Raw genomic sequence first — 516034 nt, 5'->3', positions numbered from 1 at the left:
AACATTGTTGAGTCATTTTGACCTGACAATCACATGTGTACACATATCCCACACAAGATCATCGGGAAAGTCATTGTGGAGGTCGGAAATACGGCCGCCCACACAAAACCTTGTACTTCCGTGACAGCACTTATAAGCTGGTCCTTCTGGTGGCTGCTAGGAAGCTCAGACATGGAGCTGCAGACGGGGAAACTGATGTCAGAGACATGGAATGGTTTGTCCCCGCCACTACGTGGCTGAACTAGCATTGGAATCCACATGTGACTTCAGGAGCCCAGAGTCACGAAGGCTGGGACTTTACTAACGTTTCTGTCCAGAGGCCAGGATCTAGGAAAAGAGACAATGTTAGGAAGAGGTTTGAATATCAAAAACAATTTTAAATTAGCACCAAGCCAGTGTTTTAGCCGTACAGTTATTCTTCTTTCCAAACATGGAAAATAGTGTTTTTCTTTTAGCCAATTTAAAACGCTCAACTTCTCTGCTTTCAAAAAATAAAAAAATGAAGCTGGGTGGTAATGGTGCACACGCCTTTGATCCCACCACTCCGGAGGCAGAGGCAGGCAGATCTCTGTGAGTTCGAGGCCAGCCTGCTCTACATAGTGAGTTCCAGGACAGCCAGAGCTACACAGTGAGACTTTTATCTTAAAAACCCCAAACTAAGTAACTAAGTGACTAAGTAACTAACAAACTAAGTAAGTAACTAAATAACTAATGAGATTAGCAAATTATGCCTTAAAAAATGCATCAATATGGAGTAGGGCAGATGACTCAATTGCTAAGAGCACTGGTTAATCTTCCAGAGGGCCCAGATTCAATTCCCAGCATTCACCTGGCAGCTCACAACCATTTGTAACCCCAATCCTGGGTACCAAAACCTCTGTGGGCCCCAGATGTGAATGTGATGCACAGACACACATGAGGAGGAGAAAGCACGCACATTAAATAAAAATGAATAAATGTTCCTTAAACAGCATCAACACAAAGGGCCATTTAAATTATGTATTTTAGCCAAAAAAGGACGGGAGTGGGATCGGGATGGACAGGGCCGGCAAATGAAGGCAGGGAGGAAGGCATAAAGGAGAACATTAGGGGAGGCAGAAAAACACACTCCGGGATTAGTGATTACACACTGTCCTCTTTGGTTACTGCAGTTCATTTGTGCCCCAGGCTTCCAAATGAATTTTTGCCTACTGTTTCTGTCCTTTGAAAATCTGCACGACTGATTGTGCTGTTTGTCTTAGGAGTCAGCTACCTAGGGTGAAGGAAGAAAGCATGCAGGAGAGCTTTAAATGAGAGCACAGGCTACCTAAGGCCATCTTCTGCCTCGCAGACTGCTAGCCAGGAGCTAATCTCCATCGGATCACATAGCCCCAGGGGGTGGCTTATCCACAGGGAAAAGCACAGAAGCCCTGATTCCCAGAGCCCTGAGCAGGTGGCCTGGCCCCAAGAGTTCTCTCCCACTTGGGTTCAGCAGAGAATCCCTGGCTTCTGAATCCCAGGGGGGAAGTTCCAGAAGGAAAATTACCATTCTGCTTCCTTACTCGTTTTTTTTTTTTTCAGTCTCGATTTCTGTATTTCAGAATGCCCAAGCCTTACAAAACATAACACGAATGCACACATATGATAGCACCACCCATAGTTTGAATGGTGGAAAAGTGAGTTCCCAAACTGGGAAGTTCTGCTTTAAAAAATGTGCAGTCTAGGGGCTGGAGAGACATCTCGGCGGTTAAGAGCACTTGCTGCTCTTGCAGAGGACCAGAGTTTGGTCCCCAATACCCACATGGTGGATCACAACCACCTGTAGCTCTAGTCAGGGGATCTGACACCCTCTTCTGACCTCCTTGGGCACCAGCACGGAAGTGGTACACAGATATACTCTGTAGGGGTAAAATAAAATAATAAATGTGAACAATGTAACTAGTGACACATTTTATGAATTTATGCATTAGAGGTAGCAATAAATCTACGTAGTTGTGACCCTAAAGCAATAATTATTGTTTATAATCTAGTTATCAATTTAGCAAAGGTCTTTATTTGGTCTTTTTTTTTTTTTTTTTTTTGGAGCTGGGGACTGAACCCAGGGCCTTGCACTTGCTAGGCAAGCGCTCTACCACTAAGCTAAATCCCCAACCCCTATTTGGTCTTTTGAATATAATTTTTAACTTGAAATAATGGGGGGAGGAGAGAGATAGCTCAGTAGGTAAAGACGCTTTCTGCCAAGCTTGACCATCTGAGTTCAGTTCCTGGAACCCATACGGTGGAAGAAGAGAACCGATTCCTGAAACCTGTCCTCTGACCTCCACACACATGCCCTGGCATATTTCCCTTCCCCTTCCCTACAATCAGTGAACAGAAAGTTAAAATGTCTCCTCTGTATTAGCAGCAGGCACAGACAGTGAATGGCTAACCAAAGCATCGAAGCAGATCAGCCACCAGCCATTCTGAAAGTTATTCCCAGGCAAGACACGTCTTCCTCTGTTTTGAATCACCAAGACTCTGACAGGATGGAACCAGAAAAACATTAAAAAAAAAAAAAAACAACCCAACAACAACAACAGCAACAACACCCCCAAAAACAAAACAAAAAACAAAAAACAAACAAACAAAAAACGCCTTGAAGCTTTTATGTCTTATTACCTTGTGTAGGGCAGAGGAAAGATGAGGCATGATTCCATACAACCTGCATGCTGGACAGACTGGCTGACGGATGGGCAGATGGACGGACGGATGGACAGATGGACAGACGGACGGACAGATGGATGGATGGATGCACGGATGGATGGATGGATGGATGGATGGATGGATGCACGGATGGATGGACGGACGGATGGATGGATGGATGGATGGACAGATGGACGGATGGATGCACGGATGGATGCACAGATGGATGGATGAATGGATGGATGGATGGATGGATGCACGGATGGATGGATGGATGGATGGATGGATGCACGGATGGATGGATGGATGGATGGATGGATGGATGCACGGATGGATGGATGGATGGATGGATGGATGCACGGATGGATGGATGGATGGATGGATGGATGGATGGACGGACGGATGGATGGATGGATGGACAGACAGATGGACAGACGGATGGATGGATGGATGCACGGATGGATGGATGCACGGATGGATGGATGCACGGATGGATGGATGGATGGATGGATGGATGGATGGATGCACGGATGGATGGATGCACGGATGGATGGATGCACGGATGGATGGATGGATGGATGGAGGATGGATGCTCGTCTGTGATAGTGATCAAATACTTCATGAGGTCCCTTTGGATCAAGAATAGGGGAAGGAAGGGTTCTCTTCAAGTCTGGTGTACCTAATGTCCAGTGCGACGGAAAGCAAAGCCACCATGTGGTTAGTCAAGGGTCTCGAAATTAGAAAGTGACGACGTCGAACCATTTTAATATTGCAAATGTATTGACCCGAAAAGACCAGTACTTTCCATGCCCCTAACAGGCATTGATTTAATTTGTAATGATTCCCAGGAATGGTGCTAGCCTCTGGGGCAAAGATGAGTGAGAAGGGAACAGTTCATGGGAGAGGCGAAGACATGAACAGGTTGGAAGGCGCCCTCCCTCTCAGTGTCAGGCAAAGGTCAGGAAAGGACGGAAGGAATTATGGGAAGCCAAGAGGGTGGAAAGTAGACTCCCAGAGGACCACACCGGACACCTTTGGCATTGGGCAGTGGTCAGAAAAGGAGCCTTTGTTCTAGTGTAGTAACTTAAGAATCCACGCAGAGTATATGAGATGGATTTTCTACTCATGAAGATGCCTGGAGAAACCTGTGAGTATAATTCCAGGAGTGGAGCAGGACAACTCTAATAAAGGAGACCAAAAGACATTGGGATTTAAGTTGAAGCCTGATGATCAGCACAGAAGCCTGGCTGCCTCGGTGCTAGGAGCCATGAAATGCAAGGGCCCACAAACCTATGCCTCGTCCCTGACCCAGAGAGAGGAAGCCCCAAACTCTTCATGTGAGCTGTTCCCCATGTGATCTGACCCAGCATAGGAGTGGTTCCTGTAAACACTTTGACGTGCTCCAATCCCATCATGCACTGCACTGGCTCAGACTCTACCGCCCCAAGTGGTCCAAGGTCATTCTTCCTATAGATTTTCATAAGGAAAGAGAATGTGCTGATTCACAGATAAGAGATGGACAACCACCTAGGGTCCGTAGATCTGACTATAAAAATTACAAACCATATTCTGCTAAATTAATTGTTTTTTAAAGAACCTGATGGACATGAATCAGATAAGCAGAGAGGGAACCAGTCAACTCAAGGCAAGACATGGGATTTTCCAAAGGCGTCTGGGGGCCTGCTCATGGGCTGTAGGGTCATGGGTGATGGGCCATCCTGCTTCTGCCGTCTGCAGGACAGATAGACTCTGGACTTCTCACAGAGAGGCTGCTTAGCAATGATATCAGAGCTCCAGGGGCTTTGTATGTGGCTATGGTAACTCCCCATGCTGGAACCAAAAGGGTTCTACATGGAGAAGGCCTGGCTGGTGGGTGTGCCCTTTGGCCCAGACAGAACTATAATTCCAGAAATGCCAGGCCTTGCTATGAAGGTGGGCACAGAGAATTCTGGGATAGCCAAAGTCAGCATCTTTGGGTGGCACCATATATATAATGGAGCCTGCTCCCCATGGCCCAAAGAACCCCGTGCCCAATGAACACCTGGTGGTTTTCCAGCAAACTTGCAGATTCATGTGCCACAACAAGGACTGCATCCCCGAGACACTGCAGATGCTGGGACTGAGGGAGGAAGCCAGCTGACACGTAGCTGCCTGGGTCTCATGCTCTTCCGTGGACACTCACAGGACGTAGACTCAGCTACAACCCTCTCAAAATTCACAGAAGCTCCTGTGACTTGGGTAAGACTTGACGTTAACTGCAGTGCAGCCTGACCTCCTCACAAATTCTCCACAGGCACTCACTCCAGCTCAGAAGTGACTGGGGACAACTGCATGGCACAACCGAGCAGACCTTTCAGATCTGTTTGTGCCTCTACAGCTGGGATGGATGCAACCAGTTTTTGACCTTCCATCAGCTCGAATAGAGCACACTGAATAGAGTAGCAATGATCAGAAAGGGCCTTCTGAGGAGTGACGCTGCAGCCAGATGCACTCGAGTAAGGAACATAAGGGACGTATTGATCCTGAGGGGGAGGTGAATAAAAGTTGGGAACTGGGTTAGCAATCCACAGGGTAACACTGGCATCAGAGAGGATGGTATTCTATTGCACTGGCTGCCGGGGGTTGTATGTGGGGGGAGTGTGGTTCTTTTTCTTTCTGTGTTCCAATTTCCAGACTTTGGAAAAATGCAAAATTTTTATTAGAGCATTCAATTCATGTCTGCAAACATTTAACTCAAGACACATGGTGGTTAGCATTTCGTCAACCCGACCTAAGCTAGGGCCATCAAGGGAAAAGGAAATGCTGATTTAGGAATTCCTTCTATCAGATTGCCTATAGACATCTGTGGGGACATTTTTCTTGATTAATGATCGACGTGAGTAGTACTGGTCCTGAGTTATATAAGAAAGCAAACTGACCAAGCCAATTAGTATTCCTCCTATGAACTCATGGATGGATTATCTCATGGTGGGATCATAATTTGATGGCATTATTGGGAGGTGGTGGAAACTTTAGGAGGGGGGGTCTCCTTGGAGGAAGTTGGTTTCTGAACCCTTCTCTTCCTCTTTGCCTTCTGTCCACCGAGGAATGAGCCGTGTGTTCACCACACATTTCCTTCTATTTTGTTCTGCTACACCACAAGGGCCAAAGCAAATGAGTCAAGAGACCCTGGACCAAGACCTCTGAAAACAGGAGTCAAAATAAACCTTTTCTCCTTTAAGTTGATTTATTCAAGTACTTTGTCACACTTAAAGAAAGACTAGTATTAATACAGTTGTTCTCAAGAAGTTGTTGGCAGTCTTACATAGTTTGAACTTTGATCTGGGGAGGGTTTCTCGTCTGTTAATCTGCCCATTTCAAGGACAACCTAGCCTAGAGAAGTTAAGAAGGAGATGCCCAGGGCTTGTCATGCAAAAGATCTGATGTAGTTCCCAAGTGTGTGGTCCTGGGCCCGTTTCCAGTCTAAAATAAGAAAGGTCTGCCCTTGTTTCTCAGACATGTGTGAAGCAAGCCATTGTATATTTCATGTGCACTGATGTGTAGACTCGTGTGTGCACCTATGTGTCTGTTCTACTCTCTTTTGTATCATTGTGTAAATGTTTACTATACATTCTTGACTTGAATGGATACATGGTGGGATTGTATCCACTATGTCTGTGATTCCCAAGCTTTAGCGAACATTAGGATCATCTTAACTGCTAGTGGAGATGCAGCAGCCATGAGCATCCATTTTTAGCTTTTTGGCTTATAAAGCCTGGAGTGGAGCCAGAGCACCAGCATTTTGAGAAAGTTCCTAGGTGATGTTGAGGCAGCGGCCTAGGGCTGCAGTACGAGAACCAGCCAGCAGATGGCGCCATCACTGAGCCTAGGGCTCTCCTGGGAGCCTAGGGAAATGGGTCAGCTTGGGGTTCTGCCAACAGAAACACTGGTTTTCCCAAGCAGAACCTGACTGGAGCGTCCGAGGAAAGGAGCAGAGCGAGGTAGCAGCTGGTACTGGGCAGTGATCAGAGCTGTTCACCACGCGTGTCTTTGCACTGCGGGTGTCCTCAGAGGAGATCGCACCCTGCTTCACCCACTTTCGGGGAGGGAGCGCTGTACCTTGGCAGCAGAAGCAGAAATCCATTGTTCACAGCAGAGCATCAGTCTTACCTTTTGGAAAGCACTCCTGAAGGTTCCTTTTCAGTGATTCCATTTGAGGACTGAACCCAAGCGGCATCGTTCCACTTAGGCACTGAACCCAAGTACAGGATTCGTTCTTAAAGTTTAATAAAAATGTGATAGGTGGCTACAGAGCCATCTTCTTCAGTCTTAGCATGCTGCCTCTACATACCTTCTTTGGGTCGTCCCCCTACCCGGCCCCCATCACTCACCAGCATTGCCCTGAGTAGAAAGGACCGAAACACCTGCTTCGAAGATCTGAGTGTGGGGCTCCCCAAAAGTTCTGCCCACCGGAAAGAGCTGCCAGAATTAGATATAAAAGTCCCGGTGGAAAGAGCCTTTCACAGCAGCGGGACCCAGTAGATGCTAAGAAAGAGGGAGCAGGAAGTGTCACCTAGATTTAGCTATGTGCTGTCTTGAAGAACCTTCAGCTCTCTACACAGTCTGGGACAGTGGACAGCAGCTGCAGGTACTTGCTCAGAGGTAAAATGAGACAGGAATTTTTAAAGAAGTGAACTTAAAACTCTAGTTTTGAGTGCGCTGGCGTGTGTGTGTGTGTGTGTGTGTGTGTGTGTGTGCGTGTGTGTGTGTGTGTGTGTGTGTGTGATGTTCAGGTGCAAGTGTGTGTGTAGGTGTAGACGTAGGCCAGAAGTCAACCTTGGGTGTCATTCTTCATGATTCTCTGCATCATGCCCCTCACCCACCTTTTCCCCTTTGAGACAGGGTTCCTTACAATCCCAGGACTTACGGAATATACTAGGCTGGAGAGGTGACCTGTGGACCTCAGGGACCTTCCTGCCTCTGCTTCCCCAGGCCTGAGATTTTAAGCCATAAGAATCTGGGTTCTGGGCTGAGAATCAGGTCCTTATGCTCAGTCAAATCCGCAGTCAAACCATTTTCCTGGAGAGCTATCTCCACAGCCTGGCCCTCTTCTGCAGGCACACCAGAGAATTTGTGAGTACCTTCAAAGGCTCCACAGAATCCACTTTCATTTATTGGGCTTGGAACCACAATGTAATTATAAAAGCAAATTGAAATTAAAACGGAAACGCAATCCTTAAACACTTTACCGACCAAACTATCTCCCCGGATCTTTAAAACTTTGATTGTAATTAATTCACTGAGGTGTTCTCTAGCACAGAGTGTTAGCAGAGCACTCTGGTGGTTGTTTAGGCTGGTGAAGGACCTGGTTCTTAGGGTGTATTAGGGAGGGAGCACAGAGCACTTAGGTTGCTCTATACAGTGTGTGCGAAGCTTTAGGGCATGGCTATTCGGATTAGGAAAGAGAGCAGGAGAGGATGAGGAGAAGTCTGGAGATACTTGCAAAGGGAAAATGTCTTAGGATTTTACTGATAGAAAGAGACACTGCACCACAGCAACTGTTAGAAAAGAAAGCATTCAATTGGGGGTGGCTTACAGTTCAGACATTTAGTCCCTTATTGTCCTGATGGGAAATATGGCAGCAAGCAGGCAGACACGGTGCTGGAGACGCATCTGAGAGTTCTACATCTGGGTCGGTAGGCAGTAGGAGCTCAGCCCCACTGACACACTTTCTCTAACAAGGCCACACCCCCTCACAGTGCCACTTCCTGTGAGCCCTTGGGGGCCATTTTCATTCAAACCACCATAGGAGGTGACTAAGAAAGGTGAAGAACTCTCAGCCTAACTCTTCTGGTGGCAGAAAGGGCTCCAGGGGATTTAAAAATTTTTGCATGTAGGGGGTTGGGGAACAGTAGAGGGCTGGAGAAGGACACTGATGGAGGAAGTGGGAGAAGGGGCGGGCTCAAATTAGGAAGGCGAGGGAGATAAATGCAGAAGCAGGGGGTAAGCAAGAGTAAGGATGTCTCAGAAAATCACGAGGAGTCATAACAGTAACTGTTCACCCAACAACACGCACGAGCCTCTGTATAAATATACCGAGATCCTTTAAAGAAAATGCTCTCCTTCGGACTGACAATGAACCCTGAGAACCAAACACCACCCAACAAAGACAGGAGTGGGAAGCCCTCTCTTGAGCTTTTGAACGGGGCTGTCCAAGAGACTCACAAAATGTGTGTGTCCGTGTGTGTCTGTGTGTATGTGCGTATGTATGTGAATGCATGAGGTGTGTTCATATGTGTGTGTGTCTGTTAGTAAGGTGACAACATGTTCTGGAGCAGTGATTCTCAGCCTTGTCTTAATGCTGCCACCTTTAATACTGTTCCTCAAGCTGTAGTGACCCCCAACCATAAAATTATTCTGTTGCTACTTCATAACTATAATTTTGCTACTGTTATGAATCATAATGTAGATATCTGATATGCAGGATATCTGACATGAGACCCTGTGAAAAGGTGGTTCAACCCCCAAAGGGATCTCAAGCCATGAGTTGAGATCTGCTGCTTTGGAAGGAAATGGAACAAGAATTACAATCAGGACAAGCAGGTACCCCAGCTGAGGGGTGCTGTGGTGGCGCTGGCAGGATGGTGACCTTACAATGCAAGGAGCGTGGGGACTCAGAATCAATTTTAAGTAAATCTTGAAGGCAGATCAACTCTAGTCATGGGAGGCTTTGAACACCCAGGCTACTTGTTCAGAGTACTTTTCTAACCTCTGCTTCCTGAACCCCAAATAGTGTCACAGACAGGCCACATGGAAAGACTGAACAGCAGATATTAGGTTGGGGTGAGGAAGGAACTGGAGGGCTTCCTATCCCAGGCAGATAGGGAGGGGGATGTTGGTGTCTTGTTAAATTGTACAGTGTTACGTTATTTCTTTCTGGGCTTTTGTATCACTCTGTGGTATCTGGAAACAAAGACTCTCCTCTGTCCACTTGCTCCCAATTTCTCTTCTTTCTCTTTCTCTTGTGTGTGTGTGTGTGTGTGTGTGTGTGTGTGTGTGTGTGTGTGTGTGTGTGTGTGCAAGCAAAGGGTGGTACAGTTTACGTGCCAGATATGATTCATGTGCTAAAGACAGAGCCTCACAGTCATTATCTATCATGCAGTCTTGGAGGACGGCTCCCGCCTGTCAAGAGTGTGGAATAAACATCCTTCTGCAATTGATTCCCCAGCAAACGCTCAAACAAGGTAGTGTCAGCTACCCCTCTCCTGCCTGGAAACTGGCAGTAAATCAAAAATTACTTCTCAGGAGCCACCTGTGACTCAGCCACCTGAGCTGCCTGTGTGGCCTGAAAGCTGTGGATGGGAAGAAAAGGCTCTCGGTGAGGGGTGGCAGACACTGTAGGTTTGTGCTGTCAGAGATGCCTGTGTCTACTTGGTCCCTCTGTCCTGTCTAAAAGAGACCAGCTCTCCAACTGCAACGTGATAGCGTACTTGATCTTACCTATGCCCATACCATGACTGCTTCTTCCTGCTTCCCCCACCTTTCAACCCTAGTCTATATTAATCTCCCCACCTCCTGGCCTTCCCCATGTGATCATCCAAGCTTCTTTCAGAGCGGTTGCTGGGGCAACTCCCAGTCGAGGTGGAGCAAGCAGGTTATCTCTGGTGTGATCTGAAAGTAGCTTATTCTTCCCAGAAAGCTCCCATTAAAATAATTATATTACCTTGGGGGAACTGGAGATGAGGGAGAAAAGAGAGCGGAAAATTTAGCCTGAAAATTGGCGAGAAATATTCCACTGCTTAGCCAAAAGCCCATGCTGCTAGTCTAGGAAGGGGAAGGTGCAGGTCTTGGGGAGATGTGGTGGAGGACAGCCTGTGTTAAAAGCAGTGGGGAGCTGAAGGAGATGGCGGGGGTTGGGGGAGGGAGAGCTGAAAGGGGACCAGAAAAGCAAAATGGGTGATAAGGTTGGGGAGACAACCTTGGCCAGACAAGCCATACAGTTTCTGTGTGTGAGAGAGAAAAGAGTGGATCCTGAATTTGGAAAATTGGGTCATTTGGATTCATTCGTTTAATTAATTTATTTACTTTCTGTATTTGTTTATTTTTGAGACAGGGCCTCACATGTAGTCTGAGCTGATCTTGAACTTGCTATGTAGCTCAGACTGCTACAAACTACTGATATTCCCTCCTCTGAATACTGAGATTACCGGCATATGGCACTAGGCTCAGTTTTCTTCTCTCTCTCTCTCTCTCTCTCTCTCTCTCTCTCTCTCTCTTTCTCTGTATGTACACGGGCATGTATGTATAAGGGTGTGTGTGTGTGTGTGTGTGTGTGTGTTCGCCTGGTCATGGAACAGGTGTTCGTGGAGCACAGAGGTTGATGCTGGCAATTACTCTAAACATTACTTCTACCTTATTCATTTAGGCAGTGTCTCTCGGTCAAATTGAGAGCTTACCAATATGGCTGGTTTCCCCAGCCAACTTGCTTGGGAGATCCCATCTCTGTCTTTCCCGGCCAAGATTACAGGTGGGCCGCCATGCTCACTTGTTATTTATATGAATTCTGGAGTTCTGATCTCTAGTCCCCATGCTCTTGGGACGAATGCTTTAAACACCCGGTCATATCCAAAGTCCCTCAAGAGGATTCTCTCCCTAGTTTTTAAAAACTGGATTTTAAACGTGGCCCTGTCACTATGAGTGTGACCCACTCTTAGAAGGTTATTTTCCCCCACAGTTAAAGACTAGTGTGTGTGTGTCACAAAGTATCGTGTGTCCAAAGTCCATGATTTAGAAACCACGGGTGTCCACCCATTGTGAGAATGCTTGTACACCCATCCACCCACCCCCCACCCCCAACACTTACATGTCATTTTTGTCAAAAGGAAAAAGTAGTTATGATGTGCCTTTCTGTGTTCTTTCTTCCATTTAGATCACTTTCCTGCGGGCTCATCATGACCGCCCCAGTTAGGATAATCCTAAGAGTTAGAAAGTCTCTAGCAACGTCTCTATGGATAGGGAGACCCATATGGGCAAGAGTTCACTCAACATAATAGAGCCTTGGGTGCCCTTAGCCACCAAGGCTTTGTGATCACCCCGGCTCCACTCTGAACCCGGAATGTTCAGAACAGCTAATTAGTTGTGCACAGAGTAGCACACATCTGAAGGACAGCGATCATTTGACATTAATTAGGAACCCATCTGAGCGTGTGGTGTCTGAGTCGCGTGGTGAAAGGCAGAGCCAACAACCATTTGAGTGTGGTGTCTGAGTTTGAGGAAGGGAGCAGTTGACACTTTTGCTTTCTCACTGTGAGGCAGGACTCCTCCAGGATGTGGAGGACAATGGGGACCCAGCTTTTCTGAAGAAGATGTGGTCTCTGAAAATTTGCCCGATTGAGAGTCAGTCATACAGGAAAGACGGGCAGTGGAGGCTCAGGGCTTCTATTCCAGCGAGGCAGATCTTGGGGTTTGAGGCCAGCCTGATGTACAGAGTGAGTTTCAGGGTTACACAGGGAAACCCCGTCTCAAAGACAAATAAACAAACAAATAAAATAATAGATCAATAATTAACAAACAAGACGCATATAGGCTAATTCAGTTGCAGTCTGCATTGCCATGCACTGTGCTCTGAGGGGTGGGTGTGAAGATGAGAACCAGACACCTGTAAAGGTGTCCTGCCGAGGCCACGGTGCTGCCCTTGAATCTCCTCACTTACAGTCTCCGCCACGGTTTGCTGCACAGTAATTATGTGCCAGGCCCTGGGCTAAGCATTTCTGAAACTTGCTCTCCTTGAGCCATCACAGCTACTCCATCAGAAGTGATCTTCTTATCCCATTTTCAGAAGAGGAATTCAAAACTCCATAAGCAAGAGCACATAGTGGGTGCCTGGCCATCACGGAGTCCTGGGTTTCTAGTCATTTACTCTGTACACCTGTACAGCCTAATCTGTAAGTGATCCGATCACTCTCTCGGTTGGCAGGAAGGGAGAAGTGGTCTGTGGAGTACGCTTTGTTGGGCAGGATTGGATTGAGCCAACAGAGAAGTCCAGGTCAATTCTCATCGTCCTATAGCGATATTGGGAAAGCTAAGATCATCCTGCGTCTCCTCCTCAGACTGTCTCCCCTCCCACGGAACACAAACAAATCCACAAGTTCAGTTAGCAGCTGGATTTCTTTTGTCTTGGATCCTGGAAGAAGTTGACTGGACGTTTGTGATGGGGTCATGGTAAGGAAGAATTGGTCCATCCGAGATGATAACACTGTTAGTCATAGAGCATGAGTACTATTAGCTCAGAACCATGCACACCTCAAGTGGTAACACGTAAAGTGCTGTGGCTGTGACTCAGACCCCCATGGATATGAAGTGAGTTCAGCCTCATCATTGAAGTTCTGCATCCACTTTTCTAGGCGAGTGAGAGTTGATTTGAACACTAACGACCAGTACTTTCCCCTTCTCCCCTCCTTGCGAATTTGTTCCCAGCCCTCACAGTGGGTCAGTGAGAACATGAGAGAGAGACGTACAATGGGAGGCAGAACCATGTCACTCCACGTCAACGCATGCATCCGCTCTGCGATCCTGTTTCCCCCACCTTTAACTGTTTATTGAGCTAATGAAACTGGGAGCACAGACACTGACTCAAAGCAAAGGCTTCATTCAGTCAAGTAGGCCCTGCGAGTATTTAGCAAGTTTGGCGGAGAGAGAAATACTAATCCTGAGGTGGCCGATGGGAATAACGGTTCTTGCCGGAGAGAAACTCGGTGGTGTGGATGATAGGTGAAATACGGTTTGTTCTTTTGGAGAGAGGGGGAATGGAGAGGTGTTTGGATGAGAACAAGCCAGACACCAACAAAGGAGTGAGTGGGAGATGCTGCTAGAGAGCCAGCCAGCCAGCGAGCGGGCGAGGAGGGGGATTTCAGGGAAAGAAGCAGAGACAACATGACAGGGAGACCCATCTTCTTGGGCAGCCTTGAAAATAATTACAGCTCGTAGAAAAATCAATCATCAAGCCTCTGCTAAATGCCGGGAGGGAGCTCGGAGTGATGGGAAAGCAAAGGACCAGGCTCTTCTGCAGTACAGTGTACTGGGCAAGATAAAAATAGCGTGCTTGAAACAATTAGAGAGCAATTAATGTCAACTTGTCTGGTTCTGACTCAAGTACACCAAGATTCAGAATACAGGAGGCCTGGGGACCTGCAATAGTCCATCAGGCCCTTTTAGGGAAAGGTCCCTGGAGGCCAGTCATCTTAGACATCTGATGTTTGAGAGAGAGAGAGAGAGAGAGAGAGAGAGAGAGAGAGAGAGAGAGAGAGAGAGGAAGAGAGAGAGAGAGAAAGAGAGAGAGAGTCCATTCTTATATTCTTAAAAAGCCCTGCTTATGCAATAGAGTGCAACCCACACTAACCACATTCCTACCCTTCCAGAAGCCTCTGATTACAAAAGAGAGCACAGTGTTTGACTTGTGACAGTTTGACCGGTGAGCGAATGGATGATCTGGGTGCTGGAACTTCTCAGGGTAACAGAAGGAGTGGAAGGCGGGAAAAGCACAGTTGCAGAGAGACTGCCTGGACTGCATACACTGTTTGCAGTCAGGGACTATGTTTCCACTCCATTTCTATATCGGGGGCTGGAGAGAAGGCTCAGCAGTTAAGAGAACTGGCTGTGCTTCTAGAGGACCCAGTTTCGATTCTTGGCACCCGCATGGTGGCTCATAACCTGGAACTCCAGTCCCAGGGATCTTCCTCAAGCACCTGGTACATACGGGGTACACAAACATATATGCAGGCAAAACAGCAAAGCACCCCTATGCAAAAGCAAATAAAATTTCTTAAAAAACAAAACAAAACAAAACCATGGAACCCGTAGTGATTATGGCAACATGCACAAGACCTGCACAGGCTCAAGCCAGACAAGATCTCAGCACTGACGGGGGAAGTAGACTTGGGTCTCGTCCTTAACCAAGAAGCTAGTTGCAGTTGGACAGAGAAAATTGGTTTTCTTCAATATAATACCCCCCAGGCCCAGGAGTACTGGCCAGGATAAAATGAACAGGATGTGTGTGTGTGTGTGTGTGTGTGTGTGTTGTAAGTGTTTTTGTTTGTTTCCTCTCTCTCTCTCTCTCTCTCTCTCTCTCTCTCTCTCTCTCTCTCTCTTTCTCTCAGTCCCTCCCGCCCTCCCTCTTCCTTCCTTCCTTTCTTCCTTCCTTCCTTCCTTCCTTCCTTCCTTTCTTTCTTTCTTTCTTTTTTTTCTTTCTTTCTTTCCTTTCCTTTTCTTTTCTTTTTGGTCTCACTTGTCTTTTGTATGTTTGTTTTGAATTTTGGTTTTGTGGGTTTTTTATTTTTAAATTTTTAGTAGTTTTGAGCATAGAATTGGGTGGGTAGGGAGGTGGGGGAGGATCTAGGAGGAGCTGATGGAGCAGGGAAACATGATCAAAAAGTACTGAAGAAAAAAAAAAAAAGGAGGCACCATGTTGGGATAGATGGTCTGGCAAGATATCAACATAGGCTACTGGCTTCAAAGCACATGACTGTGGAGGCTTTTCCTGGAACTTAGAACCTGGTTCATTTGCATCGTGCTTTCAGTGACTGGATAATCCTTTAAGTCTGCAAATAGATTACACAGACTCTATTTTTTCTTTTTTCGGTCTGCAATTTTTAATTTTTTAAAATGCTTTTTAAAAAAGTACTTTTTAAAATACCTTTAAGTCTGCAAATATATTACACAGACTGCAAATATATTACACGGACTAATTCTATAGGCACTGGATGTTGGCATTGGAAGTGGGTTTTTTCTTCTTCTAAAATTAGTTACTTTCAGGTTGGGAGATTAAATATATGCATTTAGTGTGGTGTGTAATTGCTGTCAGAGGATGCCGTACAGAATAGAAGGTGAGCAGAAGAGAAAGGGCCCCTGAAACAGTTCAGAAAAGGGGAAGTTGACCTCAGAGAAGAGTTGGCACTGGATTCTGGAATGGGCTCCATCAGGACTGGGGTGTTGGGACGTGGGAAAGCTGTGGGCAGGTGAAGAGGGATACACAAAAGCTGGAGGCATGAGGCTATAGTAACAGGTTCTGAGAGCTGTAAATAAGAGGTGTTACTAGAGGAGAGAGTCCTAGAGGAGGAGGGTGAATGGCAAAGCTAAACAGAGCAGCCCAGGATCCTGCCTATGAATGACTCTGGAAGCCACGTCGGTGGGTCAGACTGTGAGCTCTGGAATGGTAGAGGCATCACCAAGGGATGTCGAGTGGAGAGTAGCAGGGACAACTATGTGGAGCATAAACAGAATGGAACGGGTACTGGAGGGTGGAGAAGGGCAGCCAAGGCAAGAGACGCAGAGGGTAGACAGGAGGCCATCCCAGGATGCACATTGGAAACCACAGATGGGAGATGCTAGAGTGTCACTTACAGACCAAAGGCAATAGGCCTTGTCTGCTTACTGGGAGAGAGGATGGAGAGGGTGAGACCTCCAAAGGCGGATTGCTAAGGCAGATGACAGGATGGAGATTTCATGTGTGAGCAGCGTTCATATCTTCACACTGCCTGAGCTCTCCCCAACTCAGCCTCCTCCTAGTCTGGCACACTGGACCAGTGCACTCCAAAGTAACCAACCCCTTAGGTCCTCAGCTCTTCTTGGAATCCTGCTCACTTGATTTGAATGGAACTCTGCCCTTCCCAGGGAAGTTTCATCCACCTCGTGTCCTCCAGAACATGCTGTTCCCTCACATCCCAGGTACCAGTCAGGCAGGCACCTCAAGTCCAAACTACGCTTGTGAATACTAATGGGACATTGTTCCTTTTAGAACCATGCCCTTCTATGACATCATCCTTATCAACATTATTATTGTTATCATTACTAATACTATTGCAGATTTCATCTGCCACATAGTAGGAGACTCAGACTCTCTCTGCCCTCCCTGTATCAGAAAAGGTCTGAAGAGTGAACTTCAGTGTGCCAATCGGTCACTTCTAGCCCACTTCAACCATTCACACCCATGAATACACTCCAGGTTTCGTCATCTCTTGAAGATGTTTCATCTCTGAAACCTTGAGCATGGCGTCTGCCTTCTGACCAGTGTCAGACCCTCCCACTTCTCTGACCCCCTTAGCAGTACTCACCTCGGAGATTAGCAGTCTCTGGCTGTTGTTGTGGATCTCCCCACAGAACGGTTTTAAAGGCTCAGTTTCCAATCTGTGAGCTCTGGGGAGTGGGGAGTGGTTTGATTGTGAGAGCTGAGGTACAAGAGGGGGAATTAGTTAATTTTTTGATGGATTAATAGTTTTCTAGGCATTGTTGGGAAGTGTTGAAAATTTTCAGAACTAAGACTTTTGGAAGTAGGACCTCATTAGAGGAATTTGGTCACAAGGAACATGTTCTTGGGGACTGTATATTTTGCCAGGCCCTCCCTCTCTGTCTTCCTGCTTCCTGGCTACAGGAAATGAGAAGCCATGCTCCCTGCCATGATAGTTCTGCCTCCTGGCCCCCAGAACAATGAGACTAATTGGCCCCCAACTAAAACTTCCAAACCAGGAACCCAAACAAATCTTCCTTCCTTGCAATGCTTTTTTATATAAGTACACTGTAGATGACACCAGAAGATAGCATCAGATCCCATTACAGATGGTTGTGAGCCACCACGTGGTTGCTGGGATTTGAACTCAGGACCTCTGGAAGAACAGTCAGTGCTCTTTACCGCTGAGCCATCTCTCCAGTCCCCCCTTACAATGCTTTTAACCCTCAGACAGTTTCTGATGCGATGAAAAGTCTGACTAAGAGGAGTCCCCTCCTCCTGATGCCCCAGTCCACTGTTCAAGGTGTCAATGTTTTCCAAGTATATCAACTCCAGTTCGTTAATGTAACTGTCTGGAGTTTGGGAGCCAACACTCAAAGCCATCTGAGCTACGCTCAGTGTTATCTTCTCAGCCAGAGTAATGGTTCTAAAATACAAATATAATGGTGTCTATCACTTTTATACTTACAATATTTTACCAGCTCTCTGAACTCATTTACATAACACATGAACCCCACTGTGACAGATTCTAGTCTACCTCTCCAGATTCTGCTTTCTTTATTCTTTATTGTCCCAGGACTCCTTTGGTACAACTGAGGCCACCATGGAACTGCCTACCACCTAGACCTGGGAACCCAGCAACACCTGCCAACAAGAACAAAGTCCTTCCCATTAAAGTCCATAGCTCCGTGAAAGTCTCTAGATGTCCTCTCCTTGCCTTTTGACTCCTGTAGTTCTGTTTCTGAGTAACTGTTCTTGCTAACTGAAGTGTGTCAATGCAGGCTGTGGTTTTGTGCTTAAAAGCTCACCATGAGAAAGCGTTGGGACTGCTCTGAGGTACTGAACACCCAGTGTAGTCTCCAGATGGCTAACCAAGATTTTCTATTGACTTGGACCTGGGTCTGAGTAGTCTTCTGTTGTGGATGCCACACAGCACTATCTCCTTCATTTCAGCAGAACGTCAATGAAGCCACCTGTACGCCCACAGCACCTTGTCACCTTACTCTTTGCTGCACACACTTTCCCCAGCCTGAAACCATTGCTTCTCCATGATTTACCAACTTATATCATTCAAGATGCATACTGTGTTCAGCCTAGGACGTTCCTCCTTAGAACTCGCTCAGTACATGACGTAGACGACATTCATTCATTGCACTTCCTTCTAAATGACCCTTGGAGTCTCCACTATTATGACTTTCTTATTTTGTTATAGGTTTTATTTACTTTTCCATCCTCCGCACTAGCCTGAGACCCCTTGGGGAGTAGGGATGTTTCTTTGCTTCCCACCCCTGCATGCCTAGCACCCAAACACAAGGCATTATAAATACATACATGATTTGCCAGGAAGAGATCGGAGCCTTGTCCTCTTAATCAGTCCATCTTGTTCTCGGCCTTTCACTGTTGGCTGTCTGCTGATGAATTCCCAAGTACTAGAGACAATGACTTCCGTCTGCACTTCAAACTCTGGCTCTAAAGTATTTGTTCAACCGATAAAATACCCAGGCCTTTCAGTGCTGTGGAAATGAAGGTCCTGCTGTTCCCCAGCAGGCTTCCTCATCAGAAACTTGAGAGAATGTCAGGAGAGATGGGGATGTACTATGAGTTCTTTGAAGGACCAAACCCAACAGCTTCCCTGAAATGTCCCCTTTCACTGCCCGAAACTCCGCATAGACAGAATGTCATGGCCACACCTTCGCCTCTTTCACTCTCTGTGTCACAAGTGCAACCATCAGCTCTAGTGACCGTTTCCTCCCCTCTTTTTTGTCACTGTTTACTTTCAGACAAGGTCACATAGAACCAAGGCTGGCCTTCAACGTGATCCTCCTGATCCTCCTACTTCCGTGTTCCAAGTTAATGATCTTTTTTATTTTCCTTTCAGGCCTAGGGCTCCATGCATATCAGGCAAGTGCTATACCACTGTGTTGGCATGCTCGGTCCCAGGCAGTGAAGAGAATACATTAAAATATAGGTAACGTCAGGCTGCTCACCTGCCACGAAACCCTTAGTGCCTCTCACTGCCAATCCTTTTTTCTCAATCTGTTTTCTGATATTACATCTGGTATGACATTCTATCTACAGATAGAAAATCTGAGATCGGACAATTTGTAAAGGGAAGAAGTTTATTTAGCTCCGAGTGCTGGTGGTTGAAAGTCCAGACAAGGCAGCTTCATCTGGTAAAGGGCTCAGGATACATCACGACAAGACCGCAAACACGCAGTGATCTGTGGAGGAGCTAAGGCACCAGTGGCTGCCTTGGCTTAGAACATCTTGTTCTCACGGCAGCTAATCCAATCTTGGGAGAATTGCGTTAATTCCCCTTAAAGACCCAACTACTTCTTGAAGTTCCTTCTCAGTACTGCCACAGTGTCAGTTAGGACTTCAAAAGGAGCTTTGGTGGGGACAAACCACATCTAAATCATGTCACGAGAGGCACCGTAGCCTGCTCTTCCAGGCTGGATGCCCTCTTTGCACCCTGCTGTACGCCCCATTCTGAACACAACTGAAGCTTCCTCATCTCCATTCTTTTGCTGACACACGCTCCGTTCTTACGCCTTTCCTCTAGACAGCTCCATGGTGCCTCGCCTGGCTCTCTCCTCCTTTGTAAAGAGAACCTTTCTGTTGTTTGGTGCAATGACTTCTCAGCATGTTTTTTTTTTTTTTTTGGTTTTTGTTTTTTTTTTGGTTCTTTTTTTCGGAGCTGGGGACTGAACCCAGGACCTTGCGCTTCCTAGGTAAGCGCTCTACCACTGAGCTAAATCCCCAGTCGACTTCTCAGCATGAATGGAAGGAATCACTCCTCTTTGTTTTCCCACCAGCATTCTTTATGCTACACAAAGAGACCTCACCATTCAGAAATGATACAGACATACTCCCGTGTCAGTCACAAAGGACCAGATAGTTACTCTGTGAGAACTGACATACGGAGTTAGCTATAAGGTGGGGGATGCATATAGACCTGTAGAGCCCATTACATCTATCATTGTAAGACAGGCTTCCTTGGGGTTTTATTGACAGGTTATGGAGTGGAGACCATTGATATTGGATTCAAATAAACACCAGCTCATTTTGCCTGTTCGCCTTTGGTCCCTTACTCTCAGTTTCTTTATCTGTAAAATGGGAAATACAGACCCTGGAGACTTGTAACAGAGATTAAGGGCAATGCTAGCACATGTGTGAGCTTGAGTTAATATTTGGCAGAGGATGCTGGGAATCATGGTAGTTCTAACGCTGTTTCCATCTTGTAGCCCTTCACCCCCTGTCCTTGAAAATATTTTAATAATAACCTTTTATATAAACTTTAGCCTTCAAATCTTTATGTTCTTAGTATTGTTCCCATTCCTATTCACTCTGGTGCCTTTGATCTTTCATCTTCCTTTTCAAAGCATCATAATCCTTCATGGGTGGAGGTCTTAAGTCATGTGATATTGGCAGTCAGTCTGCAATAGAGAGTGGGGAGTAACACTTACTAAGTACTTAGACAGAGCCCAGCTCCCTGCTTTGCTCTGATCATGCAGTATACCTGGAATGTGGGCCTTATCTCCGTACCTCAGATGAGGAGACCGAGTTTAGAGCATTAAATAGACGAGACAGCCAGCAAGTGTTGAAGCCCAACTTAAAACCCTTGCCTTCAATTAGTATGTTGTCCTTATCCTTCTTGGGAATTCTCCCTAGCTGATGAATTGCTGTATTCAGGTCAGCTCTAGACTGTATGGAGGGGTGTCTGCAAGAATTCCTAATGTCTGTTTTGCCATTAAAGAACTGTAGGGCAAGTGTTCACCCTATTAGCCCTGTCTAGAAGATTCTAGACAGAATCTAGGAGACTAGGAGAGTTCAGGCTTCTTCCTCCCACCCTTTGAAGCACACATGTACTTCCAAGAGAGATCCCTCCCGCACACCCCCTGAATCTGTGGTGGAACAGGTCTCAGAATTAAAAAAATCTGAACGAGGGCAGGACTTAGCAAGGGGGATGCTGTTCACAGAATGAGCAGCTCCACACTAGAGCTCTGACATGAGGCTTCCTTCAACTCCTGCCAGCCACGGAGAACAGTTAGTACCTGGTATTCTTGCCAAAGATCACACTTGGGGGTTGTCCCAGTTTTGCAGTCATCCTTCTCCAGGGCCCCACTGTCAGCTCTCTCTCCTCATAGCTGTCCCCAGCACCTTCCCCAGTGTTTCACTGAGCTCCCACGGCTCCTGCGCTTTCTCTTCCATGGCCCCGGTGTGCTGGAAGTTCCCACCATTTGTTTCTTATCTCCTTTGTCTTCCCTTCAGCTCTTTGAGCTGATCGTGTATCAGGAGCTCCATGACCAAGGTCCATTCCGGGTGGAACATTTTTCTTCTCTGACCTCTGCATCGATGCGCCTCCATGTCCAATTTACCTCAGAGAGTGTTTCGTTGACTGCACTGTCTGCTCACCTCCTTGCCCTGCTGACTCCTAGGCTACCCAGTTTTATTTTATCAAGAGAGTTCCAGGTTCTAGAACCTCCATTTTCTTTCTTAATTTACCTGTCATCATGGCACTTGCCCTGCTTGAATGCTAGATTCTGAAGGACACAGTTTCTCCCTGACTGATGCTACATCTCTGGTTCCGAAACCAGTTCCAAGGACATGCTGGGTTCTGGACATACTTTTGACTAACCAAATGCAATTCCCATGCAGTTCTCCATAGTGATTGATTGCATGGACTCTGTAACGAGATCACCTAAGTTCAAATCCTAGCAGATGACTTGAACAAGTGCCTTAGCCCCTTTGTGTTTCAGTGCCCTCTCTAGAAAATGCAGAAAGCAAATTCTCCTTGCCACCTAGTGAAGATCAAGTGAGGCAGTGCATACAAAACATGCCGAACCCCACAAGAGTACACGATTATGACTAGTGGTTTCTACTGTGGTTCATGCCAGATCTGCCTGATGCTACTACCTCTTCCCCCATATTGTGTCCTGGGGAGACCTGACCTTGTTTGTGTCCTCAAGGGGTCAAACTCAGTTGATGGGGATAGAGACAACGCCAGGTGTTGGAAACTTACTCCCTAAGAGTAGAACTACGAACGAGGCCACCAGTTCCTTCTAAACAGGAAACAATGCATCCCCAGATAATCCTGTCTGTTGTTGGCATAATTTCTCTCCTTAACTGGTTGTTTTGGTCAACCGAGATCCCTTCAGGGTCAGTAATGAAAGGAAAGAGTAGGTAAATTCAGCTCACAGGAGTAGTACCACTGGACAGCCACACACAGTGGCTGATGTTGAAAACATTGCAGTTATCTGGTGCTGAAAGACAGGACTGACGCTCGGTGGCTTTTGTACAGCCCCCAGAGAGCTTCCTGTGGATCTAGATGTTATGTTCTTTCTTGAAAAAGGTCCATGTGGCCATCCCCCCTACTACCCCATTCAGCTTTACAGCTCCCCCAAAATCTTTTCCTTCCTGCCTGAGTCGGATTGAAATCTTTCGCTGTGTTCTGCATGCACGTTTTGGCTTTGTTTCTAAAGCAGCAGTAGCTGGGAGCCTTTCTTATGTTTGTGGGATGTAGTTGCTTGGTGCCATGACTTATCTTTTTCATGTGTGTGTGCTCAGCCACTCACCAGCCCTCACATGCACTGTGCTCAACACGTTGGTCATAGACTTCTTTGTACACTGAGTACAAGCCTTCCTCGAGACTCAGATAAGTCTCTCTTCATCGAGCTTTCCCTCCATTCTTTTTTTTTTTTTCGGAGCTGGGGACTGAACCCAGGGCCTTGTGCTTGCTAGGCAAGCGCTCTACCACTGAGCTAAATCCCCAACCCCTGCCCCCCATTCTTAAAACAGGAACCACACCACAGTGGAGATCCTGAGATATTAAAACAAGTTGAAGAAACCTCAAGTTAGAGACCTATAGCACCTTGACCAAGTCTTTAAATAAAACATGAACCCCAGAAATCTGCCTACTGAATTTCAGTTATTATGTGAGGTTACCATGAGTGGAGCACCCCCCTCGCCCGAGATCCTGCAAAGGTTCAGACCTGAGCAGGGCAATGTGTGTAAGTATACTAAGCACTTGGCGCTTGCCTCGTTCAGGAATAGTTTGGTCCGCTGATATTTTTTATTTGCCACTGATTGGTTACAAATTATGTTCGTAAGTTGGGCTGTCAGCACATACACAAATTTAGGCTGCAGTTAGCTTTGAAGGACTCAAATGTGGCAGTAGCCTCAGGCCAAATTTAGTTTACCTGCACCATAGTCAAGTGGAAGGAGGAATAAGAATTAAACAGATGGGCTGGAGAGATGGCTCAGAGGTTAAGAGTATTGACTGCTCTTCCTTCTGAAGGAATCCATAGTCTCTGGCTAGAGCCAGAGAAAAGGAAAAAGGAGATTCATCGGAGACTTAAATGTTTGTGCAGGAGACAGACTGGGCAAGGATAGGCCAATAGTCTTTGTCTTTCTGTAGTGAGAGGCCACTTAAGATTCTGAGTCAGGATGTAATATAATCAGATGCATAGCATGGGAGGTTAGCCTAGCTGCTTCATGGGGAATAGAGTAAGATGCAGGGAAATCTGAAGGAGACAAGGAAGGTACCAGTTAGCAGGTTAGACTGCAGTCAGGTACTAAGCAGTGATGGGTTTGGTTGTGGATACAATGAGGATGGGGATGGTCAAAGAAAACATGAACATAAAAATCAACCAGATGGGGTGAGAGAATGATTTAAAACTTATATTCTGTGTCAAAATGATTTCTGCTTTTGTCCAACTACCCCTATGGGCTTCTAGAACAGAAGGATATGACGAAAGTGTCTTGACTTGTCTCTACTCATAAGGTATATTTGAAATACACCTATAAAAGGTGAGACCAGTTCTCATGTGCTGACACAGACAGTATGTTGAGTTAAACCAGAATGGGGACCATGGAATTGCTAGGAGTCCAGAAGCTGAACTTGCATGTGTTCTCCAGACGGTTAAGCCAATTAATAGTATGCTTGCTGTTTACTGGGTAATGGGAGGCCCTTGTCTTAATTGAAAATAAATATTAATGTGTCCATTTTTGCTAGTGTATTTGTTTACCGAGTCACAAATAATATTCAGGGTGTCTGCACTGGACAACGTGTAGGCGATGGAATTAGGCATTGGGGTAAAGGTAAAGCCACATTTGAAGTTTAAAAAAGGTGCATTTGAGATCTAGTGTGTCACGTAGACTTCTTTTTTTTAAAAAAAAAACACAGTAAAGTATAGGTTGGAGATGTAGCTCAGTTGATAGAATGCTTACCTAGCATTCCCAAAGTCCTGGGTTCTATTTCTACACCCCAACCCAGGGAGGAAAGGGTTTATTTACCTTACATTTCCATGTCACAATCCACCACAGAGGGAAGTCAGGGTAGATACTCAAGGCAGGAACCTCAAGGCAGGAACTGAAGCAGACAACATGGGAGAGAGATGGTTACTGGTTTGTTTCTCACGGCTCAAACGGCCTGCTTTCTTATATCACCCAGGACCCCAGAGATAGCAACACCCACTGTTTCTGGGCCCTTCCCTATCAATCACTAGTCCAGAAGCTTACCCCACAGGCTAAACTGTTGGAGGCAGTTTCTCAATTGAGGTTCCTCTTCCCAGATGACTCTAGCTTGTGTCAAGTTTATAAAACAAACAAATGATCGAATGAACAAATGAACAAAAAACAGGATAGCCACCACCGAAATGAAAACAGAAAAGAGCCATTTTTGTTCACTCATAGTCATACCAACAATATTTATAATAGCCAAAAGGGGGACTCAAACCACCTGCCTGTTCTCAGATGAATGGACAAATAAAAGTTAGTGTACAGTAGACACACATGCACACACAGTGGTATTCTATTAGCCTTAATAAGGAAGGAAATTCTGTCACATGCTACAGCAGAGACAAACCTTGATGACGTCTCCAAAGTGAAATGAATCTGTCACAAAAGCACAAATGCTACAGGATTCCTCTTACATGAGGTTCCTAGGTTAGCCGTATTCATACAGTCGATGAGAGGAAGTGGTGGTTTCCAAAGGCTGGAAAGTCAGGAAAATGGAACTGGCGTGGTGACCATTCATGACAATGGTCACACTGCAATGTGACTGCACTTGATGCTGCAATGGCACTCCGTTAACAGCTTAAAATAGCATATTTTGTGTGATATATACTGGTATGTGTGTTGTGAGTGTGTGTGTGTTTACCATAAATTTTTGAAACAGGGTCTCATGTAGCCCAGGTTAGTTAGCCTCATCCTTGATATGTGGCTGAGATTGACCATGATTTTCTGATCCTCTAGCTCCTTGCCCCTTAAGTGGTAGGATAAGCAATTAGGCAATGACCAGCAAAACTAGGACACTGGTCCATAGCTAGAAGTAGAACTGCAGGACCACATGCTGACATCTTGAGGAATGACCACATTGTCTGCCGTAGTGGCTATAGCATTTCACATTCTGCTATCAGCACGCAAGTTTTAGTTTTTCTGTACCCTTGATAATACATGTTACGTTCCGGGTCCTTTTTAGGGGTGAGTCCTGTAGTTTCATATAGGGTTGTCAAGGAACTCAGGGTTGCTTCAAACACTATGATTCTGAGGATTGGCTTTGCACTTCTGTAGTCCTTTTTTTTTAACCTCTCAAGTACGTGATGTTTTATTTTCTGCAACAATCGTGCTAGCATATGTTTAGCTGTACCTCATTGTGGTTCTGATTTGCATTTTCCTAAATACTAGAGAAAACATCTTTTCCTGGACATGGTTACTGTTTGTAAGTTTTCCTTGAATCTGGCTGTTGTTGAGTGGGTTGCATTCTCTTTAAATGCAACCACACAAAGTATCTTAGTCTCTTGAGGCTGCAATAACACTATGCCACAAGCTGGGTCACTTTCAAACAATGGAAATTTCTTCCTCACAGGGCCAGGGGTTGGGGCATCTAGTCAGATTTGTTGTCTAGTGAGAGCCTACTGCCTAGCATAGGTCACTTGTAGCATCCACACATCGTCCTGATGGGAAGGGAGCTCTCTAGGTTTCTTTTATAAGGGTTTCAATCCCGTCGGAAGCCTTTTGCCTCACAATTTTATTGCTTTCTGCTCTGGTTTGGATCTGAGTTTAATGCATCTCCCAAGAGTTCATATGTTGAAAGCTTGGTCCTCAATGTGGCGACGTTAAGAGGTGGTGGACCCTTTTAAGACGTGAAAAGCTGATGTTAGGAGAGATGAAAGTCATTCCCATGAGACCCAGTTCTCCTGAGGTAGTGCTTGTACCAATCAGCACTCTCTAGAGGAATAGGAAGAATAGAATGCATATAAATGTAAGAAGGGATTTATTAGATTGGCTCGCACGATCAGAGCAAGTCCCTTAATGGGCACTTTTGGGCCGGAGCATGGAGAAAACCAGTACTGCTTAGTCCAAGAAGCCGGGAGCCCTGGAATGAAAGGGGCCAATGCAGAGAACATCCTTGTGTTCTCTGAAGCGAGGCTGGTAGGGATCATAAGAAGAGTCAGGCATTGGACACCATCCACTAAGTGGTTTTAGCAGAGCTGAGAAGACACTGATGAAGCTTGCACACGAGTGCGAGCTAAATAGAGTGTCTTAAAATATGAGCCTCAACACCAGCCATTTTATTAAAACAATGGGCAGCAAACCAAATGTCCCCCTTTTCTCACTGTACTGGATGGGTTTGTGTGTCAACTTGACACAAGCTGGTGTCATCACAGAGAAAGGAGCCTCCCTTGAGGAAATGCCTCCATGAGACTCAGCTGTAAGTCATTTTTTCAACTCGTGATCAAGGGGTGGTGCCATGCCTGGGCTGGTGGTCCTGGGTTCTATAAGAGAGCAAGCTGAGTAAGGCAGGGGGAGCAAGCCAGTAAGTAACATCCCTCCATGGCCTCTGCATCAGCTCCTGCTTCCTGACCTGCTTGAGTTCCAGTCCTGACTTCCTCTGGTGATGAACAGCAATGTGGAAGTGTAAGCTGAATCAACCCTTTCCTCCCCAACTTGCTTCTTGGTCCTGATGTTTTGTGCAGGAATAGGAACCCTGACTAAGACACTCACCGAGGCTTCATGTGAATTTTGGGGAGACTTGTGGATTCCCAATACAGCAGAAGCCAAACTGCTTTCCACTGCACTGATTCAGTTTTAAGTGTCTGCATTGGCTGTACCGTGCCGTTCCAGCATCCTGCAACGCTTCTCTTCAGAAAACAAGAGTGTTCCGATGGGATGAGCGGGGGAGCTCAGCCTCAGACACAGAAAAGACGTGGAACAGGCAGGAAAGAACAAAAGCCAGATTCGTCATTTCCAAGTCACTTTCCATGTAAAGCAGGAGCGGAGAAGACAAAACAATAAGAAAAATGTGGGGAAATGAGCTTTGGTAAGGATTAAGGCTAATGAGGCCTCGTTTTGTGCCAATGGATGCTGGCTGCCTTGGGGATTTGGGCTGCCTATCTCTTTCTCTCCTGATTTCTCAGGAGCTCAGATAAGAACTTAGACTAAGTTCAATGACATAGGGCGATTGAACGGCTGACTTCATCTTGGTTTTTCGGCCATCTCTTTTAGGACTTCATAAAAAGCTTACTCTGAAACAATGACCTGAAATTTTCATTTAACAGAGGTAGCTTACATGCTCAGAACAAAAGTTTTGCGGAGAGCAAAGACACTCACTCAGAGAAGGTGTGAGGTGTGTGCAGGATTTTTCCCTTATTGCCTCTAGGGTAACAGTTCCCCAGACCTTAGCATAAGTGACTTCGTGTGAGAGAGACCATCTTAACCATAAAATCTACCATGTTGGTCCCAACACTTGTCAAAATGGGAGCAAAGACCTAACCCATTAAAGACCTGGCCTATAGTTTCAGGATCCAGGAAAGGCCCTACATGATTTAACCTTGCTTTGTGGCTTTCGTAGTTCTGCTTCTTGCTAACTGAAGTGCTAACAACCAGGATGTGGTTTTTGTGCTTAAAAGACAAAGAGCTGTAAGGTTTGGGCTGCCTAATTTGGGCAGTTTGGCTGTGTAGCTGTCAGCCAGCAATAAAGACTTTCTTTCCTGCTTTAAGCCTGTCTCTGTGTTCTCCAATGGACTTACATTGTAATAATGGAGCAGTGTTTCTATTAGCATTTGGAGAATGGGAGACCACTTGGGAGTCCTGTACTTTCTGGGAGACAGATGTAAACAGGATAACAGATATATAATGAGGTAGCGTTGTGGTCTTTAGCTTTGTGGTCTGTGAGTGTTGGAAGGATGAGGGGGTCTTTCTAGAAGCAGGCAGAGTTTCGAGGGATGCCAGTGCAGGGTGCTGTGTATAAATCTCAGTAGCTCTTTTTGCTTTTCTTTCTTTGTTTCTTCTTTATCTTTCTTTCTCTCTTAAATCAAGAGAAGCCTCAAAAAAAATGCAGGGCTGGCCTTATCCAGGGTCAACTTAACCCAAGAAGAAAGTTCCAGCAGCCCACACCTCAAGCCAATCACCAGGGTCCAGACAATCAGAACACTCACTGAACAGGTCCGAGTCACTTTCCCACAGGATCAGCCTCACCCAAACCGCACAGACAGAAAGGAAACGGTTTCCAGGAAGAAAAAGAAATGTCTGTATTCGGAAGAAAAAAATAAATGAAGCCCAGAAGAGCAGAAACCCTCAAGAGCAGCTCCACACACTATAGCTATTCCATCTCGGGGATATCAACATCGCACCTTCTCCGATTCTGCGTCTTCTCCTAATTAAAAAAGCCCAAAGGAAGACGAGTGAACACATGGGGGCCTGTAAGTCAGTATCCAAGAGACAGAAAACCCTGAACTGTACTGCCCTCAAAGGGTGCTGAGGTGTGCTAACTATGCTGAAGGAGTTCACTGTTTAAAGGGAAGGAGAAAACAGAGACCCACAACTGAGACACATCATCCGTAAGTGTGGCTTCCCAATGTCTTCACGCAGGGCAGGAGTGGTGAACTCCCAGGCCTGACTTGCAGAGGAGGCTCACACAGGTGAGGAAGCAGAGTCACTCATATCTAAGGGCTGGCGCTCACAGCCCCACTCACCATGGCATCTACATACTCTAGTAAATTGTCGGCCTTCAGGGAAGATGGTCCAGATGTTTTCAACAGAGACTGGTAATCTGAAGTATTATACCAATCTCTCCCCACTTCTTAAAATATGCTTTGGTAATTATTTATTAATCAATTCATTTACTTATTGTGTGTATATGTAAACCCACATGGAGGTCAGAGGACAACTTGCATGAGTCAGTTCCCTGATCGAACTTCAATTGTCAGGCTTGGTGGCAGGTTCCTTTACCTTTTAAGCTAACTACTGTGTGTGATCCAAGCAAAGCACATATACTGTCCACTTTCTCCCTGTGAGCTCATCCACCAGTTGGAGGCCTTGGATTCTGGCTGGATTCCTTCGAAGAATTTGAGCTCAGAAGTCTTGTCGGCCCCATCTCTTAGATCTTATTGACTTCTCTGTTATCCCTTCTTCATCCTGGAACAAGAAGGCTGTGCTTACTACAGGGTGAGGGAGCTTGAATCCCACCCCTCTGTGTGGACTTGACCAACTTCCATCAATCATTAGGACATTTCTTCACCTCTGTAAACAAGGGGTGAGGAACTAGATGATCTATTAATTTCCCACCAGCACTATTATTTTAAGATGTCAAGCACTGGACATATTTGCTTGTAATCCTAACTTTAGGGAGACTGAGGTAGAAGATAGCAAGTTCAGGGTTAGCCTGGTCTGTGCAGTTAGACTGTGGCTCAAAACCAAACTTGGAGAGACAAAGTAAATTCATTTCCAGCTGGGTGATCACAGACTGCTTCAACTAATAAATGGCCTCGAGGGAAGTATAACGCTTGTACTGGTAGAGATTTTGTAGAGAGCAGGAAAAATAGAAATGGAAAAATTTTAATATAATTATCATATTTTTGAAAAATTACCATAGTCTTGGCACCATGCTCATTTTCTTACACATATTATTCCCTCCAGTTCTCACAATTCTGAGATATAAAACCTTGCCCCGATTTCACAGCACAGAAATATTTATAGAAAGACTAAATTTCTTCTTGAACTCCACCCAATTTGTTTGTGACAGAATTACAATGCCAACCTAGACATTCTACTTCCAAAGTCTGGGTTTTCACCACACGGTGGAGGAAACAGTGTGAGGGGGAGAGGGAGAGGGAGAGGGAGAGGGAGAGGGAGAGGGAGAGAGAGAGAGAGAGAGAGATTGAGAGAGAGAGAGAGGCAGCAGTCAGTTCCTTTGTAGGTGCTAGATTTGTCAGTGCATTGTCCACTCCTTGGGTGCTGTGCTAGGCAACATGAGAAACAAACAAACAAACAAACAAATGAACACAAACAAAGGGGCTTGACCTTGGGGAGATAGTCTACTGGAAAAACCAGACAAATTTAAAAATCACCATAGCCGACTGCTTCCCAAGAGATATACAAGAGCCAATGCACCCTTTGAGATGTGCTTGTAACATCTCAGCAAGAAGTGGTGCTTTCTCCTTCCCTGGACTCCAGGTTTGCATCGTGACTTGTTTTGGTCATCAGACTGTAGTAGAAGTGACATTATGTGACTTTTGGGTGTGACCCTTTAAGAGGTTTGCCATCGTTTTGTTTTCCTTTGTGGCAAGGCTTACGTAGCTAGGTTGCCCTTGAATAGCCTTGAAGTCCTTTTGTCCCCCCTGCCTTCACCTCCTAAGAAAGATATTGTCTATTATTTTCCCTCTCTCTTAGAAGTCAGCCACAGCAGCGCAGACAAACAGCCTGTTTGGGAGACGTAGCCAGACTTAAGCTAGTCTCGCCATTTCAGATGGCGCGTACGATATAAACGGATAATTTTGGGTCCTCTTGCCCCAGACAATCTGCCCCTATCAGCACCATAAGCACAGGAAGCAAACTGTCCCTGCAGATGGCTGCCTGAATTGCAGACTCCTGAGCCTCTAAAAATGTATGCTTGTGTTTTAAATCACCACATCTCGTGCCAGCTAGTATTACTAGGGCCTCGTAAATAAGCATATAGTCTTTCGAAAGACAAGAGTCGGGCACCTCAGAGGATGGTTGCAGGTGAGAGAGAGAGAGTAGATGTGGAAATCAGGGGTCAGGCCAAGCTTCAAAGACCTCCCTTCCTTAACTATCCTGTTGGCTGGAAGCAAGGCGCCGCCCTCACAGGGCATGAAGAAGTCTCGCTCGCTCATATCTTGGTTTCTTTGCTGGTTCCTGCCCCTGCTCCTACTTGCTACTTTGGTCCTCATTATTTCTACCACCTCTCTATGGATCTGAGTACACAGGGATAAGGAACTCTGAGCCTTGAGCCATCGAGGCCCTGAGTGTGTAGTCTAGATGTCTGACTCATTTATTGACACTGAACCTCTGGGACTGCTGAGCATGAGTGTCTCCAGCTAGTAAAAGATGGCGGTTTCCTACAGGGTGGCTGGTGCTCATTCACTCTACAGAGAAATTGCATCTTGTTGGCCTCAATAAATGCTAGGTCCCATGTTTTAGATCCTCCAACTAGGGACGATGGCTTTTCCTCACCTTTAAACCCTTAGATCTATGAGTTAAATAGTGACCATGAGCACAAGATAATTGAGAGTAGTCGTGCTCCCCGACTCTGCCTTTGCCTGTGGAGTTATGTCAGTGAGCTATTTTTATGGCCCCACTTTCCCCTGTTCATTAAAACAAAATATTTCCAGGGAAGGTGAATTCTGCGTTAGTTTCTGAAAAACAAAATAGACAGACAGCCTAAGTTGTGGAAAGTTCAGAGTCAGGCAAAATTGCTATCCTATGTAGTCGGGCAGAAAAATGTAAGCAGTGCTTTTTGTACAGAGGGTTATGGATGCTTTCCTAAGAGTCTTAGGCTCTTGATCCTACGCCTGCTCTAGGAACCTGCTGAGATTTCACAAGGAAGAATGACGTCATAAATTATGAACTTTTGTGGTTTTACTGGTGACAGTGAAAGTGTCTAAAGAAGGGGAAAGATTTGAGGCAGAAGAAAGAATAGGAGGTGTTTGTCATGATTTGGGTGGGAGAGGGGAAGAGCTGGATGAAGATGAGGTAACTCAGACCACAAAGAAACCAAATCTGGGAGGCACAGTAGAGTAGAAGAGTCAGGACTCCGTGGCTTCCTGAGGCTGGGAACGACAAGGAGGGAAGACCCAAAGATAGCATCTTGGGCTGAGAAGATGTGCCACTGATTAGAGCCCAGGGGTAAGACTTGGGGTCTCTAGGGTAAGGGGCCTTTGTGCTTGTCGTTGAGTCCATCTCTAAAATGCCTCTTTCCCTGCACTCGGCAGTTTCCCAAGCGCAGAAGTAAGACGATTACAGTGGTAACTGGTTGTGTAGATTATATTCCAACAGGATCCGAATCTAGAGAAACCACGGCACTGAGGGTGCTGAACAGACATAGCAAAATGAGCTCCCTCTCCTCAAAGTAGGAAGGGAAGAGAGAACCCAAAACTGCCTCCAAGCTCAATTGGGGGTGGCTACTTTCAGGGGGTGATGAAGGATTGCTGTTGACTTCCCAAAATGACTCAGAGCTCTCTGCATAATCAAATTCCCCTGAGGACTTGGACACATTCTCTGCTGACAACCCACTTCTTCCTCCACCTCCTCTCTCTCCTTCCACAAATCTAGATCAGACCCAGGGATCTAGGGCACTGTTTGATTTTTAAGAGTAACATCTTCACTTCCTTCTTTTAATTTCTGCTCTGCTTCATCACCTGTCTAATCCCACCCCAGGCCACTCGATCAACCAACCAAGCATTCCCATTATTCATCCAACAACTATTTTTAAAGTGTCTACTATGTGCCCAAGCAAATAAAGTGTTTTTTCGATTATGACATGTGTTTTCCTAGGAGCAAACTATCCAAGTTCAAATGATTGGTATGTCTGGGGAGGGTTTAGGAAATAAAATGATGCTCCGTCAGCTTCTGAGGATTAAAAGGGTTCAGGAAAATAGAAATTTCAGGCTATAATAACATAGGAGACAAAGAAGCCAAAACCATACAGTGGGAGGGGGAATCTTCAGCAAATGGCGCTGGTGGTCTGCATGTAGAAGAATGTAAATTGATCCATATTTATCACCTTGCAAAAAGCTCAAGTCCAAGTGGATCAAGGACCTCAATATAAAACCAGATACATTGACTGAATCTAATAGAAGAGGAAGTGGGAAACAGCCTTGAGCGCATTAGCACAGGGGGAAAATTTCCTGAACAGAACACCAATGGCTCAGGCTCTAAGATCAACAATTGCCAAATGGAACCTCATGAAACTGAAAAGATTCTGTAAGGCAAAGGACACTGTCAGTAGGACAAAATGGCAACCTGTAGATTGGGCAAAAGATCTTTACTAACCCTACATTCAACAGAGGGCTAATATCTAAAATATATAAAGAACTCAAGAACTTAGACTCCTAAAACAACCAAGTAACCTAATTAAAAAACAGGGTACAGAGCTAACTAGAGACTCCTTGACAGAGGACTCTCCAATGGCCAGGAAGCACTTAAAGAACTGTTCACCATCCTTAGTCAGTAGGGAAATGCAAATCAGACGATCCTGAAATCCCACCTCACACCAATCAGAATGTCTAAGATCAAAAACATGCTGGCAAGGATGTGGAGAAAGAAGTACACTCCTCCATTGCTGGTGGGATTAGAGAGTTGATGGTGAATGGACGTGGTATGTCTCAGAAATACAGCTAAAACCAGTTCAAGAGATGGGTGTGTGTGTCTGAATGGAACACAGAATGAAGTTGAAAGAATGTACTAGGAAGAGAGGAAGAAAAGTCTTTACAAGCAAATCAGACTAACCTAGATATGAGTCTGTAACAAGGAGGGAGAGAGGGAGATCATGTGTTGGGAAGGACCCCAAGAGCATATATGCCGGCAGACCTTGTTGAGAACAATACAGAGTTGGATCTTGAATGTGGGACATGGTTTTGCCCTTCTCCCTAACCCTTCTCAGGGTAGCCCTGGAGCATGGCTTGCCTTCTGTGATGGGGGAAGCTTTAGGAGGACAAAAAAAAATCTAGTGTGTTCAGCAGAGCAGCTAAGGCTATAAGGAGTTAAATCAAACTAATGGGGAGAAGACAAAAGACTTGGAAATTGAGGAGCAAAACCTAATATCTGTAGTACTGGGGGGGGTATCAAGTTGGAAGAACTGGAACCAACCATTTTAGGAGACCCATCTTGACTTCCTTATGAGTCAGAACCATCTTTAGGATACAGTGAGTGGTCTGTGATCTAGCATAAGTGTTGTGAAGATGACACATGGACTAGCCTGGCCACTGGAGTCCCTACAGTTGGAAACACGTCAAATGTGAATTTCTTGATTCTATTTTTCTCAAGCCACTGACATAGAGAGAACCATACCGAGTGTTCATCTTCCCTGTTCCATAAAACAAGCCCTGGTCTGGGACCCACAGTGTTGGTCTGAGACTTAATTTATATCTGGAAGACAAGCTCTGTTTCTTTGTCACCATGTGCCACCAAAATGCAGGGTGCTGGCTCAATGTCCAGTGTAGATTCGATGAGCAGACATCATAACCAAAAGGAGAGACTGGTTAGCAAAGTGTGTTTTGTTCATTTTGTTCTGTTTTTGGACAGACAGCACTTTTTTTTCCTTTTTTTATCACCAAGAAGGGGGAGTACGCGAGAGAAGGCAGGAAGAAAGGAAATTTATAATGTGGTTCTAAGTGGTTTTATCACATATTTGATTAGCTCTCTGGGGGAAAGATAAAAGCTTAATCGGATCTTTTAAAAAGGTGCACACACAGAAAGAAGCCTTGCTTAACTAATAATTACAAAGTGTATCTGAGATGGAAAGTCTCCTCTTTGCCTTGAGTGGGGTGATAAGTACTATTATTATGGGGAAACTGAGATTATTACTGCGTCCGTCATGGCGACGTGACTATGATTTGCAAATCACTCCTCATTTTCAGCCATTACATTCTTGGGAGTTCAATTCACCAAGAGTGTACTATCCCAGCCATTCTATTCACACACCAGCCTTTACACAGCGCAGCAAGGGACTCACAGCTGGTACGTAGCACATATGCTCTCATTATCCCCTTCCTTCTTAATTCCCCAAAGCTGAACTTAAATTTCATCACCAAAGTTCATCATATATGTTTTAATCACTAAATCCAGCGGGTTTTTTTTTCTGCACCATTTTTTTTCCCTCTGGAACGTCCCACACCACTATTTTGTTGAAATTTTATGGTTTTTCTTTTTGTCTTTAATTCGGCTTTTTGGATTACTACATCCTCTTCCTCCTTCTTTGATTTTTTTTTACGCAATAATTTTTTATATACTCTCTGACAACTTCATACATTCAAACAATGCATCTTTATGGGGGCCTTTGTGTAGATCATGGCCAGCAGAGTAATGCCCCTTGGGAAGCAAGGAAGCAGTTCATTGCTCAACATGACTGAGTAGCCTGTCTTGCTTGGTTCAAACTTCAGGAGTCTGACCCTCACTCAGTAATTTATTTTAGGAATACTTAAGTGCAGCACAATTTGATGAAAACTTTCCTGGTGATGATTAACTCAATTGCATGTACACAATAAAAACATCCACAAATTTCCTTGAGGGACAAAGTAGGCTAATATAAATAAATAAAGCCCAGGTGTGACTTCATCTGAATTCTTTTTTTTTTTCTTTTTTTCGGAGCTGGGGACCGAACCCAGGGCCTTGCTAGGGCCTTGCTCTTGCTAGGCAAGCGCTCTACCACTGAGCTAAATCCCCAACCCCATCTGAATTCTTTTTAAGGTACATGTGTCACCTTCCAAAAAGACAGGTTCCATAGATTGAGTGAGAAATACAAGCTTACGATGAGGGTATGGAGGAGACACACAAATAGCGCAAAAGTGACCACGCTAGAATGCATGCTCACTCCGACCCTTCTGGGTAGATAACAGGTTATGTATTCCTTCCCTCGCAGGATCAACCCAGTGTTCTAACATTCCAGTTCTCCTGTGCTTATCTGTGAGTATAAGGACCTCTCTGCTTCCTATATGACTTGATCATATGCACCTTATCCCCTCTTACTCCTTGCAGAAACCCCAACTCCCCCCTCCTGCTTCCCCAGGTACCCTAATATACCCTGCTCCCTATTTCACGTCCTCTTATTTTTGTTGTTAATAACCCACTGAATCCAATTAGCGACACCTATTACAATGCCGATTGATCTTGTGGGGTTGATCTTGTACAGGTAAACATAGCTACAGTGATTTCATGGGGGTAGTCATGCTATGTGTGGTGATTTGAATGAGGATGGTCTCATAGGCTTATATATTTGAATGCCTGTTACCCAGTTAGTAGAACTATTTGGGAAGGATTAGAGGTGTGGACTTGTTGGAGGGGTGGGACTGGACTTTGAGGTTTAAAGAGTCCATGCCACTCTCAGTTTGCTCTCTGCCTCATGTTAGAGGATCAAGATATAAGGTCTCAAGTAAAATCTTCAGAGCCATGCTTACCCACAGGTTGCCATGCTTCTTGACATGACGATCATGGACACACCCTCTGAAACTGTCAGCCCCAGATAAATTCTTTCTTCTATAAGTTGCCTTGGCCATGGTGTCCCTTCACACAATAGAAGAGTAACAGAGACACTGTAGCTGAAAGACAGCATTTCCTAGCTCTATTCCTCGATCTCTGACTCTTCCATGATGTTTCCCAGGTCTTTGGAGTTGGGAGTAGATATAGATGAACCATTTAGACCTGAGTACTCAATAGACATTTCTTCTCAGCACTTTGACCAGTGATGATTCTACATCAACTGCCTAGGACTGCAGAGAGCAGTTTCTCTGGTCAAATTGTGGGCAGCACAAATCTATGGCTGTAAATATTTTAGAAGGCCACCTTGACAACCTATCATTTAGTGAAATAATAGCACGTTCCTCCCTAGGGCCAAGTCTTGGGTTCTTAACCAGGATTACAGTACCAGGCCTGAATTCCTTCCCACAGAACAGGCCTTAAACCCAATCCAGAAACCATTGGTTGTCCCTATAACTGTCTTACCACTATTGCCCAGTGGACACATCTTATTGGAATATCGGTACTGCAGCATTCTGAGTTGGCTGCAGTGGTACCACTGATGTCTTTTCTCTCCTAGCAGCCTGCATAGCAACTTCTAACACTAGGAAAGCACTCCATTCTCCTGATTCTCCTTCTATTTCCCTAATGACCCCCTTCTCTGTACATTACAGAGATTAGCTTCCACTATGATTCTCAGTTCTTTGTCCATTTTTTTTTATCTCACTCGCCACGCACAACGCTAACTAACGTCTCTGTGACATTAGTAAAGGACATCCACTTTATTTATTTCTGGAACCTTAACACCCAAACACATGTCATACATACGGCTGGAGCCAAAAGATTTGATGACCTCCCGGGCCCACATGCACGGCTCTAATTTATGTTTTTTTCAGATCTCCAGCTCTCACTGCTCATTTTGGCCGAAATCTTTGCAACCTCCAGATCTCTAACATCGATTTAATCATCTTTAATAAGTTCACTTGTCAGAAAGCTGTGCTCTTGTAATTACCTTCCAGCCGGGAGAGAAATCACTTGTCTTCCTTTTCTGACTTCCTTATTTCTCTTATACCCAAAGATTTAAATCCACTCTGGATTCACTTGGCCCTCTAGCTACTGCCCTAGTTCTACAAATTTTTTTCCAATGCCTTTTCCTTTTTTAAAAAAAATCCTTTCTACTGTTTATTGCCTGACTTCAGCACTCTTTGCCACTGGCTGTAATCAAAATTATTCTTCTTTAAAGATATTCTCTTCAGAAAGAGAATTAAATAAAGACAAACACCTCCTCTGTTTCAATGTACTTGATTGCTATGGTCAGTTTAAATGTCCTGAAACAATACCTTTTCCATATATTGTCTTAGTTTCTTTTCTGTCTCTTGATAAAACACCATGATCACACAAGTAAAAGGAGGGAGAGTTTATTTGGGGCTCCCCGTTTCTGAGGGTAGAGTTCATTGTCAGGTTGGGAAGCAGGCAGGCATGGTGCTGAGGAGTAGCTGAGAGTTGCACCTTGATCCATAAACAGGAAACAGAGCTGACTTGAAATGGCATCAGTCTTTTGAAACCTCAAAGCCATCCTCCAGCAAGGTTGCAGGTCCTAGTCCTTCCCAAAGAGTTACACCAACTGGGGACCGGTGTTCAAACATATGAGTCTCTGGAGGCCATTCTCATTCAAACTACCACATATATCAAGCCAAGTTCTCAAGCTTTTAAATATTTTGTGTTGCTAAGAATATAACAACAACAATGTTACAAAATAAACCCTAAATGTCTTAATTAGTCATCTGAGCTGCAATGCCAGGCTTGTCCAAGTGTGCTTCCATTGTCGGTTTGAGTGTTTCACACACACACGCACACACACACACACACACACACACACACACACACTACATACATATACAGTGTGCTGTGATTATATTTACCTCCATTACTCTCTGGGATCCCTCTTTTTTCCCCTCTGAACCCTTTTTCTGACGCAGTCCCCCAATGTCTATATGATTAGAGAAAATGATACCCTCCTCTTCAACCATTAACAGTCATTAGCTTATTAGGAAGGGATGGGGCCCCATGGGTGTCTCTATGGCTTCCATAATGCTTATACCTACATAACCATTCTATATTGTAATTATGGATATATTTACTAAAAATCCTGATGAACTTCCTTTTATGCCATGCACCTTTGAAGCTCTAGTAATTACATATAATGATTCTGATAGCCAAGAGATGCCTGAGGACTAGGAGTATAGCTCAGTGGTAAGACGGTTGTCCAGCATGGACAAGTTCCTGGGTTCCATCATTAGAAATACACAGACCCACACAGACACGGATACAGACACAGACACACACACAGACACACACAGACACACACAGAGACACACAGACACAGACACACACACAGACACACACACAGACACACATACAGACACACACAGACACGGATACAGACACAGACACAAACACAGACACACACACACAGACACACAGACACAGACACACACACAGACACACACACAGACACACACACAGACACACACAGACACACATACACACACACACACAGAGCGAGAGAGGGGCAGAGACAGAGAGAGACAGAGACGGAAAGACAAAGAGAGAACTCCGATAAGCGGTGTGTATTGAATGAGTAAGAGAGGCATAGTTTATAGGATGTAGACTTTATCCATGAGAAGTTGTTTTGTTGGGAATGGGGTGGGTGAGAAGGAAAGGGTTTATTTGGCTTACACGTCCACATTACTGTTCCTCATTGGAAGGCAGTTAGGACAGGAATTCAAATAAGGCAGGGGCTAATGCAGAGGCCATACAGGAATGCTGCTTACCGGCTTGTTCTATGAGGGAAAAAACCACGACTAACCACGTAAAACCCCCTGAAGCTTCTGTACCCTTTTCTCAGTTTGTAAGGGAGTTTGCATGTTTTATTTCACATAATCCTTGGAAGAACCCTGCAAGGCTGGTTTGTGCTGATCTCTATTGTGCAGATGATTAGATCGATGTTTGCAAAGACGTCAACAATGAGAAAGCATCAGAATGAAGGTTGAATAATTAAAAAAAAATAAGTGTCAGAGTCAGAACACAATATTTTGATACGACAAACGTTCCAGAGACAATGGAAGCCGGAGTGGATTCTCTAGCGACCGTCTTCAGGCCTTTGTGCCAGGAGCACCGAGTGGCTGGAGTGGGTTGTCTGGAGATAGTCTCCAAGCCTTTGTGTTACAACCACACCAAGTGGCACAGTTAAGAGTACGCTTATTAAAACATCAAATAGCTGGGTTGTAGACTCTCATCTGCTACAAAAAAAATGTTGAGTAATTGGGACATTTATTTAACTTTCCTGGAGCCTGAAGGAGCTTTCAAGCTGACCTGCAAGGTTCCTCTTTGCTTTAAAACTCTTTAACTACGGGCAGCTCTGGGATCAGCGGTTCAGAGGAGCAAAATGTACTTCAGGAGTTTCTGTTACAGGCTGAAGATCACAAGTGTAGTCTGGGGAAAGGAAGACACATCAGGAAATCAGGGGGGCAAATAATTCTTACCCTATGGACAACACTGTTGCCTTTTGTCCAAACCTGGCTCCAGACCTTTGTGGGGAATGGAATGAAGTTCCGTTCGCTTAATTATGAAGCAAACATTGGTGACCCCCTCTCTTCCACTACCTTCTTCAGAAAAATGGAAGAAATTGATTTGGGAACATTGATCAAAGCAGATGCGTACTTCCCAACCTCGGGGTTCAAAGAGGAAACCAGAGGAAAGTGGGCTTTGCCAGACTACCCTACATTGCATTTTAATTTCATTTGTAAGGATTTCACCTTTTGCCTTTGCCGGGCTGATTGGATGAAATTAAATTACATCTGGAGGCTCTGTGTTACAGAACCATCTTAATCCCTCTTCTGTAGCGCTCTCAAGGCCATGGGCTGTCTGTCCTCCGGTAACTTCCCAGATTGCCTCCTACTGTGACAGAGTCTGAGTTTGTGTGTCTCTGATGTATAAATAGACCGAGGGCTTTCTTAATAGCAGGCTTGCTGGACTGCCTGCCAGACTGTTTCTGAACCGTGTACATTTGTACAGTGGGAACCAGTGTAGTCACTCCAGGGTTTTCAGCTATCCATTCAAATCAGAAAGTTGCTCAAAATCACGTGACTTCATGAAGAACTTGGAGCATAGCAGGTTCCAGCAAAACTTTGCTCACCTGGGGTTGGGGATTTAGCTCAGTGGTAGAGCGCTTGCCTAGCAAGCGGAAGGCCCTGGGTTCGGTCCCCAGCTCCGAAAAAAAGAAAAAAGAAAAAAGAAAAAAAAAACAAAATAACTTTGCTGACCCAGCTGACCTAGTTGAGCCTGCTTCCTGATGCAAACTTCCCTCCCATGGGACCTTGGAGAAGCATGGAGCTTCGGATCAAATACTGACAGCAGACATTGTGAGGGTCCTACCTGCTTGTCTTCCATGGGTTCATAGTTGCCAACCCGCTCCCATTACGTTCATGTTTGGAATCAGCGGCAGCTAGAGCTGTCAGCAAACCCATGGCTCTAACTGACGGCTGTGGTTTACAGCCTGTCTGGGCTCCCTACTGCTCCTGTCCGTAACCATGGGCCAGAATTCTTTGCAGGCCTGAACTCCTGTTCTTGATCTCGTTCTTACCATCTGCAAGACTGAGAGTCAAAATAAAGGCACACACACTAGTTACTTCCACATTTAAAAAAAAAGATAGATTGAGAAAAAATATGTAAAACGTGTCACAAAACACGACGCTACTTTCTGAATGTCAAAAATCGAAAAGATATACAAAACCGTGGTCTTGTATCATCAAAAGTTGGCCAAATATCCAATATGCTAGAATTGACATTCCTATGTTAAAGAACCTTCAGTATCCAGTCAAATGTGCATCTTCTAAACCACTATTCGTTCTATCAAAATGTGTTTATTTTTCATTCCAGTGTGATCAGAATTGTGTTATAGTGAACATTTTCACATAATTTGTGTTTTATTGGTAATTATCTAAAGCAAAAAGCAGCCAATTCTGTTCATAAAAAGGCAAGACAGTAGTGTTGTGTCCTCTCAGATGGTCTCTGTCCCAAGTACTCCGCTCTGCTTTTGCCCTAAAGCAACTGTATAGAGTATATAAATCCATGAGGAAGGTTCCATGCCTGATTTTAAGCTTCAGTATGAAAACAGACAGGCAGCCAGCTGTAGGCTGCAGTTTGCATAGCTTGCAAACTCTCATCCAAAGGAACAGAATTAAATGCGGTTGTAATAGAAGAATATATAAAGCTCGAATGTGTATTCATAAAATATAAATAGTACATATTTAATATAGGATTCTTTTTTGCAGCTTTTCAAAGAAAAGGTTAATTTTTTCCCCTCTAAAACGCTCATAATGATGTTAGAATCAACACACCAAACGTAAATTCCAATTTTGAGCTGAAGTTATTTCAGCATGTTTGGAAATATACAAAAAGCTCATTAGCATTTTTAACAAAAAATAGAAATATTTACAACTCAAGCTGTTCAGTGATCCCCTGGCTGCATAGGTAAAGAATCAGGACAGTTCTGGGGATGCAGTCAGTGTGAGCTTGCTTGATAGGGTCTTCTTTTGGCATGCACAACACTTGAGTTTGATCCTCACTACCATGTAGCCTGGGAGTAATGGTACATGCCTGTAACTCCAGCCTTTGGGAAGTGGAAGCAGGAGGATCATGAGTTCAAAGTCATCCTCAGCTAGATAGTAATTTTGAGGGTAGCTCAGGATACATTAGGTCCTCTCAAAGAAAGAAAAGCATGAGTGTGTGCATGAGTGTGTGTGCACGCGTGCACGCACACACACACACACTCATGGGGGTGGGGGGAGGAGTGGGTGGGAGGAGCTGGAGGCGGGGAATGATTCACAATTGATGCTTGATGCTGGGTGTGGTGGCTCAAGCCTGTAATCTAGCTCTTAGGAGGATTTCTAGGCTAGCCTAGTCTGCATACTGATTACCAGGTATAATGGTTGGCTCCTGTTGTCAACTTGACACATCTGGAAACAGGGAAATCTCAGTTGAGGAATTGTTTCCATCAAATGGTCTGTGGTACGTCTGTGGGGGAATTTTCTTGTTTGCTAATTAGCAGAGGTTAGCCTGAGCCACTGTCTCTGCCCCTGTTTCTGTCTCGGCATCCTTTGATTGCGTTTTAAGCATGGTACATTTATATCCGTACCTAAGTATATATAAACATGTGAGAGTGATGTAAATTATTTAACACTGTAAAATATTTCCTAGCTCTAGTCTTGAATTTGTAATTATGGAGCTAACTTATGAGTATCTGTGGGATCATAACGCAAAATACCACGAGACATAAAATGGGTAATTAGGGCTGGAGAGATGCCTCAGTCGTAAAGTGTCTCCTGCACAAACATGAGGATGTGAGTACCTGAGTTCAGACTGCAGCATCCTCATAGAAGTCAGATGATGGCTGGCACCTGTATCTCTAGTGCTGGAAAGGTGGAGACAAAAAAGACCTTACGTCTTGCTGGCCCACTACTCTAGCCTCATGGATGAACTCCAGGTTCAGCGAGAGACCCTGTCTCAGAAAATGATGGAGGTCTGTTCTCTATGCCTTCTATTGTCTACACATAGGTGCATGTGCATGCATATCCATAACACACACACACACACACACACACACACACACACACACACACACAGAGAGAGAGAGAGAGAGAGAGAGAGAGAGAGAGAGAGAGAGAGAGAGGAGTGCACATACCACACACATAAGAAAAGGGAACAATTTACCCTACTGGAAAATATTTCACTAGGCTAAACTCTATAGCAATTGTTAGTTTCCTGTTACTCTAACAAAACACCATAACCGATCTGCTTAAACAGGAAAGGTTTCTTTTGAGTTACACCCTGCTAGGTTCCAGTAAATGATTGATTGGCCCTGTTGCTTTGGACTTCTGCTAAGGCAGCATAACATGACTTCACCATAGCCTGGAAGCAAAGAAAGAGAAAGAAGAGGGCTTGAGGTGATTGGTTCTATTCCTGTAATGTGGGGCTTTTTAAGGAGGGTGGCTTTTAAGACGCATACTGTGGGCCCTTCCTATCTGAGGAAGGTTAGTATGCTCTAATAAAAGTGTAAAAGTTTAATTAGCCAAATTCTGCTATTCTTACTTTCGAGTTTTTGCTCCGAAAATCTGCTTACTCCAAAGTATTATCCAGTGTCAGGACCAGGGCACTCAGAAGACATAGAGCCGAGATGGAATTTGTCTTTTGTGTAAAGGAGCCCTTCCAGCATTGTTAGTAGGCGTGGGCATTGGGATACAGAGCATGTACGCAATGCAGTTTGGAGCATAGACTCCCAAGTGTCAGAAGTGTTCTGTTCCGTTCCGTTCCGTTCTGTTCCGTTTCTCTCTCTCTCTCTCTCTCTCTCTCTCTCTCTCTCTCTCTCTTTCTCTCTGTCTCTGTCTCTGTCTCTCTGTCTCTCTCTCTCTGTCTCTCTCTCTCTCCCCCTGAGACAGGGTTTCTCTGTGTAACCCTGGGTGTCCTGGAACTTATGCTGTAGGCCAGCATGGTCTTATACTCAGAGATCAGCCTGCCGGTGCCTCTTTAGTGGCTGGGATTAAAGGTGTGGGCCACCACCACCACCACCACCACCACCACCACCACCACCACCACCATCCAGCTGACAGAAGTGTTTTTAAATAAATGGTAATATGTGTTTGTGGTACATAAAGTTCTGACATTGTGAGTTCAATGTTGGCCAATTATTGTTGTCCATCCCATTGGATTAAGGAACAGTTTCGAGGTTAGGAAGAAAAAGGAAGTGGTATTTCCTTTTGTCACTGGTATTTCTATCATTTTCATCCCAAATCTTCCAATTAAATACCCAATTTTCTATACACTGGAATCCATTTGTACAGTGGATTCCTGGGTTCCTCTGCCTTTGAAGAATTCCTAAAAATTAAACATTACATATTCGCCCACACACTAACCACCCTTTCTCTGTCCGTGGAAACATCTTAGATCTTACCAACAGGGAGAATGACTGACACACTTCACTAATCGTTTTACAGTAGGACATAAAACGGAGGTGTGATTGCTGTGGGAGAAGGTATTGAATATATGGTGTTCCCTTTTCTAGTAGTTCATACTAACTATCCCCAAGATATAGTGTTCCTAGTTGTTCACACTAACTGTCCCCCCAAGCTCTAACCAGTAATGACCATATTGTCACCCTAATGATTATGGCCCTTGAACCCATGCCTTTGTCATGCAACTTTGCAGCATCCTCCTCCCCTGATCCTGGCCTTCAACAATGGTTTTGACCGATGGGGAATACTAGGAAATGTCTTCCAAAATCTTAAAAACTGCTCTTGCCTTCCGATACTCCCTTGAGAAGATGTTAATCTGGCTAGAGGGTAACCGACTTTAGAACAGAGTATATTTAGGGATGGTCTCAACTGTGCCATAGATCAGCAACCACCCAGCTGGCAGCATGGAAGAGTTAAGTTGAGCTTAGGTAAGAATGACTTAGTCAACTGCTCACTGCTGACAGCTAAGGGCAGGCAAGGCCAGCCCCACAGGGCCATGATCTGGAGACAGATTTGGTGCTCTTTGCTCTTAAGGTTTCCAGGCCGTTACACACTATGTAACAACCCTGTGTGACTGACACAGTAGCATAGGTCTGATGTATCTGGCATTTACATATCACTTGCTAAGTTAGTATCTTAATCAGAAATGTATCCATTGAAACCTTTTTTATAGAACTATGACTAGTTTCTGTTTTCCCGAAAAGTTAAACATAAATGAAGTATCTTCAATTCCAGAAATTCTGCCAGCTTTGGTCTTGCAGATACTGAACAGAGACTTGGAACATGCCGTCTCTGAACTCCCAAGGACTCTACAAAAAGATGATTCATGCTAAATTGGATGAAAAGGTGCTTGTGTTTTTTTTTCTTTTCTTTTCTTTTTTTCGGAGCTGGGGACCGAACCCAGGGCCTTGCGCTTGCTAGGTAAGCGCTCTACCACTGAGCTAAATCCCCAACCACGAGTGCTTGTGTTTTTGAGGCAGCGCTGAACTATGTAGCCCACCTGACTTGTGATCTTTCTGCCCCGAGTGCTGGGGTCATAGACTTGCATCCTCACGTGTAGTTTCTAAAAGTGTTTTGGAAGAAATATGACTTTCTTTCTTAGTCAAGATTATTCTACAAGTAGAAAATCTGATGGAATTTACAAAATATAAAACCCTAAAGCACAAAACAAACCCGTCACCACTTGTTACAGCTAGTGAGGCAAGAAAGGTTGGCAGGATGGGAGTGTGCAGCCAGTTATTGGATTTGTATTTACAAATGATCAACTTTTGGAAGTTGAAATAATAAATTGTTTCATTTATTCAACCACACTTGAAAATGAAACAAGCATAAACATGACCCACAAATGTGCAAGACCCTGCATTTCGAAAACTATAAAACATTTGCGAGAGAATGTAGGGACCGCTTAGACATAGAGATGTGCTGTGTTCAAGGATCAGAAGGCCAAGCACTGCAGACACGAAGCCTCCCTTTGATGTAGACATCAGTGTGACCCCAATAAAAACCAGAGCAGAATTTCTTCCAGCAACTCATAAGGGGATCCTAAATTTTATTTAGAAATACAGAGGAACCAGGACCAAGCTTGGGAGGAAGAAGAAACAAATGTGGAAGCATCACACAGCTTCAAGGTTTATTCACAGCTACGCTAATTAAAACAGCAATTAGATAACCATATGCGAAAAACGTACGTCAATCTATATTTTATCTCACGTTCATATTAAAAAACACATCAGAGTGAAAAACGAACCTAAGTATAAAGCATAAAAGTATTAAATGTCTAAAAACTATGATAGAAAGTATTTGTGGTCTTGGATTAGTCAAACTTCATATTCATGACATTAAAGGCATAAGCCATCATGGGAGGCATTGGTAAGTTGAACTTCAACAAAAGTGGAAAAACTGTGGTCTTCCAAAGACAGAGTTAAGAAAATGGGACGCTGGGGCAGTGGCACCCCTTTAATCCCAGCACTCGGTAGGTAGAGGCAGGAGGATCTCTGTGAGTTGGAAGCTAGCCTGATCAATATATTGAGTTCTATGATATTTATGGCTAGGTAGAGAGATCCTGTCTCAAAATGTTCTGAACAAGAAACAAACAAACAACAAAATGGAATGTCAATTTGTAGACTGGGAAAAATATTTACAAAGCATAAATCTTGTAAAGGGCTTGTACTTAATAAAGATCTACCATCTATCAATTATCTATCCATCTATCAATTATTTATCTATCAATTATCTATCTACCAATTATCTATCTGTCTGCCTATCTATCTATCTATCTATCTATCTATCTATCTATCTATCCATCTATCTATCATTCCATCTATCTACTGTCCTCAGTCTTGTCACCTCAGGCTGCTATAACAAATAGAAGATACTGAGTAGCTTAAACAACAGAAATATACTTATCACAGTTCTGGATGCTGGCATGGTTGCTCTTCTTATAGGTCTGGCGGTCCCCATTAGTATTTCCAGGTTTTTGTGTCCTGGAGCAAATAATTGGAGCAGGGACACATGGATAAAGGTCGGAACAGAGACAGTTTACCAAAAGAACATATCTGAGCATGAAAATGGGCCGGAGACCTGGCACAGAAGCTCAAAGGTGCTGGGCCACAAGATAGCAGGTCCTCTATAGGTCATTTACATAGGCCCCGCCTCCTCCTGCTTCTCTCTCCCAGGAGCTGGGATTATAGGTTTGTGCCATCACATCCAGCTCTTTCTTATCTCTTCTCTTGCGAGCCTGCTGATCTCTGAAGTGTTATTTTCCACCAGGCTTTGCGGCTTTTAGCAGGAATGTGTTGGAGCACACAGTCCCCTTGGCCCCAAGTTTGACTGGTCCCTTTGCAGGCCTCTAGATCAACACACACACACAGGCCACTGTCCACAGGGATCCAGGCCCCAGTGCAGATAGCAGGGTTCAAGGCAGGAAAAAGGTTAAGGGCTATTTCTAAACAGAGGCCAGTGGCTGGTGGTGGGCTGAGTTCAGACAGGATGTTACCTCTGAGCTTTTTGGATTCTTCATGTTGCTCTTGTAATGGGATTCGTGCATTGGGTGCTAGCCTGAGACCTTATGTGCTGATCTGCAGTCTGACTTTGTAAAACACCTGGGATAGCGTTCAGAGTCACTATGCAGTCCTCAAAGCCTGCCTACTTGAGAAGGATTCTCACCATACCTAGCTTTTGCCAACTCCCATCCCTTGAAGATGTAATTCTAATCCTCACTGCTTAATTCTTCTTACAAATTAACACATCTCTTAGAAGTATAATGAAGTTTTTTTCCCCTCAACATTTGCACACCTGACCAGAATTTTCCACTTATTTTCCGACCCAACAGAGATAATTTTCTTAGTTTTGATACTGTTTTGAATCACATCTATTTCTTTCTCTCCCCATTTCCCCTCCCTCCCTTCCCTCCCTCTCTCCCTTCCTCCCTTCTCTCCCTCCCTGTCACACATAGATACTTCATGCCATGGGCCCAAGAGCTTCTAGGTATTTTAATTGTGCAGTGTCTGTTGGTGAAGTGATTTCTGCCAAACTTCTTTACAGCCCCCAACTCTCAAGACTCTTAGCACACACATGTGAGTACTGAGTTTCTAGCACATGGATGGCAAGGAACACATTCAAGCCAACAACATCACCCTGGTCTCTTTCCTCCTCACCTGGATGAGTTTGTCCCTATGTAGAACCCATGTCATATCCTCTGTGCCTCCCAATGCTTTTCATGAAAACATATGGAATTCTTTCTTCACGGAGGCATCTATTGTAAACTATTTCAATTTTCCACAGCTGAACTCTAAACAGACTAAGTAATTTATATGGAGAAAAAAACCCCCAAAGTTTCACTTAGTTCATGGTTCTGGAAGCTGCAAGTCTAATATGGAGGGGCTGGCAGGTCATGGGAGCCTTCTTCCTGTGTCATAACAAAGAGAAGGGTGGCACAACATGGTGACAGAGGAGGAAGGCCAGCTTGGAGTCCTCCATTCTCCTCTTATAAAGCCTCTAATGCCATCATGGGTTTGCCCCCGCTGTAGCCTCATTTAATCATACTTATACCTCTTAACACAATTAACAGATATGTGTGCACATTGAATTTCTAACATGTGCATGTTGAGGGGGAACATGTTGAACCCCCAGTAATATCCCTGATCTTTCTGCTCTTCTCCATCGGATGGTTGGCCAACCCTTGTGGTCCTTTCGTGTTCCATTACTTTCACCCTTCTCTAATCCTGTTCTCCCTCAGCAACACCCGGCTGCAGATTCCTTCGGGAGCCTCCGTCTTCCAGAAAATTCTCAAGGCGTTGTTGTCAACAAGTTCAATTGACAAAAAAGAAAATAGTTCCCTTTCTTCATCATTGTTTCTATAATCACAGTCCTCAGACAGAACGGGGCAGGCTCCAGTGAGCACAAATACAGTTATTTAGACCTTCCTAGAAGGCAGGACCGCTTTCCCTCTAAAGCACAGGGAGCAGGCAGTGTTGGGTTAAGAGAAAATTGAGAAGGAAATAGGCTTTGGGACAGGGAGTCTTGGGGAATGCAAAGAGAGAAGGCATTGTGTCTGCACTGCGAACAGACGAACAGACGTCTGCAGCATACTAAATGGCGGTCATAAAGAAGGGCCAGACACTCAGGCTTCCACACCTGTAACTAAATGATGCTTTTGCAGCCTGGCCAAGGAACTCCGTTATCATCGCCTTTATTACAAAGCAGCTGGGGTCCAGAGATGCCCCAAGCTTTTACTTCCTTTCGGCTCTTTTAGCAGGGATATTTAGTATGGCTGCTCCTTCCTATTTGTCTGCTAGAATTATTATCTTCCATGACTCTATGTCTCCAGAGCAAAGTGACCCTTTGGGGAGCATAAAATATGCCAGATCCTCAAGAAGGGAAATAGGCCGTTGGTGTAGAGCTGGTCACCAACGCTTTAATGAAATTAGAAGTTAATTTCTTAGTGGACATTTCTGTACTCTTGGGATTCTAAAAGTTATTTTTTTTCCAGGCTAAAAGTCTCTTTTGAAGGCATATTAACAGGAAAAAAACACACCCCAGAATCCTGTAAGAGACCCCCTTTTCTTCCTCACTGCAGTGAGTGGCTTTATGGGACTAATGACAGCCAAATTTTCTGTGCCCAGTTAATGAAAGACCCACACACATCACTGCTGCTTTTGTGCGTAGTAAGAAAGAAAATACTGTGCACAAGTAGAACAGTCTTGGAAGACGTGGACTGAGCAGAGCTGTGGGTCAGAGGCAATGGGAAACCCAGGAAGACTGTAAGCATTATGACAGAGCCAGAGACTCACGAGGCCCTTCCCCCATACTGCAGTCTCTCTGTTACACACTAGGTGACGGCTCCTGGGCTGCTCCTATGATCCACCACCACTCTGGCCAGACCTGCTTAGAAATCACTGCTTTGTTTTCTATCAGAGCTGCTTGAATAGGCAATTCACAGCCCTGGGAGCCGGACTCAATCTGTTCTTAGGGGAGACTTCATACCGGGAGGGTCTGAATGCTTATGTCTTGTTCTGCCAAGATTCACATGTTGAAAGACTAACCCAAAGATAACTGTTGTTAGGTGGTAATTAGGCCGCGGGTGTGGAGACCTTACGGATAAGATTAGTGCCCCTAGAGAACTGTCTCGCCGCTTCCACCCTGCGAGGCTGCATCTGGAAGCCACCATCTGTGAACCAGCAACCTTTTCCAGACACCGAGTCTGCTGGTGCTTCACCCAGTTTAAACCAGGGCATATAAATCCCCATCAATCATAAAGCTATGCACGCATCTCCTTACGGCTGCGGGCCTGAACCAAGGCAGCCACAACCCCTGAATGAGATGTAAGGTATCTATCACACAGGAAACTGGTGAAGACAAAACTCTAGCAGTATGCTTTGAGAATACAGCACCAGAAAACTCTTGGCTCATTAAAAGCATTTAAATGTGAGATACCTGTCTCCACCGCCCGAGAGGTGGGATTATAAGCAGGTACAACTATGCCTGGCTTTTTTTTTTTTTTTTAATGTTGTTTCTTAGGAGCAAGTACATGGCCCCAACCTGATGTCTTTTAAATCTTGTCTTATTTCTTTTAGGCTTGAGGAAATAAGGGTCATGGAAAGGCTTTTGTAAACACGCTACAAGGGAACTAGCCTTTAAAGCAGCTGCTATTCTCAGTAGCTGTGGCCTAGGAGAACTCGAGCCAGACATGGGCTGCGCTCTGATCCATTTGTACTGGGCCATGTATCCTAGGACAAGACTTAATTGAGCTAAACTACCTGACCATCTATCTGCTTTGATTACTTTCTTGCTTTGCATTGTTCAAAAGATGAGAGTCAAGGAAGACCCGCCCCAGGTTTGAGGTGTATGTAGATCAGAGGCACAGCCCTGACCACGCAGGTCTAATCCTAGCTAAGGTTTGAAGCAAATAGAACTCAACTGACAGATTGTGATGCCAGACCAGGATACTTCTTACTCGGAAATCCCTGGAGGTGGTCTCGATGTCACCTCAGTGGTGGAGAGGCTTCAGAAATGAGAGCTTGGAGTATTAAATAGCCACTTACGGTCCCTCCCAATTCTCTCCATGGGGAAATGCCCAGCCGAGGAGTCTCTCTGCCTTAAACCATGTGGAAGGGACCCCACAGGCCCCACTCAACCTAGATACCTCAGGTTAGAGGCGAGAACCTGGGGCCTAGAGGAGAGAATTAGCTTCAGACTTAGTGACATTCTCTGGACAGGGCTGTGAGCCTGCAGAGCTCTAGGCTTACATTTATCCACTGCCTTGGGCAGTGTCTTTTCCCATCGCCTACTTTGTCTCTATTTCTTCAGCAATGGGCCATGACACACAGTGGGGAAAGAGAAGAGAACAGAAGCCATCTCCATCCTCCTGAGGTGATGTGTCCTTTTCTGACCCGGTCTCTGACAGGGATGGATTTCTGTGGAAGCACAACAGTATTCTCTGCTCAGAGTCAGAGAAACTGCTCCCAGTTGAATGAACGGGCATGGTCATTGGGACTGACTCCTGTTTCCCTCAAAGCCCAAAGAGCTGGCCAAAAGCCCAAAGAGCTGGTGATACAGGCTAGATGGGAGCTCCCAGGAGGAGGGGAGAAGGGAAGAGAAGTTCCCTACTTGGCAAGAGGGATAGAGCAGCCCTACTGCCCCTCCCCCAGCCAATCTGGCCTTCCTTTGTGCTGGGCTGACAAGGGGCAGCTGGTGATGCTGGCAGAGAGGTGGGCAGACAGAAGGAGCCAAGTTCCCCGGGGCAAGGTCCATTTTCAGAGTGTGGATGGTCCTGGAGTATCCTTCCCTCAGATATGGGCACTGACTCAGAGAGTCCCTATGGTGCGTTCTGGAAGGTACTTCAAGGACCTTCCTTATTACAGTTATTTGGTAGAAGGAGGTGTGTTTGTGTGTGCCTATGTGTGCGCATGTGTGTATGCACGTGTGTGTGTGTGTGTGTGTGTGTGTGCTCACGAGCGTGCAAATGTACCCATAACTTGGCAAGCCTTAAGTAGTGCTTCAGGAGTGAGACTCCCTAAGTTTAAATCCCAGCTCTGTCCTCATTAACTCTGTCACAGTGGACAAATGACTTCACCTCTCTGAGCCTCACTTCCTCACGTACAAAACAGAGGTGATGACTTCCTAGCATGACTCATGCTTAAGTAAGTAAATCAGACACAAAGCACTTCTAGTGGTGCCCGAGTTCCCAAGTGTTGGATTCAGTGTACACTCTTGTTACTGTCATCCTTCTAATCTTACTGTGTATTTCTGCACAGGCTAAACAGAACTCTTGAGCATAACTTTGAGAGAGTCAGTGCAAGGGAAATGTAGTTTTTGGAAATCCCCGCCCCCCACGGCTGGAAACTCTGTGATTTCTTGGTATCCTTCTGGGACTCTGACCTTTTGGGTGATTGGCTTGGTGAGGTCTTTTTCCAGGGGCATCCCCTACAGAGTGATGCGTCTTCTGATTCTTGAGAGTACCATGACCATACAATCGAAAAAGTGCCCATTTGCTACGGATGGATTGATACAATGAACACAGGACCCAAGACACAACTGTCATTTTCTAGAGATCACATCAAGGTGGTTCGTGCCTCATTTTTTTCACATAAAAGACAGAAATGTTCTCTCCATTTCCAAGATGGTTTGCTAGTGAGCATGTATTTGACAGGGGAAATATTATTGCTACGTAGTACAGATCTGTTCCCAAATCCTGTACTCACTGTGTAGCTCTCTCTGAGCAGCCTACTTAACCTTTGTTAAGACTCCAGATTCTCTTCTGTAATGTGGGGAGGAGTAAGCTCATCTTACAGGATTAATGTAAAGATTACAGAGAATCTTGTGTTAGTAACACTTGGCATAGCGTATTATATATTATGTATTTTGAAGGTTGGGGTGGACAAGATGGCCCATCAGGTAAAGGTGCTTGCTGCCTTGAGTTGAATGTCTGAGACTTAGGCAAATTGTCCTCTTACCCCACTTGTACGCCATGTTTGTGCAACATTGGGTGGACACACACACACACACACACACACACACACACACGGCTGCCTCTATTAAATAAATATAGTAAAAAAAATCCAATGAAAAGGTGATGTTTTGTTCACCCCATCCCAGCTCCATAAGATAACTCCTCCCCCAGTCACGGAAGGTACACAGTCTTTGTCCAGTCTTCTGTCTCAGTTATGCAGATGTCCCAAGTTTATCACACAAGCTTCAGTCTCTCTATATTTTATTCTTCTGGCCTTTTCCCTTATTAGCTTGGTTTCTCTCCAAATTCCATAGGAAAAGGAAATAGCCTGGTTGGAGTTGTCTGCAGCTGCCTTTAGGGTTCTGGCCTCCTGTAGCCAGCCCTATTCTTATCCACTGGTTACCAGAGGCCGCAGGGAAAGAGCACAGGATGGAGAGACCGCCATTAGTCACAGGGAAGCCATCTCCTTCCTGAAGTCATCTTTTAACTGTGGCTTCTTCACTGGAGATGGAAGGCAAGGAGACGAGGAGAGATCTAGAAGGATGTTTGGGATGAAAGTGATTGTGTGAATCCACTGTTCACATTCCACATACCTGGCTCTAGGCAGGACGAAAATTATGCTTTCATTTCTCTATGTATACAAATTATCTCTTCTATTGGATCTATAGCTCGGTGCCGGGGTGCTTGCCTAGTGTATGTGAGGCCCTAAGGTTAACACTAATTCCACAAAACAGAACAACCCTTTCTCTCATCTGATAGATGCTGTGCTTCTTGTTCATGGGCCAATGGGAGGGCTAGGCAGGCAGACTGGATCTAGCCAGTGGGACCTTGGTGGGAGACAATTGAGAAAATAATTTTCTCGGTTCCACTTTTTACTTAATCGGGCATTGAGTAACACTTCATCCAGATGACCCCAGTAAGATGACACTTTTTCCAGTGCCCACCATGTCCCATAGAATAGGTTCTAGAGTGTGACCTACCTATTCCTCCGTCACACTGAAATGACCCCAGTGAGACTGGCAATTGCTAGTTGTGTCCCTGGATTGATTTGGCCTCTCAGTTCATAAACTTTCTGAGCTTTAGTTTTTAAAATTTTGATAACGAGGGTGTGGATACCTTTTTCTATAAGTACTGCTAAGGAGAAAGGGAGCTGGGGAGATGGCTTGGCAAGTAACAGCACTTGGTTGTCAGGCTTGAAGCCCTCAACTAGAATCTCCTGTGCCCACATAGAAAGCTAGGCATGGCCGCACGGGCCTCAAACCTCAGAGTTAGCAGGCAGAGATGGATCCTGGGAGCTTGCTGGCTAGTCAGCCTAGTCTGAACACGGAGGCTTTGTTTCAGCGAGAGACCCTACCTCAAGGGAATAAGGAAGAGAGTCTGAAGAAGATACCTGATATCCTTCCCAGTCTTTGCTTACGTATCCATGGACCTGTGCATCTACACATACATGTGTCACACAATACGTCACATACACTCAGGTGTTCGAGCGCGCGCGCAGACACACCACACATATACATATGCTCCCTAAATTAAACAAAATGCTTTTAAGGTAATGTAGAAAGACCCAGGTGTAGTTGGATAATGGGTACTAATTTAGAACAGTGCCTGGTATCTTGTAGCTGCTCAATTTTTGCACATAAGTGAGTAATTTTTCTTCTTGCTCATTTTTTGAGTGTGTGCAGAAATATGCACTCCAGATACTTCTGAGCTTACTTAAACTGTTACTCATTTCCTTCAAGCACTGGGGAGCACAGCAGTCCTTGAACATCCAAGGCAGGCTTCCTACAGCAGCTATGATCATACAACTCCGCATCGGCACCACCGAGCTTCAGGTGGGTGCTACTGCTAATCCACTTCACTATTTATCAGTCTTCCCAAGACGACTAGACACTTAAGTTTTATTTATTGGTATGCATGCATACGATGGTTTGCCCTGCAAGTACACATGTATATTGTGTGTATATAGTGCTTGTGGAAGCCAGAAGATGGTGTTAAGCCTCCTGGGACTGGAGTAACTGTTATGAGTAGTCATCCAGGCTCTGGCATCCAACCTGGGTCCCTTGCAAGAGCAGTGAGTCCCCTGGACTGCTGAGCCATCTCTCCAGCCCCGTGATTACGGGATTTTGGAGTGTTTGCTCAGTGTTAGGGATTTGAGACAAATCATGTTTCTATCCAGTGTAATCATGTTGGTTTTGCAAATGAAAGGACTGAAGCTTACGGGGGTCATCAGCTTGTCCAAAATCCCGCTGCTTCTGAGAAACGGAGATGAGATACACATCCACCCCTGTTCATGCTTCTAACCATGATCCTACATGGCCCGAAGCCCTTTGAGACAGGCCCTGTGTCAAAGCAGGGAAGGCGGAAGTGTGCTTAACGAATTATTTCTCAGACCCCACCAGCAGTTGTGGCACACTTTGTTTGAGTGCCATCTAGTAATACTGTCAAAAAGGAAAAAACAAAACAAAACAACCAAACAAAAACCTGCAGGCCTGCAAGTCTGCTCTGGGCTGTGAAACGAGAAAGGTGGCTTCCATACTCTCTAGACCTCCTAGATCAACAAGTCTAGAGTGATGGCATCTGGGGGGTATGAAGAGATCTTAAAACACAGAAAGCACACACCTCAGCTTAGGGAATTCAAATTTAGATAAAATAAATGCAAGTGTACTAGAAAAGGAGTGTCCTGCCTTCCTCCTTTGTGTGGAGTAAGGGCTGGAGACACAGCTTGGTACTAAAGAAAAAGAAAGTACCTAAGACGAGTGAGGCTCTAAGTCAGAGCCCAGACACCACAGGACAACGAGACAATGGCAGCAACGACAACAACGACCACACAACTAGTTTATCTTTGCTGAACGAGAAACAGAATGTGTAAAATATGAAAATCCCTTTAAATGAACCAAATTGGTATAAGGAGATCTTAAAGAGAAGATTCAAGACCATGGGTGACTGGGCTGAGGCGGGGGTACCTCTACAGGAGGAAGCTTTTGAGCAGTTTAGAAATCAAAGGAAGGGGATTAAAAAATGTGTTCTCCATTTACCATGTGCCAGACGACGTCCAGTTGCTATGTTAACCTTATGAGTCCTCTGAGACTTGGCCAAGTTAGGGGCTTGTGAAGGGTGGCACCTCTGGTAACCTGTGAGAAAGAGGTTAATAGTAGTATATCATTCACGAGGATTTCATTTTAAATTCAGAGGCGACATGTATGTTCTCCTGTGTCCTGTAGACACAGTCACAGTCGTAAACTAATTGAGCCAGGAGTCCGGGGCTGTAGATCAACTCTTCCGTCTGAAGCTCAGAATTCAACCTCCTATCCTGTGCCCTGCATCTCAAAGGCCATAGGAAGTGATGGCATGGCTCTTGGTGTTTAGTGTAATTAATTCCAGGGGGCTTGGGGAGGGGCATTCCTTATTGTGTGAGTTATCACAGTGTCCACGATGGTGGAACAGTTAGCAGACTTTCTCTAAAGAGATCAACCGGGCTTGTGTTCCCATAGGATCGGAATCCATGCTCAGAGGACCAGATACCACAGACCTGAGAAGCATTCCTGAGGGATTCCGGGTTACTGGCCAAGAGGGATGTTTGTGAGCAAGAGGTTTCTGCTGGAGAAAGCATCTCTCACGACAGAGAAATTAATGCTGCAGAGAGGTTTGCAGATGAGCTCACGCTGCCAGGGAACACTTCGGGGTTGTTTCTGGAAGCAAATGGGGTGCACCCTCTTTTGTGGCTAATAATGACAGTATTTGTGTTAGAGGATGGTCAGGATGACTTGAGGTGGGGAGTGACGGGTAGAAAATAACCGAGCTGACAATGGAGGTTTTCCAAAACTCATCTTGTTAGCTGGGTGTCTGGAATGAAAAGGGGCTTGTCACTTCACTCTTGCAAGTCACAGTTGGTGTCTGTCATCCTTCCAGGTCTTCTTGGGAGAAAGGTAATTAGAAATGGCTTTGGCGAGAGACCACGTTGACCTATCAACCATATAGGTTCGGACCGCTCCCAGAGGATGGCCTTTGCGTGGGACCTCCAGGGTCACGTTCATACTCAGCCCCAGATAAGCATGTTCTTTTACAGGTGTGGGAATTTGGGTGCCTTCGGCAATGGTAGAACTCAGGTTGGATTTTTCTAGCTAGCCATGTCTTCCGGGCAGTAAATGACCCTCTTTGAATTTCCAGTTTCTTATTATGTTAAGTGAGAGCTTTGAGCTTAGCAGCTCCTTGGCTTTAATACCTTGATTTAATACTAGTTGGTTGGGGTGCCACACTGTCCTGAGGATCCCGCAGGTCACCTGTGGACTTCTGCTAGACTTTTTTGCAGCACCCTTTTCTGCAGCTTTCCATGAAATGCTGTCATCCGTTTCCCAGAGAGGCTGTCCTCTCCTCCTAACCACAGGGCAGTGGCACTTCAGGCGTTGATTTCAGCACTAAGTTGATGCTCTGATTTGAACTGAGCAGTTGGTTTTAAAGGAACCGCCTGGTGTGCAGAGTTCCACTGCAGTGCTAAGGGTTGGGAGCGAGGCAATACCGGGAGAACCCAGACTTCTCCAGGAGAGGGGGAGCAAGGGGAGGAGAGAGAAGAGAGCGGGAGAAGAGCGGAGAGGGACAGAGGCGGGAGAGGGAGCGGAAACCACCTAGGTGCAGTCGGGGACGACAGCGAGCCAAAGCGCAGCGCGCTGGGAGGGGGCTGTGGATATATATAGAAAGAGGGATCTCGCTGCGGTAACACCTAGCCACCCAGACGGCTGGAGCCGAGAGCGCGCCGGCAGGGGAGTTCCAGTAGCTCGCGCCGCGCGTCCCCGCCCTCGTTGCTCCCAAAGCTGTCCCAAAGCGCAGGGGGACCCTGATACCGCCGCCACGCTCACCTGCAGGAGGTACCTCCAACTGGACCGAACGCACTGGTCGGCGAGTCCAAAGGCTGCGCGCCACTGCTCCCCTGCTCCAGATGGGACTGGCTCTCCTGTTTGCAAAGCCAGGCCCGCGGGGAGATGTGTTGAGCAGTAGCCAGCAGCTGGTGTGTCCCGGACACTGCTGACCGCTACGCGCCCAGCCCTGGGGTCCACATGAACAGCTTTTCCAGCAGACATAGGTAAGAACTTTGTGACCTATCGGAGTCCCAGGATGCATGCACCTGGGAGCCGGACTGAAGATGAGGGAGCCCTCTGGAACTGGGGGGAATATTGGGGTGGGGGTGGGGTGGGAATTGTTCGATTCCCAGCTTTCTTAGTCCAGCCTCGAAGTTGCCAGAGGGCATGGTAAAGCTATTAACATGGATTGTGGCCCGGCTGTGATGTCCAAACACCCAGAGTTGGTGTCTCCAGGAAACCACTGAGATAGGTCTCCTCCATCAATTTCCGGAGGTGGCCAGCTGGCTTCTTTCTTCGTTCAGTGTTGGAGATGTGCACAGAACAAGTGGAGAGAGGAAGACTGGGGTGTGGAGATTGTGTTTGTGTCTCCTTACGTTTCTGGCAAAAGTTTTGAACTCGGGGACACTGGCTTTTCTTATTCTGGACAGAGCCCATTCAATCCAGTTACCTCATTCTATTCATCTTACCCGCTCTAGCACAACTCAAGTTCAAGACTTGGTAGAACCACACAGTAACCACCAAAGAGTAGCTACTGAGCCTGGGGGTGGGGGGGGTGGGGGGCGGACTTCAGCTTTTCTAATTCCTTCATGGAGTGGAGGTGGAAGGCTTAACACTGGAAGGGTCCCTTGACTTAGACCCAGGAATTCATGGAGTTCCTATTCCTTCCAGAAAGAGAACGACTTTGGCTTGTGCAGGTGGAGAGGTGAGAAGGTGCTGTCAGTGGAATAAAGTCGGCAGGGTCCAGATTTATTTGAACCCATCGGCTAACCACAAACCCAGAGAAACCTCTTCCCTCACACAGCTCCTCAAGAGGGTGCCTTGTGCCTTCAGGGTAGCATAGGAGCAAACAGTTGCTTGCATGCACTCAGGTTGTGATTGGTTGGGCTGTACGTGTAATAGACAGCTCAACCTCAGGTCCAGCACTGTACATGTCACATATGCTTGGAAGACTCCCTAGATATTTTTCCCCTCCAAAAAATAATTTTCTAAAGGCTTGCAAGAATGAAAAGCAAATGTTTTCATGACAGCAGCAGATGTAAACCTCCCACCACTCCAGGCAAAAACAAAGACATTGGTGCAGGGGGCTGAACTAGCTCTTGTCAACATGGGAGGCGGCCACATTCCTGCATTGGGTCTTTTTCAGGTAGGGCAGATCTTAGCTGGAGCTCCCTCCATGTAAATTCTGAACATTGAATATTGGGTGCAAATTGAAAATGTTGTGTTTCTAGCTCCTTCTCCAGGGCTCTCTTTGGCTCTAACCTGATATAGAGGCTCATTGGAAAGCATCATGCTACAAAAATAATACAAAAATACTTCATACCCAGCATTTATAAGACTGGGTGGCAAAGCCTGTGGAGTCTAGTCTTGTTCTCTGGTTGAGGGGAACACTTATTCCCTCCCACCAGCTGTTTCTCACTTGAAGATCACGTCTCTTAGGTGTACCTAATATCCTATCCAGGCCAGCTTCGTGGCTTCGCAGATCTTTTTGTAAGTTGCCTTTGTTGATTTGGAAGAGTCACCAGACAGTCTTCTCTTGACTCAATTAGTAACCTTCTCAGAAGCTCTTTGTCAGCCTGCAGCTTGGGTGGATGGTTCTGCCAGAATCAAAGTGATTTGGGGTCTCAGGAAAGGGTATGAAAATTCTGATTTCCTTCCCATCTATCCTCAAAAGTTGGCATGAATCTGTAGATTTGAGGCTGGGCTCTGGAATTACTATCGAAATTCAAGTACCATGAGCAACTGATCAAAACGAGGTCAAGACCAGATGCCATTGTCGAGTCTCAGTTTGACATTGGCATCCCGTGTGCTTGCCAATGATGACTGCTTGCTCAGCTGTCTTCAAGGATCACAAATCTTGAATGAAATCGCATCTTTATAAGGAGATGCTCTCGGCTCCTGCTGCCATCACCCGACCTCTGCCCTTATACTGCAGCCGTCATGGTATGTCCTCAGAGGTCAGCTTGGTGTCCACACACTCCCATCTCACACACCTGCAGTCTGTAGACAAAGCTGCAGTCATCTGCCTTACCTCCTCCCCACCCCCCAGGCAGCAGTTGGGCTCCAGCTGCCGGTCTCTGTTCCCAAAGGCTTGGCTTCTGCACAGGTGGCATGCAGTTTTCAGCTGTTCGTGGCTTAGGGCTGCTGTCTACAATTCTGCTACAAATGATCATCTGCTGTGCATGCCCTGATAAAGGGGGGTACTTGCTTTTGGGGTTCGTCACAGTTAATGCTCTTGTTTTAGTCTCCAAGCATCTTTCTGCTTGGTTGGAATATTCTTCCTTATCCTTTCCTTTTCCCCCTTTGTACCTGTGGATTGGTACACCAGGGACCATATTCACCACAATCATAGTCACTCTTGAAATAATAAAATTAATGGATCTCCTATATGATCTAACACCCCAAGATACGGCATTTATCTTTTGACTGCTACACTCCACGTGCCCTTTATTTTTGTGTGTAAGGCTCTGGAATCCAAAGTGTGCCCCAGGAGCCCATTTTCTTTGTAGCCGTTGAGTGAATCCTGCACAGCCACAACGAGTAGATATTGCTGAAGAGATCAGAGATAGGAAAGCAGTGTTATAGCCAGCAGAGGAAGGGGCACACCTTGGAAATGAGACCCTGGGGAAATGCATGGGAGGATCATCTCACTGTGTCAACAGCTCAGTGTACATGGGTGAAAACAGGATTTGGTAGATGGAGGGAACATGGCAGGAGATTGGTGTAGAGATCTGTAAGATAGCCCCAAACCCCAAGAATCTATGTTCTAGTGGGTTGACTTTGTTGAACCAAAGAATTAGTGATCTGCTAGTCACCTTTTCTCTTAGACTTTCTGCAAATCAACAGTGAAATTTGTCTTTAGGGAGGTCTCCAGAGACCTACATTAGGAGAGAGGAATAGCGCCTGTCACTGCTAGGCACCACTACTGAAGACCTTACTGTAGGCATGCTGAAGGAACCGTAAGATGAGTTTATCTCACCAGCTCTATATGATGGCAGACATGAACGACTTGATCCTGTTAGCTTTAAACCTGGTCAGACAGCAGGACCTGCCTGAGACTCCAAAAGCACAAAGCAGGAAGCACCCCTCCTCTCGGCACCCTTGTGGGGCTTTGATGGGGTCCTGGGGCTTCTGGGTGAGGAGTTGACTCTCCTCTTCGTGGCTGGATAAGAGCAGGATTAATTGGGAGACATTGGTAGACTTCAGGGCTCGGAATCGGCGAGTGCCAGTTGAGCCTTTAGCTTGTTAAAAGCCTTCAGGAAAATCAATTTGTTCAGAACACAAGACCAATGATGTACCGCCTGCCTGCTCCGCTCCCACCATGCACCGCTACACTCATTGAATACGGAACATATTTAGCTAGAAGACAGAGTATGAAAAGACAGCTTCTCCAGCTCATCGGCCACTCGGCTAATGGATCCCACAAGTGTCCTCTTTCTAGGTATCTTGAGAGTTTTGGCTCTCAAGAGCTTAGAGGAAGGGATAAGGAATCAGTCAAGGGTAGATGTTGGGGTGGGGGTGGGGTGGGTGCAATCCTTAGACAAGTTTGTGAGACCCAGCACACCTGGAGAAGGCTGCTCTAGAAGACCAGACAACAGCTCAGAAGAAGGTGCTGGAGGCCTGAGAGGAGAAGGGGAAGGAAAAATGGTATATAGAAATGAGAGAAGAAGGGAGGGAGGAAAGGTTGTTGGAGAGACAAGAACAGAAAGCATGTGAATGGAAAAACCAAAGAGGTGATAAGAGCAGAGATAGTGGAAGCAGCATTTCCTTCTCTCTCCATTTTTTCCCTCTGGTGGAGGGAGGGAGCCAATGAGCCAGCCGAACAGCATGGCTTTCGTGATTGGGAGGCTGGGCACTGAAACTGACAAGCTTCAACCCCTCACAGTGTTCATTCTATTTTTACATTTTTGCAGAATTGAAATTAAACAAATGACCCTGTGAAGGCGTGTTCATGAAGATTTTATCCCGCAACACCCACACAGCCAGTGCTGGGTGGCTGAATACTTAGCATAATAAGCCTATCTAATCAGATAAGAAGGCTGGAAGCCTGAGCTTTGAGGAGAAAGGCCTGCTTTGATGATGGTGGCCTAAGTTAGGAAGGAACCTTGTTCTCTAGGTTGGCAGGGATAACTTCAGAGTTCAGCAATGTCCCCTCCCTGGATTAGATCCCTGCCTTTGGGGGACTCTTGGTCCAGTTTTCCTTGGAGAACTCATTGGGGGTGGGTTGGAGGGAGGAGGAGTGGCTGACTCTCTTTGGCTGAGTGAAGCCCTACTTAGCATGCAGGCACTCACTCGCGGGCTCACCCTAGTTGTTGGCCAGGAAACTCTTCTCTGCTGTGGCAACAATGTTTGGGCAGCAAGCATGAGGAGGCTCCTTGCCATACATTTCATACTTGTGCGGACCACAACAGATACTACTTTTCTGGTTTGGACATGGTTTATGCCTCAAGCCACAGAAGATCTAGTAGCAGTCAAATACACACTCCTTTCATAGAGCCAGAAATACAGGTTAATATGCCAATTGACAAGGTGAGTTGGCCACCATTAGAAGACTGTTCATAAATTCGTCATTGACAACCATGTGTTATGTTTAATAGGGCGTTTTGTGGGTTCTTTCCCCTTATTCATTGAAGACTTACACAATTCTTCCTCTAGCACCTTTAAAATACTGTTTTGACAAGGCCAGTGTCTAGTGATAAAGACTGCTATTGAATCCATCCTGACTTCAAAGGGAGCCATGGATAGAATAGTTTGACTCAGAAAGGAATGCGTCTTCCTGCTCTTTCTTGTCAGAACCCCATTGGCTTACTAGCCGGGGAATATTCTCCGAGGTGACTATAAAAAGGTATCGCCATTGGGTGACTCACTGAGACACTCAGAGCACTGACGGGAGCCATATGGATGTGTGTTCAAAGACCCCGTGAAGGATTGATAGTCCATTAAGGGAAACGCAGAAGCCAACCTCCCCGGCCCTGCATACACTTTAATCAGGCTCCAGTACGCTTTTTTCTGCTCTTGGCGTTCTTTCTTCCTGGCTATCCGCTTCTGTGTCTGGCATAGCTTTGAGACCATGAAACCTTTCTATAAATGTCTTGGGGAAAGTCAGCCATTTCCTTTATTAATAACAGCTTCGAAGTCTGACTTTCCGGGTATGGAACCCTACATCACAGGTCTCTCAGTTCAGTGGCACTCCGAGTCGGGACAGGATCCTAAGGGTCAGACTCACAAGTGACTGGAGCAGGACGTGGCTTTGCCCTGTTTTCTTGTCAAACCATTTCCTCAGACTTTTACACTTGGATCTGAGCCTGTGCAAGCTCAAGTCAAAGGCTCTGGAAAAAGGATTTCCTCAACCTGTTTGGAAGCAGAGAGGGTATGAAAAGTCTTTGCCTACGAGCTACCATTTTGCTAATGAGTCTGGTTCCGTTAGCCCTCTCCAGGATATGACCAGTAAAGCACCTCTGAGTTCTTCATTCTCACTACTGCGTTAGAAGTTCAGGGGTCACATGAAAATACATTGAATTGTTCTTATTGTTGCTCGTTTTGTTTGAGTTTGACCTTGGGCTATTTGCAGATAGATAAGATATAATGGGGATAAGACTCAAATCAAAATAGGAAATTCGCTTCATACATACCATTTGTACACACAGTATGGTGATTGATTTTGTAACATTTTGAGTGCATCTGTGCTTGGGCTGTGACCCATCACTCGATGTCAGGGATGGACTTTTTCCACTTTGTGGTATAACTTTGATATTCAAAAAGTTCTAGATAGTGACCACTTCAAGCTTTGAATTTTTAAGTTAGGGATGCTCCTCTTGTAATGAGATGTCATTTGCATTCTGGTTTATCCCTTCCAGAGCTTTTTTACAAAGGAATTATTAGAATAGTTTTATAAAATATAAACTATAGTTTACAGTTGCAGAAATAAGACATAAAGACCAGATGAATATCCAAGCACAGTGGTACATGCCTACGACCCCAGCATTTGGCTAGGGCAGGAGGATTATTGTGAGTTTGAAGTCAGCCTGGGCTATATAATAAGTCCTATAATATAAGCTATTATAGGACACACAGCAAAAACTTACAGTAAAAAGAGATAAAGAAAAAAAAAAAGAAAAAAGGGAAAGAAAAAAGAAAGAATCCAAGATGCATAGATAGTAATTACAGCCAAGACTTACACCAGTCCTGGGATTTTCTGCATGGCTGCTTTCTCAGTAGAGTTTTGCTTTAAATTTTCAGCCCATCCCTTTCTTGTCATATACCATTAATTAGCGCCCACCAGCAGCAGCAGCAGCAGCAGCTAGGGACGCACCTGCACCTGCTTGTGGCTGTACCAATCAAAACACCCTTTAAAATACAAACGCCTATGCCAACATGGTTAGAGAGATTTGGAACCCAAGAGGGGAGGTAAATAAACAACATCAATGTTCTTGAGATTGACTTTTCCTTCTTCCAGTCTTGGCATACTCATACTGCCAAGTCGCCTTGACATTTAAATCATAGAAAATACTGGATAAAAGTTGGCTCTATACCATATAACTGTTTTGATTCCCTTTCTCCTAGGCTAGCCCCGAGCTCCTGCCCCGAGGCTTACTCCTGCTGATGCTTGAGTTACATACATGTATGTAAGATGAAGAGGTTAATAGTAGACTTTGGGGTGACTATGCCTTCCACAAGAGAGCCCTTTAGGACACAAGGGCTTCTATAAATGGGTTCACTAAGGTCTTACTTCACCTTGTGGGGGTCCAGTGCTTCCGTTTGAACTTGGTTGGCAACAGGCAATAGAGAACGTCAGTGTTGGTCTTTTGCATGCATGAACTTCCTGCTCTTTGTCTAAGAAAAGTACAAACCCAGGTGAATAAGGTTATCCTGGTGGCTTTATTTAGCAGTTAGATCAACACCAGCTGAATAATATATTTTGACTTATCAAAGAGCAGAAACAACTTAACGGAATCATTGGGGCTGGTCTGCCGGAATGTATGCCTAACTGTGATGAGAATAGAAGGTTTATAAAATGGGGTACAAATAATTTTATTCCCTTTCCTTCTTCCCAAATGTGATACTTCTCAAGACACCTATATGACAAAGATGTGAGTACGCCATGCCAAGGCTAGCTCTGACTCTTGTTTGTGAAGCCTGATATCGCTTAGCAACACTCAAATTTAATTTAGGCACCAAGCTTCAGGCTGCTTTGAATATCTGTAGTAAAACGACGATGACAGTATGATCAAATTTGGTCCCCTGGTTCTGGCAGAGGGTTAAAAAAGTGGTGCCGGAACAGTGTGAAATGAGAGACAGAAGAGAGCAGATCTCTGCACTTTCTAAGGCCTTTTTCTTCCTTTTTGAGCGATGGCAAGCGAGGAGTTAAAGGATGAGAATGGAGGCTTTTATGAGCACCTGGGAAGTGGCCTTTTTTGTTCCTCTTATCTGCTTGAGTACCTCCTATCTCTAGGAATTGCGGCTAGGACAGAATGTGTCCTTTCCCCAGTTCCATTCTGTTCTTGCTTATTTCTGTCACATTTTTAAAACCGCATCTCCCATTTATAAACCTCTGGCAAGAATTTATTAGTCGAGAAGCAAGGTGGGCAATGAAGAAGGTGCGATTTTATTTTTTCTTCAGAGAGCTCATGGTCTAGTAGGGAAGGCAGTGTACGAGAGTGAAATCTACCCTAGTAGTGACTCCATGGAAGGGAGTCTAAGGGGTCATAGGGACACTGAAGCCAGGGGCGAGCAGAATAGCCTGTGAGAAGCTAGGAAGGCCGTCTCGGAATAAGAGCTGGCCTTTAACAGGAGAGTAGGAGAGCTGCAGATGGAATGAAGTCACCCTTCAGGCAGAGGGGACAGTGTGCATGGACACAGGGGATGACCAAGTACTTTATGTATTTGTGGGCTGTGTGAGTCAGGTGTGCTGTGAGAGGTGAGGTGGGTGAGGCAGCCAGTCGGCAGTGGGGCTTCGAAAGTCCAAGTACACAGCTTGCCTTACACTGAGGCTGCAGACATTTTTAGTGAGAGACTGAGACAAGATTTCCTTTCTGGAAGAAGGATAGCATGGATGGCATTGTGGGTGTTAAGTCCAAACAGGAGGAGGCTCAAAGTTAGGGTCAGGAGCCATGGACAGGAATGCTGGGGCGTCCAGGTGAGACTTCCTGTGGTAAAGAAAGGTGGGACGTGCCATCCAGGTAGGAGAGGAAGTTTAGAAGAACGTTGTCAAAATTTGTTATTGGATGGGCGGTGGAAGCGAGGGAGGCGAGTGGGGAATCATAGCCCGCACAAATGCTCATCCCACGGTCAGTGTTAGACCAGTGGCCATGACAGGAAGTGCAGGGACGATGCGGAGTTGGGCAGTAAGGTGAGCTAAGGATAAGGATGAGGAGGGGATTTAGAATAGAGAGGTGGTGGGTAAGAGTTCCAATAAAGTTGTGTAGGAAGGTAGATGGGGAAAGGAGAGCAGGGCTGCTCAGGGCTTAGGAACAGTTCAGGTAGAGACTTGGAGGCTGTTAGCATTTGAAAGAGGAATAGATGTAAGGACAGCTTAGGAGACTAGAGAATGAATAATGTTTCAGCAGAGAGAACCATGGCCAGGCAGGCGTAGGGGCAGACACTTTGAATCCCAGCACTCAGGAGGTGGGCGGATCTCTGAGAGTATGAGGCTGATCTGTGTAGTGAAATGGTGTGGGGGGTGGGGGAGAAGGAGAGAAGAAGGGAGGGAGAAAGAGAGGAGTGGTGAGGGGGTGGGGAGGAATTGTTTGAATGTGTTTATAATAGAGAAAAGCCACATTGAAAGGGGAGTGGTTGAAGATACAGGGAAAGGAGAGAGATGAGGGTTGGGGATTTAGCTCAGTGGTAGAGCGCTTACCTAGCAAGCACAAGGCCCTGGGTTCGGTCCCCAGCTCCGGAAAAAAAGAAAAAAAGAAAAAAAAAGAAAAAAAAAGAAGAGAGACGAGGGAGAGGGAGAGGGAGAGGGAGAGAGAGAGAGAGAGAGAGAGAAAGAGAGAGAGAGAGAGAGAGAACTATGTAAACTCAACAGAACTAGTAAACAGAGTGAAGTCAGAAACACTAACTGTAGAGAGGAAGAATGAAGGACAGCCAGGATTATTTATGGCCTATGGAGACGTATAGTAAGCATTTTGTATTTTCGACTTAATTTTCATTGAAAACAGTTGTAAGAAAGAATTGCCTTTTCGTTTTTTGTTTGTTTGTTTGTTTTCTGGAAAAGGGAAACTTTCCCAAGAGTGAGTCCTACTTTTAGGAGTGTGAGGAGAGAACTTCTCTTACCTCTGTGAAAAGGGGCTGTAACCTTCCAAGAGCAGAGTAGGAAGTGAGTAGCAGGCTCCAGAAGACTGGGAAAGCTCTGAAGAGTCAAAACCATTGCTTTATGTGGACTGAGGACAACCTTTATATAGTGTCTACACCTGTAGCAGCCAGAAGCTCTCTGCCATGACCCAGTCCTGTAGAGTCTGATTAGGAGTTTCTAGAATGTCGCAACCTTTCTTCCACCTTAGACTTTGGAAGACCCAGTCAACAGGGTTCTTTCTTACTTTTTTCTTTTTTCTTTTCTTTTTTTTCGGAGCTGGGGACCGAACCCAGGGCCTTGTGCTTGCTAGGCAAGCGCTCTACCACTGAGCTAAATCCCCAACCCCAACAGGGTTCTTTCTTGAATGGACTGCACTATTTTAATTTTTATGCCAGGCTGCTTTAGAATACATTTGTCCAGAGATCACAGTTCCTGGCTCTCATTTCCCCCAAATTTCAGGTTCACGAAGTAAATGTTCTAGGCCATCCCCCACACTTCCACCAAATAATATAATGGGTTCCATTTTGTGTGGCCTATTATGTGGCATTGATTCAGCACCCTGTCGTCATGTGCTTCCCGAAAGCCTTGACATTCAGAAACCAGGCGTATGACACACCTACTGAGCCAGAGAAAACCTCTTCCTGTCATTTGGGAACAGCACGAGCAGGCAGGAGAGTTGCCTGTCAGACCTATCTAGTACAGTTCTCTGTGGTTTGTCCATCCTTACTGGGTCTCAAGCCACCATGGCGTCCTGGTATTTATACTTTCTGCAGCTTGGTGCAGATGCTGGTCTATCCCACACGGCAATAGCAAAAGAAAACAGGTCTCCAGGTGTCTGTGAACAACTGGCAGCTTTCAAAAGGAACTTCATAAAATCAGGAGGAGAGGGAAAAAGTCAGCTGTGTCTTTATCGGCCTGTTTATTGTTCAGAGAGCACTAAGCAAGGTTTCAGGGTACTCCTTCTGTGTCAGCTTGTCTCCCTTTTATACAGTTGATTCTCATCTCCTTCCTTCATTAAAGGAGAAGACTAAATGCAATTACCTAGGGCTTCCATTTCCATGTCAAACACAATTACACGGAAAACAATCAGGTAGAGCGTGTCCTTCTCAAGAATCATGACCTGGGGGCTGGGGATTTAGCTCAGTGGTAGAGTGCTTGCCTAGGAAGTGCAAGGCCCTGGGTTCGGTCCCCAGCTCCGAAAAAAAGAACCAAAAAAAAAAAAATCATGACCTGGTTTGACGGTAAATTCTGGAGAGAAAATCCTAAAAGTTAAGATCTCAGTGGCCCTTTGTGGTGTTCTCTTTGTATACTTCTGGCTAGTTAGGAGCCTAGAGTCACTTCATGTGACCTTTTGCATGTGAAGAAAACTAGCCTCACAGCAGAGTCTCTTACTCAAGTTCGTCAGTCTGCTGGTGATAGATGTGGGGCAGGCTCCTCTCCCATCTCCTGATGTGGCATCCAGTGTTCCCAGCTATCTGCAGAAGCTCTTCATCCTCCGGTTGCTGGAGAAGGGTAATTTGAGGTGGTTTGGACCGGTGTTGCCACGTAGGTGGCCAGTTGCAGGTTACCACAATATTCTTGTCCTCAGTTTGCCCAGTGTGCAGACTGTCCATCCCGTACTCTTGGAATCCGAGTCTTTCTTCTCTTCCACTCATTATCTTGGGGCTGTGTGCTTAAGGGAGAGCATTTTGAGCAAATAGATTTTGTTTTTTACCATCATACATGTTAAATGCTTGCACATAATAATAATAGATTAAAACTTAGTGTGTTGACGAGCTGGGAAGATGGTTCAATGGGTACGTGCTTGGGTTCCCTAGCATCTCTGTAGGAAGCTGGGCATGGCAACAAATACCTGTCACCTCAGTGCCAGCAGAGCGGAACAGGGGGGTCACCAGAGCTTGCTGTCCAGTCAGTCTAGCCATTTCAGTGAGCTTCCACTTCAGTGAGAGACTCTGCCTCAAAAATAAAGTTGGGAGTAATAGAGAAAGGCACTCTAGATCAACCTCAGCCTTCACAGGCATTTTACACACAACATGCATGTGCACCTGCCCATGTAAGCACACACATGGGCATGCAAACATACCAGAGATAAATTAATTAGAGTTACTCTTTGATTTGAGTGTGGGGTATGGGGAGTGGCAGTCAAATCCAAGGCCTTGCCCATGCTAAGCAAGTTCACTAGCCCTGAGCTACACGCCCAGTTCATCTTTGTAAGAGGCAGAAATTTGTATCAATAATTGGCACTAACCGTTTCTAAAGGTCAATGGCCTCTTCTAACAGTTATGGCTGTAGAACCATATAGAGCTGTTTATGGCATCTGTCTGGTCTTCTAGACAGACTGTTTGGGGGGTGTCGATGGGCCTTGCATAGCACAGACATGGTTTTTCATGACCAGAAGTCACTTATTTCTCAGGTTTCTCATTTGCTAAGGGTTGGCTCAGACTCTGTGGCCTACTCCAGTGTGGGTGTCTGAGTAAATGTGACTTGGCTTTTTGCCTTCTTTCAGAAGAGGCAGACAGTCTCAAAAGTCCTTGTTGGGATCTTGTTGGTCATGTTGGTGGAGTACATGCTGTTTGTTACAGAAACAGACACTAAGCAAATACCTCTAGTTCTGGATTTTTTTTTTTTTTGGTTATCCCATAGGAATACTGGGAAAACCTAAAGTATATGTGAGAGGAAATCCCCAAAGTGCTTCTCTTACACATAGAGGTGGGAGAAGATAATTTGATGATGGACAAGAACATGGTTGGGAATCAGGTAAGCTATCCTTAAGAAAAGTATATCCTAGGCTGGAGAGACAGCTTGGTGGTTGAGAGCACTTGTTGCTCTTGCAGAAGACCTGGGTTCATTTTTTCGTTTGTGCACAGAGGGACTCACAACCGTCTGTAGCTCAAGCCTCAGAGGATCCAGCATCCTCTTCATCCTCTTCTGAGAGGATCCAGCATCCTCTTCGTCCTCTTCTGAGAGGATCCAGCATCCTCTTCTGATCCCTGCAGGTAGCAGGTACACAAGTGACATGCTTACATAATGCAGGCAACTCTAAATTCAAAGGAGAGTAAAATTCCTGGAAGGTTTTCATTTCTTTCCTCCTTAAAACATGACAGAATATTATGGAATACTTGAAGAACTCAGATCACCTCCTTTTTTAGTTCTGTACTTGTGGCTCATTTTGTTCTCTAATATTTCTTTCCCCAGGGGGAATCCCCAAATGGACAAAGTGTGAGTTCACAGCCACGTAGACATCCATGTTAATAGCTTTACTGCGTAGGTCCTTAGACACCTTAGTGATGACGAGAAGGTGGCGGGCTGGGAGTGTCAATGTAGCACCGGTGTCTCTGCTTCTGCTATTTTCCTGGTCTGTTCAAATCCTATGAACTGCTTCCAAAATGCTAAAGATGATGTGTTCGTAGTCCGGATTGTTCCTCTGTTATCTGTGTTAGTGTTTCTGTCTGTCCTTAGATAACTCGTTGAATAATGTGGTACTCTGTCTGTCCACTCCTCCTCTCCTATAACCAAACCTAGTCTCACTCTCCAAGACAAGTGATTTTGCTACTGAGCCTTGGGGACAGAAAATGACACTCAAAATAGTTAGTACTCTCCCACGTATAAACCCTTCCTGTCTTAGTAATAAGCCTTTGTCTCTGTTCGGGCTTCAACTGAAATCATAGTCTGGAGTTTCAAGGTGTCTTCTCTCAGACGTCAATGTCAGTAAGGTCCAGGAATTTTCAACCACAGACTGACTATCTCTGGATTAAGAGTCCGGCAACAGATTAGCGCACGTCTCTAATGCAGGAAGAGCGAGTTAAAAACAGCTTGACATTCTTGAGATCACTGACCTGCGAGCCTCACAGCCTTCCAGTTTTATTTTGATAAAAGCCTCCAAATGTACTTGTTTGTGCTTGGTTAAATGATTGCAAAGCAATACACTGCAACTCTCTGCTTTTATTTCTCCACCGTCCCAGGGTAAGGCTAATGGACTCTTGCGCACTCTGGCTGAGTGTCCGGGTGATGAGATGATGGATGGAGGGGAAGTCATCCTTGGAATGAGCGAAGTTAAAACATTATTGAAAGCTCTGTTGCTGAGTTGCCGTCACTAACATTTGTCTTTGTCACATGGAACAAAGAAAGCAAAGAGTTTTATTCGTTTGACCTTGGCATTGCCCTTCGAAGGTCTAATCTGTGTCTTTAGAATCACATTCATCGTCACCACTGATAATAACAGCGTTTTATATGAAAGTTTATCCTGGGCTAAGGACCTAGGCAACCACAGATTGTTCATGCTCTCACTTAATCACCATCACTGAAATGAGTCAGTATCATAATTTCCTGACTTCTCAGGATGTGGGAAGCTAGACGACTTCTTCGGAATTACAGTGGTAGCTCGAACAAGGGAGGTTGAAATCCGGGTGTCGTTTCAGGGTCTGAGTTTCCAACAAGGTTATGTCTTGTGAAACAAAGCAATCAGTAGTTACCAGACAGCTCTTCTTTGTAAGGTGAGATACTAGATTTATGGGGCGAAGGTGAAAAGTAGCGTAAGTCACCTGTTTTCAAACAACTTAAAAATTGTTGTGCAAGAAGCCATTTAAGAGCAACTAAAAGGAGCTAGGAAGGTGGCTTAGTAGGTAGAGGTCCTTCCCACGCAAACAGATGACTTGGATCACACTCTCAGAACATACATATCAGAAGAGAACCAACTCCTGCAAATTGTCACCAGATTTACACAAGTAAGCTGATATGCACATGCTCCCACCCTCAGAAGTACACATGTGCATGTGCACACACACACACACACACACACACACACACATACACACACACTAAATGAATAAATAAGTAAATAAACAATTTTTTAAAAACATGACTAAGAAGACAGCTGTCATGGTACATGCCTGTAGTTAAAACACGTTTGAAGTGGAGACAGACTATGTAGTAAGACTCTTTCTCAGAAAACAAAACAAAAAAAACCCAGTAATTAATGATACAGATGCTCAATGGGTGAAATACATTACATTCATAAGGAGGAAGTCATGGAAGAGGTGAGATTGACAGTGGGGTTTGAAGAATGAGCAAGATTTATACAGATTGAAAGCAATTTGGGAAAGCATTTCATACAGAGGAGGTACTGAGAAGAACATGCCTGAAGGTGAGAAAGCACAAGGCATTTGATGTTGAATGGTTCAGAATGGCTAGAGCAGGGTAGACAAAGAGCTATACGTGAAGGAAGCATTTATGTTATGACCTCTTTAGCCAGCAGATTTCTTCCCAGTGACTCTCCATGGAGGTGTTTCCCCAGAGAAAGACAAAGATGACAGTGAGCCCCATCAATGACCATATTATGAAATATGAGACTTAGTTTTGTAGACTAGAAGCTCCCACAGTCAGTGCTCTGAAACTTTTAAAATGAATTGAGCACCTTCTCTGGAAACTCTCCAAATCAGTTCACTATCATGTTCTCCATCCCCAAGTTCTTCTGGACTTTACACTGGAACAGAACATTTCCTTTATTAGCCAACCACATACCCATAGAAAGAACACGCATGTTAGGGTGGTGCTAGTGGCAAGATGGGAGGAAAACTTATTAAAACATCAAAGAAGGACACAGTGAGGAGTCAGGCTACTGTGATGTCATAAGAACTGAAGATAGAGTTTACAGTAAGTGGAGAGTCAAGGATCCCATGGAGACAGAGGTTGGCAGATGTGACAAGGAGAAGGCAAGGCAATTACAAGTCAAGAGGTTACGTGGGAGCTTGGATGGTCTATCAGTGATTCTGAAGAACACATTTCTATTCTAGTATCTCTGTGTGTGTAGGTGGGGTGGTGTGTGTCGTTGGTCCTACTGGAGAATAGTCAATAATAGTTGACAGTGGGTCATGTCGTACCTGCTCATTTAACCAGCGAAGTAGACAAAAAGGGCAAGTGATAATAAACAGTAGAATGAATAAAAAAAGAACGAACAAGTGTTTTATTTCTCAAAATGGGCAAAACTAGTACCTATCCAACAATGGAGGATTTTCTCAAGAAACTGAAGCAATTAGAAGCAAATTATCCATGGGCTGGTGATGCAATTCAGTTGGTAGAGTGCTTGCTTAGTACATACAGATTCAGTTCCAGCACTGCATAAAACTGGGTGTGATGTGCATTTTTATAATCCTGGCTCTTTGAAGGGAACAGTAGGAATCTCAGTAGCTCAGCCATCCACAACTAAATGGAGTTCTAGGCCATCCTGACCTAGAGAGATGAGACCACATGAGACTCTGCGTTAAAAATAAAGAATGAAATTGGGCAGTGATGGTGCATGCCTTTAATCCCAGCACTCAGGAGTTAGAGGTAGGAGGATCTCAGAGCTTGAGGCCAACCTGGTCTACAGAGCAAGTTCTAGGACAGCCAGGGCTACATCGAGAGACCCTGTCTCAATGCAAAACAAAACAAGCAAGCCAGGAAACAAACAAACAAATAAATAATTTAAAACAATAGTGAAAAGTAAGAGGGAGCTTTGCCTGTCCACTAGGATTCTCTACCCTGACATTCTGCTGAGAACTGGATGCAGACAGCTTCTCAAGGCTGATGGCGCCATCCACACAGTACGCACTCATGACGCTTCTCCATCCCCTCACACCACATGTTCAGGGTCTCCTTATGCCCATCAGTCACCGAGTAGGATTGCAAAGATGAGTAAAGATACTGGCCCGGTGCTCAGAGAAACTCACTCTGAGGGCCTCAACATTCCCAACAGACACATTTCATCCTGATCAGGAAAAAGACAGAACTATTTCTAGGTGCCAGGGTAATAGAGAAAAGAGACCCGCAGCCCCGTCTCAAGGACGGGAAAGGTTGTGCAGAGGGGATGATCCTTAGTGGTTATCTTTGCAGGACATGCAAAGCAGGCAAGGAAAATTGGGAAGAGACACTTAAACAATAGAACAATACAGACAAATCAGAGGAACCAGAAAGAGTATGCTTTTTAGGGACAGCATTGTTCTGGACTTTCCATCATGTGAAGGAAAGAGAGGCACCGTGGGTAAGGCTGGTGGGTGCAAGGGAGGAGGGAATCAGGAACCAAGATCCTACAAAATGTGCACAAGGACATGAGGAGCTACTGAGTAATTTAAATGGCAATATGTCATACGTATGCACAGATGTATGCTGCTTATTAATAAATGATCCCACGAGGCTGAGAATCAATTGGCAGTTTCTTTGATTTACTGAACAAACTATGAATTTCTAGCTCAAGTGAATGAAGGCTGATATTTTTCACACAGTGTATCCAGAAAAAGGAGGTTCCTACCCCAGTTTCGAAACACAGGAATGCACTTGGGATTTTTTATTTTTATTTTTACTTTTATTGCTTTTGATCTTCATGGTATTACTTAGTGCTTTCCTGAAGGCTATTGCTACCCAGAAATCATTTGAGGTGAGAGAAAAGGGGCCAACGTTCTTTTCTGAAGGAAGCCCATACTTTCCCAGAGCGGTAGGCTACACTTTTCATATCTCATTATCCAGACTCTGAAAGAACCACCTCATTTGTAAAGATGGCTCTAACAAAAGACTCCTCCAAGTTTTCATAATAAAGCAGGGAAGGAAGAGGGGTATTTGAAACGAATGTATAGTTAACCAATCAACGGTATCCGCCACAGTGATTGCCCTGTCTCAGAGGCTTGGGGATTGGACAGTTTAGTAATAAATAGCATCCTGTACTAGACAGCAGAGCTGGGATGCGGCTCAAAGCAAAACATCGAACACGTGTCTTATATTTTTGGTTGTGAGCCTAGCCTTTAACGGCTGAGCCATCTCTCCAGCCCCGAACACGTGTCTTAACTGGATGAGACAAGGCTATTGGAGGGCTCGGGTACCACTAGCAAACAACGTGATCGGAAATCGTAAGGACATTTTCTTTTCCTGCAGAACCTGTAGACTTTCGATGCATCCAAGTTAATGGTTAAAAACAGACATTATCCAGTTTCCTGCCTAAGGACTCAGTTCCCTTTTACCTTTTTCATGCCTTGCTAAGCTTTGGTGATGGTTAATTCCAGAGTTAAATTATGCTAGGCCCTGGCAGAGAATAAAAGGGATGGAGTTAAGGACGTGAAATAAGGAGGGGAAGAGACATGCTAATCTACCCGTAGCATACGGCTTATAGAATGCAATTGAAAAATAGTGTAAGAAGACCTGTGTACGTGTCAGACATCAAGAACCCAGCCATGGGCCACAAATTCTGTATGAGTTGGGTTTTATTTATCTGTTAGCTTATCCATCCATCAGCCTATCATCTATCTATCTATCTATCTATCTATCTATCTATCTATCTATCTATCTATCTATCTATCTCTGTCTCTATCTATCTCTGTCTCTATCTCTGTCTCTATCTATCTATCTATCTCTGTCTCTATCTATCTCTGTCTCTATCTATCTCTGTCTCTATCTATCTCTGTCTCTATCTATCTCTGTCTCTATCTCTGTCTCTATCTCTGTCTCTATCTATCTATCTATCTATCTATCTATCTATCTATCTATCTATCTCTGTCTCTATCTATCTCTGTTTCTATCTCTGTCTCTATCTATCTATCTATCTATCTCTGTCTCTATCTATCTCTGTCTCTATCTCTGTCTCTATCTCTGTCTCTATCTATCTATCTATCATCTATCTATCTATCTATCTATCTATCTATCTATCTATCTATCTCTGTCTCTATCTATCTCTGTTTCTATCTCTGTCTCTATCTCTGTATCTATCTATCTATCTATCTATCTATCTATCTATCTATCTATCTATCTATCTATCTATCTATCTATCTATCTATCCATCGATGTTGCAGTGCTATGGATCAAACCTAGGATCTACCACTAAGTTATACCTCTACTCCATGAGGTGGATTTGAGTGGTTCAAAGTTAGATCTTACCACCGTTCCTCTCTCTGTACTACTTTTGCAGAACCGTCTGACTGTCTGGCTCATGTAGACCTGCTGGGAAATCCATATTTGTTCAGCAACCCCCTCTGTAGCCTTCACAGGTAGACACGGCTTTGCTAGAGTCATGCCTCTGTCCTCTCTCCTCTGGCCAACCTGTTGGAAGAAACATTAGCTCTGGGGAATTGACCCTACTTATTTCCAAAGACGGAAAAAAAAATCCAAGACAACAGAGCAGAGTTCTAGAAATGTCTCAAGAATGTGCACAATTCCCGAGATCTTAACTCTCTGATATAGTTAAGTGTAAACTCTTTTAGATTTTAACATGGAGATGGTACTTTTCCCCCAGTGAGCTTCTTGTCAGATGACATATACAACTTTGCATTTCCCTTTTATGTACAGAGTTACAGCTCGTAAAATGTGCTGAGTTGGTCCAGGAAGTGCTTCAGTCTGTAAAATGTTTGCTGAGCTATGAGGAGTTGAACTCATATCTCCAGCAATGCTATAAAAAGTAGGGTATGGTCATGGATGCCTATGATTTCAGAACAGGGGAGGCAGAGACAAGAGAATCCCAGACTTGTGGGCCAGCTAGTCTTGTGAAATTGGTGAGCTTCAGATTTAGTGAGAGACCCCTTTTCAAAAATTAGGTAGGGGTGTTGATAGAAGAAGACTTTTGACTTACACACACACACACACACACACACACACACACACACACACACACACACACTTGAACCCCCAAGCACGTACACACAAACATAGTATGTTGAATAGATAAATATCAATACATAGTTATTATATCAGGATCAAAGTACACTGCCATTTTCTTACAGTTTATATAAATTACTTCTGATATCCTCTAGACACAGAGGCATTGAAGGGTTTGACTTGTGATTCTGAAGTTTCCCTATTTTCCTTTTGTCTGACCTGGTCAGGTAACAGGGACTTGCTTCGTACAAAGGACTTGAAGAAACTTGGATCAAGACCTTAGAGCTCTTTCTTCCACGGGGCTGGACACTGCTCCCTCTGTAATCTAAGCAGCTACTCTGTTGAAGAATTACCTCAGGATTCTGAATGCTCAGTAACGACTCCCTGATTTAAGTAACATATCTGGAAATAGTTTTATAGTTCAATTTTATGAGTCTTAGATGCTAAGTTGTTCACAGACTCCCACCTACATTAACTTGCTTTATCTTCCTCCCTCCCACGCATTTCTACCCTCTTGCATTATCCTGAGGAAGTATCTCAAACGAACAAGAGTGTCTATTCTGACAAGCCACACCCCCTTCATTCATTCCAGTGTGCAGTTCCTGAAATCTTGTAGCAGACTAACGAATAGCCCAAAAATACAGAAACACTGCATTTTCTTTAGAAATGTCTTATCCCTCTCTCTTGTTTGTACACTTCACACTAGGATGATAAGTTCTGCAGAAAACCAATCATGAATGCCTGGGAAAACCAACAGTCAAGTTAATTCTGGGTTCTACCTCACTAATATGAGCTAAACTGTTAAACTTCCAGTTTGCTGAGGTGTTCTGGGTCTGGTTGGATGCTCTGGGCAGACAAAGCATTCGAACAAAGAGGGAGAGAGGTATGCTGGGTTCAGGGGGAAAGGAAAGTTCTTTGGAAGGGTGAGGTCAAATCGTTTCTAGAATATAATGGCAGGGAGTCCATCAAAACAGGACAAGGGTACCATATCGCACAAGAAACTAGGACCAGGTGTAAGTGCATCTAAAGTAGCAGTTGGAGGAGATTAGGAAGTGGGACAGAGGCAGTGCATCATTAATAACCCTCCCCAAAACCTTCATTGCCTCCATGTCTATAAATAGTGGAAGCAACTCATATTGCCAATGAGAAAAGGGCAGTATTCTTTGCTTCTACAAAGACTATTAATATTCCATAATATTGTGTGTGTGTGTGTGTGTGTGTGTGTGTGTGCATGCACATCCGTGTGGGATACATGTGTGTATCTGTGTGTGGAGGTTGAACATTCTTTCACCCCTGCCCACCATTTATTGCTCTGTGAGGTGGAGAGATTGGGCTGGTTCGAGGCATCCTCATTACCTCACGCTCTCAGCAATGTCTAATTATTACAATCTGTTTATCTGCTTCTGAATTCTGTTAAGCATCCACAAGGACCAATCTCTGCCCTGGATGTGCTCCCTGCCCTCTGCCTTCAAGAGCCATGGGAAACTGGACTACAACATAGATGTAGATGTTTCAGTGGCTCTGTGCTTGTTGTTCTCTGGGTAGAACTTGAATGGTGTGGGTGGCTATCGGTGGCCACATGCTCCTCACCGTAGGCTAATAAGGAATGGGAAAGACAATGTTTCTGGCACCTTTTTGTGGAACTCCACAGTGTTTTACTTTGAGGACAGAAAAGCACTCCCCTCCACATCAAAAATAAAAGCATTTATTGCCCTATAAGGCACAACACTGAAGCCCACTGTGTTGCAGCAATCAGAGCACTGTGCTAGGTGATTGCCATTAGGATTCCTGTTGATGGACTATTTACTCTAGGCCAGGAACATGGTTGAAGATATTGTCTTTCCTATTGACTTCTGGAGATGCTGGAGCCCGAAGACCTTGGCTAACTTGCCAGTGTCACACAACGTTTGTTAAGACAGACAGACCCACAGTGGGACCTCAGTGTTGCCATCTCCTTAGCTGAGCATAGCATTTGGTTAGCCCAGCCCTCCATCTATTGCTCTGTCAGATGGAGGGGGCTGGTTTTGGTCGTCCTCATGGGCTCTCAGGTTCTGTGTGTGGCCCCAATCCTCTCTCTTTAACAGGACATTTATGAGGACAGTCTCAATCACACTAGGGGATGTATGGGGGATTTAAGAGGAATTGCTTCTTTGTTTAATTACTATCCTTGAAGTACATCCTTGAAGAGAATGCTGTGTAACCTGTTGCAACTTGCTAGGAAATGAGGAGGAATGCATGCAGCAAGCATTTGTGGACGTTTGGGGAGATAACTCATGTGAGCCCACTTCAGTCAACTTACTGAATGTCAGTATGTGTTGCAGAGTAATTGAGCAATAGAGACAGGGTAACAAAACATAGGAAACATGCCTTCTGTTTTGTAACCTCCCCCCTATCACCACCATTTAAAGGCTTCTCGAACTCCTTGATTTCAGGATAGGCTTGAGGGAAGGGTGTGAACCATCTGTCCTGTGTTAACCCTCAAGAAGAACAGAGGAAGTGTGGGCAAATTAGAGAAGGAAGGAGAGGTCCAGAGTAATGGACAGAGGCAAAAGCACCAGGGGATAACTTAAGAACTCCTTCCAGGGTACTGGAGACATGGTTCAGTGGTTAAGAGCACTGGCTGCCTTTCCAAAGGTCCTGAGTTCAAATCCCAGTAGCCACATGATGACTCACAACCATCTATAATTAGATATGGTACCCTCTTCTGGTGTGTCTGAAGAGAGCAACAGTGTACTCATCTACATAAAATATATAAATAAGTCTTAAATAAAAAGAACTCCTTCTAAACATACATCTACTGTCTCACATTGTGTGAAAGGCTAGAAGGAGGAGAAGAAACAGACACATGTTCTTAGTATCTCTGATTTGGAAGAGATCCAGGGAGACAGGTGGTCCAGATTCACATAACTGTCTCAATCCCATCTGTAGACTTCCCCTGACCTTACAAGGCAGGCCATGAGATTGCAGAACAGCTTGGGCTGTGGGGACGGATACTCTACTTGCTGAGCTGGTGTTACTTATGTTTTCAAATAACCTCTGGTGCCTGGCTTTGGTTCTGCCCTTGTGGGTTATGGGTAGCCGACTTAATGCCTCTTCCCTTTCAGTTCTTTCATCGATTTAAAAGTAATCACTGCACTTCTCTTATGGATTCACAACCATACATTAAAGTACCTGTCCATTTGTTGGGAGAGCACCTATACTTGGGTGTGGCCATGTTTGTGGAGGTCAGAGGTCAACATTGAGTATCTTCCTCCATTGTTGTTCTCCACCTTTTTTTTTTTGTTTGTTTGTTGTTTTTGTTTTTTGAGACGAGGCCTTTCACAGAACTTGGAGCTTACTGACTGAGTTAAATTAGCTGGCTAGCAGACCTCAGAGATCCTCCTGTCTCTGAGCTGTGTGTGTGTGTGTGTGTTTGTGTGTGTGTGTGTGTGTGTGTGTGTGTGTGCTGTCAATCAAAGTGCTATGGGTTTTCCTCATGTGAAAATCTTTTTGCTGACATTCATGTTTATACGATACACAAAAATTGCTAGATGCAGTGCTAGAATATGCCATGTCTGGCAATGCCCTAGTCACTTATCGTAGTCTAATAAATGCTTTAAGAAACAGCAGTAGGATTCTTTAGGCATTGCTTGGGTTCTGTACCACATTACTGGTTGCTGTTGGTAACAGCTTTGCTTCTGAAAGGCTTCATGCCATATTTTGAGATTATACAAATTTCCTAAGGATTCACTTCATACTCAGTGGTCTTAAATTTGTAGACTATATTTTCTTTTCTTATTTTTTTCATTTTTGTACACACACACACACACGCACACACACACACACACGCACACACACACGCACACGCACATGCACATTCTAAAAGCCAGTGGGAAAATGTGCATGAAAGGACAGGAGCATTGTGTTAGGACAGGTCATGGTAAGCCATGTGATTGACATCTGAGGTAAGAAAAGGCTGGGGTGGGAGGGAGGTGAGGAGTGAAGGAAGTGCTACCATCTCCTTTCCTGTCAGGGACAGCTCTTTAATTTGTCATGACTGTACTCATCTGCTTCTATTTTTGTAACATACCTGAGATAATCAGCTTATCAAGAAAACACACAGTTGACTTTGGCTCATGGTACTAATGCCTTCAGTCCACAGTCACTTCTTCATGTTGATTTTGGGCCTGTGATGAGTTAGAACACCATGGTGGGAGTGCACAGAAGGGCAAAGCTGTTTACTTTATAACTGGAAGGTCAAAAGGAGGAAGGGGAAGCAGACAGGGTCCCACTCCCCTTCCGGGGCCTTCTACCAAAGTCTAGAAGCCTTCCCACTGGCCTCAGCCTCAGGAAGTCTCCATCAATTCCCAAAAGAACCCAGATAAAGACTAATCCTTAACCATGAGCCTTTGGAGGGGACAGTCCAGGTACAGACTATAGCAGTGTGTTACCATAGTTCAGGGCCAGCAGTAGGAAGTGCCCAAGGGAGGCGTTTACCCAAGATGAAAAATGTAAAGAGATGCACCCCACACTGATAAAACATGTAGTATGTGTGTGCATACATAAATATTTAGGTACATGTATGCAGTTGTACCTAAACATAGTGCAGAAGCCATGATGCAAGCATCAGAACATTCTATAGAGGCCATATTGGTGTGCTGCAGTCTTGTGTGGTCAATTTTAGTTACAGTTCTCCTGAACTGTATTCCACAAGCCATACAATTTGCTCATTTTGAAGTGTACAATTCAGTGATTTTTATTTCTTAGCATATTCACAGAATTGTGCAATCATCACTACAATCATTTCCAGACTTTTTCATACCCCCAAACAAGTCCTTTGTGTGTTAACGGTTTCTCCACATTCCTCCATCTTGCCAACCTTGGACAGTCATCAGTCTGCACCATGCCTTGATAGATTTGTTTTGTCTCCACTACCTTTATGAATGAAATCATAGCACAGTGTTTTTGAAGGTTACTTATATTCAATCATATGAATGGACAATGTATTCCTCTCAAGACTGAATGATACCCCCTGTGTATATGAATCACATTTGAGCTATCACTTGATGGACAGTTTGGCTCTTTCTAGCTTTTGTCCATTATGAATAATGCCAGCATGAATACAAGGGTGTGTGTGTGTGTGTGTGTGTGTGTGTGTGTGTGTGTGTGTATAAGCTCTCAATTCTCTTGGTAAGTAACTGGGTATGCAATTTCTGGTCATATGATAACAGTCTTATCTCTCTCTCTCTCTCTCTCTCTGTGTGTGTGTGTGTGTGTGTGTGTGTGTGTGTGTGTGTGTATAAGCTCTCAATTCTCTTGGTAAGTAACTGGGTATGCAATTTCTGGTCATATGATAACAGTCTTATCTCTCTCTCTGTGTATGTGTATGTGTGTATGTGTGTGTATAAGCTCTCAATTCTCTTGGTAAGTAACTGGGTATGCAATTTCTGGTCATATGATAACAGTCTTACATCTGTGTGTGTGTGTGTGTGTGTGTGTGTGTGTGTGTGTGTGTAAGCTCTCAATTCTCTTGGTAAGTAACTGGGTATGCAATTTCTGGTCATATGATAACAGTCTTACATCTGTGTGTGTGTGTGTGTGTGTGTGTGTGTGTGTGTGTGTGTGTGTGTTGGGGAGGCTGTTAGACTGTCTTCCAAGGTAACTATCCTATTTATATATGAGATTCCAGATTCTCTCCATCTTCATCAACACTGTTTTTATATTAGTTTCTTTCCTCTTTGCATAAAAAGCAACTTAAGGAAAGAAAGGCTTATTCTGGTTTACCCTTTAAAAAGGGCTGGAGCCTCTGGTTGCAGGAGGGTGATGGGAGACTAAGGCAGCTGGTCACATTGCTTCCTCTGCCAGGAAGCAGGGTTGGAGGCTAGTGCTAAGCCAGCTTCTCCTTTTTTTTATCCCGTCTGTGGCCTGAGTCTATGGTGTCAGCATGAGTCTTCCTTCCTCACATAAAGCTCTCCAAAAGCACCCTTGCAGAAATGCCCAGAGATATGTCTCCAAGGTAACTAAATCTGATCAAATTGACAATGAAGATTAACCACCGCAGTCCTCCCTTGCCTTTGTATTAAAATCATCCCAGAGGGTGTGCCGTGCATCTCACTGTGGTCTTGGTTCCTATGTCCCAATGGCTGCTGGTGTTCATTCACTATCTTTCTATGGGCTTATCGGCCACTCCCCTTCTTCACAGAAACTCAGACCTTCCGCTTCACTGTTTTTGTCTATTTATTGTGCAGTTCTAGGGACTATTCTTTTTGTTGTCATTTTATTTTGTTGTTACTGTTGTCTTCAACGAGATTTGGAAAAAGAGTCTAGTAGGGTTCTTTCTTGCGGTTGACCCAAAGAGTTGTAGTTTCACAAGACAAGGTGTCTCAGGCATCTCCATGGCCTTTAATCATCCACTATGGCCTGATTTTTGAAATGCTTGAATTTGAAAATGAATCATAGGCCTATCAGTTGGTTGTGGTCGGTTTAGCATGATATAGAATTCCAGTTTGAACCCAACCATCAGCTCTGTTCTTTGCTCGTTCTTTGTGCTTCTTTCCCCGTTCTCCTGAGGAGGTCAGTCTTGGTAGCCTCTTGCTGTCCTAGCTGCTTATGCATGCTGTTGCTTTCTGGTGGCTCTCACCTCCCTGCCTACCCACCGCCCTCCTGGCTCTGTGCTTAAAGTTCAGTGTAGTTTCCATGTGGTCTTTCAAGGCGGTAATGATGGGCTCTTGTTCTCTTCCTGTGAACCCCGTCTCTCTTGCCTGCCTTCCCTCAGGCAAATTCACACATACTACAGGAGGCTTCTTATTTTTAATGTTTTTCCTCTTCCTATAGATAGAACTTCTGAGGTTTCCATGGGAACTCCTGGTCCAAGAGTTGGGGATTCTCGAGCAGAGGTGAGGTGAGCAAGTGTTGCTCATTCTGTGGGACTCTGAGTGTCTCGTTCGCTCTTCCTCCCACTCTCTCTTCTGCCCTTTCCAGGGTGGTTTTTAGATCAGTTTCTGGAGGCCCAGAGTCTCCTGGAATTGAACAGATGGTGATGACAATGGCCCCAAGAGCCAAAGCTTTACAAGGATGCTGTCGCTGCTGAATAGATGCCTGGCAGCCTCATGAAACCTCAAATCTGGTGTCTCATAAGAGAAGGGCGGTTCTCAGGGCCCAGCCACATTTTCCTGTTCGTTATGAGGCACGTTCTGGTTAGAAGCGTCGCATCCTCAAGCACCTTCATGGCCTTCACCTTCCTGGACTGAGTTGGGAAGCCCTGGAAGTCACCACAGGCGCACTTTGCCTATTGGTGGAACCGAATTTAAGCCAATGCTTTAGTGACTCCAGATGCATTTCTCCTATGCTGGGCTATTGCTCAAGACTCGTCTGGAAACCTTAAGAGACATGTAGACCTTTGGAGAGAAACCCGAATTCACCAGACCTTGAGCTGTGATCAGAATTGAGTCCCTGTCTAAGTTACTTTTCTCATTGCTGTGACCAAATACCTGAAAAGAGGCAACATAAAGAATGAAGAAAAGAGGGGTTGGGGATTTAGCTCAGTGGTAGAGCGCTTGCCTAGCAAGCGCAAGGCCCTGAGTTCGGTCCCCAGCTCCGAAAAAAAAAAAAAAGGAAAAAAAAAGAAGGAAGAAAAGAAGGAAGGAAAGGAGGAGGGGGTTGGGAGGAAGGAAGGAAGGAAGGAAGGTAGGCACGAAGGAAGAGCTTACTTGGCCTGACAGTTTGAGAGGCCCAGTTGATCATTGTGGGGAAAGAATAGTGCCATGGGCAGGAGGCAGCTGCTCACATTGTGTCCACAGCAAGGAATCAAAAAGAGATGAATGTTGGTACTCAGCTCACTTTCTCTCTTTGTTCAGTCTAGGACCTCAGCCCTTGGTACAGTACCTCCCACATGGCCTCCTTCTTCAGGTAAATATTTCTGTGAACACTCATGGACACAACTGATGGGTCTGCATGTGTGTCCAAGTCTAATTGAGATGAGAGGGAAGGTTACCAATCTAAGTCCAATATTGGAGTCTGTTTTATTCCTTTTGGAAATGTGTCATGTTTTGAGTAGAGCTCTTTTGGGAAAATTGTTTTAGCATTCACAGACCTTCAAAGTCTAGGGTAAATCTGGAGATGGGTTTGTGAGTAAGGCTTGAGATTGAGGGTCCCCTCAGCAGTCCTTGCCTAGAGAAGAAATGCAGCATTCCACCTGAGCCAGACACTCAGAATGACACTTTGACTAGATCTAAGGTCCAGGGGGCAGTGGGGGCACCTCTGATTCTGGAGGGAGATTTGATCTGGCTCTAAATAAAGAACCACGTTCCTGAGATTTCAAGCCATTCTTTGTGACACTCTGGATCAACTCAAGGAGATGGGGGGCAAAACTGAGATTCTTGAATACCAGTTCTTTGTATGGTTGGCAGGCTTCGTGCATGCATATTTTTAAAAAAAGAGCAGTGCCTTAGAACTGGAATGTCATTTGTAGTTTAGAGTTCTAACATGTGGACTGAACGGGTCCCATGGGGCTGTGAGGTCTCAGCAAAGACACTAAGAGGTGAGATAGGCATGGTGTGCTACCTGTGTAGCAGACATACCAAAACAGCCATATCTTAGAACTATACCCCATACCGTGTGTGTGTGTGTGTGTGTGTGTGTGTGTGTGTGTGTGTGTTCAAACAAACAACAAATAACAACTCTACTAGGGGAAAAAACAAAGAAACTGCTACATTTTGTGTATTTGCTGTACTAAAAATGAAGTGAATGAGGCCCAGATAAAAGGAAAAAAAAATAAAGCTGGATGGTGGTGGTGCATGCCCTTAATCCCAGCACTCAGGAGGCAGAAGCAGAACTCCGTGAGATCGAGGCCAGCCTAGGCTACAAAGTGACTTCCACGTCAGCTGGGGCTACACAGAGAAACCCTGTCTTGAAAAACAAAACAAACAAACAATCAACAGGGGAGGAAAAAGTATGGTAGTCATGGGACTGAAGACACAGTCATGGGACTGGAGGCTTTTGAGGGAATAAATATTGGTACCACAGTTCCCGTTGCCCACATGGTGGGAGGTACTGTCCTAGGGCAGAGGAGGCTTCTTCTGCCCATTGTCCCGAGCTGCTAGGTCAGAACATGAGGGAAAACTACATGTAAAAAGTAAACCTTAGGTGTTTTCTCCTTCCAAACATAAATGAATGGCTTTGATGGAAAGGCAGAGTGTTTGGTGAGCTGGCAAACAGGGAACGAGAGAAAGGGCGCCTTCTCTCCACTATCCTTTTGAAAGGTAAATTAATGTTTTAAATTAGGTTCCTATCTCAGTGTTTGAATCATAGCAGAAAGATTGGCTAGCCTCCCTTTCAAGACCAGAAGAGCTTTGAACTGGTACCTAATTGTAACTTCAGATCTGCTACATTTCTATCTACTTCTGGACCTAGGCTCGCTAAACTCAGGATTTGTTTCTTTAGGGAATTTGAGAAAAAGCTAAAAACACTAAGGCACATAATTTATTTTGGTCATGAGCTCTAAACTGGCATTGGATTCCAAGCTTCAGCTCGGAACTCTTTTTTATCAGTGTTTGTACCCTGGAGACCCTGCAGCTGGCTATCCGGGTGTCTGATGTGTGCGGACGCACATAGGAAGGTGGATGAAGGTCGAGAATGCGCCTGGGAACATGTGACCAGGCGGCTTGTTGGGATAGAGATGGCACAGTTAGGGTAACAGAGGAGACTTGCTAGGATTCTTTGCAAAGGTGTAGCTGAAGCAAAGAGATGGTCAGGGATTCAGGAAGCACTCACACTGGGAACAGTGCAGGGTCGGGTGGGGTGGTGGTGGCTGCTGCAGAGATCTGCCTGACTCAGGCTGTTGCCTTTGATACAAAGATACAAATCATAGAGGGAGAGATGGGTAAAGGATGAATCTGTCTTCACTCTCCCCCTGTATTCCTGTCTCCAACCAGCACCTCCTTTGGCAAGTCCTAGACAGAAGCCAGTGGTAAGAGAGCTGGCTCTGTTGCTTTCGGGAGCCAGCCTCCTGGATCACAGAGCATGATGGAGGCTTGTGGCATGGAAGAGCTCTCTCCGGCACAGTGTGTGGATAAGGGGCGGGTACACTCAGAATGGCAGGTGTCGACCTGGGCTCACTGGATTTAAGAAGTATTTCCTACGTCTGTCTTTTTCCTCTCTAGCTCACTCCAGTCCTGAAGCGTGACAGCTGGATTAGGTAGAGGTTACCTGTGCTCTCAAGCTGCGAATATTAGCTCGAATCCCCAGCCCTGCTGATATTACATGGGCCTTGGGCAAGTCACCAACCTCCAAAGTTCCAGCTTCTTCATCCGTGAGATGTAGGTGATGTCAAACTCTTCATAGCCGAGAATTAAAGACTGTCTTTCTCTGTACATCTGTGAGAGCATTGTTCTCCCTGGTTTCAAGGTTATCTTATTTAAAAGCGTTCAATACATGGTATTTTTCATACGTCTTTTACCTAAGATCAGTATGGAAGCTACCTTGCTTCCTGACTTAATTCTTCCTCTTCTAATTCCTCAGTGTCTTGCTTTCCAGGGGTTCTTTCCTTCCTGCGGTTTTCTTCTCCCGGATTATTTATTACAGAAGCACTCACACTCCTATCTATTCCTGGATTCCTTCCTATCCTTCTTTTTAAAAACATTTTTTGTTAATTTATTTAGTGTCTATGTTGAGTACACTGTAGCTGTCTTCAGACACACCAGAAGAGGGTATCAGATCCCATTACAGATGGCTGTGAGCCACCATGTGGTTGCTGGGATTTGAACTCAGGTCCTCTAGAAGAGCAGTCAGTGCTCTTAACCACTGAGTCATCTCTCCAGCCCCCTCCCTATCTTTGTATCCTTCCTTCCTTCCTTCCTTTTCTCTTCCCTCCCTCCTTTCTTCTCTCTCTCCCTTCTTCCTTCCCTTGCTTTCTTTCTTTTAAGAGAGGGTCTTTCTATGGAGCTCTGGCTGGCTCAGAACTCAATATATAGCCCAAGGTGACATCTGACTTTGAATTCACAGAAATACCCCTGCCTCTGCCTCCTGGGCACTGAGATTAAATGCATGTGCCACTGTGCCCAGCTATAACTTTTGGCGAAGCTCACTCACATGACATAAAAAGATGATCTCCATCCACGTCTGTGTTCAGTCCTCACAAAATTTTTTCTGTGGTGAAGACCAGATCAACTTCTCTATTTTCAAAGGTCTCCCAGGCCACAGTGAGTCACATATCGTGACGTACATTCCCATTCTGCTAGGGAGTGTTGCTGGCTATAGATACCGGCCATTGCTATTCACCTTAATTCTCTATTGCTAAGCACCTTAATGGAGAGAACATAGCCTGATCATCCCTGTAGGTTCAAATTGATCTTTTAAGCATTTTTGTGTGGGCTTGAGCTGCATCTTTCACTGGAGAGACCTTTGCTGGGACTGTGGAGTGACATTGGTGAAGAGACCAGTCCTTGCCCTTATCTCTTGTGTGTTTGTGTTCACACCAATGCGTGTGCAATTGCATCTGGGTCTTGGCTCTCTTTCTAGCCTCCAGCATTATGCTTTGTAGGCAATGAGAGATTCGATTTGGAATTCAAAGTTTGGCCCGACTGTACAATATTAAACTTCTTCATGCTCAGATTCCCTTTCAAAGTAGGATTCTAACATGAACCTTAAAGGACTATCAAGAAGATTGCATTCAAATGTGCACACCTACTTTTCCTTTCCCCGACTGCCTTCTTTCTGCCATATATTTTTGTTGGTTTGTTTTATTACTAATGTCACAGATCTGCAGGCTGATTCGTAGTGACAACTTCTAGTTTTCTTTGAAAGAGGATCCAGGGTATAGTAAGGGACTAATTCCCCTGGGATTTCCTTTTCTTGGTCTTTAAAAAGACACTCTTACCCATTCCTGAACTTTTACTTTGATCGTGGCTCGCAAATTATTACTGTCTTAAAGAGAAGAAAGTTTTGGTCCCTGGGGACTGGCTCTGGGTTGCTCAGCAGATTCGATTCTAGGACGTCCCAGACTTGCCCTTAAGGGGAGGGAAGTGACATCATCCTTGGTCCGGAATCTGCATGAGGGAAGAAGGAAGGAATGCTCGCTGTTTCTTGAGTGTCTGTTGGACTGGGACTCTGGCTTTGGATGAAGTATTTTTGTGGGCCTTTGAGCAGGTGTTTTGTGTCTCCGGACCAGTAGAAGGGGCCAGAGGAAGTCTCGGAGCCACCCAGGCTTGTGAGCAAAGCCGTTGGCGACTGAGACACTGGCATTTTGAGGATCATCTGACTCCATTAGTTACAGTTCTGGGTATGAAATGTCCCTGGGTTTTTGGCACCATCCTCCTCAGAGTCACAGCTTGCAGGAGATAGCCACGTACTCCAGAAAGGCAAAGTGTTTGCTGATACGGGCCTACACACGGGCCTACACACGTGCATGAGGCCCAGTGTTTACCACCACTGACAGACTGTATTTAGAAGCAACAGTGGAAGTGAAAAGAACCTCCCCAGAGCCACAAAAGCTGGATTCTTCAGATGGCAGATGAAGGGGGGGCCCTGTGGGGAGCAAGACCTTCGTGCCAGGAGAGTGGATTCCAAGGCCTGTGTGACTTCCCTCCAGCAAATCTTAATCCCAGTCTAATCGAAAAACTGTGGTAGGTAACAGATGAAAGAAGAATAAATAAATAAGTAAATAAAAACAAAATGATGATGATGATGATGATAAAAATACAAGCAAAATTGAATTTTATATGTGCTTTAGTTAGCAATATTGCAAGAATACTGGTCCAATAATTGTAAATATTTTGTTTGTTGGTTTGAGACAGAGGCTCATGTAGCCCAGGCTGGCCTTGAGCTCAATATATCACCACTTTGGCTCCTGATCTTCCGCTTCTACCTCCCAAATCCTTGTATTACAGGCATTCACCATCATGCCCAGCTTCAGCTGTGACAAATGTGGCCTCTTAGTGTGATATGTTAATAATAATAATAGTGTGACGTGCGCATGGCACACACAAGAGAACTGTGCAATCCCCTCTGTGACTTTTCCATAAATCGGAGACTGTTCTAAAATCAGATTATCTATAAAATGGTTGCCATGAGCTCAAGTCAGCCCCTCAAAAAGAAAAACACAGAGACCCACTGGCTTGCAAATACTCTTAAGGTCACCGATTCTAGTGAATTCTGATTTTTATGTCTTTAAACAAAATACTGTTGAAATATTAACCAGAAGACCAATCACGATAAGTAAGTATAGACTCTGGCTGACGGTGCTCGTGGGTCCTCCCCGTCACAGCTCCTCCTCCAGCTCCTGTCTGCCTCCAGGCTCCTCTGAGTAATTCCTGTTCCCAGAAGGCATCATCTTATTCCTCCAACCATCATGGCATCTCAGTATGGCCCGGAGTATTTCTGGAAGTGAGTATCCCCTTTCCTAAAGACAGCTTTTGATGTTTTTAATGAATTCTGACAACTGCCACGATTTTAACATCCTCTCTTCATAGCACTGGATCCAGTCTGCTTACAGTGCTTATTTAGTAGCCAGGAGTCCATACAGTTGTTTTTATGGTGATGCTTTCGTTTTTCTCTTCTGCCCTATCTCCACTCCTCACTTCCTGTTGCTGTAATAAAGAACTTCCTCCTTTCTTTCCTAGGCTGCTCAGCGCTGCTGAAAGTTGCCTTAGGAGCATGGAGATTAGGATTTCATAGGATTTCACTAAAAGTGTGTGTGTGTGTGTGTGTGTGTGTGTGTGTGTGTGTGTGTGTGTGCGCGCGCGCGCACGTATGCATGTGTGTAATTCTTCTCTCAAATAATACATCCTGACCACAGTTTCCCCTCACCCCATTTCTCTCAGTCCCCCTGACATTTCCCCTCTCCACCAGGTCTCTTCCTCCTCCATTTCCCATCAAAAAAGAGCAGGCTTTCTAGTGATGCTAACTGAACCCAGCGTAGCAAGATACAATAATTCTAGGCACAATCCTTCGTACTGATGCTAGACAAGACCACCCAGTAGGAGAAAGGAGGTACCAAGAGCAGGCCAAAGAGTTAGATCTCTCTCTCTCTCTCTCTCTCTCTCTCTCTCTCACTGTTAGGAGTCCCACAAAAACACCAATCGAAAGATGTGATTTCCAACCTTAACTTGGCCTTTCTTGTTGGATATCAAACATCTATCTATCTATCTATCTATCTATCTATCTATCTATCTATCTATCTATCTATCTCTTTAGAGACAGAGTTTCACTATGTATCCTGACTGGCTTGGAACTCATAGAGATCCACAAGCCTCTGCTTCCCAAGTGTAGAGATTAAAGGCGTGTGCCACGGTGCCCTGGTTTGTGTGTTTTTAACAGTGATGAGGTCAAATGTCCTTTATTCAGGTTGGAGGTACAGTTCAGTGGTAGAGTACTTCCCTAGCATGGGGAAAGCCTAGGGTTCAGGCACATGTACCACTGGAAATAAAACACCCTACAGCAGTAACAACAGCATCCTCTCAAATACACCTTTTCCCTCTTCCCTCCAACTCGCAGTCCCCCTGCTTGTAGGAATTTATCTCAGGTGAGAATTCTTCAGCAGTGTTTAGAAAATAAAACTGAGGTTCTGCAGGTAGAAATGGTGACTCAGTCCTGGAATTCTGGCTGAGATAGGAGCATTGCCTTAGACAAGTTTGAAGGCAGCTTGGGCTGTTCCAGGTTAGCATGAGCTAACTCAAAAGAGGCTAGAGTCTGGAGAGGAGGAGGCCTCTGGTGTCTTGGCATCACACCCGAGAGCTTACCCACAGCTCTCTTCTCTGTTCTCAACGGGAGTGTTTGAAGTCGTATGCTCTCTACCTTTCTCAGACCTGCTTTAATCTGTTGTCAGTCACGTATTCAACTTTCTCCCTGAAATGACTTTTTTTTCATTACTTAAGTAATGAAAAACTTAATTTCAAACTTAAATTTCAAACAAAAGGGATAAAAAGTTTCATCCTAGTGACTGTACAAAGCCCAGAACACAGCCATGAAAGGGGTTACCTTGGGGGGATAGAGTTGACTTCTGTTGTTTTACCTAAGCCCCGTGATTCCAAAGCTCCATGGATGATACTGCCCAGTCCAGCAATTTTCCAAAACTCACAGGCATGGCCCTGCTCTATGAGGAGGCATTCTGAGAACCTGAGCTTACATCAAAGAAGATGAAAGTTACAAAAAGACTTCTGCAACCGATGCACAGGATGCAAGCCACAGAAAGCACAGAATTGCTCTCACCATTACCAAGTCCTTTTAATTATCTCACTCATCCATTTCTTCCATCAAATGTTTTTATTCAAGTTTTTACTCAGCTAAACATTTAACGTGTACCACTATACCACATGGTGTAGTGTGGACATACCAGTAAAGCAGGAGGAGTCACTGCTCTGTGTGTGTGTGTGTGTGTGTGTGTGTGTACACAAATTGTCCTGGGGTTGGTGATAGATGCTGAGAAAGGAAGTTGACCAGGACAGACTGGAGCTTCTTGGGGAGGAAGCATCGAAGTTGAGAGCTGAACAAAGTGTATGGTTGAACTGCTCATGCATCTCTGGGAAGGGCCTGTCACCTCATAGGACAATATAGACAATGACCCAGAGTGAGGACAGATGGTGTGAAGTATATTTGAAAAACACTCAGAAGACCTCTTTATGCTGGGCATGGTGGCACTTGTATGCAATCCCAGTGTCTGGGAGGTAGCGGCTGAAGAATTCATTTAAGGTCACCACCCTCAGTCAAAAAGGGACTTTGAGGAAAGCCTGGGCTACCAGAAGTTAGAAAAGGCAGTGGTGGAGATTGAAAGAGCTCACTGTCCAGGTGATGTATCTTTGACAGTGCTTTCTGGGCTTAACGTCTGGGTTTGCTCCTCTTTCCCTGCTCCTCCTGACACCCATTTTTGCACATTCTTGTCTACTTGTCCTTGGTACATTGGTGTTTGGTGAGATTCCAGCCTAAGCCACCCTCTCTTCCCTCTGAGCATCTTCTCCCTGGCAGGGTACAGAGAAGCCACTCGATAAAGGTTAATTGATTCTATTTTCAGTTCTGTAGCGACTGTGTCAACTCCCCTCAAACCCAAGCTGTGGCCACACATTTATCTATGATCTGACCAAGCGAAGGTGGTGTGGCATTCTGTGCTCTCTAAGGTAGGCTCTATTGTTCTGTAACTGTAGCCCGAGTCTGGGGGGGGGGGTCACCGGGATCATCCCCAGGCTTGAGGATATGGGTGGTTATGTAGCAAATTTACAAATTCAGTTAAGGAAGGCAACTGTTGGCCAAGAGTTAACATCTCTCCTGTTCTTATGGATTCCTAAGTACAGTTGTAGAGCTCTGCAAGCTGTCAAGAAGTCTCTGCTACCCTTCGCCTTGATTAATTGCTCATCGTCCGATGGTTTCAAGGTTTGTAGGCGTCCTCATCAGCCACCGTAGTGGTTTTCCTTCAGGGCTTCTTGCTGTCATGGATTTTTTGACAAGAAAGCCCTTTGTAGCTGAGAAAATTGCTGAAGAGAATGAGGCCAGAGACATGCACAGCCCTCCAGATAATTTGATAATTTCTCAACCCTGCTCCGTGACTAATAAGTACACTCTTAGTGTAATGGAATCATTTACTCTGGATGCTAGAAGGACGTGGAAGATCTTAGGCAGGAGGGGATTAGAGATAAAAAGACACAGGTATATTAGGTCATTTCTCCATAGCAGTTAGGGGAAGAGCTGCAAAGATAAGTAATCTGTCAGTTACTCTAGGCTGACTATGGAATGTAGCCCTGTCCTCTTCTTTTTATTTTTATGATTTATTATTTGTTGACATTTTAAAAAAACACCTGCCTCAAATCGTAGAACTCTAAACATATGTAAACAGAGGACTGGGTGGGGGGGGCATGGCTTGGTGAGTAGAGTACTTGGGTAAGCACAGGACCTGAGTTTGCATCCCCAAACACACATGTAAAAGCTGGATGTAGTAATATGTTCCTATGACACCAGTGCTATGAGGTAGATTCAAGCGCATGCGGGAGCTCTCTGGATAGCCAGTCTTACTGAAATAGAAAATGCCAGGGTCAGAGAGAAACCTTGTCCCAAAAAATACTGCATAGATCAATAGAGGAGGCCATAAACCAACACCAAACTCTGGCCTTTACATGTGCCTGCAGGTTCCACAAAAATTCAGGAGAGAGGTGGGCAGAAGTTCTAAGTCTTTCATGGGACTATGCTTCAGTGTCATCTAAGGCACTGACCAGGGCTAGAGTTGCTAGCTCACATGGCTGACCCATAGAGACTGGCCCTGACAAATCACATTCTGCACCAAATGTACCTTTCCATAAGGCTGTCTGAGGCTCTAATAAGGTGTCGGCTGTCTTATTCAGAAGTAAGTGTGTGTGTGTGTGTGTGTGTGTGTGTGTGTGTGTGTGTGTTGGGGGATTGTTAGAGCCTTATCTTAGAGGCCATATTGTCTTATTTCCATTGCGTCTTGTGGTTACAGAGGTCAACTCCATTTGTTGTGGGGAAGAAATGAATACCAGGAGGATGGGGACTCTGGGAGTCTCTCTAGTGGTCTAATATATTTGGAAAGCATCACAGCCAAGACTCCTTCTGTCTTTGCCAAGGATAGACCTATACAACCTCTGAACACTTCCTATTTTCATCTAGTTCCTTCCCTTTGCAGTACAAATTCCATGAACTGTCTGAAGCATCTTGGGAAAGCGCAGCTCTGATGAGTTCATCGTTATTATTTTTCCCTCTGAGCTTTTATAGAGAGTCCATGTTTCTTGTTGTTAAGATGACCATAAATTTATAATACAATTAAGAACAAGGTCAAGAATGGCATGGGCTGCTTTTTAGCAATCACACATAAATCAGAGATGTAAATTCATACTGTCTCAAGGAAACCAGGAATTATGATCTTTTTTCTGGCTATCAGTTAAGAGGAGGCACGTTTTTCTATCTTTTGGTGTTTTAAATGCTGACAAGCATTTTCTCTTTTAGAATATTTTGTTTTACTAGCAGGTTTGATAATCCTTCTGTTTAATACAATGTCACTATGTTGTGTTTCCTAAACATGACCAAACTTTTGTCTGTTCTTGGCATTGCATAGTCTGGTTTCTTTTTCTTCAGATATACTAACTTCTCCACTCCATAGCTTGTGTTCTTCAGAACTGCATCACCAAAAATCCCTTCTCAGCATAAGTGGCAACTCACAAAAGCTCCCCAACTTACAGATAGATCTACCAAAAAACTCTCCTCTCTTCCAGTATTGTTTACTGCTTATACAACCCAGTGGAGGAGCCTTGTGTATTTCTGAGCTTCCTGAGTCCTGTAGGTTTCATGAGCTTTCTAATCCTCATGAGTTTCCTTAGTTTATCTAGTCTCATGAGTCTTTTTTGATCTTCCAAGGAGTAATTCAATTCAGTGGGAATAATTACACACAACAGAAACGTATTTCTTTATGGTTATGGAGGCTAAGGAAATCAAGATCAAGGTGCCCATAGGTTTTGTGCCCAGCAGGTCCCTGTTTTGGTGTGTGTGTGTGTGTGTGTGTGTGTGTGTGTGTGTGTGTACATGCACACATGTATGCTTGTGCTTATTTTGTTTTTTAATTAATTGATTATTTTATTGATTTACATTTCAAATGTTGTCCCCCTTCCCCGCAATGTTTAGTTTTTAAGATGGCATCCTGGCTGTGTTGGTTTTCAGTAAAAGTTTATAATTGGTAATTATGGCATCTAGGCTGAGATGAACCATGATCCATGGTGATACAGATGCCTAATCAGAGCCATGGCCATAATAAGGTTTTATAGCCATAAAGTATGTGAAGCCTCAAACAAAGGAATTCAAAGTTGGCCAAAGTCTACCTCTAACAGTGGCTGTTATAGGGTTGCTGAGGACCAGGCTGTTTGAATCTGTGGTGACACAGTGCGTAGTGTTGACGTTAGACGTAAGCCCTTTTGCCATAAAGAAAAAAAATACAATAAGAGACACCCATCAGGGAACTGTGCTCCTAAATCATTCTGATGAGTTTCCTTATATGGCAGCCAAAACCAAGGATACCGAAGATTTCCCGGAAGGTCCAGCTGGAAAACAAAGAAAATGCATGATGGTCTTTGTGTTCATGGTAGTTTATATAGCTGCATATCAGTGATTTATAATAAAACACCCCAGAGCTGCAATTTTATATAAAAAATGATTCAGCACAGGCCAAATCAGGACCTTCGCACATTTTCTCATTTAAATTTGAGGACTTTAAAACTAGACTGCAGCCCTTGGAGATTTATATTCAGTCATGACAGGTAAATGTACCATTTAAATGTCATCCCGGTCCACTCTCCACTTAGCAAAGGACTCGGCTTGCTGAGGACCAAACCCAGACCCTCACATATGCCTAGCAAGTGTGTAACCACTGAGCCACATCACCATAGCAAAGAAATGGTATTTGTGTGTGGTCTTTGTGGTAACCAAGAGCCCTGTTAGTATATGGATTGTGGGTTGCAACCCCTTTGGGACCTGAATGACCCTTTCACAGGGATAGCAAATCAGATATCCTGCACTTCAGATATTTATTTACATTAAGATTCATAACAGTTGCTAAATTACAATAAATAACAAGAATAATTGTGTGGTTGGAGCTCACCACCACAGGAGGAGCTGTATAAAAGGGTCTCAGCACTGGGAAGGTTGAGAACCACCGGTCTAATGGAAAAACAGCTAGACTGGAAACTAAACACGTGCTGAGTGTATGGTAGAGTGAGCACACATTGCTAAGCATGGAATTTCCCCAAGAACAACCTTGCTGGCTGCTTAGAACATTGTAATTGAAAGCAAGATGCCGAGATGGCCCACTGTAAAGGCCACCAAACCTGATGATCCCAGTTTGATTCTTGGGACCCACACAGCAGGAGGAGACGATCAACTCCCACAGGCTCTTCTATGACTTCTACACCTATGCTGTGGCATACATACCATGCATGCACACATGTATGCGCGCATGTGTGCGCACGCGCACACACACACACTCACACACATGCATGAAAGTGAATAAGTGTAAAAAACATTAAGTGAATTTAGGTGCAACTTTGACCTAAGGGGGGAAAAATATATATATATATATATATATATATATATATATATAAAATTGTATTTACCAGAGAAGAAAAGCTCTGCTGTCACAGGGCAAATGGGTAGATGAAGCAGACAGGAAGGTCGAGAAATTTCTGCAGTTTCTTTTTTATACCTGTGTGAATGCCACACGTGGGTGGAGCCTTTGTAGTCTCATCCATTCCTAAAGTATCCACCTTACTATTAATGTGGCCATTAAGTTTCAACATGAATTTTAGAGGGAAAAACATTCAGACCATACGACCCTCTCTAGAAGTTTATAATCTTTTGAAAATAGGACCATATCATATCCACTTAGTGAGAATCTTGGTGAAAGTTCCATGTATCACCAAACAGCATAAGTCCTTAGTAAAGTTTAGCTTAGTGAAATTAAGTGGAATCTGGGAGATTTTCTGTAAAGATCATATTGATTTCCATATAAGGAAAGGCTCCTCTTGGCTAAAACACAAAATTAAATAATAAAATTTTAGAAATGCATAGAGGAAAATAATGGTGATCAGTAAATAATAGTAACAAGTATTCTCAGAATAATCATTATAACCAGCTTGTAGGAAGCCAGCCTGCTCTGAGGCCAGAGTAGCATGTGTCTCAATTAACTGTCACCACAACACAGGAGCCGTGATCAGCTCCCCTTGGTAAATGAGAAAAGTGGTATTGGAAGAGCTGGTTTTCCCATTGTCACAGCAAGAAGGTAGCAGAGTAGGGACTCACAGCCCTGCATAGCCTGGCTCTGCCCTCCAGAACAATCCTAGCCTTTCTGCTCCCTGCTTCATCTCACCCATTATCTGTCTTTCCACTAGTCCTGTGGTTACAACGGCTGGAATTTTCCAAATTTAGAATTTCAGAATGCTGATATCCAGCTTTGAAGAAGAAAGGTACCTTTTCTACTCTAGCTCTTTTATTGAATGTATTTAAGGCATACAACCTGGGGAGAGGGGACAGGAAGGGGAGGGGAAGGAGGAGGAGGAGGGGAGGGGAGGGAGAGGGGAAGAGAGAGAGAGAGGGAGAGTTCAAGGAGCCTGTCCTTCACTCCTGCTAAACACTATGTTACTCCTCACACAGTTTTTAAAGCCTTAGTATTGTTAAGGAAGGGTAGAGGCAGGAAATGTCACAGAAGAAACAAAGTTGCCAGCCCTGTCTGCCCTGAACCTACTCTAGTCACGGCTTCCATACTCCTCAAAAGGCATGGTTCTCTTTACCAAGTAATGATTTCCTTACTTTTCTTTATCATCCACGTTGACTGTCAGCATTCTTGTGTAGTCTTCCCCTTTAAACAGGAAATTGACACATCTCACCACCCCCTTGTATGTACTCTGCCTTATCTTGTAGCCTTCTCTTTAGGTTACACAAACCTAGGAGCACATTCTGTGCAGTGTCTCACTGTGGACTCTGCAAGTCACGTTCTCGCGTTCTCCGTCCTGTTTGTCTCCTGCACATTGATTGCTGGGAGCAGAAGGTGGATCTTTTCAGCAGGCCTGTGGAGAGTGCTGTGCTCTCGCCAGGAAGCACACCCTGTCTGCTTTTCTCTGTTTTGTGATGTGAGCGGTCTTTGGAAGTCAATGTCTTGATCGTTAGCTTACTCAATGTTCCAAAGCTGTGATGGCCCACAGTTACTTTGTTAGACTACCTTTCAAAGGAGATGCTTTTTCTCTCTTTTTTTTTTTTTCCGGAGCTGGGGACCGAACCCAGGGCCTTGCGCTTCCTAGGCAAGCGCTTTACCACTGAGCTAAATCCCCAACCCTAAGATGCTTTTTCTCAACTACTATGTAGTCAGTACAAGAAAGCAACCATTTTTTTCAATTAGTTGATTAAAAAACAAAACAGAACTGTTTCATTTTTGATAGTTTTGCTCTGGAGCCCAGGCTGGTCTCAAACTCTCAGTATGCCTTGTCAGCTTTTTGAGCGCTGAAAAAATCTAGTCTTAGATCTTCTCCCAAAGTTCAGTAACTTAGAGCCAAAGACGTCAAGTAACAGACCCCAAACCACACAACATTGAGAGTCGCAGGTTCATTCACTAAGCCATGACTACGGGGTATGTTGGCAGCAGGAACAGAGTTAGTTGGTGCTCTCCTGTCTGTGGCCTGCACTTGAATCTTTCAGGAACAGAACCCAAGATTTGGAACAAAAAACCGTTTGTGAGAAAAAGGGCATCAAATCCCCAAAGCACTGTTCATCCTCCCCAGTCCCAGATCTTTGTCTTCACCACTCTGCCTTGCAGCCTGGCTGGACTCAGTGGTAAGGGATGGAGAGTCTGTATTGTCTACACTGCTCCAATGTGGAGCTGCCAGTGTGGATGCTTTGCTTGGTGTCGGGGAGGAAGGGGGATGTACCTTGGTTGCTGTGCTGTTAGACTCCGGCTACCACGATGCACCCTCCTGCCAAGTTCTGCCCTGTTCTCAGCAGGACAGTAGGGACTCAACTCAGAGTTGAAAGCTCCAACCGCTCATCTGGATGAGCCCTAGCCAAGAAACTCCTCTCCACTGCATAAATGTGGGAGAGACGGAGTTCAACAGAAGTCAGGGTAAGCCATAACAGTGAAAATGGCAATGTGGTTAGAAAAGAGGAAAATGTATAGTCTTCTAACCTTCTAAATGCGCTCTCTCTCTTAAGAGAGAGAGAGACAGAGAGAAAGAGAGAGAGAGAGAGAGAGAGAGAGAGAGAGAGAGAGAGAGAGAGAGAGACTGCCACCTTTACACCCTCGTCTGTTTGTACCCCTTCACTCTCATGGCAGATGGTGTCGGACCCACCTCCTTCTCTTCCCATTCCTTCTCTGCTCTTCTTGCAGCTGTCTCTGCTCTCCTCCACACAAGAGTTTTTCATCCAAGGGAGAAAGGCCAGTGGAAGATAAGAACATGCTATTTTGCACAGGAATGCAAAGCCCAACTAACTTGATTCAGAGCCCCAAGGACAGGGACAGACTCTGGTCTGTGTTTGAAGCACGTGGTTGTGGTTACCCTGGAGGGGTAAGGATGGTTGCACGAATAGGACTTTTAGGAGTGAAATGAAACTTTATAGCAGTGGCTATGGCTCACACCAGTATCTTTGTGCTAAGAGTTCTCAAGAGGCCGATCATCCAAGTCCTTCCTTATTGCCAGAAGAGTCTAGACGACTCTTTCATTCAGGGATAGATTGTATTATATGTAAGAAACTATAAAGTAGTTTTTTTTAAATTCATGATTGCAAAATCGATTTACCATATTGTAACCAGAATATCATAGAAACAAAATAAGAGAGTGCACAACAGGCCAGGATGGATTGCATGGGAAAGTGAGTGTCTCACTAGATTCTTTGGACATTGTGTGTGTGTGTGTGTGTGTGTGTGTGTGTGTGTGTGTGTGTGTGCGCACATTAGCATCAGGATGTATACTGGTCGTGTTGTGTTTTAGATGGAGATTCACAGTTGAAAACTGAACAATGTTGCTCCGTAGAAAGTCTTGGGGGAACAGATGATGAGATAGTCCAGCAGGCAAAGGCCTGCCATCAAGTCTGAGCATGTGAGTTCAGTCTGACCCACACACAAACACACAAGCACACACATGCAGAAATAAATGTAATTAAAACGCAGTTGTAGCAATAAAGATTTGGACTTCCTGGGTCTGTCTGTGCTGTTGTGTAACTGTGAGCTTAGTCTCTCGACTGCGCCTTACTTTCTTCTCTGTGGAGAATGAAGAGAATCAATTGAGACCAGAACGATGACTTAATAAGCTCCTACTAGGCCCTCGGTTCCATAATGTTTACGGCAAGTAAGAACTCGACATCCCTCAGGGGGTTGTCAATGGAAGAGATATCTCTCTCCAAAGTAAAGACCATATATCATCATGCTTGTAGAAACACACTAATATTTCCCATAAAACTATGTTTTCTTTAGGCCTCAACTCATACATTCATTAAGTGGATACTGATATGGTAGGCACTGGTCCTGGTGCTAGGGAGTCAGCTAGGGAGACTTGTAATGTCTCTACCTTGACACTTCCTATTGTAATGCTCCTACTTCTCCCAACATATCAAGAGACACCCTACACACACAAGAGGAGAGTTACAGTTTTGTTAAATCGCTGGTTTGTATCCTGATCTTTTCAACTCCATGCAGTGGAGACATATCCATAGAACGCCAACAGTGTGATGCTTGAGGGAGTCTTTTGGGCTTAGAAAGAGACCTGACCTGAAAATCTCATGCCATTGGGCGTATAAACATTTCAGACTACGAATTATTATTTTCTCTAAACAGTCTCTCCCTCCATCTCCTGGAGCAATTGAAAACTCTGCTCTGTCACTGGAAAGATCTCCACATTCATTTTAAAAGTGTCTTTTTTAGCTTCTTGACAGAATAAGTCTGACAGAAAAGTCTGGGGACTTTAGAAATAGGGTGACATCCTCCTGGCCTGAAGACCCAGGAGTGTTGTCTGGAAAGGGGTATGGCCTACGAAATCTGCGTTTGGCTCTGAGGTACTCAAACTGAACTCGGGAGAAACCATGGGTGCAGAGACATCTGGAGTCATCCTGGCCAGCAGAGGGCAGTAAGAACCCGTTTTCTACACCACCAGGTGTCAGGACCTTTCTGTCACAGCCGGGGAGTTGTGACGTGACTACTAGACTTACAGTCTTTTGCACACATGTTTGGATAGACCAGAGCCCCCCAGAATGACAGGCAAATAACCCCTCCTTCCCAGCTTTTGGAATTAGACATGCAGGTGTTTTGTGGTATTTAGTGTGTATTGAAGGGACACTGGTATATCAAGGTTTGGTCTGGCCTTTGGAAAAAGCCTTCCAGAAAGTAGAATCTTTGCCTCCTGGAGATTCCGAGTCTGGATCTTCCACGGGCAACAGACAAATGGTTTGTTGTCCCCTAAGGTGACTTCACATGGTTCTGAACCATGAGGGCGTTTCATGAGGTGCAAACTCTAGGAATTAGGATTGTTATCTTGGCCAGTTCAGGTGAGGCACTGTAGAGCTGTGTGGATGGTGCTTGAGGAGGTGGCTGTTGGTGTCAAGGCTGTAAGGAATATCAAGCATGAGTCTTTCCTATCAAATATTTTTAAAACTTGTGTTGAGGACAAAGAATTAAAACCTTTTTGCTTCCTCCATCTTGTAAGACTTGAAAATGTTTTAATCCGTTCCACCCAGTGAAAGGTTTGTTTACTCAAAAGCCCACTGCGCTGTTCTAGGAATTTGACGGCTGGAAGCTTTTTCTCCTTGGAGCAGTGACTCATTTTCCCTTTCCCCGACTTCCACATCTTCTCGTATGAGCCAGTCTAATGAGATTGTGAACTCACGCTCCAGCCAATGGGAAAAAGACACTCCTCAACTTCCTTAGAAAAACCAAGTGGATGTCCTGCCTTGGGGGGGGGGGGTTGTGTTAGCAACCAGGCAGCTACAGTGAGGGCCAAGGGGCCTGGCGATACTGGGACACGTCATCAGTAGCTGTAGAGGTGACACATTTCCGCGGTTGTCTCATGTCACAGGTCCTCCCTCTGTGCGTGAGCTACATCCCCGGATAAAAGCCCCCCACCCCACTCCTCCTCCTTTCCTCCCCTTTTCCTCCACCCTTGTCCCCTTGCCTCTTCCCCTTCCCCCAGTAAACCTCTCACGTGAGACCTGTCACGTGGTATGACTTCATGGATTCCGCCGCATAGTTCCAACAGTTTGTGCTTGCTCTTCTGGGGCACCCCCTCTTGATGAGGAGGAAAAAAATGCCTTGTTACGACTCTTCACGTGGAATGGTGGTCTCTTTGTAACCCTAAATGTAGTCAGACTCTAGATAAGCTTTGAGAAAGTGGCAGGGACTGAACCTGTAGCCTCCTGTGGAATCCCGAGCCAGGAGTCTCTGCGCTATTAGATCAGCTAAGAGGAATGGATCCGCCATTATAAACTCAAGTTTTCCCAGTGTCTCTTTGACATTAAGACAGCACCCCCCCCCCAGAACACCAGGAATAATTACAATGTGAGGCATTAAAACAGTGCAGAAAACAGTTGGGACTTTGCTGGCACTGTGTATGTGGTGTCTTTGCAGGTAGTTGTTTGTTCCTATGGACCAGCTATCACCATTTGTGTAGACTGAGGTGCTATGCTAAAATCAGTATTGCAGTATTGTACTTTTCAACAAGATGGCGCCTAAGGTGAACAGAGACCCTCCTGCCCCTCCAAAGCCAGGGCCAAGGTTTTGGTAGCTAAGAAAGCGGTGCTGAAAGACAGCTATATACATAACTAAAAAATCTTCCCTATGATACTACCCTCTGCAACCTAGACAGTGGGGCTCTGGGAGAATCCCAAGCAGCCTCGAAAGAGTATAGAAGGAGAAACAAACTTGGCCACCCTGCTGACCTTGAGTCCCCTGGCCACTATATGTGCCATGTAGGAGATGAAAGACAGCAGCATCCTGTCCTTATTCCGAAGGTCAGGGCCAATAAGCAAGACTCCAAAGAGGTTCTAAGGCTCTGTTGTGTCTGAAGTCAATGATCCAGTCAAGCCCAAAGGGGAGAAGAAGCTGCATGTTCCACAGGCTCCTGACCATAATGCTGCAGATCTGACAATAAAATTAGGAGCTTCTGAATTGAACCGGCAGTGTAGTTGAGTGTGTCAAAGAATGTCTTGTATCTTGCTGCTTTCTAAGGAAAGAGCAGCCCATGGAAACCCTCTTCTTTGCCCTCCCAGAACCCAGAGGGGTGTCATTTAATACAGATTGTGTTTGGTGAGACCACCCATGAGCTCCAACAATGGAAGCTGTGAGCAATGGGGAGTGACTGAAGTCCTCCAGGACACAAAGAACTCTGGGACAATGACACCAGTGATCTTTGCACTGTATCGATCTTTCCCTCCGGACGCTCTTGTGGATCCTTTAGGTTTTTGTGATTTCCCTAGTCAGACCTCTGAGACTGAAGCCCTCTAGCAACTGGCTGTAGAAACTTGTCTGCCCTCCAGACAAAGTTCAATATTCATCGTCTCAGAAAACACATGGAACGTGGCAAGGACTGCACAGGTCTGGGTGGTCTTGATTTTGTGCGTGTTTGCCCATAGGCTGTGTGGATTGGTGTTATCACTACCAAGAAGCAGAAAAAAAAAATGAAATGTGATTACCCAGTGTGGTGCTTCGGCACTTTTAAGACAATACATTCCTTGGAACTGGTCTTGAGGACTGCATTCCCAGCACATGATTATTTTGCCTCATAACTGCTGGTCAAGTGCCTTGGGTAATTGTGGTGATTCCAGAAGGGCACACCAACCTCGGAATCCTGCCTTTCCATTAACTATGGGACCGATACAAGGTACACGATTTCTCTGATGTGTTTTCATGGCTATAATCTAACATCACAAGTCTCCTACTTAACTGAAAAACAATCTAAAAATCAAAATAGTAATGTCTCTATTATTATTTTAATTCCAAAGGGATGAGGAGGTAGGGATGGATAGATATTATGAACAGATAAACAGATACATACATACATATATGCATACATACATAGATAGAGATATTTGCATAGATAGATACATAGGTAGCCATAGAGATTTATCCTTAGATAGCAGATGTGTGTTTTTATTTCAGCAGCTGTCTCGCTGGGCTCATCTGACCCTGAAGTATCTGATACTTACTCCCTAAGTACTTGCATTTCTCGGCAGATGCTCTTCTGACTTTATTTATACGTCCTGACATATCTCACCCTCACACCCAGACAAGGGTTTCTAAGAATGAGGTCACGATCATCACTTGTTTATTGGTCTTTGTTTTTTTCAAAAGAAGCTCATTGTCTGGGCCCCTGGAAGTCCAGCTACTAAAATACAGAGTTATTCTCTGCTGGTAAGATCACAAGACACACCTGCTTGGGTCTCTGTGACCTTTGCCTGTACTAAACATTGTGTCCCTGAGACTCTGGGCCCATAACTGTGAGAAGTATGAAAAAGCATTCCCAGACATCATTCAACAAAACAGACCAGACAGGGCCGCTGTTCACCTGACACAGTGCTTGGGTCTTTTAGCACATGAAAGGCTTTATTCAAATCACAGCACCATAAAAATGAACAGACAGACAGACACAGCAAACACACCCCATGCAAGAGTCTTTAAAGAGTTTCTGCTGTTCTCCCCAAAAGGTTTTGAATGGTTTACATACATTTTAGTAGCTAAGAATTACTGTAGAAAGATGTAGTTCAGAAAGAGTTTACCCTTGCCACCCACAGTCTTCTCTCTAGACTTTGCCAAACTTGTCTGATCTGAAGCAGCTCTGAGAGATAATAGCTGGGACGATCACAGAGTCAGAGACCAGACCCTGGAAATTCAGAACATGGAAGGTTTGGGATAAGGAAAAAGGAACTCACAGAAGCAGAAGAAGGTTGTGTGTAGGGTGGGAAATCTTTCTGAGCAGAAGTGGGGAGAAAAGCAAGTCTCAGGGCAGCAGACATCAAGGGTGGGGAGGTGTGCAGCAGCCAGGAGTTCCCACAGAACCTACCCCCAAGATACCCCGATTAGCAGGACATCACCTTGACTCTGGGCAACAGCAGAATATCTAGAAAGTCTCAACAATGGTCCAGTATTTAGGATGCTTCAGAAACTGAAACCATGAAACAGACCAATGACTCATTGCAATGAATATTTGTATGTAAAGATGTTTGGACAAAAAAAGTACACTATGTAACACTGCAGTCTCTAATGCCAATGTAAGGAACCAATATTTGATGGAGAGGTAGAAAAGATAGAGGAATGATCAATGTGAGCCATGGAGAGAACCAGAACTGGAGACAGGACAGCAGTGGTGACAGGTTTGAAAGGCTTCAGTTGACTGGGGAGCATGTTGTTTCTGAGCAGGACCTACACGGTAGTATGCAGCAGCCTAGGCCTTCTGCAAACCAGGCCCTAACTGTGCTGCCCAGCCCTGAACTTGCCCTGGTTCTGAGCAGGATGTCTGAGATGAAGAATGGTTTGTTTTTCTGGACTGGACCTCCTCAAAAGACCTCTGTGGTCTGTGCTGACCTGAAGGGCCATGCTGGGGTCCATGGTATCGCTGCAGCCAGGAGGTTGAAAATGATCATCCGACCAAAAGCAGCCTGCAGATTGAATATTCCAACATAGAAATTGTATTCTTCACAGAAATTGAAATAAAACAATCATAAACTTCATATGAAAGCACAAAAAAAGACTGATGATTCTAAAGAAACACTGAATTATAAAACATCTGCTGGAATTATCAGTGTCCCAGGATTCAGGTTGGCTTATGGGACTATGGCAATAAAGTCAACAAATTAGGTTGGCTTATGGGGCTATGGCAATAAAGCCAACAAATTAAGTATGAAAAAAAAAAGAAGTGGGGAGAAAGAAATGAAGGTGATATTGATGAGTGACCATGTTAGGAAGGAAAGAAGTGGAGGAGGAGGAGGAGGAGGAGGAGGAGGAAGAGGAAGAGTGGGGAGGAGGAGTGGGAAGTCAGAGGAGGAAGAAGAGGAGGCATGAGAAGAAGAAGAAGAAGAAGAAGAAGAAGAAGAAGGAGGAGGAGGAGGAGGAGGAGGAGGAGGAGAAGAAGAAGAAGAAGAAGAAGAAGAAGAAGAAGAAATAGTAGTAGTAGTAGTAATAGTAGTAGTAGTAGTAGTAGTAGTAGTAGTAGTAGTAGTAGTAGTAGTAGTAGTAGTCCAGCCACCCGGAGGGACACTGCAGAATCAAATCATTCACCACAAAATTAGCTGTGCCCAGATTTCCCACCAGTGCTCCACCTGGGAATGATGGCAAGAGAGTCCCAGTACCAGGTGAGCACCAGGCCCAAGCCCAGCCTGCTGTTCTTGCCTGTGCCACTGAATCACGGCTGCTGTGGCCTACATCAGAATAGCCACCACCTCTCTTCTTTAAAGCCAGAACAGCTCACGCTTACCTGGAATTGAGGAAGGGCAAAGAAGATCCAGGAGAGGATGCTGGCAAAGACAACCACAGTGCATACTCTGAGGTGCAAGAACAAGAATGGAGAACGAGTCCTCGGACATCATAAGCGAGGTCCCTGTTCTGCTCCTTAGTTACTGAGTGGCTTCCAGGCCAGGCTTAACTTTTCTGCTCATGAGATTCTACCCTGGGCTGGAGAGATGGCTCAGAGGTTAAGAGCACTGACTGCTCTTCCAGAGGTCCTGAGTTCAATTCCCAGCAACCACATGGTGGCTCACAACCATCTGTAATGCGATTGGATGCCCTCTTCTGACATGCAGATATATATGTGCGTAACAATATGTGTATAATAAATAAATAAACAGATCTTTCAACAAAAGAGAATCTACCCCATCCATCCCAATCTTTATGTCTGCCATGCAGTTTATTGGGAAAGCGAATGGAAGCACTGTAATTCCTATTGAACCTGTGCTGGGGATCTAAATAAACGTGAATATTTGTCTCTTTCGTGTGCTCACTGAAGACCCAGCACCTCCCACGGTATATGGCATGTAGAAGGTATAACGAACATCTATAGCTGACATATAATAGTTAAACCCATGAGGAAGAAGATGGCCTTCAGGCTCTGGATCTGCTGTCGAGGTTTGTGGTGGCACGTGTAAGTTTGTTGTTGCTGACTTAACCTGCGTTCCTCCAGAGACTCAGACATACTCAGGGGACCATGTGCATGCACATCCTTGATTTATCATTTTCAGGTAAGAAATGAATTTTTTTTGATATTTTTAGGGTAAGTATTCTATTAAAAACAATTATTATAAACAAATGAAGCTAAAGATACTAAATACAACAGAGAAAATCATTTTTTTTTGGTTCTTTTTTTCGGAGCTGGGGACCGAACCCAGGGCCTTGCGCTTCCTAGGCAAGTGCTCTACCACTGAGCCAAATCCCCAACCCCGAGAAAATCATTTTTGAAGACAGATACAATACATGTTTTCATATTTTATACATATACTACATATATATATATACTGTTTATACATATGCCTCAATGTTGTACATATGTGTGTGTGTACACTTTCAGCACATATATTCAAAAGTAAACATTAACTGTTTAAATAGCAAATGTAAGGGTGTTAAATGACCATATTTCTTTAAAAAATTGTGTGTGCACACATATGCACATGTGCCAAAACTCACACAGATGTATAAATCTCATACAACATCTGTGGAAGTCAGGGAACATACCTCAGGGGTCAGCTTACCTTCCACCTTTCTGGGGCAGGGTCTCTCTGATTTCTGAAGCCCCAGGCTCGCTGGACTGTGAGCTTCTGAGTGATTCTCCTGTTGCTGCCTCCCATCTCCCATCTGGAGTATTGGGATTGCTATGCACAGTAGCACATCTGGTTCTTTGTGTAGAAACCAGGAATTGAACTTGGGTGGTCAAGCTTGTGCAGCAAGTCCTACTGCGCACTGAACCCTCTCTGTTGTCATAATTTATTTTACTATTTTGTTGTTTAATGAGGTTGAAGGCAACTTTTCGCTTTAAATGAGTATTGTCTTTTACTTAATAAATAGCAATTTTTACTAAAGAAGAATTAAGATAAATTCTGGGTGTGTCAGACTCAAGTGTGTAACATTTTAGTAGCTAGAAAGTGGTTAATTTTTATGACCCACTGTGACAGTTTGAATAGGAAGGGTTCCCATAGACTCGTGTGTTTGAATGCTTGGCCATAGGGAATGGCACTATTAGGAACTGTGGCCTTATTAAAGTAGGCGTGGCTTTGTTGGAGGAACTGTGACACTGTGGCCGCAGGCTTTGAGTCTCCTATGTTCAAGCTGCACCCAGTGTAGCACACAGTCACCTTCTGCTGCATTCAGATCAAGATCTAGAAGTCTCGGCTCCTTCTCCAGCACCATGTCTGCCTGCACACTGCCATGTTTCCTGCCACGGTGACAATGGACTAAAAGCTCTGGAACTGTAAGCCAGCCTCAATTAAATGGTTTCCTTTATAAGAGTTGCATTGGTCATGGTGTCTCTTCACAGCAATAAATTCCTAAGTAGGACACATATGAAATGTGTAATTTTTGATGAGTTATACTGTAGGCCTGGCCACGGTTTTGGCTAAGCCACAGTCACAAATATTGAGCTAGGATTTGTACACAGGTGGGCCTAACTCCTCATTATTTGCTCCTCCAAAAGATACAGCTCTTAGGAACAGGTTTATGTGTCCCAAAGGAACCTTCCTAGTTGGAACTACATGTTGCCTTCCAAAAGCTTCGTGTTGTCACATTGAAAACGAATTCTCACAACAAACTTTTTTCTCCAAAACTTTATCTGATTTCATTTCTAAAGCCAGGAATCTCCAAGGACCACACAGAGCTTCTTTTTATTACATTCTAAGTGCTGTTTTTAGAAATGGAGCTGTCTTGCCCTTTAGCACAGTCTCCCTGTAATGAAGGCTGGACGACATCACAGTCTTGCCCGAGATCACCTAGTCCTGATCCTTCACCTCTGCTGAAAACCAGGAGGCATGTGCCAAAGCATCAAAGAAAGGACTTTTCCTACCTCCCACCACCATTCCTTTCATTTCTCTGAGAAATGTTGGGAAGCATTTTCTATCATATAATAGAAGCCTGTGTTCTCTTTGAGCCTCCGGCATGTACCCCATTACATTCATGACAGTGCCGGGTAATGTGTCTCAGATAGAATGCTGATCAGCAACTGTCTAGAGACATTTGTAGGAAAGATAGACACACTAGGCATTTCCTCAGCAACTCGGGGACCACTCGCCTGACCTATTTCACTTTCTTTTTCTTCTGAAATTAAGAAATGAATTTAGAATTGAGGTTTTCTGTGAAGTGTGCCGAAAGGGTTAAAGGTGGCAAACAAGATCGGCCTCTGCTTGGCTCCTCTCTGAAGTCCGTTGGAGCACACAGGATGAGTGAACGTCCCTTGGATTCTTCAATCCCTGAAGAGGATATGTTCCCTAAAGAGAGGAACTTTCAAAGGCCATCAGTGGCCCCCGGCCCACTCTTGTCAAGGCCTCCAAGAGGAGCATCAGCAGGTGACTCACGCTTTTCATTGATGTAGCCCGTAACCTTTTTGCTCTGTTGACCGTGGATGACGAGTGTGCAGATAGGCCTGTGTCCTCAGACTGTGTGTGAGGACAGTGATTGCTCTGAGGGGACGGTACTCAAGTCAGCATCACTTCGCTTCAAGGTCATCCAATAAAAACAAATGACTGTTATTAGCACACTGGACGAATTCAGAGAAGCTTGGAAGAAAGTGTCAGTGAACATAGGACTTTGTCATCGCCATCATCTCGTCATCATCATTATAATCAACGGTGCTTATTTAGCTCTTGCTGTGTTCCAGGCAGCGTTAAGGACACTCCACAGCCTGCTCCGTTTAACTCTTCCAACGTTTTCCTTTTGAGAGAACCACAGAATGGTTATGCATTTACGGATCGACTTCAACTCTCTTGCTTCTTGCAATGCCGTGTTCAAACGTTAACTTTCTTCATGAGGCCCCTGGCTACTTCACTTCCCTCCTGCCTCTCCTGTCTTTTCATGGCCCTGCCACTTCAAACGCGCTTTCTCATTTACTGATTATGTTTCTTCTCTAACCTTCCCTCCTCCTCACTTGAATGGTCACTCTCTGAGGATAAGGGTTTTGGTGTGTCAGGCTCACAGGTGCTGCTCCATCCATACACTTGAAGGATACATGAGTAGAGCAGCAGTTGAAGATGGGGATAATGAAAGCGTCTCTTAAAAAAATCATGTTCGAAGTGATTAAAGGACGTAGAAGGATGCTCTGCTCCATTCCAGAATCTTGATGTTTAGAATCCTGCAAAATGGGGCTGGCAAGATGGCTCAGGGGGTGAGAGCACTTGCTAAGATAAGCACTCAGTACATTAGCATGGGAACCTGAATTAGGATCCCAACCAGTGCTGAGGCAGGAGAATCATGAGTCTAGGTCAGTCTGGACTATTCTATCTCCAAAACATAAACATATGAACATAGCTGTGCACTTCTGAGCAGAGACAGGTAGCGTCTAGGAGCTCCTGGACAGCTTGCTTTGCTCAAACCCATGAGCTCTCAGGGTACTGAAAGACCCATCCTTGACAAAATAAGGCAGAGAGTGACAATGGAAGACACTAGACACTCAGTGTCCTTCTCTGGTCTCCACACTTGCACACATGGACACCCACATCCATATACCCACACACATATACCACACCCCATACATGTGCACAGCCAAACAAAACAAAATAAAAGCGCTGGAAAAATTGCTACTCTTTCAAAAACATTCTCTCCTATCTGCATACCCTCTCAAAGGTTATCTGCTAAAACACATTCAGTGCTGAGGCAGGAGAATCACGAGTCTAGGTCATTCTGGACTATTCTGTCTCCAAAAACAAAACAATCTTGGCATGGAGTTTCATGTTTGTAATGACAGAATTTAGGAAGCTGAGGCAGGAGGATCGCAGCAAGTTTAAATCCAGCTGCCCAGGTCCTAGAGAAGGACATCTGAGTACATAGCTCCTCAGATGACTTTGCTCCCTGCTAATGCCAGACATCCTCAAACACAACAGCAAAAAGAGCACATCGAATCTGGGCGTGTGGTAGCATCTTCTTCGACATCCAGCCCGTTTATTTGGAATTCCCATGGCTTCCTCAGTTCTCACAGATGTCTCCGTGCCTTCCTAGTTAGTGTGTAGTTGAGTTGGGACCTACTTAGTTTTGGGGTGGAGCTCGGGTCTTGGGATGTATTAACGGTATGCTTCAGGGCCAGTTAGGTCTTCATGAAGTACAGGTTTTATTGTGGGGGATGTGCTCCCATAATTTACTCTTTGCTAGTATTCTTTTGGAGTAAATAAGTGTTAGTTTGTTCTTAGATATTCTTTCTAAAGTATGCATTTCTCTCTCTCTCTCTCTCTCTCTCTCTCTCTCTCTCTCACACACACACACACACACACACACACACACACGCAATCCTTGGGTGTTAAAAATATTTTAATGGAATGGAGGGCTAGAGCTCAACAGTAAAGCACTTATGCACCACATACAAATACTGGGTTTAGTTTCTATCTGGCCACCACTGACATACATAGTTACATAGAGACTGGGCTCTTGCTGTGGTTTCTCTTCAAGCATGTCAGTAAGAACACCTGAGCCTGTGTCTGTGGAGGTAACCCCTCAGATTCCAGGGTGGAGGAAGAAAGGCTGTGATGCTGCCTATGGCAGACTCAGAAGAAACACATCTGGGCCATACAGGAGAATTGGCAGCTTAAGGCAGTCTCTCTCAAGTCCCTCGGATGTAAGGATAAGAGATCAAAAAGTCAGGTTCTCTGCAAGTGCACAAGTGAACAGAGTCTGCCCAGGCGAGGGATTAAGGCGTGCTCAGCAAATGTGCAGACCAGGCCTCACATGTAAGAAACAGTTTGCCAATGCTTATTTTGTAGTAATTTAATAATAATAATAATAATAATAATAATAATAATAATAATAATAGTATAAACTACCATTGTCAAAATACAAAACTCAAATACACATTAAAAAGTTAAGGGGCTGGAGAGATGGCTCAGTGGTTAAGAACACTGACTGCTTTTCTAGAGGTCCTGAGTTCAAATCCCAGCAACCACATGGTGGCTCACAACCATCTCTATTGGGATCCGGTGCCCTCTTCTGGTGTGTCTGAAGACAGCGGCAGTGTACTCATATACATAAAGTAAATAAATAAAATCTAAAAAAGAGAGTTAAGAAAATACCACATATAAGATGCTTTGAGTTACAGAGTTTAATGTGGCCCACAAACGGAACTGCATGTGTATGATCAGAAAAAAGGATTTATTAATAGCTTTCCTGTTAGCCGCTGCTTAATAGACTAATTTTTTTTTGTATTGCATTGACAAAACGGTGCCTTTGAGGGATGCTTTCCATGCAGTCTACTGAAATAGTCATGCTAATTTGTTGGCCCCGTAGGCATCATGGGAGATCAAGATATTATGCATACACCCTTAGCCTTCGTGTAAATCTACTCATCTGCTATTACTGCACTCAGCCAAGGGCTAAATTGGGTATCTTACTGTTGACATTTGTTTGGTCTGTTGCATTGAGTTCTTGTACATCCTAGAAATAAATAAAAACAGCTTAGTTCTGGTTTAAAGAATCTTTGCCCCGGAGCTGCTTTTACTGTAATATATAGCTTCCTATGCAACTCGGAATGCCAAATACAGTGGGTCTTCCGAGTGGATTAGGGTTGCTGTGCTGTGGGCATTTCCAGGGTGTTAGTTACAGTACATTACCCTAGCTTTACCAGTTGCTTCTCCTGTAATGAGAGGCACAGAAAGATCACCCACTTGAACAGAGGAGCAGGATGCCATCTTTTAACTCCCACTGAGAGTGACGGAGACGGTAATGGAACAGCAAAAGCACTGCCATTGGACTGGAGCCACGAGGCGTCCTCTAGTTCCTTTAGGAAAGGCAAGTGGGGAGTGGGAGATGCTAACACGCCCAAGAGGTGCCCTCCGGCTTCTGATGGCAAGAATTGTAACCAATTTCCACCAGCTGTGGCCATTTGCTGGCACCTCCTTCCTCCACTTTACCTTGAGACAAATTAACCCGGTTTTCGAAGCTGCTGACTGGACCTTCACTTGTCTGTGACTTTGGTGCATGCAGAGTTACCAGCACTGAATCCCAGATAAGCAGCTTATATTGGCACTGTGTGTGTGTGTGTGTGTGTGTGTGTGTGAGTGTGTGTGTGAGTGTGTGTGTGAGTGTGTGAGTGTGTGTGAGTGTGTGTGAGTGTGTGTGAGTGTGTGTGAGAGTGTGTGTGAGAGTGTGTGTGTGTGAGTGTGTGTGTGAGTGTGTGTGAGTGTGTGTGTGAGTGTGTGTGAGTGTGTGTGTGAGTGTGTGTGAGTGTGTGTGAGTGTGTGTGAGTGTGTGTGAGTGTGTGTGAGTGTGTGAGTGTGTGTGTGAGTGTGTGTGTGAGTGTGTGTGTGTGAGTGTGTGTGTGTGTGAGTGTGTGTGTGAGTGTGTGTGTGTGAGTGTGTGTGAGAGTGTGTGTGAGAGTGTGTGTGTGAGTGTGTGTGTGTGAGTGTGTGTGTGAGTGTGTGTGTGTTTGTGTGTGTGAGTGTGTGTGTGTGAGTGTGTGTGTGAGTGTGTGTGAGAGTGTGTGTGTGAGTGTGTGTGAGTGTGTGTGAGAGTGTGTGTGTGAGTGTGTTTGAGTGTGTGTATGTGTGTGTGAGTGTGTGTGTGAGTGTGTGTGTGAGTGTGTGTGAGTGTGTGTGAGTGTGTGTGAGTGTGTGTGTGAGTGTGTGTGTGTCAGTGTGTGTGTGAGTGTGTGTGAGTGTGTGTGTGAGTGTGTGTGAGTGTGTGTGAGAGTGTGTGTGTGAGTGTGTGAGTGTGTGTGAGTGTGTGAGTGTGTGTGAGTGTGTGTGAGTGTGTGTGAGTGTGTGTGTGTGAGTGTGTGTATGTGTGTGTGTGAGTGTGTATGTGTGTGTGTATGTGTGTGTGTGTGTGTGTGTGTGTGTGTGTGTGAGGCGGATGCTATAGGGCTCTGTGATGTGTGTTTTGCTTGTCCTTTGTAAGCAGACATAGCATGTCTCCTGCCAGGGAGGAGATATATTAGTATTAGGCGCTTACTATGCTCAGAAAGTGGCTGTAAGTGTGGAGAATATACACCAACACCTGCCAGTCTCAGAGGTGCAGATGTCTGGGATGAACGTCTACACGTGCCAAATTTACATTTATCTCCAACGGCCCGAGCTGATGAATGCTAAATCAGTCGTCTGGTGCGGTACACAGGTATGCGCCATCATTGTGTCACACAGGAGCACGGAAGGGGCACCTGCATACCTTTAACTCCCGCTAAATGTGACAGAGATGACAGTGAACGGACAAAAGCATTCTCACAGTCCCGTCTTAGAACTGAGAAGTTAACGTAAAATACCAACATGACCGAAAGCTGGAGGAGGCCAGTTGGGCATGGTCGAGCCAAAACTCTGGAGTCAGATTATCTGGACTGAACCATAGCCCAGCAGCTGAGTGTCTATATCTTTAGATCACCAGTCAAGCCCCACTTTTTTTTTTCCATTTGAAAATAGGAAGAACCTCCAGGCGTGGTTGCGCACGCTTTTGATCCCAGTGCTTGGGTGGCAGAGGCAAGCAGATCTCTGAGCTCGAGGCCAGTCTAGTCTTCAGCTAGAGTGCAAGGATATCCAGGGCTACACAGAGAAACTCTGTCTCAGGGAACCAACCAACCAACCAAAACAGCAGCAGCAATGGCAACAATAAACCCCAAAAAGCAAACAGAAAGAACCACTGATGATAAGAATAATGATGATGATGATGATGATGATGATGATGATGATGATGATGATGATGATGAGATTGCACTGGGCTGATTTTAGATGAACTGAGATGATGCTAGTCATTAGATTCAGCTGGTCTTGCTGTGTTTTATTTATTTTTTAATATTTATATATTATATATCACATATTACATATTGTAATGTATTATATATTGCATTTTTTTTATATTTGTATCTTTATTTTTGCGTTTTATTCTTATGTGTTAGGATATAACATAATGGGTTTCAGGCCAGGCGTGGTGGTTCATGTCTTTAGTCCCAGTACTCACAAGGCAGAGGCAGGCAGATCTCTGAGTGGAAGGCCAGCCTTCTCTCAGTCCCACGCCAGCCAGGGCTACATAGTGGAACCCTACCTGGAAAAAGAAAAGTAATGGGTTTTTTAAAAATTCTCTTTATCTCTCTCCCCCTCTCTTTGTGGGGGTATATGTATGTATATGATGTGTGTGTGCATATTTGCATGTGTAAGTACAAGTGTGTGTGCCACCACACACATGTGAGGGTCGAAGGGACACCTTGGGTTTTAGTCCTAGCCACTGCACTTGCGGAAGCTGAATCGTGAGAGTTCGTTGAGTCTCGAATCTCTGACTTCCGTCTTGGAAGTGCCCGTCTTTACGTGAGTTCTGGTGTCTCAAATACAGTTCTTAATACTTGCATGGGAAGTACTTACTCACTGAACTGTCTCCCCTAGTGCTGGGTTTTATGGTAATGTTTTTGTTGGGAGCGATGTCCTTAAAACCCTCCACTATTGACGTTATTATTATGGTTAGAGTTAAGTATGACTGGGTTCATGGGAAATCCCCAGCCAGCTGCAGAAGACTAATACAAATCTGGTGGTCAGGATGAATAATGATATGATAAAGCTCTGACCTTGCTGAGACACACATCTGATGTCAAGATGCCCAGTGTGATGACCTGTAACCTTTCTGAAAAACCAACATCCTGCTGACTAATAGATACGACAAACCTGTGACCTTCCTGACATCCTGTTGACGTCAGCCGATTCCCTGACCACAGGAGAGCTGTGTCCTTGGCCTGCGTAAATGTTTCGCACGTACCCCCTCTCTCTGTTACCCCTGTTATGGTATAAATTCAGCCTTGGGGAAAAATATAATTGTCGCCTTGATCAGACTCTTGCCTTGGCGTCCTTCTCGTCTCTTGTCCCCCATTCTCTTCCAGGTACCCTCAGCACCCTCGTTGACATATTTTCATGCACATATCCTATCCTAGTCTGTTTTTGCCCTCCTGCCCCGACTACTGTCCACTCTCCCCCCACTTGCTGGTCCCCTTCTGCCTCCAGATAGCCCCGCCTCTGCTTCCATGCCACGTGTATCGTTCCACACTCTGTTCCCTCGTCCCCTCCCTTTGGATCTCTTTATGCCTTATGCTAGTCCCCATGTTCTTCTTCATGACACCATTCTCAGTCAGCAAGCAAATTGTTCCCCAGATCGTCTCCAAACACCAAACCCCTCATGGTACTTAGTGAAATGGAAAGCCAGTCACTTTGACCCTGTGGTCCTGCCGTATGACACGAGGGGGCTCTGCCAGTGAAACAGAAGCAGGCAAGGTGAAGCAGTTTGGCTTTCGAAGCAAGTAACTTCTGTACGTTTCATCATCAACAGATGAACCCCGTCTTTGAATGAAGTCCCAATGAAGAAACAAAAGACGGTCTTGGAGTCTCGCCCAAAGGCCTGGCTTATCTATAAAATGTGGAGACTGGGCTCTTGGAAGGTGCTTTGCTATTTGGAGAGTCAAGTAAGCAAACTTAAGCAGATCCCAGTGGTGGCTTAGCTTTAGGGTCAGCGCTGGCAGGACCCCTTTACATCAGGAATTGGGGAAGAGCAAGGTGGTGTCTGGGAGGCTGGCTGGTGAGCCCCACATCTTGACTTCCTAGTGGGGAGATCTGGTATAGTTGTTTATCTGGAGACATCTGGGAGAGGCTGGGATGAAACCCCATCTCTCAGACGAGATAATTAGCAAACCTTATCAGTAAGAGAATTCAATTTGTAACTTCAGTTCAGGAAGTTTCCTTAAGAGTTGAGAAACTAGCAGCTTCCAGGTACATTCCATTCCTTCCTTTAATCTCTCCCCAAAGATCCACAGTCCAAACGCCCTCACCTGAGAAGCTTAAGCCTTTAGTTAATCAGAAATGAGTGTTCTGGTCAAAGAGCATTACGGTCTGAAGTCTCTCCTCTTGAGACCTCCTACATGGTGGAGGCTGCGGGAGGCTCTGCAGTCCAAAAGAAACAGTGACCAGAGTCGGAGCTGCCCCTGGAGAAACTGCAGGGCCCAGGCACAAGATATACCCAATTTCCATCTCTCTGAAAGGATGTTTGGCAGAATAAGGGCACTCTCCAGAGTGTTTGAGACAAAGGAACAACTCTGGGCACCTCTTTAATCCTCCCAACTTTGCTTCCCATTCCCCTCGCAGACCCAGCCTTCATTTCTTCCTAATGCTAGGGTTGAAGCAGTTGGTTCACCAGTCACAGACTAAGAAAGAAATAGGACCAAAATCCTGTTTGCACGCCAGGCATAGTGTAAGGGAGGTGAGAAATACAGGCTCAGACAGAGCTGAGGGCACAGCTTGAGTGCAGGGCTTTCTGTGCTGTGAGGCTGAGGGCTGGATCCCAAGGTTGGATTCTGAATGCCATACAACAGTAAGAACCATGACACGAGGTAGCTAACGGTGGGATGAGAAGAGGCGTCATCAGATTGATTGCTTTGAGATGATTTTATACTGCAGTGATCGAGTCTAATAGATAGAGCAGACTTTCTGAAAACAGAAAGGATGAGACCTTACAGAAGGACAGCTGGAGGAACAAAGGCAGGCGTGGACTTGTGACAGAACCTTCTGACCTGTGGAATGGTGTAGAACCTTTGACCTGAAAAGTGGGCCAGAGGTCACCCAGTGCAACCCTATAGTGAGACAAGTTTCCGGCTTGCTTTCTCTGCACTCCTCCATCTCTGTGGGTGGGGTCTCATTGAAAACATCTGGTTCCTGAAGGAAGGAGGGGAATTTCTCTGGGTGGTAGACAGGGTCGAAAGAAGCAAGACAGGAGCCTGGGTAGTTAGCAACCTGGTGAGCCTGATGCCCATACAGGACTGGTGAGTACTGACTAGCTGTTGTGTGATCAAACTGGGAAAGTTCCTCATGGTGGGGATTAGAAACTAATGCCCAGGTTCCAGGGTCCAAAGTCCACGGTCCAGCCTGCGGAGAAGGCACACTTGCACAGAATGAGATCATGTGAACAAGCTTTCAAGAAAGCAGACTTTGCCCTGACTATCAAGATTTAAGCCACTGACAGACGACATACCGGAAAGAGGTTATCTACCTGTGGAGGCCAAATCAGAAGACCACGGAGAAGCTATGCTTAAAGGTCTTCTAGTGTTTACTAAGCCATTCCAGTGGAAGATAGCAGGCTTTATTTAAAGCGAGGATTTCTCCCGTCTGCTTTTGGAGTCCCTCCACGGAGTGTCCAGTTGGCAGCCTTTCAATAGCAGAGACCTTGACGTGCAGGACCCATCGAGCCCTGCTATCTTACTGCAGACCTATGGGTAGACTTCGTAACAGGTAAGAGGTGTTGGTGACACAATTAGGCTTACATTTACATAATTAATGTCAAATGAAGTTGCTTATGTGGTCTGAATATGGCCTAAAAATTACTTCTTACTGCTATGGAGTTCTGAAATTCTGTTGGAAATTCTGGCAAAGGAGTCCTGCTGGATATTTGGGATGTGCATTCTTTTTTTTTTAATATTCAGAATCCAATATGAATACTTGGAGAAATTAATATTAACTTTGTGGTCTGTTTTTATTGAAGGGGCTAATAGGAGCTGCCTAGATTAAACAGGAGAAAGCACCTATCCATTTGTAGAATTATAACTCTAAATATTCATTTGTTTACCAAGTTGGAAAAATATCCACGAAAATAAATGGCAAGGAGAACCCGTTCGAATAGCAGCTTGGAAAACAGATTTTATAACATAGAAACAGATTGACAAGGGCGGAAAAAAAAACACTGGCTGGAGTTGAGAATAGTTAAATTTGAATCACATCTTGATACATCAAGGTCTTAATTTCCCCAGGCCTCAGTTTCCTTGTCTTAAAAATGGGGTGGGTTGGTGAGGGAATGACATTTAGCTTATAGATGTGTTACATGGCTTCACTGAGAACATACAGTGCTCGGATCAAGAATCTGTACGTGAATCTAAATATTTTTAGGACAGTGAAATGTTTCTAACCTACATCTGGTGGACTTTTAATTTGTTTTAGGACCTAAGTGTCCCACATTTATTTTAAACTCACAGGGTAGAACACGTAAGTTAGTAACTGACCGATGACTTTTATTTAGTATTGTTCCCACAAAGTTGTGTAATATTTAATATAAATCTATACATTGGAAACATAGTATCAATTAATATTTAAAGTGCACTGGGGGGGGGGACAAAGAGATGGTTCACTGGGCAAAGGTACTTTCTGCCAAGCCTGAAGACCTGACTTCAGTACCCTGAACTCACACAGTGGAGAAAGAGAACTAATTCTAGGACCTGTGACCTCCTAATGCATTGTAGGATGTGCACAGCCCCCTGTACCCACCAAAAAGCAGTTTAAAAAGTTAAAACGCATGAGGAGAATTTCCTACATAAAGGCATTTTATCCATGCAAGTAAGGAGTCTTCCTGAAGGCAGATAACCATCCCGTTAGATCTTTTATGCAAAGCGAGACATTTGAACATCGGGATTAACTCTCCCACAGTGCTTGGGGTTTGGTTTCCTCATTGCTCTCTGTGGACTCGTGGGGGAATTAGATGTTGGCATACAAAGACTGCCTGACTGCTAGGGACCCTTCTGTGCAATTTGTTTTAAAATTATTTTTTGAAGTCAAAATGCTACTTCAGAAAGCAGGACTGGAGAGTTTGCCCCAAAGACGTTCTGAAGACACACAGAAGTTTCCAGCCCCAGCTTTGTGACTGCTGTGTCCAATATTTCCAATATGTGTCCTTGCCAGTGCCTAAATTTCTCATCATGGATCTGTGAGACAGGATGGAAGGAAGGTGAACGTTGTAATAAATATGTAACGTTCCTTCTAGGCCTATAATTCTATCATCTAAGGAAAGCCTGTTTGTAAAATTGTCCAACTGTGCTGGGCGTGGTGGCATTAAATTTTAATTTCAGTACTCAGGTGACAGAAGCAGGCTGATCTCTGTGAGTTCCAGACCAGCCTGGTCTACATAGTGAGGTCTGCCTGCATCAGCCAGGGCTTCATAGTGAGCCATGTCTCAAATAAAAAACAAAGAACAAAAGTCCAACTATTTAGACAGAATTAACGTCTCCCAAAGGTACTTGCTTCATTCACGGAGTGGCTAAGGGAATATAGGAAGTGAGGTTTCCTTTATCCTCCATGCATACCCACAAGTCCAGGCTCCATTCAGTGATGTAGTTCCCTCAAAGTATGGATGCTGTGTTACTCAACAGAGTCCTTCACAAGACCTGTTCTTTACTCAGGTTGCTAACCGAAAATTTCACGTAACCAAATCAGCAATTTAATAAATTCTTTTTTAAAAACATATTTTGTATTAAAATCTGACAGGCACTCTCCCGCAGAGTTTTTGCCCCAGTAAGCAAAATGTTTTTAAGTCTGTCTTGTTCGTCCATTTCTTTTTCTGTTTTCAGTTTGCTTGTTTGCTTTTGTTTTTGTTGTTGTTGTTTTGTTTTGTTTTTGTTTTGTTTTCCTCCTATTGCCCAGACTGGTCTCACGCTCCTACACTGAGGCAATCCTCTGGGACTGCATCTGACTTAACTGTGTTCATAGGTCACTTATCGCTTAAAGTAATTCTTTCCACTTTGGAGGTTCTGAGAGCTACGGCTGCGGCTCCAGTATTCACCTACCCAAGTCTCCATTTCAGACTGTGTAAAATCCCGTGCAGCGGGGCCAAGTATGGGCTCAGTGGTTCAGTCCTAACAGCCAGGAGAGGACTTGGGAGGCAAGCATCATGCTTGCCTTTGGGACAGCTCTCCCACAGTGAGCCTCCAAAGTGGATGTATAGGGAGTATTCCTGAAAAGGAGAGACAGCTGACAGGCAGAGGGCCACAGCCAATGCAGATTCCCATTGGAGTGAATTCTTTTCAGATATTCCTTCTAGCTCTGTGGCTTGCAGAAAGAGAAATGAGTCATAGTGTTGTCGGAACTGAGTCCAGGGTTGGGTTACAAAAGCCTAGGATGGAAATCATCTGTTGAGTCCAGCCAGCTCTCTTCGACTTCTTCCTGTGTTGTAACAAAGTAACCTTTTTTTTTTTTTTTTTTGGCTTGGCCTTAGTATGTAAAGATGAATGTCCCTAGTGCTTAGCAGATGTAGCACCCTCTGCCAGAAGAGCAAGTCAGGCGCCTGTCTCTGGATTTACTTGTCTGATTTCAGTGTCCCATCTCAGGATAAAGCATTGGGAGAGTTCCGTCCAAGTCTACCGGTGGTTGAAGCGTGACGTCTTGGCTTGCTTACCTGTGAAGAGTGGCTACTGTTTTCTGATTTATGGGTTAAGGAACAGCTTGAGTGCGTGTTAACAAAAAGGGTTCGTTGTTCGGTTGCTTTAAAGGAATCATGTCCTACAGCTTAACAGCCTTCTCTCTGAAGGAGTTAACCTTGAAGCTCTGACCTTTAACTTCAAGAGGCTTGCAAAGCCCTCTGTGCTTAGAGCTTAGCCTTGTCTATGTCCTAGTAGAACATCATCTCTCCTTGCCTTCATTTTCTTCTGAACAAAATGAGCTAGGATGACGAAATGGTGCCTGAACATGATCCCTGGAACCCTGTTCCACTGTCCTGGGGTTCTGTGATCAGGAGAATGGGCTCAAATCCCAGTCTCACTCTGCTTTTTTAGCACCATGAAAATAGAGTGCTTAAGATTATGGAAGGCCTGTCTCCCCTTCAGCCCTCACAAAGCTGAAAAAAATGGTCACACACCACGGAAAGTGTTCTTTGAAAATCTAGGACATGCCTGGGTGTCTTTCCTGGAAACACATCTCTTCATTTTACCTGGAAATCTCCCCTGGTAACCTGCAGCCCTGGGCTACATATACCCTGCCACCTCTGTAACCTTCTTTGCATTGGGATCTTTCTGTGTTGTGTTCGTCTGGCTTTTGGCACATATTTCTATCCAAGTACGTTTTCCTTTCAAGTTGGTCTTTTGAGACCGGCTTTTTACCTCCCCCTCCACCCCTCCTCGAGATGTGAAGCCAGAGTCATCTGTAATGAGCTTTCAAAAGAAATATTTTTAGGAAGAAATGAGTACTTTCCTATACAAACTTTCGAAAACTCTTTACAGTACCTACTATTAGATGTGCCGAGAGTCTGGGAATATTAAATGCTTTTTTTTGATTGATTTGTTATATTACCAGGTACACCGCCAAGCTTCAATTTTCTTAGCGGGTTTAAGCAGAACTCCGTCTTAAATGGTATAATCATTCAGTCACTTTTTGTTCCTTTGAAACATGGCATCTCTCAGCAATAAAGCACACACGAATTAAAAACAACAGCCAGACACAAACCATGACTGCCCCCAACCCTACACACGTGATTTCTCACAGTGTAACCCCAGGCCCTAGAGGAGATTGAGACAGGAGGGTGTGAATTCAAGGCCTGCTACACAGCAAGATCTTCTTATCAAACAAATAAACAAACACCAACTAAAAAACTAACAATTTGAAAATGAACTGTCTTTCACCCATTTCTTGAAAGGACACCCTCACTATGAGTCTAGCCTATTGAACCTTCTGTATTTACCCTCTAACTCACAGCAATATCATTTCTTGTCTCTCAATGGTGGTTGTTGCCTCAGAGGTCACGAGAGACCTAATTACCAAAGGTCCTTAGGGAACGGTCTCAGTCTTTGGGGAATAAAAAGCATGAGTTGTAGCGAGATCCCACCTTAAATCTATCCCCATCCACTACTCGAAAGTCGTGCGAACTTGGGTAAGTAGCCCTGTATAATCCTCTCAGGATTCCAATACAGGGATTTTGGGAGCCTTTTTCAAGGGCTTTTCAAGGGAGCATCACACGGGGCTTTGAGTGTGAAACACTTCTCATGGCGTCTGGCCTGCCATAGCTAGGCAAGCAACGTTGAGTCTCTTCACCACGTGACTCCCAGGTCATTGCTCATTCTTGGCGTGCTTGCATTCTGTGTCTCTGATGTCTTCCACACGCCCCATTTTCCTCCCTTGGCTCCTTTCATTCCGTCTACATTTCTGTCTCAGATTTTTCATTCCTATTTTCACCTGAACTGCTGGCCATTCAGAAGATCAGTACCCCAAAAACCTTGGCCAGTTGACAGTCTTCTAATTGGTCCAGTGCACTATACCTTAGCTTTTCTAAGATGTGTTTCAAAGTGTTATCAGAGTTAATATTCTCCCAAATACAGGTCAGTAATGGGTCACCAATGTCATTCTCTCCACAAAAAAAAAAAAAAAAAAAAAAAAAGGCCAAAAATAATGGTCCAAAAAGGAAAAAAAAATCGATCAAGCAACAGGAGCTATTTAAATGCATCCTTTGGTTTAAAGAATGAAGTCTAACATCAACCATAGTAAGTCTATCTCCCTTCGTCTCCCAGGACACGGGTTCATCTGCTCTAACCTACCCCCTTACTTTATAAAACACCGTTTTTAGTCCTCAGTGGCTTCATTAATCAAATTCTGACTGTCTCATTTTTCTCTCTCTATTTTACTCTTGAGTTTTCTTTTTTCTTAAGGCAAGGTCTCATTCTGTAGCCCAAGTTGGCTTAGAGTCACTAGCTCAAGTTGGCCTTCCACACCCAGCAATTCTTCTCCAGCCTTCCAAGATCACAGGGGTTCAACTCCGCGCCCCACTTCCTGAGTCTGGTGTCCCTGTGTGGACTACCTATTTCCCTCAGGTTAAAGTGTTCTAATCTTTCTATTCACATCTCATCTGCATATGATTCACCAGGACTTGCTGGACGGTGTGCCCGAGTGCACAAACCATACCAGACTTCTCTTCCTCTGTCTGCCGCGCTCAGCAAGGAGTGTACATGGTGCTCTAATAGACTTGTTGAATTAAACTGAGTGGAAGATCAACATGAATAGTCCTGGTTTCTAACAAGGGAATGATAAGCACGATCAGACACAACAAAGGCTGCGGTTACAGAATGCCTATCTCGTGCCAGGCTCTTCCTAAGTGGTTGCTGTGATTCCAGAGTTCATGAGCATACCAGGAGAAAGCTGCTACCCAGAACTTTGAGTACACAGGTGGGAGATGACAATATCCAATCTGATAATGAGTGACAGAAAAAAAAAAGAGTCTTTACTAGCATGACTGTACTCAGTGTTCCTGAGGGGCTGTTCTATGTTGCTTCCGAGGAGTGCAGACGAATTGCTTACATACAGTGTGGCATGACCAGCCGAGGTAGGTGGGACGACCTTAAGAAGTTATTTCGAGCCCTGCTTTGCACAAAGATTGTCCTTGTAAGAGTTAAGAGACAAGAGGGGATGGCATTTGTTTGTGCTTTGATATTACAGCCCAGGCAAGGACAGCCAAATGTTATGCAAAACATTCTCTGGAGAGCTATGAAACCAGAGGGCTTATCTTGTGGCTGCCCTTCTCCCAGGTGACATTAGAGATCACCCGGGCTCTGGTGAAGGCTGGTGGAAGCAAGCCTCTGCCAAAGCGCATTCCCAAGGCTGAGAGAACTCCCTGAATAGGAGAATTCCAGTCAGGATCTTGGAGTACTTTCTTCTTTTTCCTCAGGAGGGGCTAGATGTGGTGGCTGGTCAGTCGTGGTTTCTTTAGATTGCATTTAGCAAGAGTTGGCTTCCTAGTCTACCCTCCTCCCCCAGTCTCATACATTTAGCATGGTTATTCCTTATTTTAAAAAAACAATAGAAATTGTTTATTTATTTGCACGTGTGACTGCTTATGTCTGTGTAGCGCACACGGATGTCAGAAGACAACTTGGAGGAGTAAGTTCTCTCCTGCTACTCTGCAGGTTCCGGGGATAGAACACAAGAACTCAGGTTTGGGGGCATGCAACTTTACACACTGAACAGTGTCTGCCCTTTTCCTATTCTTCCTAAGTGGTTAGCTCCTCCAAGGAGTGGGAGGCCAAGGGAGAATTCAGAAAACAGAAGACACCTATGAAAAGTAAATTCAGGTGATTGTCTCCATTTCCCTCTTATCCCCATACCCTTTCTACTCCTTGTTCCTGCCTCACTGCTTCCCTAGTGATCGGCCTCTGTGCTTCTAGTTCACTGGGCAATTTGTAGACCTGAGGGAAGTCAATGATCAAAATACCTCCAGTCAAGAACAGTCATTTCAGATAAATTTTTGTTTGGGTCATAAGCCAATCATTTCAATTAATTAATTCTTGATGTAGGATCTTGCTATATAGGTCAGGCTGGACCTGAACTATGAATTCTCCTGTCTCAGCCTCCCCAGGGAGCCTGGAATTGGGATTATAAGAAAGAGCCAAGGACCTGCCAAGTTGCTTTTGTTTTAAGCTGGAAAACCTGAGCCTCAGGTACTCAGACTGGCAGGATGGCTATGGGACTTTAAGGCCAATCTGTTTTCTTCCACGGCCTCTAACTAGGCTCCAGTTACCATCTAAAGGCCTGAGGAGAAAGCCACTCCTAAGTAGTCTTGACCATGCATTCCAGTCTTTAACCAGCCGTGGGCTTGGGTAAATGCTTGTCCTTGAACACGAGTCCCCCCACACTGCCCTTTGCACAAAGCACTCACTGATAAAAAGAGGGAAATACCTGCTCACTGTCCCAGGACCTGCTGCTACAGCTCTGTCCACATCTCCAGCTTTCCTGCAAGCTGCAAATTCCATTCACCTACTCCTACTCTGCTCTTGTCCATGCACTTTGGCAAATGCTGTGTGGGACAGTCCCTGCCTATTGGGTAGGTGGGTGACTGCATGTTTTCACAGCGTACTCGTCTAAGTGTGTGCTCACCAGATGCCTATCTCGAAACTGTTGGTTTGGTTTTCTGCATAATGGACTAAGGCATTGCGAGTCTCCAGAAGTAGTGGACAGGTGTTGGGTGTCTTGTGTCGACAGGAAAGGAGAGCCCGTACAGCTGAGAATAAACAACAGTCACTTGGTAATATGAGATCCATTCATTTAAAGTTGGAGGCCTCGATGTGGGGTTGGAGGTTGGGGGTTGGGACATTCTGAACACCACCTGTCTGCAGCCCCCTATTTCCCCCAACACAAAGAGATGAGGTCAGTTTCCCAAAGAACTGATGTGTTATTAGAGCTAACAGGAGTGAGGGGGGAATAGGGAAAGGGCAGGGCACAAGTCTAAAAGGGAGTTGTAGGTACTCTTGGCCATGACATCCCATCCTCCACTGGCTGCTTTGGGAAACTGCCCCCTCCTCCAATTTGTGCTCCTTTTGCCTTCTTGTGAAACAGCTGTTGCAGTGGAACAGCTGCAGTCCGGAACTGTCAGGGAACTATCTTCTTGAATTGATGCATATTGTATGATATCGCTGGCCTCTACCTTGCTCTCTGAAGGTCTGATCCTGGCCTTGTCCTATCAGTCATTGTCATTCACGGGAGTCCTTGGATAAGTTTCTGCTGTCCTGTCCCACTTTTATGATTGCAAGAAGAGGGTAGTGCCTTCTGTTACGTTAGTCCTAAGGTCACTAGGGAGGTGCAGTGTGATGTATGAAAACCTTTGGACAAGATCTAAAGGTCACGTGCAAATAGAAGTCATATTGGAAGGGTCCCAAGGAAGAGACATTTGGTTCTTCCTGGGGAGCTTAGAGGGGACATCTGCTGGCAGTTGCAACTCTGTATCTGTGTTCCAAGGTAAACAGAAATAGCTGTGGTGGCTGGGGTGGGGGGTGAGGGTTTGATTTTCTTTTTGTTTGTTTGTATTTGTTTTGTTCTCTCTCTCTCTCTCTCTCTCTCTCTCTCTGTGTGTGTGTGTGTGTGTGAGAGAGAGAGAGAGAGAGAGAGAGAGAGAGAGAGAGAGAGTCCTTCTAGCTCAGGCTGGCCTCAGACTTGCTTTGTAAGTGAGGATAAACTTGAACTCTAATTTTGATTGGGGATTTGATGGGCGAAAAGGTTAAAGCTTTAAGGAAAAAAAACGAGACTACAGGGGGGAAGTGAGTGGAGACAAGATTGGGCAGGGATGAAGGATGCTCCTGGGATTTGCAAGTGAGAACATTTGAGATTTAGTCTGGCTGAGGTTTTCCCTTAGGTCAGGGGAAAGGTAAGCAGTAACTCGTGACCACTTCTCTGCCTGAAGCTTCAATGAAATATTAGAGGATTTTAGGTCCAGACTTGTGGGTGGAACAGTGTCTGAAGTGCATGGGAGGAAGAAGTTGGTGGCCCTTCTTCAATTCAAAAATATGCATTTAGATTCAGAAGGCCTATAGTGTGTGTGTGTGTGTGTGTGTGTGTTGTACCCTTTCTTTCTTCAAATTATTTGTCATTTTTTTTTGTCCTCCAAACAACTGGGAATGCCCTGCTTTCCTTGAGCACGGGAGACTCTGATCTCTGATATTAACAGCCCATCTAAGAGGCAGGTTCTTTGGGAAGTTGTCAGATCCTCCTGCAAAGTGTTCCTCCATGGAGAAGATCTAAGACAGGGAACAAACTACGTAGATCCCTGACTGATTCTGAAGTTAGGAGACACAGCCCAGCCTCCTGGTCCAAGCCCGAAGAGTTCTTTCCAGTTCTTTGCCAGGCCTGACCACCTGATGGCAAGAGGTTTCTCCTTTCTCTGCCACCGGGAGTTAAAATAGAGTGATACTAAATCGTGCCTGTGCAAGCCAGCAGCCGGATGTGAAGGGTCAGATACTCTGGAATTGCTTAGGGTGAACCGGGTCTTGGCCCTTACTTCACCAGATATACTTCCTTTTTGTCCTCACAGCCTCAAGGAGGTTGTGTAATGTCAGGATGTCTTAAGCTCCCCCATGTGTCAACGCAGGACATGACAGACAGCTGTTACCTCAGATGTCTTATTGACATATATGCCATTTTAAAGTGGGTTTGTTTCTCTCTCTGCCTATCCCCTGGCTGTGTTTGGGCTCCCTCTGTAGACCAGGCTGGCCTTGAACTTACGGAGATCTGCCTGCCTCTGCCTCTTGAGGACTAGGACTAAAGGTTTGCCACTAACACCACCAGGCTTGAAGTGGATTCTTATGACCTTTAGGGATGTGATTTTTATTCCTCCAAAGGGAGACTGGATTAACACAAAGCAGCAAAACGAATGGGCTAGATGGTGGATCTTGTAGTGGGGTCTTTGTTGTTCCTTACTGTCTCCCACCGAAGAGACAAACTCCTTGTTTGGGGTTGGGGGTGGGGTTGTTGAGTGTTAAGCCTGTACCCCAGCAGGGCTCAGTCCAACAAAGAATGTCTTCCTAAAGTGGACCACTTTTCTACTCCCACCTCTTAGGGTACATCTGCCTCCAGCAGGGCCGTGATACTGATATACTTAGCAGGACTAGTCCATATTCTATTTAGAAGTCTGGGGCCACACTAAACGATGTGACCTAGTCCATTCCCCAGCAAGCTGAAGCAGCCTTACACAGTCTCAGGAATGTTCAGGGATGCACTGGACTCCCTGGAGTCTCTGAGGGTGCACCCGTCTCACCTCTCTCAGCCTCTTTTCTTTTCACTTAGAATGCGGCTATAGTTTTGGCCAGGCCACACACCATGTATCCAGTATCATTCCCTTACTGGTCCCGTGTGTCCTGTGTCTTTCCAACCTATCGTCTGTCTTTCCTTTGTGTCGTGTCTGGTGTCCTCAGCTTATTCTACGGAACTGTCTTTTCTTCCCAGCTTGTCGTTTTGGAAGCAGCCTCCAGGAACTTCCATTTTCCTTTTAACCATGCCCTGTCTTCTTGATCAGTACTCTAAACAACTCAGAGAAGACACATTTCTTAGGAGGGGAGAGATTTGGCTGAGAAGTCACCCAGTTTCCCTTCAATCCTGTATCTTGGGTGGTCTGAGAGGGAGGGCTAAATCCATTGATTCCCCTCCCCCAGGAAAAAGCTGGGAGTTAGCTAACCAGAGCTGCTCAGCCAATCGTTGCTCTGAGAAAGTTTGGATTGTGCTCCTATTTCATTAGGCTGATTGGAGCAGCCTTGACTCGGAGGTATAGTCCCTCCCCAAGGGATTCCGTGTACAGTTACACGGCTGTCGCTGCCTGTGCGTGTCCTTTCAGGATAGCAACCCACAGCCTCCGCAGCCCCCAGCTCCACCTCCTCCACCTTTTTTTGTTTTTATCTAGTGTCTCCCTTGCTCTCTCTCTCTCTCCTCTCCCTCCTTCCACCGCTTCTTCCTCCAGCCCTCCACTCTCCTGCAGCGCCAAGCCGGCTCCCCAAAGCAGTCTGCTGAACGCAAACCCCTGAGAGTTTGCTGCGCAGCTCCCTGGGGTCCGGGGCCGCGGAGTCCCGCTAAGGCAGAGACACCGGCAGAGCGAGCGAGAGAGCGAGCGGGCGCCGCGGAAGACAAACACTCGGGCACGCGAAAGGGAGCCCCAGGAGGGCAGCCGGGTGGCAAGGCTTGGCAGGAGACTGTCACTGCGTCCTGGGTCGACTCTCCCTCGTCGGACTGCACGAGGAAGCGCGCTTCTTAAAGTTCTAGACCGCAGGAGGCGGCGTCCCCTTCAGTCCCCTCCTCGCGGCGCTCCAGGAAAAGGAACTTGATCTACTGGCAGGCTCGAGCCGCCCGCTGAACGTGAGAGGGGACAGTGCCACGGGCCCCGGGGTAGGGAGCCGAGAGAGGGAGCCTCGAGCCAGGCTGCAGAAGGAGGGCACCGGGCAGCGGCCAGGGACCCCGATGCCGGCAGCCAACATGATGGAGAACCTGCAGCTGCCCGCCCTGCAGGTGCCAGAGCCTCAGGGCGCGCCGGAGGGCAGCGCGGTGTGGTCCAGCTCGTCCACCCCCACGCTCCGCCGCCGGCGCTTTAAGATGCGCCGGATGAAGAACGTGCAGGAGCAGAGCCTGGAGGCGGGGCTGGTAGCCCCGGACCTACCGGGCGTCTTGGCCCCCGGCAAGGAGTTCCTGCAACTGCCGTCCATTGAGATTACGCCCTCCAGCGACGAGGACACCCCGTGGTCCAACTGTTCCACACCCAGCGCGTCCCCGCGCCGAAAACGCTTCCTGCTCCGCAAGTGGCTGAGGGTGAGGGAGCGGAAGGAGTGCAGTGAGAGCAGGTAGGTTCCCGTTTCCCTCCAGCAGTCTTCCCTTGAACCTCACGCCCCTCCCCAGGGCCGTCTAGGGCCCTAGGGCATTCTGGTGGAAACTTCCGGGACCAAAGCTGGAGCTTATCGCGTCACCTTGGCATCTTCAGACACTGCCAGGGCACCAGGGCTAGCGAATTTGTCTCCACAGACCAGAACTAGGGACTTTAAATTCCTTGATGTGTTTGACATAGGTTCATGCTGCGTTTCATTTCTTGATCCTCACAGCAAAATGACAATACTTCTCAGTTATTATCAGTGTTATCGGTTAGCATTTCTTGAGCCCTTATTCAGCGGGCTGGGGTGAGTGTTTCACCCCGAGGATGGAATTTGGAGAAATTAGGTAGATAGTACTATATGATTCCATGGTACAGGTGGAGGTAGCCGAAGACTAGTGACAGAAGTTTAAATGGCGCCTCCACATGGATTTCCGAATTTCATTTCACTTTTTGTCATTTTTTCTACACTAAGATGCCGGTACAGGCCCATGTTGCCTATGTAGAGGTGAAGTATTTACATTTTCTACCTCAACACAGACGCATCTCTCTATCACCATGCCAGCTCCAGTTTTGCTAGGGAGATGTTTACTGTCCACATTCAAGAACTGGCATGAAGCTCACAGGGTAATTCCCCAAGCCTTGGAGGCATGTGCCCGAGTGAGTGTGTGTGTGTGTGTGTGTGTGTGTGTGTGTGTGTGTGTGTGTGTGTGCGTGATGCTTCAGGAAGTTGCCCTTGGTGGCCTGGAGTCCCCACCACTCATGGATACCATGTTCCCTCTTCCATTTACTTCTGGACTCAGGGGGTATGACCATTAGCAGATGTTTGTACTATTGGGTAGGGGGGCGTTGCTGTTATTGTTGTTGGTGGTAACCAAGACATGCATCACTTTAATGAAAATTTATTCACCCTATCGGCTCACTGTCATTCATTTTCATTTAGGAATTGTCCGTTGAGTGGGTCTCAAGAGCTCAAGTGGGTCACCAGCTAGTGTGGTGATCTAAGAAGGGTCTCCGGTGTATGAAGGGGTATGGAAGCTAAGTTTGTTGGGACACTAGAACCCCCCAAAAAAAGTTTGCCTAGCACACCTCCAGCACTTCTGCAATAAACTAAATAAATAAAGTTGTGTGGTACCTACTTGCAGTCCTAGAACTCGGGAAGAAGACGAGGAGGATCCTTGGAGTCTGAGATAGGCGCAGGTTACATGGAATGATTGACCTCTTAAAAACCACAAACCAAACCAAGCCAAACTAAATCCAAACCAACTAACCATATAACAAAAGGAGTTGAGATACACACATTTCATTCACACTGAAGTGATGGAGCCATTGGAAGATTTACACTATGTCATCTGTAGTGATTGTACGAGAAAAGGCAAGCTTGGAGACATGGGGGAAGGCTGGAGAGGGAGAGGCTCAAATTATGAAAAATGCGGAAAGGACAAAACAAAAGAAAATCGTGAGATGTGTGTGAGGTCAGGTGCATGTGATGGACTCAGGGAACAATATGGTCAAAATCGAAAGAAACAAGCATATGATGTGTCTTCATGGAGGTCTGAAGGAGGTGAACCCTCCTGAGTCTTCCTGGCTTCTCCCATTGATTCACTACAGAATGTCTTTCCTGTCTGCAATGGCTGTACAGGTTCTCTCAGTTATGGACCTTGGGCGCAACAAGTCTTTCTTTTCCAGCCCACCACCCTGTTTCCTTTCCTATAGAGCACAGGGAAGGGAGGATTGGTGGAGGCTAATCTCACACTAAACCATGACTTTTCCTCAAATGTGAGAGACCCTGGAAGAAGCACTGACATTCTGTCACAGATACAGAAGACAAAATGGAGAAAGTCTAGCAGTGCTGCCTAAGGGAGGCCTGTGGAGCAAAGAAATGTAAGGAAACTGGTTCTGATCTTGAGAGTTATTTAAAGGCATGGTGGGATTTTTTTTTTGGTGGTGTAGGGAGGATAGCATTAAAAAGAGGAAGTTTATTTTACCTCCTGACTATGACTTAAGACAGTTCTTTTATGTTCTTGTTTGTTGGGTTGGAAGAAAATCTTCCATCCCCTGGTATCTCCATGGAGATTGGTTCCAGTTCTTTCTGGGGTCACCATGCTCCTTATAGAAAGTGGCATATTATTTGCTTATAACCCATACATATTTTCCCATAGGTATAATTTTTCAGTGTGTGTGTGTGTGTGTGTGTGTGTGTGTGTGCGTGCATGCGTGTGTGTGTGTGTGTGTGTGTGTGTGTGTGTGTGTGTGTTATGTATGCATGTGCCTGTGGAGGTCAGAAGACAACCTTCAGGAATTGAGTCTCTCCTCATACCATGCAGATTCCAGGAACTGAACTGAAGTCTTTAGGCTCGGTGTCAAGTGTCTTTGTCCACTGACCCATCTTGATGGCCCATGTTCTCATACACTTTAAATCCTCTCTAGGTATCTTCTAATACCTAGCATAATGCAAATGCTATCTGAAGAATTGCTATACTGTGTTATTTAGAGAACAAGGATAAGGACATGATGTCTGGGTCGTATGTGCATAGAGGTGCATGTCTGTAATCTGTGTGTTAGGGACACTGAAAGAGGATGGCCAGTAGTAACTCAGGGCCAGCCTGGGCTATATAGTGATATCTAGTCTAAAATAAAGTCTACCTGTGTTTGGTATAGTTTTTATGGATTCTTTCTATCTATAATCTATTGGGTCTAGAGATACAGAACTTGGAGATACAGAAGGCCAAATGTATATGTAGAAAATGGCAGACTAGCTAGGAATCATGGGTCGTTCTTGGCCCTATAATGAATTTGAGACCAGCCTTGTCTAAATAGTACTGTGTCCAAAACAGTTGGAGATACAAAAGGCCAACTGTGTATGTACAAAAAGGCGGACTGAGCTGGGAATGTAGGTGATCCTGGCTTATATAGTGAATTTGAGACCAGACTGCTAATTGATGCTGTATGTGTATTCTAAACACACAAAGTAACCAATACAAAATCAGAGCCAAACCCACACAAAACAACACAACGGTGGACTACTTGCCCACACTTGTCCATCCCGTGTGTTCACTGCCTAGTACCTGCCTTCCTGTGGTGACCCATAGACAGACATTCATTGATGAAATACCAGTAACGAGAAGTTCATTTCCTCTTTCTGAAGTGGAATTCTCCTTGTTCACAAGTCAGAGAAAATTTCAGGGGAGAAGACAGGTCCAGATCTGAGGTTTATAAGATAGATTTATTGAAATATGATTTACATGCCATACAAACTCCAAATCCCACTGGATTTGAGGCTCAGCGTCTAGCTCAGTAGTAGAGCACTTGCAGGAGTACTGGGCCCTGTGGGAAAAAATATTTAATACCGGGATGGAAAAGAAGTATTTAATTCAGTTTTTATAGTGATAAATGGGTAGACACATCCCCATGGATAATCTTAAAACACCTTTTGTCAACACACACACACACACACACACACACACACACACACACACAGAGAGAGAGAGAGAGAAAGAGAGAGAGAGAGAGAGAGAGAGAGAGAGAGAGAGAGAAAGACTCTCACACAACCGTGCCCTCACAAGGCCCCAGCCCTGCAACTTCATCATGAGCTTTAGATGTCCACTAATCTGCTTTTTTTAAAAATAGAGAGCTGAATTTTACAAGACCAAATATCTGTGGAAGGTGGAAGTAGATGACTATCATACTCTTTTCTGTTACTATAACAAAAACCCTGAGACTAGATAATTTTATTTATTTATTTATTTATTTATTTATTTATTTATTTATTTATTTATTTATTTATTTGGTCAGGGTCTCGTGTATCCAAGCTTGGTCTTGGACTATTCATCTTCTTGCCTCTACTCCCAGATGCTGCGATTACAAGTGTGTATCACCTCTGGCTTTAGTTTCCTCCATCTGCCCAGTGGGGAACACGCGCAGGTTCTGAACGATGACCACCTGGATGGGACAAGCTCTTGGAATTAGTACTGTCACAAACCACCACCAACAATAAAATAGGAGGAAAAGAATCAATAACTGCGTATGATCTCAAATCTCGTGATCAGAAATGGTTGTGGTAATGGTTTGAGGGAAAAAAAAAAAAACAAAAACAAAAAAAGAAACAAAACCCAAGGATGAGGGTCTCTCTATGGCCTCCTGAATTCTGAGAGGAAAATCAGAAATCAGGCAATGCCATGTCTCCCAGGGGTGTATGTTGTGAAGACAAAGCTGACAAGGGACAATTGAATTGGGTTGTGTGCAACTGTAGCCCGTCTTTCTGGAGAATCAAGAATACTTTCTTTGCTTGCCTTCTTTGGACACAATCATAACTATAACGTTCTAGACCACCTCTCACTGAGCTATCCTGCACCCCTTTCTTTTTTTTTCCTGCACCCCTTTCTTTGGGAAATCCCTACCCTGTAACAGCTGCTCACAGGCTGGCAGACTAACTACTGGAGGGTAATGTTTTTGTTTGCTCCACATCTGACCTTTGGTAACGGTTCCCACCAAGTCTGCCCCACCTGGTGTGTTGGGGTAACTCTGTAGTGCTGGTTTAGGTCTTTGACATGTTTATCTTGATTCTCCATCGCTTTCTCTGACAGCTGGAGGAAGATCTGCTTCAAGCTTCAGGCAGTTCGCAGGGAGCAGGGTGGGTTTGTTCATCCAGACTTCTACTCAATCAGACTCGACTCGGTTATTCTTTATAGAGTCGTCGATTCAGTGTGTGCTCTGCTCTGTGTGGCAGAGAAAAAGAAACTCGTGTCCCTCTTAACGTGAAGTAACAGATCCATGCCAAGGGACTGTGAATGGTTAGGGTACAGTGTGAGCAGTCAACTCAGGATAGGGTTAAGAAGAGAAGATTCCTACCGGTCCCATAATCCTTTGAGGCCTGGAGTGAGTCTTATTTTGTGCCAAGTTTCCTGCTAGGTGTCTTAAATACATGATCATTGTTAATCCTCATAACAAACCCGTGGGGGTAGGCTTCATGAGGGAAGAGACTGTGGTCAGAGAGATTAACTTGTTCCTGGTCTAACAAGAGCATGGCACATGTGAACCATGTACTTGTTCCAGTGCCGAGTTCTTTACAGTTCTGTGCTATCTGGCCTTGAATGCTCGAGAAGGTGTAGGTGTGGAGGAGTTGCTTGTGCAAGATGGGAATTCACGAGTCGGGGGAAGCTGCTGATCCAGTTTGGGTTGGGGATATGTGGGAAGCACAGCTGTGTGGGGGTGACAATGATGGTTGGGGTGGGACTCCCCCAGAAGAGGCAGCCTGCCTTTGCCTATAGATGTGGTTTCTAGATTAAAATAGTTTGTGGAAACTGATACGTGGAGATGGAGCCCTGTGGGCTGATTTACGATGGCCAGGTTCCTCTGTGGGAGTTGGTATTTCTGGAGTTTCCAGAGTGGTTACGTGCTCAGCCAATTACAGGAAACCAGGATGCATGTGGGACAGAATAACCAGTGATAAATCCCACCCCCTCTTGGTTAGTTGCTCCCAGATACCGTGTATCCCCCAGTTGCTAGGCTCCTCGCTGATGGTGGCTTCTGGTGTGCTCAGTTTCCGTTAAGGCGCCTGAATGGCTAAGCTGCCAGTGGGGACTTTTCTTCCTGACCCTAGTGAGTAAGCTGCCAACTCTGGAGGAGGTGTTTAGATGCCGGACATGGTTGCTGGGTTGCTGTGTGGACAAAGAGCTTTAGGTAGACCGAGAGGTTTTCCTGGCACCGTTGTCTTCTTAGGATCTCCCCCTTACAGACCAAAGCTGTGTGTGACTTACCAGGCGGCTGTGCATAGGGTGTGAAGGAGGACATAGGTTTTTAATTATCTTGGGGGGAGGGGAAAACAACTTTAGAGAGAGAGGAGGTTTCCTTCTCTCTGGGGAGAGGGTTCAAACCTCTCTCAGGAATTCAGAATGAAAATCAAAGCTGGCCTTTCCAGTGGGAGAAGGGAGACAGGATACAGATACTTTGAGCTGTTGAAAAGAGATGTCAAGACAAGGGCCTGCCACCCCATGCTCCCAGTGGCAGCCACATATCACTTCTAGAGGCAGTACTGAGCTGGTGGTGTAGCTCAGTGGTAGAGGGCCAGCTTTGCAGGCATGAGGCTACAGGTTCAATCCCCTATACCTCATAACAAACAAACAAACAAACAAACAAACAAACAAACAAACAAATGAAATAGTGGGGTAGTATTGATTTTAGATGTTATCAGTTGCGTTTCTTGACTTTTGAGTTAAGTTACATAGTTTAACAGTGCTAGAAAAATGTCTGTGCATAGCTAAAGGCTGTTGGTAGAAAACAGTGATAAGAAAAAGACCTTGGGGTGTTTCTCTGGAGACCCCCAAAGAGTTTTTGTTCTTAGTCAGATGGTGTGAAGCTTTCTCTGCTTCCTGTGCGTTCTCTGACAGGGCCAAGACTCAGATTGGTCAGACCTGATCTGAAGATGTGTTTTTTTTTCTTCTTTTTTAAATGAGGTGACCAGACAAGCCACGATGGCTTGCAAGCTGCGTCTCAGACCTGTGCCCTGAAATCTTGGTTAGCCCCTAACTGGACTCTGGCATCTCCAGAGCATCAGGCTCTTTTGGGGTCCTCTTCCTGATAGCACATTGCTCTAGTCAAGCCTAACCCTAGTCTCTCCTCTGCCTTGAGGTCTGACTATAGCTGTTTGCTGTTTTGCTGTTCCTGGCTAGTGAGTTTAGCCATGAAATGGTGAGGCAGAGGGAAGGACTGAGAAAGATAGCAAACTCTTCCCCCCACCTCTCTCTCTTTCAGCTATGGTAAAAGAATTTGTCTGCGGTCCCACTTTGGGTATAGTGTAATGAGGTACACTGGCCACTTCCATAGCACCCCCATGATTGTATCCTGGCTGCTGTATCAGAAGGAGGGGCACAAAACAGACCCTAGGTCTTCCTGTCTTGCTGTTGTGATACCGATAACTTTGGATTCTGCCGGGTGCGAGCCCTTGAACCTTAAGAAATGTGAATGTTTAAAAAAATAACACTGTCCTGCTGTAAGCAATTTGCTACAGCAACGAAAAAAATGAGTCAAACAGTGACCATAGCAGGATCTGTCCCAATAAGGAGGAAAAGGTTATTCTAGTGACACTTTTTGTTTGTTTCAGACAGGGGCTCTTGTAGCTTAGGCTAGCCTTGAAAATACTATGTAGCTGAGGATGACTATGGACTCCTGATATGCCTGGATTCACTTCCTGAGTGCTGGGATTACTGAATGTACTATGATGCTCAGCTCTTAATCTCTCTCTCTCTCTCTCTCTCTCTCTCTCTCTCTCTCTCTCTCTCTCTCCCTCCCTCCCCCCTCTCTCTCCATCTATCTGTCTATCATCTATCTATCCTTTTTCCAGATAGGGTCTTGTTTTGTAGCCCCCGATGGCATGGCCTAGACTATGCAATCCAGACTGTTCTCATACAGCCCACCTGCTTCAGCCTAGAAAGTGCTATACAGATGTTTATCACTATGCACAGCTTAGTGACACATTTTTGAAAAGCTCTCCAAGGGTCTTCAAGTTTGTTGTTGTAAGACCAAACAAAATAGTGTTTAAAGTCAACAATCACAGCCGTTCTAATAAAATAACTAGCTAATTGTAAAATTTAGGGTTGTAGGAAACAGGAAAATAGTTTAAAATCGACTCTCAGTGCTGTATTATTTCCTGGTATTCTTTTATTCCTTGTTCAGTTTTCAAGTTGGGAGGCTTTGGGAGTCATGAGTCCCCCACTGTAATAAACTCAGGTGTATCGAGGGGGCACATGGTCTGTAAGAGGCACTCACTGCTGATTCTGTGGGCTTTCAGACAGCCTAGACTGGAACCTGGGACAAGAGCTACACACGCCTTGTATTATACCACAGGCCATCCCTTGAGTTTGCCTCAAGGTTTTCTTGTTATAGGACTGCAGCAGTTCAAAGCCAGTGGCACATTTCCAGAAGCTATTCAGTCAGTAGTAACCAGCCTCGTTAGTTCAGCGCTATGTCATGTGGAAATATCTCCCATTGGAGGCCACTCCAGGGGCAAGAGTGGCCTCAGCAAGGTAAGCCTTTTCAAGTGTCTGGCATGAGTGAACTGAGCACGGGTGTGACCCCTTCGCTTGAGCCTCGTTAGGTGGCCTGTGCCGTCTTGAATTAACATCATCATATAGCCCCATGGTTCATTTTCACTCTCTGGCACTTTTCCTTCTTCTCCATCTGTGCCCAAAGATTTTCACCTGTAGGAGCAGTGGGTTCAGTCATCATGTTGGTCCAGATTTCTGGATGTAGTGCCAGTCAAGAGGTTCTTCTCCTATCTCCCCTATTTGTAGGAGGTGGGTGACTTGGGGGCCATTTTGAACAATAGGCTGTTGTTGTAAAAATATAAAAATAAAAAATGGTATAGTTTGTCTTTTACCTCGCTAGGTCCACACTGCAGTGCCCCAAGATATCTGCTGGATATCTTGGTGGAATCACACACATCCCAACTCCGCGGCAGCCCATTGTCTGCTTCTGCTGCACACTTTCCTACACTCAAACCGTCACATAAAAGAACATACAACACAATAATCTTAGATCCAGTTGATAAGATCCATTCCTTAGGAACATAAATAACAACCTGTAAATACACAGAGCAGAATCTTAACATCACCTGCCATGGCTTCTCACTATCTCCTCTGTCCTGTCTCCTCCCTTTTCCTCCAGTCTCCTCCTCTTCCTTCATACTTTTCTCCCGCCCATCCTTCCTTCTCCTCCAATGACAGGCCTCCTTCTATCTTGTACCTGCCCCTCACCTGTACTTTACAAATTCAATGGGGAGAAGGTTCTGGTGAAGTCACCTGAGTCCTGAGTACGTGACGAGGCAGCTGTCCTTGGAGCAGTGGAATTAGCATCAAAATACAGATAACTTCAGTGCAAACCACAACAATAGGCCACGAACTCCCCCTCGTGTGTGTGTGTGTGTGTGTGTGTGTGTGTGTGTGTGTGTGTGTGTGCACGCTCTTGCAAATATATGTTTGAATAAGTCTTTGGATACCTGCAGAAGAAGGCACTGCATATCCTGGAACTGGAGTTATAGGAAGTCGTGGGTTATCTGAAGTGGGATGTGGGTGCTGGGAACAAAATTGTGGTCCCCTGCAAGAACAGCAAGCTGTCTTAACCATTGAGTCATCTTTCTGCATTGAATCTTAACCTCAGGACTTCTAGATAAGGATAGACAGCCTGCCCCATGAGATTGTAGGAATTCTGACAATGAGTCTAAAAATATAGTTACAGTTTTTTTTACTTTGGAACTAGCCATGCATCCAACAGTTGCAGTTTCAGTCCTGGTCATGGGACTACTGCTTCTTCTCCTCCTTTGTGACAGGGTCTATCATATGGCTCTAGGCTGTTTCGGAAATCACTATGTAGATCAGGTTGGCTTGGACCTCTCAGAGATCTACCTCTCAAGCTCTGAGATTAAAGCCGTGCACCAGCACACTCAGCACTGTATGTGTGGCTTCTGTATCAGGTAGGGGGAAAGCGTTGAGACTGTATGAGGTGAAAAGAAGAAAGATGAAAAGAAAAGGAGCGATATGGGTGAGTAGCTCAGGGCTGTAGTGTGGTTGTCTGGCTTGGGTTTAACTCTAGCTCCAAAGACAGCTGCTATGGCTTGACTGTGAACGCCCAGAATTTATATATGTTTCTTGATCCCCAAATTCATGTCAACGTTATTGGGAGTTCCAGCCCAGAGGAGGCAATTAGGAAACAAAGATGTTGGAGCCTTCATGATGCCACTGATGACTTTAGAAGAAGAGGAGACGCTAAAGCTAGGCTGCTTACCGCCTCACCTCATGGTGCCCCTCCCACCTGAAAGGAAGCATGAGGAAGGCCCTGAGCAGCGTGTGCTGCTATGATGTCTCTGTAACCAAGACCCAAATCATCCTCCGGCCTTCTAAATGATCCAGGCTTGTGTGTTCTGTTCTGGCACTACAAAGTGAATTATCAAGCCAGCGTTTCTCCCTGCCTTTCTTTCTTAGGTCTGCCACAAAAGAGCACAATCGACCTGGTGGGAATGTTCCCATCATTCCAGTTTTGTCGATTGCAAGCACACGCTCACGAGCTGTTTCTCCATAAACCTACTGCCCCCAAGATAATCTTCCCCTTCTAGCTGTTGGATACTCTGGGCTGCTAGGTGTGTTCGCTGTTCTCAATAAATGACGCTTGGACTTCCACAGGGTCTTCTATTGGGTTTTTCGTGGTACCCTGGGCATTTGCATCTTCCAGCAGTTGTGTACTCCAGAGTCAAAAGCAGTACCTATTCCTCATAAGCTCCATTAGAAGCTCTTTATGGCTGTCAGCATTAACTGACCTTGCCAGCTACATGCAACATCTTTCTCCAGAGGTTCCTGCTACATGAACCATCTGTAATTTCTGTCTCTGTTGTTCACATTATGGGCCCCAGAATAGGTTCAGTCCATCCCTGCATTGGTGTGACATAGCCATGTCTACTTATTTCATGGATCCAGGTGGCAGCCATAGATGAACGCACATAATACTTGTAGGTTCTAGGCACCACCTGAACGTGGATGGGGCTCTTCTGATGGCATCAAACTATTCTACCAGGGCCAGGCCAATGGCTGCTACCTTAGAATGAGTAAAAACCTAAGTGCAGGAGACTCCACTGTTGATTTCTTTGACTATTGCAAAAACCAAAAACCAGCATATAATTTGGCCCATATGGCTGTTTTGCTTTTCCTCCTTTCATCTAGAGTGGCATCCTTCCAAACAGGATGCTTTCTGTTCTTGGAATGGCCATGCACCGTGGCAGCAGGTCTTTGTTGATGGGGTGAGAGCCATTTATAGGGCAGTGTCTGAGTGGTGATAGGTCTAGTAGTCTTTCTTGTAGTTCTAGAGTCTGTCTGGATGGGGAGAGGCTCCCTGCTCATATCTCCTCTTAGAGTCTGCAGGCAGCCTGGTCTTGAATAAGCCATTTGAGTTCTGTAATGTCCTCTGCAACGTCCCAGGAGTTGCTGCTCCCATCTCATGGGCCTTTGCAAAAGTCTAGTCTAGGAGCAGCACAGAGATACCCTGGAGGCCATTTATCCATAGTCACACTTCTGTGATACGTGAGCTTGGGCAGCTGCATCCAATTCGTATCGCTCAAAGGACAGAGTCTCATGCTTTCTGCTTCATAGCATGAAGTGTGAGACGCCTTATGAAGTCTTCACAAGGTTTATGCGTATAACACAGTCAGGTAAGACAGATCAACTACTTCACTTAAAGCCTCTCTGGAGCATACCAAGTCTCCTACAGGTTGCTAGCTTAATACCATGAGTCTGTGCTTGTCAATCAGAGTTGCCACTGCGATTTTAACAACAGGTTAGGTTTGTTACCATTCTCAGCAAGGCAAATGTTTCCCAGACAGAATTTGACACACCATTTTTTTTCCTCCTTCGTCAATGAGACCCCTTTATACATTCTAACCTTTAAAGTTTATTACCCCTTACAAGCTCATTCTAGTAACCCTCACTAAAGTTTTACCAACTGGATGCTATAGCACAGGGCCCCTCGATCAAAGAGTTCCTTCCCAGCACTTCTGATTAACTCTTTATCAAAAAAAACCTTAAGGCTTCCAGGAAGGTCGTTTAAGGGTCGTCTCTGCCTCCATTAACATCTCTGGCTGTTCCTGATATCATTGGTAGCATTAGATCAGTTTTATCACGAGACATTTGGTTTCTTTCTCTCAAGGGCCGTTCTTCTCCATTTCTGTCCAGACTATGCTGTCATTGGAAAGGCCATTATCTCAATCCCTGTCCTGGTCTAGAAGGCTCTCAGTATTGCTCTTATACCTGACTATGGCCCAAGGAAATCCCAGAGTTTTAAATTTTCCCCAAACTTTAAAAACTGCTCAGCTAAAACAGGAGACCAGCACGGAAGAGCTCTTTTGCTTACCCAGTGGCTCCTAGTTCAGCGTTCACACCTTTGCTTCAACCTCATTAATGGCTAATTTATTCATTCCTTTTCTTCATGTTCCTCTAAAGATTTACATCTTGTTGAAAGGACTACTGGGGCTCACCCCCCTTCTTCTTCTTCTTCTTCTTCTTCTTCTTCTTCTTCTTCTTCTTCTTCTTCTTCTTCTTCTTCTTCTTCTTCTTCTTCTTCTTCTTCTTCTTCTTCTTCTTCTTCTTCCTCCTCCTCCTCCTCCTCCTCCTCCTCCTCCTCCTCTCCCTCCTCTTCCTCCTCCTCTTCCTCTTCCTCCTCCTCCTCCTCCTCCTCCTCCTCCTCCTCCTCCTCCTCCTTCTCCTCCTCCTTCTCCTCCTTATTCTTCTCATGTCTACTTCCAATGCTAATTCCAAGTCAGGTCACCTATTCTGACCCAATAACTACATGCTTTGAATCCCACCTTGAACTTATGCTGTGTTTTTCAATTATAAATGATGTAGATGAAGAGGTATAGAAAGTATATAGAGTTGGGTGTGGGGTAAGAACATATAACTTGAGGATGAATGGAGGGTTTTTCATATTCTTTTTTTTTTTTTTTCGGAGCTGGGGACCGAACCCAGGGCCTTGTGCTTGCTAGGCAAGCGCTCTACCACTGAGCTAAATCCCCAACCCCTCTCATATTCTTTTTAGGTGCAACACCCTTCCAGAACCTCCACAAGTTCAGTAGCCTGAGTGGGAAGTTCAGGGAGTTGTGTTGTCTAAGGTGTTACGGACTTCGATCTTTGGCCTCCTCTCACCTTCTACTTCTTTTCTTCCTTCCTTCCTTCCTTTCTTTCTTTCTTTCTTTCTTTCTTTCTTTCTTTCTTTCTTTCTTTCTTTCTTTCTTTTCCACCTCTTTTCTGATAGTAGGTTGAACTCAAATTCTACCTCCCGTATCTTTTTCTTTGAAATCTCTTCCCACACTCCTCCTCCTCTTCCTCTTCCTCCTCCTCCTCTTCCTCTTCCTCCTCTTCTTCCTCCTCCTCTTCCTCCTCATCCTCCCCCTCCACCACCATCACCACCTTCTCTTTCTTCCACAAGTTCTTGTGTAGCCAAGGCTGACCTCAAACACATGGCTGAGGATAAGATTAAAGTTCTTGGGGCTCAGCGGTTAAGAGCTCTGACTGCTCTTCCAGAGGTCCTGAGTTGAATTCCCAGCAACCACATGGTGGCTCACAACCATCTGTAAAGAGATCCGATGCCCTCTTCTGGTATATACAGTGTACTCATATAGATTAAATAAAAATATTTTTTTTAAAAAAAGATTAAAGTTCTAATTCTCTTGCCCTCCAACTCCAGAATGCTAGGATTACAGAAGCCATGTCCAGTTGATGTGGTCCTGGAGCTCAAATCCAGGGCTTCTCTATGTTAAACAAGCACTCTCCTAATTGGCATCCCTCTGATGTTTAATCACTCAAGTTTCTGAAAGGCTGGGCTAATACTGAGGCTATGCTCATTAGCGTCAGTTCTAGGGTTATCTAGGGGCCTCGTTATCAATAACAAAAGACCTATCTTTTTAGAGAGTCCGGGGGATTTAAGGAGGGAGCACAAATGAAGATGAAATGCCCTTAAGATTATAGTACATGCAGCTCAGTGCCTGGAGAAGCCATGAGGATGTGAAGCCTTACCAAAGCAGGCAGAAGAGCCCTGCCAAGTGCTTATGCCATTTGGCCTCTGTTGTGGTCTTCTGCCCCCAAGCATGTCAGCTAGAGCCAGGCTGACCTCCAAGCAGTCTGCTTGGTCTAGCTAACTTTGTTCCAGGCTGGGTCATTACACTCTGAGGCTCTTTTTGACCTTTTTCATGAGTCTCAGGGTTGGATAGAATGGCAGCAATAAAGGTTATTCTGAGCAGGTGGAACTCCTCCAGAAAACAGCCCTCAAGGGCTGACATGCTCCTGACACTTGGGCCCATGGTGATCCATGTCTCTCTGACACAAGAAGATCGTCCCCCACCTCCCAAAAAGGAGCTAAAAGGAAGACAGAGTATATTGTCTCTCTTGATTGCTTCTGTCTACGTTTTGAGCGATACTTTTAAGAAGGCTTTACTTGAGACCTAGGCAAAGCCCTCATGATATATTTTACTATTTTTTTCTTGCTCTTCCTCAGTGGAGGGAGATAGAAGGGTACCTGCTACCCATTACACTTTATGTTCCATTGGAGACTTATTATTAGTGACCAGGGCCATTTCTTCCACCATATGAGAAGAAATTATGACTTTGTAATGCCAATTAATGAATTCGTTTTTCTGAGGGGGTCTTTGGACTCTGGCCTGGCAGACCGCTTGGGAGGATTTTCAGCTATGCCTGGGGAAGTGACCTGCCCATCCATTCATCAGGATTCACAAGAATACCAAGAGGCCTTTCCTCAAGTGTCTTCTCCATCTTCAGTCACTTCCTAAATGCTTTTGTTTATTGTCAGCTCTTTTGTTTCAGTGTCAGAGAGATTTGTTTTAAAGTTTAGACGAGAGAACTCAAGAGAGGGTGACTTTTGCAGTTCAACAAATACTTATTGGACATTTGTGTGGATGGCCTTGTGCTGTGCGTGTGGGAGCAAGAGAGCATTCATCGGTCCTTCCATAGAGGAGGCCACGATCTAGAAGAGATAATCCCAGTAGACTATCAGACTAAAGCAGGAAAAGAAAATGGGTCTAAGGAAGGGGTCTGCTGGGCAAGAAAGGAGCAGAGGGGAGGGTCCCTTGATGTCCCCCACCTTGCATCACTTCATTCACACTCACCTGCTTCTTCCCTCTCCAGATATGGGGCTAGGGCTATAGCTCAGTTGGTAGAATGCTTGCCTAGTATACATGAAGGCTGGGGTTGAACCCCAAGACCATAAAAACCAGGTGCTGTGGTGCTCCCCTGTTACTCCAGTGCTCAGGAAGTAGAGACAGGAGGGCCTTCATGCTTGGATATATAGGAAGTTGGGTCAGCCTGGGCTACATGAGACACTGTCTCAAAGAAAAAAGGGAGGGAGGGCGGGAGAGAGAGGGAGAGGTAGAGGTAGAGGGAGAGGTAGAGGGAGAGGGAGAATAAGAGGGAGAGGGATAGGGATAGGGAGAGGGAGAGGGAGAGGGAGAGAGAGAGGAAGAAAGAATGTATTTATGCTTTATGCCAGATAGATTGATGAGCTGTTTGATTTAGCTATGAACTTAGAGACCCAACGCAACATAACTGGTCAATGGCTGAGACAATACAGTTTGGATCTCTTGCCACTTGACTGCATTGTCCTCTGTTTCTTGGGGGTCCCATTTGTGTTCATTTATTTTCTGCTTCTGTGATAAAAATACCACGACCAAAAGCAATTTAAGAAAGGGCTTAGTTTGCCTTAGGATTCCAGAGGGGTAGAGTCCATGATGGCGGAGAAGGCACAGCAACAGTCAGGGAGACGGGAGTGAAGGCTTTCTCATCACCGTTTCATTCACACAGAGAAGGGAAGAGTGGGAACAGGAAGGAGGCTGAGGCTATAATCCCAAAACTTCTTCCATCCACACTGTGATATATTCCTCTAGCGAGGCTCTGCTCCCGAAGGTTCCATAAGCTCCCCAAACAGCACCACGAATTGGTGACCAAGTGTTCAACTACGTGAGACTGTGGGAGACGGTTCTCTCTCAAACCAACACAACCTTTGCCAAGAGGGGATCATATTGTGAGTCCCACAGCCCACAGTGTTCAGGCAGCCGCCTTTGGCTGTGTGTGGGGAGGAAGATGAGTTTTTCCTATGATGAATACCCAATAGAGAGGCCAACAGGGCCAATATGAAATGGAGATGTTGGTTCCATTGATTGGTTGGTTCTCTCTGTGGTCTTCAGTCTCAGTGCGATTGACCCTTTCCACCAAGCCTGATGACCTGAGCGCTGTCCCCAGACTCCAAATAATGGAAGAGGACAACTGACTCCATCTGTTATCCTTTGACCTCCATATGTGTGTTATAGCATGAGCATGTGCGTGCATGCGTGTGTGCTTGTGTGTGTGCGACACACACAATCAGCACAGATTTTACTCTGGTTAATGTAAGCAGAAACTGTAGTTTACTGTTGCTCTGATTATTTATGAGCTGCCATTTTTGATCTGTTGGTGAGATCTGGGGGAAAAAATACACGTCATCCTCATTTTTAGAGCGCAGCGACTGTGCTAGCCGTCTGCCAGTGCAGGATGGCCTGTGTAAGGCTCTGGCTCCTTCTCGCCCCTTCTCCTTCCCCACCCCCTTCTGTCTCACACTTCTTCTTCTTCTCAAGCATTTAATGCTAACGTTGGTGCCGTTTACTCATTCTTGGAGGTAATGGTTTCTTTCTATAATAACGATCTTAACTCATCTTACAGGGCTAATAACTGAATCTCTGAGGATGGGTAATTTACAAAGGCAGACGTTGGTTTGCTCAGTGTTCTGGAGGCTGAGAAGTCCAGGATCAAGCCTTCTGAACTCTGTCCTCTGGAGGAATGCTGTCTCCATACATGGTAGAAGAGTAAAGGGCGGGGGGACAATACTCTGTTATGGTGACATTAATCTTACCCAGAAAGGCAAACCTTCATGATCTTCTCTTTCCTAATACTTCCACCATCTCTGTCTCTGTCGCTGTCTCCGTCTCTCTCTGTCTCTGTCTGTCTGTCTGTCTCTGTCTGTCTGTCTGTCTCTCTCTCTCTCTCTCTCTCTCACACACACACACACACACACACACACACACACACACACACACACACACAATTAGCACAGATTTTGAAGGGAACAGACATTAAACTACAGCCATGAGTTTCTTCCCTTTATTTAAAAGTCTCTCTATGGTATAGATGTTTGGGCTCGTAGTTCCACTAGCTAACTCATGTTTCCTATGGCATCACCTCAGCTTGCCTGTCCATCTCTGAACCCATCACCTTTCTCTCTAAACCAGTTCCCCATGCTTAAGACTGGGGACTGCTACCCTTCATCAGGAGGCTCCTCACCTTGGCTGAGAAGGTTCCTTAGATCTGAATTCTGAACCTCCAACTCACCGCCAGTTTCATGGATAGTTTCCACTTTGTCTAGGCCAACCCTTCTCTTTAACCTGGTCTGCAGCAGACTGGGCTGATCGCGCCCCCTGTTTCCTTTTCTGTGTCGGGTACTGCTCTCCCTGACCTCCATGCTCAGGTCATCTAATAAGACAATTTTAACTTCTGAGTCTTCGTAGACATTGCTCCTGTGGATGGGATCTTTCATGACGCTGTCCTATTGATCACTAAGGCCCTCTCCTTTGGCATAGTTAGTTCTTTCTCTGGGGTGGATTTCCTCACTCCAGTGTTCCCTCTAGGGCGGCTGAAGCACCTTGGGGTTCCATGTTCTCACTATGTCCTTGCCGGGGATCTGAATCATGGAGGCAATTCAGTTCATTCACCAAGGAAGCCTTCTGCATGGAACAGAGCAGCAGCTTGGTGAATATGGATTTCAGGAATAAAAACTAAATGATGAACGCAAACGGGAAATTCGATTTTCATGGAATTCAAATATAAATCATCTTCTAGACAAAGCCTCCTCTCGAATCAGAATAATTACCCCCATATGCCACTTATGTAAATGTGAACTGTTCTGTTGGTTTGCTTGTTTGTTTGGTCTGTATCCTCCAGACACCAGGGGTACAGTTCTTTTAAAGGTGAGCTTTATTCAGAGAAACCAGGTTTGGCGTAGTCAGACGGTGAGTGATGGTAGTTGCCTGGCAAGAAGGATAATAGCAGTATAATATTTTGTCTGCCGTTTGATCTGAGGCCCTAGGTACAATCTGCAAAAATCTGTTCGTTCCCCCCTCCAACCCCCCACCAACCCCCAAGCTGATGGGAGCTTTGAAGGGTATTTATTTTTGGAACTGTGGTTGCCATGGTAACAACGCTTCTTATTGTCTTTTGCTTCCGGGTCAGGACACCAGTTGCTTTTCTTGAAGAGGAGGAGGATCTTGGAATAAATGCTTTCTTCCATCAATGCCCACCTCCCAGGTAGTTCAGCCAGTGTTTTGGTGTTTATTAAACACATACTCTGTGCCCGTTAGTGTTCTTGACATCAAACACTTGCATTATCTCCTTCATCCTAGGGGATAGAAACGTAGCAGATGAACAACACAGTGCTAGTTCCTATCCCTTCATCTATTTGTTTCTTAGGCATTGGAGACAGTCTTGCTCTGCTGCCCTGGCTGACCTCAAATGCATCATGCATTCCGCTTTAACTCCCCGGTGCTGGTTTTGAAGGCACAGGTTATGACACCTGCTTCTGCCTATTTGTTTAAAAGCAAATTATTTGGGAACATTACCATGACAGGGTTAGTTTCTTCTCTAAAACGCAACACTCAAGGGTTAGCAGAGCCAGAGTCTACCACAAAGAAAGATGTCGAGCATGGGAGGAGCCGGCGACTGACTGTGCGAAGCCGGCTTCTCTCCTGTTGACAGTAGGACTCCATCTGATTAATCTAATTTGGTGCAGGCATTCAGAACGCAGACACATTTGTTGCTTTGACTTTGTCCAAGACCTTGGGAGATGTCGGGATTAAGCCGAGTGTGTCACTGCCGCTGTCAAGTGCCAGCGTACTTGTTGTACTGGTGTTGGAGCCTCTTGGCCTTCTGAGAGGACCCAAGAGCCCAAGGGTTGCCAATAAAAATTGCCCTTTGTTACCTAGTGCGATGACAGGGCTGGGAGATGGAAGAGAATGGATTTATTGAACCCCTGTGGAGTGAGAAACCTGGAATCCAATGCAGGGGAGAAAAAATAAAGAGGAAGGAGGAAACTCTGGCAACCACTGTTGGGGGTATCCATTCAGACGGGAAAGAATGGTGCCCACAGGGACACAGGTGAAAGATGTGTAGACAGTAGCAATTCATCATAATCTCTTAATCAGAGCAATTCATTGTAATCTCTTAATTAGAGCAGAGCCTTTCAAAGTTCTTTACCAGGAAGGGCAGGGACAGAATTCAATGAATCTTGATGTCTGCCTGAGCATTTACCTCAGTGTCTGGTGTAGCAGGCACTTGTATCATGACAAGTATATGCCAGGATAATCCATTACATCATTGTTCCTACGTCCTGTGGGGAAGGTATACTAAGTATGCCACTCACTCCCTAAGGAATTGAAACGCTCAAGCAGACTGTCGACATGCAACTAAGGGATGATAGAAAACAGACTCCAAAGGGTGGTGGCACGTCCCCTCTCCATCTCTCCTTTTAGGTTTATTCATTCATTCATTCATTTATTTAATGTGTATGAGTGTTTTGACTGCATGTATGTGTGTCTGCCACATGTATGACTGGCCCATACATCAGAAGGGGATACTAGAACCCACTGGAACTAGAGTTATAAATAGTTGTGAGACGACGTGACTGCTGGGAACCGAAACTGGGTCTTCTACGTGAGCAGTGAGTTCCTTTCATTGTAGAGACCTCTCCAGCACTGGCACATTGTTTAATTCATTCCTCTGTTGTTCAGGGCACATATATCCTACATTTTATACACATACACACAGACACACACAAGCACACACACAAATACATAGACACACACAAACAGACACATATACACACAGACACAAACACACACACAGAGAGACACATAGAGACACACACATATACATAGACACACATACATACACAAACACAAACATACACACATATACACACAGACACACATAGAGACACACACAGACACATAGAGACACAGACACACACACATATACATAGACACACATACACACATACACAAACACAAACATACACACATATACACACAGACACACATAGGGACACACACACAGACACATAGAGACACAGAGACACACACATACACACAGACAGAGACACACATAGAGACACAGAGACACACACATACACACAGACAGAGACACACACATACACACAGACACACATACACAAACAGACACACATACAAACAGACACACATATACGCACAGACACAAGCACACATAGAGAGACACATAGACACACACAGACACACACAGGCACACACACAACACATAGACACATACACAGACACACACATAACACAGACACACAGATACATACACAGACACACACAGGCACACACACATGGCGGGGGGGGGGGGAGAGAGAGAGAGAGAGAGAGAGAGAGAGAGAGAGAGAGAGAGAGTTCCAGCATGCCTCTTTCCTTTCAGAACTGAAGCTCTAGTGGGAAGCTTTGACTGGGTTTTGCCTCTGACCACTTCCCACTCTCGTTTACAGACAGACGTTAAACACATCTGAGACACTGGAGAGTGTCAGTGGTGCTTGGCTGCCTGCGTGTGCTTGCCATTGAGCCTTGGTGGGCCTCTGCTCTTCAAGGATACAGTCTAGTTTGCTCATTGTTCATTCATTCCTTTGTTCAATTGCAGATTTTCATTGATCATTTACTTAGCATTCATTGAAAAATGTTGCGAATGACTCTACAGCTTTAAGACATGCAGCTAGTCACTAATCACCGTGACAAAAATCTCCACCAAGAATGACACAAAGGAGGAGAGATTTGTTTTGACTCCTGGTTTCATAGATTTCCTTTCTTTCTTTCTTTCTTTTTAAGGCTTTATTTATTTGTTATATATAAGTACATTGTAGCTGTCTTCAGACACACCAGAAGAGGGCATCAGATCTCATCACAGATGGCTGTGAGCCACCATGTGGTTGCTGGGATTTGAACTCAGGACCTCTGGAAGAGCAGGCAGTGCTCTTAACCGCGGAGCCATCTCTCCAGCCCAGTTTCATAGATTTTCATCCAGGATTGCCAGGTCCGATGTTTTAGTTCCAAGGTGATGTTGAACACCAGAGTCTGCTAGATGTGGCAAAATACAACTGTTTGCCTTGTGGCAATCAAACAGAGAAGAGTTGAAAAGAGACTGATGTCCCCAACTATCCTTCAAACATGTCCCCCAGAAACTCACTTCCTCCATGTAGGCCCCAAGTCCTCGTTTTCATTCCTTTCTAATGATACCATGAACCTGTAAGTCTTTCAATGGATTAACCCATTGATAAGTCAGTGCCCTCATGAGTCAGCCATTTCCCCGAGACCTTATGAGCTGGTCACCTTTAACCAAGGAGCCTCTGGGGAATGTTTTAGAGTTAAGTCGGAACACAGTCAAGTGCCCTAGGGAGCAGACAGCTGTGCTAGGTAATCCTGACGACTTGATCCTGGGAAGGAAATCCTCCGGGGCACGCTACTTCTTAGTGAAGTGTCTTGGGTGGGAGGATTGTCTGAGGAAAGCAGACACCATTTGCTCTCACTGCCATTCATGTCCCAGGATAGGTGGACTGGGGAGTCCTGGCCGTCAGTAATGAACAACCAGCAGATCGGCTTCTTGCCTCTCTTTGGTGATATTTGCAGGGCTGTCAAACTTCCCTTCAGTTTCTTCAGCAGTGAACAGGAAAGGGGTGGGGGTGGGGGGATAAAGAGTTCTCTTTTGTGTTTCACAAGCAGCATTGATACAAAGACTCAAAAGTTAGATATTTTCCGGTTGTCTGACTATTTCTGATTCTGCTCCTCATGGTTATGGACCATCCAGAGCCCCAGAGCGTCTTCACACTGATGGACCACAAATTCAAAACCCCTTTGAGAGTTAATAAGAGGGGTTGGGGATTTAGCTCAGCGGAAGAGTGCTTGCCTAGGGAGCGCAAGGCCCTGAGTTCGGTCCCCAGCTCCGGAAAAAAAACAAATTAGCTCATGGAGAGTTAATAAGAAATTGTTGGTGCTATTCTAATAATGGAATAGCCATTCGTCCAGGTTAGATCATCTAGTACAGATCACACTCATGTGTCTGTCTAAAAAATGTAATATGTATGTATTTAATATATATTATAGCTATGTAGACTTGTGTATATAAGCTTATACACATATATGTATACACCTTTTTCTTTTTAACAGTGAGGATAAAACCCAGGGCCTCAAATGTGCCAGAAGAGCATTCTACCATTGAACTGCGTGCGTGTGCGCGCACACACACACACACACACACACACACACAATTATATATACATAATTATATAGTATATATATATATATCATAGATCTATATCCAGCTGTCTATACACATACATATATACACATATCTTAAAGTTGGATTGCCCCCCCCCCAGAAGCTGGATGCTTTTTGGTCATGGAACAATGACTCAAATTCTCCCTGGGGAGGGGAAAGAATTTGCCTGTTGAATTTCATACTGGTCTTGATGCATTTGGTTTCACACCTATCTACTTCATGGAGAGTTTCGGACTTTACTGTCTTATTATAGATCAGAACAAGACAAACCCTTCTCCATCCCAGAGCCTCTGGGGTCACAGGACACAACTTCACTGTGAAAGCTAGTATCTCTGAGCACAGCGGAGGGATAGCATACACTCTGTTCTTAATAAGAAGCCCTACCCTCGCTCTCCCTCACCAGTCCATATCGATGCTTAGCTGGGTTTGACTTTTATTCTGGTGGCGAGTCCTCTCCTGCTCTCTTGGAGTACAGTTCCCCTCTAGGACAGATTTCCTTTCCTCAGGCTGCTTTGCCTCACCAGTTTCCTCCCACACAAGTAGACGATTGTGATCATTCCCTCCCTTGTAGACAGGTTAGAAGATAAAAAGGTAAAGGAAGCTGTTCTTCAAGGATCCTGGTCCCGGGTAGGCGCTCACACTCCCATTGCTTCTCCTTCTCTCCCTCCACTTTAAGTTTCTGGGAAGGATAGATTTTTATGTTGGTATCATTTAGTGCCCAGCTTGCCCAAGCCCTGGAGCGTGTGGTCACTTGTCTTTGATAGGCTTCTTTCTTGAGCTACTTGAGGTTGGCCAACCTGGAACCGACAGTGGTCTAGAGGGCGGGTAGTGCCTGTATTGTGGTGGCATTTCCTGCTGTACTTCTGGAACTTGATCCCTTTCCTAATGAAGGTGAGGGGATGGCAGGTGACCAGCCGTGGTAACGTTATACACATCCAGCCCGGACCTTGATTTCCTGTGACGTGGCATTGCGTTTGGTGTCAGCATAAGCAGAGTGGGCGCCAGGCTTTGTGGAGAACACGGGTGAATGGAGGGCAGAACTTTGAGTTTACGTTAAGTGACGTTCTTTGATCTGGGGCGTCATTAGGAAAGAAGATGTTCTTGGCACCCAGGAGAAGACAAGACGGGAAATTTAGGAACAACAGAAGTTGTAACAGAGAGTCAAGGTAAGGATTAACTACGTTCTCTAAAAACGCACGCAGACCACGTGTTTTTGAGTTTGGGGGTGGATTTGGGGTTTTACGTGTCTCTGGAAATGTCTTTGCTACCGTCCATAATATGGCGTTTGCGAGATTTTGCACATGTAACCCTCAGGTGTTGAGAAATGCTCCCATTTGCCCGATCTGAATGGGTTTTATGAGCTGCCCTTAATCTTATAGTCTAGTTAGTTATTTTCATTAAGTTCAGCTGTCTATAGTATATATGTGTATATAGAAAAAGATGTTTAAGTCCATTTTCCTCCCAATTGGATCGGGAATGTAGCTCGGTTGACAAAGTGCTTGCCTTGCACGTACAAAGCTCTGGGTTCAATCCTTAGCACTGTATAAACTCAGGAGTTGGAGACAGAAAGATAAGAAGTTCAGAGTCATCCTTAGCTATAGAGTTCCAGTCCGACCTCAGGTATATGACAGTGTATCTCAAGATGACAGGAAAATCCTTTGTTTTTTTCCTCCCAATGGGTGTAGAGTGAGAGGGAAAATGTTTGATGAAATTATGTGTTTCCATCTTGACTAGTCAGCGACTCATTTATGATGAACTAAAATCAGCAGAGATTTCACTGGAGTCTGCTTTTGATTTCCCGTCCAAATTACAGATACACTGGGACCCCCTTCTGCCCATATGCATTCACGTTAAGTCAATCATTCCTTCTGTGTTTGCTATGCAAACTGCTGTGCTTGTCACTCAACACAAGGTGGTTGCCAAAGACGCCAGCCCCAGGGTGATCTGCATGGATACGAGTCCAGGCTCAGCCCCTTATTACTGACTTGGGGGGGGGGTGGCGATCTTAGGTTGCTTTCTTTTCCTTGTCACTGAGGTGATGATGAGCTGTCTCCCATCTCCGCCTTTCAGCTGTAGTTCTTGAGATTCCCGAGTTCACATTGGAAACCCTCAGTCATAGCACAGGACGTGGTCGCTTTGTTGGCCCTGAGCCAGGTTGTGGACATTCAAGGCTCAGCATGAAAAGCTCCAGAGACTTTCTCTACTGCCTGGTCTTTTACTTTTTTATCCTTGGGGCTCAGCTTGGGAGGAGTTCTGAGAATCTCAGACTTGAGTTCTAGTCTTTGTAGTGTTGTCAGATATCTGTGTGGCTTTGTACCTGTCCCTTAAACTTTTCTGGTCATTGGTTTTGTGGTGGTTTGGATGAAAAAGGGCCCCTTAGACTTAAGGAATGGCACTATTAGGGAGTGTAGCCTTGTTGGAGTAGGTGTGGCCTTTTTGGAGGAAGTGTGACACTGAGGGTGGGTTTTGAGGTTTCACATACTTGAGCTAGGCCACGGCTCACTGTCTCTTCCTGCGGCCTGCCAGTCCCTGGTGTAGAATTCTGAGGTACCTCTCCAGCATCATGCCTGCCTACATACTGTTGTGCTTCTCGCCATGATGATAATGGACTAAACTCCCGGATTGTAAGACGGCCCTAATTAAACTGGTTTTTGTTATAAGAGTTGCCATGTCTCTTCAGAGCAATAAAACCCTAAGTAAGACAGGTTTCCTGTTCTCAAATGGAAAGAGTTAGAAGGGCCTGGCTTGGTGGTTAAGAGCACTTGCTGTTCTTCCAGAGGAACTGAGTTTGACTTCCAGTCTCCTCAGGGCAGCCCACACAGTCTATAACTCCAGCTTCAGGCCCTCTCCTGACCTCCACAGGTACATGTGCATGTCCATGCTGACATACACAGCTACACATAATTAAAAACACTGAAACTAAATTTCAAAATAAACAGAGAGACAAGTGCAGTCATCCGTTATGCTCCTTCCGGCTGATGCGTGTGGCTCTCGGCTGTATTGACAGAAGTACAGACCGCTGTAAAATGACAAGCTGGGAAGAGACAGACGGAGGAAACAGGAACGAGAGAGAGAGAACTCAGAAGCGAGCCAGGAAGCCGCAGGTCTGTCTGTGGGCCTGTGTGTGGCCTTGCTGGTCTGTGAACCACATTTGTTCTCCAGCTGCTCTCTTCTCTTCACTCTCTGGCCACTGCCCATCTACCTCCTTGGTTCCTTCACACATCTTGCCTTTCCTGTGTCTGCCTATCTGCGTGTCTTCCATTTGCGTTTGGAAATCTTCCTTAAAGATTTCTCCACTTAGGCTCACGACTCTTTTAAGACTAGACGAGTCTTACATGACCACCTGTCACACTCTCCATTTTACACGTGGGTCACCTCAGGCTCGGAAAGGGGGTGTACCTGCTCTGTGTTTTACAGACTGGATGACAGAGTCTGGCCTGGGCCCAGCCCTGCTGCTGCTGTTCCCTGGGCTTTACTGGCTTTCGTGTATTCTGTTCATATTCTGTTTTCATGGATTCATGTATACTGTTGTCTTGTATTCACAGATGGGCGTTGCTGAATGCAAGACTCGAGCCTTGTGCGTGTGTTTGCTATGTAGAACCCAGTTAGAAGTCCCTGGTATCTTTCCTTAACCCATTTTGGCATTTTTCTTGTTCTTATTCCAAGGTACAATGTTCACTAGGGACTTGCTGGAGACTTGATGAAGGTGGCAGGAATTAGCCAGTCCTTGGGTATTAATTGCTTGTCTGACTACATTGCTTTTGCATTGTGCTCAGGTGGGATGAGTAAAGGAGATAAAGGTGTCCCAAGAGCCAGAAAGCAGAGGACACAGGGCAGCCTCGACTTCTTTCTCTTGATTAAATGTTGACAATTGTATACATATATAGTAGTGTATCATGATTGTATTCATCACGATTAACCTTTCTTATCCCTATTTTACTCCCACTTACTCCTCTTTTCTCAACTAGTCCTTCTCCTTGCCTTAACACATACACGCATGTGTATGTATATGTGTGTGTGTGTGTGTGTGTGTGTGTGTGTGTGTGTGTGTGTGTTTGTGCCTGTGAGCTCAAGTGCAGATCTTGTGCAGGTAGCCACAGCTGCATCATGTATACACAATGGTGTATGTGTTTGTGTGTGTGTGTTTGTGTGTGTGTGTGTGTGAGAGAGAGAGAGAGAGACAGACAGACAGAGACAGAGAGAGACAGAGAGTGACAGAGAGACAGAGACAGAGACAGACACACAGACACAGACACACACACACAGACAGAGACAGAGACAGAGACAGACACACAGACACGCACACACACACAGAGACAGAGAGAGACAGAGACAGAGAGACACAGAGACAGACAGACACAGACACACACACACAGAGACAGAGAGAGACAGAGACAGAGAGACACAGAGACACAGAGACAGACAGACACAGACACACACACAGAGACAGAGAGAGACAGAGACAGAGAGACAGAGCGAGACAGTGCTCAAGTGCAGATCTTGTGCAGGTTGCCACAGCTGCATCATGTTTGCAGTTGCAGTGACCACACCATGGCCAGCAGTTAGCATTCCACAGCGGTCCTCTTCGTTCTCCAGCATCCCCACCCCTGCCTTCATTTCTGGCCATGTGGAGCTTGTGGCGTTTGACTGAGCCTGCACCTCCTTCAAGCAAAGTGCTGGTCCCTCTGTCTGGAATGCAGTTTGCCTGGTAAAAATGCAGTGGAGTTTGAAATGTCAGTCAGATGCTTCCTCCTTTCAAGCTCCGTGTGTTTCTTCACGTGGTTCTTACATGTCCTTCCCTCATGGGATGCTGAGCCTCGATGACCTGCTTCCCAGCCCCACCGTCCATGCAGCTCTATCTGCTGTGTGTATCAACCAATGGCTGTCTTCACCAGAGAGCAGATCACCCAAGGAAAGAATGTGTGCTTCATTCTTTGTGTGTGTGTGCGCACGTGTGCATGTGCGTGTTGTGTGTGTGTGTTGGTAAGTATCAAACCAGTCTTACACACTTTAATTAAGTATCTGCTGCTGAACTACATCCCTGGCCTCAACCCTCTAAATGTGTTATCTTGTCTTTTCTTCTCTCTCTCTCTCTCTCTCTCTCTCTCTCTCTCTCTGACTTTTTGAGACAAGGTCTTCCTCTAAAACCCAACTGGCCTTGAACTCTCTCAGCAATCCTCCTGTCTCAGTCTCCTGAGTGCTGCAATCGGAGGCATGAATCATTATGCTCAACTATTTAACCCTTTATGTCCTCCCCTGTGGCCACCTGGCATATAGTGGGGCAACCATACATGGTTGTCGAATTCATTAGGTACCACTGAAATTACACTTAGGGTGGAATACTTCTTGTTGTGGTTATTTCTCTCATGGGAGGAGTCATTTTAAATTCTCTGGAAGTGTCAGGAACAATCAGGGTAAGAGGCCGCTAGGCGTTTGTCTTTGATAAGATTACGGTGTGTGTCAAGCGGTAGAGGGGCTGGCAAGGGTGGGAAGACGCAGAAAGGAAATAGGCACAGCTGGGTGGAACCAGCTGCCACAGGAACAGGGTCACAGAAGAAAGGTGGTGATGACCTCAGTGCATGAAAGATGATGGGATGAGCCCACTGCACAACTGTCTGCACTCGGGAAGCGCCTGCTCACCACAGAATCGACTTGTCTCTCATCCAAGTGAGATTCTCCGTCAGTCAGGCAGGAACAGACACTGCCCATTGCATCGTCCTTCTAACTATGGCCACCAAGAGAAGAAAATGCACAGGGTGTGTGTGTGTGTGTGTGTGTGTGTGTGTGTGTGTGTGTGTGTGTGTGTGTTTATTGCTAGTGGTGAGCACTTCCCTAGATTGTGCCTTCAGATCCTGGCACTATCAAACATAGATAACAGATACTTTTTAAAAACATAAAAGAAGAGCTGATGGTATGTGTCTGAGGCAGTCAGATGGAGAGTTCGAATCCAGCCAAAGGCTGTATGGTAAAGACCCATCTTAAGGAAGGAGAATGAGTTGGAAGCAGGATGACAGTAGCCTAGATAAGCAATGAAAAGTTCTCAACTTTCTTGATGCTTGTCACTCTCCCCAGGCTGAGTGACCAGCAGCTACGACAGAAGAAGGGGACCTTTGACCTTTTGAATGGTAGAGACATGTCTCATTTTCACCTGTGGACATGTCTGCAGAGGCGGAGTATTCTAAGCTGCACAGAGATACTTCTGGCTAGGAAATGCTGTCTGGGATGGATAGTCTTCTGAGACTCTTAGGCCCTTGGAATTTTCCTTTAACGGTGAATCAGATCTCCCCAGTCAGTGATGCCTGGGAAGGAACACCTCACTCCTCTTAGCATGGCCGACCTACCATGGAGTATTTTGGCAGCACTGCAAGGTGGGCTTAAGCCCTACAGTGCAGTTGCCTAACTGGCTTTGGATGTTGAAAAGCATGAGCAGGAAGGGGAGGTTGAGTAAGGGACATTCAGGGAAGGTCACTTGCATAAGGAAGACTGGACTGTTTGGCTCCAGGATTCTTAATGCAAAAACATCAAGGAAAAGAGAATAGAACTTGAATTTCAATGAGAGAATATCATTTCCTTTAAGTAATGACGTTTAGCTTGGCATGGTGCCACAAGCCTGGAATTTCAGCACTGGGAGGCGTAGGCAAGCGCATAGGTTTAGGACTGGTGGATTTGAGGCCAGTTTAGACAACGTGAAACATTGTCTCAAAAACCAAAGCAACAAGAAAACCAACCTACTCCCATTCCAACCCCTGACTTTAGAGGAAATTATATGTGAAAAAATGTCTATATGTGTTACTTTTTCTCTCCTGTAATGACAGATGCTTTTGGTTTGTTTGTTTTTTCATAGTTATCTTTTAGATTTAAATTCCCGTTTTTAAAAAAAATTGTGATTGTCTCTTGAGACGGAGACTCACTTTGTAGTCTGGTCTGCACTAATTCCACAGCCTTCCTTCCTCCTGCTTCCTCTGTCTTTGCTGAGATTGCAAGTTTGAGCCACCATAGCCAGCCTTGAATGTTCAGATTTAGACCGTGGACGGCAGGCTCTTCAGATCGCATCTTGTCCCTTTGCTCAATCTCTGGTCCTTCCAATGCTTGCCTCTCATCTTTCTTCCGTGTATAGACCACCATGTGAAAGGGGGGATGGGGCAGGGAACAGCATCAGTCACAACAATTGGGGTCCAGAGGCAGGACTGAAGGGACTTGAAACCAGCCTGGTTTGCAAAGTGGGTCCCAGGGCAGTCTGAGCTACACCTGAGACCCGTCTCAAAAATCAGAAGGAGAAGAAAGGATTGGTTGGACATGTGGTAGGAGTGTGACATTGTGTATGTGTATACTCCACTAAATTATTCAAAGCCTAAACAAGAGCTCTGTGGGTGTTTCAACTTCTGTTTGCTTTTATTCAATGTTCTGAATTACTTAATACCTGCCATGTTCATGTTAGTAACATGCATGATATTATTAGAAAATTGTCAAAGCGGGGCCATCCAGATGCACGTGGCATGAACATATACACCCCTGTGCATATACATATATATATAGTTTATTTATTTATTGAAAGGGGGCAGGGGGGGAGAACTTTCAAAGTGACCCAAACATGATGTTACACACCAATAATCCCAGCATTTGTGAAGTGGAAGTAGGAGGTTCAGGAATTCAGAGACAGTGTGGTCTACATAGTCAGTTCAAGTCCTGCCTGTGGTACATATGCAGAACTTGTTTCAAGACAAACCCCCTCTCAAAAAGAAAAAAAAAACCATAAAGCAAAAGTTACCAAAAATTCTTGACTAGAACAGGATAAGGTGGGGCAAGACTGAGAGTCTGAGGCATGGCGTGCATGAGTTCCCGACCAGCCAGGGCCGCAAACCGAGACCCTGTCTCAATAACCTACCACAGTCCCCCCCCCATCCCCATCCCTCAGGTGCTTCACAGGGAATATAGGCTATCTTGTCTTGTGTAGAATGTGGCTGAGAGGACAAGTCAGCTGTGCCTCTGTCCATCTGCCTTCAGGACTAGTTCGTGATGCTATTTCTTTCCGGGCCCTGAGGGCCGCACATCAGTTAGAACGTGATCAGAGTTCTTGGTTAGGACTGGTTAGGTTACTTCCAATTGGAAACTGGGGTAACCGTTTCCCTATAAGCCAGTTTTTTTTCCCCGGGGGCTGAGGGCAAATGAAGAATGGCGGGGTGGGTCAGAGATGGAGAAGCAGGGAGCTGAGGGGGGTGTTTGTCCTCGAGGTCAGTGGTCCCTGGGACAAATTGTGACAAGGTTTATGTGTCACCCTCTTACTTCCTTGTCCTCTACTAGGTCCCAAGAACCGATCCTTCTTTGTAGGTACCTTAACAGGTCCTCTTTTGGGTTCATGTGTCCTTACATTTTATGGCAGAGTTCAAAGCTCTTAAAATCTCTCAGACCTTGTGACCTTTCGTGATTCCTATATATTCAGCCTTAGTGTGTGTGTGTTGTATGTGAATGAATGCGTTCCTGGGTGCAAATGCTGGTGCACATGTGTGTGCATGTAGAGGACACAGATAATATCAGGTATCTTTCTCTACGATACTTCACCATTTTTCTTCTTTCTTTAGATAGTCTGTCATTGAACTCGAAATTTATTGATTTGACTCGATCGGCTAGCCAGCAAGCCCTAGGGATCCTCATGCCTCTGCCTCCTCAGTGCAGAGATTACATGGCTTTTATGTGGGTGCTGGGGACCTGAACTCAGGTCTGTACACTTGCCATGCAAGCATTTAATTAATTGACTGAATCGTCTCCCTAGCCTCATGTTTTAAAACTTTTCAGAGGTTAAGTCAGAGGGACACCTGCAGTAGGTAACAAAGTCACTGTTTGGAAGTTTCAACAGCAATGGTGAGAACTGGCTTTGTTAACAGGGTGTGGTCTTGGGTCAGCTGAGAGGGAAGCGGAGTCTCCGGTCTCTGCTGCAATGATCTCACAGTAGGTCAGTCTTGCTCTGGGAGAGTCAGCTGCCAGTTGACTCCAGGCTGGCTCCTAAGTCAGTTCCTGAGTGTTGCTGGCGGTGGAATGAAGTTGGCACGCAGCTGGAACTGTTTCCCATGCTCGTCTGTGGGAAGAGGCCAGCCAGCAGGGCACAAGAATCCTGCAGCTGGCCTGGCTCTTGTGAGTCTTGTCCTCGTGCCTCTCTGGAACGACACTGGCCTCTGTGGTCTCCAGACTTCCTTTTGGGTTCTAGGCCAAGCCTTCACTGGCCTCCTAGAAGTCATAGAAGCCACGGATCTGGCGTAAGTCCTGCTCTGACCTGATTCATTGTTCTTCCCTCATTGGTTTGTCTGTAGGTTTGGTTTTTCTGGTTTCCCCCCCCTCCCAACAGGCTGTTGAGACACATCTGTTCTTAAGTGTAAGATTCTTTTTTACATACGTGGTCAAGTGACCTCAGTGTCTATGACACCTGGCAAACTATCTCACAGTGGTCACTTAACATGCGTCAAGGCTTCTGCTGTGTTTGACTTCTAGATATTCTCGCTTCTGCTGACTCAGTTAGCAGGATGAGTGTTCAGGTCTCTCAGAGTCCCCTGTCCTTAACCCGAGATCAGATCTGTCCAGAGTTCAGTCAGTGAGGTCATTTCTGCGTCCTGCTTTGTGAAGCTCCAGGGTAAACACTGGATCCCAATACAGTAGTGGGCTCAGAGCAAAAGGACAGAGAACGCAGGGGCAGAAGTTTTGTGTCGCAGCCCTTATTTTCTAGTGCACACAACCATTTTATCTTACATTTATCAACCATTTTATCATACATCCCCCCTGAAGTCTTTTTCTTCTTTAAAATATATAGATCAATGTATATTTCTTTACTTTTTAAAATTTAACATTGGGTTAATCGTGATAGCACATGGGAGAAGGAGGCAGTAGGGTTAAAAGTGTCGGGATGTCCTTGGCCTCATGGAACCTTTCAGGTATTGTGTCTCAAAAAGCAAGGTAGTAAGGCTTGGGCTGAAGAGATTGCTTAGTGGCTAAGCAGAGGACCCAAGTTCCGGTCCCAGCACTTTCAACAAGTGACTCAAAACTGCCTGTAAGTCCAGCTCCAGGATAATTCAGTGCCTCTGGCCTACAAGGACGCCTGCACTTTACATACATGCGTATAATTAAAAAATAAAATAAATCTTCCCTCTCCATACGAAGAAAGACAGAAAAGGAGAAAGCAAGCCAAGACATTATATATTGTTTTAAAATATAACATATAATGTTTCTACATCTTAATATTTTCACATATGCAAATAGCATGTATTAATCACATACAGCCTCCCTTGAGGTGCCTTGATGGCTCAGACACTTGCTGCCACGCCTGGTGACCTGAGTTCTATCCCTGGGACTCACATGGCCCTAGGACTCACTCAAGGGCAAGTCAACCCTCTGACCTCCACTTGTCTGCCACACAAAAGTACTTTGTGACATAGGCAAAATAAATAAAAATATAATTTAAAAGGTGATTTGAGCCTGGAAAGAGGCATGTCTCAAGCTGCTTTACTCATTGTTTCATTGTTGTTTTGTTTTGCAGACAAGGTTTCATTAAGTAGCTCTGGATATCCCGGAACTCACTACGTAGACCAGGCTGGCCTTGAACTCACAGATTGCCGCTTGACTCTGTCTGTTAGAATTAAAGTCATGTGCCACTGTGCCTACCTGGTTGTTTGTTTTGAAAAGCTGCTTTAGAAGGTTATAGGAAGCACTCTGGGCATATTTGTGTCCTGTGGTAGACTAATGTCAGCCTGTGAGAGCTGATTATGTTTGTCATTTCCCAATGCTAATTTCAGGGACATGAGAAACCAGCCATGGCGGAAGTGTTTACACCACAGAAATTAGCAAATGATTCAAATCAGTGAATCTAGTCTGCTTGGCAAACACTTATTAGCAGAGTGAAAGAGACAAAGGTCTATTTTAATAGAGTGGGACTCAGTCATTTGCAAACCAGAGTTTTGACTCTTCGAAAACCAAACAACTAAAACCCAAACCAAAGCAATGATAAAATACCCCATTCGGTCATACTTGGGACCCCTTGGGTCAGAAGCCAGGATGAACAAGGAATTAGGAAGGTATTTTTTTTAAAACAGTCTCCAATTGATGCAGCCAGAAAAGACAACAGGAAGTGATTAGGAACATATAGTCTGCCCAGACCTGCCTCTATTAGCCTACTTCCTCTCCCTGAGTTTCTTATCCTAAAGAACCCACCACTTCGCCAAATAATAACAATGGCCGGGAAGGAAGTGTTCAAAACATGGGCCTCAGGAGACATTTCATATGTAAACTACAACACAAGACAACCCATGCTACATTTCTTTGAATTTTCCCAATCTGTTGTGGTCGAGAAGTGTTATTTGACGCTGTTTTGAAGTTCTGAATGGTAGTTAGGTGTCATTGACTAGAAACACGGTATGTATGTAGGTTAATTAGAATCAAGTAATGTGCATGTCTTTAAAACATGGCAGCTGGGGATACAGTTTAAGGATTTTTGTTGGAGAGAAGCTAGGGTGTTGTACAGAGCAGACACATGGTACTTGTGTGTAGTCTTCACTCCCAAGATAGGAAACATATGGAAAAGCATCTTGACCTCTTCTTTTAGATTAGGGAACCACAGCATCAGAGTGTTTGTCTGAACTGAAAGTTGTGAGGTATCATAGTTTGAATATGCTTGGCCCAGGGAGTGGCACTATTAGAAGGCGTGGCCTTGTTGGAGTAGGTGTGTCACTGTAAGCGTGGGCTTAAGACCCTCACCCTAGCTGCCTGGAAGTCAGTCTTCTCCTAGCAGCCTTCAGATGAAGATGTAGAATTCTCAGCTACTCCTGTACCATGCCTGTCTGGTTGCTGCCCTGTTCCTGCCTTGATGATAATGGACTGAACCTCCGAACCTGTAAGAGCCAGCCCCAATTAAATGTTGTCCTTTATAAGACTTGCCTTGGTCGTGGTGTCTGTTCTCAGGAGTAAACCCTGACTAAGACATAAGGTGTCTTGCATTATCATAGCTTTTACTTGCCTTGATTTCGAGCCTTTCCTGCAAGAGTGTACTAGCTTAGGCGAGCAAGAGCTTTTCTACAGGAGGGCACACAGGATGTTCACAGCAGGAAGGGGCAAGGTTTATGAGGCCTGCTGTCCAGAGTCTTGACCAATCCTCGCAGACTCTAGGTTCTGAGAAGGGACTTGGTTGACCGCATTACTTCCTTGTGAAAGATTTACCTCTGAGTGACCTGGTTAATTTGCATTTACTCTTTCAAGAGTATGTAAGATTCACTGTGAAGTTGAGTAGTGGACGGAGGCCAAAGCTGCTCTAGGACGGTGGAAAGTAGGGGAAAAGCCGTGTGCTGCTTCAGCTAAGAACAGCAGAAGGGAGCTGGAGCCGAGACAAATTCTCTTACCCCTTTCTCAGAATTCATTCCAGGAATGCAATGGGGTGAGTATAATTCTTTTAATTGTGTGGGGCCAGAGGTAGCTGAAGAGTTCTTTACTCTTTGTGAAAAAAATACCATGGCACCGGGCATTGAATAGAACATTTATTCTTTCCCCAGCCATAGTATAATTATCTGTGTCTGCCATAGGTTGTATTGTGATTGGCATGGAGATCTGAAACTCGTGTAACATTCAATAGGAGGAGCAAGCAGTAGGTGGTCTCAGCCTACTGCCAACTTTTGTTTCTAGTGTGTGCTTGAAGAGCCTCAGCCCTACCTGATGAAGGTTCTGTCAAGCATGAAGCACAGCTCCTGACCTTTCATGACTGAGAGACAGATCATGTCTTTGGCATGTGTGTAGGACAGAGAGGTCGCCGATGCTTCTGTTGTCATGGCCTCTTTGTTTGGGAGTCTATACATGTCTGGTTGGCATCTCCAGATCTCAGCATCGGGGCTTCTGTTCTTGAAGCAACAGTCACAGGTGACCCCTTCCGTGTCCTGGAATGTTGAGTGGGAGCCTTTCAACCCTGGTATCTGGAAAATGTTGAGGAACAAGGAGGCAAGTACACAATCTGTGTTGATTTGAGAGCACTCAAAAAGTCATTTTGAATGGGCTAGTGGAATAAGCATGGCCTACCACCACCTAGTAGTGTTAGGCACTTAGAATGGAAAGAAATCACAATTAAAATGGTACTTTTACATTTAGATGATTATTAGTTATAGTGAAGATACAGTGAAGTGAAATTGTTATCATATATATTTTTCGAAACGTGGTTTTGTTGTGTAGCTCTGACTATCCTCAAACCAGAGCCCTTCCTGCTTCTGCCTCAAAAGTCCTGGGATTACAGATGTGTGACACCATGTTTGTCTGTGAAGCAAATTATTTATTAGAATCCATCTAAGCATGACAAACATGAAAAAGGCCATTTCAGGGTGATACATATTAGAATGTAGGTGGTAGTCCTCGGGAAGATTTCCCCCCTGAAGCTTCTAGTTTTGATGAATAATGGAAGACATGATATCTGGATACATAGTGTGTCTACTCAGTGCCAGCCTGTCTTGTGAGTTTTAGTTGAACTCCTATAACACTCCAATAATGTGGACGCTATTTTGTAATGTGGGTGTCTTTTAAGTGTTGAAATTGAGCGGCCTAAGTGGTCTTTCACAGCATTAAGATCTGGACAGGCAGTCAAACACTAGAGCCAGTGTTTGGCTCAATCCTTAGGCCAATGTCACCTCAGGGTAAGGGTCATTGGGTATATTGAGCAAAAGAAAGAAGTAGAGAGAGTATGGGACAGGCCAGAGAAGGAGTACATTCAAAGGCAGAGACAAGAAGCATGGGTGGAGTGAAGCTACACGTAGGAGACGAGAGAGCTGGGAGGTGACACAGCAGTAAAGCCTCTGCTAAGATAAGAGTGTGAACTTTGCTCCAAAATTGTGTGAAGGCCCAAGGGTGCGTCTGTGTGTGCGTATAAGCATGCGTGTGAGTGTGCAAGCATATGCACGCTCCTTCTGGGGTTCTTGGAGTCAAACCCAGAGGCCTGAGCACATTGGGTAAAGCTCTCTAACCACTGAACTATATCCCTGGGCTAGCCCCAGGATTTTAAAACAGGAAATGTCCTGAATCAATGGAAACACCTTTGTCAGTGATATCACTGTCATTGTAGAGGGTGGGCTGGAAAGTGGCCCAGACTGGCAACAGGAAAATCAGTTGAGAGTCCATTAAAGTAATCTGGGTGTAGAGTGCTGAGAGACGGATATGAGCAGCTGAGTGAGTGACAAGTAGACCATGGGGATCTGGGAGACAGAAGGAAGTACAGTCAGTCCGCCGGCCTTGATTGTCGAGTGGTGTGTGGGTGTATTGAGAGTTTCTGTGGAAACTCATAGTGAAATACAAAGAGAGGAGAAGAGACACTGAGGTCAGCAATGGACCTGCTTACCACAAGAGTCCTGTTGGGTGTTAAGAGAGCGCAGTAAGCTATGATAATAGCTGTAAGGGTCGTGGCCATTTGTTGGGTGTTCATTTACTGATCGCCAACCCATTTTGTTGATGCGTATACATTAATCAGGTCACGCAGTCTTTGTAAGGAGCCTTTTACCTTAGGTCTGAACAGACAGGCCATGGGGATCGAGAGGGGACTTAGGCTTGCTTCTCTGAGTCGCTCAGAACACAAGTGGCAGAGCTGGAGTGCCAGTTGTAGGTTTGAGCTAGAAACGTCTTACCCAAGTGCTGTCCAGTAAGGCTCCCGAGGAGAATACGATCATTCTGGCTGCCCACTACAGAAGCCACTAGTCCTGTGGATGTTGAGTACCTACAGGGAAGCTAAGGACTGCATTTCTAATTAAGTAAAAGTCACACAATATGAGACTGGTGGCCACTGTGTAAGTAAACTCAGCTCTCTGCTCTGCTGTCTTTGGGAGTTGAATTATCTGTCACAAAAAGGTGAAGGTCACCCCCCACCCCAGATGGATTACAGTGGATTTTCTAGTTGCTTGTAACATTAAATTATATTTATTCATTTACTTATTTGGTTTCAGGGGGCAGGGGCAGTTTTTTTTTAAAGATAGATTATTTATTTATTTATTTATTTATTTATTTATTTATTTATTTATTTATTTATGTGTTTGGGTGTTTTGTCTGCGCATATACTTCTGTACTACGTGGGTGCCTCATGCCAGCAGAGGCCAGAAAAGTGTATCAGATCTCCTGAAACTGGAGTTACAGACGGTTGTGAGCACCATCTGGGTGCATGATAAAGCACCCATTTTATTTTATTTTATTTTAAATACGTATGTGAGTACACTGTAGCTGTCTTCAGACACACCAGAAGAGGACATCAGATCCCATTACAGACGGTTGTGAGCCACCATGTGGTTGCTGGGAATTGAACTCAGGGCCTCTTAACTGCTTAACTCTTAATAGCTCTCTCTAGCCCCCAAGCACCCAGTTTATTATATTTTGACAAAGATTTAACAACTGTGGAGCAGTGTGTTATGTTAATAGTGATGAAGAAAAGGAAAAACAAGATTTGCAGGAGACCCTCCACACACACCTATGCCCCCTTTAAAGGACAAACACGGAAGCTGAACCCAGTGCTGCCTATAATTTCAGCTACACAGGAGGCTGAGACAGAAGGATCTGGAGTTTGAGGCCAGCCTGGGCTACATAGTTAAATCCCAGACTACAAAACCATACTCTGTCTCAAACAGAGCAAAGCAAACCCAAATAAAACGAAGCACAGGCAGGGGCCATGCTTAGAGGTGAAAAGAAATCTTCAACAGAGAAGTGTTTGTGGATTTCGGTGAGTGGGGAAAATATTGAGCCGCATTCTGAACGCGTTATAAGTCTTTGTCCAGCTACCTCTCTTAACGGCAGGTTCCCATGGGAGCCGTTAAACAGAGAGAGCCTCCAAAGCCGGTAGGCAGATTGGCAGTTTGCTTCCAGCCTGTGATTCTTTTCCTAAGCACTATTTGAGACTATTAGGTGTGTTGTGTAAGAAGCTGGCAGTCTGTCACAATGTCCCAATCACATCTGTGTACTTATTTCTATTATTAGACTCTCCCATACTCACTCACCAGGTGACAAGCCGAAACTGATTTTCTTTCTTCTCCACTTCTCTGTTAACTCCTTTCTCTTCCTGAATGTGCCTCCCTACCTCAACTGAAACTGTAAACCCTAGAGTCATGTGTATGTGGAAATATAATTCGGCATGTGCATGTAGTTATCTCTTCCAACTGTGATGGCCTGGCCCTGTTTTTTCAGGGGGAGGGGCTCCTCCCGTTTTTTTCTCATTGAGCATTTCTCTTGGGGCTGAATGAGGGGACTCACTGAGGACCTGAGTTCAATCTGTAGGACCCTACATGGTGGAAGGAGAGAACTGATTCTTATAAGCAGTTCTCTGACTTCCACACACATGCTGTGACGAGTGTATGTATATTCCTGCCCAAGAGAAAAATAAAAAAAGAATTCCCTCTGTATGGATATAATTGCTCAACAGTACAGTCTTTTCCTAGCGTGCTTTAGGCCCTAGATTTAACTCCCAATACTGCAAAGGCACGAGCATACGGAAATAAGAGCAGACACCAAACACCTTACCAGTCTCAGTTCTTACTTTGTGGTTCCTTGGCAGTTTCAAAGTATCTATTAGGCAAGCCAACCGTGACTATTCAGTACAATTGGTATTCACCACCTGCCACCATCCCTACGGTTTCTACAGCTCACTGCACTCTTATAGGCATGTGTGGTTACACAGCACATCTGACTTTTCGGAAAGAGTAAATCCCCTTTCTCCCTGCTAAGTGGCAGAGTAGAGACTAGAACCTGAGCCTTCGTGATTCCGGGGTGCGATGATTGGATTTCCTCGAAATTTAATCCCCAGCTCTATCCATTGAGGATTAAATCATGACCAAGCACAGTAAGTCTTCATTTCTTGAGGAATTAGGCTAAGAGAGGATTAAGTGAGCTTGGCCCTGGGGAGTTAGAAGGCCAATAAGAAGCAAAGGAAGGGAAAACTCAGGCTTGTCTGTTCCTACCACATCCACAGTTCAAGAGAATTTATTTCTCCTTGTTTATTAGTCAAAGACAGCCATAACTGTCACTTGCAGTGTTCTCAAAACTCCCAATTAGCGTGAGATAATTGTTGCTAATGCAGCAGTCGACAGATTATTGCCAAAAGCAGAGAAATGGGCACTTTCGTCTCTTCAGTCATGGTGTGGGTGGCTTCCGTCAAACTTGGGGAATGCTGAGTTTTATCTTGCCAGCCTCATGGCATCTTGGGTCCACCTGAATCTCAAACACCCTCCAAGTTTAGGAGAACAGAACATCATTGCCTGGGAAAGGAAGAACTACCATACTCAGGAAATACCAGAAAAGGGTCTGGTCACAGTGGTGCCACGTGCCTGGGGTCTGAACTACTGTGGAAACCGAAGCCGGAAGTCTGGAAGTTCAAGCCCAAGGGATGTTGAGGGTCAACCTGGGAAACTTAGTGGTGCTGTCTCAAAATAAAAGAAGGCCCATGCCTCCGTGGGAGAGGACTGGCCAACACAGGAATGGCCCTGGGCGCTACTGCCAGTACTGCAAAAATAAAAGACACTAAACTAAATAAAATATGGAAACCATAGCAGGTTCCATCTGCATTAGAGGGGACACGTGCATCTTCTTGTAGCTTATGAGGTCAGCCTGTGTTTTCTACCTGCGTGTCTGATCCTTGGGGTGAGGAGAAGGATGGCAGTTCAGTGGAATCAAGGGACTCTGTCCAGCATGCATTTCAGAGTTTCCCCCACCATGGCCTGCCTTCTGGAGCACGCTTTGTGAATCACTGTGGATTTTCCCCTAGCCCTTTCCTTGTTTTGAGTATTAATGAGACCCTCTGGGACAAACTTTTACAGTACTAGGCACGAGGGGAACAAGACTGGGACACTGCTGGTTCCTTCAGATCTGTGCAAGAATTCTGTGTGGGTGTGTGTGCATGTTAGTGTGTGTACGTGTGAGTGTGTGTGTGTGTGTGTATGTTAGTGTGAGAGTGTATGAGCGTGTGCATGCCTGAGTGTGTGAGTGTGTGTCTGCGCATATAAGAGTGTGTGTATGTGAGTGTGTGTGATGGTTTGTATATGCTTGGCCTAGGGAGTGGCACTATTAGAAGGTATGGCCCTGTTGGAGTAGGTGTGGCCTTGTTGGAGTAGGTGTGTTACTGTGGGCTTTAAGACCTGCATTCTTGCTGCCTGGAAGCCAGTATTCTGTTAGCTACCTTCAGATGCAGATGTAGAACTCTCAGCTCCTCTGCACCATGCCTGCCTGGATGCTGCCCTGCTCCTGCCTTGTTGACAATGGACTGAACCTCTGAACCTGTAAGCCAGCCCCACTTAAATGATGTCCTTATAAAAGTTGATTTGGTCATTGTGTCTGTTCACAGCAGTAAAACTCTAAGACAGTGTGCCGTGCATGCGTGTGTGCATGTGTGCTCATGTGTATTAGTGTGTTTTGAGTGTGTGTGCCTGTGGAATGTGGAAGCTACATGTCAATATCGAGAGTCATTTCTCAGGTGCTGTCTCCCTTGTGTTTGAGCTAGGGTCTCTCACTGGCCAAGTCCTCTAGGCTAGCTGGCCAGTGAGCGTCAGAGCTCTGCCTGTCTCTGCGTTCCCAGTCCTGGGATTGCAAGCATGAACCACCTAGTGGACTCGGGGTATCTGACTCAGCTGGCTTTGAACTGTCCTGCCTCTGGGTCCTGAGTACTGGGGTGACAGGCATGTCCTCTCTCAATGCTTAAGTCTGTCCTGTTTTAAATTGCAATGCAAAAATCTTGTTGTCGAGACTCTGTCCTTTTACTGGCTCCAGAAAGAAATGGCCTGCTTTCTGTTCTCAAAGCTTCTCATGCTTTGTGAAAGTCATCACTTCTCACTCTCGAGTGTAGGATCCATGTCTGATTCACTTCTTCTACCTGTGCAAAACGGCACGTCTTCCATGCTGTGCATCAAACAAAATGGCGCGTCTTCCATGGTGTGCCATCCAGCCTTGCACAGTGGTTAACGTGTGTCCCAAACCCTGGTATCTAAGCCTCACACATACCTGTTCTTATAAACCTTACTATGGCTTTGTGTGGGAAGAAGTACCAATGATGTCCCCTATCCGTAGCTATCACTCAAGTAAGAGAGGAAAATGTCGTGAGATAAATTACTCAGAGTCATATAAGTAAGAAGTGAGGTGTGATCCCTGGGAGGTTTGCCCTTTTCTGAAGGGAAATACAGGAGTGGACTCGGGGGAGAGGAGAGGTGGCTGGGAGGGTCTGGGAGGAGAGGAAGGAGGGAAAACTTCGGTCAGGATATAATATATGAGGGAATAAAAAAAAGTGAAGTATTAATTCAACCTGTAACAGTATACTGGGCATGAGTCCCCTTCCTACTACAGGACCATGTTATGTGGCCTAGGCTTCATGGTCTAGACTCGATCATTGCCTTGATACTACCTCCTGTTGGCTTCGTTGAGTGTGTGCAGGCTTGTTTTCTTGTGTGCGTGTGTGTGTGTGTGTGTGTATGTGTGTGTGTGTGTGTGTGTGTGTGTGTGTAGAGTGCCAGAGGACAACTTTTGGTAGATGGTTCTTTCTTAATGCAGTATGAGTTCTGGGGATTGAACTTAGGTTGCAGGTCTCAGGGCTTGGAGGTGTCTTCACACACTGAGCCACCTTGTTGGCCCCTACTTGGTATTTATCAGTTACTTGGAACCACTACACATTTTGAAGGTGACCAATCATTTTTATTTCCTTGTTAGCTGAATTTTCCAAACCATGGAAAGACCAGAAGGGGGCGCTCAAAACTCAACTTGTTCTGGTGACCGAGGTGCTGGCTTGGTTATGATTTGGGAAACAACAGTGCCATCTAGTGGAGTAACTTGCTAATCTCAGGTCAAATCTCTCCCTCTCCTTCCTCCTTCCTTCTCTTTTTCTCTCCCTTCCCACCTTCTTTTTCTGAGACAGGGTTTCTCTGTGTAGCCCTGGCTGTTCTGGAACTCACTTTGTAAAGACCACGAGAGCCTCAAACTCATAGAGATCCGACTGCCTCTGCCTCCCTAGTGAGTACGGGGATCAAAGGCGTGCCCCACGACTGCCAAAGTATGGGATCTCTTTGAATTAGCTTAGTTTTATGCTTTGGATTCTAGAAGAAGGATGTGGCAAGTAGGACCTGCCAACCTGTTATTGCCAAAGTAGATCAAGGCCAGCCTATTCCTCAGAGAGGCTGACATGCTCATCTTGGTCTTTTGGGTCAGTTGAACTCGTTATCTATTATAAATGTTGTAAGAACCCCGAACTCTAGACACCCCTCTTCTGCTTTTCCTGCCAAGTACTTTCCACAGCGTGCACTGGCCCATCTATCTCGAGGATTGCCTCTGGAGCTGTGCGACTTGGAATTTCTTCCCCAGCTCCCATCCTCCACGGCGCTGCATAAGAGACCCCAGTATGAAGTTACACAGGTCAGCAACGCTGGAGCAAAGTTCTGTTATGAGATGTTTTAAATATATATTATTTAAAACATATTACCAGGTTGTATAAAATTCTGCATTCTATTTTGAAACAGTTTCTCTGTAGCCCTGGCTATCTTAACTGGCTTGGTAGATTGGGCTGGCTTCAAACTCACCGAGATCTGCCTGCCTCTGCCTCCCACGTGCTGGGATTGGAGGTGTGTGCCATCACATCCAGCTTTAGGACTCTGCTTTTGAACTCAGCTCTGTATTCATGCAGCCCTCAGAGTAGGTAGAGCAGGGGTTGTGTCTGTCCCCTCCCTCCCTCTCTGCCCTCCTCCTCAGGCAGGGACTTGGTAGGTGGGGCAGATCCCAGTCAAATCTTCCTGGCAATCTCCCTCTCAGGTACCTTCCAAGCCCTTCCCTCTCCTACTGCACCAGCTCCTTGTGGGCTTGCGTGAGTTGAAGAAAAATCCTGTCAGATTGCTTGACTAACGAGGTTGGAAGCTGTCAGTGCTTTGCCTACCGAGGTATACATGCTTGGGGATTCAGGAAGTAAGTTAGGACCTCCCTTCTGCAGTCTAGACAGCCGAGCAGCTGCCTTGGACATTGTGACAGCAACGGTCAGCAGTTAATATCTTTTCTCGGCTTGGCATTCCGCTTCCACCAGAATGGTCTGCTCTCACTTGGGTTGGTAACGCCATTTCTTTGTGTAGTTGAAGTCTGCACGACCTCTCCCAAGGGCTGAGAAAGCTAGAGAAGTGTTAACGGTTCTCCTTCTGTGTCTTCTCCTTAGCAGCCAGCAGAGCAGCCAGCAGAGCAGCCACGACGATGATTCCAGCAGGTTCCTGAGTCCTCGAGTGCGCGAAGAAAGGTAAGCTTGAGGAAACGGGAGTATCGGGAGTATTGTGGGAGGTGTGGGAAAAAATGGCTGAGACATGGGGTGAAGCACTTCTGATGGATGCCTCTGCTGTGTGTGAGTGCTCCGGGAAGTGGAAGAGGAGGTATCTGGCCTTTATCCTTGGAGAATGACTGGAAAGAGAAACTGTTGCCCAAGAATCCAGAGGGAACAACACTGTTGCAGATGCTGAAGGCATGGGGCCTCTCCAAGGGAGGAAGCCAACTGCAGACCAAAGGCTCTGGGCACGTTTAGGAGTTGAGTCATGCTTTGACTAGGCTCTTAAAAGAGAGGGTTTCTCTGTGTAGCCCTGACGGTCTAGAACTGGCTTTGTAGATCAGGCTGGCCTTGAACTCACAGAGACTACTTGTCTCTGCCTTCTAGGATTCTAGGATTAAATGTGCACATTATACTTTAAAGGTTGAAGGTAGCATGGCTCAAGTAGGGAAGAGGAATTTTGTTTCATTTCTGCTTGGGGTAAGAATGTTTTGTACTTGAGCAATTAGTGTGTCCTGGGGTGGGCACTCATTGTCCCTGAAGGCCAGATCATTAGGAGTGGAGCAGTTGTGTGTGTTGGTGGTTATTGGAGAAGCGATTGCTATGTTGATAGAAAGGCTACAAGAAGAATATGAAGGCTCCTGAATGCTGGGCTGAGGATTTGAGAGCTGCTGGTTCTGTGTTAGGGCTGTGAAGACCAGCCAGGAGCTGTTTCATTAGTGCTGTGAGTAGAAACAGAAAGGTTTCTGGTCGTGAATTAAAATCGGTTTTTATATACATCAAGGAAAGATGATTGGACCTGCAGTGCTGAACCTTGACACCCCCCCCCCAGCCTCTAGCACACAGAACACACACTCTGAATTATAGCAGGAGAGAGCAGGGCAGCAGATGGGGAATTAAAAGAAAGCCTCAGTTGGCCTACCACAGGGGCCCTAGGGTTTGTTAATTTTGGGTCAGCCTCTTGATAAGTAGCTTAGCCTGGGCTGGATTTGAGATCCTCCTGACTCAGTTTCCTCAAGCTCAGGAATGCCACTGTGCTTGACTTGAGATGCGTGTGTTTTAAAGAAGAAAATCAATTTACATTTAGAAAAGGTCATTTACTTAAAAAGTTTTTTTAAAAATTACATTTAGTGTGTGCGTGTGCGTGTGCGTGTGCGTGTGTGTGTGTGTGTGTGTGTGTGTGTGTGTGTGTCTATATGTTTGGATACATGTGGAGATTAGAGGACCATTTTCAGGAGACTCTCTGTCTTTTACATGTGAGTCCTGGAGATTGAATTTGGTTTCTCAGGTTTGACGGCAAGCCCCTTTACCTGGTAAGCCATCTTGCCACTTCAAGAAACTTTTTTTGCCTTTTTGGCCTTGGTAGTTTTTGCCTGTAACCCAGCACTCTGGAGTCAGGGGTAGGGATAGGAAGATCCCTGGAAGCATAGAGCCAACCTGGTCTACATCGCTGCAAGGCTGCCCAAGTCATATATACAGACCTTGTTTTGAAAAATACAAACAAAATTATTTCGCAAGTCTAATATTGACTAACTTGAAAGGATTTCCTATGAAAAAGAACGTAGGGATTTTACTTATCAGCCAATGACTGACCCCGCTGCCTGGATCTCAACTGCTAGGATTACAGAGCGATCCTACCACACCCTTCATCAGGTGTGCACAATTGTGATCTGCAGGAAACTGAGCAGATCGAGTTACTGTATAGTGATCTGCTTTTCCAAAACGGATTTTACAGTCAAGACAATGGGTTCTGAAGCAATGTCATTTCAAGAGCTGGTTGAGATCTGTGACACACACCAGCACTCCAGGGGAAGGGACAGGTGGATCTCGGTGTTCTTAGCCAGCCTGGTCTTCAGAGTGAATTCCAGGACAGCCAGGGCTAAACAGAGAACCCATGTCTCAATAACAAAAACACACAAACAAACAAACAAACAAACAGGAGCTGGTTGACAGAAGGAGGTTAGACCTGAAAAGGCGATGTTCTTGGTGAATACAATGTCACTCACTTTTGAGCCAAGGTCCCACGATAGCTGGCCTTCGTGCTTCCATCCTGCTGGGTACAGTCATGGGCTGCCATTCCCAGCTCTACATACAGAATCCTACAGAACAGAGTTGAAATAGAAATAGAGTAGCGTGAGTTGTAAAAGAGAAGCATCCCGCTCAGGTTAGAACGAAGGTTCTTGCGACCCAACAGGCCTCACCAAGTAATGAACTCCCACTTTACAGGAGAAAGCAAGCCAGAGGCGGGGAGTGGGTCACAAGAGACTCTGTCCTGAACCAACATGCCAAGCTCTCTCTAAATGCTACGTTTGGATTCTTTGGCATTCTGTCCCATTTCTCACTTTTATGCCCATTATTAGCCCAGTTCATCTAGACTGGTTCAGCCCAGTCTAGATGAAGTCATTGTGGATAGGTAACCCCCCAAACACTAATTAGTCAAAATGATCAGTTTTGATCTGAGCATTCTTTAAACCAGAGTAGCTTATGCATTTGTATGGCTGTACAGACTTTTGGCATGAGTACCCTTAAAATAAATGGCCGAGAGGTCCCTAAGCCAGCACTCTGTGCCTGTGTGCTGAGTATCTCAGGACGAATACTGCCCAGTTTTTCAGTGTGATGTCCTCAGCTGTAGTTCATCTTTTGGGATCTATTGCCAACCCCTCTCTTCCTGCCATGCTATCGGGAACTAAGTTCCGAACCACATGGAACCCTGACAGCAGTCTCCCCAGGATATCCTGTCTCTCGAATGCTGCTACTTGAACAGACCTGCTTTTGGTTGGCTGCTCAGAAACAGACACTGGTAAACATGACATTCAGCCGCCTTGTCTGGCCATGTGTACCTTCCTAAAAGGTTCACCTCTAGACTTGTAGCCCTTAGAAAAGCTCCCTAAATTTCTTTCCCATCCAGAACCTGCCTAGTTTCCTAACCTCTCCAAAGTGGGTATGGAAATTATTTGTCTCCACTTGCTTGGTTTCTTAGTGAGGATTGTACTACTGTGAATAGACATCATAACTAAGGCAACTCTTACAAAAACAACCTTAAGTTGGGGCTGGCTTACAGGTTCAGAAGTTCAGTCCATTATCATCAAGGTGGGAACATGGCAGCATCCAGGCAGGCATGGTGCAGGAGGAGCTGAGAGTTCTACATCTTCATCTGAAGGCTGCTAGCAGAACACTGGCTTCCAGGCAGCTAGGATCAGGGTTTTAAAGCCCATGCCTACAGTGACGTACGTACTCCAACAGGACCACATCTTCTAATAGTGCCACTCCCTGGGCCAAGCATATGCAAACCATCACACTTGACATCTGTCAGAAGTGTGCTTCGGGTGGGGTGGTCCCTGTGCCTGCTCCCATCTGAGCTGCCCAGAGCTGCCCTGAGTTTGCCATGGCCACTCCCAGTGAAGTCCTCCCTTCTTAGGTTCCTTCTACTTGTGAGAACAAGTTCTCAGGGTCATAACCTATACTTGATTCTTCCTTTAACATTTTCACTCATCATTGGGCTGTAATGGACTGAGATTTAAATCTAAAGAGATCTTCTGTAGTAATGAGAAGGAGGGAGGCCTGATATTGCCTGTGCCCTGGATGGCTCTCTGTCTAGCCCTACCTGCCCTTGTGGGTAGAGGGTGAGTTGGGGCAGAGTCAACGACACAGACTCTGGGAGCGCGCGCACACGTGCATGTGTGTGTGTGTGTGTGTGTGTGTGTGTGTGTGTGAGAGAGAGAGAGAGAGAGAGAGAGAGAGAGAGAGAGAGAGAGAGAGAGAACCGCCCAGCAAGCTCTCTCAGCACTGCTGCAAGCTCCTTTAATACCCTCCACCCCCATTGGTCCCAAGAAAGCATCTCCTCTAAACAGTACTGTCTGATTGACTAGCATTATTCGAACCAGCAATCCTTGGTCTCTCAGGCAGTCCTCAATCAGGTCCTCTTGCAGGAGATGCTTTTGAGGTTTTGTAGCGTCCAGCATTTACATAGGGGCAGCCCTACTACAAGCCATGTGCCTTACTCTGATAGCTGAGCGCTCTCTCTCTCTCTCTCTCTCTCTCTCTCTCTCTCTCTCTCTGTGTGTGTGTGTGTGTGTGTGTGTGTGTGTAGAGGGCCAGTGATGCTGGTGGAGGTCAAAGGTCAATCTCTGGTGTATTTCTTCAGGTGTTATCCATTCTCTCTCTCCTTCCCTCCTTCCATTCTTTCTTTCATGTAGAAGAGAGGAAAGGCCTCTCATTGGCCTGGAACTCATTGATTAAACTAGCAGCAGGCCTCCGGGATCCATTTGTCTTTGCCTCCCCCTTGCTGGCTGTGATTATAAGCTCAGGCTCCTGAAGATGGGATTTCTGCTTATGTCAGCAAGCATTTTACTGACTGAGCTGGGCTTCCAGCCCCTCACTTCTCTGGAAGACTGCACTGTGTCATTAGCAGCCACGTTTCCTGTGCTGTAAGTCTTTCCTGTAATCTTCCCATTTACTCTGTGACATTCCTCTGGGGGTGGGGTGGGCAAAAGCAGTAAGGACTATTACAGATTGACGGTAACCAAGAACGAGGCCATCTGTGGCTGCCTCTAATACTCTGGATCATGAAAGCTCGCTTCGTAGAACAGGCGAAAATTAATATTGATTTTTTTTTAAAAAAAATCTTAAATTCTTTAAAATTATAGTTTTTTTTATAAGATGCTCTTTTAGTTAGTTTAATAAAACATTGATTCTTTTCAGACCTGTACAAAGTCCAGGAGGGACATAGTGTTTAGAAACAAGATAACCACCTTACACCAACCATACATCACTTGACAATAGAGTAATCACCATGTGATTGTCTCATTGTGTGGATATTATGGAATGCTCACATAAATGGAGATAGTTGTAACATTTCTAGGAATCTAATCTTCCTGGACTAGCTCCATGGTGGACAGAAGTGAGTTGGTGTAATCTGTGACTGTCTTAACAATTATAAATGAACCATCCCTCTCTGGTCAAATGGGGCAACAGTGGTTTCTGGGGCAGCCGTGATGTCAGGGAGAAAGGTTAATTTTATATAATGACTCCATTTACTGGGAAATGGGTAAGGCGTCAGAAGGAGGTTTGTCTCGGAAGTTGGACACTGCTACACTCCTGCCAGGTTTCCAGTAAAAAGGAAAAGTTGTGCGTGTGTGTGTGTGTGTGTGTGTGTGTGTGTGTGTGTGTGTGTGTGTGTTGTGCAGAACATTAATCCGCTTTCCTGCTTCTAGGCGAGACCAGTGCCAGGCTGAAATACTAGTCTTCAGGTTCACCCTAAACTAGACCAATTAGCTTCTCAGGTAGCCAGAACTCACTTAGTCTGTCTCTCCCAGTGGCCGGGACTTCTTAACAAAGCCCAGATTGTAGGAAAGGAGCTGTTTTACTGAGGACCCTTTGTGTGAGTCAGGTGAGTTTCAGGAGAACGTGGGCTCAGCTGACCTCATTACCTGTCAGCAGCAGGAAAGTTGAGAGCTGGAGAGGAGGTGCAGGTATGTAAATGCCAAGGCCAGGCTGCAGTTCCCTGGCCCTGCAAGCAGAGTCTGCACTCATGTAGACATCGCTGTGTGCAGGCATGCATGCCACGAGGCTTTATGAGCGATCCAAAGGATGCAGCGAAGCTGCTGGAGCCCAGCTACAAGATGGGTGGAGGAGTGCTGGGTGCTGATGGGGCCTGCTGTATTGGTAAGGGCAAATACCTACACCAGGCATATTTTATTGGCAGTACTTTTCTTGTCTCCTGTTTTTTGGTTTCGTTTTGTTTTCAAGACATGGTTTAGCAATCCAGTCTGGCCTCAAACTAATTGTATAACTGAGGATGACGGTGAAATCTTGTTCTTTTTACAATTTCCAAGTGCTGGGAATAAAGGTCTGTGTCACACCTGACTTTATTTCTTCTTAAAATTTCTTCTTTCGTTAATTAATTAATTTGAGGTGCTGGAGATCAAACCCAGGGCTTTTCAGATGGCGAGAAAACTCTCTTCTACTGAGCTACCTCCCTGGCTCTAAATGCTTTCTTGTTTTTATTCTTTTGAGATAAAGTCTCACTACGGATAACTATGTAGCCCTGGCTGGCCTACATTGTAGTTACAATGTAGTTCATGATGGTCTTTGATCTTGTGACAGTTCTGCGGGAACCTCATGAGGTCTGTGATTACAGGTATGTATCCCATCATGCTAGGTGGTAACTGAGTATTTTATCATGTATTTATATATTTAATTCCTTGTTTTTTCACTCACTCACTCACTCACTCACATACTTGAGACACTGCCTCACAGTGTAGCCCTAGCTGGCTTGCCACTTGATTCACACAGATCAGTCTGGATTTGAACTCACAGAGATATTCCTGCCTCTACCTCCCAAATGCCACCATAAAGACATGCCACCATGTCTAACTGTAAGTATAAGGTACTTGGCTCTCTTCAACTTTAGTCTTTTCATTTGTAAAGGTCTACTGTTTATAATACCTAGGGAAGAATAGCTAAAATACTGTATGTGACGTGTTAGACTTTAGGTAGGTGATGAATAAACTAGGTACTTAGTAGGTGTTAAATAAATGGGAGGTTTGTTTGTTTATGTTGCTGTTTTTACTCTCATTTTGCCTCCCAGTAAGACTTGATTCTTGAGTGGAGTCATGCAGTTATGCTCTTCTGACCTATGGAAGCAAAGGCATGGAAGGTCTCATGAAGCCTCGCTGAGCTGAGAATGATTGGCAGTTGATAGCCACCGGGTGGCTCCAGTGGGTGTCGCCTACCCTTGTTCCTAGGGCAGCACTAATTTGGACTCAGTGGGGGAGGGTATAAAATAACGACAATAACAAAGAGGAGCGGACGTGAAGTTGGGAGGGGATGGAAAAAGAACGTTCGTGGAGGAGTGGGTGCTAGATATATGATCAAAATACATTATATGCATATATGAAATTCTCAAAGAATAAATAAAAATGCATACCTAAGAGATCATCCAGATAAAAAATGTGAGTGGGATTCGGAGTGCCTTCAAATGCAAAGTCCAGACAGTGGTGGATAAACAGACTAAGGAGTGACATCACCCTTCAGTCTTGTTGGTAATAGCGAAACACACTTGCAAATGGCTGTACGATGTCATTATGGACTTGAAATTATATGTTCAGTAACAAAACAATCCTTGTTAAGTTCTAAACTGTGTGGTGAGTCCTTTCTATGTTTTCTTAACATAGCACTCTTTTTGTTGTTGTTGTTGTTGTTGTGTTTGTTTTTTTGTTTTTCCCAGTGTTTGGGAGACTCAAGGCCAGACGAAGTTAAGCACCTGCCTGGGAATGGCTTACTGTTCTTGGGGTGGAAGCTAGGAGGTGCATCCACAAAGACTCTGGAGGGGGATGCTTCAGCTGAGAGCTCTGGGATGAGTGGGAGTGTCACGTGGACAGCCTTCCTGGGAAAGGGACAGGATGTACACAAGCACGGGGTTGTGAGAGAGCCGGAGAACACAGAGGGAGGGAGCTCAGGAACCACAGATACCTAAGTCTGCTGTCCTGGGAGGGGGCTTCTGCTAAGAGACTGGAGATTATCCGAGCAGGTGGAGTGGTCTTTGATGCCACCATGTGAGGAGTGCTGTGGATTGACAGGAAACCTTGGAGGGATCTGGACAGATGGGGTGCCCTGTGTCTACCTGGGCAAACTTTATAAGCAGAGGTTTTTCTGAGGAAGCCTCAAGTTGCTCAGGCTGGCCTTGAACTTCCCTTGTAGCCTAGAGTGGCTCCAAATGCCTGGAATGCACTTGCAGAGTTAGTGTTTAACGGAGCCTGCTTTTTCTTCTCTGCTTTCTGTCTTTCTTCTTATTAAAGGTAGGAATGAATTAGACAAACAAAAAATGCCCTGTTGAGTTTAATCTGAGTCGTTTACAAAATTGTTGAGGGTGTATTTACAGATGTAGGAGCCACCTATCAGTGGCTACACCACTGGAGAAATGTCTTTTCCTCCTCCAGCAACCATTAACTGGGTATAAATCCTCAGAGAAAGGTGGGGCCTAAGAGTCCCTCGCCCTTGTGTGTTTGCACGGGGACACAAAGGTGTGCCTGTGAGGGCTAGGGATCAACGTTGGGTGCCCTTATTGAGGTGAAGTCCATTTTTGAGATTCTGGTGTTTGCTAACTGAGCAAGGCTGGGCGACTTTGCTTACCCAGCACTGGGGTTACAAATGTGTCTGCCTACAAATGTGTGGACTTTATTTCTGGCTGCCAGAGACTGAACTCGGAGTAAACACCTAATCGACTTCGCTGTCTTCAGGCCCTCTTAAAGAACAAACAATAGTGGTCCCACTGCGTGGCGAGGCTGGCCTCTTACTGGCAATTCTTCTGCCTCAGCTTCCGAAACGCTGGGGTGGCAGGTGTGTGCCAAGATGTGCAGTGGTTTGAGAAATACACAGTTGGAAGTGCAAACAGATGAGCTGGAAGCAGATAACACTTAGCCTAATCCAGTCTCTTAAATATTTACCGAGTGTGTACTGTATGCCATCCACTCTAGGCATTATCTATACAGCTGCGATCAGGTTAGCCACTTTGATGCTTACTGTCCAGTGAGCAGGAATGGACACCCAAAAAAGAAGCTACCAAGTAGTAGGAGATGCTCTGTAGAAAACGAAAGAGGGGGGATAAATCCAGCAAGGAGGGCGGTAGGCGGGGAGGAGTTACTACCATGGCAACATTGAGACGGAGACCAGATGGTATATTTCTGAATGGTGGTAGCGAGGACAGAAAAAGAGGAGCCAATGAAAAATGTGAGAAATAGAGCTGACGAGAGTGACATCCAGGTTGGGAGGCTGTCCAGGATGAACTTGAGTCTTTCTGGCTTGTGCAGCTGAGAAAGGCATCATGGTCTGGAGGCTCAGCCCTTCGTGTGTTGTAATCCTGGCTGAAGCACGGTGGTTCTGAACCTTCCTAACGCTGCGACCCTTTAACACAGGTCTTCAGGTTGTGGTGACACCCCCACCCCTCTCCAACCATAAAATTATTTCATTGCTACTTCATGACCGTAACGTTGCTACTGTTACGAATAGCAATGTAGGGCTGGAGAGATGGCTCAGCGGTTAAGAGCACTGACTGCTCTTCCAGAGGTCCTGAGTTCAAATCCCAGCAACCACATGGTGGCTCACAACCATCTGTAATGAGATCTGATGCCCTCTTCTGGCGCGTCTGAAGACAGCTAGAGTGTACTCAACGTATATAAAACAAATAAATCTTCAAAAAAAAAAAAGAGTTATAAACGAATAGCAATGTAAATATCTGATATGCAAGCCATCTAGCACGTGACCCCTGTGAAAGGGTCCTTTGACCCCCCAAAGGGTTTGAGATCCATGGGTTGAGAACCATTGTCCTCGTACATGCGATACTGAGGGAAGATACCTGTGTGCCTCACACGTCTCCTTTGTAAAATGTGTGCAATAATCATACCTCACAGGCTTGTGCAAATTAAACCCTTTGCATGGGTGATGATCTATAATAAGGATATGCCCGCTCCATGGCTAGTGTTTTGTATGTGCTTGCATTAAGTATTAATATATTGTGTATGTTCAGAAGAATTTGGAGTGCAGCCATGATTAGTGCGTCTTAAATTCCAGCATCCAGAGTGTGAACTGCTACTTGGTACATGCAAATGGAGAGGCAGACTAGGCAGGGGCTGTGAGCTTCAGATGAAACCTCTTAAAATGTACTCTTGGAGATTCAGGGTAATTTAGTGGAGAGAGACTGGCTGTAGTGCCCTGGAGGTCTCCGGTCCCTTCCCCAGCACTGCAGACATTCAAAGATCTGGTTTAGGCTGTGAAAGAATTGGATGTGCGCATATGGGTGTGGGAGGAGGGAGGTCCTCAAGAAGGCTGAGTCGAATCCCAGCCTGCTCTCCTGCACTGTGCTCCTATCGAAGTGTCTGGAAGCCAGGTGTCGGGTAGGTAAGGAGGAGAGGCCCAGAGGGTAGGGAGAGTGACAGCATGACGCATGCAAATGGCACCGGTGCAGTCGTAGGTGATGGAGGAGGGGAGACGGTAGCTTCAGGATCTCTTCTTCTGAGTAGTGAGGAATGAGATATCCCTAAGGTGGGATGTGAGTAGTCTAGAGGTCAGGTATTTGTCTGTCTGTCTGTCTGTCTGTCTGTCTGTCTGTCTGTCTGTCTATTTCAATTTTAAAATCACATCTCTGTCTCTCTGTTACTGTCTCTCTCTGTCTGTCTGTCTGTCTGTCTGTCTGCCTGTCTGTCTGTCTGTCTGTCTGTCTGTGATGTGTGCATGTGCATGTGTGTAGGGGAGCATGTATATCAAGTTGGGCATGTAGTAGTCAGAGGCCAGCCTTCAGGAGTCACTTCTTTCCTTCCATGTGGGTTTCAGGGATGCCACTGAGGTGCTCAGTCTTAGCGTCAAGAACCTCTGCCCGCCGAAGGTCTAAAAACACCTAACTATTGTGCATGTGCCTGGACAGGAATTTGTGCTCTTTTCCATCTCTCTAGTTTGAACTCAGCTCTCCGGGTTTGTTTAGCAAGAGCCTTCATTTCAGCCTGCTGAACAATCTTGCTGACCCCCTAATTTAGTTGTTGTTTTTTTTTAATCATCTAGGCAGTGGTAGTGCATACCTTTATTACCATAACTGCAAGGCAGAGGCAGGGAGATCTCTGTGTTCTCAGCCAGCTTAGGGGGGGGGGGGGAGAGAGAGAGAGAGAGAGAGAGAGAGAGAGAGAGAGAGAGAGAGAGAGAGATCCAGGACAGCCAGGGAGAAACCCTGTCAGGAAAAACAAAAGCAAGCAACGAATAAATGTCACCCACTGGGAGGCTGAAGAGAGAGCTTAATGGGCAAAGTGTGAGGACTGGAGTTTTGTGTTCCTAGCGTCCACAGCCGTGTAGGGATGTAGCCCATCTGTAGTCCCAGTACTTGGGGAGTGGAGGTGAAGTATCCTTGTGGACAGACTAGCTAGCCGGACTAGTTGAGTCATTTGCATGTTCCTTGAGATCTTGCATCAAGTAAAAAGGGAAAGAGGGAACAAGGAAGAACCTTGAAATCAGTCTCTTGCTTCCAGATGTGGCCACGAACACACAGACAGACAACTGCATCAGTTTCTCTGCTGAGTTCCTACCTTGGTTTCCCTCAATGATGGACTCTAGCCTGTTAGCCATAACAAACCCTTTCCCACTAAGAAACTCAATGGCCACCATGTCCTGCTGGGAGAGGTATTTACAGTACCGCTGCTTCTGGCACAAAACTTGCAGATTTCTGCAGCACAATAGCGCCACCTACCTGTCTAGCCCCTGCATTCTCCACTGGGCTGCTCGACTCAGGTGATCTTTACCTTAAGGAAGGAGCCAAGTAGCAATCCCTCTGGGAGCAGTGCCAGCTGCCCCTCCTTTCCCTCCAGCGCCAGCAGCTGACATCACATGCAGGTACACCTCCGTCCTCCCTGTAAGGACAGAGGGAGCAGGAGCTTGCCAAGTGTCCAGACCACCGCCAGATGTGGAAGGATAGGAGAGGGTTCAGCATGGAACCGTGGCTCAAAGAGAAGGCAGGGGGGACTTTGATGCATTAGAACACACAGACCCTCTCACCCCGGGCCCGTTTTCTGTATGGGACAGCTGAGCATGGAGATTGTGTGGGGAGGAGTGCACTATCATCCGCTGGGGCAGTTGCAGAGGCAGGGCATCCATGCTCCTCCAGAGTGAACCTGCAGCCCTCAAGGTCCTGGCCGCCATGTGGCCAGCCCTCCCCTGAGCCTGGCATGGTGCAGAATCTGCACACAGAGGCTGTCTCCTGCAGCACAGCCGTCAAACGGACTTGCTACTACCGTGTCTCCTGTCTGAGGAAGAAGCTGGCCTTTCTGAGAGCCAAGTAAGTGGTAGGGGCAGGTTAGGATTGGGACGGGTTGGGTCTCTTCACAGAGGCAGAAATAGTTTGGATCTTGGCTTCCAATGATTGCTCCCTGCTGAGTGACAGGTACGTTAGGAAGAGACAGATGTGTTGCAGGAGGCTGAAGGGGAAAAAGCTAAGGTGGACAGCTGATGAGGTGTGGACTGGGAGATTTAGTCTGTGCTCCACTGTGTGATTCCTAAGAGATGATTCGCCTCCCTCTGCTCTTCCTAAGTAGCCAGCTCGATGGCAGCTTTTGTTTCTGCCATGGAACATCAGTCAGTAAAGAGTTTGGAGTGCCTGAGAGAAAGGTGCTGGATTCTGAGTGCTTGGTCTCTGCGAGTGCTGAGGATTGCTTTTGACTGATAGGGTCTTCAAGATGGAAGTGAGTGGGTGCCCAATTCATGTTGTCATCTATTGTGCCTCTTTGCTTTGGGACTGGGTGCTGACACGGAGGTGTGAGTATTATCCAGATGTGGGACACTTGTCTTCAGGCAGGCCCCTAATCTGGAAGAGCTGTGCTACAGTGGCCCCTTGCAAGACCATGCTATACCTTGGCCTCTGTGACAAGCAGAGAGCAGGAAGCTGGCTGGAAGGCAGAGGATCAAGTAGTGAACGGGAGCCATGGCAATGGCTCAAGGGGGCATATAGACTTGTGCAAGCTGTGGGGAGACGGGGCATCTTTCTTTGGTGTGGAAACAAGGGCTAGCATTGCAGAAAGGGAGAATGGGACAGAAGAACGTGAGGAGAGCAAAGGAGAAAAAAGAAGGTAGTATAAGAGGCTAAGTGGATTTCAAAATAGGTAGGGAGCAGAGGTTGATTTTGACTTGATCTCGATGCTCTGTGTCTCTGTCTCTGTCTGTCTGTCTGTTGGTCTCTGCACACACACACCCCCTCTAGTCACACAGGAAGCACAGACACAGATGCTTGTCACCCTGTAGCCATGTACTGACTGTTCCCTGCCCAGGGTTTCTCCCTTCCTCATGTTTGATGGATGTTGAGCTGGGCTGAGTCTCTCTCCTCAGCACAGGATGTGCCATGCACACAGTAGGCCTTCAGCAGACAATGCCAGTGCTGGTGGCCAAAGAGAGTTCTTCCTTGACTGAGTTTATCCCCTTCGCTTTCTTCTCTTTTGTTTGTTTGTGTGAGTCAGGGTGTCGCTCAGTAGCCCGGACTGATCCGTAACTCAAAGTGATCCTCCTGCCTCAGCCTCCCAAGTGCTGGAATTACAAGCGTATGCCACCACAACTGGCTTTACTTCCTATCTTGGTACTAATCACTGACCTCAAGTGACAGCTGTATTTGTTTGATGCTTTAGTTATTCTCTCCCGAATTAGTCCTTAAACTTCAAGAGAGCCGAGATTGGTTCTCTGATTTTTTTTTTTTTTTTGTATTGTTGATGCTTAGTTCAGCCCCTAGTACCCAGTAGGTCCTGAAAATATATCTATTGAGTGAGTCTGCACCACTGGATGACTAAGGCTTTTTTCTTTTGTTCAAGTTGAGACAAGGTTTTCTGCTGTAACTTCCAATGTCTTATGATCACAAGGTTCAGCGACATTATCACAAATAGAATAGTGCTATTAATCTTTGGACGTTCCGTGACCGAGGAAATGGTTTGATCGGTGACCGGCCGCCACGCGCTCCTTCTTCCTCTGACCCACATACTTTGGGGGAGTGCTCGGTCTTGTGGAAGACAGCACATGTGGTCGTGGGTAACAGAGAACTTGAGACCTGGAGGCGTGGCAGGGAAGCTCGTGGATGCCTCGGCCGCCCCTCTCCGTGTTTCTGGCTGAGCGCTGCCCTCGCTGGCAGCTCTGGTTGGTTTTGTAGCTGTCAGCAGAACTGTCTGCAGGTGTAACCATCACCTGCTCTGTGTTTCTCCTACTCCAGCACTTCTCCTCCGCCGGAGGAAGGGGGCTGTTAATTATAGCTCAGCAAAGCACCCTCTCTCTGCTGACACCATAATTGGGATCTAGCGTTGGACAACTGGCAGGGTGGATGGTAAGTTTCGTTCCCTAGCTTTTCGACTTCCTGCTCGGAGGAATCTCGTCCTCCTACCAGTTACAGTAAAGAAGGAATGTGAGTGGGAGACAACTTGGGCTCACGGCAGAGACTCCAACATCAGGCCGGTCCTACTCTGTGCTTCTGTCTTCCTTCTTAGACCAAGGCTGAGATGGGGAATTGGAGGCCAGCGTCCTCGTCTCAATTTCTGATTCACGATGGAAGCTCAGATCAGCTCTCTGCAGCTTACTGCTCTAAGCACGGCAGTTACTGTACCAAGGGGTGATCACATCAGCATAGTTGCAGAGCCATATTCAGTGCGTGTTACCAGTGCGTGGTGGACGTGCTCTTCTGTACCGAAATCTCGGTGTGTAGTTTGTATGGAGATGGGGAGAATATAAGTACAGAATAAAAATACTTATAAATCCAAGTTATAACGTTCCCTGCATACGAATGGGTTAGTGTCACATCCTCTGGACAGTGAGCGATCCGTCGTGTCTCCCAGGCTGTGGTTCTCAGCCCTGTTTGTGTTTGAGGCTTCTAAGAAGAGCTTGATTAATGTGCACATCCCTAGGCCTCCACCTTAACTTCACGTATGCTTGCACAGGCTCAGGAGGTTTCTGGTTTAGTGGGTATCACTAGAACTTCTGATGCAAGTTGTCCTAGACCTTGCTTAGAGGAACATATCCTTAGCCTGAAGCCTCCAGCGGCCCTGGTCTAAGCATTAATTAATTTAATAGAACTGTGCCTAAGTAGGCTAGGCACACGACTTCTGTTTTCTCACTCTCTGTCTGGTGCACGGCCCAGGAGCCACTAACCATCTGCAGCAAACAGAAAGATGGTGGGCTGGGGGTGTGCTAAAAAACCAATCGTTTTATCTTATCTATTGCTAGTGGGTGACTTGGAGTTTCTTTTTGCTTTATCCTCAGGCCCGTGATTCCTATGCAGTGAACTGCCCAGTTCTCTTTTCCTCTCTGTCACTTCTCCTTGGTCTGGAGGCCAATGTCTTCCATGGAGACGGAGGGAAATCCATTGTGACCCTGCTTTAGAATGGTCAGGGGAGCCGGGGAAAGAGGTGGGAGGAGTGGAGGATGTTTGTGTGCACCTGTGCCCCAACCCCACAAGTGCATAAACAGACGCTCCCTTGGGCCGTCCTTTATATGACAGAGATAGATGAACTAGTAAATGGGATTCAGCATTTGAAACTCTTAGCTTGTTGGCTGACATCTGAAATTCTGTGATGCGGGTGCTGAAGGCCCTATGATGGGAGTGACTTCATTTGCTTGGTTCCCGTTCCTCTAGAAATAAAACTGACCTGTTACCCAAGCCTCCTTTTCTAAATTACAGGTGGGTTCTCACCTGACTTAATGCTGTAAAAAGTTCTTTCGATTATATATGTTATTACACAGCTATGAAACACTGGGCTAGAATTTGAACGAGGCAACTGGACTTTAGATTTGCTCTGTTAGTCTCTGCTAAGTCCTAGAGGCTGAGGTGAGGTAATATCATTACTATTCATTCATTGCCCATGAGGACTCGGGAATTGCTAGCAGCTAGGGAAGACGGATCTCTTCTTTGCTAATTTTACTGTTTTCCCAGAAGTGTTTCAGGTGCAAGGTAGGGAGGCTTCCCAAAGCAAGGTGCTTGAGAGACTGGTGACCTGGGGTTCCTTTTCCCCTTAGTCGGCAGCACCTGCACTGAGGTATCCCTAAGGTTTTCTATGGCTACCCTCCCTCACACTGCACAGGGATTACATACATGATTACAGGTGGTTAATTTCTAAGGCTTGACCAGTTCCCCTTCTCCTACTATGCCCCTTCCTACTCCTCTCTTCCTTCCTCGTCTAAACTTCTTTAGAAACTCTTCCACTCTAAGCCCCCACTTATCCAGAGAGCAGCTCAAGTTTGTAAGACTGATTTGAACCTGACCCGTGCAGGGGTGGCTCTCAGGTCTCTGGCTTTTCCCAAGCCAGACAGTGTCTCTCTATCTCCAGCTCTCTGGTGCTCCATTTTACCCTGCCATGGTCGTTCCCACCCAGATTCTAATCACTTCCTCTCATTTCCCCTGCATGCTCAACCAGGTCTGTGTTTCTGATCACCTTGTAGATTGTGGGGTTTTTGTTTTGAGGGAGAGAGGGGTCTCATGTAGCCCAGGCTGGACTCAGACTCACTATGCAGCCAAGGATGACTTTTAACTTCTTATCCTTCTGCCTCCTCCTCCAAGTGCTGATATTACAAGCAAGTGACAACATGCAGGGTTTTGTGCAGAGCTGAGCATCCCGACTCAGGCTTCGTGTGTTCTAGGGAAGAACTCTCCCAAATGAGCTGCATTCCTGGCTGGCCTTGAACTCATGCCATTCCATCTCCGCCTTCTCAGTGATGGGAATACAGACCTGTACATTCACTTATTTTGTGTGACCCCCCCCCCCTTCTGTTTGATCCAAGGCCCAGCTTTCTCTTAGCTTCTAGCACCATTGGTATTGCCCTGTAGCATCCTTAGTACAAATCCTTATTCCTGGTCTTATTCTAGTGACCGTTTTGTTTGCTGTGCTGCTTCAATGTCTCTGTTTAACCTCAAACAGCAGCTGGGTTTCTCTGCTGCCTACCTGCCCCTACCATGAATTCTGGGAGAGACTTAAAGTGTACACCCTGGGGCAAGGGGTTGTGTAGCAAAGGGGCAGATAACCATTGAATAACAAAACTAACACAGACACCAACTCTGACTTAGCTGATTTAGTATTTGTGTGTCAGACACGCATGCAAGCCTTTTACAGTGTTTTCTGGCTTCATACGTGCTTTTGAGTCTTGTAGCATCCCTGTCTTGTAGATAAGGAAATGGGGACACAGTCAGGCTAAGTAATTTACCCAAGGTTACATGGAGGTGAGCGGTTGAGTCAGAACTTGAGCCTCAGCGTTCGTTCCCTTATGCTCAGTGCTTTGCTGAAGGATGGTGGTTAACAAGCAAAGGATGAAAAAGTCACTCAAGCAGACACGCACTTGGAAGGGAACGCCCACTGCCCTTGCTTTCTTCCTGTTTCTCCTTCCAAAGAACCCATCTTTTATAACCAAAGAGTCTTTTAGCCTCCCCATTTGTTTTTCAAGTTCCTTACAGTTCTTTGAATCTTTCTCAGTCTCATTGCCTTCTTTTCAGTTTACCATAGCACTGCATTCTAGAGAGAAGGGATTTAAGATTTTTGGAAAAGACATCTGATTGTAGATTTATAGTCTTGGTACAGGAATCAAAATCCAGTTGTATACTCTGCAAGCAGTGCAAACATGGCTGCCAAATGCCTGCTGCTCAGAACTACAATTCCCAGAATGCAGTGCTGGGAAAGTTTCTCTGACCAGGGTTTGAAACAACCACACTAGCTTCCTTTGTAGTCCAACCTCCCAACCAGCTGCTGCCATGAAGGCTCTTCTAGCAGAAGCAGGTGCAGCCTTCTGCATCAGATCTGTGCTCAGGGAGCTGGAGACTGGATTTCCCATATCACTTTCCACCTGGCTGTCAAAACCCAACTTTCTCAAAGGCATCTGTGTCTTTATCACTTCCTCTCCTTAACTTGGTGCTTAAGTGCAGTGATTAAGCAGAGAGTGATACCTAGGGTAGAGCGATTCGTGTGAATAATTGCCCTAGACAGAGAATATTATAAAGGAGTGATTCTTTCTTGCACTTTCACTAACTATTAGGCAAAATGAAATGGGTGGGAGAACAGGGAGCTTCAGATCTCTGGTTTTAAAAGCAAGTGTATAGGCTGGAGGGGTTATTTCCTAAAGAATCTCTCAAGTCCTTTTTGCTAAGTAGAAGAGTTATGGATCCAATGGCCCCTGCAGCAACTGTTTCTCCTCTTTTAAATATCATTATCAGTCTCTTCTTTTATTTCTCAGACTTCTCTTCGTACTCTGAAATAGATTCCTCCCCCACCATTGCAGGTTCTGTACTAAATTACATTCTGACTGAGACCAGGGGTTCAAGGCCTGAGCTGCTTTAGGCTTCTGCTGATGCTCTATCCACACTGCTGACACAAGTTCACCTTCCAGGAATACATGGCAGGTTTGGGTTTTTTTGCCTTATTGAGTCAGAGCTTGCTAAGCAGCCCTAGTTAGCCTGGAACTCACTATGTAGACCAGCTAGGCTCTAAGCGCATGCACTCGCTCCTGTCTCTGCCTTGTGAGTACACAAAGGATTACAGGTGTGCACCACCTTACCTGGTGATCGTCCTTAAGAACTGAGTAGGTAGATGGGTTTGAGTCATCCGGGAGACTAGACAGACTCCGGTTGTCAGGAATTGGTCTCTGTGTGATTTTGATGATACAGAGTGTACTCCTTAGTAGGCACGGGCTTTCTGCCTTCTGTCTGCATGTTTGATTGTCAGGCCAGGCACAGAGAGAGGATTTGAAGGTCACACAATAGCCAGAGGTAACTTGTCAGGCTTCTGAGTAAAGAGGACCGTGTGATATAATCTGTGGAGTGGCACAGTCCCCATGCTCTTGGCTTTTTAAAGGAGTCTAGTAGGGGTACCCTCACTAAGTAGGAGAAAAGCCTCTTCTTGTCCCCCCACCAGTAGATTCAACAATGACCATAGAATGGGGACGTATTTAAAAAAATTAAGCAGAGTTATGGAAAAATATTCGTAGATCTAAATTCTACTACAAGGTGAAGATTTTGGATTTTGGAGCATTTTAAATATTTTGAATTAGAACGGGCTCACGAGGAAACCGATGTATCTCCAAATCTGCATGCTTTTCAGATGTGCAACGTTTCTGATCCCCAACACTTGAGGTAAGAACCAGCACTCTGATCTCACAGAACACATGTATTAGGTGTCTGTGGCGGCATGAAAATGGATCTTCAGGTTTGAAGAACATGTATCTGTCTCTTGCCTTAATTGTTGAATTGAGCATTGGCAAGGCACCTGGCTCTCCTTCCCTGCCTAAAGTGAACAGGAGTGGACTGTGGATTCGTTTTTATCTAAAAAGCAGTCCTCACTGGAAACCCCTCTCAGTCTGGACTCCAACTTTCGAGTTCTAGGGTTAGCCATCATGGGAGACTTCTTTAAATGTGCACACCAACTCTTCAATGATCTCAAGCTCCCTCCTAGTTTTTGATACTATTTTATCTCATAATTTGCCGTCTCAAAAAAAAAATCTCAAAGGCAAATTGCATCCATTGCCATTTTATAGATTAGAAACTGAAAATTACATTTCATTTATCATTATTACTATGTATGTGCTTGCCGAGTTTATATATGAGTGCTGGTGCACATGCACATGCAACAGTACACGTGGAGATCAGAGGATACTTTTCAGAAGTTGGCTTCCTCCTTATACCATGGTTTCTGGGGGTTGAACTTGACCTATCAGTCTTTTGTGATAGGTAGAACCTTTACCTGCTGAGCAAGCTATCTATCTATCTATCTATCTATCTATCTATCTATCTATCTATCTATCCTATATAAGATCTATCTGTCTGTCCATCCACCCATATCCATCCATCTATGTGTCTGTCTATCTATCTATCTATCTATCTATCTATCTATCTATCTATCTATCTTCCTATCTATCCATCCATCTATGTGTCTATCTATCTATCTATCTATCTATCTATCTATCTATCTATCTATCTATCTTCCTATCTATCCATCCATCTATGTGTCTATCTATCTATCTATCTATCTATCTATCTATCTATCTATCTATCTTCCTATCTATCCATCCATCTATCCATCTATATCTATCTATCTATCTATCTATCTATCTATCTATCTATCTATCCTATATAAGATCTATCTGTCTGTCCATCCACCCATATCCATCCATCTATGTGTCTGTCTATCTATCTATCTATCTATCTATCTATCTATCTATCTATCTATCTATCTTCCTATCTATCCATCCATCTATGTGTCTATCTATCTATCTATCTATCTATCTATCTATCTATCTATCTATCTTCCTATCTATCCATCCATCTATCCATCTATATCTATCTATCTATCTATCTATCTATCTATCTATCTATCTATCCATCCATCCTATATAAGATCTATCTGTCTATCCATCTATATCTATCTATCTATCTATCTATCTATCTATCTATCTATCTATCTATCTATCCATCCATCCTATATAAGATCTATCTGTCTATCCATCTATATCTATCTATCTATCTATCTATCTATCTATCTATCTATCTATCTATCCATCCATCCTATATAAGATCTGTCTGTCCATCCACCCATATCATCTATCTGTCTGTCTGCCTGTCTGTCTGTCTATTCTATACAAGATCTATATGTCTGTCCATCCACCCATATCCATCCATCTATCTGTCTGTCTGTCTACTCTATATAAGATCTATATGTCTGTCCATCCACCCATATCCATCCATCTATCTGTCTGTCTATCTATCTATCTATCTATCTATCTATTAGAATTTGTTTTGTTATTTGTGCAAGGTAGGGTTATATAGCTCAGGCTGGCCTCAAACTTGCTATGTAGCTGAGGATGACCTAAAACTTTTGATCCTCTTGCTCCAGCTCCTAATCATTGGGATTGCTGCATCCATTCCTGTTCCTGTCCATGAGCTGCTAGGGGTCGAACCCAGGACTTCATGCATGGGAATGGAGCACTCCACCAACTGAACCACATCCCCTGCCTCTCACTTGGTTTTAAGTGATATTTTCTCTTTCCTAAGTCTTCAGGAATTAGGAGGAGACTGAGGAGGCAGAGAAGTGGCGAGAAACTGGGAATGGCTTTATGGAGGGCGATATGCATCCAGTTCATAGGAGGTTGAGTTCGGTTTTCGGTTGCTCACTGTGCGACCCTAGACAAGTCACTTCACAGCTACAAAGCTCAGGTTAGTCACCTTTGTGTCATGGGTCATAGAGTATCCAAGGAGATGCCGGGATTTGGAGACACAAGTGAATTATGGAGCCCTGTGAAAATGGAGAATGGACAGTTTTATTGCTCTGGTCATCAAGCCAGACTCCTACATTGATGCATACTGGATAGTGTCTGTGTGGTGATGTTCTGAGGAAGAAAGTAGGTCATTTTCTCTGTAATAACGAGGCAGTAACTCAAAATGTTAACAAAACAGTCGTTCCCTTTAAGGGCTATACCCACTGTGACTGATTCAAACAACCATGACCAAAGGCAGTGCTGAGATTGGATTCCAAGAGACTTGTGTGTGGAGTCAAGAAGACTTCATGGCTCGTAGACCGACCGCCTTGCTTTGTTACCTGGATCACAGGCAGATATGTTGTGTTACTGAGTCTCCTGCAGGGGAGTGGGCAGCAGAGGAGAGAGACATTGAGGCACCCGTAGGTGGGATGCCATTGTAAGGTTGTGAATACTTGGAAGTGTCCCTTGATGATGAGTCTGTGTCAGGAAGATTTGTCTCCTGGCAGAAGGGAGCAGGCTGGGCTTAGCAAGCCTGCTGTCTTATAGGGTCAGATTTTCTCCAGCATTATAGACACCATCTTCCCAATCGTCCAGGTAATATCGGGGAGGCATGGCCACACTTTAGATAGAAGCATCAGATCTATCTGCAGCCAGCCATGTTTGTCTTGACTGCTGACGTTTTTGGCCTGTGTTTGTGCCATATGCTTTTGCGTTAGGCCCTCGAACTCATGGCTGTGACATTGGGCTTGAATACAGTAAGGTAATAAGAATGACGAGAAATGAGGGAGGGGATGGACAAGTGATTATTCAATCCATGATTTCTTTCTCACTCTGGGTTAATGGACCCTCCTGGTTTTTGTATGGTTTGGGGGCTGGATTTTGAACAGGGTCTCAGGAAGAAGGGAAAAATTTTGAATTGAAAGAAAGACATCACTTTTCCAAGAACCATAGCTTTTTTTGGGGGGTATAATTTTATCTTAAAAATTACATTTATTCATTTGTGTATGTGCTTGTCCACACATGGCACAGTGCTCACTGTAGAGGTCAGAGGACAACTTGTGGACGTCAGTTTGCTCCATCATGTGTGTCCTGAGGACTGAACCCAGTTCTTCAGGTTTGGCAACAAATGCCTTACCCACTGAGCCATCTCCCTGGCCCAGTAATAGATTTCCTGGTAGACTTATTTAGTAAAAGCCTACGTGGAAATGACTTCTAGAGGCTGACATTCTTGCACTGATCTACTAAAAAAAATATTTTTTTCCTCTGGGACTTAGATCCATAAGTTGTAAAGTGGACCTGTAAGCTTCCATTTTTTTTTTTTTTTTTTTTTTGGCCGCTCTATGGGCTTGAAATGCTGGACACACGGGAATCCATGTCCTTACAGTCAGGACAGGTGGGCCTTACACACAGGGAGAAAATGACCACAGGAAGGTACTGAGGCATGCTTGGGGGCGTGGATCTGTTTTTCCACACCTTACTTTCTGTGGGGGAAGCACAGCTTACAGCTTCTGCAGAGTGTTCTCTTAGGACTGTTACTGTCTTCCATCGGTGCTGGCTCCGGCGGCGGCGGCAGACTGGGTTCTTATAGCGGAATACCTGCGCGGTGCTTTGAGTGCGCATTTTTTTTCTTAGCAGCGTGAGCGGTCTGCTCTGCTTTTCCGCGAGACCGAGAGTACTCTGGCCAGTTCCCTTTGCTCAGTGGCCCTCTGACAGATAGAGCCTATCCCAAGCTGCCCGCTTTAAGGGCCAGAGAGGAAGCTGTAGTTGCTGCAAGCTGAGCTGACTGTCCCTGCTGGGCAGAAAACCTAGAGTGATGAATGGGGCTGGATGAAGTCATCCTGCTCCGCCAATCAGGCTGCTCCAACGGAGCTAGGGGCCTCTGCGGATCCAGCTTGGCTGCCTGCTGCTCTGATGTACCTTTAGACAGAGGCTGTGAGTCTCTGGGAGTGGAGTTAGGGGTGTGTGAACAGCCCGCCCCTGGCTTCTGTGTAGGCCTCAGTCAGTCTGAATGTTATTGCAAGGTGAGTGGCTTCATGGGGGAGTCCCTTTCTTTTCGCCTTCTCCACTTGGCCGTGCCACTCAGCTCGGTGCCTCCAGCTCCTCCTCGCACAGGACCCCTGCTTCCATTTGAGTGCCTGCACCTTAACACCTGCCCCCACCAACCCACACCTTCGCCCTTCCTCCTGCCCCCGCACTGGCTCAGCACCTTCCAGGAGCCTTGGTCCACATGTGCTCCTTGGGTACCAGCTGGCAGTGATTGGGGCAGGGCCTCCACTCTGCATTCTCTCCCCCAGCAGGGGGAGCCTGGGTAGACCCACACTGCCCTTCTGAGACCAAGTACCAGGGGAGGGGAAGTGAACTGACTGGGTCTCATGGGCATGTGGCAATATTGACTGCCTGCTTCCCCAACTGGCTGGGAACCCTAGGGTTTTTTCCTCCATTGCCAAAGGCACCAGGGGGCCCTCTGGAGAGTGGAAGTGGGTCTCATTCTCCTGGCCTTCCTTCCAGAGGGGTGGCATCCTCTTTGTGGGTGGACATTTGTGACTCTGCCTTTTCTCCCTGGATGGTGCTGCTGCTCCCCAGGCCAAGCCGGGATCATGGATCCGGCCGACATGGCGACGGCAAAGGTAGGATGGAAATGCTGCCGGCCGCACTGTGCGTAAGTGGTTTCACTCTGCGAGTTCCGCCTTTGGTTCACTTTCTCTTCCCCCCCACTTCTCCCTCAGCCCAGCACTCAGGAGCAGTCAGGACTGTGTCAGGAGAGGGAAATGACCTCAGGAGAGGGGAGGGGTGTGTCTTGTGCTACACAGCACACCCACCTCCTCTTATCAATGCATTAGACCTGTGAATGGAGGAGGATAGGAGTGTTTGCCTGGACTCACTTTCCATGTCTTTTTTTTTTTTTTCTTTAGCTATTCTCTGTTTTGTTTACCTTCATCCTGTCTGCTTTTGGCTCTCCTGTTCCCTGTCTTCCTCCTCTGCCTCTTCCCCACTCTCCTGATCCACGGGCTCGTCCAGACAGTCTCTCAACTTCTGTGTTCTTCCCCTTGCTCTTGTGTGAGGGCTGGGTGGGGTGTTGTGGGCTGGACAGCCTTAGGAGTGGAGACAGCTCATCCTGCAGCAGCAGACAGTGGCCTTGGGACTGGTGAGGCCTTGGTGCTTGAGTGACAGTCGCTTTCCCCTCCCCAAGCTCCTGAAGGGGAACAGTGGCTGGGTGCTGTGCCTGTGGTCTCAGATACACCAGAGGGCGTTGTTGAGTAGCGTTCTTATTCTGGATGCTGCTGGCAACTAGAATTCTGCTTTTCTGTTTATTTGTCCAAGCAAGGAGCCCGAGCCATTGGTGGTAGATGGGCACTGGAGGAGGCAAGTCACAACAGCCCTTCCCCAGCCCCTGTCCTGTGTACAAGGAGACACCTGTACTGTGGCCTATGCTGGGGGGGCCTCGCTGTTTGGCCAGAGGGCTGAGTCTCCATTCTTACAGAGGTGGAAGACAGGAGGAGGCTCAGACTTCTGGAGCAGATTGGGTTCCCTGCGATGTGTATGGGAGAGAGTGTGCGAATGGAGGTCCAAGCAGCCAGGATGCTGAAAGCAGACCTGTCTGGACGGGTCGCTCGGAATCGTCGGCTTGAGTGATTCTTCCATTCCTCTATGCTGTGCGATTGGAAGCAAGTTACTTAACCTCTCTGAGCTTTCACCTTTTAGCCTATATGAAGGTGAAAACGACATTTATCTGTTGTTTACGTCAGATGAAATCTGTTGCACATTTGAGGAGGAGCAAGGGAAAGAACAGATCACCCAGGACTGCTTCTCTCCTTCCCTACTTTCACGAATACTAAAATAACCAATCAATACATGGGATGGCATAAGGGGCTGGGCCATGTCCCTCCTTGGCAGTGTGCATTGGCTGTTATGAGAACAGGCATCTGGGCTGTGTTTGGATCCGAAAGAGTTTGCTGTAAGCAGTTTGTTGTCTGGCTGGGATGCCGCTGTCCACGATTTGTGTGATGCTGAGGCCAGAGATCTAGCTCTTGAGGCTGTAATTGGTTTGTCATCAACCTGCCAGCTATTAGGGCATGGAGGTGGGGTAACGTCTAGGCAAGGCATGGCATGGGAGTGGCACTGGAGAGTTCCGGAGTGAGTTTGGAGACATGCGGTCATGCTGTGTCTTTATTTGCATGTGGGGGCAGAAACATACACAGCCCTGTTTTTCTATACCTTAGCCTAGACCTCAGGTCATTTCCGGTCACCTGCCGTAGAACCAGAACTCAGCTGGATCATTCCTGAGGTTAGCCTTTGCTCTCAGGTCCTGGACCACGAAGTTGCTGGAACTGAAACTATTCAATCTGAGGACTTCTTTAACCCTCTCTGATCCAAACAGTTATTTCCGGCATCTTTCATCTTGGCTCGTGAACCATTGAGCCATGAATTGACATATGAGTACAAGGCCCATGAGCCTCCTGCACTCCTAGGCGGGACTTTGCACAGTATAACCTGTGGGGTGTTATGAAGACATCACCTGTGGTTTCCACCGGTTCTGCAGAGAGCTTATAACTCAAAGCTGGGGAATCTCGAGCTGATTCAAGATGCTTCTATAAAGGGGTTGATTGGATAGACCAGGCAGAAAGCCTGAAGCCCAGATACAAAGAGCCTATGTTATGACTGGATGCCCTGGGCCCACGAGAGTGTAAAAAACCTCCAAATAGCTGAGTAAAAATTCCTCTTGTGACTCAGAGGTCCAAATACATGTAAATGCTCCTCCCTCTTACCTTAGCCCTCCCTGCTTTATTTCTGAGTTTCTGCTTTCAGAATTTGCCCCAGCTCTAACGCACAGAGAGAGCTACGTTGCTACAGAAAGAAATAGCTTTTTGAGGAGGCGTGGCCAGTCCCGATGACAGCATCCTTATTTGACTCTGTTCACTTCCTGGAGGAGGGCTTGGAGGTGTGGCTTCACTTCCGGCAGTCTGGATTCTGAGACTCCCTTCTTGTGACACTGCCTGTTTCGTTTCTTTAAGGTTCCAGTTTAAGGTGGAGGTGTCTCATGCCTTTATCTGTAAAGGTGTGTTTACAGACAGGTTTTTGATCTCTTGAGATGAGAGACTAGAAGCATTTATGGGTCCTTCATTCGGGGAAGGTATTTCAGAGAAGAATAGCACATGGTCCTGGGGGTGGGTGGGCACTCACTAGTTTTTGGGGAAGGCAGGTAAGTAAGCCGATTATGACAAAACAAGATAATGGCAGCCAGCTGGGCATGTTGGCGCACTTTTCATCCCAGTACTTGGGAAGCAGAGGCAGGTGGATCTCTGTGAGTTCAAGGCTGGTCTGGTCTTCATAGAGACTTCCAGAACAGCCAGAACTACAGACTAGAGAAACCCTGTTGTAAAAGCTGAAGCAACCACAACAAAGAAAAGCAAACACAAAACAAAAAGCAAGCGATGAGGCCAGAAGAGAAATGGCTGTCCCTGGGGGAGCACAGAAGTACTTTTTGATTGGGCAGGCTGGGAAGGAGGTGGTCAGGAAAGTGGTGCTACATCATGGTGGATACAGCTATGACTGGGGGTACGACTGGGGGTACACGTTTTTGAGTGCAGATGCTAGCACATCCATCCTCTATTTCTGTGAGCTTGAGCAAGTTACCGTGGCTTTTGCTGGTCTGTTTCTTTGTGAATAACGACATTCAGACTGTAGAGCTGCCATGGGGATTCAAGGACACTGCTGAGTTCAGGTTGATAGTCACAATGGAAGCTGCTCACGGACACCTTCTCAACAGCAGAGAGGCAGGTGTCTCCATGGTTGGGCTTTAGCATGTGTGCAGAAGTCAGGGCTGAAGAGTAAATGAGAAATGCAAACACGGAGTAGAAATGTTGGATGTTCACTAATGGCCACTGCTCATGGATGCGCTCTCTCTCTCTCTCTCTCTCTCTCTCTCTCTCTCTCTCTCTCTCTCTCTCTCTCTCTCTGTCTCCCAGAGTAGAAAATGTATTTTATTGCTTTTTGGGACTGAAAATGCAGTTTTTTTTCCTTTTTTAAAAAAATTAATCATTCCATTAGTTGACATCTCAAATGATATCCCACTTCCCAGTTACCCCTTCACCAGCCCCCATTCCCACATCTGCCCTCCCCCTCCCCCTTGCCTGTATGGGAGTCCCCCCTCCCCTTTGCCTGTATGAGAGTGCTCCCCCACCCACCCACACTTTCCCACCCCACCTCTACAGCATCCTCCTAAGCTGGGGTATCAAGCCTCTCTGGGACCAAGGGCCTCTCCTCCCGTTGTAAGGCAAGGCCATCCTCTGCTACCTATGTATCTGGGGCCATGGATCCCTCCAGGTACAGTCCTTGACTCTGGGAGAGCTAAGTGGTCAGGCCAGCCTATATTATTCTTCTAATGTGGATGCAGTCCCCCTCCTCTCCCATGGAGGCCTTCTAAACAGCAGAGGGACACAGCAAGCAGGTGTCCCCATGGTTGGGGTTTAGCATGTGTGTAGAAGTCAAAGTTGAAGACTAAATGAGAAATACAAGTACAGAATAGAAATGTTCCAAGAGCCTCATAAGATCCTGAGATAGCCAAAATACTAGGGATAGGAACTCTGAGCTATCATCAGACCTGCTTAGGAGCAAGACCCTCCCACTCCCTGGTAGAAAAACGGGATTGTTTCCTTATTTTGCTCCAGTCTTGATATTTTATTTACATACCAATGGAATTTTCTTTTGAGGTACATAGCCCAGGGTATCCTGAAACTCAGTATGTACTTCAGACTAGTCTTATATTCAAAATAATCTCTCCACCTTAGTCTAGCCATTGCTAGGATTATAGGCATGAACCATCATGCCGGCTCATTTTATTTTATTTTTTAACATGTTGCTCTTTCTGTTTTAGGGCAGGAAGTCCTTGAGGACTGAGCTTTATGGGCTTTGTTTGTTTGTTTGTTTTTGTTTATTGAGATAGGGCTTCTCTGTGTAGCCCTGGCTGTCCTGGAACTCACCTTGTAGAGCAGGTTAGCCTTGAACTCATAGAGGTCCACCTGTCTCCACCTACTGAGTGCTGGAGTTAAAGGTGGGCACTACCATGGTCCATTGAGTATTATGCTTTTTGCTTTAAGTCTACAGAGTTTCTGGCATCTTCTGCTTTCCACAGGAAAAGATATACTATTCAATATAGTTGGGTTAAAGGTAAAGACCAAGTGGGAGAGAGTACAGCTGCAGATAGAAAGAGGAGGACTCACGGGTAACAAACAGAGGCAGAAGAGAAATTTAGCCATGGTTTGGACCTAGGGTTGACTGGGCTTTACAGTCTAATTAAATGGGAGACGAGAGGGAAAGAACGGAAGGCGAGGTCTCCGTCTCTCAGTGGATATCTTGATAATGATGCTGCCATTCATTGAAGTATTACATCAGGTTGGAGTCAGGAGGTGTAGACCTGGAGTGAGACAGTTTGAGTGCCATGAGCCATCTAGGTTAAGCTGTTCAGGAACAATGAAACCTGTGTCTGAGGTCAAGGGAGTGGTTGTAGATGGCTCACATAAACTTGGGTGGCCATCAACATTACCTCCGAGGCATTCTTAAAGCATTCATGTCTCATTGGGAACCTCTGTGACCCAGATGGCATTAAAGCACAGAGATTTTCAGAAGACCCCGTCTCAGTTCTCAGGCACCTGTAGCTGATCACGAGGCCTCTGAGTCACACAGGGAGACATTTCCAGATGTTTTTTTGAATCCACGAAGGGCAACCATGCTAAGATATAAAATGACCACTGCCCCTACTTACACTTAAAAAGTAATTTAACATGAAATTAAAAAGGAGCTACTGTTGAAAATTAAAGAATTAAATATATCGATCCTTTTGAAATTTATTGTGTTTCCCTAACTATTCCTAAGCTCTCCATGGGTTCATGTACAACCTCCAGCATGGGTAAAAGGTGTAGGGTGGATACCTTTAATCCTAGCACTTGGGAGGCAGAAGCAGGAGCATTTCTATGAGTTTGAAGCTGACCAGTGCAGCCAGGGCTACACTTTGAGACCCTGTCTCAAACTAAACCAAACCAAACCAAACCAACGTCATGATCCAAACCAGCATTTGGGTGCCCTTGAACCATTAAATATGGCCAGTGGTATAATATAAGAGGCTACAGGTTCATTTACTAAGATTGCTAACCACAAGACAGAAGAAGCTGAACTACTAACTTCCTTGTAGCAGGCTGGTCTGATGTCTTTTGGGATGGTGAAAGAGTCTATGCAGTATCAGAACCCTTAGGTGGTTCTAACCACCGCCAACACACGCCACTGGCTGCCTTCTCAGTCCTGGGCAGAAATAAGAAAATATCCCGAAGGTAGAAAGAAAGAAATTTCAAAATCCATACTCATTCAATTCAGTCTGCGGTATCCCAAGAAGCCAGTGTTTATTGTCAGTGATGGCAGCAGAACGCATTAACAAGCACAATTTCTGGACCTGCCACGGAAGTAGGAAAATGCCTATCTCAGTAAAGGATGTCAACAAATACTGGATACCCTTTTTTGGCCAGCGCTCTCGAACAAAGACCAGACTAATGGAGAAATAATTGTCACAAACTGACTTAGTGTAGGGTAGCTGAGCGGACCACCATGAGTCCTCAGCTGATAAATTAGCGTCATGTTTACAAACTGTGTCCATTTTGAAAGACACAGGGAATATGTCTTAATAGATAGGCCTCTCCCTGGGAACTTTTGTTTCAAGCTTTGTTACTCAGTTAAAGCTGTGTCTTATCCTTTTGTTAAAGTTCAAGGAGGCCGTCTTTGCAATGTTATGCTGTGCCTGAGTCCCGAGCATAGCATCCATTCAGTGAATGCTGACCTAATAAATACCACGGCACCGAAAAGACACAAAAATACCTAGGTTCCTGGTAAATACTTAATGCTGCGGGAATGCTATTAAACAGTTGTTCTGTTGTATCGTTTAAGGCAGTACAGGTCTGTGACAATCGCATAACAGGAGAAACTTGGAAAAGGTAGAGACAACGCGTGTCAGGAAGTAGAGCAGGGGGCAGTTGGCCCTTCTGGCACATGATGGTGGATCTGGGGACACTGGTTAGAAATCTCCATGGAGGTTGGGAAGCTTCATCACCTACTTACTCCATATGTGTTATGAACTGCCAAGAGCCTGGTGCCACTGCCCTTTTGAGTAGGTGAAGGGTCTGAGGCTTAGAGAAATAAGCAAGCTTTCTTAAAGGGCACTTGGCTGTGAGGTATGGATGTGGACTGAAGTCTGATTCTAGAATCTGGTTGCTAAATCTGGTATACTTCCCTGGGACTAAGGTGAGTCTGGGGTCTGTTAGCTTACAGGCAATTCCATCAGGCTTCTCCCAGGAACCTAGCAACACCTTAAGGTCATCATCTGCAAGATGCACCAGGTGTGGGCTGGATATAAAAGGACTGCTCGCCACCTCAGCGCTCTCTCTCTCTCTCTCTCTCTCTCTCTCTCTCTCCCCCTTCCCCCACCCTCTCTTCCACCTCCAGTGCCTTCTCTTTCACCCTTTCCTTCTCTGTGGCCCCCTCTTCTCTACCCTCATGACTCTGCTCCTGTCTGTCTGTCCCTACCCTTTTTTCCAGGTCCTCACTCCTCTCCCTTCCCCCAGTAAATCCCCCTTTTACCAGTTCTGTTACATAAGTAAGTCAGGGCATGGGCCCCACAGGTGTCTGCTCACTGCGTTATATTTCATAAGAAGGTCAGTTGAGAATGTGCCCCTCGAGGTTGGTTTTAAGAACAAGCCACTTCTCTGTCAACAAGAGATTCCTTCACCATATCCTTGGACTGTGGAAATGAGTAACACTCAATTTATTTGTCATTCTCGCTCATGTATCTTAATTAAAAAGAACTCCTCACATGGGTAGGAGAGCAGGCAGCTGTTGTGTGTGGGTGGATAGGTGTTCCCTCCCTAGGGAATCAGAGTCTGTGAGGCCCTACCTGACTTCTAACTGTGATTCACCTGGAGGTTCTCCTGAGCGTAGAGGAGCAGCAGGCTAGTAGAAACCTGCCTGGTTCTTCCTTCTGACATGGGACACGTGTGTTTCTTCTGTGTGTATAGCTACAATGGTGAAGGGAGGCCAGCGTCTCTTTCTTTGGTGGTGGGGTAGGGTTTCTGTGGCGAGTCTGATGACCAGGTTCCGGCCTTCTTGGAGCTGCCCTCTGTCCATGGGGAGAAGAGGTCTTATGAGCCAAGACATGGGGATATGTTTGGCATGCACATAAACCAACCTCGAGGTAACAGGTGGGCCTTTGGGAAGTGGGAGAGGTTTTGGAAGGGGATGAGAATGTGGGATGGATCCTCTTGGGTGTGGCATGGGGTCCTCTTTGAGAGTTCCTCTGACAGAACTGGTGACATTCTTGTGTCCATCAAGCCAGTTTCCTTGGAAGGGGAATGCCAGGCTGGGTGTCATGGCTTACCCTTTTAATCTCAGTACTCAGGAAACAGAAGTAGGAAGATAACCTCAAGGCTAGCCTGGGCTACAGAGTAATACCTTCCTTGTCTTCAAAAACCAAAAAACCAAAAACTAAAACAAAAGAAGATAAAACAAAACAAACAAACAAACAAACAAACAAAAAAAACCCCAGCTATGTCAAGAGCAGGGAAGAGGAGTAGCTTAGCTGGGTTCTCAGCCTGCACGGGTGTAGCAGATCATCTCTGCGTCACCAGGCAAGAGAAGGTCCGAGGCTAGAGAGGGCAGAAGTCCTGCAGTCCTAGGTATCCCTTTAACTTTTAGCTTTTCCCATTTTTACCAATGACTACTGTCTTGGTTATTTTTTCTACTGCTGCGAAGAGACACCATGACCAAAACAACTAATAAATAGAGAGTTCATTGGGAGCTTTTTTACATTTTCAAAGGGTTGAAGTCTACAATCATCATGAAGTGGAGCATGGCCTCAAGACAGGTAGGCGCTGGAGCGGCAACTGAGAACTTTTACATCTGATCCACAAGTATGAGGCAGAAAGAAACACCAGAAGAAAGAGAGCTAACTGGGAATGATGTAGGATTTTAAAAGCTCAAAGTCCACTCTGATGACGCACCTCTTCTAACAAGGCCACACCCCTTAATCCTTCCCAAACAGTCCACCAACTGGGGACCAAATATTCAAATATGTGAGCCTATAGGGGCCCTTCTCATTTCAACTTTCGTAACAGTTTTTCTTGAACTTGCTCAGGAGCCTAGTCCCATGATACCCTCAGATCTACCAGTGACCAGGTCTCCTGTGTAAAGTGGTATGCTTGGATATAAATGTACTCATATTATGTCATATCTAGGCTGCTTACAGTACCTAATGCAATGTGAACACCATGTACAGTTGTATTGTTTGAGGAAGTGAAGTCTGAGCTCGTTCTGTAAACATGCAGCTTTTTCTGGGAATGTTGTATCCAAGGTTGATGGAGTCCTGTATGCTGGACCTGTGAGGCAGAGGACCTGGTGTGCACTCACCCAGGAGCCAGTGATAGCTGGTAATGTTGTGAAAAGAACTGGACAACACCAAACCCTGGTTTCTCCTTTGAACAAATGTTAACCCTTTCCTGTTTAGCTGTTCAATATTGGAAACTCTTCTGGGTCACAGTGAGGTTCACAAGACACTATGTCTGCACCCCTCACCGGGGTGGTCGGAGTGGTTGGTTGCCTGTCCTTGGCATTCCGGTCCTGCTTTCCCTTTTCTGGGGGCAGGATGGAAGCTGGAGTTGATTGGAGTCTGGTTTTGGCTCTGATCCTGCTGTTGTTGCCTGAAGGAACATTCTGGATTAACAGATTGTGAAGGGGAAGCAGAGACGAAAGTGATTTTTTTGTCTTTTTTTTTCTGAAGAAAAAAGAAAAGATTCAACTTCAAGACCTTCTGTGAATCCTTAGGGTCACAGAGATAGAAGGAAACACGGACACAAAAAGCCTGGCTTACTCTGCCCATAGGTCTATTGACCTCTCCCAGCTTTGTGCAAGGTATTAGCTCCCTCCCTGGACTGTGGAGCTAGAGGGCTGGACTGTGCACCAAGGGTACTAAGGACAAGGGGGCTGCTCAGGAGGCTCCAGGCTTGGGTGCTGACACAGATGGACAGACCAGAAGGCAAGGCCAATGCCTACAGCCCACACTGTCACCCCAGAGTCTGTGACTAATAGTGGCAGAGGGTGGGGAGTGGTGAGGCAGGGAGGAGGAGGGTAGAAGGGGAGGAACAGGGAAGTGGTAGGGAGCACCTGATCAGTGCAGTCCTGGCCATCTGCCGGCCCCTCACACAGCCCTATTGACTACAATTTGGAGTTTGGAAGAGGATTCTGGCTAGGGGATGAGGAGAGGCTTGTTGTTGAAATGGAGTGTTTGGGAGGCTGCGCTCCCCCCCCCCCCAAGCGTTCCTCTCTTGCTTGCTTCCTGACCTCCAAAAATGCTCCTTAAATATAACACTCTCAGCGCCTGATGACTCTCCTGCCTGAGCTTGGAGCTTTGATTCCCCAGCGTGTGACTGCAGCACCGCTCTGCCCCAGTTTTGCCAGCAACTAGAGGCTTGCCAGTCTGACTGCCAGGCTGCTGCAGCTAGGTTTGCTGCCCTGGAGAAGGAATGGGCAGAGGAACCGTGGCCAGAGTCTGAGATACAGGGAGGGCCTCAGGGATCTGGCCATCCATTTTCTGCTCCAGATACAGAACTATTTGCTTGGAGTGACTTAGCAAGGTCAGGAGGAGGCCCAAGCCTCTGCTGTTGGGGAAGAACCCCCACTGGGGAGGTGAAGTTTAAAATCTTGGATTCTCCCTTGAGTTACTCTAGTTGGCCAAATCCTTCCGTGGACCCTGACTTTCGAGTATACGGTTTCTGGACTTGCTTTGGTCAAGAGTCCTGGGTGTGTGGAAGTGGTCTGTTCCAGCTGAATGTGACCTCTGTTACTTTTCCAGGCCCTATCTGTGGATGAGGCAAGAAACTCCAGTCATTGTTTTTGTTGGGTAAGACAGTATACAGCACCAGGGGCTTGGAGGAGACCAAGACTCCGAATAAAATAAAATAAAATAAAATAAAATCAAGGCAGGTGAAATAAACTTTTTAACTAAGTAAAGTCTAGAGCTAAGTAAAGTTTAGAGGTTTTTAATTAACTAAAGTTTAGAAGAATCACCCTAGGGAACTTAGAATAACACAAACCAACTGTATGTTGACCCAATGGGAATCTATGAGCCACAGCCCCAAACAAGTTCTGAAACACGAATAATATAAAATGAAACACGGTCATGGTCAGACCTTGCCCCATATCAGAGAAGATGGGCGTAGCAGTGGGCTCTGGTTACTCTGTTACCCTAAGCTTGTTTTCACAAGCATCGGGCAGGGTATTTACAAGAGACATAGATACAAGAGGGTCTTTAAAAGAGACCTAAAATAATGACAAACAGGAAAAAAAAAGCCACTTCTCAGGGTCATAGTCTGATTTGGGGAGAGAAAAAGACAATATTTAGATTAGGCCTAAAGCATAGAGAAGAGCAAGTGAGTTTCTGTCTGCTGGTCTGGTTCCCCTGACCAGCTTTTCCAAGGACTCGTTACTCTGTTGCTTGCTCCTTTGTTCAACATCAAGGCTTAGATTAGTTTTTATTGTGTGGATATGAGTTTTATGTATTCTTTGTGTGTTTACAGACCGACAGACAAAGATCTTCACTGACTCCCTTTCTTGTCCAGCCTTGTGTTTCTGAGGTTTATCCCTCTGTTGTATACTACAGTGCTGTGCATCTTCAATGCCATTTACCATTCTACTTGACAATGCTCTTCAGGCAGGGTCTTCCTTGTTGCACGCTGCCTGTTTAGCCTTATACATTTCACCTTCGCCAGAGTATTTATGGGGCAGGGATACACTTGTTCAGCCTCTCCTGTCATTCAGGAGTTGAGCCAATATGCCCTTCCACTCGCTCTTTCTCAATACTTGATATCGTTTGATGTTAAAATTTTGGCCAGCCAGGTCCAAGCACTCAGGAGGCAGAGGCAGAGGCAGGGGGATCTCTGAGTTTGAGGCCAGCGTAGGCTACAAAATGGGTTCCAGGTCGGCCAGAGCAACACAGTGAGACCCTGCCTTAAAATAAATAGACAAATCAGCAAGCAAGGAAACAAACAAATAAAATAAATAAATAAAAATTTGACTCATCAGTTGGTCTAAAGCAGCATTCCGAATTTGTATTTTCCAAGTCCTCATAAAGGTGAGGACGGCTTCATATGTTTGTTACTTCCTCTTCCGAAAGCCCTTATTCCAACTTTTTTGCCTAGTTCCCTTATGTTTACCTCTCATGGACTTTTGGGAATTTTTAGTAAACCTCCGAACAGTCCGTTTCTCAATATATATTGTGTGTATTTTCTCCTGGCAAGACATTTGTGCCCTCCTTCCCCCAACTTTCCTTTCAATGACTAGAAGTTGGTCATTTTAAATGTATAATTGTTTTCTTTTGCAGGGTGTGTGTGTGTGTGTGTGTGTGTGTGTGTGTGTGTGTGAGAGAGAGAGAGAGAGAGAGAGAGAGAGAGAGAGAGAGAGGGGAGAGAGAGAGAGAGGAGAGAGACAGAGACAGAGACAGAGACAGACAGACAGAGAGAGACAGATAGAGAGAGACAGACAAAGGGGGAGGGAGGGAAGGAGAGAGGGAGGGAGAGAGGGAGGGAGAGAGGGAGGGAGAGAGGGAGGGAGAGAGGGAGACAGACAGAGACAGACAGAGACAGATAGAGGGGGGAGGGAGGGAAGGAGAGAGGGAGGGAGGTGGGAAGAGAGAGAGAGAGAGAGAGAGAGAGAGAGAGAGAGAATGGATTGTTTGTTTAGGAGATTTTTTTAGACTAATTATTGAGTTGATAGGACTTTGAGGACCTTTTGTTTTGTTTTGTTTTGTTTTGTTTTGTTTTGTTTTGTTTTGTTGTTGTTGTCCTTTGTCACAGGTCAAGGATTAGGACTGTCCTGAATCCTAATAAAGGAATCATTAGGGTGAGATGTGACCAAATAGAGGCCTGGGGGCACCTACTGTACCAGAAAAGTGAGGTGTTGCCAAGCAGGGGCCAGGTGGGCAAGGACACTGTGTTAAAGTTCCCTTTGAAGCCTCACTCCTAGTGGGCTTTTCCAGTTTCTCTCTGTGCTTTGAGGCCATGATACTGAAGCCCAGGATTGTTTGTTTCTGCCATCACTCAGTGTTTGAACTTTCCATATTCCTAACTTTTGGAGTTTTACCAATACCACAGGCATTTTAAAATAATTTCCTTTTGACTTTCTGTGTTTCGGCCTGTATGGTCATCTTGCGAGATAAAGGAGTCTTCAGAGCGTAGTCTTCTTTAAAATAATTTATGCCCTTCCTGAAACTTGAATATCATGGAGCAGTCAGCCTGCAGAGAGGCAGGCGGCATCTGGGGAAGGCGTGCACTCCTTCTGTGAACTTGTACCAGAGTGCTCCATTTCCCAGGGAGGGAACTGCTCTCAGGGTACAGAGTGCTACAGAAAGGCAGGCAAGTCCGAAAGATGAGCATTTATCTATCTCTCAAGGTCTCCATGATTCATTTACATCAGGGGTATGCCGTGTTCCCTGTCTCGTCAGCCATGTTTGGACTCTTTATGGACTGAAAAGCATAGCGTTGGTTTCTGGAGCACTAAGAAAAATCTGTGATCCACAGCCAAGGGGAATCTGTGGATGACTGTCACCCATCCCAGGCTCCCATGTCACACACACTGGCACTCAGCATTCTCAGTAATGAAGAGGTTGCCTTGGCTTAGAGTCTCCATTCTTATTGGCTATACTTTATGGCTTGGCTACATGAGCTCTTTTAAACCAGCACATCTGAGAGAAAAGATGTGTGTGTGTGTGTGTGTGTGTGTGTGTGTGTGCCTTTGTGTTCTTACATGCTTATCTGTCATTCATATGTAAAACCACATGTTAAGGAGCTTCCTCTGTCATTTTTCTTTTTTTTTTCTTCTTCTATTTTAAAAGATTTATTTATTATATATGAGTACACTGTCGCTGTCTTCAGATACACTGGAAGAGGGCATCGGATCCCATTTCAGACGGTTGTGAGCCACCATGTGGTTGCTGGGAATTGAACTCAGCACCTCTGGAAGAGCAGTCAGTGTTCTTAACCACTGAGCCATCTCTCCAGGCCCCTCCCCCTTCCCCTCCTGTCATTTTCTACTTCAGTTTTTGAGGCAGTTTCTCACTGGACCTGGAGCTCATTGATTGGTGATCTGGCCAGCCAACTCAGGGATCTGCTGGCCTCCATCGCCCCGAGCCCCCAGCACTGGGGTTCCAATATGAACTTCTGTCCTATAGGTTTCTGCTTGGAAGGGGTTTCCAAGGTTCTTGGTTTCTTTCTCCATGGAGCCAAGTCCTTGCCTTGAGACTTTTTTAAATAAACATGCACAGGGATTGGGCTTGAAGTTTGACACGATTATGTTTATATCCCAAAGTTGCATCTTCCTGGCTGGTTGGCATCAGGCATACCAAGATGCTACCCTTGTTATTGCTCTGCTGTACCGTGTGAAACACAACCCTGGCCAAAACCTCAGAGTGTGCATGCACAACCACAAGTTTGTACCTACCACACCTAGCTCAACAGCCGGCACCTCAGGCCCTCCACATACTCATGTTAGTAGTTGTTAAAGAAGGTTTCTATGGAGTTTCCCAAAGTAGCTGATGGCCAAAGGCCAAAGAACTTTAACTTTTCCAGAGAGTAATGTTTGGGGTACTATGGTCTGATGCCGAAGTGTCCCCCATGATTGGAGCAGTTAGGACTAATGAGATGATTGACATCTATATAGAGGACTATCAGTGACATTAGCCCAGAGGCTAGATCGTGGGAATTTGGATCACATTACCAAGACGTGAAGAAAATTCATTCAGTGCACCTTGGGAATCTGGTATACCTCATCAATTCCTGTGCTGAATGTATGGCCTGGACACAGGCCCAAGGATCCTTAAAAAAACACAGTTGGCAATGTCTTTTAGAAGTCCTAGTGGCATTTGAGCATCACCTGGTGTGGGGCTGTGCATGGAGAGGAATTCCACAGCTCTTTGGCTATCATATCCCTGAAACGGATCCTAGATCAGGGTCCTAGAGAGTGTTTCTTCTGTGTTAGTCAAATGTTGGAGGGAGACAGCGATGATTTGAGTGTCAAATAGAATGAGGGTGGTGGGCTATGAGCAGGGCACTCACCAGGACAGTTCCCAATGGGATTGCATGTCTCTGTTCGTTGAGAGCGATACCTTAGAGAGTTGAGCTTGGTGATGTGTATTTGGCCCAGGCGTGCCTGTAGTGTTTCGGGCCAGTTTTAGCGGAAAGGCTTATTATGGTTCAGCTGAAGGTTGCTATTTCATAATTAATCTCCTCTTTGTTCTCTTTCACTCGCCCGCATTACTGACCCAGATAATGGATAATATGGGGAAGGCCAGAAAGGAGCGAGTGATACAGCCGGAGGAGAAGCCGTTGGTGTGAGAACCTCCAACCAGAGTTGATTTGGGGAGCCACAGGCATTTCCCCCACTTCAAATTCATTGTCCACGTTTCCCCCCCTCACTTAGTGTTATTCCTGGAGTACCTAAGTCTGTTTGCTTCTTGGGTTGGTGATGATGCGTTAAGTCCTAAGCCAGGCCAGGCTGTTGGAGCCACCTTGATAGGATTCTTGACCTCAGGTGACTGAAAGGCTGCTTTGCCACTCAGAACTGCTCACCACATGCCCTGGTCATGTGGGCAATGTCCCCAGTAGGGGAAAAGAACTGTGAGTTCTCTGTGCTCAGAACTAACTGCTTGGGAGCTCAGAGCCTGCTGACTATCCCAGCTTGCTTCCTTAGGAACTGACAGTTCTACTTAAGGTGGTCTTGAGCAGCCTGTCACGGGATAATACACTAACTAGGATTTTCAGGTGTGCTCAGCTGAGGAATCCTGAAGTTGTCCACGACCCCTTCCCTGCCAAGGGTGTGACCTATTAACTCACCTGGTTAATCTTGCTGGGGGCCTGTGACACTAGTGACTATATCCCTCTTCAGGGGGTGGTTTTTTTGTTTTGTCTCTTGCTTCTTTCTTCCTGGTACCGCATTCCTCCATGCAGCACACAGATCCCTGTCATCCCTGGTGATCTGTCCCATTCTGGGACAAAACATGTGCTGTGTCTTTAAATGGGCGGAAGTGGCTGGTGGTGCTTTGCTTGGGTACTGCATTGATTAGGAGATTACATGGAGCTGCCGCCTGGGGGAGGAGAGTGCAGGTTCTGCTAGGTCGGTGCTTGATCCTTCCTGCACTCCCTGCCTTTCCTTCCCAAGGCTGGCTGCTCACTGCCGGTAGGAGGTGAGGGTGGGTGGCTGGCGGCCAGCCTGACTGTGGATGCAACTCCAGGGCTCGCTCTGTTCAGGCTTACCAGAGTACCCATCCTCATCAGAGACTGGCAGTGGCGGCAACAGCCAGGGCAGCCGGCTCCAGCCTGGGGCTGGATTTGCCCAAGCTGCCCTTGGCCTCTGAGCCCAGCTAAGAGCTGGGAGAAGGGCAGTGGGAAGAGAAGCAGCAGGATCTCTCTCTCTCTCTCTCTCTCTCTCTCTCTCTCTCTCTCTCTCTCTCTCTCTCTCTTTCTCTCTCTCTCTTTCAAGTCACACTATATGGGATTCTGTTCCTTTGGGACTTCGTCATCTTTTCCACTATGTCCTGGGACCTCTGGAGCTGTGACAGGGATGCTAAGGACACGGTCAGTGGATTCTCGTGACTGTACTAATGAAAGGATTCAAGCTCTCCTGGTAAGTGAAGGATGGATAAGCTCGACCTCTTCCGTCTCTCCTCACCTGTGTGTTCCACCAGCCCCCTTCAGAGGTCTCCTTGAGACAGGCCTGCCTCACTGGGTGGGGGGCAGCAAGGTGTCGAGGCAGGGATGACAAACCCTGAAGTTAGAATACCTGGCTCAGCGAGCACCCACGGGGCTTTGGTATTTTCTCACCCAGCCATGTTCTCTGCGGTCAGGGGTTTGTAGAAGTTGGGAGGCTGTGGAATCTCGAATCTCACAGAATCGGAAAAGAGCCTCCAACTTTGAGGGGTCGGGTGGTTGTACACAGAGATGGAACTTTATACAAAGGTGCTTTCCTCTGTCTTGCACTTGTTCTGGGTTGGGGGCCTTGACTGTTTCCCCAGGGAGCGGTTTTTCCTTGTCATCACCAGGGGTGGGGGGGTGGGAGGGGTGTTCGTCACAGCCGAGGCAACCTCTGACTTCTCTGGGCAGCTTCTCCCTAAGGAGCGAGTGATAGGGGCTTGGCCCCATCTTCCAGGATGCCTGGCTAAGGAAGAGTGGACATGTGCCTTGGGGCTTTGCAAGTGTTGACTCTTGCTGGGATTAATATGGGGCATGAGAAGAACTTCTGCTTTGGAGTGTGTGGGGATAGTTGCATTCTAGCTGCAGCCGTAGGCAGAGTATTTTTACCTTCTATTTTAAAAATAAAACCCTTACTGTTCCCTCTTCTCCTTTGATCCACCGAGGACCAGATGGGTGGGGGGAACTGGCTTTTTTGTCGGCTTGAGAAACTGCAGAATTTGCTTGGAAAACTTTGTCCCACCAGGAATCTGGTACCCCCGCAGGGCGGCCTGTGCAGCTGCCTTGGAGGAGAAAGGCTCCCGGGGTTAGGGAGGGAGGGCGCTTTAACTCCTTGAAGAGGGTGGAGGTAGGAGGAGGGGAAAAGCTTGGGGAAGCTCTCTGCAGGAATGCAGCCTACCTTCACGGTGGACCTGCTGTCCTAGCTGGCTGGGGGGTGGGGGTGGGGAGGGCATTCCTGCGAGTGGCAGGTTGAGCTTTAGAATCAGGGATAGGATCGAGCACTTTAACCAAGGAGTCTTAGCCAGGCTGCAGGTGACTTCTAGTTTCCTAGAAGCCCCTACCCAATCCCCAACCCCCAACCCCAGCAAAGTGTAGCTCTCTTGCTGCTGTAAGTGCGAGCATTCTTTAAAGGGCCTCGAGAAGGACAGAGAGTGGAGCTGAGTTCTGCAAGATTAGCTCATAATGACTGCAAGCTCCTGAGTGTGGTGAGAATTGGTGACCACCGCTTAGCGTTGAGTTGCTTCTCCTCACACTGGGTGCCAGGGCGCTGAAGCCTTCCCTTTGAATTTGAGACAAGGACGTGCAGGCCCAACAGCTATCCTTGCCCTTGCTCTCTTGGGGGTTTGCCTGTCCCACTGTGTGGTAAACTGTGTCTTGGCATCAGTAATTCCAGGCCCATGTGGGTGGTCAGAGCTGTGTTCATTCCTCAGTAGAGTTAAGGCAGGCGCCTCAGAAAAGTGCAGGTACTTCTGGAAGCACAAGGACCCTGGGCTCTTTATCAGAATCACTCAGCACTTTTCTCTGTTGTCAGCATACTCTGCCTGGGACCTAGGTACACTGACTGTCATTCAGATGAGACATCACTTTAACACTGGCGCTTCTTGGCTCAGCCTGGCTTGGTCCCTCGGGGAGATGCAGAGATGTTTGCCTTTGAAATCTGTCATGAGTATCTCTTGATGCATTTCAACAAGGAGAGCAGTGCTCAGCTGGGAGCTGTAATTGGCCAAACTTGTCTTCTTCAGATGAACAGAATCAGGGGATATTTCTGTCATTTATGCCGGTCTGGGTGCTGTTAGACCTGTGACCTTCTGTCTCATGAATGATAAGACACATTAGTCCACTGTGTCCCCTCTTTGCAGTCGGATTGTGGCTGTCTGGGGGTGAGAAGACTCCCTTTGGCATTGGATGTGCCCTGTTCCCAAGAAGCAAGACGATGGCCATCTTGTCCTGGGTAATACTGTCTTGAGTGCATGTAGAAGAGGATGGGGTTAGCAAGCTTTCTGATGTTTGCAGTCATCTCTAAGAACACTTCTAGGGTTCCTCCTATGTACAGGTGACAGAAAAAAAAAATGGTGGTGCTTATGCTCCTAATAGAAATAAGTAGTGCTTTACCACTTATTGAAATTTACTTCGTGCCACGCTCCATTAAGTACTTTGCATGTATTAGCACGGGCCGTGCAGTTCTACAATTATGTCTCCTCATTTTGCAGACTGGGATGCTGAGGCAAAGGTTAAGGTATACACCAAGAAATCATTTTTTTCTTTTTGCAGATGTGTCAGGGTTTGCTGTAGGGTCAGGTTGCAGCAATCCACCTGCTCTTGGTGATTCTTGCAGAATGCTTTCCCTGTATGTAAGACCACACTCTGTATGGCCCCATTCCTGCTCTGACGTCTCATTGGGTCATTTAACTAGACTGTGAAGATTGCTGACGAAATGTCTATTCTGTGTTGGAGCTAGGGAAACTGAGGCCTAGAGTTATAAATTTAGGTAACTAGTTCATACACACCATTATATGTGTGTAAGCATATGTGTGCCTGTGTGTATATGTGTGCTTGCTCTCTGTGTGCAGGCCAAAGGTCAGCATCTGGGTGTCTTCCTCAATTGCTTTTGGCCTTATTCTTTGAGATCAGTTCTCTTCATTGTATCTGGAGCTAAAATTTCAGCTAGGCTGGCTGGCCAGTGGACGCAGGGAATACAGTGCTTGCCCTGCTGCCAAGTTCATGGACCGTTCCCAACCTTTTTATATAGGTGCTCGGAATCCAGACTCAGGTCCTTGTGCATTTATGGCGAGCATTTTACCCACTGAACCATTTCTTAATCCCTATCATAAGCAGAGGACAACCGTAATAATAGCAAGATGTTTCTCTGTTGCGAAGGTTCAAGGTCTGCAAATCCATGTACTCACCCATCCCTTCTTTTTACAAATTTGATTAAGTTTTCATTATTTGTAACCCTTTGCCTAGGAATGTAGTCGTTTAAAGTGTGTAAACAGTCACTCGTGACCTTAGTCTTCTAGAAGACAATTCTCTCGCAGGCAGAATGAGCCCCCCTTCCCTGTGCACATGATACAAGTCAGTCAATGCTACTGGCCAGATAAATGCAAGCAACAACCCTAGAAACTGTTTTCTGCTGGTGGAGCGACAGAGCGTGTTCTTGGGGTAAATGGCACAGGAGGGCTCTTGGATCTGGATTGTTAGGGAAATAAAGTTCTCTTTTGCACAGCAACTTCACCATTACTCACAGAGGTCCAAGGTTATTATAGGTGATGCCTTAGGCTACAGCTTTTCACAGTGTGTGTGTGTGTGTGTGTGTGTGTGTGTGTGTGTAACTGACAAGTGGCTACATCAGGAGAGAAATCCTCCACCTTATTTCTCCTTTATCAGGGAGGAGCTTAATTCAGCTGCCTCAAGAGTTGCTATAAGTCGGCCATAATTTATTAAGTCAGTCTTCAATCTGCTGGCATTTTGGTGAGTAAGGTAAGGGTTGAGGTGGAAGATACCAAAGGGAGGTGTTCTGAACAAATGAGTAAGGCTGCGACCGAGTTGCAGAAGGAAGTATACTCTTTACTCAGGAAGCCAGTGTTCCTCTGTTTCCACATGGCTGCTCTCCCCCACCTCGCAATCACTCTCGTAGTGATGTGAAGTTACCTCTAATTCCCTTAGAGCTTCAGAACAGAGCTCAGTTTTGTGAGGCCATTTTCTGCAGACTGCTGTCCTCACAATGGCCCTGGCAGACTATGCTGGCAGACCATGCAACATCTGTAGGGTCCCCTCACCTCCTTCCCATCCCTGCTCTTCACATCTGCCCGTGGTGCAGGCGGTACAGAGCCTGAGGCTCGAGTAGACCTTCAGGAAGGCCAGTGTAGGGGAGAAGCTGCTTTTGTGAAAAAAATTAAACAAAACCAACCGAACAGACAAAGTTAAGAGAACATAGTCCAACACAGCAGGGGAAGCACTTCCAAGGTGAGAAGTCAGTTCTTCATTTTCATTTTTTAAATAGGCGAATGTTAGGCCTCAAACCTGGGACAAATGGCTGCTTAGGTGCCCATACAACAGGTCTGAGGACAGATGAGCTTCCAAGATACATTCTCACTCCTGATTTAGGAGTTGTTCCCTCCACTTTCCCAACCTGCTCTCAACTTCTTCCCAGGCGACTGAGAGTCCAATGACTGGCCTTTGTCCTCCTATCCCGGCTATTAATGGTCAGCCATGACACCAAAGGTCAATTGTCCATTATTCTCTTCCTTTTTATATCTGTTCACGGTTTCCTGTTTCTTCCCCCATCTCTTGTCTAGACCACATACTTCTCTTTTGAGGGTCTTCATGGGAAGGATGTACTGTGAAAGACAAGGGAGCCCAGGGGGGATTCTCCACACATCTCCTGTATAGCTTCACTACACAGCCTTTGAGAGGCTTCCCAGTAGGCCGGCAACAGTGAAGGCTGGGGTCTTTCAGTGGCTTGAGAGAGGATTCACAAATGGGAATCTTGTTACTACCTTTTAGCCTGCTGTGGGCCTGGCTAGGGGACTTCTGTTTACCTTAGGTGGTGATTTTTTTTTTTTTTTTTGAAAGTGTGACATTAAATGCCAGTGCTGGTACACTAGTTGTCTTGCAGCTTCCTTTTTTTTCACAAATGGTCTAGGAAAAGACCACAGTTTTTATAGAGCTATACGGTGGCATGCTCTGTAGACTGTTGGAGTACTTCTTTAGCTGGCAGGGGGTATTGAAAAAAAAAACCAACAGACCTCCATTTGAGAATATTAAATATTCATTTACAAATGTTACACCACAGACGTTGCCCTTCCATGAACGCTGAGATTTATCGTTCTATGGGAAGGAGTTAGGTTTCCTCGTGTTCAGGGCCCTGAGTGCCGGTCATCTAAGATTTAAATCTCTCGAGAGACAGATAGCCCAGGGTGCTGAGGGAATCTGATGCTATGGGTTTCTTAAGATGCTAGACTGTTCTCATGTGTCCCCCAGGCTTCTACAGTGGGCCAGCAATAAACATTACTTGCTTTTCTGTGTTTTTGTGGCCACTGTCATTCTTCTTAGAAAGAAGCATTTGCTGTCTTACAAATCAGATGATGGGTACCCAACCTCTTGGCTTGAACCCTTTCCTCCTGCTTTTTGTGAGATTATTTCTCGAGAAGATAATTATTGTTTCTGGGGAAGAAGTTGAAGACAAAATACCTCTGACCTTGCCGAATTGTCTATAAAGCTGGGCATTTTTCCTTCAGTGACCTCTTAAGTGAAGGGATGTAATAAACCGGGTAATGCTCTGTAACTTTACACTCATTTACCAAAAAGAAAAAACCTTTTATTATATCCATCTATTTACCTGTGTGAATGTGGAGGTCAGAGTCCATACTGCAGCTGCACTCTTTCCTTTCTCTGTGTGGATTCTGGGAATTGAAGTCAGCTTAGACCTGCAAGCTCCTTTAGCTGCCTTTAATGTCCTTGCAGCCATTCTTTTTTGTCTGTCCGTCTGTCTGATCTATCTAATGTATGGTGTGATGTGTGTGTGTGTGTGTGTGTGTGTGTGTTTGTGTGTGTGTGTGTGTTTGTGTGTGTGTGTGTGTTCCACATTTGTATACCAGTGAGCTCACCTGCGTAGGCCAGAGGTCTATGTCACATCTTTCCTTCATAACTCTTCAACTTCCCTTGTGAGAAAGAGCCTCACTGAAACTGAAGCTCACTGTTTAAGCAAGCCCCAGGTCTGATGTCTCAGAGCAGGAGTTATAGGCAGCCACGCCTTTCTCCACAAGGCAGCTTTAGAGACCAGGCTGACATGCTTGTGCAGCAAGCACTTTACCCACAAGCCAACTCCCAGCCCCGGCTAGTCAATGCTAACACTAGCTTTTGGCTTTTGCTTGCAGAGAGACACTGTGTTAAAGTGAGGAGAGCAGGTTGGGCCAAGATAACCATCCCAAGTTTTTTTCACTGCTTATACATTTAATTTATGATCAGTCCAAGTCCCCTCAGGTTCTGGTCAACACCACCTTAAGCAGTGATTGGGCAGTGCAAGCTGTTGAGTCTTATGGAATCTTCTCCATAGTGACCATGGTGGGAAGGACGGTGTGGGTCTCATACTCTCCATTACACTTGTCACACATGAGCCTGGCTGACTGCAGGACCCTCGGAAACTATGGACTTCTGAATGGAGCAGGGGTAGGCTGGGACTCCTAAGGCAGCACAGAGCCCGCTATAATGATGGCTCGGAGTAATGCTGTAAACGAGGGCCCTGCATTCGGATACTGAGGAAGAACTCCTCTGACCCTAGCCAGGATCCTATCATCAGTTCACAGCTATTTTATTTTATTTTATTCTATTTTATTTTATTTGTAGACTTTGCAAGCCAAGATTATCCCAGTGCATTTGGTTTTTACTTTAAAAGATATTTTGTTTATTTATTTGTTTTTTGGCAAATTCACACCCTAGTACATTTTTTATTTTGTTGCTTTATAATGCTAGGCATTGGACCAGGGCACCGGACCATGGAGCGGTGTCCACGGCTCTCTTATTAGTCTTTTTGTTTGTTTGTTTCTTTGTTTTTTAAATATTTATTCAAAGACCTATAAGTTGCCTGTTTGGTCTTTGAATTCACTCAATAGCCCAGGCTGGCTTTGAACTTACCGATCTTCCTGTCTCAGCCTCCTGAGTAGCTGGGATTATAGTCCTTCCTTACCAGGCCTAGCTTTCTATGCATTTAAAAACTGCTCAAGAAATGAGAATGGCAAAATGACATGTAAAAATCAGATGACATCCCATCTACTTTTTTGGGGGTGCGACACACCCATTAGGTCACAGACTACGCATGGCTTGCACACTACCACACAGAGTGAGACCTGTGTCCTGCTAACCTGGGCTCCTAATAAAAATGGTTGCTGCTCCAAGATGATGTAAATACAGTTCTCCAGAGTACCACACTGCTAACGTTTGTGGTGGATTCTTTTTAGCTAACAGTATTATTCCAGGGCCTTCATACTTATACCAATGATGATGAGGGCAGTGCTAACAGTAGGTAATGCTTATGTGAAAATTTGTCGCATGACAGGTTTGTTTCATTTTAAAATTTGACACAGGGCCTTGCTACGTCTTTCAGGTCTTTCTATGTTGCTAGCTTTGAAATCTCAACTTTGCCTTGAACTCCTAGTCCTCTGCCCAAGATCATAGAGTCTAAAACTCCTTGACGTGTCACTCTCACCCAGAGTTCATGTTCTTTCTTTCTTTTGTGTAGCCCTGGCTGTCCTGAAACTGTCCCTGTAGACCAGTCTGGCCTTGAACTCGCAGAGATTCAGTTGCTTCTGCCTCCCAAGTGCTAGGATTAAAGGCATGCACCACCACCACCACCCAGCCTTTCTTTTCTTTTATCTCTTGTCCTGTTTTAACTGACTTTACAAAATCAGAACTTGTGATTCTCTCACCTCAGCTTTCTGAGCGCTTTCTCACCTGCCCTGAGTTCCTGCATCCAGTTACTGTAGTTGCAAAGCCATTGGAGGGCAGGTCTTTGCCTCTGAGGAAAAAAAACTGAGGTGTGTGGACTGATTTATGGGAACAGTGTTTGACGATGTGAACATGGTAGAGCAGAACTGGGGCAAAAGGTTTGAGAAGGGGTGCACAGGACAAGTGAGACACAGCTGATTCTTGAATGGAGGCCACTGACATTTCAAGAAACCATTAAGCCTCTGAGGTAGGGAGAAAAAGAAAAAAGCAAGAATAGTTATCAAAACCAGAGCAAGGACAGCGAGGAAGAGAGAAAGATGAGCAGTTCAGTGGAACCGAGGGGCAGAGGGTGTATATGGGAACTGGGGTAGAAGCTTAAGGGACAAAACACGGTTCAGGAAGAGATATCTTAGAAGATATGTAGAGTCCTGAGCAACCCCCACCCCCCACCCCCACAAGAAAACCCTCAGGCCCAGGACGACCAAGAAGCCCTGAGATGCACTTTCCACTTCAGTGGGTATGATGCTTGTGGCGAGAGCTTGATGTTTGTAATCTGGTAGCATTTGTGAAAAAGACCTTTGAAAAAGTAACAGGACTGGGAGGTGTGTGTGTGTGTGTGTGTGTGTGTGTGTGTGTGTGTGTGTAAGAGGAGAAAGAGAGAGGCAGAGAGACAGAGACAGAGACACAGAGAGAAACAGAGGGGAGAAAGAGAACACTTAGGAGAACCTGCTTTTAGTTCTTAGAACCAACACACACACACACACACACACACACACACACACACACACACACACACACACACACATCTTCCTTAGTCCTGTTAGGAAGGTGGTATTTAATTTGCCTCATATCACAGGTGACAAAACAGAGTCTCAGGGCCAAATGGCAGCAGAGAGAAGGTTTAAGAAGCTGAGCTCCAGGGTGTGAACTCTCAGTGTCTCTTCTCTGCCACTGTGTGGATCTGCTCAAATCTGGAGTTTAAGTTAGAGGGACGCTGCCAGGGCCATGTCCTTCTGGGCTGGGGTTTTCTTCATCCATGGATGCAATAGCTGTAGCATTTCCAGTGTATAGAATTCCTTTCCACAGGAAGCCAGGATCCTACTCAGATCTGACTTAGTAGCTGTCCCTTCAAGGCTAAGCTAGGAAATATTTAATTAAAATAGAGACGAGGGCTGGTGAGATGGCTCAGTAAAGTTGCTTAGTGCCAAACAAGAAGTCTTGAGTTTGCTCTCTGAGTTCTACATGGTAAGAGAGAGCCAGCTATAAATTATCCTATTACCTCCACACAGACATTGTGGCATGTACACACACACACACACACACACACACACACACACACATGGCATGAGTGAAGCCATTATTTTTTTTCCGTTATCTTCATTATTTTCAAAATTCAATTATTGTAATGGATTCTTTGACTTTTTTATTATTACTAAATTAGGTTTTTCTTATTTACATTTCAAATGTTATTCCCTTTCCCAGTTTCCTGTCCATCAGCCCCCTTCTCCCTCCCCTTCTGTAAGGGTGTTCCCCTCCCCATCAACTCCACCTTACTGCCCCCCCCAGCAATCCCCTACACTGGGGGTCCAACCGTGGCAGGACCAAGGGCTGAGTGAAGCCATTCTTTAAGATTGATGACGATGTTCAAAGCCCCCAGAGTGCAAGCCTCAGAGAATGCAAATAGTTTCAGAACTGCTTTCACTGGACTCCAAACACGGTCTTGTCTCCTAGGGTAGGAGGTGGGCGATGCTGTAGCTTGTACTTAGTTGCAGTGCTGTCCTAAGTGATGGCCTCAGGAGGTAGGGCTTTTATAAGCCCTGCCCTGGACCTCTGGGAAAATATGCAAATGACTCTCTAGTTCACCGATCTTCCTTCCCGTCTACTATTCTTGATTCTCTTACATTAAAAAAAAAATGGTAACAACCATATTTGCCTTAGGGGGCTGCCATGAGGATGGTCTGGTCTGTTATTGTTTATGATGATGATGATGATGATGATGACGACGACGACGACGACGACGATGATGATGTTCCTTGAGACAGTTTCTCTTTGTATCCCTGGGCATCCTGGAACTCACTCTAAAGACCAGGCTGGCCGTGACCTCAGAGTTTCACCTACCTCAGTTGGGATCAAAGGCATGTACCACCACCATCCAGGAGGATAGTCTTTTTTTTTTTTTACCCGGAGCTGGGGACCGAACCCAGGGCCTTGCGCTTTCTAGGCAAGTGCTCTACCACTGAGCTAAATCCCCAACCCAGGATAGTCTGTTTTAAATGAGACAGTTTATATAACCCAGAGGAAGGGGCCAGACACTCACAGCCTCTTTGTGAATGTAAGGCGCTCTCAGAATATTGTTCAGAGGACGTGGTCACAGCCCTTGCCTTTCAACCAATCAAGATAGATTGCCCCATTCTACCCGGAGATCTCATTATAACCTCTTCTGTGACTTCTTAGGACTCGGGTCACTTGCAGTTAGCTCTACCCTTCTTTCAAGTGAGCTACCTTTCAAGCTCTGTTTTGGCTGCGTTGCTAGAACTTTGCCATCTTGCCACACTCAGGGATAGACCACTTCACTGGAGGCTGGAACTCGCTCTGGTGTTGAACCACAAGGAAAGGTGTGACCTTAGCAGGACACAACCTCATTGCTAAGGTGATAGCAGCAGCACACCTGAGATTCCCACTCCCCCGCTTTTGGGCTGATGAACCTCAGAACCCAATGCTCCTACAGTTCTTTTCAAGTTTCCATCATTTAACTATGCATCCAATCTCTCTACTAAGAGTTCTTGAGCGTTCATTGAACCCAGCTGTAGGGATAAACATTAGGAAGAACTGGTCTTTGCCCTGGGTGCAGGTCGGGGAGGCTGCTGGCTGGGGTAGAGGAGTCAGAACTGGGCCCAGGTTCAGGATGCGCCATACAGGAAAATCCCACTGGACGGGGTTGCATGCTTCCCCTACTGAGGTGCAAATAGATTCATCTTTTATTTCAGATCTTTTTTTGGACCCTCTCTCCAGAGACTAGGAGCCTCTTGTTTCATAATGGCTTCCCTGCAGCGACCTCCACTTTTATCCTTCCTGATGGTCATGTTTTTTACAAAGAGGGGTAGGAGGCATTAGGACAGGGCATGCAAAACTCCTTTGTTCTTTGTTGTCTTAATTTGACAGGCATGGAATACGCAAATTCGGGACCCGACCATTGGCTTTTGGAGGTGATTTGCTTTGCAGAGCACATGTCCTCCCCTCTCCCCCCACTCCCTGCCCCATTCTGCATTTATTTTACATATATCAACTCTGGCATGTCCGAAAGATTTCTTTTAGACTTCCAAATCACTTCTGAAAGGTTTCTATTTCGTTTTCTTGCCTTCTTTGATATAAATAAACAAAATAATATTCTGGCGAGACTTATCAGTAATGGGAGCCAACCACAGCCCTGCCTAGCCAGTAAGGAGTCATTGGCTAACGCAAGATGTTTGTAGCAGTAATAGTATTATCCCTTTTGACGAGTGCACACTGAGGGTGGGTTAAGCAGGAGCTTTGTCAAATGCTGAGAGTGGAGCGTGTAGCCCGAGGGTTGGCTTTTCTTACTTGCTACTGTCTTCTGACTAATTCTCCTGAGTATATTCCTAGGCATAAGCTAGAACCACTTTGGGGGCTGATCAGTAGCTCCTCCGAATGCAGTGAATAACCGTTTCTGGCACCAGTCACTAAGACACTCACAGCCATCATTGTCAGGAAAAGGATTCTAAATTAAAATCGCACACTGCTTTCTTTTCCTCCTTGAATTTGCTGCTCGGAAAAAAAAATGAATGTAAGTCTCCGGCCCAAACCTTTCACATCCTCTCTGTCATTTCTGTTGTTGTTCTTGTGACAGGATCTCAGTCTGCAGTCTGGACTTATCTTGAAGTCATGGTGATCATCTTGCCTTAGGTTCCCCGGTGCTGGGATTATTTGACAAGTGTCATCATGGTTTCTCCTCCCAGTCATTTATGCTGGAAACCTCTCTAGCATTTTTTTTTTTTTATGTGTCCTCCCCGCCCCATTTTCATGATTTTCCCATTTTTTTTTTAAATTTCTAGTATAGTTTTTGAGGGTGGGCAGTATTGGGTATAGAACTTAGGTCATTCTCCTGAGCACTTATGCCCTGTGTCACCAGCCCCATTGTCTTTTTATTTTATAATCTCCTTAGTATTTCCCTTGGCATGTCACAGCTGCCCCCTGATTGATATCTTTTTAAAAACCACTTTCCTGCGCTGTATTCACTTGCTATAAAATTCATCCAGAGCACACGGTCCCATGGCTTTCGGTGGTCAGAGATAACTGTAGCCTTTACTAGAGTTGCTGTCAGAACCCTTCATCACTTCCAGAAGACATCCTGTACCCTCAGCTAGCACCTCTTATCTCCCTTCCTGTGGATGACCCTTTCAGTCTCTGTAGCTCCTCTGTTCTGGACTTAGTTGCATATGAATGGACTCATGTAGGCTTTTGTGTCTACCCCCTAGAAAACACAGAGATGGACACCTTGCTGTATGTCTGATCTCCAGTCTGGCTCTGTCCCGACTCATCAAGCATTTTGACCTGCCCTAAGCCTTCTATCTCAGTTTGACACAGCACCTTCCCAGAGTCTGCTGGGTACCGCTTGTTATCATGGAAATCTTTGACCTTGTTTTAAATAAAACAAACAAACAACAAACAAACAAACAAAAAGACAGAACTAAGTGAGTGTTTGAAGAAAGTGCATCAGTAGTTTGACTTTTTTTTTTTTTTGTGACACAAATTTTCTTTCCGTTGGCATTGTTGACAAATCAGAAACTATAGCGTTGAAAGTAAGAACTATCAATCATAATTTCACTCCTTAGAGGTAATCACTTAGAATGTGGGCTAATAGTCTTGAAAGTATTATATGTCTATTATAGCTAGATGTTGTAAAAATATAAAAACCAAAAAAATGCTGTCTTTCATCCCCAGTGCCCCAAGATATCTGCCGGATATCTTAATTCTCAATCAGCAAAAGCCTCTCACCTGCTTTGTTCTATCCCATATCACACTGCCAAAGGCCTCTCTCTGAGCCTGGCAGCAATCTCTCTGCCTATCTAGTTCCTAAGACAGGCTTCCATGCCAGAAACACACATCCCAACTCTGTGGCAGCCCAGACCAGCCGCTGCACACTTTCTTACACTTAAATCACTACATGAAAGAACACACAACACAATAACCTTTGGCCCGGTTGATAAGATATAATTGCTCACCTAAACATACAAAGCCCAATATACACCCATCCCTTAAAAACATTCGTAACAACCTGTAAAGGTACAGTGTGGAATCTTAATGTCACCCGCCATATTGTTCTGCCTTGGCTTCTCTCCCTGTCTCTCCTGTCTCTTCCTCCTTTCAGTTCCAGTTTCCTCCTCTTTTTTTTTTTTTAATTTATTTATTTAATGTAAATGAGTACACTGTCGCTGTCTTCAGACACACCAGAGGAGGGCATTGGATCTCATTACAGATGGTTGTGAGCCACCATGTGGTTGCTGGGAATTGAACTCAGGACCTCTGGAAGAGCAGTCAGTGCTCTTAACCACTGAGCCATCTCTCCAGCCCAGTTTCCTCCTCTTTCTTCAAATTTTTCTCCCACCCATCCTTCTTTCTCATCCAATGACAGGCCTCCCACAGTTGGACAGATGGATTTATAACTCATTGAATATAATTAGCAGTATATTCTTTTCCTAAATACTGAGTACTGACGTGTGTGTGTGTGTGTGTGTGTGTGTGTGTGTGTGTGTGTATGAGCACAAGTTTGTACACAGAGAAGAGGAAGACATCTATCACTTTCTACCTTTTTTTCTTTGAGAGAGGGAGACAGGATGTCTCACTGAACCTGTAGCTATATCAGTGGGCTAGCAAGTCCCAGAGATCCTCCTGCCTCTGGTCCACCTTCCATAGCTCTGGAGTTACAGGCTTATGAGACTACCCCTGGCTTTTAATGAATTCTGGGGATTTGAACTCTGGTCCTCAAACTTGCATACAAGTGTTCTTACCTATTGAACCATCTCCCTTACAATTTTTTTTAAAAGATTGATTTATTTATTTTATGTATGTGAGTACATTGTAGCTGTCTTCAGACACACCAGAAGAGGGCATCGGATGGATCCTGTTAGAGCTGGTTGTGAGCCACCATGTGGTTGCTGGGAATTGAACTCAGGACCTTTGGAAGAGCAGTCAGTGCTCTTAACCACTGAGTCATCTTTCCAGCCCCACATTTTTTTTTAATTAATCAAATACTCTAGTGTTATGCATGTCTCAGACAGGGTTGCTTCCTGTGACTAAGGCTAGTATGAAACTTGAAGCCCCATTGCCTTAGTCTTCCTGATGTTGGGACATGCAAGCATAGGCCTCCAGACCTGGTGACAGTTACTTGTATTGCTAGCCTTTCAATATGTATCATTACTGTCTAATCCATTTGCACACAACACTTAGGTTATTTTTAAATCGTCAGCTTTAAAATAATGTTGTGACTAATATTCTTCAGATACAAATCTAGGAGCCAGATTTCTGGATCAAAGGCTTTGATTTATCATCCACGTAGCTGCTGAAAGGTATTTCCAGACCGTACACTTACCTGCAGGTTACAAGAATGTCTACTTGGTGTTAGCAGCCGTTACAACGACATGGATTTGTATTTCTTTGATCATAGGTGCCATACTTTTACTTTCCCTTTCTGATTTATAGTCCTTCTGTGAACTACCTGTTTGGCTCTTTGCCAACTTTTCCTCCGCTGTCTTTTTCTTGCTAAGCACTCTTCCCTGTTAGACACATTAACAGTTAGATATTTGCCAGGGTTTTTGTAGGTTTGTTTTTTGTTTTTTTGTTTTTTTTCTGTGTTTAAACTTGAGGTAGAATTTGGTATGCTGAAGTTTATTTTAATGTGACCGCATCAACCAATCCTCTCTTTGTGGTTTCTGCGTTTGGAAATATTCACAGAAAGTTTTTCCTCAACTTTGAGTGTATCCACCTATGCTTCTTCTAATGCCAATGTGATTTTACTTTCAAATTGATACATTAGGGCCAACAGGATGACTTAGTGGGTAAAAGTCCTTGCTGCAAGTTGTCCTCTGCTCTCCACATGTATGTTTTGGCATGTGAGTGTGCTAACACACACACACACACACACACACACACAAAGAGAGAGACATATTCACAAATACACAGGTATACACATACGTCAGCACACCGGTCTTTTGCAGAAGAAAGGCCATGGTTGCTGAATGGCCTCAGTGACCTTGATCTCCTGATCTTTCTGCCTTCGCCTCCCAAGTACAAGAATTATTTATATACATGTGCTTTCACACCCTTTCACCCTGTTTTGATATAAAATAACGCCTAACCATTCTGAATCTCCACTGCATCATGAATCTGAATCACGCGGTCTATTGGACAAGAGATGGTCTTCAGTTGTGTGGGGAGAAGGGGCTATGGCAGTCATGCGTTCTCCTCCAGCACAGGCTATGGGCTTGGTATGCTCTCCCCCTTACAGTCCACCATTTTCCGTCAGCTGCTCAGAGTCTGCTCTCAGTCATGCCTTTTGAAGTTCTCTCTCCCTGTGGATGGACTGTCTAATAATGCCTGTCTCAGTAAGCTGATGTAGCACTCAGGAATTCCGTATAGGTTTGGGTGGATGGATGATGAGCTAACGAGTGGTAGCTGGAACACGGAGGGGAGGTAGGATGATGGGGGATAGCAGGCTCTTCCATAGGAGCAGGATTGTTCATGCTAAAAGCTCTGGAGAGCGCTCACCTACCTTAGGATCCTAGGTAAATGGAAGGAGGAAAACGAAGCTTTGGGGTCTGAGAAGGCAGCAGGCTGAGGGCCAGGGCCCAGCCAGTTGGTGCTCTTAGACCATGCATAAGGTATTTAAGCAGGAGTGAGTTATACTGGGGAATTCCTCAGGATGCTAGAGAGCTGGAAATTGGGGGCAGGGGGGATTTTATCAGAGAATTCTCCTTAGGCAAGAGAAATTGGAAACAGATCTTCGAAGGAGTGCTGGGATATGAGGCCCATGGCTTGTGGTCATTCCATGAGAAAAGAACAATGTGATCAACTTCTAACCTTTTTTTTTTTTTCTGCAAAACTATTTTTTCTCACTTTCTTTTCCATTTCATTTGCTTTCGATAAACGTTGTTTGTACAGTCAAGAATGTCGTTTTCAGTGACCTGAGCTCCTGGGTGGGAAACACCTGGGATCTAGAAATAATAATTGTGAGAGAAATGGTTCCACTCACTGCTGCCTTTCTGCTGGCCTTCCAGTTCCACTCATGGCCGAGGTGAAAGGTTATTTTCTAAGATTGAACTTGAGCACCACAGGCACCCTTACTAGAATAACTCAACAAATTTCCAATATGCACATTTCTCTATAGCTGCTCTGGAAGCTGATGGAGAAGAGACTAGCTGGGTGCAATTCTTTGGGATTCGGGCATCACTGTGGGAGATGGCTACTCGAACATGAAGAACAGTGAGGTAGACATCTTGGGTGGTGATCCTTCAACCTTTAAGTCAGCTGAAGGAGGAGTCTCCATTTTCTGAGACAACCTCCGGGGCAGGGGGGCGGCATAAAAGAAGCCTTTGAGGTATAGGATGGATGGATAGATGGATGAATGAATGGATGGATGGAGGGATGGATGGAGGGATGGATGGATGGATGGATGGATGGGGGGCTATGGTAGACAGAGCCCAAATGTAGAACATAATTGCTGAAGAAACCAGTAGAAAGTCATTGAAGTCATGGTGTGGTGATACCCACCTGTCATCTGATTGGAGACAGAGGCAAGATGATCAGAAGTTCAAGACCGATCTGGCAACATCTCAGACAAGGTCTCAGACTGAAAGAAGTCATTGCACCTGGTTGGTAACTTGTCCTGGCCATCAACTAATTGGCATGCAATTAAAATACTTCTAGTCCCCTGGTAGAAGAGCAAGAAAAAGGCACTGGCCTCTATATCTTTTATCCTATCTGCCACCATTTCCTCCATCAGTGTCGTCTTCTCTTTCAGGAGCCAGACCTCTTCAGCTTGTCTGCTTTATTTGTCCTGTGGCATCACCACGTCTTTCATCTAGATGTTTCCTGTGGTTTTCCACCTCTGCCCCTGTAACAATGAAGTTGATTAATTGTGGCAGAATCTGAATGGTCTTCAATGCCCGAAAAATTTATCCATCCTTTTACAGAAAATAATTGCTATACCCTGCCATGGTTAGATAGTGGATGTCTGATTTTGAGCTGTTTTAACGTGAAAATCTATGGTTTGTATCATGCCGTGTGAGAAATGTCCCTTTCTCTTGGGACATATTTGTGGACTGGTGACATGGGAATGGGCCTCTTGAAGACACACTCTGACCACCTGAATTGCTCTAACAATATTACTGCCAGAATAATATTAGTTTCTGATATTTTCTTACTGTTCCCTGTGTGCCAGTATTAATTATAGAAAGCCCGGGGCTTGTAGGAATCAAGAAAGGCATCTAAGGTCATATAAAGTGGTAGGCTTGAGGATAAGTGCCGTTGTCCTAAAGGCTGGACTGCATACTCTGTGGAGCCTCCAACCACTCTTTGCTCCCAATTCCTCTTTTCCAGGCTTCCTCCTTCCCCTCTGGGATTTCTGGATCTATCATCAGCCACCCTTTGCTCGTCTGTCTGGTAGGAATTTTGTTTTCCTTGGAGCGTCCATGCTTGGGCCAGTTTTCTTATGGGCCTCAACCCCCTCTTACCAACATCCTTTTCTCTTTACTCTGACAGCCCCAGTCTTCTTACTTTTCTTGGAGGGGGTGTTTTGAGAAACATATGGAGAAAAGTCTCCTGGGCTCCTTCTTGGTCACTGTCCCAGGCCTGGGTGGAAGCTGCCACCCAGGTGGTCTCAGACATCTTCTGAGATAACCAGTGCCTCATAATGAGCTAGGATGGGGAGCAGAACATAAGGCCCTGAGTGGCCAGGGAGGCAGCCCCTGTGCAGCTGAGCAGGCATCTCTGACCTTTGTGGAGAGAGGGCGTTCTTAAAGGGACAGCGGACTCTTTTCTTTCCTGGTGGCTGACTGCCAGTTCAGATGCCAGGGATTTGAAGAGGCCATTGTTCTGGTGCTGAGAGAAGGGCCCAGACCGCCTAGTCTCTTTCTCTTTTCCCATTTTCGTCCACGTGTTCCCCCTCTGCTGTGCCACATGTCAAGTGTGGGAGGACGGTGAGCTGTCTTGGGTCACCTGCTCCCCCTGCTTCCCGGCATCTGAAGACAGCCTTGTCTTTGGCATAGCCTGTACTGGGCCCTCAGCTCCCCTCCCCCAGTTATTCCTGTGAGGAAAAGAAAAGTCTCCATAGACTCCAGTTTGTCTCTGATGCGCTGTTTACTTGCCCCAGGTAGTGGGGTAGGTGAAGGATACAAGTGGCTTTTCTCCAGGTGCCTCACCAGCACCACCTGTGCTGAACACCTGAGATGCTGCTTAAACTGCAGGTGCTGGGCTTCAGTTCTAGAACTTCTGGACCCCAGAATCTGAGTATCACTAGGCAACATAGAATCAGCCAGTGACTGACCTGGCTAGACGTCAGAATCATGTGGAGACCCCTAAATCTCAGCCAGGTGGCAGCAGCAGCTTCCTCCTCTTCCTCTTCCTCCTCTTCCTCCTTTCTTCTCTTCTTCTTCCTCCTCCTCCTCCTCCTCCTTTTTCTTCTTCATCTTCTTCTTTATCTTCTTCTTCCTCCTTCCTTTTGGTTTGTTTTTGTTTTCAAGACTGTGTATCCCTGGGTGTCCTCTAACTCAATTTATAGACCAGGCTGGCCTCGAACTCACAGAGATCCACCTGCCTCAGCTTCCTAAGTGCTGGGATTAAATGCGTATACCACTACTGTTAGGCTAGGCCAAGTAGCTTCTTATTAGTGGTCTTAGTCCACAGTGTTTGACCCCACCACCTATACCACTGTTTCTGTGTTCCTCAGAAAGTTTCTCAATCAGTCTGGGCTTCTGTCTTCTCAACTGTAAAATGGGGATGAAGTTTGACTTTCCTTACGGTTGGCACGTGGGTAGAGAAAATTGCCTGCATCTTGAGGAGATCACCTTTTGAAATAATCCTCCTTTGGTTAGCCAGCTTTCCGTGGGGAGGCTTTCCTTGCTTTGGTAATTCTTAGGCCTAGCCAGTCAACTCCCGTTCAGTGCATGTGCCTTATTCTTCCGAAGTGGGCCTACCATTTGGTCTCCAGACTCTACAAAGTGAAGAGAGAAATCCCTCCTGGATACCCACCTCTGGGCAGTGTCAGCAGGCTTGGAAAGAGTGTCACAGGAAGGCCTTGGAAAGCAACCACATCTATAATGCTCTCTGACCTCTTCAGAGGGAATTGAAGGGAGAGAAAACAATCTGCAGGCCAGAAATAGCTAGACATAAATACAAGGTATTATAATTACTATCTACACCCAGCGCAGTCCCCAGAGTTAAGTTTAACTCTCGGCACGGTCTTCTAACCATGGAGAAGCAGGATGGCCAAGGGTGTCTGAGAAGGGAGTAGGGGTGCCCTGACAGGGAAGTAGCTTGTACCCAAGGCTACACGTGACGTGTCATTCTACAGACTACCATAGATCCGAAATGGTGCTTTCTCTCAGCATGTACCCATTACAGCTATTTCTGTTACAGCCTCTTGGTTTTGCTCAACCATTATTTTTTTTTGAACACAAGCCTGTCAGATTTCCCCCACAACTTGGCACCTCACTCAAGGCTTCTTTTTTATCCTGTTCTCTATAACTGTATTTTACATCAATTGCTCAGTAGTTACATCTGCGCAGACGCTTACGAACATGCACGCCACAGGAGGAGATTGGAGAGACATGATTAGCCTAGACTTGTTTGGTTTTGCTTTGTGTTTTCTCCCCACCAAGATATTCTGGGAAATACTCAGGACTAGGACAAGGTTGCTGGTCAGATAGAGAAACCTAATGCTATTTGTGGGGTAGAGAGTGTGGATTGAGAATCCGTACTCTGAAACCCCACAGGCCAAAATGTTGGGGTTGCCTTGACAGCACTCATGAAACAGTACATCTGACTTTATGTGATGGATTATAGTGAAAATACAGGTGCACTTAAAAAAAAAAAAGCACCACGTCAACTTTAAGCTGTATGCACTCATTTAAAGGAAACAAAAATGAACTGTGTATTTAGACTCCGTTCCTACCATCAAAATAACCCACTCACCAAAACCTTTCAAAAGGAGCAAAAATCTGAAGTGAAAACTGCTTTTGCCCCTCTTTGTTTTTCCTTTCTGGCAGAACTGGGGATTTTACCCAGGACCCCTGTGTGAGGTAAAAAGTACTCTGAGGCACAGCAGCAACAGCCTTCGAACATTTTGCATGAGGCATCCTTAAAGTGCATTTTATAGAGCTTCGTATCAGGGGTTTGGTGAGTCAAATGCAAAGTTGTTTGGAAGGAAACAAGCCAGGTCTCCAGAGCGTGGCTCATGGATATTTTCCACTTTGATTACAAATGTCAGCAGGCAGAGACCCAGCAGTGGGCTGAGTTTGCTTAGCATCTATTCCCTCCCACTTGAGCATACTTTACGACTTCCAGGAAGCTACACAGGGCCATTTCTGTTCCTGGTGGGGGTTTAGACGCCACTGACTGCTCGGAGAGCCACAGGGATGGCTGGAGCACCGTTGATTGACACGTGTGTCCACCTGCTTTGGGAGGGGGATGTAGTCTCTGCTCCTCCCATTGGTTAAGAATATTCGGTCCTTTGGAGAGTCATAGAAAGGACACCATTATTTTTGTTTCTTTTGTATTTCTATTTTTCTCTGGAGGAAGCTTCACAGAGGACAACTGCTTTGGGTAGTAGGGATTATATTGAACGATCAAAAAGGGCTGGAGAGATGGCTCAGAGGTTAAGAGCACTGATTCCTCCTCCAGATGTCCTGAGTTCAATTCCCAGCAACCACATGGTGGCTCACAATCACCTGTAATGGGATCCAATGCCCTCTTCTGGTGTGTCTGAAGACAGCTACAGTGTACTTATATATGTGAAATAAATAAATCTTTAAAAAGAAAAAACAGAAACATAAAAAGCTTTTCCACGATAGAGACTTGTGGTTGTGTCTCTGCCTCCCAACAATGCAGGGAGGACACACAGTCTCAGTCTAGAACAGAAGCATCAACGAAATAAAAGCAGGTAGAGAGTGTAGTGGTTTCCAGTACAGAATCGGAAGGTCCTGTGCTCATGGCTATTGTGAGGCCTCATTAGGTGTCTTCAGCTGCTGGCCACTGTCCAGCCACATGTGATGTTAGGAAGTTTTGTGGAAGTCATTCAGACCAAAGTGAGGGACTTGAAGCCTGCTTTTGAACCAGGAGCGTCCATTGTCTACCCCCTCCTGCAGGGTTTGGCTGCCCAAACTCTGTGGCACTCCCATTACTCCATTGATGACATGCCATTGGTTAACATTTCCTCTGAAGAATTAAAGAGGCCAGCCTTTTATTTTTTTTTTAACCCCCTTAGGTGTTCTCTATGCTTTTAGGCACACATTTGGAAACTGGTTTCCTGCAAGGCATCCCCTTAGACTGAGACTTTGTCGTTGGCTGTTTTGTGTAGAGTAGGGTTTCCAGACCGGTGCTATCTTGCCTGTCTTCTGCGAGCAGTGTGCTCTCTTCTAGATGTGCTTCTGGCAACGCTGGTGGGACTCTCACATTCCCTCACTTGCTTAGGGTAATGAGGCTCAAGGTGAGCTATTGCCACAAGTTGTGCTTCTGTACCACGTGGACCTTTATGATCTCGTCCTTGGAAATTAGACTTTCACATTCCTTCCAGAATTGGAGAAGAAACGCGTTACCAAAGGTTCAGGCATGTTCTGTAGTAGCCCTTACACCAGGCAGGCCCACTATTGCCAATCTCTTTACTTAGGCCTCTTCTGTCTCTGTTCTTTTCCAGTCCCTGTTGGGATGGACTGGAAGAGTCGAGCATTTAGAGATGGAGTGCTTCCAGTTGCACACCACAGCCATCCCAATGGTGTTTTATCTGTTCTCCCTGGAGAGAGACAGGTAGAGATGACGTGTCCAGAGGGGAGGAAGGAGGAAGAGCTGGGCTCAGCAGCCCTGGCTCGTTGGCTGTCACGTCGGCTGTGGTCAGCATGGCTGCCTTCTGCCTCCCATTCTGTGGCCAGACAGCTCGTTTTAAAGTGCTTGCTGGTAAAAGGTTAAAAAAAGAGAAGCCAAGCAAGAATATAGAATTTTAGAGGGAAAATGACCCAAGGGTCAGTGCCCCCTTAGTTGCTTTAGACCTTTCTTGTAATAGACAAACTGAGGTCCAGGGTAAGGGGAGGATATGCCACCTACAGATTTGTATTCTACAAGAGTAGAAGTTGTCTTATAAGGTCTGTGTTGGGCATGCGACTCCTCCCTCAGCACAGATCATCCTCGTCAGCTACAAGTCCATACTGTGTTCATCGCTGGGAAGCCTGTCTTGGGACAATAATCTGAGCATTCCAGCTGCCCCCCTCAGGGAGTATGACTGAGCATACTAACGGCCCTACGTGCATATGTGCGTGAAAAGTGCACACGAAGAGAACATATCTGTAGACGGGTACCCTCTATGTTGATAGTGAACCCAGCCTGGCACATCCATCGATTCAGGTACATGGCGGCATTTCCCAATCTCCGTGCATTGAATCTAGAAAACGCTCTCTGACTTCAATGTGACAGCCTTCTAGTACAGTACTGTCCAGATACGGTAGACAAAATGGGAGCTGAGTAAAGGTGCTTAGCAGTGGTTGCCGGCACTTTCCTTTCCATCTGGGTTTTGTGTTGGCTGACGTCATCAACCAACCTTTTGAGACACGTCAGATGGCACACAGAGGTCCTTAGCTGTGGACTGTGGTATCTCATGTACCAGAATTCCTTCTTAAGTCACCCTGAACCTACCACCCTTCCTACTTTCACACACACGTGCACATCTATATGTGTGCACACATAGGCTCCCCTGCTTAGTTTCTGAAACAGTGCAGGCAGGGGGCGGGGGCTACCAATGCCGTTTTCATGGTGGAAGCTCTGTTAGCTACTGAAGCTGGGAGAGGTTCTTTAGTCTGAAGTAGCAGTGGGATTTGCGTAGAGGAGGAAGCTTTAAGCCAGTGCCAGGAGGGATGCAAGGTCTGTTCTTAGGCACATGTCAGCATCTTAACTGGGACACCCAGCAAGTGAGCTTCCCCCTTTAAGACCTTAATCCGGGGTTAAGAAGAGACCAGTCACCTCTGCAAAGAGGTGATTTGGAGAGGGACTTAATATTCTGAAGTGGGCAGAAGAGTGGAAGCCACAGTATGGTCATCTGCTTATTGCAAGGAGCTGGGACTTCAGAAGTTGCCAAGTGGATCCAGAGCCTTTGGATTTGACCCTTTCCTTCTTCAGCTTTAGCTGTGTGTCTTATCTACTTGTTGTTCACACGCCTTCCTCTGTGCTAACTAGTGTATGCCTTAGGACGGGAAGAAGGCCTTTAGAAAACTCAGAGATGGGGTCTTATTGGGAAACATTTTTGGAAGCAAAGCTGCTCTCAAGGTCGGGTTGGAAGGACATGAGTCAGGACTGGGGGGAAAAGGGAGGTTCAACTTTCTTGTACCTGGAGTAGACTTTCTAGTACCCTGCAAGCTCCCTAGCTATCCCAAACCTACACAAAGGTAGTTCTTGTTTCCAGGAAGGTGGATGTGGTCTGTCCCGGGGAGGGGCATAGCTTTGGGTGAGGCTGCTACCTGCGGTGAAGGGAAGTTCTCATGGAGAAATTCAGTTGTGTGGGAGCCGTCTGCAGCTGTTGCTCTGGGCAGGTGTGGGAGTGACTGAAAACAGCAGCTAAGGTAACCTCCATGCCGTTGTGTCCCCACGTTATTCTGGGGACTCAGGCACAGCACACTGCCTGATGTCTTCATCCTGAGTCACTCAGAGAGCAGAGTGATCTCCCTTGGACACTGGTGGGGGCGGGTCTACTGAGATAGATCCACATGTGGAAAGTGGATGGAGTTAGTCGCAGACTGTCCACAATGGTGACTCTGGGACTGACGTAAAGAACATTCAATTAGGTTGTCTATGCTGTTGTTGTTTAACCCCTTTCCATCTCAACCCTGGGATGTGGGAAAATTCATTGACTTTAGTTTGCATCATTAAAAATGGATTAGTTTGTGGGGGGTGGGGTGGGGTGGGGTTTGTAGAGGAGGTTAATGGCAGTGGTGCACACATCTTTAACCCCAGCACTCAGGAGGCAGAGGCAGGCAGATCTCTGTGAGTTCGAGGCCAGCCTGATCTACAGAGTGAGTTTCAGGACAGCCAGAGCTACTACAGCCAGGGAAATCCTGTCTTGAAAAACAACAAACAAAACAAACAAGCAAATGGGTTTGTTACCTGTACAAATTTTAAAGCTCTTCAGCCCTCATTTAGCCATTGTGCAGGCAGGTTCCTGGTTCATGGCTTTCCTGCTTGGACAACTACAATGATCTGTGCAGAAATCAGCCTGTTTTGAGATGTTCTCTGTTTTGTGAAACTGACCCAGGCCAGGCCCTTGAGCTCCTCAGTCCCACTCACCACCTTTCCTTCTCCATACTTTTTATATAGATTCTCTGATTTGCTCTGCAGTCCCTGGGCTCCACAGAGCCATACGTCACCATGAGCTTCCTATAGAATCATGACCCACAAGATCTTTCGTCTGTGTCTTCTCTAATCTCATTTTTTTTTTAAGATTTATTTACTAAGTACACTGTAGCTGACTTCAGACACACCAGAAAAGGGCATCAGATCTCATTACAGATGGTTGTGAGCCACCATGTGGTTGCTTGGAATTGAACTCAGGACCTCTGGAAGAGCAGTCAGTGCTCTTAACCACTGAGCCATCTCTCCAGCCCTCATTTTTTTTTCTCTCTCTCTGACTATGACCTTTTTAGTCCTTTTCTTTATGCCAGGCATAATGTTCGGAACACAAGTGGGGTCCTCTGCTTTCTCTCGGGATCAGAACACTTTTGGTGCCTGTCACTGCACATAGATTCTTCCTCAGTGTCACCAAATGACTAGCTTAGATCCAGGACAACAGGATCTTCCTAGTCTATTTCAAAACATTTCTGAACATCACTAAAGGTAGCCACAGCAAAATTTAAAACCAAAAGGAACAAACAGACTTGGAAAATCAGAGAAGGGGAACGAACACTAGGATTTGACCATTTTAAATATAAGTCTTTAGACCTTGGTAAATGACATCTCATGTGCTTCATAAGCCCACAGGACTGTTCTGGATCTCCTTGACTCAATTTTCTCTGCCGTGAAATTGAAATAATAAGGTTAAATGAGATATAACCCAGTGTGCCCTTCATTAAGTTCCAAAACAAGGAAGGGCTGGCCCTTCCCTTTCTCATGTGAAGTCTTATTCTATGGAAAATTGTTTTCACCAGGCAGGAAGATGTCATAGACTTAAAATTTTACTTTGAAATTTGAAGAAATTTTAAGATTCACAAAATTGAAGATTTGAAGAAATTTTGTACATTGCTAGCAGATTAGCTTAGAGTTGTCAGGACTTAACTGATGTGTAGAAGCAATTACCATTCTCTCTGTCCCCAGTGGGCTAGGATTAGGTAGGGGTTCACTTCTCAATATCTACTTTGCTATATCCGGACCCCAAGTCCATGATGAAGTTACAGACGGATGCTTGACTTAGTGTCAGTAGATAGAGCCCTGTAATATAAGCACATGGGTCCCCAGCATCAGCATCTTCTCCCTCTGAGACATTCCTTGCTTCAGGTTTTTATTGTATAGTCACCGTCATGTGAAGAATGCAGTATTAACAAGGGGATCTGGCTTACAGCCGGGTCAGATTCCATCAGTGTACTCATTTGGACACTTCCAGTTCAGCTCTTGTGGAGTGGAGTCTGTCTTAAGCTCAAGTAAGCCATAGTGAAGACTTAAGGAACATTAGTTTTCCTGCATTAGTAGTTATAAAACCTGGAATATTCTGACTAGAATACAAGATGGCCAGAGCAGCCAAAGCTTTCAATACACACACACACACACACACACACACACACACACACACACACACACGCACACACACACACACACACAGAGAGAGAGAGAGAGAGAGAGAGAGAGAGAGAACTTAAGATCTAAAGTACAGTTCAATCAGCAGACGGAAACCGTGCCAATAATTTGAACAAGGAAGTTAGTATTAAGAATCATTATCAAGTGTTTCTGAAAAGCACAGAGAAAAAATGAAAAGTCAGGCATAAAAGTCACAGATCTAGTAGGACACTCATCCCTCTAGTCAGAAGCAGAACACCAGCTGAGGAATTAGCCTATAAGCGGAACCTACTGCAAGGCTCAGACTCAGTTCCTCCAAGAAGGTGTGTGTGGTTCAGGCTCAATGTATGTTGAAAGTTCTTGATGTGCTGCAAAGCATTTCATGTGGAGACTGCTCATTGGGCTCCTGTAAAGGACATTGTATCTATTTGTAGCATCTCGTAGCATCTCTTAATCGCCCTCTACTGGCAAGACCTAATGCTGTGTCTGCTTTCAAAGCAGAGCAGGGAACAGCTCCACCAGCACAAGGCAGGGCAAAGAAGGGTGAATTTAGAGCCAAGGGGCAAAACCCCTGATAACTGGCCAAAGAAGGAACAATGAGGCAAAGCTTTCAAGGTGTCTTGCACTGTAGAATACTACAGCAAATTACACCATCAAATGCCTTTTACTTGAGCAGGCACTTATAGCAGTAGCAAGAATCCTGAGAAAAGCCAGATGACTGACGATCAACTTTGTAACCAGTTTGAAATAAAAGAGTTTTATAATTTATAGCAAACTTTGTGAAATTTTTATCCTTGTCTCTAGCATTTGCAAGATTCTTTATAGACATTAAGTCTTTTTCTTCTTTCTTTGACATATCCCACGTATTTCAGGAATACTCTGCATGTCTGTCTATACTTTACAAAAGCCCTCATGATTGGGATGATGAGATAAGACAATTAGATTCTTCCTTCCTTCCTTCCTTCCTTCCTTCCTTCCTTCCTTCCTTCTTTCTTTTCTTTTCTTTTCCTTTCTTTTTTCCTACCATTCAATATCATTCCACAAAATCAGGTCCAATTAGAATGCTTGAGTGCTTCCTCTGGAAAAGTCTTCATTGTGATGCAAATACAGTTCACAGATATAATAAGACTTACCCTGTGATCGCAGCTTCCCATTCTTGTCAACAACAATTAGGCAGTTGTGGTGAACAGTATACTGTGCAGGCAGCAACCTTCTTTACATAAAACAGTTGAATATTGCTGAGTTCAGTGAGACTATTTGGGACAAGAGGATTTGCAGTCATACCTTTTTTTTTTTTTTTTAATTTCTCCAGAGTGCTGCCTGGAACACTTTTCAGTTGCTTTCAGTACTGCAACAGGACTCTGAGAAACCTCACAGGGAACATGGCCACTGTTTGCAGTTTCTTTGGGAAAGGTTTACTTGAGGAAAGGCTATCAGTTTTTACCTCAGTTTCCTAAACTAGTTTAAAGAAGAGCTATTTGGGCGTCTAGGTGCTTGTAGCTTAGCCATTGACATGTGGGGACTGAATTGGAGGCCAGCACTCACCCGACGACGTCCAGTTAGCCTGAGTGTGATTGACAGATGCTGTTAGTGAATGGCTTGGGCCTTGAGGTGGAGGTCAGGAGCTGCTGCTTTTCCTGTAGTGTGATGAGGAGGGAGCCTTTGGAAGACATGATCTGCTGCTCCGTTATCGTAACTACAGCAAAGCCACAGGACCCTCCCTTTCACGGTCATCTGAGACGTGGAGATTAGGAGCGCCTACCTTTGATATTGTTGGTAGGATTACATGAAATCGGTTGCTTAGCCAAGTTAGAATATATTTAACCCAAATGAGACACTCGCATAAAGAAAAGAGAAAGTCACATTCTGTAACCCAGTAGAGCAGTGTCTGAACTTACTTGATATGTAACTTCTGAAGGATGTTGTCTATGTTGGGCAGAGTCGTCGAAGGACATGCTGGTGTTACGTTGGTATTTTTGTGTCTGTATTAAAGACCCCCCAAATCTGAAGTTTCGCGTGGTTATGTCTTCGTATAAAACGTAGAGATGGTACTCAACAGAACCCTCATTTGAAGTTACACTTGTCTTTTCCCTGATCTTTTTACTATCGTTATGAGTATAAACCATGAACATGCTAGTAGTTCCATACAAGAGAAGATGAATCTGTGTAATTTATAATAGACCCGGGAACCTCTGAGAAGTCAACTCAGTGTGTTCAGTATCACATAGTGGCGGTGAGGAACTGGGGAAGGCAGGATAAGGATGTGGTCATCTGACTGTCCACCACCTTGCTTACTGCTGTCCCCATGGAGCTTTACTCAGTGCGAAGATATTGACAAGTCATCCTCAGTACTCCTGTGTGCCGGCGAGACAAGAGGGATAACCTGGAACCTTCCTGGGGAGGTAAAACAGGCAGAGAGAACACAGAGTTTGCACTTGACTTATTAGTCATATACTTCCGTTTGTAAGGGGCGTCGTGGGGGATGCACTTAACTCTTTGTGGGTGCTTTCACATGCCTTTGTTCCATCGTGTTTTAAGTGATACATGCTTGTGTTTCCATGTATGCAATGCATGTATGTATGTACGTATGTACACACACATATTAAGTTTATATGTATAACCTGAGTCCCAGATAGGGGTGGTAGAGTGGCCTATTAAAGATGACAGATGCAAAATTACAGTTGGCTAGATGTTAAGTTTGGCCTCAGACTTGACTCAAGTTCAAGGCCATTCTGTAGAATAAGAGAAGAGGCAGGTAGGAGGTAGAGCCCACGACAGAGAAGGAAAAGTGAGTTGAGACAGTGTGTAGGTCCCTCAGCATGGCCAGTGTGTCTTTCTTTGGAACTGAGATGTCTCTAAGAAACTGACGTGGGGCAGACAGCCCAGACACACCCGTTTCCTTGATCCCACAAGCCTGTTACTCCGTCAACAGGAATTAGAAGGAAAAGGTCCTGGTGAGGCTCCAGGGCCAGGACTTAAAGAATGAGTTGTTGCTTTGTTGTTTCTTCTTTTTTTTTTCCCTAGCAGATGCTCAAGACGTGTTAGTGCCCAGCATGGGTTTGATGAGCAGGATACAAGTGGCAGCAGTGGGAGTAGTGATTATCTGTCTTCAGTCTGCTCTCTGTACACGGAGAGCAGACGGACAAGTACCATCTCATAGGAGCTCCCAGAGAGTGAGAATGTATCTGGAGGCCCTTTGGCACTCATTGAGATCTAAGGGACAAAGCACAGGCATTAGAAAGCCAGATGCCCTATCCTCAAGAAGAGAATCGAGTTAGAATCTCAAGGGATTAAAGTTTAGGATGTGGTGGTCACTGTTCATGCATTAATCTGGGGTTGGATTTCCCTTTCTGCATCCCTCAACAGACAATAGTTCTTCAAATACTACAAGTTCACTCAGGGCTTTTGACAGTGCTGTTGTAATTTGTATCCAAAATGTCCTCCAAGAGCCCACACAGTGAAGGAACGGTCTGTGGTGCTTTGGGGAGGTGAGGAGATAGTGGGAGGTGGGGCCTTGTTGAGGAATGGTCACGGAAGGCAGTTTCAGGACCTCAGTTGCTCTCTCTGTCCGGGCTTCCTAAAGTTCACAGGTGAATAGGTTTTTTTACTCCTCACATTCCCACCATGGTGCACCAAGATAGGACCGGTGACCATGAATTAAAACCTCTGAAACTGAGCCAAAGAAAATCTCTCCTCTCTTAAACTGCTCGCTTCAAGTGTTTAATTGTGACCATGGAACACTAGCCCAGGTAACTGATGATCGTGAGGCCAGAATCAGGTGACCTGGGTGGCCAACTCAGCCTTGGCATTGCTTCCTTATCTTGTACTGTGACGGAAACTTTGACGTGAAGCAAGGGAGGGAGGATTTACTCTGGCCCACAGTTGGAAGGGACGTGGTCCATTGTGGCTAGGAAGGCATGGCAGTGGGAGGACAGGATGGCACGTTCATATCTGGTGAACCAGGAAGCAAAGATCTCAAGCCCAAAGTGGGAGCAGCCTATAATTTTTAACCTTGTGGCTCTATGTCTGCCAGCTAGGCCTCGTGCTTATGTGGTTCTTGGTTCTTCTAAAACAGAGTCAACATCTGGGATTCAAATATTCAAATACATCAGCCTGTGAGGGGTCCTTTTCATTTAAACAACAGCCTCCTCCTTGCCATAGTCCCTTCACTTCTAGGACTCAGTGTCTCCATCTGTTAGATGGGCAACATAAGCCTATTCAGGTGGCTGTATGGAGAATCGAATTGCTTCATATGAACACGTGCTTCACAAACGATGAGTGGCCTAAAAGATATTTGTTAGCACAGTGACTGACTAGGATAGCAGACGGATATTCTCCTGGGGCATGTGAGGACCGATACTACATCTCAGTGAATGGACAAAGAGAATACAGTTTTAAGAGTTGCAGCTTCGAATGTGAAAACTCAGATGACCCCACTTCTTCGTGGAGGCAAGTGGTGCCTAACGTGGGTGTTATTCTTCTGTCTGTGAGAGTCTGACCTGCTTGGAAAGTCTGTCGCCTCCTTTCTGTCAGCAAGGTGCTGTCCTGAACAGCAGATTCTGGTCCCCGGTGCTGTCTTCCTTCTCCCTATTCCCAGGGCTCAGGCAGGGAAGCGCAGCTGTCATCCTCTGAAGGACGAAAGCTTCTATTTGGAGCTCGGCACCTGTGTTTTTATTTAGCGACACCTCCTTGATACAGGCTGACCTAATAGGCAACACCTGGGAAATAATCGGTGACAGCGAGGGGAGCAGAGGCTCCCAGGAGCCTGGCCTTTTGCTTTGTCAGATTTGGGGATGAAGAGGAAATAATGCTTGCAGCCCCAGTAGCTCTGCCCTCCAAGCTGGCATGAATAATTGAAGGCTGGCTAGCTGACTGCACCAAAGAGTTGCATTATGTAAACCGGCAGGCTGCCTCTCTCTCTCTCTCTCTCTCTCTCTCTCTCTCTCTCTCTCTCTCTCTCTCTCTCTCTCTGTGTGTGTGTGTGTGTGTTCGTGTGTGTTCCTGCTCGAAAGGGTGTGTGTCTGCCGCCTGTGCGCCTGCGTGCCTGAGCTTAGAACAGCTGTCTGTGAGGGAGTCGGAGAGGGAGGAAGGGAAGGAGACAGAGAGAGAGAGAGAAAGAGAGAGAGAGAGAGAGAGAGAGAGAGAGAGAGAGAGAGAACAAGAACACGCAAGTGCAAAGGGACTTCTGCTCTGCTGCTCCGCCACACCAAATAACAGCCACAGAGGGAGGTGGGGGGGGGAATAAAAGGGTGCCATGCTTAAAATTCCAGAGCAGTAAGAAACAGCAGAGCAGGAGAGCGCCCCCAGCCTATGTAAGCTGTGCTCCCAGTCCCCTCCCCACTAGACACAGGGCTTTTGGATGGGTATGGAGGTGAGTGCCCTCCAACCTCCTCAGGGCCCCTGCTCCCTGCCCCCACCCCCACTGCCCAATGCATGAATGAATGAGTTTTCTGCACCGCACTCTGCTGCGTTCCTAATGGCTTCCAGGTTAGTGCTACCTTGTGCTGACGCTTGTGTGTGTGTGCGTATGTGTCAGTCTATCTTTGTTTCCTTGTGGGAATTTTGGGAAGTGGGCGGTTATGTCCTGGGGTGGGGTGGGGGCCCTGGGGGCCTGGAGCATGGACCTGTCTATCTGGTTGTGTGCTTTTTTTTTTTTTTTTTCCAATCGAGGCACTGGCTGCTCTGGGCTGCCAAGAACACAGACCTTCGGAGGCAGAGTAAATCTGGAGTCCATGTTGATTGCTTCCGTTCTCTGTCCGGGGGGGGGGGGGGGATTGAGAGAGCAGCCAGTGTGACATCATGCTGCAGAAATACCATATTCTTTCCCCTCCTGGTCTTTTCTCCTTTCTTCCATCTTCCCCACCACTCACCGTGAGCACTACCTGGGCTGAGCTGAGTGGTTCAGCACTGAGAGGTGGCCTTGGGGTAGACTGGAACTTGATGGAGTCCCCTTTACCAGCAAGACTTATTAGTAAGAGCCCTGTGACTCAAGCTCGATGGTCAGGAGAAGGAATTAATGGTGCGTCATAGAGGTGGCCAGGAGCTGCTGGGGGAGGCTGGACAGGCCATGTGCTTCTGCTCCCCCACCCACTGACTTCCTGTGGGTAGGAGGTGACAAGAGCGGTGACCAGGAAGATGGGCATAGATAATGCTTATCTAGAGGGAGAGGAGCATGCAGCATTTGGACCTGGCCAACAGAAAGAAAGTGTGAGAGCCGATGCAGGCAGTTTGCGACTGGGAAATAAAGGAACTTGCTTTGTTTTCCGTGACTTAGCTGGCACTAGGTTCACAGATTTGTCGTATGTTTTGAGAAAATAGACACCCAGTGGCCGGGTCTCACTCCCCCAAAACCTCCCTGCATTATTAGTTATTTACTTGATTCAAGGAAGTGGTGGTTGCAGGTAGGGGGACTTATCTACCTCCCCCGGCCTCAGCCAAGAGTTCAGCCAGGGCTGCAGGAAGCCATCTCTGCTGTCTTTGACATTTATTAGCAAACTGTTCTGGTCCTTGTCTTACCTCATCAGCTAACCTCGAAGCACTCCCCAGCTTAGACAAGTTCGGGACCAACATGAGAAAAGCTAGTCTTGGAAGAAGAGACAGAGAAAGGGGTGTTTTGTGGGGCTTCCTGAGGCAGGAGAGTAACCGTCATCATGAGTAGAAAGAAGCTCCTGAAGAACTTGTCGGTGGGCGATGAGAGGAGGATCTGCTGAGGTGATTAACTTGTTAGACATTGTGTGATTTGGAACTAGATATCAAGTGAGGACAAAATGAAGGGTGGGAACTTTTGCCATCCTACCTTCTTCCCCACCCTACTGACTCTAAACATTTCTGCTGCCACAGAGAGCAGACACACAGCCCTTCCAGAGTTGTGTGGCACTCCAGTCAAGCAGTTTCCTTGTCTGGGGACACAGGAAAAATGGACTTGCGGAAATCACAAACAGCACAGTGTTAGAGTAGGCTGATAAACTCTTTCGGTAAATACTTTGGCTTTGTGGGCCCATGGTCTCTGTGAGACACCTGAGGCTGTCTCAGTCAGTGGGAATCACTCTGAGTAAATGAGTTTGGGTGTGTTCACAATAGAACATTTCCCGGGATCCCCAAAAGTTTAACATGGCTACATTTTTTAATTTGTTTTTAAAAATATCTATTTAAAAATATAAAATCTATGAATTCATCTAGGGAAGAATTTAAGGCCCGTGGTTTTGTATCTAGCTTAGAGATATAAGCCTATCATCGGCACTTGAGAATAAGAACTGGGTGACTTCATCGCCGCAACCGGAACTCAGGACCCGCCTAGTGAGGGGAAGTGGTGAGTGGGTGTGTTCCTTGTAGGGATGTACGTCAGTATGTAACACGTGTAGACACCCTACCCTTAGCAAGGATGAGGTAAAAGCAAGTACTAATTCTAGATTTCCCTGATTCAGAAGATGGCTCCAAAAATAGGTTTGCGCTCTGATTTCTCAAGTCCCTGACACGGGGGGGGGGGGGGGGGTGGAGTGGGGGGGGTGGGATGGGAATCATTCTGCTCTATTCTGAGTCTGTTTGACCACTTCTGCTGTATTACAGCCATGTTTGGGCTCACCAGTATATTGGGGCTGTGATTGATTAGATTCCAATTCAGAGGACAGTGGAGTTGGCCAGGCTGCTGAGGAGTCAACCGTCATGTTATTGGCAGGGATCAGCTCGTGTGGAGCGGCCTGGGAGCTGTATGAAAATATTGCTTAGAAAAGAAATGAAACTTATGTTGTGGTTGCTTGGAGGGGGTGGAAAGAACTTTGGTAGGAAGCTACAGGAAGTAGTTTGAGCTTTATTCAAGTTATTCAAAAGATCAACAGTTTGCATGCCAAATAATGGCTCTCATCACTTCATGTGTAAGAGCTACCAGAATAGAGACTGGCACGCTGGGAGCAGTGGCTGTGGGAAAGTGCCTGCTTCTAACTTGCTGGATCCTGAGTTTGTTTCCCCAGCACTGCAAACACAAGACCACAGTTAAAGGAAATTTGTATGGAATGTTGTTGGAGGGGGGGGGGGGATGATGCTTCTTAATTTCTGAGAAGAGGTTTGAGGAAATAAATTTCACTTTCAATAAAGGAGATAAGGAGTGGAAATAGTTACAGCTCAGGACCTGACCTCATGCTTAAAGAGCTGTAAATAAAGAAAGTGGTATTAACTGTTATTTTTAAAAATTCTGGGTGTGGCTGAGCACACCTTTAATCCTAGTACTCGGGAAGCAGAGGCAGGCTGATCTCTGAGTTTGAGCCTGACCTGGCCTACACAGTGAATAGCCAAGGCTACATAGCGAGGCCCTGTCTCAAGCACACAAACAGATGGACAGACAAACAAGAAAGCTGTTTTTTTTTTTCCCTTGAATATAGTTTCAGTTAGGCAGATAGACTCCCCCTCTAATAGTCCTAATTATTCTAGATACCCATGGCTTTAGCATAATGGTTTTATATAAAGTATATATGTGCTTCTGTGTGTGCACGCCCGCATGTGCCTTCGAGACCAGATGAAGATGCTGGGGTCTTCCTCTAGCATCTACCACCTTGGTTTTTTTGAGACAGGGTCTCTCACTGAGCCAGAGTCTGTCGTTTTAAGTTAGGTCAGTTAAGCTAGACCAGCGAGCTCTTGGGCTCCACCCGAGTCCAGCCTCCAGCAATGAGGTTTCCAGGAGTACACATCTACATCTGCCCTTTTATGTGTGTGTGCTGTGTATTTGGACTCAGACTTTAATTTTAATTTCGCAGTCGGTGATAAAAAAGAAATGAGAGCTAGGTTTGAACCTGAGGGGTCAACAAAGGGCTAGCAGGTGGCTGTACCAAGGAGGTGAGAACTGTTGAGAGAAATGGACAGGTTGCTGTTCTTCTGTGCTCGTCCTCCTGCCCATATAGGATCTTTTCATCTGACATAGTCCTGTGGGTATCTCTGCTCCCTGTGTGGATGTAATCCTGACCACAGAGAAAGCCGCAGTGCCGAGCTGGTTGTGGGCTCAGACTGCCCGTGCCTGGTTTCTGTAGGCTTTGTCTAATGTAGCTCTGAGCCCTTCTGACCCAGAGATGCTGAGGCTCTCGGTGCTTTGCAGTGTGTTGTTTCCCACCCTCCTCTCCGATCCCTGTGGGGCTGAAGAGAATGTACACTCATTTTCCTCTCAAGGTTAAAGCTAAAGCTGGGAGGAGGGGTTCCCCGTGTGGTCATGCACAGGGAAGGGGCTGAGTCAACAAGGCCACCTAATTTCTGCTCTACAACCCTTTGCTTCTTGAGCTTCATTGCCTTGACCTATGATGAAGACAGACAGAGAGAGAGAGAGAGAGAGAGAGAGAGAGAGAGAGAGAGAGAGAGCCATTAAATCGTAGTAGTTCCTGTTACATGGTGCTTGCTAACTACACTTCTTTCTCGTCCTCCAGATTAGACATTCCTTAGTCAGAGATGCTATTCCTCATGTCAAGACACGATCTGTTTGATGAATGGGATAGGATGGGGTGGGATGGGGGTCGAAACACATATATGCTTGAGTGAATGTAAAGTCCAGAGGGCAACTTCTCTGGTGTCATCCTCAAGGATGCCAACTGTCTTCATTAGTCAAGGTCTCTCATAGGCCTGGAATTCACCTACTAGGCTAGCCTGGCTAGCAATCTAGCTCTAGAAATCCTCCTACTTCTGCTTCCACAGAAGCAAAATCAAAACCCCATCCTCGTGCTTGCGAGGCAAGCACGTTACCAAGGGGAGCTCTCTTCCCCTTGCCCTAGCCCTGAGCCATTTTTATTTTGCTGAGGCTGGGGGAGGGGCCCATGATGAGCAAACTCAGAAGGAGCTGGAGATTCTATTCAGTTGAACTCCTCCTTGCCTTATTTGACTAGCTGATGGTCTCCCAAGTAGACTGAAAATCTTTTCCAAGGAATTCCTGAGATAGCTTAGCGTCTGCTTTGACCAGGTCCCGTATTCCTGAGCCTTGAAGATTCTGAAAAGCTTTGGGTAGAGTTGTACTTAGATTTGCCAAAGACTGCTAGCGCCAAGTTTAAAAACTGTTAAGCCCCTACTCCGTGTCCAGTGTCATGTTTAACGTATATGGATACAAAGAACCATGACCTAGCCACTGCCCAGTGGGGCCCTGAGAGGGAATTTGTTTTACACAGAGGTGCTTAGAAAGCACTTGCTTGGTGATGTTAACTGAGTGAGATTAGCTCTATATTTACAGAAAAATTCAGAGTAGTGGTGGTGGTGGTGATGGTAGGAGGGGAGAGAGAGAGCGAGAGCAAAAGCAAGAGCGAGAGGAGAGCAAGAGCGAGAGGAGAGCGAAAGCGAGCGAGCGAGCGAGCGAGAGAGAGAGAGAGAGGAGAAGAGAATGATTATTGATGAGGTCTTTTTTTTTAAGAGACTACGGTGCCTGCCTGCATTGGCCTGTTACTGAAATTCTCATGCAGAGGTCCCCAGACTGTGCGGTCCCATGCATGGAGTAGAAGTGTAATCAGTAAGGCCCCTTCCAAACTACACTGTTGACCATGTAGCCAGCCCAGCAGAACTGGGCCCCTGTCTTTCCGTTGCTCTGTTAAGAACACTCTGATGTGGATGAGTAGCACACTAGCAGGGTCTGTCTGTGATTTTCTTATGCTTCAATTTTTAAGGAGTCTCTGTGCTATGAAATTAGGGAGTCGGTATAGTACTGTTTTCTCCTTCCTGCCTCTGCCACACGGGGTGCAGGATTTAGGAATAAGACCCAGTTTCTTCACTGGGAATTTGTATTAAACTTTAAACCCCTTTCACTCCATGGGCAATTAGAGGAACATGGGCAGGTTTATTTTATTTTTTTTTAAGACTCTCTTTCAGGTAAGGCAGACAAGGAACACAGGTTCACAGAAAGACTTGTCGGGGGCACCAGAGAGCTCAGAATTTTAAACCCAGATATTCTGATGTCTAGACAAAATGGCAAGGCCAGCCAGGAGTTTGGAAGTGATGTCATATTTCAGTTTTTATCAACTCAGAAGTCGGAATAAAGACTAAGAGCTGGAGATATAAGGAAGGCTGACTTGGCCAGCTTCACACAGGTATGTCTAAGACAGTGCTAGAGTGGCTAGGCCTGTGGTCACTCAGGGCCTAAATGTGATCCCAGCATGTGGCAGTTGTTCCCATAGAGGCACTGGGGGGAACCCCCCAGAAGTGTTCATTATAGAGAGAAAAAGTAAAACCACGAAAGCATGACTGTTCATTTCCTGTAAGGTTAGGAGAGATAAAGGAACAGCGACGTGACGGGTGTGGGAGACAGCAAGGCCACTCTGTGGGGGGACGGCGAGGCCACTTGGGATGAGTGGTGCTTCAGCAAACTGTTGTGCAGAGACAGCCCTTGATTTTTGGTGTAATAGTGGGGGGGGCAATATGTGAAAATTTAGATGAGGAGAACAGAGGCCAAGTAGGAACCCTCAGGGGGAGGTGAACTTGGGTTTGAGGAAGAAAATGGTCCGGGGAGACTGGAAAAACACAGGGATGAAGAGATACAAGAAGAAATGAGCAGAGCAGCTCCATGCCCTCTGAGTAGCTGGTGATGATTAAGGACAGACAGACCTTGGAGGATTCAAGTCTTTCTCCCCAGAAAGCACAGACAAGGAGGCAGTGTGGACTGGGTGTGGCCTGCGCCTTTTTGACCAGCTGTCCGACTTCTGACCGGCTCTGTAGCATACTCGGTGTTATCCATGGAGATGACAATTTGCTTGTCTTTGAACTATCCACCGAGATAGCAGCAGCCCCGGCTTCTCCCGTGCCCTAGGAGGACCCAAACAAACTTATTTTGTTTTTGTAGGAAGAGGGGCAAAAGTGGGTCAGGCTGTTTTGGCATTTCAGGCATGGAGCCCCGGTTCCATTGCAGGCTCTGGTCTCCATGGAAATGAAAAATAGCGTTTGTCATGTCTGTTCCTGGTTTGAATTCCAAACTCTGGGCTCAACAAGCTGCAGGGAGGCCAGGCAGTGGGGAATGGGGTAGACGGAAGCTTCAACCATTGTGAAGAAGGGTCCTTCTCCTTTCCTTGAGCACGATAAGGCCTTTGCCCTGACCAGCTCTCTCTGTCCCCGTTACTTCTCTGGACCATGAATGCCAGTGTCAGGGTAACTGAAGTTCTGCTTTTCTCTCTTTGGCCCAAGACTTTACATGGATCCTGCCAATGTGTCACTTACTCAGTTAATTCATCAACAGCTGAGGTGACTGCTAAGACTTCTCCAGCAAGTATGTACCCAGTGGGAGACGGCTAGGTGGTCTGGTGGCCACCTGGCTGCCAGTGCTTAATGGGTTGTGTTGTTACTTCATTAAGATTTTCTTTGGAAAGCAATTTTAAGCATTCCCTTGCGTTATTACGTTTTCCGTTGTGCTCTGTAGGGGTGGGCATGTATCTATTTGTGTGCACATGGATTCCAGAGGTCAATATATCAGATGTTGCTTTTGATAATTTTCTTCTCTCTCTCTCTCTCTCTCTCTCTCTCTCTCTCTCTCTCTCTCTCTCTCTCTCTCTCTCATTTCTTGTTTGTTTGTTTGTTTACTTATTTTGAGACAAGGTCTTTCACTGAACCAGGAGTGCCCTGTCTCGGCTAGACTGGCTAAAAACAGCCAGCCCAAGGGACTTTCCTCTCAGGACTGGGGACACAGGATGCCGTTAGCATGTTGAGCTTGTGGGTGCTAGAGATGGAACCTAGGGTCCTCGTGGTTGTGTGGTGAGCACTTTACCAACGGAGCCCATGCTCCTTGGATTCTAAGCACCGGGAATGAGAGAAATCAATAGGCGAAGGCAACTGAGCCCTGGCAGTACCCTGAGTTATAGACACTGAACCCACAGCGTCGTGTAGACGGCGGCTCCACAGGATGTCATTGGGCATTCTTTTCCTGGAAGAAACTGGCTCCAGGGTGGAACCCTTCCAGGCTTAGACTTCAGGTTTTGGGGTATTCAGAGAGCAGTTCCATCCATGACCACAGGGAGCTCTTTGCATAAAGACAACACTATAGTGCGTTTTCCATGCTTTGTGCTTCAGCCTCATTCTGCAACCCAAGAAACTGTATGTTGGTGCAAAATTCTTGAGCTGTGTCTTTGTATTGACTGGGGAAGACTAATTTTTAAAAGTAGTGATTGATTCTTCTGTAGGAAGGAGATGTCAGGAGAACTAGGGACCCAGCTGGGATTTGTGATTGAAGCCATTGGCCTCATGACGTCCTAGTGGGTCTGCTGTTCCCACCTACTTTGCTATGGTTTTTGGTGGGCACAGACATTAAATTCAGAAACTCTTAGTGGACAAGCGAGACCATGAGGAAGAGTAACCACCGTCAGTAGTCCTCTATAGACTCCAAATTTGGAGCTGGTGTAGGTAGGCAGGCTTACTGATGGAGGCATTTGCAAGCAGCATGTAAATTCTTTGCAAAGTGCCACGTATACACACCTGTGGCCTCCCTATCTCAGACACAAGAACACAGGCTGTGAGCAAACTCAAGGAAGGGTGGCTAATTCACACGGACAATTGCAGTGGGTTTATGAAGAACAAAGGAAGATCATCAATGAGACTTCAGAGTCAGCACGAGATGGACAAGAACCAGCTTTTGCCAGATGCTGTGACTGGCAGGGAAGGGTGAGGCACCCACGTGTGCTAGTGATAATTAGCAGGGGACCACAAGCTAGGAGTACCCCATTGAGACCAGCTCTCCTCTACCACAGTCCCCTGCCTTTGCTCCATCAGATCTGCTTCAGGCCCCTACACTTGCAGGTCATGTAATGAGTTCAAAGTAACGTTTACCATTCCAGTGAGTCTGCCTACCTGTGGCACTGTGACAAAGACTCCGTGACCAAGGACCTATAGATCTATCAATTCTTTCTCCATTCTTCAAAGGGTGCTTTTTGGGCATAGTGGTTCTAGGGCTTTCAAGTGGTACTCATTTAAGATGCAGAGTCTGAAAATGATCCCCTGGAAATCAGCTGGAGGTTGCACGGGGTCACGACTGGGATCCTGGACTTTCCTTTGGTACCTCCCCCAATCCTCCATGAGTCATACCCAGCAACATTTACATCTTTTACACAATAGGCCCAGGAGGTTGAGGAAAGAGGCCAAAGGATTTTAAGACCCATTATTTTTTCCCTGTGACTCAGCTATTTATTGGGACTGGCTATGCATCGGGCATTATGCTAAATATCTTCAAATGAGAAAAACCCAGTCTCAGGAACCAAGGTAACACAGGAAGCAAATGGCTTAAACGGGCCTTCAAGCTGGCGCTGCTCACATGACACATTGGCAATTTACCCTACCCTACTGTTTTGAGGTACAATGCCCAGATTTTTAAATTTGGTGCTCTCCAGATGGCAGTGCCCCGGAATAGATCAGAGAGTCTTTTTTTTTTTTTTTTTTTAAGTTGCCAGTGCTCCTTGACACAGAGTATTGTAGCCGTGCATTAAGGGCTCCCTATGGCTGGGTTTGGGAATCTGATAGGGTATGAGCTAGGGTTGTGGAGATTGCAAGGACAGAGGCTGCAACCCAAACAGGCAGAGGTGCAGGGCACCCAGAGTGGCAGGCATATATTTTGCAGCATCGGGGACAGAAACAATCTTTCATAGAGACAAACACAGAAACTCCAATAAAGAACACCAGCTGACCATTGCTCTCTGCTCAGAGTTCCGAAAAAATGCACGGGTGGCCGATCAGGGAGCTGGCACTCTGACAAGGTCTGCCTGTGCCTGAAGGACCTCACTAGGGCTAAGGATAGGGAAGGGAAGCCAAGAAAAGTAGTGCAACTGCCAGGGCGTGCGAGGTGCAGGTTGGGGAGCTTGTGAAGAGAGTCGCTTTGTAGAAAGGAAACCTTTGTCCTTCGCTGCATTTCCCCATTGCTCAAGGATGTCAGCCAGACCCGAGTGTAGGAAGTGGGCTCTGACCACGCATAGCGTGAGACACTGTGGTCAGGCTCAAGGACATGCTTTTATTTTGTGAGCAAGGTGACTGGGACGGGAGCGAAATGGTCTCTGTTGCCAGTCTCACAGAGGTGAGAGTCAGTGAGTATCTTCCTGCTTAGGGTGGTCCTCAGGGTCTTAGCACAGCTATTGTTTGGGAGACTGGAGGGAGATGAAGGATGATAGGACTCCTTTGAGCTTCAGTTCTGTTTCTCATGCAGCTCCTTCTCACTCTCCGCATTTCCCACGCTGTTTAAGACTTTCATTCTGTCCCTGTTGCTTTTGCTTTCTCTCTCCTCTTTTTTTTTCTGCCCTTCTTTGACTGTCACACCTTTACCTGGCTCCGTTCTCTGAACCCAATTCTTCAAGGGAAGCTCTTCTCCTCTCTGTCTGTGTCTCTGCCTCTGTCTTTGTCTCCCTGTCTCTCTCAGAGACAATTCTTTCTAATACGGCTTGTTGGATCAGGCTAAGGGTGTGCAATAGAGTTTAGAAAGGTAAGTTGCCACACAAAATGCATAGGAACTGGCTTTGTTTGCTTAGCAGTGTGTCCAAATCTACAGGACAATGGCTGATCTTTTAATAGGTTTAGCAGTGCAGCAAGGCTAGTATTGACTCTGCCAAGGGGCAGAACTATGGTTACAGGGATTTCTTCTTGGATAGAAGAGGATTGGAGTGGAGGCTAAGCGTTGTGGGGTTGATGGCCTCCTACTATTCTGAAATCATAGTTAAGGCTATTAGACAAGTCCAGGCAGGACACCTTGATAACCCGAGGGAGGACCCTAAGACAGGAGGGGGAGGATGGAGTAATGAACCTTAGGGAAACAGAGTGAGTAGGACGGAGTGGGGTGGAATGGGAGAGTAGTGACAGTGTCTTTGGAGAAGGACAAGGAATAGGCAGAGGTCTGGGAGGAAGAAGGCCAGATTTACTTGGCACAATACTGTTGGGCCAGATGAGTCGGGCTTGTGGCAGAGGGAACTCACTCAGTAACAGGCGGAAGCAAGAGAAACAGAGTGAGCATGGAGGTGAATTGGAGGAGAACTGGATTCTCATTTGGGCAACGTGAGAAGATCTAGTGGAGCAGAGAGAGATGACTCAGTGGACAAAGATGCTTGCCCCCAAGCTTGAAGACTTGAGTTCGATTCCTGGGACCCGCCGGGTGGAAGGAAAGAACTAACTCCCTAAAGTTGTCCTCTAATCCCCACGTGTGCAATGTGGTATGTGCGTATGTGGAGGTCCCATGTAGAGCTCCCAGCTCCAATCCACACCCTACCCCCTCTCCCTCCCTGACGATACTGGGTGGGCTTGTGGACGCTCTCTCCTCTGTATTGAGTTTATCCAGGTGGCAGGGCATGGTAATCTTTACAAATGTCTCCATGGAGTATCTGAGGTTACAGCTAGATCTCCATGCAAATGTCACTGTCCTCTACATCCTGAGGCAAGGCCAGCGTGCAGTTTGCCAGACAGTTTTCCTGGGTTCTCTAGACTGGCTACTGTGCAGGTGGGCAGGGTTCTGCCCTTCCTTGCTCTGGGGCCCTGTAATCTCCCAGGCTAGCCCTTCCTATTTCCCCTGCCTTTTTCTGAGTATCCCTCTCCCTACCCCTGCCTAGCTCTTTCTCTGTTCTCTGAAAACAGAACAAAGTGAGTTCAATCTTTCCTCTCCACCCTTTTCTCTTCACCGCTTCTATTCTATTGAAAACACAAGCTAAATTTCAACCTGTACTGTGTTCACAGATTGTATGCCTAGGTATAACTGGATTCGGTGTTGTGGGAAGGACGAGTAACTTTTTAGAGGTGAATTTGGGGTAGGAGGGGTTATGAGAATAAGCCTTCACCCCTGGGTGGAACAGCATCTTCTCCCTACCGGGCATTAACCTTCATCTTTTAAACTGAAGGATAGTGCTACTGGCTGTTATTAGCTCAACTGAATGTCCTAAGACACACAGTGGTGCCTGCACCAGTGAGGCAGCTCAGTAGATAAAAGCGCTCACCGCCAAACCAGTGGCCTGAGTTCATTCCCCAAGACTCACACTGTGGAAGGAGGAAACAGACTCTGGCAAGCTGCCCTCTGACCTCCACAGGCATGCCCATGGCGCATGCATGAAAAAAAAGAATAAAACGCCATAATAATTTGTAAAAGACGTGCCTATGAAGTAGCATGTCTGTGAGTGAGTACTTTGAAAAGCAGGGTTGTCATTATGAGCAAGTGTTGAAACTTAGTGTGTATAAAATGAGCTGGCGATATTGAGGAATTCTTTCAGCGTCTAATTATCTTCCCTAATAGCTTCCTGCATATAGTTAAAGCTCAAACAGGATTGGATGGGTAGACTCAGAGATGGATGGGTGATTATTTACGTATTTAACTGCTTGTTTCTAGTCCTATTTCCCCCCTTTTACGCTGGCGCTACTGCCCCCTGGTGGCCAGTGGCAACATTACAATCAGCGTCCCTAGCCGGGTTGTCTCCTCAGCTTGTTGCCTGGGTTCCCTGAGCTGGCTCCTTTGCATGGGTCTCTGGCTGACTGTCACTCACAGCCTTCCTTCCTTCCTTCCTCTTCCCTCTCCACCTCATTCTCTGTCTCCATCTGCCCCTGCAGCACTGCCAGTAACTCCAACCGCAGCACGCCGGCCTGCTCTCCCATCCTCCGGAAGCGGTCCCGCTCACCAACACCACAGAACCAGGACGGAGACACCATGGTGGAAAAGGGCTCAGATCACTCCTCGGACAAGTCCCCATCCACCCCAGAGCAGGGTGTGCAACGCAGTTGCTCCTCACAGTCTGGTCGGAGCGGTGGTAAAAATTCCAAGGTGAGCAGACCATGCTGGAAACTTGGTTACCCCTCGTTACTTAGCCAAAGGCAGCTACTGGGTACTCATGTGACTGAACGGCCCCATGACTGTGTGATGAGGTCATGTCAGATCAGGGGCAGCAGGGGAGACTCTTGTTGAATCGATTCCCGTTTAATCATCCAGGGAGGGTCGTGAGTCACGTGCCCCTTTTCCGCCCCACTCCCCATCTCTCCGTAGCATCTAAGGAACTTCAAGACCCTTGAGATGTGGAGGAAGCTCTGGGGATCAGGAAGAGTCATCTTTATAATCCTTCGTTAAATTTGACCCTTTGAACTGTCAAAGGGGCGTTATTTGGGACAACTGTATTGCCAGGAAGAGAGACCTCAGGGAACCTTCTGGAGGGCTATTTTTAACCTCCTCCTTGGCCATCACCCCGCCTTACTTTTGTCCCAACCCATGTCCTACTCATCTTGCAGAGAGGATAGTCATAGGGCTTTTCCATCCCTCTCAAGCTTGTCCTTGCTGTACCTGTGGGTCTGAGCACCCAGGCTCCTGGTCCAAGGATTAGCACAGAGGCCTCCCATGGTTACGTGGTTACAGTTCCCCAGAGTTCCCCTTCCATCCCCAGGCCTCTGGCAATCAAGAGGCACCTCTACTCAGGTGCTCCTAAATCAGCAGGGCTTGAGAAAGGGGACCCCCCCACACCCCCCTCCCCGGGAGGCTTGGGAGAAACCCCACTTGAATTTGTCTTTTTGATTTCTTGTTCTTCCTCTTCTCCCCACCGTCTCCCAAATACCTTCTTTGCATGCATGGTCTTAGTCTCACAAGCGCCTCTCAAAAGTAAGCCATCTTTTGTCTCTGTCTTTTAATCTCCCCTCTAGTATTGAATTGTCTGTAGTGCTCAGCACCCCTCCCCCCACCCCTGCCAATTCTGCCCATATGTCCTGCTTGGTCCCTTTCCCAGAAGGGCTGAACCCAATGTTCCCCACCCCCATCCCTTGGCAGGCTGGCTTGGAAGTCACTGAGGGACCACTCCCACTGCACCTGATGTCAGAGAACAGACCCCAGTTCCCCCCCTGCCCCCATCAGCAGCCCCCCCCCCCCCCCGTGTCTGCCTGCTTCTCGAATAGCACCACCACTAGTGGGAATGTGTTTCCCTCCTTGCGTGGCACTTTCTAAAAGCAGAGTCCTGCAGAAGGTAGTTCTGTTCCCATGGGTGTGGAGCCTCCACTCAGTCATACTGTTGTTTCCTGCGACCCTTGGATGGGTGACCGTGACCTCCCTGGCAGAATCGAGGAAAGACCTTGAGATCTGCCTAGTTCATCTTTCCCTCCACCCCGGAGAGCTACGTGGCAGGTCACCCCCTGAGACTTGCTTATACTACTCTGGTACTCATTCGTGGTGTGCTGGGTTTCGGTTAAGGAGGGTACAGTACCAGAACATGGAGGTTGTTGAGGGCGATAGCACCCACCAGGCTCTAGGTATGTGAATGTGGGAGGCAGATGTACCAGCCTCTCCCCAGGGCCCTGGGATCTCCGAAGTCTGAGGAGTAGTTGGAGTTAGTAAACGGTGAACAGTTGGTAGCAAGGCAGTGTGGCCCAGGAAGTCGACTGTTGGGAAGAAGTGCAGTTGGAAGAAGCTGAGAGACGATTTACAACAGGGTCTGTAAGTGTCCTCGGCGGCAAACCACCGTTCACTACCATGGAAGAACCAGAAGCTCCCAGCTGAGCCTGCCTACTGTGTCCTTCAGGCGCTGCCAAGTGTATTTCTCAGGATTTTGAGTGCCTGTTGCCAGCAGAGGAGAGCCTGGAGTGAGGAAGCCAGTGGGAGTCCTTTGTGGGTGTAAGAGGCTGGGCAGGTTCTGGCATGCCCGATACCTGGGAACAGGAGTTATAGAAGACCTTTGGTCACTACCCCAGCACTCACTCCTCTGCCTTGGTTGAAGTGTATACCAGAGGGCTCCCCGGCTCATCCGGAAGAGGGAGAACCCAGCCGGATATGGGTACCAGGTTACCTTCTCTCTACATCTGCCGAGACTTTAGTCTTTCCAATCCTCAGGTGAAGTGTGCAGCTCTCTCCTCCAAGCCCAGCCCATGGGGCAGGGCAGCAGGGTGCACAACCCCACTGGGGAGCAACCGAGGTCAGCCTGCAGCGTGCATGTACAAGACACACAGACTGCAGAAGATCAACACAAAGTCACCACGGGAAGAGGGCGTTCAGTGCAGGGCCCAGTTACTGGACTGCAAGAAAGTGCGAGAGGGGTGAAGTCAAAGCTTTTAAAGCTGTTGCCCCAGGAACCACCCTTTCAAGGTGGCCAGATAGAGCTGTGTGGAGGGTCTGTGAGCTGGATCTGTTGTCACAACAGCTGGAGCTGGGGCATCCCTGACCACCGCCTGCAAAGAGGCCACCGTGTGTAATTTCTCTCTTGATTGTTTTTTTTTTTTTTTTTTTTTTTTAGTATAGAATAGACTTTATTCAGGGCATGGGGAGGGGAGTTAAGAGGGTAGTACGACAGAGAAAGGAGTAGAGGAGTAGAGTAGAAGCCAGCCATGAGCATGTGGAGAGAAGGGGGGAGGGGAATGGGGAGAGAAGGGACAAAGGGTCAAGAGGAAGCAAGAGCAAGAGTCCCCGTTGTGTAACTTCTATGCAGGCTGTAAGATGTCTCCTCTTCACAGTGTCTCTTCCCCCTCCCTCCCACCCCTCCCCCTCTTTCCGACCTTCATTTCTTCCTTTGTTAGACACAGGATTGGGACAGGAAACCATTAAGGCTTCACCCTTCCCATCATAATCTCACTGGCTGAGGCTGATTCTTGCTTCTGCTTAGAGTAGGGAGCTCAGGGCTGATTATCACTCCCAGAAAGCCTTGCATTTGGGCCCCAGTCAAGCTGCACTCAGTAGTGACGGCCTGTGGCCACTAGAGGGAGCCAGGACATGCTCTCCTGCCCCTAGCAGCTCTAGAGAGCTGCTCTCCGCCCTGGCAGGCCTGCCAAGTAGATAGGCCCGCTCAATGCTTGGCTTCTGCCTCGCAGCTTAGCTCTCTGTCAGTGCTTGGCAGTGCCCGGTGCTCCGACACTGGTGCTCCTGTCGCCTTTTTGTTTGTTCGTTTGTTTGTTTGTTTGTTTGAATTCTAATTTTTATGGTTTTCTTTTCAGTATGACAAGCTTAATCTGATCAAAGTAAGACACTGTTTTGTTTTTTGTTTTGTTTTCTTTGCCTCCCGGATCCAGTTTATGCTTTAATGTAGAGCTCCCGGCCCCGGTCTCCCTTCCCCCTTTCCCCCACCTTGGCTCCCCTTCCAGACACCTTGAGCGTTCACGGTAGGAGATGCCTTTAGATGCAAGGGCAGGAAACTGCTACAAAGTAGCTTGGGTATGTTTCTAGGAGCCTTGTATTCCGTCTGGTCCTTGCTTGCCTGATTCCTTGTAGAAAAGGCCAAAGAAACCCAAAGTAGGTCCTCCAGGCCCTCCTCCTCCAGCTGCTATCCTGCCTCCAGCGGCTTGATGTTCTCATTTTCTCCCCCTTTAACCATCTAGTGCAGGCTCCCGGGCCTCCCTAGTTCTGCCCCGTCTTGAGCCCTAGCCCTCTCCTCCAGATAGGGACATAGCAGTGTGCCATCCTCCTGGGCCTCAAGCCTCTCTGAGAACCTCCTTCACAGGAGGTCCCTTTAGCACTCAGCCCAGGAATGCCGAAACTCGAGGATGTAATTCTTCTCCGGGAGGCAGGTTAGGAACTCTTCCTGCTGGGCAGTCTTGAGGGCTAACGTGAGTCTCACTGGAGATATAAGTGTACACGTCCCTGAGGCAGCCTCAGTGACAGTACAGAAGGAATTGTGTAGGGATATGGTCAGGGCAGAGCCTCCAGAGTTCTCAGAGGGTGCCTTTCTCATTTCTTTTAGTCCTTAGACATCCTTTCTGATATCCTCACTGTATAAGATAAGGAACATTAACCACAATGGTAGCACAGAGCTCGTTAGAGATGGGATGGCTGTCCCCAGCAGAAAGCTCTTGGGGTTCTGAAGCCGTTTGTGCCAAGTAGTTTCTTAAGGAGCTAGCTTCTTCACGTCAGTTCCCAGAAAGGGAAGATCTACTTCTGTCCGTGTGGGGAGAGGGGTCAGGCACCATGGTTGGGGATGACAAAGGATCCCTGTTCCCATGGGCCCCCTTTTCCTTCTAGGGTTGATTCCAAAAGTGCCAAGGAATGAAGTGCTTGGATGCAGTTGAGAGAGATTTCCCTCAGCTGGGAAGCAGGCGACCAGCCTGGGTCAGGGTTAGTACAGCATACGGTAACTGTGGACGAATCGCTTGATTTGTAGCCGCAAGAGTGTGCTTACTGTCATTATGTCATTATGTCAGCACAAACCCAATTCTGTCTGGGCCTAGAGTCAGTTGTGAACACCCCAGAAAGATATATGAAATGGTGGTCCAGCTAGGTGTAACTTTCTTGCTCCACCCACCCTCTCCAGGCACGCACAGCCTTAGCCAAACTACTTAGATGGGAATGTTCAGGTCCAGAATTCCTTCCTACAAGATAGCAACTCCCACTCCATGACGAAATAGTCTTGGCTATGTGGGTTTGGCTTTCAACTTCTGAAGACCACTGTGGTAAAAGACTATGCTTTCTAGATTAGACCACCATTCCTTTTGAGGAATGACCACAAAGAGTTCCTAGTGGAGGGGAACTGAGTGTCTGCATTGTTACCTGCTGCCCTGGTCAGGTGGGCTTGTGAAATTTGTGTGAGGGAGAAGCATAATCATACCTATGCCCCTTACACTCCCTACCTCTGCCCACTGTGCTGACTGGGTAGCTCAAGGTGTTGGGCAGGTTTCTGGTTCAAAGGAAAAACTTGGTGATGGACATGGTCATCTCTCATCATTGTGGTCACAGTCACAGGTCCCTGGTTCATAGTCACCTCCTCCACTCTGACACACACACACACACACACACACACACACACACACACACACACAGACACACACACACAACCATACACAGAGACACACAAATACACACAGACACACACACAACTATACACACACAGATACACAGATATACAGACATACACACATGCACACACACAGACACACACACACAACCACACAACCATACACACAGAGACATACAACCACACACACACAGAGACACACATACAACCACACACACAGAGACACACATACAACCACACACATACAACCACATACACATACAACCACACAACCACACATACACAGACACACACACATAACCACACACACACATACACACACACACACACACCTTACTAGCTGACACAGTGGTTGGTCTGCTCTGCATTTATTAGCTGGCTCTTTGACACAAGCTCTAAGTTGCTGACAATGTATAGGCCCCATACTTCTGGTCTCTCATTGAGTCTTTGACCTGCTGGTAAAGTTTCTAACATCAGAACAGAATGTTCGTAAGTAGAGGTCGGAAGCAGACCAGACGCAATCTTGCCATTCTTCTTTCATCAGAAGGTCTCAGATCCCATGGGGAGATCAGAATGAGAATTCCTCAACTACAGAGCTGAGGACAGGATATGGTTTTAGAATACTGAGTTATATCTAACACCATGGGTCAGAAGAAGCCTTCAGAGATGACACAATCTCACTCCCTTCCCCTGCAGAACCCCAACCATTTACTAGCTATTAGGAGGTCAGCCAGTTGTTGGGATAGGAGGAATTTACTCACCCTTTAGCTGAGAATGTAGTATAACTTTTTAGATACTCTCTTCTAAATCCCTTCACCAAAATATTCTACCCTGCGTTTGACAGGGGAGATGACCTGGAGCAGGAGGCCGTGTTGGGCTCTCTGTATACTTTGCTTCTAGTCAGAACCCACTTGGGGACTAGGTTTTGGATGCCTACCACATATCCCACATCCCCATCAGTAGGACCTGGCGATGGGGCTCTCACTCCCTTCTGGTTGAGCGCTAGCTAGTGCTGCCACTGCCTGCATCTCCAATGGCCCCAGCTGTGGTGGGGGCTTCCAGCATGGACTGCTCCCCGGGCCTCCTTTCTGGAGCTGTCTTGTGAAAGGAGGACCCTTCCGAGCATCAACATGGGAAGCATTCAGCTGCATTTGGATTCCTCCTCCCTGCCCACCCTCCGCTGTCTGTGTTACCTTCGCCCCAGGGGGAAGGAATACTCTGGCCACTTCCAACGTCTTTTCCCTAACTAATTTTATTCTTTTTTATTTTGTCTTTTCAGAAAAGCCAGAGTTGGTACAATGTAAGTATTTCTGTTTCTCTTCTTACTGGGTAATAGTAAAATGGGTGTGGAGGAGGCAGGGACAAGGGTTGTAAGAAGCATTGTCACGTGCAGTTTTGGTCTTCTAAATTTTTGCCTCTGTCAACCTCTTCCTCTCACCCCAAAACAGACACAGTAGTTCCATTCTACATCAGGATAGATACGTCCTGGGGAGGAAGATTTGATCTGGGGACATGAAAGAAATGACCCACCTCATCTCTTTCCTCATTTAGTGCCCTGTATGAAATCAGAGAGCAGCCAGGAATGAGTGTCTGTTTCAAAGGCCAGGAAGAATTATGTGGCTAGGTAAGGCTTGGGGTATGAACTTAGGGCTAGCATTAGCATCACCAGGCAGACATCTTGTGAGGAGCTAGAGCTGAGAGACTGTGCTGTATGAGATGTGTTGCAAAGATGCAGTGCTCTCCAGAGCATGCTATATGATAGCCTGTGTCACAGACATGCAGTGCCCTCCAGAGCGTGCTCCTATTGAAGTCTTGGCTGCCTTCTGGTCTATAAGGTAGGGTCTTTCTTAGGTCATCCTTAGTGGCTATTCATCCAGCTCTGGACTCTGAAAGTGCTTTGTGGAGTCACCAGTCCCTGTAAGGCCTCTATTCTCAACTCATCACGTAGACTAGGCTGCACAGCCCTGGGCTCTTCCCTGGAAGAGCAGCTGGCTAAATTCCCTGAGCCTGCCCTGTCCACATGTTCTGTACCATCAAGGGGATGGGCCAGCTGAGGCACACTGTGGCCAGGTCTCAGACCCTTGTCTTCCCTTCTTTAAGCTGGTCTGTGCTGAGAATACCACTCCTCCACTCCACTCCTGCATGCTTACCTCCTCTTGTACCTCGTTCTGCTCCAGCGGGAGCTAAGGCTTGGAGAAGCTATCAGGATGGTGGAATGACAGAGGTTGGAGGGGCTTGAGGTGACACGTGTGTTCCGTGTGGGGCTATGGGTCCAAATCATCCTTCTGGGCCACGTGCGTATTCCAACATGGTATTAAGCAGTCCCTTAAAGTTAGACACACGTCAGCTAACACTCTGGCTTCCCACAAACTGCTCTGTGCCGGCCTATCCCAGCCCCACTGAGCACCCCAAGGGGCCTGTGTTGATCTGAGGACATTGTTTTTTTTTTTTTTTTTGTTCTTTTTTTCGGAGCTGGGGACCGAACCCAGGGCCTTGCGCTTCCTAGGTAAGCGCTCTACCACTGAGCTAAATCCCCAGCCCCTGACATTGAGGATTCTGATGACAGTGGGTGGAAGAGAAGCTGAACTCCGCCTCCTATTGTCTCTTCTTTCTCTCTGACTCAGACCAAGGGTCTTCTGGCCTCTGGCCTCCTCTGGCTGATAGTAGCTCATATCTTGGAGGGGAGGTGTGAGGCATCTCTCTCTCTCTCTCTCTCTCTCTCTCTCTCTCTCTCTCTCTCTCTCTCTCTCTGTGTGTGTGTGTGTGTGTGTGTGTGTGTGTGTGAGCTGTCCTGGCCCAAGCATCCTCCAACCAGTAATCTCCTTTTAAGTGGCATTGCAAGAATCCGTGTCACCAAAGGGATACAGAAAGCACAGCCTCAGTGCTATTGGGCAATTAAAACATCCCGATTTGAGCAGGCAGATCCTGTCTGTGATGCGAACGCTGTCCTTACCGCTCTCTTTCTCCTCGCATGACTCTTAGCACGGCTGCTCCTGTTTGTTCTGCTTTCTTGTCCTGTGCTGCTTGAGGCTCCTTGCTCTCTGCTCCCACCCACCACTCCTTTCTTCCTCCTTCATGCGCTTCTTTGTTCTCGGGTTTCCAGTCACCTGGCTGACTTTCCATTTTCTTTCTGATCACTATACATTTTTTTTTAAGGCCCGATACCCCTCTTTTCATCTCTGTCCTCCCTCAGCCTGGTTCTGAGGCTATGACGTCTGAGCCCCCACTCAGCTGGATGACAGACAGGCCTCTTGGCTGGAGGATTCGAAAGAGGGGGCGTCTGTCTGCAGTTGAACCTTTCAGACCTTCGAAAGTCCTCCGGGATGACCACCAACACATTCCTTTCTGCCTGCCCCGGCTGCCGCCTACCCTCCTCCTGGTCCTGCTATCTATGCACTGTAGAGTCCAGACTTGGCGTTGGTGCAGGAAGCAAAAAGGAATGGAAGTGGAGGAGGAAATAGAAATGGCAGGTGGACACGGGGAAACCACAGACAGTTTCCGATCGCCATAGCTGCAGTCGCTGAGAGCTGTGCTTGAGGCTTGCCTAGCTGACAGGCTCTGGTCTCACTTGTGCAAGAGTTAGCTCCTGTAGGGTCAGTAACTGCGATAGTGGAGAGGCAAGTTAGAAACAGAACCCATGCGGGCTGGCTGGACGAAGTCCTCCCACTCTTTCTGTTGAGACAGATGCCCTCGTTCCCCATTTTCCAGAGCTCGGTTATTAGTGTTGCCAGCCAGTTGCTGTCTGTCTGACCCGGCAGCCGTTTCCCTTGGGTTCTCTCTGACCCTGCCAGTGCATTTACCCTCGACATTGGCCCAGTTGCCTTGGCTGGGACTGGAATCTATGACCTGGGTCCTTCCAGGTCCACCACCTGTTAGATAGGCTTACCGGCTGGGCCCTGACTCACTAAGCACCTTCTCTGAGTGCTGTGGCTCTGCCTTATACCCTTGTGTTCAGATTTATCACCAGGGAAACCTCCATTGACCCCTCCCCTCAGCACTACCCCCTCCTAGTCTACCCAGCTTCCTTTGGGAAGCTCGAAGTCTACCCTTGTTGTTGACCTGCCTTCCCTTAGACCTACCTTTCCTCTCCATTGCTGTCTGCTGCCGGCTGGCTGGAATCTGACCTTCATAGAGGATCCTGGTGACCTGTTCCTCTTTTCCAATCTCTTTCCCACTGCTAGAGGCAGCTCACCAGCTGTGATAGATGCAAACTTCATCATCTCATGCACTAGGGGCAGGCTAGAGTTAGGGCCCTACAGGGTCCTGACTACCGGAGGAGTACCCGAGGCCTGGTCAAAGTCCCTGGGTGGGATTTAAGAGGAAGCCAGTTTCTACTGTCATCACCAGTCTGTAGGGGGATAAAAAGCAACTCCTTTACCCATGACTAACCCCATGACTAGCTACGGTGAGATTGTCTGCAAAATAGCAGGTTAGCATGACCTGAAGAGATGAGTCACAAGAAGGGACGTGGCCCCAGTGACACAGGGACAAGACTGTTGAGGGTGAAGATCGGGGTCAGGGTGGAGTATGAAAACCCTGTCTGTGCAACTCTCCTGGGGCCCCACTTGGCTTTTCACCCCCACAGCTGACCGGCTCATTCTGTTCAGCAGAGCCTCTAGCCTGGGAATACAAAGGTATAGTAGTGGTTAGGGGCTTAAGGGGTCAGGTGACCGGGCTTTGGAACTGTAGGCAGAGATAAGGATGGTCAGACTAAAGCTTGAGGAATTATCATCTGCCTTTTAAATATGATCCTTCCTGGTCCCGGTAGGTACTGGCCTTGCTGAACCCCAGGTGGGCAGATAGACCCTCCTGCCTGATGTGTCCTTCCTGAGGTGTTAGTGTTTCCATAGCAACTTAGGGACAGAGCCTGAAATAGGGCAGCTGCTAGAGACAGTACCCACATTGCCTGTCACTGTCCCTGTAAGGAAAACTGGCTTTAAGGACGGCAAAGAGGATTGGTGCCAGTCCTGGGAATGACAGGGCAAGCCCACCTGGCATCAGTCTGAGAATAGAAGGACAAAGCTTTATAGGAGTGGACTTGCAGGTGTTAGGGCAGCAGCAATGACATACTCAGTACCCGGTGTTTTCTCACACCCATCTGCCCCCAAGCTATATTTTCATCTATGACTTTGAGGAATCTTTCTGCTACCCCCATGACAAGTCAGTCAGCTCTAAACTTCACTCTCCCGTGGCGGTATAACCATTCCAGATGAGACCCCCCACCAATGCTACCCCTTCTGCACCCCTCTGCATTACACCCATGCCCAACTAATGTTTAGTCACCTTTCCCTTGTCGTCTCATCCCACCCGCGACTGGTTTCTGCCTACCGCATTTGGCTGGAGCACCAGGTTTTTCTTTGTGTATCTTAACTGGTTTCTTCCTAGGTGAGGTCAATGCTGAACCCCAAATCCACTCCCCACCTCGACCAGTCTCTCTCACCCCCTCCTTCCTGCTGAACCTGGAGAAAGGGTACCAGTTGGTCCCAGCACTCAGTGTTTGCCATAGAGTTAATGTTTAACTAAGGGCTCATTCCGGCTCCTGGGGTTCGGCCCTGCCCTGCCCTACCCTGCCCAGCCCTTGGTGAGGGGGTGGAGGAGACAAAGGCTAATGTAGACCAAGACTCATCTCCTATGGCACTATCTCCTTGAGTTGAGTGTAAACTGTTCCTGTCTCATCCAGATAGTAACCAACTCAACTGTCCTGTGTCTATGGCTAGATATCAGTGTTTCCAGGGAATTTCTGTTAAGTACCTGGAGCCTCCTGGAACTATGTATACCACCTGTATCTTGGGTGTGGTATGGACCTAAAAAGAGATATTGTGATCACCCTGGAAAATAGAATTGCTGCATCCACCTGTCACAGAATTTGAGGACCACTGATGCACAGAGAGAACGTGATCTTGTGATAGAACCAGGGCAGCGACTAGGCCCAAGAAGTCAACCTTAAAAAAATAGGGATCTCTGTGTGCATGTGTATATGTTGTTATGCATGTCTGTCTGTCTGTCTGCCTGTCTGTCTGTCTGTCTCTCTCTGTATATGCCAATAGGAAGATAAAGAATACATTTATGTACTAAATAATTTTTACACAACATATGAAATACTAAGTGCTAGAAAAGATTAAAGGGTGGATCATTCCCAGTGAAGGCGACATCTGTCAGAGTAGGGTCTACCTTAGGATGGATGAGAGAAGGCAGGTGTCCTTCAGGATGGGAAGGGGAGAGTGTTAGAAGACACCTTGATCAAGGATTCTTTCCCCTCTATTTACCCTAACAATGGCTATCATGTTCTTCTTAATTGGTGTCTCTGAGTCTGAGACCCAAGAATGTGTATTCTGTGTGTTCACTGGGGTTATTTTAAAACATGCCAAGGTTTAAGCACAGGAAGTTCCCAAGGCTTATAAGACAAAGAACCATTATCCATGATGCACCAGCTCAAGGCTTTCCTGCTAGGGTAGGTCACCTGGTGTAGCGTAGGCTGTCTGGGTATTGCAGGGGAGCTACCTCAGTCATTGCAAAGGTCTCGGAGTCTGTGCTTTCCTGGTTCCAATGCTGTCTACCCTTTCTCTACTTCTCTGTTTAGACCAGTGATTCTCAACCTTCCTAATGCTGCAACCATAAAATTATTTTTTGTTGCTACCTCGTAACTATAATTTCGCTACTGTTGAGATCTGTAATGTAAATATCTGATATGTAGACTATCTGATAGGTGACCGTTATGAAAGGGTTGGCACAAAAGGGTTCACGACCCACAGGTTGAGCACCACTGGCCAAGCACCCTTTCTGCTTAGATGTCATTTCGGTTGTCTCTTTCTTTTACTTGTCTCTTTTCGTCTAACCAGGGTCCTGAAGGTCTGCTCTTGCTATTTTGCCCTCAAGGTCTGAGTAGCTGCCGGCCAATGCTTGGCTTTGATCCTATGCCTCCTTATATGGAAGGTAGGGTACAGTTCTTGAGAAACTCACATCAGGCAGACCTCATCTTCTCCAGACTATCTGTCTGTCCAACTTCTCTGTGACCAGCTCATTGGAAGTTCCCATGTTTGCTGATGGTTGCATCAGAGAAGTTGCCGAATGGATGTGTTCCTTAGAGGGGAGCTGTCCCTTAAGAAATCCCTAGTCTATTCAGTTTCAAATTTCATATTTCACCAGAGCTGGGATGCCCTTGGCACCTCCCCTTCCCTTCCTCCACCGAGAGCCCTGGCCAGCAACGTTCCATTGCAGGAAACATCTGCTGGTGAGGCCAAGCTAGGCCCGAGGTTACTGCAGGACATTGGCCAGGCCCATCACCCAGATCCTGTAACTTGAAGCATGTGTGGGGCTCTGGCCTTGCCCGCCCACCAGCCCTGCCTCCCTCCCTCAGGCCCCAGTGACTCTTAACAAAGAAGTCATTTGCTGGCCAGCTGAAAGGGGCACGGTCTGGAGGAAAAAGGGGTGTGTGCAGGGCTGGGGTGAGAGCAGGCCCTGTGTTGCAGCTAAGTGGTGGCCCTTTTTGCCTGGGTGAGATGTGAGTCACAGCGATCCTGGCCTGGCCCCGGGGGGATAGAAGCATACTCACTGGACAGGCCAATCTGTGAGGCAGAGCTGGACTAAGGATCAGGACCACCATGGGCCTCTCTGGAGCTTCTGAACCACTTGTGAGTCACTGAGTGTGAGTAGCCAGTGTGGAATAGAGGCCTCTGGAGCCAGCTGTGGGTCATCCTGCTCTGCAAAGTTTGCCTGATCACGTGGGGCTGCACTTCCGCAACTCACAGCTTATGTTGTGTACCTGCTGTATCTGTGTCGTCTGGCCTTACCCGGACTCTTGACTGACTGCACCAACCAGGGAGTATTGCCTGACCACACCCCCTCGGGGCTGCCCCGAGACTGAAGACAAGGGAAGCATGAAGCAAAGTCTAACTGTGGGAGACTGGACAGCCAGTCCTCTCTGAGAACCATGCTTGTTGTTATCTTTTCACTCATGAGAGCTTGAACTGGGAGTACAGCTCTGAGAGCAGAAAGGATATCAACTGGGGTTGTGTAGACCCTCTGTGTAGAAGGCAAGAGAGCACTTCGTATCCAGTCCAGGCAAGACTTACTGTTTCCATTCTGAGGGAACCTGAGACTCAGCCTAAGGACCCAAGGTCCCTTGCCTGGGACATTTGTTGGGGGTGATGGAATCTCTGACAGAATCTGGGATCCTCTGGAGCCTCCTGCTGGAACTGGACAGCCAGTCTCTGCTGTGGTACTTGAAGAGGCTCGCTGATGCACCTGTTGGTCCCGAACACCTCTGCTGGCCTGGATCTGAGAAAATCCCAGCCGTGAGTGTGTGACCCGAACTCTCTGTGTCCCTACAACTGTTCTGTGCACTCTTCCATGCCTCTGTGGCCCTGCTGAGAGACTCAGATTTAACAACCCTCGAGCCAGAGTTCTTTGGCCATTTTGTAGAGGTGAACCTTGCCTCACCGTTGGAAGAGAGTGCTTTAAGAGTACACAGGAAGTGGGTATAGAGAACTAGGTTTCCCAGCATAGGGGGACATAGGATTGTAAGCTAAGTATTCCCATCAATGTGTCTTTGTGCTTTTAGTACAGAGAGACTGGCCTACCATCTACATCAACAGACAGTAGAATAAAACCAGTTAGGTGGTACAAATGTGAGAGAGGAAGCTTTCCTCATTCCTCCCCACTGCTATACGCACAAAAGATCATTGCCTTTTCCTGCTTGCTTCTGAGAGAGATTGTACCCAGACTTCTGTGTCTCCATCTCTGTGGGTTCTGGAGCTCTCATTGGATATGATAGAGGCCTGGGGAAGAGGAAACCGTGGGTGGAATTTGGAACTTGGCATCAGGTAACAGGATGGTTAATACCCAGTTACTCTTGAAGAGGATTGGGGGCTACCACCTCGTGCAGGAACTTTGCAAAGACGCCTCCAGAAATGTGAGAGGCTAGCTAGTGAGAGTCCTAACGCAGGTGACTGTCCCTTCCCACATGAGTGCTGCTTATTGGGAAGCCCTGTCGGCTTCTTTTTGGCAGTTGGATAGGACCCTTGTTCCATTCCTGCTAGGTTTTCACATTCTTCAGGCAAGTTGCTTAACCGCTGCCTCATGTTTCGCAAGTATGCAGTGGGAGAGCGACATCTCCATGAGGCGTGTATGTGATGGACTGGTGCTTGCTCTTGGATGCTTATTTGTTCAACAGTAGTCTAGAAGGTGAGTTGGATATAATGAGGAATATGAGCCAGGTCGTTGAGCAAGGGTCTCCTATGTGTGGATTCTGGTCTCAGAGGCTGGGTGGCTGCCTGGGGAGCATTTGCGTAGTATTTAGTGATCCTTGGAGGACTGTTATATCGGGTCTTTCCTGGCTACAGAAATCATAGGATAGTTAAGATTCCAGATGGCTTCCTTTCAGTGGTCTGGAACCCTGGTTCAAGCACATATAGATGGTTTGGGAAGTTTGAAATTATATGGTAGCATGGTGTACTTTGGGAAAAGGTAACCGGGCCTCTCATAGTACACGTGTAAGTCAAGAACAAAAGCCTGAAATTCAAAGTATAGACAGGTTGATGAGATGTTTCTTTTTTTCAGCTCTTCTGTTTTCTCCCTCTTAGAGCATGGACCCAAACTGAACTTCCACTGTTTTCTCTCCAACTTGCTTCCTATTTCCTTTCCTTTAGTCAGAGTGATAGGCTGTACCTCAGTCTGGGAGTCTTTGGTTCAGATGTGAGCAGTCTCCTGACTTTGTTTCCACGTGGGTTATTTAGCCTCATAGAAAGTTGAAACATGAACGTGTGAAGTATCCATCCCTCACCAGAATGTGAGTTCTCAGGAAAGTGGGTGGGAGGGTAAGAGGCCAGAAACCACATGTCACTGCCAGCAGGACCAGCATGTTCCTCAGGCATGGGTCCCTGGTGGAGGGTCAGAGCCATACGTGTGTGTGAGTGTGTGTGTGAGTGAGTGTGTGTGTGAGTGTGTGTGTGTGAGTGTGTGTGAGTGTGTGTGTATGTGTGTGTGTGTGTGTGTGTGTGTGTGTGTGTGTGAGCATATGGCCTGGTGGAATGCAGATGTGCCTCTGTCCTTGAGTGTGGCTCTTCCTAGGTTGTACACCTTTTGTTTTGTGTTTTGAGGCAGAGTCTCTGTGTGGCCAAAATTTGCTCTATAGACCAGGCTGGTCTCGAACTCAGACTGGCTGGTTATATACTCTTTGCATAATCCTTGAGTGCCATTTATCTATGGCCATCCTTCTTTTTTTTTTTTTGGTTCTTTTTTTTCGGAGCTGGGGACCGAACTCTGGGCCTTGCGCTTCCTAGGTAAGCGCTCTACCACTGAGCTAAATCCCCAGCCCCGGCCATCCTTCTTTTTTACTTGCATTCATTTTAAAAGATTTTTTTAAACGATCAATTTATTTTTATCTTGCGTGCTTGCATGTGTGTCCATGTGAGGTGCCAGATCCTCTAGAACTGGAGTTTCAGACAGCTGGGAACTGCCATGTGGGTGCTGGGAACTGCCATGTGGGTGCTGGGAACTGCCATGTGGGTGCTGGGAACTGCCATGTGGGTGCTGGGAACTGAACTTGGATCCTCTGGAAGAGCCACCAGTGCTGTTAACTGCCAAGCCATCTCTTCAGCCCTCTTTCTTCTCCATTTAAAAAAATACTTTTAAGACTGTATGCTCTAAAAGGGCAGAATCCCTCACTATTGGACTGGCTGGTGGGGTTTCTTTTTTCTTTTTTTTCTTTTATTGGATTTTTAAATTTACATTTCAAATGTTGTCCCCTTTCCTGGTTTCCTCTCTGGAAACATGCTATCTCCTTCTTCTATGAGGGTGCTCCCCACTCATCCACCCATTCCCTCCTACCTCCTTGCCCTGACATTCTCCTACACTGGGCATCAAGCCTTCATAGGACCAAAGGCCCCTCCTCCCATTGATGCCCACCAAGGCCATCTCTGCTACATATGTGGCTGGAGCCATAGGTCTATCCCTGTGTACTCTTGAGATGATGGTTTAGTCCCTGGGGTTTCTGGGCATGTGTGATTGGTTGATGTTGTTGTTCTTATGGGGTTGCAAACCCCTTCAACTCCTTCAGTCCTTTCTCTGACTCCTCCATTGGGAACCCCATTCTCAGTTCAATGGTTGACTACAAGCATCTGCCTCTGTATTTGTCAGACTCTGGCAGAGCCTCTCAGGAGACAGCTATATCAGGCTCCTGTCAGCATGCACTCTTGGCATTCACAATATTGTCAGGGTTTGGTGTCTGTATGTGGGATGGATGCCAGGTGGGGCAGTCTGTGGATGGTCTTTCCTTCAGTCTCTGCTCCACACTTTGTCTTCATATTTCCTCCTGTGAGTAATTTTGTTCCCCCTTCTAAGGACTGAAGCGTCCACACTTTGGTCTTCCTTCTTGAGCTTCATGTGGTCTGGGAAACTTGATAAGTTAGTCTGTGGGAATGAGCCTGCCTGCAAGGGACAACAACATATTTTTAGATCTGGTTCTCTATTCTGTACAAGTCCCTGGTCCTCTCCCGACTCATAGGGTTTATGGGGAATATACGTTCATCTTGGGGTCTGCCACTTAATAGAAGTTGGGTGCCCTTGGGCATGGGGCTTTTCCCTTTCCTCAGTTTTCTCATTGTACATGTTTGGTAGATGCTTTGGTAAGATTAGGGAGGGGAGTGTCAGACTTGTGTACCAGATGTACTTTTAACATCACAACATTTTCCCGGTTATTGGAATTTTTCTCTTAGTGCCATGTCTTCTAATTTTTTTTAAATCATGTCTTTAGTTCACTGTTAATCATAACAGACTTTGAGAAGTACACGTTGTCCAATCCTCTTCTAAGTCCTGCTAGCGTGGCCCTCAGGTCCTTTCCACTGCCAATGCAGAGCTGGGAGAAAGCAGGGCAGTGACCACTGTCATCATGGTCCCCGGAATCACTTGAACGTTTCCTTCCTTGCTTTCTGTTCTTAGGATATATGTGAACCCCAATTTCATATTTCTCACTGACCAAAACTGCAGGAATGGTTTTTCAGGACAAGGTCCTGTATGTTATTTCTCCGTGCCCCTTTCTTAACCTGGCCTCCCAGAGACTATGGGAAGAGAGAGTATATTTGTCTTTCTATCACATAAGCATCTGACAGCCTCTACCCCAGCACCCACTATCTCTAACCCTACAGTATGTGAGTACATTGTACTAATCTTGGCTGTTGTCCTGCAGGTGCTAAGCCCCACTTACAAGCAGAGAAATGAAGACTTCAGAAAGCTCTTCAAGCAACTCCCAGACACGGAGCGCCTCATTGTTGGTGAGCTAGTAACCTGGGAAGGGGCCAACCAGGAAGTCTGGGAGTTCCAGAGAACTCTCAGGCTGCTTCTGACCAGAGGCTGAGAGCCAACACAAGCAAGCGGGTGGAGCCGGCCACATGGCGAATACACATCTGTGACACAGACATCTTAAGTCCAGATCTTAGGATCAAAAGCCATTCCTGTGGCATCCTTGAGAGCCCACCCAGGAGGGATTCAAAGACATACTTGACCTCTGCAAATGGCAGATCCTTAGAACGGGTTACTGTCATGGTAGAAAAAGATTGGAAATTAATGAAACAGCACTGGCCTTTTTAAAAGCCCTGCCAGTCGTTGGCTGTCATACTGATGTGCTATCCTGCCACCAGGCCAGAGTGTACTTCATCTCTTCTGTGTTCTTGTCATGAGATGTCAGAGACTTCCATGGCTACACAACTAGTCAGCAGCAGATGCCTGGACTCCCCCAGTGCTGGAGGGAGGGAGGGACAGCATGCTCACTGAACACTGGTTTGCCGATCATGTCTCCTGCCTCTGAACTTCATATCCTGCTTCCTACACAGATTACTCTTGTGCACTCCAAAGAGACATTCTTCTTCAGGGCCGACTCTACCTCTCAGAGAATTGGATCTGCTTCTACAGCAACATCTTCCGCTGGGAAACTCTGGTACGGAGCTTGGACTTGGGTTGGTGTGGGAATCATGTGGGATGCATCTCAGTGGTGATACTCTTACCTAGCATGCACAAGGCTTCTCTGTGCTTGGTGCCCAGGGCTATCATCTTGGCCATGACTGAGCAAGCTGCCTTCATTTTCTTCCTTTGCTGACTTTGTGTTCTTCCCAAGCCTTTATATTATGTATGCTGATTTCCCCCCTTAATAGACAGGGTTTCTCTGTATAACCTTGGCTGTCCTGGAACTCACTCTATAGAACATGCTAGCCTCAAACTCAAGAGATCTGCCTGCCTCTGCCTCCTGAATGTGCGACATCACCTTCCTGCTTGCTTTTATGTGGTTAACACAAACCCATGCCTGAACACTGGATACCCAATTCTGAGTTCCAGTCATGAAATGTCTTCTGCCATGTGTATCTTTCCATCTCTTGGGTGTGGAGGGCAGCATAAAAACCAAACCAGAACAATCAACCAAACAAACAAACAAAAAAGCAAAGCAAAAACATTTTTCTTTGGCCAGTGTAGATAGCTATCTGGTATGAGTTACAGCAGAGGGAGACATAGCAAAGTAGGAAGGGCATTGGCTGTAGGGCTCAGAAAAATTTTATTAATTGTGATTTTTAAATTAGTGGGTTTACTTTTGTCTTTGTTTCCTAATCTTTTAAAATAAGATGGAGAAAGATTGCTCAGATGGCATTAAAAGACCATCCAGCACCAACATTCTGTGTTTATATAAGCAGAAAAATGACAGGTCCTCTGCCCATGTAGCAGGTTGTAGAATCTAGGTACCCATGGCTGGCGATAAGGCCCAGCTGTTCCCTAGTGTATGACCTCTGTGACGTAGGCTGTAAACTATATGATCTCTAAATTAATCCCTTCCAGGGCCAGAGGATGAGAACCATGATTTGATTTTGTCTGGTAACTACTAGTGCCAGGTAAACACTCCTTGCACGATTGTACTAATACCCTCCCTTGCTTGTTACTCATGCTCTGTTACCATGGGGATGCCAGCTGACAGTCCGTTTGAAAGATATCTGCTCCATGACTAAAGAGAAAACAGCTCGCCTCATTCCCAATGCCATCCAAGTCTGCACTGATTCAGAAAAGGTATGTGTGGTCAGCTTCTGCCTCTTGTACCTATGTGCCTTCCACATCCCGCTCCCCCATGCTCCTGCTCCTGTATTCTTGCCCTTAAATCACCCTCCTCTTTAGACTCATGGGCTTGAAATGGCAGGCAGTAAGCTGGGTACAGTTGTTCTAGAAAATACTCCCTGGGTGAGCAGAGTGGTTGAAGGCTGAGCAGGGGTTAGGGTAGCATGTTAGAACTTTGAACTTTGAGCTAGAACACCTGATTCTTGAGTCCCGTGACTATGCGACTGTAGACTGCATTGGATAGCCTTCACTTGCAACGGATTTAGCTGAAGGTTTTGGGTCAGTAGGTGTGTCACATTCTGCTTATGTAGTACGCCAGCTCAGCTCTTACCCAATTCTACTTGGTGAACACAGAACATTTATATTTGGGGGACGGGCAGACACAATTTAGAACTAGAGTAAAAAAAAAAAACAACACAGAATAAGGTTGGTAAAATATTGAAGAACTTGGTTACTGTGGGCACCTAGAGACTTCAGGTACCTAGTGCTTACAGTTTTAGATAACGGACAGTCAGTGGCATTTGAGACTGTGTATTTTGACTGAAAGAAAGGAGGACCATGTTTCCATTCTCTCTGTTTCTCTGCGTCTTCTGGTCCATTCTAGCACTTTTTTACTTCATTTGGAGCCCGGGATAGGACGTACATGATGATGTTCCGGCTCTGGCAGAATGCTCTCCTCGAAAAGGTAAGTCCTGAAGGGGAAGTGGACACAGAGCCCCTTGAACCAAGAATTCATACAATGGATACTTGCCAAGAAAGGGAAAGTCAGTGCTAGTGTTAGTGGGTCTATTAACAGCCCTCTAGGTCAGACCTCATTCCCCATGTCTAGGAGTAGCTGGCCAACACAAAATAGACTCCATGTTTGTTGGTGTTTGCTTCTGGTTTTGTCTTCTCAATTTTATTTCTTTTACACACACACACACACACACACACACACACACACACACACACACACAGAGAGAGAGAGAGAGAGAGAGAGAGAGAGAGAGAGAGAGAATTTGTTTTGATTTTAGATTTTAGAATTTTAGATTTTGTTTATTTGAGAGAGAACAAAAGAGGGAGTCCACGGATTTAGTTCGGAAGGATAAGGAAAGCGTTAGGGCGAGAAAGAATATGATCAAAATATATTATGTGAGAAGAATTTAAATCAATTTCATTCCAGTAAATAAATAGGTAGATAGAAAGATAGACAGACAGATAGATGATAGACAGACTGGCAGACAGACAAACAGAAACATGATCGGTAGGGGGGATTGGCTCTATTCTTCCGCCTGGGAGGCCATCTACCTATAACATTCTTCTCACTTGGATAATGTCCCAGTTGGGTCGTGTGCTTTTATTGTGCTATTGCCAGCCCTAAAGGAGCCTGTGGCTCTGGAAATCTTCTGCTAGTAGTCTTGACTTGCGTCCTGAGTAGAGTCAGCTCTCTTGTGAGGCTGTCCCAGCACTGTCCAGAGTAAGGCACCTGTGACTTCAGGTATGTTAGTCCCACTGCATAATCCATCTCCAGGGCTTGGGTAGTCAAGTGGAATGAAGCAGGAAGCGATAGAAATGGCTGCTGTGAGGGAAGCAGGTTTCCTATCCATAGGATCTCCAGAAAGGAAGCTTGCCGTGTCAGGTTGTGCCAGGCCACATGGAGAAGCACTGGTCATACTATAGAAATATTTAATCTCAACCTGGAGTTTCTACCTCGCTTTTGACCATTTAGTTCCTAGACAAAAGACACACACAACCTTTATATTTATCATAAGCATTAGTCAGGATAAGAGCTGGGCACATATCTATCTTCTATGCTATTAAGTCTATTTCCCAGCCAATAATCCCATTATATAATTTACCATGTTTCATCTGGGCTGCTCTTAATGCCAATTAGCCAACCCACGTGGCCATTAGGAGATTCTTACCTGATGGTGCCTTCTCTTCTCTTTACCTTCTTTTTTCTACCTCGTGGTTCTCCAACCCCAACCTGGGAACCCTAAACCCTACCTATGTCTCTTCTGCCCAGCTATAGGCTGTCAGCATCTTTATTTACCAATCATGGATAACTTGGAGGGCAAGGTCACATAGCATCACTTGAATCTTTCTGTGGTCCCTGGGAACAACCAGTATTTAGCATAGCAAACAACCAAACCTCAATAGGTCAGGAGGCAAGGGGGAGCAGAACAATGGATAAGAACCTTTCCTGTGGCCATCTTGGGAAGCCAAGTGATGTAAGTGTAGGATTAGTCACTGGTAGTGATTTCTGTAGGTGCCCAGCATCCAGTTCTAGGGTACCTGGTCTTGAGAGAGGTAACTGGTCAAGGTGGAGAAGGGGGATATTTGTATACCTGTGAGTTGTTTCTAAGAACTTGCTAATCCTGGGAGAGTCCACCCTGGTCAACAAGACACTGAGTTTCAGAGAATTGTCAATAAAGAAAATTAAAAACCTCTGTTAAGATAGCCACCAACTGACGACTGGTATGTTTGAGTTAGGTTATGAGGAGACACAAATGGAATATTACAGCTCATGTTCATAGAGAGTTCCTATTTTGAAACTGTCAGATGTTGGGGGACTATCCAGGCTAGAGAGAAAAAAACATAAGGGAAAAAAATCCCTACCTATAATATGTCCCTTCAACTAGGTCACCATGTAATTGACATGAGAGTATTAAATACATGTATGTATCCATCTCGGCTCTAGTCTGAGCTAATTGTTTTCTGGAGAAAACTCAGTAATTCAATTCTAGTCTGCAGCTTCTTCTAATTTGAACCTTTAGAGCCCTGATATAGATCTTGGTCATCTTCCAAAATAACTCTTGTTTTGACTAGTGAAAGTCTGCTAACCGTGCTTGTCCCTGACTCAGGGAGAGTGAGGAATGTAAATGGTGGAGCAGGCTAGAGTATCATTTGACAGACAGCAGGTGTGTCCCAGGCAGGAAGAAGGGTATCCACAAAGACTAGGGACAGGAGGGGAGGTCTAGATAAAAGATCTTAGTTATCACTGAAAGCTAGCACTCAACACCTGATGGTCCAGAGACAAGACCCAACCGCCATTGTCAATGGTTCTAAGTCAGAAACCTGGAAAGCTGACTCAGTGTATTCTTCTAGATGCCTAAACCATTTCTTCAAAGTGTGGGTCTGGAGACCTCTCCCATTATTTGGAAAGTGTGTTATTGCAAAGATTCTCGAATGTTTGTTTTTTCTTAGTTATTGGTCGCACCTGCTTCTCTTGCACTCTTGTTTGCCTTTTCACGTACTTGTTGGTCCCACCTCCTTCCCTTCTTTCCGTCTATAATCACTCATGGTCTCCACCCATGATCTTAGCTTCTTTGACTTTCCTTTGCTTCTCTCTGGAAATTGTACCCTATGAAAACTAGCTTCTCTCAGGACAGTGTTTTTAAAGAAACCAATAAACATACTCCCCCATCAGGAAACACTAGAAACTCTACCTAGCCTTGTACACAAATTGACCACCCCTTAGAATAAAGAAAGCATTCAGGTCATCAGGAGAGGGTCAGCTAGGATAACCTTTAACTTATGTTAAAGGTGTTGCAAGACTGAGTCAGGGCACCTATGGGTGTTCAGAGATAAGGTTGGCCCTAAATTTACACTGGTTTCTTTCACTTAATGGTGGACCTCATCAGTAGGAAAAGCAAGAGATGGGGAATTTCCCAATCTCGAAGGGCCAGTTAATCCCACTCTGCAAAGCTGTGTTGAAGGTACAGACAAGGAAGGTCCATGTCCTTGGCTTTGTCAGAATTGACATCATCAGGCAGAAGATTAGCATCTGACTGGGACATGTGAGGTGGATGGTACTGTCATAGAGATACCCTCTCTATACAGTTGGGGAGAGAGTCCTTTGGTTTCTTTCCCTGCAAGGTGCCAACCTGGGTATAGAACTTCTGTGCAGGGTGGCAAAGCCGGAGGGAGGGAAGGAGGACCAGAGTCACGGCTCTTATCTCCTGCAGCCCCTGTGCCCCAAGGAGCTCTGGCACTTTGTCCACCAGTGCTACGGGAACGAGCTGGGTCTAACCAGTGATGACGAGGACTACGTGCCTCCAGACGATGACTTCAACACGATGGGGTGAGTGTGGCCTTGGGTGAGCTTCCCAGAGGACATGGGGATCAGAATGACAATGAGGACATCATTTGGAAAATGACATCTAAGTAGCACCCTGCAGGAAGCATTGGAGGGAACCAGTGCTTCTGGCAGAGGGAACAGTAACTGGGCTATGTGGCTACCTGAGTGGTCAGAGATGAAGCCAGCAAGTCAAGGGAGCAGAGACTAGTAGCCTTTTGGGCAATGTGACAATTGGCTTTAGGCAGAAAGAGATGGATAGGTTTATAATAGACAGTTGATAAGTTCTGACTTAACATCTAAACAGGACCAGTCTGTCTTCCGTGTTTGACATACTCTCAGGTGAAGAACAAGGGGGAACCTGTTCAAAGATTGCTAGATGATATAATGTAGAGGAAAGAGGCTTGTGGAGGTGTTTTGGAAGGTTGCAGTAGGTCTGACAGGAAATAAAAATTTCTTGATGTCTTTTGAAGGATCTGTTGATAGCTCAGAAGCAAATCCCAGGTTGATTTAAAGTTTGTTGGTTTAACTCTTTGGGAGAATGGAGTGGTTCTAAACAGATGGGGCATACTGTAGACAGAAGAGCTTGAGATTAGAAGATTGGTTTCAAGCAAATGAGGATGCCTGCAAGCCAAGCAGAGAGATCATGTGAGCTTCTGAGGTTAGATTTTGGCTTCATGAGGATGAACTAGGTTTGGACTAGGGTTTTAGACTCTAAAGTCACTAATGGATAACTATGGGCTTAGCTCAGTCCTCCAAGTGACTGAACATAAAGGATGTTCAAGGTCTAGGCTTGGAAGCATTCAGCAGGAAGAGGAAGCAGAGAAAGTTCTAGAAAGGATACCTAATGAGGCAGATCATCTCCTACACTAGAAGCTAAGAGCAGGAAGTTAAGGGTGGGGGCTCTCACTGTATGAACTTCTGCAGGTAGGTTAGAAAGACAGGGAGAGTCAGTTGACTGACAGTAGTTAGGTGTGTGGAGACTAGATGTTGCTGTGAGAAGCTAGTGAAGTAAAAAGCAAGGAAAGCCCACTGAGGGTACAACACTTAGGCCTTGGCTTGGTTCAGCATTAGCACTGGTGTCATATAAGCTCTATCATACTCTATTTGCTGATGTCTAAATGGGAAATAATGATTTACCTGGAGCTGTAATACATGCAGATGCTACCAAATGTACAAGTCAGAAGTTAATGCCAACAACGACTGTATAGGTGATGATTGCATGCAGCGGAATGCTTGGCGTGTCTCTAGAACAACACCTACCTTCATTCAGGATGTACAACTAAGAGAAGCTCGCTAGTTACAATCTATAATTTGGGCAGTACTGGTGAAGGGGGGTACTGTACACAGAGTCCAGTCTTAGTTGATGTTTGAGACAGGAAATATTTGCTCAGAGCCCAGATGCTAGATTCAGATCATGGAACGGGGTTGGGATCCAACAGGAGAGAATAAGATGAGATATCGTTATGTTTAGGAAGGTGTCTAGAAAAGGTGGTTTTTCAGATAGAAGTTTCAGGATAGGGAGAGATAGAATAAGACAGAAATGAAGCTTTAGGGGAACAATGGGGGGAGGGGGTGGTTGGTTGGTACAAGATCATAAAGAAAAGAAGCAGAAAAGCCCATTGTTTCAGATTGACAGACAGGCCTGCATTCTAAGATTAGCTGGTGGCCTCCACCACAGAGACTAACCTGAGCTCATGGGGTGTCTTCTCCAGCTACTGCGAGGAGATCCCCATAGAAGAGAATGAGGTGAATGACAGCTCATCCAAAAGCAGCATAGAGACCAAGCCGGATGCCAGCCCACAGCTGCCCAAGAAGTCTATCACCAACAGCACACTGACATCTACGGGAAGCAGTGAAGCCCCCGTCTCGGTATGGGTGGTAAACTCTGTGCAAATCCCTGTCCTGATTAGTGGCCAGTGTCTCCCAGCTTAATTAATCCCACAAGAGCTCCACTGGGAGCAGGGAAGTGGGAAGGGATCCTACCATGGTCACCATGATGTTATGGTATATTCTAAAGGTCTAAAGCTAGGTTCTCAGGTCTAGTTAAATGATTTGGTTTGATATATGAGATGAAAAGTATTCTAAATCTTCTAAGAGTGTAGTTCTTGATGGCCTATTCTAAGTCAGCTTCTTTTTTTTTTTTTTTTTTTTTCCTTTGGATACCTTTCCTGGCTTACTATTTCCTTCCCCCTCCCCTCTGGGGGGCTTTGATTGAAAGTCAAAATCATACATGAATATGGAACTGTAGGTATTAACTGTATGTTAATTGCCTATTCACCTATGTCACGAATTTTGTTGAGTTACTTTGTAATTTATTTTCCCACTATGCTAGAATTTATGGAGGCTATGAAAATGTCTATGAGAATCTTTCTCCCCAGGAACACTGTTGCAAGAAGTCAGAGCTTTCCAGAAGGAAAGAGGGTTAGGGCATGTGTCTGCAAGAAGACCTTGGGTTCCTTGGGAAAGAACTCTCAGAAGAGAGAACCTTTTATTCCACATTTGGCCAGGCGAACCAGCAGTAAAATGAAGACATTGATGGCTAGCCTTCATGGTTTTTTTTTTTTTTTTTTTTTTTTTTTTTTTTTTTACCACTGAGATTAGCATTAAGATAGAATTGATTCCCTTCTGGTGCCAATGAGAAAACGAAGCCCCAGACATGCCCATGAAGCCCTCTGAGGTGCTTAGGAAAAGGGTATTGTTTACAGGCAGGCTGGCATTGTAGTAGTGTGGTAGGAGTATAGCTCCAGAAAGGACCTAGAATGGGAGTACCACCCATAGACCAGTGCACTGTTTGAATGGCATGAGTGTTGGTTCTGTGTACCCTCTGTGCACCTCAACACAGTCCCAGCACCCAACATTAGCCCAGCTCCTGAGCAGCGTGGCTGGGAACGGGATGACTTTTAAGGCTGGGTTGCTGGTCTCCCTTTGGAGAGAGTTGATCCACAGAGGGGAGCACTGGTGGGTTATTCTTGATCTCCACTGCAGTTTGATGGCTTGCCGTTGGAGGAAGAGGTGATGGAGGGTGACGGGTCCCTAGAGAAGGAACTTGCCATTGACAACATCATAGGGGAGAAGATCGAGATCATGGCGCCTGTGACCTCCCCTTCACTAGACTTCAATGACAATGAGGATATCCCCACCGAGCTCAGTGATTCTTCAGATACCCACGATGAAGGTGAGCCTCTGAATGTGGGTAAGAGAATCCCCTTCATCTCTCCATTTTGCAACATGAACGGAAATATCTGGAGTCAGAAGCTACGTTCTGCATCTCAGAGTGTCCCCCAGACCAAGAGAAGAGAAGTAATGCAGGCAAAAGCATTCACAGTGAGCCCATGAGCCCAGCCACCCTTCTCTTGGTAGTAGCACCCACATCAGCCTCGGAGATATTGGTGCCCCTGGGATGTCACCACAGCCTCTAGTCCTCCTCTGTCACTGTCTGCTTAATCCTCTCTTCTGTACAGGAGAGGTCCAGGCCTTCTATGAGGACCTAAGTGGAAGACAGTATGTGAACGAAGTCTTCAACTTCAGCGTGGACAAACTCTATGACCTGCTGTTCACCACCTCACCCTTTCTGCGGGACTTCATGGAGCAGCGGCGCTTCTCTGGTCTGATCTGCGGGCTCGACCCTCCCTAACTGTCCATCCTTTCCCCCACTGTCCCTCTTCCTCCTTCCCCTTCTATTTTCCTACCTCTGTCCCTATACCACTCTTTCTCCCAATGTCGCAGGCTCCTCTTTCTGGCCTCATGTGGTGCCAAACATCCTCTAGGTTACTCTGTCCCTCTCTGTCTCTAGTAGTGAAGGTTTTCATATGCCCTCTGTCCAACAGACTCCAAAGATTTCCCAGGGAGCAGGCCCCTTCAGCTCTTTGTCCCCACAGGGCTCTGTGTCTATTATAGGGTAGCTGTTCTGCAGTTTGGGAGGTGCCCTCTGTATGAATGTGTTACATTGGCTCGTTCAGTCCTTAGCTGTGCCGTGTGTGGGTCTCCGGGTTCCTTGCACCAATGTGTTAGGATTCTCAACTCCAGGCTCTATTTATCTGCCTGTATAAAGTAGCCTAGAAGTGCCGAGTGAGGATTCATATCCAGCACCCTGAGGGCTCCTGCATCCATTCTCCCTCTCACTCCAGTTTTTCCCACAGCAAGGATGTAAGATTGCCCGGCAGAGATGGCAATCATTCCCTTGGGGCACAAGCCCTAGGCAACAGGGCACCCTCTGAAAGAGAGGCACCTTGAGGCCATGGGGTGGGTCACACTCCCTGGGGATCCAATGGTCTTACCACAGTAACTTCAATGTTGCCTGCACCCCCGCAGGTGGCCCCGAGACCTCCTGTCCCAGTCTTGGAACAATCAGCATTCTGGAGCTCTGTGTAGAATTTCGGCAATGCCACAATGGGCCTCTTTCTGCCCCAACTCCACCTCCTCTTTGCCACTTCCCCCAGCTTTCAAACTCCTATTGGCTTTCAGGGGAGGGGGGTTGGTTGTCAAGAGTCAGCATGGAGTGAGGGGTTCATCAGAGGGGAGATTCAGACAAGCAGTGTTTGCTGTTCCCCACCTTCTCAGTCTAGACCTCATGTCTACCTTCAGATATCATCTTCCACCCATGGAAAAAGGAGGAGAATGGAAACCAGAGTCGAGTGATTCTCTACACTATCACCCTTACTAATCCTCTGGCTCCCAAAACGGCCACTGTCAGGGAGACACAGGTGAGTGGGGAGAAGAAAGAATCAAATGAGTGTGTGCTTGGAAATCCCGTCACATCATGAAGGATGAAAACGGGACTTGGGAAGACACCTCTGGATCTAGGCTTGGTTAAATCTGAGTGATGGCGGCGTCCAACTAGCTCAGATGCTGCCAACCCCAGTGACGTCACACTTTCCATCCAGGCATCCAGGGACAGGGACATTGAGAAAGGTGGTGGTCCTACCTGGCCTCTCATCAGTTTTGATCAGTGGTGCTTTCCTATCCACAGACCATGTACAAAGCAAGTCAGGAGAGCGAGTGCTATGTGATAGACGCCGAAGTCCTCACCCACGATGTGCCATACCACGACTACTTCTATACCATCAATCGATACACACTCACCAGAGTGGCCCGGAACAAGAGCAGACTCAGGTGTGCTGTGTGAGGGCTTGTGAGGGTGCAGGTGGGAAAGACATTCCAATTACACAGTGCCCGTTTGCTCCTTGGGGAGAAGGGGAGCTGGAGTATTCTCCCTTGTTAATGTCCTACCCGGAGCCTTCCTCAACTCCTTGCCTTCCCATCCTGCCTTTCTTCTTCCCCACCTTGTGTCCCTTTGAACACTCTGCATCTTCTTTGGAAGATCTTTACCAGGCCCTACTGTTGGTTTTCTGTGGTTTATGTAGAACTATGTAGGAACTTGAACTACATCTGTTGGGCTTCTTAGAATAACTCCCAAAGATGGAATTACCCTCATTTATCAGAAGAGTGACTTGATCAGGAGTCATGCCCCAATACGTACTGAAGCTTAGCCTTTAGCGCCAGGACCCTGTGCCCTGTGTTCCCTGTCTTATGTGTTGGGCTTTCCTATTGTTTCCATTGTTGGTCAGTGAGCTCCTCTAGAGCAGGAATCTTGACCGGATACAACCAACTCTCTGTACTCGGCTTACTCAGGTCACAGTCAAATGAAGACTTAGTTCTGTATGCAACGGTGCCTGCTCAGAGCAAGGGAGGAATATGGACCACGTTTACGTAAAAGAGGGATGGAAAGCCAGCACACATACCCCTTTGAAAACCATCATGGTTGATGACAGCTACACCTTTGCAGGAGGTGCTAGTCCATTCTCGATGCGGACAATAGATGCTGGGTGGGAATGTACGAAGGGTCCAAGCATGGCCATGGGGCGTGAGGGCACTACTGACAGCCGCTCATATACCCAAGGAGGAGGCAGAGAGTAGGGCTTCCATGTGGGAGGGTAGGGTGTAAAACTACTATAAGAGCAGTGGACGGTGGTGTGGCCAGTGGTTGGGAGACAGAATAGTCAGAGAAGTGTTGAGATCTTATGTGTAGCATGAAGGCAGGCAAGTGAGAAGACACTTGACACTCCCTACTTGGATGTAAAAGGGTTTGACCTTAGTTTCTAAACTTCTCTTGATTGGCTGGGAGGCTGTAGAGTATATACTGTACCCCCACCCCAATATGTCCCAGGCAGTAGCAGCAACCTATTCTGATCTTCTATGCTTCCAAACCTGTTTTCTCCATATGAATGACTGATCGTGTCTTTAACGGCCTGCTCCTCAGGGTCTCCACAGAGCTCCGCTATCGAAAACAGCCCTGGGGGTTTGTGAAAACTTTCATCGAGAAGAACTTCTGGAGTGGACTGGAGGACTACTTCCGCCATTTAGGTGGGTACCACAGTTATCAGGTCATCTAAATTGAACCTTTCCCTTGCTGGCCTAGACAGCTGTTGGCCACCATGTGGGGAACAGAAAGCCTGGAGAATAAGGGACTTTCTGAGACTGTGTATTAGTTTCATTGGGTTCTCAATTCTGCCCCTGAAATGAGCATCAAGTTTGGTATGCCTGTGGATGTTATCTTTCAAGAGACTGTAGTGATCAGGGGCTGTGATTTCGCCTCTTCTCGAATGGACCTAAGATGTTGTGATACTGCCATTGAGTCATTATAAGAAAGATCTGCAGGCATGTGTTCAGAAGTGTGTGATATGCCATAAATTATATACACGGAGGTGCAGAGGTTCGGAACACGGTCCTAAGCGAGATTTAGCTTCACAAATACTTGACATGGGCCTTTCTGAGGGTCATCTTCCCACTTGGCCGGCCTCCCAGGATATGCTGTAGGAATATGGTACTAGTAGAATGCTGCTTCTAATGGCCAGTATGTTGGGTTAAAGCCATAGGCCTCTGATGTGGCCCTTTTGTGTCTGACAGAGACTGAGCTAACCAAAACCGAGAGTACCTACTTGGCCGAGATACACAGACAGTCGCCCAAGGAGAAGACCAATAAGTCCTCAGCAGTCCGGAGGAGGAAGCGTCCCCATGCCCACCTGCGGGTACCTCATCTGGAAGAGGTGATGAGTCCTGTCACCACCCCCACAGATGAAGATGTGGGCCACAGGATCAAGCACGTGGCAGGTATGTTCCAGGTGGGAACCGTTGTGTAGATTGGGACCATGGGATGAAGCTGTGTGTCTCTGTCATGTATGCTCACTTGATTTACATCCTGAGTAGAGTTTGTCCCTTGTCCCTCACAGACCCACTAAGCTCCTGCCTGTCTTGTATGTCTTCCTCTTCTAACCCACCCTTTGAATTCTCACGTATATTCTCAATTGTGGAAACCTGGGGCTCCCTAAGGAACCTAGAGACTGATGGTGCCAGTGTTGTACAAACTGCACTTTGCACATGCGTGTGAGTTCATCAGAACTGCCTGGGGACTGGAGAAGACCGCCATTGCCCATGCGTTCCCCTCTCTGGCCTCAACTAGAGCACTCATTGTTGGCATTTTAGATGTCACATTTGTCATCAATGTCGCATTTAAGTAGATGGACTGAGAAGTTACACATCTTGCCTTGACGTCATGTAGCTGATTATAAAGCCGGGACTGGGGGCTGCTGCCCCTGGTCTGTCTTCACCAGCCAATCATATCTCCATATCCTAGGTCCAACATTACCTTTTCTCATTTGTTCAGTAATTATCTGACCGAAGCCTTGACCTTGCAGACTTTACATCCTTGAGTTGCAGGGGAGTGGCAGGGCTGGCGATGTGATCACGTGGTTGCTGCTAGCCTGATGCGTGGTTCCCTGGTGTTCTTGCTTGATTGGTGTCCTGTCTGTGGTGTGGGGATTTGTGGGGTTGGAGAGAATGACTGCCTGTTCATTCTCCCACAGGTTCCACGCAGACACGGCATATCCCGGAGGACACTCCTGATGGTTTTCATCTGCAAAGCGTGTCCAAGCTGCTGCTGGTTATCAGCTGTGTGTAAGAGACTCCAGGTTCTTTTCGCTCCCCGGCTCCCACACCTTCCCTCCCCTGCCTGGTGCAGGAGAATCATTTTTAACTCCCAAGCATGAGTTTCCCCTTACGTTTAGCCTTCCCTCCTCTTTGTTCCTTTGTCTTCTAGTCTTCACTATCAGTTGCCCAGTCCTTTGGTGCCCTTTCTGTTTCCCTGTATCATACTCAGCACTTCCCAAATGTTAGCCTTCTAGGAAGAAAATGGTGTATAAGGCATCTGTCTGTGCCTTTTAGGAGCTCAGTGTCAAGTGGGTTAGAGAGGCAGGGTACTCAGAATCCCTCCTCAAGATAAATGCTGACTGACAGAGATGCTTCAGCACGTTTTAAGAGTCCATTAATTTATAAGAGGTCCTCTTGAGTGTCTGCTCTGTACCCAGCATGAGAGCCATGCACAGAGTCCTCCCTGGCAGGGTAGCCAGACAAAATCAATGCTTCCAGTCCAGGGAGAACAGATGCTTATTTCGATCTAGATGACTTATAATTAGCAGGACATTATAAAACCATAGGTTCAATAGCTCGAACACTAAGTTGAGCTAGGATGATGAGAAGCCAAAAGAAAAGAAGGCATAAGATAGGAGAACACAGCTGTCTGATGTGCGAGCCCTTGCCATCAGTACTCAGGATATGCTAGACCGTTTGCACAAGAGGCATTGAGAGATGCTAAGCACAGCCTTTCTGCCTGGCTCAGCGTATGGCTAGGGATGATGTGTGAGAATGTAGATGACACAGGCGGACGAGCAGCACAGCCAATTCTCACGTGTGTGCTCTCCCTTCTGGACACCAGGCACCAGACCACCTCTAGGTCAGTTTTGCTCCTTTGACCCTTTTGCACCTCTCCCCAAAACATCCTTGGAGAGGCGGTGTGAGGCCACATCCTTCCTCTGGGGATACTCTAGGCGAAGCTCACAAGTGTCACAGTTAGACCAGCATTGTGGCGGTGAGGTGAATGGGTAGACAGACGCTGGAAGCAGTGTGGGTGATTAGAGTGATCTGCATCAGAGGGCCCACCAGACTGAGAGGACGGAATGGGGAGGAGAGGTCACAGATGGAAAGCCTCAGTTACCCTTTAGTTCAGTCTCACAGGAAGTCCAGCTGCCCACAGGGACTACCGGTGCTTGTGTCAACAGAAATTTGGACTGTAGTTGCCAATTGTCAGAGAAGACATGCCAAAATCGAAGTGTCTGAGCTGCAACAGGTTATCTAGCTGAGGAGGACAGGCCTTTGCTGATAGGGGCCTGTCCCTTAGAAAACGGAGTAAAGCCATTGGTATAAATGAGACCATCCCTGCAGAGTGTGGCAGAAGTGCGGCCAGAGGCTGCCCTGTTGGCTCCTTATTGGGGAAAAGCCCATGGGAAACACGAGAAGGGTTCCTGCTACTTGTCAAGGCATAGCATAGCGGCACGTGTTGAGGAAGTGGGCACTCAGGTGACTGAGCATGTGCTGACACAGTTAGATGATGGCATTGAATGTTTGCATGAGAACATACGACAGCACCAGGAACCATGATATTACAACAGCGAGGACAAAGACAACTATAAAACCCATTCTCAGATCACCCATGCAATGTGATTTGTATCTGATAAAACCATACCAGGTATCGGATACTGGTGAATAAGAGACTATAACCTTGGTTCGTTTTATATTTACATATTCTCTGCATCTCTCAGTTTTACTTAGAGAAGGCCCACTCCAACGGGCAAATCCCAGAGGTATCAGCTATCTCTGTGGCTTTGTAAATTTAGGATAATCAGGCTTCCTGACCCAACACCCCACAGCCCTAGCTGGGGTTCTGATAGCCTGCATTTAGAACTCACCGATCGGATCCAGCACAGCTTACCCTGGCACCACCCTCTATGCGGTGACTCAACCTCCCACCTCCTTGTCTTTGTTTGGCACACTGGGGAGTCTTCCCTCAGACAGCACAATGACCTTTACTTAAAACATTCAGGATTATAAACACAAACCCAGATGTAAGGTGGTTTGCTATGCAACATGTGTTGAGGGGGTGGGCATTCAGCTGATTCAGCGTGTGCTGATACAGTTAGACGGTAGCATTGAATGTTTGCATGGACAATGTAGGATAGCCCTAGGGACTTCCAGCTGACAGATAAAGGGACACTTCCATCCATAGTGCCCGAGAAATAAATAAGACCTTGGGCATGACTATTAAACAGTGACTTTGAACAGTCTAAGACACAGTCTGCGTCATGTATGATTGCTTTCCTTCGTTGACCCTCCTTTCCACCATGAAGTGACTTCTCAGTTTGGCCGTCTTCTCCCTTTCTGTGTGTACCTGTCCTTCCCAAATCCTTTCACATTAAGAACCAGCTCTTGATGTAGGCCTACTGCTACAGGTTCTGTTCCTTTCCATTTATAGAACAACCCTAGTGGGTTGAGTACGATGTCCCTTGTGAGAAAACAATTTCAGGGTAGATGGGAAACTTCACAAAGTTAAAAAAAAAAATACTTTAAGTGATGCACTAAGACTTTTAACCCCAGCTCTTCCTGTCTCTGGGTCTTCTCCGAATCTCCACCTTTCCCTCTATCCCATGAGCTTCTCTCACAGAGTGGCCTAGGGAGCCACAGAGGTGGAGAGAATTTTCCCTAGCTTCTCGACTGACTCTCCACTTCCCCTGGTATCCTGCAACCTCTCACCCTTGGCATCCTTGCTCCTCTCTGCTTCTGATCTCCTGACACTGATAAGTCTAGGGAGAAGACACTGTAGCTTCAGGGAAATTCCAGTACCTGTATTCCAGGACCTTATCAGGTCCTCCTCCTGTCCTGCCCTTCAGGTGTCGCATGACCTTGGGTTGATAAGGAAATCTTCTCTTGATTTAGTGCCTATGGAAAGCTAAGGGTCCACAGCCACTTCCCCTCCATCCTTCCTTGCCTGGCCTCCTTGCCCATTGTGTCTTTGCTGTGTGTGTGTATGTCTCATAGATGCTCACTTGCTCTCTGTCTCCATTGAAGTGCATCCCCCTCCTTCCTTACACTCCCGTTTCTAACCGCTGCCTCCTCCCTGTTTTTCTTCCTTGCTCCCATTAGGATCTGTTTCAGGTATCAGCTCTACGATTCCCCCCTTTACCTCAGTGCTCCCCCTCCCCCTTTGCCATCTTTCTTAGGCACCCAGAGTCAGGTGCCCATGGCTTCCCTTCTAGAGCCTTCAATACGTTTGCTTATAGCCCTCTCCGTGGCTCTCCTATTCTGTTACTGTCCCCCTAGACGAGGTTGCTTTTCTTTCTCCAGCCATTGCTACACACCCCTTCAACTTCCTCACCTGTAATGTCCCTGTGATGCTTGGGTTGGCCCAGTGGGCAGTCATATGGCCTCATGGGTAGGTGGGGGAGATCCCGGGCCCAGACTCCATCTCACTGCCCTTGCTTTCCCTGTCTCTCTCCCAGTCTGGTGCTGCTGGTCATCCTTAACATGATGCTCTTTTACAAGCTGTGGATGCTGGAATACACCACACAGACGCTCACTGCCTGGCAGGGTCTCAGACTCCAGGAAAGGTAACGTGGGCCTGACCCCTTTGTTTCCACCTTAACCTCACACAGTTGTCTGGGACCATTCCATGGCCTGTGCTCAAAGATACCCCTTTGAGATGAGCCCGTAGTTCATCTCAACAAATGGGTCCTTAGAGTTTCTGGGCAGTTGGGAGCCTGGGGCATTGAGCAGAAGTGAAAGCACTCTGGCGTGACTCTCTGTCCTTTGGGGGTCTCAGAGAAGAGAGCAGCCCACTGAACATAACTCCAGCTGCTGGGTACCTTCTTCTACCCCTCAGGTTACCCCAGTCTCAGACAGAATGGGCCCAGCTATTAGAATCCCAACAAAAGTACCACGACACCGAGCTCCAGAGGTGGAGGGAAATCATCAAATCCTCAGTGATGCTCCTTGACCAGGTGAGATGCCCACAGTCCCTCGTCTTTGGGAGGCTGAGCTCCTTCCCGTCAGTACTGAGAAAGCCACCACCTCCTCACAGCCTCCTCCTTCTTTATGATCATCCTGGCTTTTACAGCTGCTCCTCAGTGAAGTATTAGAAACAGGAATTCCCCCAAACAGTAACAAACTAAGAGACGCACTAATAGCCAGAGGAGTGTAGGACATATTCTTAGAAAAAAATCCTATATAGTGATTTGTCTCCCCAGAGGATATGTATGTCAGCATTTCTCTGAGGTGCAAGTGAGGCCGTTCACACGCACACACTCACCATACCCAGAAATGGGATTCTTCCTACCCAGTGAGTAGATTTAGCAGAGCCAGAGAAGTCGAAGCAGTAGATGAGGCAGAGGGACCAAGAGTTCTTGGTGCAGAAGGGTGGAGCTGTTACCCTGATATAACAGAGTAGCTTACCGGCGATGATGTCATTACAACACCGTAGCTTACTAAAGCTTCTATGTACTGAACCATTTGAAGATCCTCCAATTGACGCTAACCCTTTTGGACCTCATCCCATGACCCCCAAAGCATTAATTTCCTCTTATGGGGCTGATGAAGAACCTGCTTTCTCTCTGCTTTAACACCACCCTATATGTCTGGGAAGGACAGAATGGTTTTAGTCCCAAGAAATAGGAAGTTAAAATGCTCATGATGACTCAGCAAAGAGCCCCGAGGATCTGAGAGGCTGGGAGGAAAGGGCGATTGTGACCGTAGAAAGTTGGTGTTGTTTCTGGACTTCCCAACTGGGTGAAGCTGGAGTGAGGAAAAGTGTTCCAGGTCAGGGGAAAGATAGAAAGTATATTCAGGATGGAGGCCAAGTAAGTCAGAGTTCAAGGTGGCTCCTGAGAGCAACTGGATGCTTGTAAATTTGCTGATTTGAAGGTCACAAATAACCAAGCCCATGGGGTTCCCAGTACTGGACTGCCTGACCCCTTTCTATCTTAGGCTGGGCCCCCCCCCCCCCCGAGAACCTCCCGTGCTTTGTAGACTTATCATCTGTTGGTTCCGTGTGACACAGGGATGGGCCACAGATGGGCGTGGCATGGTAGCTACAGCTCTGTGGACACTCACCGAGAGCACTCTCTTACAGATGAAGGACTCTCTTATCAACCTTCAGAACGGTATCCGGTCCCGAGACTACACAGCTGAGAGCGACGAGAAGAGGAACCGCTATCACTGACAAGGCAGGACCAGGGGTGGCTACAAGAGGCCTGTGCAATACATGTACATAGACCCTATAAATATATATAAATATATATATATACAGAATATAAATATATATTATATACAGATTTTAAAAACAAGAGATAATGCCTATGTACCAGGGAGAAGGAGCGGGAACTCCCGCCCCCTGTGCCGGCCAGAGCAGCGTTTCCCCCTCCACTGTGGAGGGACCGAGGAGGGCAGGGACCACCTCTCAGCACCAATCTCCCCTGATCCTCCTCCTCCCATTTTTTGTTCCTCATTCCTTCCCTTGCTGGCCATTCTTGGCCCTTCGAAGGGAAATGTGGCTGAGCCAAAGTTTATGCCTGTGAAGACCTTCGAGGTCTTCAAAGTCGTTACAAGAGGGCATTGCTTAAGGTGCTTCATTTCCTAACCCCCTTTTAATTTGTCTCTAGGATAAAAGAGAACCTGTTGTCCACCCCCCATCCTCGTTACTCCCCCCTCCCCCCAACCCAGCGCTTCCCCAGGCCTTCCCTTGGGAAAGGAAGAATGGAGCAGGCAGGAGCCCCATTCAAAGTCCCCCAGGAGGCCATCGGTTAGGACCACACTGAAAGCCAGGTGGTGAGGACTGTGACAGAGGCTGCATTTGTGGGCCTGGGCTGTGGGGCTGCAGGCTCCTGAGCTCTGGCATCTGAAGGGAATTCTTCCTCAACCACCCCCACCTCCACACCTTCTTCTGACCTGAGTAGGTTGTGGACCCCACAAGGGCTGGGAATTTCCTAAGTCTCCCACTCCCTTTCTCTCTGGTCTTCTCCCAGGCTGGATCTGGGGGAAGGGTCACTTTTTAGTGCCTAAAATCCTATTGTTTCCGTGTGCCCTAAGAGCACATTGTTTCTTAGCCAGGGTGGAGCCTTTTTGACCTTGTTTCAAAAACAAAACAACAACCTCTCTTATTGAAAGCAAGTCAGGTCTGTGGCTCTAATTTTTTCTCTTTGATCTGTGAGTTTGATGTCCAGGATAAGTCAGGGTATCCTAGTCCCTCGGGGCTTTGGGAGACAGAGAACAATCTAGAAACATGGATTGCAGGGCTTACCCAGAATCCTGTGTGAGTAGTGAGCATAGTAGCCAAGCCACTTTCGAGGGCTAACAGTATCATGAACTCTTCTTGGTAAGGAGCCAGCGTTAGCAATAGAGGCAACTCTGTGCCACTGTGCGTGGGAAAACATATGCGCCACTAGAGGGAGGGTTTGGCATGGATGCCACCTCAGTTCTAAGTTTCTCAGGTTTGGTAGTGAGTTTCTGAAGATATGTGTATAAATCTCTTTTAGTCTTTGACCTTTGTGAGATAGAAAGCCACCAAGGAATAAAAGGCAGATGTACATTGGAAACTTGAACCATCCAGGGCCTTCTTAATGTTAGCCCATCAGGACTCAGGTTTTATATGATCTCATGAGGTCCTTCTGGGCAGACCCATCATCCTCCCTTACAAGTCTCTACTACTCTTCCATATGATGGCTCAAGGAATCCTGCCAGACCCTGGGAGAGCTCTTGGAGATCCATGGTAGTAAACATTGCTGCCAGGTTGGCACGAAAACTCCTTTAAGCTTGCTACTTCTCCCGGGCTTCTGAAGGCCAGGGAAGAAGGAGACCTGGATTTCCCAGAGCATCAGTACAAAAGAAGAGAAGCAAGGTGGCAGTGATTAGCTATACCAGAGAAGAAGTTACTTTCTCCTCTTAGAGTTGTCCGAACATTCCATTTTTGGCAGTGAAAGAAAGGCATCGATTTCGCAGTGCCCTGGAGAGGTGTTGGTACTTCTTGAAGAGCAAAATCAAAGAAAAATAAATAAATAAATAAAAAAAGGCTGTACCTCCAGATCATCTTCTGATGGAGGGAGGAGAAGGCACCTGTGGTTAGTTAGCGTTGCTAGCATTCTGAGAAAGCAGGGGTGAGGAATGGATTCGTTTGTTCCTCTGGAGTGGACAAGACCCAAAAGACCACTTGGTCGTCACTTGGTTGCTTTGAGAGATGCTGATGACTGTCAAGACCCACGAGCCCCAAGTCAAAGAAGGGAGGATGGTCCAGGGTGCTAGGCAGTTTCTTCTTGGAATAGGCAGAAGCCAGAAGCATTTCCAGAAAGTTTTTGAAAGCAAAATTGGAAATTCTCAGATTTATTGCACATGTAGTTCTTTACTTAAGTTTAATTGCTAAAGTAGCCATGAGTCTTTTAAAACAATTTCAAAGGTCTTCTTTGGGGGTGGGGTGGGGGTGGCGAGGGGGACAAAGTAAAGTAACAGAAGTGGCCCTAACCACTGAGAACTACCGTTCTTTGGCCTGCAGTATCACTTAGGGGAGGAGAGCACCTAATTTGTCAGGGAAAACCTCCTGTTTTCTGGTGAACCCAGATGATATGTGTTCATAAAGAATAGCCCCCAAGAATGACGACGGCTTTCTCCTGAGTTCCTTCTGTCTTAGCATTAGCTTGGGTTTTTAAACCTGGAAGAAACCAACGTATCAGTTTATTCTCAAACAAAATCTTTCCTCCCCTTCGTTCATACTTTGTGAAGGAAGTGGGAATTCACCCCTGCAGCCAAAGTAAGTGGCCTAGAGAATGGCCTGGCACAAAGCTAGCTGTCTGCAGGAGGGCATGGAAGCTACCTGGCCTTTGATTACTTCTCCCAGCTGGCAGGTTTTTGTTCATTTATTGTAGATGTACTTATAGTTTGACCTTTCTGTAAGGATTTGTGTGGCAAGATATTTGAGTGCTTTTTACTGGACTGGTGAGAGGTTTGGGTTTGAGTCTCTGGCCATATTATTGAAAAGTTGTGTGGCTTTGGATAAGTTCCCGACATTGAGTTTCAGGATCCCAAGTGTAACAGGAGAGGGCTGAAATAAAAGACCTTTAATGTGGGATCCAGGCTTGACCTTGATTTGGAGGTTAGGCCAGGATTAGCAAGATGGGGAATTTCCAGTCCTGGAAGATGTCCTGCCCAGGCGGATGAACTTTGTTCTTGGTAGGAGGTCTAGGGACCCCAGTGGCAGGGCTAATCTTGCTCAGCATTAGCACGAGAAGCACCTTCCTTCCTTCTTTCTTTGGCCTAGTTTTATGGAACTGGTTTACGCTTAGAAGATAACAGTAAGAAGAGTATCCTTTTGGACGGAGTCCATCTTCCATCTCCAGGCACTGTGAATCCTTTCTACTATTCATACTCCTCACTGATGGAAGAAGCCATTCCCGGTTCTAGAACTTCTGTTTTCCTCAGCCAAACCCCTGTCACAGTTTGAATAAATTATGAAACCATTGCTAAAATCCTTGGCTTGAGTTAGGGCACTGGCATCAAAGGAGTGAGGAGTGCCAGGGAACCTCAAGAGGAATTTGCCACAAGTGGATTTTCCACTTGTCCATAGCCCCTCACCTATGCTGGCACTGGCCTATTATTTTCATAGACAGCATCTGTAGGATATGAGGTGTTGGGGAAATGACTGGCAAGGGGCAGATTCTTTCTGGACTACTTGTGCTCCCAGAAGGGTCCTTTCTGTGGCATATCATCCCACTTCCTCAGCTCTGCAGGGCAGCCAAAGCCAGCCCTGGTCATTAGGACCAAGGAGAAATAGCAATCTTCTCTCTTCCCCCAGGTGGCAGGGCTGTGATGGCCCTTCCTACACACCTGGACTCTGCCTACCCACTTCAAGACTCTCCCTCCCCCCAACCCCATCCCCATCTCTAAGCTATGGGGCAATCATTCCCCATTTTTCCTTTGCCATCCTTGACCCTCATCCACACACCCCGCCCCCCCATCCTCCAGCAGGCTGGCCCCTCTCCCTTCCATGTCCAAGTCTTCTTCCAGAAGATGCATTTGGATCCCAGAGGAGTGTTTTCTGGAAGACAATCTTTCAACATCCCTACATTCCTGACATAAAGCAGGAATTTGCACATGGCGTAGAGAGCTCCCTCTCCCACCTCTCTGCCCAGTCTTGTTACCTCACTCCTGCTCCAGCCATTGTGATGGGCTCAGCCAGCTCCCTGTTCTGATGTGCCCTGCAACAGCTCAGGGGTCTTGTGACTTGGAGAGGTCCTCAGCAGGCCTGGGAGCCCGGATTGGAGCCTTGGCTGCCGATGAGAAGCACTTACCTGCCAAGATTTGCTGATGCCAGACGATCTCCCCAGCATGTGAATGCTTAACGGACATTGCCATCTCTACCCCCTTGGTCCTCCTTGCTTCTTTCCATACAATAAGACACCTCAGAAGCAAAATGGCGGCCCTTGCTCCAGGCAGGACATCAGGCTGTCTGGGGAGTTGGCCCTGGGCTTCTGTGTTGTGTGCAGAGACTGCACAGTAAAACAGTCACTTTTGCCAACAAGAATGTGTGGCACCCCACATCTCCCTACCTTGCACTCTAGGGCCAGACCACTCTCTGCATGGACCAGACCATTTTCCCAAACCCATGGTGCTTCCCCCGACCCCACTCAACCTACATTCTGAGGTGGGGAGGGATGGATCAGAGGCCATAGTGGCCCCCTGGATAATCCTGACATGGGGTGGAGTCGGGTGAGGCAGAGGGAGCAGCACCCAACACCTGCACTGGGCCACAGTGGGAAAGAACACAGTTTGGTTGCAGTTGGGTTGTCTGACCGTCTATATTTGGATCTATAACTGTACTTTGCCTGGCGCTGTGCGCAAGGTCCAAAAACTTATTGCTAGTACCTAGACACATACAAGGCTGTCCAGCCAAATCTTAATGTAAAGTAGCTAGAGCCATGGAAGTTCAGTATGAATTAAAGGAAAAAAAAGTATTGAATTACAAATAATAAATGGTGTGTGTGTGTGCTTATTTGCTTGGTCCATCGGTATTCTTCATCTCCAGTATTTCTGGCATCCTTAGATGTGCTCAACGGCAAGTCCCGAAGGCCATGAGCATACCTAAGTGTGGCCCACACACATGTCCTCATCTCAGGAAGAGAGGCAGCATGATTAAATGGAATGGCTGAGTTTTTTATTTGGGGTTTTGAATTTTTATTATTTTTTTTATTTAACTCCTGTTCATTATTTCTTATTTTTGACAAGCTTATACAGGTTTACAACATATTGGGATTGGATCCACCTCCAGTACCCTCTCTTAGTCCCCCTCCCAGCTCTGGTTGTTCCCTTCCTACCCTGCTGTCTTTTTATAACTTAATTGGATTTAATTAGGTCGCTAGTATGACCGTGGTGTTTATCCTTACTGAAGCATAAACAACGTCTTAGTGGCTCCATCACCGATAAAATGCCTCTCCCTAGTAGAGGAGTAGAGCCTCATGTGCTGCTACCCTATCCATGGTGGAATGAGAGGCCCAGTCTTGTTTAGGTCTCAAACAGCTTCTGTGTAATCATGATCAATGGCCGGACAGCGAACAGCACTCTTCATCCTCCTGCTCCTATGGCCTTCTTATTCTTTGGTGTTTCAAGAGCCTTAGAGAGGGAGGACTTTATCTGTCATACATGAGCACATAATAATCCCTCCTGTCATCTCAGTGTTTAGGGATAAAGTCTTTTATAAAGAAGTGTGTGTGTGTGTGTGTGTGTGTGTGTGTGTGTGTGTGTGTGCATTTCTTAAAGTGGTAGCTGGAGCTATACCCAATAATTTTAATCTTTAAATATTTCAAACATTTTAAATTATGTGTATATGTTCATGCCTGTGTGCTTGTGAATATAGGTGCTTTCATTGGCCAAAAAGGGGGTATCAGATCTACTGGAGCTGGAGTTACAGGTTGTTGGGACCCATGTGACATGGGTCCTGGGAACTAAACCGGGGTCTTCTGACCGAGTGACAAGCACCCTTAACCACGAAGCTGTCTTTCCAGTCCGATTTGTAGTCGTAATCAGTGTTAAGCTGGTGGAGCTGTGGTGGTGCACATCTTCAAACCCAGCACTTGAGAGGCAGGTAGATCTCTGAGTCTGAGGATAGCCTGGCATACAGAGTGAGTTTCAGGACAGCCAGGACTACATTTGGAAAACCCTTGACTCCCCCACACCCCCCAAATACACAACAATTGTGGTAGACTAAATCCTCACTCTTTCTTGTTATACTTTTCCCTTTAGGGGATCTTGGCTCCTTTAGGAAGCTAGATACTGGAAGACAGCCCCCTAAAGTGAAAGTCACCCGAGCCTTCCCTGCATTAGACCTTTCCTGCTGCCAGCATCTCCCCACCTGGTTAGGAAGTGTGTGATGCCGGACAAGGATGCATTTCTCTTGTTTCCTTCCGTGCTTGTGTAGAGGAGAAAAGGAAGGACCGAAAGGCTGGATCCCACATCTAGCACGTCTAGCTTTAGACTTTCGAGGTTTTATTCTAGAAGGTTTGTTTCCTGAGTTCCAGGCAGCAGGGCAGATTGCAAGCTAGGTGGGAGCCCGAGTGGGCAGCAGCCGCAGGTTGTAAGCACAGCAAACCCAGAGCAAGTGGTCTTCAGAGATACTTTATTGACACGAACAGAGAGACTTTATTGGAACCATGGGCCTGTGCACATTTCTACAGGCCTAAGACCAAGGGGTCTAGCTAGAGTCTAACCTAGTACTTGACACAGAGAGCGTTGAGTCAATGGGATTGGATGGTCAGAATGATAAGCAGGCACTCCAAGGTCCTGGTCACATACATTTGCAGTGACTGGGTGAAGTCACAGAACCAGGGCTTTTTCGTTTATAAAACAAGTGAGAGGAAGCTTTCTCTCTCTCTCTCTCTCTCTCTCTCTCTCTCTCTCTCTCTCTCTCTCTCTCTCTCTCTCTCTCTCTCGGTGTGTGTGTATGTGTGTGTATTGCTCACGTGCATCTTTATGTAAATATAAATATGGGCCTTAACTTGTGCACATGTATATGTGGAGGCCAGAAGTCAACCTCGGGTGTCATTCCTCAGGCACTATCCACCTTTGTTGGTTTTTTTATTTGTGTTTTTTTTTTTTTTGAGACAGCGTCTCACTCTCCTGGAGCTTGCCAAGTAAGTAAGTTAGGCCAGGTGGCCTGGTTAGTGAGGCTCAGATCTTCCTGTCTCTGCCTCCCCAGCTCTGGGATGACCAATGTGTGCCACAATGTCTGTCTGTTCACATGGATTCTGGAGATCACACTGAGACTCTCACGCTTGGGTGGCAAGCATTTTACCCACTGGGCTATCACCTTAGCCCTAACGCCTTTTAACCTCACCCCTGTCGTTCTCAGCATAATCTTGCTCTGGAAAGTTCCCTTTCTACTTGCAATTCTATTTCGATGTCTAGAGCAAACCCAGAAACTCAAAAGATAGCTGGGGTGTGCGGTTGACCGAGGGTGGAGAAACCAAAGAATAATGTGTAAACAGATTGAAAGTAAAGCCTGAGATAGCAAGCGCTTAGGGATTGGGGCTCGGTAACAACCCCTGGCTGACCGTCCAAGCCAACAGGGCAAGATGCTCTCAGGACCAACTGAGTAACCAAGTTCACAGCTGTTAGGCAGGGATAAGGGGAAAACTAGACTCAGCTTAGTTTGACCTTCAGTAAATTATTGAGAATCAGTCCGGGCAAATACCCAGCACCAAGACAAACAATGGGGTTTCTGGATGATTATAGCCCTTGAGAACTCTTCTAAGCCCTTTAGTAAGCCATAGCACACCAGGAAAGGCTCCAGAGTCACACATGTCTAGTCCAGGATTCTAAGTGGAATTATGGGAAGAAATGGAGATGGCAAAGATTTTAATTGGCTGGTGAGTGCCGTGCCTTGTAGGTTATAGTCATGATCTCCTATAAGGAAATGCGATTGTGATTCCAGATAAGCCACCATGTATAAACAAGCTAGATAAAGGTAGGGTGGGATGGGGTTCCCAAAGCGCATGTCTGGCATCCACCAAGAAGGAAATGTTGGGAGTGAAAGGTGAGCTTTTCATACAAAGCCAGGTAGGGGTGGAGAATGTTCTTTCTTACAGATCTCCCCAGAGGTGAGGACATTTCTCCTATGGAGTCTCACTTTTACCTTTTTATACATCATAAGGCCTTCTGCCCTTGCTATCTGGAGGGGCTAAAGAATATTGCATTTAGAACAGTCATTAAAAAGAGATATTGACTAAGCATCTTGTCACTGGTTCCCTGTTCTCTTGGGTGGGGATGAGGGTAGAGGTGGGGGACTTTACAAACACCAGTACCCAAACGTGACATCTACAGGTGAGGTATTTAGAAGCTACACGCCCATCTTTGTCTCTCTGTTGACTGTCCATTTCAGACTAAAACCATTTTTCATCACAGAGATATTGCCCTCGGGTGCCGTCTCTCCTGGAGGATGCTTCAGATTCACAAATCTTTGTGTGAAATCCTGAAGTCTATCTCATGCCGTCTGTGTTTTCTTACCTGGTTTCCAGTTCCTCAGATCTGTGGCAGTCAGCTTCCGCTGGGCAAATGGCATGCTGAATGTTAGAGTCCTCAAAAATACCTCTCATCCCAGGGAGTGTGAGGTTGGTGGCAGGAAAGTCATCTCTGGCCCAGTTTAATCCCCTAAATGTCCTGTTCAGCCTTGTGTGAGTCTCAGTTTCCTCCTGTAAAACGAGGACTAATACTGATCCACAGACACTGAGACATGAAGAACTGAGGAGTTTCAATCCAGAAAGGTCACTCATCCATGTTTCCAATATCAGGAGTGTGTTATATCATTTTCGAGACCTACTGAAACTGTCCTGGATCCTTCCTTGGGACTTCCTGGAAGTTCTGGGTTTGCTCCAGGTCTTCAGGATTATGGGGATACAGCCTCCAAACACTGAGCTCCAGAAAGCGTTCCAGTGCACACAGATGATGTCCCTGCAAGCATTAGGGGCATGCTGCTTTCTGGCGCTCTGAGAAGCAGGAAAAACTGACTTCAATGAATCAAAGTACGTACGTGGCACGCTTTGGCTTTAAGACAAACTAGTCAGGGCTTTCTTCCGATTTATATCCATCCTTTTGCTGCAGTGGAGAATGACCCAGTCACAGACAGTCAGGGCAGAGGTAATACTACTCTCCAGTACTTGTCTAAATCATTTGGAACATAGGGAACAACTCTAGTTAAGTTGGGAGTTACTTGGTTGGAAGCAAGAACAGAGTGAGGTTTAGTCCGTGTAGAGATAGATGTTGGCTCTTCGGTTCAGGCAAGGTAAAGATGTGTAGAGTTCTGATAGAGTTCGGAAGTCAGGTGAAAATCTCACATTGGGTTGGTGGTTGATGAATAGAAAAGATGGATGTGTTGGGACACCTGGGGCACTTCCTGATATTGCTGGCATCACTGAACTGGGGATATCCAGTCCCTCAGCACTCAGATCACCTACCAACAATAGAAGAACTCACTGAGAATGTCCAGCGCAACCATTCCCAAATACACATACACTAAAGAGGGGAATGAGAGAATTATTTTGCCTTTGTTATCATGAGCAAGTGAATTGGGTTGCTCAATATCTAGGCCAAAGTAATTCAGCTTCTGAAGGGTTTGACATAATGGAGGGCATCATGATTTGACCAATAACTTAAAGTACCCAAAGGACAGGATGGCTATGCAGAAGAGACCAAATAGAAAGTCACTTCTATTGTAGATGGCAAACAACATTTGTATGACATGCCATCCACATCCACCTTACCCTCCCAGATGCCTGTACATCACCTCAAGTCACACCACATTATTCCTCCACAGGTACCACAGAGTTCTCCTTGTTCTCTGAAGGGATAGCAAGGTAGTCAGACCTGCAGAGGGTGTGGGAGGGAAAAAGAGACAGTGCCTTAGAAGTCATTGGTGAGTGTGTAGGAAAGGCATGACCCAGGCACAAGGCTGTGTATGGAACGCCTCTGTATTTCCTTCTGGTTGGGCTTCCCAAGGCAAATGTACAAGTAGCCTCAGCAGATACAGTGGTATCCCTTCCCATATTGCATATGAACACCCCCAGCAGCAGGATCTGACTATTCTTATCATCTTCAAGATGAAGACTGACATTTTGACTAAACCGAATAGGTATGAATTTGTATTTCAAAGTTGCTTCAATTTTCACCTTCCCAGTTCCTGGTGAAGTTGAGCATCTCCAGATGTTTGTCAGCTGTCTTGTTTCCTACTTCTGTAATCTCATGATTTGTTTTCTTGGTTTTTTTCTAAAATAATTTTTTATTGTCTCATATTTGGAAAATTTGTCCTAATCTGTTGTTAATAAAGTTTTCCTATAGCCTCTCATCAAGAATAGTTGATGTTTTACATATAATATAGTTAAAATTATTTTTCCATCTTTGATTTGTACTTTTGATATTTAAGAATTTTTTCTGTAAAACATGATGTTTTAACTATAAAATTTTGTTCAACTATAAGAAAAGGATTTTCTCTGTTTACATATAATTTTTTCTACTACTTTGTTGCAACTTATAAGTTTTACATTCTGCTTTTAAATTTTACCCCCATTTTATTTTGGTGTGTAGAGAGATGGGTAATCTCATTTTAGTATCATAAACTTTTCTCTGTTAGCTCTACACTCAACCTTAGCCAAAAGACAGAGAAGCAATTCTCCGATATCCTTATAAGCAGTCATCATAGCTCATGAGACACATCAAACCACAGACATCTAGACATTCTGCTTTGGCTTTGAACTGATATAGGTCAGTGGCAGGCAAACTTTCTGATCCACAAGCTGTACTTACCTGTTAGAGTTTTGTAAACAGAAAAGCCTGGGGGAATGCTGTGACAGAAGTCTTGTGTAGCTTTGAAAAACCTAAAATAATCAAGCTATGCTTTGGTTTAAAATATTGTTGGCCTCTTGGCTCCTGCGTGACCTTTATGATGAGTTTATCACATCCCCTGAGAAATCCAGTCGAGGTTTATATTGGAATCTCAGTGACTTTGAAGAATATTTTGGGCAAGAACTTCTTGGAAGAGTGAAGCTTCATGCTTTATCCTTTCATTTTTCCTCATGTTTTAAAGTAAGGTTCTGTAACTTTTTCCTTAGCAGTCTTTCATAAGCTGTTGTCTTTACTCCTAGGTACTGGTGAACAGTCATTACTGTGGCAATTAATTTTTTTTAAAGATCTATTTTTATGTATAATGAATTTTTCACATGTGCACATGTGTGCATGTATGTTTATGTGTGTGTGTGTGTGTGTGTGTGTGTGTGTGTGTGTGTATGGATCATGTGTGTTCTTAGTGCCCATAGAGGTCTGAACAGGGTATTAGATACCCTGGAACTGGGATTATAGATAGTTATGAGCCACCATGTAGGTGGTGGGAATTGAACCCGAGTCTTCTGGATGAGCAGCAAGTGCTTGTGACCATTGTACCATCTCCTCAGCCCTTATTGCAATTAATGGATTTTTTTCTAATTTAAGGATTTAAATGTGCTTCTACGTTTGTTGGTGGGACATAGCTAATTCTTTGGAAACTGTTAATTTCTTCTCCACTAGAGACACACTTTGAGAAATGTTTTATCATATGATCTTGTCCTTGTGTGACCTAATGTGTAAGTGCACGGACTATGCTTTCACTGGGTGACAGGAGTGTGTTATATGTGATTTTTATGGGATCACTATGGCACACGTGGTCTCTGTGACCGAAAGAAACATGTAATTCATGACTGAAGTTGGACTTGCCTCGGTGACCTTATACAATATTCTTAATTAGGTTGCTAAGGAAATTTCATGTAGATATGGTACTTTGGGTGAAAGTAATGAATAATATATTTTCCTCCTTTGTAAATCTTATCCTTTCCTTTATATTTGTGATGCCTAGGAGTTCAAGTCTCTGGGCACATACATGAGGGATCATGTAGATTAAGGTTGGCCTCTAAACGTGTGGAGGATGGTTTTAATTACATTAACACATCTTAATTGTGGATGGGACCATTCCCTAAGCAGGGATCCTGGGGTATAAAAGGGGAAAGAAAACAGAGCAAGCATACATTCACTGCTGACTGATCTTGACTGTGGAACCCAATCCTCTCAAGCTCCCACCATGGTGACTTCCCTGGAACTGAGAGCCAAATAAACTTGTGTCCTTGTCCATTGCTTTTGTCAGAGTGTTTTATCACAGCGCCAGAAGAAGAAACTGAACACATTTCTTAGTGTTTCGCCCAAGGTTTCAAATATAGTATTGAGCAGGAGCCAGGAGAGATGGCATCCCTGTCAAGTTTCTGATACTGTAAGTATTTCTTCCAAAGTTTCCTCTCAGATGGTAGTGATGTGGAGTACTGAGTAGTTTATCTGTTTAAAGGAAATTTGTGTTTCAGCATAGATTTATGTGTTCACCCTACTTAGGACATAAGATACCCCTTAAGTTAGGGGTCCTGGCAAAAGATGGCAATGTCTGTCTCACTTACCATCAAAGCTTCCTTAGCAACAGTGTGCTTCCCGCTGGCTGCAGGCCTAGGTTCACAGTGACTGCTCAGCACTCTAAGAGAGCAACCTGTGTTTCTATCGTGGGGAGACATCAAAATCCAACCTCTGAGGGAATTATCTGCTGAACGTACATTGCTTCCACATCATTCTATAGTGGGTCGCCTTATTCCCTCTTCCTGTTTCTTTGCTCATTACATCTCACCTTTTCTATATCTCAACTTTCTCAAATTTATCTTCTGGTCAGCAATACATAATCTTCCACTGAATTAATGCATCGAGTAGTTGATTGTTTTTTTTTTTTAATTTTTTTTCAGGAAAAAAAAACACTTTTTCTGTCAACTTTGATTGCCCTTTGCTCTTTGGCTCTGTCTTTTCCTCCCCCTCCTCCTCCTCCTCCTCCTCTTCCTCCTCCTCCTCCTCCTCTTCCTCCTCCTCCTCCTCCTCCTCCTCCTCCTCCTCTTCCTCCTCTCCTCCTCTTCCTCCTCCTCCTCTTCCTCCTCCTCCTCCTCCTCTTCCTCCTCTCCTCCTCCCCCTCTTCCTCCTCCTCTTCCTCTTCCTCCTCCTCCTCCTCTTCCTCCTCCTCCTCCTCCTCTTCCTCCTCTCCTCCTCTCCCTCCTCCTCCTCCTCCCCCTCTTCCTCCTCCTCCTCCTCCTCCTCTTTCTCTTCCTCCTCTTCTTTCCTCTAAGTATTTTCTTTTGTTCATCTTTGTGAGGTGCCCCAGTTGAACCCAGGGCCTTTTACAGGGAAGACGCACCCCAGCCCCATTTTTATTGTTTTAAACAAGGTCTATTTTCTAAACGCTTTACTTTTATACCTTTGTGTTTGAGTCCTCTGGGACCTAATCACGCTGCCTGTGCCATCTTTTGCTCCGCTGTATTGCTTTCCTTAGTTAGTTCTAGTTGGGATGAGATTATGAAAGCAGGCTGAACCACAGTTAGCCTGGGGGAGGCTTGTGAGGCCTTGGCTGAGCGTGGGTCCCTTTTGGAATGTTTTTTCCCCCTCTTATTTCTTGTAGCTTTGACTCGAATTTCTCATCTTAAGTTTCCTTGATCATGTGGGTTGAATCTATTTAAATCCCAAATACTGTGGATGCAAGCTTATTCCCAAGAGTCTTTTCTGGTTCTTCTTGGAGTCAGGCCAGCAGAGAGAAGTTCCTTGGCTTTTCTCGAAGCTGGTGGTTGTCTGGTCCACCCTTTGTTGCTTGCTGGGGATTCTGATTGTTCTGGGGGTCCTAGTTCCTACTGTGTTTCTTGCGTGAGCCCTGTTGGAGGTACACTGTGTCCAAGCCTCAGTATCTTCCACTCAGCCAAAAGTACTGTCTTTACACATAATTGGCTGTCATTCTTATTTCTCTGAGATTGTGGGTATCACAGAACGAGTTATTTTTAAATTTTATCAAGACTTTCTAGGCAATAATGGCCTAGGCATTTTAGGTACTGCCTCAACAGTATTGCTGGATGTTTGTGGACTTTATTCATATGTCCTCATTCTTTCCCCAAACAACAGGCCAATGGGGCTTTTAGTCCCTTGTCCTTACAGACTCCAGGACTTCTCACAGGCACTCATTCTTAAGTGAGGGGTCTTTGGAAAAAATGGGTAAAGCCGAGGGCAAACACTAGGGGATTAGATCGCCTGCTTGAGGTATTTAGTTTCTACCTAGTTTTAAAAGAAAAGGTATGTTTTGTGGCACTTTTTAGCTAATAAATGGCACTGGTACTCCAGGATACAGGGAGAGAAGAAAGGTGAATATGTCAGAAGGAGTGCAGATGTTGAGAATAGAAGGCCTGGGTTCAGTCCTTAGCTTCTCCATTCAACACATCAACATGCTTGTCTTCAGTGAGCAAGCCTCAACTCAACATTTGTGAACTGGTTATGATAATACATAACTTTATGGGGTTTGCCTTGGCAGCTGCTGGTCTTTTCTGTAGTGGTTTAATATGCAGGCCAAGAGACATCTGGCCTGAATTCAAATCTCCCATTTGTTTCTGTGCTAGACTTCTTTGACAACTCAACAGAAGCTGGAAAAAGGAACCTCAATTGAAAAAAAATGCCCTCCCCCCACCCCCGTTGGCTTGTGGGCAAGCCTGTGGGTCATTTTCCTGACCAGTGATTGATGTGAGAAGGCCCAGCTCACGGTGGGTGGTTGGTGCCTCTGGGTAGGGCAATCCTACGTGAGCCATGAGTTGCAAACCAATAAGAAGTTCATCTATGGCCTCTGCTTTGGCTCCTGCTTCTTCGGCATTCTTGCCTTGAGTTCCTGCCCTGACTTTCTTTGATGATAAACATTGATGTGGAAGTATACAGAAAGTGAATAATCCTCCCTGTGCCCAGTTGCTTTTTGTTATCCCTGCCCAACAGCAATAGTAACTGTGACCGTCTACTACTTACAGAAACTCTTCTAGATATACTGTTTGTATTCATAAAATAGATATCATAATGTATTCTTTATAGATTATTAAGAGGAATGCAGACAAAGTTTACAGGTTGCTAACACCTCACCTCTGCGAGCACATGCATACCGAGGGTGTAAGCTGTTACCGCTTATGCATCTTTGGACTTACGCATTTTCCTGTGCTGCCTCTTCGGCCTTAGAGACCTTTCTGTAGCAATAGATCATCTCAATAAACAGCCACAAGGTGAGGAAGACCAGGAGGATGTACATCATGATTTCCGAGACCACGGAGGTGAAGTCTTCTCCCGCTACGAAGAGGAGAATGAGGTTCAGAGTACATGTGTCCCACAGACCCACGAAGCCTGCTTTTCCATTTTTTTCTAAAGATTTATTATTTATGTAGATGAGTGCTCTGTTTGCATATGTGCCTGCCTGACGGAAGAGGGCATCAGATCCCATTATAGATGGTGGTGAGCCATTACATGGTTGAGAGGAATTGAACTCAGGACCTCTGGAAGAGCAGGCAGCGCTCCTAACCATGGAGCCATCTCTCCAACCTGAAGCCTGTTTTTATGTATAGCTCAGATAAGCACTGAGTCTAGAAAGAACTTATGAGGCTATCCAAGAAATCTACACCGTCTGTCTCCTCTTCCTATACTGTAGGTCCCACCTCTGGGCACCTGTGTTCTGGTATCCTGTCCTGCTGTTCAGTCTCCCGAGAATTGCCCTAGATTCTGCTAAAAGCCCCTGCAGGGGAAACATCTTTTAGGATGCTGTGTAGCATTTGTCACACCCGTGTGCAGTTTCATCCAGCCGGTGAAATCACTCCTGGGTGGAAGTGCGCTGTGCTTCTTTCCTACTGACTGTGCGAGAATATATTTTTGAAGTGCCAGCCTGTGTCTCGTCTCCAGATACTTAGGTATTCAGCTTCCCTTCTCCTAAGGGACCGGAAGCACAGAAACATTGAAAACATTGCCTCTCATGTCGTCTGCTGGGCTTGCTATGGCCTGGCAAGGGTGTGATAGGTTTGCTGTCTCGATTTTGGTGCAATAGCTCTAAGGGTGTCACAGGAAGGTACCTTCCACATTTCTGTCACCTGTAGGAGATGAGGCCACTGCTTCCTGTATTAGAATGAGAACAGAGAGACTAAGCCTGGGAAAATCGAACAAGGAGAACCAGGCAGATTCCCTGGGGCCCTAGGAGTGGGACAAACACATATCTGTCACGTGTGCTTTTAAGTGACATGGGGTGGGGGTGAGGGTGACTGCCAAGATATGACAGACTAAAAGCAAAAAAACAAAAACAAAAACAAACAAAACACCTGAAAAACCTTAGGGTGGGGGCGGGGTGGAAGGAAAAGACGCAATGGGGAAGGGTAACTGGAAAGATCTGGATGCTGGCTCTGCTTGTTGTGCCCATTACATGTTCCTAAGCAAGCCCTTAGCTCCTTGGAGAACACTCACCACACCTACATCCTCCACGTGCCCCAGGGGAATCATATGAACACATCAGAGACCTCAAGCTATGAAGTCACACCTGAGAGGGTGGTATGGAGGCAAACTCCTTTCAAACCTTTCCATCCTTGAAGCTCTGTTATTCTAATTATGAACTTGTTTTCTCCTCTCTTCTTACTTGAGGACTGCTCTAGTGCCAAGCAGACGGACTAGCTCAGAGACGCTATACTTCCCCACTGACTGTGTCCTCAGCATCTCTGGAGGCCAAACCCTGAGAGAGCAGGGGGAAGAGACATACAGGCATCTGCCTATGGTTGGGTAGGCAGCAGACAACAAGTTTCTGGTGGTGAACACAAGATAGCACCAGGCTCCCTTCCCCAAGGAGGAGCAGGTGCATAAACAAATGATGGTAATGGAATCTTTGAATGGATTTATACCTCAGAGAGCTTCCTGGTCAACACCCCATGCCACCCCCCACTGCCGCTTCTTTACCAGGGGACACAAGCACTCAGGGAAGTGGATCAACACATTTTCCTTCAGGGGGCCTGAGCCTTCTACGCTTTGAGAATTCCACTTAAGTAAGTGTTTCAAGACCCAGACACTGTCACTTCCTGGATTTTATAACAATGATACGTAAAAAAAAAAAAAAAAAAAAAATCAGCCAGTGGCCTAGAGGTTACCACTCCCCCTTCCCTGACCACTGCCTGCTTGCCAGCCTGAAGAGTACGCTGGAAATATAACCATCTGGGAGGGTCTGAGGATGGCATGGTGGTATGGAGAGACACAGGAAGGGCAGAGTTCACACTCTGACTTGGGAAGAGGCCCACACTGCTTTGTCTCCTAACATAGCATAGAAGTAGTTTGCGAGTATCCCCCATGATTCTGGACTCAGATCAGGAGGGAAATACACACATTAGGTTTTTGAGAATATTTCCCTCTTGCCAACGATGAACTGAGAGAGTCTGGAGACTTTAAAGACTAGGGAGCTTTCAACTTGTCCCCACTCCTGGCTGATGACAGACACAGGTAGAGATACTACAGATGGGAAAGGGACAGCAAGATGGGTCTCCAGTTAAGACACCTGTCACCAAGTCTGATGCATTGAGTTCAACCTGTTACCCACACAGGAGACAGAAAGAACCAACTCCTATGAGTTGTCCTCTGAGCAACACACATGCCACAGCATGCATGTGTGCATATAGACGGACAGGGACACAGATACACACACACACACACACACACACACACACACACACACACACACACACACAGTGTAAATACATGCAAATTTAAAATTTTAAAAACCCCGAGAAGGCTTGAGGCTCATTACATTTTGAAAGCAGCTTGTCTGGAGATAGAATGTGGCTCAAAAGAGCAGAAGAGATGATTTCTAAATACAAATTAGGGATTCAACGCTGGCCAGAGGAAAAACGCAGATTGGAATCATTGGCTATAGGCCTTGTGGAGGATGTACTTTTCTTCTAGGGGACCAGAAAAGTCATCCCAACATCATGTTTTGGCCTGTCTCCTTTGAGGGGAGATGCAGCAAGGGATTCTGGGGGGGGCATGTTGTAGGAAGTGGGCCATGTAGGAAGGCAAGTCCACATGCATGGGCTTGTGTCTTCTCTAAGGATCACATGTATGGAAAGCCACTGTCCACCACCCTGCCCTCTAAAGAGACGACAGGCCTCAGGCTTACCCTCTTCAGTGACTCGCAAAGGTATCAGTCTCGTGGTCTTCACAAAAGGCCTGTGTGCCTCGAATTCGAACTCCCTGGACACATTGCATGTGTAGAGGCCAGAGTCATTCAAAGTGACATTGAGTACAGTGATGGATACGTCCTGCAGGTCTTTGCTCCCATTCCACTGCAGACGGCCTTGGAAGGGGCTCTCCACTTCCTGGTGGCCATTCCGATACTCATATATCTGCAGAGAGAGAGAGAGAGACAGAGGCAGAAGCATATTGTGGCAAGAGAGTCGGGAGGGACAAGGTGGAAGATGTTACCGTGGGCAGGAAAGCTAGGGGACAATGTTAGCAGAAGACCCAGAGCATGTGGGTGGGATAAGAGGCACGGAGGAAGCCATGGGAGAGAATGAAGACGTAAAGGAGACCAGGAAGAGGAAAACAAAAGGTTGGAGACAGAAAAGGGATAAAGAAGGATGGTGAAATATTGGATGAGGGTGAGGGAGAAGGACATAGAGATCAACAAGGCAACTGTGTTAGCAGGGAAGATACCTGACAGCCCTGAACTTTGATGATTGTGGTGTAACCTGGCCAGGTCAAGGTGGGAATCCATGATGCTGAAGGATGCCCAGTTTGCAGAGAACTCAACAACAAGAGATACACACAGAGCTTTTGCTTTGGGTAGAATTAGAACCAAAGTCAGGCCCTTTCAACTTTCCTCTCATATACTCTCTGACACAACACTTTTTTCTTCTGGTCTCCACTAGCAATGGATGGTGACTGAAGTTCTAATTCATATTTCTTAGACATTAACCACAATTGAGTCCCTCAGTTGGGTCATCTGGTTGGAACAGTGCGGAAGAAGTGAATGCTGATAGCAGGTGTGCAGGCCTAAACCGCAAGGGTCCTTCACATCTGACCTCTGGCTTCCTAGAAAGTGAGCATTAATCTGAATTGTACCTTCCCTGGTATGTGACTCTAAGACTCTAAGAAGTCATTGTTGGCCCTTGTCTTGGCACCAGATAGGAACCAACTTAGATACAAGTGCCATGTAGAACCTAGAATGAGAAATGAATCCACCTAGAGGGAAAGAAAGAAAACAAACAAAAAAGAAAACAAAGAAAGTCAGTTCCACCATGTTGTCTCCATTAAATATTATGGAAGAGACCCAGAAGAATAAGAAAAATCAGTATAAAGAGCCTTGCATCTGCTGTCAGACCATCATGTGAAAATCTAAATGCGTATGTATGTATGTATGTATGTATGTATGTATGTATGTATGTATGTATGTCTAAACTGTTTTGCCAATTTAATGTTACTCTTTTGAGTTTCGGTTTTTCTAACAAACACATCATATTTCAATGACTATTTTAAGTGCATTGAAAATTAAAGCTCATGACTCTTGGTAACAACCCCATAATGAAATTTTCATTCTTATTCCCACTTAAAAGGAAAAAAAATAATTGGATGCATCAAGAGGTTAAATATGACCAAGGGCATGTAGCTAAGTACTGTGGAGAAAAGAATGGAACTCGATGGCCTGGCTCCAGAGTCAGTGAAAGTACTGACAATGACTTAAATGAGTCACAGCCTTATGAGCACTGTCCCAAACCAGAACTGACCCTGACCCTGACCCTGACCCTGACCCCAACCCTGGCACAGAGCATACAAGGCTTCTCCTGTCAAGCATGGTGTCTAGATCATTGGGAGAAGATTGATGTTCCTCGTGGGGAGAGTGGCGCATGGCCACCTGGGATGCAGAGCAAGGCAAAAACAAGCAAACACCTATTTACAGGGGTGACTGTCCTGGGCACAGCAGTTGATACAAGCTTTGGTCACCCCAGTTGCTCCTCCTTCATTGGGACTGTGAGAGTTGGAAGAACTCACCTGTGCTACTTTTCATAAAGCTGCCTTGTGTTCTTTCAATTTCATTAGATCCATTTCACAGTACTGTGCAGAAGATGAACATACCTGTAAAAGGTCTAGCAGGTTGACTAGCCCACACAGGTTCTCTCAGTATGTTTACCTCTTACAACCACGTCTGGCTTGTAACCAGGGCTGCTCATAGCTAGCTAAGTAGCCTACCTTGCAAAGACCCTGGGTTAATAAATGGCTGTCAGTTATCTGTTGAGAAGATGTCAGGGTTCGGGAGAGGAATGAATGCAGGTCAGGGCATCATCTCCCAGACTGTTAGGAACTGGGCACACAGCAGCATAGGTCAGCAAAAGAAAGGCCAGAGGCAGCAGTCTGACATACAAGGAAATCTTTACCGCCCTCAGGCCTGTAGAACCACTCCACCACAGTGGTGGCCTCCACCTCCTCCCTCTTCATGCAGGAGATGCACCTCAGCTTCATGGGATTACCCTGCACCGCTTCTGTCTCCGAGGGTACTTCCACACACACAGGGAAGCAGACTCTGACTGGAGAGAGGAGGGGTGACAAGAAGGGGACAGCAAGAGTAGGCATTGGGGAATGAGGAGGGAGGGAGGAAAGACAGAGAAGGAAAAAAAAATCGTGAGACACTCTTGAAAGTAGCGAGATTCCTGTGTGCACCTGTCACTTGGGCTTCCTGAGTATGCATGATCAGGATGGGCCTAGAACAAGATGGTGCAGAGGCGGGTCCTCCGACATTGACTGGAAGTATTTGGAAGCCATGAGGATGCAGCACAGGATAGACTCGAGCCTGACTCAAAAGCCTTGGAGTCTATTGGGAGACATACATGTTCCATCCATCAACTGTCCACCCATAGGAACACTCACCCAGCAGACATGGAAATCCATTCCTTGCCAGGTCTGATCTTAGACTAGTGTGATGGTTTGTATATGCTTGGCCCAGGGAGTGGCACTATTAGAAGCTGGGGTCTTGTTGAAGTAGGTGTGGCCTTGTTGGAGTAGGTGTGTCTCTGTGGGCTTGAGCTTTACAACTCTCATCTTAGTTGCCTGGAAACCAGTCTTCCACTAGCTGCCTTCAGATGAAGATGTAGAACTCTCAGCTCTGCCTGCACCATGCCTGCCTGGATGCTGCCATACTCTTGGTTTGACGATAATGGCCTGAACCTCTGAACCTGTAAGCCAGTCCCAATTAAATGTTGTTCTTATAAGAGTTGCCTTGGTCATGGTGTCTGTTCACAGCAGTAAAACTCTAACTAAGACAAATAGAGATCCTAGGATGAACAAAACACTAGCCATGCTCTCGGTGCGTATATAACCTGGCAGATAATACATTTCTTTGGTGGTTCAACCAGAACACACAAAGGCTCATGTTAGTAAGGCGCCCAGTTCTCCCAGAGAGGTAGTTAGTTACTTGTGCTTGGGTTGGGGAGAAAGGAAGAAAGGGCTGGTGGGACATGAGACAGAAAGGCAAAAAAGATTCATGTTGGAAAGATCTGTGAGTGCCCTGTGGGATAATATGTCAAGTGCTCTAATGCTCTAAAGGGGAGACGGAATGAGATCTGTGTTTGAGGACCCATGGAGGATGGCGCAGCACCAATGGGAGTATGGTAAACTGATCATTTAGGCTGGAGCAAGCTTTGTGCACAGGAGAGAGACAAAATTCAAACTCCAGAGGAATCAGATGATCAGACACATTGTACACCACATGGAGGTTTGGACTTTGGGTTTCTGCCCTCTAGAAACTCCCAAGTCCAAGGATTATAGGTGACCATGTCAGATTGCAAATTCAGAATGAACCAAAAGCAGGAAATTGATGCCAACCAAACAAGAACAAATGTGGGATGCATTCACAGATGTACAGTGTGCAGAAGGAAGGAGGAGGAATTCTGCAATTGTTCGGAACAAATCTGGATGGCATATTGCATTTAACAAAAAAAAAAGCTGTTCAGTGAGTACACACCCAAGGTGGCTGAGAGGACCAGACCACAAGACCTGGAGCAATGCGGGGAGCATGGGATGCTGAACTTGGACACAGAACAGGCTTGTCTTCAAACATTTCAGCCTGGCAGATGGAAAAGAAATGCAATTATACTCAATTTTAAAAGTTACAAAAATCAGTTGAACACAGTTCATCTGTTTTTTTCTTTCGGTCTTGCTATGTAGCCCAGGTTGACCTTGAGCTCACAATTTCAAATTCACTCTCTGAGAAGTGGGATTACAGGCATGGGCCCTCAAACCGAACTTTAGAAAAGGCAGGATTGCTGCAAGTTCTGAGGACAGCCTGGGCTACTGAGAAGAAACCTTTGTTCAGTAATCCAGTACACAAATTAATAACGAATGTTGGTTTGGGGCTGGAGCTCAGCTGGTAGAGTGCTTGCCTGATGTGCTTGAAGCTCCAGCATTGAAAAATCAGATGTAGTGTTGCATCCTGAACTCCCCAGCCCTCAGGATATTGAGGCAGGAGGATTAGAAGTTCAGGGTCTTCCTTGCTTTTCTTGCATTAAGGCCATCCTAAATTAGATTAGACTTTGTCTCAAAATAAATAACAACTTAAAAAATAACATTTATTTTCAGATGTTTCAGCTATCCATAAATACAAAAAAAGCTATTTGATAAGAGATTTTATATTTAATTTTTTGGAAACTTCAAAAGTATAACAACCACCAGCAGGTCCTTGTATGAGACCTTGAAGGATCCTCTGATAGCCCTGTTCATGACCGAATGATCAACATGGATGCTCCAAGGTAAAATGATATACACTGATATGTAAATGCTAGCTCACTTCATCCTGCCCATCTGAGAAGAGGCTTCAAGGGAGGCTATTTTGTTGCAGCTTTGAGTCAAAAGCTAACACCTTTCTTTTTTTTTTCTTTTCTTTTTTTCAGAGCTGGGGACCAAACCCAGGGCTTTGCACTTGCTAGACAAGCGCTCTACCACTGAGCTAAATCCCCAACCCACCTTTCAATTAAAAATCAACATATTCCATTTCCATTTTAAACTTGGAATTTAGAGTGAGCCTTGTTGGCATTATAAACTTTTTTAAAAGTTCTAAGTGGAAAAAAAAAGCCAACAACTTGGTTTTTAAACCTTCAAGGGAAATGGACTAGCCTTAGCCAGCAGTCTACAGAAGATTGGTTTCATCCTTTTAATGGAGAAGGGTCTGTATCTTGGGGGAAATGATTAGAAACACTTTGGGCACCTGGTAAACTCCTAGTCTACATTACAAACTTGGTTTCAAAGCAACTAAAAAGGCAGTGTTATATTTCTGGGTAACGGTTTGTGTAGCAGGAACTCCATAACATAGATCCTTGGTGTCCATATTTAATGAAAGGCAACAAAGAAAAAGCAGTTCAAGATGGATGGCCTCATGGGCTTGGAAGGAAAATCCCAAGGAACGCACAGTTACAATTACAGAGGCAAGATGATATTTGGAAACTTAAGGACTGTGTTTTTCTAACTACCTAATTTGTCTGAGACTCAGTTTATTCAATAAAATGTTTTTTTTTTCAAATAAAACACCCAGTAGATAGGTCACGAGAAGCCTGTGGATTGTTTTACATGATTCTGCTTTGGATAACTGTCATTACTAATGTTATTCATCTTCTGTTTATGTTACAAATGTATTGAGTACCCATTGAGTAGCCGCACTGTTCTAGGCACCAAGAGCCAAACGAAATCCTTCCAGCTTTCTTGAAGTCTGAATTCCAATGGAGGTGGTACAAGTAGATTACAGAACAAAATAAGGCAGTAGAGGAGAGAGAAAGGGAAGAGAGGAGAGGAGCGGAGTGGAGGGGGGGGAGGGAATGGAATGGGAACATATCCACAAGACTAGCTTCATTAAGAGAGGAGCACTAAAGAAAAAGAGGAGAGAGAGAGAGAGAGAGAGAGAGAGAGAGAGAGAGAGAGAGAGAGAGAGAGAAGAAGAAGAAGAAGGAGGAGGAGGAGGAGGAGGAGGAGGGGGAGGAGGAGGAGGAGGAGGGGGAGGAGGAGGAGGCAGGGGCGGCGGTGGTGGCGGCGGCGGCAGCAGCAGCAGCAGAAGAAGAAGAAGAAGAAGAAGAAGAAGAAGAAGAAGAAGAAGAAGAAGAAGAAGAAGAAGAAGAAGAAGAGAGGCAGCAGCAGCAGCAGCAGCAGCAGGAACAGTAGCTGCCACCCCAGGCATGTTTGTTGAAGTCATGACAAGCAAGAGAAAATAGCCACTCTAGGGTTCAAATAAGTGTGCCTGTCATATTTGAGGAATGACAATATGTAGGAAATCAGCCAACAAAAAGAACAGAGAGATGAGACAGGGAGGGAGGGCAGGGCCAGGTATGGCAGGTCTTATAGGTCACAGTCAGAGCTTTGCCTTTTGCACAGCACTATCTAGGGAACCTTGCAGGATTTAGAGTTGAATGTTGAATGATCTGACTTCTGCTATGTTGCAAGGTCAGCAGGCCAAGGAGAGGATAAATTAGCAGGTGAAGCAGACTCAAAGGTGAAAACAGAAAGAATGATTAGGAGGTTGGGACAGGGCCAGCAAGATAGCTCAGCAGATAAAGCCACTTGTAGCCAAGCTGAACCACCTGAATTCAACCCCAAGGGCCCACATGTTAGAAAGAACCGTCTTGCTCACGTTGTCTTCTGACTTCTATATGTGCACAGGTGCATGTACTTTCCCCCCTCCTCCAAAAGAAATAAATTATTATTTTTTTAGGCAGCTGAAGAATTGGTTTGGAGGTTAAGAGCACTTGCTATTCTTGCAAAAGACCCGAATTTGGTTCCCAGGAACCATGTCAAGTACCTTACTACTTATCTGTAACATCAGCTCCAGGGGAATCTAACATCCACCTCTGGCCTCTAGGGGACCCCCAACACATGTATGCCTCCACACAGATACATACACACACACACACACACACACACACACACACACACACACACACACACACACCACATACATATATACAAAATAATTTTTAAAAATCTAAAACAGTTCAGTGGTGAGATTAGAGGTTCTTTTTGATTGAGGGATAGCAGAGCTGGGTTAGCAATGTTAAGGATGTTGGGGCTGTGTTCTCATGAACACGGAGACTGGACTGCAGAGAAGGCTCACTGTCACTTATTTGTAGCGAAGGAGCGAAGACAGACTGCACAGTCAGGGTGGTGGGTGTCATGTGGTGGAGTATGGAGTTGGGCTGCTCTTTTCAGAGTGTCACTGGAGAGCATGTCCACTGTGAACTTTCTCTTGGCCAAAGTCCAATGTCCAGACAGGAGAACTCTGTTTCTGCAGTCTGGAAGAGCCCATTACAAAATGGCTACAAAGTTCCCCCACCTCATTTGCTTGCACTCTATTATAGGACCCCCTTGTTCCTTCCATCAACAGTGAAGTCAGTTTCTCTACTATGCCGCTGCCTTTATGTCTGTGACACCCTCTGGTTAAGCCACACCACTGGCTATAAATTGTAATCTCTTGGAATGTTGTAGGCTGCATCATTGACCTTGGAATGAATGCACTTTCATTTCTATAGTAATGATGAAGACAACCATGAGGGAAAAGGTATTGCCTTAAGGATTACAGACTAACCAATAAAACCAACTCCCCCGCTCCTTTCAGATTTTTCTTTTTTCTTTTGTCCGTCTGGAGCTCTCCCTAGAATGTTTCCTCCACAGTGAGATAAAGAAGGCTTTAATTAGACTGCAAATAATGCACAAGGCATGGTTACGAATAAAGTTATTTTTAGATGTTAACATCCTGAAACAGTTTGGCCTATCAGATTAGCAGGGCCTTGGAGGAATGAAGGCCAGGAAGGGCCGAACTCTTCCCAATATAATGGACTCCTGTAGAACAAAAGTAGAGGAGACACGGGGAGCTAAAAGTTGGATGAACCCTCAGGAAAGGTGGTGGTGTTGGGGGATGAGAGGGAAGATCGAAGGAAAAATTCCAGGACTAATGTCCACCTGACACTTGCACACAACATCACACGTGTTCACAGGGGACACTGGAAGACCAAGACTAGAAAGATAGCAGCGCTCTATCAAGTCCTCTGCCCTGCATGACCTCACCTCCTTCTGCCTAAAATGGAAATAACTCATGTCACTCTGCCATATCACAGTGACCAAAAGGAGCAACAGATATTAGAATTATATACAAATAAAATTGCACTTCAAGCGAGGCTCTTTCCCCTACACAGACAGCCAGGCATTCTGAAGCCCTTTTGGTGAACCAATGTCTGGGTTACGAAATCTTGGAATGAGCACGGAAAGATGTGACCCATACAGGAAGTCAGCCCAAAGATTTTTTTTTTTTGAGGAAGTATGGGCCCTCTGCATATTCTAGTAATATTCTGTAAATATTCTCTTATGGTTGGGTTGTCAGCTGAAAGGTGTGTACAATGTGATCAGTAACAGCTTTCAAGCTTCACCTTTATCAGGCCTTCTGAGGATGTTGCCTGATAAGAATGAAGCCGTAGAGTTGAGGTGGGACTGAGACACAGACAGAGCTTTGTGGGTCCTAGGCAAAAAAAAAAAAAAAAAAAAAAAAAAAAAAAAAAAAAAAAGGCCAAGACTGCCCTCCCCTTCCTCTGGATTTCAGCAAGGAACATTATGAATTTAGTTTGGAAGAATGCTTCGCAGACCCTTCTCTACAACTTGAGCCTCACCCACGCCTTCTCTTATCGTGCAAGACTAACCTTTCTTAAGCCCCCACAGCCTTAGCATTTCCCTGGAGCAAATAACAACCTCAGTCTTCGAGACTGGGTGAACTCGCTTCAGTGGCTGGCTTATGTCAGCTTCATCTCCAAGTCTGGTGTGGGCTCGAGGGAATGGGTTGGGGCGAGTCTGCCCTCGGGGTTAGCATCAGTCTCTTCCTTTTCTTTCTTTTCTTTTTTTTTTTTTTTGGTTCTTTTTTTTCCGGAGCTGGGGACCGAACCCAGGGCCTTGCGCTTCCTAGGTAAGCGCTCTACCACTGAGCTAAATCCCCAGCCCCAGTCTCTTCCTTTTCTTTCCCATCCTTGTTTCACTAGGCATTTTGTTCAACAGGAAACTTGGCTCCTCTTCTGGTCACGTGCAAAATCTAAATAATGCATGCAGTTACAGTTAGTATCCAAGGCTGGGCGAAGTGATATTCAGGCACAGAGGCAATGCCTGCCACGACACAGGCAGAGTGGGAGCCAAGCCCATCACAGGGACATAATCCCACAAGACTACTTTATGTAAGGGAGGTGGGCACAACCCATTTTGATTTTGTTGGTTCAAATTCAGAGGAAGGCAGCTAAACCAATGTAAACCGACTTATCAACTGAAGAGCACCTAGGCTTGATCCAAAGGCAAAGTCAAAGACATGAACACACACACACACACACACACACACACACACACACATGCACACATGCACACATGCACACCTACTGTTATCTCACTAGTCCATTCAGATACTTATACTGACATGCTCAGATGCATGCTGGTGCACGCACTTATAAACAGAGGCGTACATTAACATACAGTAAAAATGCTGTGTGTATCACACACTCATGTATTAGCACTCAGATGCCCACTTCCCTTAGCACACACGCAGGTATCCTATTCTCAGCTATGCCTGAAGCTGTTTAGCCCCGCATTATTGTCACAAGTCCCTTATTTGGAGGGGCAATGTCATCTGAGTCTCTCACACCTGACAACCAAGAGAAAAATCCAAAACAACAAAACTCTAGGGAAAAAAAAAACCAATAAAACCAGCTCACCAAATATCAAAGCCCCTCAGCTCCCAGGGTTCCTGTAAACTAAATTCACTTCCCATTTGTCTGTTAATGCACACCAGCAAATGGCTGGAGCTGCTGTTCCATCCATTCCTAGTTAAAATTTAAACGATGGATGAGCTATAGTTTTTCTCTCTCAAAATTCATGCATCCAGGTTTTGTGTTCTTTTTAAATACCATAGAGAGAAATGAGCCTCCCCCGCCCCCAAATCATTGAAAATTTCAGAACCGACTCTTCACTTCAATTGCAAGCAAGATTTTAAAATAACGAACTGATACATTCCTGTTAGCAAAGGGGAAAGCGAGGGGCAAAATAAAAATAATTAAGAAAGGAAGGAGTCAGAGAAGCACTAAAGACGGTTGTGGGAGGGGGGGGGAATCAAGCCACAGGGAGTGGAGAGGTGCCTTTGCAAAACTCCAAAGCCAGGTCTCTGGGGGCACATGTGGATCTCCATGTCTGGCAAACATGCACAGAGAGAAGCCAAGCAAGCTCCTTGTCACCAGCGACATCACTTAAGTGTTATTATTGCTAGCTCGATGCCTGCTATTTGCACATTGCAGTGCAGGGTGCTGTACTTACCCCAGTAGATGAGCACTAGAGAAGCTAGGGGAAGCAATCTGTTGAAGGCAGGCATCTTTTCCACCGTAAGCGATTTCTGAAGCTGAACAGAGAGAATCTCTGTCAAGGACTGAACCCTCTGATTCTTTCGAGGAAACCTTCAGGGATTAACTGCCCCTAAGGGAGCAGACCTTCTGAGTGGGAGGAGGAAGAAAAGGTCAAGTTCCCTTCCTAGGGGTTCTGCGGGATCTGGAGTGTAGGTGTCAGCTCAGGCCACCTGCCTCTCTCGCTAGACTAAGTCTCCGGGCTTGGCTCAGCACCACGGACAGTAGCCTTCCCGCCCACCCCAAACGTGGAATCCCAATCTCTCCTCGGTTTCTTGCAACCAAAGCAAAGTGGACTGGGAAGGGAGTCTCGCAGCCGGCGCGGGGATGCTGGCCTGTGGAAGGAGTCAGTGTTGATTCACCTCTTGCCTCCCCCAGGGACAACGACTTCAATCCACCGAGACTCAGGATCTCGGGCTTCTACGGCGGGGCAGGCTTCTTCAGTTGGGCGTGTCCCCACTCCAGCCGTCGTCTGGGCTACAGAATTTGTTCCACTTCAGTCCTGTACACAGGGTCCCGGGCTCACAGGAGGTCCTTCAGGGGTGGAAAGAGGTGGGACCTCCGGTGGGGTGGGTGATCTCAGAGGTGGAGGATGGGTAGACCGAGGGACCCCTTTCCGTGGGGCGCGTTCCTGGATCTTGCGAAGCCCCGATGCTGGACGATTAGGTGGTCAAAACCGTCCCTCTCCAGGGCCACCCCGTGGCTGAATGTGTTGCTAGCCTTGACATGCGCAGGCAGCACTCGGCCGCCTTGGTAGCTACGGACCCTCCCCCTTGGACACACATTCCCCACCCCTAAACCCACGTGCCCCTCCCAGGGCTGGCGCGCTGAGAAGAGGGGGAGGAGCCCAGCGCAGCGCAAACACCCTCCAGCCGAAGTGGCTTCTTGTCTGGCTAGCTGGCTGTCACCTCGATTTTCTACTGTCTGGGTTTCTCTCTGGCTTATGGACACGCAGCTTCCACTTATTCATCCCCTTCCAGCAACCCTACTCCTGTCGCCTCCCAAATATGCATGCCTACAGCTCTGGGGAATGGAGGGACACATCTCTTTGAAACAATGATGTCATCTGTAATATTTACAGTACTGGCTAACTCCTGGCTGGCTTCTCTTCGCCCTCCACCTCTTCCCCTCTGGTCTTGCCTGCACAGCCTTTGTCTTGCCTTGATTAATGGGTTCCCAGCACAAGGGACACAGCAAGGCAATTTCTGCTTATAGCAAATAGGGTAGGGTGTGGCACACCTGTCCCCACCTCAGCGCTCAGTCTAGATCCAAATGTGAGCTTGAGATAAGCTTTACGGTAGGGATAAGGAAGGATGATTTTTCGTTTCCCATGTTATTTGAGGTGCCCCCCCCCCCGCCAACCATTTATAAAAGGCAGATAGATAGGCGATGTTGAGGCGGCTTGCAACTCTTAGACACTCCCTAGTCCCAGCAGCTGCTGAGCATCCCCGCCCTATTTCTGGAAGGGAAACCTGAACCTTTACACTCAGTTATAAACTCGAATTGACCTAACGGATTAGGCATGCCTGGAATCGAAGGGGAGGCTTAATGGTGAAAGATTGGTATAAAAGTCTGGCTCCAGCCGGGGTCCTTTTCTCCTGTTCTCTAGCCAAGGGGGGGGGGGGCGCATAACACTGATATTCCTAAAGGGAATGTGGAGTAACAGCTGACGGTAAATGAACTGTACACAGGAAATGCTCCCTGCTAAATGTCACATACGCAGTCACAGAAGGTCCTCAGTCAGGTTTCTTCCTGGGCAGAGAGCCACGGGGTCGTAAACGCCATCTTGTGTTGAGGATCAGCCTTTGAGCTTCTCAAAAATGACTTCAGCAACATCTTTCCCAACTCCTGCATCAGTGAAGCACATTCCTGATGAAGTGTGCTGGGACTCTCTTGTGTGACAGCCAGCCGGTTCTTCACAGCTTAACCCCTTCTGACATGTGAGGAAGTTCTTTTTACTCGGTTGACTTCTATCTATACTCCTTCCTCCCCAAATTGCATTAAACTCTCTTGATACATTTTCCTTAATGAGGAAATCATTTCCTCCATCACAAGAACTTTTTGCTTGGGACTAAGCTTCCCTACTGCACAAAACGTTCTAGTCAGCCCCAACCTTGGAACACCCTGGCCACCTTTACATTCCTCAGCGTGATTCTCTGACATTATGAATAGGAGCTAGTCCTTTCTGTGTGGTCTGTGCAGAACGAATCTGGAGGAAGTAGAAGACAGTTGCTTAGGAGGGAAACGTACCTTCAAATGCACCAGGACGTCATGTCCTTCACAGTGGGCTTGTGCTCAGTTAAAATTGGAAGTATTTTTACCTGACTTGGTGTAGTTATTTTGTATTTGTGCATAGAACCTGGGAAACCTTATATTGTGAAACTTTTTGCACTTATTATTAGTGGGTATTATTAGTTCCAGGCATCACAATTTGTTAATAGTTTTATTCAGTTTCAATTCAGTCATGAAACGTCTTTCTGCTTAAAGCTTGGCATGAAAATCACTTAATCTACACCCAGTTTTTAGCAAATGGACACATAAAAACAAGCCAGAGAGCTGGTCTACCGGCACGCTGCTGAGGCCTCACTCAAGCTTATAATAGATTTGTTCAAAAGAACAGTAGCTCAATCATAGAGACCAGACGCATTTTCCTACTCAAACATGTATAGCATGATACATTAAGAAAATTTAGAATAAAAGGCAGATGTGAGTAATCAGATTTATAACACAGAGCCAATACATTATGATTACGATGTGACTATACTTTGTTTTGTGGGTCTCTGTGTGTCTGTGTCTCTGTGTGTGCCTATGGGCAGATATGTGTGTTCCGGCATCTGTATGGAGGTCAGAAGACAACTTGTGGGAGTTGGATCTCTCCTCCACTATGTCAGTCCTGTACATGGAACGCAAGTCATGAGCCTTGGTGCAAGAACCTTTGCTCCAATACTTCAGCTCACTGCCCTGTTCTGAAGATTTACCAGAGGCATTTATTTTTATTTTTTTCTTCCATTTTTCTTATTAAATTGGGTATTTCTTATGTACATTTCAAATGTTATTCCCTTTCCCAGGTTCCAGGCCATCATCCCCCTAACCCCTCCGTCTCCCCTTCTATATGGGTGTTGCCCTCCCCATCCTCCCCCATTACCACCCCCTCAACAATCCCATACACTGGGGGTTCAGTCTTGGCAGGACCAAGGGCTTCCCTTCCACTGGTGCTCTTACTAGGCTATTCATTGCTACCTATGAGGTCAGAGTCCAGGGTCAGTCCATGTATAGTCTTTAGGTAGTGGCTTAGTCCCTGGATGCTCTGGTTGCTTGGCATTGTTGTTCATATGGGGTCTCGAGCCCCTTCAAGCTCTTTCAGTCCTTTCTAAGATTCCTTCAACGGGGGTCCCGATCTCAGTTCAGTGGTTTGCTGCTGTCATTCGCCTATGTATTTGCTGTATTCTAGCTGTGTCTCTCAGGAGAGATCTACATCCGGTTCCTGTCAGCCTGTTCTTCTTAGCTTCATCCATCTTATCTAGTTTAGTGGCTGTATATGTATGGGTCACATGTTGGGCAGGCTCTGAATGGCCGTTCCTTCAATCTCTGCTCTAAACTTTACCTGCAGCATTTTAAATGTTCCCTTGGTAAGTTCTGAGGTTTTGGAAAACGTACTTGCTTCAAGTTCTCACAAACCATTTCACCATCTCCTCTGTTAAAAAACCAGAGCACTAGGTCTCTTTGTTCTGTTGTTTCCCTCTGGCAGGAACTTTCTGTCACATTTGTAAATACTTCAAGTTCCCTGAAGTACATGTGGTCTGTGCTGGCATGTCTTTTCAAATTTGAATTTTATTTTATGTGTATGGGTGCTTTTGCCTGTGTGTACACACGTGCCTGCGAAGTGGAAGGAGGTCAGATTCCTTGGAGCTGGAGTTACAGATGATTGCAAACCACAAAATGTAGGCTAGAAACAGAGCCTGGGGTCTTCTGGGTAAGTTACGAGTTCCCTTCACTGCTGAGCCATCGTTCTACCATTGTTCAGTAAGCATTTAAATGGGATATTTTATTTATTTACATTTCAAATGTTGTCCCCTTTCTCTGTTTCCCCTCTGCAAGACCCCTATCTCATCCTCCCTTGCCCTGCTTTTATGAGAGTGCTCCTACCCACCCACCTAATTCTGCCTCACCACCGTAGCATTCCTCTACACTGGGGCATCAAGTCTTCACAGGACCAAGGGCTGCCCCTCCCATTGATGCCAGATAAGGCCCCTTCAGCTTCTTCAGTCCTTCCTCTAACTCTACCATTGGGGTCCCTGTGATCAGTCCTATGTTTGGCTTTGAGCATCCTATCTGCATTGGTCAGGGTCTGGCAAAGTCTCTCAGGAGACAGCTGTATCAGGTTCTTGTCAGCAAGCACATTTTGACATCAGCAATAGTGTCTGGATTTGGTAACTGCATGTGGAATGGATTCCCAGGTGGGGTGGTCTCTGGATGGGCCTTTCCTTCAGTCTCTTCTCCACTTTTTGTCCCTGTATTTCCTTAGACAGGAGCAATTCTGGGTTAAAATTTTGGATATGAGTGGGTGGCCCAATTCCTCAACTGGAGGGCTATGCCTAACCTCTGGATATGGTCTCAATGGGTTCTCCCTTCCCTTTGTGGGGTATTTCAGCTAATGTCAATACCCGTGGACTCCTGGGTATTGCTTTTCTGGCATCTGGGACTTTCTGGTTGCTACCTCCAGTTCCCCATTTGCTACACATCTCTTCAACTTCCTGACCCTCTGTACATCTCCCCCATCTCCTCTCATACCTGATTCTGCCCCTCTTTTCCCACCTCCTCTCTTCCTTTCAAGTCCCTCCCACCCTCTACTTCTCTTGACTATTTTGTTCCCCCTTCTAATTAGGACTGAAGGACTAATGAGGACTCTTTGGTCTTGCTTACTCTTGAGCTTCATGTGGTCTGGGAGTTGCATCATGAGTATTCAAGCTCTTTTCCTGATATCCACTTATCAGTGAATACATAACATGTGTGCTCATGGGACTGAGTTACCTTACTCAAGATGATATCTTCTAGATCCATCCATTTGTTTGCAAATTTCATGAAGTCATTATTTTTAATAGCTGAATAGTATACCATTATGTAAATATACCATATTTTCTGTATCCATTCCTCTGTTGAAGGACATCTGGGTTGTTTCTAGTTTCTGGCTATTATAAATATAGTTGATATGAATATAGTGGGGCATATGTCCTTATTACATATTGAAACATCTTTTGGGCATATGCCCAGGAGTCATATAGCTGAGTCTTGAGATAGTACTATGTCCAATTTTCTTTTTCTTTTTTCTTTTTTATTAACTTGAGTATTTCTTGTATACATTTCGAGTGTTATTCCCTTTCCCGGTTTCTGGGCCAACATCCCCCTCCCCCCTCCCCTTCTTTATGGGTGCTCCCCTCCCCACCCTCCCCCCATTGCTGTCCTCCCCCCAACAATCTAGTTCACTGGGGGTTCAGTCTTAGCAGGACCCAGGGCTTCCCCTTCCACTGGTGCTCTTACTAGGATATTCATTGCTACCTGTGAGGTTAGAGTCCAGGGTCAGTCCATGTATAGTCTTTAGGTAGTGGCTTAGTCCCTGGAAGCTCTGGTTGCTTGGCATTGTTGTACATATGGGGTCTCGAGCCCCTTCAAGCTCTTCTAGTTCTTTCTCTGTTTCCTTCAACGGGGGTCCTATTCTCAGTTCAGTGGTTTGCTGCTGGCATTCGCCTCTGTGTTTTCTGTATTCTGGCTGTGTCTCTCAGGAGCGATCTACATCCGGCTCCTGTCGGCCTGCACTTCTTTTGCTTCATCCATCTTGTCTAATTGGATGGTTGTATATGTATGGGCCACATGTGGGGCAGGCTCTGAATGGGTGTTCCTTCTGTGTCTGTTTTAATCTTTGCCTCTCTATTCCCTGCCAAGGGTATTCTTGTTCCCCTTTTAAAGAAGGAGTGAAGCATTCACATTTTGATCATCCGTCTTGAGTTTCATTTGTTCTAAGCATCTAGGATAATTCAAGCATTTGGGCTAATAGCCACTTATGAATGAGTGCATACCATGTGTGTTTTTCTGTGATTGGGTTACCTCACTCAGGATGATATTTTCCAGTTCCAACCATTTGCCTACGAATTTCATAAACTCGTTGTTTTTGATAGCTGAGTAATATTCCATTGTGTAGATGTACCACATTTTCTGTAACCATTCCTCTGTTGAAGGGCATCTGGGTTCTTTCCAGCTATTATTTTCTGGCTATTATAAATAAGGCTGCGATGAACATAGTGGAGCATATGTCTTTTTTATATGTTGGGGTATCTTTTGGGTATATGCCCAAGAGAGGTATAGCTGGATCCTCAGGCAGTTCAATGTCCAATTTTCTGAGGAACCTCCAGACTGATTTCCAGAATGGTTGTACCAGTCTGCAATCCCACCAACAATGGAGGAGTATTCCTCTTTCTCCACATCCTCGCCAGCATCTGCTGTCACCTGAGTTTTTGATCTTAGCCATTCTCACTGGTGTGAGGTGAAATCTCAGGGTTGTTTTGATTTGCATTTCCCTTATGACTAAAGATGTTGAACATTTCTTTAGGTGTTTCTCAGCCATTCGGCATTCCTCAGCTGTGAATTGTTTGTTTAGCTCTGGACCCCATTTTTTTAATAGGGTTATTTGTCTCCCTGCGGTCTAACTTCTTGAGTTCTTTGTATATTTTGGATATAAGGCCTCTATCTGTTGTAGGATTGGTGAAGATCTTTTCCCAATCTGTTGGTTGCCGTTTTGTCCTAACCACAGTGTCCTTTGCCTTACAGAAGCTTTGCAGTTTTATGTGATCCCATTTGTCAATTCTTGATCTTAGAGCATAAGCCATTGGTGTTTTGTTCAGGAAATTTTTTCCAGTGCCCATGTGTTCTAGATGCTTCCCTAGTTTTTCTTCTATTAGTTTGAGTGTATCTGGTTTGATGTGGAGGTCCTTGATCCACTTGGACTTAAGCTTTGTACAGGGTGATAAGCATGGATCGATCTGCATTCTTCTACATGTTGACCTCCAGTTGAACCAGCACCATTTGCTGAAAATGCTATCTTTTTCCATTTGATGGTTTTGGCTCCTTTGTCAAAAATCAAGTGCCCATAGGTATGTGGGTTCATTTCTGGTTCTTCAATTCTATTCCATTGGTCTATCTGTCTGTCTCTGTACCAATACCATGCAGTTTTTATCACTATTGCTCTGTAATACTGCTTGAGTTCAGGGATAGTGATTCCCCCTGAAGTCCTTTTATTGTTGAGGATAGTTTTAGCTATCCTGGGTTTTTTGTTATTCCAGATGAATTTGAAAATTGTTCTGTCTAACTCTTTGAAGAATTGGATTGGTATTTTGATGGGGACTGCATTGAATCTGTAGATCGCTTTTGGTAAAATGGCCATTTTTTACTATATTAATCCTGCCAATCCATGAGCATGGGAGATCTTTCCATCTTCTGAGGTCTTCTTCAATTTCTTTCTTCAGAGTCTTGAAGTTCTTATTGTACAAATCTTTTACTTGCTTGGTTAAAGTCACACCGAGGTACTTTATATTATTTGGGTCTATTATGAAGGGTGTCATTTCCCTAATTTCTTTCTCGGCTTGTTTCTCTTTTGTGTAGAGGAAGGCTACTGATTTATTTGAGTTAATTTTATACCCAGCCACTTTGCTGAAGGTGTTTATCAGGTTTAGTAGTTCTCTGGTGAAACTTTTGGGATCACTTAAATATACTAGCATATCATCTGCAAATAGTGATATTTTAACTTCTTCTTTTCCGATCTGTATCCCCTTGACCTCCTTTTGTTGTCTGATTGCTCTGGCTAGAACTTCAAGAACTATATTGAATAAGTAGGGAGAGAGTGGGCAGCCTTGTCTAGTCCCTGATTTTAGTGGGGTTGCTTCAAGTTTCTCTCCATTTAGTTTAATGTTAGCAACTGGTTTGCTGTATATGGCCTTTACTATGTTTAGGTATGGGCCTTGAATTCCTATTCTCTCCAGGACTTTTATCATGAAGGGGTGTTGAATTTTGTCAAATGCTTTCTCAGCATCTAATGAAATGATCATGTGGTTTTGATCTTTCAGTTTGTTTATATAATGGATCATGTTGATGGTTTTCCGTATATTAAACCATCCCTGCATGCCTGGGATGAAGCCTACTTGATCATGGTGGATGATTGTTTTGATGTGCTCTTGGATTCGGTTTGCCAGAATTTTATTGAATATTTTTGCGTCGATATTCATAAGGGAAATTGGTCTGAAGTTCTCTTTCTTTGTTGGGTCTTTGTGTGGTTTAGGTATAAGAGTAATTGTGGCTTCGTAGAAGGAATTCGGTAGTGCTCCATCTGTTTCAATTTTGTGGAATAGTTTGGATAGTATTGGTATGAGGTCTTCTATGAAGGTCTGATAGAATTCTGCACTAAACCTGTCTGGACCTGGGCTCTTTTTGGTTGGGAGACCGTTAATGACTGCTTCTATTTCCTTAGGAGTTATGGGGTTGTTTAACTGGTCTATCTGTTCCTGATTTAACTTTGGTACCTGGAATCTGTCTAGGAAATTGTCCATTTCCTGCAGATTTTCAAGTTTTGTTGAATATAGGCTTTTATAGTAAGATCTGATGATTTTTTGAATTTCCTCTGAATCTGTAGTTATGTCTCACTTTTCATTTCTGATTTAGTTAATTTGGACACACTCTCTGTGTCCTCTCGTTAGTCTGGCTAAGGGTTTATCTATCTTGTTGATTTTCTCAAAGAACCAACTTTTGGTTCTGTTGATTCTTTCTATGGTCCTTTTTGTTTCTACTTGGTTGATTTCAGCTCTGAGTTTGATTATTTCCTGCCTTCTACTCCTCCTGGGTGTATTTGCTTCTTTTTGTTCTAGAGCTTTTAGGTGTGCTGTCAAGCTGCTGACATATGGTCTCTCCTGTTTCTTTCTGCAGGCACTCAGTGCTATGAGTTTTCCTCTTAGCACAGCTTTCATTGTGTCCCATAAGTTTGGGTATGTTGTACCTTCATTTTCATTAAATTCTAAAAAGTCTTTAATTTCTTTCTTTATTTCTTCCTTGACCAGGTTATCATTGAGTAGAGCATTGTTCAATTTCCACGTATATGTGGGCTTTCTTCCCTTATTGTTATTGAAGACCAGTTTTAGGCCGTGGTGGTCCGATAGCACGCATGGGATTATTTCTATCTTTCTGTACCTGTTGAGGCCCGTTTTTTGACCAATTATATGGTCAATTTTGGAGAAAGTACCATGAGGAGCTGAGAAGAAGGTATGTCCTTTTGCTTTAGGATAGAATGTTCTATAAATATCTGCTAAGTCCATTTGGCTCATGACTTCTCTTAGTCTGTCTAGGTCTCTGTTTAATTTCTGTTTCCATGATCTGTCCATTGATGAGAGTGGCGTGTTGAAATCTCCTACTATTATTGTGTGAGGTGCAATGTGTGTTTTGAGCTTTAGTAAGGTTTCTTTTATGTATGTAGGTGCCCTTGTATTTTGGGCATAGATATTTAGGATTGAGAGTTCATCTTGGTGGATTTTTCCTTTGATGAATATGAAGTGTCCTTCCTTATCTGTTTTGATGACTTTTAGTTGAAAATTGATTTTATTTGATATTAGAATGGCTACTCCAGCTTGCTTCTTCCGACCATTTGCTTGGAAAGTTGTTTTCCAGCTTTCTTTTCTTTTCTTTTTTTTTTTTCAGAGCTGGGGACCGAACCCAGGGCCTTGCGGTTGCTAGGCAAGCGCTCTACCTCTGAGCCAAATCCCCAACCCCATCCAGCTTTCACTCTGAGGTAGTGTCTGTCTTTGTCTCTGAGGTGTGTTTCCTGTAGGCAGCAGAATGCAGGGTCCTCGTTGCGTATCCAGTTTGTTAATCTATGTCTTTTTATTGGGGAGTTGAGGCCATTGATGTTGAGAGATATTAAGGAATAGTGATTATTGTTTCCTGTTATATTCATATTTGGATATGAGGTTATGTTTGTGTGCTTTTCTTCTCTTTGTTTTGTTGCCAAGACGATTAGTTTCTTGCTTCTTCTAGGGTATAGCTTGCCTCCTTATGTTGGACTTTACCATTTATTATCCTTTGTAGTGCTGGATTTGTAGAAAGATATTGTGTAAATTTGGTTTTGTCATGGAATATCTTGGTTTCTCCATCTATGTTAATTGAGAGTTTTGCAGGATACAGTAACCTGGTCTGGCATTTGTGTTCTCTTAGGGTCTGTATGACATCTGTCCAGGATCTTCTGGCTTTCATAGTTTCTGGCGAAAAGTCTGGTGTGATTCTGATAGGTCTGCCTTTATATGTTACTTGACCTTTTTCCCTTACTGCTTTTAATATTCTTTCTTTATTTTGTGCGTTTGGTGTTTTGACTATTATGTGACGGGAGGTGTTTCTTTTCTGGTCCAATCTATTTGGAGTTCTGTAGGCTTCGTGTATGCCTATGGGTATCTCTTTTTTTAGGTTAGGGAAGTTTTCTTCTATGATTTTGTTGAAGATATTTACTGGTCCTTTGAGCTGGGAGTCTTCACTCTCTTCTATACCTATTATCCTTAGGTTTGATCTTCTCATTGAGTCCTGGATTTCCTGTATGTTTTGGACCAGTAGCTTTTTCTGCTTTACATTATCTTTGACAGTTGAGTCAATGATTTCTATGGAATCTTCTGCTCCTGAGATTCTGTCTTCCATCTCTTGTATTCTGTTGGTGAAGCTCGTATCTACAGCTCCTTGTCTCTTCTTTTGGTTTTCTATATCCAGGGTTGTCTCCATGTTCTTTCTTGATTGCTTCTATTTCCATTTTTAATTCCTTCAACTGTTTGATTGTGTTTTCCTGGAATTCTTTCACGGATTTTTGCGATTCCTGTCTGTAGGCTTCTACTTGTTCTCTAAGGGAGTTCTTCATGTCTTTCTTAAAGTCCTCCAGCATCATGATCAAATATTTGAAACTAGATTTTGCTTTTCTGCTGTGTTTGGATATTCCGTGTTTGCTTTGGTGGGAGAATTGTGCTCCGATGATGCCATGTAGTCTTGGTTTCTGTTGCTTGGGTTCCTGCGCTTGCCTTTCGCCATCAGATTATCTCTAGTGTTACTTTGTTCTGCTATTTGTGACAGTGGCTAGACTGTCCTATAAGCCTGTGTGTCAGGAGTGCTGTAAACCTGTTTTCCTGTTTTCTTTCAGCCAGTTATGGGGACAGAGTGTTCTGCTTTTGGGGTGTAGTTTTTCCTCTCTACAGGTCTTCAGCTGTTCCTGTGGGCCTGTGTCTTGAGTTCACCAGGCAGCTCACTTGCAGCAGAAAAGTTGGTCTTACCTGTGGTCCCGAGGCTCAAGTTTGCTGGTGGGGTGTTTTCCTCTGGTGTCAGAGATGTGTGCAGAATGCCGTCTCTTCTGGTTTTCCAGGCGTGTCTGCCTCTCTGAAGGTTTAGCTCTCCCTCCCATGGGATTTGGTTGCAGAGAACTGTTTATCCGGTAGCTCTCTTCAGGTTATGGCGGTGTCTCAGGCGCAGTGGTCCTGCTGCTCTTGGACCCTCCTCTACGGGAACCCAGAGGCCATATACAATTTCCTCTTGGGCCGGGGATGTGGGCAGGGGTGGGCAGTTTTCGTGGTCTCTTCCGCTCTGCAGCCTCAGGAGTGCCCACCTGACCAGGCGGTGAGGTCTCTCTCCCACGGGGTTTGGGAGCAGAGAGCTGCTGCGGGCCGGGATCTGCGGGTTTGGGGCTATGTCCAATTTTCTAAGGAACTACCAGACTGATTTCCACAGTGGTTGTACCAGCCTGTAATGCCACCAGTAATGGAGGAGTATTCCTCTTTCTCCACATCCTCACCAGCATCTGCTGTCACCTGAGTTTTTTTTTGTTTGTTTGTTTTTCATTTCTTTTTTTTTTTTTCCGGAGCTGGGGACCGAACCCAGGGCCTTGCGCTTCCTAGGCAAGCACTCTACTACTGAGGTAAATCCCCAACCTCTGTCACCTGAGTTTTTGATCTTTAGCCATTCTGACTGGTGTGAGGTGGAATCTCAGGGTCTTTTTGATTTGCATTTCTGTGATGACTAAGGATGTTGAACATTTCTTTAGGTGCTTCTCAGCCATTTAGTCTTCCTCACTTGAGAATTTTTTCTTTAGCTCTATACCACATTGTTAATAGGATAATTTGGTTCTTGGAGTCTAACTTCTTGAGTTCTTTGTTCACATTGTGTATTAGCTCTCTATTGGATGTAGGACTGGTAGAGATCTTTTCACAGTCTGTTGGTTGATGTTTTGTCCTATTGACAGTGTCCTTTGCCTTACTAAAGTGTTTCAATTTTATGAGGTCCCGTTTGTCAATTCTTGATCTTGGAGCATAAGCCATTGGTGTTCTGTTCAGGAAAATTTCCCCTGTGCTCATGTGTTTGATGTTTCCCCCAACTTTCTCTTCTACTAGATTTAGTGTATCTGGTTTTATGTTGAGGTCCTTGATCCACTTGAACTTGAGCTTTGTACAAGGAAATAAGAATGGATCAATTTGCATTCTTCTACATGCTGACCATCAGTTGAACCAGCACCATTTGTGGAAAATGATGTGTTTTTTTCCACTGGATGGTTTTAGCTCCTTTGACAAAGATCAAGTGACCATAGGTGTGTGGGACCACTTCTGGGTTTTCAATTCTATTCCATTGGCTACTTGTCTATCTCTGTACCAATACCATGTAGTTTTTATCACCATTGCTCTGTAGTACAGCTTGAGGTCAGGGATGGTGATTCCCCCAGATATTCTTTTATTGTTGAGAATAGTTTTTCCTATCTTGGGTTTTTTGTTATTCCAAATAAATTTGAGAATCACTCTTTCTTGAGTTGGAATTTTGATGGGGATTGTATTGAATCTCTGGCAAGGGCATCCACATTCATAAAAGAAACTTTGTTAAAGCTCAAAGCACATATTGCACCTCATACAATAATTGTGGAAGACTTCCACACCCTACTCTCATCAATGGACAGATCATGGAAACAGAAACTAAACAGAGATGCAGTGAAACTAACAGAAGTTATGAACCAAATGGATTTAGCCAATATCTATAGAAGATTTCATCCTAAAACAAAAAGAATATACCTTCTTCTCAGCACCACATGGTACCTTCTCCAAAACTGACCATATATTTGTCATAAAACAAGCCTCAACTGATAGAAGATTGAAATACTCCCATGCATCCTATCAGATCACGATGGACTAAGGCTGGTCTTCAATAACAACAAAAATGACAGAAAGCCCACATACACATGGAAGCTGAACAATGCTTTACTCAATGATAACTTGGTCAGGGAAGAAATAAAAAAAGAAATTAAAGACTTTTAATAATTTAATAAAAATGAATGCACAACATACCCAAACTTATGGGACATAATGAAAGCAGTGCTAAGAGGAAAGCACATAGCTCTGAGTGCCTCCAAGAAGAAACTGGAGAGAGCATACACTAGCAGCTTGACAGTACACCTGAAAGTTCTAGAACAAAAAGAAACAAATACACTCAGGAGGAGTAGACAGAGGAAATAATCAAACTCAGAGTTGAAATTGATCAAGTAGAAACAAAAAGAACTGTGCAAAGAATCAACAAAAACCAGGAAGTGATTCTTTGAGAAAATCAACAAGATAGATAAACCCTTAGCCAGACTAATCAAAGGGCACAGATAGTGTATCCAAATTAACAAAATCAGAAATGGAAAGGGAGACATAACAACAGAAACTTAGGAAATCAAAAAATCATCAGATCTTACTACAAAAGCCTACATTCAACAAACTGGAAAATAAGCATGAAATGGACAATTTTCTACACAGATATAAGGTACCAAAGTTAAATCAGGATCAGATAAACCACGCAAACAGTCCCATAAATAGAAGCAGTCATTAAAAGTCTCCCAACCAAAGAAAGCCCAGGACCAGGCGGGTTTAGTGCGGTATTCTATCAGGCCTTCAAAGAAGACCTAATAACAATACTCTCCAAACTATTCTGTATAAGAGAAACTGAAGGAACACCACCCAATTCATTCTATGAAGCCACAGTCACACTGGTACCAAAACCACACAAAGACCCAACAAAGAAAGAGAACTTCAGACTAATTTCCCTTATGAATATCAATGTAAAACTACTCAGCGAAATTCTCACAAACAAAATCCAAGAATATATCAAAGTGATTATCCAACATTATCAAAGAGGCTTCATCCCAGGGATGCAGGGATGGTTCAATATACAGAAATCCACTAATGTAATACAACACATAAACAAACTCAAAGGAAAAAAATATGATCATTTCATTAGATGCTGACAAAGCATTTGACAAAATTTAATACCCCTTCATGGTAAAAGTCTTGGAAACATCAGGAATTTAAGGCCCATATCTTAACATAGTAAAAGCAATATATAGCAAACTAGTAGCCAACATCAAACTAAATGGAGAAAAACCTGAAGCAAACCCACTAAAATCAGGGACTAGACAAGGCTGCCCACTCTTTTTCTACCTATTCAGTATAGTACTCCCAAGTCCTAGCATGAGCAATTAGACAGTAAAGGAGGTCAAAGGGATGCAGATTGGAAAGGAAGAAGTCAAAATATCACTATTTGCAGATGATATGATAGTAAAGTTAAGTAACCCCAAAAAATTCCACCAGAGAACTCCTACAGCCAATAACTTCAGCAAAACGGCTGGATATAAAATTAACTCAAACAAATCAGTAGCCTTCCTCTACTCAAAGGATAAATGGGCTGAGAAAGAAATTAGGGAAAGGACACTCTTCACAATAGTCAAAAATAATATAAAACACCTTGGTGTGACTCTAACCAAACAAGTGAAAGATCTGTATGACAAGAACTTCAAGTCTCTGAAGAAAGAATTCAAAGACCTGAGAAGATGGCAAGATCTTCCATGCTCATGGATTGGCAGGATTAATATAGTAAAAATGGCCATGCTATTGTTAAGCTTTTAAATCACTTAATGTGGTAAGTTATCCTTTTGTCTTTGTGACTGGTGTTATTCTGACCTGCTGGTGATTGCTTGACCTTTCTCATGTGGTAATTATTCTGCTCTTACTGATAGGTGAGGCTATGGGCAATGATTGATCTTGACTGCAATCCTGCTTGCACTGAACACCTAGGCGATTACTAAGGCATGCTCTGGTTGTGCCTGTGAGGCTCTCCCCAAGAGGATAAACTAAGGAGAGAAACCCCTTGAATATGGAAGACACCAGTATATGAGGCCTGGGCTGTATGGAAAAAAAGAGAAAGAAGAAAGCATAAGTGCTGGTTTCTGTCTTTTTGTTTCCTGACCAACACAGACAGGTGAACTCTGCTCCACCCCATCCTCCTACCATGATATTGTAACACCTTTGCAGAGCAACCCTTAAGTTGTTCATGTCAGGCATGTTGTATTGACTAAAACCTGACCAAGATGCCATCTTATCAGTTTTTTAAACCACTGACATAGAGGTCTATGCTTTACAAGGTCATAATTGTGCTTTTGTGTCCACAGGTGCTTGGCAGATACTCAAATTTGCAGATGTGCAAATCCTTTCTATAAAGTGGAATTGAGTTTGTATACAACCTTTACATGTCCCTCCTCACACTTTATATCATCTCTAGGTTACTTCCAGTAACTAATGTAGTGTATGCACATAGCTGTTATATTCTATTGTTTGGCGAGTGACAAGAAATGGCTCAGTGGATAATGGCACTTGCTGCCAGGGCTTATGGCCTGAGTTTTATTGCTAGAACTCACATTGTAGAAGGATAGAATAGACTCCAAAAGTTGTCCTCTAACCTACACATGCATTATGTAGCATGAACACACACACGCACACACACACAAATAATAAAGTAGCTAAAAAGAGAGAACCTATGTACATTATATTAAACACATTGTTTATCACTGACTATTTTCCATCTGTGGCAGGAGGAATCCGTTAATTTGGAGCCTATATCCATGACTGTGGTGTGCTCACTCAAAGCCCTCTCATTAGCTAACTGTCCTTAAGTATAATCTAGAATCCTCTTCATGGTGTAAGAAGTTGGCCCTAGGCCTTGGCTGTCTTCTCATAGATGTTGACAACTCTCTGCCTTGCCCACAATGTTCCAGTTACACATATTTAGAAAACAAATGACCTCCAAACTCATTAAGCACCCCTATCACCTCTATTACTACTACTATTACGACTACTACTACTATTACGACTACTACTGCTACTACTACTACTACTACTGCTACTACTACTGCTACTACTACTACACTAATACTAATACTAAAACTCTTGTACCCAATCATCTTGAACTGTTTCCAATTCTTGAACCATTTCCAATTCTGTGACTGTTTTCTTCTCATTCCAGCCTTGCTTCAAATGCCTTCACCTTCAAGTGATCCCTCTTCTAAACCAGCTCCTGCCCACCTCTGTTGCTTGAAGCTTTTCTACCTCATTTCCTTTTCTTCTTTTCATATCTTCTCTCACTAACCGACGTCATTTGATTTCGGTTTATATACTTGCTTCTGTTCTGACTGCTTCCAGGAGGATGCTTCTTAATGACAGCAGCCTTCTCTGCTCTGTTCCTTGTTGTGTGCCTGGGTATAGACCTGGTGCAGGCAGACATGGGGTCCTTCACATAGAGGACTCAACCCAAAAGATAGTGAATAGATGAGAAAGTAAGAGTAGTATAGAAGAAGAGCAAAGGAAGCCAGAATCAATTCTGGGAACAGGAAATATCTCATCAAGAGAAACAGTAGAAGATCCAGCAGGATGCAGTGCCTTGATGGCCAAGAGTAAGGACATAGAGATTGAGGAAGAGGTGATCAAAATTTTGGATAATGGGAACAAAAGGATGCTAATGATGAGGAAATAGCCTAGGTGATATCCAGAGATGAGTTAGTCTTCTTGTCTGTCATTTCACAAAGATTCCCAGGGGTGGGTGTTTTGGTCAGAGGTAGCAGTAATACCATGATAGAAAAAAATGGGACATTAAGATTCACATATCGATTTGGAAAAAGCAGGAACCCAAATGATTCATAGAGTCTAGTGGTGGAGAGGCACAGGCAAAGATGTGCCTAGGGAGATGATCCGAATTCCTGCGGCTCACCTCTCAAAACATAAGAGAACATCAAGAGAACCATTTATGATCAAAATGTTCCTGAAATTAAGAGTCATGACATAGGAATCAGTCCCTTCTAGGGAAGTCATGTGACCCTTTTTTTTTCTTTGCTGTTTTAAGTATATTTTGAAATAGAGTGCACACCCTTTGGGACAAAGAGAAGGAAGAAAAATGTTTATTTTAAATTGTGGTCATAGAGTACATGTGAGGCTTAGAGATAGCAGGCTCCCAAATCATTCCCTCATCCTGCTAGCCAGCTGTGGAGAACTGTCATTAGCCTGGGAAATGTGGGATTAGAGCAGGAAGCAGTGGCATTATAATTAGACCACTCAGTCCCTTCCTGGATTTGCATGTGGCAGAGAGCCTGAAGAATAACATGGCACCAAACTTGTTTGTTGAAATGCAATGCATTCCATTTGAAGAGAAAGTTTGAGTAATATACCCCCCCCCCGCCCCATTGATCTGGTTTTCATAAGAACATCTGCTTGGCCTGATCTAATGAATTAGCTTAGTTCAATATGCATAACATTGTTTCATGAGATCCACGATGTGCCCATAAGATATAAGCGAATAGTTATTCACTATAAGTAGGGGAAAAACTGGTATCTGAGTGGTTAAATAATTGTGTGACATCTTATTCACCATCTACAAAACTTTCTTCAGTTTCTGTCCTAGGCCAAGTATTACACTAGTCTCCGCTTTTGTCTTTCACAAACACTGAGGTAAGGTGGTCAGTGCTGGACACTGGAGCCATAGAGGGAAAGTATTGGGAGCATCTTGAAGAAGACGATATTTGAAAACATAACTAGGAGAATTTCCCAGAGACAAAGAGTGGCACACTGAATATTAGTGGCTTGCCGTTCTTGTGGTTCTTAATCTAAAACACTTTGCACAGCGTGACTTCTATGGTGTAAATCTGAACCTTCCTTCACATGTCTGGGCACCTGCTCCCTGGCTAACGGTTCTGCTTAGGCACGTTATGGGACCTGGTTGGTTCAGGGGTGGAAAAGGTCTCTGAAAGATGACCTTTAAGAGTTATAGTAGCTTGAAGGATCGGATGAAATGGCTCAGTCAATAAAGTTCTTGTTATGAAAGCAAGAGGACCTAAGTCAGGTCTATAGCATCTATGAGAGACCTGGCCATCATGCCATGCACCCATATTCCCAGCACTTAGGAAATGGAGACAGAATGATGTCTGAACTTTCTGGCCGGAAATCGGCTGAATCCATGAGTCCTAGGTCCTAGTGAGATATCCTACCACCAAAATAGATCATAGGACCTATTATCTCCTATTAGGGAGTCTGACATTATTATTCTGCTAAATGGTCATAGTAATAAACTGCCCCCCTAAGTTCTTAACTTTATACCCGTGGAGTAGTGCATCTCTAAACCCTCACCAGAGATATTTTCTAAACAGTAAACGGTGATTAATACGGAAGCCCACGAGTGGTCAATGTGCAGACTCTGTGGAGAGTTCAGCTCCACACGACAAAGCTATATATCATGCTCCCTCACCCCAAGGCCCAGGGATCATTGCAGAAGACAGAGGAAAGATTCTAAGAGCCAAAGGTAGTGAATGTCTGTCACAGAACACACGGACTCACAGTGTGATTTCATGTACAAAACCTGCTCAAGGTCAAGGCTGCCACAATTTCAGCATGAGCTGGGGAGGGGCTCAAGAATTCCTACCCCTAGCTGAGGAGCTGTTGGCTATTGATGACTTTTGGGGGAAGAGACTACACCAATACACTACCTAGACAGAGTGGGGTTACTTCTTTTTTGAGAGCAGACAAACAGAAAAGAAAAGGAAAGGAAAGGAAAAAGGAAACAGAAAAGAAAGGAAAGAGGTGGAGGTTACAGGGGAGGGTGAGAAGGCAGTGGATTTGATCAATGTATTACAGATATGTATGAAATTGAAATAATTAAAAGATAGAACGAACAGTGCCTACACAGGAAGACTTAGGATTGACCGCTGACCTTCCCACTCACATGCACACATAGACACCTTTACAATCTCTCCCTCTCTCCCTCCCCCCCCCCTCCATTCATCCCCCACATCCCTATCCCAGTTTGATTTTTGTTTTTTTGACCTATGCCACAATGAATCCGGCTGCCAAATGTTCCTGCTGCTACATCTTCCCCACCAAGATGAATGGAAAATGCTCTGAAATTGTGAGCACAACCAAATCCTCCTTTAAGCTGCTCCCAGTGGTGTTTCAACACAGCAAGGAGGAAAGCAACAGAGGCAACAGCACTGTCCTTTCTAAGCAAAGCAAGGGCATGAGTGGAGTGGTCGACTGTAGTTACAGAAAAGAATGGCTTCTTCAGGGAGCCTTGTTTGTGACTTCTGACCTTGGGTGGAGTCACTGAACCCCTCCGAGCCTTGGTTTCCTTAGACACAAAGTGAGCAGATAATGCTGCCGCTTCAGAGCCACTTACCAGAATAAAAAGATTAAACACATGCATGTGACTAACCCTTGATATGATCTTAACCACTAACATTTCAAACTCCTGGAGTCAACACCATTGCAACCCTCATTTGAGTTTCAGGAAACAAATTCAGTAGAGGTTTTATGACTTTGACACTTAACTTATATACAGGACCACTGTCCTTTGTTCCTGGATGTTTGCTTTTTAAGTTTCTCTGCAGCACCCTCAGTTTTAAAAAAAATACCTTATTTTTAATTTTTAATTATGTGTAAGTGTGCCTGTCTCTGTGTGTCGGTGTGGACATGAATGTACCAGTGCCTGTGAAGGCCAGAAGTGTTGGGTTCCCCTGAAGCTGAGACGACATGAGTTCTGGGATCTGAATTTGAGTTCTCTATGGGGACACTCTTGACAGCTATGCCACCTCTCCAGACCCAATCACCTCAAGTTTTAATTGTCAATCTGACAAAGTCTAGAATCACCTGGTAAAGGAGTGGAGAATTGTCTCGGTTAGGCTGGCCTGTAGGCATTACTCTGAATGATTTTCTATTTTAATTACATTAAAACATTTCACTTTGAAAAAAATTACACCATTTTGCCTCTTCCCATCCCTCCATACGACTCCTTCCATGCCCACCTGCAACTCCCAAATTGATAGTTTTTTCTTCCCTGACCTATTTTTACACACACACACACACACACACACACACACACACACACACACACACACATCCTTGTATACACAAATACATAAATACAACCCACTGAATCTGTATTTGTTGTTTGTATGTATATGGTTTTCGGGCTAACCAATCTATATTGAAGAGTTAGGGAGCTCCTCTCTCTCTCTCTCTCTCTCTCTCTCTCTCTCTCTCTCTCTCTCTCTCTCTCTCTCAGCAGTCATCAGTTGCCTGTAGTTACTTGTCTAGGGGTGGAACTAGTGAGATTTACCCACTTCCTTGTTAGCCTTTCTCTTCATATCTAGGAGAGACTGTTTCACATTATGCTTCCTGATAATCTGACTCTTAGAATCTTTCTGCCCTCTTCAGAGATGCTCCCTGAGCCATAGATGCAGGAAGTGTGACATCGGTGCATCTAGTGGGTCTGGGCTTTCTACAGTCCTGCCATCTCTTCCTTGAGTCTAATATGTGTGGTTTTCAGCTTTGGCCTCCATTTGCAGTAATGAGGAGCTTCCTTGGCAAGGGTGATTGCTCCACTTATCTGACAAGGGTGGCCCATCAACCATGGACTGTTTTCCTGATTAGATCTGATTGAGGTGGAAAGACCCACTCGGAGTGTGGGAAGCATCATTTGATGGTCTGGGCCCTGATCTAAATGAAAGGGATAGGGCTAACTGAGCACTGGCACGCATTGATTCATTGGGAGCATTGGTCTTGACTGTGAATGCAAAGTGACCAATTCTCTCAAGCCCCAGTGGCTGAGATTTCTCTGGTATGATAGGCTGTAATAGGGAACTGTAGGCTAAATAATCCCTTCCTTCTCTATTGTCAGCCTATTTTAGTAGAACAATAGAAAATATAACAAGACAGTACAGTGGACCCAGATCTCCCCAACAGTTGTGCGACCAGCATCTGCCCAACACCCCCAAACTGAAAGGAGACCAAGGGAGGGATCTATGTTCAGGTCTTTGAGACCATAACATGACTTTCTTCAAGATTTGCATTTCTGAAAGTTCTTGTAAGGGAATGTGACTATATCTGATATTTTGCAGAGGCACAGTGATGGACAAATGATATCACACTGAGAGTCCCCAAGGTGTATAGCTGTTAGTGCCTTCCTCCTGGCTCAGACCCATTTTTCTCTTCTACTACACTGCAACCCTCTCTATAGCTCCAATAACATACATTTCTGCTTTTGCCTGAAAGCTTTATAACTTGGTGTTTTGGGGTCTGTGCTATCTTCTCAGATGCAAAGATTCGCCTTCAGACTCCCACACAGACGTGAGAATTCAGTAATGTTTCCCCACAACACACAAACTCACTTTCCCTATGTCTGCATCCCTAAGGGCATGGCACCAGGACTCACTCACCTCAGTAAGGGAGGAACCTGCACCAAAGAACTGAAACGAGAAACTTAATTACTGTTTTCCTCTGGATCAAGGAGTACTGATTTCAAAAGAGGGTAATTTTCATTCATGTTTGAATCTTTAGACCCCAGTAAGATTTTTGGAAAAAAAAATAGAATTAAAGATGTTCATAGTCCACAGTGAGAAAAAGACATCAACAGCAAGAAGATGGAATGCTCATCAGTAATTGTGAAGCCAAATAGAATAAACAGAAGATGCATAGAACCAGGGAACAGGAAAGTTACATATCAAACAGGAAAAAATACATAAAGAGTTACATCCTAAACAGATCCTAAAACAAAGGCAGGATTTCAACAGGAAGTGTGATTCTAAAACACGATGCTGTTTTCAGGAAAGTAGCATAAGCAGAATTGTACAGCACGGAAATTGGATCTGAGATGGAGAGAGTGAGTGATTTGTCTGAATGCTGTACACACAGTGAGAGATAAAGGTGGATTATGTTGGCAAAATAACTGAGCGTTAATGCCTATTTAAGGATTTTGGAGTGTGTTCGCTGGATAAGAGGATTCTAAAATGGTATGGTTAAGTGTATTTAGAAAAGTGAATCTGGAGAAATAGGAAAACTGGGATGGGAGAGACAGAAACGATTACAGTAGCAACAGTGAGTGGGAAGTTGGGGGCTGGTGTAGTGTACGGGAACCTGGAGAAAGCTGATGTTGAAGGAATCATGAATCGTTCATTGTTCATGTTGTCGTTCATTGAATATGATCATTGACAAGATGTGCAGTAAAGGAGGAAGAGTCTCACAATGGCAAGTGCAGGTGCAGAAAAATTTTAATACTGACCATAGAGAACAGTCCATCATATATGTGCCTTATCAAGATGATAGATGGAGTGGGGGTTTGGAGAGAAACATAATAGGTCTTGAGTATTATTTGACATGATTTAGGTTTGCGATACTGATGCTGCTCACAGTGATAACTGAAGTCACGGAAGTAGCGTTTATGAAAGAGATGAGATTAGAGAAGATCTAATTTTAGTTGGGTAGAGGAAGAAACAGAGCCAATAACAGACTGATCAAAGTGATTGGAGATCAAAGCAGTATGGCATCAGGGAGTAAGTTTAGAGAAGGTTCCCTGTCAACAGGAAGTGCTGTAGCAAGAAGTAATTCATAGACAGGCTGGCTGTGACCTTAGGAGGAGCTGTGTAGGAGAAGCAGGAAGAAGGTACATGATAGAAGTTAAATAAGAAGTCCTGGGACTGAGCTCGTGGGTACAGGTAGCACTTTTCTATGTTCAGAACATCTGATAGAATAAAAGAAGGACAAGCAGATGATTAGATTTTAGGAGAAATAAGATTTGACTATATGGGCAAAACCGAGACAGAGAGGGAGAGATGAAAGACTGGGGAAGGAGAGAGCTGTTGGAAAAGCACAGTTCTGGGCAAGGGACTTGGGTCAAGAACACCAACTGTGACTGGTAAGGCTCAGATTTAGGAGTGGAGGAGGATCAGAAGGAGGAAGAGGAGGAGGAAGGATACACTAAAGCTTGGAAGAGAAGAGTTTGAAGTTACTCAATTGACAGAAAACACATCAATGAATCTCTTAATAAAACTATCTGTTATGAGTGGGGAACAAGATAGAACTAAAAGAGAATGAGAATAAATCGGAAACATCTCTGGGCAGTAGGAGAGATTTATTAAAGACAAATGAAAGTATATAGAGTATCCGTAGACTCACCAAAGAACGGGTTTGAGATAGATCTAGACAAAGGGCTCTAAGGGTTCCCTACCAACACTCAGGCACTACCTCTGAAGACCAGGGCAAGCACAACTTCAAAGTATTGAAATAGCCCAGGGTATTAGTAACTCTATTTGCAATGTAACTAATGGTATCCGGCTCCACAGAGATGGTGGAAAGGGAGAATAGTGGACTCAGCCACATGGCTCTGTGGGTCAAACACTTACTGTGCAACCATGGGGACCTGAGTCCAGATTCCCAACACCCATACCATATAAGAAGCTGGATTTGGTGACTCACGCCTAATCCCAGTAGTGGGATGAGGAGGCAGAGGATCTCAGTGGCTCATTGGCCAGCCATTTTTGCCAGTTGGTGATTTTTCTAGGTCCAGTGAGAGATTCTGTTTCAAAATAGTGATTGATAGTGGTGGTGGTGGTGGTGGTGGTGGTGGTGGTGGTGGTGGTGAAGTGGAGAGTGCTAGATGGAAGAAGACGTCTCCCTGTATCATAGTTGCATAAAGAAATGTTTGGTATAAGGATAGTGAAGCTTCGTGAAGAATCTGTTTATACAGTGCACTTGCTCATTGTACATGCGTGTAGAGGCCAGAGGTCGCTGCTGTGTGTCTCCCTCAGTCACTTCTCTGCCTACTTTTTTGAGATAGAATCTCTCACTGAACCATTTTGGCTAGGTTGGCTGGCCAATGAGCCTTGGCTATTTTGCTTATTTTTGTTCTTTCTTGAAATTATAATATAAGCACATCAGTAGTTAGCCCCTTCCCTTTCCTCCCTCTAAACCTTTCCATATACCCATTGGTCCTAGGGTTTCCTCGCTGTGAACAAACACCATGACAACAGCAACTCTTACAAAGAAAAACATTTAATTGGGCTGGTTTACAGCATGTGTAGAGAGAGCTCTTTCTGGGTGGCTTTTAATCTTCTCTTCCTTTCTATCATCCCTCTTCCCCTTTCTCCTTCCTTCCTACTCACCCTCCCTCTCTTCTTTGGCCCCTCCCCTTTCTCCTACTTCTTGATGGGAGGAAGGAGGTAGAAAAACAGCTAGAAATCTATTCCAAGTGAGGTAATCTATTTATGTTGCATAGTGGCCTGTTGTTGATAAGCCCTGGCTTTTAAGACAGCCTGGCTCAGCTGCCTGGAAACCCCTAGCTCACCAACAGCTTTCCTGGAGTTTCCTGTTCAGGCAGCCTAATGCTCATACCAATGCAGTGAGGTAAGTTGAGCATCACGACACCTGCCAAGTTGGAGGGCTTTATTTAGATTCCCTCTTTCTGCTTTCAATTCCTATGACTTGCCTTGAGAAAATACTTCAGTCTGGCAAAAAATACTTGGGCTGTGGAACCAGTGCCACTGGTGGAGGGCACCTTTGTTTTTTGAACTCATAACTGCAACGATAAGACCCCAGAACCCCATCCTTGATGGGGCTGCTCCTCAGGAGGCTGTTGACAAAAACCTCATCTAACCTGGATACTTGCTGCTTGTTTTACTTGGACCAGCTCTGGGTTCATATTCTCCAGTGTATCCCCATCCATGATGCTGTCTTGACCCTGACCTGGCCATTGCCTTTGTTAACTGACATAGAGGGAGATAATTCTCTCCAGCATCTGGGATGTGAAAGAGTCAAGGTTGGCAGGTGACTATTACATTCAGAGGCAGAAACATTTGGTCACCGATGTTTTAATACATCAAAGAAAGAAGAAATGGATTGTAAAGTGTAAGCAAGTGTTTAGCTCGGATACAATATAATAGCATTTGACTCTGAGAGCATTTTCAAAAGTTTAGCTTTATGTGATGGAACCAAGATCCTATGGCAAAAGTTTCAAGGAACTTTTTTTCTGCCTTTTTTTTTTAATTCAAAAGAAAACACATGGGGCTGGAGAGATGGCTCCGTGGTTAAGAGCACTCACTGCTCTTCCAGAGGTCCTGAGTTCAAATCCCAGCGACCACATGGTGGCTCACAACCATCTGTAATGGGATCTGATGCCCTCTTGTGGTTTGTCCAAAGAGATTATATATAATATATATATCTTAAAAAAAAAACACATATACTGTTATCCATACAAAGAAAACATGAAATTAGGGAAGAAAATACAATGATGACAGAGAAAACTAAGGTGCACCCAAGCCCTTTGCAGCCTGAAAAGTTACACTCTCAACATGTTGTACACCTAAATCTCAGTTCTCCGAAGAGCAGCTGCATTCGGGCAACTCATAAGGTCAAAATGGTGAGTGGGGAGAGAGAGTGTATCAATTAATTTTCTCATTTCTGTGAAAATATATAACAAAAAATTTAAAGAAGAAATAGCTTATTTCAGATCACAGTTCAAGGGTGCAGTTCATCTTGATGGGGAAAGTATGGGGGCACGGATTCGAGCCAACTGGTGACACTGCATCCACAGCCAAGAAGCAGAGACACATGAGTGGGTATGCTTGTGTAGCATGCCCCCCGTCCCCTCTGTAGTAGTTTGAATAGGTATGGCCCCTGATAGAGTCATGCGTTTGAGTGCCTGGTCCATGGGGAGTGGCACTATTAGGAAGTGTGGCCTTCTTGGAGTAGGTGTGGTCTTGTTGGAGGAAGTGTGTCACTGTGGGGCAGGCTTTGAAGTCTCATATATGCTCAAGTCATGTCCAGTGTGGTTGACAGTCTCCTGCTGCCTTCAGATCCAGATGTAGAACTCTCAGCTCCTTCTCCAGTACTATGTCTGCCTGCACACTGCCATGCTTCCTGACATGGTGATGATGGACTAAACCTCTAAAACAGTAAGCAAACCCCAATCAAATGTTTTCCTTTGTTAAGAGTTGCCATCAAAAAGTTGTCTCTTCATAGCAATAAAACCTAAGACACTTTCTCTCTCCCCCCCCCCTCTCTCTTTCAGAGCTGAGGACTGAACCCAGAACCTTGCACTACCTAGGTAAACACTTTGCAACTGAGACACATTCACAACCCTGATACTTTAATCTCTTAAGTGTCAGTGTGGGCATGGGGCACCGATGCTTTCTGCAGTCTGACTGCACTTAAGAAAGATTTTTTTTATGTATATGCATGTGTATCTGTGTGAATGTATGGTAAATGTATCTGAGTGCCCGAAGGGACCAGCAGAGGGTGTCAGATCTCTTGGAAAGAAAGTAACAAGTATTTATAAACCATCTAACATGGGTTCTAGAAATAGAACTCAGTTTTTGTTTTTGTTTTTGTTTTTTTGCAAGAACAGTCCAAGTTCTTACCTGCTGAGCCTTCTCTCCAGCTCAATTTTCTAGTTTTAATGGGATGGTGACCCCTTTTTATTAACCCAGTCTAGAAAATCCTTCATGGGTATGCTCAGACTTTTGTGTCCCTGGCAATTCTAGATTCTGTGAAGTTGGGAATCAATGTTAACTACTACATAAGGAATGGGCACTACACTGTACATCCTGTACACTTCTCTCCACTCTTCAAGTTCCTAGGGAAAATCTGTGTCAGAACTGTGTGTTGGGGAAAAAAGATTTTATTTCCCCAGAAGTGTAGGTTTGAAGAGACAAGTATGATGGGGTCCTAGTTTCATGTGTATGGACTAAACTTAAGAACAAATCTTATATATTCTAGACCCCAAGCTCAGACAGTGTCTGAGGTGGATTACATAGCCCATGCTTTCAAACTCTTCATTACTTGCTGTGATACTTGTCTCTTTATGGATAAAGAGACATTCTCTTATAATGGTTGCATTATTTCCAAAAGTATTCCTATATGTAGTTTTGAGTTGATTCTCCAAATACACAGCAATGCACCATTAGATCACATCAATGAGTAAATAGAAAGCAATAGTAAACACTTCATAAATAAAGTTTTTAAGTGAATCTTTCATGACACAATTAATTAGGCTCTTTGTTCTGGACAATCACTAACCACATTGATTCAGTAGTCATCACCTTGGCTGGTAAGAGTTAGTTAAACTATGTTCTGTGTTCTCAAGGAACTTAGAAAAGACAATTTCAGCCATTGCTTCTCTGTTGCCACCTAAGAGACTCTTTTTAATTTATTCATTGTCAAATTTCATATGTGTATACAATGTATCTTAAACATCCTCACTTCCCTCTGGTGTCCCCCTCCCACCTTCATGTTCTTTTCTGTTTTCAAAATTTTTATAATCCCTAAAGTCCAATTAGTGATGCTTGAGTGCACATGACTGTGGGTTCATCTACTGGAGCATGGGTAACCTACCAGCAGGACGTACCTAAGTGAAAATGACTCCCTAAGCTAGGGGTGGTGCCATTGCATTTGTAAACTCACAGTAGCTATGGTTATATGCACAAGACCCAAACAAGATCAAGCCAGTCCATTGTCTACTGTGGATGTGGGAAGAGCTTATGATAATAGATAACATCACTCATTCTCCAATTTAAAATTTTTATTCATTCCTACCAGACTGCATAGACAATGGCTCTCAACTTGTGAGTTGTGACCCCCTTGGGGATCTATATCAAATAACCTGCATATTTACATTACAATTCATTTTTTTTAAAAAACAAAGCCAAAACAATTTTATCTGACAAAAGAAAAAAACCCAGTTATTTACAGTAGGTTTTTTTTTTTGCTCAAATATTGTTCAATGGGACACCTGTGCTTCTCCAGATTTATCTTATAAGCAACCGAAGAAGAGACTGCTCTACCCTTCAGAGACCCTGTTTTATTCCAGGATGGGGGAATACCAGGATATGTCAGCAGCATGGCTTCCTCCCTCCTCCCCTGCTTAGTGCACTGTGGGAGAAAAATCCCTCGTCCTAGTATCACCCCTACTGTAGCATCCTGTAGTAATCATGGGAGCTCTCAGACAGGTGGGGTAGAAGTGGGTAAATCACAAATTCAATGAACCCACTATGCTCCTCCTTTCATAACAGTGTCTCACAGCAATAGATGAGGTAATTGGGTCTCCTGGAGTACAGGAAGTCAGAGGGAGACAGAGCCTAGGAAAGCAGTCCCCTACAAACAGCAAATTTCTCATTCCACTTGCACAGCAGGGGATGGAAGCCTGGTAAGCATTAAGAGCTCCTTAGAAAGGCCAGAGTGGTCTTCTGCCTTCCTCTGAGACAGGCACTCCAAGGCAGTCAACACCCAAGAGCCCCATCTGTGTGTACAACCTGGTAAAGTTCAGGAAATTACAGTCAGGGTTCCTCACATCTTCTGGTTATTCGGAACACAAATATTTTGGTTAATAAAAAGCTAGGATGAGTGTTTTACATTAAAATTCATAATGGCAGCAAAATTAAAGTTATGAAGTAGCAATGAAATAGTTTGGTGGTTGAGGGTCACTATAGCATAAGGAACCGTATTGAAGGGTTACAGCATTAGTAAGGTTTGAGAACCACTGGATCGCACCTTCCAACACTTTGGAAGCTAGCCATCAGGAAGGAAGCTTCCAGTTTAGTTTCATTTTTCTATTTCTTGCAACCAAAGTGTGGTATGTCTTCAGCAGTAAGGCCTTACTCTTCAGTTATTCTGGGCAGTCAAGAGCAATGAAAATAGCTTTTATTGTTTTGCAGTTCTCTGGACATCTCTGACCAACAACTCTTAGGGAGGTAGCACATTCCAGTAACTGAGATTTTCATTTAATCATCCATGTTTCCAGTCATAAAAACAGCTCAGTTCAAACTACTACTGCAATGCTGTTGTTTTTGTTTGTTTGATTAGCTTAAAAAGTAGTAGGTTTCTGTCAGGTTTGGTTTCAGACATCCTTGTTATAGTTAACCTATTTCCTTACAGACAGGAACCTAGCATAACTAGCCTCTGAGAGGCTGCACCCAGCAGCTGACTGAAGCATGCAGAAACTCACAGCTGAATATTGGATGGAGCTCCAGAAGTCTTATGGAGGAGTTGAGGGAAGGATTGAATCCCAGAGGGGATAGGAAAACCCCACAGGAAGACCAATAGCATCAACTAATGTTGGCCCTTTAGGTTTCTTAGAGACTGAACCACCAACCAAAGAGCATACACCGGCTGGACCTAGCCCCTACCTCCCTTCCTTCCACACATGTGTAGCAGATATGCAGCTCAGTCTTTATTCAGGTCCTCCAACAACTGGAGCATGGACTGACTCTAAATCTGTTGCCTGTCTGTGGATCCTATTTCCCTGTGTTCTAGCCTCAGTGGGAGAGGGTTCGCCTAGTCCTGTAGACACTTGATGTGCCAGGGTCCATCCTTTCAGAGGAGAAGGGGAGAAGGGATAGGAGGATTTTGTAAGGGGAGTTACTGAGAGGCAGCAATGACAAGAATGTAAAGTAAATAAATAGATAAGTTCATGGGGAAATATAAATTAATGTGGGAAAAATAGTGGTTTCCATAAGGCTTTGTTTCATACATCCTTAGTAATGATTAACCTATCTGTACTCCTTCAACCTCTTAGTCTTCTCTTCCTGCTCCTCTCCCTCCTTATTCTTTTAAATAGGATCTCTCACTTGCCTGTGACTTGCTAAGTAGGATGGGCTGCCTGCTTAGCAGGCCAAAACTTTGCCTGTCTCTATCTCTCCGAGACATCATGCTCACACTTTGAGTTGAGTATCACAGTCAGGCCATCCTGCTTTACAAGACTAGCTCGTTAAGGACAGAATGATCCCCCAGGCCCTAGGTATGTTTTTCTGTCCATGAGTGTGTTGATCTTGCACAGGGCAATCTGGAAGTTCCGGCGGATTACTCAGAGCATAGGGATTTATTAATGAGGAGCCCAGCTTCCTAGCCTCCTGGGTGTCTGTTCTATTTATACTACGTCCCAGAGTTTCCATGGAGATCGAGATGCAAGTTCCCCAGAGGTGACTTGCTCAACACACCCTTTGTTGGCTTTATTGACTCCACTCTCTATGAACAAGTTATGGGTGCTCGAACTCATTACAGGACTTGCTTTGGGGGGAACCCAAAGCTCACCACAGTGTCTGGATACTGCAGACCTGCCCAAGTTCAGTTTACACGAAGCCTTTCCTGCTCATTAGGCTCTAGTTCTGTTCTCTGTGAAGCTATTTTTTCTTCTGTGTGGGATTAGCTCTTTCTGATCTTTCATGCTCATGCTTAAATGTTACTCCAAAGAGATTATCTTTCCCTGCCGCACTGAGACTCGTTCTTCCACATCGCATCCTGGCTTTGCATTCTTGGCATGGACTATCCTTTGTGACTGTGCAACTGTGACTGTGCAACTGTCTCTGTGTATAATGACATGCAGTCTACTGCCTCCATGACTGCAAGCTCTACAAGCTAAGGAACAACTGCTGGTTTTTCATATGATGCTTAGAGTAATACACACATATAGTTTGTGGTCACTAAATGTATGGGGAATTGAATGAAGAAGCCTAAAATATGTAACAGTTTGAGGACAGTATGCTGATCTCTGAGTAGATTTTGGTAGCATGAGAGTGGGAAAAATAAAGAAGTTGTAAAAAGGATTTGTGTGGAGCTGTCCTCAGCCATGAGGAACACACAGGATTTACTGAGGAAACAAGGCATCCATGGAGCTCTTGCTATTTACCTGGCTTTGCTCCAGGCATTCTGGGGATGCGTACTGCACAATGCAATGTCTGCAATCTTGCAAGCTTGCAAAAATGGTTCTACTTTTTAAAAATTGGGAGCACTACAAAGCCTAGACAGATTGAACACTGTTCCTGTAGCCACAAAGTCACTGACGAGGGCATTCTTCAAATCCAAGACTTGCTTTTACTAAAATAAATTCTCTCTTCAGCAGTAGCTCAAAATACGTGTGCTGCTCACAGGCATGGTCAGGTGATGACGTCTGGACAAAGTGTAGCAAACTGTCATGACTTCTGGGACAGTCAGCTGCAGATCTGGAAGCTACAGTGGGCTACATATTTTTCTGAGCTGAAAGATCCCTGGAGACATCACACTATCATAAAACCCAGAGACTACGTTTCTGCCTCCCGGGGCATAGTAATGACATTTGCCTTGCTTAAGACTCAAATATGAAAACCTATCTGAAGGTGCTTTATAAACATCAAACATCTTTGTGGACACAAATCATTACCATTGCTTTACTTCTGAGGATAGCTGCCCATCACATCCCCCTGAATGCGTATGTATGAAGAAACAGCATGCATCATATGAAGACAGAGCACGGTAGAAGCTCCACGCCTTGAGTAACATAGAATAAGGCATGGAGGGTGGGCAGTGACCATCGCATCTCGTTGAAGATCTACTAAAATCACCCCAAAAAAGCAAAGCTAAGACAACACTTGTAAAAATTATATCCAGAAAACATTTTAATATATTAAATGATTTTACAGTAAAACAACCATGGAATTTCATAGCTGACAAAGATTGATGAAATTTTGGGATCAGCTAGTCATTACTTTTATTACTCTTTATTACTACTCTTTATTATTACTCTTCATTACTCTTTATTTCTCGATGAATAAGTATCTAAAATAAAGTGCAGGGAAACAGAATGACCAGGAATCTGTGAAAGCAAAATGGAAAGAAAGGGATGGCTCAGGTCCTAGTTTTACACATCTCTCAATATCAGCACCCCAGGCCACAGCTGATCACGTGACACGTCATGTTTTATTTAGTTCCTTGTCTCTGAGCAGGTCTTATGGTTCTCTGTGTAGCTCCAGGCTCTTAGGGGGATGTAACATGTCTTGCTTCCTCCTACGCACAGCTGGAAGATATGTTACATAGTGCTCAGTCTGGGAACTCTACGTTTCCAGCGTTCCCTATCATAGGTTTGTCCAAAAGAACCTCCCCCAAGTGCAGGAGGTCACATGAAGGAACAACGCTTGCCCTAAGGAAAGCATCAGGGAAATATCAGCTAGATGGAAGGGAAGGCTCCCCCTGGGGTCTCGGCTGGTTCTTTCTCACCTCCGACTGACCTGCGTCCAGTTTATTTTTAGACTACTGGCTCTGTGGAACAGCAGCAGCCCACTGCAGAAGCTGCTGTACCGCTTCGTCTAATTCATTCAGGAGTCTCTTCTGTAGCTGCACTTACATCTGACACAGTGTTTTCCCAGAATCGCCTGCAAGCTTTGACCTCCTATGCTAGCATGTTGACCTCCTGGGCCAGCTCCCTTCTTTAGTGGCATTTTTTTTTTTTTTACTCTTGATTCCTGAACTCTTCCTTCTGACCTCACATGTTTTATACTTTAAAGTATTGTCTGCCAAGTTAGCTCAATTCATGGATTTGAGATACCATAATAAATGGACACACCCTTTATCACTGGTATGTTGGATCTATGTGTTAGACCTTCAGTGTAATTCAGGAACTCTGGGCCTTTTGGGTCACCTCATTTACTCCAGAGCCCAGCTCCCTGTGACATTATTTGAGTGACTTCCCTGCCTCCCTCCTTTTCTCTTCCCTCTCCCCTTCCCTCCTCTTCTTTCCTTCATTCTCTTTCACCTTTCTCCATTGGGTTTCCCCTCTCACGATCATGAGAATTGAATTCAAGGCTTCACATATGCTGAGCATGCACTCTTGCCCAGCTACACTCTCGTCCCTGTTTTAATCGATGAATGTATTTCTGAAGGATATGTTTAGTGTATTAATTTTTGAGAATTCCATAGGGAGTACTGTGTTTACATTGTTTTCACTTTACCCTCTCCCTTCCAACTCCTCTCATGTCCCTTGTTAAACTCATGACTTGTTAGTGTGTGTGCGTATGTGTGTGTATGTGTGTATATATGTGCGTGTATGTGTGTGTATGTGTGTATATGTGTGTATGTGTGTGTATGTTTGTGTATGTTTGTGTATGTGTGTGTATGTGTGTGTATGTTTGTGTATGTGTGTGTATGTGTGTGTATGTGTTTGTATATGTGTGTGTATGTGTGTATGTGTGTGTGTGGGCATGTGTATGTGTTTGTATGTGTGTGTGTATGTGTATATGTGTGTATGTGTGTGTATGTGTGTGTATGTTTGTGTATGTGTGTGTATGTGTGTGTATGTGTGTATATGTGTGTGTATGTGTTTGTATGTGTGTGTGTATGTGTGTATGTGTGTGTGTGGGCATGTGTATGTGTTTGTATGTGTGTGGGCATGTGTATGTGTTTGTATGTGTGTGTGTATGTGTATATGTGTGTGTATGTGTGTGTATATGTGTGTATGTGTGTATATGTGTGTGTATGTGTGTGTGTGTGTTAGGGATGGTCATTTGGATAACCTATCAGGAGGCTTGTTCCTGGAAGAGACTGCTTTTCCCTTTCTTAGCATCCATTAATTACCTGTAGCTCTTCATCAAAGTTATGATGGGTGAGGGCCAGGCTGATCTGGGACTTCCTTTCTGATATATGGAGAGAGAACTTAGTTCCTTGTCTAAACGAGACACAAATTTGGAAAAGCCAATAATGGCCTGGGTCTTGGGGAAGCTTGAGTTTTCCAGATCCCGAGAACTCAACCTCATTTCCCAGCTTGAAGGGCTGTGGTTATCAGTCCCAAGGTCACTGATCACTTGGTCTGGGATATACTTGCAATATCCCGTGGTGTCTTAGTGCAACATTGCTTTGTTAGGTCTCTGGGACTTCAAGATTGTGTGAAAGTTTTTTTGCTGACTCTGTTTCATTCTTTTCCATGAAAACTATATATAAGTTTTTCCTGAATCAGTTCACAATCAAGAAAATGCCCCCTAGGCCAATCTGGCGGGTACATATTCTCTACTGAGGTGCTCTTTTCTCAAATGACTCTAGTTTGTGTCAAGTTGACATAAAAACAACTAGCACATACTCTATGCAGAATACCGGTATCTGTGATGGTGATCTACAAACAAAACAAAACAAAAGCCAAACAACAACGACGACAACAACAACGAATACTAGTATTGTCTTGCTGTGTTCTTTCTGAACGTCCAGGGTCTTCCTGAGACTTGCAACTATGAAGTAAGCTTTTGTAGGCAAGTTATTCAAAGTTTATAGGAAGGGCCTTATCCGGGTACTGAGGAGACAGACGCGGACTGAAGAGAGAAAGAGCAAAGGAGGGAGAACGGGAGGGAAGATGGAGGAAAACGAGAACATGGGAGGGAGGGAAGAAGCTAAGAGGGTGCTGATCTAACATAGAGACCCTAAGTCCTCCCTTTAGCTACACTTGACGGTAAAAGCGTTAGATGTGGTTAGAGATGACAAAAACATTTCACACAAAAACAGAGTTCCCAGGGGTAAAGGCGTCTTATATAATAAGATGACAGAAAATGATCCTGAGCGATAAGTGGAAAGGCTGTGACCACAAATCAAATGCAGCATTTTCCACGGTACTAGGAGTTTGGAACTAGGTGACATTACAGCTCTGCATAAAAACCTGCAGCTGAATTTCCAGCTTTTCCTTCGAGTTGATATGGTTTGTATATTTGGGCTAGTGACTAGCACTTCCTGGGCTTATGTCTTCTTCTGACAGCGTGTCACTGTTTTACATGATCCTTTGATCCATCCAGTTCAAACATTCATTAAGAAATCAGTCATCAAGCTCCAATGGAGCACTTGCTGTATGCCAGTCTCTCTTCTTGGCTCTAAGGACAAAGCAGTGTGTATGACGGTCTGCCCCCCCCCCCCACCGGGTGTGCTGGTGCACACCTCTGCTCTGAAGGCAGAGATAGGAGGACTGCAACTTTGAGGACAGCCTGGGCTACATGGCAAGAACTGACTTCACTCCTGCCCTTGAAAAACATGAGTAAATAAAAAATCATCTTCACCATTAGAGATACACCCTAATGAGGCGTAGTGTATATGCTTTAAATTCTTCACAGTCTTAATGATGTAAACACTGCAAGGATTGTACAAGTTATAAGAGACCCGTGTTCTAGTCTCAGTTGTAAATCTGAGTTATTGCTTCTCTTTTGTATTCAAAGACGCATACAGTCCAGGAATGTTTAAAAGACAATGTATTCCAAATCAGACACCAAATCTGGAGAGAAGGAATTATCTCAAAAGCGAGCTGCCCCCCTCCAAAAGCTTTAATCTGTAGGATTATTTATTTATTTATTTATTTATTTATTTATTTATTTATTTATTTATTTATTTATGTGCGTGTGTGTGCGTGCGTGCGTGCGTGCGTGCGTGTGTGTGTGTGTATGTGTATGCGTTTGTCTGCATGTCTGACTCTCTGTGTGTCTGTATATAGTGTGTATGTAGTGAGAACGTTCCCATCAGGACTCATTTTAAGCCTGCAGTGTGCCATCTCTGAACATGGACTTGGGAAGAAACGCACGTGTTGGTCTCACGAAGCCAGCTCAGCTCAGACACATCACCCGCCATTGCTGCCCTACTGGCGCCCCTAGCTGTACCTGGGCTTCCAGGCTAGGCCCAAGGAAGCATCATTGAAGATCAGGATTTGGGAGTCAAAAGAGATTTAACATTGTGTATTTGGACCTGAATCTATTTGGGGAAATACTTCATATTTGTGGGGTACAGAAAATCTTGAAGGAGGGGTAGTGCTTTGCTTGGTCTGCGTAGCTCACCCCCATTCTCAGAGTGGCTGGTTTGTTTCAGTCCCTGCTTATAGTCACAACGTTATAAGGGGGAGGTGCTCTTGCTTCTGGAAGAGTTTCCATGGCAACCTCACCCAGCAGGCAAAGAACAGCAGCTTTCTTAGCTTCAGCTCAAAGGTTGAGAGATAAAAATATACTTTCATTAATCCGGGATCCATGTATGGTTAAGATAGGAATTACCTGAAAACGTCAGACCCGCTGGAGTGAATTTTGCTTGCTTTTCTTAAGACACACAACAGCCCACCAATCAAAGAGCTCTGCCTTCAGCCCAGCTCCTTGGGAGGCAATGCTGCTTCCCTGAGGCTGGATTTTGCTGTTAGCCTTTCTCTCGCCTCTGCGCTTTCTTATTGCAAAAGATCCCGTGGCTTGGGTACCAGCATGGCTGGATAGGAAAGGAAAGCGTGGAGTACAACTGGTAGTCCAGAGTTGATTATTATACCCTCACAACACAAAATCAACCATTTAGCCACAAGCTTCGCGACACCTCCGCGTTTCTATTTTCTGTAGCTTTAAACCTCTACCTTCCCTGATGAACGTACAAAGTGAACAGTGAGGATTACATGAGGGCATAAATATGGAACATTTTTGGGGACGTGGGGAAGCTTCTGTGCTAATGTGATGAAGACTATGATTAATGTGCCTTGAGCCTGCTAAGGGAGGATGTGTGGGAACAGGCAGTGCCGCTCTTCTGGGTGGGAGGGAAAGCAGTTCTCCCTCAGAAAGGGATATTCGCTCTCAAACTCTGAAACGGGCCTCGCTCATAAGGCAGAGCTTCCACCCGCACCACCACCGGAAATGCAGACTCTTTCTTCCTGAATCCAGATTAATTTTCACTCCACCCACCCACCCAGATGTGTTTCCTACTTCCCACTTGGCAGCCTCACTTCTAGCCCAGCCTGCCTGCCTACTGCTGCTTTATGCGGGGCTTGTGCTCCTGCATGGACACCACTCGTTCCTCTTCAGCCTTGAGGCTCACTGTCTTTCTCAGGCATTGTTACTTGTCCTGCAGGCTCCAGGGCTGCGGTCTACTTCTCTCTGTTGCTCCATCTCCTGTCTCCTTGCAGTGTGTATTTCTTGCTTCCACCCAGCCAATCTCAGCACACTACAATGGCCCTTGCCAGCGACTAACCCTCAGTTAGAGGTCTTTAACATCTTGGGAGTTTAAAATTTTTATCTCATGCTGGAGAGATGGTTCAGCAGGCCAAAGCTTGCCAGGAAATCTTGACCATCTGAGTTTAAGGCAGGGAGCCCGTGACTGAAGGAGAAAAATCAACTCTTGAAAGTTGTCCTCAGACTTCCACACACCCTGTGCACACGATCAGACCCACAAGTACCATTCACACACACAACAACGACAAAACGACGACGACGACGACAACAACAACAACAGCAAATTTAAAAATCTCTTTTATTTTGGCCTTTAGTTTCCCTAACCTTTTAAAAACAATTGTGAGTTCTCTGTACTTTACACAAACATCAAGTGTGTGTGGTCTTTACTGTAGACCCAGAAGACTGCCCTTGGTGCCCTTGTGAGCCAGCGGACCTCATTCACTTGTCTTCGTTTCTTCTTTCAGTGTTGAGAAATGAGCCCGTGTGTGTGTGTGTGTGTGTGTGTGTGTGTGTGTGTGTGTGTGTGTGTATACTTGCCTATGCATGCATGCATGTGTGCACTTGCCCATGTATGCACACATGTGCACAGGCTGAAGGCTAGGATTGGGGTGGTGTCTTTCTCAATCCAACTTCCCAACTTACTTCTTTTTTTTTTCTTTTTTTTTTCTTTTCTTTTTTTCGGAGCTGGGGACCGAACCCAGGCCTTGCGCTTGCTAGGCAAGCATTCTACCACTGAGCTAAATCCCCAACCCCCGCCCCCCCAACTTACTTCTTGAGGCCGATTCTCTTACTGACCCTGGAGCTCACTGGTTTGGCTAAATTGGCTGGTGGGGCAAGCCATCTCTGCTTTCCCAGCACTGTAATCACAAGCATATGCCTTTTCTTTTGGAGTTTCCTATGGAGACGATGTCCTTACTAAACTTAAACAATTTGTCTATTCCTTTCTTAAAGTTTTCTTTCTTGCTTGCCCTGAATTGGGACTTCCTTTACCGTGTGAAATAAGAGTTCTGAGAGTGGACATCCTTGCCAAGTTCTGAAACCAAGTAGGGGAGCCTTCAGCATCAGTTAACTCTGATGTTAGCTATAGAAATGTTAGCATGCAGTTTTGATTTTGATTGTTTGCCTAGTTTTATATTAAGGTGCATACAAACCATAAAGTGCTCTGGGAAGTGCTTTCTCCTTTTCCAGATGTAGCTGGCCTGCTGCTCTTTCTCGTCTGTCCTATTTGTCCTCAGGCATTGTCACCACATCTCCCATTTTATAGGGAATGTGGGAAAACTCACCTTTAATTCATTACATATAAAAGTCTCCAAAATGGTTCTTCCAAGTTACTGCCCATGTTCAAGATCAAACCGCCTCATCAGTGGAAACCCAGTGCGTCTCAACTCCCACGGGATAGAAAAACCACTTCAGTAACTCTGCAACATTCTGGTGCCTGATCCCTGCTGCTGCTTTGATAGTCAGAAGCTCTGAGTGGACATCCACAGAAAGTGACAGGTGCTTCTGATGTGTGGCCAGGATCTCGGATCAATAGTGTGGTGGTGTCTTAGTCCATTTGCGCTGTAAGAGTAGGGCAATTTATGAAGAGTGGTATCCATTTCTCACAGCTCTGGAAGCTGGGAAGGACAAGGTCAGGGTGTTTTCTTGTTTGGTCTGATCTCTGTTTCCAAGACTACCCCTTCCAGAGGAGGGTGGTACTGTGTCTCTTGGGGAGATGGGTGAAGGCCAAGCAAACTGGATGTTACACAGAGACTCTTTTATTAGGGTATGAAGGGGAATCAACCCGATTACCTCTTAAAGGCCCCACTTCTTAATATCAAGACATTGGTAACACCTAAAGTTTGGAAATTCAAACCATTCAAATCGGAGCAGGCTGTGTCTGTGTGCTGGGGCAGCGGCGTATGAGCTCGAGAATAATTAACTTCAAAAATTGGTGATTTTTACAATACACCCCATACACCCAAATGTACTTTCCCATTGGTTGTGTATGCGAAATATCTATGACTAGATTCAGGTAGTGAAGTTCTGGAGACTGTTGCAATTTGCCTCAAGTTTTATTTGTTTCCTAATCTATTTGTTTGTCTGTGTTTTATTTTTTAATCAGAATCACTACAGGCCTTGAAATCACCAGGGGAGCAGACATTCAGAATCCTAATTTCTGTTACCCAGGGCACCACCTCGGTTCTGGTTTGTCTCCCCTTGTTAGTCTGTGCTAAAAGGAGATCTCAGGGAGTGGGCATGAGGAATAGAAGGCAAGTTGTGGGGTTAGAGGGAAAGTCTTAATTTGAAGAGTCTACCTTTACCAATCTTTGAATATGTTTTCAAATTAAGTAGTACATATAAAGACTATATGAAAATATATTTTGAAGATGTTAAATAAAATCCGACAAAATAAGTTGTATATTTACAAGGTGTAAAATTGACATCTAAGCTATTATGCCTGACACAGCTCTTTTCTTTTTGTAAAAGCAGTCTAAGAAAAAAAGTAGTAAGACTCAGTTTAACACTACCCTATGACCTTCTGTTGGGATAGCCACTGCCGTGATTACATCGAGGGGTAGGGGAATGGGCATGGGGGGGGGAGGGGCATCCTTGAGTGCAGAGGACGTCTCTACTCTTATAAGGGCTTATATAACCCAGGAGCTATTGGTTCTGGACCCTTGCCTCTCAGATTTGAAGAGTGAATTTCACAGGCATAGGAAGGAGATCTAAATGGGCTGTTTGACTTAGAGAGCAAGCTTCAGAAGGATTCAGACTTACTAGAAGGTCAGCATCCAGAGCTCTCATTTGATGTGATAGAAGAGATGGGAGAGACGGGCATCACCATGGGCTCCCGTTTGGAAGGGCCTCAAGGCAGGGCCGCCATTGAGTTGCTAGTCTACGGACTTTTCATAGGACTATGGCAGAAACTGGACAGAGATGAACTGATTTTATCAGTCAGCTAATTTGAGGGGATTTCTTTGTGCATAATATTACCCTGAACTGACCAGGGAGACGGTCATGTAGGTTCAAGGCCCGTTTGCCCAGTGGTTTTATTTGTTTGTTTGTTTTTGTCATACTCCTCTCAGCAGTGACATTTGAAATCTTTGCCTTTGACAGCAGCTCTGTTGTGGATCACATCACAACACAGGTACCAGACTGTGTTTTACCAGTCACTGCTCTGTCAAAAACACAGAGAAGCTACCCAGAAATATGTGGTCCCTAACCCAAGGGACCCATCTGTTTCTATCACAGTCTATTCACATGGGAATGGAGTATCCATATCCTGCCTGAAGTGGGCGCCCTACACGTGTAAATTGAAACTGGGACTCCCAATGTGATGCTGTTACTGGGGATTTGGGAGGTGACTAAGGTGACAGGCTCACAACAGGAACAGTGGCTTTGTAGAAAGAGATATATAGGAGTTTGCACTTTCTGAATAAACACACACACACACACACACACACACACACACACACACACCCCATGTGAGCATGCCAACAAGGTGGCCATCTGAAACCCTAAAAAGAAAGCTGTTACCAGAAAACAGCCATATTGTCACCTTAATCTTGGGTTCCTACCTTTGAAAACAGTGAGAAAATACATCTCTGGTTTTTACAAGTGCTTTAATTTGTGATTATCTTATGGCTGGCTAAGGCCAGTGACTTCAGCATGATGGTTTCTCTTGAATGGTGTCCAGTTCCTCCTTCTACCAGGGGTGAAAATGGCGCCTGCTATATAGAGCCACAAACCTGCCAGTCTCTAAAGTCCGAGCAGCAGAAGACCAGGATAAGAGGCAGCTGTCAATAATAAACGATTTCAGATGAATAAACGTGGGGCTAAGTGAAACAGTAGGCAGAGACAAGTCTTAGGACTGGGGTTTGGGAAGAAAGGTTTTTGAGAACGCTTGAAGCTTAATGTGAGAGACTACCATGATGTCCTCTCTAGGAGAAATCTGGAAATTTCACCCAGTCATTTTCTGAACTCTCTTCCCCACCCTCCTGGAACAGATTCCAGAATTGTCTTTAAGATTTGAGGAGGGTTGTAGAGATGGCTCAGCGGTTAAGAGCAGTGACTGCTCTTCCAGAGGTCCTGAGTTCAAATCCCAGCAACCACCTGGTGGTTCACAACCATCTGTAATGGGATCTGATGCCCTCTTCTGGTGTGTCTGAAGACAGCTACAGTGTACTTATATATGATAAATAAATAAATCTTAAAAAATATTTGAGATAGCTTTATCATACCATTAAAGTCTTTACATTTAGCCTTTGCCTACATTCTCAGAGGAAAACAATCTCTTTGCTTTGTGTGCCTGGAGGGAGAGATGGCATTGTGAAGCTGGCTGGTCTTGGATCATCCCTGGAAACTTTCCCTATTTAGATGAGCAAAGGGAGGAAGGAAATATCGTGTTTCGCTGGCTTATATTGATTTCCTGGTCATGCCTCATGTGCCTATGCATAGGCTTAATGGCTGCAAATATATGAGAGTTAGCAAGTAGAAGAGAGGCTGGAAAAAAATCACCTGAAGATGCATTATCTGTCTGAGTACAAGACCAAAAAAAATGTGGCTTTTAGGGATGCAATTTACTGTGACCCAGACGGCATAGGCACTGAAGAGAACTTTAATTCTGGTCACTTGAGTCCTCATTTGTGGGCAAATGGCTTTGGGTGATATGTAGGGAGAGGCAGATGCTGCTCCTGCTACCTCATGGGGTACACTGGAAGATTGCAGTGGATAAGGTCAATTTGTCTCTATGCGAGGCTCCCTTCGACACTGGGATATTGGACTTGAAGCAGGTGATTAGTAGAAACGGGACTAGATCCTGATTATTACTCTTTGCTTCCTCCTCAATGCCAGGCCAAATGTCTGCCTCTTATTGTGTAATAAATGGTGCAACTCTGTCATTGCCCCAAATACACTGTCTGGTACCCCCTTTTCTATATTCTGTCTGCCAATCAGGCTGTGATCTTTTTGCATCCAGGTACCAAGTCTTGTACTTTCTGCATCTCCCACGTTCTCCCCATAAACATCATCTGCACTTGCAGGACTAGGCATGGGCTGCAGAAGAGCAAGAATGTGGGTCGGGAATCCCCCTGGGACCGTGGAAGAGACAGAGTGGTCACATGAACTGAAGTAGAAAGTGGTGTGTCGTTAACAAGACAGCACATCCTGTGGATGGCTATGGTACTAACTCACTTCTCAGTGAGGAACTCTGACAAGAACAATATGTAGCTCTTCCTTAGACAGGCATCACTCAGGGATGAAGACACTCCAGTTAGTCATAATCAGGAGTGGAGTGGACCAAAAGCAGAATTGGACACACCCACACTCACAACAGGGGCCCCAAGGACCAAAGGATGGATTCTGAAGGCCTAGGAGGAGGGATGTTAAATATGGGAGCTCTGGAATAAAATTGCTAGGTTTCTATCTCATTATTTCTGTGAATATTTGCTGGGTAAAGATGATGATGATGATAATGATGATGATAACACACATTGTATATATGTGGATATTATAGGAAATAATCTACATGGCTAGCACATAGAAGCATTAAATGAATGCTATTATTCTTGCTTTTCACAAAATTACTGTTACTAAGACTGAACTCTTTATTTATTTATTTTTTATGTATGTGAGTTCACCATCATGGTCTTCAGATGCACCAGAGGAGGTCATCGAATCCCATTACAGATGGTTGTGAGCCATCATGTGGTTGCTGGGACTGAACTCGGGACCTCTAGGAGATCAGTCAGTGCTCTTAACCGCTGAGCTATCTCTCGTGTCCTGATATTTGTACTTTTGATGGATAAAAATTGATAATTTCTTTTGGTAACACTAACCATGCCATCCCCGGAGCATAAGAGTGGGAACAGCATTACCATTGCCCAATGGTAGTGAGATTAATCCTTTTTGCAATAGCACTTTGATTAAATCCACTGGGCTGAGGAGAATAGTGAGGCTCAGAGACTTAACTGGGTATGCTCTCTGCTAGTGTAGTGTCTCCTTAAAGCAGTATGTTATATGGCTGGCCTGGAGCTATTGAAGAAGTGTGAAGCCTTAAAAGCAACCATGCTGTCAGAATCATCCAGAATCAGCTGTACAGCAAGAGCCAAGACGGATTGGTCATACAGCGCTGCCAAACCTGCTGGAAAGTGAGTATAGTAGCTACCAGTTATCACTCTCTCCTCCATGCCCTGCCCATTTCATATAAAGGCTAACTAAGGATATGGTAGTGAGAATATTGGTTTCTTTAAAACCCCAGTCATGTTATGTGAATATGTTTTTGTTTTAATTCCCAGTGTGGGATTAGAGGCTGCTTCACAGCGGGTGATTGTGATTTGCCTCATGCACTAGCAAGGGTGTGATATTTGCCAGCTGCAGATAGTTTAATTTTGGACTCTGGAGAAGGTATAAATGCCAGAGTCCCAAGAGAGGCAGGGGCACTCCATAAAGGCTGCTGCTCCCCATTGCTGTTTGCTATGGTTTGATAAGAAGTTGGAGATACCCTGACTGCAAGGATTGGACTTGCCCCAAGCAACCCAATGCCCCAGGTCAGCAGGAGGTAAGCTATTTTATTGGCTGAACAAGATCTATGCCCCATTTCGCCTAACTTTCTTTCTCTCCTACCTAGTGTTGGGGGAGGGGGTTAGAAGGGATAGGGATATAGAGGTAACTAACAAGAACCTAAGAAAATAGAAAAAAATGCCAACAGGATATTTATGCTGGTCTTGTCCTGTAGTAGGCTAGAACATTTAGTTCTTATATCCCTAAGATATACTCATTATCTCTGTATTTACTTAGCCATACTAGGCATTGAACCTAGGGCTTCCCCCGTACTGGGAAAGCACTGTACTACTGAGCAACGGCATACACTCTACTTTTGTTTTTGTTTTGTCCTTTTTTTTTTTTTTTGAGACAGAGTTTTCTCATTTGGCCTTGACCCCGTGATCACTTTTTGGGTGACAGGACCACAGGCTTAGTTTATTCTGATTCTGAGGATAAGGAAATAGATGCCCAGTAAGGGACTTGTGAAGAATCCTGGTATGTTTAGGCATGGAATGACCCCTGAAAACATTATGTATTGATGTGTTTGATCCTTATGCAATGATCAAAGGTGGGGCTTGGGAAAATGATTGGTGAGGGTTCTGAGCTACTCAATGGATTCATAATTGATGGATTCATAATGTGATGGCATTTTTTTGGGACATGGTAGAAACTAGAAGGTGGAGCCTTATAGGTCACTAAGAACATGCCTTTGAAGATCATATCTCATCCCCTGAGTGTTCTGTCACTCTCTGAGGTTCCCTTCTGGTATGAGGTGAGCAACCTCTTTTGACACATGCTCCCATCACCAATGGTCCGCCTCACCGCAAGTCCATTAGCAGTGGAACCAGCTATGGATTGAAACCTTTGAAACCATGAACCAAAATAACTCTTACTTCCTATAAGTTGGTTTTCTCAGGCATTATGTCATATCAAGGAAAAGTGACCAACACAAATAGATAGGAATATTCATTTGAAATTCAAGTTGATTCTTGTCTCTGAAATTTCAGCTGCTTATTGATATTATGACATTTCTGCAAGGGGGTTTTACTGACCACAGAGCAAATGCTTATTTCTTTGGAGGATGGTGAGGTGACTCGAGTGTAAGATGCTTTTGAGCTTGTACTCTGTGCAGCCTCAGGTGCCCATCAAATGCAGCTTTTCTGCTAAAAACTTAGAGAGAATCCTAATTTGGTAGCACTCGCCTTTCATTGTAATGTCCTATATTTGCATGACAGAGTGTTGCCCTGCCCACAACACTAACTCATTGGCTCTGGCTCTGTTCTTTCAGCCTTTTCTGCTTGCTGGTCACCCTGCCTACATCCCCGGAAGGCTGATCAGAAAGCTGAGATGGGGGTGGCTGCTGCCCCTGCCTCTGCAGCTCTAACATTGGGTTAGAGCAGGCGGAGATGTTCAAGCTGAGAAGAAAGTACAGCTATATTTACTTGGGATTGTGGTTGGGAGAATAGAGAAAGGTCCCCTCGAAGAGCTTTCCTTTTAAATCCTTACCACCCACAACCTGAATCTGCCAATCACTCACTCATTCAGTTATCTGTCCAACAGTGTTTAGCATGTTCCTGTTCTGTCCAGTGTTGAACAAAATGTTATAGGTCCTGTTCTCAGAGAATGAATATTATAGTATGGAAAAGTCATTTGGACATATAATACGTAACTCAGTACTGGGTATTAATGTCTTGAGAGAGTGACAAAGACTTTTTAAAAGTTCTGTGTCAGAAAGAAGTCTCTGAGTAAGTGACAGTCATATAGGCACTTCGAGGAGATCAAAGAGCAACCTGAGGAAACTTCTGGGGAAGTGAGTCCTGGAGATGGAAGATGCCTGGTTGTGAGGCAGGAGCATGAAGCCTGAGAGAGCAGTAGGAATCTAGCATGCCTGGAGAGTGGAGAGCAAGCACAGGAGGACAAGGAAGCCACAGGAACAGATGCCCATCCCATTTTGTCTTAAATGTGAAGGGAAGCCATTGGATGATTGGAAGGGAGACGACCACCTGAGAATGGTGTTTAAATGATCTCCCCGGCCATATCAATTGGAAGGAAGCAGGGGAACTGGTTAGAAGCCTTGTAGGAGTGTAAGAGTTAGTCTGCCTTGGACTAGGTATTAGATAAGGCATTCGAACAGTTGTAGAATGTGGGGATCAGCAAAGATATGACCAATGATGCTTGCTAGAAGATATGACAGGAGAAAAAGAGAAATTAAGAGGGGTTGAGCCTGGGCCCCTATATATGCTACCTATGTGCTTTTACCTCTGAGCTTTACCACCAGCTCAGCCACTGCTCTACCAACAGGGTTTGTTTAGTTCTGGGATATAAAAGCTGACAGGTGGGTTGATGGGCTCACCAATGAACCGAACATAATCCCTAGAAATCATGAACATTGCCATGTGTGCAAAAAAGTGGATTCTACTTTATATGGTAATTTAGGTTATTAAGTATCTTACCAAGATTATCTGAGATCATCCAGGTGAATCCTAAATGCCACCAAGTGCTCCTGAGACAGGAAAAGGGAGATGATTCATTGTAAACAATATATGCAAGTAGAGGTTAAGGGACAGTGATGTCACCACAAGCCAGTCACCAACCTCGAAAAGACTAGGAATGGATTTTCTTCTGGTTCCCCAGAGTACAGCTGTGCCAATTCCTGGATTTCAATGAAACTCGTTTGGAGTACTCTAGAACTACAGGAGAGGAAATTTCAGATGTTTAAAGCCAGCAGATTCAGTTGCTGCAGTTGCTGTAATAACTCATACAACTGTGAGACAGGACTGGACCAAGGCAGGTGTCAAGATAAAAAGAGTCAGCACATTAGACAACTGATGGATGGAATGACAGGTTCCATGCATGTTTCTGGAAGGCCCAGGGAGTGTTTCTGCTGGAGAAGAAGGAGAGGCAGATAATGGGTGATGGATGTCTCTGGGTGGTGGCGCCTGGACCAGATCAGCATCTTGCCCCAGTGCTGAGACAGGCCTGCCAATTCGATCCAAATTGGATTTTTCATGCTTTAATTGGACTTTGCTGAGACCATGCTTTTCTTTTTCCATGTCTAATTCCTAGCCTTGAAACGATCCCTTGGTTGAAATTGGGTGGTTTCCCAATGCTGGTTTCTTTCTGTTCAAACAAGGCTGACTTTGATTGACTGGCAGTTCCCAATTAGCTACCCAATTTGTTCTCATTTGTGCTGAGTCAACGTGGCAAATGTCAGTGCCCCTGGCTGCCTCCCCTGCCCACTCACCTCATCCTTTCCTGTGGTGCTACAGCCTGGGGACAAGGGTACAGGATGCTTGCTCTTTAATCAGCGTCGCTTATTCTTTGCATAACCACTTATCCTATCCAAACAGTGATGTTCTCTGATCTTAAAAATAACTCTTGTTGGACGTCCTGTAATCTCATTGTGGTGTCTATTTCTTTAGGAAAAAAGGAACCTAACCTGGAGAGATTGCATATATCTGACTGCACTAACCACCTCTGGCTGCTGAGGAACACCAAAGGATCATGAATTCGAGGCTTGCCTGGGCTACAGATTATGACTCTAATTCATTCATATTAATGGTGGATAGTTGAGTGTTTTCAGTATTTTACTATTATATATATTTTTTCATGAGCATATTTATGCGGGAATTGGGTGCATACAGCCATTTTATTTCTTCTGATCAGCACTCAGAAGAGAACTTCTGGGTGACAAGTATCTGTAACTCGCTTTTAGCAATCACTATAAAGAATTCTGCTGGAAGGTGTTTACAACCCCATAACAACGATGCCAACAACCAGCTCTCCCACTACCCAAAGACTATACATCGACAGATCCATGGCTGCAGCTGCATATGTAGCAGAGGATGGGCTTGTTGGGCACCAATGGGAGGAGAAGCCCTTGGTCCTGCCAAGGCTGAACCCACCAGTGTAGGGAATGTCAGGGTGGGAGGTGGGAAGGGAGGGTGGTTGGGGAGGGGGAACACCCTTACAGCAGAAGGGGAGGAAGATGGGATGGGGGCTTATGGGCAGGAAACTGGGGAAAGGAATAACACTTGAAATGTAAATAAAACATGTCCAATAGAAAATAAGAAAAAAAAGAAAAGAAAAGAATGTTAACAAAAAAAAGTTCTTCAGCTGGAGAGATGCCTCAGTGGTTAAGAGCACTGACTGATCTTCCAGAGGTCCTGAGTTCAATCCCAGCAACTACAGCTACAGTATAGTTGAAATAAATAAATAAATAAATAAATAAATAAATAAATAAATAAATAAATAAATAAATCTTTAAAAACTAAATTCTTCAAATGGTTACATCAGTTGCAGGAGCAGGAGAGAGTGCAGTTGCTCCCCCGACCTACTGGGATTCTGAGCCCTTCTCACTGTAGTTATTCTGTTGGGGTACAGTAGTATCTCACAGACCTGATAGTTTAAAGTTTTCTGCTAACCGATGATGATGCTCCTCCTCCCTTGGACTTTGTCCCCATTTGCATATCTCATGTGTGACATGTCTGTTTGGATCTTTGCTCCCAGAAGATGTTATTCTTTTATGTCATTGTTGTACTTCTAAATTATCAATACAACTCTCCAACCTCATAGATAATAAGCTCTTTTATATACCCAATACCTCTGCACTACTCATTAACTTCCTAGTGCATAGCTTATGCCTCCTATTGTACACTTACTGAATAAAAATAACTGATGTCTGGGATGTACTCCATGGTGATAAAATGTCGCCACCTTGTGTCTAGAGTGAGTAAGCAGGAGGATGCTAAGTGGCTTATTCCTGGAGCTCATTCTGAAGCTCTCTCTGTCTCCCTACCTCTTTATCTGTCTCTGTTTGTCTCTCTCTGTGTCTGTGTCTGTGTCTGTGTCTGTGTCTGTGTCTGTGTCTGTCTGTTTGTCTGTCTGTCTGTCTTTGTGTGTGTGTGTGTGTGTGTGTGTGTGTGTGTGTGTGTGTGGTGCTGAATACACTCTGAGATATAGTCAAAATATTTGACATTCTCGGAGGCTAAAAAGTAGAATGACTCAAAAATTAGGATAAAATATTATAGCAAAAAGGCCTGAAAAAGCCTGTGCTTACTAATTCACTTATCAGTTCATGAGTGAACATAATAAACTGTTGAGAATTTGCTCTGTGCTGGCCACTACAGCGTATGTTTAAAACCCAAAGGTGAGTGCTCTAAACCCTGGCAGCTTCAAGGAAACCTACATTGAAAATAGATTTGTTTGCCCTAAATTCAGGACTTTTGTAGTTTTGCCTGACTACACATCCCTGCAAGTGAGCTTGCTCTGTGAAGGTCTTTCCCTGGGGAGACACAACCTGTTGGTCTACTCCACACAGAAAGGGAAGAAGTCCACAGTGAATCAAAGTAATGCTTGCACCAATGTCCAATTTACTAACAGGAATATGGGTGAACGGTTACTTAGAAACAGCAGGGATAACTCAAACAAACAAACAAACAAACAAACAAACAAACCACTTCACCAGAAGGCCCACGGGACACAAGATCTGCATCCCTGGGCAGCTTGACCCACTCAACATCTCTTTCCTTCATTTGGCTGTTTGGAGTCTCCACCCCCAGTGACACTTTACTCTTTTTTTAAAATATGTATTTTGCTGAGGGGAGTCCATAAGTCAAATTCTTGTTTTCACCTCCTGTTTACCTCCTGAGGCTCACGAGCAAACATTTCCTGGGGCAAATATTTCAATTTAAAGAGGCCGTTGTAATAGGAGGGAAATGCCATATAACCTGGCACTGGGAGACCTAGCTTCAACTCAGGTTCCAGATAGAATGAGGTGGTCCTAGACAAAGATGGGAGGGAGGTGACAAACTTCACCGATCCTGTCAGTTCTTTCTCCCTCCTAGTCACTCATCAATCCACCATTAGGATGAAAGGCAACAGTGGATTGATGAAGTTTAGAGACGTCATATATGCCTTCCTTCGTGGCTAACTTCTCTGTCCAGGTTATAGGTTAAAGGTCACATAGGTGTGGCCTTGATGTCAGTGGGCATAGTTAGGGAGAGTTCCCGTCTGAAAAAGAACAGTGGGAGGTGCCTTAGATCTGTTATGATCTGAGTACTAGTATTCATACCTGATCGCTTCTCTTGTAGTTGTCAGGATTAGATGTATTCTGAAAGTTTTCTACATCAAAGTGGTAAGAACTTGGTCTTAGATTTGGGTGGGGGGGGGTGAAAGCAGAATGTGGTGGTAAGCTAGTATTGTGGTTGGTGTTGGGGCCAATGTCTCAAGTGTTTTACTTTCTTCTCTGTACCTTTCTCTCAAAGATCTGCTTTTAAAAAGTGAGTGTGCTGTTAGCGTCCGAGAATCGGACTCCCTGGACTCAAATAGTATGCAAGGCAAAGAGCATTTACTCTTCAGAAACAACCAGCGCACTGGGGTCGACCATTTATCAAAATGTCGATGACCAGAGGAGCTGGCAGGGCTTGGGGAATTTTCTAGAAGGGTTAGATAACCTTTCACGCCATTGGCTAGAAGTGCAGCAGCAAAATTAGTCCAATTTTGATTGGTCACTATGTTAGTTTTATTATTTTTGGTGACGCTTTGAATAATTTCAAGAACTGATTCAGTTCTGGTCTCATTATCTTCTTTGGATAGATGTCCCAGGAACTGACTCAGCTCTGGGTTTATCCTTTCTTCCCCAGTGTTGGGACTGTCATTGATTAATGCCCCATTGTCCATGGTTCCCCTGAAAAGCCTTGCTCAGATTCCCTAAAGCTGGAGTGGTGAGCTACCTGCTATGTCTACTGGGAACCAAATGAGTCCAGGATTGCTGGAAGGGCGTCAAGTATCCTTAACCATGGATCCGTCTTTCCAGTCCATCTGCATCTCTCTCTTGAGAGGCTCATGTATGGTGACTGGTCAGAGGAACTATTTCCTTGCCCTCTCCCAAATTTCATTAAATTGGTGAGTAAGAGGCGTCTTTTTCCTATCTTCCATTACACCATGTTACAAAGAGTGCCTGTAGCCATTAAATGATAACCACATAGACTCCTGGAGATTTTTTTTTAAAGATATAAAATCATTATCTAATAAACATGGATGCTTTTCTAATATGAACTGAAATTGTGCTCGGTGCTGGAAAGATGAGTGACAGTTTCTTTCTTTCTTTGAGAAAAAGAACAAGATTATGATGTACAAAGGGCTGTGATGGAAATATATGGAGGGGACATGGAAGATTCTTAGGGGAAGTGAAGAATGAATTGAAAAACGGCGCGGAACTGGCAAGCAAGTGTGGGTAGAGCCCGGGGATGCACTGCGCTGTTTCCTGAGGGAAGATCCTACAAACAAAAGCGAAGTGTCTGTGTCTCATCCCAAGCATGCTGCAGGGCCATTGGGTACTTTTATCCTGAGAAATGATAGGACAAATTCAATATTTAATAACCCCACTGCCTACTACATAATGAGAAGTAATAGGGCACAGTTCAATATTGAAGGATTACATAATGGGTGAGGCCTAATGTGGTACCTCTGAATGCAGTCATGCTCGCCAGGATGCCTTCGCTATCATTCACATGGTGGCAGACGGGCCTAGAGGTGGGTCCTCACAAATAATTCTAAATTAGTACCATGGACAGATACTCAGAGACAGGAAAAGGAAGACACTGTCACAAATCACAACCTTGCCTTAGGAAGATGGTGGCCAGTCATCCTCAGAAAGAATAGACAGAGAGAGGAGAAAAGGGGAGAAGGAAAGAGAAGGGAAGGGAAGGGAAGGGGGAAAGGGAGGCTCAGAGAGGAGTCAACCCCTCTGATTTCTTGTTGTTTCTAAGGAGGACTGAGGAGTTCCCGGTCTAGTGTGGTGCTGTGCTCTCTGTTAAAGTCCTGCAACACTCTGACTGCTTTGACTTATCGGTTTAGAAATTTGTCAGGTCAGAGTGCCACAAAGAACAGTGTTACCTAAAAGCTTAGTTGCATATGAGGGGCTTGGATCCAGAGATCCACTTGGTCATAAGAAGCCAGGCTTTGTATGTGTGCTTCTTGAAACGCTGAGATGGGGTAGTACGATGCTTTCAGGATCTCAGACATTTCCCTAATCCTAAAGCAGCAGTTTGCTGGCCTGCCTGCAGTCCCTGAATACTGAGTAAATCTCCTGCATTGGGAGCTGCCCTCTAGTGGTACTATTCCAAATTACAAGTAGGACTGCAAGGGAGCAGGTGAGCATGTCCTTCATGAAATTGACTTCGTTTTCTTTGAGAAGAGGTGCTTATGCTCAGAGTTTAGCCCTTGGTCAGAGTTTATTAAAACTTGTTCTCTTTTTAGTGTGTTACTAATATCCCCATTGTATCTATTTTCCCTCCATTACCGCCCTCCCCCCAAAAATCCACTGGGGGTTTCCCCAGTTTACTAGGGATCCAGCCTTGGCAGGACCAAGTGCTTCCACTTCCACTGGTGCCCCTACTAGGCTATTCATTGCTAACTATGAATTTGGAGCCCCCAGGACCAGTCCATGTATAGTCTTTGGGTAGTGGCTTAGTCCCTGGAAGCTCTGGTTGGTTGGCATAGTTCATATGGGGTCGCAAGCCCCTTCAGCTCTTTCAGTCCTTTCTCTGATTCCTTCAATGGGGGTCCCGTTCTCAGTTCAGTGGTTTGCTGCTGGCATTCGCCTATGTATTTGCTATATTCTGGCTGTGTCTCTCAGGAGAGATCTACATCAAGTTCCTGTCAGCCTGCACTTCTTTGCTTCATCCATCTCATCTAGTTTGGTGGCTGCATATGTATGGGCCACGTGTGGGGCAGGCTCTGAATGGGTATTCCTTCTGTCTCTGTTCTAAACTTTGCCTCCCTTTTCCCTCCCAAGGGTATTCTTGTTCCCCTTTTAAAGAAGGAGTGAAGCATTCGCATTTTGGTCATCCTTCTTGAGTTTCATGTGTTCTGTTACAGAGTAATAGTGATAAAAACTGTATGGTCTTGGTACAGAGACAGACAGATAGACCAGTGGAATAGAATTGAAGACCCAGAAATGAACCCATATACCTATGGTCACTTGATTTTTGACAAAGGAGCCAAAACCATCCAATGGAAAAAAGACAGCATTTTCAGCAGTTGGTTCAACTGGAGGTCAACATGTAGAAGAATGCAGATCGATCCATTCTTATCACCCTGTACAAAGTTTAAGTCCAAGTGGATCAAGGACCTCCACATCAAACCAGATACACTCAAACTAATAGAAGGAAAAGTGGGGAAGAATCTCGAACACATGGGCACTAGAGAAAATTTCCTGAAAAACACCAATGGCTTATGCTCTGAGATCAAGAATCAACAAATGGGATCTCATAAAGCTACAAACTTCTGTAAGGCAAAGTCGTTAGGACAAAATGGCAACCAACAGATTGAGAAAAGATCTTTGCCAATCCTACAACTGATAGAGGGCTTATATCCAAAATATACAAAGAGTTCATAAAGTTAGACTGCAGGGAGACAAATACCCCTATTAAAAAATGGGGTTCAGAGCTAAACAAGAATTCACAGCTGAGGAATATCGAATGGCTGAGAAGCACCTCAAGAAATGTTCAACATCTTTAGCCATAAGGGAAACGCAAATCAAAACAACCCTGAGGTTCCACCTCACACCAGTCAGAATGGCTAAGATCAAAAACTCCGGCGACAGCAGATTCTGGCAAGTATGTGGAGAAAGAGGAATACTCCTCCATTGTTGGTGGGATTGCAGACTGGTACAACCATTCTGGAAAGCAGTCTGGAGGTTCCTCAGAAAATTAGACATTGAACTACCTGAGGACCCAGCTATACCTCTCTTGGACATATACCTAAAAAAACGCTCCAACATACAACAAAGACACATGCTCCACTATGTTCATGGCAGCCTTATTTAAAATAGCCAGAAGCTGGAAAGAACCCAGGTGTCCTTCAACAAAGGGATGGATACAGAAAATGTGGTACACCTACACAATGGAATACTACTCAGCTATCAAAAACAATGACTTTATGAAATTCATAGGCAAATGGATGGAACCGGAAAGTATCATCCTAAGTGGTGTAACCCAATTACAGAAAAACACACATGGTATGCACTCATTGATAAGTGGATATTAGCCCAAATGCTCGAATTACCCAAGATTCACAGAGCACATGAAACCCAAGAAGGATGACCAAAATGCAGATTCTTTACTCCTTCTTTAAAAGGGGAACAAGAATACCCTTAGGAGGGACTAAGGAGGTAGAGCTTTTAGGTGTGCTGTCAAGCTGCTGATATATGCTTGACATGCTCTCTCCTGTTTCTTTCTGCAGGCACTCAGAGCTATGAGTTTTCCTCTTAGCACAGCTTTCATTGTGTCCCATAAGTTTGGGTATATTGTACCTTCATTTTCATTAAATTCTAAGAAGTCTTTAATTTCTTTCTTTATTTCTTCCTTGACCAGGTTATCATCGAGTAGAGCATTGTTCAACTTCCATGTATATGTGGGCGTTCTTTCCTTATTGTTATTGAAGATTAGCTTTAGCCCATAGTGGTCTGATAGGACGCATGGGATTATTTCTATCTTTCTGTATCTGTTGAGGCCTGTTTTGTGCCTGATTATATGGTCAATTTTAGAGAAAGTACCATGGGGTGGTGTGAAGAAGGTATATCCTATTGTTTTGGGATAGAATGTTCTATAAATATCTGTTAAGTCCATTTGATTCATAACTTCTGTTAGTCTGTCTATGTCTCTGTTTAATTTCTGTTTCCATGACCTGTCCATTGATGAGAGTGGGGTGTTGAAATCTCCTACTATTATTGTGTGAGGTGCAATGTGTGCTTTGAGCTTTAGTAAGGTTTCTTTTATGAATATAGTTGCCCTTGCATTTGGAGCATAGATATTTAGGATTGAGAGCTCATCTTGATGGATTTTTCCTTTGATGAATATGAAGTGTCCTTCCTTATCTTTTTTGATGACTTTTGGTTGAAAATTGATTTTATTCGATATTAGAATGGCTAGTCCAACTTGCTTCTTCATACCATTTGCTTGGAAAGTTGTTTTCCAGCCTTTTACTCTGAGGTAGTGTACGTCTTTGTCTCTGACGTGTATTTCCTGTAGGCAGTGAAATGCTGGGTCCTCATTACGTATCCAGTTTGTTAATCTGTGTCTTTTTTTAATTGGGTAATTGAGTCCATTGATGTTGAGAGATATTAAGGAATAGTGATTGTTGCTTCCTCTTATTTTCATATTTGGAGGTGAGATTATGTTTATGTGCTTCTGTCTTTGTTTTGTTGCAAAAAATTAGTTTCTTGCTTCTTCTAGGGTATAGCTTGCCTCTTTATGTTGGGCTTTACCATTTATTATCCTTTGTAGCACTGGATTTGTAGAAAGATATTGTGTAAATTTGGTTTTGTCATGGAATATCTTGGTTTCTCCATCTATGTTAATTGAGAGTTTTGCTGGATACAGTAACCTGGGCTGGCATTTGTGTTCTCTTAGGGTCTGTATGACATCTGTCCAGGATCTTCTGGCTTTCATAGTCTCTGGTAAGAAATCTGGTGTAATTCTGATAGGTCTGCATTATATGTTACTTGACCTTTTTCCATTACTGCTTTTAATATTCTTTCTTTGTTTTGTGCATTTGGTGTTTTTACTATTATGTAACGGGAGGAGTTTCTTTTCTGGTCCAATCTATTTGGAGCTCTGTAGGCTTCTTGGATGTTTATGGGCATCTCTTTCTTTAGGTTAGGAAAGTTTTCTTCTATGATTTTCTTGAAGATATTTACTGATCTTTTGAGTTGGGAGTCTTCACTCTCTTCTATAACTATTATTCCTGGGTTTGATCTTCTCATTGTGTCTTGGATTTCCTGTATGTTTTGGGATCGTAGCTTTTTCCATTAGCTTTGACAATTGCGTCGATGTTTTCTATGGAATCTTCTGCTCCTGAGATTCTCTCTTCTATCTCTTGTCTTCTGTTGGTGATACTCTCATCTGTGACTCCTGATCTTTTCCCTAGGTTTTCTGTCTACAGGGTTGTCTCCCTTTGTGCTTTCTTTATTGTTTCTATTTCCATTTTTAACTCCTGGATGGTTTTGTTCGTTTCCTTCTCCTGTTATTTTATTTTTTCCAGTAGTTCTTTAAGGGATTTTTGTGTTTCTTCTTTAAGGGCTTCTAGTTGTTTACTTGTGTTGTCCTGTATTTACTTAAGGGAATTATTTATGACCTTCTTAAAGTCCTCCATCATCATGATAAAATCTGATTTTAAATCTACATTTTGCTTTTCTGGTGTGTTTGGATATTCAGTGTTTGCTTTGGTGGGAGAATTGGGCTCTGATGATGCCATGTAGTCTTGGTTTCTGTTGCTTGGGTTCCTGTGCTTGCCTCTTGCCATCAGGTTGTCTCTGGTGTTACCATCTTTTGCTATTTCTGACCGTCTTATAGGTCTGTGTGTCATGAGTGCTGTATACCTGTTTTCCTGTTTTCTTTCAGCCAGTTATTGGAACAGAGTGTTCTGCTCTTAGGCATATAGTAGTTCCTGTCCACTGGCTTTCAGCTGTCCCTGTGGGTGGGAACCAGAAGAGCCTGTCCCTACTTCTCCTAGGTCCCTGTACTCAGGGCCCAGATGGTGCTAGGTGTTTTCCTCTAGAGTCAGAAATGTGGGCAGAGATAGCCTCCTCTGGTTTCTCAGGCGTGTCTGCCCGTCTGAAGGTCTAGCTCTCCTTCCCACAGGATTTGGGTGCAGGGAGCTGATTGACCAGGTTCGTTCAGATCCAGGCAGAGTCCAGACTGCAGGGCTCCTTCTCCTCCTTGACTGCCCATATCTTCCTGTACCCAGAGGCACTATACAGTTTCCTTTTGGGCCAGGGATGTGGGCAAAGGCGGACAGAAGTAGCGGTCTCTTCTCTCCTGCAGTCTCAGGATTGCCTACACTTCTGGGTGATCAGCTCTTTCTCCCAAGGGGTTTGGGAGCTGGGAGCTGTGGGCCAGGATCAGCAAGGTTCAGTTGCCAGCTAGAAACCAGAAGTGTCCTGTCCCAGAGGAATTTTGCCTTTGTGTGTCCTGAATCCACCAGGCAGTTCACTTGGAGCAGAAAAGTTAGTCTTACCTCTGGTCTTGGGCCTGAAGTCACTCCTCGGGGCTGGCTTTCAGCTCTCCGAGAGGGCAGCAACCAGAAGGGCCTGCCCCTACTTCTCCTGGGTCCCCGTGCGTGCACAGAAGCCCACATGGCGCTAGGCGTTTTCCTTATAAGCGGTCGTTCACACTTAGTAAATTTGCTGATGAAAGGAGAATTTGAATATACCCAAAAGCTCATTTGTTTCTTACCGTATCCCTCTTTTGTCATTATTCTCTGCAGGAAAAGCTGAAAAGCCTTTTCAGTCTAATACAGCTCATTGAATCTGTTTAGTGTTGCTCATATGTGTATAATGAATTCAGAGCTTGTCATTTTGTACTGGGTAACCAGTTGGGGGAGGGGTTCATCTCTGGGAGAAGACTTAAGTCTCCCTCTCTCAGCAGTCCTTAGTTTCCTATAGTTCTTTGTCTAAGGGTGGGGGCCCCATCCCTTAGGCTGCACACCCTATGGTCAGAGTTCCTCCTTCCACATTAGCATGTCTATTAATATTGTCACTGTTCAGGTCGTGTCCAGCCAGGCAGCTGTATTGTCGTGTTGTCATGGGTGTAGCTTCCCTGTCATTTCTAGAAGATACAATTGCATAGCAAGTTTCCTAGGCATCTGACACAATCTTTCCGTCCTCAACTTCTGTGATGTTCCCTGAACTTCAGGTGCAGGAGTTGTGTTACAGATGTACCCATTGGGGCTACACACCCTATGGTCAGCTGTGTTACTGATGTATCCACTAAGGCTGCACACCCCATGGTCAGCTGTGTTAGTAATGGATCCACTAAGGCTGCACACTCCATGGTCAGCTGTGTTATTGATACATTCATCAGGGTTGGATACCCCATGTCAGTTGTTCTCTGAATTTTGACCAGTTGTGATTTTCTACAATGGTCTTTGTCTATTGTAAGGGGAATCTTCTTTGATGAGGTGTGAGAGCTACACTTACTTAGCTGTGGGTACAAGGATCAGTATTTTCAACACAGTTAGAAATTATGCTGGTCTAGAGAAATGATGGTAGTAGGTTCTCCTCTAAGATCCATGACCTCACTAGCTCCAGGTAGTTGATGATGTTTCCAATAACAGGGACAATTTCCCTCCTGTTGAACTGGCCTTACCTCCAACTATAGAGCTGCTGGTTGCTACCAAGATATGAATATCACTATTGCACCTTTAGAAGAATCTTGCAGGGCTAATCATTGTTGTATTTGCCATCACAGCTGGGTGGGAATATTGATTTCTTCCCTCCATCATTAGATGCTCCTATAACACCTTCTGATGAAATCTAGTCTTTAGGACAGGTCAGATCCAGATCAAATCTTCTGCATCCTGTGGCCAAAGTACAGGGTATCTTCAGCAATAGAGACTTACCCTCAACCTCTAGAAGCATCTAAGGGAAGTAGAAATAGCCAATATTGTTTGGGAGGTCTCTTGGACTCTTCTGGCCAACTTGAAAAGAGGTTTCTCATACTTGGTGCTAGTTTATTTTACTAGCTGATCTGAGGCTCTTGAAGGAGAGCATTGTCAGCCCAATGAAATACCAGAACACACACACACACACACACACACACACACACACAACACATATACACATATTTATGTGTATTATATATACACACACATATATATATACATTTATATGTATTATATATAATTTTAGGTAAATATAAAATTTTTCCTTAAAGCTTTTTCAAATTTCCTTAGTGGATCCCTCCTCCTTCCCTCTCCTTCTGTATTGACCTCCCTTCTCCCTTCCCAACTAAATCTTTTCCTCCTTCCCCTTACTGTCACTTATATCTCACTATTTTCCTCTTTAGCCACTCCCCATGGTCTCTTTTCCCTCTCCTGCCTTTTGTCTTACTCCAGGTTTTATATTTACACTTGAGGATTTGGGCCTGGGAAGCACAGATGAGGGAGAAATGCAGCATTTGTCTTTCTCCATCTGGGTTACCTCACTCAGTATAATCTTCTCTAGTTCCATCCATTTACCTGAAAATGTCATGATTCCATTTTTCCTTACAGCCTAATAGTATCCATAACATAGAAGCATCGTATCTTCACTATCCAGTTGTTAGCTGGAGGACTTTAGGTTGTTCACATTTCCTGTGATAGAGCTTGGTATTTAGACAGCTTCTCAGACTTCCATCCAGGGGATTCTTTTTGTTCGGTCATGTTGCAGAGTTCTTGGATATTGTGCCCTTCGCTCATTTATTTTTCTTTCTGCTATACGTTTGGATGTAGTGTTTCCAGAGATGGTAATGGGGTAATGATGGGGGAAAATACAAATATTACACGCTTTCCGTTACATGCAGAGTCATGGCATGAGAGCAAAGAGAAGTTATCTGGAGGCAAGAAGTGACCATTGGAAGTGGTGGTGGTGATGGGGTCCCAGAGGGTCACTGGGGTGGATATGAGAAAGGTCCATGTTATACAGGAATGAAAATGTCATAGTAAAAATCTGTATTTGGTACGCTGAATTGGTTTTCCAAAGTTGATTCTTTTTAAATGTATTTTAATATATTCTTTGGGAATTTCATACATATGTATGGTCTATTTTGATCCTCGCTGATCTCCTTCAACTCTTCCCCAATTGCCCCATGATGTTTTTCAATTTCTTGTCCTCTTTTTCTAATGCACTGAATGTAATTTGTTCTTCCCATGTGTGCACAGGTATAGGGCCAACCACTGGAGCATGGGCATTAGAGGAAAACTTTTTATTCTATAACCATTAACTGAAAGTTTTGCTGATTGGTATAACTGTATGAATTATTTTCCTGGTTTGTTTATAAATATTGAAAAATCTCTTTCTCTCCCTCTCCCTCTCTTTTTCTTCCCCCCTCTCTGTCTGTCTATCTGTCTCTGTCTCCCTTCCCCAAGCCCCGCAACCACAGGAAATTTATCTTTTGCTGGCCTTGCATACCCGTGTCTCTTCTTCCTCTTTGTTTAAAACTCTTTCAAGTATCGCCCGCAGCGCTTGTTTAGCCCTCATAATTGCTTAGTTTATGCTGATCTTACAAATGCTATTTCCCCATGACTTTGAAAAGTGAGTTTACTGAACACGCTCATTTTGGCTGATAGCTTTCTGCTCCCAAGGCTTGACGTACACACTCCCAGCTCTCCTGGCTGTTAATTTTGCCCAGGTTGTCTGGAATGAGCCTGATGCTTTGCCCTTCGCACACAAGCTGGCCTTTTTCTTTTACAGCTTTTCATATTGCTTCTTGGCTCTACAGCCTTGGCACTTTAGCTATGATGTAGTGTGGTGAGGTTCTTTCGTGAGTATGTCAATTTGGAGTTCTAACTGTCTTCTCTTCTTAGATGTTCCCATCAGTTCTTCTATGGCAATAAAGACCCACCTTTTTGACTTCTATAGTATGCACAGCTCTCATACAGACATGGAACACAAGATTATCCAGGCATGGGAGCGCAAACCTGAGAGCTCAGCTACTCATGAGGCAGGGGCAGTAGGATTGCTGTGAGTTTGCAGTCAGCCTTGGCTACAGGGTGAATTTCAGACCTGCAGTAACTAACTGAGTGACAGAGAAAAAGAGATCATTTAAAATTATGGCTAGTATATGGGGCAATAAAGTCTTGAAGTATCAAAGGATGAGTGTAATAAGGCCTTCTCTAACATTTTATGTTAAGATAAAAACCAAAACCAAAACCAACCATTGTCATATGTTTGGAGAGTTTTGAATTCCCTTAAAAATAACCCTTGCATTCAAAAGTACAATAAAATTTTGCAAACACTACTGCAGCAAAATGTAAATACTTCCTATGAGAATTAGTAGGATAATCTGAAGACAGTGCTGAGGGGGATAAGAGAGTAGAAAAAAAACTTAAAAATATAATAAGCCAAAATGTTGATTCAATAAATTTAAAAAACAGTAAGCTAAATATAGAAAGTAATGACAAAAAGAAAGCATGCTAACAAACCAAAACAGTTGGTTCTTTGAAAGGATTACTAAACTATCTGTCAATACTGATCACCGCATGAATCCCAGTGAGCATTGAGCCGCAGAACAGGTAAATATTTTGACAATTACATCAGGGTTGATTATATGAAGCAAAAATCATGTCTTGTGAAAACGCATGGCAGCAGGTACACTTGAGATGGAGAAAATGGGTGAAGCTTAAGTGCCTGTAGCTTGTGCATCACTGAAGAAGTAGCAAAGGACTTACTCTTCTGAGTTTTGGAGAATAGGAATCAGGGATATTTACTGTGATATCTAGGACAACCACTGAATGGTGTCTTAAATATAGTTGACATGCCAATAAAGGAGAGATAATGAAGTAGTAAAATTATTAATGCGTGCATGGCCAGCTTATGATGACCTTTAGGGCTGCCTCCCTAATACATGTTGCTTGCTTCCAGCAGGAATAGGGACTGGTCCTAGGCCCAGGGTATCCTCAATGTAAGACTTTTCTCATTCTTTAAGGATGACTGAATGTTGGGTTGGATCTGAAAGCAACAAGTGTAGCAGACAGTGGCCTGGTTTTCTTAATGTCTTTGTCACTATTTGAAGCTTTTGCTTCATTTTACCCCTTTGTGGTGTATTTTTAGTACTGTTTAATTCATTTTGCCTTATTATTCTTTTTTTTTTTTTGGTTCTTTTTTTCGGAGCTGGGGACCGAACCCAGGGCCTTGCGCTTCCTAGGCAAGTGCTCTACCACTGAGCTAAATCCCCAACCCCTTGCCTTATTATTCTTATCTTTAACTTTACATATTTTCTCTAGTGTAGAATCACATTTGAGCTCTTGTATTCTTTCTCAGTTTTTCCATTCGAAATTTTTCGGAGCTGGGGACCGAACCCAGGGCCTTAGGCTTGCTAGGTAAGCGCTCTACCACTGAGCTAAATCCCCAACTCTTTCTCAGTTTTTCTGTCCTTGTATTTATTTGATCCCTTTCCCCTTTTATCATTACTGAATTTACGTCACTTGTTATCATTACTATTATGAAATAGTGTTTTGTTAACGTTAGAGATTGTACTATGTGTTTTTGAATTTTCTTCTATGGGTGCTGTAGTAATTGGCTTTACTTGGTCTTTATTATATTTCTATACCCAGCTTGGGTTAGTGTTGTTGTTATGGTAGCTCATATTCTTTGCCCTGAGGGGCTAAGGTTAGAGGACCACTCATAAATGTCAGTTCTCTCACCTTGGGGGCCTTGGGAATTGAACTCAGGTCATCAGGCTTGGTGGTAGGTGCCTTTACCCACTGAACCAACTTGCTGGCCCACTCTCCTTACTCATTATTTTTACCTTTCCTTCTCACAAATAACACAGGTAAATGGATGGAGCTGGAAACAATCACTCTGAGTGAGAACACCTAGACCCAGAAAGACAAATGTTGTATTTTCTTTCATTTATGAATTAACATAGAATCTTCTGAGATGTGGATTTCATTTTGAGTATTTATAAAAAGCAGGAAGTTACTAAGGCTCTATAGAAGCTTGTGTGTCAATGATTGTCAGTCATTGGCTATATTTCCTGAGCTACTACAACCTTATTCCGATGAGAATGCCTTGAAGGGATCTCACTACTCATTGCTCTAGAATTCCAGGTGTTTTATGTGAAAGTTTTTAATAAACATGGGAAGGATTTTTTTTTTTTTTGGCGAGGTGACAGCTAAGAATCTACTGTAATTCTTCTACAGGTAAATATCTAGTTTTCCAGAATCATTTATTTAAAATACCAGCTTTTCTCACATGCATATTTGTAAAAAAAAAATCAGGTGACTGAAGCTGCTCAGCTTAACACCTTGGACCTCTATTCTATTCCACTGATCTACATAGCTATTTTAGTGGCAGTATCATGTTATTTCTATTACTGATATTATTCTGTCAACTCCCAATGACTACTTACATCTCCTGGAGTAGTGAGTATCTAAACCTTAATCAAGAAGCTTTTTTTTCTGTAGATGGTTATTAACAAAGTTAATAACACAGCTGGTCATCATGTGAAGAATTAGGGAGTGTGAAATGGTCAGCCCTAAATGGAACATCTTCATCACGACTCTCTTCCCAAGTCTCGGGAATCACTGCAGAAGAGGGTATGGAAATATTAAGAGTTGGAGGAAGTTGATGACAAGAAAATAGTATTTTCTGGCCTCAGCAGGGCAATTGTCCATATGAACTCACATGTGCTTGTGACAGCATGGGAGGACTTGCATAAGTTCAAGCCACACAACATCCCTGAATGGAGAGGGAAGGTGTGTATGAATTCAACCCCGGTGGGGGAGCTACCAGCAACTGATAGTGTCTGGGAGAGGGAGAGTTAATTCTCTTTAAGGGGATGGCCCTTGGTAGGGCAACCATATTCAAGTTTGTGGCTATATGCTCAAGCATATAGGTAGCACAAATAGGACTTTTTGGACCTAAAGAAGAAAAGAACACAAATTTTTGTGGGTAAGGAAAGTAAGGGTGAGTCTGGGAGGAGTTTGAATATGATAAAATACACTGATGAAATCCTCCATGAACTAATAAAATTTAAAAATATCATTATCTTGCAAGCTTGTCAAAATGATCATTATTCAGGATCAGCCTGGTTTCATTCTACATCTTCAGGAATGGTTTAACATTGGCAAGAAATTAAATATCTCGCACAAACAGACTTAAGGACAGAATCACATAATCACCTGAACAGAAGCAGAAAAGGCTTTGACAGACAGCAGTTTTGACATCTCTTCATGATACGATTCTGAAAATGTTATGAGTGCATGGCATATAGTTAAACACAATGAAGGTTATAATGGCAAGCCTACAGCCTGCATCATTCTAAGTAGAGAAAAATTGAGATCATTTACACTAACATAAGGAATGATCCAAGAGTACCCACTCTCTGTGTTTCACTGCAGTATAGTTCGTAAAGTCTTTGCTAGGACAATAAAACAAGAGACAGACGTAAAAGAGATACAAATAGGATAAGACATCAAAATATCCTTGTTTGCAGGTGATATGATTTTATATACAAACATGCCCGAACATGGCACTAGTTAAATTTAGAGCAGGCAAACACTTCCATCAATGTGGCAGGCTATAAAAAGAGCACACAAAATCTGGAGTCTTTCTGTTCACTATCCAGAAACAATCCTGAGAAGGAAATCAGGGAAAACAAAGCCATTCACAATAGCCTCCAAAAGTACCTTGGAAGAAACCTAAGCAAGGAAGTTATAGACTTTTACAATGACAACTTTAAAATACTAACGAAGGAAATTGATGAAGACACCAGAAGATTAGAAAGACCTTCTTTGTGGTTTGGAAGAGCTACTATTGGGAAAATGGCCATCCTACCAAAACCAGTAAATAGACTCAGTGAACTTTTTTTTAATCAAATATCCAATTCCACTGTTTACAGAAACAGAAAATAATCTTAAAAAAAAAAAACAATCCCGAACAAAAGGAACATTGCTTCACCAGGCATGACTTAAAGTTATTCTACAGAGCAATAGTGATAAAAACAGCAGGATGCTGACAGTAAAATGAACACGTAGAGCGGTGGGATAGAATAGGTCCAAAGTGTAAGGCTAGGCAGCTTTAGCCAACTGAGTTTCTGATAAATATGAATGTGAGAAAAGCCAGCATATTAAACAATGGTGCTGGGGAAAACTAGATATCGACATGTAGAAGAATTAGATTCTTAGCTCTTACCCTACAAAAAACTCACTCTGAGTTTATTAAGAACTTTCACATAAGCCACCTGAAATTCTAAAAACTGCTAAAACAACAAGTAGTGAGATCCCTTCAAGGCATTCTCATAGGCAGAGACTTTTGGAATAGGGTTATAGATGCTCAGGAAATACAGCCAATGACTGATAATCATTGACAGCTCTGTAACTACAAGCCTCTATTTAGCAATGGAAACTGTTCATTGGAGAGACACCATACAGAGTGGGAGGCAATCTTTACCAACTACACATCAGACAGAGTATTAATACATAGAATATAAAAATAACTCAAAATACAAAACAAGAAAAAATAAAATTGGGATAAGGAACTGAACAGGGCTCTGGAAATAATAAAATGGTTAATAAACATCTTAAAATGTGTTCAATGCCCTTAGCCATCAGGCAAATGCAAATTAAAACTATTTTGATGGGAGCTGGAGAGATGGTTTATTGGCTAAGAACATTTGCTACTCTTGCCGAACTTCAGACTGGTTTCCAGAACCCTTGTTACCTGGCTTACAACCACCCATTAACATCAGATCTAGAGGATATGATGCCTTCTTCAAGTGGCTGCAGGCACTTGAACACACACACACACACACACACACACACACACACACACACACACACACCCCTTAAAGTTCTTTGAAATTCTTTCTCACCCCAGACAAAATGGCTATCCCCTTAGGAAGCAAGTGGTGGGAGATGTTGAAAATGCGAAGAAAGGTGAGCCCTTGTACAGTTCTGGTGCAGGGTAAGCTGGAAACGTTCCTATGGAAGTCAGTGGTGGGGTTTCTCAAAAATAAAACGAGGCAACTTCTACATGTTCCAGCTATAGCTACCACTCCTACATACATGCCCAAAGAACTTGATATCCTATTAGATAATGCACGGCTAGCAGCAGTTCATGTCGGCTCTACTTACAATAGTAAGGGCATGGAACCATTCTAGGTGTCAATCAACTGATGGATAGTGAAAAATGTTCACATACATATGGGATTCTATTGTAAGAAAAGGTGACATTTGCGGGGAAACAGATGATATTCTACAAATATTGAGACAATCCATGCACAGAAAGATATATGCTGCATATTCTGTCTCTTTTATGTGTGTATTTTTTATACAAGAATAAAAGTATGTAGAATCCAGGAAAGTAAGAAGGGAGAGAGGGTAGTGGAAACATGTAATGTGGAACTGGAAGGTGGATTTCTCAGCAGGAAAGGCTGACAAAGAGACTGGAGGCAGGGAGATGGGAAGGGGCGGATAACGACAGTAGATCAAAATTAACGATGTGTGAAAAGGTCATGAGAAAATCTGATGTTTGATAGGTAAACAAAAAATATAAAATACAAATCCTAAAGAGTTTGAATGTGGGTAAAGTTGTTCTTAGGAGCCTAAGGTTATTATTTTATTTTGCATAAATATTTTGCCTGCATGTATGTCTGTGTACCATATGTGCCTTGTACCCACAGAGACCAGGACATAAATCCCCTGGCACAGGAATTATGGAAGGTTCTGACTGGACATGTGGGTCCTGGAACTCAAACCTGGGCTCTCTGGAAGAGTAGCTAGTGCTCTTAACTGCAGTGCCAGCTCTTCAGACCCAAGTCATAGATCATTGTATGAAAATCTGTCGGGTGCAAGGTATTTTACTATGTGTTGTTGGTAAGGTTCCTTAGGACCCAAAACAATACAGGCAATTACCATTGCCACCGGTTGCTCACTAGGCCAGAAACATCCTTCCTGCTGGCTAGCCTCAGTGCCAGAAGATGCCTTGTGGGCTATTGGGAGAGAATTATCATTAATAGTCTTATTCATCCATGGTCCTGGGTACAATAATGCTTACTAGGCAGGATGAGCCTACTGGTGCAGTAGTGTCAAACCTGTTATAGTGATAACCACTTTCTGACTGGATTTGATGTCTATTGCACAGGAAGTAATTCAAGTCTGGTACTGGATACTCAATCAAAAGCCTATGTCTGATGAGGTCATAGGTCCTATTGGGGAAGCTACTGCTTTTTTTTTAAATGTACTTGATGTTTCTGCCAAACTGCCTTCTAGTTAAGTTTATGTTCATGTAACACCATTGTCAGTTTTGATCAGCGAAGCTTCTTTTTGGCAGTGCCCAGAGGTTAGTATAGATTCATACCCGATCAAAGTATAGAGAATTAAATGACTGTTGAATGCAATCCTTAAATGATACACTTACACCTTGCCTCCATGGCTCAGTGAATCACAAAGGGGGCAGAATAAATATGTCAAGGATGGATGGTTGTAGTTTGACCCCCTGGCATGAATCCTACCGTACTCTTAAAACTCGTAGCAGGTGATTACTTATACAATCTTGGCTTGTCAATACTTTGTCACGGAATGGGGAGGGGCTTATGGGCTCTCATCCCTACCTAAATATTTATCTACAGTGAGTGGTTGATGGGACGCAGACACTTCATGTTCCAAAAAGCATCCTGATGAAACTCCTTGGGATGTCCCTCCGCACATGACAGTGAGATGGGGACTAGTTGAGAAAAGACAGGGATTAGCAGGAGTGGGAGGGAACAAGAAAGGGAAATACACATCGACATGATCACAATACATCATGTTACAAGAATGATAATGAGGCTGGTTAGTGTGTTTGTGTGCTAATAAAACAGTTATCAGTGGGGAAGGCTTCAGAACGATTATTTGCAAAGCAGGCCATCAGTTGTTATTTCTGTCCTGCTTCTGTTCTACAAAGTCATGGCAGGGCTCCATTAACTGTCATTTGGATTGTCCTTCCTAGAAGCCTGGTTAATGAAAATGCTCTCTAAATGTATGTCCTAAGCATCTCACTTTCTCTTGCAGTGGGGTAATCTAGGGGCTGCTCATTCCTAGCAGAAAGGTTTGGAACAGATGATGTCTGCAGCTTCACAAGAACTAGAATTACTAGGGACATTTTGTGTGTTTTTTTTTTTTTCTTACTGGAAATACATTTTCTGAAATAGGTTTTTGGCTCTAATAACTTGACACTAGTACAATTTTTAGAAATTTCTAGAGTTCATATGAATTCATCAGCTTCTAATTTGGAGCATATTTTCTTTGCTCTCTTGGTAATATATTGTGGTGGTAAAGTTGAATGATTCCTGGTTACTCCGAATCTCTAGGTATCTTTACATCATTCTCCAACTTCAAAAACCTAGACATTCTGCTCAGTTTAGCAGACTACAGTTTCTTCCATAGAATGTCAAATCTGCCTTTTTGTCCTTACAATAATATAAGACTTCACTAAATTTAGAAGCATGCCCTGGGGAATGAACATGCTGTGCTAGGCCCGAGGGTCAGCAGAAATGCCGTTTCCTCATATGAGGCACCACCATTGGTCCTGATGCTGCACTGTGGTTGTGTTCAGTCTTGGGAACTTAAACATCTATTCAGAAGTCTTAGACAACACGGCAATTTACAAAAAGGACCAGAAACCTACTATCGGCATAGGAAACTCTGCAAGGACAATAGCAACAGAAGTGCTGCTTCATCTAACTACATCAGGTTCAAATTTTTCTTCTGGAGAATTGTCTTGACAGATTTTTACTTACTGAAATCAAGCAGACAAATTAGAGAAAAGCCAATTCCTTTTCCAGTGTGTTGTATGGTCCTTAAGAGATTAGTATGAGCTTGACTATCTTTTGAGGGACATTTCTTGTAGGACAAATTCTGTTTACACTTTAGATACATGGTTGAAAAATACAACAACATCAGTCTTTTGTGCAAACTCTAGTCTTGGCCCACTTTGTACAGTTACACCCAGAGCTATGCTAACCACTCCAAGGCTTCCAAGTGTGGAAGAAACTTTGTCCTTCCAAATCTATTTAGTTATAGCAGGAATGGCCTTCAGAGATATCAGAAACCTGAAGATCTAGAAAGTGAATAGGCAAAATGTAAGTTGGGGTATTTGGCTGTAAGTATCACTTTATTTATTTATGTATCTTCATGACAACGATTGACTGGCTTCATCATGAGAGGATTCCCTATTGGGATATTAGAGCTGGGAAGATGACTTGCTAACTCACCATATTCCTCTGTGATTGTGAAATAAGCAGAAGAAATCAGGCATAGAAGTGTATCTGCCTTCCCATTCTTTAATCCCACATCCTGGGCTCTGTCTATCAAGTATCTGTCCTCAGTCCTTTTCAGATGACCAGACATGTAAGGTTCATAAAATTTCAGCCTCCTGGGAACTTTGAACAGGCAAAAGACCCATAGGCCACCAGGAGATACTACTTTTCAGTTCACAATTACATGAAAACACTTACACATTAAAAACCAAGTAACACAGACGCATAAAAATCCCTTTACTTCCGATTAATTCTCAGGGTCCCAAGTACTAGGGTTCATAATCTTCCCAGACATTAAAAAACCGAGGCAGGCATACCAAGGACTAGGTGTCAGAACAGTCCTAACAGTCTTGGCCAGTGGCAACAACTGTTTCATAGTCTTCCAAAGTGTTTTATATCTTCTCTAGTTTTCCTCAGTCAATTAGGATTCTGCACTGGATACAGTGCCTTTCTACGCTAACAAGAGCTTCAGATCCCTTCTTACAAGCCAAATAAAGGACACGCTTAAACATTATGTGGGAATGTAATGGATTTCACCATGTCTTAATTATGCTTTACTGAATTCTTCAGCACTCCAGGACTACATCTCTTTTGCAGTAGGCATGTAAGGGACAAACTGACAGTGGCTGAATAGTAGAAAAGCTAAAGACAGGAGTATGTAGACAGGTGTGGTGCACCCCAAGAGGCTTTTGATTAGGCCCGCTTTTGTAGCAGTGTGTGGCACTTAGTGTCATTCTGACAATGGGGAAAGGAGCAGCCTGTCAAAATCCTTGTGGAGGAGCCTTAAGGATTTGTCCTTCAAAACTCTTCCCCTTTGTCTCCAGCATTGAAGGAAAGTGTACAGTGAAGAGGCGAGTTAGTGAGGAATCTGTAGCTATCCCGTCAGTGTGTGGCAAATCTATCAGCACCCAAACCTCCTATCTTGAGTTTAGGGCTGCGTGCCTTAAGGTTTGAGCCCAGTAAGGACAGACCCTTTAAGGTTGGTTGTTTATCAGACCTAGGTCCTTATCCTTGACCACACTGAAGTTGAGGCTGTTAAGTAGTCTCCAGGATCTAGAGCAGCCTACGTTTCTCAAAATATAATGACCCAAATTTCCTTAAGTCCCATATCTCCTAGATCACACCCATGAGGCAGAGGCAGGAGCATGCCAGTGAAACAGAAGCCTCAACTGAGAAAAGTTGAGTAGTTCTGGATGGGGCTTTTGTTTGGTAGTTAGAAGAGGTGACATAAGGTATGGGCAGATCAAAGAGACGCCTTACAAAAGTTCTTCTCAGGTTGAGCACAGAACCCATCCCATCTCAGTTTGCTGCTGAATTAAGCTCTCCACATATGGCCCCTAGCTAGGTCTTGGTCTTTCCTGTGTGGATTCTCTGATGGCGGATTAAGTGATATCCTCTGCTGAAACTTTTTCCACAGGTAGCACAGGTAAAAGGCTTTTCCCCAGTGTGTGTTCGTTGATGTCTGACAAGGTGATCCCTCCTGCTAAAGCTTTTACCACATTCATCACACCGGCAGTTCCTCACTGAAGCGTGGCCTTTCAGGTGCTTGGCAAACGCAGCACTATGGTTGAAGGAGCGCCCACACTCACTGCAGAGATGGTTCTCCTCAGACACATGTGTCTTCCGGTGTGCCAGATACTGTTTCTGCTCACTGAAGTTTTCTCCACAGTTCGCACATGTGTAGGGCTTGCCTCCAACATGGATTCTTTGGTGTGTTGTTAACACAGATTTCTGGCTGAAGCTTTTGCCACAAATAGTGCAGAAAAAAGGTTTTTCTCCTGTATGTGTCCTCTGGTGCCTGACCAGGTCCGATGTCCAACGGAAGTGCTTTCCACAATCATCACAGGTATATGGTTTCTCCACACGGGTAGTTGCCTCAGACTGGACTTGAGAGGCATCCACAGTCTTCCGGTTTGGAGGATGTTTATGAGGAGTGTTCACCTTATGGACTTTCTGGTGCCTCGCTAGATGTGAACTCCGTGTGTAACTTTTCCCACACTCCATACATTTATAGGGTTTTTCTCCTGTGTGAGTTCTTAAGTGCCTAATAAGATGAGAATTACATGTGAAGCTTTTTGCACATAGAGGGCAATGATGCTGTCTCCCTGACTGGGAGTGGACAGGCATAGTTTTCCTAATATTTGTGAAGCTATTGACTTTAGAAACATTTGTACCAAATCTTTCATTAAGTCTACTGGTATTATCCTCAATGACTATTTCCCAATCTGGAGTCTGGTGAATTTCTGTGTTTGCCAAAATAGACTTGTTTGTATCTTGTTGCTCAACACATTCTTCCTCGGCTTCACTCATGTCTCCTATAGAAGGGGTAAGAACAGAAAAGGAGAAGTTATAATAACAGTAATATCTTTCAGATAATGAGAGGATTTTGAATGGGTTTTCTAAGAAACAGTAGGAAGAGTAAAGAGGAGGGTAACAGTGGGAGGGTCTGGCTTTCAGAAGAGAACGTTAGTGATGGATGGCATAGTAGAAGAACCAGTGAGTGGGCTATGGGGCAAGTCTATAAAGCGAGGCCACATCAAAAAGATCAAATAAAGAAAAAGAACCAATGAGAGAGGTCCAGGAGGAAAGAGATGCACTGACTAGAGGGAACTGCCCAATTGTGGTGGCCAGACTTGACTGATACTCCTCACCTGTATAGGTAAAACTCAGGATTTCTGGTTCTGCAGGTTCTTGAGATTCATGGACTCCTGGGACCTGAGGCTCTTCTTCTCTAATCTGGGAGGGATCATCTAGTCTGGGAATTGGAAATGCTGCTCAAGAGACAGGAAAGAAAGGACATCATGATTGGCTTCAATACCTCCTTAAGAGCATCTGTCTGGACTCGTAGATGGCAGAGCCAAGGCGTGGGTTAACTGCTCAGACATCACTACTCTTCAGCTCTGCGTGTTTCCGCGCTGCCAGTCTTGAGCATTTCTAGTGCTTTCACCTGAGCCTCAGTTACTAGACTACTTACTGTGCTCCTTGCTCCTTCCCTTCAGGTTGAAGAAAGCGATTATCTTTGTTCTGACTGCTTTAAAACTCATATGCTTGCTTCAAAAGTTAAATAAAACTCAAAAAACTCTAACTGTATTTTCTCATTTTCCATTCACTTTCTTCCAAACACCTTTCTTTCTTCCTTTCTGTTGGAAGGGGGTCATCTTTTTCAGCTAACTCATCTTTAATCTCATTGTGGGGTAGGCATGCATTAGCGAAAGCTTAGTACATGTAGTTCAAGGTCTTTGATTCCCTCTATTCCAACACGGAAAAGATGTTTGTGGCTAGAATGCCCTGGAAATACATGCAACTCCTTACACAGAGAGACCACAATTCCACAATCTTCTTCCAAGACATATTCTCCATAGAATTCTTTTTGTGTTGGATCCAGATCACTCCATTGATCTTGTGAGAAGCACAGAGCCACATCCTTGAATGTGACCAGTCCCTGCAATGACACAAGGATCCAATCAGGATGTGATGCTTCAGGTAGCTTATTGTGTTTTGAGCAGGGTCCATCCAAAGACAGAGGGAGTGGGAAGAGGCAGGAGGATTTCCCTTGGGGAGCCTGGAAATGGTGTTGCTTCTGAACCTTCAGCACTTGAGGAAAACACTGGCCTTGCTTCTGTTTCTCCAACCCATTATGTTTCTCCAGGCGAAATTATATTCTTCTTCAGGCTACTGTTTAAAATGCAAGATAGACCTTAAATCATTCAGTTCTCTATTTGGTGTTTTAATGGGAGGTCTTGGTAAAAACCATCTTTCCTAAGAATGGTTCCCAAATGAGTCCATCTACTAACATCCATGGTCAGAACAAAAAAGATATTTTCTCCCACTAGACCACTAGTGAATCCTATCCATTTTTCTCAGCCCTATAATTTCATATCAAGAGGGTTAGCTCATAAATATTATAGCAGTCATGCCAGACATTCTTACAAAGGATAAAACCAAGCCCTGTTCACTTAACAACTTCAAAGTTGTACTGAAGACTGCAAAATGATCTCATTTAGTGCCTTTAGTTAGTACCTGTGGAGTTGTAGTTTAGCTGAAGAAAAGGGTCGTTAGTACCTCTGGCAAATAAAGAGACGATGAAGATTGGAGCTGAAAACAGTTGTTTAATTTCAGTTTCTTCCTATATCCCACATCCCCACAGAAAAAACAGAAAACTCATGCTTTAAGCATGCATACTTGTATCCATTATTGTTCAGCATATGGCTAACACCCAACAAATCCTCAAATATGTATTTTGAATTAGGTTTTACCTGAGAGAGAGCAGTGAGAAGAGCAACCATCTCTGGGTGTCCAGACCCTTGTTCTGTGGGAAGGTCTGCATGCTGGGACACTGGAACCTCTAAGAAACAAAAGGAGATAGTAAAGTGCAAGAAGCTGAGCTTCCTCTACTAGAGTGAACAAAAAAGTGGCTTTAACTTCTCTGCTAAGAGAATCAAGAAACTGATCTATGGTGGACAGAATTATCTTAGCTACCCACAACCCCACTGGAATGCTCTCAAGAATAACTACTTAAACCTGGCCCGAAGTACAGGCAGGTTCTAGCTGGTTCTCTCTGAGAACAGAAAGAATCAATATTCTGTGCTTTCTTCCTCACTTTGCCAAGATTTCCGCTTCCTGCTAAGGCTTCTTCCTACCACTTTCCAGCAGGGGCAGGCGCTCCCCTTCATGCTGCAAGCTCTCCTGTTCCAGTGTCCCCAGATCTGTGCTTCGGAGGGCTTCCTCATGGGGCTGCTCAGCGGTCAAGGTCTGTGTTGGCTCTTGCTGCTCATTGGAGGACTCTGGCTCCACCCCTAGGTGTAGTGTCTCCTCTGACAGAACTTCCTGGCCTTGAACATGGACGGTTACCTGGGAATAATTTTAACTTCTAGTCACGATGGAGTCAGGAGAAAATTGCTGCTTGTCATCAGGGGTATTTTGGGAGGAACACTCACAGAGGGAACCAGATGAGGAGGGGAAACTCAAGTGGCAGAGGCACATGAAGAACCAATTAATTTCACGAAGACAAGGCAGGGACTCACTAGGACGGCCCTACTTTTTTTTTTTTTTTTTTTTTACTTCTCTCAACCTTTAATCCAGTCACCTGGGGCCCTGAGGTTTCTATCCATCCTTCAGGGCTTCCCCAGATTACTCTCTTAGGAAAGGGGTCTTGGGATTAAGGGTTTTGAGGAAGTCATAATAGTTGCTCTCTATGAACTCCAAGGTTCAACATCCAGAGAAGTTTAAAACTCAATCTTTAGGTGGCACGGCAGGTGGTTCAATCCTAGAAAGTCACTCACACACATCCACCACTACCCCACAGGGCTCATGGATCTAGACGGAACCCGAAAGCAGAACCAATGAAACTTAAAGGATAATTTACGGGACCCTCATACTCTCCCCAGATCCAGCCTTTCAGGAAACAGGCCCCCTCCACATCACACAGATCAGGACTCCCCCTCCTCACCCACCGCCTTGGTCTCCTGGGTTGTTTCTGCAAACCCTCCACCAGCGTCACTGCCTCCTCGCCACTCTCTGGCCGTTGGCCTCGCACCCAGCTCTGCAGTTCTCCAGGTAGGACAGTGAGGAACTGTTCTAGCACAAGCAGCTCAAGGATCTGCTCCTTTGTTCTCCTCTCTGGCCTCAACCATTGATGACAAAGCTCTCGAAGTCTGATGAGGGCTTCTCGAGGGCTAGATGCTTCCTGGTAGCGAAAGCATCGGAAATTCTGGTGAGAGGTCTCCAGTACAGGATCATCGCCCTGCAAGGCAGATTCTGGCCCGCAGGTGAAATCATCCTCCAGTTTCACCATCAGAACTCCTTCTTCTTCTTCTTCCCAAAGATCTTGGTCCTCTAGCTCCAAGGCTGTCGCCATTTCCTGGCTCTTGGGTGTTATCACACCATTTAGCACTCACAAGGGCATTAATGTATTCTAGACCGGGTACCTCAAGGGGTTCCTCCTAAGGGACCTAGGGTGGAGAAGTAAAGATGAAAGAGAACAGAAGGGCAGTTACAGAGGGACAACAGCTTTGACTTAGGAATCCTCTGTATACTTCAGAAACGATTAACTCCCGTCTTTCCCAGTCTTCATAACTGAATGTTACAACGAAATCGAGTTGGGACAGGATATCCATGGCCTAGCAAGGTCCTCTACCCTTACTTCCTAGGGAAGGTTCCTAGCCCATAGAAACGCCGTACACTGCTCTATCTGCAACAGGGCGGCTCTATCTCCTAATTTCTCTCTCCTCCACTTCCTTCCTGCTCAGGTTTCAGTCTGGTTCCTTCATTTCCTGTCTGTGCCAGCTCTGTGAGCTCCCCACAGTACTTACAGGGCTGGGGAAGAGACGCTCATAATGCCTACTACAAACAATGCCCAGTGGCCATGATCTGCTTCCCAGGCATGCAGTGTATATAGTGAGCCATCAACACGGTGGGCACAGGTTATACAAGGCTGCATTAGACTAATACTAACCTTTGTGAAATGGGAACTGTCGGAGATTTAAGCACTCCAAGAAACAACAGTGAGGAAAGACACCAACAGTGCTGCCCCAGAAGCCTGACTTCATCTTGCTAGAGCGTCTTTAACCAGATGACTTACTGACCCCTAAATGCTCAAAGGACACTCATTTACTCTAGCCTTCTTTGCAAACTTACCTTCTTTCTACCTTGGCAGGAACCAATTGTAAAGAGAATACTTAGTTTAGTAATTTGTGGATTCAACTTTATGATTTGTTCTCATTGTTTAAAATTTATTAAAACAACCCTACCTTTTAATTTTCTCTCTTTTTTTGAATATTTATTATGTATACATCATACAGCTTTCTGCCTGCATGTACGCCTGCAGGCCAGAAGAGGGCATCAGATCCCATTACAGATGGCTGTGAGCCACCATGTGGTTGCTAGAAATTGAACTCAGGACCTCTGGAAGAGCAGACAGTGCTCTTAACCTCTGAGCCATCTCTCCAGCGCCCCCAACCCTACCTTTTAAACTTGTAAACTTTTACTCCTTTTCCTCCCTGCTACTTCAGTGTGGTCCTCACCACCTTGCTTGAACTACAGTCATGACTTCCTATGTGTACTCCCTCAGTACTCAACAATGAGTAAAATATACATTAGTTGTGAAGCTTTATCTTCAAAAGACATTCTGATTCAGTATGCCTGGACAGTTGTATCTTTACAAGGTCTACTTATCATTCTAATGAGATCCCTGGTTGTGTAACATAAAGGGAAGTAAGGGGGACTAAAAATGCATAAATTTGCCTGCTATCACTTAGTAGGTACAGGATAGGAGTATAGCCCAGTGGGAAGGTTTTTTTTTTTCTTCTGTAAATGCATTTTCTCATCAACAGAATGGAAATCGTATTTTTGTTAGAGTAAACTTGAGATCAAATGTCTTACTGTTTTCTGTGTTTAGAAGGGAGATGGAACTTCGATGTTAACTATTAACTTTCTAAAGTATTTTTCTAATGCTATATCACTTAGTATTATAAAAACATGTTATAAATCTAAGATCACTTCAAACTGTGCAGGGGCTGCAAAGTGCTTTATAGCTATCTTACCCATTCTCTGTACCACCTGCTGTAGTGACTGCACTGAGGACCAACAGCATGGCTTCTTGGGCCTCCCTGCCTTTTGTGTGTGGCTGTTTCTTAGTGTTTCCCTTTGTCACTCCCTTGCTCTGAGGATGTCCTAACCAGTTTTCATCTAGATAACTGTAACTGCCTCTGCAGTTGCTATTCCAAGTCACCATTCACCAGCAGGCAGGTCTCTCTGCAGCCTGTGAGACACCCACTTCCTAGCATAGTTAGGAATGCAGTTCAACACATTTGTAGATGACATTATTTTTCAGTGTCAAAAGTTTGGACACCCCAGTTTACAGTGTTACCAGTGTTGGCTGCCACAGTAAATCTGGTAGTTATTCTTCCCCAGTGAAGATCCTTCAATCATTCCTGCTTTTCTCCTGAGTAAGATTCTTTTGAATATATCATATACTTGCTGGCCTTAATTTTGCTATTCTTTTTTGTAATCCTTTATATCCAATACCCTCATTCCTGAACTGGGTGCATACAATCATTACAAGGGTCCCATGAATTTTAGCTTTTGAATAGGAGTTGTTAAAATTCCTTCCCAGGGGAAAACAAGCAATATCTACCCTTTGTCTCAAGTTCCTAATAAATGAAGGTATGATTCTATCAAAATTCACTCTGGAGAACAAAAGAGTTCATTGGGCATCCTTATGGAGTATAGGTGAAGGGTCACTTACAGGATATGGTTACTCTTCCCTCAAAGAGACACACCTAGAAAAGCTCTACCCAGTAGGGATGCAAGGCTTCCCACAGCTGCAGATGGAGGCCCTGTTCTAGCATTCTCTGGTGTGACTGTGTGTGTATTCTGGCCCCTCCTGCAGGGGATTGCAGAGTTGTCAGTTGGTAGGAAGCAGCTGGACACCTGGGTTGGGGGTGAGCTATAAACAAGCCCAGCTGGGACCTTCTGCAAGAGGGTACAGCTGAACGCTTCAAGATGGCAGTTGGTTGACTTGAAGAAAAACACACACACACACACACACACACACTCTGTGCCTGTGACCTTTAGTTAGGCTAAACTTTACTTATCTTTTAAGACAGCTTAGGGTTCATGTCGTGACATTTTATTTATTTTATTTTATTTTATTCTCTATACTCTTACACATGGCTAGAAATCACTGAAATGGGTCAAAAGCAACCTTGGTCCATCCCATTCATTTCCTGTCTTATTTCACAGCCACTGTTTATTTTCCTTAAACTTCATATTAGCAACTGTGATTTTTACTCTCAGCCTATTAAAGAGAACATAATAACGTTCTCATACCTTCCTGCTGTCTTAGCACCCATAGCCAGTCTTTCCCTATCTGTACACACACTTTGCTGGGCCACTGAGTCTTGTTAATTCTGTCTAACAAATGCCTTTCAAATTCACCATGTCTTCATCTGCATGAAATGGTCTAGTTGAGTACTGCAACCTGCCATATTCTGAGTGACTAAGTCTCAACCCTGGAAAAGCACTAGCCTGTCGGGCACTATGTGCCAGCACAATGAACCACTGAGTTCAAGCTTTACAAGGGGTCGTGGCTTTGTCTTCCTCCAGACAAGAATGACCCTCAGCTCAGGATCCCTCAGTAGCTACTCGTTCTGTTCGGTACCAGTTGCCAGCAATCAACTCTCGAGGTTATCACTTGGCTCTCACTGCTGGTGCACTTTATGACCTATAGAGTGTCATATATAATAATTATATAATCACATCTCCCAATTTCTCTTAATCTAAGTTATTTCATTTTATTGTCTTCAATAATTTGCAATATGGCTCCCATGTTTTTGATAGTTTTGCAACTATTTTTAAAAATTGTGTGTGGATATGGGCACGCCACAGTGTACCCTGAAGATCAAAGGACAGCTGGGTTCTATGGATCGGGTTAAGTTTAGCAGCAAGCAACTTTGTCCATTAAACCATCTTGACTAGTTCTGTTATTCGGATGGCATCTTAGGCTAAGTTTCTCTACTTCCTGATAGTCTGCACTTTTGTTTTTAATTAGATCCTCATCTTTAGTGAAGTTGGTTTCCTTTTGTGGTGGCTGTTGTTTTTCATTTTGGTAGAATTAAAAATGGACAGAGTTTCATTTGTTTCTAGCTCAGCATTGATTGGTTTTAATGTTAACTTTTCATGGTATTCCTGAAAAACAGTTCTAGTATGTTATTGGAACCTCTGCCCTCAAGTCATTTTTTTTTTTAAAAGAAGATTGTAATTGAATGTATGTATAGGTGCCTGAGGAGGTCAGAAGAGTTACAGGTAACTGTGAGCTACCTAACATTTGGTGCTGGTAACATCTCAGTGACAGCAACAAGTACTCTTAACTATTGAATTGTCTCTCTGGTCCCCTGAGAGATTTTTGTCCCAGCAAAGAATTTCTTTGATACTCAAAATTCAAGATCTCTTGGGGCCTCTCTTTTCTATCATGAGTGCCATTGCTCAAATTACTATTCGGCATCTTGTTTCCCTTTACCAAGATGTTTGGAACTTCTCTATGAACTTCTCTAAGCCTTCATTTGCCTAATTCCACTCTTCTGTCTGATCTATTTTGAGTTTGTCTTACTGAATCCTCCCAGATGATAAGAACATGGCTCCCCATCTCACAGCATACATTGTGTTGTAAAATTCTTCCTCTAGTGACAGAACTACTTATGAGACTATAAGATTCTAAAGGGAAGAACATGCTGTACTCTGCTCAAAGTCTAGTAAAAAGTAGGGACTTGTTTCAGAACTGGTGAAGGCAGAGAACATTTACTGAGTTCTTGTCTCTGGGAAGGATGGCTATCATGTCATATGAATTATTACTTAGTCATATATTCAGCAAAATGTGTTAGATAAGTGAATAAAGAAAAATTTATTGTTTCCATGGTACATATACAAGACTTCCCCAGTGGTTTCAAGTGTGATGAAGTCATAGGTAATCTTCAGGTCACATTGGGGTAATTCAAATGTACATTTTACATAACCTGGCATTTGAAAAAATAGTTTTTTGAGATTTCAAGCAGCTTTAGTAAGCACCAACCAGACAGTAGTAATTGAATGTCAATATTCACTATTCACCCAGATATACACCCCTTTATGTTAACATTCACCTGTAAGGCAGAGAAACAGAGTTGCTATACAAGGTAACATAGCTTAATAAATATCTCTAATATTTTAAAAGTCTGAGAACCACATCAGTGAAGTAATCTAGAAATTCCTTTGGTCTTCAAGGAATATCAGGTCCAAAAGATTCTATATATTGTATGTTCTGACAGAAGGAATCCTGCTTTGAGTGACTTTACTCTTTAAAAAATAAAAATTCAGCCTTGCCTGGGTGTTTAAATGTTCCCCAGTTGATGCACACTGCTGCTTGCTTTGTATTTATTTTAGCAATCTCAAAGAATAAGATGGAGGGAAGAGGTCAGCAACGGTGGCCATGACGAGGGGAAGGATTCCTTGCACTGGCAGGAGATAGGGCTGGAAGAAGCACGGCAGTTGGATAAAACTATATATTTGGTTCCGAAAGAACCATGTTCCAGCTCCAGACTCACCCACACTAGAGAAAGGTGAAGTCCACTGTAGATAACGACTTTAACACAGTGGAGTGGCATGAATTAAAATATGCTATGCAAATGTTAAGCATTAATGGAGACAAGAGGATTTGGTTTTCACTGCTTACCTCTACATTTCATGGGATGTGTGAGGTTACATGCATGATGCCTTGCAAATTGTTGGCCTTCCAATTCCATTATCTTTCTCTGGTGTCCTTGGAAGAGTTGCACAGTAAGATAAAACCCTGGTATCAACCCTTCCTGGGGCCTGGTCTGCTTGCCTCTCTACCCAGTGCTCACTCCCCATCCCGTGTTCCCAGTATCCTGAAGGGGGCCATTGTTTTTGGATACCCCATGTGGGAGTCTATAACTCGGTCAGGAATAGTAAATGATTTGTTTAGAAGAGTCACTAGGAAAATGTCTGCAGAGGCACTTCATAAGATGGGGCAGCCTCATGGCCTGGCCTTTTGAGTATGCACTGCTAAGTACACAAGTTGTGATTCGGAAGGAGGCAAGGGGAAACTAAGATCTTTTTTGCCATTCTTGGCTTAGTTTTCTCTGTCCCTTATCTGAAGGAGTCACATGACAGAGGTGGCTAATAAAGTTCTCTTGAGCACAGAAAACCATAAGACAAAAAAAAAATCTCAATTTTGTACCCTAAAAGACATATTTGTAGCTATAAGAAAAAGGGTGACTTGCATTTTTACTGGAAAATAGTCTTCAGATAATTAACTAGCAATTTGAACTTAAATGATTATATTTATTAGATCTAGATATCCTGTGGACAGCCATTTCCTTTAAGTTGAAACATTCCTGAGGAAAAGAGTGAGGCTCAAAAAACTTAGGGAGCTAATGAAACAAGGCATAGGGTATCCACAAAATTTACAAAACTTAGGAAGCTCAGTGAATCCTTACACTCACCAAGCCCAGTCCCCAAGATTACCCAAGCAGCAAGCAACTGCTGTAAAGAGCAAACTCCTTAGTGGCACTGCCTTTAAGTTATGTAGGGAGATCCAGGGTGATAGTTTTATGATGTCACCCATGCTGGGACAGACCTTTTCTGTGATATAAATGCCTTAGATTCACTCATGTTCTTGTACATAGTCTTAATAAATTCACCAGATCATGGATGGAATCATTTCTTTTTGGTATGTCATCAGCACTTTATTTAAGGGTGACGAGCCATTTATTCAGATTCCTGCAAAAGACATGCAACACAACTAGCAAGGACATAGAATCTGAGGATCAAAGAGGAGTTGGGGAGGAGCAGCTGCACAGTGACAGTGACAGGTTAAGGCATGCAACTAAGACTAATCTGAGACTAGTACACTTACCAAGGCAATTCCAATGTGATGAACTTTCTGCATGTGGTAGGGGACAGTGTGCTTCCTTTCTGTAGTGGCAACTTCATGCTTCCATTAATGGGTGATAAGACATGCCACCAAGGTAAAGCCATGAGAATGGAGTGTCCTTTGAGGAAATGCCAAGTCCACCATCTTATCTACATGCTGTGAAGTGGCATGCTTCCCCGGTGAACTGGGCCTACCGGGCAACTTTAGGGGCATTCTCAAAACTGCTAATGAAGTTGAGAATACATGCCAATCCTGAAAGTACAATACATGGGATATGGCCATAATCAGGCTAGAGCAGCATGTTTTGCCATTGTTGTGAGTGAAAAGTCACAGCTGAGCTCAGCTCTGTCTGGAAAGCACTTGGAATAAGAGGAATTCTGATATGAAAAAGATATGTGAATTCTATCCTCTGATTTGGTAGAAGATGCAAAAAAAAAAAAAAAAAAAAGCAAGCAAACAAACAAACAGATAAACCGTAGCATTTGGCAGGTGCAAGGAGGACAATACAAATTTGACCCCTGTTAAAAGCACTCCATCCCATTCCACCCCCACAGCCCCGCTTAAAAACTGGAATCCCACTGGGAACATAAGTGAGTGAAGAGGACAAAGGTAAGGCAGAAGTAAAAGAAGATGCCCTTTAATTCTAAATCCTAACACAGGGAAAATTCACGATTCAGCATAAGGTGTTGGGGTGACTAGTGCCCCAATACAGAATAAGGGAATGCTCTATGCATGAAAAGTTTTAACTGAACAGATGTTAAAACAAAGAATGAGATAGTCCCTCATAACCTGACTCACGAGGCTATGAGACATGCGTGCAGATGGGCAGTCCAAGTATCAAAGAAGTAGAAAAACAGAAACATAGGCTTATTCCTCCTTGAGACAGAGAATATGTAACCTAAAGCAATATGAGGAAAACCAGTCTCTGAAGTCTAGCTCATATAAGCCATCAGGGACACTTGGTAATCACTGGCTCAGATCTTTCATGATTATTAGAAACTGGAAAACAACAGAGGAAAGGCAGGCGATACTGAAGGAACTAGGCATGTGATAGGTAGGAGGTTGATAACCAGCTCACTGGACTAGACAGGGCTGCCCCAGGAAGGTTAAGAGGTTGACTTAGTAGGGAGATTGGGACTGGTACAGGGCTAAGAAGTCAACCTATGTGAGTGGGCACTCCCAGGAGTTGTAAGGTTGTTGAGTGAAAATTCCAGTGTTACAAGTTGATTAGCTATGAGCTATTGGCTCACCTCCTACCCCTCTTCCCTATAAGCTATTAACACTGCTGTTGGTTTCACATTAGAAGCAAATGCTAAGAATCTATTACTGAAGACACTGCACACTTTGACTATGGGACATGACACATCCATCTGGGACTGAGCTGGCAGGTTCGTACTGTAGACTCTATGTACTATAGCACGAACATGCTAGGAACGGCATGTCAGCTGTTGCAATAACGGCACGGCCATTACATAAACAGCCAATTGCTTTCTGCCTGGACTTAAGGGTTGTTTACAGGAGGGACTGATATCTACTTTTGCTAAGTAAAAGCAAATATTTGTGGCTAGAGGTCAGGAAGGCCAAGGGTTAAGAAACTAAGCACTGTTTCTGTTTTAATATATAAATGTGATGTGCCTACCCGTCTTTGAAACAGTCGTTTATACTCATGGATTTCTGCTGTCATCAGCCTCTAATATGGAAGAAAAGGCTGTACCCTCAAATGGGTATTGCGGAACCGCAGAGACTTACACTCTGTCAAGCTGCTGAGAATAAGTGACTGTTACTATGGCCCATATGCTCAGGCAGAAATGGAAGAAAATATCCGGCTATCTTTTTTACCCCTTCCAAGGGTCAGGGGACATCTTGGAAGATAAGAGTAGAAAGAACATAAGATCTTTCATAAGATCACAGGAGTGCCATGCAGCTATGCCTCTCAAAGGAAACCCCCCTTCGGAGATAGGTTCCTAAGCCCCATAAGCTGATGACACTTAGGCTCAGAATGCTCACTGAGGATGCTCATACACAAGATTCATGAGGCCCCTCTCTTGATCTAAACAGGAAGCAACTGGTGGTGAAGGCTTCTGGTGGAGCTATCTTCAGACTGAACAGGCAGCTATGGGCACGCAGCTACAAGAACTGTTACCCATGTTGGGGTGAAACATTCCATGACATAGGTACCTTTGTGCTTATGAGTAACCCTTTACTCAAGCTGTTACTAATGAACTCAATGACTTACCAAGCTAGATGGGTAGAAGAATTTCTTTGATCTGTCATTTATGTCTTATGTGGTGGGGATATTTGGTCACATCTCTGAAGGAAAAGTCACAAGACACAAGTGACAAATGTGGCCCCATAATCTGGAACTATGAATACAACTGCTTACAGGAGCTCACTGGGGCCTTCCAGCTGTTCTAGAACTCAAATTCAAAACAAACAAACAAACAAAAAATAACCTTGACTGTTCTTTCAAAGCTGCTGCTCCACAAAATTAAAGAATGTAACAAAATGGCCCTTCTACTAGCCATAGTGTGTGCTACGTACACAGATGCACACCGCTGCCTGCCACGTAATGGTAACTTGGCTTTGGAATCTTGAGTATGTATCTCTACTCTCATAAGCCACAAGGCACAATTTCTCTAACGCTCAGTCTCACCCTTGAAATGCGGTTAACATGCCTATCTCACATGCTTATTTTATGGAGTAAATGATATAATTTATATAAATCTCTTGGCATAGAATCTGGCACAGGGTAGATGCTCAAAATGGCTATTCTTTTCTGCTTCAGGCTTGTTTAAGTTCTTCTGGGAAATCAAGACTTAAATAATAAGCACACAGTCCATTTTATTTCTTAATTACGAAAGAAAAGGGAGGGAAAAGATTGGTCTATTTATTGTCTTACCACAAATGAAGTGTTAAATGCAAACGAAAAATCAGTCCTTGCTCAGAGGCAGGATAGACTGAATTAAATAAGTGGTTGAACACAGATGAGACAGAAGCTGGGTGACAGAGTCTTTAACTGAAGACGGAATCAGCAAGGCGTCTACTTACCAAAAGGAAAGACCCTTTCCCTGCTGCAGTTGGCAGGATGCATGTGATTCTTATCCAGTGAGTGTGAAGTCCCCTGAATGTTCAACCCAGAAGGCAAAGAAAGCGAAAGTGATGTGTTCCTTGGCTTTTGGCTCTCAAGCATGCCATGGTCAGTGTGCCTGATCATGCTGAAAAACTGGTTTATTAGAAAGTGCTGGTATGAAGTTCAGAACTCTGCATGCTAGGTAAGTGCTCTACCACTGAGCTACAGCCCCACCTAGAGAAATGCGTTGTTCTGTTTTGACACTTTTCCCCTCATAAAAGTCCTAGTAGAGAAGCAAGAGAATATTAGCTCAAAGCTTATTACAATAGATTTTAAGAAACAGAATGAGGAATGGAAAAGGAGAAGATAGGAAGACGTAAGACAAGTCAAATAAGTAGTGGCTGGGACAAGATGGTCAGTGTGGGCGAAGCCTTAACTATCTTCTAATCTGAAACTTGACTGTCAGCATTAAGGTTTACGGTGGATTAAAAAATGTTATTGGCAATATGTAAATTGAAAATATAAAAATCATAGCAACTTAGTCTCTAATAAAATGCTTCCTCATACATACAGATGTGAGTAGCAATGGGGGACAGAAGACTCACATTCTATACCCTGTTCTACCTTGTAAGATGTGGTATCCTGGACTATTGTATCAGCTCATTTTGAAGGAGATGATTTTTCTCTCTAAAGGCAAAGAAGTGGACCATCCTTTGAGAAGCTTTCCAGATCTGACGACGCTGAGGAGGGGCTTCAAGAGGAACAAAGACAAGCGCTTTGTTTACTGTTTGATTTACAATGGATCAGTGAGGGATAATGAACGAGGTTTACTTAAGAACTGACATAAGCTGTACTTAAATACATATGTTGAGACATTGCATATCTGGACATTCTGGCCATGTTCACTAACCTCCAACATGAAGTGAATCCTCCTACATTTAGTGGATAGTACCCAGAATTAGTTACTGTCTTAAATAATGTGGGTCGATCTTTATGTACCAATTTAAGACAAAATGCCACAAATTAATGTGAAGTTGAAAAAGTAAGGGACATCACACTTGACGCCCACCAGGAAGGAAACAGCATTTATTATTTCGAAGCCAAATGTATGCAGATGTATTTAAATTCCCACAACAGTTACAGTCAACAACAATCTCACAACACAGAAACCGTCACTTACTGGGAACAGGAGTAACAACAAGACTGTAGCTGGACTCCAGGGGTGAATGTACGTAACTCAGGACAAGTTACTTTACATGTGTACACAATCAATACATCCTGGCTACCTACTGCTCTAGCTAGGAAATTTCCTTCTGGCTTGGTCTGAGGCTCTTTCTCTTTGTCATCTATGATGACGAAGGTTGGGATCTCTGTGGTTTGACCTAGCAGAATCTGGGAAGACAGAAGAAATCGCAGCAGTCATTCTTTGTGGGCAGTTCAGTGTCTGTTTTCCTTGGTAAGCTGGGTCCACTAAGCAAGGATACATTCCTAGTCCTACCGTTCTTCAGGTAGTTTGTAGAAAAAAAGCTCAATAAATACATGCCCCAACTTGGACACAGAAGCACTGAAATTTGTGGGTGCCAGGGCTCCTCAGTATTAAGTCCTTCATGGGGGTAGCTGTAGGAATTTGGTATCAAGCATTCCAAGCTCTTTGGGGGAGTCAGGTGGTTCATCAATAGTCTACCCTGTTTTAGTGTTCAGTAGATATAGACTGCTTCAGTGTCAGAGAGAAACTTTGAAAGGAAAAGTGCACAACTTTGAGTCATTTAATTCAGTGCATAAACATACACTGAACCCTGGTTTTATATCTCATAATAGTCCAAGTGCTGAGAAGAAAGGGGAAGAAGCCATGAAGAAGTGAATCAGGAAATAGCAGGAACTTTAGCAATATTAAGGATTCACATCGAAACCTAGAATACAATCTGACCTGTGATCAGAGTGGGAGGCTCTTTATCAAGAGAATCAAGAAAATCAAGGGAGCTGGGTGCAAGCCTTTATTCTCAATCAGCATTCAGAGGCAGAGACAGAAGGCCTCTGTGAGTTCTAGGCCAGCCTAGTCTATATAGTGAGTTCCAGGACAGTCAAAGCTATATAGAGAGACAGTGCCCGAAAACAAGCAAGCAAGCTAGCAAGCAAACCAAGCGAAACAAAATGAAACTAAATGAAAGGAAATGAAACGAAAATGAAAACTAAGCTAGGAGAAAACCAAATCAAACCAAGCCAAACCAAACCCAAAACCAAGCCAGGGAGGAAAAAACAAATCAAACTAAACCAAACCAAACCAAACTAAACCAAATCAAATCAAACCAAACCAAACCAAACTAAACCAAACCAAATCAAACCAAACCAAACCAAACTAAACCAAACCAAACCAAATCAAACCAAACCAAACCAAACTAAACCAAACCAAACCGAACCATACCAGGCCAAACCAGGCCAAACCAAAAAAACAATCCTTTTCAGTATTTCATCTCAACTTGCCATGAAAGATGATACAACATTTGGCTTTCTGTCTTAAAGGCATTTAACTTCACAAATAACTCAAGCTCGAATGGTAAGACCACCCATCAAAGATTACCCAACACTACTAGTATTTGCAAGTCTTTGTGCTCAAACCTCTGTAAGGCAGGTGCCTCGAGGGAAGTCTGGCCAAAAACAGCGGTTCTCAAAGTGACCAGTACAGAACGCAGAGCACCACCTCAGTCTTACGTACAGATTCAGGTGCTTTCAACTCGATACCCACTACCTGGGCAAAGGAAGTAAAGATGAGGTTTCATGCAGAAAACACAAACTTATCAAGTGACGGCTATGTTCAAGCAAGGAGAGGACAATGAAGCAGAAAGTCTAGAGCTGTTTTGTGTTGGTGTCAAGCGGCAGTCACCTCACCTGTATGTTCTGAAATGACACGAGTCCCTCAATAGTGATGCAGATCTTTCTGGCCTTGGAATGACTGTCTCTTGCCACTATACAGACACAATGCAAAGGCTACGTGTATAGGAGACGGGAGGAGAGGTCAGTAGCTGGTCTTAGGAAGAAAAATGCACCACTTTGCTGTAGCCCTGCCCACTCTTTATGTTAGGCAGCAATGGCAGAAACTTTCTCAAGATTGACGGCCCCAAAGTATTCCACTGTCACTTGCTTCTCCCAACAAGCCTCCCATAGCCATCCTGACACCTCACTGAAATTGTTTTCTGGATTAAAGTCCATGGGGCTGCTTCAAAGAAGACCTGCAAACAGAGATGCCTTGTGACTTCCGTGTCACAAGCTTGCCTGGCTTTCACCTGCAGACTGTGGATAGGATAGCCTGTCAGCAAAACCCTGGATGTGGTACTTCTGTCTAAGACCAAGACTGTTCAAGATCAGCTGGGCCTATATACATATACAGCACAGAGAACAGACAGCTTTATCTGCGTGTAAGATACAAGACAGCTCCTGTATTTGTGCTTGCAGCCAACTATTGGACTAAGCACAGGGTCCCCAATGGAGAAAGGACTGAAGGAGCTGAAGGGGTTTGCAACCCATAGGAAGAACAATATCAACCAACTAGACACCCCCCTCCCCAGAGTTGCCAGGAATTAAACCACCAACCAAAGAATACATATGGAGAGACCCATGGCTCCAGCCGCATATGTAGCAGAGAATGGCCTTGTCAGACATCAGTGGGAGGAGAGGACTTTGGTCTTGGGAAGGCTTGATGCCCCAGTGTAGGGAAATGCCAGGGCAGGGAGGCGGGAGTGGGTGGGTGAGCACCCTCATAGAAGCAGGGGGAGGGAGGATGGGAGAGGGGGTTTCCAGAGGGGAAACTGGGAAAGGGGATAACATTTGAAATGTAAATAAATAAAATATCCAATTTTTTTTTTTTTTAAAAAAGATACAAGACAGTCACGGCTCAGAGAGAAGAAAGTGTGTGAGAGAACCAGGATGGCCACGGAATATAAACTAGCAAACTTTCAGTTCACTATGAAAAGTCCGACAGATGGTGAGACGAGGCGAAGAGGTCCCCGAACTGGCTGTCAAGGGTAGGAAGGGAGAAGTTGCAAGCGCAGACAGTAGCCTCTAGCTCTACAGGGAAGTTCTGGGTCTGTCACTAAGCCAGGTGAGAGGCACACACTAGACAGCTAGACAGTCTCCAACCACTGGCATGGATCACAGGTGATAAGATCGCAAGTGAAGGGGGCGGGGTTCGCTGGGAAGGAGGGAAGGCAAAACCTGCAGGGAGGGCTCTGGAGCAATGTGAGATGCTGAGTGAAAAGTCTGATGAGAATGGAAGGTGGGTGTCAAGGGGCCCAGACTACTCTCCACTGGCTTTTAGGGCGCCGGAGCGGTTGGCATGGACGAAATCCGAGGGGCACAGTGCATGTCCGCAGGCCCCAGGAGGGGGCGAAAGGAGGTGGTAGCTGGGCAGAGAAGCCTGGAGCGCCACCCTTGTCTCCGGACGTCCCGGCTCCGGCCGCGAGGAGGTGACATGGCTACAACGCCCAGGCCGCGGGGACCCCGCCGCCACCCCTTCCCAGGTGGGCGCTGTCCCCCGGCACCAGGGGGGCGGGGTCTGCTGCCCCTCCCTACGCTCCCGCCCTTCCCGGCCCTCATTCCCCGCCCGCTACGGTGCCCGCTCGCCGGCCAGGTCCCCGACACTCACGTCTCCCGCGGCTCCAGCGGCTCCTCCCCTGCCCGGTGCTCCCCCACCCACTCCCGGCCAAAAGAGCGGAGCGGGATCCGAGTCGCGCGGGGCCCAGCGGGTCGGAACACGTGGGGCCTCCGCGTCCGGAAGCGGAAGCGACCGCTCGCCCCACCTCCAGGCGGTGCTGGAGCCTGTCTAGGCTGTGGGAGGTTTGGTCCACTCGTTGTGTTTCTGTTGGTTGAAGCCTGGGGCTGCTCCAGTGAGACCCGTGCTGGACAAGCATTCCCTGGACTGCTGCCCTCTATGGCCAGTCCCCTTTGCGGCAAATCAGTCAACCCCCTAGGCTTGGGATTCATTGCCCACCTCCTACAGTGTTTTGTTTTCACCTTTCATGTTGGTTTTGGTATCTACATCTCCACAAGAGAAGCCCCTTCTCACACAGTTTTCTTTTCCTTTAAGCGTGGAAGAAAGAAAAAAAGAAAGATTTGGGTTTGAATGCTAGCTCCTTCATGCACAGCTGTTGCAGGGGCCGTCAGAACATCTACCCGTCAACTCTGTCCATCTTGAAAAACCACAAAACAACAACAACAACAACAACAACAACAACAACAACAACAACAACAACAACAACAAAAACCCCCTCAAACTGTTGGTCTTAGAACTAAAAAACTGCAATGTAGACGGAAGCTCAGTAAGAGATTGGTGGTGTTCTCTATTGGACTTTGTGTGCTATTTTGATGCCTCTTTGCCACTGCCTTCCCTGAGCTGAATTGCTCATTTTTGTCTTTGCCACAAACATTTCTATAGTCAGTTTTGCCCTGAATGTCACACGGTGACATGTGTAAGCCTTCTCCTTTCAGCTATTTCTTGAAAACCATTTCAATCCATTGGACAAGCTGCTATAGACTGTTCAGAATACTTTGAACTGGAGATGTCAATCGCTTTTGCTAGAGAGGCAGTTACAGTTCAGCAGAGAATGTTACAGGGCTCTGTGGTGGCCCCAACGGGAAAACTGTTTTTCTTTGGTCCAAAGAGTAGAATCTACCTTTAGCCTGGATAGAGACCAGACAATCCTGAGTCATAATTCAGTTGTGACAAGCCAATTACTTGACTAGGGGATCACCCCTCCAGCATGCAGGTTCACTTATACCGTGGTAAAAGACACAGGAGTTGGCGAAGCTATCCCTTTAATGAGATAATGTACTTTTTCAGAAACCCGATTCTGTTCAGTAAAGGCAGAGACAGTGCTAGGATGGAAAGGTCTGTCTGCCCTTCTGAGTCCTGGCTCTGGTATAGTTTTTTCCCTTCCTCCCTTCCTCCTCCTCCTCTCCTCCTTTTTCTTTTCTTTTCTTTCTTTTTTTTTAAAAAATATTTTTCTTAGGACATTGGCCAGAGTCAAAATACTCTTTTTCTGTTACTTTGTGTCTTTCCATCATTTTCTGAAGTACCTCCCTCCCCCATACTATGTGACAGCTCACAAATGTCAGGTTTCTTTTCTTCCTCTTGTCTATCTTTCTTCTCTAGGCGGGGGTGGAAATGTACAGTTTGCCTACTCGGGTATTTTTTTTTTTGTCTAATAAAATTGTCTTTGAGGTTTCTTCTTAGTCCATTTTAAAATTTTATTGTTCATGAGGCTAAGTACTCCGAGAAGGGTACCAGCTAATGAAGATTTAGCATGAGAATTTGCTCCTCCAGTTATGGAGGCTGAGACGGTACAGGATCTGGGTAGACTGCAGAATGGAGAACTGAGAAACTGGTGGTGACATTCAGCCCCAGAACAGATAGGTGAAGGTGGGTGGTGTCGCTGTGAACCCTGCATCAGCGGGCACGAGAATCAGGTTCTTGGTATATCAGGATGAAACGATGCCTTGCCCCAAAAGAAAGTATCTCTCTCTCTCCTGCCTTTTATATTCAGCCCTCAACAGGTTGACTGAGACCCACTGATTCAAGTGCTGACAAGTTCCATGCGCACGTACGTGGCAAGGGTGTGTAGGGACAGACAGATTTTGTCCAGTTATCTGGGCATCCCTTGGCCCCGTGAAATAGACACAGACTTTCCCTCAACCATGTTTGGTCCTTTGTTCTCTTCCTTTCATCACCGAGACTTTATTCTCTGTAGACTGTTAAATATGACTCTAGGTTCTTATTCAAGACAGTTTTGACTATTTTCAAGATGGCTTTGGGTAAAATTCATGGGATTAATTCTCACTTTCCCTCCAAATGACCGTTTGCCCGGATCAATTCCAACGTGGCTATTCTGATTAGTGAGCATAAGGCACAGCGATTGAGATAATAACACTTTTCTCACACACCCTGTGTGTGTGTGTGTGTGTGTGTGTGTGTGTGTGTGTGTGTATTCAATTTAATACCAAAAGGAATGTGCAGTAATCTCTCTAAAATATTGAGTTTTGATGAGCTTTAAATGGTAGTCTTCCTCGTCGGGAAAAGGGCGTATTTCATATTCATTTCCACAAGCTAAATCACTGGAGTCATCATTAGAGTTTTGACAGATATCATGGCCAAGTGTGTGTTTGCTTCTTAGGGGCTCTGCACGTTAAATCTGCAAGTGAGCTTTCAGAGTCATGACCGTCACAGAAACCGGAAGTGGAATTTTCCAACTAAGGTTCTCAGTGGTATTAGCTCTGAGACATCTTGTGTTTGTGCCTTCACTACTGGGACTAAATTCTAGAAACTGAAATAAGCCACAAAATAGGAATCAGAACTTTTTACAAGATGCCCTCGAGCTTTTGTACTATCTGGGAGTGGAATCATCTTGCCTAAAATTGTGTATCATGTCAAGGTAGAGGGGGCCTTATTAATGTCTGATCAAACAGAAAGTGGGTTCGTTTTAGACATTTTTGAAAGACCATCAGCACTGATAAGGAGACTCTGGTGTATTTCTCTTAGGGTAAAGCAATAGGGTTGAGAAAATGAGGCATGGGATGCCTTGTGCATGGGACAGCAAGATACAGTTATTGATAGAGTGTCTCAGTGGTAAAATAGGATTCCTATGAGATTACAGATGACTTTGCTAAGCCTTAGGGGTCAGCACAACAAGGAATGACTGTAAAGACACTCTCCCACGATAGCTTATCTCCCTCGGGCCCATACTTTCAGAAAGGAGAGACATGCAGTCCCCTATGGCTGCAACAACTTCCTCATTCCCAGCCCTTTACCCTGCCCCCATAAAGGCTCAAAGCCAGCCTTTTTCATGGCAGACCCCAAGTTTCCCCTGGGAGAGAGGCTGCCCCTCACTATGTGTGCTAATGAACACAGCCCTGTTTATTGAAATCCAGATGTCCTGTCTCTTCCTGCTGCCTCAGAAATCTAACAGTTATCAATAAATGAGGGCAAAAGTCTTCACACACTTTAAAACTTACTGCCATTTGTCTGCCTTTGCTCTTTCCCTTTCGGCAGGTAACTGAGCAAGTCCTGAGTTCTGCCTCATGTATCTTAGAGAACCTTAACACATTTTGGTTGAAGATTTAGGAGACTTATCCTCTTTAAGGAGAAATCCCAGCTCATCTATACATAACAAATATAAATTCATTTTAGATAATTAAATGGGGACCCTACCCACCACAGTTTACTTTCATAGCTCTGTTTTTTTTTTTTTAGATAACATTGTACTAGAATTTCTGATATTTATGGGGAGACCTTTGTCAGACTCTTCTACAAGTTTGCCTATCGGGTCTGTATTAATATCTGCATTAGGCTCCTACTGGTGTACTGAAGGTTTCACTTTGCATGATGGGTGTTTGCACAAGTAATGGCTTTTCTTAGGGCCCCCTTCACTTCTTTGTTTCTTATGGTATAAATAAAGGGATTAAGAAGGGGTGTGAGGATAGTGTTTAGCACGGACACCACCTTATTAATCTTAAAGGAGGAGTGTGCTGTGGGTCTCAGGTACATGAATAAGACAGCTCCATAGAGCAGAGAGACTACTGTCAGGTGAGAGGCACACGTAGAAAAAGCCTTTTGGCGGCCAGATGCGGAGGAGATCCGTAGGATGGTGGATAAGATGTAGATGTAAGAAATGATGGTAAAGAGGAGTGACCCTGGGATCACAATGATGGTTGCCAGGAGACCAAGTAGTTCCAATATGCTGGTGTCTGCACAGGCAGCTTTCAAGATGGGACCCACGTCACAGTAGAAGTGGTTGATGACATTGTTGCCACAGAATGGCAACTGTACAAGCAGCATTGTCTGACAAAAGACGATGGTGAAGCCTGCTAGCCAGGAGCTGAGGGCCAGCTGTAGGCAGAGGTTGCTGGTCATAATGGTGGGGTAACGGAGGGGCTTACAGATGGCCAGGTAGCGGTCAAAAGACATGCTGCCCAGAATCAAGAATTCAGTGGTGCCCAGGAAGAAGTGGAAGAAGGCCTGTAGCAGACAGCAGGCAGTGCAGATGATTGTTTTTGATACCACAAAAGTTTCTAGCAATTTTGGGATGACGGTGGTGGTATACCAGATCTCTAGGAAGGCTAAGTTGCAAAGAAAAAAGTACATTGGAGTTTGAAGCCTGGGCTCAACCCAGACAATAACGATAATGAGTCCATTGCCTGAAAGGGTTAATACGTAGATGAGAAAGATCGATATGAAGAGAAGGGCTTCCCAGCCTTGGATGCCAGGGAAGCCTAGGAGGACGAACTCAGTGATTGCAGTGCCATTTCTCATGTCCTTTGATCTCCCAGGAAGACAGCAAGGATGTAGTTCTTAGAATCTGACGATGACCATGATAATGATGACGATTCTAGTCAAGAGATATTGGTTGTTAGTTTATATTTTAGATGTATCTCTTATGAATAACAGAAAAACTTAAAAATAGTTGGCTATTAACTGCTAGTCATTCATCTATCCAATCATTCACTCATTTACTCACTCATTTATTCAGTCCCTGGTGCTGATAATGTACCTCAGGGCTTTATGCATGCTAGACAAACCCTCTATCGTGGAGCCACAGCTCCAGCCTGCTTTTTATTTTAGACCATAGTCAAGGAGAGTTGGAATATCAACAGCAATAGATTTGTATCGTGGTCCTTCAGGACATGGCTGTATTTCAGGACCCTCTTTCTCCATATATACATATCCAGTAGGCATTGTTCCCTTACTGATTGATGATCTGACTTTGGGCTCCTAAACCAACTTTGAATTCTTAAACTTCCATTTATTTATGAGTGGGCACATGTGCAACATGCCCATGGCACACGTGCAAGAGTTAAAGGAAACCTCGAGGGAGTTGGTTCTCTCCTTTTACTGTGTGGATTCTGCAGATTGAACTCAGGTCGTCAGGCTGTCGAAGCACCTCTACTTGCTAAGCCACCTTGCTGGCCTCAAACCAGCTCTTAATAGAGTTTGAAAGTATTAAGTGAACTTGAAAATGATAGTTTTTTTACTCACATACTTAAGAAAATAATAATTTTAAATGTAATAGCTTACCTGTCAACAAGCCATAGAATGACTTAAAGTGAGTATAGTGTAAATACGAAGCATGTATGTAAATGTAACTGAGAGCTCATGAGAAATCAACCCTTATACCCATATTGCATTCTGAAAGAAAAATATTTTTCTGGTGCTGAGGTTTGAACCTAGGAGCAGGGATATGATAGACAAGTACTGTATCCCTGTGCTATGTCCCTAGTACAGATACAGTGATGGGAACCCATGTTACATGTGTTTATAAAAATAACTAAAAATAATAATTGCTATTATATCAGTGGGTGGGATAAAAATTAGAGCAGATGCCTTAATTTTATTTGCTTTTACAATTTCTTTGTTGTTGTTGTTGTTGTTGTTGTTGTTGTTGTTGAGAGAAAGGGAAAAGGATTGAGACACAGTCTCTTAGCCTTGGTTAGTTTGGACTTCGCTATTTTGCCCAGGCTGGCCTTGTACATCTTCTTGTCCTTCTCCTGAGTATTTGTGATTTTGTACTATAAGCTTAGCTTTAAACCAAATGTTTGTTAATGGGCCCACATTCTAATTAAGGTCCTTTCTTTAAGGGGACCTTATCAAATGATACAAACTGAGTAAACAAGACTCTGGAGGAAGTAGAAAAATGTCCTTAGATTAAAATGTGTAAGCTCAGTTACTTGATATATGGAAACACCTAATTCGTGTATGTTGGATAAAGAACTGTAGACATTAACCTAAATAAGCGAAAAGATAAGCCTTTGGTTCTAGTAAAGTTCACCAGGAAAGCGTAAAATGACAGCCAGTGTTAATGAGAGTCTTTTTCCTTGTCATTTTCTTGGAAATGTGTAAGATAAAGTACTGGGAGATGAACTGTACAGTTCTAAAATACACCAAAAACAGCTCAAAGGAGGATGCCTCCGGCTCTCTGATAGGTGGCTTTCTCTCCATTAATTTCTCTCTAATGCAGGTGAACATTGAGAGATTTGGGGAGAAAGGTTCCTCTATTTCATCAGTTTTCTTCTCCCAATCAAGGCAAGGCTATCTTCTGTAATATCATAAACTGGGTACTTTTCAAGAAATGGTAAGGAGAAAGGGAGGAAATTTTGACTTTGCATTAATGACTGATGTAACTGGCCATCTGCCTGGGCTTTTTATCTAGGGTAGACATGGAATTGCCTTCATTTCCCATATAGAGGAGTGTGGCAGCCTCTCTAGATCAGCATGAAATGTCCTGGTGCTATATGCTATATACTACACGCTATTTGGAGGATCAGATGAATGGATTCCATAGGCACTTGACGGAAGCTCATTATGTTTTAAATTCTGTTGCCCACTAAGGAATATATAAATATCCCGAATGATAACTGTAACGTCACCTAGTAAATGAAAAATCACTTGGTGGAGTCACACACAGGCTTCTTTGGGGGAGACTCAGAAAATACCCTTTGCCCAGAGACACATGGACAGAGAATAGAGTCAGAGAAAGAGAAGCATAAACTGAGTCTTAGGGTTGAGTACTAGGCAGGGTCAAAGACCCAATGTTCGTGAAGTACAGAGTAAGGAGTCTCATATGAGCTAGAGCTGGGAGTCAGCTTTTTTCCCCCCGAAGGTGGAGTCATACGACTTTAGTAGGGGAGGGTCTTGAGCCTTGCTCACATGGAAAGATTCACAGGTAGGCAGTGTGAGGTCACCCTTCATCCCTAACACACGTGCGGGTGGAATTAAGTTTTACGGAGTCAGTCTAGGTGGTCTCTGCATGAGTTTGTTTGAGATCCTGTTCATAGCAACAACCTGGTAACCAGGTAACCACACAAGGTATAGATAAGAAAGAGCCATTTCCTCCCTCCTTCTCTAAAGGATCTAGCTTGGTACAGAAATAAAGGGGATCCTGGAGTGGCAATAGAAAAAGGTGCTAATGGAAGGCCAGAACCCGCTGAGAGGAGTGATCCTAATAGGAGTGGCAGATGCTGTGGTGGCCCACAGACGGGATGCTGAGTCTGAACTAATCAGGAAACAGACAGCTGCACAGGGCAAAGTTTGGAGCACCCTGTGGACTTTTTTTTGATATTTCTGAAGGAAGCTGGATATTTCATACACACAAGTGACAACAACCCCTCAGCCCCTCCACCCCCATCAACTTTAGGAAGCTAAGGCTTCAGAGTTAAAACACTAGATTAAACACTTGGATTTATATGTTTACTAAAATTGAGTACTATATTGTGTGGACATTTTATTTCCCCATTAGGAATGCTGTGATGTGTAGAGTGAAATGACACTCCTCCACCTTTCAGGAGATCAGGAGATCAATGAGTTAGCTCCTTATTCCCCGCTTGGTTGTTCTTCATATTGGCGTTTGAGTCTGTGTTGTTAAACTTTCATCAGTGTAAAAGTACAGCCCCTAACTGGGCTCTTTCTTCTCATCTCCTACACCCTTTCCTACTCACAGCTCGAATTGTCCTAAGGTTCGTAGCTCACATCCTTCTTAGTATAGCATTGATGACCTCACCTTGTCCACTTTTGCAGCCTTACCTGCCATGTTTTCTTCTTTCCCTATTCTGTGTTCCACACATAATCTCTTGGATTCAAAGCTTGGCAAATGACTACCCTGGTTTGGTAAACACAGTTCTATTGGAGCACAGCCAGACTCACTTGCTTTGGTGTTATCTGCCTGCTTTTGTGCTAAATGTCAGACTTGAGCAGTTGCAACAGGGACCATACAGGCCTCTAGTGTGACTAAAACATCTTCTATGTGGCCCTTTGTAGACATAGTTTGCTCACCCTGTTCTAATTCCTGGAGAGAACCACCCTTCCCTTTGCTTTTCTATTATTGCACAATGGGCTCTCCTTGCTCTTTCCCACTGTCTTCACTGCAGACTAAGTCCTACTTGATTTCTAGATCTCAGCTTAGGTGAGGTCTTAGTAGAGTCTCCTCCATAAAAAGTCATCTTCAAAGTTCTATATTCAGGCCAGCCAGAGACTGTATCTATATTCTTCTAACAAGGATGTCTTGTTAGACATGTCTATATTTGGCCATATCTATATCTGAATACTCAAGGAACTGAATTATCTTTTTTGGCTTTATTCATAGATGCTAAGCTGAGGGATCTCAATAGTATCTGCAGGACCTATACATAGAACAGAGTGTGAAATAAACCCTTGAATGACATTTGCTAAATGATATGTAAGTGCATAGCTTGTTGACAGTATGCCCCCAGTTGTGTATACATTTATGTAGACCGATGTATGTCTGCATTTATATGTGGTATATGCTTGTCATAACAGGGACAATGTACTACATAATGTGTCTCCAAGTCTGCTGTTAAGCCTGGCTTCAAAAGGTTTTGCTGCATGTAAATCTCCCTGCTCTATCTTTTCCAAAACAGGAAATGGTGTTTCCTCTTTTTTTTTGTTTGTTTCTGTTTCCAGAAATTCCAGATTGCCAGAGTACACACGTCTTTCTTAACTCATTTAACCTTGACTATCTTGAGATTGTGTTATTTTTCCTAAGCAATGTTGTTGCAATAAAGGACTTTGCCCTTTTAAATTTTTTTCATTGCCTTAGAAGAAGAAAAAAAAAAGGGTTAATAATATATGTATTTTCTTTTCTGCATGTGAGCTAAAAAAAATTTTTTTTTCGGAGCTGGGGACCGAACCCAGGGCCTTGGGCTTGCTAGGCAAGCGCTCTACCACTGAGCTAAATCCCCAACCCCTTGAGCTAAAATTTAATAGTGTCCTAAACCTTGTTTTTTACGTTTTTAATTGTTGACATAGGAAAATTCCAGTTTTTAAGATTTTGGTCATGGAGTTAACTTGAAGAGTCTTAGCACGATAGAGCCTTAAAGCACGGATATTATGTAGTGTACATTTCACTAGAATCACTACCTGAGGATGCTGCTACAGTAGAACTTGAGTAAATAGCTAATTTGAAATCCCTTCAAGGCCTCAACATTCTGGTTAGGTGCGTAGTCATGACTTTTCATTGTGAGGCTGAACTTCATCTGCTAGAATCTGCTTGATGATCAATCTCCATGCATCAATGTTAACTCTATTTATTCATTCTGGAGACAAACAGAACCTTATACTAAGCAATAACTCTTCCTTCTCTGTAGCCAAGAGATACTCACAGCACTGAGGATGTGCAAGAAAGTAGTTCTGGTCCAGAAGTGTGCCTCTGCTCACGGTTCTACCTTTCTGTCTTTGTTAGAAAGACAGCATAATCCAAACAAAAATGTTTCTTTCTTCTGGTAAAGCAAATGAACCCCTTGTTAGAAATGAATGCCAGTGCCTTTCAGCATCATTGAATTCTCTTCATAAATAGCTTAAGAAATAAGAAAATTCTTCAGTGTTTAGAAGAATTGCCTTGAGTGTGATTAATGGACGAGTTCATGCTAGTCCAAGTTTTCTTCTCTGAAAATAATGATTTGTCAATAGGCCACCTTTCTAGTCTCCTCTGAGACACTAGTCCCCATGGATGAGCTTCAGATAGTCCTGGGAGAAAAGAAGTTCTCACTGAAAGTTTATTCATAAGTGAAGTTCAGGAACTCACAGTTTCTGAGTCCTAATTGGTATCCATCATCCTTGTATTCTTAAGGTAATTAATTAGCCTTCATCTGAAAACCTACACTTTTACCTACTAAATGTTCAATTTCTCAGTTTCACTAAGAAGGGAAATCAATGGTATTTGACCGGTGAAGTGAATCATGAATCAATCACATGATTCATGGGTAGAATACTTTATTAATGATATGGCAAATGGTCAAGGGCGCAGGAATTTGAGATCAGATGGAATAGAGTTGTACTTGAGTTTGTATGAACTGTCTCAAAGGTGACTAATGAAAAGTCAGAGAGTGACATGTTCAAGGCTATTTAGAGAGCTGATAGAGGGAACATAAATAACTCATCATTGGAGAAGACTTTCTGGGAAATGCGAAAATTGGATTGGAATTGTAAATTGCTCCCATCATGAGCCAAGAAGCTATCTCCATTTGACATCTGCTTGCAAAAGAACAATTACTTTTCTCCAATGGAGCCTCACTGGGTATATTAACCACACACACAGCAGTAAAGGTCCAACACAAGATGGTATTTTTATAGACGTTTTGCTCATATCGCATTGTTTGGGGATTTTTGTCTTACTGGTTTTTTTGCTTGTGTATTACGGTTTCCAATTTTGTGTTTTATGGATTTTGTTTTTTGCGTGTTTTTGTCTTTCTGTGTTTCTTGTTTTATTATTTTTATTCAAATTGATAGTCATGTTTTTTTTTTCTTTTAAAAAAATCAGAGTGAGAAAAAAGTTTTAACACCATTACATTTTTAGAGGATAATTTCTTGATTTCCTTTCTATGGTCATGCCCAGCTTCCATTGTCGTACCTGACCTGCAGCAAGAGATATTCAACTTTTTAAATAATGTAGTTCAGAGAACAGCCGTAAAACATGGGCTTCTCCCATATTCCCTCCTAGGAATCCTGCAGTTTAGGCAGTGCCTTCCCTGTTGGTTCATTTCTTTCCTGGATGCTTGGTTCCTAAGGGTCATCTGGCTCCAATTCTCTGTTGTGCTTGTTGGGATCCATTGAAATTTCATTTTGCTCCATCATGATTAAAGGGCATTGCTTTGATCTGTCTGGCCTACCCTAATAAAAACATCATAAGTAGGCTAGCTTATAAAAAACACAAATACATTATCTCATTTTTTTTATTGGAAATTTTTAATTTACATGTCAAATGTTATCCCCTTTCCTAGTTTTCCATGCATAAATCCTTTAATCCACCCCCCACCTATCCAACCACTCTTTCCCACCTCCCCACCCTGGCATTTCCCTACACTTGGGGGTTCAGTCTTGGCAGGACCAAGGGCTTCTCCTCCCACTGGTGCCTAACAAGGCCATCCTCTGCTACATATGCAGCTGGAGCCATGGGTCTGTCCATATGTACCTTTTGGAAGGTGGTTTAGTCCTTGGAAGCTCTGGTTGGTTGGTATTGTTGTTCTTATGGGGTTGCAAACCCCTTCAGCTTCTTCAATCCTTTCTCTAACTCCTCCAATGGGGACCCTGTTCTCAGTTCAATGGTTGCTGTGAGGATTTGCCTCTGTATTTGTCATGGTCTGGTAGAGCCTCTCAGGAGACAGCTGTATCAGGCTCCTGTCAGCATTTACTTCTTGGCATCAGCACTATTGTCTGGATTTGGTGGCTGTATATATATGGGCTGGATCCCCAGGTGGGACAGTCTCTGGATGGCCTTTCCTTCAATCTCTGCTCCAAATTTTGTCTCCATATTTCCTCCTGTGAATATTTTTGATTCCCCTTCTAAGAAGGACTGAAGCATCCTCAAGTTGGTCGTCCTTCTTCGTGAGCTTCATGTCATCTGTGCATTGTATCTTGGGTAATCTGAGCTTTTGGGCTAATATCCACTTCTCTGTGCGTGCATACCATGTGTGTTTTTTTGTTATTGGGTTACCTCACTCAGGATGATATTTTCTAGCTCATTCCATTTGCCTATGAATTTCATGAAGTCATTGCTTGTAATAGCTGAGTAGTACTCCATTGTGTAGATATACCACATTTTCTGGATCCATTCCTCTGTCGAAGGACGTTTGGGTTCTTTTCAGCTTCTGACTGTTATAAATAAGGCTGCTATGAATATAGTAGAGCACATGTCCTCGTTATATGTTGGAGCATCTTTTGGGTATATGCTCAGGAGTGGTATAGCTTGGACCTCAGGTAGGACTATGTCCAATTTTCTGAGGCATCTGCAGACTGATTTCCAGAGTGATTGTACCAGCTTACAATCCCACCAACAATACATTCTCTTCTAATGTTGCAGTTTTAGTACCTGCACAGTGCAAGAGAAGGTGATTACAGATGTTGACTTAGTGAGAACCTGCTTCTCAGTTCATTGATGACTGGCATTTTACTTTATCTTCACCTGGAGAGAGACAAGTCAGTTGTCTGAGGCTTCTGTCATCCTGACAATGAGGGTGGGTCTTGAAGGCCCAATCTTCTCACGAAGTGGAGACTTTTGCTACCATCACCTTCAAAGTTAGGATGTCAATGTGTGAATTTGGGGGAGGATGTAAGAATCAGTCCATTGCAGTGATGTTTACTGCCAACTTCATATTCCTCCCAGTATGCTTCTCTCTGGTAAGTAACCACCAACTGCATCTGTTACCTGGCAGAGGCTTATGAGCAGCACAATATAGTAAAATAAATAACCCAGTGTAACTGCAATGCATGGAAACTCCAGAGTGTTCTCACACTTGTACACTGATTTTTATTCATTTTGTGATGACAAGGGAATGCATCTAGAAGTTATTGTAAGGCTATGATACGAAGTGGGACACACCAAGGACCTCTGACATGCCTTGTTCTGAGCCATCAGTTCTCACAGTTTAGTTGTTTTGGGCACAGGCACAGTTGTTTTGGGCATTGTCAGTTGTAGTATAATTGGTAAGTATATAGAACCATAATCCAAGAAATGATGAGAACTTAACAACAGGAGAGTTTTGAATTTTAGATTTGTTTCAAATTTGGGAATACTTGCATATTCATAATGAGATATATTGAGGATGGGAACTGAATTTAAACACAAGAGTTCATTTACATTTCAGACATACTTTATATAGATAGGCTGAAAGTAATTTTGGGTAATATTTTCAGCATATCTGTGTTTTGACATTAGTCAGGTGTGGAAGTTTCCATCCATGGCATGTGGATGCTCAAAAGCTTTTAGATTCTGGGAAAGTTTGTATTTAAGAAGGGTAATTGTTGAATCCTGAGAGCTCAGGGGAGACCACAACTTCTGGTCACATTTTCCTCACATTCCTTGTGGCCTCTGGATACAGGAATATAGGAGCAGTCAGTGGCAGAAACCTACTGGTTTCTGCCTACTCATGGAACTGAACTGAAACAGTCCCACAGCTCACTGCACCCAAATCCTGTGGAGGAGAGAGCTGGATCCTCAGAAGTGCAGACAATCTGGAGAACTCAGAGGAGACAACTATTTTCTGCCAACATTCCTGACCCAAGATGAAACCACCTAGTGCTCTCTGTGCCCTCTGGGCAGAGGGACCTAGGGACAGTCAGGGGCAGGATCGTTCCAGTTTCTGCTTGTGCCCAGAGCTGAAAGCCAGTCCCCAGGAGCTCCTGCACACCTGAGAGCAGAGGTAAGAACAACTCTTCTGCACCAAACAACCTGCCTGGAGGCTTCAGGTCACACAAAGCCAGGAGTAGCTTTCTGTTCCCAGATTTGACTGAAAGAAAACAAATCTAAAGGAGTGCTGATACACAGGCCTACAGGAGGGTCAAGCCACTGTCAGAGACAGCAAGACAAGCTAACACTAGAGGCAACCCAATGGCAAGGGGCAAGTGCAGGAGCCTAAGCAACAGAAACCAAGACTACTTGGCAACATCAGAGCCTCATTCTCCCATCAAAGCAAATACTGGATATCCAAACACATCAGAAAAGCAAGAATTGGATTGAAAATCACATCTTATGATGATGATAGAGGAATTTAGAAAGGATATAAATAAGTCCCTTAAAGAAATACAGGACAACGCAAGTAAATAAGTAGAAGCCCTTAAAGAGGAAACACAAAAATCCTTTAAAGAATTACAGGAAAACACAACCAGACAGGTAAAGGAATAGAAAAAAAATCCAGGAGTTAAAATTTGAAATAAAAACAATAAAGAAAGCACAAAGGGAGATAACCCTGGAGATAAAAAACCTAGGGAAGAGATCAGGAGTCATAGATGCAAGCATCATCAACAGAATACAAGAGATAGAAGAGAGAATCTCAAGGGCAGAAGATACCATAGAAAAACATCGATACAACAGTCAAAGAAAATGTAGTACACAAGAAGCTACTAGCCTAAAACACCCAGGAAATCCAAGACACAATGAGAAGATCAAACCTAAGGATAATAGGTATAGAAGAGAGTGAAGTCTCCCAGCTCAAAGGACCAGTAAATATCTTCAACAAAATTGTAGAAGAAAACTTCCCTAACCTAAAGAAAGAGATGCCCATAAACATACAAGAAGCCTACAGAACTCCAAATCGATTGGACCAGAAAAGAAATTCTTCCCATCATATAATAGTCAAAACACTAAACACACAAAACAAAGAAAGAATATTAAAAGCAGTAAGGTATAAAAGTCAAATAACATATAAAGTCAGACCTATCAGAATTACACCAGACTTCTCACCAAAGACTATGAAAGCCTTCAGAAGATCCTGGGCAGATGTCATACAGACTCTAAGAGAACACAAATGCCAGCCCAGTCTACTATATTCAGCAAAATTCTCAATTAACATAGATAGAGAAGCCAAGATAGTCCATGACAAAACCATATTTACACAATATCTTTCTACAAATCAGCACTACAAAGGAAAATAGATGGAAAACTCCAACACAAGGAAGGAAACTACATCCTAGAAAAAGCAAGACAGTAATCTCCTTACAATGAAACCAAAAGAAAACAGACACACAAACGTAATTCCACCTCTAACAACAAAGATAACAGGAAAAAAATTGCTATTCCTTAATATCTCTTAACATCATTGCTATCAATTCCCCAATAAGAAGACACAGACTAACAGACAGGATACATAAAGAGGATCCAGCATTCTGCTGCATACAGGAAACACACCTCAGAGACAAAGACGGACACTACCTCAGAGTTAAAGGCTGAAAAACAACTTTCCAAGCAAATGGTCCAAAGAAACAAGCTGGAGTAGCCATTCTAATATTGAATAAAATTTACTTTCAACCAAAAGTTATCAAAAAATATAAGGAAGGACACTTAATATTCATCAAAGGAAAAATCCATCAAGATGAACTCTCAATCCTAAATATCTATGCTCCAAATGCAAGGGCACCTACATTCATAAAAGAAACCTTACTAAAGCTCAAAGCACACATTGCACCTCACACAATAATAGTAGGAGATTTCAACTCCCCACTCTCATCAATGGACAGATCATGGAAACAGAAATTAAACAGAGACATAGAGAAACTAACAGAAGTTATGAACCAAATGGATGTAACAGATATGTATAGAATATTTCATCCTAAAAAAAAGGATACACCTTCTTCTCAGCACCTCATGGTACCTTCTCCAAAACTGACCATATAATCAGTCACAAAATAGGCCTCAACAGATACAGGAAGATAGAAACAATCCCATGCATCCTATCAGATCACCACGCACTAAGACTGATCTTCAATAACAACAAAAATGACAGATAGCCCACATATTCATGGAAGCTGAACAATACTCTACTTAATGATAACTTGGTCAAGGAAGAAATAAAGAAAGAAATTAGAAACTCCTTAGAATTTAATGAAAATGAAGGTACATACAACATACCCAAACTTATGGGACACAATGAAAGCAGTTCTAAGAGGAAAACTCATAGCTCTGAGTGTCTCCAAATAGAAACAGGAGAGAGCATACATTAGCAGCTTGACAGCCTACCTAATAGCTCTAGAACAAAAAGAAGCAAATACACCCAAGAGGAGTAGAAGGCAGGAAATAATCAAACTCAGGGCTGAAATCAACCAAGTAGAAACAAAAAACGGCTATACCAAGATCAACAAGATAGATAAACCCTTAGCCAGACTAACCAGAGGGCCCAGAGAATGTGTCCAAATTAACAAAATCAGAAATGAAAAGGAAAACATAATAACAGAATTGAGGAAATTGAAAAAAATCATCAGATCCTACTACAAAATCCTATATTCAACAAAACTGGAAAATCTGGAGGAAACGGACAATTTTCTAGACAAATGCCAGGTACCAAAGTTAAATCAGAATCAGATAAACCATCTAAACAATCCCATAACTCCTAAAGAAATAGCAGTTATTAAAAGTATCCCAACTAAAAAGAGCCCAGGACCAGATGGATTTAGTGCAGAATTCTATCAGACCTTCATAGAAGACCTTGTACAAATAGTATCCGAACTATTCCACAAAATAGAAACAGAGCACTACCAAGTTCCTTCTATGAAGCCACAATTATGCTTATAACTAGACTACACAAAGACCCAACAAAGACAGAGGTCTTCAGACCAATTTCCCCTATGAATATTGACACAAAAATACTCAATAAAATTCTTGCAAACTGAATCCAAGAACACATCAAAACCATCATCCATCATGATCAAGTAGGCTTCATCCCAGGGATGTAGGGATGGTTCAATATGCGGAAATCCATCAACATAATCCACTAAGTAAACAAACTCAAAGATAAGAACCACATGATCATTTCATTAGTTGCTGAGAAAGAATTTGACAAGATTCAACACCCCTTCATGTTAAAAGTCCTGGAAAGATCAGGAATTTAAGGCCCCTACCTAAACATAGTAAAAGCAATATGCAGCAAACCACTAGCCAAAATCAAACTAAATGGAGAGAAACTTGAAGCAATCCTGCTAAAATCAGGGACTAGACAAGGCTGCCCACTCTCTCCCTACTTATTCAATATACTTCTCGAAGTCCTAGCCAGAGCAATCAGACAACAAAAGGAGGTCAAAGGAACACAAATTGGAAAAGAAGTCAAAATATTACTATTTGCAGATGATATGTTAGTATACTTAAATGACCCCAAAAGTTCTACCAAAGAACTACTAAGCCTGATGAACAACTTCAGCCAAGTGGCTGGGTATAAAATTAACTCAAACAAATCCGTAGCCTTCTTCTACTCAAAGGATAAACAAGCTGTGAAAGAAATTAGAAAAATGGCACCCTTCACAATAGTCCAAAATAACACAAAATACCTCAGTGTGACTTTAACCAAGCAAGTGAAACATTTGTATGATAAGAACTTCAAGTCTCTGAAGAAAGAAATTGAAGAATATCTCAGAAGATGTAAAGACCTCCTATGCTCATGGATTGGCAGGATTAATATAGTAAAAATGGACAAAATTGCCAAAAGCAATCCACAGATTCAATGCAATCCCCATCAAAATACCAACTTAATTCTTCATAGAGTTAAAAAGGGCAATTTGCAAATTCATTTGGAATAAAAAAGCCCAGCATAGTGAAAACTGTCCTCAACAATAAAAGAACTTCTGGGGGAATCACCATCCCTGACCTCAAGCAGTATTACAGAGCAATACTGATAAAGACTGTATGGTCTTGGTACAGAGACAGGTAGATAGATCCACAGAACAGAAATGAACCCACACACCTATGGTCACTTGATCTTTGACAAAAGAGCTAAAACCATGCAATGGAAAAAAGATAGCATTTTCAGTAAATGGTGCTTGTTCAACTGGAGGCAGCATGTAGAAGAATGCAAATTGATCCATTCTTATCACCCTACAAAGCTTAAGTCCTTGGATCAACGCCCTCCACATCAAACCAGATACACTCAAACTAAAAGAAAAAGTGGGGAAGAGTCTTGATCACATGGGCACTGGGGAAAAATTCCTGAACAGAGCACTAATGGCTTATCCTCTAAGATCAAGAATCGACAATGGGACCTCATAAACCTGCAAAGCTTCTGTAAGGCAAAGGACACTGTCATTAGGACAAAATGGCAACCAATAGATTGGGAAAAAATCTTTACCAATCCTACATCTGATAGTGCTAATATCCAAAATATACAAAGAACTCAAGTTGTTAGAGTCCAGAGAGTCAAATAACCCTATTAAAAAAGTTGGGTAAGAGCTAAACAAAGAATTCACAGCTGAGGAATGCCATATGGCTGCGAAACACCTAAAGAAATGTTCAACATCCTTTCTCATCAGGGAAATGCAGATCTAAACAACCCTGAGATTCCACCTCACACCAGTCAGAATGTCTAAGATCAAAAACTCAGGTGACAGCAGATGCTGGCAAGGATGGAAAGAAAGAGGAACATCCCTCCATTGTTGGTGGGATTGCAAACTGGTACAACCACTTTGGAAATTAATCTGAACATTCTTCAGAAAATTGGACATTCCACTACCTGAGGACCGAGCTATACCAACTATGTTCATAGCAGCCTTATTTATAATAGCCAGAGACTGGAAAGAACCCAGATACCTTTCAACAGAGGAATGGATACAGAAAATGTGGTACATCTACACAATGGAATACTACTCAGCTATCAAAAATAATGACTTCATGAAATTCATAGGCAAATGGATGGAACTAGAAAATATTATCCTGAGTGAGGTAACCTAATCACAGAAAAACACACATGGTATGCACTCAATGGTAAGTGGATATTAGCCCAAAAGCTCGAATTACCCAAGATGCAATCCACAGACCACATGAAGCTTAAGAAGAAGGATGACCAAAGTGAGGATGTTTCAGTCCTTTTAAAAAGTGGGAACTAAAATATTTATAGTAGAAGAGATGGAGGCAAAATTTAGAGCAGATACTGAAGGAGTTGCCATTTAGAACCTGCCCCACATGGGTATACAGCCCATATATTTATACTGTCACCAAAATTAGATATATTGATGAAGCTAAGAAGTGCATGCTGTCAGGAGCCTGATATAGCAGTCTCCTGAAAGGCACAGCCAGAACATGTCAAATACAGAGAGAGGCGAATGCTAAGTAGCAAACCATTGAAATGAGAACAGCCTCCCTATTGCAGGAATTAGAGAAAGGATTGAAAGAGCTGAAGGGGTTTGTAACCCCATAAGAGCAACAATGCCAACCAACCAGAGCTCTCAGTTACTAAAGTACTACCCAAAAACTATACATGGACTGACCCATGTCTCCAGCTGCCTATGTAGCAGAGAATGGCCTTGTTAGGCATCAGTGGAAGGAGAAGCCCTTGATCCTGCCAAGGCTGGACTCCCCTGTGTAGGGAATGTCAGGGGGGTGTTGGTATGAGGGTGGTTAGGGAGGGGAACACCCTTATAGGGGGGTGGGATAAGGGGCTTATGTCGGAGAAACCAGGAAAGCAAATAACATTTGAAATGTAAATAAAAAAACCCAATAACAAAAAGAAGGGTAATTGTCAATGCTTAGGGCTGTTCCTAGTCTATGCTTGTAACAAAACTGAGGAAGTCTCTGACATGAATGTAAAGAAGGGACTGTTACCTGGGTATCAAGATGGCCTTGTATCCCAAATCATTTTAATTCTACCAGGATTATGTACTTAAAGGTCCATTATCGGAGAATAAAAAACGGTCCTGGATTACTCTGAGTCTTGAGTATTTCTTTGAAATACAAGCATCTAAATGCCAGGGTGTTCCTAAATACATTCTTAGCTTAGCAGTCATATTAATGTGGATATTAACTCTTTGCTAATAAGCATAGGCAAGTGGAATTGGTAAATGTGAATAGGGAACCTGGAGAAGGAAGAGGGGGCTAAACATGAAAGGACTGTGAGCTTCAAATAGATATTTTATTTAAAAAAGTAACAATTCCTGGTTTCTCTAACCTGGATCCTGCATGTCTACCAGAGGATCAAGACCCAAGATGGTAAATATCTTTCCTCTTCCAAGCCTCAAGGTTGAAATATCCTTACTATCAATTTCACTACATATGTAAAGTTTATTTTTGCATTCTCCTTAGCTTCGGTACTTGATAAGCATATCTTACTGGAAATGTCCTTTTTATCTTGATGTATGTGGTTCTAACTTGCTGAGTTCTCTAACTTAAAGGTTCAACTCTGCTCATTTTCTTTACAAACATTTCCAGGCTGAAGACTCTGTGTATGAGCCTTCGTGACTGATTAAACAGGTATTTGATGCCAAGTACTCTCCCTGATTGCAGTCCCAGAGAAACAGAATTACAGTCATGGTCTTTAGAAGAAATCCCTGTTTGGTTCAGTGAACAAAGTGCGGGCACTTTGAATACTCCGAATCCTTTGAAGCAGCTTTTAGAAAAGCAAACATGTTGTACCACCATCCTTTTCAGGCGCCCAGGTAAGAAGGAAAAAAGTCAATTTTTATAGCGTATCTAGAATGAATTCAGACTGAATATTCAGAGTCGTTTCAAAATGTTAATAATGAAATAAAGATAAAATCTGCCAGAACAGCTTAGATCTATGACGATATGAACGCTTGAACACACATGGAACACTGTTTCTCCTAGCAACGAGTGCTCTGTAACTTCCGCATACCTAGCTCTCCTGTCCCGCTGGGGCAGCATTTTATATTACTTGGCAGAATAACCACCTCGCTCTTGTGCTTGATTAAAGCTTTGGCAAGTAGATAATGGAGTTATCTGTCTGCTTTCTGTGCTGACAATAAATGAAATTTAGAGCAACTTTAAAATGAATTCCTAAGTTTCAAAAACAGAATCGCTTTCCCCCTGACCTCTATAAAGCTTCTGTGTTAATATGTGTGATCACTTCGGTAGACATAACAATTCATTAGGAAAGTTGCCCATCGACTACTATGAAGAAATTAAACCATTAAACTGTAACCTTGGTCATTTTTTTCCTTGAAATGCCTGTTGTATTTTCATCTGCTGAAAATTTAGACTCCTTGGGAATTTTGCAAGTATTTGAAAGTTTATGTTCCAGACACAGTAGAACCTTTCTTCAACACAGTTTTGCATATGCAAAGACGTAAGATTAAGCTACTAGAATACTAGTAGATCACAAATTCAAACAAGCGATCACGACACAACACAAATGGGATAAATTCAAGTGTTTATGGAGATGTAGCAACAAGAGGAGAAATAACAACCCAGGGTTGTAGTAAGCCTAATGTTGACCAGTTCCGTTGTGTAGATAAGGAAACTGGTTTCTGGAGGAGAAGGTGATTTAATCAATGTCAAGCCATGAGGTAATGGGACACCTAGACAAAAATCTGGTTTCTTGGAGTCATCCAGGGCTTCCTCTAAAAGGAGTGCTTCCTCTTTATCCAAAGGGACTCTGTGTGTGTGTGTGTGTGTGTGTGTGTGTGTGTGTGTTTATGTTTGTGCATGTTTGCACGCATGTGTGTACAGATTTGTGTGCATGCATGTGCCTGACATAAGGCCTAAAGTTAAGCAAGGATGCTTTTCTCAGTTGCTCTCTATTTTATTACTGAGGTGGGGGTCTTCTGGATATAGAGCTCACTGACTCTGGTATCCTAGCTAGCCAGCCTGCCATGGATATCCCCTGTCTCTTTCTGCCACATGCTGGATGACTGGTAGACCCCCAAGCCTTTCCAATGTAAAGAAAGAGATTTATCTGTTTTTACTTTGTTCACATGAGTATTTGACTTCATATATGTCTATGTAGCACATACATCTATGGTGTCTATGGAGGCCAGAAGGGGGCTTTGGTTTCCCTGAACTGAAGTTATTCACTTGGCCGTGAGGGTACTGGGATCTGAACCTGGATCCTCTGTAAGTGTAGTAAGTGCTCTTAACTACAGAGTCATCTTTCTAGCCCCACAACCCAGCATTTATATGGGGGTTGGAACCTAAACTTCAGTGCTCTTGTTTGAAGAGCAAAGGCTTGATCTTTGAAGTCTCCCCAGCCTTTTAACTCTAGTTTTGACTGGAGTGGTTTAGTTACCCATGGTCAGTAGTGATCTGAGTATATCAAATGGAAAATTATAGCAATAAATAACTCAACAACTTTGAGTGTTTATTTTGATTGTCATAATGAAACATTATGTCAGTCTGCCTAGTGTTCTTAGGCTATGAGCATCCTTTTAGACTTTTTATCCAGATTGGGTTTGGTACCTATCTGCATTTTGCTTATCAGATCCACAATTGTGGTATCTCACTGATTATGTGTAAGGGATTCTAATTTACTTTATAATAGTCCCAAATTAAAAAGGGCCATGATGCTGCAAATTAAAGATACTGAAGAGAATCTTAATAACAATTCCTTCAAATAAAAAATACACGAAAATTTTTGATTTAATAAGGAATGTAGAAAGCAATCATATGCCGATGTTGCTAGGATCTATGGTGAGCTATTGTTAATCTTTTTGCTCTGTCGCTTAGGGTTTTATGGCTGTGAAGGGTCAACATGACCAAGGTAACTTTTATAAAGGAAAACATTTCATTGGGGCTGGCTTAAAGTTTCAGAGATTAGGCCATTATCATCATGGTGGGAAACATGGCAGCATCCAGGCAGACATGGTATTGGAAGAGCCACGAGCTCTATATCTTGATCCAAGGGCAGCTAGGAGGAAAATGTCTTCTGCATAAGACAGACAGAAGCCAGCAGGAGGGTTTAGATCACACTGGCTAGACTTGAGCATATATATGAAACCTCAAAGCCCTGCCTCCACAGTGATACACTTCCTCTAACAACGCTACTCCTCTTCTAATAAGGCCACACGTCCTAATAGTGCCACTTCCCATGGACCGCACATGTTCAAACCACCACACCATGCTTAATTTATTGTCACATTGTTTATGTGAGGGGAGAACATATGCTTTGGCACTGACCATAGCTTCAGGAATCCATTGGTGGTTTTCAAGCATACTCACAAAGATGTGAGGCCACACCTTCCCAACCCTCATTCCTCTCTTGTGTATTCAGCACATGTTTTTGCACAGGGCACAAAGTCATTGTTGTTGAGCTGGTCCCCCTCAAAGACGGAATGTAATGTGGAAGTGTGAGCCAAACAAATCCTTTCCTCTCTGACGTTGTTTTCTGTCAGTGTTTCATCAAAGCAACAGAAAAGCAAACTAGGACATTGACCTCTTAGCCCCATTCATAGAATTATCAATGCTATATTTTCCAATGGATTTGAAACCAAAAAGAATTATTCATCAAAAACTTAAAATGAAATGTGCTTGGGCAAAAGGGGATGAGTGTTTTTCCATTTTGCAGTTATTTTATAAAAAACTTTAAGTTAATTTTTCACTTAGAAAAAAGTTGGTAGTGGAAGAAAAACAAATCTCATTTGAAATGGCTAAACAGTAAAAAAGGGGAATCTAGAATTCAAGGAAGGATAGGATGGTTGGTTTGAGGAAAATAGTAATGAGTAAAATCAGCAGGAGAGGATGTTTTGAGTGGATTTCTGTTCTGGCAGGAAAGGCATCACATCCTAGGAACATGGCAGGAAGACGCTCCAATGCTAGAAACTTCTGGAAAAGACCATCTTACAGCTGCCGGCAGGCGTGTCTTAGCCAACTGGCTTCCATCTTCTCTTCCTGCACATTGTGGGAAATGATGTTCCTGGAGCTGCGTTGTTTTGTCTTATTATTCTTTTTTCAGATCCAAATCTTAAAGTAGCTTCAGATTTTGTCTTAAGAAATAAGATGTTATTGAATTCCCCAGGAGGTGAGGTTGAAAAATTACAGGCTTTGGAAAAGTCTTTTAAAACATAGAATGCAAGTATTGCCTCAAAAGCACAGCATAGACAACTAAGTAAGGAGAGAAGGTGCTAGGGGAGTTCGGAGGGAGGAGATCCCGAAATGTTTGCAGGAGAAATAAGAGACACTGGGAGAAGTAACATATTGACCAATTACATGGTTTTACCAAGGCTCTCTTCTCTTTGCTTTTGATGTTGTCCCTCCCTCCCTTCTTTTCTCCCCCCTCTCTCTGGGTGTGTTGTGTGTGTGTGCGCGTGCGTGCGTGTGTGTGTGTGTGTGTGTGTGTGTGTGTGTGTGTGTGTGTGTGTGTGTGCATGCGCAGAGAAACTGCTAGGACATTCCAGAGGTATTGACGGGCAAAAGAAGAGGCAGATTGGGGTGGAGGAAGAGACTTCTTTGGTAGGTTGTCACGGAGGGTGCTAGTTGGCTTTTAGGTAGCAGTTAGGTTAAACTCCTCTTTGCCTCTCTTTGCCCACTATAAACACATCATCATTTTGAACCCAACAGATTTACTGATTTTATATTCACTTATGTGAATCATAAAATTACACGGGTATTTGTTTAATGGAGCAAAAGTGAAGAAAGCGGAGGAATTGGGAGGGAAGGTAGGTCTGTAGAGAGTTTTCAGGGTAGGAAAAATTTTATATATACATACACACACATTAGCAAACACACACACAGACACACACACAGACACACACACAGACACACACACACACACACAAAACTCATTCGTAACAAAGAATATGCCATCCTCTTTGGAAGTGTTGTATCTTCTAGATCCTATGAAGAAAGACATACTTAACAATATGACCATCTAAATATTGTATCATGGCTAAAAAGTAGTTTGGCTCTTTTGTAATTAATGTTCCTTTATACTGCTGTTCAAACAGAATTGGCAAATTTCTTACATGATGGTCTCTGCAGGTTTCATTTTCCCTCATAAAACATGAGTGTCCTGAAGCATGTTCATATCACAGGCTTGGGCTCCAGGTCTCTGGTACTTCTCTCTAGTGTTCTATTCTCCTGTGAGGTCCAGCCAGCCAAATGCTCTCATTATTCAAGACTTGTTTGTGTTTCTTAATATTTGCTTTCATAGGCAATTGTCTCATCTTTCATCTGCCAAGACCACATGTATTTTTACTGTGTTGAAGTACCATGTTTGATCGATCTATCTATCTATCTATCTATCTATCTATCTATCTATCTATCTATCTATCTATATGTAATGTCTGTTTTTAAGTTGTTGCTAACATCACCTCCCTGATTCTATTCTCTTTGGTAGTGTTCCTGCCGTATTTTGCATGAACTTTTGTAAGGTGAATGGGTTGTCTTTATATTACATGTTGCAAAATAAGTTAGAGTCTCTGGCTTCTGCACATAACCCTGAAGAGCATTCATTTTTGTTTCATTTTCAAGTTAATATACTATCTCCAGCTTTAGATAGTGGAGATTAATTTCCATCATTTGTAAATTTTGACTTTGATTCTTATTGATATAAAACACAGCTCCCCACTTAAAGGGCACAAGGCAGAGCTTATTCTTGAGTCAAATTTGGGAACAGATATGGATATTGGTCACCCCAAATATCATGTTGCAGTATGTAAAAGGTTTCATAGTATCACTTAGAAAGATGCATGCCTTGCATACATTGCTAATATCAGAGACAACTGATCACATAAAATAAAAATAAAAATATATAGATTAATCTATAATTTTTATACTATGAAATTGTTTGATCATGAAAACCAATTCTTTGTATATTCTGTGGTGAGTGTTATGCCCAAGTGCAGGTATTACCAGCATGAGAGCAAGGTCTCTCAGACTCTCAGATTTGCATCAGGTCAGAATGGAAACCCTGAGTTTAGGGGTTCAGGGTTTTTATTGTGGTTACAGAAAATTTGGAAATTTTTCATATGGGTCAGTAAGTTAATATTTTAGAAACTGAATTTCTGGCACAGTCTGCAGGAACCAAACAAAAGCGCAGAACCACCTGACAAACAAGATGGCCAGGTTATCTCCTCTCTGCAGGATATCTTAGGTTATCTCAGTGTACCTTGGTCCTGCTATTGTAGCCTGGCTATTCCTTAATGGGGGTGGGGAGGGTGATAGGATGTTTGCTTAGGTGTGATTTTCTTCCTTGAATTGGAGTTTAGCTCCTGGTCTTGCACGAAACGGAGTTTCTTCAAAACGAGGTTGGTTGGGTTTTAGAGGAAGCAGAAGTTTCCGGAAGGAGCCATATCTATGCTGAATAGTGCGCAGGCTCACTGGAACTCGATGACGGCGGGGAGGTAGGATGTTGCAGCACCAGAGCCAAAATTGTGATGTGTTCTGTACTAGTTTTCTGTTGCTTTGATAAAGTATCATGACCAAAAGCAACTTAGAGGGGGGGGCGGTTTGTTTAGGCGGGTCATCAAGAAGCCTGGAGTCCATGAAGGCAGGAAGACACAGATGGCAGCTGGAGCATGAAGCATTCTAATCCCATTTCTTTCACTCACGTAGAGCAATGGTTCTCAACCTTCCTAAGGCTGTGGCCCTTTAATATAGTTCCTCACATTGTTGGGACCTCCAAACATAGAATGGATTTGTTGCTACTTCATAACTGTAATGTTGTTTCTGTTATAAATTATGTAATATGAACACCTGATGTGCAGGATATCTGATATGCAATCCCCCTGAAAGTGTTGTTTGAGTCCTAAAGGACGTGAGACCCACAGGAGGTTGAGGACCACCAACCTAAAGGAAGCAGAGAGAGTGACAGGGAAGGCAGGTGAAGCTATAAACCCCCAAAGTCCGCCTTCAGTGACACACTTCCTTCAGCAAGCACACATCTTCCAAAGACTCCATAACTTCCCTAAACAGCACCACCCACCACAAACAAAGTGATTAAATATGCAGGAATGTGGGGACATTTCTTACTCAAGTTGCACAGTTTACATTTTGTCTCCTGAGCAGCAATTTTGTCGTCCATGTCTGCTTTGGATTCAGCCTCCTTTTGACTCCTGGGTAAAACTTTTGAGATGTATTCCCTTAGGAGACCACTTTATCCCCGAAGTGGTCAACCTCAAAACTAGGAATGCTTCTAGATAGCATGTGAAATCTAAAATATTTGCTGCCTGGTGTCTCCACTGAAATATTTGCAAATGTATTGATTCCATGACTGTCTTTTTCCCCCTGTGACTAAAAGCTTATGTAATCACCTTTATAGGGGAAGACATCCTTCAGGGCAGCCCGAATCTGTGTTTCTTTGCTATAGGCACTCATATTTGATTCAGAATAAGCTTGCTTCTTGGAGCAAGAACCATGTTTATCCTCCATGCTGCACATATAATCATATATATTCACATAGCTTCATATAGATTCACATAGATTTATGTTGTGTGCACACATTATCTTCCCGTGTCTGTTTTTTTCTTTCTACCACTTCATGGAGTTTTCTGTCACATAGAAATTTTAATTTTAAGAATTAAAACCTTCAATCTTAGATCACTCTTCCTGACAATGTTGGAGCTAAGATACTAGGAAACTATTCCTAGTACAGATTATGAAAAGAAGCACAAAAACTTAAAACAGAAATGTCAACTTTTTGCCTATGCTAGTGAACCTTACAAACATAGGGCAGCCATCAGAGTGACAGGTCAGTTGTGTTTGATGATGCCAGTTGTACTTGCAGAGGGTGGACCAGGCTTTGGTCCTCAAGGATGGAAGGCAAAAGTTTTACATTTGGGTAAGGCACAGTGGTATGAGTAAGATCAACTTCAGAGGCTCCCAAGACCAGTGCTATGCTCTCAGGAGAACTGTTAACTGGCAAAGGAAAGACAATATCGCATTACATATCTAATCTTGGCTATAGATGAAGGGGAACAATCTATTTGGGAATTGATAGACTTCCTACAATTCTTTGCTTTGAAAAATTAAAAGTGATGAATGTCAATTTAAGGTAGACATATACCCAGGCAACTGGCAAAGGAGTCTGCAAATCCTGAGTAGGGGAAGACACTGTCAACATGGGACAGAAAGAACTTTCTAGACACATGTGAAAACTATAGCCTGGTTGTGAAATGAAAGCACCAACCTCCCCAGCACATAAGGTGTGATGAGCGAGAGGAAACAGAAGCAGATAACAGTTGAATTGAACCTACGACACTTCATTATCCAAATATTAAAACTGGGGCTAGAGAGATAGCTTAGGTGTTAAGAGTTCTTGCTGCTTTCCCAGAGGACCAGGGCCTGCTTCTTAGCACCCATATTGAATGGCTCACAGATGCCTGTCAATTCAGTTCCAGGAGATCAAATCCTCTTCTGGCCTTCCTGGATACTGTGGTGTACAATGGTAACTACTTATCCAGACAAAAATGCACACATGTTAAAAATAAAACTTAAAACACTAAGATTATTAGATTCTGATAAGATTGTATGCCAGGGAGGTTCTAGCAAGTAGGGTTCCTCCAGGAAAGCGCACACCAAAAATGATGATGGGCCACCCACAGGTACCCTGAGACTAGAAGAAAAAGACTATCTACATGGGAAAGTGTGTGCATACATGTTTTGTGTGTGTGTGTGTGTGTGTGTGTGTGTGTTTGTGTGGTGAGTTTGCATGGGAACACCAGAGGTCAGCCTTGGATGTTGTTCCTCAGAAATCACATCCAACTTGGTTTTTTGAGACACAGTCTCCCATTGGGCTGCTACCGCTCAAGAAATCTAGGCTGGCTGGCTAGTGCGACCCAGCCTGTCTCTGCGACCCAGCCTATCTCTACGTCCCTGTTGCTATGATTGGAAGTATGTATAGATGTGTGGAAGTTTGGGGATGTGTGGGTATGAGGGATTGAACTGGGCTCCTCATGCTTGCACACCAAGTACATCAATGCTGAGCCATCTCCTCAGACCTATCTCCTTAGTTTCATCTTTTACATCTTGACACCACTGTGGTAAACTGCCCCGGGCAGAGGTAGATTGACAACCTTTCTGCAGTTTTGGTCAAAATTATAGGTGAATTTATCTTTTCCACTTTTGTATTTATTGTGTCGTTTTCTTTTAATAGTGGTGGAGGTTTGGTGCTATGACTCAGCCAGGCACTGTGACTGAGGTCAACTTTAGCATATGCTAATTTATTTAGAAAAGTGAAAGAGCAGTAAATATGTTAAAGCAGGGATGCGGAAAGACCACTGAGGCCTCAAACCTTCACAAAACCTGCAGGCAACTAAGGGATGCTCAGAGTGAAGCACACACCACTTGGTTATCCCATACAAAATGGTCAATCCTGAAAATGTATGTAAAAAGAGCATCATACAGACTTAGCTGGCTACATTTAGGAATATATATATGTCTACACACACACACAGACACACACACACACAGACACACACACATGTAACAACAACTAATGAACAAAAAGAGAGGCCTTGAATTTGAAAGAGAGCAAGGAGAGGCACCCGGGAGACATTTGAGGGAAGAAAGGGAAGTGGTCCTATTATAATCTCAAAAACAGAAAAATAATTACAAAATAAAAAGGTATTAAAATGAGGAAAGAGCTGAAGATCACAAATGAGGAATAGTCGAGTAAACTTGAAAAAGACATTCATGAGACTATAAAAAAATGTAACCATGTTAAAATTTACAAATTTAATGTAATGGTTTACTTAAATGAGAGATGTTATGCAGCCTGAGTAGATGAGTGAGAGAAGACAGGAGGGAATTAGGCATGATGTACACAAAGGAAAGAAACTCGATGTGCCAGGGTGGGCTGGAACAGGGTGGGGTGCTCCCCATTCTTAGAGGAGAAGGGGTCAGGGGATGGGGGAGCTGATATGTGAGGGGGACTGGGAGGAGAAGGGGCTGAGGTCTGGATGTAAAATGAATAAATAAATAAATTAATGGGAAAAATAAAAAAGTATAAGTCATAAACAAAAAAAAAAAACTCTGAGACTGAGGTTTGAGATGACATGGTGATTCACAGATTTGGAAATTCTGGTAAATCCCAACTGGAATGAATAAAGAGAAACCAACATATCAGAGGTAGATGCTATGACATGATAGCAAGAGGACACGTTACACACAAAGGAGCAGAAGCTCACAGCACAGTGGGGCCCAGAATATGAGAGAAAACACTGCCATCCTATAAGTTTGCAGCTAGAAAACTCTTTGAAAAAAATGGAAATATTTTCCAAGGAATAGAAATTAAGAAAATATTTTCCACAGGGTTCCATTAAAGAAGATTCTAAAAACTAACAACAACAAGTTTAAACCAAAGGGCTTAAACAACCACTGAACCATCGAGACAACAGTGTTCCAGGAGAAGCTGGAGATAAATCATCCCTGGGATTCTGTGTCCTTGTTAAGGTGAGGGGAAGGGGATTGGAGACATTTTAAACTGTGCTTCTCAAAACACCAGGAGACCCTATGAAGAAATAGAGAGCAGAGATAGGAACTTGCAAACCAAATGGGAAAAATGAAAAACACGCCCAAGGAAAAATTCAGAACTCAGTAAAGGAGGAAAAGTAAAAGAAAACTGGGGTAACAAAGGGAAACTAAAAGGTGTAAATGAAAAAGAAGAAAAGGAAGAAGTAAAAGGGGGAGGAGGAGGAGAAAAAGAAGTAGGAGAAAGAGAAGGAGAAGTAGTAGAAGTAGAAGGGGAAGAGGAAGAGGAAGGAAAAGGAGAAGGAGAAGGAGAAGAAGGAGGAGGAGAATAAGGAGGAGGAGGAGTAGTAGAAGTAGAAGGGGAAGAGGAAGAGGAAGGAGAAGGAGAAGAAGGAGAAAGAGAAGAAAAAGGAAAAGAAAGAAAGAAAGGAAACTGCGTCTGCCAATAGGTTAAAGAAGTGGAAATGTATGGAATTGTTCAGTGAACAGACTGACAACCAGAGAGGATTTGAAAAGCAGACGCCCACACTATTTGCCACTTCCAATAGTCATACCTGTCCTATAAGGAAGAAAAGTGAAAACATGGACTGAGATGCAAACGCAAGGAAAGCAGGTTCAGCCTCATTTTTACTAAGACAGCAAATGATAGAGGGCTCTTGGCCGCCATCTGCTTCTCGGGCACCACCTGGGACATGTGAATATCAACATGTGGGCATCTTCTGGCACAAATGGCATGTTTGGTGGTTGGCAACACCCTTTTAAATGTAACCATTGGACACTTCCATGTCTTGTCTGGACAGGATGGGGCCTCTTTTGAGCAAAAGTTCCTACCATATTAGAGATGGAGTTACAACCTGAAGACCTGTAAAGCCCAACCAACTCCATTTTTTGAAGAAACTCCATTTTCTGTGAGACCAGGGGCTAAACTCCAATTCCAGGAGGAAGGTCAGACTTCTCCTGAGCAAGCATCCTATTGTAATTCACCCCCTCTCCTCCTTAACAACAGTCAGTTAGGCTGAATAGCAGGGTCAAGGTACATATAGATAACCTAAGACATCCTGCAGAGAGTAGGTAACTGCCATCCTGCTAGTCAGGTGGTTTTGTCCCCATGTTCAGTTCCTGCAGAGTACAGCAGGAATGTAGTTTTAAAATGTTAATTTGCTGACCCATATGGAAATGCACCAAGCTTGCTGTAACCACAATAAATACCTTGTGCCCCTACACTCTCACTCTGACCCATTACAAGAGGGATGGTGAGAGACCTTGCTCTAGAGCGCCTAATGAAGACTCTTACGTGTTTACATTAGAATTGACTCCTCAGCGGTCTTTGGGGTACCTGCAACTTGAGCATGACAGATCTACCCAACCCAAAATGTTCAAAGAAATCCGACACGTCTGCAGATTTTTAATGAGCCAGCTCTTTCCCTGCCAGGCAATAGCTTCCAGACTTCTACTGCTGAACTTCCAGCCTCCAATTTGCTTGACGTAGAGGGCATAACTTTCCTTAGTCTCCTTATTTCTACTGCTTCGGTCCAGATGTTGGCAGAGACTGCACGATTGTCTGTGCTGGTATTCAGGATACCCCCTCTCTCCCTGAGCCTACTTAACTGTCTTCTAATCTTTTTTCTGAATCCATTAAAAAAATCCTTTATTAAGGAGGCCAAGAACATGCATAATAGACTTTGTGTACTCTGGTGACAGTGAGACAAAATTTATAGCCAAATATATTACTATTGATGAAGATTGTCACTGTATGATAATGTTATGTTGACTTCACCAGAAGTAAGCTCATTGGAATCAACTGTCTCCCACGGAATTGAAAGCTCCAAACTATAAAAACAAAATTTGAAAAAGTGCAAAGAGATATTGACAAGCTAATTTTGTTTGGGGGACCTTTAATAGGTCCCTTTCAATAATTTGTGGGTCCCAAATGGGTTTAACAATGTACTTAGTCTGGTGCACCAACCCTCACTTAAATATGTTTGCTACCCAATATCAGGGTCACAGGAGATTTGGTAACACTAAAGGTTTCTGTATATCCACTGAGTTTCTTTATGATATATAACTATAGATGTTTGAGTTTTATACCTATTTTATACGCATGTATACCAGGGTCATACACAAATTTCCAGGATAAAAAATGCTTGTGAGTGGAAGATGTTTAAGAAGTACTGATTAGTGGACATGAATTAAGACTTCACCTTCAAATCAGAACACATGTTCATCAACTGTATTTACACAGAGCACAAGCAAGAAGTAAGTAATATGAAGCCAGTAGGTTCTTGAACTGTAAGTAAAATTAAACTAAGGAGGAATACCTAAAAGAAACAGCTTGTAAGTAGATGTACCTTACTTCTCAGAAATCTAAAAACATCTTGAATAAATTCTTGGATAAAATAAAATCATAAAGTATACTATTAGGAAACACTTGGAACTGAATGGAAAAGGTAGCAAATTGAGTGTGGTACAGTTAAGTACAGCTAAACTCAGTTTAAAACAATTCTTTTATATATAAAACATATAATTTTACAACTCAGTGATGATGAGAACAAGTGTGCATGTTAAGGTGGATGTGCTTCTATTTAGACAAAGAATTCAGTGTTGACGAAATATTCAACACTGCATGCTATAGAGCACCTTCGATGGTTTTCATAGCTGATTACGGTTTTAATTTTATAGCCATTTCTACATATGTATGTATATGTATATGTGTATACATGCGTATATGTTTATGCACATATATGTATACAAATACAGATACATATATGAATATATGTGCAGATGCACATATGTATATATGTATACATATGTGTATATGCACATATGTATATCTGCATGTATATATACATGTGCATATATGTATAATGTATACATGTATAGATACATACATGTACACTTATATAGATGCATGCATGTATGTATTATATATACATGCATATATTTATGTGTATATGTGTATGTTTAATGTATATACAAGTATGTATATATGTATAATATATATATTTGTGCATCTATTGCTTTGTAAGTTACTTTGCTTAAAGCATCCAATTTTATTACACACTTTAAAGATTAATCAAAGTTTAATTTTAAAAAATTAAGCAAAGATTTATGAATTGATTCAGTTTTATCTCAATTTCCTCGTGGAAATGAAATTGTAGAGGAGTTTTATGTGGTGTATTGTTTAGATATTGTTCAGGGATGAGATAGGAATGGTGGGTGACACAGCTGAACTCAGGGTCATAAACATTCTGAACATCTTCATTGAAATAGCTTTAGAAATACAAGGATTGGGGCTGGGGATTTAGCTCAGTGGTAGAGCGCTTACCTAGGAAGCACAAGGCCCTGGGTTTGGTCCCCAGCTCCGAAAAAAAGAACCAAAAAAAAAAAAAAAAGAAATACAAGGATTACCTCTTAGAAATTTGGAACTTGCTGAGAAACTTAAGTATCTTGATTCTCAGCCTTAGGGTGAAGGGTTTCTCTCCATTCCTGTATCCCCTTAATCTTTTCCTGGCTTTCTAACCTGTGTTCCTTTCCCATAACCTTGTATGGAGCCAGCCTTCGGTGTGATTTCCCAACCCACTCTTTCTTTGTCCACATCAACACTACAACCACTATACTTTCTAAATTGTTATTTGAACTGTAACGAATCATGCTTTTACAGGAGAATCACTTCACTTACCATTTTCACAGTCCCCATAGCTAATTTAGCATTCTTATATGAAGTATCTCCATATGAAAAATATTTTTATGTATTTGCTAGTTATGAGTTTTGTTAGTTGTTTCAAGGTGTTCTACTAGCATTTTTGGAGACTTTAACTAGACTCTAGAGTAAAGGGTTCCTTTCCCTTATGCCCTCTTCACTTTGCCTATCTACCTTTTATCCTGCCTCAAAGAATGTTTCCTGAAACACTGTCATTGCTCTGAATCACTGCTGTGTTTGAGAAGAATGGTAAGGCTGTCTTTAGTCAGAACTAAACAATAATATACATAACATAAGACCTCATATAAGTGCATTCTGCCTTTCAGAAGAGGCAAGGGAAGGCATCATTAAGGAGACATAAAAGGAGATTGAAATAGATGAGGATTTTAATATGACATTTTATATTGGCTTGAGAAGTATGATTTACTTAATTTTGTCAATCTAAATAATGATGTGGGAGAGAGAGAAAGTGCATGCGTGCGTGCGTGCATGCGTGTGTGTGTGTGTGTGTGTGTGTTTGTGAGAGAGAGAGTGGGGGGGGGAGAGAGAGAGAGAGAGAGAGAGAGAGAGAGAGAGAGAGAGAGAGAGAGATCATTTAAAGACATTAAAAAACATTACGGGGTTAGGGGGATGTTGGCATGGAAACCGGGAAAGGGAATAACATTTGAAATGTAAATAAGAACTACCCAATTTAATAAAGATGGAAAAAAAACCCATTACAATGTAGGCTATGTATACCGTGATGTAACTAAGGAGGTTGAGACAAGGGGAAACATTTAAATGTAAGAGATTTGAGTTCAGTTTGTTTTGAAATAAAAGAACGGTGGTGACAAAGTCCTAGAGCAATTCATCATCTGTCCATTAACAGACTATTAACAGTGTGCTAGATAAGTATTTTTGTACATCTGGATAGCTATCCCGTGACTCATGGGAAAGCTCTGGTTTGCAAAGTGATAAGTTATTTCTCCACCAGTGAAATGAGCCTATCTAAGCAAGATTAGATTATATTAAAGGCAGTTTTTGGGAAGCTGATCTTAGGTGAGTACACTGGCCCCAGAGGAGGTGGTCAAGGAAGTCACCATGGGAAGGGAGAGAGAGGAGAGGGGGAAGAGAGAAAGCGTACATGCAGAGAGAGAGAGAGAGAGAGAGAGAGAGAGAGAGAGAGAGAGAGAGAGAGAAGGGAGGTTGTTATTATGAAAAGTTATTATTATGGTGTGTGCTTATAAAAGTCCCCCAGAAAGAGTTCATAATACTTTCTATATACATGGGTGCTCAAAGGCATGCTTCCTTCATGGTCTCAAGTTCTCCACAGGAGCATGCTTTTGTAAAATCTGACTTGTGTGACTCCATTTTGCTCAGACAATGTTCACAATTATCTCTGATGTGGGAAAAGCAAGAAAGACAAGAAGGAGAGAGAAAAGGGGGAACCTAGAGTTTCCCTCTCAACTTGGAGGATTTCAAGGATGCTTCGTTATCTGTTCGGGATCTTCTGGGCTTTGGTAAGTGTAACCTCAAGCACTTGGGCAGTACATCTACTTTACACATGAAGTCTCCCTGCAACTGCTACACCAACTGGCTCAGATCTTTCTGTTCTCTGCTACCCAACAACACAGTCACTTTATTTTATAATCAAGGCAACTGAGAAAACAGAAATACATTGACTTGCCGGAGTCTGTTGTAGTTTGTGGGATAACTGTAAAATCCAACCTACCCTGATTTTGAAGACACTCCATTTTATGTGAGACCAGGGGCTAAACTCCAATTCCAGGAAGAAAATCACACCTGAGCAATCCACCCACCCCCCCACCTTTGCAATGGTCAGACTACAATAGCAGGACCAAGGGACATAGAGATAACCTAAGATATCCTGCAGAGAATAGATAACCTGACCATCCTGTTTGTCAGGTGGCTTTGTCCTCGTGTTCAGTTCCTGCTGAGTATGCCAGAAATGAAGTTTTAAAAAATGTTAACTTGGTGACATGTATGGAAATTCCCCAAGTTTGCTGTAACCACAATAAAAACCTCTAAACTCCTAGACTTGGGGTTCTCACTCTGACCTGCTGCGAAGTCAAGAGACCTTGCTCTAGAGCCCCAAATAAAGACCCTTATGTGTTTAACTTCAGAATTGGCTCCTCGGTGGTCTTTAGGGTACCTGCGACTTGGCCATAACATAACATGACTGGTAGAAGTGAAGATATTCTAAAAAGATACTTAGTCTCTCAATCTGACTATCAGATTATTGAAACAATTGGCCCCAAAGAAGTGGAAATTTCCCCTCAGGAATCTCTTGCTGGGAAAAAGAAAAAACACCTTTTTTTCAGAGACTGAATTTGTCTCTCAGAAAGAGATTTCCCACAGCTCTAACAACTTGTTGGATTACCTCACAGGTTGAGACCAGATGCCCACACAGTGGGGTCAAAGATGGTCTGGGGGTGGGTAAGGGTATCTGAGGTGAGGGGAAAGTTGGGGAAATTCATTGGATTTCCTTATCCTTCTTCCCAATGTAGCCTTATCAAATCAATCTTCATTTTCTGCTTTCCTTTTTCAATTTGGCTCTTTTCATTGGCTGACTGAGGACTGCTGGTTGGAACTGAGTTTGACAACAGGAAGTGGAGCAGGACTGGCTCCGAGGTATTTGGTTTTTGCACAAGGACTTGGTCTCACCTGTGACAGGTCCCCTGATTCCCAGGTTTTCCAGGAAGAGTCATTGTCTCTGTTTTAGGAAGAGTCATTGTCTCTGTTTTAGTTCTGTGTTGATCTGTATTATCCCCAGCTGTTCCCACCAGCTGCTTTAATTTCTATCAAAGGTTGTGTGACCAATGTGTAGGAAACAGCTGTGGGCTCCCCCTGCCAGCGTCTCTTCTGGCTTTGTGTTCTGTAGTATGTTTCCGTGCATAAAGATTAGTGAGTCCAACAGTGCATTCCTCCAGCGTGCCACACCACCCAAATGCTAACTACAAATTTATGCCATTCATGCTATATTAATATCTATGGATACAAGAATACGTGCATATGCTTTAGAGAACTGTATGGGGGATTTTTTTGCCCCCATTTTCTTCTTTATTAGATGAACTTTTGGTTTTTTGTTGTGTGAGTTTGAGGCTGCTCGACAGTTGATGCCTTTCCAGTTTATAAGTTGACAATAAATTACTACTGAACTCTTGAAATTTGCAAACGCCAACTTCTCTCTGAAGACCTCCTCAACAAGTTTAGTTTATGAAGGAGATAACCTGTAAAAGCTAAAAGTGTAATTGGTAATTTATGCACAATCCATTTCTCTCAACCTATTCAAATATTGTCCTTAAGGCAGAAGCTGACAGAGCTGACTGGGACCCATGAAGCCAAAGTCTTAGTTTTGTGACCAGTTGGCTACAGCAGCAGCAGTCTGTTTTTTGAGTCTATGGAGGACAGGGACAGAGAAATGATATTTCTTGTTATTGAACTTGAGGTCCAACCTCAATGTACTCCTTTGATGAGTTGGATGATTTGAGTCATACCAACACTCCTGCTTCTTGGGGGAAGCACTTCCACACTGGAGGCAACTCAAAGTCACATTTGCTTCATGACTCCTTGAAATCTTACTATTTTGATGGGATAAAGAAGCAAAGGAGAAGACTCTTTATGAAAGAGCATTTGCTCCCTAAACCAAGATCCTCTAGCCTATAACAAGGACTTTCTGTCATTGATGTCTTCCTTATGTTTCTCTTATAGTCTGACCATAAAAAAGATGATTTAAACATTTATTTCTTTTTAGTCTCCTCCTCCTCCTCTTCTTCCTCCTCTTCCTCCTCCTCTTCCTCCTCCTCTTCCTCCTCTTCTTCCTTTTTTCTCCTCCTCTTCCTTTTCCTCCTCCTCTTCCTCCTCTTCCTCTTCCTCCTCCTCCTTTTCCTCCTCCTCCTTTTCCTCCTCCTCTTCCTCCTCCTCCTTTTCCTCCTCCTCTTCCTTTTCCTCCTCCTCATTTTCCTCCTCCTTTTCCTCCTCCTCTTCCTCTTCCTCCTCCTCTTCCTCTTCCTTCTCCTCCTTTTCTTCCTTTTTCTCCTCCTCCTCCTCCTCCTCCTCCTCCTCCTCCTCCTCCTCCTCCTTCTCCTCCTTCTTTCCTCTCCTTTTCCCCTTTCTCCCTCTCCTTCTCCCTCCTCCTTGTCCCACTTCCCCCTGCTACTCCCCTCCCCTCCCCCCACCCCATGTTGTATGCCACACCCTCCTGAGGACACTGAGAAGACTTGCTGGAGTCAGTTCTCATCTCACACCACATGGGGACTGGGAGTTGAAATCAGGTCATCGAGCTTGGTAGTAACCAGCGCCTCTATTTGCTGAGCCTTCTTGAAGGTCCTCGCAAGTTCCAACTACTATTTTTTTTACATAAAAAGCACCAAAACAAACAAATACCAAACATTTCTTAAATTTTTAAGAATGTGACATAAATTGTAAATATTTACCAATATGTCCAACATAATACTTTGAAGTAATTCATATATGCAATGAACATATTGGAAAATTACTAAATCTAGCTAATTAACATATATACTAACTCACATAGAACACTAGTTTTTGGCATAAGGAGGGTCAGAATACTTTCATTATCTTAACATTTTTTTAAGATTATAGTAGATTCATTGCTAATTCTATTATGTTATTATTTTTTTTAAATTGGGCAGTGTTTTATTTTCCTTTGCAATTTAATAAATACTTCTTATGACTGCCCATGGGGTAAGGCTGATTGGTAGTTCAGAAAGATCACAACAATTGTGTTTTCCTGACAGTGTTTAGTCTTCCATAGTGAGTGGAATGACTTGTATGACGTCACTGTCAGACCAGCAAGACTGCATTTATGGACCCATCGTTTTCCAGATTGTTGGTACCTTGGGCACACTTTCCCCGAATCACCTTGCCTCCTTGTGTCACAAGGCCCAGCTCGTTCACATTCACTTCAATGACTGTTCCTTTGGTGATCACACCTAGGGTTGTATATAATGGGGTGAGGGATTCTTTTTCACACCGAGCATAGGCAGGCAAAAGGTAGCTTTCAGCTCAAGCTGTGTGACATGGGATTTTTTGAAATGTAGGCCCATTGGCCTAATGAATCTTTCATATTTAGGTGTTTTCTTGTAAAACCATCACCAACAAAGCAGCCTTTTGTAACCATTCTCTTCCATGACTTCTTTTTTCCTTTTCCTGTTCTATTAACTTTTAATACTTCTGTTTCTCCTTGGGCACGAACTTTGGGTAGAGGGACCTCCCATTTTCCTGCCTTTTCTTTTTGTTTCTGCTTAATCGTGTTGGAAAGTCCTGAGACACCACATCAAATTATGTTTATAATTTTTTCCATATTCCTCATTTGGTCTAAACCCCATGTTTTGTTTTTGAGTCCCTGATATTCTCTCTTCTGCTTGATGCATGGGACCTGCCAGGCTTCCTTTGGAGTTTTCTAGTTGAATCATCAGGCTTTTCAATTCCATCTACATTCAGCTTGATTTCGCATTAGTGCTTTTATCACTTTATTGAATTCCATGTTCCCATCCTGGGCCGTTTTACCATATCCATCATCCTATGTGTGTAACTTCTTGGCTATCACTAAAGTGTTATTCTTTATCTCTTTTTCTCTAATTTTGTTTTTCTTCCTGGCTTCTTAAATTCCTTGGATTTTTTAAATGAAGCTTGTGACTGATCTTTTAAATTATGTGTTCTGTAGTTCATGTATGTAATTCTCACTTCTGAACATTTCTACATTGCTGTGTTTTGGAAGGGAGATACTGCCTTGATCTTTAAATTGTAGTTTTAGGATAAGATATGGACCTTTGGACTTTGTTAGTTCTGCGTTTGACGTGGACAGAACTGTCTGCACTAGAAGACAGGATATTTTGTTGGGTTGGACTTAGATATTGGAGTCCAGTCAGGTGGACAGAGAGGAGAGAGCTGCTGTGAAGAGTGTGTATCCTGGTTCAAACCAGAGTATGGGGATAGACCTGGCTGGGTGACGAGGTTGGATGTGGAGGAGGAGAGGCCTGTAGATTGTGATTCAGGCATGGGTGGCCAGCCTGGGCTGGGGTACTGAATATGGGGTCTTGACTGGATCTTGGGGCTTAGGGACAGTATGTGAAAGAGAAAGTAAGACAGACTCATAGGGCTAGACCCTACAGAAGGATATTCAGGATCTGACTGGGTGGAGAGGTTTGATGTGGTGTTTCAGGTTTTTGAAGTGTACATTGAAGTTATCCATAGTCAATTTACTCTAAAAACGTACCCCAGCACTTTAACTATGTTAGTATCCATCGATCAACTACTTCCTGCCCTGCTGACCTCCTAATCTGGCCTCTGGTAACTACTACATGCAAGTTCTATGAGGTTGACTTTGCGATAGTCCACATATGAGTGACAATGTGGTACCTTATTACAGTTTATGCAAGTATATCTGGTTCTATCCAGTTTGTAGAAAATCTCTTAATTTTGAGTTCTGCTATTACATCGGTCAGTCAGTTATGAATGTGGGTGTGTGGTTACCTGTTTATACTCTGTATAAGAGGAAACAAAAGACTTTAAAATGAGCCTCATTTTTAAGCTTTACATGTCCCCTCTGTATATGGTATTCCTAAGTCTTTAGCCTTTTCTGATCAGATATTACAAGGATTAAATCTCTGGTCTCCCACCGTAGTAGACAAAGTCAGAAGAGTACAGCTATTGGGAGATGTGCGTGAGATGAGGACCAGTTCCAGCTGCCCCATGAACACTTTTCCCTGGTCTCCAGCTTGTTCACTAGACTGTCACATTCACTTATGCTTCCTAGCTTTGTATATGGAGCCTTTAATTCATCAGGGCACTGGGTGTTTCCCATAAGGATTGACCTTTGTAGGCATTAAGGTCTGCCTTACAGGGAAAACAGTTTTCTAACCTTGGGATGCTGTTAGGTCATCTCATTTAAGAAGAGCTTTCTTTAGGTTTTGATCTCTAGGATTTCTGGAAAGAAATCGTGCATTTGAATTGTGTTTCCTTGCTTATGTTAAAATTTTCTTTTTATATTTAGATTTCAGCAATTTGGTCATGGAAAAACAAGTGGAACAGTAACAAGGAGGACAAAGTTTAGGACAACTGAGGAGTTTACAGTAACGTGATGCATTGTTTCATTTTTCCTGGCAATCTTCAAAAGTGTTAGAAAGTGGGGAACTAGAATTTACAGTAACGTGATACATTTTTTCATTTTTTCTCAGCAATTTTCAAAAGTGTTAAAAACTGGGTTACTCAGAACAAAGTAACCAGAAAACCCAAAGGGTCCTAACTATTGAAATAAGGTTTATGTGCTAATAAAAAATCTTTTATCACAAATATTTGAATATTGTCTTCCTTTCCAATGTTTCTATGCCCAAATAGTAAACTTCCAAACTATTTAGTTCTGCACAAACAGCATACTCTACAGTATAGATGGGGCAACTGCTTTAGAATTCACATCCATCTCTTCCTTCTTCTAAGCCCTCTAACCCTAAGCCTGACAGGTGGAGTAATGTGTTCATATTCAGCTGCCTGCTATGCATCCACTTGTTATCTGCCTGTTACTGTTTCACCTGTGATCTTGCTGACTTCAAATCCACTTTCCTTTGTGTCTGTGCGATCTTCCATGGCACTGCAAGTGACACTCTACTGATGTCACCTTATTCTCGTCAGGTTTGTAATATTTGGTTTTCCAGTGATGAAAGCTCCAGCACCAGAAGCTTGGTGTGATGTTGAGCATATACTTAAAAAAGAACACAGGCAGTGTCTCACATGATAATTATATTAAATAATACAGATAATGAAAATGGCTGCTAGAAAATTACTTCCTAGAGAGCAAGCCTGCGGAAAATGACCTCAAAGAGAAACTGAGTGAGTAGAGTTGAAGACAAAAATAGCCCTAGTTCAAGTTTCACAAATTGGTTATCTTAAGTATAAGTCATAAGGGACCAGCGGCAAAACGGTCCACCAAGGAGCAGTCATAAAATGCACTATGAGTAGATAAACAGTAGAAAATGACGAAGAGTGAACAGTGCTTAGAGGTTAAAGTAACTTGTTTCAATCATGCCTGACAGTATACACTGTTTTCCACTACTGTTGATCATCTGTTTTTCAAATGGCTAGATAGAGTATTCAAGTATGAGATTGATTTGAGAGACCCGGTAAGAACTTGCTGAGTGATGAGGGTAGAGGAGGGGGTGCTTAAGTCATTTGGTTGCTGCCACAGATGTAACACTGCGGGGTACAAGGAGAAGCACACTGGTACTTTCCCTTTCCCCACAAAATTTCTCAAGAAATTTAAAATAACACATATAAATATGTAATATATATGTGTAGAATATTAGGCTTGATACAAACACTGATGTAAACAGTGATTAATGGGGTGTAAAATAACCCCAAATAGTTTAGTGCACGTCTCGGAACGTTCTGTGTCTCCACAAACAATAATGCGATTCTCTCGTTACCTGGATGAAGCCTGCCTTTAACACGGGTGAAGCGTCAGAAGTGTTTAGTTCATGTTTACCTGCTGACGCTAACAGGCAATGCTGCCATGGTTGACCAATGATGTGGATTTGCCACATTGGGATAGGGAAGTTGAACAGAGACACTTGTTTCACAGAGGTGATAAACTTTGCCTTGTTTTCCCGGTGGTCCTGTCCTAGCTTATGCTTGTTGCCACTGAGCCCGACACATATACCATTTTGCTAAACACTTAGGAAGTTTGTTGGAAATCATTTATACAGCAGCATTAAAGTAGAAATGAGAACATGATGTAAAATCACCATCCATCCATCCATCCTGAAAAGTATTTTATTATGGGAAGTGAAGGTAAAATTAGGAAAATGTCTAGAGGGAAATAATTTTTTATTAAAAAATCTTGCAATAGAAATGTAGAAGTAATAAAAAGGACATAATCTTAAAAATTAATAATGATGTGTCCACAGGTGTTTATCGTAATGGTTAGCCTTCCATTCAATATGTTCAAAAGATTACACAGCAAAATTAGAAAAAGTATTCCTTATGGTTAGAGTTAACAGTGCAGCAAATACTATTCATTTAAACCTTTTATATTAATGAAATAGAACAACTATAGGGGAAATCATTTATCAGGCCAAGGTTTAAAAACAGACATTTTTCTGAATCTTTCCATTGCCATACAGATGAACGATTGGAAACATACAGCTAATTCCATAGCAATGACAGGATGACAGTATGAAAGGTGCAGACCATCAAGTCACAGAGCCCAGGTCACACGACGTGATTGGAGATGTGGTTTGGATATGGAACCCTCCTTGCCTGGCATATCAGAGTGCATATGGACGATACTTCGAGGCATTTCCGATCGTGGAGGAAGTGAAATAACTTGGATTGTATTCTGAGTCATTGCTTTGCTGCTACTTTCTGTGTGGGGTACACAGAATTTCATGCACGCACATCTGTTTGTGCACTGTATGAAACTGAAGATACCTAGGGACAGAGAAGCAAGGGATCAGGATTAGTGTACCACGGAGAGATGTAAGATCACTTCCTTCCAAATATTTAGAAGACCCTGACCCCTGAGCTTTGTGAACACTTCCCAGCTTCACTCAGAGGAAGTGGAATTTAGCCACAGTAACTTCAGTGTTTCTCAGCTCCCTTGGGAGGTGTGTTTCTGCCTGGGTTCCTTGGGGGAAGTGCAATTCTTATAAAATTCTATGGCTTCCCAGGAGAAGGGGACCTCCTGTCTTGTTGGGTCTCTTTGGCATTACTACAACTATATCTGGCTACTATCGCTAGCTGTCTTGTAATTACATGGGCACCAAACTCTATTCCTTGAATCCCTGTCCTCTCTTACCATGATTGAATACCTGTTCTTACCCATTGTCATTGGTGGTGTCTTTCATGGTTTTTAATCTGCATTTAAGTTGGAAAGGTACTAAAAGGAGAAGACAACGAATGTCCCTGGAGTCAGGCATAGCCTACCATGTCCAATTTCAGCTTTCTGCTCCTAAGAACCCTATTTAGAGAGTTAGTCCAGGTGATTTTTTTTTTTCATCCTTTAAAGTACAGACTTTGGTATCTTCTCTGATTCTCCATTTTTGTCATTTCATATTTCTCTCCCTGGCTGTGGACTGAATCTCATCTCTCTTTAAGGTCCCCAGGGCTGAGGGGAGGATACTTACCACAGGTAAGAAAGAGGGCGATGGTTAAGTAGATGGTGAAAACTATCCATTTGGTCTTGTAATTAACGAAGTACACATACTGACCTTTATTTAGCTTGTGATGATACACAATGATTGCATAGAACAAAAGGCAACCTAGTGTTCAAAAGGAAAAGTCTTATTCTCAGGAAGTTTAAACCCATTAGTCAAGTCTTCACTCCCATTCACCCTACGGTGAGAGGAACAACACATCCCGCCCAGCACGGCTGTTCCACAGAGTTATCCTAAGTCAGTGATAGATCTAATTCAGAAACAATATGTACCCTTGAATCAGAGAATTGGAAAGCTTAGCTATTTAAAGATTGCAGATTGGAACCCGCAAGCCCATTGCAACTTCCATCAATAGCAATGAAGCCAGGAAGCTACCTGTGAAGAAACTCAGGAAGCCAATAAGGAGATGCACACACTTATTTTGAGAAATCATGTAGGTGAACTGCAGACCTATGATCAAGTTTAGATAGATGGAAATGTTGAGACTCATCATCATCATCCGTCTGATTGCCTCCAGGCTCTCTGTTGGGAAGCAGAAGCTATATTGAGAGAAGGATATATATTTCTTCTAGACTCATTTCCACGATTGCCCAGGTCAAACTTTCATGAGGGTCAAAAAAAAATCAGAATACAGAGGAGAGAAAAGGAATAAAGAATAAAGAGGCAATATATTCAGGACAGAAAAATTGAACCAGCAGAAGTTTAGTGTCTTTATGAAAGTCTTTATAACTCATAGGTCATTAAGTATTATACCATCCCATTTGCTCCCAGAGTGTTAAAATCTATATTCCTTTAGGCCAGTCATTTTCTTCATACCCACATGTGACTACTTGTACTGACTATTCTACTGCTACTGAATAGGTTTTTCAAAAGTTCAGTGCTTAAGCTGAGGTGGTGGCTCATGCCTTTAATCCCAGTACTTGGGAGGCAGAGGCAAATGAACATCTGTTAATTTGAGGCCAGCCTGATCTAGAGTGAGTTCCAGGACATCTAGGGCTACACAGAGAAAATGTGTCTTGAAAAGACAAAAACAAACAAACAAACAATCAGTGCTTAAATCACTGAGACCCCAATCTTTTCTTCCAAACATCTACATGACGAAATTTTACAGCAAATGGCTTACAGTTGCCTGAGAAAGTTGCTCCCAGGAATAAAGGGTAAGTTGATTTCTCTTCCACCCACCACTTTCCATATTATAGTTCTGACCTTCAGGCCAAAAAGGAGGACAGCATCCCAGCCATGGACTGTGGGTAACTTTATCTTTTCTCACTTTGGGAATCAATTCCACCCAGTTTTCCATGATGAGTCCTGCTATCAACAGAAGTATGGCCCCAGAGGAGAAGAATATGTTGGCAGCCTGGATACTTCTGTTTGGAATGCGCATCATTGTGGATAAAAATTTCTACCAGAGACTACCATCAATGTTTTATATGTCCTTGATTTGATTAGTCAGAAGATGCAGGATGAACTCGGGATGTTCACTGACTGCAGAGATGTTGACAGAGACGTCAGTAGAGGTAGATAGAAGCTGAAGTAATCTGAAGAACAAAAAAGATAACTTCCTCCCTTTACCACTCATATAAAGGGCAGACTGTTGTCAGAGCAACAAACTGCCATGGAATCCTCTGTCTGTTGGTTTGACCCTTGACCTTGGTACTTAGGGCATTGGAACAACCAAGGTTCTTTGAGAGAGCTTTAATGTGGTGAGGTCTGATTTCACACACAGACACACACACACACACACACACACACACACACACACACACACAGAGAGAGAGAGAGAGAGAGAGAGAGAGAGAGAGAGAGAGAGAGATCAGGAATAGACTTCAAAGACTTGAAGGGCTTCACTAAAGAGGTCCTAGTTCTATATTGCAGTCAGAATATTTGTGTAGGTGTTAGTGAATCTCAGTGGAGTCTGTGAAAAGGAGAATCCTAAGCTCTTTTGAATGAGTGCTCAGTTAGTTGGCATCATAAGAGGAAATACCCATCAGACATTTTGGATGTGTTGTAGGACCTTGGGTTTTCAATATGGTTTCTCAAAGAAGCCTCTTTAATTAGGCTTTGAGGGAGACTCAAGCTCTGAAACTCAATTTGTCCTGCTACACTGGGCCATTTCATTCCACTGTCTTCAATAAGGCATAAGAATCACTTTCTGTTAGAACTGCCTTTTTAACTTGGCAGAGAACACGTTCTATGTAGTCCTTAAGGAGACATCATGGTACGCACTAGGTTTGTATCCAGAGGGATGCTCTAAAGCTCCTTAAATGCCTTTTGCTGAGCTAAAAGTGAAACTGTCTTGACATGCTTCTTTCCCTCCAATTAAAAATTTTTTCCTTTTATTGAAAACACTCATTTCTCATTCAGAGGATCCTGATTATAGTTCTCTCTCCCCTCCCAGTTTCTCCCTTCCACCTGCCCTTCAGAATCTACTTCCTTTTTGTCTTACTAGAAAAGAAAAGACTTCTAAGTGATAGCAACCAAACATGACAAAATAAAATACTATTAGATGAATTAAAATTTTTATTGGATATTTATTTATTTACATTTCAAATGTCATTATCCCCTTTCCTGGTTTCCTGTCCATAATTGTCCTATCCCATCACCCCTCCCCTGGCTTCTTGAGGGTGTTTCCAGACCCACCCACCCACAACCCTGCCCTGATATTCCCCTATACTGGGGCATCGAACCTTGGCAGGACCAAGGGCTTCTTCTTCAATTGATGCCCAACAAGGCCATCCTCTGCTATATATGCAGATGGAGCCATGAGTCTGTCCATGTATACTCTATGCATGGTGGTTTAGTACCTGGGAGATCTGATAAGTGGATATTGTTAGCATCTGCCTCTGTATTTGTCATGCTTTGGCAGAGCTTCTCAGGAGACAACTAAATCAGGCTCTTGTCAGCATGCACTTCTCAGCATCGGCAATATTGTCTGAGTCTGGTGGCTGTATGTCTATGAGCTAGATCCCCAGGTGGGGCAGTCTCTGGATGACCTTTCCTTCAGTCTCAGCTCCAAACTTTGTCTCCACATTTCCTTCTATGAATATTTTTCTTCCCCTTTCTAAGCAGGACTGCGGCATCCTCACTTTGGTTGTCCTTCTTGACCTTCATGTGGATTGTATCTTGGGTAATCTGAGCTTTTGGGGTAATATCCACTTATCAGTGAGTGCATAGCATGTGTATTTTTCTGTGACTGGGTTACCTCACTCAGGATGATATTTTCTAGTTCAATCCATTTGCCTATGAATTTCATGAAACCATTGTTTTTAATAGCTGAGTAGTACTCCACTGTGTAGATGTATCATAATTTCTGTATCCATTCCTCTGTTGGAGGGCATCTGAGTTCTTTTCAGCTTCTGGCTACTATCAATAAGGTTGCTATGAAGATAGTGGAACATGTGTCCTTGTTATATGTTGGAGCATCTTTTGGGTATATATATATATACCCGAGTGGTATAGCTGGGTTCTCAGGTAGTACTATGTCCAATTTCCTGAGAAAACTCCAGACTGATTTCCAAAGTGGTTGTTTTAGCTTGCAATCCCACCAACAATGGAGGAGTGGTCCTCTTTCTTTATATCCTCTAGAACATCTGTTGTCACCTGAGTTTTTGATCTTAGCCATTCTGACTGGTGTGAGGTCCAATCTCAGGGTTGTTTGATTTGCATTTCCCTGATGACTAAGGATGGTGAACATTTCTTTAGGTGCTTCTCAGTCATTTGATATTCCTCAGCTGAGAATTCTTTGATTAGCTACGCACCCCATTTTTAATAGGGTTATTTGATTCTCTAGAGTCTAACTTCTCGAGTTCTTTGTACATATTGGATATTAACCCTCTATCAGATGTAGTATTGGTAAAGATATTTTCCCAATGTGTTGGTTGCTGTTTTGTCCTAATGACAGTGTCCTTTGCCTTACAGAAGCTTTGTAATTTTATGAGGTCCAATTTGTTGATTCTTGATCTTAGAACATAAGCCATTAGTGTTCTGTTCAGGAAATTTTCCCTAGTGCCCCTCTGTTTGAGGCTCTTCTCCACTTTTTCTTCTATTAGTTTGAGTGTATCAGGTTTTATGTGGAAGTCCTTGATCCACTTGGACTTAAGTTTTGTACAAGGCAATAAGAATTGGTCAATTTGCATTCTTCTACATGCTGACCACCAGTTGAACCAACACCATTTGTTGAAAATGTTATCTTTTTTCTACTGGATGGTTTTAGCTTCTTTGTCAAAGATCAAGTGACCATAGTTGTGTGGGTTCATTTCTGGGTCTTCAATTCTATTCCTTTCATTCCTTGCCTGTCTCTGTACCAATACCATACAGATTTTATCACTATTGCTCTGTGATACAGTTTGAGGTCAGAGATGGTGACTCTCCCAGAAGTTCTTTTATTGTTGAGGACAGTTTTCACTATCCTGTGTTTTTTGTTATTCCAAATGAATTTGCAAATTGTTCTTTCTAACTCTATGAAGAATTGAGTTGGAATTTTGATGGGGTTTGCATTGGATCTGTAGATTGCTTTTGACAAGATGGCTATTTTTACAATATTAATTCTGCCAATCCATGAGAATGGGAGATCTTTCTATCTTCTGAGATCTTCAGTTTCTTTCTTCAGAGACTTGAAGTTCTTGTCATACAGATCTTTCACTTGCTTTGTTAGAGTCACACTGAGGTATTTTATATTATTTGTGACTCCTGTAAAGGGTGTTGTTTTCCTAATTTCTTTCTCAGCCTGTTTATTCTTTGAGTAGAGGAAGGCTATTGATTTGTTTGAGTTAATTTTATATCCAGCCAGTTTGCTGAAGTTGTTTATCACATTTAGGAGTTCTCTGGTGGAATTATTGAACTCACTTAATGTAGTATCATATTATCTGCACATAGTGATATTTTGACTTCTTCCTTTCCAATTTGTATCCTGTTGCCCTCCTTTTGTTGTTTGATTGCTCAGAGTAGGACTTCAAGTACTATATTTAATAGGTAGGGGGAGATTGGGTAGCCTTGCCTAGTCCCTGATTTTAGTGGGATTGCTTCAAATTTCTCTCCATTTTAATGTTGGCTACTGGCTTGCTGTATATTGCTTTTGATATGTTTAGGTATGGGTCTTGAATTCCTGATCTTTCCAAGACTTTTAACATGAAAGGGTGTTGAATTTTTGTCAAATGCTTTCTCAGTATCTAATGAGATGATCATGTGTTTTTTTTCCTTTGAGTTTGTTTCTATAGTGGATTATGTTGATGGATTTCCATACATTGAACCATCCCTGCATCCCTGTCTACTTGATCATGATAGATGATTGTTTTGATGTGTTCTTGGATTTGATTTGTGAGAATTTTATTGAGTATTTTTGAAAAGATATTCATAAAGGGAATTGGTCTGAATTTCTCTTTCCTTGTTGGGTCTTTGTGTGATTTAGGTATAACTGAAATTGTGGCTTCATAGAAGGAATTGGATAGTGTTACTTCTGTTTCTATTTTGTGGAATAGTTTGGAGAGTATTGGTATTAGGTCTTCTATGAATGTCTGATAAAATTCTGTACTACTCCCATCTGGTCCTGGGCTTTTTTTGGTTGGAAGACTTTTAATAACTGCTTCTCTTTCTTTAGGAGTTATGGGACTGTTTAGATGGTTTATCTGATCCTGATTTAACTTTGGTACTTGGTGTCTGTCTAGACAATTGTCCATTTCATCCAGATTTCCAGTTTTGTTCAGTATAGGTTTTTGTAGTAGGATCTGATGATTTTTTTTAATTACCCCAGTTTCTGTTGTTTGTTTCCCTTTTCATTTCTGAGTTTGTTAATTTGGATACTCTCTCTGTGCACTCTGATTAGTCTAGCTATCTTGTTGTTTTTCTCAAAGAAGCAGCTCCTGTTTTTTGTTTTTGGTTTTGTTTTTTGTTTTTGCTTCTTTGTATAGTTCTTTTTGTTTCCACTTGGTTGATTTTAGCCCTGAGTTTGATTATTTCTTGCTGTCTACTCCTCTTGTGTGTATTTGCTTTTTTTTGTTCTAGAGCTTTTAAGTGTGCTGTCAAGCTGCTGATGTATGCTCTCTCCAGCTTCTTTTTGGAGGCATTCAGAGCTATGAGTTTCCTCTTAGTACTGCTTTCAATGTCACATAAGTTTGGGTATTCTTTGCCTTCCTTTTCATTCAATTCTAAAAAGTCTTTAATTTCTTTCTTTATTTCTTCCTTGACCAAGTTATCATTGAGTAGAGCATTGTTCAGCTTCCACGTGTATGTGGGCTTTCTGTTGTTTTTGTTTTTATTGAAGACCAGCCTTAGTCCATGGATAGGATGTATGAGATTATTTCAATCTTCTTGTATCTGTTGAGGCCTGTTTTGTGACTGAATATATCGTCAATTTTGGAGAAGGTACCATGAGGTGCTGCAAAGATGGTATATTCTTTTGTTTTAGGATGTTAAATTTCTGTTAAGTCCATTTGGTTCATAACTTCTGTTAGTCTATCTATGTCTCTGTTCAATTTCTGTTTCCATGATCTGTCCATTGATGAGAGTGGGGTGTTGAAATCTCCTACTATTATTGTGTGAGGTGCAATGTGTGCTTTGAGCTTTAGTAAGGTTTCTTTTATGAATGTAGGTGCCCTTGCATTTGGAGCATAGATATTCAGAATTGAGAGTTCATCTTGGTGGAATTTTCCTTTGATGAATATGAAGTGTCCTTCCTTATATTTTTTTATTACTTTTGGTTGAAAGTCAACTTTATTTGATATTAAAATGGCTACTCCCGCTTGTTTCTTAGGACCATTCCCTTGGAAAGTTGTTTTCCATTCTTTTACTCTGAGGTAGTGTTTGTCTTTGTTGCTGTGGTGTGTTTCCTGTATGCAGCAAAATGCTGGATCCCCCTTATGTATCCAGTCTGTTAGTCTATGTCTTTTTATTTGGGAATTGAGACCATTAATGTTGAGAGATATTAGGGACCAATGATTGTTGTTTCATGTTATTTTTTTGTTAGAGGTGGAATTTTGTTTGTGTGACTATCTTCTTTGGGTTAGTTGAAACAAGATTACTTTCTTGCTTTTTCTAGGGTGTACTTTCCTTCCTTTTCTTGGCGTTTTCCATCTATTATCTTTTGTGGGGCTGGATTTGCAGAAAAATATTGTGTAAATTTGGTTTTGTCATGGAATATCTTGGATTCTCCATCTATGTTAATTGAGAGTTTTTCTGGATATAGGAGCCCGGGCTGGCATTTGTATTCTCTTAAGGTCTGTACGTCATCTTCCAGGATCTTCTAGCTTTCACAGTCTCTGTTGAGAAGTCTGGTGTAATTCTGATAGGTCTGCCTTTGTATGTTACTTGACCTTTTTCCCTTACTGCTTTTAATATTCTTTCTTTATTTTGTGCATTTGGTGTTTTGAATATTATGTGACAGGAGGAGTTTCTTTTCTGGTCCAATCTATTTGGAGTTCTGTCAGTTTCTTAAATGTTTATGAGCAACTCTTTCTTTAGGTTAAGGAAGTTTTCTTCTATAATTTTGTTGAAGAAGTTTACTGGTCTTTTAAGTTGGGAATCTTTGCTCTCTTCTATACCTATTATCCTTAGGTTTGAACTTCTCATTGTGTCCTGGATTTCTTATTTCTTGGATGTTTGGTTAGGAACTTTGTGTGTGTGTGTGTGTGTGTGTGTGTGTGTGTGTGTGTGTGTGTGTGTGTTTTCTTTGACGGTTGGTTGTTTCAATGTTTTCTATGGTATCTTCTGCCTCTGAGATTCTCTGTTCTATCTCTTGCATTCTGTTGGTAACTCTTGCATGTATGATTCCTGATATCTTTCTTAGATTTTGTATCTCCAGGGTTGTCTCCCTTTGTGATTTCTTTACTGTTTCTCTTCCATTTTTAGATCCTGGATGTTTTTTATTTAATTCCTTCACCTGTTTGGGTGATTTTTTTGTTTCCTCTTTAAGGGCTTGCATCTGTTTACTTGTGTTGTCTTGTATTTCTTTAAGGGAGTTATTTATGTCTGTTTTAAAGTCCTCTAACATCATCATGAATTGCGATTTTAAATCAAAATATTTTTTCCAGTGTTTTGGGGGTATCCAGGGCTTGCTGTGGTGAGAGAACTGGGCTCTGAAGGTGCCAAGTGGCCTTGGTTTCTGTTGTTTGGTACTTTGCATTGCCTCTCGACATCTGCTTGTCTCTGGTGTTAGCTGGTCTTGCAGTCTCTGACATTGGCTTGACCCTCCTGCAAGCCTGTGTGTCAGCACTCCTGGGAGACCAGCTCTCTCCCTGCGGGATCTGGCACAGGGTCATCTCGGGGCATAGACAGTAACTGGAAGGTTCCTGCCCCGGATTGCTTGGTTCCTGTGCACTGAGGGCTCCATGAGGGTTCCTCTTGAGCTAGGAATGTGAGCAGAAATCAACAAAAACTTTCATATTGAAGCTGAACATGGCAACCCAACAGAAGGAAAAGTGTTCCAAGAGCAGGCACAAGAGAAAAATACCTGACTTTATTTACAGAAAGGAATCCCATAAAAACACAAAGCTAATAGCTACAACATATGTGCAGATGACCTGGTGCAAACCCATGTAGGCCTACCTATAGAATTTCCTTCTATGTTTTTTAAAATTTCATCACATAGTACTTTCTTTGTGTCTGAAAGGGTTTCTTTAATTGCCTCAAATACATTCTCTTCAATCCTATGTATTACTTGATAGTAATATATTTTCCTTATAGTTTTAGTTTTGAAAAGACAATGTTCCACATTAAATTCAGTCTTTGAGGTAAGACTTTATGGTTAAGAGAAAAGACTTATCATCTTGAGTTTAAATCTTGGCTCTTCTACCCTTCAGTAATGATCTAGACTTAGAGGTAATGATTTTATATAAAGGTTTTATTAAAAAACAAACCACTGTATGTCAGCAAAGACTTCAGATGCACAGCACTTGAGTAGAGTCTAGCAAATGGTCAATAGTATCTGAGCAACAGCTGCTAGGTTCCTTTGGGCTCTTTACGAGGGGACTACTGTGTAAATCTGCATGAAGGCAGTTTACTGGAAAGTACTCCAGGGAATCACCTATATTGGTATGTCATGGTACTGAGTCAGAGCAGAAATTGATGGAGATGGAGAAACTTAAGACTCTAGAACTCTGTGAACACAGTTTAGTTGACCATTCCAGTGGAAGCCTAGAGGCTAGCACTTCTGGGTTATGGAGACCTGGCACAAGGTTTCAAAGAGAAACAAGATCTATTAGCACCTGGGATAGAGATAATATTTTATCTTAGAACCTGGAAACTTCCTGCCTGTGACCTGAGCATTTACTTTAGTCTAAATTGAAAGGCAATGTACCAATTTCTTTGGTGGAGGACTTTTCTTATTCATTAATTACTTATGTAAGTAAGTAAGTAAGCAAGCAAGTAAGTAAGTAAGTAAGTAAGTAAGTAAGTAAGTAAGTAAGTAAGTAATTTACATCCCAAACACTGTTCCTTCTGGTCCCCACCTCACACAGTCTCTCCCCATCCCCTCCCCTTCTTCTCTGAGAGAGTGAGGCTTTCCTGGGTACCTCCCCACTCTGGCACATCAAATCTCAGTCTGATTAGGTACATTCTCTCCCACTGAGGCCAGTTCAAACAGTCATGAAGACTGAGCTACCTGTCTACTACATATGTGTTATGGGCATTGTTCTGTCCTATATATGTCCTTTGGTTGGTGGCTCAGACTCTGAGAGTTTCCAGGGGCCTTGGCTTGTTGACAATTTTGGTCTTCCTATGAGGTTCCCATCTATGTCAGGGCTTAATCCTTCCCCCATATCTACAAGAAGTGCCCCTCCTCCATCTAATGTTTGGTTATGGGTATCTGCATCTGTTTCAGTCCTCTGCTGGGTAGAGTCTTTCAAAGGACATTTTTCCTAGGCTCCTGTTTGAAAGCATAATAAAGCATCCTTAATAATGTCAGGGATTGGCACTTGTTCATGGGATGGTTTTTGAGGTGGGCCATATTTTGGTTGGCCTTTTCTTCGGTCTCTGGTCCATCCCTGTGTTTCTTGTAGACAGGATAAGTTTTGGGTTGAAAGTTCTGTGGGTGGGTTGTTATCTTTTTCCTTCCACTAGGAGTCCTGCCTGGCTACAGGAGGTGGCCTCTTCAAGTTTCATGTCCCCAGAGCCTCCGCTATAACAGGTCTCTGGGACTTCCTAGAGATCCACCCACTACTCAGCTGCAGATTTCTATTCATTCTCCTTGCCTTCTGGGCCTCTCTCCTGCCTCTTCCTGTACTTTATTCTGCCTCCCCATTCCCCTCTCCTTCCCCTCTCCCACCTGTTTTCCTCACTCCCTCTGTCTCCTATGACTATTTTGTTTAGCCTTCTAAATGTGATTTAAGCTTCCTTGATTGGGCCTTCCTTCTTGTTTAACTTTTTTGGGTCTGTGGGAGTATGTCATGGGTGTTCTGTACTTTATGGCTAATATCCACTTATCAGTCAGTACATACCATGCATGTCCTTTGGGTTCTGGGTTACTTCACTTTGATGATATTTTCTAGTTCCATCCATTTGCCTGCAAAATTCATGATGTCTTTGCTTTTTTTCCGCCACCCTGATGTCTTTGTTTTTAATAGCGGAATAGTATTTTGTTGTGAAAATATACCACATTTTCTGTATCCATTCTTGGTTGATGGACATCTGAGTTGTTTCATGTTTTGGGCTATTATGAGTAAGGCTGCTATGACCATAGTGAAGTACATATCTTTGGGGGTACGGTGGAGTATCTTTTGGGTATATGCCCAGGAGTGATATAGCTGGGTCTTCAGGTAGAGCTATTTCCAATTTTCTAAGAAATGACCAGATTGATTTCCAGAGTGGTTGTACAAGTTTTCAATCCCACCAGCAATGGGGGCATGTTCCCCTTTCTGGTGGAATACATTTGGTTAAAAAAAATTCCTCTGGAAGTTTTTATACTGAGGAATTGTTATTATAGTGTCTGAAGGTATTAATCAAACTGCCAAGAGGGTAAAGCAATCAACAGTTCTGCATCACTATAAAACCACAGCAAGGAGCAGCAATGGCAAGATAGTCCCCAAGGTGCAGTAGTGGCACATCTACCTTGAGGGTGACCAATAACTATCTAATTGACGTCAAAGCCCACCCAGTAGAAGGAAATTTATGGTGGATACTATTAACCTAGCCAACTGTCTGTGTCTAGTGAGGTCAAGGACTCTAAAGAGAACGCACTATGGTCACTTTTCTAAACCAGTATGTGTTTAATCACATTCTAAATACTTATTTTTAGGCTCATAGATGCATGTAGCTCTTACTCCTCACCAAAGAAGCTTCTCGCTTTTAGCAGATGGAGACCATTACACAAATTACAACTGACCAAGATGCAGAGAACAACTGATCTAGGAATACTCATCCAGCGCTGATCCATCTACAACACAATTACTACACCCAAGGCTCAGGGAATACCATGGAAAATGTGGAGTAAGGTAATAAGAGTTTAAGGACTTGGATGTTTGCCATGAGATAGTATCTTCTATATATGACAGAGAAATTGTACTCATGACCTCTCAATATTATGGTGACCTAAAATAAGACCTTCTTAAATAATGACATCATCATTTGACATCCCAGTGTACATTGGGAAAAAATCCCATAAGGCATAATTCTAAATCCGTCTCTCAACTTTCTTTCTTTCTTTCTTTCTTTTTTCCGGAGCTGGGGACCAAACCCAGGGCCTTGCGCTTGCTAGGCAAGCGCTCTACCACTCTGTCAAATCCCCAACCCCAGCTCTCAACTTTCTTAATGATGTGGCCCTTTAATGCAGTTCCTTATGTTGTGGTTTCCAATGGTTATAAAATTACTTTTGTTGATACTGCATAACTGTAATTTTACTATTATTAATTATAATATTAATATTTTGGAGACCCCAAAGGGGGTCTCAACTCACAGGTTGAGAACCATTGCTCAGGTTAAGAGCTACAGTTAATGTCATCTGAGAGAGAAATACCTCGTCTTCTCTAGGCCTGAACTACAGATATATTATCCAATCTTAAGTCATCAGCTCTCAACACATACACATATGATCAATGCCAAATGGTCTCATTAGGCTGTATTTATATATATACATTTTTAAAATATGTATGTGAACAGTAATTATAGAAGAAGAGGTAATGAATTTGAGAGGAAGAGGGGCATAGGAGAAGTTGGAAGGGGGATGGGTAAAAATTGATGTAAATACAGTACTTACTTTTGAAATCCTTAAACAATAAATTAAACTGTAATTGACAAACATCTACAAAACCCATTTTACAAAACAGCACAGAGCTCTAGATATTGAGAAGTGAAAAACCATTAAAATCTCTATTAAAAATAACCCCAAAATGACAGGATATGAAAAATTTCAAAAATTATAAATAATACTGTTTGATGTAGAGACTCACAAGCAAACATTCGGTGAAGCTTGGGGAAGCCTGAGGAAGGTAGGGGGCAAGGATTGTCAGAACAAGAGGAGTCAAGGACTCCAAAGAAAGTCTGCAGACTCAAATAACCTACAATCAGGAAACCTGCATGGATCTGACATCGGCCCTCTGCATATATATTATGGTTGTGTACCTTGTGAGACTACCAGTGGGAGCATAGGCTGTCTTTGACTCCTTTAATTGCTTTTGGGACCCCCTTTTCTCCTACTTGTTGTGTCCTCCAGCCTTAATATAAATGGTGGTACCTGCAACTTGATATACCATGTTTGGTTGATATCCATGGGAGGCCTACCCTTTTCTGAAGAGAAATGGAGGAGGAATGGATGGGGGTGGTGTGGGATGGGGGAGGGACTAAATGGGGAGAATGGAGGGGAAATCACATTCAGGATATAATGCATGATAGAGGAACAAATAAAAAAATACTGTCTAACTGAAACAACCAATTTGCTCTTGCATATTATTTTCTTCTTTCCGTTTGTATGAATACATATCAAAATATGGATGGAATAAAATTTTTCATATTACATATAATTGGTAGTATGGGCAGTTAGATACAATTTTAATAGATCCACAGTTCATTATGTCAAGTGTGTTTTAACATGTTCCTGTGATATACGGGCCATGTTCACGTATATGTCAATGCATCCTGGAATGAGATGGAGTCTGAGGAACAAGGCAGTTTCACTCTCGCATTGTTTTCTTCTCTAGAGGATACCTAATGACCGCTGCTAACAGCAGCATCTTTATGTGGATCTCTTCATATTTTATAAAATAACTGCACATTTCTTGTGTGACCTTCAAAAATATGAGAACTTTAAATAGAACAGCTTTATTTTATATCAATATTGCTGATAAAGAAACCTTGGCTTAGAGAAGTGAGATAAGCTGACCACAGAACACAAAAGCTAACAAAATGGAGGAAATGGGACCTGAGGAAGTTGCAGTGTGTCACACAATATACCCTTTGGCCCAAGCATACTCACTTGAAAATGCTTGCTGCTGTGAGTCATTGGTGTGGTTTGAGGCCTATGGCTTCTGCTGCACAATCCAAACTGGACACTCACTGAGACTCCCCTTGGATATCCTGCTGCTGCCTTAAGGCATGGAGGTCCTGCAGCTTTGGTTCTGCAGAACCAGTCCATTTACATGCTCCAACAGCTTACAGATAGGGTCAGTGTTTGGGCCAGCTCGAAGCCCTGGATCAGTGCCTGATTAGTGGCTTGAGTCAGTTCAGCTACTGTCACGAGGACCAAGTCTCCCACACTGACGTCACCAGAGCTAGCTCTACTGTGTCACCCAGGCCACGGGGGGTGGGGGGCAGCTCCCTCGAGTGCTGTATGCAGAAAGGCTTGCTTCATTTCTTGTCTCCAAGTCCCTGCCCTGGCTTAGCTTACTGATGGGCTGTTACCTGGAAGTGTAAAATGAAATACTTTTTTTTTATCTCCCCAAGTTTCTCTCAGCCATGGTATTTTGTTACAGCAGTAGAAACTTTGACTAAGTTATCCACAAAAGATTGGAGGCTAGGTTGTTGTTTGTTTGTTGCTGTTGTTGTTGTTGTTATTGTTGTTGTTATATTTATATTCCAAATGTTGTCCCCTTCCCAGTCCTGCCTCCAAGAGTTCTTCATCCCATTCTTCTCTCCCTTTTTCCTCTGAGAGGGTGTTCTCCCCCCACCTCAATCCCCCACCTCTTTCCCCGGGGCAGCAAGTCCCTATAGGATTAGGTGTATCCACTCCCACTGAGGCCAGACAAGGCGGTCCTCTGGCTAGTTTTAAAAATGGGACTCCATCTTTAATTATACCCACACATAAAAGTGTTTTCCCCCAATAGCAGTCTTAGGACATAGAAATGATAGCATCATGGCATTAATGGCTGCAAGATTCACCTTGGAATAATTGGATGTGCTCCCATTGAGACAATTAAGACTTTCCAAATACTAGCTCTAGAGACTGTAAGAAAAACGAAATGATCACTAACTTCATTAGTTTCTTTCTGTTCTTACTGAATTGTGTATGTGCCTCCGTGATCCAGTGGTAATGGAGAGAATCCTAAGACCTAGGAATTACAATGAACTTCTGTAACCCTGGAATCTGGTGGGTGAGTTTGTACTTGTACTGTTTCTGGGATTCTCACCCAGGTATTATTTCCCTTCACTTTAAAGTGAAAGGGTGTGTCTGTCTTCATTGGCTCAATGAGAGATGCACGTTGACATTTCTGGTGACATGAAACCCCACAGCAGCAGCCCTCTCTATCTCATGTCTGGGTACTTTGACTCCAGCTTGAAGAAAATACATCCAAGGCTATTTATACAGGGTCTCCTGTAGCTGGAAATCCTAACATATGAAAATAATGTCATGAAGAATCAACATCAATCATGGGGAACTCACATGAAAGACCCTGTCCTCTGCCTGCTGGGCGTAAGGGAAGAAAGTGTTATCCACACAGCACATGTCTATGGAGCATCTGGACACCTGCAGTCAGATGCATTCCATAATACTTGGTCTCAGACTTCTTTTCTTTCTTATTCAGGAATCTTCCTGAGATGGGAACAAAGTTCTTTAGAATAGGATTTCCTCATGTGCAGAAGTAGGTGATGACTTTGCTATACTGTAAGATTGTCTGACTCTACAATTCAGTGAATATTTATGCCTTTAATTAGGCTTATTCTTCCCAATCAGCTAGCTTCTACATGATATTGTATAGCAAATGTTTATCTCACAAATCAACTATTGCATAATGAAAGAGCACATATGCATATTGTCATGATAGGCTGATATAAAATTTCTTTTATTAAACACTATTTATAGCATGTGTAATTCATTCGTTCATAATCTAGGACAGATCTCTATGCATCATGCTGGGAGGACAAATGGAAGTAGAACAGATGGCTACTAAGGGTATTTAATTTTAAAGATAAAATATTTTCTGCCCATGACCACTTCTTAGTTTCCTACCATAGACTGTGGTGACTCCCCAGCAGGCCTTACAGTAGGCAGGGAATAAAAATGAGTAGGCTGAAGTAAAAATGAAACTCCGTTTAGCCTGATTTTATTGTGACCTGTGCTGGACCAGGACTTCTAGCATCTGGTCCAGATCATTTTATTTTAGCCATATCTAAGCACAGCACAATGTTCAGAAAAATGTATTCAGATGACAATTAACTTAGCCCCAAGTTCACAACAATTTAAGACATGTTTACATTGAGATCCTTTACAAAGTACATCTGGCTTCTTTCAAAAGAATGGAGATAGTGCCCAAAATGTAGGGTCTGGGGAGCTTGACTGAGGTGAACATGATGGGTGTGGGTATCAGCACTGGCCTGACCCTAAGATAACATAGAAGTCACTTAGGCTGTTGTAAAGTACAGGAGAAATTACTCATAAGAATAGATTTTGTGGTCTAAAAGCAATGCTCAAGACTTAGGGGGAAAGGTTCTAGAATAAGTAAAAACACAAATTCTGGGAGATAGGGACAGAGCCTATCTTATCAGACAGCGAAGAATCACCAGGTTGTAAAACCATATCTATCATTCCTGGAATTCCAGGAAGAGTCACTGCTTGTCTCATCCCACAGAAAAGGTCAGTTCAATGTTTAACTCTTGGATTCTCTAGGGCTTATCTGTGTGCACAAGGTCTTTTCGTCCTCCACAATAAACCTAACCATACATATCCAATTTCATTTTGTTAAGTACAGATATCGATTTTTCCCTGCTGTTTCCCAGCATTGGTATTTACTAGTTGAACCCATGGACTAACCGAGTATCTGTGTTTGCCCTTTCTTTGACTTCCTTAGGATCTCTAGGACTCTCAAGGTCACTTTCCCTTGCATTCCCACATGACTGGCTTGTGCATGTGAGAAGATGCCCGTGGGAGCTTGGGTCATCTTGATGTGGGTGTAGACAATTTACAGCATACGTTTTGCCTTTTTACTTTCTGGGATCTGGCTTTTGGAAGTCACAGAGATGACTCCAAGCTGAACAGGAATGTGGAGGCTTTCACATTTACCCAAGCATTACACATGCTGCCAGGAATCTGAGCTTGTATTTGATGCTCTGACAATAATTGACTTACCATATTCATAACTGTATTATATATATATATATATATACACAATTCTATGGATATATTTAAATATGTTTGTTTACAAAGACAGGATTGACTTCTTGAAATCTTCTTTGACACAGGAAAGAATGTTTTGTTTAAACAGCTATTAACACCAACAATTGGTAAATGGGACCTTATGAAACTAAAAAGCTTCTAAAAGCAAAGGGATACAATTATTAAAGAATTACAGCTGCTTACAGAATGGGAAAATGTTTAGAAATTGTACATCTGGTAGAGGGTTAATACCTAGAATATATAAAGAATCAACAAACAAACAAACAAACAAACAAACAAACACAAACCACTGCCTTAGTTAGGGTTTTATTGCTAAGAACAGGCACCATGACCAAGGTAAATCTTATATGGACAACATTTAATTGGGGCTGGCTTACAGGTTCAGAGGTTCAGTGCATTATAATCAAGGTAGGAACATGGCAATATCCAGGCAGGTATGGTGCAGGAGGAGCTGAGGGTTCTACATCTTCATCTGAAGGCTGCTAGCAGAAGACTGGCTTCCAGACAGCTATGAGTAGGATCTGAAAGCCCTTACACACAGTGACACACCTTCTCCAACAAAGCCATATTTCCAAATAGTACTACTCCCTGGACCAGGCATATACAAATCATCAAACAAACAATTACCGTAAAACTAAACAAAACCACAAAAATCCAACCCCCAAACCCTGAATATCAAGAAAGCAAAATAAAAATGGGGTATAGAACTGAACAGAGAGTTCTCAAAAGGTCAACCATAAATGACAGAGAAACACTTTTAAATGTTCAACATCCATAGCTATGAGGGAAATGTACATTAAAACTACTTTGAGATTTCATTCTATCCCAGTAGGAGTGACCATGATCAAGAAAACAAATGACATCTTGTTTTAATGTAAGAATGAGAGTGGTATGAACTCCAGGGGACTGCCTTCCAGTAGGACTGATTCATAAATGAGCTCACGGAGACATTGTAGGTATGCACAGGACCTGCACAGTTTTCCACAGACCAGACAAAATCCCAGCACTTAGAAGGGGACATGGAGACAAGATCCTGTCTCTGGACAAGAAGCTAGCTGCAGTTTATATCTTCTGGGAAGGGAAAACCAATTTGCTCCAATAGAGTGTCACTTGGGGCAAGATTTTGGTTTAATTTTTTATTTGTCTTAGGCTGCTTTATAATGTTTTGTTTACATTTTTACTTTTTAGAGAGAGAATGAAGAAGAGGGAGAGGGAGAGGGAGAGGGAGAGAGAGAGAGAGAGAGAGAGAGAGAGAGAGAGAGAGAGAGAGAGAGAGAGAGAACATGAAGTTCGGTGATTTGGAAGTGGAGAGAATGTGGGAGGAGTTATGGGTGACTGTGGTGGCTGTTCTTGATTGTCAACTTGATTAAACCTGGAACTAATGAAAACCTAATGTCTGGGTACACCTGTGAGGGATATTTTTCTTTCTTGATTAAATCATTTGAAGCAGGGATACCCACATTCAATCCAGATCTTTTTACTTTTTATTTTTTTTATTAACTTGAGTATTTCTTATATACATTTCGAGTGTTATTCCCTTTCCCGGTTTCCGGGCAAACATCCCCCTCCCCCCTCCCCTTCCTTATGGGTGTTCCCCTCCCAACCCTCCCCCCATTGCCGTCCTCCCCCCAACAGTCTAGTTCACTGGGGGTTCAGTCTTAGCAGGACCCAGGGCTTCCCCTTCCACTGGTGCTCTTACTAGGATATTCATTGCTACCTATGAGGTCAGAGTCCAGGGTCAGTCCATGTATAGTCTTTAGGTAGTGGCTTAGTCCCTGGAAGCTCTGGTTGCTTGGCATTGTTGTACATATGGGGTCTCGAGCCCCTTCAAGCTCTTCCAGTTCTTTCTCTGATTCTTTCAACGGGGGTCCTATTCTCAGTTCAGTGGTTTGCTGCTGGCATTCGCCTCTGTATTTGCTGTATTCTGGCTGTGTCTCTCAGGAGCGATCTACATCCGGCTCCTGTCGGTCTGCACTTCTTTGCTTCATCCATCTTGTCTAGTTGGGTGGCTGTATATGTATGGGCCACATGTGGGGCAGGCTCTGAATGGGTGTTCCTTCTGTGTCTGTTTTAATCTTTGCCTCTCTCTTCCCTGCCAAGGGTATTCTTGTTCCCCTTGTAAAGAAGGAGTGAAGCATTCACATTTTGATCATCCGTCTTGAGTTTCATGTGTTCTAGGCATCTAGGGTATTTGTTCTAGGCATCTAGGGTACAGATCTTTTTGAGGTGGGAAGATCTAACTTTAATCTAAGTCACACCTTCTGCCAAAAGCCCATATAAAGGATATGGAAAAAGGAAGCTTGCTCTCTTTGCCTGCTTGCTCTTACTCTCACTAGCAAGCTCATTCCTTCATTGGCATTAGAGCCTACTTCTTTGGGATTCTGGTGTATACTGAAGACCAGCTGCCGACATGCAGCCTTGTGAACTGAACTATTGGATTGGTGGACCTTTCATTGGTCGGCAGCCATTGTTAGCTTAGTTAAACCACAGCCTATAAGCAAATCCCGTGTGTGTGTGTGTGTGTGTGTGTGTGTGTGTGTGTATCTCCTATATATTCTGTACATGTATGTATGGTTCTTCTAGAGAACCCCAACGAATACAGTGATAAAAATATGTTGTATGAAAACCACTTGAAATAAATGATGACAAGGCTAGAGGTTTCCTCTATGTACCCGGTTAAGGAGAAACAATAGACTCTATTGCAAAGAGTGAGCAAGGAAGAGCTTCAGACATTCAGAAAAGCGATGCAGAACTGCGATGGTTGAAAAAAAGACGAGTGACTGTCAAAAGGAAGAAGCTGAGCTATGCAGCCCCACAGTCAGGGAGCGGAAGCACATGCTTCAGGCAAACAGCCAGGTGTCCTGGTGAAGAGGGACTGGCAGTCCTCTGTGTAGAACAAGCTCACTGCCCTCACAAACCTCAGATCAAGTGGATAGAACGGTGCTTCCTTTAGAGGGTGAGCCATTCCAGAGAGATTTAATAATCTCACTATGGGAGACAGAGCACTGTAGGTGGGTGTCATTAAGAGAGGGACTCTTTTGTTAAAATTCAGTTCATTGTGGAATGTTGTGAGGCAGGGAGCTAGAATTGAATCTGCCAGAGTTCCTGGGTGAGAGGCATCCTTAGGAGGCGAGTGTAGAAGGAGGGCTGGTCACTGACATGCTGAAGTATGGAGACACGAAGAGGCTCCATCAGTGCACAGTGAAGTGCACAACCCTGCCCTCAGAGGCAGGAGCAGATCTTTTTTTTTTTTTTTTTTATTAACTTGAGTATTTCTTATATACATTTCGAGTGTTATTTCCTTTCCCGGTTTCCGGGCAAACATCCCCCTCCCTCCTCCCCTTCCTTATGGGTGTTCCCCTCCCAACCCTCCCCCCATTGCCGCCCTCCCCCCATAGACTAGTTCACTGGGGGTTCAGTCTTAGCAGGACCCAGGGCTTCCCCTTCCACTGGTGCTCTTACTAGGATATTCATTGCTACCTATGGGGTCAGAGTCCAGGGTCAGTCCATGTATAGTCTTTAGGTAGTGGCTTAGTCCCTGGAAGCTCTGGTTGCTTGGCATTGTTGTACATATGGGGTCTTGAGCCCCTTCAAGCTCTTCCAGTTCTTTCTCTGATTCTTTCAACGGGGGTCCTATTCTCAGTTCAGTGGTTTGCTGCTGGCATTCGCCTCTGTATTTGCTGTATTCTGGCTGTGTCTCTCAGGAGCGATCTACATCCGGCTCCTGTCGGTCTGCACTTCTTTGCTTCATCCATCTTGTCTAATTGGGTGGCTGTATATGTATGGGCCACATGTGGGGCAGGCTCTGAATGGGTGTTCCTTCAGTCTCTGTTTTAATCTTTGCCTCTCCCTTCCCTGCCAAGGGTATTCTTTTTCCTCATTTAAAGAAGGAGTGAAGCATTCACATTTTGATCATCCGTCTTGAGTTTCGTTTGTTCTAGGGATCTAGGGTAATTCAAGCATTTGGGCTAATAGCCACTTATCAATGAGTGCATACCATGTATGTCTTTCTGTGATTGGGTTAGCTCACTCAGGATGATATTTTCCAGTTCCAACCATTTGTTTACGAGTTTCATAAACTCGTTGTTTTTGATAGCTGAGTAATATTCCATTGTGTAGATGTACCACATTTTCTGTATCCATTCCTCTGTTGAAGGGCATCTGGGTTCTTTCCAGCTTCTGGCTATTATAAATAAGGCTGCGATGAACATAGTGGAGCACGTGTCTCTTTTATATGTTGAGGCATCTTTTGGGTATATGCCCAAGAGAGGTATAGCTGGACCCTCAGGCAGTTCAATGTCCAATTTTCTGAGGAACCTCCAGACTGATTTCCAGAATGGTTTTACCAGTCTGCAATCCCACCAACAATGGAGGAGTGTTCCTCTTTCTCCACATCCTCGCCAGCATCTGCTGTCACCTGAGTTTTTGATCTTAGCCATTCTCACTGGTGTGAGGTGAAATCTCAGGGTTGTTTTGATTTGCATTTCCCTTATGACTAAAGATGTTGAACATTTCTTTAGGTGTTTCTCAGCCATTCGGCATTCCTCAGCTGTGAATTCTTTGTTTAGCTCTGAACCCCATTTTTTAATAGGGTTATTTGTTTCCCTGTGGTCTAATTTCTTGAGTTCTTTGTATATTTTGGATATAAGGCCGCAGGAGCAGATCTTATTGTCTGGGAATAACATTGTAGTTTGGTAGCCAGCCCCGATGTAGAACCCAGGAATACTGAAGCTGCATTGCTCCGGCAGGGTGATACATACTTCAACACTTGAGAAATCTTGAGGCTGTGAAGAAAGGTGCTCTGTGTGTGCAGACCTCGGTGCTCTGGTGGCTCCCATGCTCCCACCTGCAAGATACTCCCCAGTTAGATCCCGAGTGACTCCAGGGAGTCTGCGCTGGAGAAGCTCTGACTGGTGTGCTCAGCTCCCAGACTGCAGAGCCAAGTACAGCCATCCAAAGTCCTGGTGTGCAAAGAACGGAAGTGACTAATGCGACTAAACTCAAAATGTCACTAAAAGCATTGCAGAGAGAAACTGGAGGCATGGAGGAAAAAAAAAAAAGAATGTTCTGGAGAACATCGGACACTTGTTCAATGAAGGCAGACGCTACGGGAAAGACATGGGTTCATGGGTTTCCAAGCTCAGTGACACCTTCCTTGTCCTATGCACGCAACTGATACCATTCTCCAGGTTCCAAAGACCCAAAAGGAAACAGCACCAATACAACTTCCCTTTCTTTCTGCTTCCGTTCCTTCCTCCCCTCTCTCCTCCCTCCCTCCCTCCCTTCCTTTTGTTTTTTTGCTACTCCGTTCTCTTTTCACTATACCTTCAGTGGTAACTTTCCTTTATCGCTCCTCTTTCTTCCTCATTGTTCTTCACACACTTGTTCAGTTTTGTTCACACATTGTTTCCAATATTTGGTAATCTGTTTTCTTCATATTTCCTCTTTTCTTTTCTTTTTGCTCCATGCATCCCATTTCTCTCTGCTAAGCTTTTAGTGACATTTTGAGTTTATCGTTTTGATTATTTTAAAAGTTTGCTATATTTTTTAAGGCCCCTATTATCTTTATTGAATTTCATTTTTGAACACTTTCATTATTGAGAAATTATTTCCCCCTCATTTTTGTCTCTTTCTTTCTTTCTTTCTTTCTTTCTTTCTTTCTTTCTTTGTAATGTCACAGTCTTTTCCAGACCACCTCATTCTTCTCAATCATTTTCTTTCTCTTTTTTATTTTTTTATTAATAGAAGAGAAAGAAGAAAAGCAACCAACAAAATTAAAGGAATTTATAAAAATTCTCAATAATATGTTTAAATATAATGACCCCACATAATCAATAAAGAAATGCAGAGTAGCTTAGAGCACATACATCCACATAAATAAAAGTGAAAATCATGTCAGAGGCTGATAGTGAATCTAAGCGCTGGAAATGCTAATGGAAGCAAATGGAAGCTAGCAGTACAGAAGTAAAGCTGTCATGATATCTGACAAGATTGTCTTCTAACTAAATCGAGAAGAGACAAAAACAAACAAGCAAACAAAAAACCCAAAACAACCCACCAGTACATCATAATATAGAAAGCAATTCCTCAACAATTGCAAATATGTATATTTCGAATGTTAGAGCATCCAATTTCATAGAACAAACACCAAGGCCATAATAGTGAGTTCAGTGCCCCACTATGACCTTTAGATAGGTCATCAAAACTAAATGTCAACATACGATCCACCAAGAAAAAGTAGCTAGAGAAAAGAGAAAAAAGACATACATTCATAAATTAGAGATAAAAAAGAAGACATATTACAGATTACATGTAACTCTAGAAAATCATTAGGTAATTAAAAAAGAAAACTTGAAAACATACAATAAAGTGTTCATTCACCATCATACTAGATGGAGACAGACACACACTTCCTGTAAAACCAAGACTGAAGCAGTGGTGCCCATGCTTCCTGCTCTTGTTCGCCAGAGCTAGTCTTAGCTAGAGCATGAGAGAAGAGAAAGAAGTAAAAGGGATATAAATAAAAAAGGGAAGAAATAAAAAGATAGATCTTTTCAGATAACATGATTTTGTACTTAGAAGACCCTGAAGACACGACCAAATGATGTTCAGACCCGTTGAAAGTTATATTAAACTAGCAGGATGCAAAATCAACATACAAAATAAGGAGGTTTTTGAAAAAAATATATAACAATCCTGACTTGCTGAAAAAAAAAACCCATTTACTGCAGCTTAGAAATCACCCACAAATAAACCTGAGGCAGGGCAGGGAAAGATCTACCTGTAGAAGGCAAAACTGAAGATACTGAAACAAACGAGAGAGAGAGAGGAGAGACTGTAGAGGACATTTGAAGATGACGAGACGGTCCTTCCTTATGGATCTACTAAGACTATACAAAGGACTATAACACTGAAAACATTCAGCGCAATGACTCAACACAGTCCTCATCCAAATTCCTACCACTTTATTCACAGAACTAGAAAAAACAATTCTAAAGTTCGTATAGACCTTAATAACTAAAACAACTTTAAGCGAAAACCATGATTTTCGAAGTAGCATAATATCTGATCTCAAATTATGTCACAGAGCCATAGTAATGAACACAAAGACAGCCATGTAGACCAAGAGAGTAGAATAGAGGACCAGGAATAAGTCCTCCCAAGTACAGACACCTAAAGTTTGATAAAAATCATCAGAAATATAGTATGGAATTAGACCTTCCTTAACGCATGGTGATAAGAAAATTAGGTATATTCACCAAGAAGAAAAATTCTAGCCCAATGTCATTCTCTTTGTATAAAAATTAATTCAATTTGGGCCAAGATTCTAGTATAAACCTGAAAACACCAAAACAGCTAGAGAGAAGCATTTTAAGATAAATGCAGAGGCAAGAACTTTCTGAAATGCTCAAAAAACAAACAAACAAACAAACAAACAAAAAAAACCAAGAATTGATGAGATCCTAAAGATTGTTGAATGAGTAAAGAAAAACCACTTTTGCATAGTGAAGAAAAACATCAGTGGAATGGAATGACAGCCTACAAAATGGAAAGACAAACTCTTATCCAATTATAGATTAGGTAAGGGAATGGGAGCATATCAGTAAATGCAAAAACTGAACACCAAAAATCCCATATCCTCCCTCCAGTCAACAAGTATCACAGTAAGCTGACGGTTCCAGATGATGGTTAGCAAATCTGCACTTTTCAAATGAAAATACACAAAGGGCAAACAAATGTTTGAAAAGTGACCTTTAGTTACCAAGAAAACACAGGTTAAAACTGATTTTTAGAGACCATTTCTCCTTCTTGTCCCAAGGGCTATGACTAAAAAAGCAAATAGCAAATGCTGGCAAGCCTTTGAGGAGAGAGCAACAGTTATGCACTTCTTGGGGGAATGTGAACTGGTGTGGTCACTGTTAATATTATGGTGGATGTCCCTGAGGGAACAAAAGTTGGCATACAATGATTCTACTGTCTAACTCCTGTACATATTTTAAACAGTACAAAGAACATGTGTATCACTGTCTGTTGTAGCACTTCTTATAATAGTTAAGAACTAGAACCAGCCTACATGTCCATCAAGATATACATGGGTGAAAAAGTATAGTACATATAAAAATGGGGCTTTCTCAGCTGTAAAAAAACGAAAGAGTATTTGTAGGAAAATTGATAGAATGGGAGATTATTGTTAAGAAAAATGAGCCAGACTCAGAAATAAGTACTTCATGTTTTCTTTCATATGTAGAATTTATGTGTGTGTGTGTGTGTGTGTGTGTGTGTGTGTGTGTGTGTGTGTGTGTGTATTGGAAGAAGTTTTACAGGTATGATACCTCAAAGGAGACAGTTAAGGAGATATGGATGAACCTAAAGGCATGTTTTCTAAGAATATAGGTTTATTTTAGGGTATAGTTTAACACCAAAGTAACAAAAAGAAAGTCCACAACATATTTATTTATTTTTCTTTAGGTTCTAGAGATTCTGATTTTAATGTAGTAGACACTTCATAATGAACTAAAAAGTCATAAATATCTCCAAAGCCAGATATAGTTATTTTTCCCTGAAATTTTAGAAGCTTCAAGTACATGTACTGGTTAAGGTCACCAAAAGAACGTTCCTTCAAAGGTCATGAAGCATTCTGCCAGATATCCCAGAGATCCATGGTTAGGAACCAGAGGCCTGTCACCCTTGGGGCATGTTGCTTCCATGGTTATTAGATCTGGAAACATGGAATCAGTTCCTTTTCCCAGGAACCACTCAACTATTCTTATGTTCTTTATACATTCTTGTGTTTTCTGTGTCTTACTTTCATATCCTTATCTATATCTCAAATATATCATACCCCTCCAGCTTAATTAAATTCATTCTACCTTTAATGGTATAACCTGTAATCTAACATGCTCTACAGTAATGGTTTTTCCATTTCTGAGGTCAAACAATGCCTATAAACACATGGATGCTTCCTAGGATGCTTCATTATTGAACAGCGTATCCCAGCAGGGTATGTGTTGGGTAGCCTGTAGACCCAGTGGGTTGCAAAAGCTCTAAGGGAGTGTTTGGAAGCCTTGCACAGTGTGCCTAATCTATGATGGACGCATGAAATGATGTGTAGTGCAGCTTGGGACCAGATCTTACAAATGCACAGGCAGGCGAACCCCAGGAGGAAAGAAACCCAAGGGATGACTTGTCTTTATATTTCTGCATTTAAAACCTGCTTTAACTAAGAACCCTTAGCATCCTGTTATTTGTCGTTGTTTAGATAGCTAAGGAAGAAGGTATAATTAGTCCATATTTACTTCTTAGAGGAGCAGGGAAAAAGCCACCAGGAGGAAGAAGGTGAGTTTCAGAATTATGATGCTCATATCATCTGACTATTATACATGGCCTACAATTCACTCACAATTGCCTCCACGAGCTCATTATACATGGCCTACAATTCACTCACAATTGCCTCCACGAGCTCTAGAGTCTTAGCATATTTGTGCCCCACTGAGTAAGTGGCAGGAGTGGAGAAAAGAGAGACGATGCCATTAGATTGAGCTCCAAAGCATACTTTTCAGAATTTATAACGTTAGAGTCTGTTCATAGTTTTGTTTTTATTTAGTTTATATAACAATGCTTGGCAGCATAAAAACTTAACTAAGACTACATTTTGGATCAGTAAGTTCCCTGTAAGTCTCTGAGACGTGGAAAGAACTATTATTAGTGTTCCTTTTTTTACCCTCTGTATTCATAATGCAACTTTAGCTTTAGAAAAAACTATGTATTTGCAATAGAATAGCCTTTATCTATAAGTGGCTACTGAGCACTTTAAATTTGGCTACTTTTATTCAATATGCTTCATAAGTGTGAAATACACTATTTCAAGGTTTGTCCTAACAGGTTTCCAAGTGATGCTGATGTTGATGGGCAAAGGACATTTTGAGTACAAAGGATATAACTGTGAAATTTCCACAGGAATTAGGAAAAATATGAAAGAGAACAAACTGGCTTGAACAGAAGACAGAAATATGTAGAACACTAGAACAAAAGAGGAGACAGAATATGAGAGATATTTCACTTTGATAGCAAGACTAGCAAGAGCAGAGGCTTGTGGGGGAGAGTAGATATGTATTGAGGATTGTTAATGTGTTTGAGACAGGTATGTTAAAGACTGGTATGAAAACATCCATGAGATTAAAAACCCAAGAATATGAACCTTGTTGAATGCCCTGTTTATTGTCTTTGTGTACAGTCAGCATTAGTACTCTGCATAAGTATAACCTAGCTGTTAAGGGATAATGGGAAAGGTACAGGCCAAGGGCAATTGAGTACCCCTCCCCCCATTTGCTCATGATACAAAAGAAGTGTGCTTCATAGAGTTGAACCTCACTAAGAGAACACCCGTTGAGTATCATTAAGTTCCCTTCTGAAAGAGAGAGGGTTCAGGGAAATAAGAATTTCTTGCATCTTTGGAAGTTTAGGTAGCCCAATAAAGTGTCTTTAATATTAGAAAACTGATTAGAAATCAAAAGAGAACAGCTTCTTGAAGGGCCATGGTGCCACAAAGATGAAAGAATGATAGAATGAAAGCCCAGAATTCCAAATGAACTGAGAGTCCACACAGAGATCTGTGGTCAGCACCAGAACATACGAAAAAGTAATCAGATCTCAGAGGTAAGGCCTTGCTTGACCTGAGGGCAGGCCACTCCAGAATTGTGCCATCTTATCTCTTCATGAGAGGACAGGAATAGGTAAGAAATGCTGTTTGGAAGCTTCTAGGCAGAGATTCAGATCTTTGGGGTTGCTGATATTCCAATAGTGGAAGCAGTAGTGAGGAAGGAAGTCTTAGACCAGACTGTAGTTGAGATCAAGAAAAGCTGAAATGGTTTTGTGTGGTCAACATTCTCCCATCACCCATTAAGTATGAGAAGAGTAAACTTCCCATCGGGAAAACCTTTTAAAGTCACCTTTAAAGTACTGCAAAACACATGCAGGAGAACCTGTTTCCTGAGTATGTATGTATGTATGTATGTATGTATGTATGTATGTATGTATGTATGTATCTCTATCTATCTATCTATCTATCTATCTATCTATCTATCTATCTATCTAATCTATATCTATCTATCTATCTATCTATCTATCTATCTATCTATCTATCTATCTATCTAATCTATCCATCTATCATGTCCAAGTGGTCTATTATTAAATACATTTGGAAATTTTTATGCTATATAGTCTTTAAGGAGAATGCCTTCATATTCCCTAGAATCACCCCTGTCTCAAATTCTGGGATGGAATGTTTTGTTCTTTACCAGGAGGAAGACTAGGAGGAATGGTGAATTTTATTGGAGGTTCATAAAACTGATGGTAGGCGGGTGTGTACCAATTTCCCAATGTACACTTACTCTTTGAATTTTATGACAGCTGCCTTTGTTTTCACAGCTAGAAACCTTTGGGCTCTGGAAGACTGGAGACCACCTAGAATTCTCCTTAATTTGACAATTTTTTCCCCATCTTTACAAATTTCTCAGAGAAGAATGAGCATAGGGAATCACTCCACAGTGACTGAGTTTCTGCTCTTGGGATTAACTGAGGAGCCAGCATTTCAGCTGCCCCTTTTCTGCCTCTTCTTGGGGATTTACACAGTCACCGTGGTGGGAAATCTTGGCATGATTGCAGTCATCAAGCTGAACTCTCAACTTCATACCCCCATGTATTATTTCCTCAGCAGTTTGTCTCTTTTAGATTTCTGCTACTCTTCTGTTGTTACTCCCAAAATGCTGGTGGGGTTTGTAAGCAGGGATAAAGCTATCTCTTATTCTGATTGTATGGCTCAGCTGTTCTTTTTCTGTATTTTTGTCATCTCTGAGTGCTACATGTTGGCAGCCATGGCCTATGATCGCTATGTGGCCATCTGCAGCCCACTGCTCTATGCTGTCATCATGTCACCTCGGGTCTGTTCTCTACTGGTGGCTGCTGTCTTTTCAGTGGGCTTTACCGATGCTGTGATTCATGGGGGATGTATATTAAGGTTATCTTTCTGCAAATCCAACATCATCAAACATTATTTCTGCGACATTGTCCCTCTTATTCAACTCTCCTGCTCCAGCACGTACATTGACGAACTTTTGATTTTTGTCATTGGTGGATTCAACATGATAGCTACCAGCCTGACAATAGTCATTTCATACGGGTTCATCCTGACCAGTATCCTCCGCATCCACTCTAAAGAGGGCAGGTCCAAAGCCTTTAGCACCTGCAGCTCCCACCTGACAGCTGTTCTTATATTTTATGGGTCCCTCATGTCCATGTATCTGAAACCCACTTCTAATGGTTCACTCGTCCATGAAAAAGTGACCTCGGTGTTTTATACCACAGTGATTCCCATGTTAAATCCGCTGATCTACAGTCTGAGGAACAAGGAGGTAAAAAACGCGCTAGTGAAGCTTATAAGGAGAAAAATATCTTCATAATAAAGTGCTTTTTACTAACATGTATTTATGTATTAGTATGTATTTATATGCATGTGTTTATATGATCTGACTCCTTCAAAGCAATCTGAGCTGTATTCAGATGACTGAATTATACACAGCTAATGTTAACATAATATACTATATATAGTAAGTATGGAAACAAGCAGTAACACATGTTTTAAATGTGAAGTTTCATATCATTTCCTGAATTAAAAAATACTTTATTTTTTATCTTTGTTTTCCTAAATCTAGTTCCAAGAGAAAACTAAATACACAAAGCAGCAGCAGCAGCAACAACCACAGGGCACTGCATGATAATGTAAAGAAAACAAAACCAAATAAAAATGTGTAGTGCGACAGAATTCACCGCAAAACTATATAGCAAATGTGCAGGAAGTTCGGCTGTGTGTTTACTGCAAAGTGTCCGTTAAAATCTAGTGCTTTGTTTTAGTGCATTCAATGAGTAAGCAAAGGATCAAGCTAATCTGACCGCAGTGAGGGTAGTTGGCATCTGGCTGTCCAGGCAGAAGACAAAGCATATCCAGATATGTTATCAGAATATCATGGTTTTCTTCTCCATCTTACCAGTGTGTGTGTGTGTGTGTGTGTGTGTGTGTGTGTGTGTATTTGTGTGTGTGTCTGTGTGTCTGTGTATATGTGTGTGTATGTGTGTGTGAGTGTGTGTGTATGTGTATGTGTGTGTGCACACATGTGTGTATGTGTGTGCATGTGTGTGCGCACATGTGTGTGTGCATGTGTGTGTGTGCACATGTGTTTGTGTGTATGTGTGCGTGTGTGTGTGCATGTGTGTGTGAGTATGTGTGTGTGTGCACATGTGTGTATGTGTGTGTGTCTGTGTGTGTGAATGTGTGTGTGAGTGTGTGTGTGTACGTGTGTGTGTGTGTGTGTGTGTGTGTGTGTGTATGCGTGTGTGCACATGCAGTTCTTTACTTACTACTTTCTGCTTGGTTTCTGTGAAATGACTTTTCCCCCCTCTAAACTTTAAATTAGGTTGCCTTTAACTTTCAGCTCATAGTATGTTTTGGATAACACATTATATTAAATGATTTCAAGAGTGTGCTTGTGAATGTGAAAAGCAAAACGAGGCTCAGTGATTGTAACCAGAGGTCATCTCAGGCAAACGAGGCTCCCAGAGTAAGTGCACTGAAATGGCACTCCACATGTCTGGGAAAAAGAAAACCAAACCAGACCAGACCAGACCAGACCAGACCAGACCAGACCAGACCAGACCAGACCAGGCCAGACCAAACCAAACCAAGCCAGACCAGACCAGACCAGACCAGACCAGACCAGACCAGACCAGACCAGACCAGACCAGACCAGGCCAGGCCAGGCCAGGCCAGACCAGACCAGACCAAACCAAACCAGACCAGACCAAACCAAACCAAACCAAACCAAACCAAACCAAACCAAACCAAACCAAACCAAACCAAACCAAACCAAACCAATATTTTTCTTTTCGATTCTAAGTGAATGTGATGAGACTTACAAGTATCCTGGCCTTCTACTTATGTACACCTTCCAGAACTTAGAGAAGGGGGTCCCAAGTACAGAATAGACGTTTTGCTGCTTTGAGGAGGTAGATATCAGCTCTTTGAATGTTTGGTGCCTAATATTAGAGAGGAATAGAAGAGAGAAAGGGCTGCACGCACCCAAGGTGTGACTGAACACCAGTGAGCAGGGTAAATTTCCACTCACAGCTGGGAAACTGGACAGGGAGATCTTGTTACTGTTTGCAGTGTTCTGCTAGTGGTGCCAGATCCATCCACCTAGGCAACAGGACAGATTATTTTGAACAATGGGCATAGTCAGAAGTCAGGAACAATAAGACAATAGTATGGCTCCATTTTCCCTGGAGCCAATGCAGGACATTTTAAAGATGCTCGTGACACTCCCCATGGCTCAACATCATTCATACACAACTGCCAAAAGAAAAAATGGGGGGGGGTGGTGGAGAAAACTGGTCTATGCCTTCCCCCTCTCTAGGATCATACTATTAAGCTTAAGCTAGCTTTGAGCTTGTGATGTTCCAACCCAAGCCTACTAAGTGCTGCAGTTACTCATGTGCACTAACAGGCTTGGGCTTTAAAATAAACTTGGCAACAGTGAAGTAAGACAAGAAAGTCTGAAGCACTCAGGAGGACGTGGAAGGGTACCAGGAGATCGGCAGCACCTTCGCACATCATAGTGCATCTCTCTTGTGCTGTTAGGGTTCAGGTTTGCCTTTATTTGTGTCATCCTTTGACTGCTCTTCTCTCTAGTGAACCATAGGCTGGGTGACAGAAGAAGCTGGGCTTGCTAATTGTTACATGTTGGTACTGCCTGGCACTGGAATCGGCCCCCTATCCATATGGTATTTGTTTATTAAATAATCAACTGTTATCCAGACATTTGTATTTCACAAAATTATATACATTGCCTGTACCTTGAAAAAAAAAACACTGGAAAGTCTGAATAAGTACCAGTGTAATGTTAGCAATTCACAGAGTTCAGGATGTCGTTCCATTACGTCTCCTATGTGTGGGTGAAGAAAACAGACAGAAACAACAGAGCCGATGGAGTAGAGGGAAAGGCCTTGAAATAGCTCTTATAAAAATGACATAAGCTTTAAAAATAAGTTAGTAGACAATAAAATAAAACACATTACAAATATTGAAAAAAGGGGAACATCAGCTAAACCAGTATGGAAAGACCCAGCCCTCCATATGAACATGGAAGAGTTGTCCTAACTCTCACAATCAGCCTTGTTAGGTGTTGATCTGCAGTGGTCAAGTAAATGGCAGACCAAGAAAGAGGCAGACGTGGATGTAGCTCAAAAATTGAGCACCTGCCTTCTCTAGACTAAGCCTTGGCTTACGTAACAGTGCTCCAGGGGCTTCCTGGTACATGCAGAGCCTCAGAGATGGATGGAGAAATCATATTCAGGCTTGAATTAGAAAGAATTATGCTGAATTGTGCTTGCTTGATCTAACCTCTGCGGGAGACCTGAAATCAGATGACAGGAGATACAATATTTTCTTCCTCTTTGCCAAAAGTAACAGAAATGTCTCTATACATGGTACAAGAAAATTATATATATATATATGTATAATTCCACATATATATATAATTCCACATATATATAATTCCATATATATATATGGAATTTTTTGCCTGGCCAAGGCAGGTTATCCTCTGACTTCTGACCTCCAGAGATGTGCCTTACTGAGAGTGCTAAACTGATGCACACATGTACATAAATCACATGTGTGCATACATATATGTGCACACACAGCTAGCTACACATATACACCTGCACACACATACTTACACACACATACACACACACATACACACACATACACACACATACACACACATACATGCACGCATGCACACACGCATGCATGTTTGTGGGAAATATTGGGGCATTGAAAGCCTAGCACTTAAATCTGAAAAGAAAATCTCTTGGGCATTTAAAATAACTAACATATATCAGAAATTTATTAAATTTATGTGTGAATATTTTATGTGCATGTGTGTTGGAGCATCTTGTGTGTGCTTGGTTCTTGTGGAGATCAGAAAAGGGCCTACTGTGGAACGGGAGTTATACATGGCTGTGAGTCACTATGGGTGCTGGAACTAAACATATGTTCCCTGAAAGAACATCAAGTACTCTTAGCCACTGAGCCATCTTACCTTATATCAAAGACTTCTGAGAGACATTCACATCCCCAAGGCAATAAGAGACAAAAGAAGACTGAAATTTCATCTCTGATCTCTAGGATCAGTGCCAGCAAGAAGTGTGGCTGAGGAAGAGTGCAACCTCAGGACTAATTTACAAAAACACATTAGATTTCCACTGTTTTAGAAACACATTTTCTTTCTTCTCAGCCATCCTTCAACTTCCCCTCCTCCTCCTCTTCCCCTTCCTCTTCCTCCTCCTCCTCTTCTTTCTCTTCTTCTCTATTCTCTCTCTCTCTCTCCCTTCTTTCCTTCCTCCTATAACACTACTTCATTTAATCAACTAAACACACAGAGAAGCAGTAGTTATGGGAATGAGAGGCATTCCCAGAACTACAAAACTTACTCGAATAGAGTGGAGGGATTGCCGAGGGCCTTTCATAGCGGTAATCACTGTAAATGTAAATGAGCTAAATTGCCAAATGAAAAGGCAGTGCTAGTGTAGTGGATGAAGACTATCATCCAACCACATGATTTCAATGAAGTCGATCTTACCAATAGGTTGAAAGTGGAAGACTAGAAAAGTAAATGATTAAAAATGGAAGAGATAGGCTGCCCACTCTCTCCCTACTTATTCAATATAGTTCTTGAAGTTCTAGCCAGAGCAATCAGACAACAAAAGGAGAACAAGGGGATACAGATCGGAAAAGAAGAGGTCAAAATATCACTATTTGCAGATGACATGATAGTATATTTAAGTGATCCCAAAAGTTCCACCAGAGAACTACTAAAGCTAATAAACAACTTCAGCAAAGTGGCTGGGTATAAAATTAACTCAAATAAATCAGTTGCCTTCCTCTATACAAAAGAGAAACAAGCCGAGAAAGAAATTAGGGAAACGACACCCTTCATAATAGACCCAAATAATATAAAGTACCTCGGTGTGACTTTAACCAAGCAAGTAAAAGATCTGTACAATAAGAACTTCAAGACACTGAGGAAAGAAATTGAAGAAGACCTCAGAAGATGGAAAGATCTCCCATGCTCATGGATTGGCAGGATTAATATAGTAAAAATGGCCATTTTACCAAAAGCAATCTACAGATTCAATGCAATCCCCATCAAAATACCAATCCAATTCTTCAAAGAGTTAGACAGAACAATTTGCAAATTCATCTGGAATAACAAAAAACCCAGGATAGCTAAAGCTATCCTCAACAATGAAAGGACTTCAGGGGGAATCACTATCCCTGAACTCAAGCAGTATTACAGAGCAATAGTGATAAAAACTGCATGGTATTGGTACAGAGACAGACAGATAGACCAATGGAATAGAATTGAAGACCCAGAAATGAACCCACACACATATGGTCACTTGATTTTTGACAAAGGAGTCAAAACCATCAAATGGAAAAAAGATAGCATTTTCAGCAAATGGTGCTGGTTCAACTGGAGGTCAACATGTAGAAGAATGCAGATCGATCCATGCTTATCACCCTGTACAAAGCTTAAGTCCAAGTGGATCAAGGACCTCCACATCAAAGCAGACACACTCAAACTAATAGAAGAAAAACTAGGGAAGCATCTGGAACACATGGGCACTGGAAAAATTTCCTGAACAAAACACCAATGGCTTACGCTCTAAGATCAAGAATTGACAAATGGGATCTCATAAAACTGCAAAGCTTCTGTAAGGCAAAGGACACTGTGGTTAGGACAAAACGGCAACCAACAGATTGGGAAAAGATCTTTACCAATCCTACAACAGATCGAGGCCTTATATCCAAAATATACAAAGAACTCAAGAAGTTAGACCACAGGGAAACAAATAACCCTATTAAAAAATGGGGCTCAGAGCTAAACAAAGAATTCACAGCTGAGGAATGCCGAATGGCGGAGAAACACCTAAAGAAATGTTCAACATCTTTAGTCATAAGGGAAATGCAAATCAAAACAACCCTGAGATTTCACCTCACACCAGTGAGAATGGCTAAGATCAAAAACTCAGGGGACAACAGATGCTGGCGAGGATGTGGAGAAAGAGGAACACTCCTCCATTGTTGGTGGGATTGCAAACTGGTACAATCATTCTGGAAATCAGTCTGGAGGATCCTCAGAAAATTGGACATTGAACTGCCTGAGGATCCAGCTATACCTCTCTTGGGCATATACCCAAAAGATGCCCCAACATATAAAAAAGACACGTGCTCCACTATGTTCATTGCAGCCTTATTTATAATAGCCAGAAGCTGGAAAGAACCCAGATGCCCTTCAACAGAGGAATGGATACAGAAAATGTGGTACATCTACACAATGGAATATTACTCAGCTATCAAAAACAACGAGTTTATGAAATTCGTAGGCAAATGGCTGGAACTGGAAAATATCATCCTGAGCGAGCTAACCCAAACACAGAAAGACATACATGGTATGCACTCACTGATAAGTTGCTATTAGCCCAAATGCTTGAATTACCCTAAATGCCTAGAACAAATGAAACTCAAGACGGATGATCAAAATGTGAATGGTTCACTCCTTCTTTAAAAGGGGAACAAGAATACCCTTGGCAGGGAAGAGAGAGGCAAAGATTAAAACAGAGACTGAAGGAACACCCATTCAGAGTCTGCCCCACATGTGGCCCATGCATATACAGCCATCCAATTAGACAAGATGGATGAAGCAAAGAAGTGCAGACCGACAGGAGCTGGATGTAGATCGCTCCTGAGAGACACAGCCAGAATACAGCAAATACAGAGGCGAATACCAGCAGCAAACCACTGAACTGAGAATAGGACCCCCGTTGAAGGAATCAGAGAAAGTACTGGAAGAGCTTGAAGGGGCTCGAGACCCCATATGTACAACAATGCCAAGCAACCAGAGCTTCCAGGGACTAAGCCACTACCTAAAGACTATACATGGACTGACCCTGGACTCTGACCTCATAGGTAGCAATGAATATCCTAGTAAGAGCACCAGTGGAAGGGGAAGCCCTGGGTCCTGCTAAGACTGAACCCCCAGTGAACTAGACTGTTGGGGGGAGGGGGACAATGGGGGGAGGGTGGGGATGGGAACACCGATAAGAAAGGGGAGGGGGGAGGGGGATGTTTGCCCGGAAACTGGGAAAGGGAATAACACTCGAAATGTAAATAAGAAATACTCAAGTTAATAATAAAAAAAAATAAAATAAAATAAAATTAAAAAAAAAATGGAAGAGATAGCAGGAGTGGCTACAGTTGTGTGAGACAACATCAACCTTAAATCAAAACTGTTTTAGCATACACAGACGACTATCTTATGTTGACCAGCAGGTATATTTGTCAATCACCTATAACAACTACAGACAGAAACATACCAGGAACAGAGTCCCAGACAGATAAAGTAAGAGGGGCATAGTTTTGTAATAGTAGCCAGAGATTGTAAGCTATAATTTAAATAATGGATACAACATGGCAGATCATGTGCTATCTATAAGTAGCATCCAATTACAGACAAAATATATTTTCTCAAATATATGTGTATATATATATACATATATACTGTTCTTCAGGAGAGATCACATGATAAGTCACCAGCAAATCTTAATAAAAATAATTCAAATTAATATAAATTGTACTTATCAAATGCAATGGAATAAAACCAATAGTGAATAACAGAAAATTTGAAAATAAAAAACTGAAAGTAAACAAATGTGTGAAAATTAAACAGCATGTTTCTAAGAATCTGCTGTGTCAGAAGAAGATAAAGGAAATGAAATCATGATTAGGATAAACAGGAAAACAAAAATTAGGAGATTTTGACATTTATAGAATGAGGCAAAAGCTTAAATTTATAGCACACTTTAGAAAAGAGGAAAGTCATCTAGCCTTTTATTCAAAGAATTAAAGGCATACCAGAAGAGAAGAAACAACAAAGGCTTTGTGAATATATGTAATCCGGATAATTGAAAAACAACACAGTCTCCAGCCCCAGTTTGCTGGGAGGAAAAACCACAGAAAATGACAAGAAAGCAGCTATTATGCCTGAGAGAAACAGAAAAAAATGATATAAAAATAAGGAAGGAGTAAGACATTGTGTACGACACAGAAGCAGAAATAAGGCTTCTTGTGTGGTGTGGGCACAAGAGAGGGAAGGGGGATACATGAAAGGAAAGAGCAGGAAAAAACAACAAAAATATTGTTCGTAAAGTGCAATAGTGAGACTTAGTTTTTGGAAACAAAATTGCAAAAATGAACAAAATTTAAACATTATGCATTTATTTCACTTGACCAATTGTCATTCATTTATATATATAAAAAAAAAACTATGTTGGGGAAGCACAAAACGAAGTAGGGACAATCCAAAAATTTAGCAATATTACCAATACATAGATCCTGGTGATATCTAGAAAATTTGAGTCAAGTAGAATAATTTTAGAGACAGTGTATATCAACATCAATAATATTGACAGTCCATCGAGACAGTATGAAGGGCTAAAGTAAGACAGCGAAGAGACATAAAGTCCTAAAACAGAATCAGACCCATATCTACGTGATTATGGAGCTGTTGATTCAATGAAAAATGTAGGCAGGTCTATAGTTGTGTCTGTGCTGAACAGGGACAAATTCTTTTCTTCCCATTATTTCTTAAACTAATTAGAATGACAATTAATGAATACATGCTTGACTTTGATTTAACTGATTGTGGTATAAGCCATTTAGAGATGTCTGGCAATATGCAGGAGGATATGCATGTGCTATATTCAAATAAGATGTCATTTATATAAAGGTCTTGAGCATCCAATGCTTTTTATATCTAATGGGGTCCTGAAACGGAAGCCTTATAGATACAAAGAGAGTACATTAACATATTAACAATCCCAAAACAATAGCTTTTAAAAATCTAATTCAAGGGGGCAGAGAGATGGTTCACTGGTTCAGAGTACTGACTGTTCTTCCGTAGCATCCAGGTTCAGTTCCCAGAATGCACATGGTAGCTCACAGCCATCTGTAATGAGATCTGATGTCCTCTTCTGGTGTGTCTGAAAACAGCTACAGTGTACTCTCAATATAATAATAAATTAAAAAGAAAAGAAACAAAACAAAAGGAAACAAACAGCAATGTCACCCCCCCCCCCAGCTCTTGTTAGATTTAACTGGGAAATAAAAACTCAAAAGACAAATTTGAGCTGACCTGAAATTTCCTTCCCACTGTTTAGCTTTCCTCGTCCTGGGAGGTGCTATGCTGGGGAGAAAAGTTAGCAGTTTTATCCCGTGCTGGATCCTGCACGCTACAGATATGATCCTTTAGGCAGGATGTATCCACTTGTGCAGCAGTGGCATGGCTGTTTGGGGATAACCAACAGCTTTCTTATTTGACTTCTAGTTTGCTTCCTAAAAGGGAATTCATCCTTGGTTTGGTAGACTTGGACAATAGCCTAAATACCTCATGAGCTCACAGGTCCCAAGCGGGCAAACTTCCACTGTTGTTTTGCTACATGGACACAATGCTATCCAACTGCTTTCTAAATCTTTATGCTTACACTCGTGGGTTAGTGTTGCCCCTCATTCGTTATAGAAACCTGTTCTTTTCAGCGGGCAGCTGTTAATGGACAGACTCATAACTGCCCAAAGTGCTGAGAAGTGATGGCTGAGTTCTCCTCATTCTATGGGACATTCGTTGTCCTCCGCTAAGGCTTAGGAAACATGATGGGAAGGCGTGCAGAATGTAAGAGCTAGAGGATGGCAAAGAGTGCCACAGTCATGTCCATTGGAAATGGGCGAGGGCCATGAAGCCAGCGCAGCTGTTTGACACAGTGCCAGGACAGCTGACTGGATTGCTGCAACTGCTGTCCTTCTACCTCCAACTTTGGGGTTATGGTCTCTGCATGTGGCATTCCTGAGGACTCTCTGCATTATGATTTATTTTATGCTCTTTCCTGAGAAGAATTCTTTTTTTTTCTTTTTTATTAACTTGAGTATTTCTTATATACATTTCGAGTGTTATTCCCTTTCCCGGTTTCCGGGCAAACATCCCCCTCCCCCCTCCCCTTCCTTATGGGTGTTCCCCTCCCAACCCTCCCCCCATTGCCGCCCTCCCCCCATAGACTAGTTCACTGGGGGTTCAGTCTTAGCAGGACCCAGGGCTTCCCCTTCCACTGGTGCTCTTACTAGGATATTCATTGCTACCTATGGGGTCAGAGTCCAGGGTCAGTCCATGTATAGTCTTTAGGTAGTGGCTTAGTCCCTGGAAGCTCTGGTTGCTTGGCATTGTTGTACTTTTGGGGTCTCGAGCCCCTTCAAGCTCTTCCAGTTCTTTCTCTGATTCCTTCAACAGGGGACCTATTCTCAGTTCAGTGGTTTGCTGCTGGCATTCGCCTCTGTATTTGCTGTATTCTGGCTGTGTCTCTCAGGAGCGATCTACATCCGGCTCCTGTCGGTCTGCACTTCTTTGCTTCATCCATCTTGTCTAATTGGGTGGCTGTATATGTATGGGCCACATGTGGGGCAGGCTCTGAATGGGTGTTCCTTCAGTCTCTGTTTTAATCTTTGCCTCTCCCTTCCCTGCCAAGGGTATTCTTTTTCCTCATTTAAAGAAGGAGTGAAGCATTCACATTTTGATCATCCGTCTTGAGTTTCGTTTGTTCTAGGGATCTAGGGTAATTCAAGCATTTGGGCGAATAGCCACTTATCAATGAGTGCATACCATGTATGTCTTTCTGTGATTGGGTTAGCTCACTCAGGATGATATTTTCCAGTTCCAACCATTTGCCTACGAATTTCATAAACTCGTTGTTTTTGATAGCTGAGTAATATTCCATTGTGTAGATGTACCACATTTTCTGTATCCATTCCTCTGTTGAAGGGCATCTGGGTTCTTTCCAGCTTCTGGCTATTATAAATAAGGCTGCGATGAACATAGTGGAGCACGTGTCTCTTTTATATGTTGAGGCATCTTTTGGGTATATGCCCAAGAGAGGTATAGCTGGATCCTCAGGCAGTTCAATGTCCAATTTTCTGAGGAACCTCCAGACTGATTTCCAGAATGGTTTTACCAGTCTGCAATCCCACCAACAATGGAGGAGTGTTCCTCTTTCTCCACATCCTCGCCAGCATCTGCTGTCACCTGAGTTTTTGATCTTAGCCATTCTCACTGGTGTGAGGTGAAATCTCAGGGTTGTTTTGATTTGCATTTCCCTTATGACTAAAGATGTTGAACATTTCTTTAGGTGTTTCTCAGCCATTAGGCATTCCTCAGCTGTGAATTCTTTGTTTAGCTCTGAACCCCATTTTTTAATAGGGTTATTTGTTTCCCTGTGGTCTAACTTCTTGAGTTCTTTGTATATTTTGGATATAAGGCCTCTATCTGTTGTAGGATTGGTAAAGATCTTTTCCCAATCTGTTGGTTGCCGTTTTGTCCTAACCACAGTGTCCTTTGCCTTACAGAAGCTTTGCAGTTTTATGAGATCCCATTTGTCGATTCTTGATCTTAGAGCATAAGCCATTGGTGTTTTGTTCAGGAAATTTTTTCCAGTGCCTATGTGTTCCAGATGCTTCCCTAGTTTTTCTTCTATTAGTTTGAGTGTGTCTGGTTTGATGTGGAGGTCCTTGATCCACTTGGTCTTAAGCTTTGTACAGGGTGATAAGCATGGATCGATCTGCATTCTTCTACATGTTGCCCTCCAGTTGAACCAGCACCATTTGCTGAAAATGTTATCTTTTTTCCATTGGATGGTTTTGGCTCCTTTGTCAAAAATCAAGTGACCATAGGTGTGTGGGTTTATTTCTGGGTCTTCAATTCTATTCCATTGGTCTATCTGTCTGTCTCTGTACCAATACCATGCAGTTTTTATCACTATTGCTCTGTAATACTGCTTGAGTTCAGGGATAGTGATTCCCCCTGAAGTCCTTTTATTGTTGAGGATAGCTTTAGCTATCCTGGGTTTTTTGTTATTCCAGATGAATTTGCAAATTGTTCTGTCTAACTCTTTGAAGAATTGGATTGGTATTTTAATGGGGATTGCATTGAATCTGTAGATTGCTTTTGGTAAAATGGCCATTTTTACTATATTAATCCTGCCAATCCATGAGCATGGGAGATCTTTCCATCTTCTGAGGTCTTCTTCAATTTCTTTCCTCAGTGTCTTGAAGTTCTTATTGTACAGATCTTTTACTTGCTTGGTTAAAGTCACACCGAGGTACTTTATATTATTTGGGTCTATTATGAAGGGTGTCGTTTCCCTAATTTCTTTCTCGGCTTGTTTCTCTTTTGTATAGAGGAAGGCAACTGATTTATTTGAGTTAATTTTATACCCAGCCACTTTGCTGAAGTTGTTTATTAGCTTTAGTAGTTCTCTGGTGGAACTTTTGGGATCACTTAAATATACTATCATGTCATCTGCAAATAGTGATATTTTGACCTCTTCTTTTCCGATCTGTATCCCCTTGTTCTCCTTTTGTTGTCTGATTGCTCTGGCTAGAACTTCAAGAACTATATTGAATAAGTAGGGAGAGAGTGGGCAGCCTTGTCTAGTCCCTGATTTTAGTGGGATTGCTTCAAGTTTCTCTCCATTTAGTTTAATGTTAGCAACTGGTTTGCTGTATATGGCTTTTACTATGTTTAGGTATGGGCCTTGAATTCCTATTCTTTCAAGGACTTTTATCATGAAGGGGTGTTGAATTTTGTCAAATGCTTTCTCAGCATCTAATGAAATGATCATGTGGTTTTGTTCTTTCAGTTTGTTTATATAATGGAACACGTTGATGGTTTTCCGTATATTAAACCATCCCTGCATGCCTGGGATGAAGCCTACTTGGTCATGGTGGATGATTGTTTTGATGTGCTCTTGGATTCGGTTTGCCAGAATTTTATTGAGTATTTTTGCGTCGATATTCATAAGGGAAATTGGTCTGAAGTTCTCTTTCTTTGTTGTGTCTTTGTGTGGTTTAGGTATAAGAGTAATTGTGGCTTCGTAGAAGGAATTCGGTAGTGCTCCATCTGTTTTAATTTTGTGGAATAGTTTGGATAATATTGGTATGAGGTCTTCTATGAAGGTTTGATAGAATTCTGCACTAAACCCGTCTGGACCTGGGCTCTTTTTGGTTGGGAGACTGTTAATGACTGCTTCTATTTCCTTAGGAGTTATGGGGTTGTTTAACTGGTTTATCTGTTCCTGATTTAACTTCGATACCTGGTATCTGTTTAGGAAATTGTCCATTTCCTGAAGATTTTCAAATTTTGTTGAATATAGGTTTTTATAGTAAGATCTGATGATTTTTTGAATTTCCTCTGAATCTGTAGTTATGTCTCCCTTTTCATTTCTGATTTTGTTAATTTGGACGCACTCTCTGTGTCCTCTCGTTAGTCTGGCTAAGGGTTTATCTATCTTGTTGATTTTCTCAAAGAACCAACTTTTGGTTCTGTTGATTCTTTCTATGGGCCTTTTTGTTTCTACTTGGTTGATTTCAGCTCTGAGTTTGATTATTTCCTGCCTTCTACTCCTCCTGGGTGTATTTGCTTCTTTTTGTTCTAGAGCTTTTAGGTGTGCTGTCAAGCTGCTGACATATGCTCTTTCCTGTTTCTTTCTGCAGGCACTCAGCGCTATGAGTTTTCCTCTTAGCACAGCTTTCATTGTGTCCCATAAGTTTGGGTATGTTGTATCTTCATTTTCATTAAATTCTAAAAAGTTTTTAATTTCTTTCTTTATTTCTTCCTTGACCAGGTTATCATTGAGTAGAGCATTGTTCAATTTCCACGTATATGTGGGCATTCTTCCCTTATTGTTATTGAAGACCAGTTTTAGGCCGTGGTGGTCCGATAGCACGCATGGGATTATTTCTATCTTTCTGTACCTGTTGAGGCCCGTTTTTTGACCAATTATATGGTCAATTTTGGAGAAAGTACCATGAGGAGCTGAGAAGAAGGTATATCCTTTTGCTTTAGGATAGAATGTTCTATAAATATCCGTTAAGTACATTTGGCTCATGACTTCTCTTAGTCTGTCGACATCACTGTTTAATTTCTGTTTCCATGATCTGTTCATTGATGAGAGTGGTGTGTTGAAATCTCCCACTCTTATTGCGTGAGGTGCAACGTGTGTTTTGAGCTTTAGTAAGGTTTCTTTTACGTATGTAGGTGCCCTTGTATTTGGGGCATAGATATTTAGGATTGAGAGTTCATCTTGGTGGATTTTTCCTTTGATGAATATGAAGTGTCCTTCCTTATCTTTTTTGATGACTTTTAGTTGGAAATTGATTTTATTTGATATTAGAATGGCTACTCCAGCTTGCTTCTTCTGACCATTTGCTTGGAAAGTTGTTTTCCAGCCTTTCACTCTGAGGTAGTGTCTGTCTTTGTCTCTAAGGTGTGTTTCCTGTAGGCAGCAGAATGCAGGGTCCTCGTTGCGTATCCAGTTTGTTAATCTATGTCTTTTTATTGGGGAGTTGAGGCCATTGATATTGAGAGATATTAAGGAATAGTGATTATTGCTTCCTGTTATATTCATATTTGGATGTGAGGTTATGTTTGTGTGCTTTCATTCTCTTTGTTTTGTTGCCAAGACGATTAGTTTCTTGCTTCTTCTAGGGTATAGCTTGCCTCCTTATGTTGGGCTTTACCATTTATTATCCTTTGTAGTGCTGGATTTGTAGAAAAATATTGTGTAAATTTGGTTTTGTCATGGAATATCTTGGTTTCTCCATCAATGTTAATTGAGAGTTTTGCTGGATACAGTAACCTGGGCTGGCATTTGTGTTCTCTTAGGGTCTGTATGACATCAGTCCAGGATCTTCTGGCCTTCATAGTTTCTGGCGAGAAGTCTGGTGTGATTTTGATAGGTCTGCCTTTATATGTTACTTGACCTTTTTCCCTTACTGCTTTTAATATTCTTTCTTTATTTTGTGCGTTTGGTGTTTTGACAATTATGTGACGGGAGGTGTTTCTTTTCTGGTCCAATCTATTTGGAGTTCTGTAGGCTTCTTGTATGTCTATGGGTATCTCTTTTTTTAGGTTAGGGAAGTTTTCTTCTATGATTTTGTTGAAGATATTTACTGGTCCTTTGAGCTGGGAGTCTTCACTCTCTTCTATACCTATTATCCTTAGATTTGATCTTCTCATTGAGTCCTGGATTTCCTGTATGTTTTGGACCAGTAGCTTTTTCCGCTTTACATTATCTTTGACAGTTGAGTCAATGATTTCTATGGAATCTTCTGCTCCTGAGATTCTCTCTTCCATCGCTTGTATTCTGTTGGTGAAGCTTGTATCTACAGCTCCTTGTCTCTTCTTTTGGTTTTCTATATCCAGGGTTGTTTCCATGTGTTCTGTCTTGATTGCTTCTATTTCCATTTTTAATTCCTTCAACTGTTTGATTGTGTTTTCCTGGAATTCTTTCAGGGATTTTTGTGTCTCCTCTCTATGGGCTTCTACTTGTTTATTTATGTTTTCCTGGAATTCTTTCAGGGATTTTTGTGTCTCCTCTCTATGGGCTTCTACTTGTTTATTTATGTTTTCCTGGAATTCTTTCAGGGATTTTTGCGATTCTTTCAGGCATTTTTGCGATTCCTCTCTGTAGGCTTCTACTTGTTCTCTAAGGGAGTTCTTCATGTCTTTCTTGAAGTCCTCCAGCATCATGATCAAATATGATTTTGAAAATAGGTCTTGCTTTTCTGGTGTGTTTGGATATTCCATGTTTGTTTTGATGGGAGAATTGGGCTCCGATGGTGCCATGTAGTCTTGGTTTCTGTTGCTTGGGTTCCTGTGCTTGCCTCTCGCCATCAGATTATTTCTAGCGTTACTTTGTTCTGCTATTTCTGACAGTGGCTAGACTGTCCTATAAGCCTGTGTGTCAGGAGTGCTGTAGACCTGTTTTCCTCTCTTTCAGTCAGTTATGGGGACAGAGTGTTCTGCTTTCGGGCATGTAGTTTTTCCTCTCTACAGGTCTTCAGCTGTTCCTGTGGGCCTGTGTCTTGAGTTCACCAGGCAGCTTTCTTGCAGCAGAAAATTTGGTCTTACCTGTGGTCCTGAGGCTCAAGTTCGCTCGTGGGGTGCTGCCCATGGGCTCTCTGCAGCGGCAGCAACCAGGAAGACCTGTGCCGCCCCTTCCGGGAGCTTCAGTGCACCAGGGTTCCAGATGGTCTTTGGCTTTTTCCTCTGGCGTCCGAGATGTGTGTGCAGGGAGCAGTCTCTTCTGGTTTCCCAGGCTTGTCTGCCTCTCTGAAGGTTCAGCTCTCCCTCCCACGGGATTTGGGTGCAGAGAACTGTTTATCTGGTCTGTTTCCTTCAGGGTCCGGCGGTGTCTCAGGCAGAGGTCCTGCCGCTCCTGGGCCCTCCCCCAGTGAGCTCAGAGGCCTTATACAGTTTCCTCTTGGGCCAGGGATGTGGGCAGGGGTGAGCAGTGTTGGTGGTCTCTTCCGCTCTGCAGCCTCAGGAGTGCCCACCTGACCAGGCGGTTGGGTCTCTCTCTCACAGGGTCTGGGAGCAGAGAGCAGAATTCTTTTTTTTAAATTGGATATTTTATTTATTTACATTTCAAATATTATCCCTCTTTCCCAGTTTCCCCTCTGGAAACCCCCTCTCCCATACTCCCTCCCCCTGCTTCTCTGAGGGTGCTCCCCACTCACCTACTCACTACCCCACCCTGCCCTGGCATTTTCCTATGCATTGAGCCTTCCCAGGACCAAGGGTCTCTCCTTGGTCTCCAAGGCCATCCTCTACTATATATGTGGCTGGAGCCATGGGTCCTTCCCTGTGTACTCTTTGGTTGGTGGTTTAATCCCTGGGAGCTCTGGGGGATACAGTTGGTTGATATTGTTATTTTTCCTGTGGGTTGCAAACCCCTTCAGCTTCTTCAGTCTTTTCTCTAACTCCTCCATTGGGGACCCTGTGCTCAGTCCAATGGTTGGCTGCAAGCATCTGCCTCTGTATTTGTCAGGCTTTGGCAGAGCCTCTCAGGAGACAACTATATCAGGCTCCCGTCAGCATGCACTTCTTGGCATCTGCAATAGTGTCTGGGTTTGTTGTCTGTTAATGGGATGGATCTCCAAGTGGGACAGTCTTTAGATGGCCTTTTGTCTGAGTCTTTTTAGCAAAATCCTAAAATTAACTTCATCCGGCCACTGTTTGGAAGTCTTTCTTATACCCTGGAGACCATTAAGCTCAGATAAACACAGCTAGATTAGGCCATTACTCCTGGAATCTGCTTGGGGTATCTGCCCCTGAGCAAACTCACACAGTATATTGGCACAGGGCAAACAGAGATGATTTACAAACTCTGGTCAGGAGAATAGGTTATAGATTCAAGATCTCTTTTTATTATAGGTTTGGAGCTCTCTGAAAATGTAGTTTAAAGACAGGGGGGTGTTATGGGGTATAACCCTGGAGGGCTAGAACTCAGTAGTTAAGATAGACTAAAATAAACTTTTCCCATTTTATAGCATAGATGATGAATCACATAGTAAAAGGAGCTAGATGTTAGAATTTCAGATATTTTCTGCTCGTCTGGCATGCTTTCTGTGTGCAAACACTGCCAGCCTCAAGCAGGCTGTCCTGTAATAAATGTGCTTGTTTTGGAGAAGGCATTTTTTAGACTCCTTAAATTGGAGTTATAGGACTGATAATAAGAATAAAATCTATTTTGTTTGTAAACTCTAATTGTGACTGATACTATAACCAACTGTGAACATGTAATGAAAACCAAACACATAATCCTTGCATTTGGAAAACCATTAATCCGTCTTTGTTCTGTGAGCCTTGTATAAATAAAGATGCTCCCGGGGTTGCTAGTCATTTAGAATTTCGAGATTCCCCTGACCATCTCCTTACTCCCTCCCCCACCCTTGCCTATTCCTTATCAACTCTGCAGACTCTTCTGTCGGCAAGGATACATAGCCAGAGAAGCCCCTCCCCGACAACACTCCCAGGAAAAGAGTGTTGTGAAATGCTTCTTCTGGATATTTTTGTATTTTTTTTCCTTTTTTAAAAAACATTTTTAAATGGGATTTTTAAAATTTACATTTCAAATGTTATCCCCTTTCCCAGTTTCCTGTCCATAAACCCCCTATCACATTCCCCCCCTTCTTCTATGAGGGTGTTCCCCCACTTATCCACCCGCCCCTTCCTGCCTCCCTCCCTGACATTCCCCTGCACTGGGGGTTACAGCCTTGGCAGGACCAAGGGCTTTTCCTCTCATTGGTGTCCAACAAGGCCATCCTCTGCTACATATGTGGCTGGAGCCATGGGTCTGTCCATGTGTACTCTTTGGATGGTGGTTTAGTCCATGGGAGCTCTGGTTGGTTGGTATTGTTGTTCTTATGGGGTTGCAAACCCCTTCAGCTCCTTCAATCCTTTCTCTAATTCCTCCAAATGGGGACCCTGTTCTCGGTTCAATTGTTTGCTGCAAGCATCTGCCTCTATATTTGTCATGCTCTGGCAGAGCCTCTCAGGAGACAGCTATATCAGGCTCCTGTCAGCATTCACTTCTTGGCATCAGCAATATTGTCTGGGTTTGGTGGCTGTGTGCATATGGCCTGGATCCCCAGTGAACTCAGCATCTCACAGCAGCTGTGGTTGAAGGGCAAAGAGCACTGCAGACAATATTCCAACATGGATGGGTAGATGAGTCATGAGGCTATACCCTAGCTCAGGAACAGTTAATGGCTGGTGGAGATGAGCAAGTAATTTTTTCTTTAGTTGTGTAGCCTCACTGGTAAGCTGCTTGTGCTCCTATAAATAACTCCACACCCATGCTTAGGCAAGCAACCTGATTTCACTTGGGCCACAAGGGCACATGAAAGAAAGAGGCGGCTTGTTGGGAAGCAGAAGGAAGCCAGAGCATGTGGGTGAGGGTTGATCTGACCAAGAGCAAAGGGAGTGAATGGGACCAAAATACATCAAATGCATATATGACATTGTCTAAGAAAAATTAAAAATATTTTCTCTCTTCCCTTCTGCTCTTCCTCCTTCCTCTCTCTCTCTCTGACTCTCTTCTGTTCTCCCCCCTCTCTCTTTCTCTCTCTCTTCCTCTCTTCCTCTCCTGGCTTGACACGATAAAAAAAATATTTTTAAAAAAGACATGTACCTTCTCCTTCCCAGGAAAAACTAGGTTGATATAAAAGAACTATTGGAGTGGCTGAGACATTATTATTACTGTTGTTGTTATTATTGATTGTTATTATTGTTGCTGTTGTTGTTATTATTATAATTGTTGTTGTTGTTGTTTTGAGACAGGCTTTTTCTCTGTAGACCTGGCAATCCTGAACCTCATTTTGTATACTAGCCTGGCTTTGAACTCAGAGATCTGTCTGACTTTGCCTTCTGGTGTTGTGATTAAAAGCATGTACCACCACCATAGTGTGAGACTTTTCTAGACACGGAAATAAACTTAGTTTAAAAATTGGTATGTTATGGCTCCACTCTGAGAGGCTCCACTCAACAGCTGACTTAGATGGATGTAGACACCCATTGCCAAATAGTGGATGGATCACGAGAACTCTTACGGAAGAATAGGGGAAGGATCGCAGTCCCCAAAGGTCATAGGAACTCCACAGGAAGACCAACAGAGTCACCTAACCTGGACCCTTGGGGCTCTCAGAGGCTGAACTACCAACTGAAGAGCACACACAGGCTAGATCTAGGCCTCCCTGCGTATTTGTAGCAGATGTACAGCTTGGTCTTCTGGTGGATCCCCAACAAGTGGAATGGAGGCTATCCCAAAAGCTATTGACTGTTTGTTCATGGGGTATGTTCTTCTAGCTTCGCTGCCTTGTCTGTCTAGCTCTTTCCTTCAATCCTTCCTTGCTCTCTTTCACAACATTTTACAAACTCTACCTAATGTTTGGGTTTGGGTCTCTATCAGCTTCTATCAACTCCTGGGCAAAGCCACCAGAAGGCAGCCATGCTAGGCTCCTGTTGGCAAGTATATCAGAATATCATTAATAGTGTCATGGGTTGGCTCTTTCACATGGGATGGGTCTCCAGTTGGGCCAGTCATTGTTTGGTCATTCTCTCAATCTCTACTTCATTTATATCCCTGTGGATCTTGTAGGCAGGAAAATTTTGGGGCTGAAGTTTTTGTGCATGGATTTGGTGTCCCTATCCCTCCACTTGAAGGACTGCCTGATTACAGGAGGCGGCCATTTCAGGTTTCACATACCCCATTGCTAGGAGTCTTAGCTAGGGTCATGGTCAGAGACTCCTGGGAGTTCACCCTGGCCATACCTCAACTCGTCCAAGAGATGTCACCTGAGTGACTTCAGTTCTCACTCCTCTCCTCCATCCATCTCATCCCTCCTGTTGTCATCTCCAACCCTCCACCACCAAATCACCTCCCTCCAACCAGTCCAAATATTTAACCTATTTCTCCTTCTCACTGAGATTCAAGAATCCTCCCTTGGGCCTTCCTTGTTACTAAAGCTTCTTTGAGTTTGTGGGTTATATCTTGGGTATTCTGTAATTTATGGCTAATATCCGCTTATATGTGTATAAATACCATATGGACATTTCTGGGTCTAGATTACCTCACTCAGGATGATATTCCTAGGTCCATCCATTTGTTTGAAAATTTCGTGATGTCCTTGTTTTTCATAGCTAAGCAATATTCCATTGTGTAAATATACCACTTTTTTTAACCCATTGTTTGGTTGAGGGACATCTGGGTTGCTTCCAGTTTCTGTCTATTATGCATAAAGCTACTATGAACATTGTTGAGCAAGTGTCCTTGTGGTATTGAGGAGCACTTTTGTCTTACAGAAGGTTTTCAGTCTCATTTGTTAATTGTTGATCTTAGTGCCTGAACTGTCGGTGTTCTGTTAAGGAAGTTGTCCCCTGTGCTAATGTGTCCAAGAATTTCCCCTACTTTCTCTGTTGTTAGATTTAGTCTATATGGTTTTATGTTGAGGTCTTTGATCCACTTGGACTTGAGTTTTGTGTAGGGTGATAAATACGGATCTATTTACATTCTTTTACATGCAGATATCTAGTTGCACCAGAAACATTTGTTGAATATGCCTTCTTTGTTTTCCACTGTATGGTTTTTGCTTTTCTATAAGAAATAATTTATTTATTCACTTTACATTCCAATATCAACCCCCTTTCTCCTCCCAGTGCTCACTCATATAGATCCTCCCCTGATTCCTCCTTCCCTTCTGTGAGAAGTCTGGGCATCTAAACCCCCTTTCCTCTGCATATCAAGTCACAGGCAGGCAACAGCTTTAGGGACAGCCCTTGCTCAAATTGGTGGAAACCCACATGAAGACCAGCTTGTGCTACATATGTGTAGGGGACTTAGGTCCAACCTATGTTTGTTCTTTGGTTGGTTGTTCAGTCCCAATGGTTTAGGTTAGTTGACTCAGTTGGTCTTCCTAGGGAGTCCCGGTCCTCTTTAGGTTCTTCAGTCCTTCCCCCAACTCTTCCACAAGTCTCCCTGAGTTCCATGTAATGTTTGACTATGGCTCTGTGTATCTGTTTCCATTGGCTACTGGGTGGTACCTCTCAGAGGACAGTTATATTAGGCTCCTGTATGTAAGCATAAGTTTTAATGACCATACATGGAGAAAACAAAATATTCCATGATAAAATTAAATGTAAACAATATATATCCACAAATTTGGCTCTACAGAGGACACTGGAAGGATGACTTCAACACAAAGAGCTTAACAACACCCAAGAAAACACAAAATGTGAATAACTCCAAACCAGCAAAACCAAAGGAAGAGAAACACACACACACACACACATACACACACACACACATACACACACACACATACACACACACACACACCCCACCAGCAGCAGCAGCAGCAGCAGCAACAACAACAACAACAACAACAACAACAACAACAACAACAACAACATAACAGAAATGAACAATTATTTGTGAATGGACTCAATTCACCAATTCAAAAAAGACACAGACTAAGAATGGATGCAAAAATAAGATTCATTATTTCAGGATTGCAGGGATAGTTCAACATATCAAAATACACCATGTAATCCACCATATAAACAAACTTGAAGGAAAAAAACCCCACATGATCATATCATTGAATGCTAAAAAGTTTCTGACAAAAATCCAACACCTTTTCATGGTAAAAGTCTTTGAGAGATCAGAAATTCCTAAACACAATAAAGGCAATATACAGAAAGCCAATAGCTGACATCCAATTAAATGGAGAGAAACTTAAAGTAATTCCATGAAAACTTATAAAATTTAATATTTCTTTTACCCGTGTATTACCTTTTTCAATTACATCTTCTATGCTTGAGATTCTGTCTTCCATCTTTTGTATTTTGTTGGTGATGGTTGGGTCTGCAGTTCCTGTTCTCTTTCCTAGGTTTTCCAACTCCAGGATTCCATCCATTTGTGGGTGTTTTTTGTTGTTGTTATTTTATTTTATTTGCTACTCTTTCCATTTTCAGGGTTTGTTGAGTTTTATTCATTTTTTCACCCATTTGATTGTATTTTCCTATATTTTCTTTAAGGGATTTATTCATTTTTCTCTTTACAGGACTCAGTCATCTTCCTTAGATTGGATTTAAGGTCATTTTCTTGTTCTTCAGCTCTGTTCAGATATCCATGGATTGCTGTATTAGGTTAGCTGTGGTCTTGGGGGGCCATATTGCTGTGGTTCTTGTTGATTGTGTTCTTATGCTAACCTTCAGCCCTCGGTTGGTCCCTGTTGTTAGCAGGCCATCAGGAATGCAGGTAGAGCTGTGGGGCAGAGAATGGAGCACCGGAGATAGGATGCAGTTTACAACTGTTGAGTGTGCTTTAGGGGGACTTGGCAGGCAGGAGATTGGGAGGAAAGACTCTAACCTGAATGTTCCTGATGCTGGAAGGCCTCAGGAAGGCAGCCATAGCTGTAGGTCGATAGTAGAGCTCAGGGAACAGCACACAGCTCACTTCTGCTGGACATGTCCCAGGGGGATCCAGCAGGAAGGTGTATGACATAAAATTTCTATAACCTCTTCAAATAATTTCCATTAGTACTATCACTCTGGGACCAAGCACTCAAAATGAGTCTATGGGGGCCTTGTCATATTCAAAGCATGATACCACATGTAATAGTGTGTGTATTTATATGTAATCAGACTACTCTTTGAAAATTATCTTTTTTTTCTAATTGTCATTTTGGGAGAGTTTTGGTGTGTAATTCTGGCTGGCCTGGTTCTCAAAATGTATAACTTGGAGTAACCTTTAACACCTGTCTCTGTATCTATGTTCTAGGATTACAGCTGTGTCCTACCATGCCTGGCTTTCAGAACCACAAGTCTTAATAAATAACTCACCTATTAATGAACAAGACATTAAAAACCTGAAAGTCATTGAAAAATTTAAAGGCAAAAGGAATTTTTATCTTTGCTAACAAAATGCATATGAAAAGTAGATCTTTAGAAAACAACTGAACATCATGTAAACTTTTACTCATGGCAACAGTGTGGTTAAAAATTCACAAAACCCAGAAATTATAAATAAATATATAGCAAGCATTCTACTACTGATTTTTTTCCCAATTCTGAGAGATATTTCTAAGATGTCAACATGCTTGAGTGAGTGTTTCCTGCACAGAGAATTCCCATTTAACATGTACTGAATTCCACCAGTTATCTAGATGACTTTAAAAATACCCAACAAAAATAATGATTCAAAAACTGTTACAGTGTTCAAAGAGGAGTCAAGTGGCAGATCACCCACTGAGCATATATGGGAACCTGGCTTCACCCACAACAACCAGAAAAGGGAAGCCACACTGAGGCGTGTTTGTTGGTTCTAAGTAGACATCTTTCCTTTCCTTGTATATATTTGTTTGTATTAAATAAGTATGATTGTAGGGCAAAATAAAAAACTCAAACACAAAAGAAATATATAGAGAAAAGAATTTTGGAAAAAAAATCATAAAAAGTTTAGTCTTGAATTGTGGAGCTGTGATATGGAGATGTTACAGAGTAGCTAATTTATCCCTCAGGGATGGTTCATGTGGGTCACTGCTCTTCCATGCCCTTGTCCCTGGTGTGGTCCTCTGTGACACTAAGCTGAGGACAGCAAGGGAGGTTTTCATGTCCCACAGTTGGCATTTCTTCTGCTTTGCCAATAATCCCTTTGCAATAGACCTGAAGATCTCTTGAGGGCCTCCTCCAATGTTTTGACCCAAATTTATGCATCACCAATTTCTACACTGATATCATATGGGAAGCTGCAGGTGAGTGAATCACAGGTGTTTAATGTATTTTTTAAAGCTTTTTTCTCATTCACTTGAAGGGTTTGAATCTGTGATTATCCACTCGAAGAGCACAGTGCAGCATTGAGCTCAGGCAGGCCTGGAAGACTCTGTCATTGCACTTCTCTGGTTGCACTCTAAACAACTTCAAGTTCGTAATACAGTGTGTGTGTGTGTGTGTGTGTGTGTGTGTGTGTGTGTGTGATTTCATCTATTTTCATGACAAAGAATAAGATTAAAATTACACTGTTCTCTGCCAAATAGGAATGCATATTTATTAAAATAGATTTAAGTATTTGTGGTGCGACTATCTAATTTTAAATCATTACTTAAATCGAATGTTCAAATGCTATAGCTAGATGACACTCAAGCTGAGGTTTGATTCCCTGACTTCATCTTCCAAAACCTTCAGTGAGGGACTCCTTAATGTAACATTTAGCTGCAACACAATCTGCCCTTTATCTGCTTCTCTCTACTTTGTCCAGATTTCCATTCCAAGTCAGCAGTTTGGCAGCATTCATGCATATTCTTCACGGTTGCAGATTTTCTTAATCTCTCTTCTCTTCGAAATGGAAACTCACCAGCTCTGCCATGTCCTATTTCTGACAGCTATCTATCCTCTCCAAATCACAAGATTTAGCCACGAACATGCTTATATTGAAGACATTGGTAGCTAACCATCTTCTTGGTATGGGTTAACTCCTTTCTATATAGTAACTAATTTCATATTTAACCCATACAGAAGAACTGTAATTTTCACTTTACAGTTTTGAAAACTGCAGGGTTGATCTCAGTGACAACACATTGCACAGTCAATCCAGGACAGTGAAGGACATTTGCCCAGATGTTCACTCCTAATGGGCTCTAGAGCTGTGGGGCGGGAAAGCTGTATGACTTAATGGGGGAATCAGCCTTGAGCAAGAGTGAAGTCAAGATGTGTCTAAACCCTGCAAATCTTATCCTAAGACCAGCAGGAGAGGGACTATTTTCCTCCTTAATCTGAGCTTGTATGTCCTGGGACATGTAGCTTATATGACACCCACCCTTGAAGTAGTCATGTAGCCTGGTGGTCAAATTACAGGTTTAATTTCCTCTGTCCCTATAAATACATGTCCAGCAAGTATGGTGAAAGTCCTCTCCATGGGAATGAATTATTCCCAGCATCTCAGCACCAGCTAATAATGTACACTCACCCCCAAAACCCCTCTCCATTCCCCAGAGTTTTTATAACCCTTATTGCCTATTTCACTGGAAACCACCTCAGAGAAGGCTGTTTTTCCCCAGTAGTAGCTGCTTACCGAGGTCCTGTGGAATCCACCCACCCAGTTAATCTTCATTCCTTTGAGTCATACCTGTTGCACAACAGTGCCTGGACACCCTGAGGGCAGAAGCAAACCCAGGTCATAGAGTCACATTCCTACAGAGAGTGCTGTCGTCCAAGCAGTGTGACTTTCTCTGTAAAACCTACCTGGAAGAGTTAGCAGATGCCAGTTATTCAGAACCCAAGGCTGATGGGTATAGAGGACCCAAGGTAAAGGAAACACGCCGTCCACTGTGCTCAGGTAGAGGCGACTCCTTTCCTGGCAGCATTGTATTTATGATCTTGTACAAATACATACCAATTGCTACATTTATTCTCAATTAACTTATTTACAAAAGTGATTGTGTTTCCTTTTTTTTTTTTTTACCTAAAACACGGTTTAAGAAGGAAAGGAATATTATTGTTATCGTTATTACTTGGATACAGGGTATCTTAACGTGGCATCTTGGTGGGCAGCTGAGAGTGATCCTGAGACCCCACCCCAGCCCCTCTGCACCTCAGCCTTTCAAGTGGTGGATTACAGGTGTGCATTCCTGTGCTCAGTTGTATTACTCCTTTAGTGGCTGGTACCCTCTGCACAACGTAGAGGAGGAGATGTTCACCGAACTAAAAGAAATAGATGATTCACATATGTGTGTACAGGATTATATATAGAAACATATCCTAAAGACAAGTCAGTTCAAATCTAAGCTCTACACTCAACATTTACAAAAATACTATAGATTACAGTGAAGTTCTGTAGAAATGAAGGAAGCTTTCAGGCACAGGAAGCAGTAAGTCCTTCCTGTCCTGTAAGAGAGTTGCTTTTGTGCAATTTCCTTGTCAGGCTGTTCATCCCTCAGCTCATAGGTTTATGTAAATATGTAAATTTATATTTTACTGTATATGCATCTGAGCTATGCTAAAAGTGTGGCCCAGAACTTTTATATTTGCTATTTATTAATTACAATATCATCCCATGATTTTCAAAGGTTAGATATCCCAGGCAGGCAGGCAGGCAGGCAGGCAGGCAGGCAGGCAGGCAGGCAGGCAGAGATGGGAAAAACATTGTATTTTTGCATTTTACAGATTTGGCATTGCATGATCCTTAAAACAGCCCAGTAAAGCAAATTGGGTATACCGCTATGATTCCCATTTCACACACAGGGAAACAGAATGGAAAGAGATTAAGCAAAATTTCCAGGGCCACAAACCTTTTAGTGCAAAGTCAGAACTAGAATTCAAGTTCTGTACTGTGGCTCCCATAAGCAGGGGGTTTTGTGAGTGCATTCTCTGGTATCCAAGACAAACAGTCTTGTCCTGTGACCGACATGTCAAGGGTTTGTGGCTGCTTTTACAAGTGTTTCTCATCAGGCACAAAGTCATCTGCAGCTCTTGCCTAGGTTTGTTCAGTTGGAGGAAGACCATGACGAGGAATCATGTTATGTCATACCATCGTGACATGACATAGCATGATGACTGTGATGGTTGAACATGAGAACTTGTGGTATGCTTCCTTCAGAAGCAGTTTCTGTCATGATAGAGGTGCCTCATGTTTGCACGGATCAACACAAATGTGCCCCAGTCATGTGAGGCCATTAGGACACTTGAAACATGGCTGTCACAATGCTAAGAAAATCCATTTTAAAACTTATTTCTTTTATGTAAATTTTCAAAGTATAATCACATATATTTACGGGGTAAATAGTTCAGTATAGTTATAATACTGTGCAGTAGATCTCACAAATTTATGCTTTTTGTCAAATGAAAAGTTTGTCATATGTCTGTCTGTCTGCTGTCTGTCTGTGTGTATTTACTTCCCAAATGCTGCCCCTCCCAGTTCCCTTTTGAAGATTTCCTCCCCCCATCTTCCCTCCCCTTCAACTCTGAGAGGGCAGCCCCTGTGGGTATCCTCCCACCCTGGTACATCAAGTCTCTGCAGGATTATCTCCCACTGAGGCCAGACAAGGCAGCCCTCTGCTGCATATGTGCTGGGGGCCTTGGACCAGCTCCTGTATGCTCTTTGGTTGGTGGCTCAGTCTCTGGGAACTCCCAGGGGTACAGGTTAGTTGACACTGTTTTCTTGTGGGGTTGACGTCTCTGAAGGAGTCCTTCCTGTAACTCTTCTGTAGAGGTCCCTGACCTCTGTCCAGTGGGTATCTGCATCTGTCTCAGTCGGCTGCTGACTAGAACCTTTAAGAGGGATAAGCTCCTGTCTGCAAGCACAACACATCATCAACAATAGTGTCAGGGATTGGTGTCTGACGATGGCATGGGTCTCAAGTTGGGCTGGACACTGGTTGGCCCTTCCTTCAATCTTTGCTCCATCTTTGTCCCTGTATTTCTTTTAGACAGGACCAATTTTGGATCAACAGTTTTGTAGGTGAGTTCTTGTTCCCATCCCTCCACTGGGATTCTGGCTACTGGAGGTGGTCTCTTCAGTTTCCATGGCCCCACTGTGGGGCATTTTGGCTAAGTTCATGCACACTGACTCCTGGGAGCCTCCTTCACTCCGGGTCTCTAGGATTTCCTAGCTAGGATTCCTCCACCTCCAGCCCCTGGCAGCTGCATATTTCCATTCATTCTGTTGGCCCTCTGAATCTCTTTCCTGCCTCTCCCCGTAATTGATCCTGCCCCCATATTTTCCCTTTATATCTTCTCTCTCACTCAGTCCCTCCTTCCCTCCCTGTGCTTCCCATTACTATTTTGGTCCCCATTCTAAGTGGGATTCAAGCATTCACACTTGGGCCTCACTTCTTGTTTAACTTCTTTGGGACTATGTATCATAGTAGAGTTAATAAAAATCTTTTCTTTTTTTTTTAATTGGATTTTTTTATTTACATTTCAAATGTTATTCTCTTTCCTGGTTTCCCACACATAAGCTCCCTATCCTATCCCCTCCCCTTCTTCTATAAGGTTGTGCCCCTCCCCCCGACCTTTCCCCTACACTTGGGGTCCAACTTTGGCAGGACAAAATGCCTCTCTTTCCATTGGTACCCAACAAGACCATACTTTGCTACGCATGCGGTTGGAGTCATGGGTCAGTCCATGTATAGTCTTTGGGTAGTGGTTTAGTCCCTGGGAGCTCTGATTGGTTGGCATTGTTGTTCTTATGGGTTGCAAGCCCCTTCAACTCTTTCAGTCCTTTCTCTAATTCCTCCATTGGGGGTCCCGTTCTCAGTTCAGTGGTTTGCTGCTAGCATTCGCCTCAGTATTTGACATGCTCTGGCTCATGCTGTGTCGCTCCAGAGACATCCATATCTGGTTCCTGTCAGCATGCACTTCTTTTTTTTGGAGGAAAATGTCAGATTTATTTTATTTAAGCTTGAAATGCATGAATGTGGCACTTTCTCACTTTCATTTAGATATTTTCCTTCTCTTTTTCTTTTTTTTTATTAACTTAAGTATTTCTTATTTACATTTCGAATGTTATTCCCTTTCCTGGTTTCCTGGCAAACAACTTCCTAATCCCTCCCCCTCCCCTTCTTTTTTTTTTTTTTAATTAACTTGAGTATTTCTTATATACATTTCCAGTGTTATTCCCTTTCCCGGTTTCCGGGCAAACATCCCCCACCCCCCTCCCCTTCCTTATGGGTGTTCCCCTCCTCATCATCCCCCCCTTGCCGCCCTCCCCCCAACAATCTAGTTCACTGGGGGTTCAGTCTTAGAAGGACCCAGGGCTTCCCCTTCCACTGGTGTTCTTACTAGGATATTCATTGCTACCTATGATGTCAGAGTCCAGGGTCAGTCCATGTATAGTCTTTAGGTAGTGGCTTAGTCCCTGGAAGCTCTGGTTGCTTGGCATTGTTGTACATATGGGGTCTCGAGCCCCTTCAAGCTCTTCCAGTTCTTTCTCTGATTCCTTCAATGGGGGTCCTATTCTCAATTCAGTGGTTTGCTGCTGGCATACGCCTCTGTGTTTGCTGTATTCTGGCTGTGTCTCTCAGGAGAGATCTACATCCGGCTCCTGTCGGCCTGCACTTCTTTGCTTCATCCATCTTGTCTAATTGGATGGCTGTATATGCATGGGCCACATGTGGGGCAGGCTCTGAATGAGTGTTCTTTCTGTGTCTGTTTTAATCTTTGCCTCTCTCTTCCCTGCCAAGGGTATTCTTGTTCCCCTTGTAAAGAAGGAGTGAAGCATTCACATTTTGATCATCCGTCTTGAGTTTCATTTGTTCTAGGCATCTAGGGTAATTCAAGCATTTGGGCTAATAGCCACTTATCAATGAGTGCATACATGTGTCTTTTTCTGTGATTGGGTTAGCTCACTCAGGATGATATTTTCCAGTTCCAACCATTTGCCTACGAATTTCATAAAGTCATTGTTTTTGATAGCTGAGTAATATTCCATTGTGTATATGTACCACATTTTCTGTATCCATTCCTCCGTTGAAGGGCATCTGGGTTCTTTCCAGCTTCTGGCTATTATAAATAAGACTGCGATGAACATAGTGGAGCACATGTCTTTTTTATATGTTGGGGCATCTTTTGGGTATATGCCCAAGAGAGGTATAGCTGGATCCTCAGGCAGTTCAATGTCCAATTTTCTGAGGAACCTCCAGACTGATTTCCAGAATGGTTGTACCAGTCTGCAACCCCACCAACAATGGAGGAGTGTTCCTCTTTCTCCGCATCCTCGCCAGCATCTGCTGTCACCTGAGTTTTTTTTTTTTTTTTATTAACTTGAGTATTCCTTATATACATTTCAAGTGTTATTCCCTTTCCCGGTTTCCGGGCAAACATCTCCCTCCCCCTCCCCTTCCTTATGGGTGTCCCCCTCCCAACCCTCCCCCCATTGCCGCCCTCCCCCCATAGTCTAGTTCACTGGGGGTTCAGTCTTAGCAGGACCCAGGGCTTCCCCTTCCACTGGTGCTCTTACTAGGATATTCACTGCTACCTATGGGGTCAGAGTCCAGGGTCAGTTTATGTATAGTATTTAGTGAGTTTTTGATCTTAGCCATTCTCACTGGTGTGAGGTGAAATCTCAGGGTTGTTTTGATTTGCATTTCCCTTATGGCTAAAGATGTTGAACATTTCTTTAGGTGTTTCTCAGCCATTTGGCATTCCTCAGCTGTGACTTCTTTGTTTAGCTCTGAACCCCATTTTTTAATAGGGTTATTTGTCTCCCTGCGGTCTAACTTCTTGAGTTCTTTGTATATTTTGGATATAAGGCCTCTATCTGTTGTAGGATTGGTAAAGATCTTTTCCCAATCTGTTGGTTGCCGTTTTGTCCTAACCACAGTGTCCTTTGCCTTACAGAAGCTTTGCAGTTTTATGAGATCCCATTTGTCGATTCTTGATCTTAGAGCATAAGCCATTGGTGTTTTGTTCAGGAAATTTTTTCCAGTGCCCATGTGTTCCAGATGCTTCCCTAGTTTTTCTTCTATTAGTTTGAGTGTACCTGGTTTGATGTGGACGTCCTTGATCCACTTGGACTTAAGCTTTTTACAGGGTGATAAGCATGGATCGATCTGCATTCTTCTACATTTTGACCTCCAGTTGAACCAGCACCATTTGCTGAAAATGCTATCTTTTTTCCATTTGATGGTTTTGGCTCCTTTGTCAAAAATCAAGTGCCAATAGGTGTGTGGGTTCATTTCTGGGTCTTCAATTCTGTTCCATTGGTCTATCTGTCTGTCTCTGTACCAATACCATGCAGTTTTTATCACTATTGCTCTGTAATAATGCTTGAGTTCAGGGATAGTGATTCCCCCTGAAGTCCTTTTATTGTTGAGGATAGTTTTAGCTAGCCTGGGTTTTTTGTTATTCCAGATGAATTTGCAAATTGTTCTGTCTAACTCTTTGAAGAATTGGATTGGTATTTTGATGGGAATTGCATTGAATCTGTAGATCGCTTTTGGTAAAATGGCCATTTTTACTATATTAATCCTGCTAATCCATGAGCATGGGAGATCTTTCCATCTTCTGAGGTCTTCTTCAATTTCTTTCTTCAGAGTCTTGAAGTTCTTATTGTACAGATTTTTTACTTGCTTGATTAAAGTCACACCGAGGTACTTTATATTATTTGGGTCTATTATGAAGGGTGTCGTTTCCCTAATTTCTTTCTCGGCTTGTTTCTCTTTTGTGTAGAGGAAGGCAACTGATTTATTTGAGTTAATTTTATACCCAGCCACTTTGCTGAAGTTGTTTATCAGCTTTAGTAGTTCTCTGGTGGAACTTTTGGGATCACTTAAATATACTTTCATATCATCTGCAAATAGTGATATTTTGAGTTCTTCTTTTCCGATGTGTATTCCCTTGACCTCCTTTTGTTGTCTGATTGCTCTGGCTAGAACTTCAAGAACTATATTGAATAAGTAGGGAGAGAGTGGGCAGCCTTGTCTAGTCCCTGATTTTAGTGGGATTGCTTCAAATTTCTCTCCATTTAGTTTAATGTTAGCAACTGGTTTGCTCTATTTGGCTTTTACTATGTTTAGGTATGGGCCTTGAATTCCTATTCTTTCCAGGACTTTTATCATGAAGGGGTGTTGAATTTTGTCAAATGCTTTCTCAGCATCTAATGAAATGATCATGTGGTTCTGTTCTTTCAGTTTGTTTATATAATGGATCACGTTGATGGTTTTCCGTATGTTAAACCATCCCTGCATGCCTGGGATGAAGCCTACTTGATCATGGTGGATGCTTGTTTTGATGTGCTCTTGGATTCGGTTTGCCAGAATTTTATTGAGTATTTTTTGCGTCGATATTCATAAGGGAAATTGGTCTGAAGTTCTCTTTCTTTGTTGGGTCTTTGTGTGGTTTAGGTATAAGAGTAATTGTGGCTTTATAGAAGGAATTCGGTAGTGCTCCATCTGTTTCAATTTTGTGGAATAGTTTGGATAATATTGGTACGAGGTCTTCTATGAAGGTCTGATAGAATTCTGCACTAAACCCGTCTGGACCTGGGCTCTTTTTGGTTGGGAGACCTTTAATGACTGCTTCTATTTCCTTAGGAGTTATGGGGTTGTTTAACTGGTTTATCTGTTCCTGATTTAACTTCGGTACCTGGTATCTGTCTAGGAAATTGTCCATTTCCTGCAGATTTTCAAGTTTTGTTGAATATAGGTTTTTATAGTAAGATCTGATGTTTTTTTGAATTTCCTCTGAATCTGTAGTTATGTCTCCCTTTTCATTTCTGATTTTGTTAATTTGGATACACTCTCTGTGTCCTCTCGTTAGTCTGGCTAAGGGTTTATCTATCTTGTTGATTTTCTCAAAGAACCAACTTTTGGTTCTGTTGATTCTTTCTATGGTCCTTTTTGTTTCTACTTGGTTGATTTTGGCTCTGAGTTTGATTATTTCCTGCCTTCTACTCCTCCTGGGTGTATTTGCTTCTTTTTGTTCTAGAGATTTTAGGTGTGCTGTCAAGCTGCTGACATAGGCTCTTTCCTGTTTCTTTCTGCAGGCACTCAGCGCTATGAGTTTTCCTCTTAGCACAGCTTTCATTGTGTCCCATAAGTTTGGGTATGTTGTACCTTCATTTTCATTAAATTCTAAAAAGTCTTTAATTTCTTTCTTTATTTCTTCCTTGACCAGGTTATCCTTGAGTAGAGCATTGTTCAATTTCCAAGTATATGTGGGCATTCTTCCCTTATTGTTATTGAAGACAAGTTTTAGGCTGTGGTGGTCCGATAGCATGCATGGGATTATTTCTATCTTTCTGTACCTGTTGAGGCCCGTTTTTTGACCAATTATATGCTCAATTTTGGAGAAAGTACCACGAGGAGCTGAGAAGAAGGTATATCCTTTTGCTTTAGGATAGAATGTTCTACAAATATCTGTTAAGTCCATTTGGCTCATGACTTCTCTTAGTCTGTCTAGGTCTCTGTTTAATTTCTGTTTCCATGATCTGTCCATTGATGAGAGTGGGGTGTTGAAGTCTCCTATTATTATTGTGTGAGGTGCAATGTGTGTTTTGAGCTTTAGTAAGGTTTCTTTTACGTATGTAGGTGCCCTTGTATTTGGGGCATAGATATTTAGGTTTGAGAGTTCATCTTGGTGGATTTTTCCTTTGATGAATATGAAGTGTCCTTCCTTATCTTTTTTGATGAATTTTAGTTGAAAATAGATTTTATTTGATATTAGAATGGCTACTCCAGCATTCTGCTTCCGACCATTTGCTTGGAAAGTTGTTTTCCAGCCTTTCACTCTGAGGTAGTGTCTGTCTTTGTCTCTGAGGTGTGTTTCCTGTAGGCAGCAGAATGCAGGGTCCTCGTTGCATATCCAGGTTGTTAATCTATGTCTTTTTATTGGGGAGTTGAGCCCATTGATGTTGAGAGATATTAAGGAATAGTGATTAATGCTTCCTGTTATATTCATATTTGGATATGAGGTTATGTTTGTGTGCTTTTCTTCTCTTTGTTTTGTTGCCAAGACGATTAGTTTCTTGCTTCTTCTAGGGTATAGCTTGCCTCCTTATGTTGGGCTTTACCATTTATTATCCTTTGTAGGGCTGGATTTGTAGAAAGATATTGTGTAAATTTGGTTTTGTCATGGAATATCTTGGTTTCTCCATCCACGTTAATTGAGAGTTTTGCAGGATACAGTAACCTGGGCTGGCATTTGTGTTCTCTTAGGGTCTGTATGACATCAGTCCAGGATCTTCTGTCCTTCATAGTTTCTGGCGAGAAGTCTGGTGTGATTCTGATAGGTCTGCCTTTATTTGTTACTTGACCTTTTTCCCTTACTGCTTTTAATATTCTTTCTTTATTTTGTGTGTTTTGTGTTTTGACTATTATGTGACAGGAGGTGTTTCTTTTCTGGTCCAATCTATTTGGAGTTCTGTAGGTTTCTTGTATGCCTATGGGTATCTCTTTTTTTGGTTAGGTACGTTTTCTTCTTTGATTTTGTTGAAGATATTTACTGGTCCATTGAGCTGGGAGTCTTCACTCTCTTCTATACCTATTATCCTTAGGTTTGATCTTCTTATTGAGTCCTGGATTTCCTGTATGTTTTGGACCAGTAGTTTTTTCC

At 44.2% G+C, this 516034-nt stretch overlaps 6 protein-coding genes and 3 long non-coding RNA genes across 45 annotated transcripts; 3 read left to right on the top strand and 6 right to left on the bottom strand.

The window, feature by feature from the left end:
* Positions 1-16547: 16547 nt before the first annotated feature.
* On the bottom strand, positions 16548-24862 carry LOC134480035 (uncharacterized). Its single transcript, XR_010054141.1, has 3 exons — positions 24437-24862; positions 18473-20577; positions 16548-16862 (listed from the first exon to the last, which is right to left on the bottom strand). It is a non-coding gene; the product is annotated as an uncharacterized LOC134480035 (long non-coding RNA).
* Positions 24863-28711: 3849 nt separating this feature from the next.
* Positions 28712-58120, bottom strand: LOC134480034 (uncharacterized). 2 transcript variants are annotated; one of them, XR_010054139.1, is made up of 3 exons: positions 57988-58120; positions 56170-56265; positions 28712-29560 (listed from the first exon to the last, which is right to left on the bottom strand). It is a non-coding gene; the product is annotated as an uncharacterized LOC134480034 (long non-coding RNA). The 2 variants fall into 2 exon arrangements; XR_010054140.1 differs by lacking the exon at positions 28712-29560 and adding an exon at positions 50584-53668.
* On the top strand, positions 58074-297397 carry Gramd1b (GRAM domain containing 1B). Of its 23 annotated transcripts, XM_063265084.1 has the most exons (22): positions 127047-127198; positions 129687-130557; positions 172727-172855; positions 173640-173717; positions 256217-256427; positions 262631-262651; positions 273536-273620; positions 274179-274282; positions 275299-275394; positions 276044-276124; positions 279387-279502; positions 281212-281368; positions 282485-282674; positions 282961-283104; positions 284084-284202; positions 284469-284611; positions 285759-285862; positions 286406-286609; positions 287362-287452; positions 290887-290994; positions 291267-291384; positions 292512-297397. In XM_063265084.1, exons 2-22 carry the CDS (start codon positions 130181-130183, stop codon positions 292599-292601), a joined length of 2766 nt encoding a protein of 921 aa, XP_063121154.1. In that variant the 5' UTR covers positions 127047-127198; positions 129687-130180; the 3' UTR covers positions 292602-297397. The 23 variants fall into 23 exon arrangements, 21 of the variants coding, with proteins under 21 accessions (XP_063121161.1, XP_063121160.1, XP_063121154.1 ...); XM_063265090.1 differs by lacking the exons at positions 127047-127198; positions 129687-130557; positions 172727-172855 and adding exons at positions 89157-89712; positions 90354-90472; XM_063265085.1 differs by lacking the exon at positions 127047-127198 and having other exon boundaries at positions 127312-130557; positions 173643-173717.
* Positions 297398-299019: 1622 nt separating this feature from the next.
* On the bottom strand, positions 299020-321510 carry Scn3b (sodium voltage-gated channel beta subunit 3). 8 transcript variants are annotated; one of them, XM_039080819.2, is made up of 8 exons: positions 321078-321510; positions 320633-320714; positions 314283-314384; positions 313190-313494; positions 312686-312849; positions 310446-310671; positions 307462-307600; positions 299020-302278 (listed from the first exon to the last, which is right to left on the bottom strand). In XM_039080819.2, the coding sequence occupies exons 5-8, from the start codon at positions 312782-312784 to the stop codon at positions 302215-302217; spliced, it is 528 nt and encodes a 175-aa protein (XP_038936747.1). In that variant the 5' UTR covers positions 312785-312849; positions 313190-313494; positions 314283-314384; positions 320633-320714; positions 321078-321510; the 3' UTR covers positions 299020-302214. The 8 variants fall into 8 exon arrangements, with proteins under 8 accessions (XP_038936747.1, XP_017450955.1, XP_006243165.1 ...); XM_017595466.2 differs by lacking the exon at positions 313190-313494; XM_006243103.3 differs by lacking the exons at positions 313190-313494; positions 314283-314384 and having other exon boundaries at positions 299020-301865; positions 302176-302278.
* A 67411-nt stretch (positions 321511-388921) lies between these two features.
* Positions 388922-409190, bottom strand: Zfp202 (zinc finger protein 202). Of its 6 annotated transcripts, XM_063265964.1 has the most exons (9): positions 409063-409190; positions 401057-401199; positions 400130-400216; positions 394373-394874; positions 393564-393774; positions 393180-393268; positions 392236-392365; positions 391575-391694; positions 388924-391238 (listed from the first exon to the last, which is right to left on the bottom strand). In XM_063265964.1, the coding sequence occupies exons 4-9, from the start codon at positions 394778-394780 to the stop codon at positions 390265-390267; spliced, it is 1932 nt and encodes a 643-aa protein (XP_063122034.1). In that variant the 5' UTR covers positions 394781-394874; positions 400130-400216; positions 401057-401199; positions 409063-409190; the 3' UTR covers positions 388924-390264. The 6 variants fall into 6 exon arrangements, with proteins under 6 accessions (NP_001102760.1, XP_063122034.1, XP_038937860.1 ...); XM_039081932.2 differs by having other exon boundaries at positions 400130-401605; positions 409063-409177; XM_017595831.3 differs by lacking the exon at positions 401057-401199 and having other exon boundaries at positions 409063-409111.
* On the top strand, positions 408317-410648 carry LOC120094120 (uncharacterized). 2 transcript variants are annotated; one of them, XR_010054137.1, is made up of 3 exons: positions 408317-408442; positions 408736-408937; positions 409504-410648. It is a non-coding gene; the product is annotated as an uncharacterized LOC120094120 (long non-coding RNA). The 2 variants fall into 2 exon arrangements; XR_010054138.1 differs by having other exon boundaries at positions 408436-408575.
* Positions 410649-412782: 2134 nt separating this feature from the next.
* Positions 412783-413721, bottom strand: Or6x1 (olfactory receptor family 6 subfamily X member 1). Its single transcript, NM_001000482.1, has one exon. It carries the CDS (start codon positions 413719-413721, stop codon positions 412783-412785), a length of 939 nt encoding a protein of 312 aa, NP_001000482.1.
* A 38121-nt stretch (positions 413722-451842) lies between these two features.
* Positions 451843-454401, bottom strand: Tmem225 (transmembrane protein 225). The gene is given in 4 exon segments (NM_001024359.1): positions 451843-452171; positions 452867-453001; positions 453272-453418; positions 454103-454401. Coding segments are annotated over 4 exon segments (696 nt in total). The 5' UTR covers positions 454284-454401; the 3' UTR covers positions 451843-451938.
* Positions 454402-480949: 26548 nt separating this feature from the next.
* Positions 480950-481885, top strand: Or8d4 (olfactory receptor family 8 subfamily D member 4). The gene has a single exon (XM_003750514.4). The coding sequence runs from the start codon at positions 480950-480952 to the stop codon at positions 481883-481885; it is 936 nt and encodes a 311-aa protein (XP_003750562.1).
* The last annotated feature ends 34149 nt before the right edge of the window (positions 481886-516034 follow it).

The sequence above is a fragment of the Rattus norvegicus genome, chromosome 8 (genome assembly GCF_036323735.1).
Source record: "Rattus norvegicus strain BN/NHsdMcwi chromosome 8, GRCr8, whole genome shotgun sequence".
Classification (NCBI taxonomy): Eukaryota; Metazoa; Chordata; class Mammalia; order Rodentia; family Muridae; genus Rattus; species Rattus norvegicus.
This window is presented reverse-complemented; position numbering and strand designations above follow the sequence as displayed.

Excerpts from the sequence above, each read along its gene's own strand:
- Scn3b (XM_063264913.1), bottom strand. The coding sequence starts at position 320,687 with ATGCCTGCCTTCAACAGATTGCTTCCCCTAGCTTCTCTAGTGCTCATC. Across the intron at positions 312,850-320,632 it reads TCTAGTGCTCATCTACTGGG|TCAGAGTCTGCTTCCCTGTG; the intron begins GTAAGTACAGCA and ends TCCTCTCTCCAG. Across the intron at positions 310,672-312,685 it reads AGGGCGGTAAAGATTTCCTT|ATATATGAGTATCGGAATGG; the intron begins GTATGTCAGACT and ends CTCTCTCTGCAG.
- Or6x1 (NM_001000482.1), bottom strand. The coding sequence starts at position 413,721 with ATGAGAAATGGCACTGCAATCACTGAGTTCGTCCTCCTAGGCTTCCCT.
- Zfp202 (XM_063265964.1), bottom strand. The coding sequence starts at position 394,780 with ATGGCGACAGCCTTGGAGCTAGAGGACCAAGATCTTTGGGAAGAAGAA. Across the intron at positions 391,695-392,235 it reads TGGAATTGTGGTCTCTCTGT|CATTTCCAATTCCCAGACTA; the intron begins GTAAGGAGTTGC and ends TCTCTTGAGCAG. Across the intron at positions 391,239-391,574 it reads CCTGAGTTTTACCTATACAG|GAGACATGAGTGAAGCCGAG; the intron begins GTGAGGAGTATC and ends CCCCTTCTATAG.
- Or8d4 (XM_003750514.4), top strand. The coding sequence starts at position 480,950 with ATGAGCATAGGGAATCACTCCACAGTGACTGAGTTTCTGCTCTTGGGA.
- Gramd1b (XM_063265084.1), top strand. The coding sequence starts at position 130,181 with ATGCCGGCAGCCAACATGATGGAGAACCTGCAGCTGCCCGCCCTGCAG. Across the intron at positions 283,105-284,083 it reads GGAGCAGCGGCGCTTCTCTG|ATATCATCTTCCACCCATGG; the intron begins GTCTGATCTGCG and ends GTCTACCTTCAG. Across the intron at positions 286,610-287,361 it reads CAGGATCAAGCACGTGGCAG|GTTCCACGCAGACACGGCAT; the intron begins GTATGTTCCAGG and ends ATTCTCCCACAG.